The 545005-nt window shown below is 56.0% G+C and overlaps 26 protein-coding genes, 4 long non-coding RNA genes, 1 other non-coding gene and 2 pseudogenes across 81 annotated transcripts in view; 17 read left to right on the top strand and 16 right to left on the bottom strand.

Moving 5' to 3' along the window:
- The first annotated feature begins 3906 nt into the window (after nt 1-3906).
- NPW (neuropeptide W) lies at nt 3907-8030 on the top strand. The gene is made up of 3 exons (XM_070461091.1): nt 3907-4223; nt 6979-7629; nt 7847-8030. The coding sequence occupies exons 1-3, from the start codon at nt 3907-3909 to the stop codon at nt 7929-7931; spliced, it is 1053 nt and encodes a 350-aa protein (XP_070317192.1). The 3' UTR covers nt 7932-8030.
- A 5453-nt stretch (nt 8031-13483) lies between these two features.
- On the top strand, nt 13484-25024 carry NHERF2 (NHERF family PDZ scaffold protein 2). 3 transcript variants are annotated; one of them, XM_020886484.2, is made up of 7 exons: nt 13485-13890; nt 16239-16439; nt 21283-21462; nt 23077-23230; nt 23308-23351; nt 23718-23780; nt 24014-25024. In XM_020886484.2, the coding sequence occupies exons 1-7, from the start codon at nt 13678-13680 to the stop codon at nt 24170-24172; spliced, it is 1014 nt and encodes a 337-aa protein (XP_020742143.1). In that variant the 5' UTR covers nt 13485-13677; the 3' UTR covers nt 24173-25024. The 3 variants fall into 3 exon arrangements, with proteins under 3 accessions (XP_070317100.1, XP_020742143.1, XP_020742144.1); XM_070460999.1 differs by lacking the exon at nt 23718-23780 and having other exon boundaries at nt 13484-13890; XM_020886485.2 differs by lacking the exons at nt 13485-13890; nt 16239-16439 and adding an exon at nt 18313-18992.
- A 636-nt stretch (nt 25025-25660) lies between these two features.
- On the bottom strand, nt 25661-31223 carry NTHL1 (nth like DNA glycosylase 1). 3 transcript variants are annotated; one of them, XM_070461030.1, is made up of 6 exons: nt 31082-31223; nt 29817-30052; nt 29098-29268; nt 28087-28246; nt 25976-26081; nt 25661-25885 (listed from the first exon to the last, which is right to left on the bottom strand). In XM_070461030.1, the coding sequence occupies exons 1-6, from the start codon at nt 31197-31199 to the stop codon at nt 25762-25764; spliced, it is 915 nt and encodes a 304-aa protein (XP_070317131.1). In that variant the 5' UTR covers nt 31200-31223; the 3' UTR covers nt 25661-25761. The 3 variants fall into 3 exon arrangements, with proteins under 3 accessions (XP_070317131.1, XP_020742161.1, XP_070317132.1); XM_020886502.2 differs by having other exon boundaries at nt 29817-30055; XM_070461031.1 differs by lacking the exon at nt 25976-26081 and having other exon boundaries at nt 29817-30055.
- Nucleotides 31224-31348: 125 nt separating this feature from the next.
- On the top strand, nt 31349-60910 carry TSC2 (TSC complex subunit 2). Of its 9 annotated transcripts, none has more exons than XM_020886495.2 (42): nt 31349-31455; nt 32013-32179; nt 33201-33287; nt 34973-35083; nt 35796-35940; nt 36928-37045; nt 37441-37489; nt 37906-38031; nt 38354-38427; nt 39425-39551; nt 40292-40435; nt 41098-41235; nt 41739-41842; nt 42214-42295; nt 43318-43473; nt 44186-44302; nt 45616-45738; nt 46388-46494; nt 46674-46824; nt 47436-47558; nt 48017-48151; nt 49376-49565; nt 50335-50428; nt 50630-50732; nt 50949-51043; nt 52080-52208; nt 53594-53758; nt 53902-54054; nt 54179-54291; nt 54730-54921; nt 55382-55585; nt 56172-56240; nt 57386-57516; nt 57741-58234; nt 58400-58475; nt 58688-58774; nt 59489-59675; nt 59755-59894; nt 60022-60100; nt 60176-60267; nt 60354-60452; nt 60558-60910. In XM_020886495.2, the coding sequence occupies exons 2-42, from the start codon at nt 32042-32044 to the stop codon at nt 60726-60728; spliced, it is 5418 nt and encodes a 1805-aa protein (XP_020742154.2). In that variant the 5' UTR covers nt 31349-31455; nt 32013-32041; the 3' UTR covers nt 60729-60910. The 9 variants fall into 9 exon arrangements, with proteins under 9 accessions (XP_020742154.2, XP_020742160.2, XP_020742155.2 ...); XM_020886496.2 differs by having other exon boundaries at nt 31372-31455; nt 53597-53758; XM_020886497.2 differs by lacking the exon at nt 56172-56240 and having other exon boundaries at nt 31372-31455.
- A 7-nt stretch (nt 60911-60917) lies between these two features.
- PKD1 (polycystin 1, transient receptor potential channel interacting) lies at nt 60918-99832 on the bottom strand. 5 transcript variants are annotated; one of them, XM_070461023.1, is made up of 46 exons: nt 99387-99832; nt 87060-87131; nt 86904-86975; nt 86650-86819; nt 85775-86446; nt 85507-85690; nt 84394-84614; nt 83964-84079; nt 83242-83368; nt 82683-82930; nt 81515-82276; nt 80645-80776; nt 80266-80441; nt 79940-80073; nt 75769-79382; nt 75460-75609; nt 74411-74554; nt 74049-74328; nt 73742-73955; nt 73489-73660; nt 73233-73385; nt 72550-72694; nt 71790-72410; nt 71390-71546; nt 71048-71300; nt 70772-70967; nt 69044-69214; nt 68615-68758; nt 68324-68534; nt 68106-68232; nt 67306-67422; nt 67175-67224; nt 66491-66738; nt 66326-66419; nt 65959-66077; nt 65684-65886; nt 65415-65609; nt 64913-65052; nt 64435-64547; nt 64060-64207; nt 63840-63965; nt 63516-63690; nt 63068-63358; nt 62861-62995; nt 62480-62785; nt 60918-62386 (listed from the first exon to the last, which is right to left on the bottom strand). In XM_070461023.1, the coding sequence occupies exons 1-46, from the start codon at nt 99599-99601 to the stop codon at nt 61916-61918; spliced, it is 12984 nt and encodes a 4327-aa protein (XP_070317124.1). In that variant the 5' UTR covers nt 99602-99832; the 3' UTR covers nt 60918-61915. The 5 variants fall into 5 exon arrangements, with proteins under 5 accessions (XP_070317124.1, XP_070317125.1, XP_070317128.1 ...); XM_070461024.1 differs by having other exon boundaries at nt 66491-66675; nt 99387-99831; XM_070461027.1 differs by lacking the exon at nt 67306-67422 and having other exon boundaries at nt 66491-66675.
- A 14320-nt stretch (nt 99833-114152) lies between these two features.
- On the top strand, nt 114153-120124 carry RAB26 (RAB26, member RAS oncogene family). 5 transcript variants are annotated; one of them, XM_070460663.1, is made up of 9 exons: nt 114153-114534; nt 115611-115721; nt 117975-118016; nt 118113-118179; nt 118354-118406; nt 118761-118826; nt 118903-118959; nt 119028-119125; nt 119211-119321. In XM_070460663.1, exons 1-9 carry the CDS (start codon nt 114340-114342, stop codon nt 119233-119235), a joined length of 714 nt encoding a protein of 237 aa, XP_070316764.1. In that variant the 5' UTR covers nt 114153-114339; the 3' UTR covers nt 119236-119321. The 5 variants fall into 5 exon arrangements, with proteins under 5 accessions (XP_070316764.1, XP_070316765.1, XP_070316766.1 ...); XM_070460664.1 differs by having other exon boundaries at nt 114154-114534; nt 119049-119125; XM_070460662.1 differs by having other exon boundaries at nt 114155-114534; nt 119228-120124.
- Nucleotides 120125-123998: 3874 nt separating this feature from the next.
- LOC110147225 (uncharacterized) lies at nt 123999-127508 on the bottom strand. The gene is made up of 2 exons (XR_002316785.2): nt 127125-127508; nt 123999-126899 (listed from the first exon to the last, which is right to left on the bottom strand). It is a non-coding gene; the product is annotated as an uncharacterized lncRNA (long non-coding RNA).
- On the bottom strand, nt 127002-127084 carry LOC139032933 (small nucleolar RNA SNORD60). Its single transcript, XR_011485566.1, has one exon. It is a non-coding gene; the product is annotated as a small nucleolar RNA SNORD60 (small nucleolar RNA).
- A 221-nt stretch (nt 127509-127729) lies between the features above and the next one.
- TRAF7 (TNF receptor associated factor 7) lies at nt 127730-145035 on the top strand. Of its 4 annotated transcripts, none has more exons than XM_020908589.2 (21): nt 127730-127851; nt 135126-135241; nt 135482-135539; nt 136967-137058; nt 139419-139535; nt 139902-139994; nt 140137-140170; nt 140650-140833; nt 140945-141073; nt 141676-141893; nt 141970-142043; nt 142201-142249; nt 142326-142453; nt 142648-142730; nt 143349-143388; nt 143510-143626; nt 143704-143826; nt 143960-144079; nt 144173-144304; nt 144398-144517; nt 144688-145035. In XM_020908589.2, the coding sequence occupies exons 2-21, from the start codon at nt 135164-135166 to the stop codon at nt 144700-144702; spliced, it is 2004 nt and encodes a 667-aa protein (XP_020764248.1). In that variant the 5' UTR covers nt 127730-127851; nt 135126-135163; the 3' UTR covers nt 144703-145035. The 4 variants fall into 4 exon arrangements, with proteins under 4 accessions (XP_020764248.1, XP_020764246.1, XP_020764249.1 ...); XM_020908587.2 differs by having other exon boundaries at nt 127733-127851; nt 140945-141079; XM_020908588.2 differs by lacking the exon at nt 127730-127851 and adding an exon at nt 132937-133061 and having other exon boundaries at nt 140945-141079.
- A 218-nt stretch (nt 145036-145253) lies between these two features.
- CASKIN1 (CASK interacting protein 1) lies at nt 145254-163799 on the bottom strand. 3 transcript variants are annotated; one of them, XM_070460659.1, is made up of 20 exons: nt 163093-163799; nt 157116-157167; nt 156912-157009; nt 156463-156608; nt 156276-156371; nt 156038-156168; nt 155423-155531; nt 155228-155336; nt 155042-155136; nt 154771-154888; nt 153590-153691; nt 153428-153516; nt 153268-153352; nt 153091-153182; nt 152196-152306; nt 152012-152113; nt 150576-150714; nt 148464-150497; nt 147357-147777; nt 145254-146854 (listed from the first exon to the last, which is right to left on the bottom strand). In XM_070460659.1, the coding sequence occupies exons 1-20, from the start codon at nt 163184-163186 to the stop codon at nt 146755-146757; spliced, it is 4323 nt and encodes a 1440-aa protein (XP_070316760.1). In that variant the 5' UTR covers nt 163187-163799; the 3' UTR covers nt 145254-146754. The 3 variants fall into 3 exon arrangements, with proteins under 3 accessions (XP_070316760.1, XP_070316762.1, XP_070316761.1); XM_070460661.1 differs by lacking the exon at nt 157116-157167 and having other exon boundaries at nt 163093-163170; XM_070460660.1 differs by lacking the exons at nt 152012-152113; nt 152196-152306 and having other exon boundaries at nt 163093-163793.
- A 6408-nt stretch (nt 163800-170207) lies between these two features.
- MLST8 (MTOR associated protein, LST8 homolog) lies at nt 170208-174139 on the top strand. The gene is made up of 9 exons (XM_020908619.2): nt 170208-170311; nt 170823-171025; nt 171162-171213; nt 171295-171457; nt 171898-171973; nt 172058-172210; nt 173029-173153; nt 173297-173460; nt 173550-174139. The coding sequence occupies exons 2-9, from the start codon at nt 170897-170899 to the stop codon at nt 173666-173668; spliced, it is 981 nt and encodes a 326-aa protein (XP_020764278.1). The 5' UTR covers nt 170208-170311; nt 170823-170896; the 3' UTR covers nt 173669-174139.
- On the bottom strand, nt 174013-175516 carry BRICD5 (BRICHOS domain containing 5). The gene is made up of 6 exons (XM_070461095.1): nt 175472-175516; nt 175191-175325; nt 174841-174996; nt 174668-174769; nt 174300-174453; nt 174013-174198 (listed from the first exon to the last, which is right to left on the bottom strand). Exons 1-6 carry the CDS (start codon nt 175514-175516, stop codon nt 174104-174106), a joined length of 687 nt encoding a protein of 228 aa, XP_070317196.1. The 3' UTR covers nt 174013-174103.
- Nucleotides 175517-178152: 2636 nt separating this feature from the next.
- On the bottom strand, nt 178153-179386 carry PGP (phosphoglycolate phosphatase). Its single transcript, XM_020908591.2, has 2 exons — nt 178625-179386; nt 178153-178525 (listed from the first exon to the last, which is right to left on the bottom strand). The coding sequence occupies exons 1-2, from the start codon at nt 179262-179264 to the stop codon at nt 178200-178202; spliced, it is 966 nt and encodes a 321-aa protein (XP_020764250.1). The 5' UTR covers nt 179265-179386; the 3' UTR covers nt 178153-178199.
- A 5689-nt stretch (nt 179387-185075) lies between these two features.
- Nucleotides 185076-194607, top strand: E4F1 (E4F transcription factor 1). 5 transcript variants are annotated; one of them, XM_020908599.2, is made up of 14 exons: nt 185076-185345; nt 187641-187789; nt 188706-188811; nt 191136-191329; nt 191424-191544; nt 191654-191806; nt 191898-192067; nt 192384-192593; nt 192838-192946; nt 193090-193307; nt 193450-193648; nt 193722-193864; nt 193934-193996; nt 194074-194607. In XM_020908599.2, the coding sequence occupies exons 1-14, from the start codon at nt 185189-185191 to the stop codon at nt 194428-194430; spliced, it is 2349 nt and encodes a 782-aa protein (XP_020764258.2). In that variant the 5' UTR covers nt 185076-185188; the 3' UTR covers nt 194431-194607. The 5 variants fall into 5 exon arrangements, with proteins under 5 accessions (XP_020764258.2, XP_070316346.1, XP_020764254.2 ...); XM_070460245.1 differs by lacking the exons at nt 185076-185345; nt 187641-187789 and adding an exon at nt 187814-188241 and having other exon boundaries at nt 192841-192946; XM_020908595.2 differs by lacking the exons at nt 185076-185345; nt 187641-187789 and adding an exon at nt 187814-188241 and having other exon boundaries at nt 192384-192584.
- Nucleotides 194608-194708: 101 nt separating this feature from the next.
- DNASE1L2 (deoxyribonuclease 1 like 2) lies at nt 194709-198527 on the top strand. Its single transcript, XM_070460246.1, is given in 8 exon segments — nt 194709-195483; nt 195728-195925; nt 196043-196131; nt 196226-196309; nt 196389-196562; nt 196564-196681; nt 196792-197043; nt 197406-198527. Coding segments are annotated over 7 exon segments (915 nt in total). The 5' UTR covers nt 194709-195483; nt 195728-195781; the 3' UTR covers nt 197460-198527.
- Nucleotides 198528-198762: 235 nt separating this feature from the next.
- On the bottom strand, nt 198763-210643 carry ECI1 (enoyl-CoA delta isomerase 1). 2 transcript variants are annotated; one of them, XM_070460247.1, is made up of 7 exons: nt 210549-210643; nt 210344-210460; nt 207970-208097; nt 201697-201843; nt 200957-201078; nt 200694-200872; nt 198763-199271 (listed from the first exon to the last, which is right to left on the bottom strand). In XM_070460247.1, the coding sequence occupies exons 1-7, from the start codon at nt 210598-210600 to the stop codon at nt 199105-199107; spliced, it is 912 nt and encodes a 303-aa protein (XP_070316348.1). In that variant the 5' UTR covers nt 210601-210643; the 3' UTR covers nt 198763-199104. The 2 variants fall into 2 exon arrangements, with proteins under 2 accessions (XP_070316348.1, XP_070316349.1); XM_070460248.1 differs by lacking the exons at nt 210344-210460; nt 210549-210643 and adding an exon at nt 210180-210283.
- A 1425-nt stretch (nt 210644-212068) lies between these two features.
- Nucleotides 212069-220436, bottom strand: RNPS1 (RNA binding protein with serine rich domain 1). 5 transcript variants are annotated; one of them, XM_020908600.2, is made up of 8 exons: nt 220292-220398; nt 217222-217409; nt 216825-216980; nt 216021-216212; nt 215734-215836; nt 215300-215453; nt 212751-212892; nt 212069-212269 (listed from the first exon to the last, which is right to left on the bottom strand). In XM_020908600.2, the coding sequence occupies exons 2-8, from the start codon at nt 217290-217292 to the stop codon at nt 212170-212172; spliced, it is 918 nt and encodes a 305-aa protein (XP_020764259.1). In that variant the 5' UTR covers nt 217293-217409; nt 220292-220398; the 3' UTR covers nt 212069-212169. The 5 variants fall into 5 exon arrangements, with proteins under 5 accessions (XP_020764259.1, XP_020764262.1, XP_020764263.1 ...); XM_020908603.2 differs by lacking the exon at nt 220292-220398 and adding an exon at nt 219899-220098; XM_020908604.2 differs by lacking the exon at nt 220292-220398 and adding an exon at nt 219401-219864.
- Nucleotides 220437-227225: 6789 nt separating this feature from the next.
- ABCA3 (ATP binding cassette subfamily A member 3) lies at nt 227226-267601 on the bottom strand. 5 transcript variants are annotated; one of them, XM_070460859.1, is made up of 34 exons: nt 267393-267601; nt 260184-260389; nt 259846-260059; nt 259042-259242; nt 257872-257942; nt 257496-257760; nt 256406-256533; nt 255582-255747; nt 252246-252505; nt 250207-250323; nt 249841-249961; nt 248115-248288; nt 245881-246062; nt 243853-243996; nt 243250-243379; nt 242444-242598; nt 242058-242213; nt 241765-241975; nt 240636-240786; nt 238692-238790; nt 237202-237388; nt 236163-236466; nt 235566-235839; nt 233738-233942; nt 233190-233409; nt 232760-232915; nt 232316-232488; nt 231670-231798; nt 231324-231518; nt 229525-229712; nt 228932-229102; nt 228513-228703; nt 228303-228376; nt 227226-227962 (listed from the first exon to the last, which is right to left on the bottom strand). In XM_070460859.1, the coding sequence occupies exons 5-34, from the start codon at nt 257923-257925 to the stop codon at nt 227831-227833; spliced, it is 5112 nt and encodes a 1703-aa protein (XP_070316960.1). In that variant the 5' UTR covers nt 257926-257942; nt 259042-259242; nt 259846-260059; nt 260184-260389; nt 267393-267601; the 3' UTR covers nt 227226-227830. The 5 variants fall into 5 exon arrangements, with proteins under 5 accessions (XP_070316960.1, XP_070316959.1, XP_070316958.1 ...); XM_070460858.1 differs by having other exon boundaries at nt 232760-232918; nt 259846-259973; nt 267393-267600; XM_070460857.1 differs by having other exon boundaries at nt 232760-232918; nt 257872-257939; nt 267393-267600.
- Nucleotides 267602-267758: 157 nt separating this feature from the next.
- LOC110123192 (ATP-binding cassette sub-family A member 17-like) lies at nt 267759-367714 on the top strand. Of its 4 annotated transcripts, none has more exons than XM_070460250.1 (31): nt 267759-267932; nt 282519-282604; nt 283183-283444; nt 292448-292575; nt 294316-294478; nt 296124-296383; nt 298920-299036; nt 299979-300096; nt 302813-302986; nt 310972-311144; nt 312103-312246; nt 314109-314238; nt 317753-317907; nt 321845-322000; nt 322084-322294; nt 326607-326757; nt 330761-330859; nt 338230-338392; nt 342507-342810; nt 344215-344488; nt 344653-344857; nt 345399-345618; nt 348884-349042; nt 353237-353415; nt 354056-354181; nt 357091-357285; nt 364886-365073; nt 366032-366202; nt 366434-366624; nt 366761-366834; nt 367313-367714. In XM_070460250.1, exons 2-31 carry the CDS (start codon nt 282551-282553, stop codon nt 367688-367690), a joined length of 5322 nt encoding a protein of 1773 aa, XP_070316351.1. In that variant the 5' UTR covers nt 267759-267932; nt 282519-282550; the 3' UTR covers nt 367691-367714. The 4 variants fall into 4 exon arrangements, with proteins under 4 accessions (XP_070316351.1, XP_070316350.1, XP_070316353.1 ...); XM_070460249.1 differs by lacking the exon at nt 267759-267932 and adding an exon at nt 268404-268531; XM_070460252.1 differs by lacking the exons at nt 267759-267932; nt 357091-357285 and adding an exon at nt 268404-268531.
- LOC110147220 (DNA polymerase epsilon subunit 3 pseudogene) lies at nt 290498-290990 on the bottom strand (annotated as a pseudogene).
- On the bottom strand, nt 315746-316237 carry LOC110123191 (small ribosomal subunit protein uS19 pseudogene; annotated as a pseudogene).
- A 2469-nt stretch (nt 367715-370183) lies between the features above and the next one.
- On the top strand, nt 370184-388114 carry CCNF (cyclin F). Of its 2 annotated transcripts, XM_020897492.2 has the most exons (17): nt 370184-370259; nt 371291-371445; nt 372682-372788; nt 373717-373784; nt 375063-375256; nt 375613-375666; nt 376285-376389; nt 376675-376752; nt 378040-378191; nt 380528-380692; nt 382428-382551; nt 382817-382997; nt 383313-383400; nt 384546-384645; nt 384718-384845; nt 385392-385561; nt 386192-388114. In XM_020897492.2, exons 1-17 carry the CDS (start codon nt 370244-370246, stop codon nt 386668-386670), a joined length of 2364 nt encoding a protein of 787 aa, XP_020753151.2. In that variant the 5' UTR covers nt 370184-370243; the 3' UTR covers nt 386671-388114. The 2 variants fall into 2 exon arrangements, with proteins under 2 accessions (XP_020753151.2, XP_020753137.2); XM_020897478.2 differs by having other exon boundaries at nt 382817-383400.
- LOC139032804 (uncharacterized) lies at nt 379098-389230 on the bottom strand. The gene is made up of 4 exons (XR_011485419.1): nt 389111-389230; nt 385752-386228; nt 383347-384636; nt 379098-383119 (listed from the first exon to the last, which is right to left on the bottom strand). It is a non-coding gene; the product is annotated as an uncharacterized lncRNA (long non-coding RNA).
- A 97-nt stretch (nt 389231-389327) lies between these two features.
- Nucleotides 389328-393666, top strand: TEDC2 (tubulin epsilon and delta complex 2). 4 transcript variants are annotated; one of them, XM_070460836.1, is made up of 10 exons: nt 389328-389394; nt 389475-389573; nt 389798-389868; nt 389966-390368; nt 390848-390901; nt 391452-391548; nt 391712-391811; nt 391904-392005; nt 392658-392845; nt 393099-393666. In XM_070460836.1, exons 1-10 carry the CDS (start codon nt 389369-389371, stop codon nt 393258-393260), a joined length of 1302 nt encoding a protein of 433 aa, XP_070316937.1. In that variant the 5' UTR covers nt 389328-389368; the 3' UTR covers nt 393261-393666. The 4 variants fall into 4 exon arrangements, with proteins under 4 accessions (XP_070316937.1, XP_070316935.1, XP_070316936.1 ...); XM_070460834.1 differs by having other exon boundaries at nt 392658-393190; XM_070460835.1 differs by having other exon boundaries at nt 392661-393190.
- Nucleotides 393667-398463: 4797 nt separating this feature from the next.
- NTN3 (netrin 3) lies at nt 398464-402121 on the top strand. Its single transcript, XM_020897327.2, has 6 exons — nt 398464-399405; nt 399481-399669; nt 399761-399910; nt 400077-400127; nt 400263-400337; nt 400676-402121. Exons 1-6 carry the CDS (start codon nt 398478-398480, stop codon nt 401023-401025), a joined length of 1743 nt encoding a protein of 580 aa, XP_020752986.2. The 5' UTR covers nt 398464-398477; the 3' UTR covers nt 401026-402121.
- A 12255-nt stretch (nt 402122-414376) lies between these two features.
- On the bottom strand, nt 414377-415933 carry LOC139032791 (uncharacterized). The gene is made up of 2 exons (XR_011485398.1): nt 415608-415933; nt 414377-414674 (listed from the first exon to the last, which is right to left on the bottom strand). It is a non-coding gene; the product is annotated as an uncharacterized lncRNA (long non-coding RNA).
- A 3780-nt stretch (nt 415934-419713) lies between these two features.
- TBC1D24 (TBC1 domain family member 24) lies at nt 419714-428606 on the top strand. Of its 3 annotated transcripts, XR_011485396.1 has the most exons (9): nt 419714-420685; nt 421237-421254; nt 421771-421929; nt 423020-423083; nt 424039-424134; nt 424365-424602; nt 425012-425182; nt 425814-427000; nt 427419-428606. XR_011485396.1 is itself a non-coding variant. In XM_020897509.2 (8 exons), exons 1-7 carry the CDS (start codon nt 419718-419720, stop codon nt 425164-425166), a joined length of 1698 nt encoding a protein of 565 aa, XP_020753168.2. In that variant the 5' UTR covers nt 419714-419717; the 3' UTR covers nt 425167-425182; nt 425814-428606. The 3 variants fall into 3 exon arrangements, 2 of the variants coding, with proteins under 2 accessions (XP_020753168.2, XP_070316892.1); XM_020897509.2 differs by having other exon boundaries at nt 425814-428606; XM_070460791.1 differs by lacking the exon at nt 421237-421254 and having other exon boundaries at nt 425814-428606.
- A 6510-nt stretch (nt 428607-435116) lies between these two features.
- On the top strand, nt 435117-440543 carry ATP6V0C (ATPase H+ transporting V0 subunit c). Its single transcript, XM_020897561.2, has 3 exons — nt 435117-435379; nt 439474-439657; nt 439781-440543. The coding sequence occupies exons 1-3, from the start codon at nt 435301-435303 to the stop codon at nt 439983-439985; spliced, it is 468 nt and encodes a 155-aa protein (XP_020753220.1). The 5' UTR covers nt 435117-435300; the 3' UTR covers nt 439986-440543.
- A 154-nt stretch (nt 440544-440697) lies between these two features.
- On the top strand, nt 440698-447357 carry AMDHD2 (amidohydrolase domain containing 2). Of its 2 annotated transcripts, XM_070460792.1 has the most exons (12): nt 440698-440836; nt 440914-441050; nt 441131-441270; nt 444576-444630; nt 444807-445019; nt 445097-445185; nt 445262-445406; nt 445485-445592; nt 445750-445818; nt 445932-446043; nt 446620-446721; nt 447115-447203. In XM_070460792.1, exons 1-11 carry the CDS (start codon nt 440754-440756, stop codon nt 446714-446716), a joined length of 1248 nt encoding a protein of 415 aa, XP_070316893.1. In that variant the 5' UTR covers nt 440698-440753; the 3' UTR covers nt 446717-446721; nt 447115-447203. The 2 variants fall into 2 exon arrangements, with proteins under 2 accessions (XP_070316893.1, XP_020753229.2); XM_020897570.2 differs by lacking the exon at nt 445932-446043 and having other exon boundaries at nt 440700-440836; nt 447115-447357.
- A 6450-nt stretch (nt 447358-453807) lies between these two features.
- On the bottom strand, nt 453808-457988 carry LOC139032790 (uncharacterized). Its single transcript, XR_011485397.1, has 2 exons — nt 457781-457988; nt 453808-456028 (listed from the first exon to the last, which is right to left on the bottom strand). It is a non-coding gene; the product is annotated as an uncharacterized lncRNA (long non-coding RNA).
- A 256-nt stretch (nt 457989-458244) lies between these two features.
- Nucleotides 458245-515941, top strand: PDPK1 (3-phosphoinositide dependent protein kinase 1). 2 transcript variants are annotated; one of them, XM_070460790.1, is made up of 14 exons: nt 458245-458399; nt 483903-484166; nt 487154-487196; nt 487438-487575; nt 492175-492319; nt 493060-493157; nt 502234-502309; nt 505755-505823; nt 506049-506145; nt 507050-507223; nt 508717-508934; nt 514174-514231; nt 515073-515225; nt 515635-515941. In XM_070460790.1, exons 1-14 carry the CDS (start codon nt 458376-458378, stop codon nt 515749-515751), a joined length of 1674 nt encoding a protein of 557 aa, XP_070316891.1. In that variant the 5' UTR covers nt 458245-458375; the 3' UTR covers nt 515752-515941. The 2 variants fall into 2 exon arrangements, with proteins under 2 accessions (XP_070316891.1, XP_020753259.2); XM_020897600.2 differs by lacking the exon at nt 458245-458399 and adding an exon at nt 483280-483498.
- Nucleotides 515942-521421: 5480 nt separating this feature from the next.
- On the top strand, nt 521422-542540 carry KCTD5 (potassium channel tetramerization domain containing 5). 2 transcript variants are annotated; one of them, XM_070460793.1, is made up of 7 exons: nt 521422-521742; nt 530978-531086; nt 531603-531694; nt 533231-533326; nt 535327-535452; nt 537609-537667; nt 540207-542540. In XM_070460793.1, the coding sequence occupies exons 1-6, from the start codon at nt 521491-521493 to the stop codon at nt 537651-537653; spliced, it is 720 nt and encodes a 239-aa protein (XP_070316894.1). In that variant the 5' UTR covers nt 521422-521490; the 3' UTR covers nt 537654-537667; nt 540207-542540. The 2 variants fall into 2 exon arrangements, with proteins under 2 accessions (XP_070316894.1, XP_020753272.1); XM_020897613.2 differs by lacking the exon at nt 537609-537667 and having other exon boundaries at nt 521425-521742.
- Nucleotides 542541-544583: 2043 nt separating this feature from the next.
- Nucleotides 544584-545005, bottom strand: part of PRSS27 (serine protease 27) — a 6946-nt gene continuing 6524 nt past the window's right edge. The window contains exon 7 of the mRNA XM_070461096.1: nt 544584-545005. This exon is cut by the window's right edge and continues 6 nt beyond it. Coding sequence (XP_070317197.1) covers nt 544715-545005 — 291 coding nt within the window. The 3' untranslated portion in view covers nt 544584-544714.

The following is a 545005-nucleotide window of genomic DNA, read 5'->3' on the forward strand; positions in this document are numbered from 1 at the left end:
CTCCGAGCCAGGGGTGGACACCCCCAGTCCCAACCTCTTCATGGGCACGTTGACCTCACCCAGCTGAGCGTGGGGGCTTGAGGCAGAAATAGCAGGGCGGGTTTCACATTGAGGGTAGTGAATCCAGGGGCTTTGAGTCTCTGCAGTCTGTTCGGGGGCCTCCTCCCTACGCTTGGGGTTAGACACACTCAGGACCTCTCTTCTGCTGTTAAGGGAGGTTGGTTCAAAGCTGAACCCTTCTAGAAAAGAGGCAGTGTGTTGTGGGAGGATGCGCTTTTACTGTAGAAGCAGAAATGGGCTGGAAACTCCAACTAGGTATTTGCTGGTGACCTTGGTCAACTTGCTGAGCCTTTAGCTTCCTCGTTTGCAAAACAAGGATCATCATGCCAATTAAACCTGGTGGTGGATTGGCCATGTGCAGGTGTCGTCTCACCCTCACAAAATCCCACTAAAAGGACAGCAAAGGAGTAAAAGACTTTTTCCATGAGCACAGAGAAGAGGAAGGGAGCAAGCAGTGAGTGAAAGATGTAAGCAAACTGTGAAATGACAGAGAGCGGGTGGAGGGTGACTGCTTTTCATTTTACAAAGCATCTTTAAGACCTGTGGGGGAACCCCACAGAGCAGTTCACTGAAGGTGGGATTGAAAAAAGAGTGCATGGAAGTTGGTTCATTCACTGGGCGCCTGGGCCTTCCCTGTATCCATCCAGTCCTCCTCCCACTCACTGTCGGCAGGAAACTGGAGGATTGTTCACTGAGGAAACGCACCACCTCAGAAAGATCTTCATACCCCGTTAGGGACTGAAAGGCTATCCTGGCGCCCAGCTGCCCTGCAATGAAGGTCACATCTCAGCAAGCCACACCCCTCCAAAAAGGAGCCAGCCTGTCAGGGTCTGACTGGCAGCCAGCAATCTGCAGACTCAGGAGGAAAGCCTGCGGTGTGAGATACAGGGACAAAAACAAGCAGACCAAGAGAGCAGAAGGAAACTTTAGTTGGGGTGATATATATATATATAAACCTTTAGGGTCCTTTGGACCCCAAGGAGATCAAACCAGTCAATTCTAAAGGAAATCAACCCTGAATACTCATTGGAAAGACTGATGCTGAAGCTGACGCTCCAGTATTTTGGCCACCTGAACTGTGGCCAATTTGAAAGTGTCAGTTCTTTGGCACTCAGCCTTTTATTTTTGTTTCCTATTGCTGCTGTAAAATATTACCACAAACACAGTGACTTAAAACATGCAGATTTATTATATTGCAGTTCTGGAATTCAGGAATTCAAAATGAGTCTCATTGGGATAAAACCAAGGTGCAGGCAGGCTGCATTCCTGTTTCCTTGACTTTTCCAGCTTCCAGTGGGCTGCCTGCTTTCCATGCTCCTGGCCCTTCCTCCTTCCACAAATTGCATCGTTCCAGCCTCTGTTTTCATTGTCACCTCTCCTTCTCTGACTGCCTCCCTCCTCCACACTTGGGATACCCTTGAGATTACATTGGGCTCACCTGGATAATTCAGGGTGCTTTGCTTATATTGGGTTGGTCAAAAATTTCATTCAAGTTTTTCCATAACATCTTATGGGGAAAACCCACAGGAACTTTTTTGCAAACCCAATATGAAGTTCAGTTGATTAGCATCCTCCATTTTATCTACAACTTGAATTCCGCCTTACCATGTAAATAGTCACAGTCTCCAGGCATTAGGGCACAGACATCTTTGGGGAAGAGCTTTTTTGCTGCCTACACAGTCACAGATGCTGCTCCCCATCCTTGGGGCTCAGGACAGCCTCACAAATGTCAACTATGCTGAGGTTGAGAAAATGCTGATCAATTCTGCTGGGTACTTCTGTCTAGGAGTAAAGGGAGCCCCCTGGTGGTGGTGGTTTAGTCGCTCAGTCGTGTCCGACTCTTGTGACCCCATGGACTGTAGCCCACCAGGCCTGTTTGCTCATGGGATTTCCCAGGCAAGAATACTAGGGTGGGTTGCCATTTCCTTCTCCAGGGGATCTTCCTGACCCAGGAACTGAACCCAGGTGTCCTGCATTGCAGGCAGATTCTTTACCAACTGATTCACTAGGGAAGCCCGGAAGAAGCGCCCTAAGGTACTGAAATCTTTTCTACCTTGATCTGGGCTCTGGGCACATAGGGGTAGGCATATGTAACAAGTGCAGTTAAGGTGTGCATACTTTACTCAAAGCATACCTCCTTAAAAAGACCACCCTTTGGTCCAGAGTTAAGAATCCGCCTGCCAATTGGGGGGGGGGGGGGTGCGGGACACAGCTTCGACTTTTGGCCTGGGAAGATTCCACATGCCCCGGGGCAACTAAGCCCAGATGCCACGACTGTGAAGCCCACACACCTAGAGCCTGTGCTCCACAATGAGAAGGCACCGCAACAAAGAGTAGTCCCCAACTGCCGCAAGTGGAGAAAGCCATGAAGACCCAGCACAGCCAGAACAGAAAAGACCACCCAGGGACTGCCCTGGTGGTTCAGTGGTTAGGACTCCATGCTTCCACTGCATGGGATGCGGGTTCAGTTCCTGGTCGGGGAACTAAGCTCCCATATGACATGTGGCATGGCCAAAAAAAGACCACTCGTTTTTAGAATAGCAGTTGTTCATGATTGCAAAATATGGAAGCAAATACTAGGAGAAATAGCTGAAAGAGTTGGAAGTCATTGCCCCTGGAGGCCAAGATGCTGATGTAATAGGGTGGAACAGAGGCCACTTACTGTGTCCCTCATACTAGCATTTGACTTAAAATGTATGGTGGCGCTAGTGGTAAAGAACCCACCTGCTAAAAAAAAAAAGAACCCACCTGCTAATGCAGGTAGATGTAAGGGACCCAAGTTCAATCCCTGAGTGTGGAAGATCCCTTGGAGAAGGAAATGGCAACCCACTCGAGTATTCTTGCCTGGAGAAACCCATGGACAGAGAGGCCTGGCAGGCGGCAGTCCATAAGGTTGCACAGAGTCAGACACAACTGAAGTGACTTAGCATGCGTGCCCATATATAATCTTAGTAAAACATGCCTTTTCCTCTCCAAGGGATCTTCCCGACCCAGGGATGGAACCCATGTCTCCCACATTACAGGCAGGTGCTTTACCCTCTGAGCCACCAAGGAAGCCTTAATAAAACATAAGCACTTTAAATGACAAAATGGAGAGGTTTTCTAATTTGCTGTATCATTAGGATGGGGTTCCTGTTGGGGCAGAAGGCAGGTGCTGTGCCTGGAAGGGGGAGTATGAAGCAGACATGGGCCCAGCCCCCCGGAGGGCTTGGTCCAGTGTCAGGGGAGGTGATATGCAATAGCATCCATGATCATCCAGCTTCTAGAAGGGCCTGTGTGTGGATGAAAGATGCAGTGAGCCCCAGAAAGACCAGGCAGCTCTCATGGATCATTAGGGCCACTACCTCCTCTGGCGACATACTTTTGGCCCCAGACTTCTGGGTGGGGGAGGGCTGGCAGAGATCTTCGTCCCTGGGCCCCTGGGCTCAGTGCTGGGCAGGGCACAGAGCCTCTTGTCCTGAGCACTCGAAACTGGGAGCCCCCAGAGGCCATCAAGCGATGCGGTGCTCTTCTCCCTCCTCCGCCCTGGGCTCCATCCCTGCCTGCCTTCCACACACCTCCACCTGACAGGCAGCCACCAACTCTGGCCCAGCATGCTCTCCACCTCTCACCTGCACTGGGACATTTTCCTTCCCTCTGGTTCACAGTCATAAGCCAGCCAGAAGGATCACTGGTATTTAAACTTCAGACACTGAACATTTCATTGTGCAGGGCATTTTTTTTTTTTTTTGCTCAATATGGCATTTTCAGATTTATCCACTCTGCTAACTGTAGCTGTCTTAAATTTTCTAACTGCGCAGAAACCTCCATTACCGCATCGACCACAATTGATCAGCTTTCACATAGATGACGTTCTGCCCGCAGACGCTTCCTGCCCGCCACCCGCAGTCCCCCGCCTCCTCTCAGCAGGGAGCGGGCGGCAGTGCCAGGGGACCCTTGCGTCGTGCCGCGCTGCCCACCCACCGCACACTCCAGGCAGCTCTCAAGGCCAAGGGGCCCCAGGAGAGAGAGGCAGTGGTGGGTGGAAGGGGCAGCTTTCCACTCGGCCCACTGGTCCCTGCGGTCCTCCAGGCCCCTCAAGGCGCACAGGCGGCTCCCTCTGTACCCCCGCCCTGCCTGGTCCCTGCTCCATCACCCCTCCTTCAAAGCATCTTCTCTGACAGGTTCGGGGACTAGGCAGCCGCTGGAACAGCAACAGTAACAGATGTTAGCCACGCCATTTACCTCCCCTGGTGACTCAGATGGTAAAGTGTCTGCCTGCAATGCAGGAGACCTGGGTTTGATCCCTGGATCAGCAAGATCCCCTGGAGTAGGAAATGGCAACCCACTCCAGTACTCTTGCCTGGAAGATTCCATGGATGGAGGAGCCTGGTAGGCCAGTCTGTGCGGTTGCAAAGAGTCGGACACAACTGAGTGACTTCACTGGTTATTGCATGCCAGGCACCGTGTCAAGACCCAGCCTAGATTTTTAAAAAAAATTTTGGCCATGCCACATGGCATTCAGAATCTTACTTCCCAGACCAGGGATCAAACCCATGCCCCCTGCAGTGAAAGTGCAGAGTCTCAGCCACTGGACGGCCAGGGAAGTTCCAGTGGCCTGGATGTTTAGTGCTCACAGCAAGCTGGTCAGGAAGCTACCATTACTGTTTACCAATGAGGAAACTGAGGCAGGAGTGCCTCCCCCCACACCCACATCCAGCCTGGGGCACTGAGCTCCAGGGCACGTTTCTCAGCTGCTCCACAGGGCCTTTGTGGGGAGAGCTAACGGCTTCCAGACCTCCCCCAGGGGATCACCAGACCCCTCTGCCCCTCTTGCCTCAAAAGCAGGGGCCTTCCTCGGCACCCCTGAGCCCCTCTGTGCCTCTCCCAATGTGCAGGTCTGAGAGGAAGGACAGACCCAGACTGTGCTCCCCTTCTGCCCCAGATTCACCCCTCCTTCTTGCTGAAGAGACAGGCAGAGGGGGAGGGAAGGCTTCCATTGAGCACTGTAGCTGGGGTCCCCAAACTGGAACTCTCAGGCTGGTGGTCTAGGTTGGACCCCACTCTGTCCCCAGTGCTTACCCAGGTGACTGGAGCAAGTTACTTTCCCCCAGGCCTTAGTTTCCTCTTTGGTAGATGGAATCAATAATTGTCCCACCTTGTGGCGTTGTTTGGGAATCTCCTAGGTGGTGTCAGTGGTAAAGAACCCTCCTGCCAATGCAGGAGATATAAGAGATGTGGGTTCAATCCCTGGGTCAGGAAGATCCCCTGGAGGAGGGCACAGCAAACCACTCCAGTGTTCTTGCCTGGAGAATGCCATGGACGAGGAGCCTGGCAGGCTATAGTTCATAGGGTGGCAAAGAGTTGCACATGACTGAAGCAACTTACCACACATGCACGTGGCATTGTTTGGAGATCAGAATATGATAATTCAGGATCTCTGGTGTCTGGAGCCTAGAAGGTACCCCGTGAGTGGTGTGGTTGCTGGGGGAGGGGTGGGGTGAGCTCTGATTATTTTGAGGGCTGAATCCTCCCTGGCTTAGGGCTCAGGCAAGAATGGGTCAGGCCCTGACATCTGGAAGGAGGCTATTAACCCCAGGCAGGCAGAGAGGGATACTCCAGGAGACTATTCAGATAGGGACTATTTAAGCAGAATCCTGAAAGATGAGTAGGAGTTTGGTCACAGATTGAAAAGGCCAGGATGTCCGTCCCAGGCACGGAAGCACAGAAATGGGGCAACTCATGGGTTGTTGGGTAAAGCAAAAGAATTGAGACTGGTCTGGCCAGAGAACGTGGTTTTAGGGGGATCACAGACAAAGAGGAGGGCTTCCCTGATAGCTCAGTTGGTAAAGAATTCACCTGCAATGCAGGACACCCAGGTTCGATTCCTGGATCGGGAAGATCCACTGGAGAAGGGATAGGCTACCTACTCCAGTATTGTTGGGCTTCCCTTGTGGCTCAGCTGGTAAAGAATTCGCCTGCAATATGGGAGACTTGGGTTGGATCCCTGGATTGGGAAGATCCCCTGGAGACGGAAAAGGCTTTCCAGTCCAGTATTCTGGCCTGGAGAATTCCATGGACTGTATAGTCCATGGGCTTGGAAAGAGTAGGACAGACTGAGTGACTCTCACTTTCAGTCAAAGAGGAGGCTGGAGGTCTGCAGAGCCTTATCCTGCCCAGGGCAGGGCTGGGGGGGAAGAGGGACTGACTCTCTATTCTGGGAGCCTAATCCTAACCACTGTCTCCTGGCTAAACTTGCAGCTGCAAGCATCCGCCACCTAGCAGCAGCTGGGAAGTATGTTGCTGGGGAGAAGCTAGGGGTTAGGGAGCAGAGAAGAGGGTGTGGGCACAGATTTGAACTGTGTTAGGTGAGGGCTTCCCAGGTGGCTCTGGTAGTAAAAAGCCTGCCTGCCAATGCAGGAGACATAAGGGACGCAGGTTCGATCCTTGGGTCAGGAAGGTCCCCTGGAAGAGGGCATGGCAACCCACTCCAGTATTCTTGCCTGGAGAATCCCCATGGATGGAGGGGCCTGGTGGGCTATGGTGCATGGCATCTCAAAGAGTTGGACACGACTGAGCACACACAGGTGAGGATAAGGAACAGCCATCAGGGGAGGAGGCAGGCAGAGGGGTCTTGGTGGTGCAGAGGGCCCCCACCGGTCAGCTCTCCTGCTTTGCCCCCTGGGGTGCTGCTGGCCTCCCAGTGTGATCTGCCTGTACCCCACCTTCCTGGCCTGCCTGTACCCCATCCCTGCGCCTGGCAGCTCCTCTCCTTGGGATAGAGGAAGAGGGGCTGAGACAAGGGAGGAGGGGAGCCCCCAGGCAGAGGAGGAGATGAATTCCAGAGAAAAGCCCACTCAGCCAGGGTGCTTCAGGAGCCCACGTCCTGCGGCGTGGCCTGGGCTCTTCTTCTCCCTTCATCCCGCCTCCTCCCTTTAGGGAGCCCGGCAGGTACTGCGGGGGCGAGCAGGGGCGGGGCCGCCGAGCAGTTATAGCCGGACCCGCGGGGCCCAACTCCCCGCCTGCAGCTCCCGCACTCCGGCTTCTCCACGCGGCGCGCGCAGACCCGACGGAGTCAGAGCCTGGTCCGCGCCTCCGGGCGGCGGTCGACGTGAGCACCCTGGCGCGGGGCACAGGGGTGCGGGGCCCGGGGCGGGGGGCCACCGCCAGCCGCCTGCTGCTCGCCCTACTGTGGCTGCTGCTGCTGCTGCCCCCGCCCGCCGGCGCCTGGTACAAGCACGTGGCGAGCCCCCGCTACCACACGGTGGGCCGCGCGGCCGGCCTGCTCATGGGGCTGCGCCGCTCGCCCTACATGTGGCGCCGCGCGGCCGGGCCCCTCGCCTGGGACACCTTGGATCTGGGCGCGCTGCCCCAGGGACCCTCTGCCAGAAACACCCTCTCTCTGGGGCCCGCCGCCCTCGATGCTCTGCTGCTTCCCTCCGGAGCTCAGAGACCGTGGGAGGCGCGACGCAGAAGCCCCGGGGCCGGGCTCCCAGTCAGTGAGCCTCGCAACCTGCGCGCCCCGGAGTCCGCGCGCCAACCTGAGCGGCGGCCGGGCGCCTACTCCTGGACCTCGGCGGAGCAGGCCAGGTACGCGGGAAGAGGGGGACAGGACGCCAGCAGACAAGGGGGGAGGAGATCTGAGCCGTGCTGTCTGCCTGCCCGCAAGGCACCCAACGACCTTTCTATCCCCGACTCCAGGGAAGGCTCTCCTGGAGCAGTCTCTACGCTTCCAGCCCGCGGAGTCGGGGGAGCGGTAGTGGAGAGCGCACGGCCCTCTCCCCACGGGCCTCTCTGTTCTTTCTAGAGCCTTCGGAGAGTCTCCGGCTCAGTCACGGTCTGCGCAGGGAACCGCCTTCGCCAGCCCCCGCCTAGCCCCGCAGCCGTCCTGATCGCCACCCCTGCTCGCGCCCCCGCGCCTGACCCAGACCGAGTGTCTTCGGCCAACAGGCCGGCCGTCTGTTCAATAAAACTCGCCTAGTTGCCGCGCCCCCGCGTGTGACCCTTTTCCTCCAAGTTGTGTACTTTGTCATCTGGCTGCGAGGCGCAAACTGCCGCGCCCACGCCCTGGCAAATGTCAGGAGCCCTCCCTCCCGCCGGCCTGCCGGGGGACGCGTTCCCACCCCCCGCCTCTCCCCGCCCAACCCCTGCTCCGCCCTCTCTGCCCCAACCCAGCCGAGACCTGCGTGTCCTTGCGGGGCAGAAGTGGGGCACAGAGGCAGAGACACTGTTGGGGGCTGGGTCCCCTTCTCCCTTTTCTGCCAGTGCTGCCCCTCCTTGTAGGGGGTAGGGTCATCAAATCAGGTCCCAGGGTCCCCAAGGAGGGGAGGGGTATCCCACGGCTGCCTCGCATCAACGTGTGCAGGAGGAGAGTAGCAGCCCCCAGCCCAGCCTCCCAGGAGCCCCACAGGGGGTCCCCTCACTGCGCCCTCTGGCCAGCCTGGGGAGAACGTCTTCCCCAAGGGAGCAGGATCTTAACACCTGGCAGCCCATCCCCCACCTCCCCCCCCCCCCACCCCCCCCCGTTCATTTCAAACCTGGATCCCCTTGGAACCCCTTCCTCCCCTTAGCCAAGGGCTGCCAGAGAGGAAGTGGGGACACCGTGGCCCCCTTGCCATGGCCATGCTCTCTTCCTAGGAAGGAAGGACCTCCGCCTGACACCCCCTTGTGTCATCAGAGGCCCCTCCGCTGCTGACCCCCTTCTGCATTTCCAGTTACTGTTCCCCAGTCCCCTGTGTAAATGTGCTCTGCCACCTTGCAAGGGCCTCCCTCCATCTGGGTCCTTTGCCAGTGGTCCCCTCACCCCACCCTTCTGCTCCCCCTTGTACCCTCTTCACTGTGGGCTTGGAGTCCCACAACTGTCCTGGACCTTGGAGTGCTTGGTCACCGTGCCCCGATGCTGTCCGGCTGCCCTCGGAATCCTCGCTTGGCTGTGTGGCAAGGCTGACCTTGGGGCACCCAGCAAGGACAGGAGGAAGGGTGGCCTCTGGTCTGTCTAGCTCTTGACTTTGGAAGGCCCACGTGGAGCCAGCCCCCATGCTACACCCGCCACCCCCCGGGGCCTTAGGAAGCACCCTCTGGAGGTATCTCCCCACTGGCCAAAGCCTCTCATCTGGGTGCATCTTTCTCCCACGTGGCCTGCTAGTGTGGGTGCTCTGTTTGATTCCACCCTTCCAATTCTTATGGCTCCCTGATTCCACTCAGTTTCTTTTCCCCTCTAGGATCTGCACTGGGGGAAGTCGCAGACCACTCAGGTCAACCTGCTCCCCCGCACCCTGCAAAGCTCTTGTCTCTGCTCCTCACTGAACATGGGTTCATGTTCAGTCCTCTGCTCCTCCTGACCTTGTTACCCCCAGGGCAGTTCACCTTAAGGGCTCCCCCCACTCACGCAACAGAATTCCTACTGAGGCCAGGCCCTGTTCCCATCTCATTCCTCTCTCCTCCCCCCACAGTCTGCCCGAGCTCTTGGAAGATTTCGGAGCAGCCCTGTGGCCCACTCTGCCTGAGAACCCCAGGGCCCCAGGCCAGGTTACATGCTCCTCCTGGGGGCTGCCCCAGCCCTGTGCATCCCCTCGCCAAGGTACACAAATCTGCTTCCCTGGGTCTCAGCGATGCCTCCCCGGTGCTCACCAGAGCCTGACACCAAGTGGCCTGTGAATGTTTGGGTCACAAGCGCTGGAGCACTCGGTGAGGGGATAGATTTCATGTGGTCTAGAGAAGACACCCCAGTGCAGAGGCTGGTGCCAGATCCAAGATGAGAAAGCAGAGCCCATCGGGAGCTCGGCAGAGGCCCGCCTTCTCTGCCTACCACTTCCAGGGTGGCCCTATGCTCCAGCAGTGCTCACAGCGCTAGGGCGCGGGCCTCACCCGAATCTCCCACCTGGCGAGGCTGGAGCCGTCAGAACCAGAAGGGTGGGGCCTTGGGCAGCTCCCCGGACGCTGCAATCCTACGCAGGACCGGCAGGAGGCGCTGCGCGGCTGCTCTCCTGGGCGGCAGGCGCGGACCGTGCCTCCGGCGATCGGCACGGCTGGGCGAGTGGTGGGCGGGGCTGGGGATGTAATGGGCGGGGCGGGGCGGGTGGTGGGCGGGACCAGAACCGGGTGGGCGGGGCAGGCCGCCGGGGCGTCCCCGACCGCGGGTTTTGTGCGCCTCTGCCCTCATTGGTCCTCCGACCTTTCGGTTCTCTCCTCCGCTCCGGACCTCCTGTTCTCATCTCTTCCCGTTGCGCTGGTCCCTCCTGCTCCCCTCTGGGGCTCTGAAGAGAGGCCTGGCGAAGGCTGAAGGAAGGGGTTGTGAGCGAGGCCTGGTCATCCCGCGAGGCCCTTAATGCCCATTAGGGAGGCCGCGCCGGCCCGAGAAGCTCAGGCCCATTAGCCGGGCGTCAGACTAATGGCGCCCCCCACCCCCCACAGGCCCCCAGCCCTCCCCTCTGGCAGTGACAAGGCCTCTGCCCACGGCCACGCCCCAGAGCCTGCCCAGGCGCAGGCTCTGCCCCATCTCCGCAGGGGGGTAGGTTCAGAGGTCAGAGGGAACCCCCTCCCTGAAACAAGAGCACAGGACAGTCCCAGCCCAGGGAGAGGAGGACTGGAAGGTCTGACGTACCTCCTGTTCCTCTTTCGCACCCCAGCGTGCCTAGATGGCACAAGTGGGTGAGTGCCCCAGAGTGAGAGGGTGGGCCTGACCCAGGCCTCCACTCACCTGCACCTGCCTGCCTGCCCACCCCTCCAGCTCACCACCCCAGCCCCAGCCCGGCCTCAGCGACACAGCTTCCAGCCCAAACACCTCAGGGCACGCTCCTGAGCCACCTCCCAGGCTTCTCCCTTCCCTTGGCGGCCTGGCCTCTCTCGTCTCACACTCCCGCAGAGAGAGGCTGAAGGAAGAGGCCTGGGAGAGTTTTCCAGAGAGCTGCTTGGAGCCATTTTCACCTTCCCTGTCCCTCTCACTCCTTCCTGCTCCCCCTTCTGAGTTGGTCCCTGCAGGTGGTGTGTGTGTGTGTATGTGTGTGTGTGCATGCGCGTGCTCAGTCATGTCCAGCTTTTGGTGAAACCAAGGAATGTAGCCCGTCAGGCTCTTCTGTCCATGGGATTTCCCAAGGAAGAATACTGGAGTGGGTTGCCATTTCCTTCCTCAGGGGATCTTCCCAACCCGGGGATCCAACATATTTTAGTATATGTGCTGCCGAAGCGAGCACCGGGGATCCAACGTAAGTCTCTTGCGTCTCCTGCATTGGCAGGCAGATCCTTTACCGGTAGCACCACCTGGGAAGCCCCTGCAGGTAGTAGCTGCTGCATTTATTCTGTTGCTTCTACCCACTCACTTTGCTGCCCGTTCTGATGTCGTCTTTGTTACTCTGTTAACCTTTCTTGGTACTTCCTTGGCTTTTCTTTAGCTTTAGGGCCGCCTTTGTGATTCTGGAAGGCAGTGTACCTGGCCCCTGGCTGTGAGCACATCCCCTGCTTATCCCATCCTCCAGGGGTGCTCTGACCCCATCCATCTTCACTCACAGGCTGAGTCCTGGGCTGCAGGTTGATCTGAGAGCGTCTGCTCTATAGAAGAGGACGAGGTCTCCAAGCATCCTGACCCAAGGGACCAGGGGGCCCTACCTTCCCTACCCCTTGGTCTGGGGGGTCTCCCATCTGGCCACCTCTCTTGCCTGTGGTATGGCCTCAGAGCATACCTGGCAGGTCCTGGGTTGCTGTAGGGTGACCCCTAAGGCCCACCTACACTGGGGGTGGGGTGGTATATCATGGACCCCCACTGTCCATACTCATCCTCACAGACTCTGGGCACTGTGGTACCAGGTTGGGTCCAAACAGGCAGCCTGTGGACAGACAGATGGACAGATGGAGGTGGCTAGTCAGGCAGGAGCCTACAGCAGCATGAGCAAGGAACTCAGAGGTGGGGGTGGGGGAGCAGCCTTGCTGCTGCAGCATAAGTGGCTTTTAGGGGCAGCAGCTTGGGTGTGGACACCCAAGGAGCTGTAGCCCAGGAGGCTGCCTAGCGGCGGGCTGTGCTTGGCCAGGGCGAGGAGCCCAGGCTGAGGGCACTGGCAAGCGAAGAAGGAGCAGCAAGGACTGAGCCTGAGTAAGCTTGCCTGTCCCATCATGGGGAACTGTCTGGGCTGGTTGTGCCTGACCCCTGGGGACCAGGTAGGTGCAGGGGGCTGAGCAGGGCTGGGAGGGGCAGGTTGAGGGTGAGCCTGCAGCTCAGCTGGTTTCCTGGATGGGTGACTGAGAAAGCTGAAGAGTGTGGGCTTGGAATCACACCCCCCTCCCCCCAAACCCTGCATGCGTCTCTTCCTTCTCCAGACCTGTTTCCTGTAAAATGGCCTGAGCCCTCGAGGGTTGTTCCGGGTAGCATGTACTCAGAGAGACACACGAAGAATAAGCAGTTGTCCATCAGTTGGGAGAAGGGGGCATTCATTCTGGGGGAGGTGGAGGGAGGGGAGGGGAGGAAGGGCTCGGGGGCAGGAGGGTCTAGCTGGCACCCAAGCCGTCAGCATATTTCATCCCAGGTCGAGAGGAGGGGGGCAAAGACCCCTTCCTTCCAGCCAGACAAGTGCATGTCATTCCTTCACCCTCTGCAGTCACCCACCGGGCCTGGGGTGGGCAGGGACAGGAGTGAGGGTCCTGGTAGAGGGAGGGGCTGGTGGTGGGGAGTTTCCTGGGCCAGCACAGCACAGACAGGCACAAACACTCCTGGGGAGGGCCAGGAAGTCACTGAGCCTGGCCTCCGGGATACAGGGGGGCCACTCCCTGGTCAGTTTCAATCCCCTCTTTTTGCCTCCAGGACCATCCTGGCACTCGGTGCTGGGTACGGGAGGGATCCTGATAGCGGAGCGGGGCATGGGAGAGGGAGGGGGCTTCCCGAGGAGGGTAGGCAGAGCCACGGCCCTTGTTCTTACCTTTTGGCCCCTGGGTGGGGGTCCTTCAGCCTAAGGACCCTTTCTCCGCCCCTTCTCCCACCTCAGGGGCCTGCCTCCATTCCTGTGCTGTTCATTTAGTAGGTGCTCGATAACGTGGTGCTAGTGGTAAAGAACCCACCTGCCAATGCAGCAGACATGAGATATGGGTTCGATCCCTGGGTTGGAAAGATCCCCTGGAGAAGAAAATGGCAATCCACTCCAGTATCCTTGCCTGGAGAATCCCATGGACAGAGAAGCCTGGCGGACTACAGTCCAAGGGGTCGCAAAGAGCTGGACACGACTGAAGCGACTTAGCACTCACCCAGTGTTACTGGCATAGGAAGCAAAAGCGCTGGCTGCCCAGAATGGGGGCGAGACATAAGGGTCGTGGTGATTCGGGGGTTCCCTGGCCCTGCAGTCTCCCTCCCGGCCTCCCTGCCTGGCGGGGCCTGAGGCAGGGGAATGGCCAGGGTGGCTTGGACCCGGGGCGGGGGCGGCAGGGCGGAGGGGGCGGAGAAGGGGCGGGCGCGGGGGCGGCGCCGCAGCCAGAGCCCGAGCCCGAACCGGAGGCGACGGGAGCCGAGCCGAGCGGGAGCCTCCGAGGCCGCCAGCGGGTCCTCAGCGACGCCGCCGCCTCCGCGCCGCCCCCGCGCCGGCCCCGCGCCCCTGCCAGCCCTGCGACGGGCGTGAGTGCCGTGGCCAGCCCTTGGCCGGCCGGTGGGCAGCTGGCGCCATGGCCGCACCGGAGCCGCTGCGGCCGCGCCTGTGCCGCCTGGTGCGCGGCGAGCACGGCTACGGCTTCCACCTGCACGGGGAGAAGGGCCGCCGCGGGCAGTTCATCCGGCGCGTCGAACCCGGCTCCCCGGCCGAGGCGGCCGCGCTGCGCGCCGGAGACCGGCTGGTCGAGGTCAACGGCGTCAACGTGGAGGGCGAGACGCACCACCAGGTGGGTGTCTGCGCTCCGCCATCGGCCCGCCGGCCCGCAGACCCGCCGCAAGCCCCCACCCCGCAGCCCCAGCGCGCGTCCCTGCCCCGCGCCGGTGACCACCGGGCTCGGCGCTGTCTGCGTCCAGGCCTCCGTCCCTTCTCCGAGGCAGGAGGGGATGGCACAAGGGCCTCTGTGGGCTCCCGTGGAGAGGTGGGGTACGTGGCCCCCGAGGCCGCGGTAGCCGGCCTCCTTCCGAGCCTCGTCCACCCCGGTCGGTCCTGCCCCAAGGGGGGTGGATCCTGGCAAAGGAGGGGCCCGCACTGCGGCTCCTCCGGGTCTCAGTCCTCGCTCTTCGCTCTTGGTCTTGTTCCGGCCGCAGGGCAGTGTGTGGAGGAGCTGGCACCTCGGGGGTCTCCGTGAGCCTGAGGACCCCGGTGCTTTTCTACCAGTGTGTATATATGTGCGTGTGTACACAACTGGGTTTGTCTGTGAATGTGCCGGGCCCTCGAGTGTACCTGCCGTGGATTTCACAGCGAGGGCACACCTGTGTGTGCTGGCATCAGTTGAGTGAGTGTGTGTGCTGGACTGTGTGCATGTGAGTATACAGGTTTGCACCCCAGATGTGTGTGTGTGTGTGTGTGTGTGTGTGTGTGTGTACGGGTCTGCCTTCCTGGAGGTGTGTGAACTGGGTTGTGTATGTGTGTATATCCTCCTGTGTATGGCTGCGTGTATGTGTGTCCCAGCTGTGTGTCTGCCAGCCAGGCTGTGTGTATCCTCCTGTGTGTGTCTGCAGCCTGGTGTACTAGTGTGTGTCCTGACCCAGGGTGTCTGGATCCTGGTGGGAGTTGCCTCTGGTGGCAACACATTCCTGTCCTCAGAGGCTGCTGGGCGGCCTGGCTGGGATCACAGGTGGCAGCGCCCTGCCTTTTGCAGCAGAAGATAAAGGCCAGGAGACTCTCTGTAGGTTCTAACCCCCAGGGGGTGTTCATCTCCCACTGACCAGCGACTCACATGGCTCGAGACCAGTCTTCTTCCACCCCTTTTACTTAGGGTCCTTTGTGTCCCTCACCCCACCTTTTGCAGGACCAGCCCTGGGCCTTGAGATTCATAAACTGGCTCTTGGTTGGGCTGGGGGCTGCCCTTTGTTTCTGTCTTGGAGGTTTTGTGTTTCCGTCTGTCAGCTGTCCTTCTGTCTTTTACTCAGAGTGTCGGCTGGATGGACTGTTTGCTGAGGGAGGGTGAGGGTCAGGACGAGAGCTTGGACGGAAAGGCCGCGGGGTGGGCCTGGCTTCTGTTTAATAATCGCCGCCACCTTTGCCCTAAGAGTGAAGCTTGCCTATCCCAGGCCTCCCGGGGTGCTGGTCTCTAGGAGCCTCACACACAGGACCCTGTGAGACCTTCCTACTGTCTTGGCAGGGAGAATGTACAGTTCTGGTTCCCATTTTACAGATGAGGAAACTGACACTTGGAGATACTGGGTGACTCGTCTGGGTCCCATAGTCAGGAAGCATCAGGGTCCAGGGTTCCTGTGACTCTGGGGGTGATGAGGAGAGACAGATGCAGAGGAGGGCTGGGGCAAAGACGGGCCTGGTTCAGACCCTCCTCTTTTGAAAGCATCTACTGGGCCCCATTGGTCCTTCCTGAGGCTCTGGGGAGGCATCGGGTGTTACCCTCCCTACACCAATGCCCAGTGGGCCCTGCCCTCCTGCAGGCACACACTGGCAGGTATGGCCTTGCACATGCTCTAAACACTTCACAGACACTGCATAACCACACCTACCCCTGCCCACCTCTGCCTATGGCCTCTGAATCCTGCTTTCCGGTTTGTGGGTGTGCTCCTGAGTAGGCGCCTTGCCATAGGACCCCAGGTGGTCTCTCTGCAGGTCCAGCAGGAACAGGTTCAAGGTTGTGGAAGAGAACAGAAGGCCTAGAGGCAGACGTTTAGACTGTGTTCCATTCCTGGAAAGACAGAGATAGGCACAGACACCCTGAGCCTGGGACCCAGGGAGTCACTTCTCCCCTTCAAACCCAGACCCAGAGACACCTTGAACTAGAAGGCTGCAGGCCGCAGGCCATACACATGCACACATGTGAAGACTGAAAACCTGAAGCCCAGCCGAACATGGTCATTGTCACTTCCCGGGCCCTTGCAGCGTGGGCCCTGGTGCCTGCAGCCCGGGGAGAAGAGGGAGGCAGCTGCTGGAGCCAGGGGTGGGGGGTGGGGCCGCGGGCCTCTCGGTCCAGCCGCCCACCTCTGCCTGAGCTCGCGGCCTGCCTGCTGCCCTGGGCCAGCCCGGGGTGGGGCCGCTGCCCTTGTGCTGCCTGCAGTGCCGGCCGTGACCGGGTCCCACACCCGCCTACCCCAGGTGGTGCAGAGGATCAAGGCCGTGGAGGGGCAGACGTGCCTGCTGGTGGTGGACAAGGAGACAGACGAGGAGCTCCGCCGGCGGCAGCTGACCTGCACCGAGGAGATGGCCCGGCGAGGGCTGCCACCGGCCCACGACCCCTGGGAGCCGAAGCCAGACTGGGCGCAAGCGGGCAGCCTCAGCTCTGAGGCCGCCCAGGAGGTACGGCGGGCTCTGCTCACAGGGACCACCCTGGCCTCATCTGCACCATCGTCTCGTCCTTCGCTGCCCCTCCGGGTCCCTATTCCGCCCCTGCTGATGACCTGCTTGGCTCCTTGGAGCCACCCTTTCTGCCCTCAGCCCATGGTCTCAGCCCGTGCGGCCCAGCAGCCTGGCCTTGGTTCCCGCCCCGTCTGGGCCTTCTACCCTGGGATGCTCATCAGAGCTGCTGTCCCAGGAAGGACAGGTCACTCTGATGAGCTGCCCTCTCCCTGGCCTGGGGGCTGAGGGACCTGGGGAGGGGCTGCTGGGGTGTCCCGGGACTGAGCATGCTCAGCTCTGTGCCTGTGTTGGGTGTCTGTCTGTCTGTCTGTCCGTATGAGGAGCCTGCTTGTGCTGTGACGGCCGTGGAGGGGCCTGGCCCTCCTCTGTAGTACTGAGAGGACTCTCCAGGCGGGGTCTGCTGGGGCTGGGGTACCTGCCCCTTGCTCACTGCCCCCTTCGGATTGGAAAAGTCAGCTGGGAAGCAGCTGGGGGGGAGATGTGGGGGCGGCCCAGTTCTGCCTCTTGCTGGGCAGCCAGGCCTAGGGGTGGCCTTGTTGGCATAGCACCTAGAGCTCTCCTGAGCCTGCTTGTCCAGACCTCCTGGAAGCCCCATGGGACTGCTTTCATGTCCTGCTACCTTCTTTTATTTTTAAAAGAAAAAAAAAAGTCTTAAAGGAGGATTCAAGCCAAGGGGTTCCCCAGGCCCCACTTTGAGAACCACTAGCCTAGGGCAGTTTCTGGGTGTCCAGGAGGCCCTGACACCTGTCCTTGCCCAGCTGTGTCCCTGGCAAGCTGCTGGGCCTGTGACCGGGGTGCTGGGGGCTTCAGGCTTCCCCTGAGGGGGAAGGGCTCTCCCGGTGGGGGGAGGGGGAGCCTGGGCACAGGCGTGGGCACGAAGCCCTGCCACCCTTTTTGTTCTCTGTGGCTCGAGGGCAGGCTGGGGGTTGGTTAGGGCCACAGTGCCAAGTCCTGGAGTCTGGACTTTGCCCCGGGGCCACTGAAGGCCACAGTAGGGGTTTAAGGGTCAGATCTGTGGTTTCAGGGGAGCCCTGGGACAGGGTGCTGGCTGAGCGCGCCCCCACCTAAGAGCTGGAGCCTCCCTCCTTCCCAGGGCACCTCACCCCCAGGAGGAAGCGCCCTGGGCGTTTGTCCATTGACTTAGACACAAATGGCTGAGTTCACCTTCCTGTGGAAAAAGCTGCCCTCGGGCCTTATCTGGAGGATGGGGAGGCACCTTGTCCTTGGGTGGGACCTTCCCCCTCCACTATTTCAGGCTCTGGGGGCTGCAGGAAGCCCTAGGAGGGGTCTTCCGCTGGGTGTATTTTTAGAGGAACAAAGTGGGGCCCGTGTGGCAGGTCCCTCTGAGGTGGGGGCTGGCCTGGGGATGGGGCCCCAGGTCAGAAGAGTCCCTGAAGACAGGGTCTTGCGGTTTCCACCGCCCCCAGCACCGCCAACCAGTGAGCCGTGATTTAATTGGCTGAGTTCAGAGCACGGGAAGGAGGGGCGGGGGCTCTGCGACCTCCATAAACCAGGCTTAGCTTCTGCCCCTGTGGGTCGTCAGGGAGCCTGCGTGGACGATGCTCCTATACAGGGCTGCCCTGGTGGGACCTCGATGGCAGGGGGATCGGAGAACCTGGGAGAGATGGCGCAGCTTGCAGGACCAAGATGGTGGTTTGCCCTGAGGGAGGGAGGGCCCCTCTGGCTCTCGCAGCCTCAGTTTCCTCCCGTCCTGGGCAGGGGTGCGCGAGGTGGGGCGGGGGGATGCTGGTGTGGCGGGCCCTCCCCGCGGGGGGCTGTCAGGGCTGTCAGTGGTGACTCAGCCTTGCTTCGGGCTGCGCTGGGGTGGCTGCAGCTGCAGTGCATCTGATCCTGACGGTGGTGATGGGGGCCCGCCTCCATCAGAGATGGGGCGGCCGGCGGTGCCAGCCACGAGGGTGTGGCAGGCCCCAGGCCCACCTCCCCTCACACCCAGTTCTGGAGGCCTTCGGGGGAGTGAGGGGACAGGGTCCTGCAGGGCGTGCAGAGCCTACAGGCAGGCTTTGGGGGCCCCCTGGTTCCTGTTCCCTGCCCCCCGCCCCCCCAAGCTGCAGCAGGACTGCCTCTTGTTTGGCGGCCAGCGTACCCTCCTTGGCCTCCTGGCCTCCCCAGCCCTGGGTCCTGGGAGCAGGGCAGGGCCTCCCAGCAGTTTCCTTCCTTCCTTTCTTCGGACGGAAACCTGGCTGGTGGGGGGCGCCGGGCTGGAGCCTGAGCAGGGGAGGGGGACTCGGTCACCACCCTGTTCCCCAAAGTGACTCAGCCCTGTGTCCCACCCGTCCCTGGGGAGTCTGGGCCACAGTGGGAGGTGGATAAATGGGGTGGCAGCCCACGCTGGCCCGAGAGCTCAGGTCACTCCAGCTGGACGCTCTGCCCGACGCATCTGTCCCGACTCCCATGGCCCGCTCTGGGAACGCCGCACCATCTGCCCCGGCCCCGGGAACCCCTCCACAGAGCCCGTCTCGGGGTCTTGTGCAGGTCAGACGGGTTGGGGGGCGGGGTGGGCAGTGAGGTCATCAGCACCCAGCTTAGGTCTCTGGCACCCAGGCTTGGCAGAGGGGACCCTGGGCACCCTGGTGTGAGCAGGCTGGACTCTGAGCAACAATGGGGGCCTTTCTCTGCCCGGGCTGGTGAGTCACCATATGGGGGCTGTAGAGCCTGGCTCCAAGTTACCCCCAGGCCAGCCTCTTTGACTGGTCACAGGCAGGGCTGGGAGTCAAGCACTTGTCCAGCTCTGGGGCAGCCTGTTTGGGACTGGGGCTTGGAAGCCCCTGGAAGCCCAAGGGCCCAGCTGGGAGGCGGCAGGAAGAGTTCTGAGCCAGGCTGGAGCGAGGAATGTGAGCAATGCGCTGGGCCAGCCTGCACCTCCTCCCGGCCTGCTGTGCTGGGCCCCCCCGGGGCCTCCCGCTGGGTCCCCAGGCCACTGGCCTCATTCCCCGGCCACTGCAGCCCCCCAACTCGAGGGTCCAGTGCTGAGTCTGGCGCTCCTTGGACCCTAATCCTAATGTGAGGGATGTGGGTCAGATGTTAGTGGCGGGAGACGGCTGTCCTGGGTTGAGGCAGGGAGATGGCCAGTGTGGCCTCGAACCGGAAGTGACTGCATTCAGTCCGGCTTCATGGCCCCGGATGCCCCCTAGTCCTGCTTCCTGTTTGGGGCCCTTGAGAGACCTCAGCCTGGAACCATTGTCGAGGGCGTGGGAAGAGCCCCGGGGCCTGGTGCCGAGGGCTGTCTCTCTCACCACGGGTCACCGCAGGGGTCTGTGGAGCCTGTCTGCAAGCCTGTGTTTGGATGTCTGGTCTCTATGACCATGTGAGGCACCTCTGCCATCTGGGCCCGCATCCACCTACCTCGTGTGGTCACGTCACACGTCCAGGGTCCTATGTGGCCCTGGCCAGCCTCGGAACCTGTGGTCTGACAGCGTGAGCCTGAGAGTCACCTCAGAGCCACACACCTGTGCTTGCAGCTGTGTTTGGAGAGGGACCAGTCTGTGGGGTCCCGGAGAACCCGGGTGTTTGCCCGGCTGATCCCCTTGGAGGACTAAGGAGCAGGGGCAGCCCCAGCCCCTGGAATTTCTGGGGCAGATGGTGGTCTGCAGCAGGGGTTCCTGGGGGGCACGCTTTGGGGATCAGGGACGGGTGCCTGGAGGAGGGGCCCAGGCTGGACCGGAAGGTGTTCCCCACCGGTAGGAGGGCCCAGACGCTGGGGCGAGGTACCACCCTGTAAGGAAGGGCAGTCTTGGTCCCACAGTAGGGTGGCCACAGTCAGATCTGGGGGGCTTGGGGTGAGCTTGGAGGCCTGGAGGCTGGCCTTCCCAAGTGTGGCCCCCCGCCTGGCCCAGTGTCCCTGGCCACACACAGGGAGGTGGAAGGCCAGGCCCCGGTGAGCACCCCCGCCCCGCAGAGTCTCACCTGCACGCACACTTGAGCCCCAAGCGCTGGGGAAACCTGAGCTGCTGGCCGCCTGCTCCCTTCGGCCACCGCCATGTTAGACCGAATGCCGCAGCCACTGGCCACTTAGCGCTGGTCACTGCCTCAGGCCCTGGCGGGGTGGGGGTCCTGGGGTCTGGCCCCTGCCTGCACGGCCCCCCTGTATCCCCTGGCCCAGAGCCCGACTACAGGATGCCAGAGGTAAACGGAGGCAGGGCCCTGGGGTGTGGGTGGGCACCCTCAGGGCACCAGGAGGCCCTGGGGCCAGAGGGGCAGGTGGGAGGCAGGCTCCTCTGCTCGCTCACTGGGCTCCAGCCTGTGGGGGTGGGGGCCGCTCCAGCTGCTCTGGAATGTGAAGGCAAACACAGCCGCAGCCGCTGCCACCAGCCCCAGGGAGACCTGTGGGAGTGTCAACAAAGCTGGAGCCCTACCCCAGCAGCCCCACACTCAACGGGCGGGGCCACCCTCCTGGAACGGAGACGTGGGGCCGCTCACCTCGCCTGCTCCCTCCTCGTCTCGGGTCTGTGCCCGGCCCTAGCCTTGACCCAGTGGATTCTCCCAACCCTGCCGTAAGGCCTTTGATCCTATCACAGGTCCACTGGGGGTTTGGAAACTAAGACTTTGTCCAAGGTCCCAAAGTTGGATCATCACAGGTGGCCTAAGCCTCCCCATGCCCCAGGATGGGTCTCTGAGATGCGGGGCTGCGGTCAGGTGGGGGTATGAGGCCAAGTGCTGCCTTGGCAGCCAGCGGTGGGTATGGGCTGGAGGCCTCGGGGGTCAGCATCTCTCAGGTGGGAGGAGGTCAGAGCTGGAGCCTCAGTGCTGCCCCTGATGCCTGCAGGATGCCAACGGGCCCCTGAGGGAGCTGCGCCCAAGGCTTTGCCACCTGCGGAAGGGCCCCCAGGGCTATGGGTTTAACCTGCACAGTGACAAGTCCCGGCCCGGACAGTACATCCGCTCGGTGGACCCCGGCTCCCCTGCCGCCCACTCTGGCCTCCGTGCCCAGGACCGACTCATAGAGGTACCAGCCGCTGGGGCGGGGGGGAGCGGGCTGCCCCGCATGTACATAGCTGCACCTGCGTCCTGTGCGTGCCTGTGTCTGTGCCTGGGTTCTTCCGTGTGTGTGTGCGTGCCTACGTGCCTGTGTGTCCGTGTCCACGTGTATGTGTGTCTGGGTCCACGTCCCACATGTCTGTGCCTGCATGTTGTGTGTCCATGTGTATCTATCTGAGTGTGTGTGTGTCTGCACTGCGTGCCTGTGGGTGTGTCCGTGTCTATCGTGTGTGTGTGCCTGCGGGCCTGTGTGTCCATGTATATCTATGTGTGTGTGTGTCTGCACTGCGTGCCTGTGGGTATGTCCGTGTCTATGTGTGTGTGCCTGCGGCCCTGTGTGTCCATGTATATCTATGTGTGTGTGTGTGTGTATGTGTCTGCACCACGTGCCTGTGGGTGTGTCCGTGTCTGTGTGTGTGTGCCTGTGGGCCTGTGTGTCCATGTATATCTATGTGTGTGTGTGTCTGCACTGCGTGCCTGTGGGTATGTCCGTGTCTATGTGTGTGTGCCTGCGGGCCTGTGTGTCCATGTATATCTATGTGTGTGTGTGTCTGCACCACGTGCCTGTGGGTGTGTCCGTGTCTGTGTGTGTGTGCCTGTGGGCCTGTGTGTCCATGTATATCTATGTGTGTGTGTGTCTGCACTGCGTGCCTGTGGGTATGTCCGTGTCTATGTGTGTGTGCCTGCGGGCCTGTGTGTCCATGTATATCTATGTGTGTGTGTGTCTGCACTGCATGCCTGTGGGTGTGTCCGTGTCTGTGTGTGTGTGCCTGTGGGCCTGTGTGTCCATGTATATCTATGTGTGTGTGTGTCTGCACTGCGTGCCTGTGGGTGTGTCCGTGTCTATCTGTGTGTGTGCCTGCGGGCCTGTGTGTCCATGTGTATCTATCTGAGTGTGTGTGTGTCTGCACCGCGTGCCTGTGGGTGTGTCCGTGTCTCTGTGTGTGTGTGCCTGCGGGCCTGTGTGTCCATGTGTATCTGTGTGTGTGTGTGTCTGTACTGCGTGCCTGTGGGTGTGTCCATGTCTATCTGTGTGTGTGCCTGCGGGCCTGTGTGTCCATGTGTATTTATCTGTGTGTGTGTGTGTGTCTGCACTGCATGCCTGTGGGTGTGTCCAAGTCTATCTGTGTGTGTGTGCCTGCGGGCCTGTGTGTCCATGTATATCTCTGTGTGTGTGTCTGCACTACGTGCCTGTGGATGTGTCCGTGTCTGTGTGTGTGCCTGCGTGTTGTGTGTCCACGTGTATCTATCTGTGTGTGTGTGTGTCTGCACTGCGTGCCTGTGGGTGTGTCCGTGTCTGTGTGTGTGTGCCTGCGTGTTGTGTGTCCATGTGTACCTATCTGTGTGTGTGTGTGTCTGCACTGCGTGCCTGTGGGTGTGTTCGTGTGTATCTATCCACGTCTGTGTGTCTGGGCCCCGGGTCCTCTGCAGGAGGGAGATTCCGGGAACCTGAGCTGGTGCTCCTCTTGCTGCTGCGGCTGGTGACGGCGCTGATGAATATTTGATACCACACCTGGCCGGGTGGCTTGGGGGGCTGGTGGGGACCTGCCCGCAGGCAGCACTGACCCTGTGCTGGCGGCAGGTGAACGGGCAGAATGTGGAGGGGCTGCGCCATGCAGAGGTGGTCGCCAGCATCAAGGCACGGGAGGACGAGGCCCAGCTGCTGGTGGTGGACCCCGAGACGGATGAACACTTCAAGCGGCTGAGGGTCACACCCACCGAGGAGCATGTGGAAGGTGGGCGGCTGCCCTGGGGCTCAGGGCTGGGGTGAAGCACTGGGGGCCGAGTGGTCAGTTACACACTATCCCCACAGGCCCACTGCCATCGCCGGTCACCAACGGGACCAGCTCAGCCCAGGTGAGATGGTGGGAGTGGACAGGGTGGGCTCGGGGGACCACAGGGGCACCCCTGGGCATCCCCGGGCCTGACAGAGCCCCTCCTGAGACCTCGGTCCTGCTGTTGCGTGGCCGTGAGACAGCCCGGCCCTGTCACTCCCAGCTTTAAGGCTCCTTGGGCCCTGTCTGGGCCCAGCTACACCCCACCCCGCAGGGCACTCGGTCACCTCCAGGTTGCAGTAGAGGGTCAGTGCCAATTGCCAGATGCAAGAGTAAATGCAGCTCTGGTGTGTGCACGCGTGTGTGCACGCGTGTCCACGTGTGCACCTGGGTGTGCACAGTCTCCTGGGCGGGCCCCTGAAGCCACACCTCACCCTTGGTTTCCCAGCTCAATGGTGGCTCCGTGTGCTCGTCCCGAAGCGACCTGCCCGGCTTAGACAAGGACACTGAGGTAGTGGGTGCCCCTCCACCTCTAGTGCTGCTGCTCACATGCTGGGGGGCCTGAGGCCTTGGGGGCGGGCACCTGTGGCGCTGTCAGCCTGGGCCGTGAGGCCACCGCCTCTAGGAAGCCCTCCTGGGCCTGCCGCCAGGTGGCCTCTGGCGTGAGCTCCCTGGGAAGGGCCACCTGCATGGGGGCTGGGGTCCAGGGCTCACTGGCCACCCACCCGCCGTGTCCGCCCCTAGGACGGCAGCACATGGAAGCGAGACCCTTTTCAGGAGAGCGGCCTTCACCTGAGCCCCACGGCAGCCGAGGCCAAGGAGAAGGCGAGAGCCACCAGGGTCAACAAGCGCGCACCACAGATGGACTGGAACCGGAAGCGCGAGATCTTCAGCAACTTCTGAGCCCCACTGCCTGCTCCCCGCCGGCTCCTCCCCACGGGCCTGGGCCTCGCCCTTCGGACTGCCCAGAGCGCCCCATGCCCCGGTGGACTGGAGGGGGCATCCTTCCCCCTAAGCTGGGGTGGTCCCACCACCACCCAGGAACCAGCACGTGCCCCCGGGAGCCCGTCCTGCCCCCCACCCGCGGGGTGCTAGGGGAGTGTGGCCGCAGGATGGGCAGAGGGAGCCCCTGAGATGTGAGAGACCCAGAGAGACAGTGAGGGGCAGGGGAAGAAGGAGGGGAGGGGTGGTGGTGACCCGCGGGCTGGCCGCCGTGCTGACTGCCTGGGCCTGCTGACTTACAGGAATTTGTGTTTTTGCCTTTTTTTTTTTTTTCCAGAAAGAGCTCTAGCTCCACATATGTTTCCACTTAATAGCAGAGCCCCGCCCCCACCCCCTCAGGACGTGCTCTCTAAATACTTGCAATAAAACAAACCTTTCTCTGCACACCATTTCCCCCCAACCCCCTCAGCAGCAGCCATCCCAAGTGGGAGTCCCAGGGACTGGGCTGGGGGCTCGCAGGCTTCAGGGCAGGGGCTGTGGGAGCTGCCCTCTGCCCTTTCCTTGGGTGGGCAGTCTGAGGACGGAGGCCCCGTGCCCCTGAGGAGGGCACCTCTGGACAGGCCCCTCGTCACTGCAAGGCAGCCCCCAGGAAGGATCCCAGGCTCCTGGGCTTGGCCCCTGCCGGGAGCCTCCCAGGAGAAACCCCGATCTGCCTTTCCCTCTGCCCAGATCCCGACCCACCGACCGACATTGCTGTCTGCCCTACAAGCCATAGCGCATGCGCGCCCTCTGAATAAACAGGCCTTCCCTGGACCCTGGCTGGCTGTCCTTCCTGAGCCTGCGTGTCGGGGGCTGGGGGGGCCATGGTCCGGGCAAGGAGGTGGCAGCCTGTGGCGCCCCAAGACCCAGCTGAGGCACACAGCCCCCTTCCTAAGCCTCCACTCCCCAGATCTATCTGCCCGGCCCCTCCCAGCGCACTGGGGACCCCTGTGCCTCGGAGCTCTGCCCTCCTGTCCCCAGATTGGGCCCTGGCCCTGGCCCCGGCCCCCTGTAGGAGCACACAGGTCAGGCCTCTGCCCTGTGTTGGCCCTCCTGGGCCTGCTGGCATCCAGTGAGGCCAGGTGGCTGTGTAAATACTGGGGGTGGGGCCTCAAGGTGGGGGCCAGGCTCTCGGGGCACAAGTTCAGGAGGGTGTGTTCCCAGGTCCCCAGCCAGCTGCTGAGGGAAGCAGCCGGTGTCCCCTGCAGGCTTCCAGACAGCTGGCTGCAGCTGGCTCCCACGACCCCCGCCCCCGCCCGCAGCCCAGATCGTCACGTCTCCATCCCAGGCTTCCAGGCCGCCCTGTTCCAGACACATGTGAGCATGGGTGTGCACACAGCTCACATGTGTGCTTTCCAGCCTGCCCCCCACCCCCGTCCCCGCCCCGGTACAACTCAGCCAGACCCTAACTACAAACAACCCCCAAGCTTTATTATAAACAGGCAACGGTTCCCCAGCAAAGGCACAGACAGACAGTGGCCAGAGTGGCGCCGGGCAGAGGCCCCAGGCCCTCAGAGTCCCCGTGCAGCTGGGCACAGGGCCCGGTTGAGGCAGGCCTGGCAGCGTGGGTGGACGGGCAGGCAAGTCTGCTGGCCGAAGCCCACCAGCAGGCCGTTGATTTCGCGCCACAGTTCCCTGTGGGGGTGGGGGTCATCAGTGTGGAGTGTGGAAGGAGGCAGCCCACCTGAGGGGGCCCACCCCACCCCACCCTGGGGGTGGGCACACCTGGGCAGCCACTCCTCCAAGGCCCTGCGGGTGTCCTCTGGGGACCTGGTTGCCTTCTTGGTCCACCTGAGTCGGTTGGCAATTCTGTGCACGTGTGTGTCCACTGCTGCTTGGAAACGGGGCAGGGTGAACACTCGGCAGCCTCACTGGGCCAGACTGCCCACCCCTACCCGTGGCTCCCAATGTGGGTGGGTGGGGGGGTCCCCATGGCTCCTTCCCTCCCCACCCCCCCCAGCTTCTGAGGAGGGCCCAGAACTGCAAAGGTTGCCTGGGCCTGTGCCTGGGCAGGGGCTGGAGCCAGACCGAGAGGTCTTGGCCTTCAAAACAGGGTGCAGGCAGCAGTGCCTCCTGGCACTGGCTGTGAGTGCCAGGCTGGATGGCAGCAGCTCGGCCCGCAGAGACAGCACCTGCCACTATACCATCAGGGATGGAGCGGTGAGCGCTGCCAGGACAGCTGCAGCTGTCGTCCACCTGGCCGCAGCTCCTGCTCCCCTGACCGGCCACGCGGGGGGCTTGGCTGGGGCACCTGCTCGGTGGGGCCCCCTCCCCTCAACAGATGCAGTTCCTATCTCTTCCCCGTGTCGTGTCTGCCCAAGAGAAAGCGAGAAAGCGAGTTCCTGCTGCAGCTCACTTCTCTGCTGCTAATTGCTTGGAAAAAGGCTCAGCCTTCCCCCAACAGCTGTGACGGGCATCCTGGGGGCTCAGGGAGAGCAGGCGAATGGAGAAGTCACACCCTGGGGTCACCAAGGCTCGGCTTCTTTCTCTGTAACATGGAGGTGAGCGCTCCCGTAAGTCATCCAGGACTGCACCGCGCTGTGAGCCCCCCGGAGGGCCGGTCCAAGAGGACTCTGCACCTCTGGGCTGCTAATGGGAGCAAATGCTTCCCCTGCTTTGTGGCCCAGTTCAGAGAGGCCAAGTGCCTTGCCCAGGGTCACCTGGCTGGGAGGGTGCCCAGCTACTGGAGGGGGATGTGCCCCACCCCCGCCAGGGTCGCCCTGCAGCTGGCTAGGTCCACGGACAACCGCGAAGCACACGGTTCTCACACTCCGCTGGCCCAGCTGAGGGCGGGCCCTCCCCCACAGACCCGCCCACCTGCTCCTGGACACGGGCAGCCGAGGACAGCCGCCAGGAGAAGCTCGAGTGTCTGCTGAACGGCTGGTAGCTGTGGGAGCCCAGTGGGGGTGGGGGCTCTGCCCTGGCCGGGCTCCTGAACATCAGGGCTTCTGAGCTCCTGCCGCAACGGGGGCGGGGCCCTCCTCCTCCCATAGGCAGTAGATGGAAGGGGTCCCCAGCCCAGGGGCAGGCTGCACCAGCTATGGGAGCCCTGGGGCATTCCCGACCGCCTCTCCTGGCTCCTCTGCACAAGACCCTGAGAAGCGCCAGGGTGGGGGCACACAACGGGTCATGGGTCAAGGCCTGGTTACCAGGCCGACTGGGCCTGTGCCGTGAGGCCTCAGAAGCCCCAACCTGCTGGGCAAAGATCTGAGGAGGCTGGCCCACTCCAACGCCAGGGTCTGTCTCCACTCAGAGCTCCTCCAGGGCCAGGATGCGCCACAAGGACCCAGGAGAGGAGTCCGGGGACTGACCGCTCCCACCCACCTGGGGTCCCATCTCCCGTCTGTCCACGCTCATCCCAGAGTCTTGTGCTCTGGCCTCTCCCCTGCACCGCGGCTGGGCAGATGCTGTTCCTTCTGCCTGGAGTGCATTTCCTCCTCTTGGCCTGGCCAGCCCACCTTGCCACTCAGCTCTTGGATGATTTATCACCTCCTCAGGAAGTTCTCCAGACGCCCCAAACCAGGCTGGCTCCCGAGGTGTCCTGCACGCCCCGTCAGCATTTCTACTCTCGAGTGGGGAGCTGTCTGATGTCTCTCTTGCTCAGGCGGCACAGTCCCGAGTCGGCCGCAGGCCTCTCCCGGGGCTTAGCACAACGGCAGGTGCTCAGCAAACGGGAGCTCCTCCTGTCAGTACCTGTCTCTGGGTGGGGCGGCCTCGCTCCTGATCCTTTAGGCTGAGTTGTGAACGAGGAGACCTGAGCTGGGGACGTGGGGAACCTTGACAGCAGCCAGCAAGCCTGGAGCTGGCCACTCCCCCCTCGCATGTGCTCCACTCACCAATGCCTGACACGGTGCCCCAGGCCACCGCCATGGCCAAGTGCGCCATCTTGGGCCCGACGCCAGGCAGCGCCACCAGCTCTGCCACGGAGGCTGGGATGTCCCCACTGTAACGCTGCTGCAGAATCTCACTGGTCTGCTTGATGTACTTCACCTTGCTCTGAAAGATTGTGGGGGTGAGCCCTGGAGGTCAGGGGAATCACCTGACAGGGGAGGACGAGGCGCAGAGAAGACCCCCAGGGGCCCAGAGCTACCCATCACCGTCCAGGACACACTCAGAGGCACCTGCTTGCCAAGGGCAGCAGGAAGGCCAAGGGAGGCCCAGTGCAGGCCTGCCTACCTCCCACCTGCCTGGGCCCCAGGACAAGTGTGTGGAGTCTGGTTTGAGTCCCCCTGCACCATCACTCCTCACGGGAGACCGGGCAGGCTAAGAAGGGCCAGCCATGTCAGCAGCTGGGCTCAACAGCACCTGGGCCTTCAGGAAGGAAGGCTGGAGACTGGGGCTCCCCTGCCTGCCGCCAGGCCAGCAGGGCAGTTCCCATCCTGGGCCTGAGTGGATAGGGCTATTTAAAACCCATCTGACAAACTGCAGCCCAAGCCAGTGCCAAGGGGAAACGAGCCCCGCCCACCTGCCACCTGGCCTGCTGCTGCTCCCGAGGGGAGGGGCCGTGCACTCCAGGGAGGCTCCGAGTCAACCAAGGGCTAAGTGGGTGGGCAGCCTTAGCGAGGAAGGGAAGGGCCAGGCAGCTGGGCAGGGAGGGGGAGGAAGGAAGGGGTGGGCTGCAAACAGGAAAGGCCAAGGAGCTCTGGGGTCTAGACTGAGGCCCCACCGCCCAGCCCCCTGTGGGTTGGTCAGAGAGACAAGGGCAGGCTGGGGCTCCAGGGGAAACTCACAGCCAGGGATGCCTGCCTCGGCGACCCCCCACCCCCCACCCCACAGCTGCTCAGCCTCCTTGACACCTTTTGCAAGCCAGTGGCGCCCCCAGGCCTGCTGGCCACAGGCTGGCTCACCCTCCAGAAGCCCACAGGATAGATAAGCGCGCCCAGCGTGCTGTCGTCCATCTGCAGGATGCTGTCCACCGTCAGGCCCCGGGCCCGTAGCCGCTGCATGGCGCCCGCTGTCACCTGGTCCTTGGTCTGGCTGGAGAGCATCAGGGACAGCAGCACCTGGTATCTCCGCACCTGCTTGCACACGGACAGGCACTAGGGTGGTGGCGGGTCCTGGGTGCTCACCGTGGGCCAGGCCCCAGCCAAGCCCTTTACTCATCTCCACGTGTCACCCCGGGCCTGGCCAAGGGGGCGTGGGTGGTGTGTGGCTTAGGTCTGTTTCTCCACTTAGGAGGAAAATAACTGCACCTACTTTGCAAGATCACTGTGAGGCTTAAAGAACCGCACCTGGCACGATGCCAGTGCTCAACTGCTCGGTTACTCTTTTTTTTTCTTTGTTATTTTTTTGTTGTTTGTTTTTTTGCCTGGTTACTCTTGTTATCACTTTGCAAAGGATGCTGCGGTTCACTTTACAGACAAGCAAACTGAGGCCCAAGTCCAAGGCAGCAGACTTGGGATTGGAATCAGGTTGGTCTCAGGACCAGGCTCTGGGCCAGTGAAGTATAAGGAACTCCCTCTCTGAGCCAATGTCACCCAACACCCCTGATGTGCCAGCTGTCCCTGCTGAGAGGAAGCGAGTGTCTTGTTCAGAAGAGGTCACCAGCAGATGGGTCCCTGCCTACCTTTGGGGATGCGCTGGGGTCAAAGCAGTGCTCAGCCCCCAGCTGGTCCACGGGCGCGTCCTTCCCACTCCTCATGGTCCGGATGTTGTCCAGCTGCCGCCGCCAGTCCTGAGGCTCCCAGGATGGTGCCTGGAGACGCTCGGGCCCCTCGCCTTTCTCACCTTCTGAGGCCTCGTAGGCCACACTCAGTCTTCGTGCCTTCCGCTGACGCTTCACGGGGCCATAGCTTTTCCTCCCTTCTGCAAAAAGTGCCACTAGATGTGGGCATTGCCCTACCTGCTATCTCATCCCATATCGTCTGTTCAACAAACACCCATCACCCATCACCTACTGTAGCCGGGGGTGCTCTGGCCTCTACGGCAAGTGTTCTGGGCCAGGTCAGCCTTCCTTATGGCGCTGCCCCTCTGGCCAAGCCCACTGCCGCACATGAGGACGCCAGTGACAGCCTCCACCATGGCAGCCCCCGCTCAAGCCTCAAAGCTATCAGAGAGAGCTTTCTAAAATCTGGATTAAGTCGTGTGACATCCTGTTGGAAACCCTTCATTGGTTTTCCTCTTTACTTGTGAAGCACTCCAAACTGCCCTGGCATCAAAGCTCGTGCCCACTGTGCCTGTCCCCCCGCCATGCTTCTTGCCCAGTGTGTCATCCTGTCTGTCTGGGCTACTCCTGGGGTCTTTGGGTGTCTGTGGGAATCCTCCTCTGCCCAGACATCCAGACAGGACAAGGGGCAGGGGCCCTGTCATCCTCACTCATCACTGAGTCCCAAAGTAAGCCCTCAATAAGGAAACATGTAGGTCCCTAATACGAATGTAAATGGTAAGGAAAGCCACGCCGTTTCCCGTTTTCTCTCAGAGGCACAGTCTAGCAGGGGGAGAAACCACCTGGCTGGGAGTGTCCCTGGCACCGGACCTCTGAGCTGGAAGCAGCTCTCAGGACAGGGCCAGTGCGCCTCGCAGTCAGCCTGGCACAAGTGGCGTTCCCTAGAGCATGCTAGTGAGACTGGGAGGTCTTTCTTGAACAGGATGTAGGCGGAGGAGGTGGGAATGTCCGAACTCTGCCCGTCTGCTGGGAACCGAGCTCAAGGCGGGAACTCACGGCCCACCTCGCTGTCCCCCGACGTGAAGCCCAGGAGCTCGCCCGAGGCTGCTGGGTACCAGCCCTCGCGGCGCGGAGCCCTCACGTGCGACCGGTACCCCAGCCTCCAGTCCCTTGAAGGTTTCCTTCCCCGCCTCTCCTCCTGTGCCCCACCTCGGGCGCGGCGCTACCTGCAGCCGCCTCTCCGCTCCGGAGCGGCGCGGCCTTCTCCCCACCCCCCTGCAGGCTGGCTCCGGTCCCCCGGCTCCGGGCGCGGGTCACCACCATCCTCACTCCCGCCGCGTTCATGGCGGATTCCTGCGGACTACACCTCCCGGTTGTCCCCGCGCCGTTCCCACGTGACCAGCCCTTCGCCCGGCCTTCCAGCCAGAGAGTGGCCCAGGACTACGCCTCCCAGCAAGCCCTGCGGCGGCCCTCGGCTCCCTCCCACGGCCCCCTCCCACGGCCGGAAGTTCGGGTCGCGCTTCCGGCGGCGGCCTGTGGCCCGGGGTGTGCTGGGTTCTCCGCCCCGGGGCAACCCGGCGCGCGGCGGGCGGGGCGAGTGGTGAGTGGCTCGCGGCGTCCGGGCCGCAGGCGCCGGCTAGGCCCGCGGGGTGGCCGGCCCCGACGGGACGGCGGGGGACGCTTGCCCCTCCAGGCCTGTCCCGCGCTGAGGCGGCGGGGGCGGACCCCACGGTGTCGCGCCCGGCCCTCGGGCGCGCCCACCTCAGGCTGACCCTGGAGCTCCAAGCATTCCTTGGCTTTAAGTCCGTGGCGGGTGCGGAGGGGGGGTGGTCCCTGCTCCTGGCGTCCCCCCGACAGTCCTCTCCCACACGGGGCGAAGAGAGACGGCAGACATCGGGGCTCCCTGGACCCCGCGGCGGCCGTCCGGGCCCCTCCCACACCGCATGCACTGAGTCAGGAGGCGCGGGCGGACGGCCGGGCCCTTCATGGGTTTATTTCTGGCCGGGACTGCCTGGCTGTGGTGGAGGTCTCCAGGGGGCTGTGGGAGGAAGAAAGGTCGTGCCCACCGGGAACCTAGGGTCCGCGGGCGGCCGGCGGTCCGCTGCGGGGCGGGCGGGCAGAGCCGTTCCTGAGGTCTCTGCCTGATTCTCGGCACAGAGGAGTCCTCTGGTGCATCCTTGCCCAGCATGGCTAAGCCAGCAAGCAAAGATTCAGGCTTGAAGGAGAAGTTCAAGATTCTGTTGGGACTGGGGACTCCACGGCCAAATCCCAGGTCTGCAGAGGGCAAACAGACTGAGTTTATCATCACCGCGGAAATCCTGAGAGTGAGTGAGCTGCCTGGGTCTTCTCTGCTGAATGGGAGGTGCAGGGAACGCTGAGTTTGACCTGTCATCAGGTTCTATGGGGTTGCTGTCCCCAGCACCATGGTGGTGATGGTTTTCCTCTGGGTATTCAGGAAGTCAGGATCTTGGGGACTTGGTCCAGTACACTGGAGTTAGTATTCAGATGTTGATGTTAAGAAAATCTGTTTCACTAGATGTGACCAGAACACCACGGTCTGTGCAGGTGATTAGGATTATGCCCAGGTGTAACTGATAATTTGAGAGTTCCTGGGAGAAGTAAGTCTTTACTCTTTTGCGTGTGTTGGACTCTCTCAGCACATGCCTAGTCAGTGCTTTGCCCATAAATAATGTTGAATTTTTGTGCTTTTAAGGTTTCCTGTCCAGAAACAACCAACACGCTCATCAGTTGGTGAAGGTGCCAGCAAAATACGATAGATACATCCATAGGATGGAGACTGTTATTTGCCAAAAAGAATGAAGCACTGATAACGTGCAAAAGCATGAATGAACTTTGAAAACATTCTAAGTGAAAGAAGCCAATTGCAAAGTCTCACATTAATGTATGATTGTGTATATATGAAGTTTCTAGAATAAGCAAACCCATAGAGACAAAGTAGTTTAGCTTTTGCCAGGGCTTGGGTGAGGAGGGGATGAGGAGTGAAGCTTCCTTTCGAGGTGATGAAAATGTTCTGGAATTAGTGGATCTGGTTGCAAGCACTGAATATACTAAGAGCTGAATTATACAGTTTAAAGTCATTACAATGGTGAGTTTCATATGTGAGTTTTTTTTTTAGTGAAAAAAAGTGTAGCTATGAAAAAAAAAAGTTGTTTGTTCTCACTCCCTTAAGGTGGGAGTGGTCAACTAGTGATTCCTGGTTTCAAGAGGTCTGCTGTACGTCTCCAGTGTTGGTAAGACAGGGCAGTTCTTAGAGTGCCCTGTGATTCACAGGTAAGGAGACCTGGTCCCTGAGCCGGGACCCCCTTGCCTTCTTTATCTCTCCAGGAGCTGAGTGTTGAATGTGGCCTCAACAATCGCATCCGGGTGATAGGGCAGATCTGTGAGGTTGCCAGAACCAAGAAATTCGAAGAGGTAGGTGTGTCTCGGGTGGGTGACTAGACAGATTCATGTGAACTGCGTTAGAGGCTGATTCGGCTTTTTCTAGGAGCAGGGCTGACAGCTGACTTTGCTAAGGAACTGTTGCACACCGTTTGAGAAATCTAGTCTTGTCTTAGTGGTGGGGAGAGGTTCCCTGGTGGCTCAGCTGGTAAAAAATCCTGCCACGCAGGACACCTGGGTTCTATCTCTGGGTTGGGAAGATCTGCTGGAGAAGGGAAAGGCTACCCACTCCAGTATTCTGGCTTGGAGAATTCCATGGACTGTATAGTCCATGGGGTCGCAAAGAGTCGGATACGACTGAGAGACTTTTTTCACTTAGTGATAGGGAAGCTTTTGGAAATGTCCTGAGTACAACTCTGATAGGCCAGTTATGTGTGGAGATGGGGAGCAAGGGGTTAGGTTCTTTTAGCAGATTCGGGAGAGGTTTTGCGATGGCTTACAGAAATGCACAGTCATTGTCCTCTCACATTACACACTTGCAGGAGAGTCTTTTGGGGAGAGACGTTTGGGTGGCGTTAAGCAGCCTCACAGATGTAGGCATGTTTATTTCTGACAGGTGCTTCTAGGCTCTTTCCCACGTCCTGTGGACAGAGGGGGCGCTGCCATTAGAGTTCCTCCAGGTCTGTGCGCTCGCCTTGCCGCCCCACTTCTGTGCGAGTGACACAGGTCTAAACGTGGGTTTCATACCTGGCGGGCTCAGATCTGCTTGGGGGAGAGTGACCCCTGTGTCCTCTGCAGACCATCTGAAACATGCAGGCTGCACTTCACCAGGGATAAATGTGAGGATAGGCATCAGAGTTCTCAGAGTTGTCGGTGTGAGTGCAGAAAAGGGAGCCATGACCTGGGTGCCGTCTAGTGAATGCGCGGCTTGGCCTCAGAGGCCCGGGTAGTCTAGGGGCTCAGGTTGCATCGGGAGGAGTACAGGGAATGGGACAGAGGAGGGGAGGTTCCGAGATGTGTCGAGTTGGTCGGAGTGTTGGTCAGACTGCGTCTATAAGACATTTTAGCCCCCCTCTTAAGAGGAGTGAGTGCAGGAAAGGGTGAGTGGTCTGGAAGCCTTGGCTGAAGTGGAGAAAGGAAGGTGGTATGAGAGGCTGATTCGAAGAGCTCTGGGGAAAGGGCTCAGTTCCCTCGTGGGCTGGGTGGACTTAGAAAGCAGATTCCAGAACCTGCACAGAGTATTTAGCAGAGGCAGAGTCTGGGTAGAGTGCTAAGTAGCCCGAAGCTAGCTTGTTCACACCAGGGGGAACCAGAGCACGGGGCTCCTGGGTCAGGTCGCAGGCCCAGGGTATAGCTCTGGCACTGCTGGTTCTGAGCGTCTTCAGGTGACTTTGCCCAGAGAGGCTGAGCAAGCTCTGGGAACTCCCTGCTGACCTCCAGGGGCAGCCAGGACAGCCTCCCTGGCCCACCTGCCCTCCTCCCTGCCCTCAGCCTATGGCCTGGTGAGGGTTAAAGCACTGGCTAGGGTTTGAAGGCGCTTGGAGCCGTTCCCCTGCTCAGGCTCATGCTCGCTGCAGGCTGTGACATGTACATGAGGGCTTTAGAGAAGCAAGTTCAAGTCAGAAGAGCATGTTGTTCTGCTCTGTCCTGTGCCCATGAGACTGTCCTCTGAGCTGAGGGGCTAGCACACCAATCGCCATCCCTTCTCTGCCGAGCAGCATGCAGTGGAAGCACTCTGGAAGGCCGTCTCGGATCTGCTGCAGCCAGAGCGGCCGCCCGAGGCTCGGCATGCAGTGCTGGCTCTGCTGAAAGCCATCGTGCAGGGGCAGGTAAGGGCGGCTGCGTGCTGAGCACGGCGGACTTGCGTCTAGTGGTGGCACCCCGCACAGGTCGGCTGGTGCCCAGGGCCCTGCAGCTGCACGGCTCGTGTGGGCACGTGTGTCACGCCTCCGATCTCTGTGACCTGCACAAGCCACCGCCACCTCCCCTGTCCAGTGAGGGTGCTTGTCCCTCCTCCTCTGGGGTGTAAACGAGGCAGTCTGTGCCGCATGAGGAGTGGTGCTGGCATGAGTGCGCCATTGCTGTCTTGCTCTCACTGACCTCCCGCCCCTGCCCCCTGGGGTCCGGCCCTGCTGGAACACCCAGGCCGCCTCTCGCCATTCCTACACGGGCGGTCCCCTCTCCTCCTGGCTGGTTTCCTCTACGCCTTCACACCCCTGCTCCGAGAAGCCCCCACCTCAGCTTGGCTAGGCCGCTGTTGTCATTGTGTGAGCTACCCCTTGAGGGTGGGGTGCATTGGCCCCCGCTGAGTGCCTGCCCCTGTATCCAGACCTGGGCGCCTAGTAGGTGTTCCACACACAGGTCAGCTGATGACCAGTGTGCGCAGTCCCCTCCCCATCTGGTCCCTCACAGCTGCTTCCTAAGGGAGGGATATAGCCCCAGGGCTGGGAGTCTTGGGGCCCGTGGCACTTCCAGGACTTCTCACAGCTGCCCGGGAAACCCAGGGGATCCTGACTGCTGACCCCGTGGTTTTGTCTTCAGGGGGACCGCCTGGGCGTTCTCAGGGCCCTCTTCTTCAAGGTCATTAAGGATTACCCCTCTAATGAAGACCTCCACGAGAGACTGGAAGTTTTCAAGGCCCTCACAGACAATGGGAGACACATCACCTACTTGGAAGAAGAGCTGGGTGGGTGCCACATTGGGTGTGAGGTTTCTCTGGCCTTGGTGATCAGATTTAATCCGAGATACCCAAGGCCTCGGGGTCCAGAGGGAGAGCTGCAGTTCACAAGGGCGGCCTGAAGAGGGTGCTGCAGCACCCAGGTCTGCTTACCTGTGTGCAGCCTGCTTCAGCTGCCCAGAGCTCCTGGGGAGCTTGTTAAAAACGCACAGTTCTGGGCTTCGCTCCAGACCTGCTGGCTCTGACCCCTGGGGACTAGGGTCTGGACATGTCTTTTGGGCAGGCAGGAGGTGGTCTGAGTTTTGTTTTTGGAGAGCGTGCTGTCAACCCAGGCCTCAGGCTGGGTCTTGTCCAGAGTGTCCTGAGGTTTCTGGGGCCCAGGGCCACCTTGCCTGTCTTCCTTCTTCTCCTTCACGCGAGTCTGGCCTCCTAGTCCTTCCCTTAGCTGGCCGTCCTCCCTGTTGTCCTTACAGTGTGAGTTTCCATGATCTTTAGAGTTCATGTCACTGCTGTGGGGAGAGAGAAGGGCAGAGGAAGAAGTGCATCTGTCTTGGGCCTTGCTGTTGCGTAAATTAGAAGATGGGCCTCAGCTGTCGGCCCTGCTGTAGCACAGGTGCTGACGCTGAGGCAGTGGTCAGGTTTTCTGTCCAAGTTTATTTGGCTAGGAACTGAGCAATGCTTGTGTCTCTTGTTGGGGGAGGCCCTCCTAGACTCTTATTCCCTGTTTGCACCCCCAGCATCAGGGGTAAGGGCTGTGAGCATCAGATGCACAAAGGCTACCCATTCCCCAGCCCAGACCCTGCATGCACCTGGGTGCTGGTGAGCTCCTGTGACTCGCTGGCCTGCTGGGGCTCCAGCTCAGCTGCCATCAGCACCCTGGTGGCCCGCCTGTCATTCCCTGGGGACCATTGATGTGGTTTCCAGCAGTGAATGGGAGGGGAACACGGTTTCCTGGGGAGAGGGTGAGTTGTATGGACGTTGCTCTCTTCTCCCCAGCGGACTTTGTCCTGCAGTGGATGGATGTCGGCCTGTCCTCCGAATTCCTCCTGGTGCTCGTGAACTTAGTCAAATTCAATAGCTGTTACCTTGATGAATACATCGCATCCATGGTCCAGTAAGAAAGCTTTTTAGTCACATTGGCCTGATCACAGTCTCACTGTCTCATGCCCGCAGTTCAGCTCTGCAGGGTGAATAAAGCTGTTGAAACCATTAAATGAGACATTAGAAGTGGCCAGAGCCATTTTCCACATGGCATTTGTGACATGTGTGACGTCACCTGGTGACTGGTTTACTGTTTCTCGTCACATGTTCAGAACACTGCAGCCTGCGGGCAGGGGCGTGGCGTTGGTGCTGCACACCCCGCAGGCACCGAGCAGTGGTGGGGAGGCAGGGGCCCTGAGGGAGGGCAAACCTCCTTTTTAACTGACTTTGTCGAGGAAGCAGGAAGTAGAGTGGAGCCACCCGATCTCTGGGCAGTGTCCTCTCAGCTGCCTTGTGCTTCTTCCCCAGCATGGTCTGCCTGCTGTGTGTCCAGACTGTGTCCTCCGTGGACATAGAGGTCAGTAACCCCCCCAAGGCCCCCCTCCCCCCAGGGATGGTCCCTTCCACCCTCCTGGGCAGGCCAGGTGGTGTTACAACTGAGACCCTGGGCCCTGGGGTCAAGCCCTGTGCTGCTGCTCACCAGCTGGGTGGCCTCGGGCATGCTGCTTGGCCTCTCTGAGCCTCAGGACTCTCCTGTAAGGAAGGCCAGTTGGGTGACATCTGTTTTGGGGTCATGGTTTATGACGGGATGACCCACTGTGACCAGGATGGAGCAGGGCCTCGCTCACTGACTCTGAGGGTCCCAGGAGGGCCACTTTGGCAGAGGGAGGGCGATCGTCACTGGCCAAAGGGTCGTCGGTGGGAAGTGGTGGAGGTGTGCCATCCCTGCAGGCAGAAGGCAGGGCCGGCTTGACCCTCTCTCCGCCCCCCCAGGTGTCTCTGCAGGTCCTGGATGCTGTGGTCTGCTACAACTGTCTGCCTGCCGAGAGCCTCCCCCTGTTCATCGTCACCCTCTGCCGTACCATCAACGTCAAGGAGCTCTGTGAGCCTTGCTGGAAGGTAGGGTCTCCACTTCCGTTCCACAGAGACTTCCCAGGGGAGGTGATAAGTCAGCCCGAGCATGGGACAAGGGCCGTCTGGCATGCAGTGAATGGCCTCTGACTCCCGGCACTCCCAGACAGTGGCCTGCTGAGGGAAGCCAATGCATTTTCCCAGTGGCCGAGCTGAGGCCAGGGTTTGGTGGCATTTTGAGGGCAAACTCGGGTACCTGTGTCTGGGAGGAGGTGGTGGAAAGCAGCTGGGCATGGAGGGCTGCAGGGCATGGCCATTCGAGGCCTGGGGCTTGTGTCTGCCCGTCCGACGGCAACGTGTTCCTTCCCAGCTGATGCGCAACCTCCTGGGCACCCACCTGGGCCACAGTGCCATCTACCACATGTGCCGCATCATGGAGGACAGGTGAGTGCAGGTCGCCCGGCCCCTGTGGGCGAGGATGCGGGCAGCTCAGGGGCCGCGGGGATCCCCAGGGGGGCCCCCCTGTGGGCTCTGGCCCAGCACAGGCTGATGGGAACTTCCTGGGCTGGTGGGGGGCTGCTCCATAAGGGAGCGCTAAGCTGGGGGGTACGTCTTCTGCTCCTGTCCTCCTCCTCCTGATGAAGTCAGGATACTCAGCCTGAGCTCCCGACCCCCTTCCACATGTGGACCTCCTCCAGCAGGGCCGCATCCCCAGGCCTGCCTCACTTCCTGCAGCCAGACCATCACAGGGCCTGTCATTTTTGCCCTGAGATGGTTCATCGGTCCACTCCCCAGCCCCACTCGCACCCTCAGCACTCACCTGCTCACTGCTCTCCTGCACCCACTCTTGGCTTCCCAAGTCCAGTCCTCCACACGGCAGCCACACAGATCTGACAGTGTCCTTCTCTGCCCAAAGCCACAGTGGCTCCTAGTGCCCTCAGCCTGTGAGCCTCTTGTTCCTCCATCTTGCCTTTCTGCTGGCCACCCTGGGCCTTGCACTACTGTTCGTCTTGCTGGAATGTCCTGCTGCCCGGGTTGAGAGTCTCTGAGTGTCCTTGACATCTCAGTGTTGTGCCTGGTTCCCCGGTGGCCTGAGCAGGTCTGCTCTCATGTCCCACAGCTCCTCCTCAGCTGTAACCTGAGGGGGTCCCTAGCGTTAGTTTACGCAATCATTTGGTTCACACCTGTTTCTCCGAGGCTGTCAGCACCACGAGGCCGAGGGCCTTTGTGTCCTGGCAGCTCGTGTGGCTCCTCAGCCAGTCAGCGTGATGACTGTTGAGCAAATGTGAGAACAGGCTGCATAGTTGTGCTGCCCTGCGCAGTCCCTTCCCCTACTCGGCTCCCACCTCAGAAGTGTAGGGACCTCTGGAGAAGCTGCTGGAGCCTGGCAGACACCGGGCTGCCCTCTGCTCATGTCCCATGTTCCTGGGGACACTTTCAGAGCCTACATGGAGGACGCACCGCTGCTGAGAGGAGCTGTGTTCTTTGTTGGCATGGCTCTCTGGGGTGCCCACCGGCTCTATTCTCTCAAGAACTCCCCAACATCTGTGTTGCCATCGTTTTATGAGGTAACTTAGTTTCCGCACCATGGTAAGCTGGCGAGTGGTGGGGGGGTTCCCCTCAGCTGGGCCAGGCCTGTCATATTTGAGTCTGCTGCAGGGACGGGGCTTTGCGTGTAGGGATGAGATGTGGGGCCTTTGAAGGGTTCGTTTGCAAGCAGATGTTATACTTTATGAATTTCATCTTCTGCCGATTAACATCAGGACTGCTCAAGAGTCCCTTGGGGATAGCCGCATGCTTGCTTTTGACAGTTCCCTTGGTCAAGTGGCAGCCTTGCTCTTATTCTAGAATGGGGCCACAGATGGTAGCTCACGTCTGTGCAGTGCCTGGTGGGGTCTGGAGCACTTTGTTGTATGTTTTCACGTAGTTGTCACGGCATTCTGGTGAGCTGGGGTGATCACACTCTCCTCAGCTTACCAGACGAACGAATGCACTGGGTGGTGTCCAGGCTTGCACCACATCCTGATCAGGGTCATCCTGGCTGGGGAGGGCATGCTCTCTGTGCATGGCTTGCGTTTCATGAGGCCAGTCAGTCGGGGCCCAGAAATGAAGTGAACAGTCTGGCTCCATCAGGCCCTTTGGAGCCAGCATAGAACACACACTTCCGGGCTCCTGAGGTGCTGTTTCTGTGGCCTGTGAGACGTGTGGAAGCGAAGTGTCTCAGGCTCGGTTCCAAGAGAGGGCTGTGTGCCGGGGCTTCCTTTGCGAGATCTAGCAGGAGCTGACCGCCACATGCCCCGTGTTCCAGGCCATGACCTGCCCGAATGAGGTGGTGTCCTACGAGATTGTCCTCTCCATAACCAGACTCATCAAGAAGTACAGGAGGGAGCTCCAGGCCGTGACCTGGGACATCCTGCTGAACATCATCGAGCGTCTGCTCCAGCAGCTCCAGGTGAGGTGGGCAGGAAGGCTGGCATGGGGAGACTGGGACTGTGGACTGGTCAGCCTGGAGGGCCCTCCCTCAGAGCCTGCTGCGCCACGTCCCCTGATGGTTTTCAGGGCTGTCAGCTCGTGGTCCACTGAAGATGGCTGTTTTTCCCAAACACGCTTTGTCAGCTGGAGCAGGATTGTGTTGTAGGTGGGCAGGGGGTGGGGGCCATGTCAATCAGGATGGACAGTGTAACCTGCCGGGTCACCCCCACGGCTGCAAGTAGACCCCGAAGACAGTTCCTGCCCACCGTTTTGGTGGACCTTTGGAAGAAGGCGTTGCCCATGGCGGGAAGGAGGATGTGCAGGGGCTGTGAGGAGAGGCGGGCACACACAACGCAGGCTCGGGCCTGGGCCTCCCATGGAGGGGACGGACTGGAACTCAGTGGAGCCTGGGCTCCCGTCCCTGAGGGATGGGTGCTGACTGTTCAGGCAGTGCTTAATCTTGGAGGGATGGGCTGGAAAACCACGCCACTGGGCCCCCAGAAGGTACAAGATCCTGGGGGCGGCCCACTCTGCAGGCAGCGCCAGTACTCCATTGGACCCAGCTGCCTTGCGCTGACTCCAGTGCCGAGTCCTGGCAGGGAGTTGGGCTCCTTCCTGAGTGCCAGCATCCCTGTGTTGCAGAGCCTGGACAGCCCAGAGCTGAGTGCCATTGTGCACGACCTGCTGAGCACAGTGGAGGAGCTGTGTGACCAGAACGAGTTTCATGGCTCACAGGAGAGATACTTTGAGCTCGTGGAGAGGTGTGCGGACCAGAGGCCTGTAAGACCACCTCTCTCCTCACCACAGTGGGGCTGGGGTTTAGGTCAGGTGGTTGGCGGGGGTGCTGTGTGGGTCTGGGGGAGGTTCTCTGTGAGTTTGAAGTAAAAGCCCGGGCAGGCTCCTGTTCCCCTGGGGTTTATGCCCCACCGGTGGTGTCTGCAGGCGTCAGCAGGCTGGAGGCATGCAGGCCTGGGTGCTCCGCACAGCCCAACTCCATCTCTGCCCACCTCGGTGGTGGGAGACACCTGGCAGTTCCGTGCTCGGTGTGTCTGCTCCCCGTGCTGCAGGCCGTCCTGGCACAGAGAGGCTAGCCTGATGCCAGGCTTTCACGTGGGTGTTCAGTGAGTCCTCACCGAGGCCAGCAGAGCCTCTATCATGTAGGCTCCCTCCCTGTGTCCTGGCGTGGCTGGTCTCCTAGGCCAGCAGCGTGGGGCTGGGTTTATGAGAAAATCTCGGAAAGGGCTGAGTGGCTCCTTAACCCCGGGTCTTACTTCTTTTGACAGGAGTCCTCCCTCTTAAACTTAATAACCTATAGGGCTCAGTCCATCCATCCAGCGAAGGACGGCTGGATCCACAACCTGCAGCTGCTGATGGAGAGGTTCTTCAGGTAGGCGCACAACCAGAACAGTTAGCACTTTCCTCCCTGGTTCTTGAATGTGATGGTTCTCACTGCGTGGGAGAGGGTTTGTCTTCCAGTAGGACAGACAGTCCATCCCCTGAGGCTGCTGCGCTTGCTCCTCTTGTGGGGTGGTTGTCTGGAAAGAGGCCATCTCTGAGGGCCAGGTGCTCTGCCTTTCACCTGTTCTGAGTCTGCATGTTGCTGCGCTGGGTCCAGGCGGCAAGAATCTGGATTCAGTCTCTCCTGCCGCCGAGGCGGGTCGGTGTGGGGTGCCCAGAGGAACTCTCGGACCTCAGGCTGGTGCGAGGGAGGCGGCGGCTGGTGTACCTGCCCAGCCCAGCAGTGTGTCCCGCCCCCAGGAGTGAGTCACGCAGCGCCGTGCGCATCAAGGTGCTGGACGTCCTGTCCTTCGTGCTGCTCATCAACAGGCAGTTCTACGAGGTACGTGCCTGGGCTGCCATGGGAGCCCTGGGGTGGCGGGGGCGGCGTGACCTCCGAGGGCCATGCAGGGCACTGCTGGCCTCAGAAGCAGCCTGTAGCCCTTCTTGGGGCCCCTCAGTGGCAGGCTTTGTTTCCTCGTTGACCCCTCCCTCCCTCCCTCCCTCCCTCCCTCCTGCCAGGCCTATGGCTGAGAGGCCAGGAGGGCACAGCCCCTGCCTTCAGGAAAACAGACTTGTGTGGGGACGTTTTCCTTTCTGTGATCATGCTCGCCCTCCGGACTCTGGGTGGGTCCCCCGCTGCCATGGTGGGGCCACGCCCTGCCTGCCTCTCTGCGGTGTTGCTTCCCTTCCGGTCCATCCTTCTCTGGGTTTGGGCCAGAACCTGCCCTTCTTTCCAGAGCAGCCACAGCCCCGCCCGCTGGGCTGCCTCCTCCAGGGGAGGCGCTCAGGCGCCGGGTGTCTCCCCTCTTCCAGCACCTTCCTCACGGTGGCTTCGCTGCAGCGCCTGCTGCTCCTGGGACCTGTTGGCCCCGCCTGCCCTCTTAGCCTCCCCTTTCTCTGGATCTCTGTCTGCTGGAATTCACTCTTCAGAGTCCAGCTCAGCACTCTTCAGGAAGCCCTCTGAGCTCCCAAGTCCCTTGTGTTGGGGTCGTCTTGTCTTGTTCTCTGCTCCTGTAGTGCCTTGTAGCTGCTTCTGTTAAAGCGCCTCCTGCGGCCTCATGACAGTGGGCTCTGTGATATCAGCGCACACGCAGAGGACCCTCCTGTGGGGTCCTTCTGAATTGTGACACTGCAGGAGCGGGGATACAGTCATTGCCGTGTTCACGTCTGAGCCTGTACCCGCGGACTCTGCCCACGCTGGACCGCTGTGTACCTGCCATTGTCCTGAGCTGAAGGGCTGTGCCGAGCGCCCCTCCGGCTCTCGCACACCCCTGCCATGGGTCGTCCCAAGTCTGGAATGACGTGTTGGTGTATCTCGGCCATGGCCAGAGGCTCACCTGGTTGCTCTTGTGCTTGCTGCAGGAGGAGCTTATCAACTCAGTGGTCATCTCGCAGCTCTCCCACATCCCTGAGGATAGAGACCACCAGGTCCGGAAGCTGGCCACCCAGTTGCTGGTAGATCTGGCCGAAGGCTGCCATACCCACCACTTCAACAGTCTACTGGACATCATTGAGAAAGTGAGAGCCGCGTGAACCTGGGGGGCCTAGGCGGCCACTGGGACCCCTCCCGGTGGCGGAACCCAGCAGGCAGCAGCGTTCCCTGGACCCGCTGTCTGTTCTCTGCAGAGTGACTGCCTGAGTCTCCCTGAGACTGGTTCCCTCCCGGGGTTGGGAGGCCTGGCCAGGCCAGCTGCAGCCCTGCTGCCTGGGGCCCCAGGACATGTCTTTCTGGCTTCAGGAAGGGCTGGCTGGGGCAGGGCTTGGGTCCATTGCTCTTCTGCACAACTAGCCCCGTTTTCTTTTAGTTTTAAAATGCATTGCAGTTTCTGACCCCACTCCAGTACTCTTGCCTGAAAAATCCCATGGACAGAGGAGCCTGGTGGGCTGCAGTCCATGGGGTCACTAAGAGTCGGACATGACTCAGTGACTTCACTTTCACTTTCATGCACTGGAGAAGCAAATGGCAACCCACTCCAGTGTTCTTGCCTGGAGAATCGCAAGGGCGGGGGAGGCTGGTGGGCTGCCGTCTATGGGGTCGCACAGAGTCGGACACGACTGAGGCGACTTAGCAGCAGCAGCAGTTTCTGATCTGTGCCTTGACTGGATAGATGGCTCCCTTCCTTCTGAGAAACACAGGAGAATGCACTCGCTAGGTAGAGAACTGGGGAGGTGATGGTTGTTGCCTGAGGGAGCCCAGAGCTGGGGTTTAGAGGAGGTCTTCTCTCTGCAGGTGATCGCTCGCTCCCTCTCTCCGCCCCCTGAGCTGGAGGAGAGGGATGTGGCCGCATACTCGGCCTCCTTGGAGGACGTGAAGACTGCGGTCCTGGGGCTCCTGGTCATCCTTCAGGTGGGCTCTGCCTCAAGGTTGCTGCTCCCTGGGGACCTGCGCACTCCCGGAGGTTGTCCTGCCTCCTGGGTGCCATGGGGCCAGGTCAGAGTCCTCACAGCAGGGTAGACAAGGCCCCGAGTCAGTGCAGAACTTCCTCAGCTGTCCCTGTGGCCAGGAAGGCAGGGAGCGCTGCCACCTGTCTGGCCCCCTGGTTGTGGCACCCCTGGGGTCGCTGGTGCCGTGGCCGTCCCCTCACGTCCTGGCAGGGCAGTGATAGATGCTACTGCTGGCAACCAGCCCTCCATCGCTGACGGGCAAAGCATTGCAGTGCTACTTAAGGTCACCTGCCAGGATTTGTATTTTGTAAAGTGAAATGTTTGAGTCAGTTGGATCATCAACTACTTTGTAAAACGTTGATGGTAGAACTGTTGCCGTAAAGTTTATACGTGGTGGACTTTTATTACCTGGCGTGGAAGTTTAAAATGTATTTGCTACAAACACTGAGCGGCACCTCCTGAGCGTCTTGTCGACAGGAGCCTCGTGCTCCCTGTGTGCTGACTTGAGGGGTCGTGAGGAGCCCTGTGGTCTGGATGGACCAGAACCCTGCTGTGGGGAAGGAGGGAGAAACGGTCTTGCTCTCACTTGGAAATCCAGCCTGGAGACTTGGGGCTGTCAAGTGTGTGTGTGTGTGTGTGTGTGTGTGTGTGTGTGTGTGTGTCTGAACAGTGATGTGTTTTAAGTCTCCAAGGCTTAGAGTACCACAAAGGGGACCCCAGCCCTGCCCCGTAACCCCTGACCTGGTCCCCCAAACCAGGCTGCTGGCAGCCCTGAGCGCCATCTGCCTCCCCGCCCCCTCAGGCCTTGCCTGCCAGGAGGTTTCCTTGACCTCGTGGAGGGGGCGGGGATAATGACCGCCCCACCGCGAGGGGACAGCCCCCTTCATGGGCCCGCATGGGGCGCACACACCTCCTGCTGCGTGGGGTGATCCCCCACCCTGTTTCTCCCGCTTCACCTCGTGGTGTTGAGAAGGTGCGTTCTCCCTCACGTGGCTGTGCCGTTGCACAGTTTTCCTGATTTCCTATCTGATCCCCTTTGACAGCACAAACACGTGGCTGTCTCTGGTGTTCCGCCTTCGCCAAGGTGGGCATGTGGGGCCCTACCGGTGGAAGGAAGACCCAGAGTGGCGTTGGTGGCTCTCAGGGTTTCTACAGGGTGGTAGATGCGGCCAGTTACCTCAGTGCCTGCCTGGCTGCTCCCCGGGACACCACGGTGCTGGCTCCCTGGCTGCATCTTGGCCTCCTGCCTCACGGTGACCAGCACTCTCTCTGCAGACCAAGCTGTACGCCCTGCCCGCCAGCCATGCCACACGCGTGTACGAGACACTGGTCGGCCACATTCAGCTCCACTACAAGCACAGCTACACCCTGCCCATTGCCAGCAGCATCCGTCTGCAGGTGTGTGCCCGGGGCGCCCAGCAGCTGCAGCCGGCTCAGTAAATGCAGTGACCACTGGCTGGAGGGGTGGCGGGGCCCCAGGGGGGTCTGTAGCAGACTGTCCCTCCTTTGCACCAGCTGAGGCTGCTGCTTCCTTGGCCTGTGGTCTCTGTGCCTCTCAGTCACATGGGGTTCTGAGATGGGGGCAGAGAGCGGGAATTGCCCTGACTTCTAGGGGGTCCTGGTGCTCCAGAGCTTGGCGGTGGAGGGCAGGGCGGGGCACCCTAGCTTGAGCTTCCACCTGGGGAGCTGGCGGCAGGGTGACCAGAGGTCACTGGAGGGGCAGCCCTGTCCCTCATGGAGCGTCTGCCTGAGGGGACGGCTCTCTGTGTTTGGGGGCGAAGGTGTCCTAAGCAGAGCTCTGCTGGCAGTACCCTGGGCCATGCATTGCTGCCCGGCCAGGTGCCAGGCATCCGCTCCCCGCCCCGCTGCCCCGGGCAAGAGATTGGTGTTGCCCAACTGTTGTGGGGATGTCACAGGCCCCATGGGGAGGCCACAGGAGCCATGAAGTTGGGGCGGGTTTGCCGTTGGGGTGGCCACTCTGCCGAGAGCCTGCGTGGCTGGGCGGCGGTGTCCTGCTCTGTCGGACCGCTCCGCCCGCTCTCCGCAGGCCTTTGACTTCCTGCTGCAGCTGCGGGCCGACTCGCTGCACCGCCTGGGCCTACCCAGCAAGGACAGGCTCGTGAGGTTCAGCCCCTACTGCGTCTGTGACTACCTGTACGTCCGGGGCCCGGGGCGGGGTGGCGGCTGGCTGCTCTCACCCTGGGATGGCACTGGGGCTGGAGACGGCTCCAGAGGCCTCGGCGGACCCCGGTTGGGGCTTGGGGCCTACGTCCATCCTTAGCCTGCTGGAGCGGGAGCTCTGGGTTCAGCGTGGCTCCCGCCTGCTCCCACAGGGAGATGGAGAGGAGCTCTGAGAAGAAGGCTGGGGGGCCTCTGTCCCCGCCCACTGGGCCCCCTGGCCCTGCGCCCGCGGGCCCGGCCGTGCGCCTCGGCTCCCTGCCCTACTCCCTGCTCTTCCGTGTTCTGCTGCAGTGTCTGAAGCAGGTGAGAGGCCGGGCTCCCAACTGCACTGGGTCAGTCCGAGCTTTGTGGGTGCTCCCCGGGCACTCAGCCCCTTCCCCGTGTGGGTGACTTTGGAGGGCACTCAAGCCCGAGGGCCCTCAGTTGTTCCGTAGTGGGGTGCTGAGCGCCTGCCATGGGCAGTGCATCCCTGGACGCAGGGTGTGGAGCCCAGGAGACCTTCCGCCTCTGGGAAGTGGTTTTAGTACAAGAGTAAAGGATGTGGACAAACAGCTGGATTGTAGAGTGGGGCTTGCCTCAGGAGGCTCTGACAGACGATATGGGGCTAGGGGGATAGGGGCATTTTTATGTCATGGGATGTGAGGGGGGTGGGTGAGGGCAGTCTTGGAAGGTGGGAGATTCCAGTGGCAGGAGGGAGCCGGGCCTGGCGGTGGGGTGGGTAAGTTGCCTGCACTGGAGTTGGAGCTGGGCCTCCCGCACACCTGGCATCTGGAGGCAGCGGCCACGGCCCAGGACTGACCCTCCAAGTGCGAGCTGCAGGGACAGAGGGCCAGGTCATGCAGGAGAGCAGGTCCGAGCCCTGCTGCCGCCCAGGCGGAGCTCCCAGCCCTGAGATCCGTCTCCTATTGCTGCAGGAGACCGACTGGAAGGTGCTGAAGCTGGTGCTCAGCAAGCTGCCTGAGTCGCTGCGCTACAAGGTCCTCATCTTCACCTCCCCATGCAGCGTCGACCAGCTGTCCGCCGCCCTCTGCTCCATGGTGCGCCTTCCACCTTGGCCCTCCCCTGGTCCACAGAGCCTGGGGGTGCGCGGGGCCACGTATAGCACAAACAATTTTACCTCAGAGGCTCAGTCCCTGGCTGGAGCGCAGGAGGGGCCTCCAGGACCCCGTCGTCCAGTCCCAGCTCGCCAGTGGGGGATCAGGGGCCTCAGCAAAGGGCTGAGCTCGCAGGCCTGGACGGGGTCCTGACTCCTCCCTGCTCCTCCAAGGAGCTCCATGATATGGGCATCCCGTCTCCTGTCTCCCTAGCAGGTCAGCAGGTGTCCTCCTGCTGCTCCAAGAAAGCAGACTGCTGGTTAGAAAAGGCAGCAGGAGGGTCCCAGGCCTTTGGCCCATCCTCCTGCTGGGCCTCCATTCTCAGGGGCCTGCCTGGGTCTCCGGCCACCTGGCCTGATCTCTCTGCCAACAGAGTTTCACATCTGGGCTATGACTGTTAGCTTTCAGGTCCCAAGACCCTGGAGCGGCTCCGAGGCACCCCGGAAGGCTTCTCCAGAACCGACCTGCATCTTGCTGTGGTTCCCGTGCTGACGGCACTGATCTCTTACCATAACTACTTGGACAAAACTAGACAGGTACGAGGCGGGAGAGGGACAGATGGTTCCCAGGATGCTGGCCTCAGCCAGAGCGGCCCAGTGTCTTCCTTATAACCTGGTGCTGGGCCAGGACGAGGGCAGCTGGCTTTGTTTCCTTCTGGGGCCACCGCAGGCATGGGCTGGCCCAACCTAGAACCACGGACATTTGGACTTACTGGTGCTCCCAAGTTCTCTCCAGGTATGGGCTTATGCAGCCTTGAATGTCCCCTCCCAACGTAGCCCCGTTTTGTTTTTAAGGAGCATTGCCCGACTTGTCCTTACTCCAGCTTTAGGGTTGGTGTTCAGCCTCTTGATTGACGTGGACGTGTGTGGAGAGGCAGGGTGGGTGGGCCGAGGGCCCCCTACTTCTCTCTGCCTCCATGTCCATAATCAGGAGCAACAAGCATGCATGATAAAGCCTGTCTCCTCAGGTCCACATTGCTGGGTGCAAGGCCTGCAAGGAGCCGTCACCTCACTCTAAGTTCCGAACACTTGTCTTGGTCACTCTATTCTCATTGAGCAGGGAACAGAAGTGTGGGGATGGTCAGGGCAAGGCGAGGCGCTAGAGCAGGACTATGTGGGCCCTGAGCCCACGCTCCTGGTCAGTGCTGTGGGGACTCACTGCTCCTGGCTTCCCCACCTCACTGCCCACTCGCACTCCAGGGGAACGTAAGCCCAGCTCCTCCTGTGTGGCCCGGACTGGTTTTCACTGGCTGCACTCCTGGGGTAGCTGGCCATACTGGGCTGAAGCTTCCCCAAGGACCCGTGAGGCCCAGAGTGTTACTGAGTGGGGGCGCTGGCTGCAGGAGGTCAGAATCACCCAGGGCCCAGGTGGTTTGCCCCAAGGCTGTGGCCTGAGCGGGTACTTGTCTCCTGGGGACTCGGCCCAGGGTGGGTGTGGGCCCGGCCGCCTCGCCATGGCAGACAGCTGGGGATTCGAGAGCCCAGGGAGTTGAGCCCAGCGTGTCCTGGCTCTGGAGTGGGCTGGGGGCATGTGGGGAGGCGTCAGGGAGGCCTCGCTGTCCACTGGGCTTGGGGGGGTCAGCTGCTGGTGGCGCTGCCGCTTGGGGGCCCCCGAGACCTGGGATAAGGCCCTTGGCCTTCCCCTCTGGGGTAGGGGTGGAGAGACCAGGCCCTGGCTCCCCAGAGGGGCTCTCTGTGGACGGGGCAGGGGCATGGGCCAGCCTGTGGAGGGCCTGGTGCGAGTCCTCTTGCCATCCACAGCGAGAGATGGTGTATTGCCTGGAACAAGGCCTCATCTACCGCTGTGCCAGCCAGTGTGTGGTGGCCCTGGCCGTGTGCAGCGTGGAGATGCCTGACGTCATCCTCAAGGCGCTGCCCGTCCTGGTCGTGAAGCTCACACACATCTCGGCCACGGCCAGCATGGCCATCCCGCTACTCGAGTTTCTGTCCAGTATGTGTCTGCGGCTGCGCTCATGTGTGCCGGGAGGGGTGTCAGCGGGGTGGGCTCTCGTGTTTGGGGCTGCGCCTTGCCTGAAATAACCCTTGCTGACTCTCACCTCCCCTTGGTGCGAGTAGGTGTGCTGAGCCCCATGGGCCCCTCTGCTGCCTCAGGGCCCTTGCACCCCCCACCCCTCTTGCTTGAGGGCTTTCCTTCCTGGCCCCTGAGGGCCAGTGGCCAGAAGCTGCCCGTTGGCTGGCCCTGGGCCCCATGCTCAGCCTGGCTCTCAGCTTTCCCTTTGTCCCCTCAGCACAGGCACAGCTTGGAGGGCCTCTCACCTCTCAGGCTGGAGTGGCCAGGAGCTGAGGGCTGCCTGGCTCACCCCTTCCTTCCCAGTGTCCCTGGGTATCTGGCCCTCAGCAGGCCTCAGGCATGTGGACAACAGGAGCAGAGCAGGGCTTTGCTTCTGTAAAAGGCCACCTGGGGCCAGCCGTGACTGTATATTCTTTTTGTTTACAACATTTTATAAAGGTAGAAAGCTTTCTTAGCTCACAGGTCATAAAGTGAGTCTGTATGGAGCCAGGGGACCGTTGTCTGCAGCCCTTGGAACCAAGGCCCATGGGCGGGGGGACTGCCCCCTTCGCTCCTTTGTTGCCTTCTTGTGTTGGAATAGCAGGGCTGGCTTTAGACACACAGCACAGGACGCTGGCGCCCAGCCCTGCTGTGGCTGTGGGCCCGTCTGCCCAGCCGTCGGGCCCCTCACTGGTTCTCCTTGTTGCAGCTCTGGCCAGGCTGCCTCACCTCTACAGGAACTTCGCAGCAGAGCAGTACGCCAGCGTGTTTGCCATTTCCCTGCCGTATACCAACCCCTCTAAGTAAGTGCTGGCTGTGCATCCCTGCAGGCCGCTGCCTCCTCAGTGTGGCCCGGGCCAGCTGGAGGCCTCTGCTCACCAGAGGCCAGGCCTCTGGGCATAGAAGGCCCACTGGTCTTGGCACCTCTGACCTGCCGCCCTCCCTCCTGGACGTTTCCCTGGGTCCCTCCCTGGGCCGCCAGCACCTCCTTTTCTCCTTGGCAGGTTCAATCAGTACATCGTGTGCCTGGCCCATCACGTCATAGCCATGTGGTTCATCAGGTGCCGCCTGCCCTTCCGGAAGGACTTTGTTCCTTACATCACCAAGGTGAGCTGGCGAGGCCGTTGGCCGTCCACAGCTGGAGTAGGGTGACCAGTCGGGGAGAGAGGTGGGCACCTTTGGGGCACAACTCGTGGCGCCCACGTCCTGGGCCTGTGGCTTGCCCCAGGCTTGTGGGGTCCCTGGGTGGCCCTGGCAGGGGCAGCAGGAGAAAGCCTGTGGGCGCCTCCTGGCCTGTGGCTCAGCTCCGCTCCTCTCTGCCAGGGTCTGCGCTCCAACGTCCTCCTGTCCTTTGATGACACCCCCGAGAAGGACAGCTTCAGAGCGCGGAGCACCAGTCTCAATGAGAGGCCCAAGAGGTGCGGGGCCTGTGTGGGCGGGGCAGGCCTGCCGGCGGGGCCTCGCAGTAACAAGGCCAGGGAGTGGATTCGGGCTGTGGCTGAGGGCGAGCCCCCTGAAGCCGTGCTGAGCGCCAGGTGCCCTGGGTTCGAGAGGCAGGCGGTCCCAGAACGCCAGAGAGGCCCGCACCCTCTGGGGCCTCGGTGTGGCTGAGCCTGTGTGCTGGATCCTGGCTGGTCCTGCCTGGATGGTGGGCGAGCATAGACTCGCCGAGCTGGAGATTGGGATGCCAGGTAGTTCTAGGGCGTCTGGATTTGGGGCTGACTCCACTGACCGAGCCCAGAGTTGACTCCTGAGAAGCCCACACCTGGCCTGGATGGGGGCCCATGGCCGCAGACGCCCAGCCTCAGACCGTGGTGGCCTGCTCCCCTGTGCTCTCCCCCAACCCGCTGTCAACCGGAGACACGCTCTTCATCTCAGCTGCTTTCGCCAAATCTGAGAAGAGCCGTGCTAGGCCTCGTGTTCTTGTTTTGCATTCCATTTGAACGGCTGCCCCCTGTCCCGCCCCCCCTTCCTGTCCAGCTTTCCTGGCTCTCCCTGGTGGGAATACGGCATTTTCCAGAAGTCAGTGTGGCCTGAGTCGGAGGCTGTTCTCTCAGGGCCCCAGCAGCTGGGGCTGGGCCTGGAGTTAGAACTGGCCTTTTCTGGAGCTGGTCCCGAGCAGGGGGGGCGGGACACCTGGTCAGCACAGCTTGGAAGCTGCCGTGCGGTGTGATCCACACATGTTTAATTTGCACTAATGTTCTTTGTTTTAGTATCATGCGTGAAACCTTACTTTTTCGCCGTCATGTTTACACGATGTATTTTCATGCGTTTTTGTTTTCTGTTTCTCCCCCGCTAACTGGCCTCTGGCATGGTTTTTTGTTCATCTCACCCGCGGGCTCTCCATCCTGACCCTGTGGCCTGTGACCTTTCCTCCTCATCCCTCCAATGGCTTGTCCTCCCTGCCGGGAGCTGGGCTCTCTGGGGCTTGGGCCTTCCTTCCTCACCTGGTAGTTTGAGGATAGCCAGACCCCCCAAACAAGGCTTGAATAACTCTCCACCCGTGAAAGAACTCAAGGAGAGCTCTGCAGCCGATGCCTTCCGGTGCCGCAGCATCAGTGTGTCTGAACATGTGGTCCGCAGGTAGTGGGCTCTGTCGGGTGGGGGGCTCGGACCCTGGAGCTGGGCCCGTGAGTGGCGCTGCCAGGCGGGAGCACCCGGGTGGTGGTGCATGGGGCTGCTTGCATGACCTTGTCACCTGCCCATGCCCTCCCCGGCCAGAGAGGAGGAGAGCCCGCCTGGCAGCCCTTGGGCCACGTGGCCGGGGCTCTGGGGCAGGGAGCCTGGTGGAGAGGGCTGGAAAGGTTGCATTCTGTCACCTGTCCTCGAACTAGCACGGGCTAGCTGCACGGCGTCCTCAGATGCTGGCCTGGGGGCCCGAAGCAGGGTGACCCTTGTGAGGCAGCTGGTGTCCAGTGGCGGCGCCCACAGGCCTGTCCGGGAGGTCAAGGGCCTTTGCAAACTAAAGCCACACCCATGCCAGTCACCTGAGGACACACTCTCCAGGGTTTGGCTTTTCTCTCACTTTCTCTCAAGTGGGCTTTCTTGAGTTTTCCTCTGGGAAAGTTCTTCCTTTGCTTTCTGTGGCAGGTGAGAGGGAACGGGGGCTTCTGTGTAGGGCAGTGGGCCGGGGGGCCAGCCTGCAAGGGGCCGGGCGTGGAAGGCCTGACCTCCCCAGGGGTGCGGCCTCGTCACTTCCTCTGCCGTGTCTTGGGCTCTTGGGGGGTGGGGGTTCACCGCTTCATGCCCGTGGGCCAGGCTACACCCTCTTCTCACCTGGAAGCCCCCTCAGGCCTCAGCGTCCCACAGCTCGGAGATCTAGCCCCTTGCTGATGCCTGGCTTGGGCCCCAGCCTGAGCCTGGCTTCCCCGAGTGGGGTTTGACCTGGATGGGAGTTAGGGCTGGGGAGTTGTCAGGGAGGCTCCCCTCTCAGCTGTTTTCAGTAACTTATGAGCAAAATTCAGCCACGGGGGCGTGAAATTTGTATTGGGGTGAGACCTGCACAAGCCCCTCCTCCTGGTCGTGGGGTGGGGCTGGCCGGCCGAGTGTAGGGGTGAATGCAGAGCCTCACCCGGGACCCAGACCCTGCCCGTCCTCCATGGGAGGCCCGGGGGCAGAATGCAATCTTCGTCTGTGTTCTGTGGTCTCCGCGTCTCTGCATGACTCCACTGTTCTGCCACAACGGGGTCACCTAATTCTCCTCTGCTTTGGTGAGGGGCCAGCCTCTCTCCCGGTCTCCGAGGCCTCTGCTCCGACGAGCCGGCCTGGATCTGTCCATAAGCCCCTGTCTGCCTGCCCCCCGGGGCAGTGTGTCCACTCTTTTGCAAGCTGTGGTTCAGTGGGCCACGTGCCCTGCTGGGTCTTTCTGAGCGCGACCCTCTCTGCACCTGCATGCCTTGAGCTTTGGCCCCGGTGGTAGACGGCTCGGCCCCTGCTGGCACCTGACCTTGCCGTGGCTCCTCTTCTAGCAGGATCCAGACCTCTCTCACAAGCGCCAGCCTGGGGTCTGCAGACGAGAGCTCGATGGCCCAGGCCGATGACAACTTGAAAAACCTCCACCTGGAGCTCACAGAGACGTGTCTGGACATGATGGCCAGATACGTGTTCTCTAACTTCACGGCGGTCCCCAAGAGGTGCGAGCTGGCTCCAGGACAGGGCAGGGCTGCGCTCATCTGTGACTGCACTCGGCCAAAGCGGCCGCAGGAGTGGTATGGGGGTGCCTTGGCCGTCCAGGGCGCCCACCCAGTGAGGTGTGGACCGACTCCTGTGCTTTCAGGTCCCCCGTAGGAGAGTTCCTCCTGGCTGGTGGCAGGACCAAAACCTGGCTGGTTGGGAACAAGCTTGTCACCGTGACGACGAGCGTGGGGACGGGGACCCGGTCACTGCTAGGCCTGGACTCGGGAGAGCTGCAGGGTGGCCCGGAGTTGAGGTGACCACTGCTTTCTGCTCTGTCTGCCTGGTCTTCATCCTGAGCCCACGCTTGCATGAGCGTGTCAGACCATCTGAGCCCATGGACTACCTCGGTCACACTCTGGGGACCCTTCTGTCCTCAGCTCTGACCCCAGTGTGCACGTGAGACAGACAAAGGAGGCGCCCGCCAAGCTGGAGTCCCAGGCTGGGCAGCAGATGTACCACGGAGCCCGGGACCGGGTCCGCTCCATGTCCGGTGAGCCTCCACCCCCACCCCGCCTCCCACCCAGGGCATCTGCGAAGCCCAGAGAGGCCTGGAGCTGCGGCGCAGGGCAGTCTGTTCAGACCTGGCCCCGGGGGCTGAGGAACTGAGTGCTGCCTGCAAGCCCTCCCCACCGGGTGCGGAGGGGGCACGGCCTCCCGCACAGCTGTGAGCTGTCAGCCCAGCCCACCCCTGGGGCTTTCTCTGCTGTCATTTAAATGAGCCATGGTTTGACTGGAGAGTTCTGGGGCCCTTGCCTGCTGTCCTGGGTCCACCAGGGCCAACTCAACACTGTCTGAGAGCCATGCCTGGGGAGGACTGGGCTGCCTCAGCCCCAGCTCGGAGTTCGGCAGGCCGGGCACCTGCTGGAACAGCCAGGCCTGTTGAGCCAAGTGGTGGTGGTCACCAGCCCTCCCCTCTCCTTCTCCTCAGGGGGCCATGGCCTTCGTGTGAGTGCCTTGGACACTGCAGCCTCCCACTTCCCCAGCAGCCCCACGTCCCCGGGCTCCGAGAAGGCTTCAGCTGGCAGCCCGCTCCCGGCGCAGAAGGAGAAGACAAACCTGGCTGCTTACGTGCCCCTGCTGACCCAGGGCTGGGCGGAGATCCTGGTCCGCAGGCCCACAGGTACCCAGGGGTGGGCCCATGCTCGGCTGGCCTGGGCTGCTGTCAGCACGTGCGTGCACAGTGATGCAAACGCTCTGGACGCGTGGGAGCCGGTGGCGGGCAGTCAGGAGGTCACCTTGAGCTGAGTCCCCAGGGGTGGACGTGAGGGCCGGGCGGCAGCTGACCTGCTCAGGCCACCACAGCAAAGCCCTGCTGGGCCAGGTGGCTGTAACCACAGAACCTCCTGCCTCCCGCCCAGGGACCCGGGAGCTGAGCGTCAGGGCTGTGGACAGGGCTTGTTTCTCCTGGGCTCTTAGATGCTGTCTTCTCTCTGGGCCCTTACACGGTCGTCCCTCTGTTTTAGTCATTTTTGTCGTGTGGACCCCGGTCAGAGTGGAGCAGGGTGCAGCTGGGGCTGCCCAGGGACGGTGGAGGGCAGGGCTGCTGGGGGTGCTGCGCTGAGCCCTGAGCCTGCCCACAGGCAACACCAGCTGGCTGATGAGCCTGGAGAACCCGCTCAGCCCCTTCTCCTCGGACATCAACAGCATGCCACTACAGGAGCTGTCGAACGCCCTCATGGCCGCCGAGCGCTTCAAGGAGCGCCGCGACACAGCCCTGTACAAGTCGCTGTCAGTGCCGGCGGCTGGCTCAGCCAAGCCGCCCCCGCCCCCGCGCTCCAACACAGGTGAGCGCTGGCCCCCACCCAACTGTGCGCCACGTCTGAGGGCGGACAGCCGCGTGGGGTCCTGGGCCATCTTGGCACTGCCAGCCTTGGGCACTGAGGAGGCCGGCTGCACGCAGGGCACACTCGTCTGCAGACCTGGCGCTTGAGGGGCCTGCTCCTGGGGGACCCTCCTTTGGAGAAGTGGTGCTGTGAATCGGTGGCTGGAGGCCCCGCTCGTCGGGTAGACACGGGCCTTGCTCTGCACTCTCCTTGGGTGCCTGGCGCTCAGGGTCCTGAAGATGGCCACGCTGCTGCTGGGGTGTGGGTGTGGACGTGGACGTGCCAAGCTCGCCTGTGCCCGTCTGCGCCCGCACTGCCCTCCTCCCTGCTTCCCTGCGGCTGGGTGACCGCTCGTGAGGAGGAGAGGTGCGCTCCTGTCCCCAGCGTGCACCCAAGCAGCTGGGAGCGCTGGCGTGAGCGCCGGCTGCTGGCCGCCCCTCTCTCTCCCCAGGCTCGGGTCCTTGCAGGACCGGTGGTGCCTGTCCTCTCGGCTCGGCTGTGCGTGGCCTTCCTCCTGCTGATGGGCCGCTCACGGTTTCCCTTGCAGTGGCCTCTTTCTCCTCCCTGTGCCAGTCCAGGTGCCAAGGAAGGCTGCACAGGAGCATTTCCTGGGCAGGTATTCATACGCTCTTTAAGGAAAGCGGTGTTTGCTGCAGAGCGCCACTCTGCCTCGTAGATGCTGTCATCGTCCCTCCTCCAGTCACCCCTCCCCGACCCCGTCTGAGCCTCTCATCGCCTCGGGGAGCCGTCCCCGACTCGCATGAGGACGTCGGTGCAGGATGCCTGTGCTTTGCCGGCGGGAACCCCCACTGCCTTGTGCCCTCCGTGGCTGAGTTCTGTTCCCAAGCGCGTCGGACCCTCCCAGCCCCGTCTTCACCTTGAGGGGGTGACCTGGGCGACTGGGCGACCCTAGAGGCTGGCAGAGGACAGAGCTGCCCCGCCCTGGCTCTGGTGCTGACGGGCCTTGTGAGCCCACAAATGGGGTGTGTCAGCCGTACACATGGGCTGCCCAAGGGCCCCGCAGGCTGGCTCCCAGCCCATTGCTCTCAGGCCCCAGCCAGAGGGTGTGGCTGGCTAGGTGCTCCAGCCGCCCTGGCCTCCCGCGTGGGCAGGACTGGCTCGGGGAGGGCACAGCAGGGTTTCTCAAGGCAGCTGACGGACCGCGCAGTGCGGGGATACGCTGACTCGGTTGTTTCTTCTCAGCCCTTCGTCCTGGCGCTGGCACAGGAAACCTGGCTTTAGGGTCATGCTCCCTCCTTAGCTGCCTGGCTCTGGGTCGGTACGAACTCAGCAGGCGAGCCTCCACCCTCCAGGAAGCTTCAGAGCCCGTGTGCACATGGGGCCCCTCACTGGTCTCTCGATAGGGCCTCTCAGGGAGGAGCCCGGAATTCTCCCGGCTCCTGAGGGCTGGTCGAGGCCCTTCCTCTGGGCCGGGCCCTGTCTCAGGCAGAGGCTTCTACACAGGGGTCCTGTCTGCCCTTGCCCACCTGCCTTGCCGGGGGAGCCCAGGCAGCTTCTGTGGATGCTGGGATGGGCAAGTCCCCATCTTGACCCCTGGGAGCCCATGAAGAGACCCTGTGTCAGGGCACTCAGAATGTCCTCCAGCTGGCTCTATGGGAGGGGGTGGCTCGGAGCTCCCGGCAGGAGAGCCTTGGGCCAGGCCCTGCTGGGGAGCTGCCATGCTCTCATGGGGAAACCTGGTACGCTGAGGCCATGTGAGTCCTGGACAGGCCGGCGCCCAGCACGTCTGTGTCCTTCCAGATTCTGCAGTAGTCCTAGAGGAGGGAGGTCCAGGCGAGGCCGGTTTGTCAGCAGAGCCTCCCGAGTTGGAAGATTTTGAGGCGACACTGGGCTCCGATGAGCGCTGCAGGCGCAGCGACGCTTTCAGCAGGGTGAGTGCAGTTGGGGGAGCCGCCTGAGGGGCCTATCACCCCTGCTGGGGGCACCGCGGGGCTGAGCATGGGAAAGTGCTTTCGGGGAAGGGGAACCACCAGCTTGGTGCTGGCTGCTCCGAGGCCCTGGCTGGGGATGGGTGGGGCTTTATTCCAACAGGTAAACCTGGGTGGGCTCCACAGTGCCTCCTGGTGACCGTTCTGTTTGGGTCCATTCTTCCCAGTCATCTTCCACCTCCAGCCAGGAGGAGAAGTCATTCCATGCTGAGGAATTGCCTCCTGGCGGCATCCCCATCGAGCGGGCAGTCTCCTCAGAGGGCTCCCGGGCCTCCGTGGACCTCGCCTTCCAGCCCTCGCAGCCCCTGAGCAAGTCCAGCTCGTCGCCTGAACTGCAGACCCTGCAGGACATCCTGGGGGACCCCGGGGACAAGGCTGAGGTCGGCCGGCTGAGTCCTGAGGCCAAGGCCCGGTCACAGTCAGGGATCCTGGACGGGGAAGGTGTTGCCTGGTCAGCCCCGGGCGAGGAGCGCCGGGGCCCCGCCCAGCCAGAGGGCCCCCTGCCGTCCAGCTGTCCCCGCTCCCCCAGTGGACTGCGGCCCCGAGGCTACACCATCTCAGATTCGGCCCCGTCACGCCGGGGAAAGAGGGTGGAGAGGGATGCCTTCAAGAGCCGAGCGGGGACCTCCAACACCGAGAAGGTGCCCGGCATCAACCCCAGGTGAGTCCCACCTTCCTGGTGCTCCTGTGGGGGCCTGGTGCTGGCGGGTCCTGGTCAGGGCAGACTGGCCACAGAGACCAGCCTCCTTGGTGACCACGCTCCGGCCCTCTCCCCCTTGGGCTGTGACTGCTGGCTGTGACCTCACCCATCTTCTCTCCCCTGCAGCTTCGTGTTCCTGCAGCTCTACCACTCACCATTCTTCGGTGACGAGTCCAACAAGCCAATCCTTTTGCCTAATGAGGTAGGTGGGTCCTCCCCCCGCAGGGCCCCCTGGGGCCCGGCTGCAGGTGCACAGTGGGCTGGACCCCCGGCTGGGCAGTGGGGGCTGCAGCCCAGTCCTGGAGGCCCTAGAGGAGGGGCCTTCCCCGACAGGCACTGGGCTGCGCCTGGCTGGGCGGGGCTGGAGGAGGGGCGTTTTCCGCCAGGGACTCAGGCTGGGCTCTGTGGCTGCAGTCTTTCGAGCGGTCAGTGCAGCTCCTCGACCAGATCCCATCATACGACACGCACAAGATCGCTGTTCTGTATGTGGGAGAAGGCCAGGTGAGGCTGCCGGGCTGGCAGGGGCTGCCTGGGTGCTGGGCAGAGGGTGGCCACCCTGCTGGGGGTGGGGTCCTTGTCCTCCACAGAACTGGGTTCTGCAGGAGCCGCTAGAGTGTCAGGTGTGCATGGAGCTCCCTTCCCTCTGGGACTCAGGAGTGAGATTGACAGGCTGGGTGGGAGCACAGGGTGCTTGGGGGGTGGGTTGTCACTGACCCCAGGGAGTTGGTTGTGAGCAGAGATGTGGAGGAAGTAAGGACATGCAGAGGAGTGCCGGGCAGGGGTGGCGAGGGGACAGGACGTGACGGGACGTGGTGGCACCCCTCGAGGCGGGCAGTTCCCAGTGCAGGGTTTGCATTGACTCGACCTGAGTCTCAGAAGCGCCCTGGCTGCCGTGGGCCGAGGGCCGGCCCGGTGGGAAGAGAGGGATGGGCAGCCAAGGACTCTGGGTTTTTCTGAGGACAGAGCCAGCCCAGGTCAGCGGCAGACAGACCAGGAGCAGTGGGGTGGGGGGGGGGGGTGACACCCCGGCAGTGGGTGTGAAGCTGCCCTGCCCTGGTCAGGTGGGCGGCAGAAGGGGTGCTGTGCCAAGGCACACTAATCAGCCTGACCCTGGCCCCCAGCAGCATCAGGCCCTTGGGGTCCTGCGGGCCCGGGACGGGGGGTGGCTGGGGGCAGCCTGGGAGCTGGTGCTACCGTGCCTTCGTTTCCCCGCAGAGCAACAGTGAGCTTGCCATCCTGTCCAACGAGCACGGCTCCTACAGGTACACAGAGTTCCTCACGGGGCTGGGCAAGCTCATTGAGCTCAAGGACTGCCAGCCGGACAAGGTGTACCTGGGCGGCCTGGACGTGTGCGGTGAGGATGGCCAGTTCACGTATTGCTGGCACGACGACATCATGCAAGGTGCGCCCTCCCTGCCCTCTGGCCCTCTCCTCGGGGACCTCCACCCAGCCCGCCCCGCTCAGCCCTGCCTGCCCTGCAGCTGTCTTCCACATTGCCACCCTGATGCCCACCAAGGACGTGGACAAGCACCGCTGTGACAAGAAGCGCCACCTGGGCAACGACTTCGTGTCCATCGTCTACAATGACTCTGGCGAGGACTTCAAGTTGGGCACCATCAAGGTGTGCTTGGGGGCCCTCAGAGGCGAGCGCAGGGCCCTCGGGGCAGGTCTGGGCCCCAGGCTGAGTGTGGAGGGGGTTGCAGAAAGTGGCCCTTGGCACCACGGTGACCCTGCTCCCGTGTGAGCAGGGCCAATTCAACTTCGTCCACGTGATTATCACCCCCTTGGACTACGAGTGCAACCTGGTGTCTCTGCAGTGCAGGAAAGGTGAGGTGGGGCGGGGGCAGGGGGGCAGGGAGAGGCTCCAGGGCTGAGCCCCATGTGAGCGCCATGTCTCCCCAGACATGGAGGGCCTTGTGGACACCAGCATGGCCAAGATCGTGTCGGACCGAAACCTGCCCTTCGTGGCCCGCCAGATGGCCCTGCACGCGAACGTGAGCAGAGGTGGCCCCTGGGAGGTGGGGGTCAGGCCCGCAGGTGCCCCCACGCAGGGCTCACCGTCCCACCCTCCCCACCCCAGATGGCCTCGCAGGTGCACCATAGCCGCTCCAACCCCACCGACATCTACCCCTCTAAGTGGATCGCCAGGCTCCGCCACATCAAGCGGCTGCGCCAGCGGGTAGGAGCTGGGCCGCGGGGGGTGCTCCACGGAGGTGGAGTGGCCAGCCTGGGGCGCGTGCGCCACCCCCTCTGGACTTGCTACTGAAGTTCCCCCCTCCCCCAGATCCGTGAGGAAGCCCACTACTCGAGTGCCAGCCTGCCCCTGATGCAAACGCACCCTCCTGGTCATGCCAAGGCTCCGGCACAGGCCCCGGCCGAGCCCACGCCCGCCTACGAGACAGGCCAGCGGAAGCGCCTGGTCTCCTCTGTGGATGACTTCACGGAGTTTGTGTGAGGCCGTGCGGGGTGGGCACGCGGACCCTTGGGGCTTCCCCAATGTGGACACAGCCTGGGCTCCCCCAGCTGCGGGACCCACCCTGCCCCTGTGGTGCTGGCTGATACTTATCTGTGCAAATAAAGCGCTGGTGTGGCCCAGGCCTGTGCACTTGGACACAGACCCCAGAGTGGACACAGACACGGAGGAGTCAGTCAACTTGTTTATTTGACTTCGTCTCTTGGGGGGGTGGGATCTAGGCTGTAGCTTTGGCCATGCCCAACGGAGTGGGGAGGGGGCCTGCCAGGCTGCTGCTGGGGCCTTGCCGTTGGGACAGCCTCACACATACGTGGTCACGCCCACCTCCCCTGGCCCAGGAGCCAGCCCCCGGGCAGAGATCTTTCCCTACCAGCTCTAGGGTCCCAGCCCTCACCCAGACCCGACACCAGCAGGCCTGGACAGGAAGCTAAGGCCATGGCGGTGGCAAGGCCAGCCTGGGGTGGGGTTTCCCCTCCAAAAGCCCTCTCTGCCCAGCACTTGCCCAAGGCCAGACTTGGATCTGAGAAGCAGCTGCTGCTCCTCCAGCTGGGCGGACAGGTGTCTGGGGAGGGAAGACCAGCTCTGGCGGTCCCAGCTCCCCTTCAATGTGGGTGACAGTGGGCACAGGCTGCTTCAGCCACCAGATCCCTTGGCTGTATTGAAAAATAAAGCGACGTACAAAAATATACACATTTTAACCCCACATAAATTACAACAGACAGGGCGGCAGCTGGAGGCGAGTGCACTGAGCAGGGACGGAGGAGGTAATAACTTAGGGGAGGACGACAGGCGTGCGGGCCCCTCCCCAGAGCCTGCGTCCCTGGCAGGGGAGACGTCAGCCAGCAAGGGGGCCGGGCACAGCCCGCTGTACCTGAGGACTCGGGAAATAAATTAGCGTCTGAGGCCGGGCACTCGTCCAGCACTGCTGTGTCCTCCCACAGGAGCGGGAGGGGACCCTGGGTCCGAGCTGGCCACATGGCCTCTGTAAAGTGCTGAAGCCCGCAGAGAGCCTGCCTGCTCTCTGGGGACCTGCGTGCAGCTGTTCTGCCTGGCCCGCAACCGAGGGTGGCAGAAGGGGATAATACTGAGCGGTGTCTGCTCTGGCTCCGAGGGACCAGAGAGGAGCCACGGGCACGCCCTGGGGAGAGGGGAGCCCAGAGGCCTTGGCACTAAGAGCTGCTGGGGTGGATCTTGTTCCTGGCCCGCAGTGATGCTCTGCTGGGACCTGTAGCCAGGCCAATGCCTCGACTGGCCCGGGCAAGGCGGCTGGGCAGGACGGGCCGCAGGCCTGGGGAGGGGCCGGGGGGCGGGGAGGCTGGGAGCACATTGCTCCTGTGGCCCTGCAGGCGCTGCAGCCGCCGCTCCAGCTGGTAGACGTCCTCGGTGGCCTGGTTGAGCCGGTCAAACTGGGCGAGTAGGGCCTCAAACACAGCATGGAGGCGGGACGGCTCGGGCTCCAGCTCTCGAGGCCCCGGCCGGCCCAGGCCCACGCTCAGCCCCTCCAGCTGGCTGGAGGAGGTGGAGGGGCGGGAGGCGTCGGAGCCCCCGCTGGGTGGGGGCACGTCCGCAGAAGCCTTGGAGCCCCGGGATGAGCGGGAGGGCAGTGGCTCCATCCCTTCGAAGCGGACTTTGTGGCGGAACTGGGGGCGGCACAGGGGCTCGGTCAGTCCGGCTGCGCCCTGGGCTCCGCTGGGCCCAGGGTGCGTCCCTCTCCCCCCCTGGGCCGTACCCACCTCCTTGACCTTGCTGAAGCCCATCCAGAGGCGCAGGCGGCGCAGGAACAGCTCCACCATCTCATAGTCCTGCGGCTCCCAGGCGGGGCGGTACAGCTCCCCATGCAGAGTGTGGTACCGCCACCGCAGAAGAACGGACCCCAGCCTCAGGGCTCCCCACAGACGCAGGGCCCAGAGCCCCGTGCACAGCATGGGGGACAGGCGCCAGGACTCCGCCGGGCACAGGGCAGGACCCCCGGTCCCAGGGCACAGCACCAGGAAGGCCTGGGCAGCACTCTGAAGCGAGTCCACACAAGAGGAGACCAACTGCAGGGGAAGGGGCACGAGTGAAGGGTGGGCCTGGGCTCAGCCACCCTCTCCCACGGCCCCACTGGGACCTACCAGGACAGCAAGCTGCGCGTAGGCTGCGGCGAGCATCACCAGGCCTAAGGCTGCCCCCGCGAGCTCCGGCAGCGCCCGGCACAGCGTCTTGCCGAAAACCGACCACTGGCGCACAAAGCGCAGCTGCTGGGCGGCCTGCGGACAAAGGGCGTCAGCCGACTAACCCTGCCAACGCTGCCCGCCTGGACCCACCGGCTCAGCCCTCACCTTGACCAAGAGCAGGAAGAGCAGCGAGGCGGTCAGGCCCCGAGCCACGGCGCTCAGCTGGGCCACCTGTTCGAAGCTGGTGAAGCGGCGCGGGCGGCGGCGCAGGAAGCGGGTCCACTGGCGGTCGGCGGCGCCCAGCTGGGCCAAGCGCACCAGCGCCGCGGCTGCCGTCAGTGCCACCAGCAGCCACCGCGCCCAGGTCCCAGCCCGCGTGGCGCGCGTGCGCCCCTCCCTGCGCCAGGCGCGTACCTCGGCCGCCGAGAAGTACACGGCGAACAGGAGCAGGCTCACCTGGTGGGGCGGGCCGGGGCCGGGGCGGGGTCAGGCCCGTGGAGGGCGGGGCCACGGCCCTGATGCGGGTCTGGGAGGGCGGGGTCAGGTTAGAGGGAGGAGGCCGGGGCGGGTCCAGACCCGCGGAGGAGGGCGGGGCCGCGAGGGCGGGGCCTACCGAGGTGAGCAGCGGCAGCGAGAGGCCGGCGCTGAGCTGCCGCAGCACGAACGGGCGGACGCTGAGGGCCGCCACTGCGTGTCCGGCCGCTGGGAACTCCAGGCGCAGCGTTACGGCGGCGTGCAGCCCCACGGCCGGGCTGTAGCGTGTCAGCTCCACAAATACGGCGCGGCTTCTGCACAGAGGGCACGGGCAGGGGCCGGGAGTCGGAGGGAGCAGCGCCGGGAGAGACCGGTGCTCTCCAAAGGGGCTTGGGTGGCAGGTGTCGCGGTGACGGGGCGGCGCGCGCGGGGAGTGGGCGGAGGGGCCGAGCACGGGGCCCACCTGTTGTCGATCCAGTTGTGCAGCTGCAGGAAGCCCAGCTGCGCGCGGCTCTCCTCCAGGCTGGGCCCCAGCTCCTGCACGTAGCCCCCGCTGTCGTACACGGCGCAGGAGCCCCAGGACCACATGCTGCCAGGAGGGGCGACGTCAGCACCGGTGCCCCGGCAAGCTCCTCTGAAGGGCTGTCCCTTTCCCCGGCACCCTGGCCGCCCTCCGGGCTCACCCCAGCAGGTCTGGCGCCGAGTAAGCCCAGATCTCGGAGCTGTTGAGAGCAGCGCTCCCCCAGCCAACGCTGTAGTCGCTGGTGCTGAAGCCGCCTGAGGCTGCTGAGCACGCAGGGTCCCTGGAGCCAGGCGGGTGCGGGCAGAGCGCTGAAAGCAGAGGGTCCAGGGCCCTGCCTGTTTACCAGCCTCCAGGCCAAGCTCGACAGGGCCTCACCGAGCCCACCCAGCAGCCCAGGAAGTAGGTGTCACTGTCTGCACATCAGGAGACCCAGGCAGGCCGTCACCCAGCCGCGGGCATTGGATCCAGACCCCGGCAAAGGCTTCCCTTTGGAAACAAGTTAGGCTAAGGGTCGGGGCACCCCTCAGTGACTCACCTTCCTGCAGACGCACCTGCCGCAGCCGTGGGGGCCCCAGCTCTGGCCTGGACTGGTTCCCGTGGATGTAGGGGAGCAGAACGTGGGACACCCATGGCCAGAACTCATCAGACCTGCCCACGCCAAACCCAGAGTCAGTCACATGGCCGTCCCTCACAGCCCAGCCCCCCAGGGTGAGAGGCCCAGGGCGCACTACCACCACAGTCCCAGCCGGGCCAGCAGGAGGCGGCCAGTGCTGCCCAGGGGAGGAGGCACGGCCTGGGCTTCCTGACACTTGGGGCTGGGCCTGTCCTGTGTCCTCTCCCCATGGCCAACAGCACCCACTCCAGTTCTGATGACCAGAGATCGACTGAGACGCTTCCCAACACCCCCGAGGGGCTGTGATGCACCAAGGGCGGGGTTGAGGTGGACCCTGGCCAGCACTGGCACCGCCCTGGCCCAGAGGACAGACCTGTGCCTGCATACAGGGCATCTGTACCGGGTGATGGCCAGGAAGGCCTGGCTGTCCAGCTCCTGCTTGATGGCGCTCTGCAGGCGGTAGGCATGGTTGTGGCACGAGGTATCCCCATAGTTGGCCAGCAGCGTCACCAGCAGGAAGAACATGTAAACCAGAAGGCCCTGGGGGGCAGGGATGGCCCTGGAGTCAGCCAAACCCAGCCTGGCGCCCCGTGGGTGCAGCCTGTGACAGAGCGTGGCTTCCACATGCTGGGCAGCAAAGTGCCCACAGCCAGGGAGGCTGGTGCTGAGAACCAGGCCTATGGGCACACATGGTCTGTGAAGGCCAGCAAGCTGCACCAGGGCCCCATGAGGCTGGGCAGCAGGAGGTCACGGGAGGGGCTGGGCCCATAGAACCCTAGACCACCTGCGGAAGGAGGAGGGCGCATTGAGGTTTTCAAGAAAGGTGGGCCCTCCTGGAAGGTATTGCCTGGGCCAGGAGGCCAGGAAGGGAGGCCAGGCGCCAGCGTGGGGCCCGAGCTCACCCGCAGCATCCCATGCAGCCTCTTGACCTTCCGGGCTTCCTCCTTTGCCAGGAAGAGCGCGAAGCCATGGGGCGGCCGCACGCGGGGCACACGCTCGCTCACGGGTGTCACGGCCGGGCTCTCCACCAGGGTGTCATCCTCATCGGGGTGTAGCCGCTTGGCCACCAAGGAGAAATACAGTGCCTCCAGCAGGACCTGGGCCAGGGCTAGTGTCAGAGGGGCCCAAGGAAGCCAGAAGCTGGCAGGCTGGCCTCCCGTACCCCTCTCACCTTGAAAGGCTCCCAGCAGAGGAAGGAGGCCAGAAAGCTGGAGCCGCTTGAGAGGAGCCACATGACAGATACGCTGGGTGGGAAGCTGGCGCCGACCCACCCCGACACGCCCACGGCCACAGCCACCAGGAGCAGGCTGAGTCCGTGGGCCAGGGGCGCACACCAGGCTGGCAGCAGCCGCTTCCTCAGACCCTCCACCAGCCCTGGGAAGGCAGGCAGATGGGTCAGCAGCGGCTCAGAGGAGCGGGAGGCTGTCCTGGGACTTGGGCGCGCACCTGTCTTGGGGAGCCTGGCCGGTGGGGGTTGTTCCCACTTCAGGCCTGGGCTGGGCAGCCTTGCGTCCCCCGGGCTCCGCAGCATCACGGGCTGGGTCTTCTCGCCAGGGGCGCTGCACCTGAAGCAAGATGGGGGCACTCGCCTGTCAGCGGCACACTACTCGGGGGCGTGGCCAGCCCCCTCTGGCCTCTGCAGACAGAGGATAACACCCCAGGCCAGGCAAAGGATGCTGGGCCTGCTGGCTGCTCGGGGGCGCTCGCCTCGTGGTGCTGGGCCCCGACACCCGTCCTTCCTGCCACCGCTCCAGCAGCCGTTGCCCCACAGCACCATACCTCCCCACCGCCGCCCCTGGAGCCCGGCACTCACAGGCCAGCGAGCAGGTCCGTTTCTCCCTGCGTGTCCTGGGTGGGGGCCAGGCTGCCAGCCCCTTCAGCCAGGATCTGCCGGATCAGGTCCTCATCTGGAGAGGGCGGGACAGGTCAGCCTGGAGCCCTCCTAGGGGGCCGGGCAGCGCCTCCCCACCCCACGCACCTGAAGCAGAGAAGTACTTGGCAGGTGAGGAGGGGTTGACCAGGGAGAGACTGTCCTCCTCCGGGTCTGGTGTGAGGCCCATCCGGCCCCGAGCCAGCCGCTGCAGGGCACTGCCCATGACGGACGGGTCACTCAGCAAGTCTGGCCAGCTGAGGGTGCCTTCGCTGGATGGCCAGCACACCAGGCTGCAGGCAACAGTCAGCAAGGGGTGCCCGGGCACGCGATTGCACACACATCCAACCCAAGTCCTATCACAGGCGGACACACGGGGCTCTAAGCAAATGCTCCCAGGACAAGTGTGTAACACATGGATGAGGACACATGACCCACACAACACACGAAGGAGAACATGCAACCCACATGACACACAGAAGAGGATACGCAACACCCATGACACATGGATGGGGACACGCAACCCATAAGACATGCGCACGAGGACACGCGATGCCCATGACACGCACACGAGGACACACGACGCTCACGACACACGGATGGGGACACGTGACGCCCACAACACGCACATGGGGACACACACGCCCACAACACACACACAGGGACACGCGACACCCACGACACACAGATGGGGACACGCGATGCTCACGACACACAGATGGGGACACACGACGCGACACACATGAGGCACAGCTGACCCACACAAACTCATGCTTTCTTTAGGGACCCCACCTTTTAGAATCCTCCAGAAATGAGTCCTGTCTCACTTGTCCAGCAAAGGCCTGTTGAGAAGCATACACAGAGCCTAACTGCAGACTGCCCGTGCTGCAGCCCCACCCGGGCAGGCCCCCGGGAGCCCGCACCTCAGCACCGAGTCCCGGGAAGGCGAGCATGGAGCTGTCCAGCACGGATGAGTCCAGGCAGCTGTCCACGTCCAGCGCCTGCGGGCCTGCGGGGGTGGGGCTCAGGCCCCCTGCCACCTGCAGGAGAGGCAGGTCAGCGGGACACAGCTCGGGGCCCGGCTTGGGGAGGTGTGCCCGCCCTGGCGAGCAGAGTCTGCAGCAGTGCTGTCCTAAGAACGTTCTAGAACCACACATGTGCTCTGCACCTACAGACCCCATCACAGAAGCCACTCTCCACGTGCCGACACGGAGCACCAGGAGCGGCTCCCATGACCAAGAAGCTGAAGTTCTTTCTAATTTGAATCAGCGTAACCATGGGCAGCCACACACAGCTAAGGACATGACCAGGCCGCTGGCTGAGGTGTGTGGCCTTTGCTGAGCACTACTTGAGGTCTCTGGCTCTGGCCTCAGGGAAGAGTCAGGAGGTACCCGGCAGGTTTTATCGAGCCTGTGTGGGACTGCTGCTGACTTTCCATGACTGCTCAGCGGACTTGCCAGAGAGACCACCTGGGCTGTTCTTGGAGGTTTTAAGTGACCTCCCACCGCTGCGCTGGCCCGGGGTCTGCTCAGACTTTGTCCTCAGGTCGGTTTTTCTCAGAACCTGCGGCCTGTCATCCGGGGAGCCCATCCCTGCCTGCTCAGGGACCTGAAACACGGGTGTTGACAGCTCACGGGGCCCGCTGACACCTGATGTGCTCTGGGTGCTGACCCCTCCAGGCCCCCCGGACAGCCCGGCACACTCAGGGGCCCCACGCACCCACCTTGCTCCGGGACATGCGGAAGAGGAACAGGATGGCCAGGTAAACGGGGTAGACGACCAGGCTGGACACCAGGCCGACGGCGACGGTATCCAGGCTCAGTGGGGCCAGGCTGGACACGGGGCCCCGGCTGCAGGAGAGGATGTATGGGCTGGCTTGCGGGGAGGCAGGGAAGCAGGAGGGGGTAGGCCGAGGCGGGCGGGCCGGCCCACAGCACGCACCTGTGGGTGCTGTCCCTCACAGCCCCGTACCACACGGCGTTAGCACCCAGGAAGAGGCCGACGAGGAGGACGCAGCACGTAGCACGCTGCACGCGTGTGAAGCGGCTCCGAGGCGGCCGGTCCCATATGGAGAGCCAGACGTGCTTGTCGAAGAAGCCACGCTGCAGCTCAGCGACCAGGAGGCGCTTGAACCGCCGCAGCGCCGCGTCGCCTGGGGGGGAAAGGCGGGCTTCAGGAGACCCCAGGCCAGGCATTTGTTTGTTTTGCGGCAGCTGCCAGGTGGGGTCTTACTTGCAGCCAGCACCTCCTTCTCCACCAGGCCCCCATTGGCCTCCGTCTCCACCGACAGCCAGTCGTTGACCAGGAAGAAGGTGCTGCGGGCGCTCTGCAGGTCCCGGACGATGACATGCTGCAGGAACCAGGCGGGGCTCAGCCCTGCGAGAGTGGGCAGGTGGTCAGGGTCAGCGGGCAGTGGTAGGACGGGGCAGGCGGGGCAGGGCGGGCAGGCAGTGGGCGGTCAGGGCCGGCGGGCAGTCAGGGCCAGCGGGTGGTGGGCGGGCAGGGCGGGCGGGCAGAGGGCCATCAGGGCTGGTGGGCAGTCAGGGCCGGTGGGCGGGTTGGCAGTGGGCGATCAGGGCTGGCAGGCAGTGGGCAGTTGGTCAGAGCCAGCGGGCAGTGGACAGGCAGCGCAGGACAGGGCAGGCAGGCGACGGGCCCCACCTTTGTTGTCATGCCACACGCGGATCTTCCACAGGCGGCCCAGGCTGTGCGGGGTGGCAATCTGGAAGACGTCCAGGCTGTTGCGCTGGAAGGCTCCATCCCCATCCAGGTGCCGGTGGCCGCTGCGGCCGTCTGCCCCGTACAGCATGATGCCCACGTGAGCCGTGGTCCCTGGAGCACAGGTGGACAGGAGGCGTGACTCTGGGTTTCTGTCCCCGGGCGCATCTGCCTGTCTATCTCCCTTCGACAGGCACAGGCCTCGCCCTGTGGCTCCAACACAATCTCAGGCCCTCAAACTGTTCCACGAATGGCCCCAGTAGTGGAGCGTTAACGGCAAGTGACCACATGGAACAGAAGCATGGCTGCCAGCCTACAGTCTGCTACGTGAGTAAGAGACCTACGTCCTGGTGGCGACTGGCGACACCACCCCTTCCAGAGCCTGCTGCTGACCGGTCACCACGCAGCTGTCTCACACAAACCAAGCGCACAGTGGTCTCGCCCCCGCATCAGCCACGATAAACCTATGTGACATTTTATGAATGTCACAGAGAGGAACAGAAAAAAACTTCAAAAGTAAAACTTTCCCTGGACTTCCTTGGCAGTCCAGTGGTAAAAACCTGCCTTGCAGCAAAGAGAACACAAGTTCGATCCCTGGTCCCGGAAGATTCCACATGTGGTGGGACAACTCGGCCCGTGCACCAGGGTGACGAAGCCCGGGCTCTAGCCCGGGATCCGCAGTGCTGAGTCAGCGCCGGGAGACAGAGAGGAGCGCCCACGCCACTAGAGAAAGCCCACCCAGCAACCAAGACCTGGGATAAATAAAACATAAAAATTTAAGAAAATAGATACTTTCCTAACAAGAGACAGGGCCAGGTGATAAAGATGAAAGCGTAGCAGAGAAGAAAACTGGCACCAAGGAAGTGCACTGTGACTCAAAGGCGAACGCGCAACTGAAGGCGCAGCCAGCCGTGCAGCTCCCGCCGCCACCCCAGGCCCTAAAGAGGCCACCGGTGACAGCAGAGTGGCCGACACGAGCGAGGCCAGTGGCTGCAACAAGAAGGGTGAAGATGCCACGGAGCAGCCAGTATAGCAAAACGCTTCTTCACGTGAGAAGAGCTCTCAGAGGTGCCTCACAGCGGAAGCTCGGACGGCGTGGGCGGTAAAGTGACCTCTGGCCGGAGAACAAGGACGCCCCTAAGGTGGCGCTCGTGGACAAGAACACCGCTCGGACTACACTTGCTCAGTTTCCCACAAAGAAACAAGATGCCTGACCTCAGCGTCCAACAAGTACATCACGCAGGACTGACCCCACGCCAACCTGCCTCTCTGACGGCTCGAACCGATGGTCAGAGAGCTAGGGACGTCGTGAAAACAGTTTTCTCACCTGGACGACCTGCTACCGTTCAGTAATCACCTCCCATACCGATAGATGGGCTTCCCTCAGTCAGTAAAGAATCCGCCTTCAACGCAGGAGACCTGGGTCGATCCCTGGGTCAGGAAGATCCCCAGAAGGGAATGGCAACCCACTCCAGTATTCTCGCCTGGAGAATCCCATGGACAGAGGAGCCTGGCGGGCCACAGTCCACGGGGCCACAGAGTTGGTCATAACTTAGTGACTAAGCTATGGTCCCGCTAGTCCTGCCCACCTGTGCACGCCGGTGGCCACCCTGTGGGACTGCAAACCTATAGGCCACTGCTTGCAGACCTGCCCCGCCGGAAGCCCCTCACCTGAGCCCCGGCCCCAGCCAGTCTTGACCAGGATCTCGTACTTGAAGCGGCCCCCCTTCCCGCAGAATGGGATGGCACGGACCCGGCGGACGTCCAGCTGGTCCAGCTTCCGCAGGATCACGGCCATGACCGCGTAGGTCAGTAGGCACACAGCACAGGTCAGCAGGACAACATGGTTGACGCCGGAGGCCGGCTCCTGGGGAGATAGGCTCGTCAGCCCCGAGGCCACGCACCACGGCACCAGGCTTCCCTCGGTCCAGGCATGGCGCCACTCACAGGGAAGGTGAACTCGACGCGGCTGGCGGGCACGAAGAGGCTGGCGCCGAAGGCAGTGAGGTGGCGGGTGAGGCAGACGGCCTCGCGGGGCGAGGTCTCCTCCAGAGGCACCAGCCCCTCTGTGCGCCACGCCATGTCCTCCTCGCTGAAGTACTGGCAGAGCGACGTGTACAGGCCCACGGACACCGCCAGCGCTGACCAGCGGAAGTGGCTGCTTAAGTTCAGGTAGTAGCTCGTGCCCAAGTCTCGGGACCTGGAGGGGGGCGTGTCACGGTCAGGCCCCGCCCTGCCCGGCCTGGCCCACCAGGGGGCGCCCACCCGCCAGCGAGGCCCGCTGTGCACCCTGGGGCGATGAAGAAGGTGTAGGGCCTGTGGTCTCCGCCCGCCAGGGCCTCCAGGCTGATCCTCTTGCTGGCTGAGCAGTTGTGTTCATTGGGCCGGGGCTCCGAGTGCAGGTAGGCGGCCAGGAAGGGCTCGGGCTCCTCCGGCAGGTACTTCTCTGTGGGTGGGCGGCATGGGCAGGCTCGGACCCCCGGGCGGGCAGCCCACACGCCCCGGGAGCCCTCCCCTGTGGTCCTCCAGCCAGGCCCCTAGAGCCTCGTGAAGCAGGACACAGGACTTAACACAGGCCACAAGTTGGGGGAGCCCGTGAGAAACGCCAGTTCAGCTGGCCAGCCTGCGGCCCCACACAGGCTGGGCCAAGAGAGGAGGCCACCCACCAGGGGCCCCGCCAGCCACGCACCGTCCAGCACCGTGAAGGTAAGCTGCAGGTGCAGCCCCGCCTCGGGGTTGCTGTTCTCGAGGGTGACCACGACGCTGACCGAGGCCCGGGGCTGGATGACGGCAGAGCTGTCGGGGACGCGCTGGCCCTGGGTGGCCTGGTCCGAGTTGTTGGGCACCTTCACGGTGATGGCGCGCTCTGAGGCCAGCTGCCTGATGGGGATCTGGGTGCCAGCCTGCGTCTGGAAGGCCATGGAGGCCACCTTGGTGGAGACAGTGTAGTTGCTGATATAGCCGAAGGGGAAGGGGTTGGAGTCCACGAGCAGGATGAGCTGCACCACGTCGCTGAGGTTGGGCAGGGCAGCGCTGAAGGCCTCAGGGATGGAGAAGTGACAGCCGGGGCCTGGGGCGTCACCCTGGCACAGCAGGCTTCGCGGGTCCGAGCGCTTGCCTTGCGCCAGGATTTCCTCCCCTGCCAGCGTCAAGGGCTCCTCGTTGAGCACGCGGGAGCGCGTGAGGATGCCCACGAGGGCGGACGAGAGCTGGTAGGCCCTGGACGCCACCAGCAGCGAGGGCGGCTCCGCCCCCAGCTCCGAGGGCTGTGGGCCCTGCACGTCTGAGCTGGCCACATGGATGAGGTCGCCTGTGGGAAGGAGAGGTTGGGGGGGAGGCAAGTGAGGGGAGGGGTGGTGGGAGGGGTCAGGGAGAGGAGGGGACAAAGGTCGGAGGGGAGCAAAGGTCAGAGGGGCGCGGCAGGGCAGAGGGTGGCAGGGGCAGCGCACCTGTGATGTTGAGGATGCTATCTGCGATGGCGGTGGGCGTCCCCGCGCCCGTGGCGGTCTCCGCCTGCAGGATGCGCATCATGTCCTCCAGCCTGTGCAGCGTCTTCTTTAGGCATGAGCGGCACACAAGCTCCCGGCTGGACACCTGCAGGGCGCCCGCACACATCCAGCCGGCTCGCCAGGCCAGTAGGGCTTGACCCGCTCACCCCACCCCCAGGGCAGTGTCTGCAGGGGCCTCCCCGCCTCTGCAGGCCGATCCGAAGCAACCTTCCGCTGCGTTCTGCAGAATCCACACTGAACACACCTCCATCCCCAGCCTCTCTCCCGGGAGCCCCTCGGTGACCCTTCCCCACACACAGGCCAAGTTCAAGGTAACGTGGCCCCACTGGCCACCTCGGTCCCTCACACAGCTGAGCCCAGCACAGAGACCCTGCACTGCCCTCCTGAGGCCTCGGCAGCAATCCCCGGCCTCCCCGGCACGCTGCCCGCATCAGGACGGAGCCCAGCCCAGCCTGGCCGCTGACTCCTGGGCAACAGGGTGGGGACCACAGGCCCGGGGGAGGACAGCATGCTCCACGTGCCCAGAGCCCCAGGGGCCACCCTGGGGGGCACACAGCCGTGCAGGCTTGGCTGGGAAGGGAGCTCTTGGGGCATGGGGGGGCCAGGCTGCTGGTCTGTCCTACCGTGCACTGGGCCAGCGCAGCCGCCACCTGCTGGATGTCGTCCACCGTGTTGACCCGCAGGGACACCAGCGTCTCCGTGATGTTCTTGCGTATCTGGGCGCGCAGCTCCTGCCTGGGGTCCGGCTCCGCCAGCACAGGCAGGGTCTGCTCATACTGCGGGCACAGGGCCGTCAGTGGGCAGTGCCAGCCCAGCACCAGCAAAGGGGGCTTCCCGGGACCTGCTGGGGGGCCGCCTGGCACAGGGGGTCTCGCCCACCTCGTTGAGCACAGCGATGAGGGCCAGTGAGTACTCCATGACGTGCTGGGGGTCGGCCTGCCGCAGCAGCCCCGGCAGCGTGCTCCCCGCCAGGCTATGCAGCCAGCCCGTGAGGTCCGGGGGGCCATCAGCGGGGTCTCCAGGGGGGTCTGGTAGGGTGATGGTTAGAGACCTGGGGGCAGAGGTGAGGCGTGAGTGGGGCTGGGCCCTCTCCCATCCCCGGCCGGCCAGCCGGCCGGCTCCTTGGGCTCACCTGTTCAGAGCGACCACAGTGGCCCCCAGCTGGTCCTGTACCAGCACGGCCAGGCCCACCACGAAGTGGGGCGCGAAGCCAGGCGGCAGCACGGCCCCATAGGAGGCGAGGCTGCCCTTGTAGACGCAGAACTCCTCACAGTGGCCCTGGCGGCAGCGCCGCAGCTGCAGGGCGTATACCAGCGGTGCACCAGCATCCTCCGCGTCCTGCCAGCCTGTGGACCCAGAGCGTCAGCGGGGTCCCCACCCGCCCCGCTCGCCCCACTCGCCCCGCTCGCCCCACTCGCCCCGCGGCCAGCGGTACTCACCTGCGCACTCGAAGTGCAGCTTGGTGATGAGCGCACGCACGTCCTCCAGTGGGAAGAGGCGGCAAGAGCCGCCCCGCGGTGGGCGGTTGGGTGCCAGGCGGATGGAGGCGCAGCCCTGCTCCTGGCCCGAGCGGCCCAGCACAGTCAGCGTGAAGGTGTAGCCCTCGCCGTCACGCAGCACGCCCTGCCGCACCACCAGCCGCATGCCCGCGCTGCCCGTGGACGTGGTCGTCGCATCCAGCACCAGCGTCTCGTTGCTGAAGCTGCGTGCAGCCCACAGCTGGGGGGGGCATGGAGACCACGGTGCTCAGTGGAGGGTCTCCCCCAGGGCCTCCCAGCGCCCCCGGCCCCTTCCCACTCACCCCTCGCTCCGAGCCCCCGTCGCAGTTGTCACAGCGGCCCTCCAGGTACACGTAGGAGCTGCGGCTCACCGCGTACACCGCTTGTGCCTTGCACGACACGCACTCCAGGGACACAATGGGCAGCTGGCCGCTGCGGACCAGCACCTGGAAGCCGGCAGGGTGAGGGGCCTGCCACCCTGGGTGGGGCTCTGCTCCCGATGCCAGACCCTCCCGTCTGCCCATGTGGAGGGCAGCAGCAGACCGGCGGGGGAGCAAGGCTGCCAGCCCTGTCATGCCCAGTTCTCCTGTGCCCCCGCCCCTGCCAGCCCCACCTGCCAAGGCTCCTCTCAGGCCAGCCCTCACCCAGGACTCTGTGGTTTTGTGACTCCCAGGCAGGGGGAGGGGATTCTAGGAGCACAGACCACAAGGGCTTATTTTTTGCAGCCCCTAGGGGCCCCAACATGTGTATAAACACAAGTGGACGGAGCAGCAGAGGCGGGAAGGCGTGAGCAAGCGCACACGTCTGTGTGGGGACGACAGCATCAGGTGTGGCTCCGTCTGAGCCCCCAGCGCTGTGCACGCTGGGGGGTCCCCAGCACACAGCCCCAGATGGCTCCTCTGGGCAGGACTCCTGCTGGGCAGAGGCCTGGCACCCCCCGGCACAGGGGACGCCCCCCCCATCCCGGGCACCAGCAGGGCCTGGTGAGCTGGCTCCCATCACAGCCAGTGGGGTGCCGTGCCCAGGGAGGGAGAGCATGCCACACAGGCGAGGCCAGGCCTCCCCATTTCGAGAGGGGCTCCCATGCGTGGGGAGGGGATGGCCTAGGGCTGTGCCTCGAGGCCTCCTGCACCGCTATGCCTTTCTGGAGAAAAGCCAAGCCAAGGGCTGTCTCGTTAAACAAAAACGGCATCAAGAGGAGTGATAATCCAAGACCAATGGCTTCTAGGAGCCCCGAAACGTAAAGAGACCCCTTAAGAACAGGAGCTGGGTGCTGCATGGGCTCCGCCTGGCCAGCCGTGCCTGTCTGGGGGCCGGGGGCTCCCCGGGGCTGGGCCACGGCAGCACCCACCGTCTGGCTGGTGACCTCCTCCTTGCGGCCGGCCTTCCACACGGTCAGGTTGAAGGTGTACTCCACGCCAGCGCGCAGGCGCTCCCGAGGGATGGTGACCACGCTGCTGCCGCGGGGCCCAAAGTTCAGCGCGCACCCACCAGTCTCACTCTGCAGCCCGTAACAGGGAGGGGTGGGTGTGAGACCCCAGAAATGCTCTGGCCCCTGGCAGCAAGGAAGACCTCCCACCCCCGCAGGGGTCCAGCCCCCACCCCAGGCACACAGACACCCCGAGCAGGGCGAGGAGGATGTGCGCCCCACGTGGCTGACCTGCGTCGCAGACACGCAGGCCCAGTGGAAGCTGAGCGGCGTCTGGTCGCCATCCTCCAGGTTGGGGTCGTAGGACTTGCTCCCATCCAGCACCAGGTCCTGGGAGTCTGACCACACGCGGGAGGAACCACCCTCCACGATGGGCACCAGGCGCTCGGCGGCCACTGTCACGTTGGCCTGGATGCTGCGGGCCAGCGGCGTGTCCCCGAACGACACCAGGAACACAAAGCAGTAGTGGCCCACAGGCAGCGCGAGCCGCGGCAGCACCAGCTGGGGCCGGCTCACGTCCACCCCGGGCAGCGCCACCCGTGCCGCGCGCCCGGGCCGCTGGCAGCTGGCCGCGCGGTACACCTCCCAGCGGTACTCGGTCTGGTAGCTGACGCAGTCCCGCAGGTCGACGTGGGCCTCCAGGTAGTTGCGCTGGGAGCGCCGCATGAGCACCTGCGGGGGCAGGGCCACGTCCACCGCGGGCTCCCTGCAGGCCAGCACATGCACGGTGACCGTGGCCTGCGCCACAAAGAAGCTCACCAGGTTGGAGGCGTTCACCTGCACGCGGTAGTCCCCGGGCTGCAGGTAGGAGTGTGCCGCCCAGGGCACCTCCGTGTCCTCCACCGGGGCCCCATCCCCGAAGTCCCAGCAGTAGGTCACGCGCCGGGCGCTGGGGCTGGTGGCCGCCTCGAAGTGGGCAGAGCGGTTGGCGAAGCAGCGGGGGCCACGCAACGCCACGTGTTGGATGGCGTCCTGCACCTCCACCCGCAGCGTGCAGTTCACGCCACCCAGCTCGTTGAAGGCGCGCACGTGGATCTCCAGCAGCCCCGCGGCCACGGGGGTGTAGGTGACGTCACGGCCCGACAGGATGACCAGCGAGTCCCCCTGCACCTTCTGCAGTGAGAAGTACCAGGCGTAGGCGACGCGGGAGCCCCGCTGCACACGGGCGCTGAAGTTCCGTTCGGCACCCGTGGCGATGGCCAACCCGCAGCAATCGGGCACCTGCAGCCCACCCACGGCCTCCAGCACCGAGATGCGCACCTGGGCCTGCGCCCGGCTCACGCGGTTCTCGGCGTGCACGCTCACCGTGTAGTCCCCAACTCGGGGGAAGCTGCGGGAGAAGTGGGGCTCAGGCAGCACCTCGAGGCCGCCCCCACCAACCTGCAGGAGGAAGCGGACGGCCGAGCCGGCGGCCAGCAAGATCTGAAAGTGCACCGGCTGCCCGGGCTCCACCACCTTCCTGTTGGCCCACAGCACCAGGCCCACGACGGGCTCCTGCACGGTGAGGTTGTGGGTGGCCACCACCCAGCTGACCGCGTTGGAGGCGTTGAGCTGGACCGAGACCGGGCCGGCGTCAGAGAGGACCACAGTGACGTGCTGGCCCTGCCTGCTGCCACCCGGCACAGCCCAGCGCCAGCTCACGTCGGTGCCTGCAGCCAGCTGCCCCCAGAAGGGCACCGTGGAACCGGCCACCACGAAGCCGCCGTCAAGTTCCCTGGCCTGGATGCTGAGGCCACTGACGGGCACCTGCACGACCACCTCCACGCTGGCGTTGGCCGAGCCCAGCTGGTTCTCGGCCGTGACTGTGACTGGGCGCAGGCCGGGGGTGGGGAAGCTGAGGGTGGTGGACGGCTCCGGGGTCTCCCAGCGCGGCCCCTCCTCCAGGGACCAGCTGTAAGTGACGCCGCTGCCCCCAGCCAGCTCAGCCCGGAGGACGATGCTCGCATTGACGGCAGCTGGGTTCGGGGAGGCGGTGATGGCCAGCCACCCTACTGGCTCCACGAAGTCCACTGTGCAGTTGGCTGAGGCGCTGCCCAGCATGTTGGTGGCCCGCAGCTGGACGTGGTAGGTGCCAGCCTCAAGCACGGTGAGTGAGAAGGCTTTGCCACTGCCGGCCAGGGTGGGGCCGCTGTCGCGCTGAGCGGCCCAGCTGTAGGAGATGTTGGTGCCATCCCGCACCGCGGCCTGCAGCTGCAGCGTGCGGTTGGTGGGGAAGCAGCAGCCGCAGCCCACCACCTGCAGCCCCTCGATGTGCTGCAGGACGTAGACAAAGATGCTGTCCTGGGCCGCGCCCACCTCGTTCTCGGCCGTGACGATGATGTTGAAGGTGCCCACGGAGCGGAAGGTGTAAGAGATGGTGGGGCCCCCGGGGATGGGTGTGCAGCGGTCACAGAGGACCCAGGAGTAGCGCACGTCGCTGCCAGCCTCCAGCGCCGTGCTGAAGCTCACGCTGCCATTGAGGGGCAGCACCGTGCGGCTGGCGTTCACGCTGAGCCCCCGCACGCGCCGCTGCACCGTCACATTCAGCCGGGCCTCCCCCCGGCTCACCTCGTTCCAGCCAGCCACCCGGACTTGGAAGCAGCCCGTGCTGCCATAGGCGTGGGTGACTGTGGGGCCCTGCAGCCGCCCGCCGTCCCCCAGCTCCCACAGGTAGCTGGCGGGGCGCCCGTGGCCCACGGCAGAGAACAGGTAGGGCTGCTGCAGCTCCAGAGCGTGGGAGCTGTTGACCCTGATGCCCGTGACCTCCACGGGCTCCTGCACCTCCACCAGCGCCGAGTCGTTGGCGGCCGAGATGTTGTTGGCTGCGGTGACCGTCACCAGGTAGGAGCCCACGAGCCGGTAGGTGAACGTGGCCTCAGGGCCCCCAACGTGGGCGGCGGCATCCTCGGTGCCGAAGTCCCAGGTGTAGCGGTAGGGGAAGGGGGGCCAGGCATGGGCCGCCAGGTGGGCCTCGTCCCCGAGCCGCACGAACTGCCTCTCGGGCCGCAGGGTGACGTTGCCCAGCTCGGGCTCCACGCAGACACTGCTGAAGTAGTGTGCTCTGTTCACGCGGCTCGCCAGCACCAGAGCCAGCGGGAACGTGCCGCTGCGCGTAAAGTTGTGCGTCACAGTTGGGTCCCCCCGGATGCTGATGTTGGACGAGCCGTCCCCGAACGTCCAGTCAAAGACATAGTGGGCAGGGTCCCCGGTGACGTGGGCCGTGAGCCGGGCGTGTGGCTGGGAGGCGATGCAGGCCACTGGCTCGATCCACAACACCTCCAGGACGAAGACGTGCACAGGCAGGCTGTGGGCCAGGCGGCCGGCGGGGCTGGATGCACCCACCGTCACCGTGCAGTTCTGCGCCCGCCGGTACACGTGCTCCACCGTGGCCTCAGGGCCCGTGAGCACCGTGCCATCCCCCATGTCGAAAGTCCACGTGACGTTGTCACCGGAATCCAGGGCAGCGCTGACCACCACGGGCGCACCCTGCTCCACGGCGGGGCTCAGGCTCACCGTCAGGCCGCGGAGCTCCTCAAAGACACGCACACTGATGGCCGCCACCACGAGGCTCACCGTGTTGTTGACCTCCAGGCGGACACGGTACGTGCCCCTCGAGGCGAACGTGTGGTTGACCTCTGGCTGGAGCTGGCTGACAGCTGGGGAGCCATCCCCGAAGTCCCACGTGTAGAGGACACCGCCCGGCGATGGAAGCGGGCACGGGAAGAAGGTGACGGGCCAGCCAGCCACCAGGACCTGGCTGCCCACGGCCACGGCCACAGCCGGCAGGGCGGCACGCACACTGACAGGCACTTGCTGCGTCAGGTTCTCAAAGGCAGTGGACACGAGCAGGGTCAGGTTGTATTCACCTGGTGGACAGGCCCCGAGTAGGGATGTGGCCGAGCCAGCGCTGCCACCTGGCTTGCAAAACCCCTCCTGACCCCGGGCTGTGGGCAGGGCTGCGGGGCAAACAGGGCCCCAGGTGGACTCTGAACACAGACACCCCTGGGCCTGCGTGCTTGCCACACGAGGCGAGGCAGAAAGAGGTGAAGGGCGACTCAGGTGCAAACACCCTTGGGTGACGGGGTGGGTGCACAGCCAGGCTCATGGGGCTGTTTATACTTCCATATGAGGCTTCTAGGACTTCAGAAACGACTTAAAAGAATCTACCCTTCTCCGCCAGAAAAGGCTCAGGGGAGGGGACGGGAGGGACGGAAGTGATCTGTTTCTGGTCAGCAGACTCGCATCGTGGGTCTCTGAGGACCAATCTCCCCTCACCTCCCTTCTTCACCCTAGTAGGGGCCCCAGGCCATCAGCCCCGGCTGCATTCTGGAGGCAGGACCCAGGGACCGCCCCCCAGGAAGGTGCTGCCCCAGGGCAGAGCGCGCCCAAGCTGCAGGCCATGAGGGCGGGAGGCGGCCCTCACCTGGGACGGTGTAGGTGTGCGAGGTGTTGTGCCCCACCAGCACCTGGGCCACCGTGGGGTCTGGGACCTCGAAGGACTCGTCGTACGGAGGCTTGAACTGGCTGGCCGCCTGCTCCCCATCCCCGAAGGTCCACCTGCCGGGGCAGGGAGCAGCAGTGAGCAGCCTGGGGAGGCCGGGAGGGCCCGCCGCACCCCTGGAGCGCCTGCTGGCCCGGCTGCAGCCCCCTTCCTGGGAACCACTGCCCTGCTGCGGCCCCACCGAAAGAGCTCGTGTCCCCAGCACGTCCTGGCAGCGAGGTGGAGGCTGGGGGAGATGCCGCACTCACAGGAAGGCCACCTCTACAGCCGAGTCCACCAGCACGTGGGCGGCCAGCGCCAGCGTGGCGTTGGGGGCCAGCACGGACGGCACCGCGGACACCTGCAGGCCCCGCATCCGGTGCATTGGCTCCACGGTGACGTTGAAGTGCGCACTGACGCTGCTCACATGGTTGGAGGCCGTCAGCTGTGGACACAGGCGGCAGTGAGCAGGCTGCCTGCTAGCCGCGAGGTGGTGTAGACAGAGCCCCCCACGCCCCGCACTCACCCACAGCCGCCACGGGGTCCTCAGAAGCAGAGCGGAGCAGAAAGCATAGGTGAGCGGCGCACAGCCCCGCCCAGCCCAGCCCCGCCCCGTGACCCGCCCCCATGCCCGAGAACCCCTCCCACCGAGAGCTTGAAGACGGCTGCACTCTGGTAGATGACGTTGAAGACCACGTTGTGGAAGGTCAGGGACTGTTTGTCGTCGATGGTCCAGCGGAAGACCACATCTGAGCCGGCCTCCACCACGGGACTGTACCTCTGCAGAAGGGCACCATGTGAGGTGGCCATGACCTGCCCCCCAGGCCAGGGTCCCTGGGGGATGGACGCTGCCCCCAGCCCAGGCCCACCCACCTAGACAAAGCTGTCTGTGGGCTTCCCTTTCGGCCACAGAGGTCACACCGTGCAAGGCTGAGCCCAGGCCTGGCCACACACAGACCTCTCTGTACCTCGGAGGCCCAGCGCCCACAACCAGAAGCCAACCCACCATGGCCTGCACCCCCATCCCGGGCTCCCACTCGGGAGGCACGTGTGTCCCCATGGGCCTCGTGGTTCTGGACGCTTCCCAGTGTCACCCGACAGACAGGTGTAAGCAGGGAAGACGGGATGCACCTGCACAACGGCCCATGTGCGAGACGGGCACCCAGAGAACGGGCGCGGCCCCTCCTGCAGCCGGGTGGTAGTGCGTCCCAGCCTTAGAAAGGGCTCGCCTCGCCCAGTGAGACCCCAGTGGGGTTTCTCAAAAAACACCCAGAAACAGGGCGGTCAGAGACAGGTGAAGAGCTCAACTGCTGGCTCAGGAAACGTGGGAGAAAGAAGCGTTTTCAGATCAACTGTTCCGGAGCTGACTCTCCTGTCACTCGGGGATTGACGAGCCATCTGCGTGCAGGTCCACCCGCCAGAGCCTGCCCAGAGCCCGACACCCAGCCCAGTATCCCAGCCCAGACGGGCGGCCCTCCGCGGGGAGCTGCATCTTGGGGAGGTTGGGATCCCACTCACCACCAGAACGCCCTGCAGCACACGGGCCTCGGGGCTGGGTGTGGCGCGGAGCCCGCGGATGGGCTCCTCTGCTGTCACCAGCAGGCTGAGGTTGGCCCGGCCGGCCCCGTTCTCCACCACCACCTCCACTTCGTGCTCGCCCTCACGGAGCTCCGGCAGCTTCAGCACTGAGAACAGGCTGCCGTTGGCCGCCTCGGCACAGCCAGGTGCCAGGGCGGCCACAGCGGCCGGGCAGGCAGCCTCGAAGGGCGCACTGGCATTGCCCCCGGGCCAGCGGGCCACAGCAGTGGCGTTGGCACCAGAGTCCACCTGCAGCACCAGAGCCGAGCCGCTGGTGGGCACATAGAGGCGGCCGTCCTGGGGGGCCGGGTAGATGGCCTGAAGCCCAGCCACCGGAGATAGGACGTCGAAGCTGCAGGTCAGGTTGTGCCTGGACACGCCGTTGCCCACTGTGGCCCTGACCTCGTAGCGCCCCGGCCGCCGCAGCCCCGGGTTGGGGCCCAGGCCCAGGCCCAGCAGAGGGGTGAGCCGCTCCATGGCGGCCAGCAACCGCAGGGCACAGGCGGGGCCAGCCGGGGCCGCCTCCAGCTGGGCAGGCAGACGGGCAAGCCAGGCTGAGGCGTTGGCGGAGAAGTATGGGGTCTCGGAGCCCAGGAAGCCCAGCGTCGGGGGGCAGTGCAGGAGGGCACCCGGCCCTGCATCATGCTGCAAGCTGATGAGGTCGCCAGGGAGCAGGGCGACGTCCTGGCTGTGGAAGGGGACCTGCGGGAGAGGGCGGCGGGGCTGGGTCGTGTCCTCAACACGGGAGGCGGCACCGAGTCACTCCCCACGGGGGCCTCCGTGTTACTTGGTCACTCGGGGTACCCGGCTTCCCAGGGCCCTCCGAGGCGCTCAGGGCAGGGGTGGATGGGACACAGGGCAGAGAGGACGCAGGAGGGGCGGACTGCGTGGACAGGAGCGGGGCCTCTGCTGGACACTGGCCAGCAGTGCCCAGAGGGCAAGTGCAAAGGCCCTGGGGTGGGGGCAGCGGAGGAGGGCACTACCAAGGCAGCGGCGGGCAGCAGGGGAGTGGACAGCTTGGCTGAAGGGTCTGCATTTGGTGTGCGTGACGGGAAGCCGAGACCTCGGGGGTGGAGGGAGGCAGGAAGCAGGGGCCAGAGGTACGTACCGAGTACTGGGCGGGGGGGCCTGCAGGCACGGAGAAGAGGAACTCTTTCCAGAGCGCGTAAGAGACCCCAGGGAGACCCAGCCCTGGTGTGGATCCGTTGGCACAGGCCCCCGGATGGCAGGGGGTGTCCAGAGGCAGGCAGACGTTGGTGCGGGGGCACAGGGGCCCTTCTGGTGTGCATGCAGGGGCCAGCTCAGTCCTGTTTTCCAGGGACTGACCCTGGGGCTCGCTGCTGTTGTCCAGGGCCCCTACAAGGAAAGGAGGGGTGTCAGGGGCCCCCGTGTGCTAACAGACCACAGGGACATCCTGCTAGGAGACGAGGTCCTGCCGGGCAGTGTCCCCGGCCCCCAGCGCCACTCCTCGCCCCCTCCAACCCCAGCCCCAGCCAGCTCCCCTCCAGAGCCGTCCTTGGCACGCCCAGCATGGACTGGCTTCTCCAGGCACCACCCTGTCCACCTTGAAGCTGGAGACCAGCCCAGTGGACAACAGACCAACGAGATGCAACAGAGCAGAGAGGCCGCTCAGGCCCCCGAGTCCCGCTGCCCGGATGGGGCCCCACCTGCTCCGCGGCCCGCCCGGAACACCTGCAGCCGCAGCTGGGCGGGCCGGCCCAGCTCCTGCGTCGCGAACTCGGCAGCGGTGAGAAAGACTTCGCGGCTCGGGCTCAGGCCGGGAAACGCCATCACCTGGCCGGGCAGAGGGCCGCTCAGCTCCGCAGGCCCCAGCCCTCAGCCTGGCCCCACCCTGACACCCGAACACCCGCCAGTCAGAGGGGAAGAGCCCCCCATTGGCCCCTTCTCACACAGTGGGAGACCACGCTGCTCAGGAGAAAAACATCAGGTCAAAACCGTCTCTGAGCAACAGGAATCCCACCTTCATTTGTAAAAAATCCCCCCAAATGGAGAGAGAAGGCTGGGGAGATTCAGGGCTCTCCCGGGTGCCAGCCAGGGTGCTCCTCTCCTCTGCCCTGTGCTGGGTTTTCTAAATTCTCCCCACTGGACACAGGATGTTAACAAGGCCCAGAAAAAGGCTTCATGGGGTTTTTGTGGAGGGATCATCCTGCTTTTCAAGCTTTTTATCACCTATTTGGCTGTGCTGTGCATGTGGGATCGATCCTTCTTGGGGCATGCAGCATCTAGTTGCCCCGCCAGGGATCAAACCTGGTCCCCCGCACTGGCAACATGCAGTCCCAGCCACTGGACCCCCAGGGCAGTCCCAGTCTTCTTGCTTTTTAAAGGGACCCAGGGCAGCCAGGGCAAGGAGCCTGAAGGGCCCACCTACCTCGACAGGCTCCTGGGGGGCCAGGAGGGCCTCCTGCTGTTCCAGGGGGCTCAAGGGACCCTGCAGGTCCCCACTGGGCGCTCCCACGAGAAAGTTCTCTGCATCCCACACGGGGCCTGGGGTGCAAGCGTGCAATGAGATGCTGGGCCCAGGCGGGAGGAGAGTGTTGGGGGCCCAGGGGTTCAGGGACCTGGGACTGAGCCACCCAGCAGCAGGCCCTGGCTCCCTCCACCGGCTACCCCCGGTGTGGGCCCAGTCCAGGATAGAGGACACTCAGCAAACACGTGACCGACACTGACTCGGGCGCTGGGAGTAGCTGTGCTGGCCAGGTGGGGAGGACTCTGGGGTGACCAGGGGACCCTGTGTGCCTGGGGGGCTTCCTGGCCAGGGCAGCAGGCGCTCCCACCCGCCCACCCTGGGCCCCGCGCACCTCCAGGCCGCAGCTCACAGACGTAGCTGTGAGGTGCTGAGCACAGGTCCGTGTTGCACTGCCCAGCGGGCCCCAGGCGCACGCAGCGCTCGGCTGTGGCGGGGTGCGGCTCCCCGGGCAGCCAGTTCTGGCAGCTCTCCAGGCTGAAGGCGCCGCCCTGGGGTGCGGGGCCTGCTGCTGCCCCCTCCACGGATGAGAAGCCAATCCACACATCCAGGTTCCTGTGACAGACAGTGAAGGGCCAGCGCTCGGGGGCTCCCCGGGGACGGACACCCGCCTCGCAGTAGCCCGTCAGGGACTCTGCCTCTACCCCCACTTCCAGACGGGGACATCGAGGCTCAGAGACCGGCCCTGGCAAGCGGGGCCTGGGCCAGCACCCGCCCGGCCCCATGCCACGGGGCCGGCGTCCAGCTGAGACTCGCTCAGGGCTCTGCCTCACTCTGGGCCCGGCCACAGGACCCACATGCATCCTGAGAAGAGGCTCCAGGGGAGGCCTATGGGCACCAAGACACCCATACACCGGCCCCCAAATGGGCCAGCCCCACAGCTCTGCAGGCAGAGACCCTCCTGGAGGCAGGGCATGGGGACAGGCGGCGGGGTCAGAGCTGAGCCCTGGGACCCAGGGCAAGGGCTGTGCCCGCTCTGGGCCTCGGTCTTCCCTCAGGACACGGGACATTCAGGGGGACAGGCAGTCCGTCAGCCCCTTCCCACAGGGACCCAGGGGAGCAGGGGGCCAGTCACCACCCCATCCCACCCCTGGCCACAGCAGGCGCTGAGGGCCACCCCTGGTAAGCACTGCAGAGCAGAGACCCCGCACGCCTGGATGGCCAGAGCGCCCAAGAGGCTCCTGGGGTGCGGGCGGCACTGACCACGGACCGCCCAGCAAAGTCACACTGGACCTACCCCGCCCTCTGCAGGAGGGGCCCGGCTCGGGCAGACAGGGAGAACACAGGGCCGGGTTGGGGGCAACTCCCACAGCAGGCACCCCTGTGGCCACAGCTGCGTCAGGAGAGCCGACAGGAGCGGCTGCCCATAGACACAACATGGCTGCTGCCCAGAGCCCACCGGCCAGCCAGACGCAGCCCCTGCAGACGCCCCGCACCCGGCAGGCACCTGGTGACGCGGGAGACCAGGAAGCGCTGCACGGCGGGGCTGTCCACCATGGCCAGGGCGGCCCCGGCCCAGGCCCGGCACTGCTCCTGTGCTTGAGCCCAGGATGCCTTCTCTGCCTGCAGGCGGTAACAGTGCCCATTGCCGGGGAAGATCTCCGTGTCCGGGGGGCAGAGCGGGTGCACCACTGGGGGCAGAGGGCAGAGACGGATGTCAGCGTGTGCCCAGTCCAGGCAGCCCACCCACCCGACGCAGCCAGGGTGGGCCCCACCTTGGGCTGGCTCCTCGCCCAGGGCCACGATGCTGTAGGTGGCCTCCAGGCCCGAGCCGCCACGGTTCCGGACGCCGAGCTGCAAGGTCTCGTTGCTGTGCACCGAGGCCACACAGACGAGCTCCAGGGCGGCGGGGGCGGCCTCCACCCGCACCTCCGCCCCCAGCCGGGCAGAGCCCGCCCCCAGGGCCAGCATGGCCGTCACAGGGTAGCGGCCAGGCAGCACAAAGCGGTGATTGGCGTCTGGGCCTGCGATGTCCACCTCCGGGGAGCCGTCGCCGAAGTCCCAGCGCGTGGAGCTGACCGGCAGCGAGGCGGTGATGTGGAAGGCTGCGGGCTGGCCAGAGGCCAGGGGTCCTTGGGGCCCCAGTAGGGCGGCCCCCGGGGAGGCAGGGAAGATGTGCTGGAGGAGGCTAGGCCCCCGGCAGGCGGGAGCAGGGGTCAGGGAGGAGCCAGAGCAGGAGGGCAAGCAGGCAGAGGAGGCGTTGGGGGGCCGGGCCGCCCCGCACAGGCACCGGCCCTGCTCCGAGAGGGCCGCGAGGGTCTGGCCGGCCGCGAAGCAGATGGCGCCACAGGCCTCAGGGTCCACCGGGCCCTCGGGGGCAGCCGAGAAGGCCACCAGCGCCACGGCGCCCGAGCTGTCGTCAGGGACACAAGCGACATACTCCTCACCTGCAAGGGCGGGCAGGCTGGTCCCGAGGGTGCACCCCCACCCCACCTCATCCCAGATTGCATCACCTCTGACCCCGCGCACACCGTCCCCCAGGCCAGAGGGCCCTCCCGACCCCTCCCCAGTCAGTAACTCCCCCCCTCAACCCAAGAGGGCCTACAGGGGTCCCGTCTGGCCCCTCAGTCATGCCGCCCAGTACACTCACCGCAGGCTCCGTCCAGCAGCACTCCGCTGAGCAGCGGCTGGCCAGCCAGGGGGCCGGGCCCGGCGCACGTGGCCGCCTCGGGCCGCACCACGCGGACCCGCTGCCCCTCCGCCCAGCGCGGCAACCAGGCCAGACCGCAGTCACACTCGAGCGGGTTCCCGCCCAGGTTTCTGCAGGGGACGGGGCAGGCTCAGCGGGCAGTGCGGGGCCCCTGGGTCCAGCCACCCACAGCTGCCAAAACCAGTGACACTTACATTTCACTTAAATTAAATAAATTAGCAAATATTCCTTCTTCTAACGTAGAAATCTTGTTGTTGCTTATGTCCCTGTAAGAAAGGAGGGGTTCAACATGGTTTGACGTGAGCCGCCTGCAGCGTGGAAGCCTGTAGCCGCCCCTGGGGGACACTCACAGCTCCGTCAGCGCTGAGAGGTTCGCCAGGAGCCCAATGTCCAGCGCCCGGAGCAGGTTGTGGGAGACGTCCCTGCAGGGCGCAGCAGACAGAGGTCAGCGCGGGGCGGCCCCGAGGCCCTCTGCCCGCGGCCGCCACCGAGAGCTCTGTTTGCCCAGGCTGGCGCTGCTGCCCACCTGGGAAACCCGAGGCAGGAGGAGCTGGCCCCTAGCACTGCATCCATGCCCTCCCCAACCCCTCCTGCCCAGCAGGGTTGGATGCATCATGGGGGGCGGGCTTCACCCCTCCACACAGGGTTCAGATAACACGAGGCAGCCCAGGGGTCTCCAGGGCCGGGCACCCACATGCTGCAGCTGGGGGGTGGGGGGGCGTCCTGGGACGCAGTGGGGCAGGGACCCTGGTGGAGGACCCCGGAGCACAGCAAGTGACAGCCTGTGTTAACCCTCCGGGGTCAGGGCACTGCATAGAGCTGGACTCCCATAAACCCAGGCACTCAAGGTCAACAGAACCGTGTCAGAGAACCAACCCCAGCACAATCACAGGCGAAGAATCAGAGGTTCTCAAAGCAGAAACTGTGAGCAGAAGGAAAATCTCAAAAGCCAGAAGATAAAGCTGTGTAAAAAGACACGCAACATCCACACAGTATCTCAGAAAACCAACTGCCAGCAGGGAAAAGCACTAGCAATGAAGACGACGCGTTGTTGGTCAGTCTCTCGGTCACGTCGGACTCTGCGACCCCACGGACTGCCGCACTCCAGGCCTCCCTGTCCATCACCATCTCCTGGAGCTTTCTCAAACCCATGTCCACTGAGTCGGTGACGCCATAAGGCTCATAATACTCTTTACACATATGCTGTTAACAAACCATCAAGAAAGCAAGCTACTCCAGGAAAGAAAAAAAAAAGGCCAGAGATGAGAATAGGACAAGAAATACAAATGTCACAGATGCACAGGAAAATGCCCAGTCTCGTAACAACTGGAGAAACACCAGGAGAATGGCACAACAGCCCTCTGACCTCCATCACCCGCAGCTCGGGCGATGTGGTGACACCTGCGACGACGCGACCACAGCCCCCCACGAGTCCTTCTGGGGACACGCTCCAGCCACCAGTGCCACCTCCCCGCCTGGCCTGGAGGTGGAGGCCGGTCACCCCACGGGTCCAACTCCTGGGATGGGGACACCAGTCTCCACACGAGCACGGCCTGGGCCTCCCGCCCTCTAAGCCTCTGGCCATCCGGGTGTCACACTGGCTCTGATGCCCCAGAATGCCGCTCGCCAGCCCTGCCCTCCCAGTGTGCCCCCCGGCCACAGCCCAGTCCAGACCCCCACCCCAGGTGCCCCCCAGCCCTGCTGTCCCAGCTCCCGCGGCAGCTGGGGGTGTCCCAAGCCCAGCTCCATCACCCCACCCAGCCCACGCACAGCGGAGCTTAGTAAGAACCGGCTAGCATGAAGACAAGGCCCTCTTGGGAGTCGAGGCCCTGAGTGCAGCCCGCACCCAAAGGACAAGCCTCAGGCGGTGCTGGGGTACCTAGGGCCACCCCTCACCCCCTGCTCACAACGTCCAGGAACGAGGGTCAGGAAGCACCCCCCACCCTGGTCCCTGACCGCTGCTCCTTCTGGAGACTGACTATGCAGGGCCTTGCGGCCACCTCTACCCAGAGACTGGCTGTGCACCAAGGGCTGGGGGTCGGGTCTCAGTGGGCTGCCCACGTGATCCTGCCTCCCAACACAGCCGGGGGCGCTTCTGACCTTCATGTCACCAGCTGGCCTGCAAGTGACGGATAAAGGGAGCTCCCATCCCCCTCAGGCCCCACCAAGGGGGTGAGGGAAGGCAGACTGGATGCACTCCGCTAACCCCTGGGAGCCAGGTCTCGCCCTCGGCATCGTAGGCAGCCATCAGGAGATTGGGCGCTGAGCGGACAGCATGTGGACATGATATGCTCCGCCGATGCTGGCTGCAGCCTGCCTGGAGATGCGACGGGAGCTGGCGGCCGGGGCAGCTCAAGGGCCCCCAAGCCGCGGCGGCGGGAGAGAGAGGGGTGAGATGCTGCCACGCACGTGTGGCCAGGCTGCAGCCGCCCGGGCCTGAAGGAGCCCCTGGGCTGCTCATCACCATGTTAAGCTGCTGAAGTTAGCGCCAAGCCTCCAGCCTGCTGCTGAGGAGCGAGCTGGATGCCACTGCATGGTCACCGAACTCTGGATTCTTAATGGCTGGTGAAGATTTCAGAGGCAGATTCTGAGTTTATCCTGTTGATCTGTCCCACAAAGCTACCAGGAGTCGTCCTGCCACCCAGAGGATCGCCAGAGCACGCCGGGCTCTTGCCGGACGGCCTGGGGAAGGCTCCCCAGCACCGCTGACACTGCTGATGGAGTAGCGTCCATTATAAAGAGCTGGGGACAGTCACATCTACTTTAAAAAACAGGGAGACATGGTGCCTCCCACACCAATGCACACAAGCCCACACCAGGCTGCTGGGGCTCCCAGGGTGCAAGAGACAGGCCAGGGGACACAGCCAGACTCCACCCGACGTCAAGTTCAGTGCCCCGGGGTAGGGGGGCGGGGCAGGCCATGAGAAACTTCAGCGAGACCCACGCGGGGGCTGAAGGGGGCACAGCTGTGGAGCCCGAGCCTCTGGGATGGGGCTGCAGGAGTCTCAGCCTCGGGCTGTCAGAGGACCCAGAGGTGGGCCTCGGGGACAGTGGGGCTTGAGGGGGCTTGCAGGCCTGAGGCCCCCACCCAGGGGCACCAGGGACGGCACCCCCACCAGGGCCTCGAGCGGAAGAGAAAGGAGGACAAGCCCTGCGGTGTTTTTCCACATCCCGTTTTCTGGAAAATCCATCATTAGTGGCAGCTCCTGGGAGCCATCTGTGGTTGGCTCCTGATCACCATGGTGCCAGAAAACCAGGGCGGGAGGGGGCAGGGAGACCCTGGTAGCCCCGCCACTCAGCCAGCACCACCCTCAGGACGCCACCCTGGCCCCACTGCCCGGCTCAGTCCTCACCCAGCCCTGCCCAGCTTCCCCCAGGAGGCTCCCCCACCCCCGCCCGAGGGGCATGGCCACATGCTCCCCACCCCAGGGAGCCCCTCGCCAGACTCCCCTGGGCCTGCCCAGGGCCCAGGTGCAGAAAAAGACCCTGCAGGCTGAAGGCAGGCCCAGGGCAGAGCCACCTGGGAGCGTGCGGAAGGGTAACGGGGCAAGCTGGGGGGGCCGGGCAGAGGGGACCCTGGAGGCGGAATCTGCTGGAGTCTCACAGCCCTGAACGGCCACCTCCACATCTCCGTCTGCTTCTGTCGCCACCGTTCGGGGACCGCCAAGGCTGCCGAGGGCCGGCCCCACCCCGCTCCAGCCCCTCGGGTTTCCTCTGAGCCCTGCCCCCACTTGGTTCCCCATCTTACCAAGTCGGGGTGGGGAACATGGCCAGCCCAGGGAGCCACCCACAGGAGCCCAGCAGGGCGGCTGGCCAAGCGCCACGGTGAGCAGCCATCCCCACAGGGAGGAGAGCACGCACCCGAGAGGGCTGGGCCACACGGGGTCAACCCTCTGGGTCATCTGGACCTCCCGGGCCAGGCCAGCAACTTCCGGGGACCCCAAGGCAGGAGGGGAAGGGGGACCTGCGGCCCACACCCCCACACTAGCACGAGACGCGTCAGCTCCCTGGGCACCAGGGACCAGACTAGGAGGCTGGCCCCCGACTGCCCACAGCCCTGGACTGAGACAGGGGTGTCCTCACACACGGCCCCTCCCCTTCTGTTCCCTTTTATTTATGTATGTATTTATTTGGCTGCATCAGACTCTTCATGGAGGCGTGCGGGCTTAGCTGCTCCGTGGCACGTGGGATCTCAGCTCCCCCACCGGGGATCGAACCTGCGTCCCCTGCACTGGGAGGAGGCTTCTTAACGACCATGCCATGCCCTCTCCTGACCCAAGACAGGCAGGGGTGTTGGGGAGGAAGACCCCTGCTAGACCCCCAGGCCCAGCCTTCCCCTCCTCCCCCCAGCACCCAGCAGTCACTGGAGAGCCCCATCTGCCCTGCCCCCACCCTGGGGCAGGCCCAGTTCCCCCGTCTGTCTCCCGAGTCAGACACCCAGCCTCCCGGGGGAGTGTGTCCTTCCCAACCTGATCTCTCCTGCTGTAGCAGGAGCTGGGAGTGGGGGATCCCTGCTTCCACCAGCTGGAGGGGCCCTGGGGAAAGCACTGAGCCCCCCCACACTGGGCCCAGACCCTGCCTCCAGCCCCAGGCCTTGCAGAGGGGAGAGGATGTCTCAGGGCCCAGTGGAGAGATGGGGCGGGCTGTGGGGCAATGCTGAGAGGGAAGAGGTGTACGAGGCGGAGCCAAGGACGGGGCCCTTCCTGAGCCTGGGTGGTTCCAAGGGCATCGCCTCCTAGAGCTGGGGACTTGGAGGGACCCTCCCTGCTGCCCCCGGCAGCCTCAGTTTCCCCCTCAGCCCAGGCGGGGGTTGGGGGCGGGTGCCCACTCCCCAGTCCAGATGCCCAGAGGGGTCTGGGGGCCAGCCGGAGCCCCCAAGGAAACATCTGCGCATTCCAGACACGTGTGGTCAGCAGTGGAGGCGGGCGCCAGGCCCCAGCCCACACCCCACCCTATAGCGCTGGCCGCCACGCTGGAAACAAGGCTGGGGAGCGGGCCCTGGAGGAGCGGCCTGCACGTTACGTAACCGCGTGGCGGGCCAGCAGCCGCCTCCCCCGGCGGGACAGGACACCCCCGCCCCCACCGCCCCATCCTCTCTGCGGCGGCCCCAGGGCTCCGGGGAAACAGGGACCCCCACCACGTCCCCTCGGGAGCCAGGCCCAGGCGGAAGGGGCAGGAGGCCACAGGCCAGCCCCAGGCCCCTGGGACCCCACAGGCCAGTCCAGACCCGGCGCCCCCACTCGACGCGGTGGTAACGGCTCCCTTTGGCAGCAGGACGGGGTGGGTCAGTCTGAGTCTGGTAACCTCGCTCTGTCTTCATGCACTTCTATTTATGGTGAGCGAGGCTGGCTTCCAGGGCCGGAAATGATGTTTAAATTAATGAATTCAAGTTTTGGGGAGAGAGCTGATCTGAAGAAAAACACGCAGAGGGTGAGAGGCAGGCGAGAGGCCCGGGGGGCCTGGCTGGAGCTGCCCACCCCCATCTGGCTCCTGATGAGGCTCAGGGACCAGAGGTGGGGGGGGGTCTGGGCCTCTAACAGGGGAGAGGCCGCAGGAGCCCCAGGCGCCCGTCTCGGGCGTCAGACAGGAGGGGCCTCATCTCCAGGGCACGTGGAGGGGCTCCCCGCAGGGCGTGGCCAGCCCGCGGCTCAGCTGTCAGCGGGACGAGGCCCAGGCGTCCGGTGTGGGGCTGCCCGCCCGGGAAGGCCCTGAACCCACAGGCGCGGTGGGGAAGGGAGCCCCGAGGAGGGGCCTCCCCAGGGCAGCCCACCCAGAGGCGGCCTCCATCAGGGTGCTAACCAGGCCAGGATGGGGCGAGGGGCCAAGGAAGAGGAGCCCCCCCCTCAGCTGGGGACTGTGGGCCATGCTTCAGTCCCTGGGGTCGCCCCCGCTTGGTGAGGGGAGGCACGTCGGCCCAGGCGGCAGGCAGTTTTGTTGCCCAGGGGGCTCCAGGGCTCGGCCTGTGGGCATGGGGTCTGAGTGCCTGGCACAGGCCAGGCTGGCCTCTGCCGCAGGGCACGGCCCTTTCCAGGGCGGCCCCGCAGGACCCCAGGGTGGACTCCAGGGTCTGGGGGCTCAGAACTGGGGACACGCTCCGCCCGGCCCGGGCCCGTGGGCGCCTCAGGGGGAGAAGGCCCCCAAACGCAGTCCCCCCCCAACCCGGCATGGGCACGGCCGGGCCCCTCGGCACAAACGGCTGCCAAGCTGTGATGAACGAGGTGTTCCGGGAAGAAAGGACGTGCGTGAGCTGCATTTTCCAGCGAGACTGCCGGCACCCGGCCCGCCGGTCAGGCCAGCGCCGGGACCGGGCGGCTGCCACCCCAGACGGCGCGGCAGGAGCAGGCTGTTTTCACTCCAGCAGGCTGGGCCCAGCTGGGTTCCCGCTGCGGCGCTGGCACGGCAGAATGTTCCGGAAAGGAAAATGCACGTCTCATCCAAAATGGCTTCCTCACTTGAAACCAAACCCCAGCCGGGGTCCCCCTCGGGAGCCAGGGTCCCCACACGCCCACCGGCGGGCGGCACTGCCTTATACCTTCACTGTGTTGCACATCCACACAGGAAGGCAGAACACACAGACACATAACACTGGGATGAAAACACCAGCGAAACATGCCTGGCATGATATATCCCACCAGCCACCTGGCTTTGTAGTGAAGGCACCTGGAAGGCCAGACCAGAGGCAGGAGGCATCCGGTCTGAGCAGCAGTCACACGAGCGCCAGCAAGGGCGCCTCCCCTCAGGCCTGTGTGCTCTGCAGCGGGCAGGTCCTAGGGGCCCAGCTCCCGGCCAGCACTTGGGGACCGGTGGTGGACTCTGAGCTCACCCAGAAGGGCCTGGGGGGGCCACTCTGGCAGCAGCTAGGATTACGTGGCCACCATCAAGCGAGTGCCGTACGGACACCGCACACCCACAGCTCTGAGGCCCACAACCACATCAGGCGATGCCTAAATGCAGGGGAGGCAACTGAAACCCAGAGAGGCTGAGCGACCTGGGCACCGTCACACAGGAAGCGGAGGGGCTGCGATGGGAACCAGGTCTGCCCCATGCTTCTCCTGCGGGGTCACTGGGAAGGACCAGAGCAGGGACAGCCAAGGGAATTGGGAGGAGGGAGCTGGCGGGCAGGGCCGGGCGAGCGGCTGGGGTTGAGTCAGAGCCCACCTGGTCCCCTACGAACACACCCTGCCCTAACCTTGGTCGCTGGTGCCGAACCCCAGGGCCCCGAGTGCAGCTCCAGGAAGAGGCCTCGAGCACGCCCAGACCACCTCTCTGCCACAGCCCACCAGCCAGGCGACCCCAGGAAGCGACTCAACCTCTGGGAGCCTCAGTTTCCTGGTCTGTAAAATGGAGCCAAGTGTGGTTCCCAGGCCATGGCACCACACCGCCAGACGGAGAGCTCAGCAGAGTCCTGCTTGCCGCAACCAGGCAGGGAGACCAGGCGGGAGCAGGAGGGGGTGCATCCCCCTGGATACTTTCTTTGGGGGTCTGTTTTTTAATCCACGAACTATAAAGGTCACCCTTCCAGAGCATACAGTTCAGTGGTTTTCCATATACTCTCAGGGCTGGGCAACCACCCCTAATTCCAGACCATTTCACCCCACGGGGGGGGGGCGGGGAACCAGCATGCTTGGCCACCACCCCCAACCCCAGCCCCACCCCAGCTACAGACACTCATCCTCTTGTACCTCTGTGGCCTTGCCCGTTCTGGACATTTCACACAACACGTGGCTTCTGCATCTGAGTTCTGTCACGGAACACGTTTTCAAGGCTCACTCAAGTTGCAGCAAGCCTCAGTACCACACTCTTCCCCGTGGCCGAACTGTATTTTACAGACAGGCCACACTCTGTGCACATATCCATCCTCAGTACACACTGGGGCTGTTTCCACCTCCTAGAAGCTCTGAACAGAGCTGCTGTGGACACTTGCGTTCGAGTTTTTGTGTGGACGTAGGTTTCATTTCTCCCAGGTCTCCACCGAGGGCAGAACAGCCGGGCCCTCTGCTGGCTCCACGTTTACTTTTCGGAGGAGCTGCCGGACTGTCTTCCAGGTGTGCTCATCCCCGCCAGCAGCAGACAAGGATTCTCACCAACACCGGGTATCGCCTGTCTTCTGGGGACAGCCAGCCCAGTGGGTGTGAAATGGTATCTCCCTGGAGTTTCGATCTGCATTTCCCTGAAAGCTAGACACAGCGTCTTTTCACGAGCCTATCGGTCATTTGTGTGTCTCCTTTGCAGACTGGTCTGCTCAGATCCTCTGCCCGCTTTTTAGCTTTGAGTCACAGAGTTTTTACGCATTCTAGCTACAAGGCCTTCATCAGACAGATGACAGGACGCGTGTTCCCCGCCCTTCTCCAGGGCGGTGGCTGTCCTCACTGCCCCGGGCCCTGGGAGCGCTCTGCTGTCTGTCCCTTCAGCTCCCCGAGTATCACAGCTGCAGCTGGAGCCTCCCCGTTCACCTGCCCACCCTGCCAGGGGCCACATATAGGAGCGGTGTGTGCAGAGCTCTGCCGCCCGGCTCTCACCAGGAAGCTCGCGTGACATGCATTCGCAGTCTGCCTCTCCCAGAGTGGGCGGCTCAGGGACCCTGAGGGGGAGACCAGCTCCACACGCAAGACGTCTCTGCACCCCAGCCCGTGGTCTTCTTTCTAGAAGACGCCAGTCATGACGCTTCCCTCCTGGGTCCTTCAATGCTGCCCCCACTGCCCTCCCTCCAGAGGCCCCACCTCCCGCCCCTCCGTCACCTGGCACCTCTGAGACTCTGCCAGGCTGTCCGCTCTATGCGGGATGCTCTCTCCCGGCGCTGGGGACACCTGCACGAGCACTGAGCATTGGCTTCAGTGTCACCTACGCTGGAGACCCCTCCAGGGGCCCCTGCAAAGCGGCCTCCTCTCTATCACTGGTGTTTGAGTTTTAACACTGGCTCCACTGTGATAAGAGCCTCAGAGAGGTGGGTCTTGAAGACCCCAAGCACAGGACCAGGCACCTGGCAGCTAGGCCCCCTCTCTCTCGGGGGGACCCAGAGGCAGGACCCTCTGCTGCCCCACCAGCCCTCAAGGCAGCAGGCGCCACATGCATGGCTGCCTACATGGTGCCTGGCGTTATACACAGGCCAGGCTCACACTGAGCCTGGGGGTCTCCTCCCCCATGCCCGCCTTCCCTCATACCTGCGCAGCTCCCCGGGGGCTGCATCTCCCAGAGCCCCCCACACCCTCCTATCAGTTAGGGGAGCATGTGAGGAAGGGCAAGGCCCTGGGTGTCCCCAGCCAATGGCAGACCCCAAGGCCCCAATATCCTAGTCAGTGAAGCAAACCCCTACTGAGTCCCTGCTCCGAGCCTGGTCCTAGACCAGACATCCATGAGACAGTACGAGGCCCACTTGGAGCCCCTGGCTGTCACCTGAGAAGCGGCTGGCCAAAGTCAGCCACACTGGACATGATGGACAGACAGCACCGGGAGCAGTGCCGCCCCATCTAGAACTCTCTGCGCGGACCCGGCCAACACGGCAGCCACTGGTCCTGTGGCTAGAGCACGTGAAATGTGGCTCCCCACCCAACACAGCTCTGGGCCCAACCGGCAGCGTCCGGGAAGGACACCAAGGGCAGAGGGGCACAGAGAGACACGACCCCACCCCAGGTGCACCAGGAGCAGTGCCACCCCATCTAGAACTCTCTGCGCGGACCCGGCCAACACGGCAGCCACTGGTCCTGTGGCTAGAGCACGTGAAATGTGGCTCCCCACCCAACACAGCTCTGGGCCCAACCGGCAGCGTCCGGGAAGGACACCAAGGGCAGAGGGGCACAGAGAGACACGACCCCACCCCAGGTGCCACAGGAGCGGGTCTCTTCAGCAAATCACACGAGGAAAGAGAGACGGGAGAGCCTGCACACCCGCAGAGATTTAAAAGACATCAACCAGCTGCACTGCCACTGCGTGAACCTTATCTGGAGCCTAGTTCGATCCAGTTAAAAACACCGAGACAGCCACAAATCTGAACACACTGGACATGAAAGGGGCCAGGGAACTGTACGCCGTCTCGCGTGTGATCAAGGGGTCACCATACATTTCCAAATGCTAACAGATTAAAAGTAGGATGGCTGGAGTTTGCTTCCAAAAGGGGTGGGGGTGACGGTGGAGCAGCAGGCCAGGCCACAGGGCAGTGGGTCTGTGAGGGTCATCATGCTCTTCCACCCACTTCTAAGTTCAAACTCTCCAGGATAAAAGCTTTAAAAACAGGAGCGCAACCACCTTTTACTGAATGACGTCATCCTGTTCAGGCTGCCACCTCCCAGCAGCAAGCATCATTTAACCCAAGGAGGCTGGGGTCTCAAAACCCTGGGCCATCCCACAAGCCCCGAATCCCCCATCAGCCAGCCCTTGTCCCCCTCCCCAAGTCAGGACACAGCTGTCCTGCGGCACCTCAGGTTGGCCAGGGAGTCTCAAATGGAGGGGTGCCTGCCCGACGCTGATGACAGAGACGCCGGGCCCGAGTCTCCTAGGCTCAGACTAGGGGTGACACCCAGGAGGCAGGCCCACTGGGGCCCCTGGACGCGTACACCCTCCCCCAGGGGGCTCCCTGGCATCTCGGACCTCATTTCTGCACCCTTAGAGAAGAGAAGGTTCACCTGCCTCCCTCTCTCTGAGGGCGGGTGGGGGGTCTGCAGAGTGGACAGGCAAGGATGATGGCTGGGGCAGCCCACACAGAACAGATGGTGGCGTGGGGGAGGGCCTTAGCATCTGCAGTCAAGGGTCCAGTTTCCCATGGGTTCCTTGCACTCAGCCCTGCAGAAATCTCTGAGGCAGCTTCAGTGTCAACTGGAACGTTAAGTCTCCTCGGTTCCCCGACTCCCTCCTCCCAGGCTGCAGGGCCAGCAGCCCTGGAATCCTGCCGGCTCAGGCCAGGCCGCCAGCTCCCTGGACGTCCAGAGGCTAAGTGGACACACGCAAGGCTCAGGCTCCACTACTGTGCCCGGGAGCCTGCTCCCTGCTGCAGGCCTCTGGCCAACCTACCAGTACCGTTTATTTCCTGGACAGCTCCTGGAGGCCAGCCTGCTGCCAGGTGACGAGGAAGCAGGAATAACCAGCAGGAGCTGGGGCCTGATCCCCAGCAGCTCTCGGCCCACCAGAGATGGAGGCAACCTTGCTCACAACATCCAGAAACAAGGGCTGGGGGTGGATCCAAAATGATTACGTGGGCACTGGCTGCAGACAGGAAGCCCATCTCCGCAGGGACAGCCGTGACGGCAAACACTTCAACTGTCAGGGAGCAAGACGACAGTGTGGCCCCAAGGCTCCCAACCGCTGCCCCTGGAGAACCAGCTCCCCCACAACACCCAGCAGAGCCCCAAGGAGGAACCCTCCAAGAGAAGCACCCACCCCTGCCCCGCCCTCAACATCCAAACTCGCCTGAACACAGACCATGAGGGTCCCCCTAAAAAGAGGCAGCCACACATCGGAGTTGCCCAGAACTGTTACAAAACCAAATCCAAGGTTTAATAAGCCTGGGGATGTTGAACGCTCCCCAAGGGATTCCAGTGTGCAGCCAGGGACACATGGAGTCCTAGCTGAGGTGTCTGGAAACACCCAGAAAGGGCCATGAGGATGTGTATCACAGGCAGGGAGACTGGCCCCCAGCTCTGGGGTCAACTGTCTGAAAATCTCAGTTCCCTGCACCCTTTTCAATCCAACGCTGCCTCTCCCAGGCATCGGCTGTTACTGGTCACTTGTGCTTGGACAAAGCACATCACTGTCACCTCCGGCCTGTGTTCTCATCTGTACAATGGGCATCTCTGCTGCACCTCATTTCAGAGGGTCAGGCTGAGAGTTAAGCATGACAATTCACAATCACACCTTAGCACAGGCCGAGACTGGAGGTGAGCTCTCCATAAAGACTGCGTGTTACTATTTCCTCCAAAATGCAAACCTGAGGATGATTTTTCAGCGTTTTAAACCCCTCCATGGAAATCACAGTCACCCACTGTTCCCAGGATAACATCAGAGCGCTAAGCAAGACAAACGAGGCCCGCGAGGACCCTAACCCACCTCCCATCCCGCCCTCACTCCCCCCACAGCTGCCACAATGGGGGTGTACCCTACACCCGCGCTCGACCAAGTCCAGCCCCTCGGTCTTCCCCTTCCACTTCAAGCATCAGGCCAATTCCAAGCATCCATCATAGCTCTCCACGGCCCAGCCCAGCTGTCTCCTCCTGGGCTCCCAGGTGCTGGGTATTGCCCCAGGCCAAGCCGCATCCTATTAGTCTCTAATTAGCGTTGAAGTGTTTGCCGGAGACCGCCCCGCCCCGCCCCGCCAGAGCCCACGGACCCCGGTCTGCTGGCGTTCCCGGGGCCCCGCCGGGCGCGCGGTCTCCGCCTGCACAGAATCCGGGATTTTCCTATTTCCCTCTGGCTGAGGCCAGGCGGGCTGAGAGCCGGCTGCGGGCCCAGGTTTTCCTTATTTAGTCGGGCCGCCCTCACTACGCTGGAGCCTCGCCCTGGGAGAGGCCTGGCCCGCACCCCGTTTCCCCTTCTGGAGGCCGGGGACGCGCCCACGCCCTAAGAGGCCCGCCAGGCCGGCGGCCCGCCCGGCCGGCCTCTCCCCGGAGGGTGCAGGCGCCCCGCGCCCCGGCCGGCCGCCGGGCGCCATGGCAACCACCGGGCCCGCGCGGCGGGCGCGCGTTACTCACAGCGCGGTGGCGTCCGCGGGGATGCGCAGCGCGGGCCCGAGCGTCCGCAGCCCATGGCCCGAGCAGTTGACGAGGCAGGCGGCGCCGGGCGCCGGGCCGCAGAGGCAGGGGGGCGCGCACGGCCCGCAGCCGCGCCCGGGGACCCCCGCCAGCGCCCCGAGCCACAGGCCCAGGCCCAAGGCGAGCGCCAGGCGGGCGGGCGCGGCGGGCGGCATCGTCAGGGCAGCGCAAGCATGGCCCCGGCCCGCTCCCGAGGGCCCGAGCGCCCCCGGCCCCGGCGGCCGCGGCTCAGGCGGGGCCCCCGCACGGCATGGCTCGCAGCGGGGCTGTATCCGGCGGCGGCCGCGGCCTGTCTGCCTGCGCGACAGCCTCTCGGCGCTCGGGACCGGCCGGGTCCTCCGCTGCCCGCTTGCGCTCTGGCGCTGCAGTGCAGCCCGGCCGCCGGCTCCTCCTCCTCCCGGCGCGGCGCGGGGCGGGGCTCCCGGAGGCTCCGCCCCTCGCGGGGGTAGTGGGCGGTGGGCGGTGCTAGGTGGACCTGGCGTGTTGAGCTGCTCCGTTCGCTCCAGGCCGCACGGCCGGCCCCCGGCTCTGCTCTCTGCTCTCTGCTCTCTGCTCTCAAGGAGCTCTGGCCGCTGCTCCCGGCTCTCTCTCGGGTCTACTCGCCATGTGCGCCTCCCAGCCCTCAGCACCCCGGAGGAGTCACAGCAGAACTGAAAACATCAGCGGCATCTCCAAGGCCCAGCTATGCGTGCTCATCCGCTCCCAGCGCCTGTGTCCCCCTCCACCACGGCTGGTGTGCTTGACACACAGTAGGCACTCAATAAATGCGCATCGCTTTTCGGTTCTGTGACTCTGCAAAGGGAGCTTTTGTTCCTCTCTGTGCTCAGGACATAATTATGAAACTAACGCACGTGGTGGGATGAATCCAAACCGAACAACGTGGATGAATCCTGAAAATACGTTAGAAGCCAGACACAAAGGACAACATATTGTACGATTCCATTTATTTTAAAATGTCCAAAATAGGCAAATCCATAAAGACAAGAAGTAGACTAGTGGCTCCCTGGACTAGAGGGAGAGGAAATGGGGAGTGATTGCTAATGACTATGGTGTTCTTTTTGGAGATGATGAGAGGTTCTGGAGTTAGATAGTGGTGATGGTTGCAGAGTCTTGCAAATACACTAAAATCACTGAACTGTGCTCTTAAAAGGGTGAATTTTATGGTATGTGAATCAACTTTTAAAATAAAGAAAAAATAAAATTGCTGGACCATTCAGTCATGAGTGGATACCTGACCCAAGTTGGTCAACTGAGTCCCTCCACCAGAACCTGGACAGAGTAGACACAGGGAGGGGGTCCCCAGACTGCCCTGGAGGCAAGGCCTCTGTCCCACTTAAGCCCCTGTCCCGCTGTCCTGAGACTTGGGGTCAGGCTGTGTTTGGAGACGTCCCAGCTCCCTGTGTGTGCTCCATCTTAAGCTAGCTGGCTGCCGGGGTCCAGCCTCGGCAGGATCCAGGGGATACCCTCAGGATGAACGGCGTCGGCGAGAGAGAGAGAGAGAGAGAGAGAAGACATGTGAGACCAGCCTTGATAGGGCCAAGTCTGAGAGGGAGAGAGAGAGAGAGAGAGAGAATGACCAGACGGGAGTGTTTGCAGGGTCTGACGAGTCTGGCAATGCTTTATTTTTTACCGTGGCTTTTATACCCTAAATTAGTACATTTCTAAGGGGAAGATAGTTTAACATTACATCAGCTTGTTCTTCATGAAACCAGGGTGTTTTCTGCATACTTCTTTGTTTATGAGGGTCTTGTATATTATCTTCTGGCCTTGGGGCCTATTAAAATTTTATGCAGGTCAGGTGAATGTAAACCTATTTTCCATTTTTATGGTGACCTTAACTGAAAGGTAGTGGTCTCATAGGGCAATAGTACAGAGTAGAATTATATCCTTGTTAATACAAAAATTAATCCTTCTGCAGAAGTTGTCAGTTGCGTTTATCTAAGAAGTTTACCCTACACTGACTCTGCGACTTTGGTGAGGCAGCTTCTGCCTAGCACTCCTGGCCGACAATTAACAACCATTTCATTGTTACCACACTAGGGCTAAGTTCTTATTTCTCTAGATCTTTAACTATATTAACAATGGTTTCTATAACACAACCTTAGCACATTAAAAGCAAAAACACAGCAAGCAAACGTCAACCCAATAACCACCTTTAGAATAATTTTTCTTATGTTTTCTAATAGGACTCCTTCGCCCCTCAAAAATGCTCTATGTCTATTAGGGCCTTTATATGAACAGGTTCTTTATGCTATTTTATGATTAGGATATTATAAGCAATCATGCATATTAGTACCAAGGGCATAAATGCATTTGGCTAACAAACTACCAGCAAAGGAGTTTAAAACACTCCTTTCACCCTGGATAATCTCATAAAATACCACCACCTGGGAAACTTATTGATTAAAGTTCCAAATTGATTCTTATTTGGGAAGAGATCGGGGAAGGCCTTCTGCCTGTGTCACAGAAATTAGGGAGTAGTCTATTGAGGCAGGCATCAGAAAGACAGATATCATCTTTAAGGTGAGCGCCGGGGGCAGCTTTTCAGAATCCCTGAAAACCTGATCTGCCTTGCCTGTCAGGCTTTCTCCTCGTGACCTTGTCATGGGTGGGATCTCGTGTGCCGGTTCCCGGCTGCTGGCAGCCTCAACTGAATCCACAGGTGCTGGGCCCAGGTCCCGAGGCCACCTTCTGGGGGAGTCCCGGCAGGACTACCGTGTGCGCACACAGAAACCCTGCTATTCCCTGGGAGGTGAAACAGCACAGGTACCTCCCTCTCTCAAGTGGGCCATGGCATAGCAAACCTGTTTTAGGGCTGGGAGAGGGGCACACCCAGGAAAGACCCGGCTCAGGCCCCGGCTGGTGATGAACGGGGCACAGCCTGCCAGCCTCACAGGCCAATGACCCAGGAGCAGGCAGAGGCTCTGGGGCGTAGGGGCAGTGGATGGTCCTGCTCCAGCAGCGGGGTCAGTTCTCAAGACTCAGTTCTCACAACCCACTTTGTCCCCAGTTTGGGGGAGGCGCTTAAGTTAGACCCAAGGAGGAACTTCCATCCTAACAGGGAGGGATCATGAAGTCGGCAGACCTCTGGGCCTCTGTGACATAGAGTCACAGAGGGAGTGCTTGAGGACCCCGCTTGGAAACACTGACATGGGGGCGGAGCCACGGTGGGCTCGATGGGAGGAAGCGAGGGGAGGGGCGAGGAGGCCCAAGTGGGGAACAGTCTCGGGTCTGGCTGTGGGCGAGGGAGGAGGAGGCTCAGATGGTGCCCTGCCTGGGGGGCAGGTGTCAGAATGGGTGGAGAGACTGTTGTCTGGGGCCCGTTATTGGGGGGTGCAGGGAGAAGAGATGTAGGGGGGGAGGTGAGGAGGGGCTTCTGGACAGATGGGGCTGGGGCCACTGGAGAAGGTGTCCAGAGCGCAGCTGGAGGTGGGGTGTGAAGCTGGCAGAGGGGTGGTGAGCACACCTGAGCAGGTGGGAGAGTCCAGAGGCAGAGAACCCCAACCTGCAGCTGGGGAGGGGGGAAGCCTCGAGGGGAGTCTGAGTGAGAGAGCCAGAGGAACAGAAGGAATCTGAGGCCCCGTGTGAGGACGCTGGGGGAAGAGCTCCAGGGGAGAAGCCAACAGGGGCTTGTGCTGCGGACACAGACAGAGCAGGGCTAGGCGGGTGCAGCTGTCCCTCCCTGTTCCCCCTGCACTGCCCCGTGGGGCTTCCAGAATGTTCTGCAGCCTCCCACCTCCTGGCCTTGCCCCCCCCCCCCTCCCCGTTCTTCCCTTGGCTTGGAATGCTTTTCTGTCCCACCCCCTTGCAGACTCAGAGGAGGTGACTCCTCCTCCAGGAAGCCTCCCCAGCCCCCCCCCCTTCCCCCCCCCCCCCCCCCCCGTCTCCTGCTCACTCGCGCCACACAGCCATCCGAGGGACGCAAGCATCTGTCCCCCAGCTTATCCTACAGGACAGACCTCCCCAGGGTCACCCGATGCCTCCTCCACCCTGCCGCGGTTGCTGCAGGAAACTGAAGGCGCTGTGTTCACCGTGACCTTTGCTGAGGGCCCACTGGGTGGAGGGGATGGCAGGAGGGAGATGCAGGATGGTAGCAAGTGGGGTGTAGACACGGCTTGTTTCCCTGTCTCTTGAAGCTCAGATATGAAAGGAAAGGGAGGCAAGGGACGAGAGAAAGACAGGGTGAGAACCAAGGTTTTCTCTTACTACGGGAGAGACTTGAATCGGTTTCCAGGCTAAGGGGAGAGTGCCAACAGAGAGGGAGAAACGGACCGGACCGTGGAGAAGGAGTGTGTGCACAGGGCGTGAAAGGATTGGCGAGAACTTCCTGAGAGATTGGAGGGAGGAAACCCGCGTCTGTCAACTCCCCACCGGCTCATTGACGGCCTTATTCCATCCACTCTTCAGGACTCTAGGAGGTGGGTTCTATTACTATTTCTTTTATTAAGTGAGGTAACTAATAACAGAGAGGTTAAGAAATGTGCCCAGTTACACAGCAGGTACGTGGAAGGACGGAGATTACTTCTCAAACCCCAGTTTTTTAATTCCAGTCAAATGACCAACAGTTAAGATTTAAGGACTCGAGATGAGGGAAGATACACCCATAAGAAAGAGTGACGCAAAATAAGCAAAACAGATTAACCAAGTCTAAAGGACTGCTTAAATGTCATTGTGGAATATATGCAATTGATTGAAAAGTATTTCTGAAATAGAAAAAAAATTATATATATATATATATATATATGCTTTGTGTGTGTGTGTGTGTGTGTGTGTGTGTGTGTGAAAGTCTCTCAGTTGTGTCCGACTCTCTTTGTAACCCCTTGGACTGTAGACTGCCAGGCTCCTCTGTCTATGGAATTCTTCAGGCAAGAAGTGGGTAGCTGTTCCCTTCTCCTGGGGATCTTCCCAAGCCAGGGATCGAACCCAGGTATCCCGCATTACAGGCAGATTCTTTACCATCTGAGCCACCTGGGAAGCCCATATATATATATATATAGTCTGGTTGGTTTTTTACCACCAGGGCATGTGGTATTTTAGTTCCCTGACCAGGGATCGAACTTGCAACCCCTGCATTGGAAGCAGGGAGTCCTTACTTAAAATTTATTTATTCAGGCTGGGCTGGGTCTTACCTGTGGCTTACAGGATCTTCGCTGCCGCATGTGGACTTCTTAGTTGCCAGGATCTATCTAATGCCCTGACCAGAGATCAATCCTGGGCCCCCTGCACTGGAAGAGCGGAGTCTTAACTGCTAGATTACCAGGGAAGTCCCCTGGAAAGACATATGTATAAAGAAGAAAATTAATTATCTGGAGATGAAATTCTACACTATTTCAACAAACCACTTGGTGAGTCAGAGGAAATAAAATGTGCCAAAGATCCTCCCTGATTCAGGGAAGGGGACATTGGAGAAATGTTTCTTTTTTAAAATTAATTAATTATGGCTGCATTGCGTCTTCATTGCAGCAAGCAAACTTTCTCTAGTTGCTGCGAGCAGGTGTACCACAACAAAGAGTGGTACACCAGCTTATTGTGGTGGTTTCTCTTGTTGTGGAGCACAGGCTCTAGGTACTTGGGCTTCAGTAGTTGTGGCCCACGGGCTTAGTTGCTCCACAGCATGTGGAATATTCCTGGACCAGAGATCAAACCCATGTCCCCTGCACTAGCAGGTGAATTTTTTTTTTTAAGCAGGCGAATTCTTATCTACTGTGCCACCAGAGAAGTCCAAGAAATGTTTAATTCTTGATAAAATATAGATGTAAATGTTTTATTAATAGTTAATGATAACTATTAGTTTAAAATAAAGGGGGAAACTAGAGGTGAGGGGAAAGAAACAAGAAAACCTGATTGGTCCAGGAAGGAAAGAATTAAAAAAGGAAACAGTGGATCAGTGTATTAACCAGAACACAAAATAAGACCACGCATATGAGTGATCATTATAAATATAAATGAGTTAAATTCCCTTGATAAAGAGCAAAGATTCTCATAATAAAGCACAGTAAGTCCAGGTAAATGTTGTTTACAGAGACACAGCTAAGACAAACAACCTAGAAGGCTGAGAGTAAAGAAACAGAAAAATGAAGACACAAAGAGAATGGAGTGGCAGTATTAATACTAGGAAAATAAAACCTACAACGAAAGATAATAAATGGGAAATGAGTCCAATTTTTTGCACTAATTAAAGATACAATCTGTGTAGAACATATAATGAACCATTTTGTTCCCGAAAAAAGAACATCAGCAAACACAGCTAAACTTAAAAATTCACAAAATCATTGTGGAAGGCTTTTTACACCTTCCGTTGAACCGTACAAGTCAAGTGAACAATTTTTTAAAATTCAGTAACGATATGGAGGGTTTGAACCACACAGTTAATAAGTTCTAGTTTATGTAACAGTACTTTGCCAATTATCTGGAAAAGATTACGCAATTAAGTGGCCTTAGGAAACATTGCCCCCTAGAGGTGCTCTGGGTTCTTTCATCTGCTAACCACATCATGAGTCTAGCTCACAGCTGGGGCTTCCCCAGACCCACCTTAACCCAGGGATGCTCACCTGGGTAAAAGCCTGAAGAGCCATTCGCTCAGGGTCTGGGACAAGGGCGGACATCCTGATGACTCAGGTAATTGAAAAGTAAATGTGCAAGGGGTGGATATCTCCATTATTTTAATTGCAGTGATGGTTTCATGGGTGTGCACAGATGTCAAAACTAATCAAATTGCACACTTTAAAAATGTGCACTTATTGGATGTGTTAGACATTCATAAAGTTGTTTCTTACATATTTAAACCTCACAGTGACAAAAAGCAGGTCAGTGGTAGCCAGGAGCTAGAGGTGGAAGGAGGGAATTACTGCAAAGGGACATAAGGAAATTTTGGAGGTGACAAAAATGTTTTATGTCATGAGTATGATGATGCTTAAATAATGATATTTGTCAGAACTCACTGAACTGTTTAGTTCAGTTGATGACTGTCAGTATACAGAAGGGCTTCCCTGGTGGCGCAGTGGTAGAGAATCACGTGCCAGTGCGGGAGACATGGGTTCAATCCCTGGGTCAGAACCATTCCTTGGAGAAGGAAATGGCAACCCACTCCTGTGTTCTTGCCTGGAAAATCCCACGGAGGAACTTGGCGGGCTACAGTCCATGGGATCACAAAAGTCAGACATGACTGAGCGACTAAACCAACAACAGGTGTACATAAATTATGCCCCAATAAACCTGACATTTAAAAATCTTACCACTTAGAAATTAAAATACCCTCTTTTCAATCTTTTAACTTTAATAATTTAAAATCAAGATTAAAATCAGATTATCTATAGAAATGACTAGAATGAGCACACAGCTTACCAAATCTGTGGTACACAAAGTTGTACGTTGAGAGAAACTAATAACATTACTTTTTTAAAGTGATGATCATGGAATATCAAACTAGTATATAAGTTAAACATTCTTGTCAACATTCTAGAAAAACAACTATAAAATAAACCAAAGCAAAGTAGAAGGAAGGAAATTAGAAAGTTAAGAGTATCAGTTAACGATTTTGAAAAGAAAAAGTAGGGACTTCCCTGGTGATCCTGTGGTTAAGACTTTCCCTTCCAGCGCAGGGTGTATGGGTTTGATCCCTAGTCATGGAGTTAGGATCTCACATGCCTCTTGGCCCAAACATTAAAAAAGAAGCCGATGCAGAGGACAGGTTCCATCTCTGGCATGGGGCAGGTAAGCCTGTACACCACAGCTGCTGAGCCCCTTTGCCAAGAGCCCGTGCCCCACAAGGGAAGCCACTGCAAACAGCAGCCAGTGCACCTCGACAAAGAGGAGCCTCCGCTTGCCACAACTAGAGAAAGCCCTTGCGCAGCAATAAAGACCCAGGACGCCCAAAAGTAAAGAAGTAAAATAATAGAAAGTAGAGTTGATTAATAAAATCAAGAGCTATTTTTAATAAGCAATTCTATTAAGTTTCTTTTTTAAACCTCCTGGCAAGTATAGCTGAGAGATGAAAATAAAATACAGCACATTAAGATTAGGAATGGGGAATTCCCTGGTGGTCCAGTGGCTAAGACTCTGCGCTCCTGATACAGGGGGGCTGGGTTCGATCCCTGGTTAGGGAACTAGATCCCACATGCCACAACTAAGACTCTATGTAGCCAAATAAATAAAAATAAATGTTTAAAAAAAAAAAGATTAGGAATGAAGGTTTATTCACAGAAATAAAGAGTGAAAAATTATGAGATTATGTGCAATTTTTTTATCTAAAAACTTTTTTGTCTAGAAACATGTTGAAATAATATAAACTATAAAAACTGACTCAAGAAAAAATTAAAAAACTAACATCCAACGAAGAAATTGAAAATATATGAGAGCCTTGCCAGGAAAAGACACTTAGATCTTTTTCTTTTCTTAATTAAAAAAACATTTTTTGGCCACACTCTGCAGCATGTGGGATCTTAGTTTCCGGATGGAACTCCTACATAGGTGAGTCCCGAGTCCAGCTCTTTTAATGGGAAAATCCTATCAAATGTGGAAGATCAGTTAGTTGTGATCTTATTGATACTCTTAGAGAACAAGGATCACATCTCAATGTACTTTATGCATGCTTACACATAAATATGCAATGTCTTCATAAACATAATTTGGATACCTAAAAAAACTGGGACAAAGATAAGATAGAAAAAGAAATCCATAATCCAGTGACTTTTTTTAGGTTTGCTCAGTCACAGAAACCTTGTTTCAAAGTCCCAAAATAAAAACTTGAATGGCCCCGTTTCAGCTGAATGAACGATCCCAAAGACATCAAGGTCCTAATCCCCAGAAGATGTGAACACTACCTCATATGACAAAAGTTAACGCAGGTGTGACTAAATGAACGATTGAGATGGGGAATGACCCTGGACTATCCAGGCGGACCTTAAATGTATTGTAATCACTAGCGTCCTTGTGAGAAGTTTTGATGGCAGAGAAGGCCAGGTGCCTGTGGAAGTGGAAACTGGAGTGATGTGGCCACAAGCGAAGAAGAGCTGGAGGCCAGCAGAAGCTGAAGGGTCAGGGACTCTGCCCTGGAGCCCCCAGGAGGAGCCCGCCTTGCTGACACCTTGACTTCAGCCCCACAAGGCTCATAGCACACTCCTGGCCTCCGAAGCGCAGGATGGCCAAGTTGAGTTGCTTTGTGCTGCTGTGTCTGTGGAAACGTGTTTAGCCGCTGTAAGGAACTCACCCAGGAGCCATTACCGAAGCTACAGTGGTTACCCCGGAAGGACATGATCTGGGGGTGGGGGAGAGACATTTTTAGGGGGGCTGTGCTGGGTCTTCACTGTGGCACACGGGTTTAGTTGCCCAGAGGCATGTGGGATCTTACTTCCATGACCAGGAATCAAACCCAAGTCCCCTGCTTTGGAAGGCAGATTCTTAACCACTGGCCCACTAGGGAAGTCCCAGAACAAGGACTTTTATTCTTGCCTTTCCCTTTTGTGCGGCTGATGTGCCTGCAAAACTCATATATATAATATTTTTATAATTAAGAAAAAAGACGAGATGAGGCAAGTGAAGAGCTTGGCCCACCCCAGGGGCAGCCAGCTGCAGACTTCAGTGGTTGTCATGGTTACATGGGGTTCGTTTTATTCCTTCCCACTGACACTGAGGCCTCCCCTGCCAGGAGGCCACATGTGGCACTCGGGAGCCATGTGGCAGCTGGGGGTGCTCTGAGCCCAGAGGTCTCGCCTACCTGGGGCCTCAGTGCAGGGGCTAGATCAGAGCAAGGCCTCCCCCACACTCTCCACACTGCAACTGGCACGCTTTTTGTCTCGAGACTGCCAAGAGCAGCCAGATGCCAGTTCCTGAGCGGCTGTGGGAAGCAAGGACAGGGGGCGGACCTCACATTCACACCTGCAAGGGAACAGCGCTGTGTTCCACACACCCCCCAGTGCCAGTCGGTCCTTCTCCCTGTAGGCAGCGATGGACAAACACTCCTTATACCCGCTGGGCCTCATGGGGGCGTGCGGGGCACATGGCGTGTCCCCCTGGCACCAGGGCCTCGGGGGCGGCGGGGGGTGGGGAGGGCTCCTCTGACACCAGCCGCTTCCTCAGGTGACTCCTCAGTCACATCCGCGCTGTCGCAGATCCTCTCTGACGTCTCCATGGCAACGTTCACGCGGATCTCATGGAACATAAGGTGTTTGAGCTGGAAGGGACCTCGGAGATCAGCTCCTCCCACCCCCTCAGCTCACAGAGAGGAAAGCGGGCTCAGAGAGTGAGGACCACATACCTGGGGGGGCTGTCAGCGGGTGCCACATGCCCAGCGGGGCCCCTGCCTTCGGGCACCACTCCCAGCCAGGGTCCCTTTCCCTGAGATTGCAGACTGCTGAGTTCTGCAGGACTGTCTTCTTGGGAGGTGTTCTGAGGGCACAAGTCCTGAGGGCTCTGCCCCTCCCCTCTGGCTAAAGGAGCCTGAAGTCCAGCCTCGCTCTGTTCTGCCCAGTCCTGGGCTGACCCTCAAAAGCGTGTGGTGAGGGCAGGAGTGGGCAGGATGGACACTGTCCTCAGGAACCTCACTGATGTGCGGGGGCAGCACAGCCCTCAGGAGCCACTGGAGAGCAAGCGTGAGTGTCCGCGTGCCTGTACAAGACTGGGGGCGCGAGGAGCCCAGGAAGCCTGCCCGGAGGAGGGGGATCCAAGCAGAGCCTGGAAGGAAGGTCAGGGAGGACTCTCATTCCTGCCTGAGGCTGCCTGGCTTGAGGGCCACACTCCATGGCTGAGCAGTGAAGCCAGAGTGCTTGGAAAATCAGGGACCAGAGAGAGACTGCCTGAGGCCATAGGTTCCAGAAGGTTCCATGGCTAGGGATTCACAGCACACAACACTCTAGGACTAGGGGGTCAGACATATGGATGGGCAAGCCAGAGGCACAGAGTAGGAGCTGAAGGCCCCGGACAAGGGGACCAGGGGTCCGGGCCAGCAGAGGGTTCTGGAGAGAGGGTCCAGGAGTGACTCCTGGGGTGGTTCCATCCATTTACTGGGATGTGGAACCATGCAGCCCCTCCCCGCCCAGCAGTGAAAGTGAAAGTCGTTCAGTCATGTCGGACTCTTTGCAACCCTATGGACTATACAGTCCATGGAATTCTCTAGGCCAGAATACTGGAGTGGGTAGCCTTTCCCTTCTCCAGGGGATCTTCCTGACCCAGGAACCGAACCGGGGTCTCCCGCATTGCAGGCAGATTCTTTACCAGCTGAGTCACAAGGGAAGCCCAAGAATACTGGAGTGGGTAGCCTATCCCTTCTCCAGCAGCTCTTCCCAACCCAGGAATCAAACCGGGGTCTCCTGCATTGCAAGCAGATTCTGTATCAGGCAGGGCCAGCCCTAAGCCAGAAGGGCCGAGCGCTGGTAGGTACCCCCTCCCCAGGGAGACACAGCCTTCAACCTCACCTCTACCTCAGCCCCAGGGTTCATTTCAGCTCCAACCCCCACCTGGGGGACCTAGCCTGCCTTGGGGAGATCTCCTCTCCAGGTCTGAAGATCCCCAGCTCCAGCCAGAGCTGCTCTGCTGACCTTTCCCACCACAGGGCCCGCTTCATCCCTTGCTGGGTGCCCGTGTCCAGGGCTGTGTGACAGACATCTCCACGTGCTCAGCGTCTGCAGCATGGGCGGGGCTCACCTCCTCTCCCTGGGACCTGCCAGGGTGTCTTCGCTCACAAGGCTGGCAGGTGAGGTCCTCTCCACCTGGGCTTCTCTGCTAGGCCACTCGAGCTTTCTCACGGGACGGCAGCTGGGTCCCAAGAATGCGTGTCCGAGGGGCCAGGAAAGGAGAGCTGCCAGCCTGGAGGGCATGGTCCAGAAAGAGGCCCAGGGTCACTTGCATCAGTCACAGCGGTCACAGACAGCCGCCATAGACCCTCCCCTCACTGGGAAGAGCAGGAAAGGACCTGTCATCTTGAATCCAGCCGGGCACCCTGCAGGGTCTCGGATTCTTTCTTGCCCCCCCTCCAGGCCTGCAGACTCTGTCTCCCCTCCATCCTCGTTAGCCCTCCTTGGGCTCCTGCAGACCCCTCAAACTCACCTCCCTGTCCACACGCTGCACCACCCAGCTCCTCCTGGCCACACCCGCTGTTCCTTTAGCAACACCCTCTCACTGTTGCTCTCTTCAGAAACCATGCATGGCTCCCTACTTCCCACCGAACAACTCCCAAGCTCCTAGGAAAAACATTTAAATTCACCTTCCAATCTAGCCCCCTCCTTTGTCACCAATCGAATCACCTCTCATTTCTTCCAAGCAATTGGACGATACTTCGGCCTCTTCTACTCAAAGTGCCCACCTCCTGGCTCTCTGAATCTATACATACTCACTCCCTCCACCTGGCAAGTTTCTGTCTCGTGTTGGACTCCTGCTCAATCTTCAAAGCCCGGGGCAAATGCCCTGCCTCCACAAGGTCTTGCTTTCACTACTCAACACACTAGACTTACTCTTCTTGTGGAGGCATGTTCTCCCTCAAATCCGTGTTGGCAACAATGTGTCCTCTTGAAGTGGGGCCCACATTTCTAGCTCATACTTCTTTCACCAATTTCATAACTGTTTATTGAGGCCTGGAGCCGGCTGCCAGGGATATGACAGTGACCAAGACAAGCTGCTTCCCGTGCCCAGAGAGCTTACATCCCAGAGGGTGAGACAGATGGCAAACAGAGGAACTAGAAGACATCAAAGATTAGGAGAACTGCAGGAAGGCAGGGAAGGCAGGGGGGACCTGCAAGCCAGAGACTCAGAATTCCCTCTTTTCAAGAGAAACCAGAGACATGAATTTTCACATAGTCTCCCAGTTTTAAAGGTTACAAGGTCAAGTCTTTCTCCACTACTTTCAGTTCCCCCTGCTCCTAGCTTCCCACTCTTTCTGGATTGCCAGCCTCCTCTCTTCCTGTTTACCCTACCAGCAGCCAACCCCCACCCCCCAACTCAGGACACCTCATCTGTAGCCCCACCCCTAGGGCACTCAAACCCCTGGTGCTTCCCATACCTTGGCAGCAGCTGGCAGGAAGAGAAAGAGAGCCCATGGACTAGGATGCCAGGGTCAGTGGGCACCACTGCGCTGAGACCTGGGCCAGCCTCATGGGAGTGAGATACCTGGAGTCCCCAGGGCCACGGCTGTGGGAGCCCAACACCCCAAACTCAGGCCTCACCAACCACACAGCTGGGCACTGACCTGGAAGAACTGGGGAACCAGAGGAGAGAAACAGTCAAGGAGGTCAGGAGGCCCTCAGCTGGGTCCCCAACTCTGACAAGGCCCTGAGGGATGAGTCTCTCTCCAGGGAACCTCTAGGTAAGCCCTGCTTTATGCTCTCTAGAGCCGCAGTTCCCACATAGATATCCTAGCTCTGCGGCTTCCTGCCTGGTGACTAGACAGCTCCCTTCCCGGTCCTTCTCCCCCACACCCCCTGACAACCCCCAGCCTTGGTTTCCCATCTGATAGTCAGGGCACCAGAGCAGCACCCACCTGCACCTAGTACATGATGGCCTTCAGTGCAGGGCAGCTTTGCCCCAACCTTCTCATGCAGGGCCCTGCCAGGCCTCTCGAGGAATTGCTTGGCTGGGTGGCATCCTTCCATTTGTGTTTGCCCAGACCTCTGAGCCCCAGAGGCAGCGTCTGCACGCTGTGGCTATTTGGACTCCTGGCGCAGCCAGCTGAGAGGGCTCAGGCCTCTCAAGGGCCCAGGGTCCCAATTACAGTGGTTACATCTCAGGACAGAGGAGTGCAGAGCACACGGCTGCCTTTCACCTGTACCTGCTGCCTGCAAGCCCTGGGAGAAGGGCATGTCGGCTCACCAGTCCCAGGATTCCCAGACCAACTCAGCCTCATCCTCAAAACCCAGAGCATCTTGGGTGGCAGTCCTGGGACAGAGGTGCCAGGCCCTGCAGAGGAGTCTGCCAGGCCCCAGCACTCAACTATCAGCACTCGAAAGCATTGGAAAGCCCAGGAGCCAGCCACAACCTGGCCTCCCACCTCCTTCACCTCTCGGGTCCCTGAGGGCAGAGCCCTAGGAGAGTGGACGCTCAGAGGGCCTGCCACTGGCTGTGACACTGACTTCCCTTTCCCCAGGGATCCTGAAGCTTGAGCCCAACAGACAGAAGCTCTGGGGGAGAGCGCCTGGCTGCCTCGGCCCTGCCGCTCAACCTGGCCCCTACGTCCTGCCTCTGATAACCAGCTGTCAGCTGAGCCCCAGGAGGCGGGGCGCACCCGGGTTTGTTTGCCAAGCTCGGAGTGTTGGAGCTTCCTGGACCTACCTGCCCTGGACGGGAGGGGGTGGTGCCACAGCAGGCCAGGTGGCACCTCCGGCTGAGATGGGATCGAGTCCCAGGTGCCTATCCTACGCAGGCCCGCTGCCTCAGTGCCCCCCTCTCTCCTCGTCCCGTGCCTGGAGGTAGTCCGGGGGCGGGGGTCACCGAGCAAGGGGCAGCGCGGGGCGGGGTGGTGCACAGCAGAGGAGCTACAGGACCCCGAGTGCTCGGTCACCCAGGCCAACCGCCCCACACCCGCACCGAAGCCCGGGTGCAGTTTTGGAGAGGAACCCTTGGGCGCAGGACGGGGCGGTAACCGCCCCCCTGGCGCAGAGGCGCAGGGACCCTGGCTCCTGGACCCTGGCCCCGGGCCCCGCCCCCAGGGCGGCCGCCTCATTTGCATGGACCCGCCCCCTGGCGGTCATTGGCGGCGGCGGCGGGAGGCCGGGCCTGAGTGGCTGCGCGGCCGTGGGGCGGCGGGGGCGGGGCGGCGCGGAGCCTGGCGCCCGGGATGTTGCCGCCGCCGCCGCGGGACGGCTTCGGCTTCTGCTCCGGGTCTGGCTCCGAGGGCGAGGGGAGCAGGGCGTCCCGGGGCGCGGCGGCTGCAGCGGGAGAGCACTGAGCGACCGCCAGCCCGCCCGCCATGTCCAGGAAAAAGACCCCCAAGAGCAAGGCGGGCAGCGCACCCGCTACCTCTGCCCTGCCCGCCGCCAACGGGCCCCGGTCGGTGCGACCCGGGACTGCGCGCCCTGGCCCCAAGGCACCGCCCAACGGGCCCCCGCAGCCCGGCCGGTCTTCGATCGGCGGCGGCGGCGACTTCTACGACGTCGCCTTCAAGGTGAGCCGAGCACCCCCAGCCCCAGGCGATGCGAGTGCAGCAGGTGGCGTCCGGCCCAACCTGAGCGGGGAGGGGGTCCGGGGAAAGGGTGCAGGGCCCTGCGGAGCTTCAGCGCGGAGCTGGCTCCCCGAGCAGCAGCGCGGAGCTGGCTCCCCGAGCAGCACCCCGCAGCTGGCAAGGCTTGGCGCGGTGCACCGCGCGCTCACACACACACACACACACACAGCTGTCAAACCCGGGTTTGGGATACCCAACATATGGCAAGGCTGCCCTCTCTCCCTCCGCTACCCACACCCGGCGGGCAGGGCCGGACACGGGGTTCTGCGGAAGTCAGAGCCTGGCAGGTATCTTTTCCTTGTTCCCTGATGCTCCTGCCCCTACCAAAGGCCCCAGCCTCATCTTCCCATATGTTACCTTCTCTGGCCCATAGGGTCTCCCAGTCTCCTTTTAGGGGGAGAGACTAGGAAGGGGTTCACAGGTTGGGTGAGGCGCGCTGGGGCCTCCTTCAGGCCAAGGCAGAAGGTGAATCCTGGGAGGTGGCGGGGGGCAGTGGGCGGCAGGCCCATCCTTGGGTTTGGGAACCTTTGGCAACAGACTGGGGGAGGGCAGAAGGGCTTGAATGCCTTCCTGGCCCACAAACTTGGCCTGAGCCTATCTCCATGCCAAGATCTGACCCTCACTTGGCAGACTCCTCTAGAGTCTTGCTGGGAATGGAAGAAGCCCTCTGGCTCAGAGCCCCCACCCCCACCACCCCAGGCCTCTCAGGGGGCCCCCAGTGACCAACACTCTGGTTCTGCTCCCCACGAAACTCCAGCTCCCCTTTCAGACTAAGCATGGTGTTCAGGTAGTGCCCCGCATGAAGGCAGCAGCTCCTGCCCTCCCACTGATGGAGAGGGGACAGAACCTTCTAGAGGAGGCAGTTAGAGGTCCAGGCCCTATGTCTCCCCAGGCCCTGCTGCACCTGCAGAACTTCTCCACTCCTGCCCCTCACCCACGGGCCCCTCTGGCCAGGCCAGCTCAGAGGAGACTGGCCCCCCAGATACCCAGGTGCCCTCTACCCTTTCCCCATGCCCCAGGTCATGCTGGTGGGGGACTCAGGCGTGGGGAAGACCTGCTTGCTCGTGCGCTTCAAGGATGGGGCTTTCTTGGCGGGGACCTTTATCTCCACCGTGGGCATCGACTTCCGGGTAAGAGAGAGCGCTGATGTCCCAAGCACCAACTGGGCCCAACCATGCCCCAGGCCCCCAACACCAGCTCATGGCTTCTTGAAACACCCCTGGCAGCTGGTTTTCCATTAACCCTGTGGGACCAGCGGCCTCATGAGGTGGAGCCCCGGGCTGGCCCACCTGGCTCCCACAGTCAAGGTAGTTAAGCTGGGAGGCCTTTACCACCAAGCTGCCTGCTTCCCGGACACCTCAAGGGTCCTGGGTCATGTGGCAGCTGTATATGATTGAAGCAGAGATGGTACCCCTGCATCCCGGGCTGGCATGACCCTGCGGGCTGGATCTTGTGCCTTGAGGGAGGTGCGTCCTGGTGCCCCCATGGGAACTCAAAACCCATGGCCACTGGGGAGGCCAGCGTCACTGCCCCACTGCCCGGAGGGGCCCTGAGGTGCTGGGTCCGACTAGACAGATGGCTGTGGTGCTTAAGCACACCCTTGGTCCCAGAGTCAGGGAGAAGTCCCTGCCCTTGGGCAGGGAGGCTTTTGATCCCTGCCCCCCCAGCCCTGACTGCTTTCCCCTGCTAGAACCCCCTCACCACCTCAACCCTGCCAGGGCTCTGTCCTGTCCTGGGGGATGGCCCTCGACTTGGCTCCCCAAGAGCCCTCGAGACCCCCAAGCAGCCTGCGGGGCCACGGGGGACCGCAGCTTTGGGCCTAATGGGCTCTGGCACCCATCTGAACTCCGCGTCCTGGGGTACTGGTGTGTTCTCAGCAAATCCCAGATTTGCATTTTTCTCACCCTTTAATTAGACCCAGTCGGCAGAAGGCGGGGAAGGAGGCCCATACTGGGGATGGGGGGGGGGGCCTCCCTCCGGTCTGGGGAGCCACTCTCTCTCCCATTTTGGGGTAGAGCCCCTCACATGCTCTGGGATGAAATAAGGGTGGAGGCACCAGAAGTGGAGGTGGCCCTGGCCTCACCTCCCCCTTGTCACTTCCCTCTTGGCTCCAGGGCAGGTGTGGAGGGAGGTGAGGCAGTTTGGTTCACACCCTGTTCGGGGCGCCGGGGAAGGTGGGATGTCCGTGCAGCTGGGCAGATGGTTGCGCCGTTCCCTGGAGACCCAGAAACACCCCGACAGCAGGAGCTGGTGCAGAGGGAGGAAGTGCTGTTCCCGGGGCCTCAGCTGGTGACTGGCAGTCCCCGCCCCCACCTCGGCAGATGGGAGCCGGAGTTGAGCCACTTCCTGTTCTAGTCCTGAACTGGGAGGGCCCAGCAAGGGAGCATCACCAGCCAGCCCACAGGGAGTGCCCACTGGGTATCAAGCCAGGTCCTGGGCTCTGCGCTTACTGCTCGGAGCCCATCCCCGGGGGGCTGCAGGAAGAGAAGCTTTTAAACGACCACCTTAGCCCTGCTCCGGGCCAGACTCAGTTCTCTCTGCTTTGCACACAGTGCTCATAAATTAACCAGGGCAGCCATGTGACAGGCACCCTGGCTATTGCCATTTGTGGATGGGGAAACTGAGGCACAGTGTTAGCAATAGGCCTGGAGTCACACAGTGGGTGACTTCAAGTAAGTCCTGCAAGTGAGAGGTGCCGGTGGCCCTGGAGAAGGGCCTGGAGGCTAGGAGCAGAGCACAGGGGAGAGGAATACAGGAAGCTGAAACAGCAAGTGGGCACAGGGAAGCCAGCTGAGGCTGGGCAGCAGGGAGCAGAGGACAGCGGGTGAAGGAGAGGGGATGGGCTGGGTGTGCAGGTCAACAGGACTCAGTGACTGGGGTGGGCGGCCACCGGGGGCCCTGGAGGGCAGGGGTGCTGACGGGGCTGTGTGCCAATCCTCCAGGCTGGGCAGAGGAAAACACCTGGCCCAGAGTTGGACACAGCTGGCCATGGAGAGGGGCAACCTTCAAGTCCATCAGGATGGCCGTCTGGGCGGCAGTGGCCTGGGCACCCGCTGTGCATGAGCCTCCAGGAGGGGCCCAGCAGCAGGAGGTGGAGGTGTCAGTGAGAGCTGGGTGGCCCTGGGGACTCAGAATCAAGGGGATGTGTTATCTGCAGGTGGAGGGCAGGAGGTGGGCCTGAGGGCAGAGCCTGACCAGCGGAGGCGTGGGGTGTGGATTCGGGGGTACACTGGAGCTCTTCACCTCAGGCTCAGCCCTGGCCTGGCACTGCCTGTCCCCCCACCCCAACCCCCAACCCCACCGGAGGGGCATGGGTCTAGCTGCCACCTAGGACGGTGCATTCGGTGCTGGGCTCTCGCTGGAGCTGGCTGGTTGTGTTTCAGAACAAAGTTGTGGACGTGGATGGCATGAAGGTAAAGCTGCAGGTGAGAGGTGGGGGATGGGGGGTGGAGGTGAGAGGGTGGAGGGGGCCCCTGGGAAGGCCTGGGCAGCACTGATGGCTGTTTGCGTCCTGGCTGTAGATCTGGGACACAGCTGGCCAGGAGAGGTTCCGCAGCGTCACCCACGCCTACTACCGTGACGCCCACGGTGAGCACGGGGCCCGGACCAGCTCCAGGGAGTCGGGGCCTCGGCCCCCAGGCTTCTGCCCCAGGAGGGCATCCAGGGTGTGAGTGGGGCAGGAGCGGGAAGGGCGGGGCGCACGAGGCGGAGGTGGGGGGCAGGCGCTATGGCTCTGGAGATCCTCACTCCCCTCACCCCCAGCACTGCTGCTGCTGTATGACGTCACCAACAAGGCCTCTTTCGACAGCATCCAGGTCAGGTTCCTTCTGGGGGTTGGGCGGTGGGGAGACAGGCCGAGATGTGGCCGCCTCCGGCACAGAGGGCCTCAGGGTCCCAGGCTGCTGAGGACCCTCCTGACAGCGGGGAGGGGGAAAGACTGCCCTGTCAGGCGCATGTTGAGTGAGCGGAAGGGGGTTCCTGGGGCACTTTCCAGTCCAACACCTTAGATAAAGAAGCTGTTGGGTTGCCCATGCATGGCACCCAGGGAGCACTAGTTCTGGGGCCCCTCTGCTGGTCAGACACCATCAGGCACTCTGGGGGTGCGTCCTGGAGGGGCCGGGGTGCCTGGAGCACTGGCCTCCAGCCTGGCCTCAGCTCCGCCCCCGCAGGCCTGGCTGATGGAGATCCAGGAGCACGCCCAGGATGATGTGGTTCTCATGCTGCTGGGGAACAAGGTGGGCACTCTAGCCTCGCAGGGGAGCCGGGGGTGGGGGGTGCCAGGGCCAGCTCTCACCAAGGTTCCTACGCCAGGTGGATTCTGCCCAGGAACGTGCAGTGAAGCGGGAGGAAGCGGAGAAGCTGGCCAAGGTGAGCTGGGGATGGGTGGATGGTGGGCAAGCGCCCCGGGGCTGTGGGGCCTGAGCCGCCCCTGCCAGGCTGCCCACGGCTGTTTGCAGGACTATGGGCTGCCGTTCATGGAGACCAGCGCCAAGACGGGCCTCAATGTGGACTTGGCCTTCACGGCCATAGCCAAGTGAGTCCTCGCGGTCACCAGGAGGAGCCCCAGACCCAGGGTTCTGCACCCCCTCCTTGGGGGTCCAGGCCACCCCATCCCACAGTCATCCCTGCCCCACAGGGAGCTGAAACAGCGCTGCACCAAGGCCCCCAGCGAGCCCCGCTTCCGGCTGCATGACTACATCAAAAGGGAAGGTCGGGGGGCTTCCTGCTGCAGACCCTGAGCCTGCAGGGCCTGGCCACCAGGCGTCCTCCCGGAAGACTGGACAGCCTAGAGCAGTCAGCCCCAGGCTGAGCCTTGCCCACCCCTCATCTGGGCAGTGATCCAGAGCCGTGGTCCCAACAAACGGGCTGCACAAAGCCAGAGTGTCTGCGGTTCTTCACCTGCTGCTGCCCGAGGGCCTTGCCCCACGGCAACCATCTTCTGTACAGGAGGGACACCGAAGGGTAGACTGCTGGGCGCCTGGCCCTCTGGCCACAGGGCTCTGCCACCTCCATCCCCCCATGGGCACCCCCAACTTTCAGGGGGGCTGCAGCACCCACACAACGTGTACAGTGCCTAATTGCCTAGAAAGCCATGTCTTCAGCTGCACTTGCTGCCCAGGAAGGAAGGGGCAGGATCCTGCCCACACCTGGGGCAGAGAGCTTCACCACCAATCCCACCCTGCACTGCACCCCAAGGACCACAGCTGCCTGCTGCCAGCCCCCACAATGGGAGGCCCCGGTTCCACATCAACAGGGTCTTTCAGATTCCCCTGGAGGATGCCAAGGCTATGGCTTTGTAACGCAGTGTTCAGCCCATGGGAAGTCACGGAAATGTCAGGGAAACCAGGACCACCAGCCTTGCCTGTGGACCAGGGTACCATTTCAGCAGGCTGACATGCAGCCTGGGCTCAGTGAGGTCAAGTCACAGGGGTGGGCAGGGCACTCCACCTTGTACTAAAGAAAAAACTCCAAGTCAGTCTTTTGACCAAAAGCTTTTGTTTCCGGTCCTGGTGAATAAAGTTTGTTTTCTGGAGTGCCTGCTTCATCCATTGAAAGACAGCCACAAGCTCTGGGACCATCCGTATTGAATTAAAGAGTTCACGAACCACCCCAAGGCAAAGACAACCCAAAAACCTAGAAAAGGTGGTCCTAGTAAGTGGAAAATCACTGGCATGAACTTCCATTTTCATGTTGCTCCAAGACTGCCCAGGGATGGGCTGTCATCCCAGGGAGTCCTCTGGGGTGCAAACAGGTGTGAAAACACACACACATGCTGGACCCCAAGAAATCTACAGAGAGGTTGAGAGCTAAAGGCCTTCTGCAGCTTCTTCAGCCTAGCACTAGTCTCATGGCCCCTACCTAACTAGGACCATGGGACTCTATCCCTGCCTTGTCCAGTGTGACTTTTGCTGGAACCTCTGCCTCACCATCACCTTGGCATGGAATTGTTGCAAACTGGAAGAAACAAACTCAACGGGTTAAAAAGACAGGGACCAAATGCTAAGGATTATGGCAACTAGAGGCCCGAATGGGGGTTAAAAACCAGACAATACTCAACATCCCTTTAATTACAGTACAGTCTAGACAGTCAGCACTTGGGTTACCCCGTCAGAAAGGATGAGGCCACTTGGCATGGTCGTGTATTTTCTTTTACTACCCCAGTGTCACGATGTAACACACCTCCCTTGTTCAGCTAGGAGGAAGAACAAGGCCAGTCTGTTATCAGTCACTTCATCAGCCCAGGAACTTAAGAGACTGACAGCCTGCAGTGAGTTCCAGGTGGATTCACTCATGGCAGACAGGACATCTTGGGTGGCCCCACCACAGAGCTCCAGCCCCTGCTGAAACGAGGCCAACTGCCCTTCTCCCCAGGGTGGGTGATGTTATAGATGGTGACACCAGGTTCCTTTGACTACTCAGTTGGCCTCGTGTACATTGTCTCATAAACAGAGCATCGTCTATACCAGCAAAGGCCCCAGCAAATCCTGGGAAAGGGGGTTTGTGGTCTGTTGAAGAGGGCAGTCAGTTTCTATTGACTACCAAGAAATAGATGTCTGGGAGGGGTACAGGCCCTGGGTGGGGGTTCTGGTGCAGTTTGAGAAGACCCCATCACTGAATGTGGGTGTAAGCCTTTTCAAAGTCTTTGGCGGAGGCAAAACTGTGTACTAGGCACTTGGTGCCAGGCCTACCCAGGAGATAGAGATCCCTTAGGCCAGCTGACCTTGGGGGTACCACCACTGGCAATTTGATCTCTGGATGCTGCCTCTCCGAAACCCAGTTTGTACCAGTCCTGGGTTCATGTACTGCTGAGACCTTGCCCTCGTGTGAAATGAGCACAGTCGTGCAGTAGTTTGCACATTCTTTAGCACCGCCTCTGGGCTTCCCCTGTGGCTAAGCTGGTGAAAAATCCACCTACAACGCATAAGGCCTGGGTTCCATCCCTGGAGAAGGGAAAGGCTACCCACTCCAGTATTCTGGCCTGGAGAATTCCACGGATTGTATAGTCCACGGGGTCACACAGAGCAAGACACGACTGAGCGACTTTCACAGGGACTGGAATGAAAACTGACCATTCCCAGTCCTGTGGCCATTTGTAGTATGGAGAAGGCACTGGCGACCCACTCCAGTACTCTTGCCTGGAAACTCCCATTGACAGAGGAGCCTGGTAGGCTGCAGCCCATGGAGTCACCAAGAGTCGGACATGACTGTGCAACTTCACTTTCACTTGTTTTGGGGGGTGACCCACAAATCCCCAATCCTCTAAACACCTCCCCCCCCATGTCCAGCAAGGACAGCCTGTCACTGCAGCATAAGTCCCTGATGTGACTTTGGTGCCTGAGACAGGCTTCCTGGTCTCAACCCATTCTCCCATTTTCAGACTGTGATTTGAGGCTTGTTGACCAGCCTCTGGAGAAGGCAATGGAACCCCACTCCAGTATTCTTGCCTGCAAAATCTCATGGATGGAGCAGCCTGGTAGGCTGCAGTCCATGAGGTCACTAAGAGTCGGACAAGACTGAGTAACTTCACTTTCACGCATTGGAGAAGGAAATGGCAACCCACCCTAGTGTTCCTGCCTGGAGAAACCCAGGGACAGGGGAGCCTGGTGGGCTGCTGTCTATGGGGATGCACAGAGTCACACGACTCAAGCAACTTAGCAGAAGCAGCTTTGTAATAATGCCTACTAAGACCCACTTGATTCCAGGATGTCTGGCTCTAGGTGAGTGACAATACTATTGTGGTTATCCAGTTAATAACTTTCTGGTATAGTTCTGTGTATTCTTGCCACCTCTTAAGCTTTTCTGCCTGTTAGGTCCTTATCATTTCTGTCCTTTATCCTTCCCATCCTTGCATGGAATATTCCTTTGATAACTCCAAATTTCTTGATCTCCTAAGTCTTACCCATTCTATTGTTTCCCAGTATTTCTTCCCATTGTTCATTCTCATGGCCCTCTAGTAAATTTCCATTGGTAAGGAAAGCAATTTGTGATGGAAGTGCCACTACCCATCCCCATTTCACCCTCATCTCTGGCTCCAGGTTTGCTCAGGGGCTGTGGCAAGGGGGTGTCAGAAGTAAAAGGGACAGGGTCAACGTCACCTGTTGTGTGTCAGGACCGCTTCCTCTGCTGCTCCCGTGCCTAAGCTGGGACCTTTTGGTGTCCATGGCTACTTGTTACCAAGCTGCAAGATCTCAGCCCCAAATTTTACAGGGGATTGTTACACGCCATACAGCTGCATGGCATCTTGAATGTTTTTTTCCCCTGAGCTTTTCTGATAGCTCAGTCGATAAAGAATCTACCTGCAATGCAGGAGACCCCGGTTTGAATCCTGGGTTGGAAGATGCCTTGGAGAAGGGATAGGCTACCCACTCACAGTATTCTTGGGCTTCTTTGTGACTCAGCTGGTGGGAAGATCCCCTGGAGAATTCCAGGGACACAGTCTTGTCTAGCTGAGTCAAGGCTAATGTGTTACTGTCACTTGGGGTTTAGGTGGGTTGAAGGTGTGGCAAGTTCTTTAAAAACTCATACCCATCGAGTCGGTGATGCCATCCAACCATCTCATCCTGTCATCCCCTTCTCCTCCTGCCCCCAGTCCCTCCCAGCATCAGGGTATTTTCCAGAGTCAACTCTTTGCATGAGGTGGTCAAGGTATTGGAGTTTCAGCTTCAGCATTTACTGACTTACAATGTTTTAATTTCTGGTGTACAGCAGTGATCCCATCATACATGAATCTCTAGGCCTGTCCATGTTGCTGTAAACAGCCTTTCATGGTTTATGGCTGAGTAACATTCAAAGAGTTGGACACGTTGACATGAGTTGGACAGGACTGAGTGGCTGAACCAATATTCCATGGGCTACATACTTCATGTGGTCACTAACAGTTGGACACGAATGAGCACACAGTATTCCACTGTGAAAAGCATAATCACATGCTAGCAAAGTTATGCTCAAAATCCTTCAAGCTAGGCTTCAGCAGCACAGGAACCAAGAAATTTCAAATATACAAGCTGGGTTTCAAAGAGGCAGAAGATAACTGCCAACAATCACTGGATCATGGAGAAACTAAGACTGCCAGGAGAAATAACCTCAAATACACAAATACTACTCTAATGGCAGAAAATGAAAAGGAACTAAAGAGCCACTTGGGGGTGAGAGTGAAGAGGCTGGCTTAGAACTCATTACAGAGAAGGAAATGGCAACCCACTCCAGTCTTCTTGCCGGGGAAATCTCAGAGACAGAGGAGCCTGGTGAGCTACAGTTAATGGGTTCCCTAACAGTTGGACAGGACTTACTGAATGAATGATATTCCATAGCATATATGTACCACATCTGTAGATGGACATTTAGGTTGCTTCCATGTTTTGTTACAGAAACCATGGCAAGGGAAAGAGACAAGTGACACTTGGAGATGCAGAACAGCACAGTTTATTTAGCACCTGTTCAGACTCTGCAGTTGCCTCCAGAGGGTGAGTGCACAGGCTTTGTTCCCACTATCTTATATAGCATGGGGCTCTGGGTCCTAGTGACTTTCCCACCTAAGCAGTTTGGCTGACCCAATAAGTAGGCCAGTTCACAGAAGCAGAGGTGGTGAGCAATAAGCAGGCCGGTTTACAGAAGTGATGAGCATGGCAATAAACTTAAGCAACCATTTTTTTTTTTTTTTTTGCTCTTCATTATGAAAAGACATTTTAACAGAGTGCATGTTATCTTTTTGAATAATTGTTTTGTCTGGGTATGTGCCCAGGAGTTGGACTGCTGGATCATGACAACTCAAAAAAGGGACCGGCCACCCACTCCAGTATTCTGGCCTGGAGAATTCCATGAACTGTGTAGTCCATGGGGTCACAAAAAGTCGCAAAGACTGAGCGACTTTCACTTTCCAAGGGTTAAGCTTGTTAGCCTCCTCCAGTAATCAAATTGACAGCAGCTACTGCCAGGCCAACCTGGAGCCACTGAATCTAGTTGCTTGGAAAAATAGCCTATTGGCTGAGGAACATCTCCCAGCTGTATTAGAACCCTACCCTCCAGAGTAGTTCCTTCCTTTCCAGCCAGATACAAAATGGCTTTTTAAAGAGACCCAGAGCAGGAGCTTTACAGAGGGCTAATTTTGTAAGTACAAAAAAACATCTTTGGGGGCACTCAAACCTAATGTAGCTCTTCTCTCTTAGAACAGCTGTCTATTTTCAGGAGTTCTAATATATTCCATGTATTGAACTTGTTGCTATGAAATCTGTGCCTTTTTCTGGAAGAACCGGTAACCCCAGGCTTGAAGGAAATTAAGAACTTCAATGTCATTCTCACCTGAGCCTCCATACCAACATATATCTACAGATTGTAGAACAGTCCCTTTTAGCATATCTTCTTTGATTCCTTTCTTAGGGTTTGGGCAAACAAGTGTTGATGTCCCAACACCCCTGTGGTGGGTACTTCTGTCCACCAAGTGCACTGTTGCATCTGGTCCAGGGTGGGGTTAGTCCGCTCAAAGGCAATCTGATACTGTGAGGGGTCAACTGGGATTTAAGGTCAGAGAGTGAATCACATAGCATCTTCAGGGAGTTTTATAAGGATTGGCCACAAGGGGGTGTACAGGGGCCACTGCATCTTCCTGCTGAGGTCTCACACCATCCTGTATCCCTCATTTGGCCAACTGACAGAATGGGGCTCTTGGATTCAGACAGAGCACCAAGAGCCTATGTTTTAAGAATGCATCTGTTTAGGGTTGTAACCTTTCCCATCTAATCTTATGGCAGCTTCTGGCTTAAGGTGAGTTTCTGCCGGTTGGGCATTTATGGCCTTCCAGGGACCTGTTTCAAACTGCAGTGTTCACAGCTTGCAGACTCTGCTTGGGAACAGGCCCTCGCTCTTCCTGTGGATCAGCCTTAGCCAGGGTCAAGGTTAGAGGCTGCTTAAGGCCTCCTAACCGCCATGTGGGGAGGGAGCCCAGGTCTCTCCTTGATAGTGGAGTAGGACACTCAACTCAAAAGGCATGTGAGAGCTCAGTGAAGTAAAGGGGGCAAGGATTTCCATCAGCTAGTCACCAGGAAGGAGGCCCAGCATGAGAAATCTGGACAAAGTGGCTCCTGTATTAAAAAATATATATTCTTACCTGCCATCAGGGGCTCCTCGATGGATACAGACATCTTGTGGCAGGGGAGCAACCTGAATCCCTGGGCTTCCAGCATGGCCATCCCAGGAGAAGGGGCCCCTCCTTAGCAACCAAGGGCAGTCCCATCCCCAGTGACTGGCCTGTGTGTAGAGTGGGCATGGCCCGGGGCCTCCTGGTACTCACTGGCCAATGGTTAGTTGGCTTACACCTAAACCCCCCTTATTGGTCTCACCTCCAGACTGATGGTTGACCTCTCCTGCCCACTTTGGGTCGCCCTGAGGTTATGAAGCATTGCCGAGAGCAAAGGCCATCTATTTAGTTTGAGTCTTGGCCTGGCTTTTTTATAGTGAGTCCTTTCCTTCTCCTCCATCACTAAATACTTCAAAGGCCACCTCTAGGAGCTATGGCATTTGTGTTTGTGGGTCTAATTGTAACTGAGTTTTTGCAGAGTTTCAGGGGGACTGACCCTAGGGAGCAGAGAGGTCAGCCTGTTAGAAGGAATTAGAAAGTATATTTGAAAGCCAGTTAACACTGAAAAAGATCAAGAAAGTGACCCAAGAGGAAAAAAACCCTGTTCTCTTTCAGGGACAGCCTCTGAAGGGTTTTTAGAAAATCTTGAGTATCAAACTTGATACATAGCAGTTAGCTGAGCTGACCTTAAGGTCTCTCTTATTTTCCTATACTTGAGTGTGTCCCCAGGGGACTGGGCTGCATGGAAATGACCAGGTTAATAGGGTGCTTGCAGGTGGGAATATACTGCACAGGCTGGAAGTGAAGGGGGTCCCAGAAGGAATGAAAATAACTTGGAGGAACTGGAATTGGGAGTAACAGAAGGTGGCACGAAGGCAGAAGGTGAGGTGGGAGCGACAGGAGGGTCCCAAGTCATTCACCCTGCATTCCTGATAATGCCTAAAGGGAAGTATAAATTCTACCGACATAGCATTGAGTTTGACCAAGGCAGTTTGCGAGTGAGGTTCAAGAAATTATCTTCCCAAAAGGCACGAAACACCAGGCTTCCTCCCAAGAGGGAAGACTTAGAAAAAAAGCAAGGCAGAAAGCAGGAAGAGAGGGAGAAGCCAGACATCCCCCAGTCACAGCTGGAAAAGGCCCTGGATTTACCTGGAATCCAAGGATCCCCGTCAGGGCACCAAGGCCCCTTAGAGGGACGCTGACCTCAAGGTCTCTAGCCGGGTCACCGACAGTCCTGAAAGTCAGAAAGAGCCCAACTGTAGACAGATGCTCTATCCTGCCATTTCTGGCAAGACGTGTTTTCACCCCCAGGCCCTTCCACGGTGGGGGCCCCTTAAAGCCTCAGTCTTGCAATATAATCAGACTGCACGTGCAGTTTTCATACGAGGTGTCAGAAATTAAGGCAATTCATCACAGGCTCGGAACTGAATTTGGGAAGCCGGCCCCAGCCCAGCCTTACCTCTGGGAAGCATTAACAATTTGGACTTCCGACGGAACTGGGGCGAGCAGGAGGCAGAGGAGCGTACAGAGCTGAAGATCAACGTGGGAGCTCGGGCTGAGGGAGGAGCCCGGGGGCCAGGTTGGCCGAATTTAGACCACCTTCCCGGGCCCCGCCGGGCCAGGGTCCCGCCTCCAACGTGCATCACTTGAACATAGACCGACACCTTCCACCGCGTGCTAGATCCTGAAAGACCGAAAGACCGCGGGACTCAAGCATTTATAGAAACTGCTCCAGCTCTGCGACTGGGCAATCCCGGAGGAAGTATCCGCCCCCGTCAATGCTGATACGTTCTTCTTTCTACTCTTCCTGTCTTCACCAACCGAGCCCTGGCATCGCTTTCGGGAGCGGATCAGCACCCTTAAGCCCCACCCTTTTGCAGAGGCCATTGAACCTAGCTGTGACTGACGGAAATACCTAGCCAATCAGAACCCGAACTGCAACATAGAGTGATCCCGAAGCCACCAATCCATCCCTGCGACGCTGGAGCCACCGGAAGTCGTAGTTCCTGAAGAGCCGAGGGGAAGGCAGCCGCCTCGGGCCGCGAGAGCCGGGGAACTACAATTTCCGGCGGGCACCGCGCCGGCGCGCTTCCGGCACGAGCGGCCCGTCCCTTCCCCGGCCCGCGGCCGAGGGGGCACGATGAAGCGAGAGGGTGGCGCTCCCGTTCTCGAGCGGCCACGGGCGGGTGAGTGTTCGCGCGGCGTGCCGGGGCCGGGGCTCGCACCTTCTGTCCGCGCGGTGGAGCAAGGGGCCCGGTGTTTGGGGCCCCGGGAAGGGTTCGGGCCTGGGGGGCGGGGCTCAGGCGCGCCGGCTTTTCCCTCGTCCGTGCGTTTGTCTGTCATCTGGGCCGTCGCTCGCTCCTCTCCTCCGTTCTCTTCTTTATTCGCTCTTTCTTCCTCCGTTTACGGTTCGCCGCCGGGTGCCCAGCACTGTCACAGGCGCGGGGAGACTGCGGAGAGCGAGACCCCAGTTCTCCTGTGCTCTTCTCGAGGAGGGTTTCTCAGCCTCGCCCCTCTTGGCACTTCATGTCACTGCCCGCTGTGCCTTGTAGCGTGTTGATCACTATCCCTGGGCTCCACCCACCAGATACCAGTAGCCTCCCTCGCCCCCGGTGCGACAACCAAAAATGTCTCCAGCCATTTCCAAGCGTCCCCCTTTTCAGAACCGGTGATGAGGGGGGGAAATCCCCCCACAATACACAGACACAGTCATGAGGATCTGTGACAGGTGCTATGAAAAACAGAAAGAAGCAGGGCATTGAGAAAGAGACAGTACTGGGGGCTCCTGAAGGGCTTGAGGAGGGCACCTCCTGCAAGCAGCCTGTCCTGGGAAGTTGCTGGAAAAGCGTATTGGGCAGAGGAAGAAGGACTGCAAAGGCCCAGGATGAGAAAGCTCAGAGGACGCCAGCGGGTTCTGGCGATGGGCTGAGAGGTGAAGTGGTAAGGCCAGGCCAGAGTGCAGGATGGAGGCTGCGTGGTGCTCACAAGGGAGGCTGTGGGGAATGTGAGCACAGGAGAGCCTGTGTCAGGTCTGTCTAGTCAAGTGCCTCTGGTTGTGTGCAGAGGATGGACTGCTGGCTTCACTGGGGAAGGAGAGCGTGAGGAGGCTGGATTGTGTGTGGGGGGCAGGGGTGGGTTCCTCTTCTAATCCTCACTTGGGTCTGGCTGCCTGGGCCAGGTTGTCTTGAGCCAGGTCAGGACGGTCAGCTGGGGCTGAGTCTGGGGTCCTGCTGGAACGTACCCTGCTCTTGCAGCTGGGAGGGTTTCCACCCCGCTGTGCTATGTCCTTGCTTAGAGCTTTGTGCTGCTCATCAGTTTCCCCTCCTCCCATCCCTCAGACCTCTCCTCATATACACATGGGCCCCCTCTCCTGGGGCTGCCCACCCCTGGCCTTTGGCAAGCATGTGGCATCTCTCTTCCACATTTCTTTTCTTTGGGTCTCTCCCTTCCCACACCTCTTCTCCTCTCTGTCATAAATCCCCGCTTGCATTGCTCTGGGCATCCAAGCTTCTCCTTGGAAACTCTGTGTCTCAAGGTGCCTGCATCCAGACCCTCCTCCCTCGGAGCAGGGAGAGCTGGGACATGGGCTACCTGGCTGATAAGAGCCCAGCCAGGATGGAGGGGCTCGAGTTGAGGTTCTCTGTGGAGTGACTCCACTATGATCCTATTTCATGATCTCTCTGGAAACAAATGGAAAAGATTATGGTCTTCAGTATTGCCTAAGGGGGCGGCAGGAACCCCCAGAAAAGTGCCTTTGGCAGGTTGAGCAGCTCAGTGGTACTTCCAACTCTCTGCTTCCTCTCCGCCAGCCCCTCTCCAGGCTCCTGGTTTCTTCAGACTCGGGTGTGAACCTTGGCCAGTTGGCTGGACAAAGGAATGGGCAGTTTGGGAAATGGAGGAGGATTTGGCTGAAGGGCCTGAGCCACTTTGGAGGCTTTGGCTGTCCAGACGCGATGATCCAGCCTCTTGCTGTCTCGGGGAGGGGCTGGTTTACCTGCAAGGTGGGGCCCCTTGGTTCGCTGGCCGCCACAGAGGAAGCAGAAGGAACCGGACTTTGGTCAGCCTCGTCCCTGACTTCTTGATGGCTGTCTGTGCCTGCGGTGACCTTGCAGTTTCCATTGTCAATTCTCAAGAAGGAGCTGATGTTGGTGGAGCCTTCATTGCTAACTCACATGGCATCTCTCATAGTTCCTTCCAGACTTGGGTACATCCAGTCCATTTAATGGGTGAAGAAACCTGAGGACCAGGCAGGCACACAACTTGCCCGAAGTTGCACAATTGCCAAGTGGCAGAGGTGGGGTTTGAACTCAGGTCTCTCGGAGCCTGGCACTTGCGGGTGGGCACCCAGCATTTCAGGCCTCTGGCTGGCTCACGCGGGGGACCCATGAAGACGGACCCACCAGTCCCTCTCAGCTGATGTCCTCAGTGTCCCCGTGTGCTCGCTCTGAGTCAGAAGAGATGGTTGCTCCCCAGAGCAGCGTCGAGTCAGGTGGGGGCTGGTGCTGACGTCACTGTGCACACCTGACCCTTAGCCGCCTGGGCGGAAGGAAGTGGGCTGTCTGGAAGTCTTTTGGGAGATGAACGTTCCCAGGAACCCCCGGAGCAGGGAGGAGCAGCCCAGCAGAAACCAGGACTGGAGGGGTGTGCCCGAGGGCTGAGGGGCGTGGGCTGCTCACCTCCAGACCCAGATCTTCCCAGATTCTGCATGCCCTCCCCGACTTCCACTGGGAAGCAAGAAGGAGGAAACCCAGGAGACAGGAGCCACACAGGGAGCAATGAGACAATGGCCAGGGGAGCCTGGAGGTGCACAGGGGCCCAGGGACTGCCAGCCACTTGGCTCTTAGGTCGAGGCCCTGGGCCTCTCTCCACGAGTTTAGGCCCCCTGATTTAAGACAGCCATTGGGGCTTGGCTGGGCCCTGAGGTGGAGGGAGGGTGTGGGCAGGAAAAAGCGGCCCTGCAGCTGGACACTGAGAGAGGAGGATGAATGCCACCTCTTTCCAGCACATTCTCTCCCTGCGTTGGATCTGGCCAGCCCCTTCCTCCAGGAAGCCCTCTGGATGTCCCCCAGGCTGGGCCAGTCCCTGACCTCAGATATGTCCTCAGATATGGGGAAGAAAGGATTGGGGGGGGATGAGGCTGGCCCCCAGGGCGGGTGGGGAGGGGAAGGCATTCCGTTGCCAAGTGGAGGTTAAGGCTGGACTGTGGTGCAGGAGGGGTCGGGCAGGCTGGAGAGGCTGCCCCTGGACAGGAAAGGCCAGGAGGCTGGGTGGAGGGGGCAAGGGGGCAGAGCCCTGGGGAGGGCAGGCCGCAGCACGTGTCTCGGGCAGCTCTGAAACCTCCATGGAGTCTGGGCTGTGGGTGCCAGGGGCAGGATGGAGAAGAGAGGGCAGAGGCCTGGGCTGAGCGCTGGGAGGGAAGGTGGCCGGGCAGGCCCCAGACCAGGGCGCGCTGGGGTCCGAGGGGACCCCTGACAATCACAGCCTGACTGTCTGGGATGGAAAAGGCGTATTAAGGAGATGCGGGGAACAGTGACGGGAAGTGTGTGTAGCTTTGCTATGGCAACCAGGCCTGTCTCTATAGGACTTGGCAGCCTGGCCTGGGCTTGGGCCAGGGGGCCCTGAGGCAGGGCTTCCCCGGGTCTTTGTGGTCTGCAGGTGAGGCCAAGGCTGCACACACAGCTCTGTGGGGCCACCCATGCCCCTCCCTGGGGCAGACAGCATCCAGTGTGTGGCTTGATGGCATCTAGAGGCCAGTCCACCCCCTGCTGGCTCAGGACGTGCTGTTTGGGACACCCCACCACACCCGCTGCCTGGGCTGTTGGAGCAGTTGTCTCGAGGCAGATCTCGGCCTCGTCTGGCCACCCCGCTGACTATGGCTGCCTCTACACCCCTCTGGGTACTGCCCGAGGGGAAGGGCATGTCTCACGCTCCTGAAGAGGCCACCCAGCAGATCTCTTTGGCCTCCCTCCGTGGGGGCTGATCAGAGGAGTGGGTGGGGGGCTTTCCCGAAGCGGGGTGGATGGAGTTCAGGCGCTGGGGCATTTGGGGAGAATTTCTAGTTCCTCATTGGGCAGTGAGTGCACCCCGGGCCCCAGGAGACCCTTAGACACAGGTGGGTGTGGGTGGACAGGGACCCTGGGCCTTGACCCTGGCCCAGGCAAGGCAGGGGAGGGGCTGTTCTTGGTCCCCCTGGCCCTCCAGCCTCACCCCAGGTGGACACCCCATTTCCATCAGGACTGGGGCCTTTCTCAGGGTTAGGATCTCTGAATCCAGCCCCCAGACTGTGCTGAGGCGCCTCGGCTGGGAGGGAGGAAGGATGAAGGGAGCGCTTGCTGGCCCTCCCCCACTCGGGTCTCCCCAGTCTGCCAGCCCACAGCTTTTCCCAGTTTACCAGGGGCCAGGTTCTGGTGTGGGTGAGGATTCTCACTGTCTATTGACAACTTCCTGCCTGCCTACGCGCCTCAGGCTGACTGTGGGTGGGGAAGGGGCCTCCTCCCCCGGGGCCAGGGCACACCCCCGGGCCGGCCTCCGTGGAGCCCCAGCCCCCAGAGTGTGGAGCTGTGCTCTTGCATTGCTGGGGTTTTGGCCTCCAGGAAGAGGATACTGGGGAGGACTGTTGTTACGAAGTGCAGCCTCTGGGGGGCCAGTCTGAGGGCGGGCCGGGAGCATCTCGCTCAATTCCTAGAAGCTCTGGATGCAATCTCAGCGTTCCGGGTGGGCGGGGCGACAGTCCCCTCCCTCCCGCACCCCACCCCCGCACCCCTTCCAGGGCACGTGAGTAAGAGGGGCGGAAAGGTTCCCCCCACCATCCAGGGTGGTCGGAACCGACAGGGTCCTCCCACCATCCAGGGCGCATGGGTGGACCAGGCAGACAGGATCCCCCCACCATCCGGGGTGCAGGGGTGGGCAGGGCGACCAAGGCTCCCCCACCACCATCCAGGGTGGCGGGTGGGCGGGACGACCAAGGTCCCCCACCATCCACGGCTGGGGTGGTGCACTGAACCCTGTGAACCGGGAAGTGATTCCCTCCGTCCTTCCCTCTCTCAGCCCGGCTCTCGGGCCAGTCCCCTGACGGGTCCTGTGTCATCGCCCCGCCTGACCCTATTGGCTGTCTGGGGACTTTCCGGCTGATTTGCATGTTGCCTGCGAGTCCTGCGTGCCTTTCTGTTTACTTCACTTCGGAGCGGGACAGCCAGACCGCCGCTGCAACAGGCGCTCAGGCAATCGGCACCCCCGGGAGGGGGGGGCGGGCGGTGGGCAGGCTGCTGCCGCCCGGGGGGAGCGCCTGCCAGGGTCACGGCCGCCCGGTCCATGGGCGCCACTCTTTGCAGCCAGCAGCTGGCCTCGTGGCCCCGGGGAGCTTGCAGCGGAGGGAGCAGATGATTGTAAAATCCAGGTCAGTGTCAGCCGGAGGCCACCCAGAGCCAGCCGCGGGTTTCCCCAAAGGGGCGGAGCACTTCGCACCGATGGGTTGAGTGCTGGAGCTGGCTGGGCCTCACGCAGCCGTAGCCCAGTGGCCTTACTGCTAGCAGGGCAGCCCCCAGGACTTCCTACTTAACAAGGAGACTCACAGGGGTGCTGGAGGTGGGCTTCCAGAGCCCCTGTTACCCACTGGAGAACAAGCCACAGAGTGGGGGAGGCAGGCCCTTCGAGTCACAGCAGGACCAGCAGCTGGCAGGAGGGGGAGGCTTTGGCCAAACTCTGGGGACCCCCTCGGGCACTCAGAGCCCTGCAGGTGGGCGAGCGTCCTCCATGCCACCTGTAGGGGCCGAGAGCCACCCTGTTGAAGCCTGAGTCTCAAAACTTGGGCTGGTGGTGAGAGGTGGTCTTTGGAGGGGTGCAGCTGGGGAGAAGTGAGGAGAGCTTTAGAGCCAACCCCTCCCTGCTGTCCCGCCGGGTGGGCCCCAGGGCACACTGCTTGGCTGTTGTTGGGGGCGTGGTTGTCGCTGGATGGGCCAGGTCTGGAGGGCCTGGCGTGGAAAGTGCCAGAACCAACTGGACTGTGCCTTGCTGTCTGCTGGACTCACATGGGGGGCGAAGAGCGTCTCCCGCCTTCTTGTGGGGTCCTGGGTTGTCCTTCCCCCTGGAGCCTTGGGGTCCTATAGGACCCCCAGACCACTGGGTGGGCCCCTGCCTGCCCCGCAGCACGAGGAGAGCCGTTCCTGATGCTAGTCTGATGGTTGGGCCGGGCGCTGGGTGATGAGCCCATGGCGCGTGTCCAGGGGAGGTTGCTGGAGGTCTCCTGAGGTGGAGAGCTCATGCGGGCCTGGTGACAGGGCCTGGGCGTGTGGCCTCCCTCCCCGTGCAGGGCTCTCAACACAGCCGACTGCCATGGCAGGACACGGTGCTCCTGGCTGCAGACTCGGCAGGTCCTGACGTCAGGCACACCGCTCTGGCGCAGGGTGGGGGGTCTGCTGATATGGCCACTTCAGTTCAGTTCAGTCACTCAGTCGTGTCCGACTCTTTGTGACTCCATGGACTGCAGCACGCCAGGCCTTCCTGTCCGTCACCGACTCCCAGAGCTTACTCAAACTCATGTCCATGGAGTCCATGATGCCATCCAACCATCTCATCCTCTGTTGGCCCCTTCTCCTCCTGCCTTCAATCTTTCCCAGTGTCAGGGTCTTGTCCAGTGAGTCAGCTGTTTGCATCAGATGGCCCCCCTCAGGGTGGGTACTATCTTGGGAGTGAAGCTGCCTTCCCGGAGGGCCCATCCTCTGTGGGCGGCTGACAGGGTCTCCTTAGCACCCAGGCCTGGCTAGCTCTCCCTGGGCCCACCCTAGCTCCTCTCTTATCGGGTGGGAGTCCCAGAAACCAAGGGTGATGCCCATAGCCCCATCTCCCTACTACCTGCTTACCCCAGCCTTGAGACTGAGTCACCCTGCGGGGCAAGCAAGGCCATGCTCTGTTCCTGGGGCAGGCAACCTGCACACTGTCAGGAGTCTGACCTCTGTGCTCCTCTCCTGCCTGAAGGGGCTTTCTGTGTGTGGTGCAGCTAGTGAGGGGTGGGGTGCCACCCACAGGTCCCCTGGTGTGTGGCCAGCATCCTGCCATCCTGGAGACTGGTGCCTGAGCACACCTACCCTGGCAGGAAATGGCCTGAGGCTGGCCCAGCCTTGGCCCCAGGGGCATTTGGACCTTGGACCCCAGGGAACAGCAGAGCAGGAGTTGGAGGGTGGGGTCAGAGCTGGTGGGCTTTTCCCAAGGGCTAGGCCTTAGAGCAAGGTAGAACTGAGCACCAGCTCCTGGCCCCCATCCTGGGCCTCCTCCTTCCCTCCGGCCTGTCCACACCTGGCGCAGGCGGAAGGGGAGGGGGCTTGGACCGCAGGAACCCACCCTTGTTGCAATTGGTGGTGGAGCCAGGCCTTCCAGAGCAGGCCTGCCCCTGGGCGGAGCAGCCCTGCCAACCAGCAGGGCCTGGGCCACAGTCTGGAGCCCCATGTTTGTGCTCTGCCTGCAGGGGACGCCGCCCGAGGAGCCTGGATGCCGCTCTAGAGCATGAGCTCGGGCAAGGGCGCCCGCTACAACCGCTTCTCCGGGGGGCCGAGCAACCTTCCCACCCCAGACACCGCCGGGGTGAGGGACACCCCCGGGGAGGGTCACCTCTGGGCACACCCCCACGCCCAGGGCCCCGGGGGGCTCTCTGGAACAGCCAGTCCGTCCCTGGAGGTCCCTCGGGTGGGCTGTGCCATGTGTGTGTGTGGTTGGTGTGTCTGCGAGTGTGCGTGCACGCGGGCTCCTCTGTCAGCCCATACCCACGTGTGTGTCCACATCCTCCGCGGAGTCAGGGCCGAGTCACGTTCGTTCTCTCTCCAGACCAGGATGGAAACCACCTTCGGGCCTGCCTTTTCAGCTGTCACCACCATCACGAAAGGTGAGCCTGGAGCCCAGGCCAGCCTGGGCCGCAGAGGCAGTCCACCATCCCGCTGCCTGCCCCCAGACCCCCCTGAGCCTCCTCGCGGAGCCTGCCTGCCGCCTTCTCCGGGTGGGCACCACTTCACACCCTGTCCCTGATCAAGTGACCCCTGACTCATCCCACCCCAGGCTCTTAGAGTCGGGCTTAGGGACAGGCCGGGCCTGGGAAGGTGGCAGGAGAGACTCCTGGGGTTCTTCCTGGAGTCCGGTCCCTTGGGGAGGAACTAGCACACGAAGGCACAGCCTCCTCCCTGGAGACCTTGTGGCCCCTCCAGGCAGGACTGCCTGTCCTTCTGCTTTTTCAGGGCTCCGCCCCTCCTCGCAGTACACACGGGTGTGCTAAGTTGCCTCAGCCGTGTCTTTCTCCATGACCCCCTGGACTGTAGCCCACCAGGCTCCTCTGTCCTTGGGATTCTCCAGGCAGTAACACTGGAGTGGGTTGCCTTGCCCTCCTCCAGGGGCTCTTCCCCACCCAGGGATTGAACCCATGTTTGCTGTGGCTCCTGCATTGCAGGCAGGTTCTTTACCACTGAGCCAGTGGGAAGCCCCACCTCAGAGTGCACCAGCTGCTAATTAAATTAGTGTTTTAGCTGCTTCTCCAGGGTTTTCTATGGATACACTTGGTGGCGGGGCCCCCAGCCTGCGCGCACCTCTGCTCACCCAGGCTCCTTTCTCCTGTCAAGTGACCCCCCAGGGGCTCTGAAAGAGCTCTCTTTTTTTCCTCAGATGTTTCTGAGGGAAAAGCAAATATGCATCTCCCCTACCCGCAACTCTCAAGTCCCTGATTTCTCATCTGCCTTTAGAAGCTGCGTGGCACGCTGCCCTGGCAGACAAGAGCTCCCGGGCAGAGGGCGAGGGGGCCTGTCCCACCCAGCACCCCCTCAGTGTCGGGGCGGGGCAGAGCCCCGCAGGCCCCAGCTGCCCCGGCAGGCCCCCCACCAGGCAGGGACCCAGGGCCACTCACAGGGCAGCCCGCTGAAGCCTGGATCGTGCAGCCATGCCTTTGGGGCTGGTGTGGTGACGTCTGGGCCCAGTTGGGCCCTAGACCAGTGGGGGCCACTGTGTGCCCCCGGCTGCTGCCTTCAGTGACTCCGAGGGGAACTCCTGTTCCCACGTGGACCCCTGACCAGTGCGTTCTCTGAGCAGCCGGAGTGACAGGCAGGAGGAGGTGGGCGGAGAGGGGCCCGGACCACCAGGCTGCAGTACCAGCTGAGGGGCTGCGGACCTCTCTGCCTGGGGGTGGCAGGGCGGGGGCGGGGGGCTTCTAGGCTCAGTGCTGGGGCTGTCCAGGCCGGCCCCTGCCTGGCCCACGTGCAGAGGTGTCCACGGCCAGCCCCGGTGGTCTGGCCTCCCCGCACGGCCCACTGTGGCCCTTTCTCTTTGCAGCCGATGGGACCAGCACATACAAACAGCACCGCAGGACACCCTCCTCCTCCAGCTCCCTGGCCTACTCCCCGCGGGATGAGGAGGACAGCATGGTGGGTCTGCGCTGCGCTCCTCTCTGCCCTCGGGAGCGGGCCTCTCTCTCTCCAGGCCCCTCCTCCCTGGGGCCCAGGAGGAGCTGAAGGTGGAGGCTCAGCTGCGGGGAGCGCCCCGAGCTCTGGGGTGAGGGTGGAGAGAGTGGTGAGGCAGGGGCCCAGCGCGGCGACACCCTGAGGCCTGAACCCCATGGCCGGGTTTCCAGAGGGGCGGCGGGCGAGGTGCAGCCGGGTCGGGGGTTGCGGCGCCCGCAGGTCTGGATGTTTGACTCCCTTTTGTGGGGGTGGTGGGAGCCACAGAAGGTTCATTCAGGAGGGTGACCAGGTCTGATCCCCATTTTTGAAGCTTTCTTTCCTACCTAGTGGAGGCTGTGTGTGTGGGTTGCCGGGTGGAGGCAGGGACCCTGAGCCTGGGGTTCCTGACCAGAGACAGGAGCCAGCAGGCAGGGAAATGTGGACAGGCCCAGGTGGGGGTTACCGATTTAGGGGTTTGGGGCAGAGTTGGAGCTGGCTGTCAGTGCCCAGGCAGTGGGGCCAGGGTCACAGTGGCCATTCATTCCCTGTCAGTCTGCCCACTGGCCCTTCGCTAGGCTCTGGGGTTGCAGGGGGAGCGAAGGCGGGCCCAGGTGGCAGGCCTGGGGCGCAGCCGCCCTCGCCCTCGCCCTCGCCCTCGCCCACCCCTCCGGGCTGCCCCTGCTTTCCCTCTGGCTGGCTCTCCAGCCCTGCTAGCCCCCAGCACCGAAGGTTTTTCCTCGGTGGCCAGCTTTTGTTTTCTGTTTAATAGGGAGAAAAAGAAGTATTTCTAATTATTCAAAAAACACACTTATGTGCCCAGAACGGCACTAGGCCCTCCCCAAGCACGGGCCCCCTCCCTTGGGCTCTGCCTGCCTCTGTGCCTGGGGCCTGTGACGTGCTCGGGGCCCGTGATGTGTCCGGCACCTGTCACGTGTCTGGGGCCTATGATGTGTTCATGGAGCAAGGCAGGAAGCAGTAGGCCCGCTTGCCCGGCTGGGCCTTGAGAACAGTGGCCTCCCTGTGCCTGTGGTGTCTGGAATCCTTGGGTTTTGGTGGCTTGGGATGTGGGCACGTGTTGTGAGGGCCCAGAGCCTCGGCCACCTGGACACCAAGTCTTTGGGTGTTGGGCCCCCCAGGCCGCCCCCGGCTTGCCCTGAGGAGCCTGACCTTCCCAGGCCCTGTGGTTTGGGGCCAGTGGCCCTGCACCCAGCCCAGGCCTGTAGCTGCCCCTGCACTCAGGCGGAGTGGGGTCCCTGCAGGGGACAGGCAGCCAGGGGAGAGAGCCTGGCCAGCCCGCGCACTTGGCCCTGCTCCCGCCTGGACCTGCTCTCACCCTGTGGTCTCCATCGCTGCCCCAGGGGTGGTTTGACTCACTTCCTCTGACTTTCCCCGCTCGCTCCTCATGTGGCGTTTCCATGCAAACGTGCTGCTCGGGCTGCCGGGCACTGCCCTGGCAAGGAGGTGCCCGTCCGTGGTCACGCTGGGTACATGGATCTCTGCCGCCCACACGCCAGGAAGCCGGGCCCTGGCACTACCTGGCCAGCCTCCCTGGGCCCGCAGGGGTCCCGTGCCTCGGGCTGGTGGGGAGGGGACCCTTCCAATAGCCTGCGCACCCCCCGCAGCTCAGAAGGAGGCAGCTGGGCCGAGGGGGCTGGGCCCAGAGGGGCCGGCGGGCTGGGCGTGGAGGCAGGCGGTTTGTGGTTCTTGAATGAGGCTTCTGGAAGGCTGAGAGAGGACCATGGGAATGACTGGACCAATTGCTCTCGTAGGATCTCTCCTGGAGGATTCTGGGCCCCGAAGGAAGGAAGGGACAGTGCCCGTTGTCCTGGCGTACCCCCACTCCGTGTTTCTCGGGGCTCAGGCAGAGGCCAGCACCTGTGGCCCTCCCACCTATTCTCAGAAGCTGGCCTAGGGTTTGGTGGGGTGTCCACCCTCCCCTGGGAGCCTTCCTGGCCTGGCCTACTGTCCCCGGGCAGGACGGCCCATGGGCCCCTGGAGCCCCGCAGCCTCCCACAGCCAGCCTTTCAGCCCCTCCCTCCGGCAGTCTGGGGGCCGTGGCCACCCCCTCCCTGGGATTGGCTGGTGGAGGTGCCCCCTCTGTGGCCCACATTCCCTCACGGGAAGCAGGAAGCAGGCCGAGCGTGTCCTCGTAGAATTGAATAGCAGGAAGTCTCTCCATTTACACAAAGAAAGTTGGCAGACGTGAGCGGGCGTCCCAACTGCAGGGCCAGGACCGCGGGGCCGGCTTCGCGCACTTGGCACACTGGGGACTGGGTGGGCGCCCGCTGGGCCGGGGGTCCCGGCCCGGCCCTCCCGCCAGCTGACGGCCGCCTCACTGCCCGCAGCCGCCCATCAGCACACCTCGTCGCTCCGACTCGGCCATTTCTGTGCGCTCCCTGCACTCTGAGTCTAGCATGTCCCTCCGTTCCACGTTCTCGCTGCCGGAGGAGGAGGAGGAGCCGGTAGGTGTGGCTGGTGGGAAGCCCTCCCTGTGCCGGGCGGTTGGGGCCCCTTCCCCTCCGGCCCCGGTAGGGGCCCTCTGTCCGCACAGGTCCACATCGGGGACCCAGGGGCCCAGGCCGGGTCCCCCAGGCACGTTCTCACTCCCCGTCCCAGGGGCTGCCCAGGAACCAGCTTTCGGAAGGAAAGGTGGAGCCCGCCCAGGGCCCCTTCTAGTCTGCGTCCCAGGGAGAGGGTGGGCACAGCTGGAGGGCTTCTCCGTGCATGAGTCCCCTCGAGCCCTAGGCCTCAGCGGGCTCCCCTCAGGACACAGCCCGCAGGAGGGGGAGCTGGATGCCTGGCGCCCCCTCATCCTGCCCTGCTTCCAGGAGCCGCTGGTATTCGCCGAGCAGCCCTCGGTGAAGCTGTGCTGCCAGCTCTGCTGCAGCGTGTTCAAGGACCCTGTGATCACCACGTGTGGGGTGAGCTGCCTCCCTGGCCTGTGCGCTTCGTGAGCCCCGAGCCGCGGGGCGCCCAGTCTGGCCGCCCGGCACTTGCCCTCTGCAGTGGGCGAGGGGTGGGCCCCACTGTGGCCGTGACCCCACCTGCCCATTGTCCCCACAGCACACCTTCTGCCGAAGATGCGCCTTGAAGTCAGGTAGGACACTCTCAGCCCAGGCCTAGCCACCCGGGTCCCCAGTGGCGTGGAGGTCCCTCTGGGGAGGTCCGCCCGGGGCCCAGCACTGGTGGAGCCCCCTAGTCCTCCCGCAGTGACAGTTCCTGGGCAGCACTTAGGCCAGGCTCGGCGCCCTCGGCGGCGGGGGTGGACGAGACCCCTGGGTGCAGCGCCCGCTGTCAGGGCTGCCGGCCTTGCCGGCTCGGGCTTGGCCGCCAGCCCGCTCCACGCTCTGTCCCCAGCCCCCTGCCACTATCCCAGACTCCCGGGGACACGGAGAGGCCTCTCGCCACCACTCACCCAGTGCTCATCCCTTCCTGTCCTGGAAGCCCCAGAGGGGAAGGCAGATGAGGGGATGAGGCCCCTGGTGGAGGCTCAGCCCACCCTGAAGGGGAGCAGGCTCCAGGCCCGGGGCGGGGCTGGCTGGGCGGGCCATGCGGTCAGCGTGCCCTCCCCCCCAGAGAAGTGCCCCGTGGACAACGCCAAGCTGACGGTGGTGGTGAACAACATCGCAGTGGCCGAGCAGATCGGCGAGCTCTTCATCCACTGCAGGCACGGCTGTCGGGCGGTGGGGGGCGGGAAGCCCTCTGTCTTCGAGGTGGACCCCCGAGGGTGCCCCTTCACCATCAAGCTCAGCGCTCGAAAGTAAGGGCCCCCGTCTGCCCCTGGTCCCCGCCCTCCCCCCTCCAGGGCCCCTGGGAGCCGGGGCCTCTGGGGACTCAGCCCCCGTGCCGTGCCGCCTGGCCGCCCCTCCAGGGACCACGAGGGCAGCTGTGACTACAGGCCCGTGCGCTGCCCCAACAACCCCAGCTGCCCGCCCCTCCTCAAGATGAACCTGGAGGCCCACCTCAAGGAGTGCGAGCACATCAAGTGTCCCCACTCCAAGTACGGGTGAGTGGGCGGGGGTGGGTGCAAGGGGCTGCCCCGGGCGGGGGTGGGCGGGCGGAGGGCGGCGGGCCTGGGCTGGCATTCACGGTCCCTCCTTCAGCAAACCTTGGCTGAGATCCGCCTGAGTGCCGGGCACTGGGGAGACGGCCTTAGTGGGAGCCACACTGTCGACTGTGTAATTACAAACTGAGGTACAGGTGCTGAGGAGACCTGAGCCCCGCGGGGACACGGCGCCCGGGGAGCTGGGGACTGATGCATGCGAGGGCACGAGCCGGGCCCGGACCTGGGAGAGGGCTTCTGGCAGCTGGACCAGCAGCAGGGAGTTGAGAGTAGAGGGGAGAGGGGCCGGCAGAGGAGGCGGCAGTTGGCTCTTCGGGACGGAAGCCAGTGAGGGGGAGCAGGAGCCCTGGAGGAGCTCTGGGCCGGAGCACAGTGGCTGGATTGCTGGGGGAGGCGGGATGGGTGGTGGGCAAGCGGGTGTGCACAGGGTTGTGGCCCAGCACAGAAGTGGGATTTGCGGGAGACTTGGGGCTGGAGAGGAAGAGGGAAGGGTCCGCCTGGGCGGGCAGGTGGGCAGGGCAGCTGTCCTGTCCCGCCAGGTGCACGTTCATCGGGAACCAGGACACATACGAGACACACTTGGAGACGTGCCGCTTCGAGGGCCTGAAGGAGTTCCTGCAGCAGACAGACGACCGCTTCCACGAGATGCACGTGGCGCTGGCCCAGAAGGACCAGGAGATTGCCTTCCTGCGCTCCATGCTGGGCAAGCTCTCGGAGAAGATCGACCAGCTGGAGAAGAGCTTGGAGCTCAAGTTTGGTGAGAGCCCGGCCCAGGGGGCGCAGGGGTCCAGCCCCGCCTCTGGGTCCCTGACACCCCCTGCCCTGCCACTCAGACGTCCTGGACGAAAACCAGAGCAAGCTCAGTGAGGACCTCATGGAGTTCCGGAGGGACGCGTCCATGCTGAACGTGAGCGGGCATGGGCCGAGGGCGGGGCTGGATGCCGGGAGGCCTGTTGCCACTCAGGATTAGGTGTCTGTGCTGGGGGGCCCTGCCTGGGGTAGGAAAGGCCTTTGGGACCCCCACCCACCCCATGCTCTGCTCTGCTCTGCTCTTGGCTCCGCAGGATGAGCTGTCCCACATCAACGCGCGGCTGAACATGGGCATCCTTGGATGTGAGTGTGGGCCCCCTGTCGCCTGCCCTGCAGCCCCCAGGGCCCCAGGCCCCTCACGCCGCCCATCTCTCTGCAGCATATGACCCGCAGCAGATCTTCAAGTGCAAGGGGACATTCGTGGGCCACCAGGGCCCCGTCTGGTGTCTCTGCGTCTACTCCATGGGGGACTTGCTCTTCAGCGGCTCCTCCGATAAGACCATCAAGGTGGGTAGGGGCCTGCCCAAGGGCCGAGCACTCTGGAGCAGCAGGGCTGGGCATGGCACACCAACCTCTGCCAGCTTCAGGCCCGCCCCTGGACAAGGCTTTCTCCGCTCCCCCATGCTCACATCATTCGTGCCATAGTGACCCCTGCCACCGGGCCGGCCCTGCTGGGATCTGCCCTGACCTTGTCTCTGCAGGTGTGGGACACGTGTACCACCTACAAGTGCCAGAAGACGCTGGAGGGCCATGACGGCATTGTGCTGGCCCTCTGCATCCAGGGGTGAGTGTGGGTGCACGTGTGTCCACTGAGCACAGGCCCATGTGGACCGTGCTGCATGTGTCCTAGAGTGGCTTTGTCTGCCACTCCTGGGACCCTGAGCAGGGCCGAGTCATGGGTGGCGGTATGTGGGCCTCCGTCTCTGATGCTGTGCATTCCCTGAGCAGAGCCCTGACCCCGGAGAGCCTCAGGTGGCCAAGGACAGGCGGGACCAGAGGGGAGGCAGGCTCCTGCTGGCCAACAGGGCCTGGCCACCGCCTCAGCCCAGAGTGCCCCTTCTAGACTGTGCCTCCTGGTTCGTGTCATGAGACTGTGTGCTGTGGGCGTGAGTGTGTGTGCGTGTGAGATGCTGGCGCATAGGAAGCAACAGCTTGACTGCCAGCAATGCTAACAAGGGTAATTACCTCCCGGCTCAGCTGTCAGACGCTTGCCAGGCAGGCGCGTCCAAGGTCCTCTCACTGAGGTGGAAAGACCGAGGCTGGGCTCAAGGAAGCTGTAGTGGTCCTGGCAACGGCCCAGACCTCTGGTTCCCAGTGGCCAATGCTCGCTTGGCCTGGCCAGGGAGGTGTCAGCAGGGATGCTGGCTTCGCATGCCCTGACACCCTGGCTTTGCTTCCCCAGGTGCAAGCTCTACAGTGGCTCAGCCGACTGCACCATCATTGTGAGTGGGGCCAGCGGGAGGGCGGGGTCAGACCCCACGCATGCCTGAGAACCCCGGGCATGCTGTGCCCCTGGGGCCTGGGCTCGGCAGGGCCTCAGGCTCCATGCCTGTCTCCCGCCAGGTGTGGGACATCCAGAACCTACAGAAGGTGAACACAATCCGGGCCCACGACAACCCGGTGTGCACGCTGGTGTCGTCACACAACATGCTCTTCAGCGGCTCCCTGAAGGCCATCAAGGTCAGGCCGGGTGGGGTGTGTGCATGCCGGCTGCTGATGCGTGCCCCCCGAGCCTGCACTCATGGCCACTCCCACAGGTCTGGGACATTGTGGGCACCGAGCTGAAGCTGAAGAAGGAGCTCACCGGCCTCAACCACTGGGTGCGAGCCCTGGTGGCTGCCCAGAGCTACCTGTACAGTGGCTCCTACCAGACAATCAAGGTGGGCCCCCCCGACCCCGAGCCGGCTCCGTCTGCCCTGCCCCCACCGGGCCGGCACAGGGAGGCCCTCACATGCACCCTGGTCCTGGGTGGGCGGCCTGGCCTGGGACGAAGTGGCCCATGCTTGCCCGTAGATCTGGGACATCCGGACCCTCGACTGCATCCACGTTCTGCAGACGTCTGGCGGCAGCGTCTACTCGATCGCCGTGACCAATCACCACATTGTCTGCGGCACCTATGAGAACCTCATCCACGTAAGAGCGGATGCGGTGGGGGCAGCCTCTGACTCCGGGCCCCTGTCAGCCCCCATCTGTGCCCCTGACCTGCCAGCGCCACCCCCTCCCCAGGTGTGGGACATCGAGTCTAAGGAGCAGGTGCGGACCCTGACGGGCCATGTTGGCACCGTGTATGCCCTGGCAGTCATCTCGACACCAGACCAGACCAAGGTCTTCAGCGCGTCCTATGACCGGTCTCTCAGGGTATGAGCCGGCCGAGCAACTGGAGGGGGCGGCTCGGGGCGGCTCAGGGAGGGTGCCAGGCCTGGGCGGTCCTCATGTCCCCTGTGTCCCCAGGTCTGGAGTATGGACAACATGATCTGCACGCAGACACTGCTGCGTCACCAGGGCAGTGTGACTGCGCTGGCCGTGTCCCGGGGCAGGCTCTTCTCCGGAGCTGTGGACAGCACTGTGAAGGTCAGCGCCATGGCTCAGGCCGCCCACAGGGGCTGCGTGGGGAAGTGGGAGCGAGGGAGGCGGGTGGGAGCTAGCAGCCTGGGCAGTGGGGGGCAGGTATGGATGGCAGCTGGCTTTGGGGCTGCATGGCCATTTCAAGTGGTACTTGAAATGAAGTCTTCCCTCTGCAGGTGTGGACTTGCTAACAGAATCCACTCCGGGTCTCGGCTTCCTCTGGGCCTGACCTAGGCCTAACATGACTGGTCTTGGGGTCTCTGCCTGCCCCGTGGTGACTCAGCCAGGCAGGCAGTGCCCTCCCTGCCCTGTGCCCAGTGAGCTTCCCTCTGCTTGGCCCTGTCACCATCACTGCCAGGACAGTGCCCAGCCCATCTGGGTGCCAGGTACGACACTCGCCAGGCCCACCTCCATCCTCACTGCAGATGGACTGTGGGCCTTTTTACTCACCTTTTCTACACTGTTTTTAGACTGTATATAGATTTGATTACTTCTTGATTGAAATAAAAGTTGCACAGACTGTGGCTCTGAGTGGGGATGGTTCTCGGGGAGGGGGGACACCTGAGCATGTCGGGGTGCACAGGCACTGGCCAGCAGGAGGGAAGCTGGGCAGGGACCACAGAGGTACCTGTTGACAACCCCACTATGTGGTCGTGTTGGTGACTGCTCCCCCCTGCCAGGAACAGACAAGCCCCCCACTTGCCCCAGTATACACCCCCCCTCCAAAAAAAAGCCAGGCAGCTCCGTTTTCTGCTGTTTATTGACAGCTGACAGTAGCTCCCTGCCCGGACCCCCCTCCCCACCTGCTAGCCCTGGTCCGGGCCACCCACTGCAGAGGCAAGGCAGATGGCCAGGCCCACCCACCCAGGGACATGTTAGTATGTGACTGCTGGGAGGGGTCCCACACGCCCAGACACTACCTCTGCAGAACCCCTCCACCCACCCGAGTTACAGTCGCTGGTTTTCGGCGTTTTTTAATTCTCTCTCTTTTTTTAAGAAATGTCAAAGTTGTGCCCAACACACGTGGATCAGCAAACACAACAGAGGAGGCCAGTCAGTACTCTTTTGGGGGTGGGGGGAGAGAGAGAAGGCGAGAACGGCCACACGACACGGCCTCGGACCACGAGCAGAGCGTCTGGGAACGGGAACAGGAGCAGGGCGGGCTGGCTGCGTGGGGCCAGCTGGGGCCCCCAGGAGGGAGGGTTGGGCACACCCTCACACGCACCACACACAGCCTGGCATGCACGCCCTGCACCCACTGCTGACACATCCACGCTGTGCACACAGCTCCCCTGGAACCCAGGGGCACCCTCACACCAGCACCCCAGAGAGAGGTGGAGCCCTGCCCACTGTCTCCACCGCACGGAGGACACAGCCCAGCGGCGAGCAAGGCACATCCTTCAGGTTCTTCAGACGCAGAGAAGTTAGGAGAGAGATCAGAGGGGAGGCCCTGGTGGAACACAGACCCCTCCTCGGACCCCAGCCTCCCATTTGTGCTACTGGGCCAGGAGTCTGGCCACTCTGGGACCGAGGGAGGGACGGATAGACAGATGGCCAGGGCCTCTTGACAGCTTTTGTCTTGAGCTAGACTCCAGCGTCCTTGCAGTTGGTAAATGGTTTTCTATAGAATCAATAATATTTTTTTCTTTCTTTAAATATATATTTGTTAAAGTTATACCTTTTTGTATCTCTGGGGAAATCTGCCTTAGCTCATTCCCAATAAATTAATACTCTTCGATAGCTTATATTCTGGGGGGAGGGGGGGTGCTGTGGGGCAGGGGGCCCAACCTAGCCCCTTGTGCTGCACAGGAGCGGCTGGCGGAGGTCCCCATCGGGCAGTTCTGTGCTGGGCATAGGCCTGTGCTCTGCCCCAGACTGGGGAGGGGGCTGCAGTGGCTGCCCCCCTGCCCGCTGCCCCCCAGGGTGGGCCCAACCCGGGCTTGGAGCGGGGGTTCATGAGCGGCCCCTCCCGCACCACGGCGGGCAAAGCCTGGCGGTGGGGGCAGGCGGCCCAGCGGTTATTGCACGGGGAGGGGCAGCAGCATCTGACCAGAGCCCTTGGGTCCCCCGGCCAGACAGTCATCCGGGCTGGGCCCAGCGGCAGGAGTTGTGCTTGTGCGGGAGCCTCGCGCCCGGCCCCCCGCGCCCCGCCCTCGCGGCCCCGCCCGCCTGCCTGCTCACGCGCCCAGAGGTGCCCATCCTGAGGTAAAGGTCAGCGTGCGGGCCCGACGTGGGCGGCCGCGTCACTCCAGCATGGCGTCCAGCTGGTCGGCCAGGTCGTCAAACATGCTGCCAATGTCGTCCAGGATGCTGCCGGTGCTCTTCTCCTCCGCGGCCGAGGGGCTGCGGGAGGGCGAGGAGTGAGCAGGCGGGCGCGGGGCAGGACGTCTCGCCCCTCCGCGCGAAGGCCGCCCCCTCGCGGACACCATGGCCCGCCCGTGGGGCGCGGCCGGGGTAGGCCACGCCCCCATAACGACTGCCAATCCTCTCCATGTTGGCGGGGCTAGCTCGAAACCACGCCCCCACGACGGCTGCCCCACCCCACGCACGACCAGCTCCCTCCCGCCCATGCTGGCCCCGCCCCGTAGCGTGGGGCAGGGCTAGTTCAAGGCCACGCCCCCACGACCTCCGCCAGCCCCGGCCTCTCCCCATGCACGGCCGCCTCTGGGGACAGGGCCACTCTCAGAGCCCCCGCCCATGCCGGGCCCCGCCCCTCAGTGTGGGGCGGGGCTAGCTCGAAGGCCTCGCCCCTCCGGCGGAACTCGATCCCGCCCCCACAGGGCAGCAGCCTACAGGTGAGCGGCACCCTCGGCCGCGCGCAGGCCGCACCCAGTCCCACACCTACCGCGATCCCTGCGCGTCCTCCTGCCGGATCTTCTCTTCTACGGCTTGCAGCGCCGCCGCCAGGCACGCGCTTGTTTCCTCCAGCTTTTGCCGGGCGCTGTCCCCCGGCGAGGCGCCGTCGGGAGCGGCTGGGGGTCCTGCAGCCGCGGCAGCAGCGCGCGGCGGCTTGGCGGGCACGTGCAGCGCGGGCGCACCAGGCGACGGCGGCCTGGCGGGGCTGGCGGGGCTGGCGCTCAGCGCCGGCGGCGTGCTGGCCGGCTTGGCGAGGGCGGCAGGTTGCTGGCGCGCCGGCGAGGGCGCGGGCGACGGGCTGGCACTGCCCGACTGCAGCCCCGCCGCGGCCTTGGCCGGCTTAGGCGCCGTGGGCGGTGGTGGCGGCTTGGGAGACACGGGCGGCGGCGTGCCATGCGCACGCTTCACCTCTGCGGGAAGGAGGAGACTTGCACCCGGGTGGGAAGTCGCGCGGCGCGCGCAAATCGCGCGCTGCCCGTCCCGACCCAAGCCCTGCTGAAACACTGCCCAAACGCCCTGCTTCGCAACCGGGAGCGAAAATAACGCCCTCTGCACTGCAGGCCCGGCTTCAGCTCCAGCCCTCTGTGCCCCTCTGCCCTGGGTCTCCCTGAGGCTGTCAGGGGGGGCTTCGCTGTGCACACCTGTTTGGGTCATTGTTCCCAAACCCCGACCCATCCGCCCTCCCCCTCCATCCCCTTCCAGGAGTGGCCTGTTGTATGTAGCCACTGGCCCTTCCTTTGCTTGAATGTCACAGGGCCTTTGCACTTCTGATCTTTCTGTCTGGAAGCCTTTCCCCTCCCTCCCGTGCTGGGGTCACTCTACAGCCATGTCAGAGTCCCCCCTGAGCCCTCCGGCCTCCTGGGCCTGTCCTCCTTCCACAGGTGCTGCTATTTATGCACCTGTGCCTCCTCCACTGAGGACTTACGGACCACAACTGTCCCAACTCTGGGCTGATGGGGTAGTCCGGGGTGGATGGATGAGAGGGTCTGAGGATACCTTCCCACCCCACTCCCCCTGGCCTTCATCAGATCCAAGAAGCAGAAAACCCTGGAGACTGTGGTATGGGGCCCCTCCCCAGCTGGCGTCCTGCACCTACCTGGGCTGCCAGGACCTGGCAGCGGCACCTTCTTGGAGGCAGGTGTGGGCGAGCCCTGGATCTTGGGCACGGGCTGAGCCAGAACGGGCTTGGGAGAGACAGGTGGCTTGGCCAGCTTCCGGGCATCGCTGTCCGGAGGGGGCAGTGGGGGCAGGTGCATGAGGTCAGAGGGCGGGGGCTCAGCAGGCGGGGGTGGCGGGGGCAGCTCTGGGGGTCCAGCCTGCTCAGAGGCCGGCCGGCGGCGCACAGTGCCCGTTCCATTCTGGTACACAGACAGTGGCGGTGGGGGAGGCTCGGGACCCACCTCCCGCTCTTTGACCTTGGGCCGGCGCTTGACCGTGTCAGACTCAGTTAGGATGAACTTGACGTTCTCCTGCTGGCTCTGCTTGGCCCGGATGCGCCTCTTGAGGGTGGCACTGGCCTCCACCCTGGCTAGGGGCGGGCCCTCTGCACCCGCCTCGCCCTTGGTTGGACCTCGGGGCCGCTGCCGTGCGGCACCCTCTTCCACCAACTGACCATGGTCTGCAGGCCCCGCTGGCTCTCCGGGACCCCGGCGAGCAGTGGCCAGGAGTCCCGTGACGGGCCCGCTCAGCGTGCGGCGCCGGTTCACCACCTCGCCGTCAGGTCCGATGGCCTCCTTGTGCTTCACTGAGGCCAGCACCGTGGCCACCCGGCCTGGCTCTGGGCTGGCAGGGTGAGGCATGGGGTGGCCCTCAGGGGGCCTACGGGCTGCCCGGCCCCCACCCCCGATGGATGACAGCTCAAGCATGGCTGCGATGCTCTTCACACTGCCCGCACTTCCTGTGTCCACGCTGCCAGCCAGGTCACTGGCCCGCCGGCGCTGCGCCCGGACCCCCAGCCGGCTGTCCTCTGCCCCGGCCCCCTCGGTCTCCGCATCTGGCGCCGGCTCATCGGCCAGGTTGGCGCTGGCCATGGCGGAGCTGGAGCGCTTGGGTGGGGGCGGGGGTGGTCCCTTCTTCCGTGGCCGCACGGCGAACGACTGACTGCGATTGACGTTCTTGTCTGCGCCAGCGGGCGCCCGCACAGAATGGCTGCGGCCCACGCGCCGCTGGACTGTGGCATAGGGCCCAGCGGCGGCCGGCACCAGCAGCTCGTCCCGCTCTGGCTCGCTGTCGGACGCCGCGTAGCGATTCAGGCTGTGGGCGCGCTTCTTGGGCCTCCCTGGCTCCGCGTCGGCCTCGGGCGGCAGGCACAGCGTGGGCACCGGTGTGGGCGCGGGCCCAGGGGCAGCCGGCCCGGCCTCACTCTCCACCGGTTGGGGCAGCACGTAGGCAAAGCCGCGGTGAGTGGGCGACTGAGGAAGCGAGCGGGGGGACATGGGTCGCTCTGTGGGCGGCAGCAGCTGAGGGGTGGGCTTCACCTTGGCTGTGGCTGGTGCTGGGCCATGAGGCCCCCCCAGGGCCTGCGGGGAGCTTGGCCGGGGTTTTGTGGGTGTCTGGGGGGGCGTGAAGTGGCTGGCCCCTGGCGGCAGGACCTGCCGAGGCTTGCCCGGCACTGGGGGCACGCTGGCCCGCTTGACACTGTGGCCGTGGCGGCTGGGCCGGGCCTCTTTGTGGGGGGTGCTGGGGGCCGGCCCCTCATCGAGCAGGTACTCCTGGCTCCGTGACATGGGGCTGCTGGGTCCCGGGGGCCCATCGCCCAGCAGCTCCTGGGAGCTGCTCATGTGCCGTGCCCTGCCCCCCAGGCTGGGCTCCTGCCGCCCCGAGGCCCTCGGGGTGGGCGGCAGGTGGTTGGAGGGCTTCTCGGCCGGGGCGGTGGCAGCAGCAGCCCCTTCGGCTGGGCCGGTCAGGGCCGCCTGCAGCTCCCCGCTGAGCTCGCTGTCCTGGAAGGTGGTCATCTTTGGAGACTGGCAGTCAGCCGGGGCAGGCTCGGGTGGGGGTGGCGACTCGATGGCCATCACCTCCAGCGACTGCGGTGCCTTCCGGCGCAGGGGTCCCCCCTCGTACTTAGCGTATTCTGCCTTCTGTAGCTCTGCCAGTTTCCGCACGGCCAGCATCAGCTTCTTCTGGTGGCCTGAGTGGGGGCGGGGCACAGGTCAGGCCCGGGAGGGAGCGAGCGGAGGATGGGGACGCGGCGGGGGCGGGGCCTCACCCAGCTTGGTGATGCCGATCTCCTGCAGGTCCTCCCAGGTGATGTCGGTGATGAAGTCAATGTTCTCGTAGCCATTGTCCACCAGCACTTTGTAGTACTGCGCCAGGCCGATCATAGACAGCCACACGGCCAGGTTCGCCTACGGGGCGGGGGACACAGAGGGCAGCCCGAGCTGGCTGCCCACACCCTGCCTGCCACTCGGAGCTGGTGGAGGGGTGGGCGCCAGGCCAGCCTGGCACAGAGAGACGGAAGGACAAATGGACAGGCCGGAGGGGTCAGCACAGCCAAGGCCAGCTCACACACACGTGCGGACACAGGCAAACACACACAGAGGCGTGACCCTCTCCGCGGGAGACCCTCGGGGGGGTGGGGGAGGAAGGATACCCTCACCTGCCAGGCTGCCAGGCAGGCCAGGCAGCCCTGGGGACAGCACCCACGTGGACACACCTCACGCATCACAGACGCAGACACACAGCACCACCGACCAGCAACGGGTATATGCACAGCTTGCACCCCAGTCATCCACGGCACTGACACTGCTGAGTCACACTCACACCCTCTCACCATTTCCCCACCATCGTCAGGCATACGTCACACAGCCTTATCACACGCGTGTGCAAGTATCCATGATGGTCTTCACCCAGAACCAGCCAGTGGCCCCCTGACCGGGATCCACCTGTCCACACTCCCAGCTGGACATCACTCATGCACCAACACAGCACACTTGGTCCCCACCTGGGTGTACAGCAGAGTGAAGCCCCCGGGACCTGGGCATGCTGGCTGGGAGGACCCCTGAGCCACAGACTGAGTGGGGCGAGGCAGCGTGGGTGAGCGTGCACCCGCCTGTCCCACCCTGGGGGCCCTTGGTGACCGCAGCATCTCCCTCCTGGACAGGTAGGAGCGTGAGGCCCAGAGAGGTGGCGCGGATGGGACAGGCCCCAGGCCCCCCTCTCCCAGCCTGGAGCCTGTGCCTCCGCAGCGTGCCCGTGCATAACAGCGCTGGCCAAGGCCAGTGTGGCTGTTGGTGGGCACCTGGCATGTGTTCAGTGAATGTGTGCACTCTGCGTGCTCACACACGCTTTCCCCGTGCCTGGGTTTGTGCCTGGGTGCGTGGCAGCCCCCTGTGGCGTCAGGTGGGCATGCGATGGGCAGCACTGTGGGGCGCTGGGTGGTGCCAACATCCCTGAGTGGCGAGCGTGTAGTAGAGACGGGGACGCTCTGGGCTCCAGGCTCCCCTTGCCCAAACAGCCCTCAGAGGAGGTCACCCCAGCCCCTGCCCGGGGAGGCTGGCCCCAGGGCCCCTGACGGACGAACAGAGGCCACCCTCCGCTGTCCTCTCCCTGGACTCCCCAGAAGGCAGGGGAGGGCCGTGGCTGTCTGTCCGTCTGTCGGTCTGCCCCTCCTGGGCCTGGCCACCAGGGTGCAGGGGGCCTTACGGGTTTGTGCTCAGGCAGCCAGTCGGGGAGGCTCAGGCCGCTGATCTCTGCAGTGATCTTCTTCCGGTGGCCGGGCTTGGTGACCCCGATGGCCGTGAGGTCCTAGATGGAGGAGACACCTGTTAGCTGGAGGCTGGGGGCCCATCTCCGAGCCAGCTGGTGGGCAGCCTTCCGGGCAGCTCACCTCAGGGGTCATGCGGCTGATGGTGGGCAGGTCGTAGCCAGCGCTGATGAAATTGGGGGCATAGAGCTGCAGCTGGAACGTGGCAAGCCACTGGCTGACAGCCTCGGCACCCTGGAAGACACAAGGCACCCGCTGCAGGCTTGCCCACCCACCCCCCGGCCAGGCGTGCACCCAGCCACCGCAGCGCCTCCTTCTCTGCTCTGCCGAAGACCACGCGGCGTGAGCTGCCGTCCACTGGGTCGTCCGCAGCCACCAGGCCCCCGTCAGCCTGGCCGGGCGCTCTTCCCTCTGAGTCCAGGGCTCCGCCATCTCAGCGTCGTCCCATGCGTCGGCTGCCTGCTGTGAGCTCCACGAGGAGGGTCCCGCCGCCATCCACATCACAGGCCTCCCTGACCGCCCCCCTTTCCTGGCCCAGGGCCGCCCTGCCGTGTGGCCCGTGACAGGGACTCTGGGAATGGGGCCTCAGGAGGGGCTGCTGACTGCTGCCCCCCCCCCCACGCGGGAGGTGGGCTCTGCCCAGGGGGACGCAGGAGGACTCAGCCAGCAGTTCACGCCTGCCCTAGCACGCAGGTGCAAGCACACGGACCTGTCTCACCCCCACACACGCTTCCACTCATCTCGCACCCACACCCTCTACATGCACACACAGGCGCACCCATGCCCAGACCACAGTCACACCAGCCACACACAAACATACCGCCCGCTCACCTCACGCGTGTCACACTTTTAGACACACTGGCTTACACGCACAGCCTGCACAAGAGACAACAACTACGCACGCAGACTGACAGACCAACAGAGGGACGGGCCTGGCCCCTCGAGGGCGCTGGCCGTGCTGTGACCCAGCCAGGCGGGCCTCCCCAGCGCCCGCCCCTCAGCCGCCCTGGCCCTGTACCTTGCCCTCGGACGCCGCCTCCAGCTTCTTGGGTGGCTGCTCCCCATAGCCCGTGCCCATGTGGGCTGCTGGAGGCTGGGCCCGGGTCGCACCTAGGGACGAGAGGGTGAGGAGGGGCGAGGGCTGCCCAGGGGCCACCTCCGCATCTGGCCAGCAGCACCGTCTCCTTGCCCTTACCTGCAGGGCCCTCCGGAGGCTTGACCGGGCTGTCCCCGGGGCTGGAGTCAGATACCGGCTTCTGGGAGAGCACCGTTGCCAGGAGCTGGAATCCAGACAGGCTGGCTGGCCAGTGCTGCTCCAGACCGAGGCACCCCGGTCCTGCCAGCACCCCACCTACCTTGACCCCTTCAGAGCCCGCGTGCAGGGTGTGGCCCCCGCCGCTCCGGCCCCCAGCTGTGCCGCTCAAGCTGCCGCTGCGGTCCCCGCCTGCCGGCAGAACAGAACATGTCAGCAACGCCCTCCCCGCCCCACCGCCTCCCCCCCAAAGCTCCCCACCCACCTGCAAAAGGCTTCCTCAGCACCCAGATCTCCTCGGGGGGCGCAGCGGGCCCTGTGGAGCTGCCTCCCTGGGGTGGACTTGGTTCAGCACCTGCTCGGGGACCTGCAGGCCAAGCACAGCTGCCCTGAGCCCTGGATCGGCTCCAGGGCCTGCACAGAGCAGAGACCAGATACATGTGCATGCACGCACACACACACGTGCGTACACACATGTGTGCACACAAGCACACAGAGACACACGCACACAGAGACACACGCATGTGTACACACACATGCACACAGGCTGGGAGGCTCAGTGCCAGCTCCTCCTGCCCCGGCTGTCTCCAAGGAGCTGAGAGACCCTCGGAAGACCCCTCCCAATCCTGGACACTGGTGAGCAGGACAGCATGGCAGAGCCGGGTGCAGGCCAGCTATTCTGCCTGTGGTCCTGTATGTGGGGGTGGAGGTTCACAGGAAGAGTACAAACCCCTCTGATGGGGAGCAGGGGGAGGAGGTCCCCAGGAGCCTGGGGCCAGGGCACTTGATGACCTTGGGTGGACTGACCACACCTCCGAGCTGGCTGACCCCCTCTGCCCTCTCACTGGCCTGTCAACTTCCACGTCCTCTGCACAGGATCAGCCCTCCACACCCATACCCCATCTGAAGCCCTTCCACAGCCCTGTGGCCTCCTCCTACACCCCCCACTCTGTCACCAAGTCAGCCACCCTGGGCTCCACTGGACCCTCGCGCACGTCACACTCTGTCCTGCCTGAGCGCCTCTGCACATGTGGTTCCCACTGCCCCGAAGGCACCGCCTGCAGCCTGCCCCCTCCCAATTCTCAGGGCCTTGTCCGCCCTCTGTCTGAAGCGGGCGTCCATCTGCAATCTCTGGGTCACTGGCCAGCACATTTCCCTCCATGCTAACTTCACTGTCCTGTGCTCCCCCCACCCCCCTGCCCCAGGGCAAGCTCCTTGAGAGCAGGAATGACGGCCATTTGGGTAACCGTCTATTCCTCGAGCCTGGCATGCAGTGTCTGCTGAATCAATGGAGGATCGGTTCCAGGGACACGGATAAGAGCTGGCAGGACAAACTCTGGACCTCACACCCAGTGATGGCGAGAGCTCGCAGTCCTGGCCCACCCCAAAACATACCATACACATGCTCCCGTCTGGCCATGAGCCCCTGGCCTGCGCTGGACTTGCCTGCTCGCTTGACGATGGCCTCGCCCAGGGAAGAGGGGAAGTAGCCCACACGGTCATTGCCTGTCCTGTTGTCATGGATACAGCCCTTCCAGCGGCCATCTGGGTGCTGCTCAAGGACCTGGCCAGATAAGGTGAGGGGAGCACACTCGGGGAGGACTCCCCTCTGGGTCAAGGGAATGGGTGGCCTGGCCCCCCCAGTTCTTGCCAGGTGTTGGGGGCAGCATCCTGGGCCCCTCTCAGCCCTGCTCCAGCAGCCCCAGACCGTCCTTACTGTGATGATGTCCCCAGCTTTCACGTTGAGGCTGGTCAGGTCGTAGTTGTTGCAGTAATCCTTGGTCGCCCGGACCTGCAGGGCCGCCGAGGCCTCTGGGGACACAGGAGGTGGCAGACCCCCCCAGTCCTGTGAGCCGGCCCGGCCCCGGCCCCGCCCCAGTCCCCCAGCCCCACCCCAGCCCACCTCGCAGCAGCTGCTTGATCTCCTTGCTGGCCTGGGAGGTGGTGAACTGATGCACGATGTCCAGGGCAGTCTGGCTGTACGTGTTCCTCACATGGGCGTTGATCCCGTTCTGCGCAGGCCAGACAGCGAGGCCTGTCAGGAGCCCCCTCCATCCTCACCCGACCCCCGCACCCCCCACCCTGGCCCCCGACTCACATCCAGCAGCAGCCGAACCACCTCCGTCTTCCCGCAGAGCGCGGCCTCGTGCAGGGCGGTGCCAGACTTGGTCTGGCGGTTAATGTCGATGCCGGCTTGGAGCAGCAGTCTGGCGGGGTGGCAGGGGGAGCAGGCAGGGCCTTGCACAGGAGTCCAGTGGCCCGGCACCCCGAGTCGGCCTCCGACTCCTGGAGGCCCAGAATGAGCCAACCCGACCCCACCTCCCCGGACCACCTCCCTAACAGGATGGCCTCCTCCAGTGATGGGGAACTTGCGGGAGTTCCCCTCCCGATGTGAACCCTTCACACTCTGGTCTCGTCTCATCCCAGGACAAGCAGTGCTGTGATATGTACTTTGAGCATGGGGAAATGAAGGCTCAGAGATGCCGAGAGTCGCCACAGGGCCACCCGGCAGGCGGCACAGGCTGGGAGGCTGTAGAAGCCCACTCCCCAGCCCCCACTGGGGCATCCTTTATGGGAGCGGCTGGAGGCATCCCTCGTACCAGAGGCCTGACCACATCCCCATGGCTCCCCGGCTGCTCCGGTCTTACTGCCAAGCCAGGAGTAGGCAGCCCGAGGCAGGGAGCCCCTCACCCCTCCCCCAGCCCAGCCATACCTGATGATGTCGATGTGGCCATTCTTGGCCGCCAGGTGCAGGGGGCTGGTGCCGTTGGGGTCGGTGGTGTCCCCCGGCCGGGGCTCCAGCAAGGCCGTACACATGTTGCTGCTCAGAAGCAGCTGGACCACCTGGAGGGAGGGGTGAAGAGTAGGGGGCCCAAGAAATGGGGTGGGGGCCCCCTAGGAGAAGAAGACGGAATGGATGGAGTCACGCTCAGCTCCCTGGGGAGACTTACCCCGACGCGGCCAAACTCACAGGCCAGGTCCAGGGGCGTCTTGCCCGAGTTGTCCACCATGCAGGGGTTGGACTGGTGCTGCAGCAGCATTTCAGACTGCAGGGACCACAAGGTGCGGTCAGGCCTGGGGCGTCCATCAGGCTCCTGCTGCCCCAGGTGCCCTGTTGCCCCCAGGGGCAGTCCTTACCACATCATAGTGACCGTGCTGGGCCGCCAAGTGCAGGGGGATGTGGCCCTCATCGGATGGGATGTTCACTGCCGAGCCCGCCTTCAGTACCAGCTTCATGGGCTCCTTCCGGCCCTGCCAGGCCGCGTAGTGCAGCGGCCGCATGCCTGGAGGGGTGGACGGGGGCAGTTGGGAGCTGGAGCTAGACCCTGACCCTGACCCCAACCCTGACCTCCAGGACGCTGACCCCACGAGAAGCTGCCTTGACCCAGACTGGGACCCCGGGTTGACCTCAGTTGAGGGACCATCAAGGCCTCCAGGGTGCCCAAGCTGTGACTTGAACCCCCTTGCCCCTGGCTCCAAGGTCCCTGGCCTTTACTGTCCACCTCCATCACTAAATTACAAGCTCCAAGAGGACAGTGGTTTTTATCCACTTCGCTCACTGCCGTGTCCTGCCTGTCAGGCCTTGCCTTTGTTGTCCTTGATGTCCACAGCAGCCTGGGCCTCCAGCAGCAAGGTGATGAGCTCCGTGTTGCCATTCAGGGCTGCATGGTGCAGGGCTGAAAAGCTGCAATGGGTGATGGACACATGCGGGCAGGTGCCAGACACCCCGCCTGCCCTAGGAGTCCCTGACCCCCACACCAGACTGATGCCTCCCTGGGCTGAGCACTCACCCATCAGGGTCTTGGAAATTGACATTGATCTTCTTGGTGGAGCCCAGGAGCTCTGCGGGAGTGGGGGGTGGGGGGAGGAGACACGGTGAAGGAGGCCCACCTGGGGCCCAACCCCCTCTAGGCAGCCCGAGAGCGAGAGCGGCTGGCTAGCTCCCTGGCAGGCTCAGAGCCAAAGCTATCTAGGTCTTCAGTCTAGAAGCGTTCATTCATTCAGCTCTGTTCCCTGCACCCAGCACCAGGTACCAGCTTTCAGACCTCGGTTTTTCACTGAACTGAAATGCTGGGAGGTTTCCCTGGACCAGGACCTGTCTGAGAGGCCAGGGCTGGGCACCCACACAGGCGCACACATGTGCACACAAAGCCCTCCCTGGGGACGCTGGCTGAGCCCCTGCCAATGGTGGGAGGGAGAGAGCCAGCCCAATCTGTCTCTCAGAAGGGCCCAGATGGGCCCGGGGGTGGCCTGTCACACCCGGAAACAGGGGTATCTCTGGGGGAGAGCCACACTTCCAGGGTGTAGCCTCCCCCAGCTCCAGCCCCAGGCCTGGCCAGTGTGGATGCGCCCCATCCAGCCAGGCGGGAAGGGGAGGCCGACAAGTGGGCCCGTGCCTCTGGGCAGCCACGCGATAGTGACCCCCTCGTCAGCCTGCCTGAAGCCCACGGGACTCCGGCCCTCCCTCAGACACCCCGGTCTCCTCCAAAGTCTTGGCCTCCACCGGGCGCCGGCCAGAGGAGCAGAGCCCACCGATGCCCTCTCCACGGGCTCAGGTCCAGCCGGACTGGGGCCAATCCCCTGCCTGTCTGGGCTGTGGTTACATAACCCATTTGTGGGTCAGTCACTCTGTGAGGGAGGGGCTGGCAGGACAGAAGCCCCTTTGTCCAGGCCCAGGACAGGGATGGGGGTGGGAGCCCGAGGGAGTCGGGGCCCAGAGGGGCTGCTATAGGGCCCACTTGGTGACCCACGGCAGCCCCAGCCGCCCCGGCCTCGGTTCTCAGCTGCTGGACGTGGGGTGTGAGGCCACTGGTGGCCCACAAGGCCCGCAGAGTCGGACGGGCCTCTGCCCCTTACTAGCCCTGTGGCCTGGGCTGTGAGCTCGGAAGGTCTAAGGGGCCGGCCTCGCAGGTCCAAAGGCTCAGCACGCGGCTGGCGTTGCTGACACAGCTCCACAGGGATCCTCCCCACCCTCCCCAGGGAGGGGCTTCTCCAGCCAATAGCCCAAGAGCAGAGGCTCCAGGACCAGAGGCGTCTCCACCCCCGCCCCTGACCCTGCTCAGACATTTGGCTGATGCAGAAGTCTAAGTTTGCACCAGTGCAGCCATTGGTAGTCCAGCGCAAAACCTTGGAGGCAGCCCTGGGTCCTTATATCTTCATCAGTAAATCCTGTGGGCTCTGCCTTTAGAACCATTTAAAGCATGCCTGGAATCCTCTCCTTTCTCGGTACCAACATCCCCACCCTGGACCAGGCCAGCATCTCTCCAAGGACCACAGCCACCTCCTCTCCACTGGCCTCCCTGCTTCCAGCCTGCCTCCTCCAGTCCACCCGCTGAGGTCGGTGGGACCCCCTGAGGGCATGCGTATGATCCCGCTGCTCCCGTCTCACTGGGGTTAGAGGCCGAAGCCGGACAATGGCCCAGCACGACACACTTCCCCCTCACCCCTGCTCCAGTCACATGAGCCTCCTTGATGGCATTCTGATGCACCGACCTCTGCCATCACAGGGCCTTTGCACAAGCTGTGTATGTGGAGGGGGCAGGCATTATTCCTTCTTCCCATGACTCTTCATATTCTCCAGGCCTTTATCCAAGACCTGCTTGTCAAAGCCTCCTCACTCCCATCTACAATGGTAATTATCTGGGAGTCCAGTGGTTAGGATTCAGCACTTCCACTGCCGGGGCCCAGGTCCAATCCTTGGTTGGGGAACTAAGAATTCTGCAAGCCATGAGGCATGGTCAGATAATTTTAAAAATTGTTTTTGTTCAGTTGCTCAGTCATGTCCTACTCTTTGGGAGCCCATGGACTGCAGCACGCCAGGCTTCCCTGTCCTTCACTATCTCCTGGAATTTGCTGAAACTCATATCCTTTGAGTCGGTGATGTCATCCAACCATCTCATCCTCTGTCAAGCCCTTCTCCTCCTGCCCTCAGTCTTTCCCAGCATCAGGGTCTTTTCCAGTGAGTAAATAAAATGGTAACCCCCAATCCCATCCCGTGTCTGTTGTCCTTTTCTCTTTAACTCCCATACCACCATTTATCTTGTTTACTATCTACCTCCATCACTACATTACAAGCTCCAAGAGAAACAATGGTTTTTATCTACTTTGCTCACTGCTGTATCTTTTCAGCTAACAGTGCCGGGCACACACAACGCGCTCAATGCCTGGTGACTGAACTGAACCCTCATCCCACATACTCCGTCTACCTGCCAGGCTCGGTTTCATGAGTGAGACCCGTGTGGCCACTCAAGAGGAGCCCTGCGCTGGGTGGACACTCTGCTGCCACTGTCTAGAGACTGTTGTCTTTTAGACAAGGCAGCCCCCCTTTTTGTCCTGCACTGGGCTCTGTGAACTATGCGGCCGGGCTGGCCACAGTCCCTGCTGTGAAGTTGAACGGAGCCCAAGTGTTGGTGGCCCACTAGGGACCCCCGACTGTGCTCAGGGCTGCTCTCAGCACCTTCCACGCCAGAAGGCTCTGCCTGACTCTAACGTTTGCTGCCCCCGCGCCCTTAGTTTCAGTGTAGCCAGGCTCAGCTTCTCCCCAGAGCCTCCCTGGGCCAGCTCGCTCTCCCTCCCGCAGCGGGAACCCAGGCAGCTGCTCCAGGAGCTCCGAGCAGAGGTGGAGGCCCGGCCACACCTGCAGGTGCTGAGGTCTCAGAGGGGCTGGAGGTCAAGGCCCAGAAGTGACACACGCTGGTGGGGAGGGGGTGTCTGCATCCAGAAGGGGACCACCCCTCACAGGAGAAGGGGGCTTCTTGTAAGGTCATCTCCCCCCCGCCCCCGGGCTGGTCTCAAAGTGCTGGAACTGGATGTAGGCGGGCTTGAGGCCTTGGAGCACCCCTAGTTCCCATGGGGACACTGGGCACTCAGAAAGCCCCCACAGCAGCAGCCTGCCTGGGGCTGGGGGCTGCACCTTGCGGAGACAGGTGTCCTGAGTGAAGCTGGTGCAGAGCAGGGCTGGCGGGCCTGAGGGCGGTGGGCACAGAGTGGAAAGTCCAGGAGCTCCTCGCCCTTCCCACGAGGCACCGAGGCCTTTGGCTCACCGCCAGTCACGGGACACGGACCTGGCCCCTGACCCCCAGAACTTGGGCTCTCCTGTGGCCCCCACCTCTAAGTGTTCTCCTGCGACCACCCCAACCTGGGAGACCAGCTGCAAACTCCAGCTGCAGAGGCCTCGGGGGAGACAACCCCAAACCCTCTTCCACCCTGTCCTCCTCCACCCCTCTGCCAGGGGCTCCTCCAACCACGGGCGCCGTGCACAGGCCACATCCGTGCCCTCCAGGGACAGGCCTCGACCTCCTCTGCTCCCGCGTCAGCCTGGCTGCGCCCCGCAGCCTCCAGAGGGCGAGGCCCCCCCATACCCCCAGAGCAGGCAGCACCGAGCCAGGCGCTGGAGGGCAGCTCTCGGTGGGCTAAGGTTAGTAAGTGAGCGAGCGCGGGAGCATGGCCTGTGGTCTCCAGTGAATCTGAAGAAAGGGGAGGCGGGGCCGGAGGAAGGACAGGGCGTCCCCGCACCCCAGAAGGCCAGCCCCCACCCCAGTAGTTTCCCTTCCGAGCAGAGCAGTCTCTTCTCCCTCCAAGGACGACTGCTAAGGGTGGCAGCCTGTGCATGTGAGCGGAGGCTCCCTTCAGGCGGGATGGGGGAGCCGCCAGAGCCCAGGGTGACGCTGGGGGGGGGGGGTGGGCTGAAGTGAAGGTGTCAGCGCTGGGAGGGGACTGCGGAAGTGAGGGTCGTGGGAACACCTCTAGAGGTGGGGGGCCCCAGGGAGCACAGCTGGATGCCCCCCACCCCATGGCCCAAACTCCAGCTGTACTTTGCTGAATCAAAATACATCTTACTCCAAAGCAGGCCAGTGTTGCCATGACAACCGAGCTAATTCATGGAGGGATTTCTCCATCTGATTTATTACACCCGCCCCTGTGAGTCAGAGAGCCCAGATTCAGGGGCCAGGGCAGGTGTCTCTCCTACCCGGAGACCAAGCCACGCAGGGACGAATGCAGAGATCCAGGCGAGGACACAGGTGGAGGTAAAAGCCCCACACATCCCCCTGGGGAGCAGAGTGGAAGAGAGGAGGAGTTCCCAAACCTGATGCCCCCACTTCCTCCACGCACCCACCCTGGGCTGTCTAGGAAATGGCCATGGTGGCTCAGACAGTAAAGAATCTGCCTACAATGCGGGAGAGCCAGGTTCAATCCCTGGGCTGGGAGGATCCCCTGGAGAGGGGAATGGCAACTCATCCCAGTATTCTTGCCTGGAGAATCCCATAGACAGAGAAGCCTGGGGAGCTACAGTCCATGGAGTGGCAAAGACTGAGTGACCAACACTATCACTACTAGCCATTCCTGAGTACACACAAAGGCCTGGGCTGCCTGCACACTCTCACTGTTCTTAAAACAAGGCTGTGGGGCAGGGACCACCGAGGGTCCCATCCCACAGATGAGGAGACCCAAGCTGTCTGCACCCAAGGTCGGCTGGCCACTAGGTGGAAGTCTCTGCCTTGCTTTCACCTCTCATCCCTGCTCCTGCTTTTGAGGCTCAGCTGAGGCGGCTCTGCCTGAAAGCCCTGCCTTTCTGGGCCCCGAGGCCCTGAAGCCGGTCCTCAGTGGCAGCCCGTCCCTGGGCCCTGGGTAGGGAAGGCATGGCTGGCCTGTGCCTGTGAAGCACACAAGTGCAGCTCTCTAACTGCATAGGGCAGGCGAGGAGCGGCCAGGCGGGGCTGCGGTGGGAGGGGTCCTCCTGGGGCCCAAGGAGCTACCCCCAACTGCCCCAGGGGCCGTCTCAGTTCTCAGCATCTTGCCTGGAGAGAGGGGAGGGGCTTCCCCCGCTTACACACCGCCCCAGGAGACGGCACGGGGCGTGGGCCACCCAGAGCCCACCTGCGACCCAGAGGAGGCCGGCCGGCGCCCTCACAGGTGCCCTGGTACACTGATACGGCCATACGTGCGCAGCCGCACACGCCCTTCCGTCCATCCCCGCGTCCCCGTGGAGGCTCTGAGCTGAGCCGGGATGAGTGCTAGGATCAGGGCTCCAAGCTCCTCAGCGTCCCCTGGGGCGCCCAGAGCCCCAGCTCAGGAAGGCCAGTGGGAGACCCCCTCCCCTCCCAGCCCCCTTTCCCAGCAGGGAAGCCAGAGAGGGCCAGGATGGCACCTGCCTGCAACTCAGCCTGCCCGGGGCTGGGCGACCTTGGGCCTCGGCTCCCCCTCCGGTAAACGGCCCCCCGCCGGCCATGCCTGGGCAGCCACACCCCCAGCGTGGTCCTTCCCCCCCCCCTCCGTCCCAAGCCTGTTATTAAACACGGGGCGGGGAGGGGTCTGACAGAGACTGTCGGCCCTGTAGTCGCCCCTCACCGCAAAGCGCCCCTCCTTCTCTCCATGGCGTTGTTGGGGGTGGGGGGGGGAGCCGCCTCGCCCTTTAAAGGCCCAGCAGAGACCTCCAGCTGTCAGCCCGCAGCCCGGGAAGGGAGGGGATCGCAGGCGGGAGAGACGGATGCGAACGCCTGCGGCCAGGGAGGCGGATGCCTCCAGGTGCCCGCTGCGGGGCTCGGGGTGACAGCAGGGAGCTCGAGGCCGCCCCTCCTTCAGCTCTGGCCGTGGGGGGCGCGGACCGAGGGTCCGGGCGCTGCTGGCCCCGCCCCGCCCCCCGGGACCCGAGAGCATCCCCCTCCGCGGCCGGCGCCGGGCGGGGTGGGGGGCTCGGCGCTGGAGACGGCCCCGGGGCGCGCCGCTGCTCCCGCCCGCCCCCCGCGCCCCCGCGCCCCCCGGACTCACTGGCCTTCCCGGGCCGCGGCCTCTGCAGCAGCCTCTGCGCGGTCCCCACGTCCTCCGCCTTCACCGCCTGCACCAGCTCCTGCTCCTTCCCCATGGCGCGGCAGGGGCCGCAGCGACGCGGCTGCGCTCCGTGCGCTCGGCGCGGCTCCGAGGCGGCGGCGGCGGCTCCGCTGCACCGGCCGCCTCCTCCGCCCTCCCCCGCCGCCTCCGCCGCCGCCCGCGCCCCTCGCCGTCCTCGGGCTTGGGCTAGGGATCGGGCTCCCGGCGCGGAGGGGGCGGGGAGCGCGTCACGGGCGGGGGGCGGCCCGGGGGCGGGGGCCGGCGGCGGCGGGCGCGGGGCGGGGGCGCGGCACCTGGTACCGCCTCCCGGACGCCTGGGTCCCCCTCCTGCGGCCGCTGACCTCGGTGCGCCCGCGCCGGCCGCGCGCCCGGCTCCTTGGCTCCGCCCCTACCTCCGGCTCCGTCCTCCCGAGACGCCCCCTCCCCACGTGCCGGCAGCGCGGCTCGGGCCTGGCCTCTGCGGACACCCCGCGGCCTGGGCGATGGCCGGGGGGCTCCGGGGGACTGGACGCTGAGCCCCGACTCGGCGGCGACGCCAGGCAGAGCCCGAGAGCCTTCCAGAGGCTGCGGGACCCACGGGGGGAGGGACTCCGGCAGTGGGCGGGCGGGGACCCGGGCACCGAGAGACCTGGGCACCGGGCGCGGGAGCCGGGCCACCAGAGGCTGTCAGACATTTCTGGCCCGTGGCTCCCGTGGGAGGTGTCGAGGGACTGTGAAGAGGAATCTCCCAGTAATGAATTCGGTGTCAGGGAACCCGCACACCCCCCGCCCCGCAACTGCACCTTCACACCCTGCAGTCTCGGGCTCTCTCCACAAACAATGCTCCACGACCCCTGCCCCCGCCTCAATCTGAACCCCGACCTCAGTGCACCTGCCCAGAACCAGCTGGGGTTCAGCCCCTTAACCCTACCGCTAAGAGGGGCTGGGTTCCCTCATCCCCAGCACCGAGTGGGATGTAACTCTTCAGATCCACAGGCCGGGGGGCTTCGATACCCCCACCCCCAGCACCAGTGGGGTCACAGCCCTGCCCAGCAGCAGCCTGAACCCCCACACAAGCCTGCTTACCCCCAGCCTCTGGCCCCAGCTTCTGACAGCACCCCCCCCCCCCACTCCCCCTACACACACAACTTCTCATCCTTCTGACCTCAGCCTCCTCCTTGGGGCCTCACCTTGTCATGGCTGCAGCATTCTAGGCTCATGAGTTTGAGATCTGAACCCACAGCCACCTGCGTTTGCCCCAGTTCTCCCTCTCACCAGATTTGCCTTTCCAGCCACTGTCTTTCTGCGTCTTGGTTCCCTCTCTGTAAAATAGGGAGCGATACCTCCCTGTAGATTATTTGAGGATTGACTGATGCTACCTATAAAACACTTTGCCGTAGAACTTAGTAAGTGTTCAGCAAATCGCTTCTGTGGGTATTGTGATATTCCCCATCTGGGTACCAGTTGCATTTTATTCATCTGCAGAGCTTAACAGTGTGCCTAGCACACAGGAAACATTACCAGAAAAACAAAAAAGTTAGCATCCTTACCATTGTTTTTCTGTTTTGGCTGGCTGAGACAAACCATGAACTGCAATGTTGCAGAAGGCTCTTGAGAGTCCCTTGGACAGCAAGGAGATCAAACCACTCAATCCTAAAGGAAATCAACCCCAAATATTCACTGGAAGGACTGATGCTGAAGCTGAAGCTTCAGCACACGGGACACCTGATGCGAAGAGCCGACTCACTGGAAAAGATGCTGATGCTGGGAAAGATTGAAGGCAGGAGAAGAGAGTGACAAAGGATGAGATGGTTAGATGGCACATCAACTCTGAGCTGAGTTTGAGCAAACTCTGGGAGATGGTGAAGCGCAGGGAAACCTGGCGTTCGTGGGGTTGCAGAGTCGGACACGACTGAGTGACTGAACAACAAAGCAAACCACCCTGGCCTGAGCCTAGTGTTTTCAGGGCATGGGGCAAGAGTATGAACAGAGGCCCACACACCGGATGTCTAAGAATTTAAACGTTATGAGGCGTGCTGATAACATGTTAAATAAAATGTCTATCCTCCTACCTTGACAAATACACCTTCATCATACCTGAAAGGCCAAGTCCTAGTTTAGAATGATCACATAGCTCTGGAAAATGGACTGGCCCTGCCTCTAGCTGCCTCACCTCCATTCTCTGCCCACTTCCACTCTAGACAACTAACAGGTAGCTGATAGACCTAAGGGTAGGCGACTTGCTGTGTGGTCCATCATCCTTTCAGGAGAACAGACCTGGGAAGAGAGCTGACAGATTCTGCCAGATTCGTCCTGGTGGGTGAGGCTAATGCCCTAGGAGGAATCAGGCATTCTAGATCTGCTACCAACCAGCCCAGAGAACCTGGGACAAGCTCCCTATGCTCAGCTGGCCCATCTGTAAAATGGGCCAGCAGTTCTGCCCACAGTCCTCAGTTGATGGAAGGGTCCACCTGGAAACAGACGTGAAACTTCCTGGGGTCCCCCCACCCCAGGGATGGGGGCAACAGAGCGGGCCATCCACTCCGGCCAGGGATATGAGGATGCAGAGGCGTGGGACCTGGGCAGCCCTCCAGGAAGTTGGGCCTGGGAGAACGATACCAGGAGGAGGGGCCGCTGAACCAGCAGAATTGCTGAGGCTCAGCCTGGAGTGGAGTGGCTGCCTCACTGCAGCCCGGGCTGGCCCCCTGCCCAGCTGCACAGCAACCTCTCCCCTCCCCTGGCCGCAGTGCAACCCCCGCTCCTGCCCACCAGCTATGTGCCCTGCCAGGGGCTCCCTGGTGCCCCCCCCCCCAGACCCCAGGGCCCTGGGGTCCAGTCCCTTATGTAAAAAATGGTGATGATGAACGTCCCCTCCCGGTGGACTGCTGGGAGCATGAAGTCTGAAAGCTGCCATGGTTTCTATCATTCTCAAAGATGCCACCTCTGTAAGTGCTCAGCTGATGCTTAGCGCATGGAAGGGATCCGCAACCATGGGTCGGGTCTCCCCTTTCTGCCCAGCAGGGATGCTGGAGCTACTCAGGCTGGACAGGGAGCCTGGCCTGGTCTCTCAGTTACCCCTAGGCACGGGACATATGCAGCCCTCCCCCCAGTGCCAAGTCACTTCAGTTGTGTCCAACTCGGTGCGACCCCGTGGACTGTAGCCGACCAGGCTCCTCTGTCTGTGGGATTCTCCAGGCAAGAAGGCTGGAGTGGGTTGCCATGCCCTCCTCCAGGGGATCTTCCTGACCCAGGGATTGAACCCACGTCTCTTATGTCTTCACCTGGGAAGTCCCCCACCGAGTCCTCACAAAAATGCAGACTGCTCAGGGCATGCCCCGCCCCGGCCACAGGCCCACGACACCTGGCTGTGTCCCCCTGCCCTCCCCTGGCCCCGCCTCTGTCCCACACTCTCAGGCTTTACGCTGCCCTGGACATCCTTCAGGTGCTCCCAAACCCGCATATCCATCTGCCACTCCCCGGAGCTGCCCTGGGAAGCGCCTGGACTTCAAGAGGAAGATGAGCATGTCTGGGGCGTGGGGGTGCCCGCAGGCAGTCGCCCAGCCAGAAGGGGTGAGGTCAGGGCGTAGCTGAGTCCAGTGGGGTGGGTTCTGCCATGTTCTAACCACGTGCCCTGGGATGTGAGCCTTGGGGGGGGTTAAATTTAATTTTATTTATTTTTGGCTGTGTTGGGTCTTCATCGCCCTGCAGGCTTCCTCTAGTTGCAGCAAGCAGGGGCTGCTCTCTAGTTACAGGGCCGGGCTTCTCATTGCGGTGGCTTCTTTTGTTGAAGAGCATGGGCTCTAGGGCACGTGGGCTCAATAGTTTAGTTGCTCCATGGCATGTGGGATCTTCCAGGATCGGGATGGAACTCATGTCTCCTGCGTTGGCAGACGGATTACCACTGAGCTACCAGGGAAGCCCCAAGCCTCAGTTTTCTCACCTCCTTGGCAGGGTTATTGAGAAGACCCAATGCAAAATGTGGGTAAAAGTCTCAGCACAGTTTGGCGGTTCCTCAAGAACTGAAACGTGGAATTACCACAAGATGCAGCAGCCCCACTGCTACTATATACTCAAGAAAAATCAAAACAGGGACTCAGAAGTACTTGTACAGAAAAGTTCATTGCAAGCATTATTTGTACTAGCTACAAAGTGGAAACCATCTCATCGAGTGTCCATCAATGAATGGAAAAACGGATAAATGAAATCTGGTCCATCCATACAATGAAATATTATTGTTCAGCCATAAAAAGGAATGAAGTACTAACACAGGCTTCGCTTGTGACTCAGCTGCTAAAGAACCACCTACAATGTGGGAGACCTGGGTTCAATCCCTGGGTTGGGAAGATCCCCTGGAGAAGGGAAAGGCTACCCATTCCAGTATTCTGGCCTGGAGAATTCCATGGACGGTATAGTCCATGGGGTTGCAAAGAGTCTGGTCACAACTGAGTGACTTTCACTTTCACTGATGCAGGCTACAACCTGGATGAACCTAGAAAATGTTATGCCTAGTGAAAGAAACCAAACACAAAAGGCCATATATTGTATGAGTTCACTTCTATGAAATGTCCAGAAGAGGTTAATCCATGGAGTCAGGAAGTGGATCACTGGCTGCCAGGGGCTGAGATGGGGTGGGGTGGGGGATGGGGAGTGAGTGCCTAACGGGTGGTGGGGGAGGTGGGGTTCTTTTGGAATGATGGGAATGTTCTGGAACTAGACAGAAGTGGTGGTTGCACAACATTAAGTGCCACTGAATTGTTCACTTAAAAATGGCAACGTTCATGTAATGTGAATTTCACCTCAATTCAAACAAAACATTTGGTATAGCCCCTTCATACAGAATAAGTTCACAAAGCTATGAAAGGTGCTAAAAAATCAGGAGTTCAGCAGGTAAAGAGGCAGAGATGACACATCCTAGGTGTGGGCAAGGGTTCAAAGAGGGTGCAGTGAATTCTGAGACTGCTGTTCACTCGTGGCTTGTGTAGTGGAGAGGAGAAAGCTGCAGGCTTGGCAGGGGCTGGGCCCAGGAGTCTGAAGGGTGATGGGGGACACTTGCAGGATTCTTACAAGGTTCAGGCTTAGGATTTTTTTTCAATTAAAAAATATTTATGTTTGGCTGCGTCAGTTGTGGCATGCAAGCTCACTAGCTGTAAGCTTAGTAGCTGCAATGCGTGGGCTTAGTTGCCCTGCGGCACGTGGGATCTTGGCTCCCCGACCAGGGATTGAACCCATGTCCCCTGCATTAGGGAGAAGGCAATGGCAACCCACTCCAGTACTCTTGCCTGGAAAATCTCATGGACGGAGAAGCCTGGTAGGCTGCAGTCCATGGGGTCGCAAAGAGCTGGACAGGACTGAGCAACTTCACTTTCATGCATTGGAGAAGGAAATGGCAACCCACCCCAGTGTTCTTGCCTGAAGAATCCCAGGGACGGCGGAGCCTGGCGGGCTGCCATCTATGGGGTCACACAGAGTCGGACACAACTGAAGCGACTTAGCAGCAGCAGCAGCCTCTGCATTAGATGGTAGATTCTTAACCACTGGATCACCAGGGAAGTCCTCAGGCATATTCAGAGGACCACTCTGTAATGTGAAGGACAGCCTGGAGGGGGCAGGAGAAGGGTGGTGATGAGGGGGCTGCTCCTGAGAGGGGGTGGTGGTCCACGGGATCCCATCTGGCTGTCACACATGGGTGGGCACCACACACAGAAGAGAAAGCCTTTGGGGGCAGGTCCATCATGAACTGTCTTGGCTGTGGGAAGTGGAGGTGTCTGTGGGACCTTTGATGGACAATGTCAAACAGGGAGCTGGCTGTGAGCTGGAGACAGGGAAGGAAGGACCCAGACAAGGAAGGTACTGAAAGCCCTGGAGAGTGGGCAGGAGCCCCAGGGACAGGGTGGACACAGGATCTCTGGAGGCCACCAGCCTTTAGGGGAAGGCAGAGAAAGAGACTGAACGCGGGGGGCAAGAAGCTAGCAACAGTCACAGGAGCTTTCTAGGAGGAGTGCCGTCAGCCACTGTGTAGACAGACGTGGCAAGATGCACGAGAAAAGTATGCACTGCGTTTGGCAGTGTGAGATGGCCAGTGACCTTGTGAAACTCTCACTGGAGAGCTGGGAGTAAAACATGACAGCTGACAGCAAGTCAAGCTGCTAGTGAGAAGTGAGGCTGGATCTCTGAAAGGGTGCCATCTGGAAGGATGGTGTGGAAATGCTTAGGGAGGGACCTCCCTGGCAGTCCAGGGGTTCAGGCTTCGTGCTTCCACTGCAAGGGACACAGGTTCAATCCCTGGTCGGGGAACTAAGATCCCGCATGCCACATGGTGTGCAGACAAAAAATTAAAGAAACAAAAGAAAAAGAAATGCTGACAGGAAGGACAGAGGGAAGATTCTGGGAGGAAGGTTGCCAGGACGAGGGCCTGGGTGGATAGGCAGGGGACATGGCCTTGGTCAAGGGGCTAGAGGAAGGAAAAGGGGTGCAGCTGCAATTTATAAGCCTGGTGGGAAGATGCCCTGGGAGATGCTGTCTCAAGGATTTTTTTTTTTTTTCTGAGGCCACGTGTGTAGAATGTGGGAAGGCTGGATGAAAGAGGAGGTACGAGGGACCCCAGTAATGGAGGAGTCACTGGGATTAGTGAAGGGACCTGAGGATCCTGACAGGGCCTGTCAGACAGGCCTGACAGGGCCCAGACTAGGGGTTGCCTGATGTAGCAAAGAAAACTACAGGACACCAAACTACACTTGAATTTCACGTAGGCAACGTAAAACTTTTTAGTGTAAGTATATCCCACGCAATATTTAGGCTGTACTTAACAAAACACGTTGCTTATCTGAAATCAACTGCAACTTGATGTCCTGTAATTTACCTGGGAATCCTAGTGGGCACCAGACGGATGGGGGGGGTGGATGGTACCACCCGGCCTAGGGAACCGCTCTCGGGAGGGTGGGGTCCCCGAGAGGGGAAAAGGCTGGGGTCGCTGCTTTCGTCCCCGGGCCTGTACCGCTTCTTCCCAGGAGGTAGGGACCCTCTATCCCAGAGCTTCAGTCTCGTCCCCGCCACCCCCGTCCCTCGCGCCCCTTGGTGTCGCCCTACTAGCTCATCGATAACTCGGCGCTCGGCCTCTATCGACCTGCTCCGGCTCCACTAGCATTCCTGGGCCGCGGCGGAGCGCAGAGCCGCCTCAAAGGTACGGGGGCCGCGGGACGAGGGCTGGAAGGCGACGTCCAGGGGCGGAAAGAGCGCGCCCGGGGGCGCTGGCTCCGCGGGACAGAATCAGGGCGGTCGGCGGAGCGCCGGGGAGCTCGAGGGTCCAGCCAGGGAGCTCCCCCACGCCGCCCCACAAGGCCCGCCGCCGGCCCACTACGCACGCGCGGCCGCCGCACTCAGGCTTCGCTCGCGGGCCGGTGCGCAGCCCTGCGCATGCGCGACCCGCCCCTGCGGCACCGCGGCGTCCGCGGCGCGACTGCCCCCTGCCGGCCGCCGGTGGGAGGGCGTTCCGGCGGCGGGTCTCCGGGCGGGGGAGCGCCGAGCTGTCTCTTGCCGGTTGTCACGCGTCTCCCCGAACCTCTCCGCGCCTCGGTTTTCCCCGTGTCTAAAATGGGGATGATTTCATTATTCCCCAGCACTGAGTAATCTGCTGTAACGTATTTAGGACGTAGGGTATTCCCTAAATACTTCACTCTCTGTCTCTGCTCTAGATGCTCTGATCTCTGGCCCCTGCGGGTCAGACCTAGTGCCCTGTGTCGATCCGAGTCCTTTCGGCAGCCACACCATGAATACGTCTCCAGGCACAGTGGGCAGTGACCCCGTCATCTTGGCCACTGCAGGCTATGACCACACGGTGCGGTTCTGGCAGGCCCACAGTGGGATCTGTACGCGAACTGTGCAACACCAGGACTCGGTATCCTCCGCTGGGGCGATGGGGCGATGGGGCGGGTGGTGCTGGACGGGATGCCCGGTGGGAATGACATGGCACTGAACCCGCTGCGGTGGAAGCTTCGGAGGCTCCTGTTGGTCACCCTCCTTAACAGACCCAGCAGGTGAACGCGCTGGAGATCACACCCGACCGCACCATGATTGCAGCTGCAGGTACCCTGCTCTCCACCCCAACCCCTGATTTCTCCTAGGTCCGTGGGCACAGCCTCACTTCGGTTTGGCCTCTGCTCCTAGGTTACCAGCACATTCGCATGTATGACCTCAACTCCAATAACCCCAACCCCATCATCAGCTACGACGGGGTCAACAAGAACATCGCGTCGGTGGGCTTCCATGAGGACGGCCGCTGGATGTACACAGGCGGGGAGGACTGCACCGCCCGGATCTGGGACCTCAGGTGTGGGGCACCAGGCGGGAGCCGCTTGCTGCCTGGGTGGGTAGGGTGAGGGCCAGGCCAGGAGACTGTCTATGCAGGTGACTTCTTGAAGGCAGATGAAGAAAGCAGGTAGGAAAAAAAAAAAAGAAAGCAGGTAGGGCAGGGAGGCAGACCCACAAAGACCTCCCAGGGAAGATTCTTAGCCTGATCCCATAGGGGGCTCTGGAATGAGCTGCACCAAAGAGCAAGTCCCACCTTGACCAAGGGCCCACGCTTTAGGCCCTTTCTGAGTCACTCATTGACTTCAGGCTGCCCTGGGGAGGTCCGAGCCCCCCAAGTCTTTCCCCTGAGACAGCTCCCATCACAGACAGAGATTAAGTGGCCAGGAAAAGGGTCTCTCAGGGAGGAGGGGGTGCCAACGGCCATGCACCACATTTGGGGTGTGTCCCCCCATCTCAAAGGTCCCGGAACCTGCAGTGTCAGCGAATCTTCCAGGTGAACGCGCCCATTAACTGTGTGTGCCTGCACCCCAACCAGGTGAGGGGGCCGCCCGGGGCTGGGCACCCTGGGACTCTGGAGGGCAGGGTGCTACCTGGCCTCACCTCCCTGGTGCCTCCTCAGGCGGAGCTCATCGTGGGTGACCAGAGCGGTGCCATCCACATCTGGGACTTGAAAACCGACCACAATGAGCAGCTGATCCCGGAGCCGGAGGTCTCCATCACATCCGCCCACATCGACCCCGACGCCAGCTATATGGCTGCTGTCAATAGCACTGTGAGTCCCGGGGAGGGGGTGCAGCTCGGGGCCCAGCTCTTTAGAACCCTGTTCCCTGCAGGTGGCCTCTCCCCCCGAGTCCTGCGTCCCCATTCTGGGCTCTAGCTCTGACTCAGCCCCCAGAGCCAGAACCTTGGGGGTCACGCCTGATGCAGCCTCTTGCTGCCGGCCGTGGCCCACACAGCAGTCCGGGCCTCTCCACCTCCAGAATCTTTCCAGTTGTCCACTTCCCTCTCTCCTCCTGGTCCCAGTTTCCCTCCTCTCTCCCGACAGTGGCTGCAGCCTCTCTGACTTCTTCCCCTGTGACATCTCCCTGTCCCAGTGGCAGAGCATCCTTCAGCAGGAGCACCCAGACTGCCTCCTTCCTCTAGGTTAACACTGAGATGCCCCGGGCTCCTTCCCAGGGCCTCAGGACCCTGCCATTTGACCCCTGGACTCCCATCCAGTCTCCTTTCTCCCTTTAACGGCCATTTGATCTCAGCGAATCAGTTATCCCTCGACATTCCCAAACTGTCCCCTCCCAAGCCTTCGCCCTGCAGTTTCCTGTATCTAGGTGTCCTCGTCCCATCTTGTTCTGCACATTCCAGTTGGCCAAGCGCATCCTTCAGGAAGGCCAGGCATGGCTTCCTGCCCTCAGCCCATCAGGTGTGGCCCCTGCTTGGGGCTGGGTCTCCCAGGTGCTCCCTGGCCCCCAGGTCCTTGTGCACAGCTGCAGTGCTGGATGGCAGCCCCTGGATCTAGGTCTTGCCGCTAGGTATCCTCCCCCGCCTGTCAGACTGGAGGCCCCGGCCTCCCGTGACTGCCCTCCTCCCCCGCAGGGGAACTGCTATGTCTGGAACCTGACTGGAGGCATTGGTGACGAGGTGACACAGCTCATCCCCAAGACCAAGATCCCGGCGCACACCCGCTATGCCCTGCAGTGCCGCTTCAGCCCCGACTCCACGTGTGTGCAGGGCCGGGGGGCAGGAGGCGGTGTGCCTGGGGTTGGGAGCCTGATGCGTTGAGGTCTGCTTGGAGGGCAGCACGGGTGTGCGGGATGGGAGCGGCTGTTGATGGCACGCCTCCTGCGCTCACCCCCGCCCCCAGGCTCCTTGCCACCTGCTCGGCTGACCAGACGTGCAAGATCTGGAGGACGTCCAACTTCTCCCTGATGACGGAGCTGAGCATCAAGAGCAGCAACCCCGGAGAGTCGTCCCGGGGCTGGATGTGGGGCTGTGCCTTCTCGGGGGACTCGCAGTACATCGTCACCGGTGGGCCCCGCCGCCCTGCCCCCTGCCCTGCTTGCCAAGCCTGGGGCTGCTCCCCGAACCCCATCCGTGCTCTCCCTCCCTCCCTGCAGCTTCCTCTGACAACCTGGCCCGGCTCTGGTGCGTGGAGACAGGCGAGATCAAGAGAGAGTACGGCGGCCACCAGAAAGCCGTCGTGTGCTTGGCCTTCAATGACAGCGTGCTGGGCTAGCTTTGTCCCTGGGCACTTCAGGCAGCCGTCCAGGTGGCACCAGCCGGGTGTGTCTGTCCAGCTGCCCAGGTCAGAGTGACACCCATGGGCTGGCCACTTCATCCGAGGCTCGCCAGACTGGACTGAGCAACCCTGGCCCCCCAGCCAGGCTGGTCCACTCTGGGACTTTCTCAGCCCTGGCTGCTTCTGTGGACGCAGCAGGGCTCTTTCCTTCAGAAACTCTGGACCCACAGGGCCTGGAGCCGCCGAGAGTCCGAGGCTGGTGCTCACCCCCAGCCGGGGCCTCCCTCGGCCCCTCCCTGGCCCTGTTTTGCGTCCCTAAGGCCACAGAGAACACTGTCACGGCCAGGTGGAGTGGTTTATTATCCCCGTCCGCCCTCCATGGAGTGGTGACAGGGTCGGCCAAGTGGCTGGCCTGTGTGGCCAGGCTGGGGCTCAGTCTGGGAGGTAATAAAAGCAGACGGACACACAGATGTTGTTCGGGAAGCAGATGTCGATACATAGGTAGATCAGCCGCTGCCTCTGGGACCCTGGAGGAGGGGTCTCTGTGAACCCCACAGGACCCTTCCCCATCTGCCCCCAGACTGTCCTGCGGGAGCCCGGGCCCCTCCGTATAGCCTGCCCGACTTACTCTCTGCGCGTCGGGCCCAGTAAATGGGGGTCTTGGCACAAAGGTGCCGCACGGGAGCCCCGACCTGGGCAGGGTCCACCTCTTGGCTCCCAAGCACTGCCAGCAGCTCCTGGGCGTAGTGGGTGTCCTGGCTGGGGCTTCGCGTTGCCTGGAGCTGCGGAGAAGGTCACTTGCGCTGACCCCGGCTGGGTGGGGCCCATGCACGCTGGGACATGCCGGCGGCATGCCAGCCCTGCCCCAGCTCTTGTCAGCAGCCTCATCCACAGGAAGACAGAGCTTCTGTTCCCCTGAAACTGGAGCCCCAGCCCGCCCCGGGCCCAGGCTCCACACAGGACCCTTTGTCTGGCCCCTGGCCGGAGACTCCTCACCTGAGAGGTGTTCACCATCAGCTGCAGAGCCTCACGGTCTCGGGGTTCCATCAGGCGCAGGAAGCAGGCCCGGTGTTCCGAGGGCCGGTAACAGACGCAGCCCTGGGCAGGCAGGCGGGTGAGGCAGGGCCACCTGAACCCCCCACCCCGCTCCGCCCCGCCCGGCCACTCACGCTCTGCCCATCAAATAGCACTGCCCAGCTGTGGTTGCTCTGGGCTGGAGTCACCCGGATGGTTGCCACGTTCTGGGCCACGTCCACCTGCTCGGTTTGGTTGGACCGGGGCATGCCCGGGCTGGGGAGGCTCAGGCGGAGCGTCTGCAGCGGGGGCTGAGTGGGAGGCCGGAGGTTGCTGGCCAGGCTGGGGCTGCCCCAACACGCCCCCAGCCCCGCTGTGGGGCTCTAACCCATAACCCTTCTGGGTTTCTGATGTCTGTTCCCTGCCCTGGCCCCACTGGAGGGCTGGTCTCTCCTCCCCCTCCTGACTGTCTGAGCCTCTGCCTGGGTCCTGAGAAGGGGCTCACCTGGGAAGGGCTGTGGCTGAAACCAAGGAGCCCTCCAGCCACAGCAGCGGTGGTGGCCAGCGCCAGCAGCAGCAGCAGGCTGGGAGTTCTCCAACGCCCACGGCAGGGCTTGGTCTCCACCTGGAGGCACACGAGTCAGTGGGGCCCGGAGTGGAGGCCGGCAGCTGCGGGCTCAGGGGAGGCAGAGGCTGAGGAATTTCAGGAGACAGATGGTCTTCCTGCCCTGCTGGGCAGCCCTGGGCTTCTGTCCCCAAGAGGGCGCGGGTGGGGGGCGCGCTCACCCTCACAGGCGTGGGGCGCTCAGCCCAGCGGCTCCCCTGCTCCATGCTGCAGCCAAGGGACAATGCAAGATTGTCTGCTGCTCCAGAGTCAGCTGGGAAACCTCAGGACACCTCCGATGAGCCAGTCCTTCTGGCCCCCTCCCCGCCTGACCCCCCTGCTTCCTCCCCAGCCCAGCCACCTGATATCCGGGTCAGAGACGGGACACCTGGAGGGGCTGCTCATCGCTGCCCAGCGCTCCTGACGCCTGGTCTGTGCAGACCAGAGCCTGGGAGCTGGGAGCACAGGGGCCATTGTGGAAGTGGAGGCCCAGTGGCTGGTGCAGAGGGCAGCCCAGGTTGTCCAGGACCTTATAACACAAAGTCTGGTTGGGGGCTGATTTCATTTTCCTGTGGATGCCTGTTCCGTCTCTCAGGTTACCTCTACGCTCTGGGCGCAGGGCCTGGTGTACAGCAGGCATCGGCCAAGTGTGCTCCCCTTTCCTCCCATGCACCCCAGCTGCTTCCCAGTCCCCACCAACGCAGGGCAGCCCGCAGGGGCATGCCCAAGACCAGGGCAGCTTCTAGGAAGTTCACTGCTGGAGGGCAGCCTCCTAGGACCGCCTGCATACTGCAGGATGGTGAGGCCAGCCTTGTGTACACAGACCCCTGCCTGGCCAGCATGGCTGTCTCTAAGTGACCTGTGCCGTGCATTTCCAGCTGTTTGGGGCTATGGATCCCAACACCCAGTAGCTCCCAGCACTGGCAGGTTTCAGGAAGTGTGTGTCCTTCACAAGCTTCACCCCATGACCTCTTTTCTTGGTTACTGTTTGTGCGCCTTGTTTTTCCTGATTCTTCAAAACCTGCTTCTGCAGTGGCCTCAGATGGGGCGGAGTTTCTATGCTCAGAGTCCCAAATCAAATTGGAGTCCCAGAATGGCCTTGTCCTGAGGGTACCCCCTCCCGCTCCCTGGCCGCCCAGCTGTGGCGAGACAGCTGCACCCTCCATGCAGAGGCTGCTGTCCAGGCAAAAGCAAGGAACACCAGAGTCAGCTGCGGTCAAGTTTAATATAACTTTGGGTTCACACAGTGCAACAGGGGTAGGGGGACAGGATGCACAGGCTCCTGGGCCACTGCCCAGCCGAAGAGGGAGGTGTCGCCGGCTGCCGCACCTGCCACGTGCTCCTGGTGTGGGTGACAACGCCCTGACAGGCCTGCTCAATATCTAGACCCACCTTGAGCTGACCTCGCAGAGCCAACGTCAGCACCACCAACCTCACAGGCGCCGCTGCCCTCGCGTTGCCCCTGGCAAGAGTCTGAACCCCAGACGCTCAGGTCTGGGAGGAGCCAAGGCTCAGGACACGCTTTATTGCTCTGAGAACTCTTAGAGAGTGGGTGAAGGAGCACGGTGATCTTGAGGCTAGGAGAGAATCGTGGGCTCTGAGCAGAAGCCGCTAGGTGTGGGTGAGGCACCAGGAAGCAGTCAGCCAAAAGGAACAGCTTCCCAGGCCCTCCCCTACAAGTGCAGCCAGAGGCCCACCCTCAAAGGTCAGCAACTCGGGGAGCAGGCAGAAAAAGCCACGGCCCCCTGCCAAGAATCCTTGGCTAGCCAGTGGACCCAGCCAGTCCTCCAGCTGGCAACTGACAAGAGACACCAGGGTTAAAACAGGTGGCCTCAGGGACCACTGGCATATGACACCTATCCCAACCAAGTGTCTGGGAAGACAGAAAGAGATTTGATTCCTGCTTTGGGGGACACCTCTTTCCTCCCCTACCCAGAGGGAGCCTTGGGTGACAGGCATTTGGCCAGCACATGCCTTTGGCCCAACTGCTGGCTGCAGGGCACGCAGACTTCTTCAGTGGGATTTTCCCTATAAGACAGAGCACAGCTATTAATCATACGCTTATGCTTCAAGTCCACCACCTGACAAAGTTGTTAGAAAGCTAAAAAACAAAAACTTTTGGTACCAATGCTGCTCTGAGCTCCCTGAACGGCAGCCCTGAGTTCAACGACGGCACTTATGCTCTCCTGGCTGCTCGCCAAGCAACAGGCTCAGTCCAGACCGCCTGGGTTTACATGCACGTTTGGAAAGGATGAGGCTCAGCCGGGCTGAGTTTACAGAAGTGCACAACTGCATGAGGGTGGCAGCCCTGGTCTCTAAAACGGAACAGACACTCAGTTGTGACATTGGAGTGGTTTTGAAGGAAGTGTGGGGTGGTGAGGGCAGCACCCCAGACCCCAGAGACAGCGAGGCTCCACCCGAGAGCAGCCCCTTCCTTCGCTCCCACCCTGCAGGTGAAGACCTGAGGCGGTAGCAGGTTCCTCTGAGGACCACACTGATGGGACCCTGGCTTGGTTTGCACAAGTTGCTCACAACAGTGGAAATGATCAGCCCCTCCTCCCCACTAATTCCTGAAACTTTCAATAAATACATGACACCCCTAGACCCACCTCAGTCTCACCAGTAGGCCCTGAGGTTACCTGAATCCTGGACATACACTAAACCCAACAACAAGGCCCACGATCCCCACAATGCCCTCCAAGCTTAAAAGTGCATCTTAAAATATAAGCATCTGTAAACAAAGTCGCCCCCCAAACATTTACTTACAAGGTTAACAACTAGTGCCTCGGCTTAACTCCAAGTAAGCAAACTTGAAGCCACCTAGCTGAGCGATGCTGAAGCCCCACCTATTAATTTGGGTAACTGATTTTCAATTTTTTTTTTATTCTGGAGATTAAAGACACTAAATCTTTAACCTTGAAGGGCAGGCAAAAGGTCGGCTATGCTGTCAACATAGAAGTCAGGGACCATTTTCTTCTTAGCCATGCAGTCACTTTCCTGATTACTTTTCACGTCCCGTAGACTGGAGACGCCCGTGAGGGTCAGGATGGTCTTCAGACCACAGGTCACGCCCAGGAGGATGTCTGTGTCCAGGCGGTCGCCCACCATGACGGTGCGCTCTGGGTGGATGCCGTACTCCTGGGACACGCAGTCGAAGATGAAGCGGCTGGGCTTCCCTATGATGTCGGCTTGGCGCTGGGCGGCCATCTCCACGGCTCGGACCAGACAGCCGGTACCTGCGGGGGCGGAGAGGAAGGGGAGGCGTGCCGGGGGTCAGAGGCCGGGAGGGGCTCGCTGCCCGCCCTCCAGCCTCCCTCCACCCGGGGCGCACGGACCCGCGATGAAACGGCCGTTCTCCAGGGGGAGTCGGTTGTCCATATTGGTGCCCACAAGCAGGCAGTCGGGCTGTTGCAAGTAGCGCACGGCCTTGGTGAGCTTCATGTAGCTGAAGTGCGGATCGAAGCCCACCACGACGGCGCGCACATCGGGCTCCAGGGGCGCGTCCAGCCAGGAGCCGGGGCCTTCGCCCGGCAGCGGCTCGGGCCCCACGCCCACGCAGGAGATGCCCACGGCCTCCAGCTCGGCGGCCAGGGCCACGCTGCCCAGCACGTAGGCCTTGGGGGCCGGCGGGCCGGCCAGGCGCTGGCGCAGGTAGAGCGCGGTGCAGTAGGCCGTGCCGAAGACCTCGCGGGCGGCATCGGGCCCCACCGGGCCGCCGAAGCCCAGGCACCGCAGCTTTTCGGCATAGGCCTCGCGGGTCTTGCTGCTGTTGTTGGTGATGAAGCCGAGGCGCTTGCCGCGGGCCCGCAGCGCCGTCAGGGTCTCGGGCGCGCCGGGCACTGCCGTCTCGCCGCGCCACAGCACGCCGTCGCAGTCGAACAGCAGCGTGTCCACGTCGGCCAGCAGCGCCTGGGCCCGCTCGGCGTTCAGCCGCACGCAGCGGCCGTCGTCACCGCCGGCCTCCGCCTCTGCCATGGCCACCCGCCGCCGACGCCGCCACCGGCCGCCGACGCCGCCGCCGCCACCGGCCGCCCGCTCTTCCTCGCAGCCGCCTGCTGCCGGGCCCGCCCCGCCCCCGGCGCGCTCATAGGCCCCGCGCCTCGCGCGTGCGGCCCATTGGGCCCCGCCTGCGCCAATCCGCCCCCGCCTCCCGCGGGCTGCGGAAGCGCCGGGCCAACCGTCGCGGTCCGCCGTAGGAAGGCGTGCGGCCATTGGCTGGAGTGCCCTAGGCGCCGCGGTGATTGGCTGGCGGGGAGCCAACCGGCATTCTGCGTGGAGCGCTCACTGCGGAAATTCGGCCGAGGAGCCGGAGCACCGGCGCAGGACGTAAGGCTGCTGTTCATTGGCTGCTACGGGACAGCTCGCCCATTGGAGGCGCTTGGTCAGCCTAGGTGACGGAGGCCTTTAATCGAGTGACCCTCGCGTTGGGCCGGCTGTGATTGGCTGGCTTGTCTCGGATCTTGCGGGCGGGGCTATCGCGGGATTGCGGCGGGCGGGGGCCGCTGTCCCCTTTGGGCGAGTCACGTTCGCACGTTTGCCGGGACGGCGCCGGGAGGTGCCGTGGACGGAGTGTCTGCGCGTTGGCCAATTATGGCCTTTCCTGAGAGGCAGGCCCGGGCTCCTTCTTAACAAGACTTGCGTTCTCGTTTCCAGGCCTTTGCAGAATCGCTTTCCCTGTGCTTGGTGGTCATGTGGACGAGTAATTACAGGGCAGTGGAATCGGGGTCTAAGAGAAGGACGTTAGTGCCTAGAACACAGCACTCAGTAACTGGTCGCTCTCATTATTACGTATTACTAACTTTTATGGAGGCGTAAAACATACAGTAGATCAATCCTGAATATTCATTGGAAGGACTGTTGCTCAAGCTGATGCTCCAAAACTTTGGCCACCTGATGAGAAGAGCTGATTCATTGGAAAAGACTCTGGTGCTGGGAAAGATTGAGGGCAGGATGAGAAGGGGTCGACAGAAGATGAGATGGTTAGATGGCATCACCGACTCAATGGATGTGAATTTGAGCAAATTCCAGGACACAGTGAAGGACAGGGAAACCTGGCATGCTGCACTCCATGGGGTTGCAAAGAGTCGGACACACACAAAACATAAAGTGCATAAATCTTAAGTGTGCAGTCTGATAGGATTTTAAAGAGTTGGACACAACTGGGCGACTGAACAACAGGCTTGTGTAAACACAGCCGAGATCAAGGTATAGAGTATTTCCATCACTCCAGAAAGTTCCCTCAAGTCACTATGCGTCCCTAGAGGTTACCACCCCTCCAACTGCTTTTCTGACTCTGTCACCAAAGAGTGAGTCACAACCTCCTTTGCCTGTCCTGGACTACCTTGCAGGAGCTTGCCTGGGTACTCCTGGTTCTTCCTTCTTTTGGATCAACATAGTATTAATGAAATCCACTCTTCTGTGTTTGTTTGTTTTTTAATTGCCACATGGGTCATTGTAAGAATTTACTCTCCTGTTCCTCACTTGATGAAGATTTGGGTGGCTTCCAGTTTGGAGCCATTGTAAGTAATGCCTCTATGAAGGTTCTTCCTATACGCTCATTTCCAGACATAGGCCCTCATTTCTCTTGGGTAGACACTTAGAAGTGGAACTGCCAGTTCATACAGTAGGTGTAGTTTTCTCCTCATTACTTTCACTAGAGCCAGGGGGCAGACTAGCAGGTCTCAGCTTCACAAGCACTTACGCTGTACCAGGCAATCCAGACCTCCAACTCCAAGTGTGTCGAATCTCTGCTCCTCTCTTGGGTCCCAAGTCTCCATAAAGTCTACTCTGGGACCCGCCTCACCCCCAAACCCATGAGGTAAAGCCAGTAATCTCAGTACTCTTAAGGCCCTGCTTGTTCCCCTATGGCCTGTTGTTTGGTCTTGGCTGGTCTGGGAACCACTGGAGGACAGGACCATGGGCCATAAGGGCATGGTATACAGGGTTCCACTCCTAGCTAGTGGGTATGCCAGGCAGGGGTGGGGAGCACCTTCTTTCTCTGTCTTCCCATTCAGTTTCATTGGTGGATCTGACCATGGAAGAACTGATTTGACAGAAGGTCACAAATCCCACTTTACCACCCAGAGACAGTGTATGTGGTTCACTGGCAGAAGTGGGAAACATTGCTCTGTCTAGCCAGGGCTGACTAGTACAATACTTGCTTGGTTGCCTTGGTTTACTGGCAGTCAGTAAGCGTCTAGGCACTGAGCACTGCATTACCTTGTCAGAATCACAGGACAACTCTCAGAGGCGGGGATGATTCATGTGCCCATTTATAGATGAGGAACGTGAGCCACAGTCACCAACTGGACAATGCAAAGTTGGGATTAAACTCAGTGGACCCCAAAGCTGACCTGTTTCATTTAACATCCCCTGTAGGTTGTAGGGTCTGAGTTGGCATGGCAGGAGAGATGGAATGGCCAGTATCAAGAGAGCAGATGGTTATGGACAAGGTCCTGAAGGAGGTTGGAAGGGATGGCACCCTTTACTGGGGAGGACTGTCCCTGGAAGAGGTGCGATGTGTCTGGATGGGAGAGGTACACAGCATGATGGCTTTGTGTCCCTGACACACAGTAGGTGCTCAGTGTACGCCTGCCAGGGTCAGGTATACTGACCCAGGACAGTGCCAGGGTCCTCTCAAGTGAGGAAGCTGGGCAACAAGCGGAGTGGGGCATGGACTTAGATGGTTCAAGGACATACACTAATCTTCACGGCATTCCATGGATTTAAATTGTATTAGGGAACTTCCCTGGTGGCCCAGTAGTTAGGAATCCACCTGCCAATGCAGGAAACACCGGTTTGATCCCTGGTCCAGGAAGATTCCACATGCTGTGGGGCAACTAAGCCCACATGCCACAACTACTGAGCCCATGCTCTAGAGCCCGAGAGCCGCAACTATGGAAGCCCGTGTAGCCCGGAGCCCATGCTCTGCAACAAGAGAAGCCACCGCAATGAGATGCTTGCACACTGCTGCTAGAGAGTAACCCCTGCTCTTTGCAACTAGAGAAAGTCTGCATGCAGAAATGAAGACCCAGCACAGCCAAAAATAAATGACCTAAATTATATTTGAAACTACCAACAGCCATTAAATTTGTGTTTTCACAGATATTCTCCTTTCTAATGAGCTAAGCAAAAAAAAAAAAAAAAAAGTGGGGGGGGCATTGAAAAAGGACTGAAGGGAATTCCCTGGCAGTCCAGTGGTTAGAACTACAAGACTTCCTTGCCAAGGGTGTGGGTTTAATCCCTGGTTGGGGAGCAAAGATCCCACAAGATGCACCTGCGGCCAAAACAAACAAAAAGTCTTTAAAACAAAGAAAAGGACTGAAGTGGCAAAAAAAAAAAAAAAAAAAAGGAAAAAAAAAAGAATGCAAAAGGAAAAAAAAAAGAATGCAACTTAAATAATTCTCAACGTGGGATTGGTTGAGTAAATATAAGTACATCAGAGGACTGGAGATTAGCCGCCATCATGGAGGGTGATGGGTTTCCCTGGTGGCTCTCAGCAAAAGATCTGTCTGCCAATATAGGAGATGCAGGATCTGTCCCTAGGTCAGGAAGATCCCCTGGATCTTCCAGGGGATACTGGCAACCCACTCCAGTATCGTTGCCTGGAGAATTCCATGGACAGAGGAGCCTGGTGGGCTACAGTGCATGGGGTTGCAAAGAGTCAGACCCGACTTAACAACTAACACTTTCACTTTCACTTTGGAGGATGATGGAGTTTTTGTCAGGGTCTGGCCATAGAGAGGCTGGTGTTGACTATCAAACACACAGTGTGCAGCTGGAGCCCATGTGAGGGCAAGCTGGGAAAGGAGGCCACCTGGGGGAAGGGAGACTTTGGGGAAGGGAGAAGGCCTGCCCTGGCCACTCTGCCTTCCAGGGACTTCAGGCCCATCCACTCCTGTGTCCGCTGTCTGCCTAGGCTTAAGCTGAAGCGGGGCCCAGAGCTTACCTGGTCGGGTTTCCCTTTTCTGACCCCTGGGAGTAACCAGGCAGGAGCCCTGGCCTGTTGCCGAGAACTCTGTCGCACAGGCTCTGGAGCATGGAGCATGGCAGGTTGTCGGTCTCCTCTGGGCCAGCTCCTCCTCATGTCCACCCACACCCAGGCTGTGCTCTGTCTTTGAAGTCCGCCCCCATTCCATTCCTCTGGGGGTCTCCCTCTACCTCTCTGCTGCTGGCTTTCCCATCACTCCCCAGAACATCCTCAAGAGAGGTGTCCTTCCCGGGTGCGGGTGCTTCCCAGATGCCTCCTGCAGCAGAAGCACCCACCTGCTCCTCCTGTTTGTCCCTCTCAGAGACATCTTTCTTCCTTGCCCAGCAGTCAGAAGGATCCTTCTGAAACACTGTCACTCCCTCTGCTTAAACCCCTGCAATGGTGAGCAAGCCCCTTGCAGAAAGCAGCCCCATTGTTACCTTGGCCTGACCTCTGGGGATCTAACCTGTGTCTCACACATCCTAGCTCCTGCCAGGTGAAGAAGGGTCCTCAGTTCCTGAGCTGGGCAGCCTCAGAATGGAGATGTTTCTGCTGGTGCCCTTCCTGGGGCAGAGCTGCCCACTCTCTGCCCGGGCCCTTGTGTCTGTGCTTGGTTTTCCCCAGAGACTGGCATTCCTGGAGGGAATGGGGTCTGACTCACCTGAGTCTTGAATCCAGCACTGAGCTGAGCCACGGAGAATAACTAAGCTGAGAGAACACACCCTCTGAGTTTCTAGCCCATGACTCTGGACAGACCTCTGGCCAGCAGTTAGACCTCTGGCCAGCACTTGGGCAAGTGTTCCATCAGTTCTGCACCTTAGTTTCTTCATCTTCAAAATGGGGATGATTGGTATCTTCAATGAGAAAATCCTGTAAAACACTTAGCTTCAAAAAACTACTTAAATACTACCTTAAAAAGAATTTTTAAAACTTGTATGCTCATGTTCATAGCAGCACCATTTACAATCATAGAAAAGGTGGAAACAACCCAAATAGGCAAAATGAAAATTGGTCTATTCATATAATGGAATATTATTCACCCATCAAAAGAAACAAGTACTGCTGCATGCTACAACCTGAATGAACCTCAAAAACATCATGCTAAGTAAAGGACACCGGATGCAAAAGATTACCATATGTAAAATTCCAATTACACGAAATGTCCAGAAAATGCAAATCCACAGAGAAAGAGGTTTGCTCTTTGAGGTTTGAGGGAGGGGACAATGAGGGGTGACTGCCAGTGGGTACAGATTTTCTTTTGGAATAAAGACAACGTTCTGGAACTACATGTTGGTGATAGTTGCACAACATTGTGAAGGTACTGTCACTAACGGTATATTTTATGTGTACTTATTACAACTTGAAAACTATACAAATGAATGAAAGAGTTAGTGAAGCCATCCCCAATTCGGGTTTTGTCCTTGGACTGAGTCAACCAGTAAGGGAGGCTCTGCCATCCGAGTGGGTCGGAGGCGGGCAGCGAGCGCCACTCTATCGGTCCGATCTGGGGCAGTGTCCCGGCAGCGGCCCTCTGGAGCTCGAATCCCGGCCGCGGAAAGCACTCAGGGCCGAGCAGGAGGTGCCGCCATCAAAACTGGCCGTCTCAGGCTCTAGCGCCTAAACGACGCTCGCGGACCGCAGCCCCAGCATTTCAATCCTCAGGCGTGGCCCCACCCCTCCGCCTGTCAGTCTTCTGCACCGTAACCACTCGTCTCCCGGCAGTTCCGCCGGCTATTCTGGTTCAGAGCTCGGTCCCGCCTCTGCGCCTCTAGGCCACACCCTCGCACGGCGCCCCGCCGCCTGCCCGTCAAACCCGCCCTGGCCCCGCCCCGTCGTCCACCTCTCGTCTTCTCGCTCGCTCGCCTTGGCGCGGCCCGTTGTTATGACGACACGGTCGTAAATCCGCCATCTTCCTGCGGCGCGTTGCGACATGGAGGGCGCGATGGCAGTGCGGGTGACGGCCGCGCATACGGCAGAAGCCCGGGCCGAAGCCGGGCGGGAAGCGGGTGAGGGCGGGGTCGCGGCGGCGGCGGCAGCCTTGGCTCCTGGTGGCTTTCTCGGCCTCCCAGCGCCCTTCAGCGAGGAAGGTAACAGGGCCGCACAGGGCTGGGCGCGGCCGGGGTGGGGGCGGCTCAGCCTGGCTGGTGGAGGCCCCGACGGCCTGAGCTGCGGGCGCGACACATCCTCCCAGGCCAGCTTCCTTACAGATCTCGTGGGTCTCCGCGGGACGCCTCATAGCTTTCCACGAGCCCTCTGGTTTTCTCAGGCCCTCGGGCCTCACCCTGCGGGGCGCCGATCACCACCGGCGTGGGCTTCTGCGCCCACCGCGGATACTCACTGGTGTCCGAGCCACACGGGCTGTCCGTGGAGACTTTGGCAATCGGCTCCACCGCCTGCCGGCCCCGCTCTGTCTCTGCGTCTAGACAGGGCCCTGCCCTCCGCTGCGCCCCCTCCCACCTCACCTGACAGGCCACCGGGGCCCTGGCCGGGGTGTGGCTGAGGCTCTGGGAGGGCGGGGCCTCGGGTCTCTCCCGCACCTACAGGCAGGTGGCCGAGCCCAGTGCTGCAAAGCAGCAGGCCGCCCAGCCCCAGACCTGCCACGTTCTAGCTGTTTGATCCTGCGCAGGTGACCACATACCTCTCTGAGCCTCCATTTCCGCTTACAGAATGGAGACACCGGTGTTGATGATAATGTATGGAGCACTCATCATGCCTCAGCCTTTTTCATTCTCAAGCCAGCCCTAGATGCTGTTATTGTTATTGTTGTTATTCCCATTTCGTGGATGAGGACATTTGAGGTTCAAAGATGTGAAAATGACCAGGTCACCCAGTTATTTAATACCAAGTATTATTTGGATGCCAGGATTGTGTGACCCCTCAACACACTCCCTTAAATTCTGGGGCTCTGTCTTCTGGTAGGATGGTGGTGAGACTCAAAGGAGAGCATGCACGTGCATCTCTGAGAGCAGTTCTGGGGACCCATGAGGGCTGCATTCACAGGGGCGCTGATGACTTTCGGAGCCAGAGCTCTGGTCTCTGGCCTCTGAGCCTGTCCCAGGAGACTCTAGACTGGGCCAGGCAGGCAGGGGTGGGCTGGTGATACTGGGACGGTGGTCTTTATTCCCATAGGGTTTGTATTCTCAGTACGTCTTTCCTTGCTCCTTCTTATTCGCGTGCGAAGGGGCAGTACCACCCACCCAGGGGTCTCTTTGGAGGTTGCTGTGCCCTGCTGGACTTGCCCAGGGCTTTCTCTCAGGGTTACAGGGCTGGGAGTGTTCCCCTTTGTGGTGGGGATTTCTTTAATGGCAACACGCTGGTGCCGAGTCAGACTCGGTGAGTGGGCTGGGAGGATTAGGAGGGTGGAGGCACCTCAGTGCTTGGCCAGTGACTGTGTGCCATCTGGGGGGTGACCGCCCTTGCCAGGTGGCCTTCTGTGGGCGAGTCTCGGCTGTGGTTTGGCCCTTTGTTCATTAATTCAGTAGGCATCAGCTGGGCTCCTTCTGTGCTCCAGCCTGGGTTTGACCTTGACGTGGGATTGCACATGAGGCGGTGGGAATGGACAGACTTTACAAAAACAGAAGGAACATCTCCCATCCCTTGGTGCAAACAGCAGGGTGTCTGGGGTAGACCCTCAGGTTTACTTTCTGGCCCCAACACTCACCAGCAGGGTAGCCTTGATCTCAGCTTGTTTTTCCGGAGTGGGAATAGTCATTTACATTTCTTCAGGGTGCTGGTCGGATTGGGTGATATCCCCAGGGAGGTGCCTGGCACATTGTAAGGAACTCAGTGAGCCAGAGGTCCTGCAGGACCTGGGGCGGGGACTGGCTGGTCAGCCTAGATGGTGAGGGGCTCGGGGGCAATGGCCCCTGGCCCTGGAGTGTGGAGCCCCTCTGGGAAGCCCCCCCAGGCGTCTTTACCAGGGTAGGGAGGTGTTGCCTGCTTGGAACCAGTGAAGCGTCAGGTCAGAGTGAGGAAAGAGTGGGCATGGGTCCTGGTGCCTCACCTCTCCCATGTTTGCTGGGTGCTGGCCTCTCAGCTGGAGCTGTACACACACCAAGTCGGACCATTTTACAGATGATGAAACAGACCCAGACATGGCTGCTGAGATGCCCAAGGGCACATGTGAACCCCGGGTCCTCCCCAGTTCCCAAACCAGCATGGCTGAATCCCCCTGCCTCCCACCTGCTCCCTGGGCCTCTCTGCCCTCCTCTCTGAAGTAGGACCTTTGGACCCTGGTGCCCAAGTGGATGGTCAGGGCTGCCCCCTCCCGTGTGCAGTTCTCCCTGGGATGGGCGCCTGGTTCTGATGCCACCCCTGGCTGGGTGTGCCTAGGACCAGAGCCCCCCCCCCCCCAAGTCCCCCTGACCGTGGGCTCCTTGCAGATGAGGACGACGTGCACAGATGTGGCCGCTGCCAGGCAGAGTTCACTGCCCTGGAGGACTTCGTTCAGCATAAGCTCCAAAAAGCCTGCCAGCGGGTGCCTCAGGAGGCCCTGCCCGCCACCCCGGCGGCCGCGCTGCTGGGTCGGGAGGTGAGCCCCCCTGCATTGCACACAGGTGTGCATACACACGTCCCCGCCCCTCATCTGACAGCAGGATGAGGAGGTGGTGGCGTGGCAGGACACACCCGTGCAGCTGGGTCCTTCTGACATGGGGACGGGCAGAGGGTGGCATCCGGTCATGGGTGGGGAGTGTTCTGGGCTCCCCTGGTCGGCCTGGGATGCCGGCCTGCTCAGCAGCCTCTGTGTGGAGCCTGCGCTTTGGGGCCTGGGGTCTCTCCTTCCTTAGGGCCCGTCGTGACTCAGGGACGTCACGATGGCTTTTGTCCTCTGTCTGCCCTCCTGGCCTACACATGAGGTTCCCGGGGATCCCACAAACGAAGTGTGGCTCTGTCGTGAAAACGGCCACCTTTGTTGCACAGCGTGTGTACCCATGGCACCCTCATGGGCTTGACACTCTCGACATCCTAAGCCTATGGAAGTGGGTGAGGACACTCTGAGAGAAGTCAGTGCCTCTGGTCACCCCGGGGGGCCCGAGGACGGGGCCTAGAGTCATCTTGCTCTGCCCTGTGGTCTCTCCTGCCCCTTCCAGGGGTGTCCTCTTCTTCGGGAGGGCCCACAGCCCCACATCCCTGGGAGCCCTTTTCCCTGACCCCCTGGCTGGGCCGGTGGGTGGAGGTCCTCACTTCCTCTCTGTAGAAGCTGTGCTGGAGCTTCTGGTCACTTCATCCTGGAGTCCTCCCCTGGCTGCTCAGGGCTTTGCGTGGGGCCGTTGTGGCTGGAGGCATTGGAGTGATGGGGTTGACTGCTGGGCCCAGGGTGAGGGGTTCAGGCTGGGAGCAGACAGGGAGCAGTGCTCTGCGGGGGAGATGCGAGCCCTCAGGTGGACCCACAGCTGAGCCCTAGAGCCCTGAAGACGGGTCTCCTCCATCCCCCCGCCCCATGGCAGGTGGCAGCGGGAGCAGCGGGCTCAGAGGAGCCCATCACTGTGGCCCACATCGTGGTGGAGGCGGCAGCGCTCGCGGGAGACATCAGCCATTCGCCTGACATAGTTGGTAAGTCGGTCTGGCCCTCCGTGGCTGTGCACGCGCAGCTTTCTCAGCCACTGACCCGGTAGTCGTCCATGGGCAGGGCTGGGATCTCTGCTGCCCGTGGCCGTCTGCTGTCCCGGGAGCAGGGCCTGGCCGAGGAGGGGCTGGGGCCCTGTGTGCGCCTTCCCAGGGCAGGGCCTGCCGGAGGAGTGAGCCCTGGGCACCAGGCCCCACCAAGCCCAGAAAGGGGGAGCCAGAGCCTGGCAGCCCGGGGGATCGCTGGGCCTCGGGGCATCTTCGCTTTGTGCACAGACCACGAGCTGGCTGCTCTCCCCTGCTGTATCCCCAGACTCTCTGCCCTGGTCCTTCTCGAATCTTCCCCACTTTTCTCCCAGCCCCCACCCTGGCCCCGGTTCCTACTCCCCACCCACCGTTGGCTCTGGAGGATCGACCGGGGTGCATGTGGGCGCCCTGGCTCAGCCCCGACCTGCTGCCTGACCCTGGCCGTCATCTCCCCAGCGCTCCGTCCCTCTGGCAATTCCCACCCTAATTCCCACACGGCTTTGGCTTTTAAGAGCGTGCAACGCCAAGTCAGGCTCTTTGATGGCTTTTTAAAGCTGAAGTGCCTCATTGATGTGCAGGAGGAGAGGGGGCGTTGAGAGGTCTGGATGGGGTCACATGCCCCTTTACAGGGGACAGGGAGCGTGCTGCTGGGCCCTTCAAAGGGCAGCCTGAGGGGCCCGGTGGCTGGGTGTGAGCCTGGCAGCGGAGAGGCTGGGTTGGCCTGATGCCACTGGAGGTGGGGAAGGGAACGGGCAGGGGCTGCGGCAGGGATGCAAGTTGGTAGCTGGCCAGGAAGGTTTGGGTGACAGGGAGAACTTGGCCTTGGGAAGCCCTGGGGACCAGTTGGGGCAGGAAGAGGGATGGAGGTGGCCTGGGGGACGGGGACCTCAGAGCAGGCATCCTCCCTCTCCCCAGGGAGGCCGTGGGACCTGTCCCTGTCTCCATGCCGCCTTTCCCCCAACCTTCCTGTGGACGAGGACGCTTGCCTGCCGCTCCTCCAGGACAGGAGTGTGGATGTGTTGGGCAGGGCTACGCTCCAGCCCTGATGTGGCATTTGGTTTCTGGGTGGGAGGGTGTCATGTGGAGAAACGCATGCCCTAGATTCAGGTAGCACCTCCAGGCTCTAGCACCCTGGAGGCCCTGCCTGCCACCCAGCCTCCAGCTAGCCCACCCTACGCTCCAGGGGCTCCTCTCTGGGCACCCCCTGCCTCTCTTGCACCCTGGGAGTTTCCCTTCTGCAGACGTCCTGGGTGGCCCAGATGTCCCCCTGGCTCAGTGATCTGGAGCCCAGGCCAGAGTCCTGAGCTGCCAGCTGCTGGCATCATGCCAGGATGGTTCTCAGCCCTCGCAGGGCCGGTGCATAATTCACAGGGACCACACAGGTTCCAGATACCCACTCCAGGCCCCCTGCCTCTTCCCTGAGACCAAACTTGCTTTTTATCTCTGGCCCTGGGGCAACCATGATCCCCTGTCTCCAACCCTTCCGTCTGCTGTGTGACAGTCAGACTCAGGTCAGAGCCCGGTGGAAGGCCCTGTTCTTTTAGGAATGCGCATCTGGGGTGGAGGGAGGCTGTCAGTCCCGCAGGAATGACAGACGCCTTAATTGTTTCTGAGTCACGGAGCTTCCATTCTGTTTTGGAAGAATGGCTTGTCAAAACACGACGCTGGCCTGAGTGAGATGGTTTCTAAGAAGCGGCTTCATAGCCGTTTTCCACACGTCATCTTCATGAGCAGAAATAGTGAAGTGTGTTTACAGCTTAGTTTTGCACATTGTCACATTTCTTCAACACCCACGAGAGCTGCAAAAGCCCAGCTTCCTCGCCCTGACTGTCCCAGGCATGTCTGGAGCGATCGCTCTCCAGGCGGGTCCCTGGCCTGCCTGCCTCGAAACCCATGCTGGTGGGCAGTCCCAGGGGCATTTCCTCTTCACGTTAGCAGGAGCCAGGGTGGCAGGCTGGCCTCTCCACTGCCTCTGCACCGGCACATGGCCGCCCTTGGGGACGGCAGGAAGCCTGTGCAAGTCTTGTCCTGCGTGCCTCTTGGCTGGGGGCAGGGCGTCTGTGTTCACATCCTGGCTAACTGTTTCCGGAGGCCTGGAGCTCCTCTTGGCTGCCCCGTGGAGTTGGAGCACCCCTTCCCACCATCCCTTCTGGCCAAGCAGGTGCCGCATGCCAGGTTGGGGTCGGTCGAGACGACCCCCCTGACCCCAGCAGGGTCCTCGGGCTCCATCCGAGTGCAGCAGGGCCAGTGGATCCCGGGGTTCAGGCCGCTCTCCCTTTCCTCAGGAGGCGGACACATCAAAGAGGTCATTGTGGCCTCAGAGGCGGAGCCGGGGGACAGCGTGGTGGCTGAGGGCCCAGGCAGCCCCAGCCGGCGGGGGCCCGGGCTCTCTGCGGAGGGTGAGCAGGCCCAGGTCAAGCTGCTGGTGAACAAGGATGGCCGCTACGTGTGCATGCTCTGCCACAAGACCTTCAAGACGGTGAGGCCCCGGGCCTGGGGGCGCCGGTGGGGAGCCGGGCCTCCAGCCCCTCCCTCGCTGGGTGGTGCTGAGCCTCGCCGCCCCTCCCTCACAGGGCAGCATCCTCAAGGCCCACATGGTCACGCACAGCAGCCGCAAAGACCACGAGTGCAAACTGTGCGGGGCCTCCTTCCGCACCAAAGGCTCGCTCATCCGGCACCACCGGAGGCACACAGGTGAGCCGGCCACAGCGCGCTGCCGCTGACCCCGGGGCTCGGCACCTGGGCTTTGTGGCCCCCGACTCCTGGAGGTGTGAGGCCGGGGCTGACACCATTCTCTCCACAGATGAGCGCCCCTATAAGTGTGCCAAGTGTGGGAAGAGCTTCCGGGAGTCGGGGGCACTAACCCGGCACCTGAAGTCTCTCACTCCGTGTACAGAAAAAATCCGCTTCAGCATGAGCAAAGACATGGTCGTCGGCAAAGAGGACATGCCTGCAGGTCAGCCGGGGGCTCCCCGGCCGGCCCTGGTTGCTCTTGGTACTACCCTCCTCCGTGTGTCCTCACGGGCTCTCTTGGTTCTGCCTTAAAGGGTCCAGCGCCTCCACTGTGGGGGCTGTTACCCCGTCATCGGTGGCAGGCGAGCCCATGGAGACGTCGCCAGTGATTCACCTGGTGACAGATGCCAAGGGCACCGTCATCCATGAAGTCCACGTCCAGATGCAAGAGCTTCCCCTGGGCATGAAGGCCCTCGCCCCGGAGGTGGGGGCAGGTCAGGGGCGGCCCTTGTCTGCTCAGTCCGGGCCCTGTTCTGGGTGCCGGCTCTGCTGGGAATGGGACTGACCTGGGCCTGCCTTCCTGCGCTCAGTCTGGTTGCGGGGGAAGGGAGATGAGAGACCAAGGTCATAGCAGGGAGGGGTGAGGGGGAGTGGGCTGGGGGCAAGGGCAGGTGTGGGGGGTCTTCCCGAGTGAAGGCGCGGGGTATGCAAAGGGCCTGGGGGCAGCCTGCTGTGGAGCTAGCAGGCGGTGTCGAATGTTGGACCGCCTGGCCAGCCCCCTCCCTCTGCCTCCCCTGCAGCCCCCTGGCCCCCAGGAGCTTCCCTGCTCCAGCGAGGGCAGCCGCGAGAACCTTCTGCACCAGGCCATGCAGAACTCTGGCATCGTGCTCGAGCGGGCTCCCGGGGAGGAGGGAACCCTGGGGCCAGCCACCCCCACCGTGTCCAGTCCTCAGCTGCCCGGAGATGCTGCCCCGGAACTGCCGCTGCTGGAGGTGGAGCAGGTGGAGACAGTAGGTCCCTGCCCCACGGTGGGCTCCTTCTGGGGGGCTGGACCTGGGGTGCCAAGTCACACACTAACCCAGCTGCTGCTGGCTGCCTGGCCGTCCCTGGCAGTGGGAAGCTCCTCACCGTGTGCAGTGACTCATCCCCTGACCTGCTTACTGCCTCCCAGGGTGGGGGTGCCTCGGTGTGGCCCTGGCCCTGCTGATGGGGTACAGCCACAATGGGTGCTGGAGGGGTGCTTTGGTCCCCCAGCAGGTGGCTGGCGAGGCCTCGTCTGTGCCCAGGACCCACCCATGCCCTCAGTGCAGTGAGACCTTCCCAACGGTGGCCACCCTGGAGGCCCACAAGAGAGGCCATGCAGGTGGGTGGCAGGGGTGCTGGTCCTGGACAGCTGTGGGCAGCCAGGATGGGCCTCTGGGTGGGTGGCAGGCAGCCAGGGTGGCCATTGGCTAGGGTGGGGGCCCTCGGGTGGTTGTCCCAGCCTGACGTGGAGCATGGCTGCAGGGCCGAGGCCCTTCACCTGCCCACAGTGCGGCAAGGCCTTCCCTAAGGCCTACCTGCTCAAGAAGCACCAGGAGGTCCATGTTCATGAGCGCCGCTTCCGCTGCGGGGACTGCGGGAAGCTCTACAAGACCATCGCCCATGTCCGTGGCCACCGGCGTGTCCACTCGGACGAGCGGCCCTACCCCTGTCCTGAGTGTGGCAAGCGCTACAAGACCAAGGTGGGCCCTGGACCCCTGCCTGTGGCTGCCCACTCCCTGAGCCCGCTCTGTCCCTGGTTCCCTGCCCCCTCGCTCTGGCCTGGGCCCTCGGGACTGGCTGAGCCGAGGCCAGGCCAGCCCTGATGGGGGGCGGTCTCCGCAGAATGCCCAGCAGGTACACTTCCGGACGCACCTGGAGGAGAAGCCGCACGTGTGCCCGTTCTGCAGCCGCGGCTTCCGGGAGAAGGGCTCGCTGGTGCGGCACGTGCGGCACCACACGGGCGAGAAACCCTTCAAATGCTACAGGTGTGGCCGTGGTTTTGCCGAGCATGGCACGCTCAACCGCCACCTGCGGACCAAGGGTAGGGCCGGGAGCTGGCAGGTGGGGTTGGCAGGGGTGCCCACAACCAGCGCTGACTGAGCTCCCTGCCACAGGGGGCTGCCTGCTGGAGGTGGAGGAGCTGCTGGTGTCTGAGGAGAGCCCCGCTGCAGCCGCTGCCGTCCTGACCGAGGACCCCCACACCGTGTTGGTCGAGTTCTCGTCCGTGGTAGCTGACACGCAGGAGTACATCATCGAGGTGGGCGGGGGCCCGCCGGGCTGGGGTGAGGGCTGGGGTGGGCAGGGCTGACCTCTGACCCCCATCCAGGCCACCGCAGATGATGCAGAGACCAGTGAAGCCACGGAGATCATCGAGGGCACCCAGACGGAGGTGAGGGGCTGGGGGATGGGCAGAGGGGTGGCCTGGCACACTCATCGGACTCGGGCTGAGCCGTGGGCCACCCGCAGGTGGACAGTCACATCATGAAGGTGGTGCAGCAGATAGTGCACCAGGCCAGCACTGGGCACCAGATCATTGTGCAGAATGTGACCATGGACCAGGAGGCGCGGCTGGGCCCAGAGGCAGCCGCGGCCGACACCATCACCATCGCCACCCCTGAGAGCCTGACGGAGCAGGTGGCCATGACTTTGGCCTCGGCCATCAGCGAGGGCACTGTGCTCACTGCCCGCTCAGGCACCAGTGGCGCTGAGCAGGCCACTGTGACCATGGTTTCGTCAGAGGACATTGAGATCCTGGAGCATGCCGGCGAGCTGGTTATTGCTTCCCCGGAGGGCCAGCTTGAGGTGCAGACGGTCATTGTCTAAGCACGGGCACCTGCAGGGGCTGGCGGGCCGGTCTGGGGCAGGAGCCAAGGACCTTGGGTTCCCTGCCCGTGCTTGCCTGGCTGAGTACAGGCAAGAGGGGCTTAGAACTCAGACTTTGAGAGGCGACGTGGGAGTGTAAATAGTTTTTGGTTGCTTTACAATAAAATGTGAAAATCCGCCGCTTGTGATGTTGCAGCATTAGCAACCTCAGGGACTGGTGTCTGGCAGTGCCCCTCTGGGGCAGTCCCCGCCTGCCCAGGCCACCCTCGAGGCTCTGGTGCCTGGCCAGTCCACCCAGGGCTCCCACGGGGCTGGCGGCACCTTGGTGATGTGTAGGTGTCATTGGCATGTGGACAGGCAGCCTCCTGCCTCTGCCCTGCTCAGCTGGAGCCGTGACCCCCGCTTCCTGTGGCCCATCGAAGTGGGTGGGTGGGGGTACTGCTTGCCAGCTTCCGATCCTGGGGCTGGGGAATGAGGCCGGGAGAGCCAGGAGTCTCGGCTTTGTCCTTGAAGTGATGACGTGGAGAAGCAGCAGAAGATGCTGGGCTGTAAACAGGGCTGGTCTTTCCTGATTGGGTGGCCTTAGTTTCCCTGCAGGGATGCAGCTTGAGGGAGATTCTGGGTGACCTAGTTTCTCAGGGGTGGGGATAAGAACAAGCCCTGGACTATGGGCATGGCTGGCCCTCTTCCAGTCTCGATGCAGCTTTTGGGCTGGCAGAGCCGTCTTAAGCCCCTGTTCTGATAGGTATGGGGGCCCCAGATCAGTTTCAGGGGGGGTGTCCTGCCTCCCTGTCCCCACCACCCCTGTGTGTGGGGGGAGGTCCTCTGTAGGATGAGAGGTGAGAGCCAGGAGTACAGCCACAAGCTTCATGGAGGGGGCGGGACGCAGCGCAGTCTGGCGCCTCCCTGGGCCAGGGCTACAAATACCCCTGGAGCCAGGGCACCAGCGCTGCTGTTGCACCAGCCCTTGCAGTCTGTCTCACAGACACACCCCCAGCCTGGACCTCAGACCTCTACTGGGACGCAGATCCTGAGCCTATCCACACCCCTCAGGTGCGTTCAGTGTGGGAGTGCTGAGTGGGGGCTGGATGGGAATGGACTCTCAATATTGGGGCCTCAGTTTCGCTGTGGAGGAGGAGAATGAACAAGGCTGTGAACCCAGCAGCACCCTGGGGAGACCTGGAAAGCAGTAGGGGGCGGAGGTGCCTTGCGGCGGGCAGACTGTGGGAGGCAGGACCTACCCGGCCCTGGGTCCCCACGGCCAAGATGAAGAATGGGCTGGTGTGACCCACTTCAGGTCCGCGCTCACGCCCGGCCGTGTCTGTCCCTCTACGATCGTCCACTCCGCGCCATGGGCGGGCCCCTGACCTTATTGGCCGCGCTCTGGGCGCTGGGGGCTGCCGGAGCCCAGGCGCTGCGCATCGGAGCTTTCAACATCCAGAGCTTCGGCGACAGCAAAGTGTCAGACCCGGGCTGCGGCGGCGTCATCGCGCAAGTGAGGCTGGGGGCCCGGGGCGGGGTCGCGGCTGGGCTCCTCGGGCTGAACTGCCGCGCGCCTGACCCCCCCCCCCCCCCCCCCCCCCCCCCCCGCACTTGCTGGCTCCTCCCCCAGATCCTGGCTGGCTATGACGTCATGCTCGTGCAGGAGGTGCGAGACCCCGACCTGAGCGCCGTGTCTGCGCTCATGGAGCAGATCAACAGGTGCGGCTGGCAGGGTCCAGCGTGGGAAGCCCCGGCCCAGACCCCAGGTCTCGGAGCGATGCCTTGACCCCAGGCCCGGCCCGTATCTCCGCAGCGTGTCCAGGCACGAGTACAGCTTCGTGAGCAGTGAGCCCCTGGGTCGGGACCAGTATAAGGAAATGTACCTGTTCGTCTACAGGTGAGGGGAGGGGCCACGGGGCGGGCGGAGCAGGGGTCCCGCTCACGGCGCCCACCCGTCCTTTACCCCCTGCCTCCAGGAAGGACACGGTGTCGGTCGTGGACACGTACCAGTACCCGGACACCGAGGACGCCTTCAGCCGGGAGCCGTTCGTGGTCAAGTTCTCGGCACCCGGCTGCGGTGAGGCCCCCCCCCCGCCCCGCCCCCGCCGCCGGCCCCGCCCCCGCCGCCGGCCCCTGACACCCAGCCCCTCTTGCAGCAGCCATGGAGTTGGTGTTGATTCCGCTGCACGCGGCGCCGCACCAAGCTGTGGCCGAGATCGACGCGCTCTACGACGTGTACCTGGACGTGATTGACAAGTGGGGCACCGATGTAAGTGCCCCCTGTCCGTAAGGCCCTGCCCCGCCCCCACGACCCCACCCGGGAGGCGTGCTCCTGGGTCGGCCACAGAGCCTCAGTCTCGGCCCCGCCGTGACCCGCAGGACATCCTGTTTCTGGGCGACTTCAATGCCGACTGCAAATACGTGCGAGCACAGGACTGGCCGGCCATCCGCCTGCGCAGCAGCGAGGTCTTCAAATGGCTCATCCCGGACAGTGCTGACACTACGGTGGGCAACTCGGACTGCGCCTACGACCGCATTGTGGTCTGTGGCTCCCGCCTGCGCAAGAGCCTGAAGCATCAGTCAGCCACTGTGCACGACTTCCAGGAGGAATTCGGCCTGGACCAGACTCAGGCAAGTGCTGAGGCCGGGGTAGGACCGGGGGCGAAGGAAGTGCTGGACCCAGATCCCAACCTCAGGGAACCAGGCACTCCCCTCTTTTCTCTAGCGTTTCTAGAAAAGGCCCTTAGAGGTTCAGGTCTGGTCGAATGGAACAAACCTGGGGTGGCAGTGCAGGAAGCTCTTTACGTCGCTGGAGTGGGGTCCTGAGACTGTGCTCCCAGCCCACCCACAGGCCACAGCTGGCGTAGACGCCAACGCCTCCCCCCAGGTGCAGCGGTTTGTTTGGACCCCCCAGTGGGCCCCTCCCTGGGTGGGGGGCAGTTTCCCGGGGTGGCTGCTCAGCAGGGTCTCAGGCTGGCCCCTTCTCCCTCCAGGCTCTGGCCATCAGTGACCATTTTCCTGTGGAGGTGACCCTCAAGTCCCACTGACAGCCCCGGGCCCTGGCTGGGGCAGAGCCTGCAGACTCTGGCCACAGGAGCAAGCCCCACAGGACTCCTCCAGCGTGGCCAGCCAACCCCCAGCAAGGCTGCAGGGCACGGGCAGCTGGGCCTGGACAAGTGATGGGACCGCTCAGAGCCCGTTTCCCCATCTGTGAAATGGGCTGCCACCACCTACCTCATAAGGTTGTGAGAAACCCCTTCCAGCATGCTGGGCACGCAACTGAGCTCAATAAACAGCACACGCTCAGCCAGGGCCCCACACACATGTGGGCTCGGACTCCTCCAGGTCCCTTCTTAGGGCTCAGCCCTTCTGGTACACAGACCTTGATCCTGCCAACCAGCAGATCCCTGGTCCCAGCCCACCTAGGGGACAAGGACAGCCTGGCCTGCCCACACCATCTTTTCTGCTGGGAACCAACCATGTCCAGACTGGGCTGGCTCCAGAAGACAGTGCCTGTGCTCACTGGCAGAAGCTTCTTGCTCTTTGTGTAAACTAAGTGCTTCCAAGCACCTGAACTGAGTGCACATGGGGTAAGTGCTCTCACACACACGGCGCGTGGATGTGCAAGGCCACCCTCCCAATCCTCAGTGATCCTCCTCCAGCCCCGGTTCCCAGGTCTGCAGGCCTCTAGCAGCACTTGTGGGTATGAGGGTCCTGCCCCACCCAGCACTGCAGTTGGTGGGGGGAGGTCAGGAAGGTTGTCCCCCTGCCCCAAGCTGGTTGGCAGCCCTGGGACTTGTGGAGAGCCCCTCGTTGGTGAGCAGGCAGGCTGGGTGAGGGTTCCGCCCAGAGAACCCCAACAACTGTGGTACAGCCCCTTCAAAGGTGCCTTCCTGGTAGCTTCCTCCTCAGGAGCCCTGCGCTGGGCAAAGGTTGGCCAGGGAGGACAGTGGCCTGCGCCTGGGGTAAGCCCATCCCAAGGGTGGGGGACACGCAGAACTGGGGTACACAGTGTAACTGACAGGGACCCGATGAGGTTGGTTTTCGAAGCATCTCATCTTTGGCAAGATTTAATTGGCCTGAATTATACTAAAGGGTAAAACCTTTGTTTCAAAGAGTCTGGACTTTTTCTTGCTAGATCATTCTGAAATAAGATATAGGACACTTGCAATGTAAAATGCCTCCCTTCTTCCTCTCCAAGTTACCCAGTTTCTCTGAAATTTGTACAGGTTTTCCATCCAAACATGGTGGCCCAAGGTCTTTTCACATTTCCTTCTCTTGTGGGGCTTGTGAGGACCCATAAACTACCTGGCCTTATGCCTCTAGCAATCAAGCGTCCCACCAGCCAGGAACGGGAAACTTGAGGACTTTATTCTGCTCTGGGAAAAAATAGCACATGCGCTCAATGGTGATGTTGCCAGGGTCCAGGAGGGGCCCACCTGCCAGTTTATTATCCCCAGTCAAGACACTGCTTGCCAGCTGTGCCCCTGCCTGCCCGCCAGGCACAAAGGATACTCGGGAGTGGCAGCAGGCCTCGGGACTATGGCTGTGAGGATCAGGGCCTTCTAGGGAGACGGGTAAAACAAAGAGCTGGAAGTCATTTTAAATTGGAAAAGACCGGACTTAAGTCCTCTAGAGCCACGGTGTCCGTTAGGGTGGGCTTGGCCAGAACCCTGGTGGGCAGCCCTGCCCTCAGCCTTTCCTCTGTCGGAGCTTCTCCAAGTACACCTGCAGTGACTTCTGGATGGAGTCTCTGCAGATGAAGCTGACGAAGTTCTGGATGTCGGCATCGCGCTGCCTCAGGAGGCGGTCTGCCGTGGCCTTTCGCATCATGTTCTTGGTCAGCTGGCGTGCGTGATCTGAAGAAGACAGGGCCCGCCTGTGAGGACCTGGGCTCTGCGCTGGGACAGCGGTATTGCCGAGCTGCCCCAGACAGTTCTAGCCGAAACTCCGGCAGAAAACTCAAGTGAGCAAAGGGAAGAAAAGGAAAACAACCCATCCCCTGCTGTCCACTGACTGCTTTTAAAAACTTACAGGACGATACTGTGAAAACTGCCTTGTCAGCTTGTTATTTCCCCTCAGCTATATCGTCGGGAACATCTTCTGTGTCGCTAACTATTCCTTTACCACGTCACTAACGGCTGGCTGTGCGGTATTCGGGCATCAGCAAACCTGGCCCCCCACAGCTCAAGAGCTGAGAATGGTGGTTGCATTTTTATATATGGTGGCAGAAAAATTTTAAAGGCTAGTATTTTGTGACATGTAAAAATCACCTGAAATTCAGAATTCAGTGGCTTGGTGTTCCAGTAACACTAGATACACTTCCTAGTTCACAGACTCTGAGGCTGCCCTCACTCCGGTGCTGTGGTTATGGCAGTAACCGTGTGACCAGCAAAGCCGGACATCTCCCTGGCTCTTTACAGTCTGCTGACCCCTGATTTCTACTGTTGTTGACATAAGCACTCCTATTGCCAGAGGTAGAACCTGCAAGCTGTTTCCAGTTGTCTGTGTAGTGGGTTGAATAGTGGACCCCGGAAAGGTATGTGTAAGTGGCCTGATTAAGAAAGAGGTTTTTGCAGAGGTAACTAAGATGAGATCATCTTGGATTCAGGGCCGGCCCTAAATCCAGGGAGGGCTTCCCTGCTGGCTCAGTTTGTAAAGAATCCACTCACAATGCAGAAGACCCAGGTAGGATCCCTAGGAAGATCCCCCGGAGAAGAAAATGGCAACCCACTCCAGTATTCTTGACTGGGAAATCCCATGGACAGAAGAGCACGCTAAGTCGGGTACGACTTAGCGACTAAACCACCATAAGCACTGCCTGAATCCAGGGACAGGTGTCCTTAGAAGGAACGGGAGGTCTGAGATATAGAAACATGTGGAGGAGAAGGTGTGTGAAGACACAGGCAGGGGCTGGAGTGATGCAGCCACAGCCCAGGAGTATCTGGAGCCCCTGAAGATGAAAGAGGCAGGAAGGCACCTCCCCAGGGCCTCTGCAGGGAGCAAGGCCCTGCTCACACCCTGATTTTACTCTGGCCTCCAGACTGTGCAAGAATGCATTTCCATTGTTTTAAGCACCTAAGCGCCCTCACCCCTCAATTCCCCGTCTTGTCACTTGTGACACCAGTCGCAGGACACGAGGTCAGTCTGCTACTATGATCGGCTCATCTGTGTATGGCTTGAGAACTCCTGGTCTTATCAGGAGCCTCAGGCTGAGGGGGAGGGGCCCTGCCGGCCCACCGGTACCCACAACTGCTCCCCCACCCCCGCCCACCCCTCACCTGGAATGGCCAGCCACCGGGCCATCTCCGAGAGTGCCGTGCTCAGCACCTGGTCCTCCGGCGCCACCTGGTCCACCAGGCCCACCTGGAGAGCCTCTGCTGGCGGGAAGAGCAATCCCAGCTGCAGGGCCTGCTCCGCGGCGCGGTGCCCGATGGTGTTCACATAGGCGTCTTTGACCCTGGAAACAGACGCCCAACTGGAAGTGGGGGCTCGGGGCTCCAGGCCAGGGGGTGGGGGCGGTGGGCCTGGCCCCCAGCCTTACCAGAAGGGGGCGATGATGCCCAGCAGGGTCTCGTTCAGCCCTATGCGGTACTTGGGGTTGTCAGCCAGAACCCGGTAGTCACAGGCGAGGGCGATGACACAGCCCCCCGCGGGGCAGGCTCCCTGCAGGGAAAGCCAGACCGCTGGTCCCTGTAGTGTTCCGGAGGGCCGGGCCCAGGCACACTCCGGGTGCCACCCCCACCCACCCACCCGGTGCTGCACCAACCCCATCTGGGGAGCATGCGCAGCAGGACCTGCACACCCCTCTTCCCTCAGGCTCATGTCGGGCCGCAAGCAGCTTCTCTCTCGGCTCTTGTCCGGTCCCTCAGACACCAATCACCCATTGGGCCTGGGCTGTCACCTCACATCCTGCCCCAGACGGCCTGGGGCCACCCCTGTCCTCACCTCCTGCACCCACTGTCCCCATGGAGGTGGCCGGCCGCCCAGCGCGGCCCCCCTCCTCTCCAGCCGGCTCAGGCCCCTGGCCTCTGCCCCACCCTTGCCTTAGGCCAGAGCAATGTCCCCTAGAGGTGACCACAGGCCCTGGCTCCCGTCCCCACACTCAGCCCCACCACGTGGCCCTCTCTTCTCACCTCGTCTGTAAAGGCAAGCTGACCTCTGTGGGTCTCCCTGACTGCCCCCTTCCTTTCTGAGGGCTTTCTAAGGGAGGGCTGTGTCCACCCACCCCAAGGGCTGGCCCACAGTGAGCAACCCAGGCGGCCCGCGGGGAGGAACACGCACGTTGATGGCGGCAACCAGCACCAGGCTGGATAGGTACGTCCGCAGCCACAGCTCCTGCATGGCCTTCCAGTACTCGGCATAGTGGGCCGGGTTCCTCCCGCACATCTCTGTCAGGTCCAGGCCGGCGGAGAAGACCCTGGGGCAGTCCTGGGGGGGCAGGGGCGCTGTCAGAGTCCGCCCTGGGGTCCTGGCGGGTGCACAGGCACTCAAGGGCCGGAGGAGCTGAGGTCACGCTCAGCAGCAGGATGCTGCCCCCAGGCGCCCTGAGCTGGGGGCACCGGGGACTCAGCCAGGACCCCCTGGACTGTTCCCTCTGCATCCTGCCATATTCTTCCCCTTCCAGCTTCAAATGGGAAAGGCAGGCAGCAGGGCCAGGTGCTCCCCAGGGACATAAAACGCGGGCCCTTTTACCCGTGCACACGGCCTGGGCAGAGGAGTCAGAGGCTGGGGAAGCTCCTGATGTCAGAGAGGACATGTGTTCTGGCTAACCCCAAAGGGCCAGCAAACCACAGACCCGCCAGGGAAGGAGGGAGCGGCAAGCGGTCAAGAAGGCACCCCTCCCCTCCGCCCTGGGGCATCACTCATGAGGCTGAAGGCTGGGGTGGGGGCACAGACCAAGACAGAAGGGGACCAGTGCTCCCAGTGTGGACACCAGGTTCTGCGCGCTCAGTGAAGAACGCAGGTCAGGGCAGGAGGGGACCCCTGGCCGTCACATGGGGACCCTGTCCCTGGGTTTCCTGCAAGCCCTTGCTGGAGTGTGTCCGGCTCCCAAGGCTGCTGTGAGGTTGCTGACCACTAAACAGAACTGGCTACGGTCACCAGGGGCTGCTGCAGATGACAGCCACCCCTGCCCGCCCCACAGAGTCCGTGAGGAGGGGTGGCCACACTCAACATGCCCTACATCCTCATACGAAGTGACTGAAACCAAGTGCAGGGCAGGTGTAGGCGCACCCCGTGCTTCTCACACACGTGGTGCGTGTGTGCACAGCACCTGCAGACTGGCTTTATTTGCGTGGAACGTGTTCCACTCTTGCCTCTAAAAAGCACCCCAGGGGATGGGAAGCTGGGCCGTCAGTATGCGTGTCCCACTACCTCACCGGCCGGAATCTTGTGGGGGGTGGTGGTGAGCCGCCCTGCTCCGAGGACGTGGCAGGATGGTCGTCCAGCTTTCCAGCCTTCCTCCTTAACCTCTTCCCACCACCAGTGCCTGGCTGCTCCTCCCCGCCGCCCCCCAAATTCAACACACTTTCTCAGCATAGAAGTGGATGGGCCGTCGGTGCAGCCCACGGTCCTGGTACTGGAGGGAAGCCAAGGCAGAGAGTTCTATTCTGGATGCGAGAAAAGCAACTGCATCGATGCCAGCCAGGGCGACTTCTGCCAGACAGAAGGCACGGGGGCTGGCCTGTTTCTGCAACTTCCAACCTCAGTGACTCTTGTGCAGTGGGTCGAGGTCAGGAGCGAGGGAGCAAGGGAACCTGCTGTCTGTTCTCCCTCCCCCAACCCTGCTGCAGCAGGGCCCCAGTAAAGCCGTGCCTGAATTTCTTGTCGGGCCTCTAGTCAACTTCTATTGGATGAGCAAGGCCAAGAACCCTGGTCGTTATCAGATTTATGGCCCCCAGCGTGTGCCTCATCCCCTTCTGCGGAGGGGATCTGGGCACCTCTGGGACCCTCGAACGCAGCTTCCCAGTGGGCAGCAAGTGGCCACCTGAAGCCCTGCCTTCCTGACCCCGGGGGCTCAGGTCCCTCATCTAAGCAACACTGCGCCCGCCTCCTCGTCCTTCCCCCTCTCCTGCTGTTTCTCTACTTCTCTCTGTCCTCTCCTCCTGTCTTCTCCTTTCCAGACTGGATGTCGGGCAGCCACAGTCTCACTGCTCTCGGCTGGCGAGACCTTTGGCCGCCCACGGTGCAGCAAGAGGCCTGAGAGGCAAGCCTCACCCGTGCAGACCCTGGCCCAGTGGGCCACCCCTGCCTGGAGATTCACAGGAGCGAAGGAGGTTCAGTCCTCATGTCGGGCAGGGGCTGGAAGACCCATCGTCCCGGTGTTGACTCACCTTTGTTTTCCCGTTCTCATTCTCTGTCCCTCCACTGTTTTACCTCTCCCTTGATCCTTAGACCTGCACTCCCATCCTTTTTTATCTGGAATACTTGCCCATGTCTACAAGGTTTTGTCATTGGTAGCTTCGCCTTATGTCGTTTTGTCTGTCCAGCTGCCCTACTGATGTTGTGGGCACAGTGGAGGACTTAAACCTTGAAATACAAAGGCAGCCCTTGTATTCTATATCTCAAACACTGCTTGGGACTCCAACCTCGGGTTACTTGGTGGGATTTTAAAGAACAGAAAAGAAAGGAGCTTTCGTTTCTCCCTCCTCTGCCTTTGCAAAGGGACTGTTCTGACTGTGTGCTCAGAACCATCGGATTCATCCGTAGTCCCTCAGAATGAGGAAAAAAGTGTGAGGGAGGGCATTTTAAAATTCAAGTGGGAAAACTATGAGGCCTCTGGCTCTGTCTTTATGTAAAAATTAACTTGTAAATGGGCTGTATTCAATTAGCTTAAGGGCAATTGAGCCCTTATATATTCTCAGAAACATAGAAGAGGCTCATCAGAATACATTTTGGGCTCCTGTGATCTGGGAAAATAGTCAATATTTAATTAATACCTGGTATTAGCGCTGGCTTAGACTTGTGGGTTTAATTAACACAGACCTGTACCCACATTAAGTATAACACTTTCATTGTACCTAGGGTTACTGAAAGGAAGTGCATACTGTTCCTGTTATAAAATTTGTCACCAGGGAAACAACCCGACATGATTAAATTTTTAAGTAAATGTAAGTGGGATTAGAGTTTTTTGGTAAACTCTAGAGGAATAGCTTTGTGTTGAAAAAATCCATCTAAAGCAGTCCCTCCTAATGTTGGTAACTTAAAAACTAAGACAAAGTAAAATGAAAGGAATTCACTGGGTTCAAGGACCATTTCAAATAAGATGAAACAAAGAGAACATTGATGGCTAAACAGGTGTAAACTGACCTACTTTTGTCTTCTTATCAGAGAGAGAAGAAGCTGTTTGGTGCTACCCTGAGATGACCTCTGCCAACCTACAGAATGCCAGTGCAGAAGGCCCTTCATGGCGGCTTAAGGAAAGGTGGGTGTGTGTTTTCCGAAGGGTGTATGAGGAGTGGAAATACATTTTGTTAAAGGAAAAAGAGTGATTCTGCCCTAAAGCTGGTTATTTCTCAATGGAAAGAGTAAGGGATAAAGTACGGCTAATCAAAGTTGCAGGTCTACAGAAGAGAAACATGGAGAACAGTGTTTGTGGTCAGGACTTTCCAAGGTTGAAATCAATTTAATTGGGTAAATGGGTTTTATTCAGAGTAGGCTGATACAAGACGTGATTTGGTTTCTGTCTCTCATAAGAGAACAAAGTTTTCCTGGAATGCCACTTTTGACATCAGATTGTGTGAGCTTCTGTGCCTTTAAGTGATCTGTAATGACCTTTGAAATCTTTTTGTTTTCCACCTTAGCTCAAGAAATAATTGTTTCACAGTGACCTTGATTCTATCGACCTACGATTCTATCTAAAACATTTGAGATTTTGGGTGGACTTCCCAAATATCAAATTATAACTAAAGTTCTTTTGGCGTCCAGCTAACTTTGAAACTGACGTCCCCAAAGGAGATGCAAAGCTAACTGGGTTCACTGGGTGTGTTAAATTTCATGGGAAACACTGTCCAAACTCACTGTTACTGGTCTCAGATGGGACCATCGGGCTCTCCCCAGTTTTATCGCGACCACCAAACAGATGGGGAGGGGGCTTGGGCTGCTTCCGCTGTCCAGTCTCTCCCCTTACTCTGTGTCCAAAAACCCTGTGGGAACACTCCCAGTTCGAGGCCCTCAGGTCCTGGCCCCGTGACATTTCCCACTGCGCCCAGCTCCAGTTCCTCCAGGATCTCCTTCCCTCCAGACCCCGTCAGTCCAGACACTGTGACTCCTACTGGGCTGGCCACTTCCAAGCAGCCCACTTCCTAGGCTTTACGGATGCACAATCTCAAGCAGGTCACCCCACATCAGGGACACTGTTACATACATAATAAGATGTGCACGTCAGAGACAGCAGACCCCCCTCCGGAGAGCCCTGGCGGCACGCTGGCACCAGTTCAGAGGGCCCCTAAGGTGAAGCCCTCGCGCGAGGGACTGATGACCAGAGATGGCTGGCTAGGTGTCGACGGGAGAGCAGAGGACGCTCAAAACCCCAGTAGGTGAGAAGGGCATTCGGAGAATCCTCAAGCCCCTTCTGACAAAAGCCTCCTGGTGAAATGCCTCTGGGACCCGGGACTTCATTTCTAGGAGCGCTCTCGGCCAAAGGTTTCCCAACATGGGAGGATCCTCTTCTAAGCCAGAAGAAACACCTCTGGACTGTATCCTTAAAAACTGGAAATCTAAAAAAAACAGATGGGCTGAAAAGGGAAAAACTTAAACTGTACTCTAACACTGCCTGGCCTTTATATAAGTTGGGGGAATGGAGAAAAACTGTGAAGGAAGAATTATAAACATATGTACAAACTCAAAATATGCCTTCCTTGTTTTACATGCCCATGCAGCTATCTGGAAAGAAAGGAGACTTTTATCATACTTTTTTAGAAAGAGGACTTTTAAAATGCAAGATTCCCTGTGAAACGTGGGGCTGAGATTTTACATCTCATAGAAGCAGCTCAAAACCCTAAATGAGGCTAGATTCCCTGGTCAAGACTGTACCTGATAAGGGTTGATTCAGTTCAGTTCACTCACTCAGTCGTGTCCGACTCTTTGCGACCCCATGGACTGCAGCACGACAAGCCTCCCTGTCCATCACCAACTCCTGGATTTACTCAAACTCATGTCCAAGTTGGTGATGCCATGCAACCATCTCATCCTCTGTCGTCCCCTTCTCCTCCTGCCCTCAATCTTTCCCAGCATCAGGGTCTTTTCCAATGAGTCAGTTCTTCGCATCAGGTACCCAAAGTACTGGAGTTTCAGCTTTAGCATCAGTCCTTCCAATGAATAATCAGGACTGACTTCCTTTAGCATTGATTGGTTTGATCTCCTTGCAGTCCACGGGACTCTCAAGAGTCTTCTCCATCACCACAGTTCAAAAGCATCAATTCTTCGGTGCTCAGGTTTCTTTACAGTCCAACTGTCACATCCATACATGACTACTGGAAAAACCATAGCTTTGACTAGATGGACTTTTGTTGGCAAAGTAATGTCTCTGTTTTTTAATAAGCTGTCTAGGTTGGTCCTAACTTTTCTTCCAAGGAGCAAGCATCTTTTAATTTCATGGCTACAGTCACCATCTGCAGTGATTTTGGAGCCCAAAAAAATTAAGTTTCTCACTGTTTCCATTTTTTCCCCATCTATTTGCCATGGAGTGATGGGACCGGATGCCATGATCTTAGTTTTCTGAATGTTTAGCAGAAAAGGAGTGGTTTGTGCAACTGCCAATACTTTTTGTTGCATATGAAGTTAACACCTCCTTCCAGGTAGAAACCAACGCCAAGAAAATCTGTCAACAAGCCATTTGACTTCCAGAGATAATCTACTAATCCTTGCCATTCAGTGTGGGCGAGGAAATGAAAACTGGCTCTCCAGCTCATTCTCTTGGATCCCGCAAGGCATAAAAAGTCTTCTGACAGGAGGTTTCATTTTCTTATAACTTTTCTTTTCAGTCATACTGATTTATGCTGCATTTTGTCTGGTGCTCTGTTGTCCGCCTACTGTTGTAAACCTGCAACTAAGACTTTTTGGTCCAAGGAGAATTCAGAAGAAAAAAGCCTGCCCTCTGAGACCTCGGCTCTAGGACCTGCCCGGAGAGGGAAGGGGAGCACCGCTTCTGAAACGAGCACAGTCTTGGGGGCCACCCTGGGCTCCAGGAAGCTGCTGAAAACCAAGTCTGCACTGGGTCCAGATTTCGTGAAGTTGCGTGGTTTCAAGGTCACCCCTGCCCAAAGGAACCTACTCTTACCTATATCCAGGCCTGGGTATGGAGCACCGAGGCCTGCCCCAGGGCCTGGCCTCACAACTGCGTGGGTCTGGGAGGCGGCCTGGGACAGAGGCATCAGCTGCCTGCGGGCGAACCAGCTGCCCACAGCCTGGCTCCCTCGAGTCACACCCAGGACTATGACCCCTGAAGGCCTGTGATTGCACCTGCACTCGTGCCGCCTGGGTTTTCTCCAGCCTGTGATGTGTGTGGAGGGCTTTCTGAGCTCGGGGACTTGGGAGGAGCTTAGGAGCACTCACGGAAGTTAGGATGACGCCACGGAAGGTCTTGTCGTTCTCCAGCTTCTCCAGGCTGATGACCAGCTCCGTCAGCAGCTCCAGGCTGAGGGAGTTCACGGGGGGGTTCCTGAACTTCATCACGGCTACCCCTAGTTTGAAAACAAAGAGGACAAAGCTCGTACCAGCATGAGAAAGGTGCCCCCAGTCACCTACGGGAAGGCCATGGGAAGACACAACTGTTGGGTTTTTTAAACTGAGATTCATGTATCTTATGATAAAGGGAACCCTGTACACATCGGCAGTTACCATTCCTCCTGTTCCAGGCCCTGTGCGTGTGTACTAAGTCACTTCAGTGGTGTCCGACTTTTTGAGACCCTACGGACCAAAGCCCACCAGGCTCCTCTGTCCATAGGGTTCTCCAGGCAAGAATACTGGAGTGGGTTGCCATGCCCTCCTCCAGGGATCTTCCTGACCCAGGGATCACTAATCACTGATCTCCTTCTTGTTCCTATGGACTTGCCATCTGTGGACATTTTATGTAAGCAGAATCATAGAAAATATGTGACCTTTTGTGTCTGTCTGCTTTCACTGAATGTTTCCAAGGTTCATCCACGAAGTAACATGTGTCAGTGCTTCAATCCTTCTTAAGGTCAAATAACTTTCCACGATCTGTGTACAGCACGTTCTGCTTATCCATTCACCGACCAGTAGACACTTGAGTTAGTTCCACCTTTTGGCTATTTAGAGTAATGATGCTGGGAGCACTCACATACACATTTTTGTTGATCTTTTTTTTTTTTGAGTTTAAATGCATTTTACTTTTAGACAACCTACATGACACGTTTTTTTCCCTCACAATGCCTCCGCCCCCAAATAAATCAATGTTCAAAACAAATGAAGAGCTAATGAGGATATCAGTCCAATTTTCTCCCAGATACCAAGTCTGACATCCTCCTGGGAGCAGACGGCCTTATTGTTAAGTGAGCAACTCTAAGAACTAGATGTGCGAGGAGGAATTCCAGTGGGGGGTTCTGGTTCACACTTGTTTAAGGATCAAGGGTAGGAATATCAGGGGCTGGATGTTCTTAAAACTCTCAGTTTATACATTCATTCTGCCAGCAGCAGGAAAAACGGGAGTGAAGGGCCTGCCCCTGTAGACAGTGAGGCTGCTGGCTTGGCTGAGGCCATCTGTTCCCACTTCCTGGCTCAAGGGCAGACCCCAGGGGCTTCAGAAATGTCATCCTACAGAGAAGAATCAATCAGAACTTTCAGAGCTGAGCTCCCCAAACGTGGTTCGGAGGTTAAGTTTCTGAAGCTGACTCTGGATCTTTGCTGTTTAGTGAGACAATATCTAAGAATCTGGGGGAAAGGTAGAGGCCAAAGGTGAACAGATGGGCTTGGACATCACCAGGTAAATAATTACACCCCTGGCATGGGGTGGGTACAAAATAAATGTTTCTTGAATGTTGAACAGGATCTAAAATCAGCTTTTTTTAAAAAAAAATATTTTTAATCGGAGGATAATTGCTTTACAATATTGTGTTGGTTTCTGCCATGCATCAACATGATAGCACTTTGGCACTTAAATGAAAACATTTTATAAAGCACTTTTACTCCATTAATTCCTCTGAGTCTCAAGATGCCTGAAGGCCACCTGGGTCTGGCAATGAAGACAGAACCGTGCTTGGCTTTGACCTCAAACTCAACCTCCAACCTGGATAAGCCAGAATGTTTAGGAGGCTCGGAGCTGGGAGGCCGTGAGACAGCTTGTCCTAAAATGTGAATCTATCTGTCTCTGCCCCCAAGTCAGCTCAGGTCCTAGCTGTGAAGGGCTCTCAGGTGGAGAAAGCACAGCTTTCTCTTTCAAAAGTGCTCTTTCTACCTCTTTTTTTACCCCCCTTGGAGACTTTTAAGAGGCGTTCTGATGGGGGTGGGTAGGAGTGATTTTACTTGTGGCTCCTGGCTGTAATTAGAAAAAAAAAAAAAATCTGCTGGGTTCTGTGCCACCTGGGAGTATTAACAAAAAGTTAAAAATGTTATTCCAAGATGCTTCCAATTATTTTCACTTCCCAAGTTAATAGCTTATATAAGGAGCACATACCCCAAACTTTAAAAACAGAAACATGTTTATCTTCATAATGAACTGGGTGGAGGGGTGGGGGGTGGTGGTGGTCGTGGTGAAACAACTCGACTGGTGATGACCCTTAGCTTTGAACTCAACAGAAACTTACTTCAAAAATCAGGCTTTATCTCGGGATCTTTAGAAATTCGAGCGCTTTCCCGGGTCCGGATTCTAGGTCTGGGTCCGGAGCCGGAGACCACCGCGGAGCCCGCTCTGCTGCCGGCGGCGCCCCGTTCCCCACCGCGGGGATGCCGGGCTCTCGGGGGCGCTTACCTGCGGCCGCGTCCGGCTCCACCAGCACACGCTGGCTCCCGAAGCGCCGCTCGCCGTCCCCGCCGCCGCCGGCCGCCGGCTCTCTGCGCCCAAGGGTCGTGCCCCAGAGCAGCGCCCCTGCGGAGGTCAGCGTGAGATCGGTTAGCCCGCGCGGCCCGCGCCCCGCGCCCCGCGCCCGCGCCCGCGCCCCGCGCCGGTCACCCACACGGACGGAGCAGAGCGCGCGCAGGGACGCGCACTCCCGACGCCAGCGCCATCTTGGCCGAGAATGGGCAGGTCGCGGCGCCGGGGTGTGATCTTGCCGCCCGCCCCGCCCCTGGGGCCCGGGCCGCTCCTCCCGGGCGGAGCCTCGGGCTCCGCGGAGCAGGTCATCTGGGCCCCGCGGATTGGACTGCACGTAACTCACGGAGACAGGGGTTTGCGGCTTAGCGGCGGCCAGGGGCTGCGCGGACCTGGCTCCGGCCACCCCGCAGAGCGTGGGAGCTCGAGCGCTACTTCCTGCCGGCGAGGAACCAGACTTGCAGCTTAGCCTGGGACACAGCCTGGTGAGAGAACTGACCATTCACCTTCTCAAGAGGCTGCTCACTCCACCGGGGCTCCTCCTGGGAGAGGGGGAGGCGACAGCTTCCCTTTGCCCTCAGTCCTGCTGAACACACACTGTGCTGGCATTCGGTTTGGAAACGCTGAACACAGTAAGGGCCAAGGGATTATAATGTCGTAAGCGTTCTTCCTTTTGGAACACACTCATTTTTGAGGTGGTAAGTTTTTCCATGGCCATCTAACACTGCAGGGAATCAGATCCACCTTTTTGGTCGGGCAGAATTCAAGGCTCCTGAACACACAGTTGGTAACTCCCCTGGTGGTCCAGTGGTTAAGACTGTGCTCCCAAGGCAGGAGGCAGGATCCTGGCCAGGGAACTAAGATAAACATTTTCAAAGTTTTCCTGGTTAAAGTGTTTTGCAGCTATGACTTTGGAAATGAAACCAAACATTTATTTTAGGCAGTTGTGTTTAATCCCTCACAACTGAAGCAGCCTTGGGGGGCAGGGACAGGAAGGAGGCAGTGAACCCGGCACACATTGCACTCTAATCCTAGGTTTATTCAACACAATTCTTTTACTCTACACAACAAAGTACAAACACAACATCATCTAAAATGCTACAAAGTTACAAAACTCAAAATTTATAGTACTGACTGTACAACAAAAGCTGAAAAAGCAATGTACACGCTGCCAAGGTAACCAGCAAGACCACCAAGAATACCAACACAGTGGAGTTGGGGTGGGGGTGGGGTTCTGTGATGACCTGGCAGAGCTGGCTCTCAACGATTTCAGAAAGAGGGGTCTGTGTGTGTGTGTCCTTGCACATGACTACATGCGTAAAGAACCATTCTGGGCAGATGGTGGTGGTGGGGGTGGTATTTGACCCTAGAGGTTAGAAGAGGACTCCAGCTGGGCCAGGCTAACAGGAGCAGCAGTTGCCTAAAAGCACGCCTTTCCTGCGGGAAGCCCTAGCCCAGCCCCAGTCATCTGTGGAATGGGAAGATGGGCCCCCAGGCTGGGGCTGTCCCCGCACCGGAAGCCCCGTGCTCACCCCTGCTGGCTCTGCCGCTAAACTCTCAGGAACTAGAAACGTGGAGTCGCTCTAGCTAGAAAACTGGAGGGCATCTTTACAAGCACGACCCCAGACCCACAACACTCCTGCCACTTGAACCCCGCTGCCTCCACCTTGAAGCCTGCCCCGAGGGAGGGATTTCCTCCCAGTGACTCCCTGGAAATGGACAAGGGCGGTGGGAGGGAGTCGCAGGGGCAGAGCTCCGAGCCCCGCCTATCGGGAGGAGTTGGAGCTGGAGCGGCTGCGGTGGCGGCGGCGGCCTGGAGAGCGGGAGCGACGGCGCGCGGGCGACCGACGGCGCGGGGAGCGCGACCTGCGGGGAAGAGGAGGCACGGTGTCAGACGGGAAACCCAAGCCTATGACCACAGGGGTGTAGCCACCTTTACACAGAGCGGCCTGGCTCTAACTTGCCAGTCACACAGCTGGATCCCTCTGGGTGGCACCAACAGAAGCCCTGGGGAAGACGGAAACGTTCCGGAGACTAAGGGTTCTGTCTCCAAGGGCCGTGCAGTGCAGCTGGCCAGCACTAGAAGAGGAGGCATGGCTCAACCCTGGCCTCTGCCAAGGCTGTTCCCTACTCCTCTGACCCTTCCGGTCAGAGGGCGGGCAGCAGCTGCAATTGGCAGCTCTTCCCTTCCCCGGCTGGAAGGACCTCCAAAGCCATCTGTGCCAATGCTGCTTTCCCACCCCCATTAGGGGGCAGGCGGGGCTGGACAAGGTCCCAAAGTCATTGCCCCCTCACTTTGTCAATAAAGGTCCTAATCAGCTCCTTATGAAACCCCAGAGTGACCCACCTTCTCCTCATCCGTGGGGGTGACCTGCGCCACATAGGAGGAGGTGGCAGCATCCTCCTGGGAGGGCTGAATCTCCGGGGGGGTGGCCGGGGCCAGGGGGCCAGCACAGCAGTGGCAGTGATCTCCTGGCCATCGATTTGTCCTATTGAAAAAAGGATAAAGTCACAAAATACCTATCTAACAAGCACCTACCCTGGTGGGCGAGACAGAAAGGAGCCTGGAGGGAACAAGGACAACCCATTCTGGTCACAGAGAAAAAGCGGCTTAATCGCTATCACTGGAGGTTTCATGAGGAGACCCACCGGGGGCAGGACCCTAACTGAGGACTCCATCTTGGTGTGTTGGGATAGCCTGCTGGGGAAGCCCATTCAAGTCAGCACCTAAAGAACAGGCACGAACTTGCTAAGTGAAGGGAAGGGCTGTGCCCCCACCCTGAGCTGGAAGCGGGTGCTGCACCTGAACGTCCTACTTGAAAGCAAATGGAAGGGGGCAGAAGAGAGGAGAGAGGAGACAGTCGGGGCTTCAGCAGGACAGAGATGGGGTGAAATATAAGAACTCAGGGGATGACAGCAAGGGACAATCCCAGGAGCCTGACCCAGGGTCAGGTGAAGGATGATTGGCACCAGGTGTCTGGATGAGCTGTGATTTGGGGGTGGAGGGGAGGGGGGAAGGGTTGCATCAGACAAAGAAGGAACTATTTCTGGGGTAGGGAACAAAGGACATGATGTTCAGGAGACTTCAAGTCTGTCTAAACAAAGTTTGCACCAAGTGCCTCGGGGGGCGAGTCTGTGTGCAGCCAGTACTAAAGCCACGCAAGTGAATGAAACCGCAGAACTTCGAGGGGAGGCAGCTCAGAATGGGGCATGAGGAACCTGCAGGGTCTCGGAGAGAGAGAATGAAGGAATCTGAGGCAGAGACCCAACAATCCCAGGGGACCAGGCACAGCCAGTGTGTTCCCAAAGGGTGGGTGACAGGCTCTTCTACCTTCTCAGCTTCTGCTTTCAAGAGAACTTGAGGTACTGACTCTATCAGTACCAATCCAAGATTTGCACCTATGTTCAGAACATACTTGAAAGGCCTAAGTAAATACAGCCTAAGGTGGCCCTGGCCCATGGCCAAAAGCTAGTCCTGGTTAGGTATAGTATGGGCACTGACTATGTAACAACAAAGAAAAAAAAAAAAAAGGGAAAAAAAAGGAGAAAAGTCATCCTCTACCTGCTGCTGCTAAGTTGCTTCAGTTGTATCCAACTCTATGCAACCCCACAGATGGCAGCCCACCAGGCTCCGCCGTCCCTGGGATTCTCCAGGCAAGAACACTGGAGTGGGTTGCCATTTCCTTCTCCAATGCATGAAAGTGAAGTTGCTCACTCGTATCCGACTCATCGTGACCCCATGGACTGCAGCCTACCAGGCTCCTCCGTCCATGTGATTTTCCAGGCAAGAGCACTGGAGTGGGTTGCCATTGCCTTCTCCCATCCTCTAGCTAGCTGCCAGTAAAAACCAAGCACTTCCATTTCTTTCTGGAGACTGAGCGGTTCCATTCAGCACAATACAAGACAGAGAAAAAGTCCTACCAGAATCTTAAGACAAGGTGGAATACTTATCATCACACACATCCTGAATGTGTCTAAGCCTCTTAAATTTTTAGCAAGTGCTCAGACTCCATCAAACACAAGGCTGACACTCTCTAAAACAAAGGCATGACTCACAAAGTTAAGAGCTGATGCCTGCAGTGACGGATCCCAGTTTATGCTGAACGCCTAAAAACACTCCAGGGGGGTTTAAGCAGATTGGAAGATTTAGTACTTAAGTACCAAGGAAAATTTTGTACTATACAAACTACCAGGGCTCAAGGGCAATTATCTTTCAAACATGTAAGAGGGCCTCCAAGGATGCCAAGGTTCTCAGGGGTTCAGACTCTTCTCCCCACTCAGCCTGGCAACCCACATGTGGCTCGGGCAGTTCTGGCTCAGCTCCGCTGCCTGGAGGACAGCAGCAGCAAGCGGGCCCAGCAAAACCCACACTCCTTAATGTGCTGCCTATTCAAGATGCGAAATGACTGACAAATGTTCACAGTCCTTCAAAGGTTGTCAAAGCCAATACAAAGTGGCTGTAAATGTCGTCAACAGTTAAGATGCGTTTTAGGAAAGAGGTAAAATTTGTGGATTCAGAAAGTTATCCTAAAAATGCCATTTTAGCAAAACAGAAAGTAACTCAGGGAGGATTAAGAAAATATTCCCATATAAAAATGATGTTTCATTATAGTCAAATACTTTGTGAAGAAAAAAAAATCCTTCATTTGATCCTTAAGTTTTAACAGATTCAAATATTCTTAAAATGCTAATATATTCATATTTGATGAATACTTTTTCAAGAATAATGCTCTGTAAAACATGTTTTTGGTAAACACACACCCACTGAGTAAGAACTGGAATCTTGACAGAGCTCCAAGGAAATTCTCACATGCAGCCAGACTGGAAATCAGCTCTCATCACACCAGGTATGGTGGGCAGCTGGTCTGGGACAGGTCAGAGCAGGGCTGGACTTACCTCCGTCCATGTGCTTCAGCGCCTTCTCAGCCTCGTCTGGATTCTCAAACTCCACATAGGCATAGCCTTTAGACAAATGGGGGTGCATCCTTTCTACAGGCATGTCAATCATTTTAATTTTCCCATAGGTGGAGAATATCTCCATGATGTGATCCTAGGGAGGAAGAAGGGTCACTTAGGCTCACCCTCCCATCACTTGTGTAAAAGTCAGAGGACTCACCACACAATGACCACACTCTCAGCACACACACACACAAAATATACTCCGTTAAAATGAAGTAACCAGTGCTCTACTCGGTCACATGCCACCAACTCAGCCCTCAGAAATGCTGCATTTTACGTTTACCTTCTGGCAGAGGCGGGCTTCTCATTTTCCATTTTAAACATCTGCAAGAATCACCCCAGTGTCCACTGGACAGAGCAGGACACCTCACCTTGGTCACATTCCTGGTGAGCCGCCCGATGTGCACTTTGGTGGGTTTCGGGGAAGGGCTCCGCCTCTTCCTTTCCTTCTCATCTCTCTTCGGTGGCTTGGACCTAATTGAAAAATACAAAATCCTATCAAGACAGTGAAACTCCTTTTTTGGTCTACTTTGGGAATAACTATGGTAACCTTATAGCCCCAGTCTGTAAATTTAGGTCCCAGATAACTTGAGTTTTGGAGGCGATCCCCTGAACCGACCAGTGCCCGGTGGAGAAGAGGGGCTGGAAAGGGGCTCACTTTGAGCGGGAACGCCGCCTGTTGTCGTGTCTGCGCCGAGAAGGGCTCGGGGAGCCGGAGGAGCTGCTGGAGCTGGAGCTGCGTGACGTGCTAGAACTTCCGGAGCGGCTAGAAGCTGAAGACGAGCTGGAGCCACTGCTGGAGCCCGTGCTGGTGCTAGAGCCTGAGCTGGAGGTAGAGCTGGACCGGGACCTGAGGGGCGAAAGAGAGAGGGGTCACGGGCGGAAGCAGTGCTTCCTCACTCCAGACAAGAGGAAATGCTGGGCTCATATTCTCAAGCCTCATGGCTTTCCCCAGCACCCACGGACACCCTCCAGCCCTGTCCTAACAAACTCCTTGCAGGGACAGAAACAGCATTTGTACTGTGCAGTGACAGGACTGCTTCCTACCTACACAGAAGCCTTGCCTACTGGGAGGAAAAGGAGCAGTCTGGCAAGTCAGAGGCCCGGCTCAGCTTGGAAGGCAGCTACTGACTGACACAGGCTGGTTTTCAACAGAAGGAAAAGAAACGAGCCAGGCTAGGGTGATCCAACCACAACTCCAAATCAAAAGCATGCAAGAGAAAAGCATAACCCAAGATGTTGCATTCCTAACGCCTCCAAAAACAAAAAAAAACAAAAAAAAACAAAACACCAAACCACAACCAACACCGTCCTCTGTATGATCAGAGCAAAGCCCAAACCAGTCTGCCATAAATTAGTCATCGGAGTCCTTTCTTTATCAATAAAAAGACAGAACACTCTGCAGGCTCTTTGAGAAGAAGAGGGCCGTGGCCCTGGCAAGGCCCTGACCCGCCAGCCCCACCTGGTGCTGCTGCTCCCGCTGGAAGCGCTGCGCCTCTTCCGAGTCTTATCCCTGCCGCGATCCTTCTCACTTGACTCCTTGGTGGCCCCTTTATCTTTAGAGCGGTCCTTGGACTTCTCATCAGAGCGGTCTTTGCGTTTGGTGGGAGAAGGCGCCCTGGACAGTGAGGGAGAGTGTGAGATGACATGCCCCTTGGGCTGAACCCTGAAACCACAGCACAACCCAAAAGGGGATGCAAAGGGCGACAGAAACCCCAGACCACCACAGAGCAAAATGGTCTGTGGCTTAGGACACTTTCACTGTAAAATTCAAGATATTTCCAATGTCCCCCTTTCTGAGGGTCCCTAGCAACAAGCACCCCGAAAGTAGCACTAGAAAAATCTGACAGAAGGATTACCTAGTGCTGGACTTTTTATTATTTTCTTTGACTCCTAGCAAGCTCTTCTTTTTCACTCCTGATAAATCCATTCTCCCCTTCTGAGGTGTTCAAAGCAGCAATGGCGGCCTCACTTATCTGAACTCTCACGTCTAACTTGAGTCTGAGAAACGATCCCTAATCGATTGCAATTTACGCCAAAGTGCAGCCTAATAACAAGATAAAAGGATTCAGAGTAAATTGGCAAGGCAACAAATCTACTTTGCAGTCAAAAGCTGAGCATAGGAGCAGGCAACAAGGAACACAGTCAGCAGTGATTATCTATCAAGCCAGGAACACCCGGGCTGGGCCATTTCCTCAGGGGATCCCGCCCCCACAGGAGGCACTCAGGAAGAAGCGGTCAGCTCGGCTTGTCTTTTTCTTAAGCAGTGGTGTGGGTGGTGGTGTCCTGTCCTTCGACAGGCAGCACAATGCCCATTCCTCACCAGTTTGACGGTGAGCCCTCTACAGTCCTTTAGACACTACAGGAGCACACGGGCAGGCAGAGCAGAGCAAACCCTAAGTGACAGGATTCGACCTCTCTTCACTGCTGGAATCTTTGCAGGATACATTGGATAGATATTATGACTGGAAGCAAAAACCATTTCAAGTGACTGGTACCAGTATCAAAACATTTAATAACCAAACAAATGAAACGTCCCCCATGAACATTTAAAAAATAGTAAAGTGAGACAAAACACAACAGAAATGTAACCTGTAGAATCTAGGTAGTGATTCTGTGACTATTCAGTGCACTAAATTTTTTTCAACTTTTCTGTATGCTCACATTTTTGGAAATGGATGCAGTCACCACATGTAAGGGTTTAGCTAAGTTCCAGGGCTGGAGCATGTACTCAATAAAAGGTCATCAGTAATACTACGCAAGAACAAATTATTAATTCATTATGCGCTCTGTTTCCTGGGGCTGTTGCCTTCAAGTATTAACAGTGAGGTTTTGTGTAATTTGCTTGAGTTGCAGAAGCAAAGATCTCAGGATGTTAGCTTCAACTACTCCTATCTCACCTTCCTGTAAGTAACCTGGACACAGCCCACCAATCAGGATTCTGTTTCCATGTGTGCAGTGCTGCCAAAATGCTGGATAAACATTCTGACTCAAGAAAGAGTGCCCAGCTGTGGACAAGCAAATGAGAGTGCAAAACAGAGTATTACCTGTGCTGTTCTTTTTCAGGCCTATGAAGTCTTTTTAGACATTATGTCTCAAAATGAGAGGGCATACACACACAAAAGAGCCAAAATTTTAAAAAAAAATAATAAATAAGGCACTACAGACACTCAGTAGGCAAACTGTTTACAGTTAGTGTGCTTGCTTGGACAATCAGTGAGTATAATTCAGTGCTTAAAGAGTCTGAAGTCCCCCTGTTTGGGTTTGATTCAAAGCTTTGTTGTGTCTTTGTATCAATCCCTTAATCATTCTGAGCCTCAATTTCTCATCCGCATTAAGGAGAGACAGAGAGTTCCTAAGCTTCATAGCTGTCAAGAATATAAACCAAATTAACCATTAAAAGAGTCTTGGGGATCTAGTTAAGGCTCAACAAATGTTAGCTAATGTTAGGAGAAAGGCTTTGGAGGCTTTTCTCTGAGACAAACTCTTGGCTCTGAAGTCACACAACCTCTGAGTGATCAGCAGGCGTCCCGGGACTGCCCCCATTACGGTCATCAAGAGTAGTATTGTCCAATAGAAAGAGAGCCAGCTACAAGAGTACTCTAAAATTTTCTTGGAATTACGTTGCAAAAAAGCATTAGTTAACAGATGAATAACTGTGAGTGATGTATTTATCTGACACACTACACCCCAAACATAATCTTTTCACCAATCAGCATACAAAATGATTAATAAAATATCCATGCTTCCCCATGCCAAGCTTTTTAGACACATCAATTTCAACTAGGTACATTCCAAGTACTCAGTAGCCACGTGTGGCCAGAGGCTACCTTATTACACAGCTGACCTAGAATACATATTCTAGGGCCCCACCCCAGTCCTAAAGATCTGCTCTTTGTGAAAACAAGCACCACCGTTTATTCTCAAAACTCAATTGAGAACACAAAGTAAGGGAAGGCTTTTCTGGGTGTGGCCAGAGGGCTAGAAAGCAAAGGTTGATTCTGTTCACATAAGTTCAGGTGACAGGACTGTGGTTACCTCCCCCATCCTCTGGAAAGGTGCGCGTCCAACAGCCAAAAATAGGAGAAAACAATTAGTTATATCTCGAGTAGATGGCGTTTCAGCTCACATCTTCGGAGCACCTTCTCCATTTAAAAGTACATTTCAGGCACAATTCATGCGAGATTGGAAAAGGCCACGCCTCTGCTCCATGCGAGATTGGAAAAGGCCACGCCTCTGCTCCATGCGAGATTGGAAAAGGCCACGCCTCTGCTCCGTCGATTTTAACCTTCCTGTATTCTCTCTTTTGGGGTTACCCGTCAAACTGGGCTCCAAGACATTAGGGGCCGTAACCCCAGGGGCTAGCACCGGGAACGGCACACAGGAACCCCGCAGAGGTTCGTGGAGTCGATGTTTGAAATTAATGGCTTCAAAGGGAGGGTAAGTCGGTCAACCAGGGCATCCCAAAATTCATCTCGTACCCACCAGCCCCGGCCCCGCACGCGACCTCGGCGCCCCGCGTCCGCGTTCACTCACAACTCCCCAGTCCAGGAGCCGGGCCGCGGGCGCTTCCAGGGCAGGGCCCGGCGTTGCGGGCCTGGGTCTCCAACCCGGTGAGAGAGCCTGGACGGCGGAAGCCGAGTTCCCGGCCGCTCCGAATCCCGCGGGCCTCACTGGTCCCGCTGCAGAGCCGAGGAAACGAGGGCGCCCTTCCGCCCGCCGCGGCCCCGACCACTTCCGGGCCGCGGCTTCGGCGCCTCCCACTCAGCCCGCCCCGGGCCACACTCTTTCTTCTCAAACCCGGAGCGACGCCACAGGCCCTGCCGTCACCACCGCGTGGCCAGGGAGCGGGCCGGCTCCACGATGCGCCCCGCCGAACCTGGAGGAAGGGCCCCAAAGCTCGGATGGGGTCGGATTCCCCCTACTTACATCTTCCCGCCGCCGCGACCTCCTCCCGCTCTTCTCAGCCTCAGAGGGCGGCGCGGCTCTGGCGTCAGGATTAGGGAGCGGGAAGGCGCAGTCGTCCGGCGCGCAGCGATGACGTCGAGCGCATCGGCCAATGGGCGCGAGCGAGAGTGTTAAAGGGCCAAGGCCTGTTTGGGAAGAGAGGCGACTGGGCGCTTACTCTGGAGGGTCCACCGGGGCTTCCCTGGGCGGGCTGCAGGCCTCGTGGGGCCGTCAAGCTGGGAGCTATCTGGGGCTGGGAGGGCTGCTTCGTGCGGACAGTTCACTGGCTGGCGCGGAGCGGGTTAAGGCGGCTGCGGGCCTGCCCCTCTCCGTGCGCGTGCGCACCGGGCGCGCTGCGGGCCAGGAGGCGTCTCGGGTCGCTGGGCTCCGGACCCCGCCGCTTCGTCGAGGGTCCCGGGCGGCCTGGCGGAGGGGTTGGAGGAAGTGTGCGCAGGCGCTGCACGCTTTGGCGGCTGGCCGTGGGCACCCGTAGGGCACAGGCGGCTTCGCGAGCAGGGCAGTTGCGGGGATGGGTTCTGTGCAATTACCGTGCATGGCGTGAGGGGTGATCCTGCAGTCGCAGATTCTGTGCCGGCGGAATTGTACCGGGAGGACAAGGCAGGGGGTATTGCAGCCAGAGCAAGCGGGCTGCAGAAGGCAGGGTGGAAGACAGTGTGCAGAAGGGAACGCGCCTCCGAGGAGCTGACCCTGCCGCTGAGGCCTGCAGTAGAAGGGCATGCCCAGCAGAGGGAACAAAAGGTGCGAAGGCTCCCTGGAAGAAACCGGGGCTAGGAAGGTGGAGTTTAGCGTTTGGAGGAACAGAGAACTTGTGCAACATAACGGCGCCAAGGCTTCATCCTGCACTGTCAGAGCGTTCTGGCAAAGGCAGGAAGCTGAGGGTTAGAGGCCCAGGACCAGGCAGGAGACTGTCGGAGTAAAACCCGGCGCTGAGCGAGCCAGGGCTTTCGGGTTTGTTTACCGCTGTGTCCCTCCCCTCTCTGAGCTGCGCCTGGCAAGCAGTCAACGTTTCGTGACTGTTAGTGGGGAGAGAGAAGGTGCGCTCCCACCCTAGACGGGCGTGTGAACAGGTAGGTGCCGCAAGGAAGAGAAGGGAACAGAGTCAAGGCCCTTTTTGGGGGGAAGGAACCTGTGTAGCTTGGAAATGGGTCAAATATCAGGGGAAAGGACAGGACAGACCAGCGTGGGGCTTGGTGGCTCCGGATGGATGGATGGATCTGTGATTGAAGTCTTCGAATCATTGCTTTCCTCTCCATGTGGTTTTCCCAGCCAGTGGATGGTGGCCCCTTTCCATCAACCAGTTCCTCTGGCCCTGTCCAAGGTGTCAAGTGTGCCCCTAAAACTAGCCTGGGCTAAGGGGCATGTGAGGAGTTGGGGACGGAAGACAGTTCCGGGGGCGGAGGGGTGGGCAGCCTGCCTTTTGTGTCCTCTGCCTTGGCACCAGCATACCTGGGAGGTGGGGGTTGGCAGTCAGTCTGGGTCCCTGTTCCCCTCTGCACTTAGATTTGGGGAGGGGGACATTTATTTCTGCATCACTGTCACAGCTGCCATGGCCACTGATGGAGGCTTATGTGGGGCAGAAGTGTGGCTCAGGCCCTGCACCAGTGAAGAGGCCCAGAGGGTCGGTGTTGGGGGATGGTGTGGCCTTGGTGGGTCAGGCCTGCATCTCCCGGAAGTCCATAAGGAAGTCATGGCAGCGTGTCAGAGCCCCGTATTCAGTGCCACATCAGTGTGTGCCGGGAAGGCTTGGAATCCAGAGCCTTTGCCCAGGGACACAGTGACACCCAGGGTGGGGATGGGGCAAGCTCATGATCACCACCGTGGGGGAAGGAGGACGGAGACACAGCCATCTGGAATCTGGGTTTTGTTTTTTGTTAATGTTCTAGAGTAATAGAATTTGGCATGCAAGTAAAATTTTTTTTAACACATTTTATATTAAATGTAAAAGCATGATTTATTCACTTACGAATTTAATCCAATTTGTTTCTAAATACTGTTGATTTCATTATCAAGTGTGTTACCAGCTGTTGAGCTTTAAAATTTTGAGCATCTTGGCTTTTGCCATTTTGAGATTCAGCAGGGTGTGTTTGGAAGGAACATGAGAAAATAAAACTCTGGAGGTCCCCCGGCCCCAGCCTTCGAGGAGTCCTGGGTTCCTTCCCACCCAGCCCCCAGTGCCAACTTGCTGAGGCCATGGAGATTGAGGGCCCGGGAGCTATGGCCTTTGGGGACCTCAGGAGGTGGTTGGTGTAAGTTTGATGGATGGGGTGGGGCAGGGCTTTCCTGGACAGGGCCCTGGGCAGCTAGCGCCAGGCCTGGAGCTCCAGACCGGAGGCATCCTGTGGCCCTGGCCAGTGTCCTGAGCCCCTCTCCCTTAACCCCCGGGGTCGAGGTCCACCTGCTGGTAATGTAGGGCTGCACTCACTTTGAGGAGCATGCCCCCATCAAGACATACTGTCCCCCTGGCTTTATCTGCTATGGGCCTGGTGACCTCTGCAGTGCCTGCCCTTGCAGGCTGGTACCCTGCACACCGAAAGGGCCAGGGAGTGCCTGCGCTGAGTTGCTCACGAGGGCCACACAGGAGCTTTGAGCAGGCATTTGTATCCACTTGTGAAGCATGTCTGCCCACTGCTGACAGACTCTATGCCAAGGGTAGGCATGGTCCAGCCAAGTGGAAGAAAGGGGTTTGGGTGGGGTCAGGGCGGTTGTAATGTATCTGTGACCCTGGGAGAGGCATTAGAGGAGGAGGTGGGTCAAGGGGGACTGACTCCTCTCTGTAGGGGTGAATGCCTGCAACCCCCAAAGGAGCCTTGGAGGAGGAGGCGCCCAAGGGGAGGTGCTGGCCTGTCCGTCTTGGGAGCCAGGCTGGGCCTGAAAGGACTTGCCCTGTGAGGGTGTGCAGCTGTAGGGAGGCCTCCCTGGCTCTGTGTCTCCGCGGTGTGGGGGCTTGGGGTCCTGAGCACCTCCCCCAGGCCCGAGAGGCACAGACTGCCTGAAGGAGGGGCTGCAGGGCTGGGGGCTTATGCTGGCTTTCATGCCTGGAGCTCCATGTCCATTCCTGCCCCGGGGAGGTCAGGCGCACCAGGTATGACTGTATCTGAGCTGCCCACCCTGGGGCAGGACCCGGCCAGAGAAGGGGGCAGGTGTGCCCCTTCACTGGGTGAGCCGCTGTGGCCCTAGGCCTGCTCTGGCCATCTGCAGCCAGTGGACTTCGGGCTTCTCCAACCTTGGAGGCCTCTCACGCTGGCACCTGTGGGGCCCGGGCAGCCCTGTGTGTTGAGGAAGGAAGGCAGGGCCCCCGCTCCCTGGGCCTGACCCCAGCTTCAGTGCCGCCTGCTCGGAGCCCAGGCCACGTGTGCCCGTCAGGCGCGAGGGGACTCGGCCCAGTGCTGTGCTGCCTCCTGGCCGTCTCTCCTGGGGGGCCTGTGGGGCCCTGCCATCTTCATGCCCCTCCTTGGGCAGCCTCCCGGCCCACCTTTAGCCTGAACCCTCTTTAGGGTGCCCTGCCCTCTCTTGGGGAAAGGAGAGGGACTTCAGGAGCTTGCAGTCAGACCTGAGCTAGGGTTCAGGGAATGGGGCCTTGTGTCTGGAGAGTGGACACTGTATACTTGGCCTGCTGGCCTCAGCTGCGGAGTCAGGTGAACAACCTAACCCTGACCTTGGTGTTGGGGGTGCCTCGTGGCGCCCCTGTGGGTCTTCTTGATGCAGAAGTGGGTGGAGTTTAGCCTCTCAAGCCAGGATGGCCCATCTGCAGCTGTAGCTTGGACCCCTAGCACAGACAGCGGGGTGTGGATGAGGGTGGGTGGCACTCACCTTCACACTGACCCATCTGTGTGGGCATGGGGGTCCCAGGGGGCCTTGCTGGCTCATGCCACAACCATCGAACTGGTCCCCAGAGGTGAACTGAATAGCAGCTGGTGTGGGGTGTCCCTCAGATGAAGCCGCAGGAGTTGACTGCCCTGGCTGGCAGTCTAGCCGTGGGTCAGACTTTTGGAACCGCCCCCCTCAGCGTTCCCAGGCTCTGGTCCCACAAGGGTCAAGTCTGAGTGAGTGCCCTGGGGCTTTAGGACACCACCATCTCTGTGTTGGAGGACCCGGACTGAGTTCAGCGGGGCTGGGGGTGAGTCCAGCCCAGGCGGGAGGGGCCGGCCCCTCCTCCACCTGCCTGTGTGGTCCTTCCCAGTCTGAGCGCCGGGGACCTGCCTTCCAGCCTTCCCCTGGAGATGCTGACCTTGGCTCCCTCCCCCATTTTGCTGGGCTTTCTCTGCCTCAGTCTTTCTGCTGCTTTGTGAGTCTGGGCCCAGGGGTCCCCCAAGGTCACCAGACTGGGGTGACCTTAGCTTCCTCTCAAGTGCCGGGCTAAAGATTTGGGGTCGGGATTTGCCCAGAAACTGTCAAGTTTGTTTGGCTTTTCTGAGCCGCTGCAGCGCCAGGGCTAGGGCCCTCTGGTGGGGGTGAGGTGGGGAAGTGGACCCTGGGGTTTGGTCACAGACCAGCAGAGAGGCCACTCCCGGGTCTTCCTGGCTGAGGCAGGGTCTCATCAGCCCAGGTGGACAGTGAAGGTTCACTTCCTCTATGAGGCAGCCTGCCCAGCACAGTCACCGTGGAGACTGAGGTTGTCTCCTGGTATCAGGGGTTCTTTAGGTGGGGGTATGCCTGGTTAAATAAAACACTGTGTGTCCCAACTTCCTGCATCTGGATGATGACAGGGACACACAGCATGTAACAGTCAGGAGCTGTGCCCTTCTGCTCCGCCCCCTGCTTCCTGCTCAGTCATCCGGGATTTCGGTGGCACCTTGGACCCTGGAAAGTGACCTTGAGGAGGGAGGCTTATACCTCGATGGAGCAGGCAGGTGAGTCTGGCTCCCTGAGACCTTGACCACCGGTGACAGAACACCTGCCTTCTCTGGACTTTGTACTCAGCAGAGAAATAAACTCTTGTCCTTTGTAAACCCCTGCGGTGTGGTTTTCTGGTGTGTTCAACAGACTCGGTGCAGTCTCATTCCACAGGGGCTGCTCTGGTGACTGTCTACCTGGCAGCCCTTCCCCGTGGTGAAGGCAGAGGAGGGGCTCGGCCTCAGGCCCGCCCCTCACCCTTGGGCATCACCACCCCCCTTCCTTCCTGAGGGCCTTTGGTTCTGGGTGCAGCCGTTAGGCTGAAGGATGGCCCCCATGTCCACCAACTGTCTCAGTGGAGTCACACCGCGGGCAGGACTCTTTCACAGGCCTGGCTCTCAGCCCTGTCGCGATCTCTAGCCCTTGGGAGCTGGGACCAGGCCATGCAGGCAAGGAAGTCATGACCTCTGCCCTGGTGGGCGTGGCAGCCGTTTGGGGCCAGCATCTCTAGGGACTGTCTGGCCTGGGAGGTCTGAGTAGAGTGGACAATGCTGGGGGTGGGGGGAACAGGCTGACCCTCCTGTTGGAGAGCCTGCAGGTCCTGCCACCCAACCCTGGGCTTGGAGCTGCCACATCTCAAAGCAAACCACCAGGGCTGCGGTGTGGGCTTCTGAGGCCCTAATCCTGGCTTCTGGAAGACACCTGACTCCAACGCTGGGTTCCCAGCAGCCTTGCAGATAATCTGGGGGTGCCACGTGGACCCTAACAGTGGCACCCATCTGTGGCTCTTGGGGTGTCTCCTAAGCGACTCCCCTACATTGTCAAGAGCTCTGTGCAGCGTGGCTCGTCTCCCACCTGCCGTGTGCCTCCTCTCTGGTCCCCGCTGCTGCAGCTAGGCTGTGCCTACACCCTCCTTTCCATGCCTGCCGACAGGGTTTCGGATCAGAGCCCCGCTTTCATCCTGCCAGTCTCCTCCGCACATCTCCACCTCATCTCCCGCCAGCGAACTCACCTCTTCCCGGGACTCTGCTGTCTGATCTCGGCATGCGTGCCTCACACATGCTGTCCTTCAGTCCTGAGCACCTTTCCTCACACCGTGTTTTGTGGCAGTGAAGGGAAAAATGATGAATTTCTAAAGTTTATCGTAGGGGTTAAAAACAAGGCCAGGATGCCCTGCAAGAGGGCTGCTGGGAGACACGCAGCCCAGCCCTGCTGGCCTCTGTCCTCCTTGCAGAACCGGCAAACCCAACCCGGCCGCAGCAGCCACGCACCTGCAGATAAGCCGCAGCCCACCTCTCGGACGTTTGCTGTTGGGCAACGTTCAGGGCCGCAACCACTCCTGTGTTTATTATTTTTTTTTATAACATGTAACTAAATGAGAATGTTTTGAAGATCCTTAAAGGGAGAGACAGCTACTGGAAACTATTTTCAGCATTCATAAGCTTTGAGAGACTAATAAAAATGCAAAGTTGAAACAGTACCAAAGGAACCGAAAACAAACCTTTTCTAAGCCCATGAATTCTAAGGGACTGTAAAAGGCTCAGAGATTCAAATCACAGGAATTTAGAAAGCTGTTAAGAAATAAGGATGCACCCATCAAGAGGGAGCTGACACTGAAGACATTTCTGGAAAATGGTGTTCCGCCTACAACACCTTGGAGCCAGAGGCCCCGGGCTCACCCAGACCCGCACCCTCCACCAACCCGGCCTTCTTCCCTCACCCTGGATGGAGGGTCTCTCGAGGGGCCATTTATCCAACCTGCTTTTGTACCTGCAGTTTAGGCTTCTTCCGCAGCAGTGGGTTCTGTAAACTTACTGCAACTTGAGAAAAACGAACTCTCGCTTTCATCTTTTTTTTTTTTTGGCCATGCCTTGCAGCATGTGGGATCTTAGTTCCCCGACCAGGGGTCAAACCTGAGCCTCCCTGCATTGGGAATATGGAGTCTTAACCGCTGGACTACCAGAAGTCCCCCTGCTCTCATCTGGAACTCGATACAAGAGGCTTGTCTGGGGCTGGGTGGGTGTCAGGGCCACGGGCTCCATCTCGTGACTCACAGACATGGTTGCCTTCCCTCCCAGCCTTTATTTTCCAGACAATCACCGCGCATTAGGTGCGCCCTCCACGGATGGCCGCTCAGCCCCAGGTGGTCCCCGACTGGCTTCCCGGCCCGTGGCGTCCCCCTGGAAGACGCTAGTGGGATGACGCCGGGTGCAGGGCTGGCTCTGTCTGGTGCAGTGTCCACGGTTTCCGGAGAGGGGCTCCCAGGACACGCGATTGTGCTGGGAGCCAGGATCTCAGCGTCTAGTCCTGCCACGTGGCCCCTGGGGATGGCGACAGGCACCCCTCTGTCCATACCCAGGCAGCCCATGAGCTGGCTGCCCCAGCCTGCCGGCCTTCCGCTTCACCAGGTGCGAACGTGGGGGTGTGGCTGTGCCCTCCGCCCAGACCCGCGGCCTGCCCACACAGATGATCGTGATTCTGGAGAGCGGGCTCGCGACCACCTGAGACGCAGGCCCGCCTGGGCTGCTTCTTGGCTTGAGGGCAGCGACACACCCGGTCCATGCTGTGCCTTGATTCTCATCTCCATCGTAGAGAACAGTGATCAGAAGAGAGGTGCAGGGCGGGGTGGGTGCGGACGGAGAGCACGCCCACCGAGCGCCCGGCACCTCACGGACCCGCATCCTCGGCGGATGGCTGCAGGTGGGCGAAGCTCAGGAAGACCTGCTCCAGAGAGGTCTGGCTCACGGAGTAGTCGTCCACCCCGTACCTCTCCTTGGCCTTTTCCAGAACGCCAAACACCTGGGCGAGTGGAAAAGCGGCTGTCGGCCAGCCAGGGCCAGGAGCCTCGGCGGGTCTGGGAGTCCTCTGGCCACAGCGGGTGGGAAAGGCACCGGAAATCCCACCCCTGCCTGGGGTGAGCAGGCCTGGGTGCCACACCCCACCCTGACTCTTCCCAGCTGTGTTCCCTCTGCAACTTCCCTTTTTCATCCGACTTTTTCCCCATTTCAGATATTTTGCCTATAAATACCCCAAACCTAGTAGGTCCTGGGGTGAGTGAGAAACTGAAAGTGACTGTTCCTTGGAAAAAGCTGACTGGAGAAGGAGTGACTGCTAGGGGCCTGCTGGGGCCCAAGCTCACCTTTGCCCAGCTGAGGTCATCGCCAGGCAGGTGGTAATGGACCATCCCTTGGTGCTCATCCTCCAGGACGCTGCCTACACAAAGGAGAGACCATGTCCCCCTGAGGGCCAGGCTGGATGGCCAGGGGAGGGTGGTCTTGGCCCCGGAATCATGACTCTGTTCCCAGTGCTCAGGGATGCACAGACGCATGGCGCCCTCTGCGGCACACACCTGGGAAGGTCAGGCCCACAAACGCCTTGAACTCCTCCAGTGTCTCCTGCTGCCCGTCACTCCGGATCTTGGCCCGTAGGGAGTAGCCGCTGCCAAACTTGCTCTTGAGGTGCTGTGGGCTGCCCAGGCACTTGAACTGACCCTGCACCATGATGGCCAGCCGGGTACACAAGGCTTCACACTCCTCCATGCTGGGGAGAGGGGGCGGAGCCTGATATAGCATCGGGGAATGCTGATGCCCACCCTCCACGTCAAAACCGTGCACCTGGGAGAGTGCTGATGCCCAGATCAAGCTGTTCCTGATTCCCACGTGCAGGGTGTGGCCCACTCGCCTCACAGACTCTTCACCAGAGGCTGACAGGTCTGTCCACCCAGCCCCTCCCAGCCCACCGGGCCCACAGCCCCCATCCTGGCTGGACCTGTGGGAGGTGATGACGATGGCCTTGCCGGATTCTCGGGCCCGTGCCACGGTGTCCCAGAGCAGACGCCGGGCCACAGGGTCCATGCCAGTGGACGGCTCGTCCAGGAAGATGACCGCGGGCTCCCCCAGCAGGGCAATGCCAGTGCTGAGCTTGCGCTTGTTGCCACCACTGGGGCCGAGGAGGCGTGGGTGAAAGCGAGGCTGACAGTTAGTGTGGACTCCCAGGTCCCAGCAGAGGACGGAGCCCAGAGATGGCAGAGCCCCCGGAAAGGGGAGCAAGGTGAACATGCCTGGAAGGCCCACCTCACAGAGCAGGAGGCCCTCAAGAGCTGTGCCCAGGGGATCGGCCCGCAGCCCACAGAGAGCAGTACCAAGGGGGCCTGACTGGGGGCCTGGCTGGGCCTCCAGAGGGGAGTATCTGCAGGGTAGCCCTTCTCATCTAGCTCTGCCTGGGCCTTGCTGCCATATCCCTGTGGATCCTGGAACAATGGGTGGGAGCCCCTGACCCGTGTGCCCCCTGATCTATGGTAAGGGATACCCCAACCCCACCCTGGGAAGGTCTGGGGTCACTGAGTTGGGATTGAGGCACACCTGTACGTCCTGACCAGCTTGCTGGCGTGCGGCTCCAGAAGCAGACCCCGCAACGTGTTCTCTACACACGCGCCAATGTGGCGCTCGGGGATGCCCCGGAGCCGGGCAAACATGACCAGTGTCTCCCGGCCTGTCATGTGGTCCAGCAGGGCATCGAACTGGGGACAGTAGCCGATTCGCTGCCGCACCTGGGGTTGGAGCACAGCAGGGAGTTGGCAGGTCAGAAGCCTTCTCTCAGGAGATCTCCTCAAGGTGGTCCCTCAGCTGGTGCTCCGGCCCTGGCGGCTACCCTCTGCCAAAGCCAGACTGCCCCCAACCAGGGGTCAGAGACTGGCCAAAGCCCAGTCTACCCTGGGCAGCAAGGGGACAGCTACAGGAATGCCTTGACTGTACAAAGTGACTGTGTCTACGCAGTGCTTTATAGCTGAGAGATATCCACTCTTTAGTTCATCGGATGTTTAACAAACGCCTAACGTGTGCTGGGACCTTCCCTTTCTCCCTCTATTAAGACATGTCTGTTGGCGACACCTTTGGGGTGGGGTGCAGCCTAGGCAGATGGTACGGCAGCTGGTCTCCGGTGAGTGGCCATGTTTGGCAAAGCCAGAATGCCACATGGCTGGCCTCCAGCTCCAGCCACGTTTGGCAGCTGGTGGGCACAAGCATGCCTGGGTTCTGTGGATTCCAGAGATGGGGTTTCTTTTCCTTTAACCTCCTCTGGGTTCTCAGGCTTCTAGGATCTGGTCTTAACTGGTTTGGAGACCTTCTTCGCTGTGACCATGGCACTTACTATCTCTCCTCTATTCTCTCCCTTTCAACTGGAACGCAAAGTAAATGTGTCTCAGGCTCCTCACCCTGGCCTGCATTTCCTGGACCATTTACAGATCCCTCTTCCTTGCATGCCTTTTCAATCTTGTTTATTTCTCTGAACACAGGAAACACAGTTGTTTTATAATCTGGGTCTGGTAACTGCAAATCCAAAGTGGTGGGCTTGATCCCCTACAGAGCCCTGGTGTCTGTGGGCTCCAGCCACTGCATGGGGTCTCTTCTGTCTGCTTTGCTTGTGTGCTGTTCACAGGCCTTGAAATACTACGTGAGGGGTTCTCAGAGATCCAGGATGAAAGCCTTCCTGCAGACAGGGTGCTCTGTGTGCTGCAGTCGGGCATGGCTGACTGGGAGCCCGATGCCAGTTCAGTAGATGCTGTCACTCCTGGGCACAGGCCCTTCTCTGCTCCTTCCACGGCCATGCTCAGCACACGGGGAACTGGATGGCCTGCTTCATGCTAACCCAGAGGGGCGGCTCTTCATTTCTGCCCCCTACACACAATAAGGTCCTTAACCCACGCTCAAGTCTCAGGGGACAAGACTATCCCCTGTGCCGGGGTGGCTCCTGCCTGCAGACTCCAGCTGGGGGTCATCACTAAGCCTCTCCCTCTTCCATGATCTCATCCACATGGTTTAAGGTTAACCTTTTATCCAGCTCTTGGTTCTTGGTTTGAATGGCCCAGGGCACCATTGCCTACACTGTGCACACAGATTGGAGTCCTTTTGAGACGGCGGAGTTCTCTGGGTGCCGCTCTGGGCCCAGGTCCAGAGATGTCACTGGTCCTGGGTTGGGGGTGACCCAGTCTCAGCCTGCCCGCCTGCCGCTCCTGGTCCCTTCCGGCCCCTGGCGCTCAGATATAGCCTCACCCCTCTCTCCACCACTTGCTTAGCTCTGGCCGCGGCCACTGCCTCGTCTTGCTGTCCCTGAGCCGCGAGACAGAGGCCAGCCTCATCCCTGCCTCCCTGGCCACACCCACCTTCCCGATGTCAGAGCTGATGCTGTAGCCCCCAACAAAGGCGTCCCCACAGGTGATGGTCTCCTCCCCGGTCAGCATTTTGAAAGTCGTGGTTTTCCCGGCTCCGTTGAAGCCCAGCAAACCGAAGCACTCCCCTTTCTGGACCGCGAGGGACACCTTGTCCACAGCGAGGAGCGGAGCCCGGTGCTCGTACACCTGTGCGTGCGCGGAGAACACAGCCGTGCGGGGGCGGGGGCAGCTGGCCCAAGCAGGGAAGTCTGGGTGGGGCCAATCGGGGGCGGGACCAGCCGAAGCGGGGGCGGGACCAGCCGGAGCGGGGGCGGGGCCGTGGCGCGGGCCACCTCACCTTGGAGAGCTCCTTGATGATCAGAGGCGTGTCCAGCAGGGAGTCCAGGCTGGGGGACAGGACGCGGTTCCTTTCGTCCATCACATCCTGGTCTTCAGGGAGCGCCGCCGTCCGGGTGTACACTTCTGTCTAGTTGTTTGGAAAAGAGATGCCGGGGTAAGCTCCCCCGAGGGGTCCGTTCCCGTGGCAGGAAGAGCTAAATTAAACTAACTAAGGTCTCCCAGGTAGCTCACCCCAGCTCAGCCCCACGCAGGCCGACTCAGATCTCCCACAAGGAGAGCTGGGCGGCCATCAGGGCTGACAGTGGCCCTGAGGAGACACACACCCCTTCCCTTAGAAAAGCCTAGTGTCTTCGCCCCATCAGCCCTGGGAACACCTGTCCTGGAAGTGCTGTCTCGGCAGGTTTTGTTTGGGGAGGAAATGTATGTGACAAACATGAGGGCGCCGCGGCCCCCAGGTCTCCTGGGAGACTGAGATCTCCGAGGCCCCAGGCTCTCTCGACCCATGGCTTCAGAGAGCCCCAGGGGACGCTCTGAGCGCTGCCGGTGGACTCCTTGCGCAGTGGCCCCAAGGAAGGACGACCTCGGTGTCAGGGTGCCCCCCCGCAGGGCAGCTGGAGGCCCAACAGTTACCCGGAGCCACTCACCAGCGCCCGCCTCCTCTGGAAGGCACACAGGCAGGTCTTCAGCCTCCATAGCAGGTCGGCCTCCACGAGGAAGAGCAGGGTGAGGTAGGCAAACCCTGAAGCGGCCATGGAGGTCACGAACCTGCCGACCCCCGGGGTGCTCCACGCGTAGAAGTTCTCCTGGTACTGGATGTCTGTGCAACACGGGACAGGGTGCTGCACCCGTGGCCCGGAGCGCCCCTCCCCTCCGGGGGTCCAAGCCCCTCCAGCCTTCTCTCTGTGACCCCGAAGTGCCTGCGCCCGACCCCTGTGAAGGCTGCACAGGTGGGGCCCACTGGGCCTCTGAGGGCGTGTCACAGCCACACGGAGACCCAAGAACTGCCCGCGTTTTGGCGGCTTCATGTTCGAGGTGGCCCTTGTGCCTGCGAGGGGTTCAGCCGTCTGGAGTAAGGCCTGGACACTCACTGTATTTCCGGCAGTAGTGGGCTGCCACGTCGGAGGAGGTGCAGTACCGCCTGGTCTCGTAGTTCTGGTAGAAGTTGCTCACCGCCATCCCTAAGCAGTGGTTGGGAAGCACCAGGAACACGCGGTCCAGGGTTCTGGAAAGTTCTTCTAACTTGACTGCTGTGGGGAGGAAGCACAGGCCAGTCAGCGCGGGAGGACACACTGCACCTGCACGTGCGGTGCAGGAAGAGCTGGTGTCTGGAGTTCCCCACGCAGCCCAGCCGCGCCGGCCCCAGGGATCTGGCACCGGGCCTGCTCTCCTGCTGGTGGGGGCTCACGGGTGCTGTGGGGCAGGGCCGCCTGGGCACAGGGGCTGCAGCACAGCGGACAGGCTGGTTGAGCAGCTCTGCGGGTCACGGAGTGGATGAGGGGGTGGGCTCCTGGCACCCACCTGGGATGCGCATGATGGTGACAACGAGGAAGGTGGCGATGCCCGACAGGATGTTGAATATGGTCAGCCGCGTGTAGGCAGTGGCCGCCCCGGAGAAAAAGAAGCTCATCAGGTACATGAGGGGGATGATGGCCCAGCCGTAGAGCGTGAGCAGCAGCAGGACGTCGGCCACGTGTCCGTCCCTCGTGAAGGCATGCACGTCGAAGGCCTTGAACACTACCTGCAGTGGCAAGGACAGGGTGCGTGAGTTCCGGTCCAGCAGCCCCCAGGCCCCACCTCCCAAAGGGACAGAGGTCGGGGGGCGGGGCCTGAAGCCAGGAGGGGGCGGGGCGCGAAGAAGGGAGGAGGCGGGGCTCGAAGAAGGGATGGGGGTGTGCGTGAAGATGGGAGGGGCAGGGCGTGAAGACGGGCGGGGCTGCCAGGGCCTTCCCACCCTCCTCCAGCAGCAGGGGCGGAGCCGCCAGCACTCGCGGGGAGCCCAGGGTGATTCTGCAGGCACCCCCCAGCCCTAGACGTGCGGGGAAAGGCCCAAGCTCTACTCAGCTCACCAGCAGCAGCAGACTGGGGACGAGGAAGGACAGGAGGTCCCACAGCAGAGCCGAGAGCCAGAAAGTAGCCACGTGGACGCCGCTCACAAACTGCACATGCTTGGCTTGGACGGCCCTCTCGCTGACTGCTAGGATGGAGAACGTGCTGGCCAGGAATGCCATGGCGAACAGCAAGTTGAGGGCGATGTCGAAGCCTTTCCGGCCCCTGTGGTGGGAGGCGGGGAGGGCACAGGACAGGTCAGGGACAGAGCAGAACACATCTGGGCAGCTTGGCCATCCAGTGCTGGCTCACTACTGTCCAAAGCGGCTGATGAAGTGACTCAGCCGCTAAAGGGGGTTAAGGAACAATCCAGAGCCTCAGGGGGCTCTGCACCAGGAAAACTGCACCCCCTACCCCGCCTGGGAACAGCCCCCCTTCTGGGCATCTAGTCCGCAGTGATGGCACTGCCACCCTCCCAGTGGCTTTCCATCTGTTCCCTGTGCACCCACTCCCCACAGACACTCAGGTTGGATCCAGCACTTCCACCCGGCTCTCTGCAGCAGCCCGGGTCAGACCCACCATTGGGAGTGGCATCGGGGTGGTGGCAGTCTCCCCACTCTCGTTCTCGAGTGGGCAGGACCTTCAGGTGCCAGCAACACCTTTCAGAAACCAGCGCCAACAGCATCATTCTGTAGCTTAAACTGCCCCCTCCCCACCCCCTGAACGTTTCAAAAAGCGGTGCTGGGGCGGGAAATGCTCTGAACTAATGAAGTGCTGGCACACGAGGATGAGTCTTGAGAGTGAAAGTCAGTCACTCAAGGCCACACAGTGTCTGATTCCACCCCCGGGAAATGTCCAGGACAGGCAAACCACGGGGACAGAGAGCTGACTCCTGGCTGCTTAGAGGTGGAGGGGAGACGAACGGGGAGTGACAGTCACGGTGCCACAGTTCCTTGAAGATAATGAAAACATTTGCTAAAACTATATTGTGGTGATAGCTCCACGACTCAATGTACTAGAAACCATTTGGTTGTGCACCGTGAACAGGCGAACCATATGGCAGGTGGGTCATATCTCCTAGAGCTGTTCCAGCAAAAGAAAAACTGCTCTTGTCCACTTTCACCATGCTAAGCCTGACTCCCTGGCGCAGCGAGAACAGAGGACTGCTGCCCACTCTCTGCTTTCACAGTGGGGTCGAGAGGGGGCAGAGGGGAGGAGGGCACCAAAGGGCCAGGAGGCAGTCGAAAATGGGAGGTGGTGATGAAAAACCCCCCATCAATGAGCTGCCCTGAGGTGGGTGACTGTTCTGCAATGGACAGACTTTTCCGGCTTCATCTGGACGGTCCCCAGAGGTCTAGGGGCTCTGCAACCGGGAAGAGGAGAGTCCTACACACACGAAGGTGACAAGGCCAAGGACAGAGATGCCTGAGGTGGTCCCAGACTTGAGGCCACTGAGGGGCAGTGACACACACACACGCTGGGCACTGAACGCCGCACCCCCAGGACATAGATCGGCAAGAGCCGGGTGCAGATTGGGGAAGAGAGTGCGGCACCCTCCAAATCCACAGGAGTCTCTGGTAGGCCCCAGGTGTATGTGGGCTAGGGTCTCCCCAAAGTCTCTGCTATCCCAGGAAAGGTTATGTGTGGAAGGCTGGGGAGGGTGTGGGGTTGGGGTCCCGAGAACCAGGAGTTTCCTGGGAGCAGAAACAATGCCATGTCTGCTGCTGCAGCTCTGAGGGTGTGTGTGGGGGAGCCCAGCAGTGCCTCGGGTGCAGAGTGGTAGTGTGCTAGGAGCAGGTCCTCAGCACGTGGGGACGGGGTCCTGGGCAGGGGGGACAGGGCACATACTCATTGAACTGGTCCTTGGCAGCCTGCAGGGCGCTCCGGGGCTGGGGGAAGTTGGACACCGTGATGGAGGCCCGGGGGCCACACAGCAGCTTGAACAGGAGGTTGTCCACAACAGCCAGCGCGGTGGCAGGGGAGTGGTACGCCTGGTTGTTGAACAGGGCAGTGACGACCGTGTGCTCGCCCGTGTCTCTGAAGGATGCTGCCACCAGGCACCGCTCGTTGAAGCCGCCCCCCTCCACTGAGGCCCTGAAAATCAGGAACTCCTCCAGGTCACCTGTGTGGCGGCAGCAGGGGCAACGGCAGGGTCAGTGGTGTGGACGACCGGCTATGGGCCAGCGGCCCGCCAAGGCCCCGCTCTGAGTGCCTGTTCTGAAGGACCGAAGGAACCACAGAAAGGACACATCACCTTCCACCCACACGCTGTCCAGGGGGGGGCCATGGGGTGGGAGCCATAGGACCCAAGGCTGTAGGCCTGGGGGGGCACCCCCATAGCCACAGGCTCTTCCTTCTGCACCCCTAACATGGGTGAGAAGGGGGTTCTGCCAGCACAAGCTACGCCCCCAAGCCCCCCGGGACACCCCCCGAGACGCCCCTTACCCAGCACCTCTCGAGGCTCCTGGCCCTCGGCCTGCAGCATGTCTTTCAGATGCTCCGACAGCTGCTGATCCAGCCGAGAGGTCCCGGGGACCGAGAAGGGCACGACGGTGCGGCCGTACTCGCCCAGGGTCAGCTTCAGCAGGGGGTCGTCGAAGATCTCGGAGGAATAGTTGATGGCCAGGAGGGCCAGGGTGAGGCACGTCACAGGCACCAGGACCTGGGCCGCCACCACCTTCCACTCGCGCCAGCTGTAGGTGGCCTTCTTCAGGAACATGGCCCAGAACTGCTGGCAGTGGAGGGCCAGCTGCGACAGAGGGAGACGGGAGTGACACGGCCGCCAACCTGGGCCAGCCTTGCCCCTGCCCCCGGCAGCATGCGTGGTCCCCACGTGGGCCTAGGGGCCTCTGGCTGACAGTGGCACGCTGGGTCCCAGGGCTTCCCCCAGGGCCTGGGCCCTGACATGGAGGACCCATGAGAACACCTCCCTGTAGGTGTCCCCTGGGCCTTGGGGCCTCACAGCAGCTGTGGTGGCAGGGCAGGCGCTGTTCCATCATCCAAGGATGTCAGGGGACCCTGTGCTACCCCAGAGAGGAGCCAAGGCCTCGGAGGACTCCGGCCGCGCTCACAGCAGAGCAGATGGACAAACCTCCTGCTGCCTGTATTCCTCATGCCCAGTCCTTCACTGTGCAGGTCAGGCCGGCAGGGACTGGAGCCCAGCTCTGCTGTGAGCTGCCCAGGCGACCTCGGCCCAGGCCTCAGCTTCCTGTCTGTAAAATGGGCCCATGGCTGCCTCTGTCTCGCTGGGTACAGGGCACACGTACACGGGGCGCTGTCAGCCTTATGAGTGGCGTTTGCCCTTATTCATGAGTGGCCAAGTTAGAACAACAAGAAGTGGCGGTGCTCAGTTAAAACGCTCCGGGATTTCCTTCTCTGGGCCAGCCCTTAGGAGCACGAGCTGCAACCTGTCCTCCTCCCAGGGCCCAGACCCTCCGGATGCCCGCATCTGCCCTCGCGGCCTCTGACGCTCTCACGCTCTCACCCCGGTGTTGAGCTTGACGGCGGTGCACTCCTCCTCAATCAGCGCGCCAACACCGTCGGTCGGGTCCATGGTCCCACACAGGTGGCCGTCCACAGCCCAGTCGCTGGCCCGCCTCTCGTGCTGGTACTGCAGGGCAGGGAGCTGGATGGCCTGGATGTCCATGCTGGTGTCCACCAACTTGCCAACCCTGGCCGAGACATGGAGGCCGGGTCAGAATAGGCTCCTTGGGGAGGGAGGGGGCAGCAGAGGTGGAAAGCCAGGGGCACGAAGGCAGACAGCCATCTGTTCTGCCAGCTGGGCCTTTGTGTGCCCATGCACTCACTCATCCCTGCCTATCTCCAGGACGCCCACTGTGGAGACCAGGCAAAGCCCAGGAGAGAGGGACAACCAGGCAGGCCCTGATCCTGAGGGCCCTGGTCTCCCGGGGAGACCGACCACAGTCAGCATTTATGCCCCAGATTGTCCAGAGGGACAGGACGGGGCGCAGGGCACAATGGCAGTGCGGGGAGGGCTTGTCAGTGTGGAGACCTGCGGGTTGGGGCTCACTGCACGCCAAGACCAGGAGGCAGAAGAGTGTATCTTGGGAGGGGCCACCTCGGGGCGGGCATGACAGTGCATGTGGGGGGTGATCCCATGGACTGTAGCCCGCCAGGCTCCTCTGTTCATGGAATTCTCCAGGCAAGAGTACTGGAGTGGGTTGCCATTTCCTTCTCCAGCATACTTCCCGACACAGGGGTCGAACCCGGGCCTCTTGCATTGTAGGCAGATTCTTTATCAACTGAGCTACTCAGAAGTACATGTGGAGGGGTGGGTGGGGGCAAAGCTGGCAGGTCCTCGGGTGGCAGAGCCTGGAGTCACGGCCTTGGGCTGCATGGGGGGCTGCACTGAGGCCGGGAGCCACCCAACCTGTGCAGCTGTGTATTTATATTCACTGACGCTGTTGCCTCCTTTAGGCTGTGTAAGCCCCAAGGAAAAAAATCTCCATAACATTTATTTTTGTATTTCTTGTTCTTAGCACTGTATCTGCTGAAAAAAGGATTCAAGAAATGCTTGACCAATGTGTTAATTGTCTGGAGCCCACACCGCAGTTCTGAGGGGTGAAGGCTAAATTTTACATCTTCATTACAGAAGGAGACAGGCCTGGGGATGATCACCTGAACTCTAGAAGAGCTCCCGGGAGAGGCCCAGGGGAGGGGCCGACACACATGGTGGGAGTGGAGTGTCCGGGCATCAGAGTTCGATTGTTCTGCGGTCTGAGTCACCCGTGTGTTGGGAACCCGGCCAGGTCTGTGCCAGTGTTATTTACAGGGCCCTGCGGATGGGAGCTCAGGCCCTGAGGGCCGGCCCGCTACCCTCCTGCCAACCCGGGCTGTGGGTCCACCTCGGATGGGTGTTCCAGATGACAGTCAAGGGCAGTGCTTTATCATGCCCTTTAGAAAAGCCACCCGCGGGGCTGAACCCCCGCCGGACACAGATGCATGGGTACTGACCGGAGGAAGACCTCCTCCATGGTGGTGACGGAGGCCCCGAAGCTGGCGATGCCCAACTCCTTCTGCTTCTTCTCCAGTTTAGCAAAAAGACTTTCAAACCTGAAAAAAAAAGAGACCACGGTGATAAGTCACTTCTCAGTGACTTTCTAGATGATCTGTTCCTAAATAATCACCTCCGTGCAGTGTGGGAGAGGGGCAAAGGAAGTTGAGCTCCTGGAGATGGTGTCTCAGTAAAAAAGTTCAGCTTTGTCTTCCCCTGTGCCCCTTCCTCCCCCAATACAGCATTTTTTAAAAAATAATCTTCTTTTTTCTTTTTTTGCCATGCTGTGTGGCTTGTGGGATCTCAGTTCCCTGACCAGGGACTGAACCAGCAGAGAAAGCGCCGAATCCCAACCGTCAAATCACCAGGGACGTCCCCACACAACCTCTTTTGGGTACTTGGGCCTGCAAGGCACTCTTTGATGGCACACACCTACGTGAAGTCACTGACCAAGCCAAAAGAAACTGGGGAATATTTATGGACTTGTAGGACACAGAAGTCCTTTCTAAGGAGAAATCACAAAGGAAAAGATAGAACCCATTTGATGTAAAATATCTCTCACAAAATTAGAAGGCAGCAATGAATAGGAAAAAAGGTCCAACAGAAATGATTGATGTTAATACTGAATACACAGGACTGGGACATCCAACAGTCAGAAGAAGTGATGCTTAGCACCCAGTAAGCACTGGAAGTGGTCAATCTCCTGCCAGCAGGAGTGGAAGAAACACAAGATGATAACTACACAGTGTGAGCCATTTCCACCCATGAGATACACAAGTAATAAAGAGAAGTCCAACTCAAAGCTGGCATCTGTAAAATGGACACTCCCCCATCCTGCTGCTGGAAAAGTCAAACTCAACACCTGTCCAGGGGGGAGTCTGGTAATATGTACCCCACTGTTGGGGATCTACCCTAAGGGGTCACTGGAGACCTCAACAGAGTTTGCTAGAAAGATGTGCATTAACATATTTGCGTGTCTGTAAAACATGAATATGTGATGATAGAGTAGGTGTTAAATTATAGTACATCTAAGTCAGGGAACACTGCCGTGATTAAAACCACATTTCTCAATCAGGCTTGGAGCAAGATTAATGCACCTGTGAGTTTTCTCTTCCAAAGTTTCTGCATGTGAATGAGAAGTTTCGTTTTTACCTGCCCACACGGGGAGTCTGCTCTGCTTATGAGGCATGTGTCCACGGCTCAGACCATGAGACCGAGAAGGTATGTGAGTTTACAGCTGCACACCAAGCCTGAGTGGCTATGGTGTGAGGAGAGCACCACTGCACCCCGTGCCCTGTGACGGCCGCCCTTCTCCTTCTCGGGCGTGGCCCTGATGCACAGGGAGGCCTGGCACCCTGGGCCCAGCAAGTAGACTCACCAGGTGCCAACCATCACCGGCCCAGGGGCCGAGAGGGACCCTGGCCAAGCCCACGGGTGCAGGGCGCGCGTCTTACCCACAGGCCCCTTAAGTCCCACTGAGCCCCCTTCTCAGATCTGCGCCTATGTGTGTACCTCTGTGTGCTCTCTCTAGGATGTGTGCCCATGCGTGCTCTGGGACACGTATGTACCTGTGCGTGCTCTGAGACACATATGTACTTGTGTATGCTCTCTCTAGGATGTGTGCCTATGCGTGCTCTGGGACACAGACATACCCGTGCGTGCTCTGGGACACATATGTACCTGTGCATGCTCTCTAGGATGTGTGCCTGTGCATGCTCTGGGACACATATGTGCATGTGTGTGCTCTGGGACACACACGTGGCTGTGCATGCTCTGGGACGTGTATGTACCCATGCGTGCTCTGGGGCACGCAAGTACCTGTGTGTGTTCTGGGGCACATGTATGTACCCATGTGTACTACGGGACACACACATGCCCATGCATGCTCTGGCACACGTATGTACCTGTGCGTGTTCTCCTTGGGAAGAATGAACGACAGCTCTGCCCCGGCGCTGCTCTCCAGGGTGGCGTTGGGGACGTGGTGCTGGACCAGCCGGGAGATGCCCTCGGGGTTGCAGTGAGGCTCCTTCACTAGCGTCATGTGGTAGCCTGCGCCTGAACACCCCAGAGTGTTCAGTGTTCACCCAGTGAGCCCAGTGGGGTTCACCCAGGGCCCCGGGCTCGCTGGGGAGGGGGCAGGCTCCTGGGGAAGGGGCTGCAGAGCGGGGGCAAGTGAAGTGGAATTGATGCCCCTCAGGGTGCCTCAGGGCAGTCACGAGGGGCTCAGCTCCCCTCCCCGCACCCTCACTGGGGAGAGATGCTGGAGGACCCGGGGTGCTGAGCACAGGGAGGTGAGACAGAGCTGGACTTCGGACTGCGAGCGGCAGAGGCTGGGTCCAAACCGCCCCCAAGACCTCTTCTCCCTGCTTTCTTGGTAGCAGGGCCTCAGGACAAAGGCCGTCCTCTCCAGCACCCCCCCAGCCTGATGGTGACCACTCAGGGTAGCCTGCCACTTGCGGGGCTGTATGTTGGCCGCGGGAAGTTCAGGGTGCAACTCCCGGGGTGTCTGGGGGGAGGGACGCTGCTCTTCTGCCTTTGCTTCTTCTGCCGGTAGGACGTGGAGCAGACCTGGCCTGCCGGGACCACATCGGACGGCGAGCGGTCCTCCAGAAGGGAAGCTGCACTCACACAGCAAAGAGGGGGCTGACTGCACCCACTGCCCACCCACCCTGGGCGGTGCCCTGGGCCCCCCGCCTGTTTGGGAGCTGTGATGCTGGCGAGAAGACTTGGCCCCTCCAATGGCACCCCTGCTCTTGGCAGGCCCGGCGTTGACTGCTAGTCCACCGGTCAAGGCCAAACAATGCTCCAAATTAAGATTTTCTGCTCTCCTCCTCCTCATTCTCACAGCCCCTCCACCTGGGCCTTGGATCTCCACCCACAGGGAGCAGACAGGCCGTCTAGAGAAAGTCGCTTCCCGCCTGACCTCAGGAAGCCCTCGGGGAATGTGACCAGTGGACACTTTCTCCCGCACCTGGACCAGCCACGCGGACTCCGTGCGGAATGGACTTTCGGCTGCCCGCCCACCCTGTTCACCGTATTTCTCCTTGAGGAACAGCGACGACCCGCAGCACTGCAGCTCCCCCTTGGCCATGATAGCGATGCGGTCCCCCAGCAGGTCGGCCTCGTCCATGAAGTGGGTGGTCAGCAGGATGGTGCGGTCGCTCTTGTGCTGCTGCAGAAGGTCCCAGATGGCCCTCCTGGAGATGGCGTCCACGCCCGAAGTGGGCTCGTCCAGCATCAGCACCTGGAGGGCGGAGGGGCGGCATCGTAAGGATGGCAGAGCCTCGCCCGGGCTTCAGGCTGCGCCGCAGGCCTCCTGGGCCTACCTTGGAGCCCGCGATGAGGGCAATGCCGATGGAGAGCTTGCGCCGCATCCCGCCACTCAGAAACTTGCTCCGGGAGTCCCGCTTCTCCTCCAGCCCGAGCACGTGCAGCATGCGTTTGACCTCCTCAGGGCACTTCTGACGCGGCAAGCCTTTCAGCTGAAACGGCGGGGATGGAGATCCGGCCCGTCCAGGCAGCACTGGCCTTGGTGCTGTTCCTGTCTCTCCCCGTGCTGGACCTCACACCCTGACCACCCCGCACCCCACAGTCTGCTGACAGCTCCCTGGAGTAGGTTCAGTTTGCTGGGAGGCTAAGGGCTCCCGAGGCTGCCTCGTGGGTGATGGGACCACAGCGGCAGCCCGTGAACCCTATCCCCCTGCCGGCTCACCTGAGCATAGAAGTACAGGTGCTCGGCGACAGTCAGGTTGTCAAACAAGACGTCGTGCTGTGGGCACAGGCCCAGGCTCTTCCGGATCTGATCCATGTCCTGCGAGACTTCGTACCCGCTGATGTACGCTCGTCCGCTGGTCGGGGGGAAGAGACCTAGGGCCGCGCAAAAGACCCCGGGGCCTGAGGTCAGTGCAAACATCCTCCAGGAGCAGCAGGAGGGCTGAGCCTCCCTGGTTCGCATGATGAGCGCCCCGCCCCACCGAGTGGGCCTCCAGAGACAGAGAAGGGTCATCAGCACTGCGTGCTGACGGGACCCTGAGCCCTCGGGCAGAGATGGGGTGGCTGGTACCTGGGGGAGCCAGTTGGAGGGCAGTCCCAGGAACCCAGGATAAGCGAGGCCCAGAGGATGGTCACTGCCCCATGACCTCCTGACCCTGCAGCCCAGTCCCCACAGGACTGGCACCTTGGACACGTGCTTGATCTTGATCCTGGCCACTGCGGTTTGTTAGGGATGAGGTGGCATGTCCCCCACACCCTCGGAGCCCAGGTCCCAACTCGAGCCTGCACTCAGGGAGGACAGGGCGATTGCCAGGGCTGGGTCAGTGTGTCCAGGACAGCTTTTAGGAGAGTGGGTTTGGGACCCCCATCAGTGCAGGTTCAGCCCTTCCCTGTGGCCTGTGGGGCTCCTGCCCTGTCCCAGGGCCCCCGCGGCTCCGAAGCTCTCATCATGGACAGGACAGCCACCCGAGGGCACGTGGCCAGGTGGTCAGGGCTGGGGAGGGGGCGTGGAGGCCGGGCCCTCACCCGTGAGCATGGAGAGCGTGGTGGTCTTCCCCGCGCCGTTGTGGCCCAGCAGGACGGTGATCTGGCCTTCGTACAGGTTCAGATTCAGGTCTCTGACGGCCGCCTTGCCCTTGTTCCCCACTCTAAACACCTGTGGGAGAGGCAGGGCCGGCCCTAGGCATCAGGAGCCCCCCGGGCCCTCACTGCAGAGGACCTCCGTCCTACTCCCCCGGGAATCTCCGTCCCCCCGAGGGTGTTGGGAGGAAATGATGCCCAGTGCACTGAGAGACTGCAGTACTGATGGAAGGCACCCCCTTCCCCACCCGCCCCACCCCAGGCCCCCAGCACCCGGCGTCTCGGCAGGACTAGAAGGTCTGGAAGACCCAGGCGTTGCATACAGCGAGCCCAGAGAGTGTCCACTGCCAAGTTGGTCAGAGGTTAAGGGGGGCAACAGTGGGTCCTGACTCTATCCTGAGCCTCCACAATGGGCCCTGGGGCAGAGCTGGGGTGGCCGGGGCATGGGGGAGCAGGTCAGAGGGCAGCCCCAGGAACACAGGAGAAGCGAGGCCCGGAGGACGGTCCCTGCCCTGTGACCCCGCGGTCTAGTCCCAACAGGCGTGGCACCTTGGTCACGTGCTTGATCTTGATCCCGGCCACCAGGTCCTCGGGCTCAGCTTCAAAGTACTCAGTCCTGAGCACCTTCTCAGGGTCGTCGTCCTCCTCCTCTTTCCCGAGCGCCGTCCTCGGGCGTCCGCACCAGTACGAAGGCTAGGACAGAAATCTTGATCGACCCATCACGTCAGCTCATTTTTTTCTTTGCCACAAACAGAGCAACCACAAACTGACCAACACGCTGGAGCTGCGAGCCTGCCAGCCCCGGGCCTCCCTGGCAAGGTGCTGCTGCAGAGAGTGCACTGCCGAGAGTCCTGGGCTCGGACCGAGACCCCGCGCAGCTCTGCGCCACTGCCCCGGGAAGTGCTGAGTCTGTTCCCTGTTCTGCCACAAGGGCTCACTGCGCACAGAGCTCAGAGGCGATAGGAGGGAAAGTAAATGAAGAAACTGAATACAAAGCCAGGTCCAGAAGCGGTCCTGCCCAGGGCGAGGTGCGGAGGCCCGGCTGCGTCCTCTCCCAGGTGCTCGTGAAACACAAGAGATGCCCGAGGGCCGGCCTCCCTCCCACGGTCTGGGGTCACTCGAGGGAGGCACACTGTTGGCACAGTGGTGTGGGTGGGGTCACAGGAGAGGTGAGCACAGGGCCCTGGAAGAAGCCCCCAGGGGAAGCCCTGCTGGGGGAGAAGGTCTCACCCACAGCTCCAGCCCCGCTCCCCGTGTACCCCCACAGCCAATGGGGCGGTTCCAACGCATCACATTCCATTGGTTTGGGGGGACACCTGTCTCCCATTTTAAGTGACTTTGAAATCAGAATGTGTCTTACAAATTACGGACACCGCCACACAGAACAATGGTCAGTATTTTTCTTTCTTGGTGACAAAGTGGCAGTGCCTCTAAGAATCAGGGCCATTTTAGATTTGATGAAATAATGAGTGGACCCTGATTCTGGGAAAGACTGAAGGCAAAATGAGAAGAGGGCAGAGGATAGATGGTTGGATAGCATCACTGATTCAATGGACATGAACTTGGGCAAACTCTAGGAGATAGTGAAGGACAAGGAGGTCTGGCGTGCTGCAGTCCATGGGGTTGCAAAGAGCCGGACACGACTTAGCGACTGAACAGCAACGACAAAGTGAATGGACACTTGATAAATATTAGTTGAACCAAAGATAAACAATGAAGTGGCTCCTGGCTAACCTAGCTAATCAACATGGAATTCGTTAACAATTCAGTGGTACACGCATCAATACTGTGTAATCGTTAAAAAGTGAAGCTGGTTGAGAAAAACACATGTTTAAATAGAAATATATTTACAAATACATTTTTAAAATTTATAAATATGCACAGATAAAATCTAAAAGTAAATTTGTAAATAGACCCATATGTACATGTACTTAAAATACCTAAGATGTACACTGGGCTTCCCTGGTGGCTCAGATGGTATAGAATCCGCCTGTAATGCAGGAGACCGGGGTTTGATCCCTGGGTGGGGAAGATCCCCTGGAGAAGGGAATGGCTTCCCTTCCATGGAGTGGAATGGTCCACTCCAGTATTCTGGCCTGGAGAATTCCATAGACAGAGGAGCCTCGGGGGCTAAACTCCATGGGGTCGCAAAGAGTCGGACATGACTGAGCGACTAAGACTTTATAAAATGTACCTAGAAAAAAAAAGAGCAAGTCTCAAGCATTTTTACATGATCTCCTTTTCTAAGAACAAACGTATACATGTCAGATAACATACACGTGTGCTGCACACGCAGAGGAAACCATCTGAAGAACGTCACCCAGGGTGTCAGCAGTGTTCCTCCCTGGGTGGTGGGACTGTGCTGTTCACTCTAGAAATGTGATCAGTTTTGCAAGAAGCTCTGTTACTTTGTGAGCAGAAAGCCCAACCAGACATTTTTTGAGGAAGGAGGGTTGGGTGGGGCTGTGTGCAGGCCCTGTAGCCAGCCGGCCGGTGCCAGCTCCTCCTCTCGGACCTGGGCAATGTAGGTCAGGGGACGGAAGGGCTCGGGGCACGCAGGTGGCCATCAGAACTCACCAGGATGAAGAAGTACCAGGGCTGGGGCACGCCAAACTGGCCCGGGAGCACAGCCTCCACGTACCAGGCGACCAGCCCGTAGAGGACGGAGTCCAGCAGCAGCATGCCCAGCACCTGCCCGAAGGTGAAGTCGTCATCCACGTTGACGGGACTCAGGAGGTCTCGCCACTGGATGCCTGTGCCTGGAAGACATGCCAGGAGATGGGTCTGACGCGGACCCGCAGGGCAGTCAGTGTGACAGCTCCCCGCTCCCAGCAAACCTGACAGCTCTCCCCAGGCCTTTCAGAGCAGGTCACCAGATCGGTGTCACAGAACCAGCAAAGCTCATGAACTGACGAGAGGGGCTCTCATTTAATTTGTGACATACACGTGTGCAAACATGAGTCCATCTACACAACACATCTGTACACAGACACACAGACACATGTACACACACACGAATGAGGTCTGGGTAAGGCCAGCACTGGAACAGGCTGCATCTAATACAGGTCTTTTCAGAGAAGGGAAACATGTCAGTGCACATAGAGTTCTGTTCAGCGGTGCTCGTGGTGCTCTCTCTTCTCACGGGTTTGTAGCATCATCGTCCAAAGGATGCCTGGGGGTTTCCATGTGGCTGACTCCAGGGCCCCTGGTAGAAATGGCTGGTCTCCAGCCTTGGTCTCTGTTCACTTCCAAACAACTACAAATTTGTCTATTTTAGGAAAATTCAGTATAGAATTTTGAAAACTGGGAGGTGCCATCTAGTTTGACTTCTCTTTGTAAATGGCTACTTTAAAGAGCATCTGAATCCTGGAAGGTACTGTGCATTAAGAAAAAAAAAAACTATAGTTTATCACACACTGCTGAACACAGAGAGACACATATATTTAAAAGTCCTAGTGTCAGCTGAAGAAAAAAATTCTACTGGAGGATAAAGCCACACTGAAGGTTCTCGTGGACACCTATGCCCTCCCTCCTTAGACCACAGCCAGGAAGCCATGAGAAGTAGGGGTTGAGGCCTGAAGAAACGCAGGCTTTGTGCCTGAAAGAGAACATCCGCGTGGGGCAGGGCTGAGAAGCAGGGCTGCATTTCCCCTCCTGCGAGCAGAGCAGCGCCAGGTTTCCCAGGACGGACGCCAGCACAACACCGGCCATGCGGAAGTCCATCCTGTCCCTCCTGCCTCTGCTTAGAGCCGAGGAAGCAAGAAGGCAGGCCACGTCTGGGTCCACGCACCTCTTCAAGCCCTTCCGTGAGAGGGTCTGAGTGATCGGAATGATCAGGGCTGTCTCCTGAGAGGTGAGTGCTCTGCCACTGGAGATCTAGCAGGTGTGGGGCGAAGGGTTAAACCAGGTGCACTTTCAACCCTTCAGAGGAGCCTTGATTCCATTGTCAAGTGAAATCTGAGCAAAAACCGGAGCCCCCAGGCCAGCATCAGCCCAGCAGTGTTATGACCCCCAAGACATTTTACATCTAAGCCTAGTGGCACAGAGTGCAAAGAATCTGCTTGCAATGCAGGAGGCCAGGGTTCGAAAGGAACCTGGAGAAGGAAAATGGCAACCCGCTCCAGGAGTCTTGCCTAGAGAATTCCATGGACAGAGGAGCCTCGAGGGCTACAGTCCATGGGGTGGCAGAGTCAGACACAACTGAGCAACTTACACATGACATTTTACAAGTTAGGAAATGTCACAAAACCCAAGAAAGCCATGTCCTGCTGCATCCCTTGTTCCTCTCTCAGGTTCCCTGTCTTCACTGCCAATCCCTGCAGGAAGTATCAGGGAAACAGGGGGAGGGGAGATGCTAATTCCACCGCTCTACCGAGAACTGGGAGCTATCGAGCCCACAGACTGAGACCCCAGGCCTAGGAACCCTAAAGTCCCGAGGCAGGCGGAGACTCAGAGGTGACCAGCTTGAGCCCCACCACTGGCAGATGCAGACTCTCACGTCTCAGTGTCTTCCAGCAGTGACAGCTGGCCCCAGGCAGGGCTTCATGGGGAGCTCAGAGCAGGGACGGGGGGTGGCCGATGTCGCGGTGGACACCCTGACTCTCTGTCCAGTCCGCCACGTGTGTCTGACCTGCCTCCCCTGTGGCTCCGGCCCCTGCTCCCCATCATGAGGACTTGCCTCCGGGTGCTTGGCTCGTGAAGCTGCACTGACGTGGCTGGAGCGAGTGTCTAGGGGCTGGAGGGCCCTCTGCTCAGACCCTCTCAGGGCAACTACACCAGCAAGGGCAGCTGTAAAAAGGGAAATGACTCACCTTTGGCTTCAAATTTCCCTATGAGCTGGGCTCCCATCGCCATGGCGACGTTGGACAGGAGGCAGGAGAAGAGCTTCTGGCTCAGCGTCATCCAGTTGTAGTGAGGAGCAACGAAGAAGTAGGGGATGTAGGAGAAGAAGTAGAGGAAACCGCCGATGGCTGCTGCCATGTTGGCTGTGGACGGAGAGAGGGCAAGGCGGGCGTGCGCACCCCCGGGCCCCCGGGCACCAAGGGCCCGGCCCTCGGGCGACTGCCTGACCCCGACCTGACATTGGTTAGGGGGCCCCCACTCAGTCCACAGCCTCTTCCCGGGCCGGGCTGCCGATGCCGCAGGGGACACCACCCCACCTGGGGTGGCACATACCTGCCCCATCCCAGGGACCCCACCGTGACTGCTCCACCCTCTCCGACAGACCCGCCTCCAGCTGCGTTCTCCTGACGTCACCAGCACTGAGCCCTGACCGCCCACTGAGCACTCCCAGCCCTGCCCCGTCTCCTTCACTCGTTCACTCTTGTTGGACCCGCTCTGTGCCAGGCCCTGGTCCAGGCACCAGGGAGGCAAGGCCCTCAACTTGGGGAGCCTAGGACCAGCATGGACACAGCTGGTGGAACTGGGGGAGCCTAGGACCAGCATGCACACAGCTGGCAGACAAGAAAGCCAGCAAGGCAGGGATGCCGGGTGAGCACAGCCTGCGAGGGGCAGCAAACCGCTGACCCGGGACGAGAGGCACCCTGGGCTGCGGGCTGTGACTGTAACCAGGGGACCAAGGGAGGCTTGGATGGGAAGGTGACACGTGGGAAAGACCTGAAAGAGGCGAGTGTCCACGGGTGCTGGAGGTGTGGGAGACAGGGGGCTTTAGTCCATGCAGTGACCCCCACAGGCTCCAGCCTGAAGACTTCTTTATGCCCTAAAGATCTGTTGAGGACATCAGGGGCTTCCCTGGTGGTCCAGTGGTTAGGAATCTGCCTGCAGGGGACGTGGGTTCGATCCCTGGCCCAAGAAGATCCCACATGCCTCGGGGTAACTAACCCTGCCCACCACAGCGGCTGAGCCTGAGCTCTGGGGCTGCCACAAGGAGAAGCCTGCTCACAACTAGAGAAAGGCCTCGTGGAGCAGTGAAAAACCCAGTGCAACCAGAAACAAACAAACAGAATTGGTTAAGTGGTAAATTTCTATGTATTTTACCACAATAATAAAAAAAAGAAGTTACGAGACATGAAGGGCAGACTGAGAGGCTCTGAGTCAGGTTTAATAGGAGAGATGGGGGAATAATGTCTGACAGATGATGAGCTGAAATGAAGGTCTGATCTCCTCAGATCCAAACATCCACACAGAAAAACCAGACCTAGACTGTCAGCAGGCTTCTCCCCAGCAATAAGGGAAGCCCTGTGGCCACAAGCTAATGTTATCAGAGTGCCAAGACGCTTACACTCAGCTAAAGCAACCTTCGGAAGTGAGGGCAAAACAGAGCCCTCTTGGGACACAGAAAGTCAAGGAGTATTAACCCCTTGCCAAGCTTCACTGAGAGAACTGTTCAAGGATGTACGCCAACACCTAGAAAGCTGAAGGCGGAGGATGCACGGAGTAAAGAACACCTCAGCCCCTGGGTCGTTTTGGCTCAGATGCCCTCGGACCCTGGAGCCTCACTCATCCTAAGAGAAACACCGCCATCTTCTGAGCTGGGGGTCCCCTGAGACTTCGGCTCCCAGGGGCAGGACAACTCACCTTTGCTGAAGAAAGTGCTGACCATGAAGCTGAAGGAGATGGAGGAGACGGCAAAGCAGGCCAGGAAGACCAGCACCAGTGTGGGGTCGCTGTGCGCGAGCACCGCCACGTCCTTCTTCACCTGCGCGGCAGGGCCAGGTGGTGGCGGGGGACAGGGACACAGGGCCACCTCCGTGCCCTCCGGGGGGGAGTCTCCAACATCGAAGCTGGGACGGGCAGGAGGAGGCGCCACACGGCTCTCCCTCCCGCCAGGGCGGAGTCTCGGGGGTCTCCCTGGGGGTGCCACGGCTGTCTCTGCCCACCCCCACCCCCCAACCCCGGATGCCTTGCTTTTCATGTCAGACTCCCTTCCGGGGCTGCGCTCACCTTGACGCAGAAGAGCAGAGTCATGAAGGAGACGGCGACGAGGAGGAGGAAGAAGAAAAGGAGGAACCACGCGGTCCAGAGCAGCCAGCCGCTGAGCCCCATCATACGCATGTACTCCTGGGGGCACAGGGGCACTGCTGCACTTGGTCCACGCCGCCTCCCCGGGCCCCAGAGCACTTCTGCCACGCCGCGCCTGCCCTGGCCCATACAGCCGTGCCCGCAGCCACACAGGGCTCATGTGGCTGAAACTAACTAAGATTAAAAATCCTGCTCCTCAGCCCTGCCTGCCGCAGGTGCCCAGTGGGCCTGCAGAGTGGGTGGACCCAGGCCCATCTATCTGCACGGACCATGCTGCTCTGGGGGAAGGGGGGACCAGGGCCGATGAAGCATCTCTCCTGGGCCAGCAACCAAGCAAGGCTGATTTCCCAGCTTCCTACTCACAATTTCAAATGGCCTGAGAAATGGGACGATTGGAGTGGTGGCCACCCACACCCCCACCCCTTGGGTTCAGTGATCATTCAGCATCTGGTCATGCTGGGTCCATCTATGTATCTGGGGGCGTGTACACACACCAACACTTTCTCCTGAACTGTGTCCTTGCCCACAGCTGACTGCTTCAACACTGCACTGTTTTCTTAAAGTTATTTAGGCGCCAAGCGAACAGGACCCACCTCATGAGTTCCCCGAGCCCCTTGTTTGCAGCAGTTTAAAAGCTCCAATAATCACAGATTTGGCACTGCTAAGAACACTCTAAATGCCCTTCCACTGGCACTGCAGACATTGCTAAATAAAGGGAGTGCTATGCTGTGCTTAGTCACTCAGTCGTGTCTGACTCTGCAACCCCATGGACTGTAGCCCACGAGGCTTCTCTGTCCATGGGGATTCTCCAGGCCAGTATACTGGAGTGGGTAGCCTATCCTTCTCCAGGGGACCTTCCTGACCCAGGAATCGAACCAGGATCTCCTGCATTGCAGGCAGGTTCTTTACCAGCTGAGCTAACAGGGAAGAACCAGCTGAGCTAGAGGGAGAACCTCATGTAAATTCTGATGATTGGCAGAGTCAGCGCTGGGAGCTTGCAGGGGATGCTATTGGTCCAGTTTGTCTGCAGCTACGTCACATCAGTGAGATGCACCTCACACACCTCCCTGGCCCCCAGAGTCTGCCTAGCAGCCGGACACTCTGGCCTCCCTTGATTACACCCATAGTTAGCTTCCTGCTCACCATGTAGGGGAACGTTTGTCTCCCGTCGAGATACTGTCTCAACAGAAACAGGATGCAAGCTACACACATAATTCGGAATTTCAGCAGCTGCATCAAAAAAGTTTAAAGGGAGGATTTCCTGGCAGTCCAGTGGCTCGGACTCTGTGCTCTCACTGCTGAGGGACTGAGTTCAATCCCTGGTTGGGAAACTAAGATCCTGCAAGCCTCATGGCAAGGCCCCCCCCCAAAAAAAAGTTTAAAGCAACAAGTAAGATTAGTTTCAATGATGCGTTTTACTTAACCAAGATTAGTTTCAATGATGTGTTTTACTTAACCTGATGTATTCAGAACACTGTCTTTTCAATATTCAGTCTTTAGCATGAAAAGTAAAAAAGTAATCGTTCAGTCAGGTCCAACTCTTTGCAACCCCATAGATGACAGCCCGCCAGACTCCTCTGTCGATGGAATTCTCCAGGCAAGAATACTGGAGTGGGTAGCCATGCCCTTCTCCAGGGGATCTTCCCGACCCAGGGATCGAACCCGGATCTCCTGCATTGCAGGTAGATTCTTTCTTGTCTGAGCCATCAGGTTGTCTTCAGTGTACAGCATATGAACTATGGTGCTTTATCAGGGTGGTAAAAATCTGGACGGACCAGGCTTGATTTCAGAGAAGCCCAAGATGGGCTGAACCTTGTGGGCATCAGCCTCATGCCCAGCTGCTCCGGTGACCTCAGTGCCCAGCAGCTGCCCAGGCTGGACAGCAGGACTCAGGACAGGACGACCTGCGGCCGCACAGAGCCTAAACCCAGGGTCCCTCCAAGCAGAAACAGAAGGGTTACCTTCAGCTTCTTCTCCTTCTCCTGCACGATGGCCCGGATGATGCTGAGGGAGGTGTAGGTGAAGCTCAGCATGAGCAGCAGTGGAAGCTGGTACTGGATGGCGACCAGGAAGGGGTCGGAGATGAAAGGCGGGTAAGGGAACCGCTTGGCGATCACAGTGAGCTTCTCGAACAGCTGGTGTGTGGAGGCATTGGCATGGTAGTGCATGATGGCCCTGTCCACTGCATGCTGCACGGCCAGGAAGCCCTCGCGGATGTAACCTGCGTGCGGGGGCAGAGGGCATTCTGGCTCGTGGGGCTGACACGCGTGGGGGATGTCACTCCCGGTGTGGGCGCTCGGAGCGCCACGGGCACTGAGCTGGTGACGGGATGAGGTCTCCTGCAGGCCTGCCGTGCGCAGGGGCTGCTCACCCCTCTCTGGCTCCTGAGCCAGCCCTCGACCTTCCCAGCCGGCCAGGCAGCATCTCTGACTGGCCTCCGCATCGTCACATCTTTCTCTGTCTCTCTTCTGCCTCCCTTGCCCGCTTTTAAGGACCTATTGAGATAATCGACAACAGTCTCGCTCCCTTGAGACCAGCTGATCAGCAGCGTTCATTCCCATCTCACAGGGAGGCGGGATCCACAGACCAGAGGCCAGCACTACACATCTCTGTGTGCTCTGTGATCCCTCTCTGCCAGCCCCGTGTGACTCCTCACAGGCGTCCGTGATAAAACTTTTACAGTGAAAAAGAGAGGGAGGATACATATTCCAGTCCAGAGCAAAGCCTGCTAGGGGCTGAGCCTACGGAAGTGTGGGCACAGCCTCAGAAGGAAGGCCTGGGTCCCTGAGGCCCGAGCCCTGGGGGACACGGGGTGCAGGCCTGGGTGGCGTGGGCATCCTTGTCCTTAAAATAGTGAGTGATGTTTAGAACACCTAAAGTCCTCCGACACTGAACTGTCAGCTGCCTCTGGAAAACAGAAAAGCAATTCTATGCCCACCCCCAGCTCAAGGCCATCAAGTCTGCCATCTCCCTTAAAAGTGGTTTCATGGCTGTGATAACAGCAGGCTCCCAGTGAACGGTACCCCTTGCTGTGTGGGGTGGCAGTTTAGTTCTTGTCTTCATGAAGACCCTGCAGAATAGGCAACACTGTCTTCGTGGGACACACAGGGCCACCGAGGCCCAGGTGTGGAGCCCCCGCCTAGCAGGAAGGGCTGTAGCCAAGTGGGACCCTGGTCTCCTGGCCCGAGAGCCAGCGTCTGTCTGGCTGCACGCCACCTCCCCCAGGAAACACCCCGCCTGCTCCTGCTCACATGTGGTTCCCCCACGAGGCCACGCATGCTGCCGCGGGGTCTTCACCACCACCACCTCTGTGGTTGCTCAACACCGACGAGCAGCTACCCTCTGTGATCAATCACGGCCCCACAGCTGAAATTTTAATGATCGTAAATAATGCTGTGGGAAACATCTTTGTGTATCTGGATTTTCTCCTTCTTTCAGGCTATTCCAGGGGCTGTGTCTTTATCAGGGATCAGGGGTCTTAAGGCAGGGACACTTGGGGGTGGGCTTGGGGACAACTCTGGCCTAATTCATGGCAGGGGTTAGCTGCTGTGTGCCAGGTTCATGTCCTTTCCACGCCTCTCGGGGTCTTCGAGGGTTTTTTAAGCTGATTTGGACTAAGGAGTTCTTTATGACACAGGAAGCACTCACCCTTCATCATTTGCTGCAGTGTTTTCCCAATCTCTTGTTTTAAAATCGCTGTTCTATCTTTTCTTTTTTTTTAAGCAAATTTCAAGTTTGTACACAGTGAAATCTGTCACGCTTTTCTTTGGGGAACTGTTTCCTCTATTGCTTCCAAGCTTAGGAAATGGTCCCCACGCCCTGCCCTGGCTCACCCTAGCCAGTGTTTCCTGCCGCAGGCCATAGGCAGTGGGCGTGGCAGCGGACACGGTTTCTCCTCCCAGTCGGGGACCTGCCTGGGGGTCTACTGTGGGGCTTACACACTTCACCCTGCCTTGCTTGTCCCAGCTCCACTTTCAGATTTAAACTTTCTCCCTGGAACTTTAGCCTGATGACAGGGCCCTGGCCTCTGAAATGCATCTCCAGAGGCTAGCTGCCTCCTGCAGTCCTGGGCTCTGTTTAGGGACATTCCTGGGTCTTTTCATCAGACTCTCTAACAAGTTCTGCCTCTTGTAGACCTAGGAATTAGGAATTCTGCATTCTTTGAAACACCCAGGATGCTGCCTGGAGGTCTTGGCCTGAGGGCAAAGTGTAGTCCTGGAGCCCAGAAACTCAGTTTTAAGATGGGACCATGGTCACAGGAGACAAACAAGCCAACTACATGCCGGAGTTACACGGGACAGACCAACACACACCCTGATGGGACAAAGAGCCAAGATCTGAGTTCTGCAAACACTCCACTGACTCCATGAGATCACGGACAATTACACAAGGAGCACAGAGCTTACAAAGCCTACGGAACTGTACACAGAGAAGGGCAGGAGAGAAGGGAAATGCGGAACCAAGCCCTGAAGACCCTGTGCAAATTGAAGCTCCTTAAAAATGAAACAGAAAAATTTTATTCAAGAGACCATGCCTTAGGTGTTTTTAAAGATTATTTTGGTCTCTCAGAATCCAGGCTTACTGGATGTCTTCCTTCTACTGCGTGCGTGCTAAGTCACTTCAGTTGTGTCCTACTCTTTGTGACTCCATGGACTGTAGCCTGCCAGGCTGCTCTGTCCATGGGATTCTCCAGGCAAGAATACTGGAGTGGTTTGCTGTACCCCTCCTCCAGGGGATCCTCCTGACCCAGGATGGAACCCCTGTCTCTTATGTTACCTGCATTGGCAGGCGGGTTCTTTACCACTAGCGCCACCTGGGAAGCTCCCCTTCTTCTGCAAAGAAGATCTAATATTCATAAAACATCTTCTTCCAGGGCTTCCCTGGTGGCTCAGTGGTACAGAATCCACCTGCCAATGCAGGAGACACAGGTTCCATCCCTGATCTGGGAAGCTCCCACACGCTACGGAGCTACTAAGCCCGGGCACCAAGCCCCTGAGCCTGTGCTCTAGAGCCCAGAAGCAGCGACTGCTGAAGCCTGGGAGCCTAGAGCCTGTGCCCTACAACAAGAGAAGCCACCGCCACGAGAAGCCTGGGCACCGCGAGGAAGGGCAGCCCCTGATCTCCGCAACTAGAGGAAGGGCCACACAGCAATGAGGACCCAGCACAGCCATAAACAAACAAATAAGTAAGATTATTAAAAAACCTTCCTCCAAAGAAATGCAGAGTGGGTTCCCCCACGTGACTGTCGCCAGCCAGCACCCAGGGAGGGGAGGCGGCCCCTTGAAAGTGCTCCTCACCAGGTTCTCCGCCGTCAGGGGACGTGGGCTCCCTGGGTCCTGGGTTTGGGAAGAGTGGAAAAAGGGAAGTGGTGTGCCATCCCTCTGTCTCTTTCAGGAAAAAGGAGCCTGTCTGAGTCCACATGTAGTTTCTTCGCGTGTAACTGAAGCGTAAGTGGTATCTCACCTGCAGAAGTAAAGACGAAACCAAGTGCTGTGAGCGGTCTGGCCAGAGGAGCGAACATCCGCGTCCAGTGTGGGGGTGCTGGGGGACCCTCGTTCCTGCGATCTCAGCACTGCCCCCACCAAGGTCTGGGTCTCAGGGGGTGGAAGGGAGTGGTCCTGCTGGGGCACAGGGAGCCCGGGGGCGTCTCTGCACCACCCATCACCACCCTCCTCTGCGTCACCAACGGGAACTCCACCTGTGACGCATCACCGCTGACCAGCAGGCCTCTGGTGTAAGGCTGGGGACCCGACGGCTTCCCAGCCTTAATGCCGGCAGGGGAACCAGAAAACCTTTCTTTTTGTTTGTTTAAATGTGTGACTGAAGTTCTAATGCCACGGGACACCAAGTTCCAAGTATCTGTGACTTTCCTACTTGTCCTATTTGATTCTGTCCCGGGAGATCAGTAATGCCTTTTACAGAGTAATGGGACAGAGGGGCCACAGCGAAGGCCTACAGCCACTGTCCTCAGGCAGGCGAGGCTTCTAAAACTTCTGGATCCAGGGGACAGTCACATTTGTTCCCAGGCAGGCAGAGCGAATGCGGGTGGGGAGGGGGCCGTGGCTACCAGCGGCCTGCCTCCTGGAGAAGCAGCTGGGTTCCTTGGGGCTGGGGTCCTCACCGCCAGAGGCAGGGGGTCCCGGCTGTGGTTGAAGGTGTGCTCGAACACCAGGGCGGCCAGCACGTTGGCAGAGCGGTTGTCGTATCTGATGTAGTCCTCGAAGTCCTTCTCAGAGGCGAAGCCATGAGCTGTAGGGAGAAGGGGCGCCTGGAGTTGCCCAATCGCCTGCTCTGCTTGAAAAAACTGCATCTTCAGATCAAGGACTAAAACTCCCAAGTTTTTCAAGCGCTTTGTAAACCTCTCCTAAGACTCGAGGAGGCTTTTGTTTCTGGTAGAGACAGGCTGCGGTGAAGACCGGCAGAATCTCGCGATCCAAGCGGACCCTGGGCTTCTGGAAGCTGAGAACCGGAGCTGGGCCGGCAGCACTACTGAGTGGTCACCGGCCCCTCTCTGGGGGCGGCCACCCTGCCCTGAATTCTGCAGCCTGCATCAGCCTCTCTCTCAGAACCCTAACAGTGGGCTCTAAAAACCCAAGGGGGTGTGAACGCATAGTCTGTTCGGGGATCTCTCTCATCCAGACCCCGTTTCACGTGAAGGATTTGACTCTTAATCCCCCAGGGAGGAAGCAGAACCCTTCCTGGCTGCACTGGACCGTACAGATCAAGGGAGGGCGGTGTCCAAACCAAGAGCAAGAGAAAAGGGGAGATACTCTGTTCCCAGAGCACAGACCCAGCCAGGGCAGCTGCACACTTCATGGGGTGTCCCTCAGTGGGCTTCCTGCTGACCTTTGTCATAGCCGCCCTCGCAAAACCACATCCCAGGAGAGGTTCCCGGCACTGGGCTCTGGAAACACGCCTCGCCCTCGTGATAAAGAACTGCGCTGGGGTATGTGGATGCCTTCCCCACTAGAACAGCTGGGGGCTGCAAACCGTCATGCACGTTCCTTCGCGTGACCCTCACGACCCTGGTTCCTGCTACACTGAGACTCCACACGGCCAAGGGATTCAGGCAGTGCGGCCATGATGGGGGTGGCGGGATCCACCCAGCTGCTGCCCGGCTCCCACACCACCAGCCCTGCCCTGAGGCCTGAGCCTAGCAGCGCTACGGACCCCCACAGCACCCCCCCACCCCCGGCCCCCAGACACCATACCTCGCAGATTGATCACCAGCGCCCTCTGCACGTTCTCCACCACTGTGCGCACGGCCTCACTTTGGGATGGGATGTAGGCCAGCTCCCAGGTGGCCCCCGGGGGAGGGAAGCTGAAGAAGAGGGGCAGCTCTCGGATGGACTGGCTGGGGTAGAGGGTGGCATTGGGCACGTTCTCTGACTGGATCTTCAGGCGGAGCCAGATCAGGATCCCAGAGAACAGCAGGGGCAGAAAGAGCTCCAAGAGGGTCACCAGCACCTTCCGCTTCTGGGGAGAGACGGGACCTCGGGGTAAGGGGGCACCAAAGCCCCTCCCACCAATGCCCCTCCATGAGGCCCCTTGCCCCCCACCCCTCAGCACCCACAGAGCCGGACCCACCTGTAGAGTATAGTTCTTCCAGAGCAGCAGCGCCAGCTGCCTGAGCACTGCCATCCTCGCTGGAGGGGCTGCTAGTTGTGGACCAAAGACAGGGTCAGGGTGAATGTGAGACGAGAATGGTGTTGGTGGAAGGTAGGAGGTGGGGGGGGACAGTCCAGTCCTGAGACACAGGCCCTCAGCACCTGCTTGTGTCCCAGCCTGACTCAGACCAGCTCCCGGGGGAGGAGGCGCCAGGTCTGTTCCGTCCTATTCTGTGGGTTCCAGGAACACACGCCCTGTTAGGAAGCTGACTTAGTTTCTTCTGGAACCAGATGCACCGTGACCACCAGAGTGGCAATCATGATGAACGTTATTCACATGTTCTTTTCAGTTCATGTGAATGCGCTGTTTTTTGTTTTTTTTTTTAATTTATGTGGATCTGCCGGATCTCAGTTGTGGCATACAGGATCTAGTTTCCTGACCAGGGATTGAACCTGGGCCCCCTACATTGGGAACGCTGAGTCGGAGCCACTGGACCACCAGGGAAGTCCCTGAATATGCAGTTTCTTGGCAGAAACTCAGGCCGATGCAATCCCGGCCCTGACACTTTACTCTCCACCATCCTAGGACAGTAAAAGCAAAGTCAGCTCAGAGTCCTGGCTGTGGGCTGATGTCTGAGAGCTGGAGAGGGCTGTGGGGGAGCAGTGAGGGCCCTGACCTGGGAGCAGGCACTGCAGGACACACAGGTGCTCTCCCGCCTGGAGCCCTAAGGACCAGTTTTTCCTGCTTCAACTGTGAGCAGTGGCCTGCGGGCCTCCACCTGACAACACCGATCATTTTCCTCTAGAGAGAACCTACTCTAGGTCATTTGTGAAAGTTGATATTTTTTTAATTGGAGGATAACTGCCTTACAATGTCACGGTGCTTCTTGCTGAACAAAATCGTCAATCGGCCGTAAGTATACCTATGTCCCCTCCCTCTCGAACCTCCTCCCACCCCAAACCCCATCCCACCCCAAATGTTCTAATTTAAATCCAGCACACGGAGCTGGGAGAATCTGATGCGAGATGGATCACCAAACACAGTGACAGTGGAAACAAGAGCAGAGGCTTATCAAGCTCTCCCTGGATTGAGGGAGATCCACCTTCTGAGACTGCAGTGTGAGAAGCACAGACACGGAGCCACACTAACCTCTAGAGAAGGAGGGGGTCGGAGGAGCTCAGGAAGGCCCCAGGATGCCCGCGGCTAGAAGCCGCGGGCATGAAGGCCGAGGGTGGACCCAAGGTGGACGGTGAGGGCAGCGGAGGAGGGTGACCCGCGAGCTCCTGGTCACTGTCCACGCCAAGGACGCAGCTGGAGCAGAGAGGGGCCCTTCACAGCTCCTGGTCCTGCCTGTGGGGAGAAGCGCCCGTGACTCACAGGAAGAGTCCTGCATGTGACCAGCCGGCCCCACACTCACACAGACCCAACAGCGTCCATCAGGCAGGTCAGAACGTGAGGGAGACTCGGACAAATGGCTGGAAAATCCTTTCCTAGTTAACCTGCTCCAACACTATAGCCCAGAGAACCCACCTCCAGACCCACTGCTCATGGAGCGAGAGCTCGTTTGCTTTCTGAAACAGCCAGTTTTACTTCCGTCTCCAGTTAGTTGAAAATCATTTTCAGGAAAGCTCATTTTTAATTTAAACTCTTGCTTTAAAAAAAATGTGGCTGTCCGTATCTGTCTAACGGTAGTTCCTCAAAATGTATGCTTTAAAGGGCATTCAATAAATATTAAAAGAAAACACAACTGCGAGAAGTTATTTACAAATTAACTTAAAATATGGCTTTTCATTAACTGCACAATTAAAATGTGAAGCGATTAAAGCTAAAATAGTACGAACAGCTATTAAGCAGCAACTTAGTAAGTCATCCGAATTCTTTTAGAATTAATAAGCTGGAAAACCTGTCTGTCATAGACCATTGATAAAAGAGTAGTCGCGTAGTGTTACCCACAAAGGCCTGTGGTCTGCGAACAGTTTCGAGAACTGGTTCAGGCTAAGATGGGGAAGGGGTGCCTCCACGGGGGCTGGTCATCCGCACGGCTGGCTGACGGGCGCCTGGTGTGGCCAAGACGATCGCTCCTTGACCAAGAGGGGAGGGTGAAAAGGTCACAGTTCAAAGACGTCTTCTGGACAGAGGAGTTGATGACTTCCTTTTCTGGAAAGGTCTGGCCAAGAAAGGACACATCCCCAGGCTTAATCCCACTTCTCCAGGCGCAGGGGGCTGGGAAGGCAGAGAGACAGCCAGCTTCCCATGAGAACAACCCCGGACAACGATGCCGGGGAACTGACCTGAGTCCCGGCAGTGGCTCCTGGCCAAGGCCGTCCTCTGGGGCTACAGGAGGTCTGGCTGGAAAGAGGTGGCCCCACACGGACGGCTCTGGGGTGGGGCTGGCAGGCCTCTGGAGTGCAGGGGGCTGACCTTGGAGCTCGGGAGCACGGACGCCTCATGGGACATCGGGAGGGGCCTGGGGCTCGCTGGCATGACGCTCCGGCACCTTTGGGCAAATGGAGGGAGGGGGGCGGCGCACCAGGGCATAATTAAAAAAATAATCGTAAAACACCTCTCACTGAGTTAGAAAATCAAAGTGCAAAAGAGATCTCTTAAGCAGGTTTACTTCAGCAGAACCAAATACTATCAAAGAAACATGGTTCTCAGAAACCGAGAATGCTGGAGAAGCGCTGTGTTCTTTCTCCTAGTACCACAAACCATGAGAGACTTTCCTTTCCTATTCTTTCATATTTCAGAACTTCCTAACCCAGCCCTGGCTCTGGTACCCTCCTCCTTTCTCAGATGAGGAGGAAGCGACTGTCGCAGGATCACACAGCAAGGATCCCACCCTCTTGGTCTGTTTTTACCACGGAACCCCTACAGTCCCGTGTACCCTAAAAGCAGCAAACACCACTATAAAATCTGTACATATTTCTCCCAGAACCTAATACTAGAAATAAAAAAGAAAGCATATCCCTGGAGCCTCACTACCATAACAGACATCATATATATATTTATTTTTAATTAATATGTTTGGCTGTACCGGGCCTTAGTTGTAGCATGTGGATCTTTTTTAGTTTCAGCCATGGGATCTAGCTCCCTGACCAGGTACTGAACCCGGTCCCCTTGCCTTGGGAGCGCAGAGTCCTAGCACTGGACCACCAGGGGAGTCCCATCGTGTGCACTCCTGTCCCCCCACAGGGCTCTGTGCTGGCCTGGCTCTGTCTGAAGTCTCCCTGAATGCCAGACCAGCAGTCTGCTCTGTCTGAGTGGAAAAGGGATTTAAAGGAGGAGATTCCCAGAATTACAAAATCTGGGAAGCGTTCTGGTTATGAAAGCAAATGTACACGAGGAAAGGAAGTTCAAGTTCCTCAAAACACTTGAGGCCCCGGCACTCAGAGTCTCCCAGAAGTGGCGGGGGGCGGGGGCGGGGGCGGCGCTGGGATCCAGAACCAGCCCAGGTGGGTCCACTCCAGGCTCGGCTCGCAGAGCCCCTCAAGAGCATCTGAGGACTTCTCACTGGGCTCACTTCACACCTCCCGGGACGGAGCCAGCAAAGAAAGGGAAAGCTCTTTCTACCGCGGAAAGGCTTGTTTGCTTACTGTTAAAATATTAAACATTACACAAATCATTGACTATTTCAGTGTTTGCTTTTCAGGTGAGCAATTGAGCTGGTTCAGAGTGAGTGCAGCCATGGGCTGCTCACTCCTGAGCATGCTCTTGAGGGTGCACCAGGTCCCTCTAAAAATCATGCTCCCAGTTTGGGAGCACTGTGTCGGGTGTGCGCCAGCACGTGCTGAGTCCTGACACCTCCCTTCCTGATTTATAGACTTTTTCACTATGGGCTTGAATATGTCCTCCAGTTTCTATGCATCCAAGCAAAAGAAGCTTTTATTTCTGCATACACAAAATAGAATGGTGGGAGGTATTCTTGCCTGGGAAATCCCACGGATGGAGGAGCCTGGTGGGCTACAGTCCATGGAGTCATGAAGAGTCGGACACAACTTAGCCACTAAACAACAACAACAAAACACTTCTGGAAAAGGTCACTGCCAAGCGGGCCTCAAGGCCAGCAAGAAGTGGACAGGCCCCTGGGGCCAGGCACACAGCGTTCCATCACATGTTCTGATATGTCCCAAGCTTGGCACCTCTCCTTCCATGGAAGCCAAGTCTGCACAGGCATGGAGGGGGGCATGGCTGGGGGGGAGGGGTCTCAGCAAGGCCAAGGCATGAGATGCCCCTGTCATGGACAGCAGACAATCACGGCTCTGCCCTCTCGACCACAGGCACAGAACAGAGAGTGATGGCCTTGTTGGTGACGTTGGCTGGGTCTTGGCACTTTTCCTGAGGACCAAGGTGGGCGAGGACCCATCTCAGCTAGGAAAGCATTTCCTGATGGACACAGGGAGCCCACAACAGCCAGCGTTTTAAGCCTATGTGTGTACCCACTGAGGAAGGCACAAGAGTACTTAACTGTGTGCTGGCGGAGCCTGTGGCCTTGCAAGATATACAAAGCGAAAAAGCATTTACTCACCCAGCAAACATTTGCCAAGTGCTTATGTGTGGTGGGCACTTACATCAGGTACTAAGGATTCGGAAATGAAATTCAGTGTTCTTAATCAAAGGAGTTAACAGTCTGCAAATGCTCGCATGGACTGTAATCGCTACATGCTGAGTCGCTTCAGACTGTTCTGAAAAGTTGTGTTCAACTCTTTTGCACCCCATGGACTATATATAGCCCACCAGGTTCCTCTGTCTGTGGAATTTTCCAGGCAAGAATATTGATGTGGGTTGCCATGCCCTCCTCCAGGGGATCTTCCCAACCCAGGGATAGAACCCACGTCTCTTGCGTCTCCTGCATTGGCAGGCAGGTTCTTTACCACTAGCGTTACCTATGATTGCTACAGCTGAAGCCAAATGAAGCATCTCGAGATTCTGGAGGAGCTCCGGATTCTGTGTGTGGCTGTGTTTGTGTGTGTGTGGCTCTGGGAAGGCTCACAGGAGGTTTACACAGGAAATCAGCATCAGGTTTCTTTTTCCTTGGGGTGGGGAGGGCATTCCAGATTTTGTGTGTGTGTGTGTGTGTGAGTGTGTGTGTGTTAGTGTGTGGCTCTGGGAAGGCTTGCAGGAGGTTACACAGGAGACCAGTTTCCTTAGGGTGGGGAGGGCATTATAGGATTCTGGAGAAATTAAAGTGTGTGTGGGGAACAGAAAGTAACTCTGAGTGGTGGGGGAGGAGCGGCAGGGACTGAACCGGAAGGGGAGTCAACCAAGGCCTTGAGACACTGCCAAGAAGGGCCCTGGGGTGGAATCTGGGTGGGGGTGGGAAGCGGGTAGAGGGGCATCCAGAAGTGCTGTAAGTCCGCTCAAGGGTGTTCTGGTTTGCTTAATCTTTTACCCAGTACATGATCTTTTAAACTGTGAAAATATCTGATTCAGTGGATTCCGCAGGTGACTATCCCAATACCAACAAGCAACATTAAAAAATCAGACTGAAAACAGTAGGCATGTGTATAGAGGATGGTTCCCACCAGTGAACCCCACTGTTGGTCTTCAAGCGCAATGGGAAAGACAATCTGGAGTAAAGGAATGGAGAGAAATTCTACTTCAGAAATGAGGAAAAATTTGGTTTTACTAATATTTAACACACAGATGCGCCCTGGCACTCTTGCTGGTCTGTGTGTCAGTGGCTGTGGCGCCCTGGTGGAGGAGGGCCTCTTGACGCGGGGTGATAATGGGCCCTCGCCCGCTGGCTCACTTGACGCCTCTCAGGTGTGTTGGAGTTAACACACTTTGGGATATCGTGGCTGTAAGTAGACCGTTAAAGAGCCAAAGCTTTATGATACTTTGCAGTGATTTGGTGAGTGTCTATCATGAGCACTTAGAACTTAAAAAGGAAATATACATTTTCTTTCATGAGAAGTTTCAAACCTGGAAATCTTTTTCTTTTTTCTCTAGTGACAAATAAGTGCAGCAGACTGTCAGTTACTTTACTGGTTTTAAGCCAATGCACTCAAATCTATCCCTTCAAGGAAAAGGTGAAAATGCGTGAGTTACAGCTTTTCAAAATAACCTGTGCTGAGAACAGAGCATTTATGAACACAGATGTCTGGGGATGTTTACACCAGCGTGTGACAGTATTGCCACAGATGTGGCAAGAGCACCATCCACGTGAACACTTGCACCTGTACAGCAAAAGCTTTGGGAACCAGAATGTCTACCCCACACCTGAGAGCCCCTGAACACTCACCAGCCCAGATTCATCAAGAGCTCTGGCACAATTGGCGGCTGGGATTGAAAAGCAAGTATCGGGCGCATAGCACAGTCTGCCTGCCTTCCTGAAGTTCACTGTGGAGTGCTAGAAAACCAGGAACTGACATACAGAGAACTCAGAACCAGACTTCAGATGCTGGGCTCAGGCCTCACCAAGAGTTCATAAATGGGATGTAGACTTGATCACCTGGCTCTCTTTTAAGAACAACATACATTTGTGCAATAGATTTTGCACTATTGAAAAAATTAATCATGTTCACTTTGCCTCTCATCCATTTAAAAGGTCTGTACTTGTACATGCTTCTATGTCCATGATATTCAGGACAGGAGCATATGGCTATCTTTTAGAATTTTATTCATTTGCCTATTTTTTGGCTCTGCCACTGCACAGCATGCGGGATCTCAGTTCCTTGACAAGGGATCAAACTCATGGAGTCTTAACCACTGGGTCACCGGGGAAGTGCCCACATGGCTATCTTTTCTAATAAACAAATAAAATACATGGTGGTGCATGCTCCAGTTCTCTTACATAGAGCAATGCCCTGGAAAGGAGCTTCTGGACAACTTATTCACACAACTGGCCCTTCTGTGGATAAGATGGGAACAAATCTGCAAGACGTGGTCATGGCCCCCTGGGCCCTGCAAGGCGAGGTTCAAGGCCATGCTTCAAGGGCAGGGTCACCTGGATGCCCAGGTGGAGACCCAGTTGGCGACCCTCACGCTCAGTGCCATGATCGGTGGTGGCAGGCTCCTCAGAATCACACAGCTCTGAGTTTGCACTGAAGCTCCCAGCAACAGGTGATGGGGTATATTTTTAAACCAAAGGTGTGGCCCAGAGGAGGCTACAAGGAGAGAGTTCCACAAAGTCTGCGCCATCGCCTACTCTCTTAACCCTGGCTGTAGCCTCGGTCTGCTTTGCCGTCCCACTAGCCTCCTCCCTCTCGAGGCATAGGAAACGAGGTAACGAGGCAATTGAGCGTCCCCAGAGAGAGGTAACCATGGATCTTCTGTAACAAACAAGGCAGCAAGCTCATTAGCTCCTGCAACGGTGCCTCTCTGCCCGTCGACTCCAGATCTCTCCAAATGTGGCTGACGACTCAGGGAGGCAGGGGGACAGGCATTGCCCAAGTCTCCCAGGACAGGGACGGACATAGCTTAACACTTTCCTGGGGGTAGGGCATAGGCCTTCTGTGATTTTTGTCAGCTTGGAGTATCATCCACTATTCCAGCCTCTGTTTTCTGAAATCCTTCTTATTATTTCCCAGTCTAGTCCTTGCCCCTTTGAGCAGCCACCACTGACAACCCTGACTGGTTTGCGGGTTCATCTTGGCTGCATGATGGAACTTTCTAGAGTGCTTTAAGATAGAAACTGATGCCTGAGGCCCACCCCTGGAGATTCTGGGCTGTGGTTTGGGACTGGGACTCTTTCCCGGGCGATTCTAATCTGCAGCCAGGGATGAGACCTTCTGTTCTTGTCAAAAGCCATCCCTCGACCTCTGCACACTTGCAGCAGCTTTTCTGGATGTCCTGTGTGGCACTTATCTCATTCTGTCTGAGGTCAGTTACTTGGGAATAAGTAATTTCTTTAGCTCTATGCCAAGGTCCCCAGTTGTGCACAGAGTCTTGCCCATCACTGTCCCCAGAGTTCTAGACTGCTCTGCTCCCCCCATACCCCCAAAAGCCTCAAGAGCAGAAGAGTCTACTGTTGTTTCAGGAAGCAGGGCTGGAGAAGAAACTGCCAATTAGGGAGTCTTACCTGGGCCTTCCCAGTTGAGACTAAGTCAAAACAGGTTCCCATGAGACTTCCTAGCATACACACTGTGGAAAGCTAGCGACTTAAAAGAAATAAAACAATGTGAACTCCCTCTCTTGTTCCAAAATGCTGTTTCATCAGAATGGTGATCGATAACATTAGAGAAGGGATGATGTCATCCTGTTTGTTGAACATAGTAAGCAATTGTTCAATTAAAACAAAACAACACCCTGAGAAGTTAAAAAGGGTGGAGTGATTCCCATGACATCAGTTTTTACCTGTTTTCCCTTTCTTTTACTTTTCCAACGACCTTAACATTCTAAAGGAAAATATCCTTAATCTTAAAAAAAAGCAGCATCAAAGTGTTTTGAATCAAATGATGCATCTGCTCAGGAGATAAAGAACCTAACTCTTCCACCTGCACCTCGTCTGCCTGAGTCTCCACACTGCTCCAGGGTCTCATCCACTCCTTCAACAAGCATTCCTGGAGTGTTTGACATGTGCCAAAGTGCTGGCTATGTGCTAGGAGCGCAAGCCCCAACAAGAGCCTTTCTGTGCCTTCAGGGAGCTCACAGCTCAGGAGGCAGAGGGGCAAGCAAACAGAAATAACCCTAGCAGGTAACTGTCTTTAATCAGGCAAAGTCCCAGGAAGTGGGGAGGGGCATTCATTCAAGGGACAAATATGCAACCGAAGCCTTCTTTTAGGAGAAGGCCCTTGCCCTCATGAAGCTTACAGTCTACTTCAGGAAAGAGAGGATACCTAGGTAAACACAAATTCATACCAAATACAGACTGACCATGGGCACCGAGGCTGTTGCAGGCCCTTCCACCTAGACCAGGAGGTTCTCTTCCTTCGGTTCCCCACACAACTCCCACCACTGACAGCGGACCACTGGACCCCCACCCTGAGGCTCATGAGAAGGAGGGTTTGAGAGCAGGGCGGATTCCGATACGAGAATGCATTCCCACCCACACTGGGAATCTCTGCACGGAGATGAGCCAGCAGCATCCTTGGCGGCCCTGCCTCCGCTCCCTGGCCAGGGATGCTGCACGGCTTTAGCAGCAAGTGCTCAAACTGTCTGCCGGGTGAAGGCCGGCGGCTCTTAAGGTGGGAAATGTCTGTCCACCCTCCTCGGCTCGGCACAATGGATTCCGCAGAGGTTCTAGTTCCGGGAAGGTTAAGTTTTTCCAAGGGGAGCGGCTTTGGGCAGCTGCCTGCGGGGATGGGGACACGCCCAGAGCTCTCGCCGAGGGGGCAGCCTGAGTCAGGGCGGCCTGGCATTGCGGGGAGATGCACCTGCTGGGCCGGCGCCGGAGACCGGCGGCAGGGCGAGGGCGCGGCGGGCTCGCGGGAGCGGCCGGGTGCAAGACCCGGGAGGGGGACAGCGGGCGGGGCGGAGGGCGTCCCGGGCGGGGAAGTGGCCCCCAAGCCAAGAACCCTGCGAGCCAGCGCGCGCGAGCTGCGGGTCCTGGCTGCACTCACCGGCCCTCAGCGCCCTGGCGACGGCGGCCGGCGCTGTTCTCTCGCGGGGTCCCCGCCCTCGGTTCCCGGCTCCGCTCTTGCTTCGCGGCGGCAATCGCTGCTGACAGCTGCTGGGCCGCCGCGGCGGGGAGGGGGAGCCTGCGACCAGCGTCGGGCTGAGGACCTGGCGGCTCGGGGTCCTGCAGGGGGCGCGCCGGCCGGCTCGCGCATGCGCAGCAGACCGCCCCTGCGGGTGTCGGACCCGCCCGGGGGAAGCCCCGCCCCGCCCCGCCCCGCCCCGCCCCGCCCCGCCCCGGCCGGCCCTGCCCGGCCCCACTCTGTTCGCGCCTGCGCAGTGCTCCGCGCGTCCGCGACACGGTCGGCAGGGGGCGCGCGACGCGGGAGCCTGGGAGCCGATTCTACCCTTGAGGAGAATCGCGTGGTCCACATGCATTTCCAGGCAGCTGAAGTAGTGGTTGCCCGACTTCTGGCTTTCCTGACCTTCCTCCATTTCTCCTCCATCACGGTCTTTCGTTGAGTTCTGGGCCTCTTCTCCCAACGGTAGAAGGGTGCTTTGCCACCATGGACCTGGCGAGGACACGGCTTAGGCAGACGAGGCCCTGGGGAAGATGGAGAGGGTGGAAATTTCTAGAAAACGGCCGTGGGGTGGGCAGGACAGCCCAGACTCCCCGGGTGTGGCGTCAGTGCCGGGGCGCAGTTCAGCGCGTAGCGAGGTCTCGAGGGTCACCTCAGGCAGGAGGGTCGAGAGTCAGAGCCAGGGTCACTTCAGGAGGGTAACAGGTCAGGCCGGAGTCCCCTGAAGCCGAGAGAGTCGTGAGGTCGGGTTAGGGGTCACCTTGAACGGGAGGGTCCCGAGGCCCGGCCGGGGTGACCTGGGGCGGTGGGACTCGAGGAGGGGACGGCGCGGGGCCAACAGTCGTCGGGGGCTGGCCACTCGGCTCCTGACTGCCCGGGTTGTGAGCGCGTTGATTCCGAGGATCCTCCCGCGGCCCGACGTCCGCCGGCCGCCTGGCTGCCCTTGGCCGGGCCTCGAGTGTCTCCTGGCGGAGGTCGGTGGTCCCGGACACTGCCTGCTGACCAGCTGGGCTCCTGCTCTGAGTGCGCCCCTGGGATGAGGACACGACCGTCTGAACCGTAAAGTAATGACCCGTGGCAGGAGCTTATTTCTGCCCCCAGATTCCTTATGGATTAGCGATGGAGCATCGCAGAGCCCCGCGTCTTTACTTCGGAACTTATTTCACTCCGAAGTGGTGTTATTTACTTGTTTGCTGTTCATCTGTCTCTCTCACCAGAAGGTGGGCTCCATTAGGGACGTTGCTTAGTTCACTGCGACATCCTAGGGTCCTGGCACAGAGGAGGCATTTGATAAATATTTGTGGAATGAAAAAGCCACCAAGACCTGGCTTCAGATCTTGCCCGGATCCCCTAACTAGTGCAGGCCTGGCACTTAAACTTCGTGAACCTCAGTTTCCTATTCCTTCAATTAAAATAATACCAAACTCAAAGATGTTTAGTATTTCAAAATGAAATGGGAAAAACCGTAAGTGCTGATTGCAATGCCCTGGAACCTACAAGCAGATTATAACTAGAGATTTAATCTAGACTGGTCTCTGTGATGAGGATTCAGAAAAAAAATAGAAGGCAGTTACTGAATAAGTGGATTATTAATGTCACAAACATCTTAAAAATTGTCTCTCCCATCTTTCCTTGTATACTGGGACCCTTCCCTCACAATGAAAGTATTGGGAAAAACTGTGAACCTGGATGACTGGTCCTTCTCTTCACCCTGCTTCTATTCCTTAATCTTTTTTTATTTCAAGAACCAATCCTTCCCATTTCTAAGTTGGTTACACCATGAGTTTTTTCAAACCTTTTCTAAACCTGATCACAGTTCTGCATAACCAAGTCCAGAAACAGAACTGGCTGACTCAGAATTTCCCTTTTATGGGTGGGGCTACTAGAAGAAGAAAAATGATCTTGCAGATAAGGCAGACAACTGCAAAGAGTTCTATATCTTTGTTCTTAATCATGTTAGGGTGCCTGCTATTGTAATTATTATCATTATCATGAACTGGGAGGGTGTTAAGGTCACTGGCAAAGGCATATTGTCACATGTAAAGATTCCAGGCTCTGGACTCCCAGTTAGCAAGCAGCTGCCAACAGTGAACTGGACTCTTGACTCACTTCAACTATTACTGAGGGCTTCCCAGGTGGCGCTAGTGGTAAAGAGTCCATCTGCTAATGTGGGAGACCCAGCAGACCGGGACTCAATTCCTGGGTTGGGAAGATCCCCGAGAGGAGGAAATATTGGCAACCCACTCCAGTATTCTTGCCTGGAAAATTCCAAACACAGTGAAGCCTGGAGGGCTACAGCCCACGGGGTCACAGAGTTGGACACAACTGAACATGCATATGTGTGCACACACAAACACACACACACACGCATCCCCCAATCACTGAAAAATCCACCAACCTTCTGCTGAAGGCCCACTACTGAAAAAGCAAGGCAAACGTAAATGCTCCATCTAGGCTTCTTCCATTGGGAGATCCATATAATGGTCATAATTTTTTTCAAAGTACACTATAGAGCTGAGACCAGAACCCAGGTATTCAGGTTCTTGAGCTCTTTAATACACTCTGGTATGTGAGTTAGTCGCATTCATATACCATGGATATATTCCTAAAAATTATATAATACACTTCTTTGGGTTCGCGTGGCTCAGACATTTCTCAAGATTGATGGAAAATCCTAGAATGAATAGTGGCACTCATAATCAAATCTTGTGGCTTTACAAGAGGCAGTAAGCCTAGTCATCATAATAGTTGGCTGACATATGGAGGGGCTTCCCAGGTGGCTCAGTGGAAAATAATTTGCCTGCCAGTGTAGGAGACACAGAGATGCGAATTTGATCCCTGAGTTGGGAAGATCCCCTGGAGGAAGAAATGGCAACCCACTCCAGTATTCTCACCTGGAAAATCCCATGGACAGAAGAGCCTGGCAGGCTATAGTTCATAGAGTTGCAAAGAGTAGGACAGGACTGAGTGAGCATGCATGCAGGACATATGTATATATACAAATGTATATATACTATATACATTTTTAAAGTGAAACCAATATTGTAGCTCTATTTCTTTTGAGGGGCACAAATAGTATCTATATATCTACATATGCTTACATATGTGTCTTTTTATACAGTAGTTCAGTTCAATTCAGTTCAGTCGCTCAGTTGTGTCTGACTCTTTGCGACCCTGTGAACTGCAGCACGCCAGGCCTCCCTGTCCATCACCAACTTCCAGAGTCCACCTAAACCCATGTCCATTGAGTCGGTGATGCCATCCAACTATCTCATCCTCTGTTGTCCCCTTCTCCTCCTGCCCTCAATCTTTCCCAGCATCAGGGTCTTTTCAAATGAGTCACTCTTCGCATCAGGTGGCCAAAGTATTGGAGTTTCAGCTTCAGAATCAGTCCTTCCAACGAACACCCAGGACTGATCTCCTTTAGGATGGACTGGTTGGATCTCCTTGCAGTCCAAGGGACTCTCAAGAGTGTTCTCCAACACCACAGTTCAAAAGCATCAGTTCTTCTGCGCTCAGCTTTCTTCACAGTCCAACTCTCACATCCATACATGACCACTGGAAAAACCATAGCCTTGACTAGACGGACCTTTGTTGGCAAAGTAACATCTCTGCTTTTTAATATGCTGTCTAGGTTGGTCATAACGTTCCTTCCAAGGAGTAAGCATCTTTTAATTTCATGGCTGCAATCACCATCTGTAGTGATTTTAGAGCCCAGAAATATAAAGTCAGCCACTGTTTCCACTGTATCCCCATCTATTTGTCATGAAGTAATGGGACCAGATGCCATGATCTTAGTTTTCTGAATGTTGAGCTTTAAGCCAACTTTTTCACTCTCCTCTTTCACTTTCAAGAGACTCTTTAGTTCTTCTCTTTCTGCTATAAGGGTGGTGTCATCTGCATATCTGAGGTTATTGATATTTCTCCCGACAATCTTGATTCCAGCTTGTGCTTCCTCCAGCCCAGCATTTCTCATGATGAACTCTGCATATAAGTTAAATAAGCAGGGTGACAATATACAGCCTTGACATACTCCTTTACCTATTTGGAACCAGTCTGTTATTCCATGTCCAGTTCTGACTGTTGCTTCCTGACCTGCATACAGGTTTCTCAGGAGCAGGTCAGGTGGTCTGGTATTACCATCTTTTGAAGAATTTTCCAGTTTGTTGTGATCCACACAGTCAAAGGCTTTGGCATAGTCAATAAAGCAGAAATAGATGTTTTCCTGGAACTCTCTTGCTTTTTTGATGATCCAGTGGATGTTGGCAATTTGATTTCTGGTTCCTCTGCCTTTTCTAAAACCAGCTTGTACATCTGGAAGTTCAAGGTTCACGTATTGCTGAAGCCTGGCTTGGAGAATTTTGAACATTACTTTAATATCGTATACAGTAGTTACTGATATTCAGTGTAGAATTTTAGAATAGGGCTACCCCAGCTGTTTCCAGAGGACTATGTTATAATTGTGGGATGCCTTCTAGACCAAGGGCTGTACACATACTCCTTCATTCAGTGATTGAGAGGCATTGATTTGTAGTGGTTAAAACTGGTTATGGGCTCTGGCCACATAGTGTTGAACTGAAGCCCAGATCTTAATGTCTTAACTGTTCTCTGCCTTGAGTTCCATGTATAAAATATAGTACCCACTTCATAGGATTGTTATGAGTATTTGATGTATCAAAACATATAAAATACTTTAAAAAATGCTTTACAGCTCAGTTTCCAATTTTGGGGAGATTATGAGCAAAGCCTTTTATAATCATTTGTGACAGGTTCTTGTGTAAAAAGAAAATTTTTACATTTGAAAATAAAATTTTTCATTTTGGGGGGTAAAAAGAATGGGATTGTTGGATTGCATGGAAGTGTATGTTTAGCTTTATAAAAAACCACCAAAGTATTTTCCCAAGTAACTCTACCAATTTGCAATGACACTGGCTCTGTATAAGAGTTCAGTTGTTCTGTGACTTTGCCAGCACTTGAAATTTTTTAGCCATTTTAGTAGCTGTGTAGTAGTATTTTATTATGGTTTAAATTTGCATTTCCGTCATGACTGATGATGCTGGCGTCTTTTCATGGGCTTGTTTGCCACCCATGCATGCATGCATGCTAAGTCACTTTAGTCGTGTCCGACTCTCTGCCACCCTATGGACAGCAGCCCACCAGGCTCCTCTGACCATGGGATTCTCTAGGCAAGAATACCGGAGTGGGTTGCGATTTCCTTCTCTATTGTTTGCCATATATATATCTTTTCTGGGGTGAAGCATCTTCAGTGTTTTTGCCCATTTAAAAAAATTGGGTTGTTTGTTTTCTTATTATTGAGTTTTGAGAGTTTTATGTATTCCAGATACAGCTCCTTTGTCAGGTAATCGATTTACACACATTCTCTCCCCAGTCTGTGATTTGTCTTTTTATTCTGTTTACAGTCTTTTGCAGAGAAAAAGTTTTTAATTTTGGTGAAGTCCAGTTTACTAGTTTTTCTTTTATGATTTTGGTGTCATAGCTAAGACTGTTTTCCTTAATCCAAGTTCACAAAGATGTTCTGTTTTTTTCTATTAGGTTTTGAGTTTAGGTTTGTGTTCTATTTGAAATTAATTTCATTTAATGGATTGAAGTAGAGATCAAAATGAGTTTATTTTTTCCTGTATGGATTCCACTTGCTGCACCACTTGTTAAAAAGATTACTCTTTTTTCTTTGAATTGGTCCTTTGTAAAAAAATTGGCCTTATTTGTGTAGGTCTATTTCTGAACTCTTTCCTGTTCCATTGATCTGTGTATATATGATCTTTTAGCCCAGAAGTTGGAAAATTTTTCTGTAAAGGGTGGGATAGCAAATTTTTTTGACGTCTCATGCCAAGAGGCAGAGTTGAGAATATCACATAGCTACTTGTTACATGAGACAAAGCAAATTTCCTTAAAGTTTTTATTAGTGGGATTCAATATAATAATTGAATGTGGTTTTTTCAAAACATATATCTACTAGTGAGAAGAATGGAATTCTTTTTTATGGGATAACATGCTGTATAGCTGTGTTCAAAGATAGTGTCCCCTACAATCAAAATTGACTGTAAATGTTAATCTGTAATGAGGTTTGCATATTTCATCATGAACGTATGATTTTGAGTGCATTCATGACTTTGAAAGGCATTGATAAAATTCTATTAAATTCTTTCCTTTTAGCTTGTTCTTACATTCCAGATTAATCACATTCAGTAGAAAGTTAGGTGCAAGCTCCTCTATCGCACAGTTAAATGGATTTTGAAATATGAAGATTTCCATTGCATTTTTGTTAAGGTCTGAAAAATGCTTCTGAAATGTAGTTTGACCTTGGAAAATCTACCTGCTGCAAATTTGTCTGGGGATGGAGACTGCACTTACTGTGTTCCGACAGCGTTGGAAGTGCTTAGAGCACCTTGTCGTTACTTGTGACAACCAAACATCATTGGTTGTTATCAAAATGGCTGTCCCGTAGTGTGAGTTTCACATGAAAGTACTGTGAAAGCTAGTCTTCAAAAGCTGTTTAGTGTTCAGTAATAGTAGTTGAGGGCAGCTTTTCTAACCATTAAAAGGTGTCAAAGCCATTCTTAGTTTACAGGCTGTAGAAAAATGGGTAGTGGGCTAGATTTGGTCCACGGGCCATAGTTTGACTGCTTGTGCTTCACCTAATACCCTATTGCCTTTTTAAAAAATAACTTTGTTTATTTATTCATCCATTTACTTATTTGTTTTTGGCTGTGCTGGGTCTTCGTTGCTGAGTGAGGGCTTTCTCCAGCTGCTCAGAGCGAGGACTGCTCTCCAGTTGCGGTGCGTGGGGTTCTCATTGCGGTGGCTTCTCGTTGTGGAGCACAGGCTCTAGAGTGTGCAGGCTCAGTAGTCGTGGCACACAGGCTTAGTTGCCCACGGCACGTGGACTCTTCCTCAACCAGGAATGGAATCCACGTCCCCTGCATTGGCAGGTAGATTCTCAACCACTGGACCACTAGGGAAGTCCCGGTCATTCTAATAGGTCTGTAGTGCTATCTCATTGCTTTTATTTGCAGTTCCCTGTGATTAATAATGTGGAGCCTCTTTTCATGTACTTATTTGTTATCTCACTAGTTCATTAATTTTTTTTCTCATTTTTAAGTCTGGTTTTTCATCTTCTTACTGTTTAGTTATGTGAGTTCTTTGTATATTTTGGATAACAGTCCTTTATCACATATTTTTTTTGTAAATGTTTTCTGCCAGCCTTTGGCCTGTAGCCTCTCATTTTCTTGGTCTATATAGTATTTTGTGGTTTAGGAGAAAGTTTTTTATTTTCAAAGGTTTGTGGGGCTTTTTGTTTATTTTTCCTGTTTTTAGTGTTTTTATCGTATTAATATTTATTTTCAATGCATTCTGATCTAGGAATATGCTCAGTATTATTCAGCATTTTAGAATTTTGACTTTTTTATGGTTACACAACTGTGTTTTCATAAACAGTCTGTGGAGGTGTATGAACTCTTTTGACTCACTTATGTTGACCCTGTTTTCATATGGTGGACATTTTGATCCCAAGGATGATTTGTGTATACACTTTTAAGGTAGAATTATACCAACAATGATGAATTTTCATCTTGAACGTATTTTCAACAAGAACTCCGCTAAACTAATTTCAGGGAACCACATCAATATCTCAGTCCTTTCAGAGTCAGGGGCTATGACTTCTAAAAGTAAACCGAGAACCTGGGAGACCTTATCTGTGGAAAGAGACAGAACTCCATGGCTGCCATCCAGACTCCAGCCCTGTGGTTGGGCAGAGTATCTGGTTTTAATTCCTGGCTTAGGGAGCCAACATAATGTAAATCGACTGGCAAACACTATTTTGCTGGACTTTAATTTTTGGAAGTGGGGCAAATGTTTAATAAATAAAATTCTGTAATTTCTCAAACCCTAAGGTAATCTCTAGGTGCTTCTCAAAATCACACCAATAGGTTCTGTGACTGCTCAGAAAGGAAATTGCCTCCTATTCCCTACTTGTGAAGGGCCATGAAGGATCACAGATTCAACCAGTTTTCCCCCTTTCAATATCTGTTGGGTGACTTGGGTGATCATATTCTCATCTTTTAGCACAAATTGCTATACCCTGGGGAGTCATATGTACACTGGGACCAGAGGAATGCTCATTGCCAGACAGCCTAAGCTTGATCCTGGATGCAGAAACTGCACAAAACCTAGCAGACCTTCTTTTTGGAGAGGGAGCGAGTGTGTTTTATGTTGTATGTAGATGGTTTTTTATATCCGGCAGAGAAGTTTAGAAATTTTGTATGCAGGATGAATTTCTGTTTTCTGGAGAGCAAAGGAGGTATTCTTTGCCCCCCCCCCATTTCTGCTGGTAACAGAAACCTTTATCTGTGTATAAGTGGGTGTGTGTGTGGGGGTAACTGTTCCATATGGTTCAGGAGATGCTGACCTCTTCTCTGCCACTTTTCTCTACCCTCCTTCCATCTGCTGCCCTTCTGGGACTCATGCTAACCCATTAAGAGTCCTCTTGAAAACCACAAGGATAGAGACACTCTTCTCTCTGGGGTTTTGATATAAGCCTAGAGCTCCTGGGGGCCATCTCCCCACAGCCCCATGTATTTAGAGCTCACCTGACAAGAAGACACGAGGAAAGTAGAATGGAGAGAGAAAAAAAGTCTGGTTATGTTATTTGACTGTTTGGATTCAGCTGTGTTCTCTGGCTTATTCCACTTTGGACTTCCAGTTATGTGAGTAGTGAATTCTTTTTGGGGGGAATGCTTAAGTTAGGTTGAGTTAGACTTCTGATATTTATAAATGAAAAACACAAAGAAAGAAGTGGACGATATTGAGATATTTTTCAGAGACAGAATCATTAGGACTTACTGATGGACTTGATATGAGAGGTGAAGGAAAGAGATTAACCTTCAAACCTAGATTTTGGCTTAAGCATCTGGTATAAACTTACCGTTTACTGACCTGGGTAGTAGACAAGGCAGAGAGAATAAAATCAAGAGTACCTTTGTGGACACTTCAAGTTTGAGATGCCCTTTAGATTCACTGCCCAGTAAAAGTACTTTTCTTGTGAAAGTTGACCCATTTCTGAGTTATTTGGAATTATTTGAGCACTGACTGTGTTTCATCCTGTTTTTTCCCCAGGGTATTTATGGATCCATTGATGTTTGCATGCTTAAAAATATCTGCCTATTAACTCAGCTGATTATAAGGTCTTAGAATTGTGCTCTTTGCCTCCATCCTCTAAGGAGACTCCTACACTGTTTGCTGACAGTCTCTGGGGAGAGGACTGAGAGAGGCTGGACTGATTTTCTCCCTCTGGTCAGTGACGTGAGTTGGTATTTTTTGTTTTTTTTTTTTGCCTGAATGCTTGTAGGAATCTTTATCCATGACTTTCAGTGATTCACCAGGATGGTCTCTATCTTTATAGTTCTATTTAGGTTTTTACTGGAACATGAAGATCTTTAAAAAAAAATTTTTTTTTTTTCAGATTCAGCTCTTCCGTCATTTAAAGCATGTTTTCTCCTAATACAAAAGTGTATTTATATATCTCTATATATTTCTGTTTTTTTTTGAAAATACAATCTTTTTTATATTCTTTTCCATTATGGTTTATCACAGGATATGGAATATACTTCCTTATGCTATACATTAGGACCTTGCTGTTTATTCATTCTAAATATGATTGTTTGCTTCTACCAACCACAAACTCCCAGTCCATGCTTTTCCCTCTCCCCTCTTTCTTGGCAGCAAGTCTGTTCTCTATGTCTATGAGTCTGTTTCTGTTTTGTTATATTTTCTGTTCTAATTATGCCATGGGCTATGGATTGAATTGTGTTCCCCTAAAATTCATGTGTTGAAGCACTCATCCCCAATGTGACTCACCTGGAGACAGAGTCTTCAGGTAATGGAGGTTAAATGAGGCTCTAAGAGTAGCACCCCACTCTGACAGACTGGTCCTGTGAGAAGAGGGAAGGAGAGGGAGGTCTCTCCATCATGTGACGGTGCGGCGAGAAGGTGGCCACCTGTGAGCCGAGAGGTAAGCCCTCACTGGGGGTGCCGGACTGTGCTGGCACCCTGATCTCAGACCGCTAGCCCCCAGAACTGTATGAAAATAAATTTCCGTTGTTCAAGCCACGGAGTCTGTGCTGTTTGTTACGGCACCCAAGAACATCAGCACGTGATTCTGTGCTCAGGGACATTGATTATCTGCATCTTTCTTATCTTCTTCTCTTTTATGTCTATAATCTTCTCTCTGTTTCTTTTGTCTCTATTCTTTTTCTCATATATTTTCTCACATTTATGATAAATAAGAAAATATATTTTCTCATATGTATCTTGTAGATCCCAGATTTCTGCTAGTACATAGAGCTGTCCCCCACCCTTTTAATGATTGCATATCATTTCATTGTTTAGATAAACACCAGTTTATATAACTGCTTGTATCCCCTACTGATGGGCTGTTTAAAGTTCTTTGCTGTTATGAACACTGCTGCAGAGAATAACCATACGTCATTTCACGTTTGTGCAGTTGTGTCTGTAGAATAGATTCCTAGAAGTGGGATTGGTGGGTCAAAGGACTAGCAATGTGTTCTTGTAGAACTTCTGAATAGTTGTTGTGTTGCTTATTTTCAGCCCTTTTTTCTTTGTCTCAGCCATCTGTTTTCCCAAATACAGCATAAATGGAGTTTCCTTAATCCTGTCCCTGCTTTTCTGGGACGTGTTTGAATCCTAGAGTCCTCATAATTGGGCATGAGGCTGATAATTCAGTTTGTGTTCTGTTGTGATGCTGTGAGCTGCGGAAGTGACTGAGGCCTTCATCCTGACTCCACTGAGGCCTGGCTTCTCTCTGCTCAGGCCTGCTTCCTTTATGCCCCAAAGCGCTGATTTTGAGAGTGCTTTTCAATAAACTTCTTGTGCAGAGATCACCATTGCAGTGTCAGCTGTGCGGTTTTAAAATGCACTTCCCTGATGACCAGATAGGTTGAGCACTTTTCCATGCTTACGGGCCATTTGGTATCTCATTTGGAAATCATTTGTTCAGATTTCTTGCCTGTTTTTCTGTTGGGATGTCTGTCTTTTTCTTAGTGGCTTGTAGGAACTCTTTAAATATTCTGTATACCCATCATTTGGAAAAGATTTAAGGCGGGAAGAGGAGGGGACAACAGAGGATGAGATGGTTGGATGGCATCACCAACTCAGTGGACATGAGTTTGAGCAAACTCTGGGAGATGGTGAAGGACAGGGAAGCCTGGCGTGCTGCAGAGTCGGACACGACTGAGTGGCTGAACAACAACAACAAATGTATTCTAGGTAACGCCTTTTGTAGAATAGAAATTCTTAATTTTGATATAATTCCATTTATCATTTTTCTTTGTATTTAGTGGTTTGGAGTCATATTTAAGAAATACTTGCCTACTGTAGGATCATGACTATGTTCTGCTTTCCCCCTAAAAGCTTCATTGTTGTATCTTTCACATTTTGATCTGTATTTCATCTGAAGTTGCTATTTTGTATATGGTGGAGGCCCAGTTGACTCTGAGCAGTTTTTTGAACCCTGTGTCCTGTAGTGTCAGCTTTGTTATAAACAAGTGCCTGTATACCTGTGAGGTCTTTCTAGACTTGTGTTCTATTTCATTGGTAGCTTGTTTACCCTTAAGTGCATCTCTGTTGATTCTCACTTTTTACTTGTGCTATAATGTTTTCCTTTGCACATATTATTTTTCTTCACTAGGTTTTTTTTTTTCTCCACTGGGTTCCATGAAGATGAGCTCCATTACTGATCAGTCTTTTTATGGTATCATTTTGCCCAGAGACAGTGCCTTCAATACATAATTGCTGGTTGTTGTACATTCCCCTCCTGTGTGCTCAGTTCCTCAGTCATGTCCAACTCTTTGTGACCCTTTTGGACTGTGGCCCACCAGGCTTCTGTGTCCATGGGGTTTCTTAGGCAGGAATACTAGAGGGGGTAGCCATTCCTCCTCCAGGGGATCTTCCCGATCCAGGGTTCCAGCCTGCATCTCCTGGGACTCTTGCATTGCAGGCAGATTCTTTACCACTGAGACATCAGGGAAGAAGCCCTGTTGTATATTACAAGCATCTAAATAAATGCTCTTTTATTTTTATAAAATTTTGGCCATTTCTGGCAGCATGCGAAACTTACCAGGCAAGGAATTGAACCTGTGCTCCCTGTATTAGGAGCTTGGAGTCTTTTCCACTGGACCATCAGGGAAGTCCAGATGTTCTTTTAAAAGAAATAGTCTACCTGTATTATCACAAATTTTAAGATATGAAAGCCTTTATCTGCTCTTACTATTTTGCTCTCCCATTCCATTGAACTGGAACTGTGATCAGAGAAAACCATGTATTCTTATTGTCTCTGGCTGTTATTTTTTGTGTTGGGCCAGGAATGAACCAAAATATTTCCTTTTTTCAGTGGTGAGGGTTTAGGTTGACAAATTCTTATGGAAATTTTTAAAGAATTAAATGCAGAATGTTTGGTAGATGGATATTGTTCCCAGCTCTTCACTCTTTCCTTGTATGAGATTTCACATGGATGCCCTTCACCATGTGATGCTGCAGTGCCCTCACCAGAGTAGTTACTTCCCCTGTTGTGCTGACACTGGGCTTGGGGTGGAGTTTGCTTTGACTGGTAGGATGCTTAGCAAGTGTTGCATGAGCATAGGGTTTCCATGTACCTATGTGGTTTGTCTTGGCTTCTTGCCACTAGAACAACATGCTCCAGTGGGCGACTGGTTGAGGAGACACAGAACAGGCCGGTATTAGTTCAGGCTGCCGTAACAAAATACCACAGACGGGGGCACTTAAAGAACAGAAATTTATTTTCTCACAGTTCTGAAGGATGGGAGTCTGAGATCAAGGTGTCAGCAGGTTTAGTTTCTTCTGAGACCTTTCTCTTCGACTTGCATACGGCTGTCTTCTGTCTGTGTCCTCGTGTGGTCTTCCCTCTGTGCTCTGCATCCCTGACGCCTCTTTGTGTATCCAGACTTCGTCCTGTTCAAGAACACTAGTCAGATTGGATTAGGGCCCACCCTAACAACCTCGTTGTGATTGACTCACCTCTTTAAAGGGCCACACTCCCAATGCAGTCACATTCTGGGGTACTGTGGTTAGGACTTCAATATATGAATTTGAGGGGACACCATACAGCCCATGACAGACCTGTAGACAGGTCCAGCCAGTCCCAAGAGGCCAGGACAGCCACAAATCTCCAGCAGACCCATAAGCAGGAAGTAAATGATACCTGTTGCTCTTGGTCACTGAGTTCTGATGTGGAGTTTGTCATGTAAGGTTATGGTAGCAGTAGATGACTAAGTAAATGCATCACTTCATTCACTATTATTTTTCATCAAGGGGAGATTCACATAGCACATAATTAGCCATTTTAAATGGTACAATTCAGTGATATTTCATGTACTAGTCATAGTGCTGTTGTTTTAATTTCTTTTTATTTTTTTGGCCATGTGGTGAGGCAGTGTAAGATCTTAGTTCTCTGATCAGGGATTGAACCCCTGCCCCCTACATTGGGAGCAGAGTCATAACCACTGGACCACTAGGGGAGTCCCCAGTTTCTTTAATTTCTAATGTGCAATGTCAGAGGTACTTTAACTGAAGGGAAAGTAGACCTTTTCTTTCCTCAATGGAAAAATATTTTTCTGAAAAAGAAAACATCATTGTGGTCGTATCTAAAAGTTAAAGCATATGTTACACTTGGGAAACACAGACTGAAAAGAGAAGGAACTTGGTGCTATCCAGAGCGTTTTAGTCTCCTCACAATTACGTCTGTTCCAACCACATTCCTGCAAAAATTGCCGGCCCTTTAATTTATTTACTTATTCATTCAGTATTTGCTGACTGATTACCACATGCTGGCCCTACTCTTGTGTCTGGGGATTCAGTGGTAAAAGAAAAGACAAAAAATTGTTGCCTTCTTGAAGCATGTGAATTCTAGTAGGGAAATCATATTAAATCAGATAAATATCAAGTTAAATAATTTAAAGGTGCTAAGAAGCAAAAATGACAGGGAAGATTGATACAAAATTTTCAGTGTTTTGAAATCTTATATATTTTATATAGGATGATCAAGAAAGGCTGAGAAAGTGACTTTTAAATAAAGATTTGAAAAAAGTAGAAGAGCTGGCCATGTAAACATGAGAGGGACGTGTGTGCTGGGCAGAGGAGACAGCAGGGGCAAAGGTGTGGGGCAGACATGTGGCTCCTCTGCTCAAGCCTGTGACTTGGGAGTGCAGAAGGAGGGGCGGTAGAGTAGGGGACGGTTGGGCAGAGATGAGCAAGCTAACAGGCTGCATCCCGTGGAGCTTTGCTTCATGACATGGAGCATCCCATGGGATGTTCATTGTCATCAGCAAGGCCAGGCTCTTCCCTGTGGCAAAACAGGAGCCACAGGAGAGTTTTGAGTGAAGAAGTGGATGTGGCCCAACAGGATCACTCCTGCCGCTGCAGGGAGGATGGGCTGCAGGTTGGCAGGAGCAGTGATACCACTGAAGAGGCTCTTGCAGGCGTTCAGGTGGAGATGAGGCAGTGTTGGACCAGGGTGCCTAGAGAAGCGGTGGTGAAAAGGACTGAATTCTGGTGTATTTCAGAAGTAGAGGCAGTAACCCTGTGTACCTGGAAGAATGAACTGACATTGAGGAGAGGACGACTAAGAATGACCTGTTTTAGGAGAAATGTATGCGTAGACTCGTTTGGGCAGGTTGAGTGGAGATGACAAATAGGCAGTTGAACATTTGGGTCTAGAAGTAACTCAAGGCTGGAAATGTAAATTTAAAAAGTCATGTAGATGGATTTAAACCCAAAATAGTGAGAGCACCTACAGAGTGATGCCACTCTGAGTCCACAGGTGGAGCCCTGGAGCACTTTAATATTCAGATGGTAGGGAGGGGAGGGGTCAGCACTGCTGGACAGGAAGGAGGAAAAGTGGTCCAGATGGGGCTCTGAAACCCTGACAGCAGAGAGCTTCCCAAGGCCCAAAGAGTCACTCAGCATTTTAACGTTAGTAACATCTCCCCATTTGTCTCCCAGCTAGTGGCGATTGCTCCTCTTCAGCTAGAAAAATGACGATGTTCAGGAACTTAAAGCTTCTTCTCTGGAAGAATTTCATTTTAAAGGTGGGTATGGTTATCTGTAGGGAGAATGTGAGTCTCCTTCGGAGGAACCGAATGATTTAGTTAAATTGGTTTCTAATCATGGAGTAAAGAAAAAATTAAGAACTCATAAAGGAGCCCTTTTCTGCAGATGAGCCACATTTCTTTCTGTGGTAATTCCATTCGTTAGCTCTAATTACTGAAGATAACCATTGTTGCTACTGATTTCTAGCCATTGGTGTTACATAAGAGATAAAAGCAGATGTTTCTAGCTAATTCTCATTCTGTTTTTTTTTCTTTTTTATGTGTTGTACAGGAAGGCTGGAAGAAATATAAGCATTCTTTGATATATATACACACACACACACACACACACACACACACACACACATATAAGTGAAGCATAGTTGATTGAAAGTGTTCTTAATGAAAGAACATTTGCCATGTAGTGACTTAATGCTTGTGTTTTATTTTGGATTAGCATATTTATGAGTGAAGTGTAGTTGATTGACAGTGTTCTTAATGGAAAAACATTTCCCATGTAGTGTCTTAACACTTGTGTTCTATTTTGGATTAACATATGGCTTTTGTTTTTATTTTAGAAACGAAAGACTCTGGTAACAGTCCTTGAAATCTTGATGCCGTTACTGTTCTGTGCAGTTATACTATATCTTCGTTTTGGTAGTTTGCCAAGAAAGAGACCTCCTATAGACTACAATATAACTGACATCACTTCTCTGCCAGAATTCTTCAATCAATTTCCTCTGAAAAGTAAATTTCAATTAGTTTATATCCCTTCCAAAAGTGAAACTTTGAAGAATATCACTGAAATGGTGGAAGACTTCTTTCCTGTTGAGTTTGAAGGTTAGCCATAAAGATGGGGGCAGGACAGAGGGGTCATTTTGATAAAGTCTAGTTTGAAGTTTTTTCCTGTGAGTTCTTACAGTAGTGGTTCCACATCTGGGCTCTCCAAATTCTAAAGAGTTTGCATGTGTCTTTATTATTTCGCACAACACACATGAGAGACTTGTATATTTATGTCACAAGGCTTCAAGGCTAATTAAAATGTGAAGTGTTTGTTCTAACTCACCCAAAGTGACACTGGTCATCTCATATATTTAATCAGAAGTCTTGGTTTGCAGTTATGTCTCTGTCTAATAAACAGAAAACACTCAGAGATTCTGAGTTAGCCTTTTACCTGATCTCTTTTCTCCTCTTCTTGTCCCATTCTCATCCAGTCTCTAGGTGGAGCCAAAAAGGTCTTTAAAAGATGGGTGGGATCTGGCTAGTCCCCGGCCTACGTCCCTCAGCGGCTTCAGGTCGGGCCTTCCCAGTCTTGCCTGCTTGCTCTCCTCGTGCTCCCTTTCATATCCTGGGCTCTGGGAGCCTTTGCTCCTCTGACAGAACGCTTTGCCTCCAGCTTTTCCTTCTTATCATTCTGGTTTCAGCTAAAATGGCACTTAGGAGTGTAGGTTTTGGGTTTCCCAATTCTGCCTTTTTCTCTCTCACAGAATCCTGTTGGATGTGTTCATAGCATCTTGATAACTATTTATTTACATTCCTGCTCACTGCTTCCTGTGCACTGTCTGCCTTTCCCCGCGGGGCTCTGCATCCGCCACAGGGGAGAGGATGTGTGCGTTCCATTCACACACTGTGCCCGGCGCACAGTAGGTGTTCAGTCCATACTTATTGAGTGAATGAATGCAGTTAGGTAGATAAAATTTTTCAAAATGTGGAATACATTTTCAAAGTTACTATAATTATATATATATATATTTTTTTCTATAATTATGTATTTTTATAAAGTATTCTGATAATACATAAGGCAGAAAGTGAAAAGAAACGGTTCTACTCCCCCACCTCTTGAGTGCCACTCAATGTGACAGTTCTTTTAAAGGTCCTCAGTTGTAGAATGTGGGGAAACTGTTTTGAAAGTTGCGCTTTATGCTTTCCTAGTATTCTAAAACACTATTCTAATTCAGCTACCTTTTATAAAGTACGAGATTACAAAATTAAAAAAAAAAACAACCAGAAATCCTCCCTGGTGAGGTGATAAAGTGTGATAAAACGTGATGGTCTACCCACAGGAAATGGGAGGGTGGTGGGTTTCAGGGGCTATCCAGGAGGGGGACAGCAAGCAGCCAGTCCCTCGGGTGACTGAGGATCTGGAAGTCAACAGGTGAAGCTGACGTGGTAGAGCTGGGTGAGGTTGGGCACGGCTGTAGGAGCCACAGCGTGCAGAGCTTCGCTAGCCTTGCCAGAGCGTCGGGCTTCCTCCTGTGTGCAGAAGGGTCCATTGCAGGACTTTTGAGGAGTCAGGTTAGACTGCAGTGTCATTGTTGTACCGAGATTTCTCTGACTGTCCTCTGGAGCGCTGATTGGAAGGGGCTAGTACTTGCAGTGGAGAAGGCAATGGCACCCCACTCCAGTACTCCTGGACTGGAAAAATCCCATGGACGGAGGAGCCTGGTGGGCTGCAGTCCATGGGGTCGCGAAGAGTTGGACACGACTGAACGACTTCACTTTCACTTTTCACTTTCATGCACTGGAGAAGGAAATGGCAACCCACCCCAATGTTCTTGCCTGGAGAATCCCGGGGACGGGGGAGCCTGGTGGGCTGCTGTCTATTGGGGTTGCACAGAATCGGACACGACTGAAGCGACTTAGCAGCAGCAGCAGCAGCAGCAGTACTTGCAGACATTCAAGAGGGAAAGATGACTTGCTGACTGCTAGATCCAGCGCTTTCTCTCCTTTGTCCTCATTGTGTGGGGCTGCTTTCATGCATTTCCTGTCTGAAATTCTCTGCGGCTTGAGTGCTGTGATACTGCAGTCTTCATCTGTTTCCACCTCCCTTCTGTTTCCATGGGTGTCTTCCTGGCTCACTCCTTGTCCTCAGACAGCCCTCACCTTATTACAGAACCATATGTGACACAGAACAGAGTTCGGAGTTAAAGTCCCTTCCCTAATTCCACTTCCCAGAATTCTTTGTTAACTGTTTGGGATGTATTTTTATGGAATTAAAAAGATTTTTTTAAGGAACTTAAAATTTACAATAAATACAAGAATTCCTTGCTTTGAAAATTGCAAACAATATTATAGAGATAGGGTTTATGCCATGGGCTTCCTTAGTCGCTCAGTGGTAAAGAATCTGGCTACAATGCAGGAGATGCAGGTTCAACGCCTGGGTTGGGAATATCTCCTGGAGGAGGAAATGGCAACCCACTCCAGTATTCTTGTCTGAGAAATCTCATGAACAGAGGAGCTGGCAGGCTGCGTTCCATGGGGTTGCAAAGAGTCAAACACAATTGAGCGACTGAACAACAACTAATACCTTCAGGCCATTCCCCTAAGCAAATCCTCCAGCCTAGAAGTAAGCACAAGCAGTAGCTTGATGATCTCTCCCAAACCATGACAGATATCTGGGTTTTTCTTCCCAGCATCTACCCGCCTTTGGATGTACACACAGAGCCTGTTCCTCCCTGGAGGTCTGATTCCTTTCCCACTCTGAGCCCGTGACGGCCCCACCCTGGGTGCAGGGTGACTTGTAATCTCTCTGCACTAGTTGGCAGTCCCCTCACTGTAGGGGTTTGTCCAGGGAAGACATATAACTCAGTAAGCCTCAAGGAAACAGCAAGATTTTTTCCTGGGGATCTCTGGGAAAGAGATTATTGCTGTTCTGCTTCTGGAACACTAGTGTTCTGCACACTAGGTTATTTGGACCAACCCAACTATCAAGACAAATAAAATAGGGTAAAAATATATTGATCCAGAATTACTTAGATGTTAATTTCATAATTGTTCATTAAACTGAACATTTGTGTTTTTTATGCCTTCCTGTAAGTATACTATTTTGTGCAATTTAACAAAATATGTGTGTATGTATATGTGTGTGTTTAAAAAGGCAACCTAAATAAGGCTAAGGAAATAAAAGAACAACAAATCTTTCTATAGGATAAAAAGGAAAATTTATTCATAATCCTATCACCCAGATATAAGGGCTATTTAAAACCTTCTATGGGCTTTCCTGGTGGCTCAGATGGTAAAGAATCCACCTGCAGTGCAGGAGACCTGGGTTCGATCCCTGGATTGGTAAGATCCCCTGGAGAAAGGAATGGCTACCAACTCCAGTATTCTGGCCTGGAGAATTCCATGGACTGTGTAGTCCATGGGGTCGCAAAGAGTTGGACACGACTGAGTGACTTTCACTTTGATTTTTCAAAGCCTTGTATACAGCCTTCTTTCCTTTTTTCTAACAAAAATTGGATCGTGTTATATGAACTCTTCTTAACATACTTTATTGTGTTGTTAAAATATTTCTGTACTCTTGGATATTTTTCTAAAAAAAAAAATCCAGGTGAAGGAAAGAACACAGAGGTCAATGGAATCCTCAAACTGCTTCTTGTGAAACCTGCATTGTACAAGAGGGAACTGAGCTCATTCAGGTGGGACGTCTCATAGGAGACCATCTCCCATAGAGCCAGGACCCCAAATGCCTGTACTCTCACTGTAAGCTTGAGCCAGCAGAGAACAAGCCTCTTTCCCAGCCCGGTTGGGCTTCGAGAAAACAGCACAGCAGCAGGAGAGCCCGCCTCCGGGGTTTGGAGCCCTGGTTGTCAAAAGAAAAGAAGAGAAAACCCCTCAAAGTACAAAGTGAGATGTCGATGGCCAGATGCAAATGTCACCCTCCTCTGAAAGAACATGCCATGATTCTGTATCTCAAAGAAGGGCAGCCACAAATATGTCACTGTCAGTGAGCACATACCAGGAAGCAAGAGAGCAAGGGTGAAGATCAGTATGAACGACAGATGGCAGAAACAGAACCAGAGATACTTCAGATAATGGAATTATTAGCATCACATTATGAAATCACTGTGTTTACTAGATTTAAAAATATAAAAAACAACCTGAAAGTGTTTGTAGATAGCATTCCACTGTAAGAGTCGCCTAGCAGATGTGTGTGTGTGTGGGGGGGGGGAAGCCAAACAGAACTTCCAGAAGTGAAAAATAATCAGAATATAATACAAAACTCAGTTGAAGGTAAAACTGGTGAACTGGAAGACAGAGCTGAAGGAAACTTTCAGAATACAACACAGAGAGAAGTGAAATGACAAAATACAGAAGAAAGGTTAAGAGACAGGGCCCTCACTATTCCATTTAGAACTTCAGCTGGGAAGTCTTAGTCCCAGGAACTGCTAGCAACCATCTTAGGACATCAAAAAAGTAATACAGAGGAAGAGAAAGTAAGTCTTTTTTTAAAAAAAAATTTGTATTGGAAGTTCCATGGGATCCCAAAGGAGTTGAGCACGACTGAGTGACTAGACAACAACAATGACAGCATCGTGTTGGCTTCAGGTCTACAGCAGAGTGAGTCAGTCACACACACACACACACACACGCATCTCCACTCTTGCAGGCTCCTTCTTCTTAGGCCACTGCGGAGTGTAGTGATGAGTGTGCTACAGTGAGTCTTTATTATCCATTTTATATGTGGTGTGTGTGTCGGTCACAGGCTTCCAATTTATCCCCCACCTTCACTGTCACACTGAGTGAAGTCAGAGAAGGACAGATACCATGTGATATTGCTTATATGTGTAATCTAAGAAAAGGGTTCAAATGAACTTACCTGCAAAACAAAAGAGTCTTGATCATACAGTTTGAGAACTGGATCAAGTCTTAGCTTTTGTGGATCAAGTGGTTGTTTAAAGAGTGGGTTTTTTTTTTTACATGGGGTACAATTTTATTTTCAAAAATTCTAAAAATACACAAAGTCAAACTCTTGTCTGGGATAAATCAATGTATGGTAAAAGCATAAAATTCAAGAAAGTGAGTATCTCTGAAAGAAGGGGAAGGCATATGGTCAGAAGTACATGTGGGATCCAAAGATGTTGGTAATGTTCCTTTCCTTAACCTAATGTTCTGGTAGAAAGGTTAAGTTCAGTTTCACTAACAAGTCTTTTCAGGAGTTGTTTTAACCTTTTTTTGTGTGTGGGGCAAGGTGTGGAACAGCTTTTACCTTAAAGTTAATTTATTCCATTACTAAGGTGTGACTCTTCTAAACACCTCAAGTGATCACCAAGAACTGTCCCCACTGGCTGGTCAGAACTCAAGTGCCTGCTGGTCTCAGTGGGCTCTGGGCACCACTGAGCCGGTCCTGTCCTGTTCACCCAGCCAGGGCACATCATAGTAGTCATTAAAGTGTCCTCTGAGCAGCTTTCTGGGGCCATTTCGCAGCACAGCCTTCTCCTGGGAACTCTGGCCTGCAACTTAAAGCCACTTCAGACTCTTCCAACTCAAACCTCTGTCGATGCAGCCACATAGCTATCTGTGTTCCACTTGGGTTTCCCCTCCCTGTTCTGTGGTTGAAATGTGCCTTCAGAAAGAAAACCAGAGCACTCTTAGTGGTCATCTTATTTGTTTCTCTTTTCCCATGAATCATAATGCTGTGCTATGTATTGACCGTTGTCTGAAAAACTTGATTCTCTTCTTTCTTGTCCAGTGTTTTGGTTCTTTGTGGTAGGAGGATAAATTCAATCTCTGTTAACTCCATCATGGCCAAAAACATAAGTCATGGATTTTTTTTTAACAATAATGTTTTTTATTATACAAAGCATTATAATTTTCTCAATATTCTTCACTCAATTGTCAACAAACTTTCCACTGTATTCATTTAACAAATCAACAGTGTCAAACTACACTTCACTTCCTTTCAACCTCCAGGCACTCAACTTAAAGAGACCAACAAAATAGTGCTTGGAGCACCAAATGGAAAGAGAAGAAAACCTGGAAAGGTCAACAGAGATACTTAGAAGCAGTTAAAGGGGATGGGTTAGGGGAGGAATTAAATTCCCGAGCACCATCAGATTTCCCTCATGGGTCAAAGAGGTTTACAAAATCAGTTTTAAGACATTAGATTAGAACTAGGGAATCAGAGGAACCCATACTCTGGGATATTGCAGGTCATCCAAGTTCTTGGGTTGGCAGAAGTAAAAAAAAAGAGGGACAGAGAAAGTGGGAATGGGGAGCAGAGGAGAGGCAGCACAGAGACAGGTGGTAAGAAGCACAGAGGGAGAAAGTTGTGCCTAGAAGAAATAAAGTTTGAAACTTGTCGTGAGTTGGAAAAATGAAAAGTCATAGTCACAAATCTGGAAGATGGACTACTGGACATGAAAACCTGAAATTTTATACCTTCCAGGAAGTGATGACAAATCCTGAAGCTGTACAGTGGCAGGCAGTGAGGTGCATTTAAGACTAAACCATCAGTTTTATAAGAGTAAGACGTTGGCAACCTTGCTTAACTAATTCTACTCTGTGGATTTAAAAACAGTATGTGCCTAGAAGGGAGCCTTCCAGGCAGGTTACATGCAATATAGAAGGGCTCTAAGCCAGGTGGGTCTGTAGAAAACAAAATTCAATTAATGTTACTGTCAAGTGAAGAGACAGCAGATTTCATTGTTCTCTTCAATCTTGTTAGTAGTTTCCTAAGGCTAAGCCATTCTGACCACTTGAAATAAGCTAGTATTGCCAAATACTGTATAATCAAATAGGTTGACTGTGATCATACCCTAATTTTTCCTGAGCCTTAACTGCCTCTGTGATCTGGGACACAGTTGGCAGTGTGGAAGTTTTTATTACTTTTCTGGGGGGCAGGGAGGGAACTGGGGATCAGCAATTGCCTAACTATGTGTATGTAAACGAAAGAGATCAAGAGGCAAGAATCCCTCTTGCCAAAAAGTTACAACCTTGAGACTGATTAAGCAGAACAGGATTCTGCTACTCAGATGCTGAATCTGGGAAGCACTGGCTTTGATGATAATCCTGATGATAATTCAGTTATTATTTCAATCTTCTCAGGCTCTTCTGCCTAAGACTACTCTGCCCAGCCGGATAAAGCTTCACACAAATGTGTACCAGGTTTTTGCGTGGTTTGTTCCAAGGGGCGTCTCCCCATCGTCTTCAGTTGTCCACTTCCTCCTCTTCATTCTGTTCTTCTTCCTCCAGCCTTTCCTCATCTTCATCGTTGTCCTCATCCCTACTTTTGTCCTGCTCTTCCGAATCTGTTTTTTTGTCTTTGTCTTTCTTCTTTTGCTCTGAAGCTTCCTTCTTGCCTTTCTGCTCCCTCCTATAAGCTTCCAGAGCTTCTTTTAATGGGGTAACGAACCACTGAAACTCCATCTCCTCCATGGCGGACAGCACATCGCTGGCATTCAGTGTCTTGCGTTTCCCTTTCATCGCAAAGTTGTTGGCACAGGATGTGGCGTACAGCACAAAGATGCTGGCAGCGCGGGAGATGGCACTCTGGGCCTCCTTGGAGATGTTGACACCATCCAGGAGTGCCTCCTTGATGATTCTGGTGATTACAGCATTGGGCAGGTTTAGGTCCTCGGGCCTCTCCGCCATGGTCGCGGCCGGGGACTGTCGGATTTTTTTTTAATATACAAAAGAAACTGGCTTACAGAGATTGTGCCGTGATAAAGGAATCAGGAGCCAATGGTAGCTGAAGGACTCTACCGTTTAACCTTTAAGATCACTCAGAGTTCTACCAGGTGCATGCCCTGTTTTTTTTTTTTAATCTAGTTAATAAAAATTTCTCATTAGTATTTTCAGAGACATTTGAGAAAATATTGCCACTCCAAAGTGAAACTAGACTCCCATAAAAAAGAAAACAGTGGAAGAAACAGAGGACTTGGAAATTAAAAATGATTATCAAAATAACATTCATGGAAATAATAGGATGGACATGTGTGAAGTTCTGTTGGTGATGGGGAAGGTAAAGTCAAGAGAAGCCTCTAAGACTGTAAAGCCAAGAGACCAAGAAATGGATGAAGGAATATGTATGAAGGATGAGGGGATAGACATGAATTGCATGTCTGGAAGTCCCAGCTCGTCTGTTCAGATTTCTGAAAGGAAAAACGGTGACAAATGATGGGAGGAAAACAGCAATAGAGAAAAGCTTTCTGAACACTGGCATCTGCAGCTCGGGTGGATGTACTCATCACAAGCAAGGGAACAAGAAAGAGCAAATGTGGGCCTGTGTTAGTGACATTTCTGAACCCAGGGATCAAGGAACAGAAGCATCACAGGTTTCTAGTTGCCTCCGAGGAATCAGATATTCCCCTTGGCAGTGCTGCGCACTCAGTGGTATAATCACACCTTCGACCTTCTGAGAAAGAATTATTCTCAAGGAGGATCCTGAATTACCAGTCAGATGTGAGGGCAGGCGACTTTAAAAACTTAATTCTCTCATCAGAGCAGCTATACTTTCTGATGATTTTGTTTCCACTTTTGGTTTTTATAACCATGAAGAGAAGCTGGAAATGCAGTGATAATTTTCTCATTAACGTGAACAATAATTGTGTTCTATCTACTTCAGTCCCAAGCAACTTTGTTGTTGATCAGTCACTAAGTTGTGTCTGACTCTTTGTGACCCCATGGACTGCAGCACACCAGGCTTCCCTGTCCTTCACCATCTCCCGGAGTTTGCTCAAACTCATGTCCATCAAGTTGGTGATGCTATCCAACCGTCTCATTCTCTGTTGCCCCTTCTCTTGCCCTCAGTCTTTCCCAGCATTAGTGTCTTTTCCAATGAGTCAGCCTAGAAGAACTCAAATATGCAAGAGCTTTGAGACCCCACAGAGGTTTAGCTGTTATCATTGACTGTGCATTTCCACTGCCCAGGGTGGTTCTGGGTGTCTTATATAGGATGTGCACAGTCGTTTGCACGATGAAGGAGTGAGTGAGTGACATTTGCTAGCCAAGGAGGTGGAAGTCCGTATCTCTTGGGGTAGAAGGGGGTGGTTGGGCAGCATTTAACAACCTCATCCTCACCCCCCTGCCACCCACTCACTAACTGGATTTTTCTCTTTGCAGTTCTAGGCTGCCCTTCAGTACCTTTGTTTGAAAAGTACATAATTCAAGATCCCAAAGCTTTTTACGTATTGACTGGGATTGTTTTTGATCATAACTTCAATGACAGCACGGAACCCTTGCCACTTGAGGTAAGAGCATCTCTTCCATCACAATCTTCTTGTGATGCCCGCCTTCAGCGTGAGTTCAGTAAGCAGTCCTGCTGCTGAGCTGTGCCTCGTCAGCTTTGTCAGCTGGTGGCTGTCTTACATCTAGAGGAGATGAGACATTACTCCTGATTTCTTATCTTACATCCTGTTTTCTTGTTCTTCAAAAGAGAAGACATTTTGGAGCGAGCCTGTGTCCTGAGGGTACAGGATGGCATAGTTTCAGCCGCTGGGCTATGGAAGGGAACCCCAGTGCTCAACCCCATAGACTGGAGTCCCAGTTCTGGTCTTCCTCCTGTGTAACCTTGGGACAGTCACTGACATTCTTGGGCCTTAGTTTCTCTATCAGTTTAATGGAGTTAATAGTAGTTCCTAACTCATAGAACTGGTGTGAGGATTAAACGAGTTTTATGCCTATAAAGTCTTAGAATGGGGCCTGGAGTAGAGGCATTTTCCAGAAGGAATAGTAATTGTCATTATTACTAATCCCATGGACTTCAGATATGGTGGATCTGTTCATTTAAGGAAAAGGCAGTGTTATAAATATCAGAATATTTGATTTCTGCTTTAGGATGGGAAAACCACCGATCTATAGCTTTTGTGCTCTGCTATGGCAAATAGATGGGGAAACAGTGGAAACAGTGGCTGACTTTTATTTTTCTGGGCTCCAAAATCACTGCAGATGGTGATTGCAGCCATGAAATTAAAAGATGCTTACTCCTTGGAAGGAAACTTATGACCAACCTAGACAGCATATTGAAAAGCAGAGACATTACTTTGTCAACAAAGGTCCATCTAGTCAAGGCTATGGTTTTTCCAGTGGTCATGTATGGATGTGAGAGTTGGACTATAAAGAAAGCTGAGCACTGAAGAATTGATGCTTTTGAACTGTGGTATTGGAAAAGACTCTTGAGAGTCTCTTGGACTGCAAGGAGATCCAACCAATCCATCCTAAAGGAAATCAGTCCTGAATATTCATTGGAAGGACCAATGTTGAAGCTGAAACTCTAATACTTTGGCCACCTGAGGCGAAGAGCTGACTCTTATGAAAAGACCCTGATGCTGGGAAAGATTGAGGGCAGGAGGAGAAGGGGACGACAGAGGATGAGATCTGTTGGATGGCATCACCAACTCAATGGACATGGGTTTGGGTGGACACCGGAAGTTGGTGATGGACAGGGAGGCCTGGTGTGCTGCGGTTCATGGGGTCGCAAAGAGTCGGATATGACTGAGCAACTGAACTGGAACTGGTACAGTGTATCTAACAATCAGTTGTTAGAACTGGTGCGGGATGTTGGACACTTATAAATGGCAGGCCCATCCCAGGGACCATCGTACTTGATCCCACAGCACCTTAGAGGTAGGTACTGTTGCCATCATTCCTGTTTTACTGAAGAGGAAACCTGGCAAGGTTAGGTAACTTGCCCAGACTGCCGTGATTGCTCATTAGGACATGGGAGTTTGGATCCCAGTGGTCTGGCTCCAGAGCCTGCACTCAGAGCCTTTTCGCAGCACTGCTTTCCTGACGGGAGTCGTGACCCCTCTTGTTTCTTAGGCTGGTCACAGAAGGATGCAGGGAAGACACGTCCACATTTGCCCCCAGAGGACAGCATGGGTGCCCTTCCTCCCGTGGAAGCTAAGGTCAGGCACACCCTTGCTGTGTCTTGTTCCATTTCTGAGTTCCTCAATCTCATGACTGCATTTGTTTTCTCTCTTTCTTCCTAGGTTAAGTACTACTTGCGCTTCAGTTTCTTTCAGAGGAATTATTTATCCTTGAGTTTCATCCTCCCTCAAGATGACGTCCAGGGCTGGCTCACATCCTTTCTTTATCCTCCTAACCTAAGTCATGAGCCCCGAGACTATGGAGTTTCTGAAGGGGGAGCTCCAGGTGAGGAAGCCTCTGTGCATTGTCGTGAGCTGGTTTCATCCAGTCTTAATGACGCCATTTGTGTTGTTTTTGTGTCTGAACACTTGCTAAACTAACATTTCAGAAGAGATTGAGGCAATACATTTAGAAATGTGGCATTCAGGGAACTACCCTGGTGGTCCAGTGGCTAAGACTCTGTCTTCCTAATGTGGGGGGCCTGGGTTTGATCCCTGGTCAGGGAGCTAGATCCCACATGCCACAGCTAAAGATCCCATGTGCCACGATTAAGACCCAGTGCAGCCAAATAAATAAACATTAAAAAAAAGAAATGTGGCATTTAGTAAAATGCTTACATTCTAGAGTAAGTTAGTCCAGCAGTTTAGCCTCTGATTGTTTTGTAATGATACTGAATTGTTCAAGAGAAGAATGGAAGCATTTTACAAGAATGAGCACTTTCTTTATATTTCTGTACATGTTAACTTTCCCGCTTATAACAACGTGTACTTGCCGTTAGCTCCCCGCACTGAGGGAAAACAGTGGGGCGATGCGGAGACTCTCTCATCCTCTCTCCTCCACAGTAAGCAGTGGCCTCCTGATTGGAGGCGTGTGAACCAGTCCTCTCTGGGACTTGCGCCTTCCAAATCCCCGTCATGTTTTGGTCTCTGTCTTCATGAGTGGTTTAGGGTGACCGTCCTCTCAGGGCCCTTGGGGATGAACTACTCTTAAAAAACTAAGTCGCCAGTCTGTAGCACCTTGTAGGGTGGCCACACTTTTGACCTGAAGGCTTGGGCTCGCAAGCCCTCCAAGTGGGAATCCAAGTCCCAGGGTTTATAGTTTCATGTGATTCTAGAAAGGGTGTCAGCAGTTCTGTGGCAGTTCTCCTGCTTTCAGTCACAGATATGTAACAGTTCCCAGAACTTTATCGTTAACAATTTCTTCCTGCCCTTTTCATCCTGACACATCTGGAGGCCTCCCTAGGTCTTGGCCACCAGAAGACCTCAGTCCTCTCTACCCCAATGCTGGCATACCCCGCTTGGCTCTGCCGGTGTGGAGGGCTGGCCACCCTTGCTTGGACGTGGGCCATTATTTCTTAGAAAACTCCAGGACCAGGGATCTTTGCCTTTCAATCTATTTATTGTTCCCAAAAGCTGACCTTGGCACACCAGCTATGCTGTATTGAAACAAGAGTTGCTTATGGTGAAGACTAGTTTCAAGGTTTGGCAGCAAAATTCAGTGACCATAACCCTTGGACTACAGCAGGGACAGGTCACAGCAGTTGAGAGGGGCTGCGTCTTCCATGTTCTTTGAATTTGACTCTTCCTGTGTGGTGGAGAGCACAACTCCAGAGTGGGCACCCTCCCCAGAGCCTGAGGACTCAGGGGAGAAGATGCCCCCTGCCCTGAGGATGGTTGTGTTGGGTATCTCTCATTTGTCTGCCCAGAACTCCTGCTTACCCCATTTCTGAGAAAAGACACCATCCCTCAGCCACACGAGTCCCACTGTGACTTTCTGCTCTTTTCTTCCATATCATAGCACCTTGGCTATAGCAGTGCCTTTTCTATTCCTGACTGTATGAATGGCTAGCCATCACCCATCTGAATTACCAGTTATTTTGCATCTTTGTTCTTAATCTCTTGTGCTTGATATCCATTGTTTTCTCATGTAGGATACTACCAAGAAGGCTTCCTGTCCATACAGCATGCGACAGATAGAGCCATCATGTGGCACCACGCTCCCACTGAGACGACTGGGCTGTTTCAGAGCCTCAGTGTGCTTCTGAAGAGATTCCCACACGGTGCCTATGTCCGGGACAGCTTCTTCCTGGTCCTGCAGAATGAGTTCCCTCTTTTCCTAATGCTCAGCTTCATCTGCATTGAGCTCATCACCATCAATTCCATCGTACTGGAGAAGGAGAGGAAGCTGAAGGTAATCGCGTCCTACAGACAGGTGGCCAGGAGTATGTGGGAACTGCTAATAAACAATGGCCAGGGTAGGAGGGAGGCCAGGGCAGGTGAGAGGTGGCTTTAGCTATGAGAGCAGCCTTCGAGGTGAGTTGGAACTTGGATATTCTTTCACCATTTTAACCAGCTTGCAGCTTAGCTCATGTTATTAGGCGAACTCTTACTTTCAGAAGGGGAGTGTCTGTCCTAGGTTCCTGACTTGCCAGCACACTGCCTCACACATGATAGGTGTGCAGAAATGTTTGTGAACTAACTGAAAAATGAGAGGAATAATCATCCAAAATTAACTCAGGCTATTTTATGGCAAGGTAGACAGGGAGCGATCTCTAGAAGCCACAGCTTAAGATAGGGTACATCTTTCTGCACTCCTCTGTTCCTTACTGAATCTCTTGTTACTTCTCTCCTCACATTTTGCTCTTAAAGAAAGCCTCTTCTCCGTCTCTCCGGTCCCTCCTCTTTTGCTGATGCTCATGTGCTGAAGTAGGCGGCCAGTGGCTCCGTGAGCTGCGCTCGGCCTCACCAGCAAGGCCTGGTTTGCTCTGCCTTCTCACACGATCAGTCTGCCGGGGAGGCCGTGGCGATGGGGTGCATTTCCTGCTTAATCCGACGTGGTGGAGGGTAGGGGTGTTAACCCACTGCAACGGGTGCTGCTGAGACAGGGCCTGATGGCAGGCCTCTCCACTTGGCTCTGCATGGACTGAACAGCTCCACGGAAGCCAGAAGCTTCTGGTGTGCTGTTGGAAACCTTTTCTCATTCCCATCTCAGGGAAGGAGTTTTCTCTTTCCTATTTGTTAAGTCATTTCAGAAACAGATTGGTGGAGGGAAGGGGATGGGCATCAAATATTTTCACCCAGATCATTGACTTGGTTGTGTGTCTCCCATTTCACACTTGAGTTTGCTCTCTAGACAAAAATAAAGAACACTTTTGAAAAGCTTAAAAGTAAACACCAAATAGTATTTAAAAGTAGGGCATTTAATTCTTAAAACCCTGGAGAAAAATAAAAAGAAAGAGAATATAGTCCATATACCAAAAGACAAAAAACAAAGGAAATCACACACACAAAAAAAAGCACATACAACAGAAGATGTAATATTAAGTAAGAAAGCAGAAGGCCTTTTCTGGTGTCTCAATGGTACAGAATCTACCTGCCAATGCAGGAGACACAGATTCAATCCCTGGGCCTGGAAGATCCCACATGCTATGGAGCAGCTAGGCCTGTGTGCCACAACTACTGAACGCACGTGCTCTAGGGCCCACGAGCTGCAGTTACTGAGCCTGTGTGTTGCAACTAGTGAAGCCTGTGGTCCCTCGAGCCCATGCTCCACAGCAAGAGAAGCCACTGCAATGAGAAGCCCGTGGACCACCATGAAGAGTAGCCCTAGCTCACCACAGCTAGCGAAAAGCCTGCACCCCAGCGAAGACCCAGCACAGTCACATGAGCTCCAGTGCTCCAGTGAGCAGTACACACATCAAAAGAAGAGTTCATGTTCTGACATTGCAGTACTGGCACACGTTACATATTTATGTGCTTTAAGTGAAGATGAAGTTTTAAATCATGTGTATGTCATTTTTGTGATTCCCTGCTTTAACCAACTCATTTTTGATTCATTGACCTACTACCACTTCTGAACTTTATAAAAGATAAAAACTCTATTTCTGTACTTAGGGCATGGAATATACAGAGTTATTACCACATATATATCTCCAGTATGAGACTGAACTTTTGGAATGCAGTCGCTCTGCCTGTGGTATTTTTTCTGCTTGGTACCCAGCATAGAGCTTTGCATTTATTCACTTACCAGAGAGTTTTTCACCTGTGTTTGCTAGACATATGCATGTGAGTTACAGATACAAACGACACCGTCCTTTTCCTCGGGTGATTCATGGCAGTAAGGTCACATGTTACAAAGGAGCCCCCGGTGCTTGGGTAATGGGATGTGTGGATGTGCTAGCTGTACCGGGCGAGGGTGGAGCTGAGCAGAGAAGGCTTCACAGAGCAGGTAACACTTGAACTAGGTTTTGAAAATCAAGCAAGATTTCAATAGGTAAAGAGAGAATGAGAGAAAAAAGAGAGCAACATGTGTGAGAGGCAAAGCAAACAAAAAAGACACAGAGGTTGAGATGTGTTTAGTGAATTATAGGAAGATTTTCTGTGACCAGAGCACAGGATGCCGAGGAGTTTAGATTCTATCCTCAGGGCCATAGGAGCCATTCACGGATAGTCAGTGTTCAGTAAATGAATGAACCAGCAGTTTACTAACCATAGCAAAAGAAGAATAATTTTAACCTAAGGTCTGTCTCTACCAGAGAAGCTCCACTCTCTGGTTTGTTAATCTCTTTGCAACTCAGTCCCCACCACATCCATGATCCGCCTCTTCCCAGGACACACATAGGACCCTTCATCCCAGACTGCTCAGGTTTCAGTAACAGATAGCTAAACCAGACCAGTTCAGACTGAGCCAGAAGACCCTGTAACGTCTGGTTCTTTTCTCTTTCTAGGAGTATATGTGCATGATGGGGCTGCAAAACTGGCAACACTGGGTGGCTTGGTTCATCGTGTTCTTTATTTCTGCCTCCATTGTTGTTTCTTTCATGACCATTCTCTTCTGCACAGAGGTACACGTCTCTTGTCTTTCAGGATGTGCTAAGCTCTGGAGATAATGGGGGTAAAGTATGGTGTGGTGTGGGTGGTGGTGGTGGTGAGATTCAAGAGATGGTGAAAACACAGTGATTGCTGAACATTTTAAAAACCTCAGGTTGACGTGGTGGTATTTGCTAGGCCTTTGGCAGAGGAAGCATTGAAATTTATGATCTGGGAGAGCTTTGCCCTCCCTCCACTTTTCCAGTCTTCAAGTAGTGGGCCTGAGGGTGATTAGTTCATTAGGAAGGTTGAGTTATAAACTTTAAAACATTGCAAATTTTGTGCTCTGTAAATAATTGAAAATAGCTATTGTAAAAGTTAAGAATGTTCTTTTATGCCCAGGTATCTTGTTAATTTTTCCTTTTATGCTGTCAATGGAATTTTGTGTTCCAATTCACTAACTTGTGTTTAATAACTAAATTATAATATATGGATATATGAAAATTTGCCTTCTAAATTACCAAAATTGGAGCATTTTGAATGTAGAAAGGCAGGAAAACTCAGACTATATAGCAAAATATATAAAAAAAGAAAGTTGCCTGAAAACAATAAAAAGAGAAGATATAAGATATTGAAAGGAATACTAAAATTATTTGTAGTAGTTATAATGGTAAATAGGATAAACTCTCTTATTAAAGCAAAAAGAACATTCACATTGGGCCAGAAATTGAATTCAAACTTATGCTTTCCTTAAAAAAGGTATACACACAGAGCATGATTTGTAAATGGTAATGGAAGCTGGATTAAAGGTCTGCCTTAAAAACCTATATATATATATATATATATATATATATATATATAGTTTTATTTAAGATAGTCCTGGTTTTTAAAAATTTACACATTGTTTTAAGGGTCTTTTACGCCTTTTCTTCATTCTTTCCATGTAAGAATTATGTGCCCCTGTGATTATTTTGTAGTTTGAAGAATCAGCAGTGTTCGGAAACAGTGACCCTAGTTTGATATTTGTGTTTCTAATGTGTTTTGCAATTGCCACAATTTTCTTTGCATTCATGATCAGCACTTTCTTCCAAAAAGGTGAGTCCTAATACAATTTTCTGTCAGGGAGTGTGTTTATGACTTCTTTTCTTGGTAGCATTGCTATTTCCATTACCTGTGGCATTAATTATTATTCCTTCAGAGTCAAGTTTTCACTTGTATGGTTACTTTAACAATGGAATAACTCCATTTCCCATTAAAGACATGTGAAATTAGTTCCATATATGTACACTTTTATGCTTCTCTGGGCTTCTAAATGTTATTTCAAAATAGATGGAAATGATAAGTCAGTTTGGAAGGAAAGAAAGGCTAAGACATCCAGGGGAGGTAATTTTCCAGATCCTGATTGTGAAGTTGTTGCATAACAATAGTAAGACACCATAATAAAAGAGGAACTCCTGGGAATTTGGTTCTGTCAGGAGGGGTATTACCTCTAAAATGATAGGTAGAATAGATGAATCATGAAAGGCAGAAATAATAAGAAGTTATGCCAAAGAGTGCAGGAGAATTGAGTTATGGGTCAACCTAGAGAGGTGCAGATAGAAACACTATTGGAGGACAGGCCTGGCAGCTGGCAACACAAAAAAAGAGGATTTAAGAGAACTTGGGGAATTCCCTGGTGGCGCAGTGGATCAAAATCCTCCTGCCAATGGAGGGGACATGGGTTCGATCTCTGGTTCAGATCTTCCTGGACCTTCCTCCAGTTTCCCAGGAAGACCCACCATGCCATGGGACAGCTGAGCCTGTGCACCACTCCTGAAGCTCACCTTAGAGCCCACACTCTGCGACAAGAGAAGCCCCACACAGGAAGTCTGCGCCGCAGCTAGAGAGCAGCCCGGCTCAGCACAGCTGGAGAAGAGCCTCTCACAGCAGTGAAGACCCCGTGTGGCCAAAAGCGAATGTGACCCAGCAGTCCCACTCCTGGCCATACAGCTGTGAAAGAGAAGAACTGTAATTCAAAAAGATACATGCACCCCAGTGTGCAAGGCATGAAAGCAACATTAGTGTCTGTCAGCAGATGAATGAATAAAGAAGATGTGGTATACAGATAATGGAATATTAGCCATAAAAAAGAATGAAATAATGCCATTTATAGCAACATGGATAGACCTAGAGATTATCATACTAAGTGAAGTAAGTCAGAGAAAGGCAAATATCATATGGTATCACTTACATGTGAAATCTAAAAAAAATACCAATGAACTTATTTATAAAACAGAAACAGACTCACAGACATAGAAAACAAACTTGTTAGCAAAGGGAAAATGGAGAGAATAAATTATGAGTATGAGATTAACAGATGCACACTACTATATATCAAGTAGATCAACAACTGGATTTACTTGTTACATATCAGAAGCTCTTGTTCTGGCTTCAGAGCACTGCATTTGCATCTCAGTGTTTATTCTGACCTTGAGCAGATCAAAAGATTCCATATCCATTTCTTTGGAAAATGATAGCACTTATAACATATTAGCAGTTATTATCAGCCTTTACAAAAAAAGCAAATTCAGAGAAGCTACAGGACACCCAGAGTCAGCCATCATTCATGTGGTTGGGTTCAGTGAAGGGCTGCCTGATGCCTTAATGGTGGTTCTTTCTGTTATGTATGCAATCCTTACATTTTCGATCCTTGTTCTCAATTTCCTGGAATGCAAATGTTTGCCTTTATTTTATATTCATTTCCCAGACTTCCATTTGATTGGTTTCTCTCCAAATCTGGAACCACTATGCTTAGGGCCTGGAAATCTTGAATCCTTGACCCATTGTTTATGAGTCCCATGATCTTGAGCAAATTTATTTAATGTGGGTTAATAAATAAATTTATCTCCTCTGAAAAACAGGGAGGTTAGGAAGATTAAATAAGATACTATATATAAAGTGCTAGGCACAGTGCCAGGCAATGCTCCATAGATGCTGTTTAATCTACCTCTCATCTTTAGGCTTCCCTGATAGCTCAGTTGGTAAAGAATATGCCTGCAACACAGGACACCCCAGTTTGATTCCCAGGTCAGGAAGATCACCTGGAGAAGGGATAGGCTACCCATTTCAATATTCTTGGGCTTCCCTTGTGGCTCAGCTGGTAAAGAATCTGCCTGCAATGCGGGAGATCTGGATTCAGTCCCTGGGTTGGGAAGATCCCCTGGAGAAGGGAAAGGCTACCCACTGCAGTATTCTGACCTGGAGATACATAGACATAGTTCATGGGGTCGCAAAGAGTCGGACATGACTGGGTGACTTTCACTTTCATCTTTGAAGAAAACGGTTTTTACTGTTGGAGATGTTATTAATGCACTATTGGAGAAGGCAATGGCACCCCACTCTGGTACTCTTGCCTGGAAAATCCCATGGATGGAGGAGCCTGGTAGGCTGCAGTCCATGGGGTCGCTGAGAGTCGGACACGACTGAGCGACTTCACTTTCACTTTCATGCATTGGAGAAGGAAATGGCAACCTACTCCAGTTTTCTTGCCTGGGGAATCCCAGGGATGGGGGAGCCTGGTGGGCTGCTGTCTATGGGGTTGCACAGAGTCAGACACGAGTGAAGCAACTTAGCAGCAACAGCAGAGAAAGTTCTAGGCAGTTAAATGCTTGTGCATTTTCATAAGATGTATTCATTTTTTTAAGTGCAACAAATCCTCTTCATCTTTTGATAGTGAAACTACAAGTGTAAAAGGTTTCTATCAAAATTTCTGAAAAGACTGCTTGTGCATTATCGATGAAACTCTTTTCATTTCTGCCTTCTGAATCTGCAGCTCATGTTGCCACCGCCTCAGGAGGCATCATTTTCTTCTTGACCTACCTCCCATATCTCTACCTCGCGTTCACATACAGCCGAAGGAGCTCCTTCCAAAAGATTGCCTTTTGCCTCCTCTCCAACGTTGCCATGGCACTGGGAGTCCGATTAATCTCCACATTTGAAATAAGAGGTGAGCCTTACCTTTCTCAAGGTAAACTGCCTTGAGGTCTTGCCGTTTCCTGACAGGCAAAGTTGACCTTTATTTCCAAGCAAATATGACTGGTTCATTTTATTCAGTGTTCAGAGCATTTATAGTATACTTACATCGATGATAGGTACTGTAAGGAATACTTAGGAAATATGGAATAAAGCTTAGACTGTGCAGGTTGCAATGTAGTTTGGGGGAAAAACTAAAGCGTGCTGATGATTTAGGGAATTATATGCCTATATAATTGTATGGATCTAAAATGCATAGAGTTATGATTAGAAGTTCAAATAACCCCTCAGAACTTCACAGATGATGTCGTGCTGTTGCAGATACCATATTATATCCTCATAGGCCTCCAGCTGAGTCTTCTTTCACAACAAGCTAGTCTAAGGGACCGTCATCAGACGTGTCCTAGCTCCCTTACAGCTTACACACTTTGGGGTGTAAAGTACAATGCCAAGTTTTCACTTGTCTCATGTTTCTGAAGTTTGAAGAGTTTCCGCAACACCTACAGTCATTGCAGAAGATTGCAGCCAACATATCAATCTAATTGTAGAACGCTGAGCCCTGTGGGGTCTCAGTACTTACTGAGTGAAACTGTTTCACATTCAGTGGTGGTAGGATGATCCACTCTGAGCCCTCCAGCAAGTTGCTTCATTGCTCAGTGTTAGTTTTTATCACCAGAATCCATATCCCAAATGACACAGCTGGTTTTGCAGCAGATAGCAGGGATAGGAGTTGAAGTTGGGTCTAGTTTGCGGGTCTCCTTACTGCCACTGGGATAGTCTCCAATGGCCAGTTTAGAGGCATCACCTACCAATGGATTTCTTTGTTAAGTTGGGATGGTCTAAATGGGTTAAGGGTACTTAAAATTTAATAAAAGATGTTAAGTTGGCCAGAATTTATTGAAGGTGAGTGATTTTCTTTAACAAAGCAATGTTGATCCCATAATTCACAAATACAGGGGAAAGAGTAGATTTTAAATGGTGTCTGATTCCTTCCACATTTGTGAATGACTGTAGATGCTTAATGGGGTCTGTTTGTTAAAACTGAGGGAATCAGAGTGAGTGGTTGGGCCTATGCTAAATTCATTCCTGTGCTAAGACTGTCTTGATTATTTATGATCAGTGTTCTTTGCTGAAAGGCATAGGATAGCCCACAGGTGCTGTCTGGCATTACAGCTGAAGGAAATGCAAATGCATATGACCATAAACAGGTAGGATTCTCTAAGAATATAACTGATGAAATGTTAAAAATCCAAGGATAATATTTCTTAGAGTCCTCACGCTTTCACTGGATTAGGTTTTCCTGGTCATCTGACCTATCTGTTCAAATCAGACAGCAGACCTGATAGTGAGTGAATAAATGGAATTCCTCTACATTGTCTCAGTAAGTCTAGTGCAGGGCTTTCAGTTCTAACCTGAAGCAGGAATCACTGTATATTAGTACAGCATAAAGCAAACCTGTGGTTGTGTGGCAGAAACATTTTGACCTCTTTTTTTTTTTTTCAGTTCAGTTCAGTTCAGTCCCTCAGTTGTGTCTGACTCTTTGCGACCCTGTGAACCGCAGCACTCCAGGCCTCCCTGTCCATCACCAACTCCCAGAGTCCACCCAGACCCATGTCCATTGAGTTGGTGATGCCATCCAACCATCTCATCCTCTGTTGTCCCCTTCTCCTCCCGCCTTCAATCTTTCCCAGCATCAGGGTCTTTTCCTGTGAGTCAGTTCTTTGCATCAGGTGGCCAGAGTATTAGAGCTTCAGCTTCAGCATCGATCCTTCCAGTGAATATTCAGAACTGATTTCCTTTAGGATGGACTGGTTTGATCTCCTTGCAGTCCAAGGGGTTCTCAAGAGTCTTCTCCAACACCACAGTTCAAAAGCATCAATTCTTCAGCTGCCATCTTTCTTTATAGTCCAACTCTTACATCCATACATGACTACTAGAAAAACCATAGTTTTGTATCAGTAAACTAATTTACTAGATTAGTTTTAATTTTTGAGAGGCCCAGTAATTAATGCCTTTCCCTCCTCCTTAATTTCTGAACCAATTGAGAAACAAAACAAAGGTGTCATTGTATTAATGCATTACCTCTTAAAAATTTTTTTTGGATATGCAGAGTCTTAGTTGAGGCATGAGGGATCTAGTTCTCTGACTGGGGATGGAACCCATGCCCCGTGCATTGTGAGCATGGAGTCTTAACCACTGGACCACCAGGGAAATCCCTGTACATTGTATAAAATAATGATCATAATGTCTTTATGGTTTTTTTTAAGAAATGGAATTAGAATATATAAAAGGATTTTTGAAGAGATAAAGTCAGAAGTCAATGGGAATAAATACTTTCTGGAAGGAGAGTAAAGATGTTGATTAGACTTTGCAGCAGAGTAGATCTGGTAATTCATTACTGAGCCCACCAGCAAAATGCTAGAAACAGTGTAAAATTTTCAAACTCAATAGAAAATAGAATAATCAAAAGCTTGGTTAAGTCAGGAAGAAGTGGTGTCGGGGGAGGAATTGTGTCTCATGTCCTCTTCTGCTGCAAAGGAGACTGGGAAGTCAGGGAAGAACAGTCAGGATCAAAGAGATGCAGGGGCAGGGGAATTTGCCAGACTCCTTTCAGCAGCACCTTACTCTCAAACATAATCGTATGAATTGTGCAAACAAGTAACATCTAACTCCTACCCAGTCCAAACTCCAGCAGTTTTTTTTTTTTTAATAGAACTCAATGAGCTGATTCTCAGATTTACATGGGAGTATAAACAACCAAGAAGAGCCAAGAACTCTTGAGGAAGAACAAGAGAGAAAAAACGTGCTTTCCCAGATTTTGTGATTTATCATAAAGCAATAGTAATTAAAATTGTAGTTGACAAATAGACTAATAGAAAAGAAGAGACAGACAAATGCAGTGTTAGATATCAGAGACAAGGCTTCAGAGCAGTGGGGTTTAATAAGTTCCTTGAGCAACTGAAGAACATTATGGAAAAAATTGAAATTGGACTTTGAATTCAACTATACACAGAAATTGTTTCCAATGTCAAAAAACTGTAGTTTTTTGGATATGATATAAGAGAGTATGTTCATGTTTTTAAAGTAGGAAAGATTTCTTAAACAAGACACAAAAATAGCTGTCAGGAAAAGACTGATAAATAGTGACTTGAAACTGAGGAACACAATGAGGAAAATGCAAAGAGAAGCTACAGAGTGGGAGAAGATTCTTGAAACACATTTAACATGCAAAAGGCTTGTATTTAAAGGATATTTAAAGAATTCATGAAATCAATTAAAAATTGTACTTTGTAGTATAAAAAAGCAAGCAGGCAAAAATAGGTGCTTCACAAAAAAGCATATTTAAATAGCCAATAAACATAAACAAGATAGAAGGAAATAAAGTGACATGTTTAAGGTACTGAAGAAAACTCCTGTCAACCCAGAATTCTATATCCAGAAGAAAGTCAGGGATGACTTGCAAATAAACAAAAGTGACGGAATTGATTGCTAGGAGACATTACAAGAAATGTTGAGTTCCTCGAGCAAAAACAATATATCAGACAGGAGCTTGGATCTACACACAAAAATAAAGAGCAGTAAAAATGGAAAATAGAATTTATTTTGTCTTTTGTGGAGTTTTTTGGGGCTCTAAAAAAGAACTGACTGACTAAAGCAAAAACGGGAGCAGTGTAAGGTGCTAAATAATAACTTGTGTGACAGTAAAACTCATGACAACAGTAGCAAAGGGTGGGAGGGAAGTACTGGAAACCGGAAAACTGTTGTAAGTTCCTCTCACTACACATGAAGTATCTTCTTTTTTTTTTTTTCATTTATTTTTATTAGTTGGAGGCTAATTACTTTACAATATTGTAGTGGTTTTTGCCATACATTGACATGAATCAGCCATGGATTTACATGTTTTCCCCATTCCGATGCCCCCTCCGACCTCCCTCCCCATCCCATCCCTCTGGGTCTTCCCAGGGCACCAGCCCTGAGCACCCTGTCTCATGCATCCAACCTGGGCTGGTGATCTGTTTCACCCTTGATAGTATACTTGTCTCAATGCTATTCTCTCAGGACATCCCACCCTCGCCTTCTCCCACAGAGTCCCAAAGTCTGTTCTGTACATCTGTGTCTCTTTTTCTGTTTTGCATATTGGGTTATCGTTACCATCTTTTTAAATTCCATATATATGCATTACTATACTGTATTGGTCTTTATCTTTCTGGCTTACTTCACTCTGTATAATGGGCTCCAGTTTCATCCATCTCATTAGAACTGATTCAAATGAATTCTTTTTAATGACTGAGTAATATTCCATTGTGCATATGTACCATAGCTTCCTTATCCATTCGTCTGCTGATGGGCATCTAGGTTGCTTCCATGTCCTGGCTATTATAAACAGTGCTGTGATGAACACTGGGGTGCACGTGTCTCTTTCAGATCTAGTTTCCTTGGTGTGCATGCCCAGGAGTGGTATTGCTGGGTCATATGGCAGTTCTATTTCCATTTTTTTAAGGAATCTCCACACTCTTCTCCATAGTGGCTGTACTAGTTTGCATTCCCACCAACAGTGTAAGAGGGTTCCCTTTTCTCCACACCCTCTCTAGCATTTATTGCTTGTAGACTTTTGGATGGCAGCCATCCTGACTGGCGTGTGTTGGTACCTCTTTGTGGTTTTGATTTGCATTTCTCTGATAATGAGTGATGTTGAGCATCTTTTCATGTGTTTGTTAGCCATCTGTATGTCTTTGGAGAAATGAAGTATCTTCAAATAATATTGAATATAGACTCTAATGACGACCTTACACCCTGTGTGTTGTTAGTCACTCAGTTATGTCCGTCTCTTTGCGACCCCACGGACGGTATGTAGCCTTCCAGGCTTCTCTGTCCGTGGAATTCTACAGGCAAGAATACTGGAGTGAGTAGCTATTCCCTTCTCCAGGGGATCTTCCCAACTCAGGGCTTGAATCCGGGTTTCCTGCATCGCAGGTGGTTTCTTTACATCTGAACCACCAGCGAAGTGCCTTTACACCCTAGAACAAAGCTGAAAAACAAAATTTAGAGGTACAAATAATCATAGTGGAACTAAAATGGAATCATAAAAATTCTATTAATGCAAGAAAAAGAGGAAAAAAGAAACAAAAATTTGAACTGAATAGAAAACAGCTGGCAAAGTGGTAGATTTTAATCCAGACAGTCAATAATCACAGTAAATATGAATACCAAGTAAAAAGAGACTGTTTAGATAAAAATGCAGAACCCAACTAGATGCTGCCTACAAACAAAGATGGCAGTGAAGTTGTAATGGGGGTGTGTATATGTGGGGTTTTGGGGGTGATTGACTTAGGTGGTAGCTGCACAAGAGTAATTCCTTTGTAATTGCTTGTTAAAGTCCATTTTATGTACTTGAAATGTATATTCCTGATAAATAGATAAAGTGGCAATCAAATGTCTGCTGAGGTGGGGAAGGAGCCTCAACTCTTCCTTTCCTTGGGACACTGTGGATGTGCACTGAACAAGGGTGCGCCTGTCCTTCGTGAACTGCGTGCACTGACCTTACGGCACCTGTCTGTAAGCCACAGTGAGAGGTACAGCTCTTGATTGGCACAAAGGCAGACACAAGCCAGGGAATGTCATCTCAGGAAGGGCTCCAGAGGTCTCCTGATATTGGTCCTCTCAGCGTGGCCTGCGTACCAGCAGCATCAGAGCCCTGGGAGAACGTGTTGGAAACACAGACTCCAAGACCCGCCCAGACGTACAATCAGAACAACGTCCCAATGGAAGCAACCCAGATGCCCATCAGCAGACAAATGGATGAGGAAGCTGTGGTACATATACACCATGGAATATTACTCAGCCATTAAAAAGAATTCATTTGAATCAATTCTAATGAGATGGATGAAACTGGAGCCCATTATACAGAGCGAAGTAAGCCAGAAAGATAAAGACCATTACAGTATACTAACACATATATATGGACTTTAGAAAGATGGTAACGATAACCCTATATGCAAAACAGAAAAAGAGACTCAGATGTATAGAACAGACTTGTGGACTCTGGGAGAAGGCGAGGGTGGGATGTTTCAAGAGAACAGCATTGAAACATGTATATTATCTAGGGTGAAACAGATCACCAGCCCAGGTTGGGTGCATGAGACAAGTGCTCGGGCCTGGTGCACTGGGAAGATCCAGAGGGATGAGGTGGAGAGGGAGGTGGGAGGGGGGACTGGGATGGGGAATACATGTAAATGCATGGCTAATTCATTTCAATGTATGACAAAAACTACTGTAATGATGTAGAGTAATTAGCCTCCAACTAATAAAAATAAATGGAAAAAAAAAAAAAGAAATACCAAGTGTGGCAGCCTGGCTCCTGGTGATTTGGGGGCTGCAGGCAGCCAGTTGGGACCCCTGGTGACAATAACCAATTTGGAGCAGCAGTACTTCCTGTTGAGCCAACCAAAAATAAGTTCACTACAAAATGCACAGCCAAGCTGCTGGATAAAAGTATTTCAAGTGTTCACTATATGAATACTGGACTTCATCAGCTAAGAAAACCTATTTTAGTTCTTTTATCAGTAGTAGGCAATCAGGAAGAAGAGCTCCTTCTAGTCCATGATAGTACCATCACATCATTCATATAGAGGTTTGTCTGCTTTTCTATTTGCTGGAACAAAAGGATACGCATTCAATTAATCTAAATAACAATAATCAGACCATTGGTTTGTGTTAATAAGAAGAGAGGATAGAACATGGCTTTCTTGCATCTCCATTTGAAATTAATCAGAACACCATCTTATCCCTTTAGGTTTTGGAGAAAATAGCATGAAGAATTCTTAAGCCCTAGAAAGATTCCTCTAATCTTGGCTTCCTTCGTTCCTTAGTTTAACCATTTTTCAGTATATAAACAGTCAAACTGTAAGACAATTTAAAGAACAGAATAAATTTGGGAGAAAAGTGTTGACTTTTAACCTTTACTCTAAGGTCAATGCAAATATTTCTGGAAAATAATCCATGGGGTAATCATCTCTGAATAAAGATTTTCTATGGGTGTTCCTCAAAAAAAAAAAAAAAAAGAACAATGTCCCAGGTGACTAGTGAGCACCATTCTAGCCCATCTGTCTGCTCATCAGCCCTGATTTATCTGCTGTGGTGATGTTAGTTACTACCTTCTCAGTCCTGCTGTGTGGCAGCAGGTGCAGGTACCTTGGATGCTTTACGTGAGAAGCACAGTCAAGTTGCATTCAGGTGAGACCGTTGGCATTACAAAGGATACCTGCCTTTATTCACACCCAGGAATCTGTCCCAGGCCCTTTCTCAGCACCTTCCTTTCTTCATGGAGCATATGTGTACTGAGCACCTGCTTCATGTGAGGCCCTGGGTCAGAGACTGTAGAAACTGAGGTAATCTGACAGTCCCTGGTCCCAGGCTGGGATGGCAGTAGGTGAGCAGATTTCCAGTGCAGAGCAGAGCTGGCAATGCTCACAGCTTGCACAGGGGACCCGGATGCACATGGGTTAGGCAGGTAATCCCAGAGGGAGAGGATGTATGCTTGTTGGGGAAGGAGATGCCTGTGCTGACCTACAAAGTAAGAATTAACCCAAGTGGAGCAGGTCAGGAGGAGTAGGAAGGGACCATTTTGGCAAATAAGAAAAATGGTTTATTGGGAATTCCCTGGTGGCCTAGTGGATAGGACTCTGCACTTTCTCTGCTGGGCCATAGTTCAATCCCTCCTTGGGCAACTAAGATCCTGCAAGCTGTGTAGTGTGGCCAAAAGAAAAAAACAAAAAAGAGTTTTATCTCAAAAGAGAAACTAACAGTTAGCTTTTCCTTTCCTGTGCCTTGTTTTTGTCTCTTAATACTCTGGAGACGAATAGTCCAGTCTTCTCTTTGGCCTGGTCTCTACTGTTTGATTGGAAAACTCTGGTAACTCTTCTCCGTCTCTGATGTGGCGACTGTCCTTCCTTGTGACAGGCACAGGCATCCAGTGGAGGAACTTGGGCAGTATAGGAGGAGAGTTTAACTTCACTCAGGTGCTTCTGATGCTGCTGCTAGATTCTGTCTTGTACGGCTTAGTGGCCTGGTATGTGGAGGCCCTCTTCCCAGGAGAGTATGGTACACCCAAGCCCTGGTACTTCTTCCTCATGGTGAGTACTGATGCTGCTGTTTTATAGATTGACACCAGGATTTTTATAGCTTGTCATCAATGTTCCTATCCCTCTTGGTGATATAGGTTGCACCTTCAAACTCTGAGAAATCTAAGTGGGGTTCTCTAATCTGGATTCACTTCAAACCTGTCAACTTATGGTTGCCAAAGGAGCATGATTAATAAGTCTCAGTCTCTCTGACCCTTGCCCCACTGCTGATTCCCTGTGCAGAGGCCCCTTAAGAGTGCAGTGGCTGTCTCATGTGCCCCCTTGAGTGGCAGGCCCTACATTCCCCCACAGAATACCAGCCCAACAAGCTAGAGCCCTCAGGACTCCTTGGCCTCTTTTCTCTTGGACTGGTGGCAAGGCCCTGGCACTCTTTGAGACCTCTGTGACCTGAGGGCACAGCTTTCATTGACGACCCCATGAAGTTCTCAGAATCTCTTCTCTCCTACAACGACTGGATTTTCCTTACAAAGTTGACCTTGTTATGCCTGATTCGGCCCTCCTGCAGATTCAGTCTGAGCCCATCTGAATTGCACAGGTCCTCACTCCAGGCCTTGGCAAAGGCCGCCGTGCTTGCCCTTCTTGGTCTGTGGAGAAGTGGGTGGATTGTTAGCACCAGCATTTCTCCAGGCCTTTGCCCACAGGGAGGCTGCTGGCCGTCCCAATAGCTTCCCCCGTGCACCAGAAGTGTGCGCGTAAGGCATCTTCTGTAGCTCCATCCCCCAGGCCATGGGTTGTAGGTTGAAATGCAGTTTATTAGTAATGAGTCTGTGAGCAAATTCTTGACTGCTTCAGGCATCATCAAAGGTTCAATACCAGGAAATCTGGCTGGCGAGGCTGAGGATGGGGATGGGAGGAGCGAAGTGTGAGAATTTAATTTACTGAAATATTTTTCTTCCAGGAGAAGAAGCCAGTTCACCTAAACATATTAATGAGTTTACTTCCTCTCTAGCCCTCCTACTGGTGGGGAGAACCTACATCCCTTAGGAAACCTGTACTAGACTTAGAGGATCCTCAGCAAGCTCTGAGAAACAAGTTCATTCAGGATGAGCCTACCAATTTGATAAAAGGAATTGAAATCCAGCATCTATACAAGGTATCAGCTCTCAGATCTTCTGAGAACTTTAGAAATAGGGTATAGAGGTTTCTGTTTCATTCTGACAGTTACAAGGTACATTTTGTGATAGATTTCTTTTTTTTTTTTTTTACATCTCAAACAAGCAGAACTTTATTAAACAGGCAGTGAGGGCAGGCTGACCCCAAAGGATTGGCCTTGTGATAGATTTTTAATTCCCTCTGTCACATTATCCCACAAATTAGAAGTATAACGTAAAATGTCCTATTTCCTGTCATAAAGTTAAATGACTGGGTAGAGGGTCTAGATGATCTCTCTTGAAACAGTCTTGCAAATGCCAGGCACCTCTTGTTGGGGATGCCCTAGAACTCAGTCATTTGATGGCCAGCTTTGATTCACCAGCGTTCTTATGCAACCAAATCAAGCAGTAAACTAGATGTCACTGTTGACTTCCAAATGTGGAAGTGTTCATCCTCTCTCCAGTGTCTGCTGAGTCCTATGTTGACCAAGGGCTCCCCTGACTGGATGCCTGGGGGTAAGCTCTATACCTGCTGTGTCCTCCAGAGGAGTCTTCCATTCCTCAGACATGATGGACCTGTGGAGAGGTGGTGCCCTCCGTGTGGCTGATACACGGTCAGAGTCAAGGCACTGGCTCAGCACTTTGTGTCACCTTCCTGACCTGTGAGATGAGGTGGATCACGTCCTAGTCCAGGGGATCCATGGCATGGGGGATCATCCCAGCGCCTCCACACCCTGTGGGAGCCGCTTGGAATGCTCCAGCTCCACTGGATTTACTGTGGCTTCAGCACTCGGGGATTTCTCCTTTTTTTTCTCATAACAGGCAGCCTGCAGGCACGTGGTTCTGCCCTGATGCGGCTGCTCAGCAGAGCCATCCCAGAGCACTTTGCTTTCTACTCACTGACTTTCGTTGATTTTCTCTGGACCAGTGGAAGCATGTAGCTCCCTGCTGTGTGCTTGTCATTCCCTGGTTGTAAGACGGCTGTTGTAGCTCATCTACAGGGAAAGATAAGAGCAAGGGGCTTTCTTTTGGGAAAAAATTTTTCCTCCCTCCCTCCCTTCTTTTCTGCCCTTCAGTAGATCACCCCTTCTTCTTGCCTGGAATTCTGCCAAGTGTCCACCTCGACTTCAGAAAGGAGACTGAGAAGTCAGGGAAGAGGCCTGTCACACTTGATTCATAATAATCACACCAAATGGTGCTGGGGGCAAGGAAGTCTGCCAGCTTTCTTTACTCAGCATCCTGCTCCAAAATGCAGTAGATGAATTGTGGGGAGGAGTGACACCCAGGTCTCACCCAGCTATAGCGTCTGCACTCCAGACCCCGCACCTGGCCCTGAAATTGGCTAAGTCTTAGGCTGAAAGGTGATGTTACCTCTGCAGACAGCATTGTGGGTGATTTCATTTTCTTCTTTATGCTCTTATAAATGGATTACTTGTATAATAAGAAAAAAATAAAAACAGGCCAGTCTGTCTGGGGTTCTCTCCCTAGGACAACACTGCCCACGGAAGAGGCAAGGTACCCTTTCTCAGGGGCTTGGCCAGCATTAAGGAGCAAGGTACGCTTGAGAAGCAGGGAGATGATCTCATTCCAGCTCCAGGCCCTTCATCCTTGAACTCTGGCCTCTGTGGTCCTGTTGCTCTCCCACCAGTTTCCAGAGGCCAGAGAAATCCCCCTAGCCTTGCTGGTCCTCAGTTGCTCCAGGCAGCTAAGCTCTGAAAGAAAGGGCTCCCTTTGTAGATTTCCACTTGGAGTTCCACTGTTGAACTTTCTGGGGAAATTGGTGTGGGTGCTCGGCCTGTCATAGGTTCTTCATAAACGCCACAGGTATGTGTGTGTTACGCTATCAAACTTGGCTTTTCAACAGGTGTTCTACAAGGGAAAGGATGAACATATGGCAGTCAAAGACCTGACCATGAATCTATACCAGGGCCAGATCACGGTTCTCCTAGGCCACAACGGAGCGGGCAAGACCACCACCTGCAGCATTCTCACAGGTGCGTGTGGATCAGCTCTCCCAGGGAGGCCCTGGAGAGATCCTTGATCCAGATCAAGATTTTTTGGCTCCATTTCCCATCATTGGATTTCCCTGACATTTTTGTTTGTTGTTTGTTTTTTACCATCTAGTGATTCACATTACCCTGTGTTAGGAGAAGAGAATATCTAACTTTTTCAGTCAGTCTGAGGTACTTAGTTCCAAACACTTCCAGGAAACTGTGAACACTGCTGGGCATGTTTCCTTCCAGGCAGAACCTTCCAGTACAGTGAGGCACCACTGATCCCTCAACCAAACATTTCATCCAAACAAATCATACTTTGATTGCCAGGGGCCCATTTAGAGTGATACCTGGTGAATTATGCTGAAGTTGTCTGTTTCAGAATAATTTTTATGCCTAAATAATTCTTCTCATCACTAAAATAATATCTGTGATATTTGAAAACTCATTCATTCAAGAAAAATGTATTTATTGAAGGGTTAACCCATGTAAGGCTCTGTACAAAACCAGCAAGATACATTTCCAAATCTCAAGGAGCTCTGAAAGCCAATCAGTTCCTCCACTGGTTTTGGACACAGAACACCAGACATCTGGAGAGCTGTGAGCTCCTCAGAGTCCAGCTGCCACAACCCTCCTCACAGGTTGCTAACACACCTTCCACTGAAAACATTGGAGCAGTGATATTGTGAAGCTTGGTCTGAGGTGCCTTTGGTATTGGGACACACACACACATATATATTCTTTTTTCAGATTCTTTTCCATTATAGGTCATTACAGGATATTAATGAATATAGTTCCCTGTGCTAAAATATAGTTTATCTATCTATGCTAAGTCACTTCAGTCATGTCCACCTCTGTGCGAACCCATAGACGGCAGCCTACCAGGCTCCGCCGTCCCTGGGATTCTCCAGGCAAGAACACTGGAGTGGGTTGCCGTTTCCTTCTCCATTATCTATCTATAGTGATGTATGTGTGTTAATCCCAAGCTCCTAATTTATCCCCCCCTTTCCCCTTTGGTAACTGTAAGTTTGTTTTCTATGTCTGGGAGTCTGTTTCTGTTCTGTAAATAAGTTTATTTGTATTCATTTTTTTTTTAGATTCCATATATAAGTAATATGATATTTGTCTTGCATTTTCTGCCTTCACTTAGTATAATATCTTTAGGTCCATCCATGTTGCTACAAATGGCATTATTTTATTCTTTTTTTATATCTGAGTAAAGCCTTCTTTATCCATTCTTTTGTTGATGGACATTTAGGTTGTTTCCATGTCTTGACAGTGAACAGTGCTGCTATGAACATGGGGTGCATGTATTTTTTTGAATTAGTTTTTGTCTTTTCCAGGTATATGCCCAGGAGTAAGATTGTTTGGATCATATGGTAATCCTGTTTTTAGTTTTTTAAGGAACCTCCAGACTGTTTCTCATAGTGGCTGCACTAATTTACATTCTCGCCAACAGTGTAGAAAGTTTCCCTTTTCTTCATACCCTCACCAGCATTTATTATTTGTAAATTTTTTTTTTTTTTTTTTTTTTTTTAGAGAAATCTCTGCTTTTATTGGCCAGCAGGTTACTTGAGGGGGATGAAGCGGGAGGAATGGGTAGCCCCGATACCGGGCCGGCCGTGTTTCACGGGCTTGTAGGTGATGGAGAACTTGCCCAGGTAGTGGCCGATCATCTCAGGCTTGATTTCCACCTGGTTGAAGGTCTTGCCGTTGTAGACACCCACCATGCTGCCCACCATCTCGGGCAGAATGATCATGTCGCGCAGGTGCCTCTTCACGACCTCGGGCTTCTCCATGGGCAGCGCATCTTGGCCTTGCGCAGCCGCTTCAGCAGCGAGTGCTGCTTCCTCCGCAGGCCGCGGTTCAGCCGCCGTCGCTGGCGCGCACTGTATAGCTGCATCAGTTGCTCATAGGACAAGTCCAGCAGCTGGTCGAGGTCTACGCTGCGGTAGGTGAACTTGCGGAAGGTCCACTTCTTCTGTTCCACTTACGCCATCTTGCCGGTTCTTCAGAAAGCTATTTGTAAATTTTTTGAAGTTAAGATGGCCATTTTGACTTGTGTAAGGTAATACTTTGTTGTGGTTTCGCTTTGTATTTCTCTAATAATTAGCGATATTGAGTGTCTTCTCATATGCCTGTTGGCCATCTATATGTCTTCTTTGGAGAAATGTTTATTTAGATTTTCTGCCCATTTCTTGATTGAATTGTTTTTTATATTAATCAGTGTAAGTTATTTGTATATTTTGGAAATATTAATCCCTCGTCGATACATCATTTGCAAATATTTTCTTCCATTATGTAGGTTGTCTTTTTGTTTTGTTTATGATTTTCTTTGCTGTGCGAAAGCTTTTGGATCCCATTTGTTTATTTTTATGTTTTTCTTGCCTTAGAAGACAGATCCAAAAAAGTATTGTTATAATTTATGTCAAAGAATTTTCTGTTTTCTTTTAGGAGTTTGAGAGTAGCCAGTCTTACATTTAGTTTTATTTTAAGTTTATTTTTGTATATGGTGTGAGAAAATGTTCCAATTTTATTCTTTTACATGTAAATATCCCAATTACCTCACCACCACTTATTGAAGAGACTGTCTTTTCTACATTGTATATTCTTGCCTCCTTTGTCATAGATTAATTGACCATAAGTGCATGGATTTGTTTCTGGCTTTCTATCCTATTCCATTGATGTATGTGTCTGTTTTCATGCCAGTATCATACTGTTTTGATTACTGTAGTTTTGTAGTATAGTGTGAAGTCAGGGAGCATGATTCCTCCTATTCCATTCTTCTTTATCAAGATTGTTTTGGTGATCCAGGTTCTTTTGTGTTTTCATACAAATTAAAACCATCTTTTTGTCCCAGTTCTGTGAGAAAAAAATGCCTTTGATAATTTGATACGGATGGCATTGGACCTGTAGGTAGCCTTGGTAGTTCGGTGATTGTAACAGTAATAACTCTTCCAATCCACGAGCGTGGTAGGTCTTTACATCTGTTGGTATTGTCTTCAGTTGCTTTCATCAGTGTCTTACAGTTTTCCAGATTCACATTTTTTTATTATCTCCTTAGGTAGGTTTATTCCTAGGTATTGTGTTCTTTTTTATGTGATGGTAAATGGGATTGTTTCCTTCAGTCCTTTTTCTGATATTTCATTGTTACTGTATAAAAATGCAACAGATTTTTATATATTAATATTTTTATCCTGCAACTTTACAGAAATATGTGTCCATATTATTAATTCTTACAGCAGTGTAATTACAAACACCCATGTGTATTTTACTCAGTTAACCAAATTGGAACTCATCAAAAGCAGGAAGGACACCTGTTTCTACTACCCCTAAATGTCCTTGTACACTGTCATGGAACATATACTCCTTGGATGCTGCTGACTGTGACATGAAACATAGGATAGTGTGTGTAAGAGCAGCAGACAAAGCAGAGGTCATCATTAAGCCTTTGTATTGTTGTGGCTCTGAATGACAGTGACTTCAGGATATTATGTCTTCCACTTGCCTCTAGGACTTATTACTCCTTCAAGTGGAAAGGCATTTATCAATGGATATGAAATTTCTCAAGACATGCTTCAAATCCGGAAGAGCATGGGCTGGTGCCCCCAGCATGATATCTTGTATGATAACTTGACTGTAGCAGAACATCTTCATTTCTATGCTCAGGTGAGTCAGTGGGTGATAGACTTGGTTTCCTCTGTATCCACTTTTAAGGATGGTAAGATAACTTGCAACTTTCTGACTCAACCTCAGAGGGACTTGAAACCTCTTATGGACACTATTCCCTAAACATTCAGAAAGAGGAAGGGGTGTGGCATTTAAAATCTTTGAATTAAAAAGTTTCTAGAAAATATTGTTTTAGTCTATTTACTTCATTGATGAAATTCACATATCATAAAATTCATCATTTTGCTTATTTTGCAATATAAAATTCAGTAGTTTTAAAAACTACATTCACAGTGCTCATCATCACTCTCTAACTACAGAATATTTTCATCTCCCTGAAAAGAAACCTGGATCCATCAGTGATCACTCCCCATTCTTCCTTCCCCCCAGCCCCTGGAAACCACTAATCTGCTTTCTGTCACTGTAGATTTGACTATTCTGAGTAGTTCATATGAATGGAATCACACAAAATGTGACTGTCTGTGTCTGGTTTCTTTCACTTAAAGTGTTCAAGAATTATCCATATTTCGGCATGTATCAATACTTTACTCCTTTCAATGACGGAATAATGTTCCATTGTATGGAATTGTATGCCATATCTTGGTTATCCATTCATCAGCTGATGGACCCCTGGGTTGTACCTTTTGGCCATGTGAATAATACCATGAATACTAGTGTTCAAGTTTTTGTTTAAACACCTAGTTTGAGTTCTTTGGAGTATATACCTAGTATTGAAATTCATGGGTCATAAGATCTACCTCTGTGTTTAACTTTTTAAAAAACTTTCTGAGATGCTTCCATTCTAGGTGCCATAAATTGGTATCTCATGGTGGGTTTGATTTACATTTCTCCAATGACTATAATGATATTAAGCATCTTTTCATTTGCTTATTGGCCATTTATTTATTTACTTGGAGAAATGTCTATTAAAGTCCTTTGCCCATTTTTCAGTTGGGTTGCTTATCTCTTTGTAGTTTAGCTTTGAGAATTTTTTGTGTGTTCTCGATGGTAGATCCTTATCAACTATATGATTTGCAAAAAACTTTCTCCCATTTCTGTGCATTTTCTTTTCCCTTTGTTGATAATGTCCTTTGATGCACAAAAGTTTTGAATTCTGATAAAATTCAGTGTATCTGTATTTTCTTTAGTTGTTATGCTCTTGATGTCATATTTTAAAAAGCATTGCCTGGGATTTACACCTGTTTCCTTCTGAGAGTTTGTTACATTAGTTCTTACATTTAGGTCTTTGATACATTTTGAGCTAATTTTTAGATGGTGTGAGATAGAGGTCAAATTCATTCTTTTGCATGTGGATATTCGGTTGTCCAGCACCATTTGTTGAAAAGACCATTCTTTCCCCATTGAATGGTCTTGGCACCTTTGTCAGAAATCAATTGACCATAGATATATGGGATTATTCCTGGACTCTCAACTCTGTTTCATTGGTCTATGCATCTATCCTTATGCCAATACCACAATTTCTTAATTACTATAGCTCTGTAGTAAATTTTTAAAAAATATTTATTTATTTATTTGGCTGTGCCAGGTCTTAGTTGAGGCATTTGGGATCTAGTTCCCTGATCAAACCTGGGCCCCCTGCATTAGGCACATGGGAGTTTTTGCCCCTAGACCACCAGAGAAGTCCCTGTAGTAAGTTTTGAAATCAAAGAATGTGAGTCCTCCAACTCTTTTTTGTTTGTTTTCAAGATTGTTTTGCCTGTTCCAGATCCCTTGCATTTCCATTTAAATTCTAGGATCAGCTTGCCCCTTCAACTTTTTATTCTTCTAATATGCTGTATCACTGCAATGCAGTTCAACACTAACGATGGAGTCAGTGCACACTTCACATGCTACAGGCACAGACTGCTCCCCACAAGACTGCTGCCACTTCAGAAAATAGCCAGAGCTTGGGGTTCCCAAGCAAAACACTTCCAAGAACCTGACTACAAATTTAGGAGTTCCCACTGACTCCTCAGTTTCACTAATTCACTAGAATGACTCACAGAATTCAGGACTATATTGTATATTATATGTGTATATTATAAAGGATATGTAAATTAGGACCAGCCAAGAGAATAGACATGCAGGGTGATGTCTGGGAGGGTCCCAAATGAAAAGCTTCCATGTCTTAAGGGTGTGTCACCCTCTTGGCACATCACTGTAGAGAGAGTAACTCACCTAAGTTTCACCTAAGTGTCTAGTTTTTATTGGAATTTCATTACATAGGTTCATGATCAAATCATGAACCTCGTGACTAAACTTAATCTGCACTCTCTCCCTCCTAGCAGTCGGGAGATCAGACTGATAACCTGGCTCAAAGCCCCAGCTCTCAAATCATATGGTTGATTTTTCTGGTATGACCAGCCTGGATCTTTATCACTTCAGTAGCAGGTGTGACCTGAGGGTACTACGAGGAATAACAAAGACATACCATCACTCCCAGGATTTAGAGGCTCCTCCCAGTAACTGGGGACAGACACCAGCCAGATTCTTTATTATTTAATACTTAAAATGATTCTTAATATATTGAACCTTTCTTGCATTCCTGGGATAAATCCCACTTGGTCATAGTGTATAACACTTTTAATATGCTGTAGTATTTAGTATTAATAAGTCATTTATTTAGATGGTTCAAGATGCAAAAGCAAGGTCTTCTCTGGCAGTCAAGTGGTTAAGACTCTGCCCTTTCACTACCAATGGCCCAGGGTCAATCCCTGGTCAGGGAACTAAGATCCCACATACCTCACAGCTTGTGGAATAAAAAGATGCAAAAACCTTGTATCCCTTTCCCTAAAGGTAGTAAGTTTACTGTGTATTTTTCTCATGTATGGTTTATGTATATATGATAGCCCCCCCTTATTTGTGGGGGATTTGCTCCAACACCACCAGTGGATGCCTGAAATCTCAGATAGTACCAAAGTCTATATGTCCTCTGTTTTTTTCCTGTACTTGCAACCTATGACAAAGTTTAATTTATAAATTAAGCACAGCAAGACATTAACAACAATCAATAAAATAGAACAATTATAACAATATACTGTAATAAAGGAGCTTCCCTGGTGGCTCGGATGGTAGAGAATCCGCCTGCAATGCAGGAAACCCAGGTTCAATCCCTATGTCAAGAAGAGTACCTGGAGAAGCAGATGGCCACCAACTGCAGTATTCTTGCCTGGAGAATTCCATGGACAGAGGAGCCTGATGGGCTGTAATAAAAGTTATGTGAATGTGATCTCTCTCTCTCTCAAATTTTTTATTGTACTAAAAGGTGGTGCTAGTGGTAAAGAACCCACCTGCCAGTGCAGGAGATATAAGAGTTTGGGTTTGATCCCTAGGTCAGGAAGATCCCCTGGAGGAGGACATGGCAACCCACTCCAGTATTCTTGCCTGGAGAATCCCGTGGACAGAGGAGCCTGGGGGGCTACAGCCCGTGGAGTTGCAAAGTCGGACACGACTGAAGCGACTTAGCATGCACGCGCTGTTCTTGTGATTTGACATGGTAAGATGCCCATGTGATGAGATGAAGTGAGGTGAAGGATTTCAGGCATTGTGACACAGCTTTAGGCTGATTCATCAAAAGGAGGATCCAGGCTCCAGGTGATCCTGGATCATCAGATCATGGAAGTGTTGATGGTGGTTGGATGTCAAAAGTAGACGATGTCCATGGGTGGGGATCCTGGGCAGGACAGAGCAGCATGGCACACGATTTCAGTGTTCAGAATGGTGTGCACGATTTAAAACTTTTGAGTTTATTTCTGTTAATTTTTTATTTAATGTTTTCAGGCCATGGTTCACTGTGGGTAGTGGGTAACTAAAACTGTGGAAAGAAAAATCTCAGATAAGGGAGATAAGGGGGTACTGCTCTACAAGCAAAATGCTTGTTGGGCGGTCCCTGGCCCCGTTGGAAGCCCTGGCTGGATCTCCCTCCCTGCCGTTTCAGCTGAAAGGCTTGCCACGTCAGAAGTGCCCTGAGGAGGTCAAACGCATGCTGCACGTGCTCGGGCTGGAGGAGAAGCGGGACTCCCAGAGCAAGTTTCTGAGTGGCGGGATGCGGCGCAAGCTCTCCATCGGCATTGCCCTCATCGCGGGCTCCAAGGTAGGCCCCGGGGGGCCTGCAGCACGGCCTGCAGCCCTGGCGGGGCTCTGCCATCCTTACGATGCCGCCCCTCCGCCCTCCAGGTGCTGATACTGGACGAGCCCACCTCGGGCGTGGACGCCATCTCCAGGAGGGCCATCTGGGACCTTCTGCAGCAGCACAAGAGCAACCGCACCATCCTGCTGACCACCCACTTCATGGACGAGGCCGACCTGCTGGGGGACCGCATTGCAATCATGGCCAAGGGGGAGCTGCAGTGCTGTGGATCGTCGCTGTTCCTCAAGGAGAAATATGGTGAGCAGGGCAGACAGGCAACCAAAAGTCCATTCCGCACGGGGTCCGCGTGGCTGGTCCAGGTGTGGGAGAAAGTGTCCGCTGGTCACGTTCCCTGAGGGCCCCTGAGGTCAGGTGGGGAGCAGCCTTCTCTAGACGGCCTGTCTGCTCCCTGTGGGTGGAGACCTGAGGCCCAGGCAGAGGGGCTGTGAGAATGAGGAGGAAGAGAGTGGAAAGAATCTCTGAGACTTGGAATCAGAAAGCCTGTACCTGAGCTCCATGCTGGTAGTTTACTCCCTCTTCACCCTTGTTACCAAGATAGTTCATCGTTTTGTAGCCTTAGTTTCAGTTCAGTTCAGTCGCTCAGTTGTGTCCGGCTCTTTGCGACCCCATGAACTGCAGCATGCCAGGCTTCTCTGTCCATCACCATCTCCCAGAGCTTACTCAAACTCATATCCATCTAGTCAGTGATGCCATCCAACCATCTCATCCTCTGTCATCCCCTTCTCCTGCCTTCAATCTTTCCCAGCATCAGGGTCTTTTCAAATGAGTCAGCTCTCCACATCAGGTGGCCAAAGTATTGGAATTTCAGCTTCAGCATCAGTCCTTCCAATGAATATTCAGGACTGATTTCCTTTAGGATGAACTTGTTGGATCACCTTGCAGTCCAAGGGACTCTCAAGAGTCTTCTCCAACACCACAGTTCAAAAGCAGCAATTCTTCAGCTCTCAGATTTCTTTATAGTCCAACTCTCACATCCATACATGACTACTGGAAAACAATAGTTTTGACTAGATGGACCTTTGTTGGCAAAGTAATGTCTCTGTTTTTTAATATTCTGTGTAAGTTGGTGATAGCTTTTCTTCCAAGGAGCAAGTGTTTTTTAATTTCATGGCTGTGGTCACCATCTGCAGTGATTTTGGAGCCCGAGAAAATAAAGTCTGTCACTGTTTGCATTGTTTCTCCATCTATTTGCCATGAAGTGATGGGACCAGTTGCCATGATCTTAGTTTTTTGAATGTTGAGTTTTAAGCCAGCTTTTTCACTCTCCTCTTTCACTTTCATCAAGAGGCTCTTTAGTTCTTCTTCACTATCTGCCATAAGGGTGGTATCATCTACATATCTGAGGTTATTGGTATTTCCTCTGGCAATTGTGATTCCAGCTTGTGCTTCACCCAGCCTGGCATTTTGCACAATGTACTCTGCATATAAGTTAAGTAAACAGAGTGACAATATACAGGCTTGACGTACTCATTTCCCAATTTGGAACCAGTCTCTTCTTCCATGTCCAGTTCTAACTGTTGCTTCTTGACTTGCATATAGATTTCTCAGGGGGCAGGTCAGGTGATCTGTATTCCCATCTCTTGAAGAATTTTCCACAGTTTATTGTGAGCTACACAGTCAAAGACTTTGGTGTAATCAATAAAGCAGAAGTAGATGCTTTTCTGGAATTCTCTTGCTTTATCAATGATCCAATGGATGTTGGCAATTTGATCTCTGCTTCCTCTGCCTTTTCTAAATCTAGCTTGAACGTCTGGAAGTTCATGGTTCACGTACTGCTGAAGCCTCACTTGGATAATTTTGAGCATTACTTTGCTAGTGTGTGAGATGAGTGCAATTGTGCAGTAGTTTGAGCATTCTTTGGCATTGCCTTTCTTTGTGATTGGAATGAAAACTGACCTTTTCGAGTCCTGTGGCCACTGCTGAATTTTCTGAACTTGTTGGCATATTAAGTGCTGCACTTTCACAGCATCATCTTTTTTTTTTTTAATTTTATTTTTCCATTTATTTTTATTAGTTGGAGGCTAATTACTTTACATCATTACAGTAGTTTTTGTTATACATTGAAATGAATTAGCCATGGATTTACATGTATTCCCCATCCAAGTCCCCCCTCCCACCTCCCTCTCTACCCACTCCCTATGGGTCTTCCCAGTGCACCAGGCCCGAGCACTTGTCTCATGCATCCAACCCGGGCTGGTGATCTGTTTCACCCTAGATAATACACATGTTTTGATGCTGTTCTTTCGAAACATCCCACCCTCGCCTTCCACAGAGTCCAAAAGTCCGTTCTATACATCTGAGTCTCTTTTTCTGTTTTGCATGTAGGGTTATCATTACCATCTTTCTAAAGTCCATATATATGTGTTAGTATACTGTAATGGTCTTTATCTTTCTGGCTTACTTCGCTCTGTATAATGGGCTCCAGTTTCATCCATCTCATTAGAACTGATTCAAATGAATTCTTTTTAATGGCTGAGTAATATTCCATGGTGTATATGTACCACAGCTTCCTCATCCATTCGTCTGCTGATGGGCATCTGGGTTGCTTCCATGTCCTGGCTATTATAAACAGTGCTGCGATGAACATTGGGGTGCACGTGTCTCTTTCAGATCTGGTTTCCTTGGTGTGTAGCATCATCTTTTAAGAATTGAAATAGCTCAGCTGGAATTCCATCACCTCCACTAGCTTTATTCCTTGTGATACTTCCTAAGGCCCACTTGACTTCACATTCCAGGGTATCTGGCTCTGGGTGAGTGATCATACCATTGTGTTTATCTGGGTCGTGATGATCTTTTTTGTATAGTTCTCCTGTGTATTCTTGACACCTCTTCTTAATATCTTCTCCTTCTGTTAGGTCCATACTGTTTCTGTCCTTTATTGTGCCCCTATTTGGATGAAATATTCTGTTGATATCTCTAATTTTCTTGAAGAGATCTCTAGTCTTTCCCATTCTATTGTTTTCCTTTATTAAAATGACGATTAAGAGACCATGTTCCTCAAAGAGGGACCTAATGCCTGCATAGGGTGAGTTGTCCTCTCCACAGCGTGGTGCACTCCTGCTGGACATCCCACCACAGACATCCCCCTGCATTCCTGGACCCCAGCCCTCTGGGTTTCCCTCTAGCGTCTCTGACTGCTCCTCTGCATCACTTCTGCTGCTAGGCTTGGAAGCGCCCAGGCTGCTTCACTGTTTTTCCCCTGCTCACTGACTCAGCGGTCTCACTCAGGGTCCTGACTGACATGTGTCTGTGCTGAAGCGTGTCTGCGCAGGACCTCTCAGCGGAGCTCCAGCTTGGTGCCTCTACTGCTGACTCTCCACACCCCAGAGAGTGAACCTGCCTGTTGGACTGTCCGTGGCTGATGCACAGCTGAACTCCAGCTCTTGACCAACATACCAGCTCACCCACAGTAAAGGCAGCTCCATCCTTTTAGCCGCTGGGCCAGAACCTCAGGGCGCCTGACCCTCTGTGTGTCATAGCCCATATCTGATCCATCTGCCAACCCCAGTGGCCTTGACTTCCTGACACCCTGGCCCAGCCTACTGTCTCCCTGCCTGGATCAGGGAATTTGCTTCTAGCCCACGCCTGGCCTCTGGCCCACTTGTCAGAATGAGCGTGCCACTCTGCTGCTCAGTCCACTGATAACTTCCCATCCCACTTTCTGCAAGGAAAAGACAGGGTCCTGGGAGTTGCCCAGATGCCTTGCTTAGCCTGGTCCTGCTACCCCAGCCATTTCTCCTGATATTCTTCTGCTCCCGCCTCAGGGCCCCCTTTCTGATCCAGGACATGGGCCGCCTCCTTCATCCCAGACCACGTATCGCCACGCCTCCTCCTCTTCCTCAGGTCTTCAGTCCTTTCAGAGATGTCACATTCTCAGTGAGGCCTTCCCCACCTTTAAAGTCACGATCCCCAATATTCTGTATCCCCTTCCTGTTCATCTTTTGCCTTAGCACTTGTCACTAGCATGGTCTTGATTTACTTATTTACCTTATCACATGTCTCACGTTCCTGTAATGAAAGCTCCTTGAGTGAGAGTAGGGATTTTTGGCTGTTTGATCTCCTGCTATATGCTCAGTATCTAGAAAAGTGCCTGTCATGTCATAAGAGCTCAGTGAATGTTTGTTGAATGACTACAGTGCCAGCAATGTAGTAACAAGTGTTACTAGTAGCTTCTGAAAGAATGTTTAGAATACCATAGGGTATGTGTTCTCAAAACATAATTCAATTATGAAAGAGATATTTTTGTTCTTAGCTTTAATGTTCAGGGTCTCTCCCTGCTCAATTTTCACCTCCCCACATTAGTTATCCCTTAAGCAGTGTTGCCTTTAATGCATCCCTCCTTTATTTTGCCTAGTGTTGCTAAATGCTGTTATCACCTCCCAACTATGGAGTCAAAGGAGAGACTAAAGAATAGTATTATAGACCTTCCAAGGCAAATCCACCACAGGTCTCCAGCTTGTCTAGCCTATGGAGCTGTCCTGTTCTAGGCTATAGAACAAAGTGTAACTAAAAAGAGAAAAACCGTTTTATGATGTTTTAAATGTTTCAGGTGCGGGATATTATATAACTCTGGTAAGAAAACCACATTGTGACACAGAGAAGATTTCTCTTCTGATTTACCAGCACATACCATATGCAGTTTTCCAGTCTAGCATTGGAGAAGAACTAACATTTATACTTCCTAAAGAGAGCATGCACAGGTATGGACCTGAGAGGGCTGGAGTAATTGTTTGCGTATGCTCAGTGTTCAGTCATCTCTCCCATCCCTGTCCTCACCAAGGGCTCTCAATTCTGTAATGGTCTGGATCTCTAGGCCTTTGATATTTCCTAGAAAGACACCGCACTCCAGCCAGAGTGCATTTGAAAATACAGGACTCTGTTGTTGCTGTTTAGTCACTAAGTCATGTCTGACTCTTTTGCAGCCCCATGTATTGTAGCCCGCCAGGTTCCTCTGTCCATGGGATTTCCCAGGGAGGAATACTGGAGTGGGTTGCCATTTCCTTCTGCAGGGGATCTTCCTGACCCAGGGATCAAACCTGCATCTCCTGCATTGGCCGGAGGGTTCTTTGCCATCTGAGCCACCAGCGAAGCCTTTCGATCATGCTCCCTCCCTCCTTGAAAACCCCTGATGGCTCCCAGCTGCTTTCAGATTGAAATCAAATTCTTTATGATGGTGTCAAAGGGGCCCTTGACTGCGTGAGCTCTAATTACAGGTACCCAAGTAACTGAGCTCAGATGAAAACTACTTGATTTTCCTTTATATTACAGTTGACCCTTGAACAACATAGGTTTGAACTGTGTGAGTCCACTTATACCTGGATTTTTCAATAAATAGGTTATTATGGTACTACACTACCCCTCATTTGGTTAAATCTGTGTATGCAGAACACTTGGATTTGGAGGGCTAACTATAAAGTTATAAGTGGATTTTCGATGTGGGGTGGGAGCCGAGGTCAATCTTGTAGTTATTTCAGACCTCAGACTTGTTCCCAACATGTCCCACTCTCCCTCTCCTCAGTCCTCATGTTTCTTTTGGATAGGAATCTTAGTTATACTTCATTGAGAAAGTAAACACCATCTGACAAGTACTCTATTTATCCCTTTTAACAGACCTACAGACTTGCTTTTTTCAACACCAGCTCAAGTACTCAGCCACTTGGGAGTTTGCTGGTTTGATTATTTCCTCTTTCATCTACATCATCAACTTCTCTGTCTTTGGCTCATGTCCACAGACATATTTGTGTGCTCTGGAGATACACTGTCTTGAGCCTGCCTCTCTTTCCAGCCACCACTCCATGTCCTGTAACCCTGCGCAGTTGAAGCTCTCTAAAAATAGGTTAATCATGTTGCTTGCTTTATCTCATTGCCCATGCATTACTCAGTCTACTTCACAGTGACTTTCACACCCTTCCATGCAAGCTGGAAAAATGCCTATTCAGGTCTTCTGCCCGTTTTAAAATTAGGTTGTTTGTCTTTTTGATATTGAGTTCAGTGAGCCATTTATATGTTTTTGGATATTAACCCCTTATCAGTCTATATACTATTTGCAAATATTTTTTCCCATTTCAGTAGCTAATCTTTTTTTTTTGTCAATAGTATTAAGTCCCATTTGTTTTTGCTTTTGTTTCCTTTGCTTTAGGATATAGATCCAAAAAAATATTGTTACGGTTTATGTGAAACTGTGTTCTGCCTTTGTTTTCTTCTCGGAGTTTTATGATTTCTGGTCTTACATTTAGGTCTTAGTCCATTTTGAGTTTATTTTTGTATATGGTGTGAGAAAATGTTCTAATTTCATTCTTTTACACGTAGCTGTCCAGTTTATTTCTCAGCACAGCTTAACAAAGAGACGGTGCTTCCGCACCGTGTGTCCTTGTCTCCTCTGTTGTAAGCTGCTTGGCCGTAGCTGCATGGGCTTGTTTCTGGGTTCTCTGTTCTGTTGCATTGACCCACTTGTCTGTTTTTGTGCCAGTACCATACTCTTCTGATTACTGTCGCTTTATGTGATACTTCCAGCTCTGGTCTTTTTTTCCTCAAGATGGCTTTGGCTATTCAGGCCCTCTTGTGTTTCCATGAAAATTTTAGAATTATTTGTTCTAGTTCTGTCAAAAATGTCATTGGTATCTTGATAGAGATTGCATTGAATGTGTAGATTACCTTGGATTGTATGGTCATTTTAACAATAATAATTCTTCCAATCTAAGAACAAGTGTATCTTTCTACCTCTTTGTGTTGTCTTCAATTTCTTTCATCAGTGCCTTATGGTTTTCCAAGTACTCGTCTTTTATCTCCTCAGGTATGTTTGTCCCCGGCTATAATGTTCTTTATGTGATGGTAAATGAAATTGTTTCCTTCAATCTCCTTTCTGATAATTTTTTGTAAGTGTATAGAGTTCTGTATATATAACAGAACAATATAGAACAATAGAGTTCTGTATATTAACTTTGTATTCTTCAAATTTTACAAATTCATTGATGAGTTCTAGTAGTTTTTTTATGGCATCTTCAGAATTTTCTACGTATAGTATCATGTCACCTGAAAATGGAGACAGCTTTACGTCTTCCTTTCCAATTTGGATTTCTTCTATTTCTTTTCATATCTAATTGCTGTGGCCAGGACTTCCAAAACTATGTTGAATGAAAGTGGTGAGAGTGAGCATCTTTCTCTTGTTCCTGATCTTAGAGGAAACACTTTCAGTTTTTCACATCAAGTGTGATGTTAGCTGTGGGCTTATATGTGGCTTTTATTATGTTGAGGAATGTTCCTTCTATTCCCACTCTGTGGAGAGTTTTTATCATAAATGGATATTGAATTTTGCCCAGAAACTTTTCCTTCATCTGTGGAGACAATCATATGAGTTTTATTCTTTAGTTTTTTAATATGGTGTATCACATTGATTTATTTGTAGATACTGAACCAACCCTTGCATCCCTGAAATAAATCCCACTTGATCACAGTATGTGAACCTTTTAATATGTTGTTGAATTCAGTTTGCTAATATTTTATTCAGAATTTTCGCTTCTATGCTCATCAGTGATATTGGCATGTAATTTTCTTTTTGTGTGTGATATCTTTGTCTGGTTTTGGTATCAGGGCCTTATAGAATGAGTTTGGAAACATTATGTCCTCTGCAGTTTTTTGGGATAGCTTGAGAAGGATTTTTCTTCTCTAAATGTTTGGTAGAATTCACCTGTGAAGCCAACTGGTCCTGGACTTTTGTTTGTTGGGAGTTTTTTAAAATTATTTCTGATTCAGTTTCATTACTGATAGTTGATCTGTTCATATTTTCTATTTCTTCCTGGCTCAGTCTCGCGTTTCTGTGAATTTGCCCATTTCTTCTTTATTGTCCATGTTATTGGTCTATGATTGTTCATATACATTTCTTATATTCCTTTGTGTTTCTGTGGTGTCTGCTGTGGCTTCCCCTTTTTCATTTTGATTTTATTGATTTGGGCCCACTTTCTATTTTTCTTAATCTAGCTAAAGGTTCATCAGTTTATTTATCTTTTCAAAGAAACTCCTCTTAGTTTCAATGCTTTTTTCTTTTGCTTTTGATCTTTGTTCATTTCTGCTCTAATATTTATGATTTATTTTCTTCTACTAACTTTGGGTTTTGTTTCTTCTTCTTGTTCCTTTAGGTTAAGTTTAGTCATTTATTTTAAAATTTTCTTGTTTCCTGAGGTTGGCTTGTATCACTATAAACTTCCGTCTTAGAACTTCTTTTGCCACATCATGTAGATTTTGTATTATTGTGGTTTCATTTTCATTTGTCTCTAGGTGTTTTTAAATTTCTTCTTTGATTTCTTCAGTGACTCATCAGTTGTTTAGTAGCATGTTGTTTAGCCTCCACGTGTTTGTGATTTTGTAGTTTTTTTTTTCATGTAGTTGATTTCTAGTCTTACAGTGTTTTAGTCAAAAAAGATGCTTCAAACAATTTCAGAGATGAATTAATATTTACTTTGCACCTGCAGTGTGCTAGATGTATTTTGATTTATCCTTACAGAAAGTGTTGAAGTAAATGGTATTATTTATGCTCATCATTCAAGTTCAGAGTTATGAAGCTCAAGAGGGACAGAATTGAGATTTGAACAAATATCTTCTTAACTCCATAACCCATGCTTTTTCTTTTGTAGAAAGCCAAGGGTAATAAGGAGGGATTCAAATAATAAGGATTATTTGATGAATAAACCTGCTGTTCCCTTCCAGGTTTGAAGCTCTGTTTACTGACTTGGAACTGAGGCAGGAAGAGCTGGGCATTGCCAGCTTTGGGGCCTCTGTCACCACTATGGAAGAAATCTTCATTCGGTAAGTGAATACAGAAACCATAGATTCCAGGAATCTTAGGGTTGGAATGGTACTTAAACGTTGCCCTGTGTTTGAATCCTTTCTGTAACATCCTCACTGAATAGTCTTCCAGCCTCTGACTAGTGCTTCCAATAATAGGGATATTCATTAGTGTAGAAAATATTGAATGTAATATCATCCAACAAACATAATTTTAACATAAATTCCTAGGAATGAAAAGCAAAAAGTGGCATCCTATCAGTTGGGCTGCTTTTGACACTAAGTAACAAATAACCCAAACTCGACTGGTTTAGACAATTAGGAAGGTTTATTATTTCATTTAAAATAGCATTGAAACATGTTTATTATCATATGTGAAGTAGGTCACCAGTCCAGGTTCGATGCATGAGACAGGGTGCTCAGGGCTGGTGCACTGGGATGACCCTGAGGGATGAGATGGGGAGGGAGGTGGGAAGGGGGTTCAGGATGGGGAACACATGTACACCCATGGCTGATTCATGTGAATGTATGGCAGAAACCACCACAGTATTGTAAAGTAATTAGCCTCCAATTAAAAGAAGAAAAAAAAAGATCTCCCAAGGTAGGGCAGCTCTGGCATTGGCTGATTCATCCACCAAGCTATTTGAATGTAATGAAGCAGGAATGCTGGCTCAATGCTAGGAAGGCTTTGAGGGGGCCTCCCTGGTAAACTACCCAGGCAGCCACACTGGGCCATAAAGTGGCAAGGAGACCAGGTCAGTATTATTTTACCCAGTCTGGTAATGTTTGTCTTTGAAATAGAATATGCAGGCTATTTATGAGTATTACTTATGATATATTAAAATTTATATCTATCATTTTATCTTATATTTTCTACAAGTCCTGTTGAGTCTGTTTGACATTCTCTCCCTTTTATGGATTATTTTTTGCTTATTCTGTAGTTTCCTCCCTACCCCACAGTGGTTGGAAACTATATTTTCTTGTTTTATTATTTTAATGGTAAGCCTAGATATTGAGATGCACATAAGTAATTTATCAAAGTCTCAGCTGAAGTAATATCTTTTACTCTGCTCCTGGAAAATACCAAGACTTTGAAACACTTTAGTTTTATTCACACACATCCTACCATTACCAGCTTATACATTATACTATCATTATATATTTTAATTCTCTTTTTTAACATTACACAAAACATTACTGTTTTATCAAAGACAATGGTCATTTACATTCATATATATATTCAGCTCTTTCTGTGTTTTTTTTTTTTCCTTGTGCTTCTCAGACTTTCCTGCTGCCTGAAGTACATTCTGTCCCATGTCCTTTACTGTTTTTATGCTGGTACCAAATGCTCTCAGTTATTTTGGTCTGGAGATGATTTTGTTTCTCATTTTTGAAGGATATTCTCCTTATCCATTCTTTTGCATTCATTCATAATATAGCCACATATTTTAAATGTGTTTCTTATAATGGCATATAGTTGAAGTTTAAAAAACATTAATTTGTGTATCTTTATCTTTTAAGTAGTTCTTTGTTGTTGTTGTTCAGTTGCTAATTCATGTCCAACTCTTTCCGACCCCATGTATTGCAGCACGCCAGCCTCCTCTGTCCTCCACTATCTCTTGCTCAGATTCATGTCCATTGAGTCAGTGATGCTATCTGACCATCTCATTCTCCGCTGCCCCCTTCTTTTGCCTTCAATCTTTCCCATCATCAGGGTCTTTTCTAGTGAGTAATAAACTTCTAATTCATTTCGTTTTAAATCTGTCTTATTACTCAGTGTCTTCTATTTATCCCACCAATTCCATATTCTCTTATTTCCTTTCTAGTCTTTGGAATTGATTTAGTGGGTTTTTTTTTTTTTTTTTTGCTTTCTATTTTCTCCTCCGTTAGTTTAGCATTTGTACGTTATCTTGCTCTTCTCTTATTGGTTATCCTAAGATTTCAATGTGCATTTTTAGCTTATTAAAGTGTACAATAAACTAGCACATTTACTGCATTCCAGACAATGCAATGTGTAGCACTGTTAAATTCCATTTATTCCACTTTTGTTATGTGGTATTTATTCAACTATTTCAATTCTGTGTATATTTAAAAGTCCGTAGCACATTATTGTTTTTTTGTGCAATCAGCATTCATTTAAATTTAGCACATGTTTACCCTTTGCATTGTTCTTACACTCTTAAGCATCATTCACCCTTAAGCTTCCATCTCGGGCTATTTTCTTTCTGCCCAAACCTTTAGTGCAAATTTTCTGATCTGATGAAGTCTCAGAGTTTTTGTTTGCCTGAAAATATATTTTTGGCCTCCATTTTTTAAAGAATTTTCCCTTGATACAGAATTTTACATTGTCAGGGGTTGTTTTTAATACTTCTACAATGTAATTCTAATTTCTTCTTCTTAAAACAGATTTGTTGGGATATAATTTACATACTGTAGCATTAACCAGTAATTCATACCATATAGTTTGATAGCTTTTAGTAAATTTATGGTGGGACCATAAGCCGACACCGTAAGCCAATATTGGAACATTTTCATCACTCTGGAAAGATCTTTCATGTTCGTTTGCAAATATTCCAAATATTCCTTGTTCCCATTTCTAGTCCAGGAAACCACTAGCCTACTTTCTGTCTTTATATATTTACCTATTTTGGACATTTCATAAGAATGGAATCATTTGGATTCATATGTAGAAAAATCATACAGTGTGTATTTTATGTCTGCTTCTTTCATGTAGAATAATTTTTGGAGGTTCATTCATGTTGTAGCATGTATAATAAATACTTTAGTTTTTTATTGCTGAATAGTTCTCCATTATATGAATAGATCATTTTTGCTTATTCCTTCCATTCTATTGTCTTCTGACTTCCATTATGTCCACCGGGATGTCAGCTGCTAGTATTATTGTTATTCTCCTATGCAGTCTGTCCTTTACCTCTGGCTGCTTGCAGTATTATTTTCCTTTGTCTTAGGTTTTCAGCATTTTTACAGTGATGTGCATTTGTGTGGTTTTCTTTGTGTTCCTTTGCTTAGCATTTTTACCACTTTTCACATTGTGGTTTGCTGGTGTTGGTCAGTTTTGGGAAATTCTCACCCAGTCTCTCTTCTGATCCATCCTCTCTTTCCACTCTTACTGAGACAGCTACTTACATATGATTTTTTCCTTTCAGGTGTCTCCTGTCTGTTATACTCCTTTTTTGGCTTGTATTGATTATCTATTGCTGCTAGCAAATTACTCTGAAACTTAGCAGCCTTGAAACAACAAACATTTGTTACCTCACAGTTTCTGTGGGTCAGGAGCCCAGGAGCAAGTAGGTAGCAGGTTCTGGCTCAGATCTCCTTTGAGGTGGTTGGAAATGGCAACATACTCCAATATACTTACCTGGAAAATCCTATGGACAGAGGAGCCTGGTGGGCTACAGTCCATGAGGTCACAAAGAGTAGGACACAACTGAGCGTCTGAGCATGAGCATGTAGTCAAGTCTCCAGCCAGGGCTGCAGTCTCTAAAGGCTCACCTGGGGAAGATCCACTTTCATGTTCACTCCTGTTGTTGTTGGCCAACCTCAGTTGCTCATGATGCCTCCTGCCAGGGTGCTGGCGTGACCTTGTGATATCGCAGCTAGTATCCCCCACAGCTAGTGATCAGAGAGAGATGACCAGGTGGAAACGATGTTCACTTTGTCACCTAATCTTGGAAGTGTCATTTTATCACTTTTGCTATATTCTGTTTACTAAAGTTAGTCACTAGGTCCAGCTCACAGTAAAGGGGAGAATATTAGCACAAGTAACAAAAGGAAAAATAAACAAGTAGAACTATATAAAAATAAAGCTTCTGCACAGCAAAAGAAATGATCAACAAAATGCAAAGGCAACCTGCTGAATGGGAGAAAGTATTTGCAGACACATATATGATAAGGGGTTAGTATCTAAAATATTTAAAGAATTCATATAATTCAATAGCAAAAAAAATCAAATTTTAAATAGGCAGAGGGCCTGAATAGACTTTTTTCCAAAGAAAATATTCAGATGGCCAAAAGATACATGAAAATGTGCTCAGCATCACTAATCATTCAGTTCAGTTCAGTTCAGTCACTCAGTTGTGTCCTACTCTTTGCGAGCCCATGAATCGCAGCACGTCAGGCCTCCCTGTCCATCACCAACTCCCGGAGTTTACTCAAACTCATGTCCATCGAGTCAGTGATGCCATTCAGGCATCTCATCCTCTGTCGTCCCCTTCTCCTCCTGCCCCCAATCCCTCCCAGCATCAGGGTCTTTTCCAATGAGTCAACTCTTCACATGAGGTGGCCAAAGTATGGGAGTTTCAGCTTCAGCATCAGTCCTTCCAGTGAACACCCAGGACTGGTCTCCTTTAACATGGATTGGTTGGATCTCCTTGCATCCAAGGGACTCTCAAGAGTCTTCTCCAACACCACAGTTCAAAAGCATCAATTTTTAGGGAAATGCAAATCACATTGAACCACAGTGAGCTATCACTTCACACCCATTGAAATGATAGACAGGAAATGACAAGTGTTGGCAAGAATATGGAGAAAAGAGAACCCTTGTATTCTGTTGGTGAGAATGTAAATTGATATACCACACCACTATAAAAAGCAATATTGAAATTTCCTCAAAAAAATTAAAAATAGAACTATCATATGATCTGGTTCCACTTTACAGGTATATATCTAAAGGAAGTGGACTCACTGCCTCAAAGAGATATCTGTCCCACCATGTTTGTTTCAGCATTATGAAATAACACTGAAGTTGTGCAAACAACCTAAGTGTCCATCAGCAGGTGAATGGATAAAGAAGATGTGATTGATACACACACACACACACACACACACAGTTTGTCCATAAAAATTTTTTTAAAAGAGGAATCATGCCATTTGCAACAACATGGATGGGCCTTGAGGGGATTATGCTCAATGAAATGTCAGACACAGAAATACAAGCACTGTGTGATCTCACTTATATGTGGAATATAAAAAAAAAAAATTCACAGAAACAACAGATTTGTGGTTGGTTGCCAGAGGTTGGAGGGAGGCTTCCTTGATAGTTTAGTTGGTAAAGAATCTGCCTGCAATTCAGGAGACCCCAGTTTGATTCCTGGGTTGGGAAGATCTGCTGGAGAAGGGATAGACTACCCACTCCAGTATTCTTGGGCTTCCCTTGTGGCTCCACTGGTATAGAATTCACCTACAATGTGGGAGACCTGGGTTCCATCCCTGGGTTGGGAAGATTGCCTGGAGAAGGGAAAGGCTACCCACTCCAGTATTCTGGCCTGGAGAATTCCATGGACTGTATAGTCTATGGGGTCGCAAAAAATGAATACAACTGAGCAACTTTCACTTTCACTTTCTTCAGAGGTTGGAGGCAAGAGTGTGGTAATTGGGTGAAGGTGATCAAAAGTTCTTACCTGCCAATCACATGGTTTAGGTTCCCCTGGCAACCAGACTCCATCTTGTGGTGCTTTCCAAAGTCACCATGACAAAGGACACTCTTATGGCTCTCTTCACTTAGAAATTTGCAAGACTTTTAGGAGCTCTGTTCTGGAACCAGGACAAAGAACAAACCTATATTTCTTATAAATAACAGTAATCACAGAGGGAAATAATAATAACTATTTCCTCATGATTTGGTTATATCTTACCATTATCAGTGTTATTGAGGTTATTTTTACGTCTACTTACACTGTGTGATGGAAGCATTATGTTGACAATTTGAAATCAATACTGGTGAGAGTGTTTACAACATGAAAATCGGTAAACTATGAATTGGAGTTTATTTCTTTGTTGACTGTCTATATTTAGAAAGTAATGACTGAGAAAATGTTGATAGTGTGAATTAAGCTTCAAAGTATGTCCTATCTGAAGCAATTTCATTAACAATAGAATTTGAGGAAATACTCTTCGAGTTTTTTAGAATGTGTTATTTAGTCCAATAAAAATGTCACCTCGTGGGTGGATGAGTAAAGTTTTGACATGACATGTTTGCTATTTCAGTTTTGTCTTAATCATTAATGCTAATAAAACGTCAACTAGTGTTCTTGTCCAGACTACACTTAGAGAACCACACACCACTGTCCACCTCCTCACTGCCACATACGGGCACTCTCCTGTGAGTGGGCCAGACCCTCTGGCCCCAGTCCAGCCTTCAGACAACTGTAGCCTGGCCAAGAGCTGGACTGCATCTGCAGGAGAGACCTTGAGGCAGAACCACTCAGCTGAGCCACCCCCAAATTCCCGACCCACTGGAACTGTGTGAGATTGTAAATGCTTACTGTTGTTTTAAGATGCTAAGTTTTGGGATAATCTGTGTCACGGCAATAAATAACAGTTAATTTACTGTCCTTTGCAGAACTGTACTGGAGGGAAAATGAACCAGTTTATTGAATTATTTTCTTGTGACAAATTCCCAGCAATGGAATAGCTGGCTGAAAGACTATGAGTAAAAGTATGTTTTTTGACCTCATACTTTGCTGAATTTTACCCTGAGCAGGGGTTCAGCAAACTTTTCTAAAGGGTCAGATAATATATACTTCAGTCTGTGTAGGCTTGGTCGCATAATCGAGGGTATTGCGTTGTTGTTATTCAGTTACTGAGTCGTGTGTGACTCTTTGCAACCCCATGAACTGCAGCACGCCGGGCTTCCCTGTCCTTCACTATCTCCCAGAGTTTGCTCAAATTCATGTCCATTGAGTTGGTGATGCCATCCAGGCCATTTCATCCTCTGCTGCCCACTTCTCCTTTTGCCTTCAGTCTTTCCCAGCATCAGGGTCTTTTCAGATGAGTCAGCTCTTTGCATCAGGTGGCCAAAGTATTACAGCTTTGGTAAATACTTTAGGCTGTGTAGGACTGGTCACGTAACAAGGGTATTATGCAGACACTTAATTAACCATGTAGACACTTAACAGTTTACAAGTGTGAAATCCTTTCTGAGCTTGTGCCATACCAAAACAAACCTTGGGCTGGATTTGGATCTCTGGCCATAGTTTACAAACCCCAGACCTGGAGTGTCAGAGGTGCTGCGTTTTATAATTTATAGTTTTGCTCATAAAGTACATATTAAGTGATATTATATTTTTGTTTTAATTTGTGTGTGGGATCTTTTAAGGAAAATAATGAAATCTATTCAAGCTGGTGTTGCCTCAGTTATTTGGAGAAGCCATTGGTCAGTTAATTCAGTTGTTAGTTCCTTTTTAAGCCCTTTCTAGCCAGTATACACTTGCCAACAGTATGTAATCATGGTGTGCCTTTTTTTCTCCTCATTGTTTGTGTCCTAACTTATTTTTTTCATATCTTACATGACTTTCATTCTTTAAATCCCAAAAAATGGAATGTGTTGTGATTTTGAGAATTCTCATTTCTGTGTTTTTGGTTTGGTTTAGGGTTAATAAACTGATGGATTCCAACATAGACTTGCAGATCATCAAGCTTCCTTCCTTCCATTCTCATCCACTGGTGAGCAGAGTTCCTGTCAACAGGATTAGACGTCTTCATTCAAGGATTTTCTCAATACCATCCGGCCTACCCATCCATCCTAACACTGGGGTGAGCAGATACATCAAATGGAAGAAGCAGGTTTCTGTTCCATTCCTGGAATCATGATATTATTCTGTCAAGACATGAATGTCAACCTTTAGTAGGGCTTAAGAAAAACTGTGCAGATTTTAGACATAAAAGATTGGCTCTGCTGGATTTCAGGAATACCATGCTCTTTGCTCCAGTTGAAAGTCAGAATGCTGGTGTTTTCTGACCAGCAAAGGAAGTATCAGAAAAGCTCATAGAAAGGGCATGGCCATTTCTTTCACCAGGAAAAAGAAAGAGTAAAAGCACTAAGTCGAGCTTCCCTGGTGGCCCCGTGGTGAAGAGCCCATTTGCCCCACAGGAGAACAGGTTCAGTCCCTGACCTGGGAAGATCCCCACACACTGTGGAGAGACTAAGTCTGGGTGCCCCGACTACTGAGCCTGCGCTCTAGAGCTCAGAGGCCACAACTACTGAAGCTCAAGTGCCCTAGAGCCCATGCTTGGCAACCGGGGAGGCCACTGCAGTGGGAAACCCATGTACCACAGCTGGAGAAGGGCCCCAGCTCTCATCATCTGGAGAAAGGCCCACACAGCAGCAAAGACCCAGCACAGCCCAAAATGAATAGATATTCATTAAAAAAAAAAAAAAAATCAGGAGAGGTAGCTTTTTAAAGAAGCATTAAATCTACTGTCCAAAAGGCATATTTAACCTTTCTTTTTAGTCTTTCACTATGAAACAAATCATGCATGGTACCACCTGAAGTTAAAAATTCTTAAGATTTTTTTTTGATGTGGACCATTTTTTAAATTCTTTACTGAATTTGCTTCTGTTTTCTATTTTGGCTTTTTGGACACGAGGCATGTGGGATCTTAGCTCCCTCACCAGGGTTTGAACCCACACTCCTTGCATTGGAAGGTGAAGTTTTAATCACCGGACCACCAGGGAAATCCTTAATTTAAAAAAAAATTCTTATGAAATATATGGACAACCTGTATTTCATGCAGATTTTAATGCTTAAAAAAGAACGTTGATATACATTTTATATAGTCGTCTTGATTTAGCTATCTATAAGGTATACTACAAAATAATGAGGTTGGTTTTCATGGATTGCATGCATCCATGCTCAATCACTTAGTCGTGTCCAACTCTTTTGTGACCTCTTGGACTGGAGCCCAATTTCCCAGGCAAGAATACTGAAGTGGGTTGCCATTTCCTCCTCCAGGGGATCTTCCTGACCCAGAGATCAAACCTGTGTCTCCTGCATTAGCAGGCAGGTTCTTTTCCACTGAGCCACCAGGGAGCCCTTTCATGGGTGAGTGAAGAGGACTCACTGTTTCATAGTCTTAAATCACCTCTTCAAGGGGAAGCTGCCATCCACAGAGCCCCCAGTCTTGGAGGTTGTCTAGACCCAGTGCCTGTCCTACACAGGAGGCTCTTCTCCAACCCCAGGAAGGATCGATCCAGCCTCTATTTGGCCAAGCTTTGCTTTTAGAGACAACTCCAGAACCTTTCCAGGAAGTATTTCTCAGAGCACCACCTCCGGCAGGGTGATAGTGATGCCTTTTGGTGAATGCTTGAGAGGAAGGAGCCTCAAATCCAAATGTGGGAGACATGGTGGGTGCTTGGAAGAGGTTTTCTGGAGTGTTTTGGTATTTGGGAAACCTGAGGCTTGAAGGCCCCAGCCCACCCAGCTAGCGCAGCACCAGTGAAAGAGAAGCTGATGGGAGCCTGTGGCGCTGACTTCCGCAGCCGCCGCCTCTGGGCCCAAGGCTGGATCTTGGAATCTCAGTGCTCATGACTGCATGCTTTGATTTTCACTGTTGAAGCCCAGGGACCTCGCTACGCGTGGCCTGCATCCTTGCACAGGTGCATCTGTGGTACGCATTACTAGAAGTGGATTCTCCAGCTTAAAGACTGTGTGGCTGTCAAGAAGTCAAAGAGGATACAAAGAGATGGAGAAGTATACCGTGTTCATGGGTTGGAAAAATCAATATTGTGAAAATGACTATACTACCCAAAACAATCTATAGATTCAATGCAATCCCTATCAAGCTACCAATGGTATTTTTCACAGAACTAGAACAAATAATTTCACAATTTGTGTGGAAATACAAAAAACCTCAAATAGCCAAAGCAATCTTGAGAAAGAAGAATGGAACTGGAGGAATCAACCTGCCTGACTTCAGGCTCTACTATAAAGCCACAGTCACCAAGACAGTATGGTACTGGCACAAAGACAGAAATATAGATCAATGGGACAGAATAGAAAGCCCAGAGATGAATCCACGCACCTATGGACACCTTATCTTCGACAAAGGAGGCAAGGATATACAATGGAAAAAAGACAACCTCTTTAACAAGTGGTGCTGGGAAAACTGGTCAACCACTTGTAAAAGAATGAAACTAGAACACTTTCTAACACCATACACAAAAATAAACTCAAAATGGATTAAAGATCTAAATGTAAGACCAGAAACTATCAAACTCCTAGAGGAGAACATAGGCAAAACACTCTCCAACATAAATCACAGCAGGATCCTCTATGACCCATCTCCCAGAATATTGGAAATAAAAGCAAAAATAAACAAATGGGACCTAATTAAACTTAAAAGCTTTTGCACAACAAAGGAAACTATAAGCAAGGTGAAAAGACAGCCCTCAGATTGGGAGAAAATAATAGCAAACGAAGCAACTCACAAAGAATTAATCTCAAAAATATACAAGCAACTCCTGCAGCTCAATTCCAGAAAAATAAATGACCCAATCAAAAAATGGGCCAAAGAACTAAAGAGACATTTCTCCAAAGAAGACATACAGATGGCTAACAATCACATGAAAAGATGTTCAACATCACTCATTATCAGAGAAATGCAAATCAAAACCACAACGAGGTACCAACACACGCCAGTCAGGATGGCTGCTGTCCAAAAGTCTACAAGCAGTAAATGCTGGAGAGGGTGTGGAGAAAAGGGAATCCTCTAACACTGTTGGTGGGAATGCAAACTAGTACAGCCACTATGGAGAACAGTGTGGAGATTTCTTAAAAAACTGGAAATAGAACTGCCATATGACCCAACAATCCCACTCCTGGGCATAGACACCAAGGAAACCAGATCTGAAAGAGACATGTGTACCCCAATGTTCATCACAGCACTGTTTATAATTGCCAGGACATGGAAGCAACCTAGATGCTCATCAGCAGACGAGTGGAAAAGGAAGCTGTGGTACATATACACCATGGAACATTACTCAGCCATTAAAAAGAATTCATTTGAATCAGTTCTAATGAGATGGATGAAACTGGAGCCCATTATACAGAGTGAAGTAAGCCAGAAAGATAAAGACCATTACAGTATAGTAATGCATATATATGGAATTTAAAAAGATGGTAACGATAACCCAATATGCAAAACAGAAAAAGAGACACAGATGTACAGAACAGACTTTGGGACTCTGTGGGAGAAGGCGAGGGTGGGATGTCCTGAGAGAATAGCACTGAAACAAGTATACTATCAAGGGTGAAACAGATCACCAGCCCAGGTTGGATGCATGAGACAAGTGCTCAGGGCTGGTGCACTGGGAAGACCCAGAGGGATGGGATGGGGAGGGAGGCGGGAGGGGGGATCGGAATGGGGAACACATGTAAATCCATGGCTGATCCATGTCAATGTATGGCAGAAACCACTACAATATTGTAATTATCCTCCAACTAATAAAAATAAATGAAAAAAAAAGACTGTGTGGCTGTCAAATTTATTCATTTAGCTCATTTGTTTTCTAAAAATGTAATATCAAATTAAAATGCCAGCAAGCAATGGCATTTCCTTCCCCCTATATCCTCATCAACATAAAATTTTTGCCAATCTGACAAGTAAAAAACAATGTATCATGTTTACGTTTGATGTCTGTTTAGACTTCTCTTTCAAACTCTTTCCAATCTGTGCCTTCTTTTTCTGCCATTAAATGTTAATCTAATAATTAAGTCAAAGAATTTTAATTTGAAGCAATTTTGACACAATCAAAATGTTAGACATAATATGAGAGAATAAAGTTGAACATGAGCCACTTCACTGCCTGCCAGCTCCTACCTAACATGTGACCATGTTAATAGTATGTCCTTCTTTTTTTAAATTGTAGTTCAGCCTTCTCTGCCAACAGTTCTATGCCATGTTCTTGAAAAGGGCTACCTATTCTTGGCGCAACTGGATGATGATGCTGTCAATACAGATCCTGGTGCCTCTGGTCATTCTTAGTATCAGCCTCTCATTCCTCAACTTTGATATAAGCATGGACAACAGCCCATTGGAGCTGACCCTAAAATTATATGGTCAAACTATTGTTCCATTCTACATTTCTCCGAACTCCAGGCTGGGTCCACAGTTTGTAGAACGTTTGACAGATGTGCTCGTGGCTGAGGACCAGATTCCTCTGGAGCTGCAAAGTAAGTACAAGACCCAGGAAAACGGGGCAGGAAGCAGGCCCATTGCTCCCTGCAGTGAAGCCATGTGCTTCCACACTACATGATGCTCTCTGAAGTCAGAATGTGTGGCTAGAAGCCTCAGAAAGAAATCTTTAAAAAGTAACAGGAAAGGGAAAGTTCCTAGAAATGGGACCAAGTTGTGTCTTTCTAGGGACTAAAGCATGTCCAAAAATGAAACAAATGTTCTGTTATGTTTGAACATGTTGAGAAGAGATTTACACTTCTGCTAAGGGAGTTTGTAGGTGATTTGGTGATAGATGGGACAAAAACTAAGCAGATGAGAAAAGGAGAATAGTATTTCCTTCAGAGGGGCACAGGTGTACAGAAGAAAGAAACATGTCATGGTGTGCTACTTGGTTCAGCTGTGAATAATTTCTACTTTTTCATAGTGAATGTGAAAACTGACTATTGGTTAAACTGAATTTATGATACAACTCTGGGGCAGGTGGGGAGGGGTATGGAAGGCCCTAGGAGGTGGGGATAGTCCTCTAAGAGAGCTAAGTCCTTGCTTCCGAGATAGGCTGTCAGTAGAGAAATGGACTATTTAGCGATCCTGAGAAACACGGACTGAAAGACTTCAACGTGGTTGCCCTGGTGAGCAGGAGGCAGGGATAGTAATGCGGAAGGCCATGGCACTGCCATCTCTCATTGTAAGTTTTGTTTAATTATTTGATTTTTTAAATTATATTGATATGTTATTTTAATTTAAAATGAAGATTTTCAGGATTTATTTTTAGTAAAGTATAAGAGATAGCTGCAGAAATGGTTGGGATTGTAGCGCTTTACCTCTCCCAAGCTTGGTTTCCTCACGCTGCCACCGGAGGGTCTCCAGGGGAGTGCCCATCAGAGGTGCTTCACACTGCAGCACTCGGTAACCCTCAGCCACCAGTACAGGGATCATTCCAGGGTTCTTGGTCAGTCAGCCTGTGTGCTAGAAGTGTGGTGATGAACAGCTCTCAGCTCCTCACCCAGAGGTCTTGTGGATAAGCAGCAGTGCAGAGGAATAGTCCATGATGGTCACACAGACATAGCTTAGCCTCAGAGGGTCAGAGGGCGCTCCTGAGCTCAGAGCCTGTGGTGTGCATGGGGACTGCACAGCAGGGAAGCCTGAAAGATGCCTGGGCAAGACTGTTCACTGCCGCTCGTCAATGAAAGGAAAACTTTCTTGAGGTCCCAGGTCTGAGGGGCTCAGGCAGGAGGCAGCCCTGCGGGCCCAAGTGGATGACCGGAAGTCAGGGCACGGCCACGACAAGAGGACCCCACTGGGGATGTGTGTGGGGCTTGGTAAGGGGAGAAACGTTCAGGAGGTCCTCCCTGCCTCTCAAGGCCCTGGTGCGACCCACTCAGTGGTCTGTTCTCTTCCAGGCCCAGTGGAAGCATTCCTCCTGAAAAAGTTAGAGGAGGAGCCCGAGGTCTTTGACCAGAACTACCTGGTGGCCATTTCTTTTGACGACATGGGGAACCACACCATCGTGACAGCGCTGTTCAACAACCAGGCATACCATTCCATGGCCCAGGTGCTGGCATTGGTGGATAACGTCCTGTTCAAGTTGCTTTCTGGTCCCCAGGCGTCCCTAACGGTCCTGAATCACCCTCAGCCTCAGTCAAGCATGGAGACCGCAGAGGACATCTTGTATGAGTATGTGCACCTTTCCTTCCTCCTTGCTGAGCGTCTCCCGTTACTGCCAGCTTCCTCCCTTTTTGTCTCTTTGTTTTAATTACAAATTGTTATTTTGAAATATGGTTGCTTTGACCAGTTCTACTTAAATGACTGCCTCTCTCCTTATATCCTGCTTTTGACAGGGGCCCTAAAGGACATTATCTTGTCATCAACTTGCTTTTTGGAATGGCTTTCCTTTCGAGTTCTTTTTCCATCTTGACAGTCAAGGAGAGAGGCCTCAAGGCCAAGCAGGTCCAGTTCATCAGCGGTGTCCACGTGGCTACATTCTGGCTCTCCTCTCTGCTGTGGGACCTCCTGTCCTTCCTTGTCCCCAGCCTGCTGCTGCTGGTGAGCTGAGTTGTGAGGGGCCCCTCCTCCCAACCCCCTGTGTCCAGGGGACTGGCCTTGGGGCCCTTGCAAAGAACCGGGACCCAACCAGACGTCTAGGCTGGCAGCTCTGCCCCTGATGGGCCACATGGCTGTGAATGCAGCTTCCTCGCTGACCCTCAGTAAAAGGTGATTCCCGTCCCAGCGTCTTAGGAGCAGGGGGCCCTGCTCTGGAGTCTCTAGGTGGTGACTTCCCCAGAGCTGCTGCCTCAGGCTGGTAAGACAGTACCCTGGGGATGGGTGTTTACACTCCAGAAGTAGCCCTCCAGGGCACAGAGGGGTGCAGCCTGGAGCACGTCCTCCCTGGTTCTGCCTCTGCTCCTCATCTCACTGCACTGGTGTCCTCTGCATGGCCAGAGGAGTGAGGGAAGGGCAGTGCTGCTGGAGTCCTGCCAACACCTTGTTTACCTTATTAAGAATAACTTGAGATTATTGTATCCTTTCTCTCGCGCTTAGGGCTGACTCTAAGTGACTTCTCCAAACTCTGCCCCACTTTCCCCAGGTGGTGTTTCTATACTTCAGTGAGGACGCTTTTACACACAAGGAGAATGTCCCAGCTGTCTTCTTGATGCTGATGCTCTATGCCTGGGCCATCATCCCCTTCATCTACCTGACCAGCTTCTGCTTTGACAATGCGGGGAATGCCTGTGTCAAACTCATCATCATGCTGACCTTTCTGAGCATTGGCCCCTTTGTTCTTGTCTCGGTCACAAGTGAAAAAGGTGAGGCCCATCAGGTCTACACATCACACAGCTTTAACCATCCCTCTGGCAGCCACACAAGTCATGCCTGCGAGAGCATGTGTCTGCAGGGGCCTGCGTGAGGCTCTTCTCAAGAATGGTCGTTGGAAGAGCCCCAAACAGTCAGTATTGCAGACATGCACCTCCAGGGGGACAGACACTCAGCACAGGCCGCAGTGTGGACAGACGTCATAACCGGGTGCTGCCTGGATGAGGCACACTCTGAGCTCGGAGCTGGGGGGTCCATGAACAGAGACCATAGGAAGCCTGGAGGGATGGGGACATCCATATCATGATTAAGGTGTTGATTACATTGGCAAAAACACTTGTCAGAATCATCACACTGTCCACTGATGATCATGCACTTCACTGAAACAGATTACTCCTCAGTTTGAGAGAAGGTAATAAGAAACTTCTGTAGAATTCCATGAAGAAGAAAAACTTTGGAAACAAGAAAGATCTGATTGCCAAAATAAGAATTTAGCAGAGGGGTTGGAAAATAAAGGCAATGAATTTCCCGGAAAGTAGAACAAAAAGTTAAGAGAAATAGAGAAGTTGAGAGAAAAGGCAGGTAATGTGACAGTAAATGCAGGAGATCCTATTTGTATTCAATTTATTAATTGAATTAGCCTTATTAGCCTTCCAGAAAGAGAAAACAGGAAATCAGGTTGAGGAAACTACCCAAGAAACAAAGCAAAATTTCCCAGAGTTGAAAAAAGCAGACTTCAAGATTGAAAGGATTTATCAAATGTCCGACACTGAATGGAGAGAGACCCAAACACTTCCTGAAAGACAAGGGTTTCTGTACTGAGTTCTGTTGTCAGGCAGTGGGGGGACAGAGCAAAGACAACTTCAGTTGGGCAACAGCAATTGAACCCATACCCCACTTTCTTGGAAAGTTAGTCAAGAATCTCAGCCAACAAAGTGCAGGAGTAAAGCAAAGAACGAAGAAAGCACGAGAGTCAGAAGGGGATGGACCCTGCCCCGGAGCGTGGCAGAGAAGATTCCTCAGTCGGAGGACTAGGTAGGGGTGGTTTGTGACCTCTCCTCTGCTCTTAGCCAGTGTTGGAGTAGGACCCGCAGAGAAGGAAGAAAGGAAGGCAGGCGAATAAGCAGGAGCTGTGAATACCTGTCCCGGTGATCACAGGTGGGATTGTTGAGCACTCCTCTCCTGGGTGTCGGAAGATGGTCGCTGACCTGGGAGGGTCTGGGAGCCGCTGTAGCTGGCTGTTCATCCCAGGCAGGGCTCTCAAGACTGCCTCGTGGTTAAGTCTCTCTCTATCCCACCCAGGAGCCACATAGCTGAGTTCGGGCAGTTTCTCCGCTCCCCTCTACTTCAGTCTCCAGGGTAGATTTGTACATTTAGACTTCTACAGAGAGAGCGTTAAGAGGACATGAGCCACTGTGCCTCTTCCCCAGGGCCATACCTGCCCCCTTTGCAACTACCCACTGGGGCCTGGTCTCCACAGGTGCAACTCTCTGATCACCAGAGCCGTGACCCTGATGCCTCAGCCACAATGTGGAGCCACGACTTCTGAGCTGTGCCCCCAAACGGCGCTTCCATCCCCACAGGTGGACCCTGGCTCTGCTGCTCAGTTACTGAGTCCTGGTCCAGGAAATGTTGGTCTGGAGACCTCACATCCAAGTTCAACTCCCTGTATGTCGCAGTGGCCTCCGCTGACAGGAATTTCATAAATTGATCCCCCAAGGCTGTACTACTCTAAATCCAAGCCCTGAGAGTAGAGTCTGTTTTCATATGAAGACTCTGTTCAGCCTCTCTTCAGGGAGTCTGAAGAAAGTCACATGTCCCCGGGCTGTCTTCCTTGCAGGCCTCCCTGATTTGGAGTGGGTGGTGTAGCAAGTCATGAAGCCTGAAATGAAAGCTCTAATCCCACCTGCCTGTTGGTGGAGATGTGTTGTGGTTTGTGCAGGGCGGCAGTTGGCGGCACATGGAGTGGCCTGGGGTTAGCACCAAGCAGCCTGTGGGGTGGGAGAGGGCTGTAAGCGCAGCCCTGCTGCAGGTCCATTCCCACGCAGCACACCGAGTTCATCCTCTTACAGATTAATTTGCTTATGGGTAGCATAGTTATTTCACAGAGCAGTTGTGCTTATCTGTTGTAAATATTTAAAATATTTTAAATATACCAAAGGTTATTTATAACCTTGTTTGTTATTTCTTCAATTAACAATATAGCATAAAAAATTGGCTTCTCTAATCTCTTAAGAGGCCCCAGTTTCTGTATTTGTTTTAGAACCAGACAACTTACTGACCTCTCCTTTATTTCTTTTTTCTAATTGAAGTATAGTTGTTTCACAGTGTGTTAATTTTTGCTGTACAACAAAGTGATTCAGTGATTTACACATATATACATTCTTTTCCATTATGGTTTATCATACAATATTGGCTATAGGTCCCTGTTGTGTACAATAGGGCCTTGGTGCTTATCCATCCTGTATGTAATAGTTTGCATCTGCCAGCCCCAACTTCCTACCCCATCCCTCCCACAACCCCCTGCCCTTTGGCAACCACAAGTGTCTTCTCCATGTCCTTGAGTCTGTTCTCTTTTCTTCTTTCTTTTTACCATAAAGCTTGTGAGATCTTAGTTCCCTGACCAGGGATTGAACCCATGCCCCTTGCATTGGAAGCACAGAGTTCTAACCACAGGACCATTTTGGTTGATTCTTGTGGCTTTTCTAGGTATGTGATAATGTACAGCATCTGCAAATAATGGTGGTTTTGTCTCCACAAACTGTCCACACAGGAGCTGTGTTCTCCTTATCTACTTGTAAGATGACACTCTAATAAATCCAAAGCTGGTCCCCCAGGCTTTCCCGTCTGGCCCTAACTCATTTGTAAGCCTCCAGCCTTCAAAGCCACGACTTCCACAAGTGCATCCCCTGCTGCAGCCATGCCCATGCTGGTTTTCTCAAACACACCAAGCTTTCTGACTTGTCTGCATGAACAGTTGGAATAGAAGTAAAATGACTTCAGGAAGCACTGCAAAAGAAAAATAGTTACAGCTTAGAGGCTAGGTGACTGCCTCATGAGAGGGAACACTGGGAGTCAGGGAGAACCTGATTTCTGATCTTGGGCCTGGGAGTGTGACAAGCGGAGACAGATAAAGCAACAGATAGAGAGAACAAACCCTTTATACAGGAGAAGAGGCCCAGTGGGCCTAGAGAGTCGCTGGAGGATGTACCCATTTCTTCCTGAAAGAAGGGTTAATATTTTCTGTTCCCCTCACAGAACTTGGCTACAGAACAATCTCAGACTCCCTGGATGACATGTTCCTATTACTTCCAGGCCATTGCCTGGGAATGGCTTTATCCAACCTGTACTACAACTTTGAACTGCAGAAATTTTGCAAGGCCAAGAGCTTAGACTATGTTGAGTGCAGTAAAGTTTGTGAGTATGACAAACAGACTTTTGTTAATTACATTGATTTTTAATTTTTACAATGTTGTGTTGGTTTCTGTGTTACATTTTTATTAAGATATAATTCATATAAAATTCACCCTTTTATAAAGTATACAATTCATTGGGTTTTGGTATATTCACAAGGTTGTGCAACCATCACCACCATCTGATTCCAGAACATTCTCGTCACCTGGAATAAAGAAATGTTCCATCCATTAACAGTCGCTTCCCATTCCCTTTTCCCCCAAGCATCTGACAGCTAATAATCTACTTTCTGTCTCTATTGATTGGGCCGCTCTGGGCATTTCTTGTAAATGGAATCACTGTGTGATCTTTTGTGTCTGGCTTCTTTCACTTACAACAGTATTGGTAAGGTTCATCCAGATTGTGGTGTGCATCAGTACTTTGTTCCTTGTTATGGCTGAATAATATTCCATTGTATGGATGGACTACTCTTTGCTTATCTGTTCATCAGCTGATGGACATTTGGATTGTTTTTTTTTTTTTTGGATTGTTTTTATGTTTTGGCTATTATGAATAATGCTGCCAGGAACATTCACATACAAATTTTTGTATGAACCAGTTTTCAGTTCTTTTGATTATATACTTAGGAGTGGATTTGCTGAGTCTTATGACTGTATGTTTAGCTTTTTCAGGAAGCACCAAACTATTTTCCACAGTGGCTGCACCATGTTACATTTCACCAGCAACATATGAGAGTTCCAATTTGTCCACAGCCTTTCCAACACCTTTTAAAATCAGTTATTTTCTTTAAATGTGGGAAAATATGTGAAGTTTACCATTTTAACCATTTTTAAGTGTGCAGTTCGGTGGCATTAAATACATTCACACTGTTGTGCCATCACCACCATCATCTCCAGAACTTTCTTCAACTTGCAGAACTGAAATTCTGAACCCACGAAACACTAACGGCCCCACCCTAGCCTCTAGCGACTACCATTCCACTCTCTGAGTTGGGCTACTCTAGTTGCCTCACATGAAACATTTAATTCCTTTCTCATTTCCTCTTGGGTATATTCAATAGCTATTTTCTTTGTGGTTACCATGGGAATTGCATTTTAACATCCTTAACATTCTAATTTGAATTTGTATCAGCTTATCTTCAACAATATAGAAAAACAGCCCTTATGCAGCCCTGTCCCCAATCCCTTTTAATTATTGATGTCACAAGACCTCTTAATCTACTGTGTGCCCAGAACCATAGACTCATTGTTGTTTTTATGCATCAGTTTCTTAAGTTACACAGAAAACAAAAAGTGGAGTTACAAACCAAAGTTAACGCAATACTAGCCATTGTAACGTCCATGTATCTGCTTTCGCCAGAGATCTGTATTAGTTTGATCTGTATGTCCAGATGTGGCCGATGTCTGTTGTATATGCATAAACAAAACAACCTCCTTCCATAGTTCTTCAGGCACTCAGTCTATCAGATCTAATCCCTTGAATTTATTTGTTACTTCCACTGTATAATCGTAAGGGATTTGATTTAGGTCTTAACTGATTGGTCTAATCAAAATTGTAAGGAATTTGATTTAGGTCCCTACTTTCTTCAGTTTAAGTCTGAATTTGGCAATAAGGAGTTCATGCCAGTGACTCAAAGGAGAAAAGGAAAGATATACCCATTTGAATGCAGAGTTCCAAAGAATAGCAAGGAGAGATAAGAAAGCTTTCCTCAGTGAGCAATGCAAAGAAATAGAGGAAAACAATAGAATGGGAAAGACTAGAGATCTCTTCAAGAAAATTAGAGATACCAAGGGAACATTTCATCCAAAGATGGGCACAATAAAGAACAGAAGCAGTATGGACCTAACAGAAGCAGAAGATATTAAGAAGAGGTGGCAAGAATAAACAGAAGAACTATACAAAAAAGATCTTCATGACCCAGATAACTGTGATAGTGTGATCACTCACCTAGAGCCAGACATCCTGGAGTCTGAAGTCAAGTGGGCCTTAGGAAGCATCACTATGAACAAAGCTAGTGGAGGTGATGGAATTCCAGTTGAGCTATTTCAAGTCCTAAAAGATGGTGCTGTGAAAAGTGCTGCACTCAATATGCCAACAAGTTTGGAAAACTCAGCAGTGGCCACAGCACTGGAAAAGGTCAGTTTTCATTCCAATCCCAAAGAAAGGCAATGCCAAAGAATGCTCAAACTACCACACAATTGCACTCATCTCACACACTAGCAAAGTAATGCTCAAAATTATCCAAGTGAGGCTTCAACAGTATGTGAACCGCGAACTTCCAGATGTTCAAGCTGGATTTAGAAAAGGCAGAGGAAGCAGAGATCAAATTGCCAACATCCACTGGATCATTGAAAAAGCAAGAGAGTTCCAGAAAAACATCTACTTCTGCTTTATTTGGAAAAGGCAATGGCAACCCACTCCAGTACTTTTGCCTAGAAAATCCCATGGACAGCAGAGCTGGTAGGCTGCAGTTCATGGGGTCGCTAAGAGTCGAACTCGACTGAGCGGCTTCACTCTGCTTTATTGACTACGCCAAAGCCTTTGACTGTGTGGATCACAACAAACTGTGGAAAATTCTTCAAGAGATGGGAATACCAGACCACCTGACCTGCCCCCTGAGAAATCTGTATGCAGGTCAAGAAGCAACAGTTAGAACTGGACATGGATCAACAGACTGGTTCCAGATCGGGAAAGGGGTACATCAAGGTTGTATATTGTCACCCTGCTTATTTAACTTATATGCAGAGTACATCATGCAAAATGCCAGGCAGGATGAAGCACAAGCTGAAATCAACATTGCCAAAAGAAATATCAATAACCTCAGATATGCAGATGACACCACCCTTATGGCAGAAAGTGAAGAGGGCCTAAAGAGCCTCTTGATGAAAGTGAAAGAGGAGAGTGAAAAAGCTGGCTTAAAACTCAACATTCAAAAAACCTACGATCATGGCGTCTGGTCCCATCAATTCATGGCAAATAGGTGGGGAAGCAATGGAAACAGTGAGAGACTGTATTTTCTTGGGCTCCAAAATCACTGCAGATGGTGACTGAAGCCATGAAATTAAAAGATGCTTGCTCCTTGGAAGAAAAGCTATGACCAACCTGGACAGCGTTTTAAAAAGCACAGACATTACTTTGCCGATAAAGGTCCATCTAATCAAAGCTATGGTTTTTCCAATAGCCCTGTATGGATGTGAGGGTTGAACTATAAAGAAAGTTGAGCACCAAAAAATCGATACTTTTGAACTGTGGTGTTGGAGAAGACTCTTGAGAGTCCCTTGGACTGCAAGGAGATCCAACCAGTCCATCCTAAAGGAAATCAGTTCTGAATATTCATTGGAAGGATTGAGGCTGAAGCTGAAACTCCAATACTTTGGCCGCCTGATGTGAAGAACTGACTCATTGGAAAAGACCCTGATGCTGGGAAAGATTGAAGGCAGGAGGAGAAGGGGATGACAGAGGATGAGATGGTTGGATGGCATCACTGAGTCTCTGAATGTGAGTCTGAGTAAGCTCCAGGAGTTGGTGATGGACAGGGAAGCCTGGTGTGCAGCACTCCATGGGGTCGCAAAGAGTCGGACACGACTGAGCAACTGAACTGAACTGAAACAAAACAAATGAATTGGAGAAGATAATGCATAGTATCAGTCTACTTGTATTTTAAAAGATTATATCCAGAGAGTATGGAAGTATTATATTATACACACACACACACACACACACACACACACACACACACAAAACAGCTATAGGGAGAGGAGAAGTACCTTGACTCTACCTCAGACGTGTCTTTTTTTTCCAATGAGTGTGTATTGTATAATTTAAAAATACATGTATTTAAAAGAAAATTTGAAGGCAAATCAGATTAAAATAGGAGACTTGAGGCTGCCGAGTGTTTCTGCATGAGTGGTCAGTTGAAGTTACAGGGTGATTAATAATTGATAAAAGAATCAAACATTTAAATAGTTTGCATTTCAAGTAACTTGTCATGTGGACAGGGAGAAGTCTTTTTACTTTACTGCATAATTTTTGCTAAACATTGGTTCCAGCAAGAAAAGCAGAATACTGTATGTGTTTCCCATCTGCTGGGGTGCAGTGACCACGCTGATGACAATAATGCTCCTTTTAAATGACATTTGTTATCGTAGGAATGTAGCCGCTCTGTGTAGTCAGATCGTGTCCGTTTGTCCCATGTAGCAGAGGGCTACGTGGTCCAGGAGGACATCTACGCCTGGCAGTCTCTCGGGATGGGGAAGTACCTGACAGCCCTCGCCGCCTCCGGGCTCGTGTACCTCATCCTGCTGTTCCTCATTGAAACCAGTGTCTTATGGGAACTGAAAGCCAGATTTTCTGGCCTCTACTGGAAGCAGAAATCGGTGAGTGAGTCCAAGTGTGCGTCTGTAAGGACAGGTGAGGGGCTGGCTTCACAGCTTAATTCCTGCAGTGTGCAGTGACCTTGATTCTCAGAGTCAGAGGGCCTGGAGATGGTGTAACCCACCCTCAGGGCAGAGGGGTTACTGAGGTCCCCAGGACCCCGGGCCCTGAGGGGAGGAGGGGGAGGAGCATTGGCCTGGGCCCCGTGACCCTGGCCAGCCATGGACTACCTAAAACTAGTCAGCTTGTAACACCTCACCCCTCAGTCATTCGGGAGCCAGATAGGAGAAAGGTCTGTTGTGTCAGTTCTTGACCTGAATATCTTCCAGTGGCAAAGCACCTCCCCCACCCCCATGATCATGGAAATCGTGTAGAAAATGGGATTTGTTGTATCTTGACACCTCTGGGCTTCAAGTCTTTTTTTATTTTCTTTAAAAACCAATGCTTTCCTGTCCAGCGTATCACAGTCGTGTCAGCATGCACTCAGTCCTGCCTGCGGCTTTCCCTCAGAATGGGTGGTGGTGTGCAGATGGGAGCTGGCGTGGCTGGGGCACCTTCACAACATTACGGGGAAGGACTTTTATGTCTCCCTCCTATCCTTGCAAAAGCACTTACACCTGCCATCCTTATTGGGAAAAACAGGTTGTTTTGCAGAATGCAGAGTCTGTGCCTGGAGACCAAGATGTGGAAGAGGAAGCAAACATGATCAAGAACTCTTGGGAAGATCTGTGTAAGAAAAACCCACTGGTCCTTAAAGAACTGTCTAAGGTAAAGTCCTATGTAGCTTGAAAAGCATTACTTTACTTTTCATCCCCATTACTCTTGGGGATCCTTGTGTAGGGAAGCAGCCATCATGGCTCCAGGACCCCACCCGCTGACTTGGAGTACAGTGTAGTCCCCATTTATCAGCAGCTTTGCTTTCTGAGGTTTCAGCTACCTGCAGTCAACCATGGTCCAAAAATATTAAATGGAAAATTCCAGAAATATCATTTCATAAGTTTTAAGTTGTGTGCTGTTCTGGGTAGCGTGGTTAACTCAAACTGTCCCACTCCGCCCCTTTGTCCAGCTTGTCCACAGTTTCATCACTTAGTTGCCAGCTCAGTTATCTGATCCAATATCGCAGTATCAAATACTTGTACTCAAGGACTTCTAATTTTACTTACCCCAAAGCCCAAGGGTAGTGATGTTGGCGATTCGGATATTCTCTTACTGTGCCTAATTTATAAGTTACACTTTGTCAGAGGTATGTATGTATAGGAGAAACATAGTAAGTAGAGGGTCCTATGGTGTCCATGGTTTCACACCCCCACTGGGATTCTTGGACCATATCCCCAGGGATAAGGGGACTACTGCACTGGCAGAGGATTCAGATGAGTTTCAATGGGACAGACTCCGAGAGAGGTTTCCTCTGTGAACAGATGGCATCTGAGCTCATTCTTGCACCCAGAGACAGCAGGTAGTGCCTCAGCCCCCCATTGTCTTCTGGGGGCCCCTGAGGACAAGGAGGCCTGGGATGGGAGGGGCACCAGAGCCATAGATCCCCAGAAGCCCTGAAGGTTGGACATGGTTGAGTCTCTCCTGGATCTAGAAAGCAGTCTGTGGAGGAGCCAAGGAGGGGATGTGGGCTCTGAAAGCCCACAGCAAGCCTGCCAATCTCCCTGAGAGCCCGTGGGGACCGTGCTGAGAGATTCTTCAGACAGCCAGGAATGTACACACACTCACGCACACGCACACAGATATGCACGCGGAGAGGGAGGAAGGGAGACAGAGACAGAGAGAGTTGTTTCCCTATAGTTATTAGCGGTTAAAAAGCCCCCAGAATCAACCTGCCTGACTTTAGGCTCTACTACAAAGCCACAGTCACCAAGACAGTATGGTACTGGCACAAAGACAGAAATATAGATCAATGGGACAGAATAGAAAGCCCAGAGATGAATCCACGCACCTTTGGACACCTTATCTTTGACAAAGAAGGCAAGAATATACAGTGGAGAAAAGACAATCTCTTTAACAAGTGGTGCTGGGAAAACTGGTCAACCACTTGTAAAAGAATGAAACTAGAACACTTTCTAATGCCATACACAAAAATAAAATGGATTAAAGACCTAAACGCAAGACCAGAAACTATAAAACTCCTAGAGGAGAACATAGGCAAAACACTCTCCAACATAAATCACGGCAGGATCCTCTATGATCCACCTCCCAGAATATTGGAAATAAAAGCAAAAATAAACAAATGGGACCTAATTAAACTGAAAAGCTTTTGCACAACAAAGGAAACTATAAGCAAGGTGAAAAGACAGCCTTCAGAATGGGAGAAAATAATAGCAAACGAAGCAACTCACAAAGAATTAATCTCAAAAATATACAAACAACTCCTGCAGCTCAATTCCAGAAAAATAAATGATCCAATCAAAAAATGGGCCAAAGAACTAAACAGACATTTCTCCAAAGAAGACATACAGATGGCTAGCAAACGCATGAAAAGATGCTCAACATCACTCATTATCAGAGAAATGCAAATCAAAACCACAAAGAGGTACTATTACACGCCTGTCAGGATGGCTGCTGTCCAAAAGTCTACAAGCAGTAAATGCTGAAGAGGGTGTGGAGAAAAGGGAACCCTCTTACACTGTTGGTGGGAATGCAAACTAGTACAGTCGCTATGGAGAACAGTGTGGAGATTTCTTAAAAAACTGGAAATAGAACTGCCATGTGACCCAGGAATCCCACTTCTGGGCATACACACTGAGGAAACCAGATCTGAAAGAGACACATGCACCCCAATGTTCATCACAGCACTGTTTATAATAGCCAGGACATGGAAGCAACCTAGATGTCCATCGGCGGACGAATGGATAAGAAAGCTGTGGTACATAAACACAATGGAATATTACTCAGCCATTAAAAAGAATACATTTGAGTCAGTTCTAATGAGGTGGATGAAACTGGAGCCTATTATACAGAGTGAAATAAGCCAGAAAGAAAAATACCAATACAGTATAATAATGCATATATATGGAATTTAGAAAGATAGTAATAACCCTGTATGCGAGACAGCAAAAGAGACACAGATGTATAGAACAGTCTTTTGGACTCTGGGAGAGGGTGAGGGTGAGATGATTTGGGAGAATGGCATTGAAACATGTGTATTATCATATGTGAAACAAATCGCTAGTACAGGTTCGATGCATGAGACAGGGTGCTCGGGGCTGTTGCACCCTGGGGAAGACCCAGAGGGATGGGATGGGGCAGGAGGTGGGAGGGGGGTTCAGGATGGGGAACACATGTACACCCTCATGGCGGATTCATGTCAATGTATGGCAAAACCAGTACAATATTGTAAAGTAATTAGCCTCCAATTAAATAAATTTATATATTTTTTAAAAAGCCTCCAGAAACCAGCTCAGGCAACATCAAAGTGGTTTTCTTTGCTTCGAGGAAAGCAGGGAAGAGGCTTATCTTAGAGAACTATGTTCTCAGTGTGCAGGGGCAGGAAGAGAAAAAACCTTCTGAGCCCACTGGGAGCAGCAGCTGGGATGAGAAGGCAGATCCCAGCCTGGATACCTCGGAGTCCTGGGGCCCTGGGGGCAGAACTGGAGTGCAGCTGACAACTCCGGGCTGCTGGCTCCAGGCTGCCTCACTGGGTGTCTTGTCTTCTGTCTTGGCTATCTCAGGTCTATTCCAGGAAGGTGCCTCCACTGGCTGTGAACAAGGTTTCCTTCACTGTTCAAGCAGAGGAGTGCTTTGGTCTTCTTGGCCTCAATGGAGCCGGGAAAACTACCATTTTCAAGATACTGACTGGGGAAGAGTCTATCACCTCTGGGGACGCCTTTGTCAACAGCATCAGCCTCAGCTCTGACTTGAGGAAGGTAGGCGGTGACCTGAGACGAGGGGGCATGAACCTAGGGGTGGTGTGGGTGTATCAGGAAGAGGGTCCACTGAAATACACCTGTGGGTGTTATAGAGGGTTGGGGACAGGGAACTGGAATGAAACCCATCTTTGAAAATTCCAGGTGTCGGGTTTATCTCTGACTCCCAGAGATCCATAGCTCCTTCCTAGACCTCTTCTCTGAGCTCCAAATTGTATGTCAAGCTGCTTATTCAACATTGCCTTGGAAATGTCCCTGAAACCCAAGGCATCTCAAGCCCAGTGGACCCCCAAAGCCATCAGCTGTCCCCACAAACCACCGTCTCTTCCCCCCCCCTCCCCCTGTGCGCCTTGGAGGAGTGAGTGGCACCATCTACCACTGTCCCAGGCACCACTCAGGACACCCAGCCGGCAGCCATGGTCCATGGATGCTCCCTCCCAACGAGCCCTGGAATCTCTCCTCCCTGGCCCTGTGCCCACTGCACTTCCCGAGCCAAGGCCACTCCTAACTTTGAGTTCAGCTTCCTTGCCTTCTCCGAAGCATTTCTTCTTGCAGGCCTTTCTCTCCTTCACACTGTAGCTTTCCTTTGTTTGCTCCTGTAGCGTCCCCTTTCTTCTAGCTCTTCTCTCACTGACACTTCTTCCTTAGACTCCTGTGGTGGATCTTCTTCCTCCAGCCCATTAGACTGCACTGCTCCCCAGGGCCTCAGCATCAGCCCACTGTCTCTTCCACACAGACAGTCCCCACCGCCCCCAATCTCATTCTTTACGCTGACTCCCATTATCTTCTGTTTGCTGATGGCTCCCAAGTAGCCACACCCTCAGCCCAATCCCAGTCCTGTTTCAGACCTGCATATACATCCCTTCTAAACAGCTTGACTCAGACATAGTCAAATTTAGTATATATCACTCACACCTGACCCTCTTCTTGGAGTCTACTTCCATTATTGGCACCAATTCAGTGAAACAATTTTTGAATGCCTAGTGTATGCCAACAGTTGTGTAAGTCCAGTGACTCTCACTTGCAAGGAGTTCATGATCTTGAGAACCAGCCGTTGCCATGCAGTGACTTAAGTGTAATGATGGTGAGGGAGTGGGGTCAGTATACAGTGGATTCAATGACAGGCATACGAGGAGACCAAACTATAGGGGTCTAATCGAAGCTGTTCCATTCACAGCATGCACTGTACTAGCTTTACTGTCCATGACCAACATAAAGTTTAGAGAGAAAGCAGAAGAATCAACATGGGCTAGTTGCAGAATCCATGCTCATAATTATCACTCTCTGTCACCTTTTAGCATACACTGCTTGGCCAAGCAACCATAACCAGTATAAGCATCTCATGGCTATGAGCCATTTACTATTAATTTTAACTTTTGTTATTTTAAAATATGGACAAGTCTTTTGGTAATGGCAAATCAGGTAACTCTAATCCCTTTCCTGGTGGTCATTAATAACTAGAAAAATAGAACCAAATTTTGGAAACAGATCTTTGAAGGATTCAGAGAACTAAAAAGATAGTGAAGACTTATGAGCCAAGAGGTAGAGGAGGACAGGGACCCAGGGAGGTGGGCCATTCAAGGCTGGGTTGCTGAGATCTGAATATTTTTTGCCCTTAGTTTTGAACTGGCCCACACTGGAGTTCAGGATGAGCCTTCTGGGGCATAGGGAGGCCTGGTGCAAGCATCCTTTCCTTGAGTCGGGACCCTGGAGGGCTGCATCTCAGGCGTAGGGATGAACTGTACTTAGACAAGTTCATGCAAGGATTACAGAACAACCTGGACTCTTGTCAGTCCCTGAAATGGAATTGATGTGACTCTAAATCACAAGTGCTCCCAGGTGCCTGGCAGAAGCAAATGTCAGGAGAAGCTGGCAGAAGAGGCTCGCATCCTAGGCCTCAAATGATTTTGGCAAACAACTTGAAATGCAGTGTTTGGTGCACATTGAAAAAAAAAAAATAACCACACACATGTACCCAAACAGCAACTCCTCCCCGCAAAAAAATAATTTAGAATGAAGCATGGAGAATTAAAGTGTAGAAAACAAATATACAGAAGAAGATAAGAGACATTGTGGTATACCTTCAAGACAGCCCCTAGTAACGCTCCTGAGATTTACACCCTTAAGAAGATCACCCCAGATTGTACCAGAATTGGTCTGTGTGACTGATGGAATACTGTGGAAGAAGTGGTATGTCACTTTTGAGACTGGGTCATGAGGGACACTGCAGCTTCTCTTTTGAGTATACTCCCCTTCACACCACTCACTCTGGGGAAGACTAACAGCCATGTCATGAAGACTCTCAGGCAGCCCTGTGTATCATAAAAAATAATCAATGCAATAGGAGACAGAGTAAAAGAGAAAAAGGAATATAGAACATATAGGACAAGTAGATAGCCCTAATAAGATGGTAGATTTAAATCCAATTATATTAGCAATTACATTACATATAAATGGATGAAAGACTTCAATTAGAAGATTGAGATTATTAGAGAAGATACTCAAAGGTTAAAACAGAGTTACCATATCACCCAGCAGTTTCACTCCTAGGTATATATATCCAAGAGAACTAAAAAACTGTTAATACATTCACACAAAAATTTGTACATGAATGTTCATAGCAGCATTTTCCACAGTAGCCAAAAGGTATAATCAACCCTGATGTCCACCAACAAACAGATGAATGGATAAACAAAATGTGATCTATCCATGCGCTAGGATATCATTCAACCATAAAGAAGGAATGAAGCACTGACATACGCTACACTACGAATGGACCTTAAATATGTGATGCAGAGTGAAAGAAGCAGATCACGAAAGGGCACAGATTGTGTGATTCTGTTTATCCAGAACAGGCAAATCCTTGGTGATAAGCAAATTGATGGTTGCCAAGGGTTGGGCGTTCTGGGGAAAATGGGTAGTAACTTTTCATGGATTTGAAGTTTCTCTGGGGAGGAGCGATGCCATGTTATAAAATTGACTGTGATCATGGACCACCAGTGTGAATATACTAAAAGCCACTGAATTGAACACATTTGATGAATGAATTGTATGATACGTGAATTATATCTCAATAAGCTATTACCAAAAAAAAGGAAGAAGGAATGAACAAGCAAAGGAATAAAAGACACCACAAGACAGGGTGAGGGCAGGTGGTCATGACAGACCTACCCACTAGCCTTATTATCACCAGTCATCTATCCAACTTGTTGAGGCTCACTGAGAGGCAAGTACAAATCGGCTCTGTAAACTCAGATAAAAGGAATGTTACATTTCTTTGTATTATTTAAAATCAAGCAGCATCTGCCTATAATACCCTCCTCCTGTCTGACTGGCAAGAAATTGGATTTCCATCTTCCTGAAATCTGTCTGCACATCACCTCCTGGAAATTTGTGAAAATTCATGGTAGGAAATGTAGTTCAATATGCTCCTCACTTCACTTTCTCCTAGAAATCCCACATGGATTAATCTCATTAGCAAACTCAAACAATCTACATCCTTGCTCTCTTCCTTTGTGAGCTTTCTGCTTACCACCCTTTACATGTGCAAGTATTTTTAAACATTCTTTCAAATTTCCTAAAATATATTCTTACCACATGTGAAGAGCCGACTCATTGGAAAAGATCCCTGATGCTGGGAAAGATTGAGAGCAGGTGAAGGGGGCAACAGAGGATGAGGTGGTTAGATGGCATCACAGGCTCAGTGGACATGAATTTGAGCAAACTCTGGGAGACATTGAAGGACAGGGAAGCCTGAAGTGCTGCAGTCCAAGGAGTTGCAAAGAGTCAGACACAACTTAGCAACTGAACAACAACAACAACAATTCTTTTCAGAATCTGCTGGTATGCCAAAAGTCAACAATGACTTTTGAGTGTCCACAGTCATTTTTGTCAAAGTCATTCACCGTCTCAGAATTGTTCAGCTCCACTGTGGGACTTTCCCTGGTCCGTGGGGCCTCTGTGCTCTGAGCGGGGCTCCGTGGCCATCCCATGGCAGTAGGCTTACTCCAAACTCAGGTATGTAAGAAACAGCACATTCCTTAATTTTCTTTGCATCAAATTATAACATTTTCAAGCCTTCTATCCAAAAATTTGTTCACAAAGTTGAAAGCCTATATAGACCAACACTGGAGGTAAAGTTGAAATAATGATTGAAGATCTACCCTTTCTTAAAAGAGTCCAGGCTAAAAGGGATTGATGGGCAAGTCTACCAGCCACCACCAAGCAGTTATTTCCTTCTTGTACATCTCTTCCGAATCACAGAAGATGGGGTGTTACCCAATCTGAAGTGAGAATCATACAAAGACAATGTCCAACATGAGCCATAGGCCAGCTTCATATAGGAACATAAAGCCTTAAGTAAGATATTTAGATAGCTGAGAAAAGAAGAGAAAGGCAAAGGAGAAAAGGAAAGATATACCCATTTGAATGCAGAGTTCCAAAGAATAGCAAGGAGAGATAAGAAAGCTTTCCTCAGTGAGCAATGCAAAGAAATAGAGGAAAACAATAGAATGGGAAAGACTAGAGATCTCTTCAAGAAAATTAGAGATACCAAGGGAACATTTCATCCAAAGATGGGCACAATAAAGGACAGAAGCGGTATGGACCTAACAGAAGCAGAAGATATTAAGAAGAGGTGGCAAGAATAAACAGAAGAACTATACAAAAAAGATCTTCATGACCCAGATAACTGTGATAGTGTGATCACTCACCTAGAGCCAGACATCCTGGAGTCTGAAGTCAAGTGGGCCTTAGGAAGCATCACTATGAACAAAGCTAGTGGAGGTGATGGAATTCCAGTTGAGCTATTTCAAGTCCTAAAAGATGGTGCTGTGAAAGTGCTGCACTCAACATGCCAGCAAATTTGGAAAACTTAGCAGTGGCCACAGGACTGAAGGTCCTGATCCCAAAGAAAGGCAATGCCAAAGAATATTCAAACTACCCCACAGTTGCACTCATCTCACACACTAGCAAAGTAATGCTCAAATTTATCCAAGCGAGGCTTCAACAGTATGTGAACGGTAAACTTCCAGATGTTCAAGCTGGATTTAGAAAAGGCAGATGTTGGATCATTGAAAAAGCAAGAGAGTTCCAGAAATACATCTACTTCTTCTTTATTGACTATGCCAAAGCCTTTGAGTGTGTGGATCACAACAAACTGTGGGAAATTCTTCAAGAGATGGGAATACCAGACCTCCTGACCTGCCTCCTGAGAAATCTGTATGCAGGTCAAGAAGCAACAGTTAGAACCAGACATGGAACAGCAGACTGCTTCCAAATTGGGAAAGGAGTATGTCAAAGCTGTATATTGTCACCCTGTAACTTACATGCAGAGTACATCATGCAAAATGCTGGGCTGGATGAAGCACAAGATGGAATCAAGATTGCTGGGAGAAATATCAATAACCTCAGATATGCAGATGACACCACCCTAATGGCAGAAAGTGAAGAGGGCCTAAAGAGCCTCTTGATGAAAGTGAAAGAGGAGAGTGAAAAAGCTGGCTTAAAACTCAACATTCAAAAAACTAAGATCATGTGCTCGCTTTGGCAGCACATACACAAAAAACTAAGATCATGGCATCTGGTCCCGTCACTTCATGGCAAATAGATGGGGAAACAATGTAAACAGTGACAGACTTTATTTTCTTGGGCTGCAAAATCGCTGCAGATGGTGACTGCAGCCATGAAATTAAAAGACTCTTGCCCCTTGGAAGAAAAGCTATGACCAACCTGGACAGCATATTAAAAAGCAGAGACATTACTTTGCTGACAAAGGTCCGTCTAATCAAAGCTATTGGTTTTCCAGTAGTCATGTATGGATGTGAGAGTTGGACCATAAAGAAAGCTGAGCACTTTTGAACTGTGGTGTTGGAGAAGACTCTTGAGAGTCCCCTGGACTGCAAGGAGATCCAACCAGTCCATCCTAAAGGAAATCAGTTCTGAATATTCACTGGAAGGACTGATGCTGAAGCTGAACCTCTGATACTTTGGCCAACTGATGTGAAGAACTGACTCATTGGAAAAGACCCTGATGCTGGGAAAGATTGAAGGCAGGAGGAGAAGAGGGCAACAGAGGATGAGATGGTTGGATGGCATCACCGACTCAATGGACATGAGTTTGAGCAAGCTCCAGGAGTTGGTGATGGACAGGGAAGCATGGTGTGCTGCAGTACATGGTGTCTCAGAGTCGGACACAACTGAGCCACTGAACTGAAGATATTGACAATAGAAATTCAGCAGGATATTGAAAGAATAAAAATTACAATTGTCAGGCTTATTCCAGAAATGTAAGTAAGATGTAATAGTAGGAAATCTACCAGTATAAAGCACTACCTTCATAGATGAAAGGAGGAAAATATTTATCAATAGAAGCGGAAAAAGCATTGGATGAAAATTCAGTACCCACTCATGGTTTTTAAAAAAATATTAACAAACTAAAAAAAAAAATTAACAAAACTGTCTTGAGACAAAAGAGCTAGAGGTATCATGCTCCCTGACTTCAGACTATAGTACAAAGCTCCAGTAATCAAAACTATATGGTACTGGCATAAAAACAGACACATAGATCAATGGAACAGAATAGAGAGCTCAGAAATAAATGCATGCATTTATGGTCAACTCCCCTGGAAGAAGGCATGCCACCCACTCCAGTATTCTTGCCTGGAGGATCCCATGGACAGAGGAGCCTGGTTTGCTGCAAATTCATAACAGCAAAAACTCGGAAATATCACACTTATGCCTGAATCTTTTATAAACAGCCAACCCAAATCTGAATGATTGAGTCGCAATCAAACGGAGTTGGAATAGGCTTGTGTGCTCAGTTGCTCAGTAGTGTCCAACTCTCTGCGACCCCATGATCAGGCTCCTCTGTCAATGGGATTTTCCAGGCAAGAATACTGGAGTGGCTTGCCATTTCCTTCTCCAGGGGATCTTCCCAACTCAGGGATTGAAAGAAACTGTGTCTCTTGTGCTTCCTCCTTTGGCAGACAGATTCTCTACCACTGAGCTACCTGGGAAGCCCAAGTTGAAATAGGTTTGTATTAATATTTACTGACCAAGCAAGATCTTTAATACATAATACTGAATTAAAATGATAGAATGGTAAAATGGTAAGTGCAGAATGGTAAATAAAGATAATCCAGTTGTGTTCTACGCAGCCATGCAGAAGTCTGGAAGTGCACCTTGATGTGACTGCACCACCTGGGGCGGGCCCCAGACAAGAGACTACAGCACCCTCACAAAGAAAATGTATTTGTGGGTTACTTGTCTAATAGAAAATATGCTTAAACGGGAAAAAATAAAGTGTCTTCTGCTGACCATACTCTTGAAACGTGACAAGAGATAGGGCAACTCTGGACATTGAGATTTCCTGCTGGGCAGGCAGGATTGTAAGCACTCCAGACCCACGTGCGCCCTCTGGGGTTGGGGTTCACACCAGAAGCCAGTGCTGCATCCAGGCTCCCAAATGTCACTGGTGGCCCGTGGCACACGTGTGTTCACCTGGCACTTGTGGGTGTGCATGCGGCAGAGGCCAGGCACCTGCCCAGTGGGCAGCTTTCCTTCTGACCCGCCTTCCCCTTGGGCTGTGCTCCAACTCCAGGTGCGACAGTGGATCGGCTACTGTCCCCAGGTTGATGCCCTGCTGGACCACATGACGGGCAAGGAGACGCTGGTCATGTTCTCCCGGCTCCGGGGTATCCCTGAGCGTCACATCAGCTCCTGTGTGGACCAAATTCTTGATGACTTGCTCATGTACACGTACGCCGACAAATTGGTGAGGACCTACAGGTGAGACTCGGGGCTCCCTCGGCCCTCCCTGTCCCAAAATAAGATGTCCTCTGGTTCTGTTCAGTGCTGGGGGGTAGGGCAAGGCCTGCTGGCTCTGTGCCTGGGGGAGCTGTATGGTCCTCACCACTGCGCAGGTTTCCAGAGAGGTGGCCTTTCTCCTCTGTGAGAATGGGTCAACGGCCTGAGCTGTCCCATGGCCCTGCTTCCTCTGGTTACCTGGCTGAGGATTGGCTGACGCACCACAGCTGTTAACTCTTCCTGCCGCTTCACAAGGGCTTCTGGCCTGTGGCAGGTTGGCACTGCACGCCCACACTCCCGCACCCTGCTCTGTGCGAGCCGTCTGAGCAGCTCATGTTCTGCTGAAGAGCGTGGGGACTTCCTGGGTCTTCTGTCACCAGTTAGCTAACCCAATTCCAGTTAGCTTAAACGAAGCAAGGCTACTCAGTCCCAAGTCCCAGGCCACCCCTTGAGCTGTGCACAGCGCCCCTGCAGACTGTTAGCAGGACTGGGAGTCAGGGCGCCCAGGAGTTAGAGGATGGTGCCCTCTTTCTTCTGTTAACTTCTGTTTCAATCTTGTTTTCATGTTTCCCTGCATCTTTTGATGATTAAATGAATTAACATTTGGGAAGTACCTTTACATCATAAATGCTATGTGTTCGTTAAAAGAAATGAGCTAAAACGGTTCTATGCCCTTACCCTGTGACACCCATAGAGGCCCTCAGAGGAGATCCACGGACCATGTGCTCAGCCTGGACCGATCCCTATGCCCAGGAGAATGGTTTAGATGCTGAGTAGACAGCTGAGTCATAGTGTATCCCTGGGGGAGGGTGGTGGGTCATGTTACTGAGCACCCCACCAGGGTGCATGAACACTTTCTTAACAAAGGGAAATGCAGGGAAGATTGCACTACTGGAAACTTAGGGTTGCCAGTCACCCAATTTCTCCCCCTTGGCCCCAGTGGCGGCAACAGGCGGAAGCTGAGTGCCGGCATTGCCCTGCTGGGAGAGCCTGTGGTCATCTTCCTGGACGAGCCATCCACTGGCATGGACCCTGTGGCCCGGCGTCTGCTCTGGGGCACTGTGGCACGGGCCCGAAAGTCCGGCAAGGCCATCATCATCACCTCCCACAGGTCCAGCCAGGATGGGGGCTGTGGGCCAGGTGGGCTGGGAAGGGCTGGGTGGACAGAAGATCTCTCAGCCTCTGGTGAAGAGTCTGTGAGGCGAGTGGGCCACACCCTGCACGTGGGAATCAGGAACAGCTTGATCTGGGCATCAGCACTCTCCCAGGTGCATGGTTTTGACGTGGAGGGCGGGCATCAGCATTCCCCGATGCTATATCAGGCTCCGCCCCCTCTCCCCAGCATGGAGGAGTGTGAAGCCTTGTGCACCCGGCTGGCCATCATGGTACAGGGTCAGTTCAAGTGCCTGGGCAGCCCACAGCACCTCAAGAGCAAGTTTGGCAGCGGCTACTCCCTACGGGCCAAGATCCGGAGTGACGGGCAGCAGGAGACACTGGAGGAGTTCAAGGCGTTTGTGGGCCTGACCTTCCCAGGTGTGTGCCGCAGAGGGCGCCGTGCGTCTGTGCATCCCTGAGCACTGGGATGAGAATCACGATTCCGGGGCCAAGGCCACCCTCCCCTGGCCATCCAGCCTGGCCCTCAGGGTGACATGGTCTCTCCTTTGTGTAGGCAGCGTCCTGGAGGATGAGCACCAAGGGATGGTCCATTACCACCTGCCTGGCGATGACCTCAGCTGGGCGAAGGTGAGCACATACCTGGACATCAGGGAGCCCACCTCTGATGTTGTGCACTGAGTTCTCTCCAGTGGAACTCCCAATTCAGCCCTGCTGCAACATTCATGTGAATTTCATAGAAAATGTTGATAAGAATATTTGAACTGGAAGGGACCTCAGAGATCAGCTCCTCCCGCTCCCTCATCTCACAGAGAGGGGAGCTGGCTCAAAGAGGGCACGTCACATGCCCAGGGCACACAGCAAGCCAAGACCCTGTGGGACCTCTGCCTCTGGCACCACTCCCAGCCAGGTCCCTTTCCCTGCGATTGCAGACAGCTGAATTCTGCAGGACTGACTGCCTGAGAGGTGGTCTCGGAGCAGCTGAGAGAGGAATGGGTCTCTGGGGGCTGTGTAACACTCTCAAAGACCCTTCCTCTTCCCACCCCTTGCTGCGTCCGCCCCCGCTCCCCTGTGCCTGCCATCCACAGCGGCCCCTTCCTTCCCACAGGTGTTCGGCATTATGGAGCAAGCCAAGGTGACATACATGTTGGAGGACTACTCAGTCAACCAGATCTCCCTGGAGGACATCTTCCTGAGCTTCAGCTGCCCTGTGCCCCCTGCCCAAGGGAGTAACAGACAAGAGAGGGCCAAGCCCTCAGACCTCGCGTTTCCCAGTCCACCTCTCTCTCCCTCTTCTTCCCAGCGACCGTCTCCACCTCCCACTCCACCCCCTACTCCATGTTCCTCTCAGCATTTCTCCCAGCCTCTCTCCTGGCCTCCCACTCCAATTCCCTTCAGTTCTTCATCCCAGCCACCATCTCTGCCTCGCTCTCCACCTGCCTCCCAGCCTCCCTCACCACATCCCTCAAAGACTGCCTTGCTGTAATAAAGAGTTCCCTGTGCCAGGTTAGCCCGAGTGCACACAGCCTGCCATGGGCTGCAAGGCGTACAGAGGCAACCTGAAGACCCAGTAAGCTCAGCTTGGGGGTGGAGGGGTGGGTTGGCTTTCTGCCAGATTGAGGGCACCCGCCTTAGAGGCCTGGTGGAGAATCCAGGTCCATTTCTGTGGAAAGGGATCCCCTTGGATCACATGAGTGGCCTGCAGCCTCACTGAGACCTGGCCATGGAATCAGAGGGACACCTGTCACATCCCTTTAGGAGCACGAAGGCCTGGGGGTGACTATGGCTGTAAGAGGGCCGTGCTTCTGAGCGCGGTGTAACAGGGCCGTGCTTCTGAGCACGGTGTAACAGGGCCATGCTTCTGAAAGTAGGAGGCAAGAGAAATTTGCAAACTTAAGTCACCATTTTTCAATATTTCAATTTGTGTGGCTCCATCTGTTCTCTGCCCTGGCCCTAACACTAACCCTAACCTGTATGTGGCCCTCTATCAACCTGTGATGTAGTCATAATTATTATCCACATTGCCTGGAAGAGTAAGCTGAGACCTAGAGACATCCCGCAACTTGCCACGGTCAGCTGATGGCAGAGCCAGGATTCACTTCAGGCAGAAGTTCTCAAGTGGGGTTCCTGACTGGAAGCATCCACCTCTTCAGAAACTTGTTAGAAATGCAGGTTCTTGCACCCCACCCCAGCACTGTTGAATCAGAAATTTGGGGGGCGAGGTCCAGCAATCTGTGTTCTGATGCATCTCGGGCCTGAGAGGCAGTGAGCGAAGGCTGTGAGCTGGGACCATCAAGCCTGCACTTTTGTCACAAGGGCCCTCCAAGAAGGGCCCGGGCACACAGCTTCTCCTCCAGCGTGGTCATGCCAGCCCCTCTCACAAGCCCCGCTGGGCTCCTTTGCAGGTAGTCCTCTCCCTACCTTCTAAGCCAAGCTCCAGGAGGGAGTGTGGTGTCTGCCATCCCTGGCCCCACTTCCCACCCCCACGCAACATTCCCCAGAAGCACAGCGTCCTTATGTCCAGCTGCACACCCATCTTTCCTGTGACTGCTAAGAGCCTGGGCCTCAGCCTTGAGGATTCCAGCAAAAAAGTAACAGTGCAGGGGGAGGACAACAAAGTACCAAGCTGGGAAACTCTAACCAGTGGGAACACAGATGTGGGAGAAAGGCTGAAAGCCCTCAGGCCCGGAGGATTCTTGTGGACAGGCCCCAGGCTTGCTCTGCCCTACCCACTCCTCCTCTGCACACACCACCCCCACCTCCTCACCCCGGCTTCCTCATAGCTGGCTGTGATCATCTGTTCACTTGTCTCCTACTCCAGACTGGCTTGGAGGCTTGGCACCTTGCCTCCTGTGTGTGTTCAGCTGCTGAGCACAGAAGGAGTACCCTGATGGAGTTTAGAGAGCAGCGTGAGGGGTGGGGGACAGAGCACAGTTTGAGGCCTCGGGAAGAGGGTAAGAAGAGAGCCTTGACCCAGGTTCCCTAGCTTCTCTGGGAAAAACCACTGTGTCCTCGGCCATCAAGCACTTCTCCCAGAAGTCGCATTTCTTTCCTTGTCAGAATGTCTCACTGGAGGAGGTGGGATGTGAGATGGTTCCCGAAAGGCCCGGTGGGCACTGCCTGATACCTGGGTGAACAGAATGTTGCCGCCACTAAAGCAAGCAGGTGTGCTTTTCGGTTTTAGTGGGCTCCCGATTGACCGCGAGGAGATGTTGAGGACTGACAAGGTCCGGGTGAGACGGTGAGGGCTTGCCCTGGGAGGGATGGAGGAGGGGTCCAGGGTGAGCCACGTTTCAAGGGAAGGAGTCAGACGTGCTGGATGAGTCACCCAGGTCTGTTTCTGCCCTGCGATCTATGCTAAGAGCGACGCAGCAGAGAACCAAGGGTCTCCTCGCCTGAAGCAAGGACGGGAAGCAGGGCCTGCGGCCTCAGGGTGCGGGCCACTAAGGTCATGGGCAGCCTCGGTGAGGTGCCTCCCGCGGGCGCTCGCTCGCCTGCATCCACGCAGGTAGAAGACCGCGTCGGGGTCCGCGCTCAGAGACCCCGGACTCGAAGGCGCGGCCGGTCCGCTCAGAACTTCACTGACAACCCACTGTGCGCCATGGGCTCCGGTCGCCGTGACCTCTGCCGCCGAGTGAGCAGCAAGGCCGAATCCCAGAATAAGGCATGTCAACGCGGGCCGGAGCGGACTCACGAACTCCACTGTCGGCTGCCCGGGAGCCGCGCTCCTTTAGACCTCAGCCCGTACAGGGGAGGCGGGGCGGCCGCGCAGGCTCCACCAATCAACAGCCGGCGTTCGAATTCGCATCCTGGAGCAGCCAGTCGCGGGCGCTCGATGCCGAGGGGGCGTGGCTTGGGGCGGAGCCTGGCGGGGTAGTGGCGCGCGCCCCCCGTGGTGGGCCAATGGGAACGCCTGGCGCGTTTGAAAACTCAGGCGGGAGGCGGGCGGGTCTGCGCCTGCGTAGGGAGGCGCGCTCTGGGCCCGCTGGCGGGTCTGGCGGCTACAGCGGCAGCGGCGGCCACGGCAGCGGCGACGGCTATGGGGAGCGGAGGCGGTGAGCGCGGGGCGCGGGGCCCGGGGCGCGGGGAGCGGTGGAGCGGCCTCCAGGCTGAGTGGGGCCAGCTTGAGCCTTTCGGCCCGGGGTTCGGATCGTCCCGACGGCGCCTGCCCGGCGCGCGGTTTAAATACCCAGCGGCGCCCGGCTCCGCGAGAAAGCGACGCGAGGGGACCGCCACCTGTGCAGGGCCGTGAGCGCCGCCGAGGTTTCCGTGGTTGTACCGTGGCTGTCCTAGGGCAGGGGGTGAGGAAAATGGGGCAAAAGACAAGGATCGGTCGAGCTGCGTATGCGCTCGGCTTTCGCATTAGGTTAATTACTGATGGGAAGCCCGGGTGAGGAACGAGGGAAGAGGGCAGGAAGACGCCCTGAGTAGGGAACTTGCCGGTGGTGGAGCAGCCACCTCCCGTGGGGACTGGAGGAAGAGGCGGATGAAGAACCTGGTAAAGCGTCAGAGATGGCTCCTTCTGCCACAGGCTCCTCTGCTTGGAGGGAGGAAAGAGTTGCTGGAGTTGAAGTTGGAAGGACCCCCTGTCAGGGTCTCAGAGGACCTTGAGACTGGCTGGACAGCTCTGACATCCACAGAGCTGGGACTGGCCTGCCCTCCAAGTCCACTCTTGGCTTCTCTGCAGGACGGACCCTCGGAATTTGAACTCGAAAACCAGATTGTTCAAATCCTTATTAACATTTCATGTTTTAGTCATGTGTGCAAATAGAAGCAAAGAAATAAGCTAGGGTCCAGGGGTCTCCCTGGCTCTGCTCTTCTTTCTTCCTTGTTATCTGGGCTGTGGGTCAGATGGTTTCCCAATGGCCAGGTTACATGATTACTACTCACCATAAACGTTTATCAAATATTTGAATGAATGAAGATGTCTCTTATACCACAAACTTATTTATTTAATCTTTGGGACTGTAACTATGGCTGGGGCAGAGGACCAGTAACTGTTAAAACATGTTCAGGTGTAACTTTTCATATCAGCACAATTCATTTCCAACACATCACTTAAACCATTCCAATTTTTTTTCTTAAGTGATCCACTGTAGGTGTGCCAAGTGTTTCTGTTATCCTTCAAAGCGGAGAATAAGAAGGAGACCTCGAAACCTCACAATCTTGAATCTCCCTGAAGATGCACTCTTTCATATCCTGAAATGGCTTTCTGTTGGAGATATCCTCGCTGTCCGAGCTGTAAGTTGTCAGATGAACACAGCGTCAGCCCTGACATTGTTGGTTTTACCACGAAAGCTTCATGTCTCAAATGTCAGAACAAAAACTCTGGCTAGCAATGGGGGTAGATGATCCACAATGGTGATGTTGGTAATAGACATTTGAGATTGTTCTGATGACAGGAAAGCAAAAATGTAGGACACCGAGGTTTGAGTCTGCTCTTTGCAGCATTTATTTTAACAGATAAAGTACCTTTTCCTGGCAGTGAAATTTGAATCCCTCAAGAAATGAAACAGTATTAAGAAAAAGTATGTTCTTGAGGATGGTGTGAAGTAGAAGTGTTGGTTGTTCAGTTGTGTTCAACTCTGTGATCCCATGGACTATAGCCCACCAGGCTCCTCTGTTCATGGCATTCTCCAGGCAAGAATACTGGAGTGGGTAGCTATTTCCTTCTCCAGGGGATCTTCCTGAACCAGGGATTGAACCCTGGCCTCCTGCATTACAGGCAGATTCTTTACCGTCTGAGCCACTAGAGAAGCCCTCATGAGGACAAAGCCCATATAATATCCAGTGCTGAAAGGGACTCTGGGCCTTATTGTGCAGATATCAGAACTGCTGCCTCACCCTAAGCCACTTAACCAAGGGCATCCAGCAAATTAGTGCGGGAACACCCATAAGAACCCATTTGTCTGACTCCCAAACCTGCCTCCATTGCATTCATAACATCTGCAGGTGCCATTTCCAGTGGCAGTGGGAGCTTTTGCACTTAAAATGCTTACCTGTGCTCAGGGCCCCCGGCCTGGACACTGCCTGCCCTTACCCAGGGCAGAGGTCCCGCCTGAGGCTGCTGCCATGTGGTTCAGTTTTTCCTGAGTGCCCCCATTGACCCCCAGGTTCCAGCTGTGCTCCCATTAGCAAAACTCTAGAGGAGCTCAAAACAGATTTCTGATCTACCCGTTAGCCTCAGAGTTGGTTTCCCTGGTCGTTGCAGGTATATAGCATTATATCCCGTTTCTCAGCCTGGTGTTTACCCCCACTTCCAGGACCTGTCCCCACCTTTAGAACCACAGAGCAAGTTGTGTCTGATTTCTTTTCTCTGTTCAAAGCAACTGCTAGTTACTGTGATACACAGAGCCCGGGAGGCCTTACTGGTAGGGTCGGAGGGAGACAGGAGACCCTACGTTTTCAGGAGCTCCAGAAGTGGGGCTTCCCTGTAGCCCCTTGATAACCCCCCACCCCACTCCCGTTGTTCCTCAGGTACATTCCCACCTGAAGTACTTGGTGGACAACCATGCCAGTGTGTGGGCATGTGCCAGCTTCCAGGAGCTGTGGCCTTCTCCAGGGAACCTGAAGCTCTTTGAAAGGTATCTGCACCCGAGAGCAGCCGGGCTTCCTCTCACTCCTGGCCTTCCCTGCCATGCCAGTCTGTCTCAGGACGGGACTTGGCCACAATTTTCCTTGTGCTCGTAGCCCCCTGTCAACACCACATCCTCCAGGGAGTGACTGAGCGTGTAGACCTCACCCATTGAGTCACACGACTTCCAGCACGGTCATGGGTCATCCGCACCCCCAGCACAGGCCTGCCACTTATTAGTCACAGTGGTGCTTCCGGAAGGTCCGCGTAGGCTGTGACCCATCCCTTGTGGCTCAGATGCAGGTCACCTGCACGTGGAAACTTCTTATTTCTCTTACTTTGGTCAGGACCATGTGGTTTGAATCCTAGTGCATTACACTCCCTGGCTGATCCCACCCCCTCCGACTGAGACCTGGAGGAAGAGCCAGAGGGGCCAGGAGTCACACAGTGTGCCCATGGTCACAGGCAGGCTGCCTGAGACATAGTCACGAACCATACAGCCCACCCACTTAGAGTATACTGATCAAGTGGTTTTTAATATATTCACGGCGTTGTGCAATCATCTACACTGTCTGACTTTAGGACCTTCTCGTGACCCCTGGATGAAGCCGCATAACCATTCGCAGTCCCTCCCTATCTTCCCAATAGTAATCCAGACCCTAGACAACCTCTCATCTACTGTCTGTCTCCATGCATTTGCCTGTCCCGGGCATCTCATGTGAGCGGGGTCACACACCGTGTGGCCTGTTCCTCTTCTTTCGCTTAAGCGTGTTTTTAAGCCTCATCTGTGATGTAGTGTGTCGTGGATAATAGATGTTTAGTCATTACCAGAAAAAAGCTTCTGTTCAGAAAGTAAGTACTGTAGTTTCAGGTGCTGTGGTAGAACATAACCTTAATAGAATAAAATCATGCAGTGTTTCATGTTCCTGTTGTTCCAGGGCTGCTGAGAAAGGGAACTTTGAAGCTGCCGTGAAGCTGGGCATTGCCTACCTCTACAACGAAGGCTGTAAGTGCTGCTGGGTCTGGGGCTGGCCTCGCCCCGCTTGGCGTTGACACTTTAGAACAAGCGCTAGGGACTTCCCTGGTGGTCCAGGGTTAAGACTCCAAGCTTCCAGGGAACTCAGATCCTACATGCATTACATTGCAGTCAGAAAAAAAAAGAAAACTAGAACTCATATAAGCCCATGCCCGTGTTAGCAGTTTAGTCGCTGCTCTCGCCGTGTCTGGCTGTGTACCATTGTATCTTGGGAGCTTGTGTCAGAGAGGCGTCCTGCTCAGGGACCCATTGATGAGCTTTGATTCTGTAGGTCGGGAGGTCACCTCTTACTTAACGAGCCTTTAATTTCGATTGACAATGAGTGGCTTTGAGTAGAGACTTGGAATGGGGGCTTCTCAGGTGAGCTAGCCCTCCCGGCTCCCTAGTTAACACCGTAGCCCACAAGTAGACCCCAGCTTCTCTCCTTGGCCACAGCTCATCTGAGGGACTTGGGGCGGCAGTCACAGCATGCCTGATGCCTGGTGTCGGTAACACAGGGAGGGAGCCAAGGCCCTCGGTGGAGGCAAGTTCAAATAGGCCAAAGGCAGTCTGGTGCCTAGATTCCTTCTAGGTACCTGCTGGGCTCACGAAGGAACCTCATCCTGGTTCCTCCTGCAGGCAGGAACCAGCCTGCACCTCATCCTGCCCCAGCTCCCAAAACACATAAAGTCTTGAGTACCTCCACCATTTTTCTGCTTCTAAAAGACCTGGCATCTTGCTGAGAGGTCGCCCCAGTCATAGTTGGTTGACTGGACTGTTGACGTGGAGACAATGAGCCATCCTGTGCCCACCCTCCCGTCATCTGATCATCCCATCATCCAGGCTTTGCCCAGAGAATTCCCACTGTTCAGCTCACCCATCCAGTTGTACAGCCCAGTCGGTGTCTTCAGAGCTGTGCGACCAACACCACTCGTTTTGAAATGCTCTTGTCACCCCAGAAAGAAGCCCCTGCTAACCGGGGGCTGGACAGCAGTCACCCACAGGAGGGTGGGCCTGTGATACTTCCATGGGGTGGGGGGTGGGGGGCACCTTCCTGGATGTTCAGACTCCAGGCTGTGGGAGGGGCCACAGGGCACTTGGTTCATAAAACACAGGAAGAAAAGCATGGAGCCCCATTCCGGCTCTTCTGTCCTAAAACACCAGCAACCTCGCGTGGCAGCGGCCTAAGGCCCTAGACTTTGTGAAAGCACTGGGGGCACCTCTGTGCCCGCCCCCAGACATCCTGGCTCACTCTGCCCATCTCTGCAGTGTCAGTGTCTGACGAGGCCCGGGCGGAAGTGAACGGCCTGAAGGCATCTCGCTACTTCAGCCTGGCGGAGCGGCTGAACGTGGGAGCCGCGCCCTTCATCTGGCTCTTCATCCGCCCACCTTGGTCGGTGTCCGGGAGCTGCTGCAAGGCCGTGGTTCACGAGAGCCTCAGGGCGGAGTGCCAGCTACAGAAAGTGAGTCCCAGCACGGGGTGCGGGTGGGGTACCCCACAGGGTCCCAGGAGAGGAGACGGCCCTGAGGGGAGATGCTGTGGACCTCGTGAAGTCAGGGACTTGAGGGCAGCGGAGGCTCCGAAAATGGGAGCGTCTGCAAACAACCAGCAGGCGGGGAGAGGTCAGAGCCAGGGTTGGGGGCCTGGGGACGGGGCGGGGCTGCAGACGGTGCCCGCGGAGAGGGACGGTGCCCGCGGAGAGGGACGACCAGAGGCTCCATGACGCGGTTGGTGAGGCCGGCCGGGAAGCAAGAGGACCTGCACACGGGGGTGTGGCGGGGGTTGGCGGGCCACTGACGGTCACCCTTCCTTCTCTAGACCCACAGGGCGTCCATACTGCACTGCCTGGGAAGGGTGCTGAGCCTCTTCGAGGTGAGTCCCCCGCCCGCCCCCGCGCTGCTTGGCGTCCTGGCCCGGGTGGGCACGGAACAGCGGGTCTGCGGCTCTGTGCTACTCGCCTCTCCAGCAGCTGCAAGCATTGAGGACTGGGACGCTCACGAGAGGCCGCGGGAGGGGGCCAGCAGGTCTCCCAGCCAGGAGGAGCCTGTCTGTGCGGCCGGTGGAGCCAGAGCGTCTGATGGGCAGGACGGCCCCCGTGCTTCCCTACGTCTCTGGGTGGCTCCCTCCGCCTCCTCTCACTGCCATCTCCACTTAGCACGAGTGTGAAAGGGGCCCCAGCAGCAGTTTGGGGAGGGCAGTGACCTCTGGTGACAGGCGCTCTGACTGCAGCGGGGCGGGATGAGGGGTGTGAGCGAGGAGCCAGAGGGCCTTGGGGATCTCCACCACCCCCCACCTCCATCACCGAGCGGGCAGCGCTGGGCCAAGGCCAGCACAGCCCCAGGCAGGAGGGGCAAGGCCCGAGGGAAGAGCTCGTGGTCTCACACCACCTCGGTTCTCACATGGCGTATCTCCAGGGAAGTTGTTTCTCCGCTAATTTAGTTGACTCATTTTGTTAAAGGTGAGCACTGCATGTGTGGTTACTTATTCTAGGATGAAGAGAAGCAGAAGCAGGCCCGGAACCTGTTTGAAGAGTCCGCTAACCAGGGGTGTCTGACCAGCTCTTACCTCCTCTGGGAGAGTGACAGGCGGATGGATGTGAGTGGGCCTAGGTCTGGGAGAGCGAGGGTGACGCAGGCCAGAGGCTTGGTCTCAGAGCAGCCCTGGACAAGGGTCTGCCAATGCAGGGGGTCCTCCTGGGGCCCCCGGGGCTGCTCCCAGCTCCACCCTGGGAACGACCACCACCACTTGGGGCAAGAAGGACCAGAAAGAAGGCCCAGCTGGGGCCCCTCTGGGGGTCTTGGGGGAACATTGAAGAACCCTGGGGGTTGGTTCTGAGTTCCTGCAGAGACACGCCCATGTAAGGGCATCTCACATTGATAGATGCTGGACCCCGGACGGTGCCTCCACAGCTTCCGGAAGCTCAGGGACTTTGCTGCCAAAGGCTGCTGGGAAGCGCAGGTGAGCTGGGAGCCAGCTTGGTCCCAGTGCCTCCTCTCTGGGACGCGGGGAGGGGCTGCCAGGCTCCCGCAGAGGGCGGTGGGGGGTCATTGCAGGGCAACTCTGAGGGTGGTCATCTCTGAGGTGTGCAGGGAGGGCAGCCTGGGAACACTTTGCCCATGGCACTGAAGACAGCCAGCCTCATCATCCCTACGTGCTGTGGACTAACCACAGCTTCTGTCAGTGTGGACAGCTCCCTAAAGCAGGCCTGCGGGGACAGCATCTTGGCAGCGGGACCTGAGGCTCCTTAGAGCAGGTTGGCGTGAGGAACGCTATCCTCTTCCCAGTATCTGACCCCTCACCAGGTGGTCCAGTGTTGGACCTGGACGTTGGAGGGTTGTAGTTGGCGTTCAGCAGACACTGTCCCTGTGCATCTGTAAGGAAGTCACTATTTCCAGAGAAACCAGAGGAAGTCCCCGTTGGCCAAGCTGGTGCCTGTGACCCCATCAAGTTGGGGCTTCAGTCACTGGCCCTTAAAAACTTGGGACAAAGTCCGCAGCAGGGATGCCCACCTGCCACATGACAGGCCACTATAATGTTTGTGTCCAGGAAGGCACGCAGCACATTTACGAGAAATGTAAGGATCAACAGTGTGTTGCTAAGACAAGGTTAGACTGATGAGTAAGAACAGTAAGGCCCCATAGGAGTACACGGGGCCTCGGTATGCTCAGAAATGAGCAAGTAAATACAAGCCGTCAAAATACGGGGCAGGTTTGACCTCACTGCTCATCGGAAAGGTGCCCGTTCAGAGAGGTCATGGCTGATCCCACGAGCAGATCACACACATGTATTCTTTGCTTCTGAGTGGCTAGCTAGTAACTTCTGAAAACAAACATTCTCAGGGAGAGCAGTTTGGGCCGGCCAAGATGTGATAAGATAGTCTTCGGTGTTCCTGTGAGTGGGGGTGACAGTCCAAGCAGGCCTTCCAGAAAGCGTCAGGGCACAGGCAGCGCCTGGGGGTCGGCCGCACAAGCAGAAGGCGCACAGGCCTGCACAGCGGCGGCCCCCCAGGTGACAAAGCCGACAGAAACCCCCTCAGAGGAAGAGCAGGGCGAGGAGGGGCCGACCTCCCGTTCTGTACCTTTCATCCCTTTTAAACGTTCTACCGTGACTCACTAGTTACTTCCAAAAACATAAGTGAAATCATGGCCCTCCTGTTCCGGCAGGCTTAGAGGGTGTAAGTGGGCCAGGGTGTTGACAGACAGGATGGCCCTGCCCCTGCTCACCCCACGACTCTTCCGCCTGCAGCTGTCTCTAGCCAAAGCCTGTGCACACGGACACCAGCTCGGATTGGAAGCAAAAGCCTCCAGCGAGATAGTCTGCCAGTTGTTCCAGGCTTCCCACGCTGTCAATAAGCAGAGGGTCTTCTCTGTCCAGAAGGGGCTCAATGACACGATGAGGTGAGGGGCCAGAACTGCCCATGGTGATGAGGTCCTGTGACAGGCCCACCGGGATCCCCCCCCACTGTGTGCGTGTACATGCATGCACATGTGTGTGTGTGTGTGTGTTTTCTAAAACCAGTAATGCCCGAGTTATCTAGGGCTTTGGGAAAAAAAGAAAACTCCCATATGAGTGTCTGTTCTCTCCGGTTTCCCTTTTTAAGCCTCAGAAAGTGTTAAACCATTTTAAACATCTTTCTAAAATGATGCCAGAAAAACCACCTTTTTTTTCCCAACCCATCCTCATGAGCATCAGCATCAGCAGGGGAAGTGGGGGCCTGCAGCCTCGGAACCCCGTGACCTGCCTCTTTCCGCAAGTCCATTCTCCTCTGAAGTTTGGAGATGACACACTGTTACAATCACAGAACATATTAGAAAGCAAAATGGAAAATGTGAATAATTTTTCAAGCTTATGCTAGGGATCTCGAATGCGTTTTAGATGTAAAACGGGCAGGCCCTGGCTGTGCTGCTACCTCTGCTCACAGCAGGGGGGCAGTGTCCCCTGCCCCCACGTTAAATGTCACCAAGGTGCTGTACCTTTTTTCTTTTTATTTGATTAATTTATCTGGCTGCTCCAGGTCTTAGTTGCAGCATGCAGGATCTCTTTGTTGCAGCACGTGGGATCTAGTTTCCTGACCAGGGATTGAACCCAGGCCCCCTGCACTGGGAGCTTGGGAGCTCGGAGTCGCAGCCACTGGGCTACCAGGGGAGTCCCAAGCTGTTGTGCTCCTGAGTCGACCTGCCGCGGTGGTGCTCCTCCCGCCTTGTGCCCCGCCAGTCTTTCCGTTTTTTGGCGGGGGTAGGGGGCACTGTTGCTCTTCCTTTTGTGTGTTGGGAGTGAGGGTTAACATAAACAACCTTTTTTGCTTGTCAAAAGCTAAAGTAGTTTTATTGAAATAATAACATAATGTTATTTCAGCCACAAGTTGAGCATTTGTCTGTTTTCCTCCATGTCAGACAATAGCCAACTTCTTTCTTTTCTTTAGTTGAGTTATAATTGATTTCCAACATTAGTTTCGGGTTTAACCACTTTAAAGTGTGTGGTTCGGTTGGTCGGTTTTTGTCAGGTCATTGTGTTTATCCAGGGTGTCCTCGCAGGGAGCATCGTCCTCTGCTCCCAGTCGTGGCTGGTGTGGCCCTCACACTCCTGGGCGCTCCTCCCGGTTGCCCCCTCCGCTCCCCCGCTCACTCTGCCCTCACCCCTCTGCACCTTCCCTCTGCCTGTGAAACACACTCCTGTCTGGCTGCCCACCTGGAGCTGCCCTCCACCTGCACAGAGCCCCTCGCCATCACGGCTCGTCCCTCTGGCTTCTGTTCTCCCATCTCCCCTCCTTTGTCCACTGTGCCCGGGCATCCTTGCCCCTGCGTGCAGTGTCCCCTGTGGTGTCAGGGTCCCGGCTTGGCCTTGGCGCCGTCGAGGAGGAGGGACTCCATGTCTGCTCGCCCTGCAGCCCGAGCCCTCCATCGTGGTCGCCTGGTGGCTGAGAGCTCAAGCGCCCGGGCTCAGTGCATCCTGCTTGGGCTGCATTCCTGGCTCTTTGCTCAACCGCAGGGGGTTGTGACAAATGACCCCATGGTGAGAGTTCTTCAGGGAGGAGACAGGTTTCCAGGATGGTAACCTTTCACCTGTGACCTGTCCCCAGTCTCCAGAGCAGACCCGCTCTGCCCCTTTATAAGTGACGGTCCAAGTTTATCCAGTGCCAGGGGGCCCCCGGGTGGGGGTGGGCAGGGTCCACATGTGTGCGCCCCCCTGCCTCCCAGGAACCAAGTCAGGAGTGGTGGGGCCCCCACCCCCTTGGACGGCTGCTGGCATAAGCCCGTGACGCCCGAAGTGACCGCTCACCCCTCGGGATGGATGGCTGGGCGGGACTGGGAGACAGGACCCCGTGGAGGTTTGGGGAGCGGGAGACAGGACCCCATGAGGTTCAGGGCCCCGCGGAGGCTCTGCCTGGTGTTCAGGGCCCCGTGGAGGTTCGGGGAGCGGGAGACAGGACCCCATGAGGTTCAGGGCCCCGCAGAGGCTCTGCCTGGTGTTCAGGGCCCTGTGGAGGTTCCGGGAGCGGGAGACAGGACCCCATGGAGGTTCGGGGAGCGGGAGACAGGGCCCCGTGGAGGTTCGGGGAGCGGGAGACAGGGCCCCGTGGAGGTTCGGGGAGCGGGAGACAGGGCCCCGTGGAGGTTCGGGGAGCGGGAGACAGGGCCCCGTGGAGGTTCGGGGAGTGGGAGACAGGACCCTGTGAGGTTTGGGGCCCCGCAGAGGCTCTGCCTGGTGTTCAGGGGCAGCACTCTTCCCACAGGTACATCCTCATCGACTGGCTGGTGGAGGTCGCAACCATGAAGGACTTCTCGAGCCTGTGTCTCCACCTGACCGTGGAGTGCGTGGACCGGTACCTACGGAGGCGGCTGGTGCCCCGGTACCGGCTGCAGCTGCTGGGCATCGCCTGCATGGTCATCTGCACGCGGTGAGAAACCCCTGGCCGGCCCTGCCTAGGTCACAGGCTGGCTTCTCAGTGGGACGAACAGGCCTTCGGCACCCCACCTCATGATAACGGGGCTGTAATCTCAGGGGTGCCCAGAGCAGGTGGTCCTCCCCACACGGGGACAGCAGGGCTGACCCTCCGTGCGCAGGCAGCCGCTGTTCATCCCCGGTGGTGGCCTTGCTTGGGCAGGAACTGTGTTCCCCTGGCCCCTGAGGGCAACATGGAGATGCGGGACACCGCAGTCGGCTGCCCTTCCGAGTCAGGCTGTCAGCTCTGTGTCCAGAGACCCACGTCCAGCCAGGTTCACACCCCCTCCTACCCCGGGGACAGGATGCGGGCTCCTCAGAGGTAGCTGTTCTGACTCTTCCTGTCAGCCGTCTTAAGTTTCACGAAAGTCCACCTTCCTAAAACCAGCACTCCTCCACCCAGTTTTGCCTTTGGACACAGTGTGGGTGGCATGTCCCACCACACATGTTGCTTTTTTGTGTGTTTTAAACCACCTTTCTCCTACATGGCCTGCCATCGCCCGGGCAGTGCCTGTCTGTAAGGCGTAGGGGGTGAGGGGCAGGCTCGCTGCACACAGTGGCGTCAACTACGGAGGACTGGTCTATCTTTGGCACAGTGACCCAGAGGCGTGTGTCACTGGAGTGTAGTGTATCTGCTCCATCAGCTCATGCAGGCGCCCGAGGCCCTGACTTGCTCTCTGCCACTTGCCATGGCCCCTGAGGCCACCCGGTCCACGCCTGCAGCGCACTCCGTCCTGTGGCCCTGATGGGAACTGGGCACTGTGGTTTCCTGGTGGCCAGGGAAGCAGGGTGTCCACAGGCAGAGGGAGCGGGGCTCAGGCCACACGCAGTCGGGCACCTCTCACACGTGTCTCAGAACCCGGAGCTCCGGGTCTTGTCACCAGAGAGGGCAGGACAGGTAGGTCCTCAGCCTCCCCAGGTCTAAACGGCATGGTTACGTCCTTGCCATCAGAGACCGGGGGACCAGCCGTGAGATAACTGCTTTAAAAGATTTTTAGGGGCTGAGACACCCCTCCGTCCACTCTGCCACTGCCTGAGCACAAACTCACATCCACCCCTCTCGACATCACTGCACCCCGCACCTATGGTCCCCACTGCTCTGTCCTCTCTCAGCCAAACCACCGCGGGAGCTACAGAGTGACTGAGCGGCTGCGGGCTCGGCCCCCATCACCCTGGTGCGGGGAGGGGCCCTCAGAGGCCGCCAGACCAGCATGTCCCTTGCTAGCTGGTGCTGGGAGAGAGGAGAGAACAGGGTGACCACCTGCCCAAGGACCGCCCAAGTCCCTCTGCCTGACCCTGGGCCGGGTCCAGACCTCCAGACAGCCTCTGGCTCTGGTTCTGCTAGCTCAGCTGCCTTCTGGGTTGAAGCTGTTCATGCTCGCTCCGGAGCGGCTGGCACAAGGCAGGGCAAACCCTCATCCCTCAGGAGATTAAGACGATTGGCCACTCACACCCTTCATGGCTGGATTTTGCAGAAACACCTGCATGCCCAGCAGCCCAGCCACTCTCCTGCCACAGGTCTGTGGCGCTCATACCCCTGCTCCTCAGCCTCTATGACAGGCTCACGTGACCATTCCAGTTAACCTCACCCGCCGGGGGCAGCCAGGTCAACTCGTTGGACTCCCCAACCCATCACTGAAGCCTGAAGCCCGCCGAGGGGCGTGAGCTCAGACCCCTTGTTGACACTCCAGGTTCATTAGCAAAGAGATCCTGACGATCCGGGAGGCCGTGTGGCTCACAGACAACACATACAAGTACGAGGACCTGGTGAGGATGATGGGCGAGATCATCTCGGCCCTGGACGGGAAGATCCGGGTAAGCGGCCACTTGCCTTTTCCTCCTGAATCGAAGCCGAGTCGCACCAGGGGGTGGGAGGAGCAGAGGGCACGTGCGTGGCTCTGGGCTTCTCTGCTCAGGGAAGCCCTCCAGGACCCAGAGGGCACAGGCCACAGCCACTCGGCATGCCCAGCGAGTGTGCTGGCCACTAGGAGGGCAGCGTGTCTGCAGTCCAGCCTCCCCCGAGCGGGCAGAAGGGCCCTCTGCATGCCGCGACCCCACGCCCACTGCCCTGTCCCGCCAGGTCCCCACCGTGGTCGATTACAAGGATGTCCTGCTGACGCTGGTCCCCATGGCACCAAGAACCCAGCACTTGTGTGGCTTCCTCTGCGAGCTCTCCCTGCTGCATACCAGTCTGGCTGCCTACGCCCCGGCTCACCTGGCTGCGGCCGCCCTGCTGCTGGCGAGGCTGACACACAGGCAGAGTAAGTGGCCGGTCCTTCCCTCCCAGAGCCAGGCTGAGCCCGCAGGCGAGGGTCTCCGGGAGTCAGGAGCTGGTGCTTGGGTCCGGGGGAGGGAGGGAGACAAAGCAGCATGCTCCTCTCTCCTGAGGAGGAGGCAGCAGGATAGACTAAGAGCCCTTGTCTGGGGGTGGCTTGGTATTCCCCCCACAGGGCGCAGCGGGCATGCGTGCCCTGGGTACAGGGCCTTTTCAGCGCTGAGCCCTAGGAATCTCCATCCCAGAACCACTGGGGCTGTGGGCGTCAAGGCGACCCCACGACCCCCACTTCCATCCCCAGCGCAGCCCTGGACCACCCAGTTGTGGGACCTCACCGGCTTCTCCTGTGAAGACCTCATCCCCTGTGTCTTAAGTCTTCATCAGAAGTGGTAAGTGTGTAAGGAAGCGAGCCCCACACACAGGGTACATCCTCCACGCTGTGGATCCAGAGGGGGTTCACGTCATAGGCGGGCTGTCGGGCCATGAGTTCCTAGTCTCAGGGTTGGCGTTTGGAAGTCCCGGGGCCATGTTGCTTAGCACACATGGTTTTAATGTTTGCTGTGTGGGCAGCAGCTCCTCCCCACCCAAACCTAACTCCACAGACAGTACAGCATAAGAAAAGGCGGTGGTGACTCACTGCAGGAGGCTGGCATGGGCAGACTGCAGCCCGGGCACAGGCCGGCCACGCCTGCCTCAGGCGCTCGGCCCTGCCCCTCTCATCTCAGGCCAGCTGGCAGCCGCACTGCTTCCACTCGGTCCCACCTGCACTGCGTGCTCTGAAGCCCCCAGGGCCCCCTCCTTTCTCAGGCCACGCGGCCTCAGCGTCCCCTTCCCCCACCCAAGGGGCAAGGTGATTCTGCCTCCCTGCTACCTTCCCCTAGTTTTTTTGTTTTTTCAATCCAGATAAACTGGAAATATTTATTTACAAATGAAACTTTTTTTAAGTGTGCAGTTCGACAGGCTTTTGGTATAGAGTTGTGCAGGCATCACCACCATCAATCAGAGAACATCTTCTCCCTCAAAGAAACCTGCCCTGCCTCCCTAATACCTTCAGGTGTTCCCTCCCCACCAGCCCCTACCCCACAACACTCCTCTCCTTCCTGCTCTGGACGCTTCATCACGGGCTCAGGCACCACGAGGCCTGTAGGTGTGAGCGGCCTCCCACCTGCATGGTGTCTCCACTGTGCAGGGAGCCCCCAGGCGGAGAGGCCCCGTCTTACTTCTCCATCTCTGCACTGATGGACGTTTGGGGGTTTTCTGTCTCCCCACTGCTGTGGACGACTATGTCCAGGTCTCTGCGGGGACCTCTGCCCCCCTTTCTCTCGGGGACACACCTGGGAGTGGGCGCTGGGTCATAGGTGCCTCTCGGGTTAACTGAGGGACTGCCGGGCATCTGCACGGTGGTGCTGGGCCCGCTTCGAGGACGTCAGGCCCTCTCCCGTCTGAGCAGGGGCTGCAGGTGGAGCCTCCTGGGGGCGGTGCCAGCACTCCCCGCCCCCCTCGGTCCCTCACGTGTCCATCTGTCTGTCGGTAGCTTCCACGATGATGCCCCCAAGGACTATAGGCAGGTGTCTCTCACTGCCGTCAAGCAGCGATTCGAGGACAAGCGCTATGAGGAGATCAGCCTGGAAGAGGTACCGAGGGTTGCCGGTGGCGGGCCTGCCCGCCCGGGGCCTTGCCACCCTCTGACCGTGGCTCCCCTGCAGGTGCTGAGCTACGGCCAGCTATGTGCTGCCCTGGGCGTGAAGCAGGAGAGCCCAGAACCTGCGCCCTTCCTCAGCGCAGGTGATATTCACGCCTTCCTCAGCTCACCCTCCGGGAGGAGGACCAAGCGGTAAGTGAGCCCGCGGGCCCAACTGGGCTCCTGTGTGACCCCTGCAGCCCTTGGGGATCCCCTGGAAACGGAAGCTGGACCGGTGGTCTGCATCGCCTGCAGCCCTGCCTCCTCCCCTGCGTGGCTCCAGCCCAGCTCCCTGTGGGCTTGGTGGTCCTGAGCACAGGTGGAGCCCCCCGGGGCCATGCTGCCCCACCATGCGTCGCCCCAGCGCTCTAGCCACGCCCCGAGGAGAGGCTGGGGCGCTCGGTCCCCACCACCCCATCACCCTGTCTCTTCTATCTCAGTGTCCTGGCTGTGGTGCCTGGAATAAGCTCCCCTCCGCCGCCCCCCCCCCAAAGAACTCCTATTCATCCTACAAAGTCCAGATGAGCAGGGACCTCACTGTGCTGCCGGCCCAACCTCTATGAATCAGCTGCGAGCCTCCAAGGGCACTTCCTGGGTGCTCACAGCACACGGGGCGGGACGGGGCAGGCGCATGCCAGGGACCAGGCTGGGCCCCCTGACGCTTCCGCCTGTGACTGCATTCCCAACTCCCTTCCCCAGGAAGCGGGAGAACAGCCTCCAGGAGGACAGGGGCAGCTTCGTCACCACGCCCACCGCCGAGCTGTCCAGCCAGGAGGAGACGCTGCTGGGCAGCTTCCTGGACTGGAGCCTGGACTACTGCTCGGGCTACGAGGGTGACCAGGAGAGCGAGGGCGAGAAGGAGGGCGACGGTGAGTGGCGGGCAGTGGGTGGCGGGTGGTGGGCGGCGGGCGGGCCTGGCCAGGGCTGCGGGAGCTCGTGTCCAAGGAGCCCGGGAGAGCAGAGCACCCGGCACTGCGGCCCACAGGGAGGACAGGCTGTGGCCCAGCTGGACATGTACTGCCAGGAGGACTGCACAGGGCAGGGGCAGAATAGACCCACCTGCGTTCATGACAAGATCTTTCTAGAACATCCTGTGCCATGTGCCCCCCACTCCCCTGCTGGGTCCTGTGCCTCGGGCGTCCCTCCAGGCCAGGCCGCAGAAGGCTCTGTCCCCATGTCTGGTCAGCCATCTGCAGACAGGGGGAAGGGAACTCAAGGGCCTGGTTTGAGGCCATGTCTATGGATTTTCTAGTTGCGTGCTTCTGTGTCCACTCAGGATTAAGTATTAGATGGCCCTCAGTTTCTTGTCCCTTCTTCCTGTTCCCCATGTCACATGGGTGTCACCCTGAGCTTGGAGGACACACCTCGCCCTTGACTTCTTAAGCAAAGGGAAGGGGACTGACCAGCAAGGGTGAGGAGCTGTGGCTGAGACGGGACCCCGGGCTCCCCTGGGTCCTGGCCGGGCAGAGGCTCACCCCGACGTCCCCCGTCCCCCACAGTGACGGCTCCCAGCGGCGTCCTCGATGTCACCGTGGTCTACCTGAGCCCGGAGGAGCACTGCTGTCAGGAGTCCAGCGACGAGGAGGCCTGCCCGGAGGAGGCATGGGGGGCCCAGGACACACAGGCGCTGGCGCCAGGCCGCCAGGCACTGCGGACCCCAGGGCCGGAGCTCCCCCTGTGCGGCAGGCGGGGACTGGGCAAGGACGTCACGACATCGGGGTACTCCTCCGTCAGCAGCGCGAGTCCCACAGACTCCGGGCAGGCCTCAGGGGGGCCCCCCCAGTCTACCTCAGAGCTGCCCACAGGCAGCAGCTTGAACACACAGCCCTGCCACCACCACACCCGGAAGTCATGTTTACAGTGTCGCCCCCCCAGCCCCCCAGAGAGCTGTGTTCCCCAACAGCAGGTGAAGAGGAAAAACCTGTCGGCCCCCAGCGAGGAGGAGGAGGACATGAACTTGGGCTTCTTGAAGCTGTGAGTGTGTCGGAGCGTGTGCCGCAGTGGATGTCCGCTGAGGGGGCGCTGCTGCTGTGCTGGTGTGGGGCGGGGGACGAGATGGATCCCTGCGGATCCCCGCTGGCCTCCCACAGGGACCCAAGAGGAGATCTGGGGGCAGGGACTCTTTCTACAGGGGAGCCCATCATGAGCCGTCAGAATCTCCAAAGCACAACAAAAACTCAGATCCTCCTCTTTGGGAAGTTTAGCCTCGAAGCAGTCACACCATGCCATGTCAGTCCTGTGTCTCTGTCCCCTCCCGTGTCTTGTCTTGCTTCCTCTGGGAAACTCAGCCCACGTCCTGGGTGAACATTCCCCAACCCCCAGCACCCCAGGAACTGAGCTTTCACAGCTGAGAACGTGTAGCCCAAGTGTCCAGACACAGGTCCCCATGCCCCCGTCTGTTTGGTCTGGGGTCCCGGGAGAGCCAACAACCCTGAGCATGTCACCATCCCTGAGCCCACACTGCCCTGCCCTGGGCACACATTCCTTTCCTCACGGGCTGGTGCCTCCTGCAGTGAGAGAGCTCTGCCCCGGGCACCGTGGTGGGCTGTGCATGAACACCAGGCTCGAGGGCCTTGATTCTTGGTGACAGGCTTGCTCCCTCCCATGTTCTCAGCTCCTTTCAAAAATCTGTCCCTTCTCCTGCAGTGGTCCATCTGTGTCCCCAACAGATGGTGACTGCATGACCCTCTCTCTGCACTGAATTGCTTGACCATTTCTTTCCCTGTCTTTATTTCCATCCTTCATCCTTCTAGGATAAAAAACAGAAGAAAAATTAAAAATAGAAGGTATTACATTTTTTAAAATTCTCAACATTATTTAGGCTCAACTGAAAAATGAAAATTTGATTCAAACTCCTCAGTGCTCTCCTGACACTGTATGCAAAATCAGTTTTCCCAGAGAAGTTATCCAGGAAAAACTTAAATGTCATTTGTAACATCTGAGGTGACCAAGACACGGAAAAGCATGAACCAGAGGACTGGCTTGCTGGGTGAGAGTGAACCTGCTGTGACTTCCTGCAAATCATGATCCTGACTGCTCTCCCCTGCTGGGCTGACCCCAACACACTCACCTGCTGTCGCTTTTGCTTCCCCTTGAAATGTCAGAAAGAACCACTTAACCAGGAGTGTCCCCCAAATGCTCTTGAACCAAAACTACAGGGACCAGGAGATGCTCGCCCAGAGAGGCTTTTCTGGGCTCTTGACTCCCTGTGGGAGCTATCTTTTTTGCTGCTGTAGGCAAATTCTGACCACCCTGGGTAGGCCGTGGTTGAGTAAGGGAATCCCAGCATTGGGACTGCAGACCTCCCTTGTCGACTGTGTGCCCCTAGGCATGTGTGAGCCTCAGTTTCCTCATCTGTATGATGGGGTGACAATACCTACCTCACAGGGGTGTTGTGAGGATTAAATGTGATGAGGATAGTAGTGGCTGAGTGATGTGCATGTCTGAACTGCCTTATCCCCTTGGCCCCTTATCAAAACCCAAAAGTTCTCTGCCTTCTCCTGGCCAGCCTGCATCCGCAGAAGGAGAGTGCTCTGGTAGGGACCTAATACCGTCTGACTGGGGGGTGGGGTCTTCCTGTGTCTGCTCCCCTCCCCTCCTTTCTCACTGAGAATCTCATTTCAGGCTCCCCATACTGTGCAAGAAAAGAGGCCGCTGCTGATGTAGGTGCCCACCCTAACGGCAGTCCCAGGGCTGCCTGGGTCCCACTCGACCCTTCCCCCTTTTACCCCAGCACTCTCAGCTCCCCTCCTTTGCATCTGTTCTCTGCTGTGGCACCTTCCTATTAGCAACAGTGAATCGGACACTCCTCTATCTTTAAACAGACCCCTTCCCAGGTCTGTCCTCCATCCTGCTCTCCTCTGAGATTTCTTGGCCCCTGTGGGGTTGGCACTCATCCTTTTTTCTTGTTAGATCCAATTACAATGGGCCCTGCTGCCAGCATCACTCCTCTCAGCCAGCATCTGTCCCCACCACTCCCACTCCCAAGTGTCTCCCGCGGACACTCCCTCCTGGGACAGGCTCCTGTGATACCAGGCTCTGCTGTCCCTCCACCACTCGGCTCCAGCTCCCCCTCACTTGGCCCCATCAGGGCACGCCTGCCCTACCAGGGACCAGCCTGCCAGCCCCACTCGTCCTCGTGCCCATCTCTGGCTCCTGGGCCTCCTCCCCCTCTGCTGAGGTGCCCACTCCCGGATGTCATCACCTCGTCAGCGTGTCCACAAGCGCACACTCCCTCCTGCCTTCCTGCTCCCGACACACACGTTATTCTCACCTCCAGCCACAGCAGTAAATACCTATGGGCCTGTCCGCGTTCCCGGCCCTGCGCTAGGTGCCCCAGGGTCAGCAAGGTCTCGTCCTGCTTTAGAGCCCCCTCGATGCAAAGCCGACCGTTAAGGGACCACAGGAGCCTCCTCCACCTACCCCGTTATCCAAAGCAGAACTGCGCGTCTTCGAAGTCCCCCAGCTCGCTCTGCTGCCCCCGGGCGGGGGTCGGAGCCAGTCACTGCTCGGACCGCCGGCCAAGGGGCGAGGCTAGAGGCGGGGTCTTCATCGGGGAAGGCGGGCCCTGACGCTGGGCTCGGGATTGGGCAGCCCGGCCGGAAGGGGCGGTCTTCTAGTCCGGAAGGGGCGGGATCTTCCGACGGCGGCAGATCGCGAAGATCCATATCGTTCGTATGCTGCCTGCGGAGTGCTCGCGCCGGTGAGTCCGGCGCTGCTGGGGGGGCGGGGGCGGGGGCGGGGGCCCGGCCGGGCGCTGAGCCTCCGGTGCTTCCCTCCCAGGCTGGTGGCCGAGCTGCGGGACGCCCTGGACTCCTGCGCCGAGCTACAACGGCAGCTGGAGCAGAGCCTGCGAGTCTCCCGGCGGCTGCTGCGGGCCTGGTACGCGACCCCGGGACCACCCGGCTAGGCAGCCCTCGGGCCGTCAGAACCCTGCTTGGAGCCCCGGGCCGGGAGGCCGGGCTCAGCGCTCACTTCCGAGTTGCGGGCTGCCAGTGCCCCCCGCTTTCCCGAGGCCCTGAGAACGGGGCGCCCGCTCCTAGGCCAGGCGATTATGGGGGTCTGTTGGGCCCTGGCCGTGCCACGGCTGCCCTGTGTCCTTGCAGGGAACCAGCCGAGACCCCGGCTCCGGAGCCAACCCCAGGGCCAGAAATTAATGAAGAGGCCCCGTCTTCAGGTAAACCTTAGTCCCCCACCTTCTGCAGGTGTCGTCCCTGGCCTGTCTTCTGGCTGGCAGTGATCAGGGGCCTCTACCTAACTCTCGGCTTTCACAGCATGCCCACCCAGCCCTCAGGACCTCAAGGAGCTGGAGCTTCTAACCCAGGCACTGGAGAAGGCAGTACGAGTGCGAAAAGGCCTCTCAAAGGCTGGAGAAGGAGTCAAGGCCCACAGCTTAAAGTCTGGGTCCACTTCCCCTGCCACCAGAGCCTCTGCCCCACCCAGCACCTCACACTGCGCTGGCAGCTGTGCACCAGGGACAAAACCCCCCAGAGGCATCCGCCACCCGTGGGTGCCCGCAAAGGATCTCCCTGGGCGCAGGCTTCTGTTGGTGGGAGATGGAGCCCATATGGGGAAGGGGGCCGGAGCCAACAAGCCTGAAGCAGGCCTCAGGGACCAGCAGATTATCCCCCAGGCTGCTCCTCCAGTTCCAGAAGCCTTTACACTCAAGGATAAGGGGTGAGTTCCCCAAAAGACATTCCCTGAAGGAACTACTGTCTCTGCCTGATCAAATCCTGGGCAGCTGCAGGAGGCTAGGTTTGGAATGACAGGGAGGGCCCAGCAGTGAGTGGGTGTGGGCCCGGGAAGCCCCGGAATGTCACCCCATGAGGCCCCAGCCCGGAAGCTGGTAGGTGGGACTGTTGGCTGTGATGGTGCCATGTTTGATGTGCTGGGGCCTGTCCCGCTCTCCTCCCTGGCTGTTCTGTGCCCCATGCACTTACCCACCCAGCCCGGGGGCTCCAGATGCGCTGGAGACGGCCTGGGTTTTGCTCTCCTCTCTGCCAGGCGGACCCCAACTGGGCTGGCTCCCGTGGTCACTCTGGAAGCCCGGTCTGAGGGGCGGGAGAGCCTCACCCCTCACTGGGCTCTGAGTGGGGAGTGGGGCCTGCAGCCCCCAGAGTGGGACAGAGCTGCCCTGAGCACCAGCTTCCCAACAGGGCCCTACTGCGGCTGCCAGAGGCCTTCAGGAAGGCGGCTTCCCGGAATGCCCGGTGAGGCTGGTGGGGGCACGGTGGGGGTGCGGGACCCCGGGAGGGGAGGGGGAGCCAGGGGAGTGGCAGTGGGGGGGGTGGGAGAGCAGGGAGGCGGAGGTTTGGCCCGCAGGCCCCTCTGCTTCCTTTCCTGGGCGGTGACACTCTCACATCAGGAAAGTCCGCCGCCCTAGGACTGCTCTCGCCGACCCAGCTCAGCCTCTCCACTGTGAGACCTTGAGCAGGGCGCCAGGTGGCCTCAGGCCCCAGGTTGTGGAAGTGTCATAGGGGTTAAGCCAGGTGGTGCGCAGGTGTACCCGCTGTGCCGGGTACGGAGCCAGCGCCCAGAGCTCTAGTTCCCAGTCAGTGCCAGCTTCTCTCCCCTTTTCCCTGGAATTCTCTCCTGGTATTTCCCCGAGTGGGTCGGCTCTGTCCCCCTTCCATGGGCAGTGTCCCCTCAGTTCCCTGGGCCCCTCCCCTGGGCCTTGCCTACCTCCCAGGGCCCCGGCCCGCTGGCTGGCATCATCACACGTTGCTCTCTGGTTTGCGGGCTGCCCATGTGTGCGTCCAGACTGTGGGCCCAGCTCAGCTCGATGCAGACCGGGGATTCTGTGGATGCTGCTGCTGCCACCGCCAAAACCCAGTTCCTCCAGAAAATGCAAACAGCCGTATCCTTGTGGGGGTGGGATCCTTGCAGAGGTGCTGGCTCTGAACCTGGTTCAGAGTGTGAGGAGGAGCCACTCCAGGAAGGGCCAAAGCCACCCTGGGACCCAGCCCTGGGGGAGAGCGGAGGGGCCCGCCTATGGGGGAGTTTCCCTGACCCGTGTGCAGGCAGGCCAGCCCGGCTCCAGGCTCAGCTCGGCAGAGGTGGGGCGCCTGCAGAAGGCCTGCTCACTGCTGAGGCTTCGAATGAGGGAGGAACTCACGGCAGGTTAGTGGGCCCCGAGTTGGGTCTCCAGTGGGACAGGGAGGGCTTCAGGACCCTCATGGACCTGGCCTGTGTCCCCCCCGGCTCTCGTGTAGACCCCAAGGACTGGACGCAGGAGTACCGCAGCCTGCTCACCCTGGAAGGGCTGCAGGCCCTGGTGGGGCAGTGTCTGCACAGGCTGCAGGAGCTGCGCTCAGGTGAGGCCTGCCCACCCGCCCCGCAACGCGAGCTGGACTGTGTGCGTGGGTGCCTGCTAAGTTGGGACCTTATGGACTGACTGTAGCCTGCCAGGCTCCTCTGTCCATGGGATTCTCCAGGCAGGGATACTGGAGTAGGTTGGCACTTCCTCCTCCAGGGGTCTTCCCAACCCAGGGATCTTAACCAAGTCTCCAGTGTCTCCTGCATTGCAGAAGGGTTCTTTAGCTCTGAACGACTGGGGAAACCTGGTCGGTGTCAAAGTCCTCCAGTAATAGGGCAGTGTGGGGACTTGAACAGCACCCCCAGGGGAGTGGAGGCAGGCAGGCACGCCCTTCCCATGTCCCCCACGGGATCCTGAGTGCTCAGTAGCCGTGCTGTGGAGCTGGCCAGTGCAGCACCCCCGCTCCAGCACCCCCCCCCGCCCACACACAGACCCCACCAGTCTAAGTAGGTTGTGCATTTATACACTTAGTGGGAAAGTTTCTTGTAAGAATCAGAGATCCTGGCACACACTTGGTGTTGCAAGAAAGAGTTGTTTGTGGACAGCAGGGCTTCACCCAGGAGGCAAGGGGGGACTTTACACCCCTAGCTGGAGCCTGGGAAGGAGGGCCCTGGCTGCTGCTCATGGGGTGGTGTCCCCTGTCCTTGCAGCAGTGGTGGAACAGCCACAGGGGCCGTGGCCTGAGGGGCCCCCCAGGGCCGCCTCACCCTGTGGAGGAGGCGCAGACCCAATGTGGAGCCCCCAGCTGCTTCTATACTCCAGCACCGAGGAGCTGCAGACCCTGGCGGCCCTCAGGCTGCGGGTAGCCATGCTGGACCAGCAGGTCCATCTGGAAAAGGTACTTCCAGACTCGGGGGCGTGGGTCACCGTGTGTTCAGGAGGCGTGGGCCATGGGGAGGACTCCAGGCTGAGCCTCTTGGTTCAGCCCCCAAGATCCACCAGGGAAGGAGTGGACGAGGGCACGTGTGAGTGTGCTGGAGCTTTGGGAGGCGGAGGGGGGACTGGAGCGTGGTGCCTCGACTCCTGCCCTAGATTGGGTCCCCTTAAGTGCACCAGGCCCCCCTGAGCCCTTGGCCCTCCTCACCCCCCAGGTCCTGATGGCTGAACTGCTCCCCCTGCTAAGCGAGCAGGAGCCCCTGGGGCGCCCCTGGCTGGCGCTGTGCCGGGCTGCGCACTGCCTGCTCTGTGAGGGGGGCCAGCGCTTCCTCACCGTCCTGCGAGATGAGCCTGCTGACCGACTGAGCCCTCCCTGAGGCCAGGCCCACCCCAGCCCCCAAACCCACAACAAGGCAGGCTGGCTCTGCCCCCAGCCCGACTGTTGGCAAGACCCCCCCTTCCTAGTAATTAAACGAATGGGCATCAAGGGCATTTTCACTGGTGCAGTGAGCGGGGGCCAGAGGAGCCTGTGCCCCCTTGGGAAGCAAGGTTTCCAGCCAGCGGGAACTGCCCCCGACTCTTCCTGGGGAACTTAGAGCCTTCCTCACATTTGCTGAACTTGCTGGTCAGGGTTTGGCTTTGCTTGGCCTTCCACCAGCTTGGGAGAAGAGCGGCTGTGGAGACTTTCTGAGCTACCTGCTTTCTCTTGCTGTACACTCACAAGCCGCTGTGTGACACCAAAAGTGCTTTAGAAACGTATTTTTAAATCATACCAAGGTGGGACTTGGTGCGTGTTTGCCTTTGTCTTCATGTTTTTTACTTACAGCACATATCAAGTATATTTACCAAGAACAGGCATACCCATTTTATACTGCAGGGAGGGGGCCGGGCCCCTCGAGGTGGGCTGCCCCGGGGCCTCACTGCTTGCTCTAGCCCTCGCACACCTGAAACCTCTCCCCACAAGCACCTGGCTGCATCCTGGGCTTACCCAAAGAGCAGAGAGCCAGTGTCCCCGCGGGCGGCACTCATGTCCACCCCCGCCCCCTGTGCTGTTGCTCTGGCTGCTCTGAGTCCCCCAGAATGAGTCCCCTTCGGGGAATGGGCCCATCACCCTTCCCTGCTGAAGGAACCACCGTTTCCTGGAAGGCAGGAAAGTGTAGAGGTCAAGATCGCCGCCTCTGGGTTTCCATCGGGACTCGTTCACTGCCGTGGACGTACCAGCATGATTCTTGAAGACTGCGTGTTGTCCCCAGGGCCATTCTGGGTGGTGGTTATCACCGCTGGGGTGAAGATGAGGATGGTGTTACAGGCTTCACAGCCCTGGGGCCTGAGGAGGGCTGCCAGGCGGTGGTGTCCCTTCCGTGAGGCTTTAGTGAGCACCTGTGTGAACCAAGCACAAGCCTCAGGGCTGGGCAGTGGCCCTCTGTGTGGACAGTGATGGGCGAGAATAGTAACACTGCTTCTGCTCAGGTGGCCGACAACTGGAGAAGGCCAGGTTTCCTGTGAGCCTGCTGAAGCACTGCAGGTGTGGGAGATGAACTGGATGATGCTGAAGCAGCCTTGGGGTGGCCCCACCCTGCAGGAGACTATTTGTAAAGGGCCCCACTGTTCAATAGGCCAGAAACCTTGGACATAGACTCCCAGGCCTTTGGGGCTGCTGGGGACCAGGTGACAGACCAAAGTAGGAAGGGGAAAATCGGAGGCCCTCACTGCACTGAGTGGCCCCCGGGGAGTGGAGCTCAAGGAGAGGGAGCAAGAGAGAGGGGCCTGGGGCACACCCACCCCCAGAGCTAGCTTCCAGGTGCTGGGATCTGGAGGAATCCTGTCTCCAGGGCGAGCTCCACCACCACCAGGGTACCAGCTGCTCCAGACTCGTTTCCATAGGAGGTGGTCTCCACCGCAGTTATCTCATCCACTGCTTCACTTCTTTACTGTGCACCTTACCCATTGGCAGGGGGGTGCTACTCCTCCGTCTCTAGCGGAGCCCAGATGGTTATTGACTCAGTGACCCACCTGTCCAGGGCCAGCCCTGCTGGCCGCTGTGGGCACCTGAGCCTTCACGGGCAGGGCGGTTCCAGCAGATAACGGCGGGGGGGCAGCGGTCTGAGTGGGTCCCAACACAAGGCCCCCCAGAGCCGGCAGACCCGCTCCAGGTCAGCGCCCGCCCACCCCATTCCACACCCCCGCCTGGAGGCGGCCGCGAAGACCTCCTGGCCCCTGCTGGCGTCACCGCCTCGCCGGCCAATCCGCTCCGAGGTGGCGGGGCGAGTGGGGCTGCAGGGAGCGCCCACATTCACCCAGAGTGCAGCCTCTGCATCGCAGGCATGAGCGCGGCCGATCCCCCGCTCGCGGCCGAGGCCCTCGAGCCCCCAGGGGCTCTCCGCGCCCTGCTCTTGGCCACCGGCGGCGCGGGGGGCTCCTGGCCGCGCTGCGTCCTGCCGTTCGGCGCCGTGGCTCTGCTGGCGGGCGCCGCCGCCACGGCCATCACCTTCTCGCTGCGCGGACCCCGCCTGGACCTGGCCCAGGGCTCGGCGCTGGCGGCGCTCGGCGCGGGCCTCGGGCTCCTGGCCGCAGCCTTCCTGTGCTGGCGCGCGCGGCGGCGGCGGCGGCAGAGGGCCGGGCGCGGGGGGCGGCGAGAGCCGGGGGCGCCCTGAGCCCGCGCGCCAAGCCGCGTCCCCTGCGAGATCATGGCCAGCCGGCGCCTCCTCCCTGCCGACCTCGCCTGGGCCCGGCTGGCGCAGTGCCGCGCGCGTCGCGGAAGCCTCCTCGCCAGACGCCGTCCCCAAAGCGTTCCGTTCTGACCCCTCAGGAGGCCCGAACTGTGGGGGCTTCGAGCCACTTCCCTCCCCTCCCCCGACTCGGCTCTGCTCCTCTCGCACCCGTCTCCGCCCAGGGCTGCTTTTCAGCGTCTCGCTTGGCGCGCAGAGCGGGCCTGGGCGCGGCCCGCGGGGCGCAAGGCGGCTTCGGCCGGGGACTCGGCGTGGCTACCCACCTCCGGGCGAGGCACAGTGTGCTGTGTCCCCCTCCCCTAGCTGTCTTTCTTCCCCGCTGGTGTGGAAGCCCCTCGGGGTAAAATAAGCGCTCAATAAATGTTTGCGCTATAAATGAACAAGTGGTGGCTTGCAAGCGTCTGGTGGGACCGTAGGCAGTGAGTTAAGTGGGGAATATTTGATCAGTTGGCCCTTTAAGGGAAAAACCCCAGCCCCTTGAGGCCTTTCGGGACCCTAGATGGGTACCCAAAGCTCACAGCTAGGGGCTGCCCCTCTGTGTGAGGGCAGGGGTGGGAGGACTGCAGGTGGGGGCAGAGGCCGGGCCTCTTCCAAGGTGGCAGGTTGGGGGCAGGGCCAGCAGAGAGGCGCAGAGCGTGAGAGGCCCCAGTCTGGGACGGACAGATGGCTGAGTCCACGAGGAGCGCTGATGCTGGCTGGAGGGCTGTGGGGAAGGCCCTCCCTAGCTCCCCTCACGCCATCTGCCGGGGCTGCCCCAGGGCCAGGAGAGAATGAATACCTCCTGGGAAGAGCCAGCCCCACAACCTCCTCCCTGGGGGGCTAATGGCGCAGTGACCCTCTGGCAGGAGGCCCTTCCTGCTGACCCCGTGAACACTCTTCAGGCTGTGCCCTGGGGGTTTCCAGCCACACCAGAGGCCACCAGCTGTTCTGCCTACCCTACCCCCACCTCACCGGGAGGCTGTGCAGCACACAAAGCCTGCAGGGCTGGGCGAGGGGAGCTGCTCCCCACTTTCCTCCTTCCAGGCAGGAGTCCTGAAGTTCAGACAGCCAGGCTTTCCCTGGAGGCTTGTCTCAGGCCCCCGGGAAGCACTGTCTTGGGCCTAGGCCTTTCTCCCCACCGTGGCTAGCTCTGTGCTTGTAACAGTCCCCGCAGGATCAATCCCCACATAACCCCAATCCCCACACAATCCCACACAACCCCAACTCCCACCAGGGCCCCCCATCCCAGATGGGTTTGGGGTGATGATAAGAAGAACCTTGAAGAGAATGGTTGGGAAGGCGCTCCTTCTGCACCCGACCCATCCCAGAGCAGAAACATGCGCCGTGCCAGCTCTCTCATTCGTGCCTCGCTGTTGTAAGGGGCATGTTCTTTATTGGGAAGTTGAGGGACGACCCCAGTGCCATTGTCATCGCTCCCCACCCCCACATTTGAGCTGCTCAGGCCTGGTAAAGGACCCCACCAGAGAGTGCCAGTCACCGCAGGTGGCCCAGCGCCCTGTCTTCCTGCTGCTGCTCCTCGAAGGTGCATCCTTCAGTATCTGTAACACAGGATTCTGCTTCTGTCCATCCTCTTCTGTCCTTGCAGTGTCTCTGGCCCAGCTGAGGGTGGCAGCCCCGCCTCACAGACACACCCCGAGCTGTCGCCACTGACAGCTGGCCTGGCCTGGGGTCAGCCTCCCATGTGGAACTTCAGGCCTCAGAGATGCTCCCCGGCAGACATACTCCAGTGTTCCTGCCCCCTCCGCGGGGGGCTGCCCCTTCCTGGGTCGCTTTGCCCTGACTCAGGTCTGTTGAGGTCCTATGAGGCTCAGGAAATCCCAACAGCAAAGGGGAAATAATAGGCATCTGGCTGATGAGGAAATTGAGGCTTGGGCAGGTTGAGGACTGGAAACCACACAACTAGAAACTGGAGCAGTGTGGATTCGAAATCAGACCTGGCCCCAATCCTGAATTCTTTCTGCTGGAGCAGACTGCTGCTTTGGGGACACCCCACAACTACCAGCCCAGCCTGGCTCCCTTGGCCCCAAGTGTGCCCTGTAGGGACCCAGGCAAGCATCCCGGACCCAGTCTTCAGCTCCAGGGCCCTGCGTGCCCCAGGTGCCCGAGGGAGGAAGCGCCGGACCCCCGCCCAGCACGTGGCACAACCCCAGGAGCAATCAGAGCCTGGCTTCGGGCCGGGGGCCGGCTGGGTGGTCCCCCACGGGCTGCGTGGCGGGGCCACCCGCTCCAGCCCCCTCCCGCCAGCACATTCCTGGCTCCGCGGCCCCTCCCCCGGCTCCAGGGCCTCCCAGCCCCCTCCCCCGCTGGCCCGGCCAGCGTCTGAATCTGCTTCTGATTCCGGCTCTGCCGACGCGGCCCCCTCCTCTCCCCTCCCTCCTTCCCGGCCGAGCAGCCCCGCCCCCGGCTGGGCCCAGGCTGGAGCCCGCTGCGCCCCCCACCCCCTCTTGGCACAGCTCGCCCGCCCTCGCTGCAGCCGGGAGGAGGCGGCAGCCTGGGCGCCCCAGGCCCCGCCCGCCCTCGGCCCGTCCCGGGAGGCCGGGAGACCTGCTCGACCCGGCCCTCGGTGGGTGAGTGGGAGCGGCGGGCGGCGGGTGGGGCCTCTGCGGGCAGAGGCGCCGAGGGCGGGGGCGACTCCTGTCAACGCTCCAGGCCCCGCGGGAGGACGCGCGGGCGTCCCCGCTACTCCGCTCGGCCCGGAGCGTGCCCGCAGCGGCGCCCACCTCTGGGCCCCGATTGGGGCCGCCCGGGGGCTCTGGTGGCTCGGCACCCCGGGCCTGCGGGCAGAGCCTCGGACCGGGCTCTCTCTCTCCCGAGGGCAGCGACGTGGGGCCCCGGCCGGCCGGCTGACCCCCGGCGGCTCCGGTCATGCCGGGCTGGCCCTGGGGGCTGCTGCTGACCGCGGGCACGCTCTCGGCCGCGCTGAGCCCGGGGCCGCCGGCGCCCGCCGACCCCTGCCATGACGACGGGGGCGCGCCCCGCGGCTGCGTGCCGGGCCTGGTGAACGCGGCCTTGGGCCGCGAGGTGCTGGCCTCCAGCACGTGCGGGCGGCCGGCCACGCGGGCCTGCGACGCTTTGGACCCGCGGCGGGCACACCCCGCCGCCCTCCTGACCTCTGCAGGCGGCACCGCCAATCCAGTGTGCTGGCGCTCGGACTCGCTGACGCAGGTGCCCCACAACGTGACCCTCACAGTGCCCCTTGGCAAGGCTTTTGAGCTGGTGTTCGTGAGCCTGCGCTTCTGCTCGGCACCCCCCACCTCCCTGGCCCTGCTCAAGTCGCAGGACCACGGCCGCAGCTGGACCCCACTCGGCTTCTTCTCCTCCCACTGTGGCCTGGACTTCGGCCGCCTGCCTGCCCCTGCCGATGGCCCAGCTGGCCCGGGGCCCGAAGCCCTGTGCTTCCCTGCGCCCCAGGCCCAGCCCGATGGTGGTGGACTGCTGGCCTTCAGCGTGCAGGACGGCAGCCCGCCAGGCCTGGATCTGGACAGCAGCCCAGTGCTCCAAGACTGGGTGACCGCCACGGACATTCAAGTAGTGCTCACAAGGCCTGCCGTGCTGGGAAACACCAGGGGCTCCACCGCCACTGCCCCTTACTCTTACTCAGCCACTGAGCTCCAGGTGGGTGGGCGCTGCAAGTGCAATGGGCACGCGTCCAGGTGCCTGCTGGACCCCCAGGGCCACCTGACCTGCGACTGCCGGCACGGCACCGAGGGCCCGGACTGCAGCCGCTGCAAGCCCTTCTACTGCGACAGGCCGTGGCAGCGGGCCACCACCCGGGAAGCCCATGCCTGCCTTGGTGAGGCCTTGGTTGGAGGGTGGCCTGGGGATCTGAAACCCGGCCGGCCTATCCCTGATCCACCCTTCCCTGCAGCTTGCTCCTGCAATGGCCATGCTCGCCGCTGCCGCTTCAACATGGAGCTGTACCGACTGTCTGGCCGCCGCAGTGGCGGTGTCTGCCTCAACTGCCGGCACAATACCGCGGGCCGGCACTGCCACTACTGCCGGGAGGGCTTTTACCGAGACCCTGGCCGTGCCCTGAGTGACCGCCGTGCCTGTAGGGGTGAGCCTTCAACCAGCCACCTACACGCCTCACCCTCCCAGGGTTTCCCCAACCCCAGATGGGCTTCTGACCATCCCACTTCTGTCCTCAGCCTGTGACTGTCACCCTGTTGGTGCTGCTGGCAAAACCTGCAACCAGACCACCGGCCAGTGTCCCTGCAAGGATGGTGTCACTGGCCTCACCTGCAACCGCTGTGCCCCTGGCTTCCAGCAGAGCCGCTCTCCAGTGGCACCCTGCGTTAGTGAGTGACGGTGCCCTGCTTGGACCACCTCGGCAGAGGTCACCCCAGCTCCGAGCTGCTGCCTACCTGGGCCCCGCAGATCCCTGGCTCCCCTCAACTGTCCCCTGAGCCCTGCAGATCCCCTGGCCCCCCTCAAATGCAGTGTATTATCCTGTCCTCCCCACAGAGACGCCTGTCCCTGGACCCGCTGAGGAGAGCAGTCCTGTGGAGCCCCAGGGTGAGCAGAGGTCCCAGAGGGGCATGTCCTTGGGGAGAAGGGGCGGTGGTTTCCCGAAGGGCCCGAGGAGAGAGTGGGAGGAGGAGGGAAGGAGATGGGGATCTGTGCCAACCTCCTCTTGCGCCCTCCTCCCAGACTGCGACTTGCACTGCAAACCCGCCCGTGGCAGCTACCGCATCAGCCTGAAGAAGTTCTGCAGGAAGGACTACGGTAGGCCGCCCTCTGGCCTCCCACCCTCAGGCTTCCTGCCCGACCCCCGCCCCTCCTCACCTTGCCCTCCCTACTCTCCCTCTGGAGGTCCTGACCCTCGCTGGACCCTAAGGCCATTCCCCCGGTCCCTCAGCTCCTCCGCGATCGCTGGCCCCGCCCTGCCAGCCCCCGGGGCCTCTCGGTGCTTCCGGTGCGGCGTGTCCGCTTTGTGTCCCGCCTCCGCGCCCCCCACCCGCACGCACACTTACCCGCACCCTGGGTGGCGCTCTGTGCGCCTCGGCTCCGGCCCCCTCCAGGCCCCGCCCCGCCTGACCCCGCCCCTCTCGCCTCCCCCGCAGCGGTGCAGGTGGCGGTGGGCGCGCGCGGCGAGGCGCATGGCTCCTGGACGCGCTTCCCGGTGGCCGTACTCGCCGTGTTCCGGAGCGGCGAGGAGCGCGCCCGGCGCGGGAGCAGCGCGCTGTGGGTGCCGGCGCGGGACGCCGCCTGCGGCTGCCCCCGCCTACTGCCGGGCCGCCGCTACCTGCTGCTGGGGGGCGGGCCGGGGGCCGCGGTCGGGGACCCCGGGGGCCGGGGGCCGGGGCTCAGCGCCGCCCGCGGGAGCCTCGTGTTGCCCTGGCGGGATGCGTGGACGAGACGCCTTCGGAGGCTGCAGCGGCGCGAGCGGCGGGGGCGCTGTGGGGCTGCCTGAGCCCGCGGGCCGGGCGGGGCGCTCCCCACTCATCAAGGCTCACCTTCGTCCAGTGCATACGCCTGACGAGAAGTCTTTGATCGCGTCGCGCGCGCCGCCCCTCTGGGCCCCCGCCCCGCGCCTCCCCCGGTGCCCCGAGCGCCTGTCCAGGAGGGGTGAGCGACGCAGCGACACCCACGCCCCAACACGGAGGGGTGTGGTAGCCCCGAAAAGCGGTTTCGAGCCCTCCTTGGGCAGTTGTCATCCAAAGGACCCCATGGCCCCCCACCTTCGAGCTATCTACCTCCTCCAGGGGGGCAACACGATGCCCCAGAGTGCTGTGAACCCCCTGCGAACACCTCAGGGGCCTCAGTGATACACACCCCCAGCCCCGCGGGTCCGTGGTTCCTCAGCGTTCCCGCGTTCCTGAGGCACTGACACCGCCCCCCCCCCCAAAGTTATGCACCCCCTTCTGATGCCAGGACCCATAGAGCTCTGAGAGCACCCCAAGGACCGCCGAGACGCCACCTCCTCGGACTCTGATTTCCCGGAGAGCGCCCCGACGCCCCGAGAGACGGTGCGGCCGCCAGAGACGCCGGTTGCCCGTCCTCGTCAGGACCGGCGGGGGGCGCCATGACTCCTCCCCCAGGGGCTGAGGCGGCGGCGGCGGCGGCGGCGGCCTCGGGCTCCCGTCACTCCTGCCGGCGGGGCGTCCGCGTCCCTGTCCGCGGTGACTCTGTTCGGCCTTTTCTGGCCCATTGTGTCCGTGTCTCTTGTCCCCGTCCGGCTGTCTCTCTCGACCCGGGTCTCCCGGCTCCTTCCCTCAGGACTCGCCCGGAGGCTCCCCCCCGCCTGCCCCCCCCCGGCAGCCCGGACGTCTTGCCCACAAACGGGCGCGCGTTCGCAGGCCGGCCCGGCGCGACCGCTACCCCGGCGGGCACCACCCCTGCCCCGGACTCCGGATGCCCCCGCCTTGCCGGCGCCTGGGCGCGGCGGACAGCCACTGCCGCGCGCGCACCCCCTCGCCTCGCGCCGGGCCGGGTACGGAGCCGGCGCATGCTCCGGCCGCTCGGCCCGGGCTGTCAGCGCGCATGCCCGGAGCCGCGGCCTCGGAGCCCCGCGGGCGCCGCGGGTGGGCAGCCGGCGCCGAGGCTCGGCGGGGGCGGGGCCGCGCGCGCGCGTGCGCAGACGCGCCGGCGCCGGGGCGCGCGGCGAGCTGAAGAGAAAGCGGCGCGGCGGGCGGAGGTGGGCTCGCGGCCGGCGCCGCAGGAGGTTAGGTAGGTCTGCGGCGGGGCCGGCCGGCTGGCGGGTGGGCGCGGAGGGCGCGGGGGCCGTGGGGGCGGGGAACCGGCTGTCACCGCGGCTCAGGCGTGCTGACCGAGGGGCGCGCGGGGGCCGGCCGCGGCGCGGGTTGGGGTTCCGGGGCCCGCGGCCGGCGCTGCCCACTGCCCCCAGCGCTGCGCCGCGTCCCGAGCGCCCGGCGGGGCGCGACGTGGGGCCAGAGCCGGCCTGGGCCCCGTGCGGGACCCCCATCCCGGGGGTCGCGCGGGCGCCTCTCGCCAGGCGCTGGCGGTCCGGCGGGCGGCTCCGGCGAGGGGGAGGTGGGAATGAGCTGGCTCTGGGGTACTCCTTCCTCGGGCGCTTTCGGGCTCTGCGGGGTGGGAAATCCTCTTATGGATTCGAAACTGCAACAGATTCTATGATAACGCTCTGTCTTGGAAGACCTGCAAACTGCTCCCGTCCCCACCCTCCGCTTGCCCCAGGTTGGCACCCCGCCCGCCTGCCGCCTAGGTATCTACGCAGCCTCTGAGCCCTGCCTCGCGGGTCTGGGGTGACTTGTACCTTCGGGTGGCCGCCGGGCTGTGCCGGGGACAAAAGCGTTTATTTCCACAGGGCCCCTGGGCACTGTACTCCTCAGCCTTGAGAAAGCACAGCTGGAGGTCAAGGATGGGCCTGGAGAGGTCAAGGTCCTCTCCCAGGAAGGGTGCTGGTGGCCTGGTGGCCTTATTTGGTAGGGGACACTTGCTCAGTAGGGAGCACTGGGCCTCCTGGATCACCGCCTGCTGCGTTGACATTAAAGGCCAGAGGCAGTGTGAGCACCCACTGGGCTAGGTGAAGGCGTGGGTTGACTGTTAGGATAGCGGTGTGCCTGGGAGGCACAGTCCCCACCTCACGTGGCTGCTGCTGTGATGCTGATCTTGAGATCTTTGGCCAGCTGCTTATTCGTAGTGAGGAGTCTTGTCTGCCTTTCCAGGGCCAGTAGAAGCACTTGCAAGTGATTTTTCTTATTTCTCTGTATGTTTGCTCTGACATCAACAGGAACTTGCAGACAATTACAGGAGGGGAAAAAAATTCCATTATTTGACAGGAATAGTGGTTTCCCCTACTTAAATGTGGGGGCTCCCCTCCATCTTCTTGCCACAGCACATAGTAGCCACCTCTGAACATTTACCTAATTGTCTTGAAGATAGGTGTGTTGGTTCTTTTCTTTTTAAGGGATCCAGGCTGGAAGAAACAAACCAAGGTAAGAAAAGATCAAGAAATCTCACAAAGGTATTACAGTTACCATTTCTGAACAGTGCTATAACCTCCAGCATGTGCTTTCTTTATCCTGAAGGTTGTTCCTCATTTAATCTTCTCAGCTCTTAGCTAAAGCCTGTAGGAGCAGTGCTTATTCAGGATCCAGTGCTTTGTTTAGAAACTAGTCTCTCCCTGTGAACAGAGCTGAGCCAAGTCACAGTCCTCTCTGCTCCTTCATTGCGTCACAGAGAATGGTGAAATGAACTCGGTGCTAAAACGAGTGCACTAGTTTTCATCTGGGTGAACGGTGACCTTCAGGGTATGTAGAAGTAATCTAGTTATTTAGGCCGGCTTTTAATAATGAGGACAGAATTCACCTCCTGGATTTGCAAGTTCACCTGCAGGTGAGCTGTGCTAGCTGTCAGTGACCACGCCTGCCAGGACTGTCCAGCCGGCCAAGTGACCTTGGGCACACCATGTTGCTCCCAAGTCTCGTTGCAGTCTGAGCCGATCTCAGAAGACATATTTAAGTGTTTGCTTTTAGATGGTTTCTGGCTTGAAGTACATAAGGACAATAAGCAGGTTATAAAAAAGCACTTAACATTGACCCTGTTCAATGTTTTACCTGTTTGAGCATACCTTCTCTGTTATGACAACTCTGTGCAGGGAAGAAAGAAAGCCTTTTTAACTCAAAGCAGCAGTTTCAGTGGCTGTTTCAAGTGTCACTTTCCAAATGGAGATAATATCAAAGAAGCAGTACCTTGGGCTTTTCACTAAAGACCAACCTAAATTCATTATTTGACGATTTTCATTGTTCTTTCAACACAAATTTGTCCAAGTCATACTTCACGTGATGAGGACTTGTGCCCCGTGCTCTGCAGCTCCAGAGTTGAGTGAGCCTGTGCCCTTGAGATTGGGGTGCAGTGAGGAGACAGGTCAGTGAGCTGTGGTGCAGCGGGCGGCACTCCCCCTGAGGTGGGCTGAGCTTGCTGTGGGCACAGGGGGTGGAGTCCAGCTGGCCTTTGGTGGTGGCTCCTGAGAAGCACTTAAATTAAATTTTGAACATCAGGGAATTCCCTGGCTGTCCAGTGGTTAGGACTCTGGGTTCTCACTGTCAAGGGCATGGGTTCAGTCCCTGGTCAGGGAACTAAGATCCTACAAGTCATGTGGTATAGAAAAAAAAAAAAAAAAATTTTTTTTTTTTTAAAGAACAACCACGTGAGGGAGCGCCTTCTTGGCTAAGGGACAGTGTGTGAACTACCAGGGCAGTCTCCTGGCTGTTGGAAATAGGGCAGTGGGTAGCACTGGTATTTGGGGTGAGGAAAGGGAGATGGAGTTAGGGAGCTAAGCTGCTGGCTGTCAGGAGAGCCATGAGTACCAGTCCCCAGTTTGCATTTTGCCCTGAGAGCAGTGGGGAGCCACTCGGGGATCTTGGGTTTGTGAGTGACTGGTTAGATTGTGCCCTCATGAGTGACTTGGGGTGGGTTGGTGCGAGGCTACAGTGGGTCGGGGTGGTTAACAGAACACCAGAAGGCCCAGCACCAAGGAAGGGCCTTGGGAACAAAAGAAAGAGCAAGACCACACGACAGGGGGCCGCGGGGACGGGAAGGCCCAGGGATGGAGGAGGACTTCGGGAACGCTCTGCAGCCGGGTGACTTGGCAGGCCCGGCTGCACTGTGTGCTGGAAGGGACAGGCCTGGAGTGGGTGACGGCGGGTGGTGTGGAGAGGCTGAGCTGAGAGTCCTCAACAGCTCCTCGGTAGAGACTGCTCTGGAGCCGTGAGCGCTCCTTCCTGCGTGGGCACTGAAGCCAGGGTGTGGGGTGTGCCTTCCCAGGAGTGTGTGTGGGGTGAGAGAAAGAAGACTGACCCTGGAGAGGCCTGATGCTTCACGTCCGTAGGACAGAATAGATAAGGTAACAAAAATCTGATTGATTACCTCCTGCCTTTTGAGGGGATGGGGGCAAGATAGTGAGCTTCTTGTATCTGTCACAGAGCCTCAGGTTGTTGGTTAAACAGCAAAATGTAAGATACCAAAAGTGCAAAATCACAGAATTGATTCCCCGGGCCTTCCTGTCAAATGTGTTTGTTTGCCTTTCAAGAAAGTTCCAGATTGTCACTCAGCTCAAAGGACCTCATTCTCCTCCAGCCTTAGGGTTGGTCCTTTCAGCAAGTTCTCATCACTAGATCTCTGGAAAGAGACCTCCTCAGATCCAGAGAGGGATCCAAGAACTCTCTGGGTCCTCTCGCTCTCCTCCCGGGACCCGTTTCTGTGTAGTGCCTCAGTGTTAGAGTTGATGGGACTTTGGAAGGACCGTTGAGGATACAGAGGCCAAGTGTGTAGTGCTTCCTCCCAAGCTTGTCCCCACACTGAGGGGCCGCCAGGAGAGAGTAAGGAAAGGCTGGCGTTGCACCAGGAGCTCCTCTGCCCACAGGAGGCGCAGGGCCCCACAGGGCTGTCTGGTCTCTGGAGGAGTGCTGTTAACAGTGACCTTCGCCTCTTATGGAACCTGCTCACAGAGAGGCACAGGAGACAAGCTCTCCTTCTGCCCTGTGCAGTCCTGGTCCCCTGCCTCGCTCTTGGACCTTAGCCGTTTCCCCTGGATATTGCCCACGGAGCTGCTGGCAGGGGTCACGTGTGAGCAGTCATGCTTTCTTCCTCCAGCCCGCCCAGGCTGCACTCTCCTCTTACAGGCCATTGAGAAGCCACTACACATGGCTTGGCCTGTTTCACATAACCTGAAACTGTGTGTCCACCTAATCGTTACACAATTTTAATTGGATACCAGTTGTTTGCTGGTGGGTGATTCTGTTACCAATAAAAGCCCTTTCGCTGCATAGCATTCTAAATGAAGCTCAGTTACCTGAGTCCCACCAAGAGCTCTCCTGGCTTCTGTCCCTTCAGCCTTCCCTTGAATTCGTTTGTCCTCATTCCTTGATTACCCTCTGTAATTCCTTTCTTAGCAGGCGTGGTTCCCGCCTTCCTGTCTTCCTAAATTTGTGGGCCTTAGAGGGAGCCATAGGTGTGTGTTCACTCCACCTGCCTCTGGTTTCTTTCCCTGCCTCCCTGGGTCGTCTCCTCCCCCACCTCCCAGCATACAGGCGCGCACTCCTTTCTCAGTAGCCCGTTGAAGCCAGGCCCTGTGGCTTCTTGGAGCCAATGAAGCTGGACTGTAGAAGTGTCTTTGAATATGAGCCATGAATGACACTCACTGGCCCCAAGCAGCTGTGCTCTCCAGGGCTGTTTCTGCTGCTTCCTGGGTGCAGGCCGCCTCAGCCTTCAGGATCTAGGCCAGGTGGGTGCTGGCGGGGCAAGGCTTCCAGGCCCCTCTTTCCTCATGGGCTGGGGGCCCAGACACCCTGTGCTTCTTCCTCGCAGCATCCGCACCTGAGTTGGTAGGGTCAGTACACCATGTCCCCACATCCTGAAGCTCGCTGAGCAGTGGGGTGGCCTTGCATCCTCGTGTTCCAGCACTCAGCACAGTGGCATTCAGAAAGCGTCTCGAATGCCTGTTGAAATGATTCAGCCTGCAAGATTCCCTCTCAGCCCACTCTGCAGTCACGCCTGAAGATGCTTGCCGAGAGCCTGCTGTGTGCCCAGCCTTCTGAGGCACGCCTGTCACCGGCGCCTTGCTTGGAATTCAGACCAGTCAGGATTCTAGCTTCTGACAGCTGGGCTTCCTCCTTCTGGTTCTCATTCCCTGCAGCTAGCTGGTTTCTCCTGTGCCCTTGAGGGGTGTTTTCCCAGACCTACTGCTGGGAGGACCTTTTAAACTCAGAAGATAAAGATCCTGAATTAGCGGAGCCCCATTGCAATCCCAGCCATCTGTGGGTAGACCAAACCAGCGGCTTGCTTGAAGGAAATTGGTTCCTCAACTAGGGATCAGACCTGGGTCAGGGCAGTGAAAGCACAGAGTCTCAGTCACTGGACCACTAGGGAATTCCTCGCAGGGAACCTTTTTGAGTGGCTAATACCATTAGGACTTTACCCTGCTCAGGTCCCATCTTTAGGCTCAGGTGCCACCGCTAAGACCTGCATTTGAAATTCCGACCAGTACTAGCAGGTGGGCCAGCCAGCTGGCCTGCGGTGCTGTGACTAATGCCTCCTCAGTGGCCACACCCGTTTACGCCTGGCGCGTGCCCTCCATTGTGTGCCATCCGCCAAGGGCCCCTATCGGGTTCCCGGTAGCTGGCACTCAGTGTGGAATGCCAGCTGCCACTAATATTTGAAAAATTCCCTATGCTGCTTTAGGGCTGAGGCAGAACCCAGCTTGCCATCTCATCACATGAGGATGCCTGCTGGGAAGTGTACATAGCTAGAACAGACAAGTTGCCGGATGGCCCCTGTGGTTGAGAGTTAAGCTTCCTTCTCGGGCCCAAGTGGTCTGGGATTTTCCTGAGTCTCCATCTGTTTCCTTCTCTGTTTCCTCCTCCTTGGGCGCACCAAGTGGGGTGTGAGGCGCCGGGCTCCAAGTCACAGCAGGGAAGAAGGGCTGGACTCATAAGCAGGTCATCACAGGCGTGCCAAGTTCAGACAGATCCGGAGGAGGTGTGGAGGTCAGTCCTGCCTGCAGGGTCAGGAGTCTGGAAGGGCCGGTGAAGGAGGGCGCATTTGAAGCAGATTCGCCTGAGAGGAGAAGGAAGAACCAGCGTGTCCTAGCTTTCCCCCTTCCCACTGTCAAGACTCCTGAAGCTGCCATTGGAGGGCAGGTAGGGTCAAATGCTGAAGGGGGCAGGGCCAGTGGACGGACGTGAGGGGGTTTCATGGGGAGAGCAGGGCAGAGCTGTTTGGGAGTCAGAGCTAGCTGCCTTTCACAGGGAGTGTGTGAAAGTTGGGAGGTTTCAGCAAAACACTTGGAGGTATGGGACCTGAGAAATCTAGGCTTAGAAGAGGATGGATGTGCGCACTCAGTCATGTCTGACTCTTTGCGACCCCAGGGACTGTAGCCCACCAGGCTTCTCTGTCCATGGGGTTTTCCAGGCAAGAAGACTGGAGTGGGTTGCCATTTCCTCCTCGAGGCAGTCTTCCTGACCCAGGGATTAAACCTGAGTCTCTTGCATTGCAAGTGGATTCTTTACCACTGGGCCCTCAGGGAAGCTGGGAAGAGGATGGACTTCTGCAAAAGGAACATTTGAGGGACAGGAGCAGCAGCCGCCAGAGAGGAGGAGACAGATGGGAGGGAGGGGTTTCGGGAGGCCTGGGGGAGGAGAACTGAGCGCAGTGGTGGGGTCAGCTGTGTGTGTCAGAGAGATAAGAGCTCAGAAGTGTCTGTTAGGTCGGGCAGCCAGGCAGTAAAGGCATCGAGGGCAAGGGCGGAGACGCTGCAGAAGAGACTTCTGCTCTCCTCAGAAGTTTGACTGGGGAGAAAAGAAAGAGGACTGGCGTAGCTCAAGGGGAGTGTTGGATGCTGTGGCTGGGGTTGAGGGCCTGGCTAACCAGAGAAGGAGCATTAGAGATGCAGGAGAGTTGGAGTCCTAAGAGTTGAGATCCAGAACCAAGAGTGGGGGTTGCAGATCAAGGGCCAGGGTCAGACACGAGTGGGTGCTCCGGCCTGACACCCGGTTCTCAAGGAGAGGGAGAGGTGTGAAGCTGTCAGCTGCTTTGGGGCTGGGAGAGGGTGCCTGGAGGCAAGTGGAGGGCTGCCAGGAGGCTCCGGGGGCGTCAAGTGGGGCGGTGTGACTTTACCTCTGTGGTTGGTGTGTGGGTGTAGAGAAGCGTGCCGTCAGGCTGGCTTCTCATGGGGGTTCTGCCGGGTAGCTGAGACAGGAGCTCGTGACTGGTGGAGCGGAGGTTTGGAGGGTCGGGTCAGGCGGAGCAGACAAGGGAGTAAAACCCCAAAGGGCTTGTGGGGAGGGCAGATGGACTTGTGGCAAGTGGGAGGAGGAAGTGAAGCTCTCCAGGACAGTCAGGGTGTTTGTGCTATGTGCCCAAGATAAAGAGCTCCTGGGGCCGGCAAGCGTGTAGACAAAGCATCAGAGATGTAAAGGCTTCTAAAGCTGGGGAGGGTTTTGTTTTGTTTTTTAATAGGTAAGAGGTGGATTTATTTAGAGAGAAACACCCTCCACAGACAGTGTGGGCCAGCTCAGAAGGTGAGAACAGCAGCGGGATGTGGGGCTGTCAGTTTTCAGAGGGGTGGGTAATTTCATGGGCTGGTGAGTGGGAGGAGTGGTGGTGTGGAGGTTTTGAGGTTGTCCCAGCCCCCTTCCCTCCTGCCTCTTTACCCTCTCAGACTTTTACTCCCATATTCTCACGGGAAACAAAGGGGCAATGGTCTGTCTTGTATAACTGCTTCAAGGTTGATCAGAGGCATCGACTCTGCCTTTGAAGGTGTAAAAATCTGTGGATGCCTGATCTTGGGGCCTGAGGGGCAGGACAGCTCCTTGCTTTCAGTCAGTGTGGACTGGAATGCTCACATAGCCAATCATCTTGATGTGAAATTGTTGTAACTGCTTCCATAGCATTTCTGTGAACCTTCTTGATGAAACTGTAAGAACTCTCAGCTGTGGCATGTGGAATCTAGTTCCCTGACCAGGGATCAAACTCAGGGCCCCTGCATTGGGAGATGGAATTTTAGTGCCTGGACCACCATGGAGGTCCCCTCCTTCAGTCTTTTGACTGTAAAACCATCAATGGCCAGGAGGCCCACGTCACTCTGGCATCTGGGATATTCCCTCTTCCAATGCCCTGGCTCTTTGCAAAGGACACATAAATTGCAATCCTCCCTTAGTGCCCCTTTTGTCTGCACAGGGTACCCTGGTCTTGTCTGGGTCCCCCTGAGCCTAGTGGCCCACCAGAAAAACCGATTCCCCTTTGGTAGTCTCTGAGTGGACAAAGCCAGTACCGTCATTTGGGCCTTTTGCATATTTCTCTGGGTGTGTTCAGCCTTTTCAGATAACTCCCTATTATTGAAAGCTGAGTAAGCCAATTGAAACAAGTCATTCATTGGAGACTGAGGACCAGCAGATGCTTTCTGAATTTTGTGCCTGATGTCTAGGGCCGACTGGGCTATGAAGTGCTTAGTCAAAAGGGCGTGTCCCTCTGGGGAGGATTCTCGTTCCTGTGTTTCCTGAAGTCTCCACTAGTCTCCCTTGGAAGACCGCAGGCTTTTCATCCTGTTGTTCTTGAAGTTTTCTGGTTTTGTTTGTTTGGTTTTTGCTTTTTTTTTTTTTTAAGTTTTTTTTAACATTTTTATAATTAACAGGTTTTACTGTTTGTGTCTTCCAACTGAAACTTTGTAACTCAGATTGGGACTTGAATCCACATACTGGGACTGGAACCCAGTCAAAATCCACAGTTTTCCAGATGAGATCAGACACCTGGTTTCAGAGCTTAGTGAAGCTCACTTGGTGTCTCATCACATAAAGAATTCAGTAAGAGACAGAGTGATAGGTAAGAAGTGGGTTTACTTAGAGAAAAAATAAAGTGTGGGCTTAGAGTGTGGGCTATCTCAGAAGGTGAGAGGGACCTCGGAATACAGTTTGGTTAGCTTTTATGGACTGGATAATTTCATAAGCTAATGAGTGGGAGGATCCTTTTAGCAATTTGGGGAAACGGTGGGGATTTCCAGGAGCTGGGCCAGCACCCGCTTTTTGGTCTTTGGGTCACCCTTGAAGCTGTCAGTGCCTCTGGGTGTGTCCTTTAGCTTCCCTGACATGTTGCGGTCAGTCATATGGCTGTCTGTCTCTGCCAGTAGCATTCACAAGGCGATTCCATTGTGAGCCGGCCTCAAAGACGGCCTCCCACCCGACTCAGTGCCCTGCATGATCCCACAGTGGGATTCAGCAAAATGTCCTCTGTGTTTTTCCTAGAGTCATCCCTCCGAGCTAGACATGCTTTAAATTCCTTTTGGGTTCCACTGCCTAGATACAGAGTCATGAAAATTTGAATATAGGGTACTTTTAAAAATTCCTGTTGTCTGAATCTTTCCCAACCCTGGAGTATATGGCCCAGAGGGATATTAGCCAAATTGAAGCAGCCCGACCCATTCTAGACCCAAGCCCGAGGTGATGTGTCTAGCTGCTCAGTCTGAACAAGATTTGCACTTAGATCTTAGATGCTATCCCTTCCAACCAGGCATCAGCGCCTGAAAAGTTGTTGCAAAGGGACGGCACAGAAGGTTTCCCCAGCGGTGTTGATGATGAGCAGGAGTAGGTCGGTTGAAAGTAAAGGGTTAGCACTTGTCAATAAAAAGTCCGTCTTGGCAGTCACACAGGTCTTCTGGCGTTAAGAGAAGCAAGATATGAAACAGGAGTGAACACATAGAACAAAGGAAGCAAACGTCAGAGTCAAGGAGAAGTCTGGATTCTCAAATCCTGCCTCGATAGGCCTGTCCTGGCCCTGCTGTCGGACGTGCCTGAGCATAGCCATTCCATGCCACCTTCCCATAGCAGACCAGGCCGACGGCTACCATCCCTCTGGTCCAGAGCTAGGTTCCTGATCAGAGCCCCAAAGCGTTTGGGGTTGACAGGCCTGACAGAAGCGGGCAGACATCACTGGAGCGTCCTCCCCAGTACGCCTGACTCGGGCATTGCACAAGCCTGTCTCGGACCAAGACCTAACTCTCAACGTTTTCTTACCTTATCACTGTCCCTTCATAGCTCTTGAGATCACACACCTGGTCTTAGGACTTACTAATGCTCAGGTTCTTGATGTCTCATCACAGAAAGAATTCAATGAGAGACAAGAAGTCAGTTTATTTAGAGAGAAACACACTGCACAGACAGAGTGTGGGCCAGCTCAGAAAGAGAGCAGGTGAAGTTGGGGAGCTTTGAGCCAGGCCAGCATGCTTGACCTTTGAATGCCTTGTAGTGAGGCAGCTGAGAGAAGGGGGCCAAGAACTGGAATGAAGTGGGTGGTGGGTGGGGAGACCCTGCAGAAAGGGGGTCAGGGCCCCCTGCTCTCTGGCCTGGAGGAAGGGTGCATTAAGGGAGAGGGTGGGGCGGGGAGTTGTTTGCCACAAACAAGCTCCAGAGCAGGAAGAGAGCTGGAGCTGGGGTGAGGGTGGTAAAAACGGGGCAGCGAGGGGAGCGGACGTGGCGTGTCAGGCTGCGGTCGGTGACTGTCACCCCCTGTCAGCCACAGAGTGGGGGCCATCTGACTGCTGAGGCCTTGGGCCGGGAGAGGAGCGTCCTCCCCCTGCGTCCCTGACAGTCCTGAGGCTATGTCCCTGAGGCCTCCAGCAGATGCTTGGGAGTGGGCTTGAGCATTTCCCTGGGGTCTGCCTGGGGGCAGGCACACTGGGCCTGCCATGAGGAGCTCAGGCTTGAACAGACTGGGCCTGCATCCTGCTCCAGACCTGCTGCGCCCAGGCCCCCCTCGCCACCTCTCTGATTGTCCTAGTGCTGGCCCCTGGGATAATGCTCACCGTCCCCCCCTTCTCTGCCTTAGAGCTCCTCCCACTCTTCCCTGCTCGCCAGTCCAGATGCCCTGTGCCCCCTGCCCTGCCCCTCTACTCAAGCACCCTGGGAGCAGAGCCGTATACCCGACCCCCAGCGCAGGTCATCTGCCCTTCCCTGTCCTGCCGCCACGTTCCTGCCTGGCCCCCTGGGTATCTTCTTCTCAGGCAGTGACCGGTTCTGTGTCTTTCTCACCCACGCCCCACACGCCCTCAGGGCTGGAGAGGGGCCACCAGGTGCAGGGACTCATTGCCCTGCCCGCCCTCGCCGGGTACACTGCCCGAGAGGCGCCGGTTTCTTGGTCACATGGGACTCCCTGGGCCTGGGACTGCGCGCCTTGCTGCCTGCCTCCCTGTCTGCCACCCCATCCTTGGCCTGCAGTCTGCAGAGCTGGACCCAGCCTCCTCCTTCTTCTCTGTTTCCTGACTGCACTCCCAGGAAACAGGCGGGGAGTGTCCCGTGAGGAGGGAACAACTGAGACAGCCTCGCCACCCGCTGTCCTGTGGCGTAGTGACTAAGGCCTGGCCAGGCTAAGCCCCAGGAGCTCAGACCTGAGCTGTTCTTGCTGTCAGGGTGGGCGCGGGGCCTGGGCGGGTGGGCTGGGCAGGGGTCAGCGGGACCAGGCAGTGTCTGAGCCCCGCTCCCTCTGCGCAGGGCTGTCTCCTGCCAGCTGGGCCGCAGTCGGCTCCTTGGTGGGCTCTGGGTATGTGGAGAGGCCGTGTGCGAAGACTGTGGGGTGACAGGAGTCCAGGGGCCAGTGCGGGGGTGAGGGCTGACGGCTGGGTGTCTGGGCAGAACCTCAGCACAGCAGCCCAGCTTCTCCTCCAGCCTGAGCCCTTCACAGCCCCCCAGGGAGCACCTCCTCCACCCCACCCAAGCCCCAGCCCTGGGCCAGCCTTCTCTGTTCACTGTTGGGGCCTTTGTCCCCCACCCCCAGGTCAGCGTGTCTGGTGGAGTCCACCCCCGCTCATCCTGCCTCTGCTTCTGGACTCTGCCCTCTTTCCTCCTTGGCCACCAGGGTTTTCTCTGAAATGCCGATCTGGTGCGTCACCTTCTGCCTTGGCTCTTCTGCTCCCTCGTGTGGGGATGACAGCTCCTGCCCCACCTCCCAGGAGCTCCCCCATTTGCATTTGTCCCCGTCCCCGGTGTCACACACCCTGGGGTCCTTATCCCTCTGGCACGCACGCGGAGTCCTGGGTGGTTAGTGCCCTGCTGGCCTCTCGTCTGACTGCGGGCAGTGTGACCACTGGGCTCCTGGAGAGCTGTCTCTTATGCTTGTGTCCCCGGGACCGCGCCCAGAACAGGCGGCTACGGAGTTAGTAAAACGACTAAAAGTTTAAGTCAAGGGGGCGGAAGGGGTGCTGGGCACTCCCAGAGAGGCAGTTTATAAGGGGGCAGAGCGCCCAGTGTGGTTGGGTGGTTAAGATAGAATCTCCCCAGGCTTAACATAGGGGTCTGTTTGTCATTTGAAAGTGAGTTTTTTTTTTTCAAATCCAGTTGTTTGGGGGAATTACATTCCCCACTTACAAGGTGAGGCAGGCTGAGGTCTCATGTCTCCGGCCATGGCTAGAGCCATGTGGCATGTGGAGCCAGGCCTGAGGACGGAGCGGCGGGGCTGCCCCCTGGGTGAGCTGCGCTCCAGGGGGGAGGGGGCGTCGAGCACGCTGCAGGCTCGCTCTGGAGGCTGCTGGCTGGGTTCTGCCTGTGCAGGGCCCCCAGAGGTCTCTCTGCATCCATTCCCTCACTGTGAAGTTACCTGCCGTGGGGTTGAAGGAGACAGGGATGAGGTTGCATTGCCTGGCGGCCCACTGTGGAGTCTGTCCAGTGGCCCTTGAAGGGGGCGGGAGGGGGCCCCATGCGTCTCTGTCCTTCATCCCATGACCGCTTTCTCCCCCCGCCCCACTCCCGGTCTGGGGTCTGCCAGGAGTGCAGCACCGCTCCTGGAGCAGAGCTGGCGGGCACAGGGCGCCCGGGCGCCTCCTCCCACTGCGGCCTCCCTCCTCCTGCGGGGCTCCCGTGGCTGCTCCTAGCCGGAGCATGGTCCCCAGAACCCCCTCCTCAGAAAAGCTGCCTGGCCCAGGGCCCGTGGGGCCGCCAGCCGAGCGCTGCATGACCCCCTGAGCAGAGGTCACTGAGTCCCACTGAATATTTTTTCCTTTTTAAGACAGACTTGCTTTCCATTAGGAAGCCTGACCTCTATTTGTGAGGGAAGGCATGACAGGCAGTGACTGGAGGGGCTTCCGGGTGGGGAAATGGCCACACCAGCTGGGAGGGGTGCCAGGCAGAGGCCTTTCAGAGGGACAGTCCCGAAGAGAGCAGGCGCCTCCCGGGGCCCTGGGGGAGCCGTGGCTGCAGCCTCAGTGGCTGCACCGCACTGACCCTCCTGACCCCACCCCCAGAGCCCCTGAGCCGGGAGCCCAGGGAGCGCTGTCCAGGCATGCCAGGTGGGAGCGTGCTTTCCAGGAGCAGGCACAGCTCATCCCCATGGTGCTCAGTTCCAGGAACAGGTGGGCTCAACCCCACAGTGCTCAGCTGGTAGTCACAGCTGCTGGGGCATGTCCCTTCCCTGCCCCCTGCACTCAGTAACCCATGCTCCTCCGCACCCCCACCCCGGCACCTCCGCTCTCCTTCCTTGCTGTGCTGCCTACTGGCCGCCCTCCCCTCCTCCAGCACCCAGGTTCCTTCCCACCTCTGGGCCCTCGCTCTTCTCCTTGGGAGGGAGCAGCCTTTCCTCAGCTCCTCTGTCAGCTTCCGTCTCAGCACTTCCACTCTGATGGGGGAGACCCCTGACGACTCCAGCTAAGGCAGCCACCACTTTCTGGACGCACTGTGTGGCATCCCCACCATCCGAAATGACCACTGTCACCTGTTCTTGTGAGTCCAACAGGAAGTTGAGTGCAATTTTTCCTGTTTGCCCAGAATTGCAGATTAGGCCCAAGCTCAGGGCAGAAACGCAGAGTTCCTTCCTGTGGTCCAGGGCCGGGGAGTCGTGCCCGCGGGCTGATGGACAGGCGCCACCAGCCTGCCCCGCCCCTCTGCAGTGAACTTGAGACTGGGGGTGGGGTGGCCCCAGGGCAAGTGCAGAATTTGTGATTAGAATTCATTTCCTCCCTCAGCTTCCTGAAGCCAAGGGAAAGTGGTTTTCCAGGGCCCCTGCTGGCCAGGAAGAGTGGCTACCTGCCCCAGGCTGCCGCAGGGCCAGAGGGAGAGAGTAGGGTGTACCTGTCCCCACGCCCGGCCGGCACAGGCGCCATGCGGAGGTCAGGGCCCGAGGCAGGCTTGTGTTCGTTGGCTCCATTTTAGAGAAGGGCACCTGTGTTCAGTGTTCAGGGAGGAGGTGTGGCTTTTCTGAGGCCAGCCCAGCCAGTGGCAACCGAGCTGCCCGGCGGCTTCAGGCTGGCTCACTCCTTGCAGGAGCTCTGGTCTGCCTTCTCTACGACCACCCACCGGATGAGGGTGGGAGCACGGCTGCCTTCCTGGGCCGGGCCCCTCTGTTGGGCGCTGGGCGCTGCAAGAGTAGGTGAGGCCTGCGTCCCTTGCAGGGCAGGCGGCATGGACGGTGTGGGTGGTGTGGCCAAAGCCGCGGGAGGGACAGCTGGGGAGGCCGCGACCTCAGCCCTGGTGAGGGTCCTGCCTGGTGACTGTGATCTGTTTCCTGGCTGCTGCCTCCCCGCTCCCCACAGCCAGCGTTGCTATGAATGTGTGCACATGTACATTGCAGGAAGCAGCTTCATGAACTCAGATGTGAGGGGTGGTGGCCTTAGGGAGAAGAGGCAGTGGGATTGAGGGGTAACTTAAGCAGGACTGTATATTTGTAGTCTGTAATTTTGTGTTAGTTGATGTTTTTGTGATCATTCATTCATGTAAAAACCAAACCAGACAAAAAGCTGCCCTGGGACCTGGCTTCATTGACCCCTCGGGAGGTCAGCACAACTTTGTTTGCCCTTCTCCAGAAACACCACACGTGCTCAGGTGCGAGGAGGCCCTCAGGGTCCAGAGAGTTCCTCTGGGCTCTTCTGTGCCTGTCTTTGCCTCGGAGTCCCCCAGCCGCTTGTTGCAACAAATGAAACTGTGGGGGCTTCCCTGGTGGTCTGGTGGGTAGTGCTCGGGTGCGTCCACTGCAGGGGGCGTCAGTCTGATCCCTGGTCAGGGAACTAAGATCCGACATGCTGTGCAGCACAGCCGGAAGCAAAGGACAGAGAACACAGAGCACTGGCTGCTTCCCTCCGAAGGCCCTTTCTGAAGGGGTTTGCAAGGTGCAATCCTGTTCAATGTTCAACCTTCATCTTAGGCCAGTTGAGTGAGGTTTGGCACTGTCCTGCCCAGCTCTTGTTCTGTTTATAAACATGTTTATCACCCTGATGAGGAGCAGGTTCTATTCAAGAAAACGGGATAGGCCTCGGGTCCCTCCAGAGGTTAGTGTGCTTGGAGCCTAGAGTGAAGGATGAGACTCTGTAGGTAATTTTCAGCCTGGGGAAACGGGAGCCCCTAACTGCTGTCCTTCCCAGGACAGAGCAGACAGACCAGCTGCCATTTGGGATTCTTTTCTGGGGAAGAAGTTTCCAGCATTGGCGGCACCTAGTCCTGCTGCAGGCAAGGCTCCTCCAGTGGGACGAGGTAAATGGATGTTGTCAACAAAACCTCATTTCTGTGGGAAAGTCCCTGTAAAGACATATATCCAAGGACTTGGATAGACACTCATACAGCTGTGTTCACAGCAGCATTACTCCCAACAGCCGAAAGGTATGAACAATCCAGATGTCCATCGACAGGTAGACAAAGTGTGTTCTGGACATACAGTGGGATATTATCAACCATAAGGAGGAATGAAGTTCCGATGTTGCAGGGGGCAGAGATGAACAGGTGGGGCTTTTTATGATACTATAATAAGGTTACATGTCATTTTACTTACATGTGTCCAAATTCATAGAATGTATGACACCAAGACGGAATCCACGTTAATTCATAGATTCAGTGATGTGTCAGTTTAAGCTCATCAGTTGTAGCAAATGTCTCATCTATGGGGAAGGTTGATAATGTTGAGGCTATGCCTACGTGGACAGAGTATGTACTATCCTCTCAATTTTGCTGTGGACCTAAAACTGCTCTAAATAATAGTCTTAAGTTTTAAAAATGTATCTCATACATGGGCTTCCCTGATAGCTCAGTTGGTACAGAATCTGCCTGCAATGCAGGAGACCCCAGTTTGATTCCTGGGTTGGGAAGATCCACTAGAGAAGGATAGTCTACCCACTCCAGTATTCTTGGGCTTCCTTTGTGGCCCAGGTGGTAAAGAATCCGTGTGGAATGCGGGAGACCTGGGTTCAATCCCTGGGTTGGGAAGATCCCCTGGAGAAGAAGGGAAAGGCTACCCATTCCAGTATTCTGATCTGGAGAATTCCATGGACTACAGTCCATGGGGTTGCAAAGAGCTGGACACAACTGAGCGACTTTCACGTTCACTTTCACATTCTCATACATGCTGTCAACATTGATGAACCTTGAGGACTTTATGATCAATGAAATAAGCCAGACACCAAAGGACAGATATTGTATGATTCCACTAATACGAGGTGCCTAGAGTGGTCGAATTCATAGAAAGCAGAGTGGCGGTTACCAGGGGCTGGAGGCCAGGAATTGGGAGTTGGTGTTTAATGGGTGCAGAGTTTCTGTTTGGGGAGATGAAAAAGTTCAGAGATGATGCTGTGGTGGTGCAGCCTTGTGAAGTATTGCTTGCTTTTTCTGTTTTCAGATAAATGTTCTTGATGCAAGCAAAACAGGAATGCTCTGATCACTTACCGAAGGTCACTGAGGCAAACAGCCCTTTGTGAGATCTCCGGACAGTGTACCATCCCAGGTGGAAAGGTGAGTCTGAGGTGTGTGGTTAGTACTTCTGTGCTGAGGACAGTAGCCTCTGGCAAAAACAGACATCAGATTGTGGTAGACATCTGAGCAGTAGACTTCCTTCTTGCTGTCCATGTGCAGCTGGAGTTTCAAATAGCACCTGTTACCCGTTTTTTAAAAAAACATCTACAGGAATCTCCATAGATGCCCATAATGGAGAGACGGTACCAAATCCCCCAATACCTCCGGCTCATTTGGTTCCAGAAACTTCTGATTCTGAAGCTGTGACACCTTCCATTTATTTCTCCACCTTCATGTCTTCTTCCCACCAGTGACTCTTCTGTGGAATGCCTGCCTGCAGCGTAGCTGCTATTTTTAGAAAGTTAAGAGCCAGTATCCAGGTTCCAGGCCATCGACCGTGGGGCAGAGTAGGTCTGTGTCCTGCTCATGACACACGGCCGGGCAGAGGCTGTGAGCCTGTGTGAGCTGGGACGCAGCGTCTGGTGACCTCCCGGGGTCTTCGGGACCAGCGGCTCCTTTCAGAGGCCCCCAGGCTGCAAAGGGAAGAGTGAGGGCCAGGCAGGCCACCAGCCCTGAGCAAAGAGGTGTTTACTGCTGAGTCAGCCTCTCAAAGCCTTTTCTCATGACCCAGAGCCTGTGTGACCTCTCCCAGTACCCGCTGAAGCCCTATGAAAAGAAGTTATGCTCCAGAGCTTGTAGTGAATTCTCAAGAATATCCACTTATCTTAAAGGGAAGCCCTACTGATAACTTTGTAGAAAGATTAAAACAGACATTTTTAAAAAAAACGTAAACCTTCATGCCACACACATTATTAAGCATGGTTTTTAATCCTGCAGGGCATGGAATGGCAGACAGGTTAGCCAAGAAGCCTCAGAGAAGGTGCCGGTGGATGTAGCTGCCCTTTGCCCCCTCCCGCCCCCCGCTGCGCCCTGCATGATGAACCCCCCAGCCTACAGCTGCTTTGTGGACAGAGACAAGATGGACTCGGCCATCCCGGACCTGGGGCCCAAGGAGCTGAGCTGCATGGAGCTGCCGGAGCTGAAGCAGCTGGCGCGCCAGGGCTACTGGGCCCGCAGCTACGCCCTGCGGGGGCAGGTGTACCAGCGCCTGATCCGGGACATCCCCTGCCGCACGGTCACCCCTGATGCCAGCGTGTACAGAGACATCGTCGGCAAGATCGTGGGCAAGCACAGCAGCACCAGCCTGCCCCTGCCCGAGTTTGTGGACAACACGCAGGTGCCCAGCTATTGCCTGAACTCGAAGGGCGAGGGCGCTGTGCGCAAGATCCTGCTGTGCATCAGCAACCAGTTCCCCGACGTCTCCTTCTGCCCCGCGCTGCCCGCGGTCGTGGCTCTGCTGTTGCACTACAGTGCCGATGAGGCCGAGTGCTTCGAGAAGGCTTGCCGCATCCTGGCCTGCAAGGACCCCAGCAGGAAGCTGGTAGACCAGAGCTTCCTGGCCTTCGAGTCTTCCTGCATGACGTTTGGGGACCTGGTGAACAAGTACTGCCAGGCGGCCCACCAGCTGATGGTGGCCGTGTCAGAGGACGTCCTGCAGGTGTACGCGGACTGGCAGCGCTGGCTCTTCGGGGAGCTGCCCCTCAGCTACTTCGCCCGTGTCTTTGACGTCTTCCTGGTGGAGGGTTACAAGGTGCTGTACCGCGTGGCGCTGGCCATCCTCAAGTTCTTCCACAAGGTGAGGGCGGGGCAGCCGCTCGAGTCAGACAATGTGAAGCAGGACATCCGCACCTTCGTCAGGGACATCGCCAAGACCGTATCTCCCGAGAAACTGCTGGAGAAGGCGTTTGCCATCCGCCTCTTCTCTCGGAAGGAGATTCAGCTCCTGCAGATGGCCAATGAAAAAGCTCTGAAGCAGAAGGGCATCACCGTCAAGCAGAAGAGGTAGGCAGGCCACTGGGGCCACCTCTGGGGCCCGGATGGGGTGGGGCCTGTGAGGAAGCATCCTGGGGGCTTGGTGCCTGAGCTCGACCGACCGCTGGCTGGTAAGCCCTCCGTGCGCATACAGAAAACCACCAGCCAGGAGACAGGGCCTGTCTGGTGCAGCTGCAGGCAGGCAAGGCAGCTGTGGGTGCGGGGCCCTGTGGACGAGACAGAGGCTGGAGCCAACGGTGGTGCCCGTGGGCCCAGGAGGGAGCCAGGCTGGCCTCCCTGGGTCACTGTGGAGCCGCTCTTGATGCCCACCCCTCAGCTCCGGGTTCCCATCCTGGTAGCCCCCCGTCCCGAGCACAGCCACCTGGGGAGCCAGCCTGGGGAGGGCCCATGTGTGCTGAGACCTCAGCGGCTGTTGTTGTGCCCCATCTATAGGTGTGGAAGCCTTTCTCGTGGGCCAAAGGCAGGCGTGTCCTGGGTGTTAGTACTTGCCACTAACCTCTCCTTGTCTGTTTTATTTTTCTTCCTGTTCTCCGTGTCCATTGCTTCCTCCTGTTTTTCAGTGTTTCACTTTCTAAAAGGTAGGTCTGGAAACCGTGTCTCCACACCTGGCTTCTCTCTGTCTTCCGGCCTGGCTGCTTGCTCCAGCTCTCAGGGCTGGCTTCAGCAGTGCTGCCCCAGAGCCTGGCTGATGTTCAGGCCTGTCTGTCTGTCTGCCTATTGGTGCTTGGCTTGCCGGCGTTCATGCCTGTCTGTCTGTCTATCTGCTGTCGGTGCTTGGCTGGCCTGGAAACATTGTCTTGCCAGAGCTGACTCTCTCTGTCCCCGTTTCTTAGAGAAAGGGGGCTTTCGTTCTCGTCCCCGGGCTGGGCTCTGTCCCCTCTGTAGCAGGGTGGGAGTGGGACTCCAGGGCTAGCTCCACCCCGTGCCCTCCTGAGGGCCTCTGAGGCCCCTACCAGGCTCTGACCTGGCTCCGCAGGTAAGAAGTTCCCTCCAGGCTGAGCTCCCATGAGAGGCTCACCCCTCCCGGGAGGGGGCAGAGTGCATGGCTGGGGCTGGGGCTGCAGCTCTGCTCTGACCTCTGCCCGCTCCCTCAGGCAGTTCGTGCACCTGGCCGTTCATGCAGACAACTTCCACTCAGAGATCGTTGGTGTGAAGGAGATGAGAGACATCTGGTCGTGGGTCCCTGAGCGGTTCGCCCTTTGCCAGCCCCTCCTGCTCTTCTCCTCACTGCAGCATGGGTACAGCCTGACCAGGTAACGCCCCGGAGGCAGGGCCCTGGGCCTGCCCCCTTGAGGTGCTGAGGTCTGGATGCCAAGGGCCAGACGGAGCAGAAGGGATGGGGCTGCCCATCGTCTCGTCCTGCCTGCACGTCCTGGAGGCCAGAGGCCTCCTGCAGACACAGGTGCCTGGGCAAGGCCCTGCTTCTTCCTGGGGCCTAGACTTGGGAGCCCCCCTTCTGAGCATCTCTCACTCCAGGGCCACCCCCACTGCAGGGGTTAGGGTTAAGGTCATTGCAGCACCTGCGGGGCTCCGCGGCCTCACACAGGTGTGGTGGTGATCAGGCGCAGGCTCCCCTGCCCTCGAGCTTACAGAATGTCAGGACAACTCGAGGCGGCCGGCCTTGGGTACTGCTCTTCCACCCCCATTTCACCAGTCCACACCAGGTCCGTCTTGGCCCTGTGGGCTGTGCTGGGCCCTGCCCAGTGTCCAGGGGATTCTGGGAGGCTTCCCCCGAGGCACCCTGGGAGCCTCAGATGGCTTCTGACCCACGCTCTGTCTTGGGTCACGGGCGATGCAGACGGAGGGGCCCAATCCACATGGCAGACACCGTTGAGCGCCACCTGCATATTCTGGCATAGCCAGCCCCCCCTGTGTGGTGTGGGAGGCCCATGGAGGGACGTTGGCCAAGCCCTGGGCACCTGTGCTGGCACAGCGGTGGCCTCAGGCCTCCTCCTGGCTCCCCGGTGCTGCCAGTGCCCAAGAACGCTCCAAGCTTTCCCAGGGCACAGACCTGTTCCTCTGGTTCTGGCTTCCCCAAAGCTCTTGGCACGTGGCTGTCTGCTAGGGGCCATCTGCCCTGCCGCTTCTTCTCCAGGCACATCAGGGCAGAGTGTCCAGGGCTCTGACTGCTTGGCCTGTGGCCTCCTGGCTGGGGCTCCCCGTTGGCAGAAGCGCCCAAGCCCAGGCATTGCCATCCAAGCCATGTGCCTGGTTCCCAGGAGAGGAGGACAGGCAGGTGTCAGGTCCGTCTGCCCACCCTGGGCAGCCAGGGTCAGCAGCGGCTGGGGGGAGGCAGCCAGGGAAGGGGCCTGTCAGAATGGCCAGGCCATTCTCTGCCCCCAGGTTCTACTTCCAGTGTGAAGGACGAGAGCCCACTGTTCTGCTGATCAAGACTACACAGAAGGAGGTAAGGACCAGCCAGGGAGACCCTGGCTCCTGGCCTCTTGGGAGGGTGGGTGTTCCCTGGTAGCCCCCACCCAGGTTTCCTGGGCTTAGGCGTGCAGAGCAGGGCTTGCCCTCCACAGAGAGGTAAATCTAGCCTCCTTACATGACCCCCCAAGTTCCCAGGGCCTCCGTTTCCCCTGGGGTCCAGACCCCCAGCCTGACTGGCCCGGCAGTCTAGAGGAACTTTGCAGAAATGCTGGCTAAGCGAGGTCCCACGTCCTCCTGCAGTAGTCTGCCGGCGCCTTCCCCTCCTCCACCCCAGCAGGTAGTTCTCAGAGCCTTGTTCTCTGCAGTGGCTGTCATCTGGAATGTACTTAAGGTGTCTAGAAAAATGAGCGCCTCCATCCTGGAGCGCCTGTGTGCTGTGGTGGCTCCCAGACGCCCAGCTGCATCTGCGGGACTGTCTCCTCAGCCTCAGACCCTGCGTCCGGCTCCCCGGAGGAGCCCGGGTGTCTGTTACAGCAGGTGGCCCAAGTGTCAGATACCTCCGTAACCACTCGGAGGAGTGACTCTAATGGTGAAATCAAGTACTTTGCTGGCTGATAGGAGGCCTGGGGAGTGTTTCCTGAGCAGGTGCCTCCTGGAAGCTCCCATCTGAGGGGCCTCCCTGGGCTGATGCCCATAGTTGGGATGTGGACATGGGCTTGTCCCCAGGCTTCCGGGCCCAGGGGGAAAATGGAAGTACCCCAGGAGCTGGCAGCGGCCAAGGTAGCCTCCACGCCTGCTCCCTGCCGGCCCTCTCTCCGCACCCTGACCTTCCCTGGCCTTCTGATGGTCAGGGTGTGACTGTGACAACAGGTGCGGCTGTGACTACGACCCCCCAGCGGTGACTGAGCCTCGGCTCTCAGGTGCCCTGAGTGCTGGGGGGCTCCCGTGGGCGCAGCAGGTGCAGCCTCACCCTGGGCCTTCCTCCCCAGGTGTGTGGCGCCTACCTGTCAACAGACTGGAGTGAGAGAAACAAGTTTGGGGGCAAGCTGGGCTTCTTCGGGACCGGAGAATGCTTCGTGTTTAGGGTGAGTGGGCCCCCCGCGGGAGGTCACCCCCTCATGTGACCCTGCTTCCTTCCAGACATGCCTCCCCCTGTCACGCCTCCCCGTCGCCTGCTGGGGTGTGACCCTTAGAGGTGAGCTCGGAGAGCAGGCGGCCCTCTGTGGTGCGGGTCCTCTGGGCACTGGGCACCAGCGACGAGCCCTGGGGGAGAGCGGGCCCGCGGTCGAGTCCTCACACCGCCCTTTGTCCTCAGCTGCAGCCCGAGGTCCAGCGCTACGAGTGGGTGGTTATCAAACACCCAGAGCTGACCAAGCCCGCATCGCTGGAGTCCGCGTCCCTGGAGTCCGCCACCGTTTCATCCTCCCCGAGCCACTCTCTGTCCTCTGAGAGCTCCGACCGCCTCTCGCCGTTCCTGGCTACTCGGCACTTCAACCTGCCCTCCAAGACGGAGTCCCTGTTCATGGCCGGGGGCAGCGACTGCCTCATCATAGGTGGGCGCCGCCCTCCACCTCCGGCCGGCTCCTGCCTGTCCACGGTCACTTAGCTGGGAGGAGGGTACAGGGTCATGGGCGCCGAAGCCCTGGGCCAGTCCTGGCTGAGCTGGGTGGTAGGTGCCTCACCTGAGGGATAGGCAGAGCCCCCTCAATGGCAGGAAGAAGGCGGCAGATCGTTGTGGGTGGCGCAGGCACGTGGGCAGCATGGGGACCTGAGGCTGCGTGCTGGGGGATGGGGCACAGGTTGCCGTAGAAAGCAGCCCTGTGGTTTTACAGAGGCCTGTGGCAGGGCTGGACAAGGCCAGCCCAAGACTCGCCTGGTCTGAAGGGAGTGGCTCAGGAGCAGGAGGAGGGTCCCCCGGGGCAGCACTCGACGGCGGGCAGCCACTGACCGAGCGTCCCGCAGGTGGAGGGGGCGGCCAGGCGCTGTACATCGACGGGGACCTGAACCGGGGCCGCACGGGCCACTGCGACACTTTCAACAACCAGCCTCTCTGCTCTGAGAACTTCCTTATCGCTGCTGTGGAGGCCTGGGGCTTCCAGGACCCTGACATCCAGTGACGGCCATGAGCCAATGGTGACCAAGCTGCCGCTGCCGGGGCGGGAGTGGGTGGTAGCTGGGCCCCCCTCAGGGAGGTGGTGTTGAGTGAAGACCCCCACATGCGTGGGCACCGTCAGGGTGCAGCTGGGCACAGTGCTGGTCTAGGCAGTGGTGCCACAGCCACAGCTGGCCCTCCTGGACCTGCTGTACTTGCTACTCCTTCGCCCTGCACTCAGGCCCTGGCCGGCCTCTGGGCAGGCGTCCCGTGCGGGAGGCCGGGTCTATGGCCCCTGAGCCTCATTCCCCCGGGGTGAGAGGGTGCTGGGGCCAGCTGAGCGGGCGGGGTGAAGGAACCTGCTCAAGCGCAGGCCCGTGGCTCCCCCTGCTGGTGCCTCTGGGCATCTCTCGAGGAGGCCCTGCAGTTCCTGCCGGCCTGCGGCAGGCGGGGCCTCGGGGCTGTGGGTCCCAGGAGACCACAGGTGCCCTGTGGACTGTACCTGGTGGGCTACCACCAGGCTCTGCTAGAGCCTCTGACTCAGTTCCCTCCTCTCCGGGGCTCCTCTAGGACAGGAGCCACCGGTGAATGAGCCGCGTGCAGGGCTCCGGGCCTCTCCCCAGGGTGGGCCGAGGGCTGGAGGGGACGGTGCGTGTCCTTGTGTTTTTGCAGAGCCTGAAGCCTCTGCTGGGCCTCAGGGTAGAGTTACGCCTGGAAGGGCCCTCTGGGACAGACCCCACACCAGCCAGCAGTATTTCTGGGCCCTGCCTGGAGAAGCCTGGACCCACGGATCCTTCTGCAGCCTCCTCTTCTCCAGCTCCGGGCCTCCTCAGCTCCCCAAGCTCCCTGCTGTGGCCCCACTTGACTGCAGTGACCTGGCCCGGGGTCTCATCTGACCCCCCACACATGCTGTCTTATCCCGCCTCCCCTCACCTGGTGCCACCTGCCCTCCCAGCTCCTTCCACATGGACCTTCCTGACCCACCATCTGTGTATCCGTCTCACAGTGCCGCCTGGGCCTGCAGGGCGGCCCTCCACCTGTGACTCCCTCAGCTGGTCCTGAGGGCCTGGCCACCCAGAGGGAGGAGAGATGTGGACACTCAAGGGATCCTGCCCCCTTGGTGCCCTATGCGCCCCCACTCCAAGCCTTGTGCTCTCCCTGCGGGGCATGCATCCTCACTGCCCACCTCCTCAGATCTCCACTGAGCCCGGCCACAGTGATATGGAAGGACACACCAGGAACCCTGTGTGGCTTTGGGCAGGCCAGTGAACCTGTCTGGAACTCAGTTTCCCCAACTGTAAAATGGGCCGTTCACGCTGTGCTGCAGTCCCTGCAGGGCTGCTGAGAGGCCTGCAGAGGGGAGAGGTGCTGGGGGTGGGGGGCAGCTTCCTCCCCAGACACCACAGCCCTCGCTGCCCCTCCTCGAGCCCCCTCAGCCCTCACCTGTGCTTCGGTGTTCATTAATCAGCTGTGTAAACTGCAGGGATCCAAGTCTGGTTTCTTCAACCAGAGGGACCTCCCAGGGCTCACCACCCGCCCCGGCTCGCCTCCTGCTTGTCAGTCCCGGTCACAGAACATCAAAGGCCTTTTCAAAACACAGCCTTTCAGAAGCAGCTGAAGGCACACCTGAGCACCGTTTCCTGCCCCTTGGTGAACCTCCTGAGCTGTGGAGTTCTTTTCCTGCTGAGTAATTCCGCAGGATTCTCTTGAGACTGCCCCAGGCCCCCCGCCCCGCCCCAGCTCGGCAGTGGTAGCTGATGAGTCACCATTTCTGTGTCATGAGATCTTAGTGTGCATGCGAGACACTCGCTTCCCTTGAGTTTCGTGTCTTCTCCCTAACTTTTCTGCTAAACTAAAAGGTATGTGTGATTATTATCTTCAGGTTTTTATTCTGATTACTGTCCTTGTTATCTGATATTTGGTCTTCCCAAATAGAGTGTAATTTATTTTGTTGACATTCTCTGTTATTTCTTCTTGATTACTATTAGTGTTTTCTGTTAAAAATTAGCCAAAGTTTTATGGAATTGCAGAGTGAATTATCATTTGTTTTTCTAGAAACATTTGAAAATGTATTTTAAGAAAAAAATTGAACATAGTTTAAACCAGTTCATTATCAAAGTAGACTGTATGCATTTAAGGCTTTAGAAAATCAGTTTTCCTAAAACAGCTTATATTACAAGAGTAAGTCCGTTGTATTTTATGAGTTTTTCCATTTTAATTATTGAATTAAAATAAGTATTCAATTTTCCCTATTTTTATACATTCTTTTTTTTTTAGTTTTTCAGGACAACTTGTTTTAGAAAATTCTGAAGATTTCACAAGGTCTTCAAATTTATGAATTTCCTGAAGCCACAGAGCCCTTATAATAATCTCCTTACATACCTTATATTTAGGAGATTCAGTTTTTGTCGCTTTATTTTGAAATAATTTTAGACCTACAGAGGAGTTTCATGGAGGGTATAGAGCTCCCACCCCACCCCCGCCCACTCCCAGATCATTTATGAAACCCGAGAAATGAACATTAGTACTCACTGGAAACTTAAACTGCAGTCTGTATTCAGATTCCCTGTTTTTCTGTAGTGATTTTTGTTGCAGGAACAGATCTAATCTTCACAACTGTTTATTTTCCCACATTTTAATTAAATTCTGAATGTCATCAAATTCACCCAACACTGATTTTAGAAACACATTTCCATAATGAGGCCATCCAGGACTGTGTCACACGTGTTCCCACATCCCGACTGTCCTCCCCATGTCCTGTTTGCACAGAGAGGTCACCAGATCAGGCAGGAGTGCCGGGCACACCATGAAGTGCCTCACCCGACATCGTCAAGTTTGGCAGAAAGGAAAGCATATGCATTTTTTAAAACAACCTGTTGTGGAAAAGGAGTTTATGTTCTTTGTTATATCCGTGTCAGACTGTGCTCAGAGTTAGGTGCAGGTCACGTGGCTTGTGACTGGCGCTGAAATGCCTCCCACGTGTGCAGACCACTCGTTTCACCCGACCATGGGGAATTCATCCACACTGTGCCTGGGGCCAAGGAAGCAGAGTCAGCAGACACATACTGTGACAAGGGACACACCAGCTAACAAAAGCTGCCACCTTGGATCACTGAAGCCCAGGACTGGCCACTCCATCAGGCTCCCCATCAGACATGACCCTGGTCAGGGGAGCCTGCAGGCCCGATCCCGTCCAGGGCCGAGCCCGTGCTGTCCCCATCCCTGTCTCTATCTTCACGCAGAGACACAGCCCTCCCCTGTTCTGTTTCACACTGAAGCACCTTGACTGGCAAAGGACACGTCAGAAGTTTACAAGCTAAAGAGGGAAAAGAAGGAAGAATTGTGTGAATAATTTCACCCTCTTATTGTCGTGTAGCATGGTCGTTGGCTGAAAAATGGATTACTGGACTGACAATCTGGAGCATTTCAATGAATGTAATAAAGAATTCCCAGGACCTGTGAAAATATGTGTGGTGATCAAATGTGGCAGTGAAGCAAAAATCCAACTTTGGAAAAAGTAAAAACAAGTGATTCAGTGATATGTTTTGTCAATGTTAATTCTGAGCCCTAAATAAAGTTAACGAGAACAAATGGATCAACATCTCTGTGAAGTATTTGATACAAGAACATTTCAGAAGGATGGGAGTTCCTGAAGGAGGCACTAGAGGTGACCATGATGGACAAGGAGAAGTTTCTCCATCGCCAAGGAAGATACCCTGCAGTGCTGGGTGGTGCCAGCCGAGGCTTCCCCTGACAGATCTTGTTCGTGGCTCCCGGCACATGGACATGCTCCGTAAGTGTGAGGAATGGCCATCGGGAATCATGGCCCAAACTTCTCGGTCAAGAATTGACAGGATCCTGGGACTTCCCTGGTGGTCCGGTGGTTAAGACTCCACCCTTCCTATGCAGAGGACGCAGCTTCAATCCCTGGTTGGGGAGCTAGGATCCCATGTGCTGTGCGGCATGACCGAAAAATAAAAGAATGACAAGGATCCCTGTCACATGTAAAACTCGGCATCAAAAATAGTCATGCTTATCAAAATGAGACTGCTACCTGGAAGTTACGGAAGTCACCACCACCAGTGTCTTTTCCAAACCACATGCCTCTCAGGTGTGCATATATAACCACCGCCAGCACGGAAGACCTCTTCTGTCTGCCCACGCTCATGCACATGCCCCTCCTGTTCCTCCCAGGGCTGGCCAGCCACCAGCAGCCCTGCCATCCTGACGGAAGGCAGCCGAGGTGGCCGGACAGGCGCCCCCACTGTCCCCTCTTCCTTGGTCGTTCCCTCCCAAGACCCGCTGGTTCCCGCTCCTCAGCCCCCTCCTGCTGCCGCCTCGGGGCCCAGAAGTCCAGGCTGGGAGGGGAAGAGAGTCTTGGCCCCAGGGCTGCTGGAGATTTGACACCAGCTGTTTCAGTTCCTCTTCTGAACCAAGAGCCCGGGTCTCTGGGCCATTTCCCGTCGTCAATGGGCTGCGAGCCCCTTCCCGGGGACACTTCCCCAGAGGCCCCCGGGGACTCCGCCGTTGGCCAGTGTGCCCACCCCTCCCCTGTCGGCCTGTGAGAGCCGGAGTCCCGTGGCCCTGCCTGCTGGTGACCGTGGGCAGTTCTCACGGGCTGGCTGTGCACGCATCTCACATGACAGCATGGGTTCCTGGAGCCTGTGGTCCACTCCTCCTGCGCGGGGCTCAGGGCCCACTGTGGGGACACAGGCCAGGGCTGGGCCCCGTGCCTCCCCGGGCGGGAAGACCCTCTGTCCTCCTGCACCTCAAGAAGCCGGCCCCCCTCAGGCTGGGTCGCTGCCCTCTCCACCACCACCGCCTCACGTGGACCCCCCTCTGGGCCGGGTCCAGGGTAACCCCAGCAGGGTAACTCCAGCTTGAGCTCCCACCTGCAGCCAGCCGCGTAGGTGCTTTGTTTTACTGTCTCTTCAAACATTAAGATGGTTGCCTTCAAAGGGACTGACGGCGCAGTGGCCGTCACAGTGCTGTGCACCCACCACCTCCACCTGGCTCCCCCATTTTCATCCCCCCAAAAAGGGAACTCATTGAAACGCTTGTTCCCCATTCCTCCCTGTCTCCTGGTTTTTTAAAACAGTGAAATGTGCCCCTCATAGAAAATCAGTCCAGCACGGGATACCCACAGGGTGCCCGGGGCCCACTGCCTTCAGCAGCCCTGCGTGCACGTCCGGTGAGGCCCGTCCCTGTGCCCTCTCCCCAGCCAGCTGCCTGTCACCTGAGCGCACCCCAGGGCTCACCCGCCGGCTCCCATCTCGCCAGCAGCTGCCCAGCTTTCTGTGGTTTCGATGGTCTGTAATTTCAAGCACAGACAGGATCCTGTCTCTCCTTTGCTCTAACCTTCCTCATCTTTTAAGCCCTCATTAGAGATCACCTGCTGGGGGCTGTCTGAGCCTCGCAGGCCCCTCCCTCCTTTGTCGCTGATTTGGCATTGGGAGCTCACTGCGTCTAGCCGCCCCCTACTCACCCACCCACCCACACACACACCCAGGTAGAGTGGGAGCTCCTTTCCCCAATCTGTATCCCCGGAGTCTAGTTCAGCGCCCACACACAGTAGATGCTCAACATGGGCCAGACGAGTGACTTAGGGCCCAAGGCTGACTGTTGGAGCAGGGGAAAGTCGCGCTGACCTTCAGGGTGCTGAGCCCACACCAGGCCAGACCGTGCCCTCGTGGGCACCCAGGGCTGAGGATTCATTCAACATCCTTTCCGCGAACCTGCTCGCCGTGCCGGCTCAGCGCCAGCCCCTGGTCTACGGTAAACCCACAGGATCCCCCGCCCCGGCCCTGGGGAAAGAGCTGCACACCGCCACCTGGTGGTCGGCTCCGGCCCCGGCTCCCCGCCTGCTGCCAGTCTGGTGGTCACAAGAGTGCAGCCTCAATCAGACTGGGACTTCCCTGCCGGTTCAGTGGCTCAGACTTTGCGCTCCTGCTGCAGGGGGCCTGGATTTGATCTCTGGTTGGGGAGCTAAGCCTCCCCACAAACAGCTCAGCTCGGCCAAAAAGAAAAGAATCAGGCCCTGTCACGGCAGCCCTCAAGGCTGTGGTCAGTGAGAAGGGCTGCTCCATCCCTGGGATCACCCCCTTCCTCCACCTCTTGCCACTCTCGGCCCGACATCCAGCTGGAGTCGCTTGGGGGATACAGTTTCCCCTGCAGGGCTGGCTGCCCCAAGCTGTGCCTCGATCTGCCTATATAGAGGACAATTTTTTATTAAAAAAAAAAAAAAAAAACCATGTATCATTTTGTGAGCTCCAATTATTTAAATTATACTCCAAAAATCATCTTATTTATCCCACCCCTCCCCCCTGATAGCACAACTATACTTTTTTTCCATCTCCTCCCAACCAAGCCTGGGCCACACACGGCTCTTATCTAGCCATGTCAAGAGGGCCCAGTGCCCTCTCTCAGCGCCACACCCTCTAGTGTGTCTTCATCGCTACTCAAGAGAAAAGGCTTGTCCACTGGGAGAGGGCCCTCTAGTTGGACACACCCTCTTCAGTTTCCTGATTTCTTAATAAAGTTGCCACCTCAGGCTGCAGGACTCTCTTCTTTCTTCCCTGAAATGGCCTTCCTGAGGACAAGTTCAGCTTTCCAATCATCTGAGGCCCATTGCTACTCTATTCCTGGTCTCTGTCTCCCCGGCCATCCTCTCCCTTCCCTGTGTGCAGTGATATGTGTTTACTGTGTACTAAGTTGCTTCAGTCGTATCCAACTCTTTCCAATTCTGTGGACCTTAGTCCGCCAGGCTCCTCTGTCTATGGGTTTCTCCAGGCAAGAATACTGGTGTAGGTTGGTTGCCGCACCCTCCTCCAGGGGATCTTCCTGACCCAAGGATCAAACTGGCATCTCTTGCGGCTCCTGCATTGATAGATGGATTCTTTACCACTAGCACCACCAGCGAAGCCCTTCCTCTGCAAAGTGTCACTGGGTTTCTCTCTCCTACCATCTTCCAGTGCAGAGAGTGGGTTTGTTCACCTCCGTTAGAACCCTCAGGGAAAGTGGGACTCCACCCCGCATCTCTGTATATCTGTCCCTAGCAGGGTCTCTGGCTTGAGTTTCCCAAAGCTTCTCCTTTCATTTATTTGGCTGTGCTTGGTCTTCGTTGTGGCATGCAGACTCATTAGTTGCAGCATGTGGGATCCAGTTCCCTGACCAGGGGTTGAACCTGGGCCCCCTGCATTGGGAGCACAGTCTTAGCCACTAGACCACCAGGGAAGTCCCAGCACTTCCTTCTTTATTCCTGGAAATCCCCGCCCGCACTGAGACAGGCCAGCAGCTTGTGATGCTGTGACTTCATAGCAGGCGCCGCACAGCTGGCAGGGAGAAGGCAGAGGCGTGTGTCCCTGGCCAGTCCCTTCCACATCCCCTGGACCTTCCCCCACCCCCAGGGCCTGCCTGGAGCTGTGAGGCCAAGGGGAAGGTGACCTGGGTCCCTCCTGAGTCTGTCACTGGTCACCAGACACTCCCTGACCCCTCAGGCAGGAAGCAGGCGGTGTAGAGAGCTGCATGGACCACGCTCAACCAGCAGGGCTTGAGTTTCAATTCCGCTCCTCATTAGCTGACTGACACCAGGCAAGGTGCTTCACCTTCCTAGACCTGCTCCTTGTCCACAGGATGAGGGTAACGGTAAAACCTTCCACAAAGGATCATTAGAGGATTAGGTAATGCGCCCCCTCCCCCAATGCTTAGGGGGATGGTGAAGGATTCCCGAGAGGCTTGTCCAATGTACCCGTCAGGAAGGTCCCCTGAGACAGGGCGGGGAAGACTGGGCAGGTGGCCAGGTGAGAGGCTGTGTGGACACCCAGGGCAGAAGTGCAGGCCCGCCTGAGGGGCGGCAGCACTGGGGTGGGGGCACAGCTGAGAGCTGGGAAGCCACAGAACCTCGGGGTCTGGTGAGTAATGAAGAGTGAGGCGGCTGCCTGGATGGTTGGTTGTGCCTCTTGCTGGAAATGGAAATAACCCAAGGGGAAGCCACTGGTGACGTGGGGGGAGGTGAGCTCAGTTTGAGGTGTCAGCGGCCCACTGGAGATCCACTGGGACCTCTCACACCAGAACTTGGGCAGAAAACCAGAAGCCAGTGAGCAGAGCCGAACTGTCCTCTGCACCTGTGGGGGGAACGGTCTCCCTGACCTCTCAGTCTCAGGACTTCAGCCACGGAGGGGTTCGCACGCTCTGCCACCGCCGTGCTTTTGGCTGTACAGTTGTCCGAGGGGGGCTGTCCTGCGCCTCCTTTCCTTAGGCTGAATTCTGCCCCAGCATGCAGCCTCCCCCACCCAGCCGTGTCAGCTCCCTGCTCTGGGCTCCCCAGGCTGTGGACCCTGAGTGCCTGGAGTTATGGGGGCTGAGCCTGGGGCAGGCACTCAGGCACGTGCTTGCCCGGATGGCTTCAGTTGTAGAAATGTATGGCTGATCACCCAGGGCATGGCAGGCGGAGCCCTGGGAACACCCAGAACCTGCAGTGACGCCGAGGCTTCAGCACCTGGGCCCGTCTTTGCTTCTCCTTGTGACTCGAGGAAGGTCATGAGCACAGCAGGGCAGGTTGGGGGTGAACTACAGAGAGTGGAGGGGCGGGGAGGCGGGCAGCAGGCCGAGGCAGCAGACAGGCCCCTTCAGGGAGCCTGACAAACTGTCAGCTCGGTTACCAGCAACCTGCCAGGGCAGCGGGCTGGGGAGGAGCTGCAGACACTGAGTGAAGATTCCTCTTTCCAGAAGTCAGAGTCAGGTGGTGGAGGGCGGTGGGGAGGGCTCAAGTCGAATGGCGGCCTCCTCTCTTTGCAAACAGGACAGACATGACACTCAAGGGCTGCAAGTTTGCCGCTGGGGGTGGTGCAGACCCAGCCTCACGGTGGAGAAGAGGCTATGAGGCAGGTTCCTGGTGTGGAAGACGGGTCCAGTGGGAAGACCAGGCCAGAGGTAGTGACCCCGCTGCCCACATGGAGAAGGCTGATGACTGCTGCAGCGCAGGCTGTTCACGAAGAGTGCTTTAATGTCAGGGCAAGGGGTGGGACTCAAGGGAGACCCAGGATCAGATGACAGTCACCCAGGGCTCCTGAAACGGACCAGATGAAAGGGCAGAGGGAACCAGAGCTGGTGGGTAGAGATAAGGCAGCCAGTCGGGGTACCAGGATAGCCACATGAGACTATCACGGCAGTCGCAGCCCCAGGCCAGACCGTCTGCTAGCCTCAGAGGGAACCACTTACTGCTGTTCCAGAAATAAGGGCAGCCCTGGATTCGTGGGCTTGCGGTGGGAACAGGCAGGACAAGGGACTCCAGACGCTTCAGCCATCTGGGGAAGACTGCACAGGTCGTGCAGGGTTTCAAACCAACCGTGCCTACAAGCTGAGGGGTAGAGACAACTCCTCCAAAACAGCAGTCTAAGTCCCTGATGCAAAGGAGGGCACAGATGCTGGGTAGGGGCCCTCCTTTTCCTCGGAAGCCACGGGAGAAATCCCGAATTGCTGGGCGGGGGCCGGCGGGTTTGGAAGAGACTGGAGACGGGGTCGACAGGGGACTGGGATGGTTGGGGGCGGCGCTACCGGGGACACGACTCCGGCTCCGCCCTCAGGTCACCCCGGAGGGTGTGAGGACGTTGGGGGTAGACCTCACGCGGTCCTGAGTCCCTGCGGGCTGGACCGTGAGAACCCCGCGGCCGGGCTCGACACGGAGACCCTAGAAGAAGGCTTCGCTCGTAACCGAACCCCCGCGGGGCCGCGCAGCCGCAGAGAAGGCGGGGCGCCGAGAGCCCCGCCCCGTATGCTAATCAAGGCGCGCCCCGCCCCGCCCCGGCCCTGCGACCGGACGGGCCCATCGCGGCGGGGTCCCAGGGGCGCCCGCGGCGGCCGGCGCGGGGCGGCGCGCTGGGGTGCAGGCCGGCGGGGCGGGGCGCCCGGAGTGCCCGCCGCGGCCCCCCCCTCCCGCGCGGAGTGGTGAGGGCCGCAGGGGCGGGGCTCCGGTCATGTGACGCGGCCGCGGCCGCCATTTTGTCCTGCGGTGCTGGTATTTAGAGCGCAGCGGCTGACGGGCCGGGTCGCCTTCGCATCCGCCGGACAGCTCACCTCGCGCAGCTCGCTGCTCGCCGCGTCCGGCCCGACCTCGCCCCGGCCTTGGCCTGCTGATCTCGCCCCCTCCCCACCCGCAGACATGTCCGAGGCCAAGAGCGGCCCCGAGTACGCTTCCTTTTTCGCGGTCATGGGCGCCTCAGCCGCCATGGTCTTCAGCGGTGAGCGCCGTGGCAGGAGGGACCCGGGAGACGGGGGACGCGCGGGGCTCGTGCCTGTTGCTCCCCGGGGTTCGGCGTGTGACGTCATTCTGACGTAATTTCGAGCTGTTGGGGGGGGTCCCGGGTCTCACGTGACTGCGGGGGGTGGGGTGTCGGGATCCTGAGGGCTGCAGGGGCCGTCGGGTGTCTGGAGAGCGGGGCTTGCGGACTGGGCCCAGGTGTGGGTCCCAGGGTGTCCCGGACAGCCACCTGCCAGCTGGTCTCGTCGGTGCGGGGGAGGGGCGGCGGCGCCGCTGCCATCTTAGTCCCCGGAGAGGCGGGAGCAGACTGGGGTGGGGGCCCGCGGTCCTGCGCTTGCTCCGCACCCGCCCCCCGCCCATCTTGCTGGCAGGTGTGACATCACGCCTCGGAAAGCTGCCCCCACAAGGGGCCGGCCCTTGGGTGCTCCCCGCGGAGGTCTCGCCCTTGTGGCGGCCTGCCCCCCGCCTCCATGGGGCAGCGGGGGTGGGGGGCGATCAGGTGGGTCTGCACTTAAGCAGGTGCTTCCGGTTAGGGCTTGTCAGTGTTTCCCAACACTAGGCTGTGTGGGTTGGTAGGAAAAGCTGGGTTGAGAGGTTGGTCTTGAGAGCAGGGCAGGGACCCAGAGGTGGGAGTGGAGCCGAGGGGTGGAGGTGGGTCAGACAGGCCGAAGGCGCAGGGTGGATGTCTGGGGAACAGGCCAGCCTCCGCATTGTGTGTGTGGACGCTTTTCTGAATGGGCAAGTTATCGTGGAGCCTCAGCGTTGAGGGGGTTGAGCTTTTTTCCTTGGGAGGAGTCTTCATTTCAGGCCTGAATGAATGAATGACCTTTCTCCCCTTCCCTGAGGCCTGGAATTGGGAGGGGCTGCCTCCGGAATGGAGAAGGGGGCCTTGCAGGGTTCTAGGTGGCCCTCTAGTTTTGAAGTGGGGTCTTAATAGTCCTGGGTGTAAAATTCAGTGAAAATTGGTCTTTCTGGGCGAAGAGCACTTGGGCCCGGCCCGGGATGTGGGATCCAGGGAAGTGAGTCCTGACCACCCTACAGCCCCACCGACTGGTTTGGCCTGGTCTAGTCCAGGCTTCCTTGGGTTCGTCTGGTTTGGGGCTTTGATGACTCGCTCTGCCCCACCCTATCTGGGACTGGAGAGGCTCCCTGTGCAGGTATGTGCAGGGATTGAACTCCAAACAGTCTCTGCTGACTGTAAACACCAGTGGGGTGGGGGCGTGGGGACCTTCCTCTGCCCGGGCCTGCCTGCTGCAGGTCACAAGCCGCTGAGTGGGCACTGCCCTTCCCATCAGGTCGAGTTAGGGGTCATTTGTGGTGGGAGAGATGCCTGTACTTCCCCTTCCACCCTGGGTGCCGCCCACTATTTCCTCACCTTCCAGAGCCGCCTGTGCCCGCTCCTTGCTGCAGGGAGCTGTACCTCCTTTTCCTCCAGTCTCTTGCTGTTTGCTTCCAGAATACCTCCAGGGCCGGTGCCTGGCCACTTGTGGGTTGTGTCTGTCATTGGCCATTCAGCCAATCTCAGTTGAACTCGTGGGTGCCAGACACTGGGGGACATCAGTGAGCAAGACAAGAACATTGCCCACATGGAATGTGAATTCTGGCTTTGTTTCCCCCCAAGCCTTTTTATGTATCCAGCTCCTGGCCTCCTTCCGGGCACCAGGTGCCTCGCTTCCCCCTCTTTCTAGAACTTACTTGGTGCCTTTGAGCGGAGCCCTCACCAGTAGGACTTTGAAAGTTCCTGAGAATAGGGTAGCAGTGGTCCAGGCTCTTGGGGGTTGGGGGCCACCTGCTCTGCTTGGCTTGTACACAGCTCCACCCTTCTCCCTGCCCCATAGGCGGCTTACTGTGGCCATGCAGTCGCCAACTCTTTACACTTGTCCAACTGGGTCAAACTCTGGTTTCATTTCTTTCTTGAGCCCATTTCTCCAGGACTTGTCTTCATCCACCTCCTTGTGCCTGCCTGCAGTTTCCAGGCTTCAGGTGTTGCCAGGATGACGGCAATCTGTGTCTGCTACCCTTGGCTCAGATGCTCCTGGCCTGCCTGGATTGGATGAGGTCCACGCTGGATCCCCGTCTCCCATTCCAGCTTCCCCTTTTTTTCTTACTTTGTGACCCAAGTCTTGTAGATTGTTTCTTTGTCCTGTTCCCGCAGGCCCGTCAGTGGCTTCCTCCCTACTCGTGGACCTGCAGAACCATCTCCTGATTTCTCTCTGTCTTGCACCATCTGGAACCGCTTCCGGCCTGGCCTGTGGAGCTGGTGTCCAGGCCTGCCCAGACCAGGCTGCTTCTCCTTCTGACAGTCTTTCTGTTCCTCCCCCTCGTTCCTCTGGTTGCTCCCCACCCCCAGCCACATTATCTCTGTGCTGCCCTCTGTGGGGATAGGCCCAGCTCACTAGCTGACTCCCCAACTGCAGCCTTGCTGGGCCCACTGCCTGGGATGCTGGCTTCCCTGTAAGGTCTCACCCGGCGCCATGCAGCAGCCTGTGTCCGTGCCCTTGCCCTTGAGTAATGAGCCCCGGCACTGGCCTGCTGTGGTGCTGCGCCTGCAGGAGGCAGCCAAAAAATTCCCTGTTGCTCCAGGAACAGCTTCATAAAGACCAGCACCTGACGGCCCGATGTCCGAGTGCGTGGGGCAGCGGCAACCATGCAGGTCCTTTGCCCTGCCCCTGCTGGCTGTTTCCCTCTGCTCCCTGCCCAGTGTCTCTGCTCCATGTGGTCTGGAATTGTCTTTCTCTTGCCCTATCTTTCTAAGTCCGCCACCTCACTGGCATCCCTCCGATCAGTTAGCTCCTGTATGAAGCCCTTGCCCAGACCTCCCCACTCTCCTGAATGTGTTGCTGTGCTTGGAGGGGCTGTTATCTGCCTCATCAGGCGCAGAGCCCCTCTGGCCTCACCGCTGCTCTGCAGTGAGTGCAGACTAGTCATCTAGCCGCCCAGCTAGGTGAGTCAGGTCCAGAGGAATGTCTGCAGCTGTCCTGGCCCTGCCACCTCTGCCCCAGGTCGGCCCCTGCTCAGCGCAGGAGCAGCCTCGGGGGCAGGCAGCGGTCAGGTGTCCTGTTTGGGCTTTCTCTGGCTTTCCCTTGTGTTTGCAAACGTTTTTCTAGACTTGGAGGACAGGCAGGAGGAGGGGGGTTTCTGGAAGGCAGTCCACCCTGGGAAGAGGAGGAGGGACGATGGCTGGGGAGACGGGAACCCTATAGTGCCTAGACACCCGCTCCCGCCTTACCGGAGAAACTGGGCTGCTTAGAGGTGTCTGCGGAGGCCTTGGGGTCGGCCTGGGTGATGACTTCACAGCCCAGTATCCTTCCTGTTCCTTGTTTTCTTTGATTGCCTCTGTCTGGTTGAGATTCTCCTCGAACTCGAGGGTTCTGGCCTGCTGTGTGCCAGGAGGGCCTTTCCTGATGGAGCTCTTCAACACACCAGCGCTGGGTGCAGCATGTTCCGGGGCCGGAGCTGTCGGGACTGCCGCGTGCCGGCTGGGGAGTGGACGAAGTTCTGGCCTAGAGCGCGAGTTGCCAGGCCAGCTTTCCCTGACCTGCCCTGCAGGGGCTCTGTGTGCTATTTTGATGTGGTCCCAGGGTTGGTGGGCTGACCCTGGCTGGACGTCTCGGCCATTGAGATATGCAGCTTGTGCTTTTCCAGGCCTTTCCTGACTTGGGAACGAGCCTGGAACCCCAGACAGGCGAGAAGCTGCCTGGAATCTGCACTGCTGCTGGGGCCCAGCTACCTGTTTGCCCGTGTGGCAGGGCAGCCTGTCCCAGCGCCCCTTTAGGGGTCTGAGGCTCTGTGGGAGCATGGGATCTGTGTAGCAGGCCTGGGGAGTGCTTGTGAGCCTGGGGTGGGGTTCCACAGGAGCGAAAGAGCCCAGGTAGGCTAGACAGCCAGGAGAGCCTCTGGGGGAGGGACAGAGGAGACGGTGAGTGCTGGCCTGTGGCCGGTCTTTCCAGAGGCCACCTCCGGCTCTCTTGCCCTCGGAGGTGAGAACTTTGCATTGGCCCTGGAATACACCAAAAGCTGCCTGCCGGGTCCTGGCCCCAGGTTCTCTGGGCTCACCTCACTTTCTCCTGCCAGCCCTGGGCGCTGCCTATGGTACAGCCAAGAGCGGCACAGGCATCGCAGCCATGTCTGTCATGCGGCCAGAGATGATCATGAAGTCCATCATCCCGGTGGTCATGGCCGGGATCATCGCCATCTACGGCCTGGTGGTGGCAGTCCTCATTGCCAACTCCCTGAATGACGGCATCAGTCTCTACAGGTGAGGGCCGGCCGGCTCTCCCCTTGCCTGCCTGGGTCGAAGCTGTGGGCGGGGAGGGGCCTTGGGTGGGCTGCTGGTGTCCGGTGGTGGACCGATGTGCCTCCTGTGTCCTCTCCCCCCCAGGAGTTTCCTTCAGCTGGGCGCGGGCCTGAGCGTGGGCCTGAGCGGGCTGGCAGCGGGCTTCGCCATCGGCATTGTGGGGGACGCGGGCGTTCGTGGTACCGCCCAGCAGCCGCGGCTCTTCGTGGGCATGATCCTCATCCTCATCTTCGCGGAGGTGCTTGGCCTCTACGGTCTCATCGTCGCCCTCATCCTCTCCACAAAGTAGCCCTGCGGGCCGCCAGCCACAGAATACGATTGATGTCAAGACCACCCCCTCCTCATTCCACAACAAACAGCCTGACACACACGCACGGGGCAGCCGCCCGCCAGTAGTCGGTCTTGTAAATGCGCAGTGTCCTAGTGCCCACCGTCTGTTGCCCCAGCCTCGCCCCTGCCCGCCCCGCCCCGTGCTGTGGACATCTGGGCCCACCAGTTCCCATCCCGGCCCTGACCAGTGAGGACGCCGGCCTCCGGCCGCCCCCACCCATCTGCCCTAGAGTGCTCTGTGTATAAGGATGAATTAGAGTTGTCATTTTCTCTTCACTGGATGTTTATTTATAAAGATTTGACCTGTTCATACGTCTGTGGAGCAGCTCTCCGTTTCCCAACTCTATAGTAACCTTAGGTAGACTGTTGTTGCGTTGTGCGGTTACCGTTTACCCTGAGACCCGTTGGATGGAACCACCTCCTGCAGCTCTGGCTGCCCTGGGCCGCGGGCCAGTGTGTCGGGCCCGTGGGCCCTGGCGCTGCTCTGTGTCCAATAAAGCTCTCAGATGTGACCGGATTCCTGTGTGTGTGTGGGTCGCTGTCTGGGCCCCGGCGCGGGGGCGGTACGCCGGGAGGGAGGGGCGGAGGGCGGTGCTGAAGCCGCTGCCACGTCACTGCGGGCCAAGCGGGTCACGTGGGCGCGCCGGTCACGTGGCTGCGCCTCCGTCAGCTGAGGGTCACGTGGGCCAGGCCGGAACCCGGCGCCTCCCGCTTGGCTGGGCTCAGGATGCGCGGCGGGCAGGGCGCGGCGCGGGCCCCGGTGATCCAGTTCACCAACTGCCGCATCCTGAGGGGTGGCGCGCTGCTCAGGTGGGCGCGGGTGCGGGGCGGGGGGCGCGGGCGGGCTACGGGCCGGCGACGCGAGCCCCCGCCCGCTCTGTGTGCAGGGAGGACCTCTGGGTGCGCGGGGGCCGCATCTTGGACCCGGAGAAGCTGTTCTTTGAGGAGCGGCGCGTTGCTGACGAGCAGCGGGACTGCGGCGGTTGCATCTTGGCGCCCGGCTTCATCGACGTGCAGATAAACGGTGCGGCCCGGGCCCGCGGGGCGGGGACCCCGAGGGGAAGCTCCGAGCCCTGGGCGACCCCCTCTTTTCTGTGGCCGCAGGTGGGTTTGGCGTTGACTTCTCACAGGCCTCGGAGGACGTGGGTTCGGGGGTTGCCCTGGTGGCCCGGAGGATCCTGTCGCATGGAGTCACCTCTTTCTGCCCCACGTTGGTCACATCACCACTGGAGGTTTATCACAAGGTGAGGTTAGGCTCCCGGCCTCAAAGGAAGGAGGCTCCGTGAGCACCTGGCCTCTTGATTTTCAAATCTTATCTCTTTGGGTCAGCCAGCACCCGGTTGGCATTCGAGCCTGGCCTCACCTGCTGGCCGCCTTCCCCCGGGCCTGGGCCCCTCTCCCGGTCTTTCTCATCCAGGTGGCCCTCTGGCTGGTCTGCCATTGCGTCGGTGCCCGCGGGCTTCCGCGTTCCGAGCCTCAGCACCTTCACCTGCCACACAGCCCTCCCCAGCCTGCACGCCGGCCGCCTCCAGGCACCAGAAACCCGCCTCCGCTCAGTCGTGTGTGTCCGTCCCTTGCCCCAGGGACTTTCAGATTGCCACATCCTAGCTGCTCATCCCCCAAAGCGGTCCGTAGCAGGCAGCTCCTGGGAACAGCTTTCATAAAGGAGCCCCATTGTCCACCCCAGGCTTCCTCTGCTGCTCTGGTCCACACCCCCTAATCTTCACTTCTTTAAGTTTTGGGATTTAGTTGTCCAAGGTCCATTGTTCCTTTAAGAAGTTTCACTCTGTACCCAGGTTTTCTGGTTTTGCTCTTTATCACATTGTATTATTCCGTCTTGTCTTGTTCTGTATATTGTTCTGTTTCTCTGAACTGTTGCAGGCATACATCATGCCTGTTTATTTGGTACTAAACTTTTTCAAACGCTTGTGGTAACACGAATAGCACAGAGTTCTTGAGTTCTCAAAGTTAATCAGGTTATCCTTTCTTCTACCTTTTAGGTCCCAGTTCTGTAGTTTTCCTCCAGAACAGGGTCCAGCCCAGGATCCCAGGTTGCCTATCTGGTACCGGGTCCCCATCTGGGGTGTGCACAGACTCACAGCCAGGGCTGGGGGAGGTTGGCCACACTCCCTGGGTTCAGTCCCAGCCTGCTGACTTCATCTGTCAGCTGAGCAACACGGGACATTCATTTCTTGTTTCCTAGTCTCATTTTCGTCAAAACTTAAACAAGGTTTAAGGTGTGAAGAACAACAGTGGAATCCATCTATTAGTGTTGTGTGCTCAGCACTACACTCGGTTCATATTAAGCCTCTGGTAGATGTCAGCTGCGCACATCTTTCTGGAAATTTCCCTCGACTCTCTCATCACAGAGTCCGGTGTCGAAAACCAAGCTGAGTTTCCTGCTGCAAACTGGCCCCAGTTCTGTGTTTTCTCGCTTAGTCATCAGGCCGTGATCTTCCTGCTCGGGACCTGGGAACAAATCCACTCTCTTGCTCCCTTATTTTTTGTCCTCATCTCTCTGGTCCCCATCAGGGGGTGTTTAGTGGCTGTTATCCAATCTCCCACCGCTGTCCCAGCCCTGCTCCTGCCTGGGTGTTTTCCGCGGGTGCCTGGCTCTGCACATCACCCACCCCTCTCCAGCTCCCCTGCAGCAGCCCAGGCAGCTCTCTCCTTTGCCCCCCAGGTGTTCTGCCCGGAAGGCCTTTGCTTTGCTCTGTCGGCCCCAGTAGTGGGCGCCTGCAGCTTCTTTACAGCATCTTCAAGGATCCTGACCTTAGGGAAGGAGTTTCCGGCCAGTAGGGCTTCCATCTTAACGTTTTCTTCCCAGCACTGGTCACCCCTCAGAAATGCCTTGGGAGGTAGATAGTAAACTGATTTGTGGAGGAAATTGAGGGGGGCTTTGAATATGAAAATGTTAATACAAGGTGATTGCCGTAGAAGCTACAGGACCGTTCACTTGCAGGCCCCCACGCGCTGCTCCTGCTGTTCGGCCCGCCTTCTTCCAGGGCCTGTTCACAGTGGGTGGAACTGGATTGCTAGTTGGTCAGAAGTTCTTCAGGTCCACTGAGGCCACCTGCTCTTTCTCTGGGGTCTCCTCCTCCCGCCTTGCCCTTTCCTGCCTTTCCAGGAGGAGGGTCAGAGTGCCTTGTCCTCCACTTCAGCCCCACTGCCTGCTGAGTTAACATCAGGCACCTCAGGGTGACAGCCAGGCTCTCTGTACCTTGCCCTTTCTGCTGCCTTCCTGCTTCGCACGTGCCTCATTCCCTTCGCTCCAAGACTGTCTGTTCTGTCAGTCTTTCTCTTTTAAAAAACTTTTCTGGGAAAACTCAGCCATTATCTCTTTTTCTTATTTTCACTCTTTAACTCTGTAGTGAATTTATGTGTATCACTTGGCTCGTTAGGAAAAACTTCAGCCCTTTGCTCCCACCAGTTCCCTCCAAGAGAGGGTCACTTTCCACTCAGCTAACCTGTGGAACTTGTCTCCATATCTCTAAAAGTTGTACCGATACTCCTGTTTTTTGGTTTACGGTAGTGTAAACGGGCTGGAAAAGATTCACGTTAGCTTCTCGGCAGCCCCCGGCCCTGTCTCACGTCCTTCTAGCCCACACCCTCCCCAGAGTCTCCCATGGTTCTGATTCACTCAGTTATCAAGACATGCAAGTCATTTTCTCATCTGTCAGCTCTGTTTTCCTTGGAATTCACCTTCTTTGTTTGCTTAGATTTTTGATCTGCTGACTCAGCCCCACAGTTTCAGCCCAGTGTCTCCCTCTGGGTTCAGAATTTTGGGGTTCCGCATAGGTTCCATCTGTCCTGTCTTCCTGTGGGAGCTTTAGCACCCTGCTCTCGCTGCGCTGGCTGCCCACGCCCGCCTGGACACCAGTGAGGCGTCCGACTCAGCCTGCCTATTTCCTGTTGTCTTTGTCCCACTGAACTTAAGCCTCTTAAAAATCCCTGTCCTTCTCCATGTTGAAGTGGGGTGTGGGCTGGGACTCCTGCCTGCTTTGTCCACCTCTGAGATGTGTCACCTGAGCGCCTGTCACACAAAGGTGACTTGGCCCCTGGTGTTCAGACCCGGGCACAGTGTGGCCGCACCCTTGGTGCCTGAGCTCTCCGGCCACTCAGCGCTGCCTTGGCGCCTCGCTCTGCCTGGATGGCGTGCACGCCTCCTGCCTCAGCCCCACTTCCTGGGCCTGCAGCTTGGCAACGTCAGGCTGGTAGCCCTGGCTGGGTCCAGGCCCTTGGTGTGCGGTCCGCTGCATCCTGGCTGCTGTCTGACGGGGCCACCTTGAGTACCCTGCTGCCTCGCTCCTGCCCCCTGCCTGGGCGCTGTCTCCATGCCTCTGGGTCATCTCGGGCAGGCCAGTCCTGAGTCCCCAGGTCATTTCTGGATTGCTGTGCTTCCTGTGGTTGAGGCCTTCAACCATCTTCTAACACCTGAGGGCAGGCCAGCAGGGGCTGGGCTCTGAACTCCGGCCTCTAACCTTGGTTGGGCTGTGACCTCTGGGTGCTGGGCCGTGGGGGCAGGGCTTTAACAGCTGGTTCCCCCCAGGTCCTTCCTCAGATCCCCGTGAAGAGTGGTGGTCCCCATGGGGCAGGGGTCCTCGGTGAGTGGCTCGCCCCTCTCCCCGCCCCTACCCTGGGAGGCTCCTTGGGGACCTGTTGGCAGCCCCTCGCCTTCCAGATGCCCGACCAGGGAGGGAGGGCAGGCAGGCAAGAGGGGCCAGGGTGGGGGCTGCAGGGCGGGGGGCCTGCTAGAACCAGCCCCTCCCCTCCCCCCCAGGGGTGCACCTGGAGGGCCCGTTCATCAGCCGGGAGAAGCGGGGCGCGCACCCGGAGGCCCACCTGCGCTCCTTTGAGGCCGACGCTTTCCAGGACCTGCTGGCCACCTACGGGGGCCTGGACAATGTCCGCATCGTGACGCTGGCCCCCGAGCTGGGCCACAGCCACGAGGTGATCCGGGCACTGACGGCCCTTGGCATCTGTGTGTCCTTAGGTAAGGGAGGGGGGCGTCCTTGCCTCAGGGGGTCTGCCCCAGCTCCCAGAGCTGAATCTGAGTTTGGGTCCCCGCAGGGCACTCGGTGGCTGACCTGGGGACGGCAGAGGAAGCTGTGCAGAGTGGGGCCACCTTCATCACCCACCTCTTCAATGCCATGCTGCCTGTGAGTCCCGGGCCTGCTCTGGAGGAGGGGGGCGGGGCCCTGCTGTCACTCACTGCCCCCTCCTGCCCCCACCCAGTTCCACCACCGTGACCCGGGCATCGTGGGGCTCCTGACCAGCGATCGGCTGCCCGCAGGCCGCCATATTTTCTATGGGATGATTGCTGATGGCATACACACCAACCCAGCCGCCCTGCGCATTGCCCACCGGGCCCATCCCAAGGGTGAGTGGCAGAGCAGGACGGGGCGGGAATGGGCGGGAAGACCCGGTGGGGCAGGTCCTGAGGCCCCTCCCCCTGCAGGGCTGGTGCTGGTCACTGATGCTGTCCCTGCACTGGGCTTGGGCAACGGCCGACACACGCTGGGGCAGCAGGAGGTGGAGGTGGACGGGCTGACAGCCTATGTGGCAGGTAAGTGACCCCGTCCCCAGCACTGCCAGCCAGACACTCGGCATGCTGGTGGGACGTGAGAACCCGGGTGTTCGCTGCTGATTCCCGGGAGTGGCCTGGGCACCTGGTGTCCTTTCCCCGCTTCCTGCCCCCAGAACCTGCCCTCTCTGCTCTCAAGGCACCAGCACGCTGAGCGGCAGCATCGCCCCAATGGATACCTGCGTGCGGCACTTCCTGCAGGCCACAGGTCAGTGAGGCTGGGGGTGTTGCCACGTGTGTGCCCCGCGGTGGGGCAGAGGCTGCCTCTGGGAGAGGCTGGAGGCAGGGACCACCAAGGCCTGTGTCTGGTGGGGTCCCCAGGAATGTGGCCACGGTCCCGCCTGCATGAGGTTCGGTCAGAAGGAGAGGGCGGCGCGAACCAGCAGAGGGCCGGAACGCAGAGCGACTGGCCCTGGAGCCACAGCACCCAAGGGTGGGGCCTGTGAGACTGTGGCTGCAGGGCTGGGGGCTGGGGGCTGTGCTCCAGGGTTGGCATGTTATGAGGGGGAGGGGTGGGTGTCTGGCAGAGGCCGTGGTGGGCCAGGCCCTGCGAGGCTGTATGCAGTGCCTTGGGGCTGGGGTGTCAGGCTGCGGGGAGCACTGTGGTCCAGGATGCTAGTTGGAGGAGCAGGGAGACAGGTTTAGGAGGCAGATGACAGCTTGGGGAGTGAAGCAGGGGCTGGAGAGAATTGGGGTACCAGCAGCATCCCCAGGTTGGGGGGGAGGGGGTTTTGAAGTTCCAGGGCTGGGGGGCACCCCGCTGGGGACCCTCTTCACACCATGCCCCACCCCAGCCCTGCAGGGACCCCACTCACAAAACACTTGGGGCCCAGATGCCTTCAGCCCCTCCCCTTGGCTTCCAGAGAGAGCACCCTTCCTGGAAGCAGGACCCCGGGTGTCCGGAGGCCACCCAGGACTCAGTCTGCCCCTCCCCCCCACCCCCACCCCGTCGAGTGGCAGAGCCAGCTGGGGGTCGGGGCTGGTCACCACCACCCGTGTCCCCAAACAGGCTGCAGTGTGGAGTGTGCTCTGGAGGCCGCGTCCCTGCACCCAGCACAGCTGCTGGGGCTGGAGAAGCGCAAGGGGACCCTGGACTTCGGGGCTGACGCAGGTCAGGGCGCAACAGGGGGTGGCCCGGGGGTTCCCAGGAGGCCTGGGACAGGGCCAGGGTGGGGGCAGGTGGGCCAGAGGCAGGCGCTTCCCCATTCCCAGGGGCTTTGCCTGGCCAGGGCCTTGGTCCGTCCCCCTTCCCCCTCGGGCAGGCCAGGACTTCTGGCTTCCGAGATGGGCCTGGCAAGGGTGTGTGGGAACACTGTTGGCTGCCCTCTGCTGCCAGGAGCCTTGCTCCCGGGGCCTCAGTTGGTCTGTGATGGGCCAGGGTGTCCCGTGGAAATCGTGTTCTGGGCCTCGGTTTCCCCTGCCCACCCCCCCCCCCCCCCAGCCTCGTGGTGGGGCAGCGGCGACCCTGCCTCTGCCCCCTTCTCACCACCCCACTCTGACCCAGACTTCGTGGTGCTCGACGACTCTCTTCACGTCCGGGCCACCTACATCTCGGGCGAGCTGGTATGGCAGGCGGAGGAGGCCAGGCCGTGACCCAGGACCACCGTTGGAGGGGATGCCCAGCCCCAGCTGGACACTGTCGGCTGCGCATCGGGGAGCTGGTCTCCAGAGAGCGAAGGGAGCCCCAGCCCAGGTGGAGGCCTCGGCCCGGAGGCGGCGGCTTGGATAAATGTGTGCCCCGTAGGGATGCGCCTGGTCTCTTGAATTTTGCTTCACAGTGGGACTTTGTTCCACCCTCACCCCGTGGCCCTTCGGTGGGGGCGGGTGGGTATCTGTCCCTTAGGGTTGGGAGTGGCCGCTGCACCCTGCCTGTGGGATTCTGGGGCTCAGTGGAGGCAGCGGGACTCCTCTTTGTTAGACAGATGTGTTGGAGGCCTCAGGCCCACAGGCAGATGGGCCGGTTGCAAAGGGGTGAAGAGCTGGAGGAAGGGGCTTAGGGAGCAAGTGTGAGGGTTGAGAAGTTTGCCTGTGGTGCTGAGGGAAAGGGAGCTACATCTTGGAATGTTCAAGAAAGAACAGGATCCATTGCTCCTGGAGACAAGGAAATGGTGGAAGGAGCTGGGGAAGGGAGGGGCCTCCAGTGGGCACCGCAGAGGGTTTGGGAGGCAAGGGTGTGCTGTGGGTCATTGTCTGCACTCTTGAGTTGGGTGGGCAGAGTGGAGGCCCAGGGCCACAGTGCTGGACCTCGACCCAGCACTGGGCCCTCCTCTCTGACCTCCGGAGTAGTCTGCACTGGCCTTGGGGCCCCTGCGCTGACCCTGGTCAACCTGCCCAACCAGCAGTCCCACGCTGCCTTGAGCCCTTGGGATAATTAGGGCTCCAACCCCACTTCCTGACCCGACTCCTGAGCGGATGCAGTGATCCATGTGCCCCCAGGGTTGGCAGAAATGTGGGTGACCCTGCCTGGTGCTGGTGGGCAGCTTGAGGTCCTCAGTGTGTGTCCCCCACCCTACCTCTGTGTTTGTCCATCAGTGTCATCCTGTGCCTTCTGTGGCCCTGGCCCTGGCAACAGCCCCCCCATGCTGGGAGCGTGGGCTCTTGGTCTCCTTGGATAGACCAACTTTGAGGTGTGGGGCGGGGGATTCGGGGGTGCCCTGCTGGCTCTGAGGACCATGACCTAGCAGGGGTTAGTGCAGCCCCAAGCCTGGGGTCGTCTTGACTTCCCTTCATTTGGGTCCTAGGTGGGCGCCCCTTCCCCCTTCACAGGGGAGCAGGTCTGGGGCAGAGTTGTCCACGGCCCCAGCCACTGCTCCTGCCTCCAGACACTAAAGGAGATGTCTGGGCCCAAGTGGACAAAGGTGGTTGCAGGTCCCAGCGACTTCTGGGAAGAGCAGCCATGTGATGCAGGGCTGAGGGGTGATCTGGGGCTGGGGCCACCTGCCAGAGGAACACAAGGCCGTCCACCTGCTCAGCCCAAGGCCTCCTCCAGGTGTTCCAGTGTATTACCCCCTCCCTTCCTTCTGTCTGTCCACAATCCAAAGGGGGTGTTCCTGTTTGTCAGCCTCATTTGTCAGCTGGGGAAGTGGGAGCATGGGGTCCCAGGGCTGGTGAACATTGGCCAGAATGTGGCCTGACTGTCTGCCCGGGGGCTTCTGATAATGCTGCCTCTGCAGAATCACGGAGGGGCCCATCAACGTGGTGGTCCGGGGGGTGACATCAGGGAGGGTGGGCTAGAGGCCAAGGGAACTGCCCTGCCCAGGCCCAGGGCTCAGGCTTAGTGTGGGGTTGGAGGGGGTGACTTTGGGGCTGGAGTGGAACTGTGGCGTGGGGAACTGAGCCCTGCAGCTGGACTGGGAGTGTGGGTTTTGAGGTGGGGCATTGGGTTTTTTTTTTTTTTTTTGATGTTAAATACACGGATCATTAGCCATTGTAACCATATTGAAGTGCAGAGTTCAGTGGCGTTGAGTATGTTCACATTGTGCAGCATCGTCTCCAGGTCTCCACAAAGCCCGACCTGCGCCACGGACACCCTCGCTCCCACCCCTTCTCACCCCATCACCCACCTCGCTCACTTGTCTGAGTTTGGAGCTGTTGGGGTTTAGACACAAGGGTGCCCCGCGTGGGCAGTAAGGAGACCCTGTGGGGTGGCAGTGGAGCCAAACTCAGGTAAAGTAGGGCACAGGCCTGCCTTGGTGTGGCCGTGGGGGGTCGGGGGAGGTGACGCCAGGTGAATGCTGAGTCACTCGTGAGCGCTGGCGACTTGCACCATTTGGAGAAGCTGGGGTGGGGTCGGGGCGGTGACCTGGCATTCTCCCAGCTTCTTCGTGGTTGGTTTGGGTGTGGCTGGACGTGGGTAAGAGGCTCTGCAGGGACGTGCCTACCCTACGCGGCCACCACGTCGCGACTCCCCCAGGCGGGGGAGGGGGCCACCTGGCGGCCAAGCCCGGGCGCTGTGAGGCTTCCCCTGGCTGTTGCTGGGGGCTCCCTCCCGAAGCCTCGGGCCCGTCTTCGAGAAGACGGGTCTCCAGGCCCCGAGCGCGCCCGGCAGCATGGTGGGCTGTGGGCTTGGAGCCGGCTGCAGGCGTGTGCAGCGATTACAGCCGGAGTAGCCGGCTAGGGGACAGGCGTGTGGATAACGCCGAGCCGGGCTGTGCCCGAGAGGCCGGGCGTCCACAACGAACCTGGTCCAACTCGCTCCGCCGCGGCTCGGGCGCCGGGCCTGAGGGTGCGCAGGTAGCGGAGGAGGTGCGGCGCCTGAAGACTCGCGCGCCCTGGGTGGGGCTGCGGCTCAGGCCAATCAGGGCCGCCCTGCGGAGGGCTGAGCCTCGGCAGAGCAATAGGGCAAGCGGAGCTCTCTGACGTCTTCAAGGGTTGGGCGAGGAGCTGGAAGTCCGGCCCTGCTCCTCTGCCCTCCTCTCCCAAACCTGTAGCCCCTGCACCCCCGTCCTCTTCTCCACGTCCCTCGGCGCCCCGCTCCCCCCAACCTGTAACAGCTGGGTGTGGTACTTCATAACGTGGTCCTGGACCCCTTTCCACATTTACGACTTTGTTTTACAAACCGGAATTGCAATTGTAATACGGTTCTGCCATTCACTACTTTTTTGAATTGAACGACATGAAGGGGAGAGCTTCCCAGGTAGGTGTATGTGGACCTGCTTCACTGTTTTAACAAGGTGTCCAGTGTTCTCCAAGATGGATATTGCTTGACTTACCCACCGTGGACCTATTGAGTTCCTCCCCACCCAACCCCAGCTGCCCTGGGGAAGATGGACTGTGGAGTGACGGACAGGGAATTCTGTGAACTCTGGTGTTCAAGTGTGTCTAGAAGGCTGCAGGGGCCCCTGCCTGGGCACTGCTTTGGGTCCTGTGGGTTCCTTCTCCATTCTGTGGCCTCAGATGGGGCTTCTGTATTAATCTCTTAGTGCTGAAAAAAAAATTTCTTAGTACTACTGGAACAAATTACCAAAACCTAAGTGGCTTAAAAAAAAAACAAAAAACTGGTTACTTTACAACTCTGGAGGTCAAATTCAAAAATAGGCCTCAGGGGCCTGAAGGCAGGGTTGTGACATCTCTGAGAATGACTGACCATCACCAGCTCATGCACACCACTGGCACTCCTTGGTTCATGACTCCCTCCCACTGGCCAGCAGTGGTGGGCTAGCCTCATGTCCCACCACTCTGCCTCTTTAAGGCAGGGGTCCCCAACCCTCAGGCCGTGGTACTGGTCCCTGGCCTGCTGGGAACCGGGCCCCACAGCGGGAGGTGAGCAGTGGACGGGCGAGCGAGCGAGGAGCCATCTGTATTTACAGCTGCTCTCCATCACTTGCTTTACTGCCTGAACTCTGCCTCCTGTCAGATCGGTAGTGGCATTAGATTCCCATAAGAGCACAAACCCTACTGTGAACGGCACACGCGAGGGATCTAGGTTGCAAGCTCCTTATGAGAATCATCCCCAAACTTTCCCCTCCTACCTGGTCCATAGAAAAATTGTCTTCCATGAAGCCTGTCACTGGAGCTAAAAACGTTGGGGACTGCTGCCTTAATAACTCGTGATTGTGTTGGGCTTACCTGGATGATCAGACTTTTAAAGTCAGCTCCCTGGCAAGCAACCTTAATTCTCCCTTTTCATGTAAGACAGCATATTCACCGGTTGGGAGATTAGGGTGTAGACATATTAGGAGGCTCTGTTATTCTCCCACTGTATCTTCTAGGGAGAAGAGACTTGGCCTGGGCTTCCCACGGCTACCATCAGTTTATGAAGGTGCTGTTGCCCTACATGCTGATCAAACCGCATGTTTTCAGTCTTTGGAGTTTTGATTGATTTGAGGAGTCAGCCCATTTTAAAGCTGAGAAAGCCCAGTTCTGCCCTCCCCCTCCCAACACATACACGTTGTCCAGGCTGTGGGATCTTAGTTTCCTGACTAGGGGTGAAACCCAAACCGTGCCCCCTGCAGTGGCAGCATGAAGTCTGGACTGCCAGGGAAGTCCCAAGAGGAAACCCAGTTTTAGAGAAGGAAGCTCACCTGAGACCTCAGGCAACTTTCTATTTCCAGAATTCCAATCTAATGTTTTCCTCACAAAGCATGATTCATATGGGAGGATGTTTAGCCAGATGGCTTGGAAATCATTGGCTGAGTCTGGCATTTTTCATCCATCCACCAGCAGCCAGGAGCAAAGGCATCTTGGGAACCTCAGGAGTGGTGACCAGGGACTTGGCAGGCAGAGGCAGAGACCACTCGTGCTCTCCAAGCCGTGATCTCCTGATACTTCCCTGTGTGTGTACTCAGTCATGTCCAACTCTGCGACTCTATGGACTGCAGCCTGCCAGGCTCCTCTGTCCATGGGATTCTCCAGGCAAGAATACTGGAGTGGGTTACCATTTCCTCCTCCAGGGGATCTTCCCAACCCAGGGATCTCGTGTCTCTTGCGACTCCTGCATTGGCAGGCAGATTCTTTACCACAGCACCACCTGGGAAGCCTGGAGAGTCCCCTTCTCTCTCCCTAACTGGATGCGCCCTGATGGTCTCCCAGCCTGTCTATTCCCAGGTACAGCCCTTTTTTTCCAGACCCACAAACCTCCAGGGGTGCAGGCCTGGCACCCTTCTTCTTTTGTCTTCCCATGTATCCCAGCAGAACTGGAGTCCTGGCTCTGCCCTTGACCAGCTGTGGTGACCAGCCTGGAAGGTGGTGCCCAGTGATCCCACTTCCTGGAACCCACACCCTCCTGCAGTGCCTCTCACGTGGTACCAAGAGGTCCCATGTGACCCGCGGACTGTCAGAAGTGATGTATTGCTTCGGACATTAGGTTATAAAAGTCACTGTGGCTTCCATTTTGGGTGTTCCCTGGGGAATCATTCTCACTGGGGACAGCCCGCCGCCATGGCATGGAGACAGACTGCCTTGCGGAGGGGCCCCCGTGATGAGGAACCCAGGCTTCCACCAGCAGCTGGGTGAATGAGCCCTCCTGGAAGTGGATCCTGCAGCTTCAGTCAAGCCTTTCAATGACTTAGCCGCCGCCGCCATCTTACCCACAACCTCACGAGAGACCCTGAGCCCAAACCCACCAGCCAAACTGCTCCCGTATTCCTGACCCACAGGAACCATGAGAGCATCAGTGTGTGCTGTTTCATGCCTCTATGTTTTGGGATGATTTGTTCACAGTGCTAGATAATTAACATACTAGCTGCGATGTTAGGCAGGTTCCATAGCCTCTGAACCCCAGTTTCTTCCTGTGCGCCCCAAGAGTCATAGAAGTGACTGAAACGTAGAAAACAGCACAGTGCAAGCACAGGGCCCGGTTTGCTGTGAGTACTCCAAACCCGTGGGCCATGAGCTTCCCGGCCCCCTCCTGCCCCTCCCTGGGCGGGACTTGACCTCACAATGTCAGGCCAAGCCAATGCACTCCTGGCCTGAGGTCACCCTTGAGCCAGTCAGGGACAGAGGCTCTGCCCAGGGAAGGGAGTAGGGGGCCATTTCTCTCCTCCAGCTGGGGCGCCAATGACCTGTGCCAGCCCAGGTGAGTCCATCTGCCCTCCTGCCCACTGCCCTGGGATGGGCAGCCAGAGGCATCCATGGAGTGGGTGCCCGGCCTCTCCCCAGGTGAGAAGAGCAGCCTGGCCTGACCTGGGCTCCGCATGCTGGTTGCCTTTCTGCCCTGTGAAGGCTGAGAATTGTCCTGCGTTCTTCTCTCACCTGCCCCTCCCTGCTGCTGCTCAGTGCCCTTCAGGGTCACAGCCTCCCCTCTCCCCTCACCCCTGCCCCTGAGTCTGGCCGGGCTCAATCCTCCCCACCTCTCCAGTGGGCTCTAGCATTGACTACAGACTTTCCCCTCAAGCTTTGTTCCCCTCCCTGTTTCTCTTTCAATAACTCAAGGTCACCATGGCCATGGTTTGGTGTCATAGACTCTAATTAAAAAAAAAAAAAAAAGACTCCAGTTCATATTCTGCAGCTTGCATCTTTGCCCTTATACTTAGTTTCTATGTTAGAGCTTTGCCTTGTGCTTTTCAGCAGCTGCAGAAAATTCAGGACGAGTGTACCTAATTCACTGCTCTCTCAATAAATATTTTTGTGTTTTTTTTTTTAATTTGGCTTTTCTGCTTTTTGCTTCATAATTAAGCCACGTGGTCATAGACATCCTCACACAGCTTTACATTCATGGGTGAGAGCTTCTTAGAATTTCCACAAAGAAGATACACCATTTTGTTAATCTTTTAAAAAATAATTTTATATTTTTCTTTCTTCATTTTATTAATCATTATTTGCATCAATGTTTAAGAGGCCAATTAGTCCTAAAGGTTGGAAATGAGAAACAACAGCACCCCCCACCTCCACCTCTCTAGCCACGTTCCACTTACCGCTGGTTCTCCCGGGAAGTATTCTGTTATTTATGTCCATCTTTCTAAATAATATCTTTGTACTTTAGGACTTGCTGTATCATTTGTGGTCATTAGCTGCTGCCTTTCTGTTAAAAGAGGGAAGGATTCAGCTGTCTCTTACCCTCCTTCCTCTCCAGGTCCTGCCAGGTGCAGTAATTACCGGTTGAATCAATGCATCTGTGTTGTGCATGCGAGTAACTATCACTCAGGCTGAGATGAGCGAGCTGCCTCCTGAACTTCAGATGGTGCTTCCTTTCTGGTATGGCTGTTTTTCTGAAGTTTTCCTTATCCGTCTATCAATTTCTTCATTCACTTTTGTTTTTTAAGAAGCCACCTTGCCTGGAAGGATCATTTTCCTTTTTTTTAATCTTTAAAAATGATTATCATTTGTTTATTGTTGGCTGTGCTGGGTCTTTGATATTGCGTGCGGGTTTTCTCTAGTTGCAGTGAGCAGGGGCTACTTTTCCTTGCAGTGCACAGGCTTCTCATTGCAGTGGCCTGTCGCAGACCACGTGCTCAGTGGTCTTGCAGCATGTGGGAGGCTGTGCTGGGTCTTTGATATTGCGTGCGGGTTTTCTCTAGTTGCAGTGAGCAGGGGCTACTTTTCCTTGCAGTGCACAGGCTTCTCATTGCAGTGGCCTCTGTCGCAGACCATGGGCTCAGTGGCCTTGCAGCATGTGGGATCTTCCCAGAGCAGGGTTCATACCCATGTCCCCTGCATTGGCAGGTGAATTCTTAACCACTGGACCACCAGGGAAGTCCCTTAATTCATTTTTTTTCCTTAATTAAATTTTTTACATGGTGAAATCTCTCATAGAAGCTATCATTTTCAGTATTTTGGGGGAGCTTTCTGAAGCCTGTTCTCCTTGTGTCTGAGGAATCTTAGGACTTCTCCCCATTATCCATTTCAAATTTCATTATCTCTCTGGGTACTCCTGAGGCCCCACTTACTTGATTTTTTTCTCCCTCACAGCACTTATCTTCCAACATCCCATAAGATTTGCTTATTTATGATGCTTGCTGCCCTCCCCGGCCCCCTCCATACACACTGTCTGCCCTCCACCGGTGGTATCAGAGTGCCATGAGGGCAGAGACTTTTGTTTTTTGTTTACCAGTGTCTAGCACAGTGCTTTGCATGGAGAGGAGGTGCAGCGCATGCTTGTTGAATGGACAGTCTCTGGGACTCCTCTTCATGGTCCTTCTATGTGCTTACTTCCTCATGTGGCAGAGCTCATCCTTCAGTAACTTTCTGAGAAAGGGTGCTTGTGAGATAGATATTTTCAGACGTCTATAGTTATTTGTATATTGACATGCACATTTAGCGTAGAGTCTGCAAATTTCTTCACATGTAGTTCAGTTCAGTTGCTCAGTCGTGCCCGACTCTTTGCGACCCCATGGACAGCAGGCTTCCCTGTCCATCACCAACTCCTAGAGCTTGCTCAGACTCATGTCCCTCGAGTCAGTGATGCCATCCAACCATATCATCCTCTGTCATTCCCTTCTCCTCCTGCCTTCAATCTTTCCCAGAATCAAGGCCTTTTCCTGTGAGTCAGTTCTTCGCATCAGATGGCCAAAGTACTGGAGTTTCAGCTTCAGCATCAGTCCTTCCAATGAGTATTCAGGACTGATTTCCTTTAGGATTGACTGGTTGGATCTCCTTGCAGTCCAAGGGACTCTCAAGAGTCTTCTCCAACACCACAGTTCAAAAGCAACAGTTTTTCAGCACTCAGCTTTCTTTATGGTCCAACTCTCACATCCATACATGACTGCTGGAAAAACCATGGCTTTGACTAGATAGATCTTTGTTGGCAAAGTAATGTCTCTGCTTTTTAATATGCTGTCCAGGATGGTCATAGTTTTTCTTCCAAGGAGCAAGTGTCTTTTAATTTCATGGCTGCAGTCACCATCTGCAGTGATTTTGGAGCTCTCCAAAATAAAGTCTGACACTGTTTCCATTATTTCCCCATTTATTTGCCATGAAGTGATGGGACCAGATGCTTCATGTTTAAGATGGTAATAAACATTGAGTCTCTCCAGGTTGTTCTGAGAAGATAAAATGGTTAGAATTCTTTGAGGACAAGGTATTAATAGTTTATGAAGATTGAAATATGTATAAAATAAGGGTTGTTGAGGCAGCTGAGTCCAGTGACTGAGAGCAGGGTGTCAGTGTAGGTCGGGCTCATTCTGAGTCCTGTGCTCTGTAACCTATTAACTCTATGACCAAGAGTAACCAAGTTACTGAAGCCTTGGCTTCCTTGTGTAAAGAATGATCATAGTACCTGTTGTTTATGGGGCAAAATCCAATACACTGCTCTGAATATACAGTAGGTGTTATTGATGTACAATATTGTTGGATGTGGCTTGGTATGGGAGTAAGGGCAGTGTTTACCTTGAACTTGCCTTTGTGTCCCCTGAGGGTTACAGTACCTGGAGTGGGGTAGCAAAGAGCAATTTACAGCAAAAGTCCTGGGAAGGATACCGGTGTTTTGACCCCCATTTCCATCTGCTAAGAATTTATCTTAAGGAAGGAAGTAAGTGTGTGTTCAGATTGACCTACAGGGCCTTGTTCATGACATAAAAGTCTGGGAACCACTTCAGTATCAGGTGGGAGCTTGATCAGTATCATAGATTTGGGGCTTACCAGGTGGATCAGTGGTAAAGAATCCGCCTGCAACACTGGAGACACTGGAGATGTGTGTTTGATCGCTGAGTTGGGAAGATCCCCTGGAGGAGGAAATGACAACCCACTCCAGTATTCTTGCCTTGAGAATCCCATGGACAGAGGAGTCTTGCGGGTTATAGTCCACGGGGTTACAAAGAGTTGGTCATTACTGACCGGCTGAGCATAGAGGCATAGACTCTAGTCTTCCTCTAGTGGAATCATCTTTAGCCCTTACAGTTGAGGAAGACAGATATCCCGAGAGCTGGACAGGATACAGGAGGGTACATTGTTAAGTGAAAAAAGTGAGTGTCAGAACAGTGGGAGCCTTCTGAGGGATGGAGGTTACATTTGCCCTTTTACTGGTTATTTATTATTTAATGTTTGGCCGTGCCACGAAGCTTATGGGATCTTAGTTCTCTGACCTGGAATTGAACCCCAGGCTCGTGGTAGAGAAAGCTTTTAACCACTAGACCACCAGGGAAGTCCCTCCTTATTGGTATTTTAAGGTTTGTAAATAGAGGATTGGATGCCTGGACAAATAGAAGTCACATAGTCTAATTGTCAAAGCACAGTCTCTGGCATGTGAGTATCAAGATCCTGGCTCTGGTGATACAGAACTCAGGGAAAGCTACAGAGTTATGCTACGCCTCAGCTTCCTCATCTGAGAAGTGAGGCAACAGTAGCTGGATGCTTGTTCTGAGTAAATGAGATTAGACATGAACATTCTTTACTGAGAGTAAGCACTGCTGCTCAATGATTAATTCTGGCCAGTGAGATTAGGGATTCACTTATCTTACTGTTACTTCTCTTTATTGTCTAAATAGTTTTTTTTTTTAAGTGAAGATATATTTCTTCTGGAAACAGAAAAAAAGATATTTTAAAATATGCAAACCTTCAGGTAACAAAGTGATTCTAATTTTGTTTGAAATAACATCTTAGGACAACAACGTGAATGTACTTAACGCCACTGAACTCTAAACTGGTTAAGGTCTTAAATCTTACCATAGTTAGAACAATAATACCACCGTCATCATCAACAATAACAACTACAAAAAAGTTAATAAGAGAAGGAAGTCCTGAAGGAGTCCCTGGGACTCTCAGCAGGGATGAGATGCGATGGTTTTCTGCCTTACCGCTGTGGCTTTAGAGCCTCGTTTTGCTTCCGTGAACACTTCTCAATTTTGCAACTAGTGAAGTTGCTTCTCTCGGTGTTTACTCAGAGCACCGCTTCCGAGTCCGCGCCGTGCGGCTGGAGCGCAGCCGCCGCTCGTGGGGCGTGACCTTGGCCGCCGCGTCCCTGCCCGGGCGAGCCTCAGTTTCCCGGTCTCGGAGCGAGGATGACAGCTCGCCGGGTACCGCGCGCAGCCCCGCCCCGCGGACCGCGGATTGGCTCTCGTGGGGTCGCCCCCCCGCTCCGGGGCGGGGCCGGGCCGCTCCCGCCTGCCAGGCCCCAACCCGGAAATGCGGCTCGGGGGCGTCGGCTGGGCTGGCCCGGACCGTGGCAGAGCGACGGCGAGGGAGACCAATGGGCGCAGGCGAATGCGGCGGCCCGGCGGAAGTCCCGCCCGGCGTCGCGCGGGGGCGGGGCGGCGCCGGGGGCGGCGGGCCGCGGGGCGGGCGCAGGATGAGGGCGGCCATTGCTGGGGCTCCGCCGCGGGGAGGAGGACGCTGAGGAGGCGCCGAGCCGCGCAGCGCTGCGGGGGAGGCGCCCGTGCCGACGCGGGGCCCATGGCCAGGACCACCAGCCAGCTGGTGAGTGCGCGGCTGCTGCCCGGGCACGCCGGCCCGTCACCCCGCTGAGCGCGGCGGTCGCCCGGGCCCGGCAAGGCGGGGCGGTCCCGGGGGCCCGGCGGCGCCTCCTCACCTGCGGTGAGCGGCCGGGCCGGGGACCGCGGGTGCCGTCGGGGCGTCGCTCGGCCGCCCTGCGAATCCCTGGCTCGGCTGAGGCGGGCTCTGGCCCGGCGCGGGCACTGACAGGCGCGCGCAGGGCGGGGGAGGCCGGGGAGGTGTCACCGGCCCGCCGCGGTGGAAGTGCTTGGAAAGTTTGTTTTCGGCGCGGCGCGGCCTGTAGCCGAGCCTCCGGCGTTACCTTTCGGGCTGTCTGCGGAGAAGCCGCTCTAGGCCTTCACTTGGGACCGGTCCCTGTGCTTCCGCTCGCCGCCGAAGCGGGATGTCCGAGTTCTTGACCGGAGCACCTGATGCTCGGGCCCCTCCTAATTCCCGGTTGGGATGAAGTCCGATGCACTCGGGTGCGCTCCTTTCCCGGCCCCGCGGGGCGGCGTGTGGGTGCTTTGCGTGCCTTGGGGCTCTGCTCCGGCACCGGAGTGATGGGATACCTCGGGGAGGCCAGGCTTGAACCCACCGCCGCGGGCTGGTGAGCGTGACCGGGCGGAGAGATTTTAGGGGAAAGGAAACGAAAAAGCGCTTGTTGGGTTAAGTGTGTTGGTGAATGTATCGCTAGTGTTTCTATGTTTTCTGTCTGTTGCTTAAAGTACCCCAGTCTATGTTTGCCCTCTCTTAAGTTCGGAAGTCTTGGGAAGACGGTTTAAGGATTTATACCTTTTATGCAATTGTGAAGTGGGTGCTAGATGAAGGTCTAGACTGCTTCGGGTTCGAAAGGAGAATCCCTCCAATAGAGGAAGACCCAAGAAATTGACTCGACCCCTTGTTTTTCTTATTTTCTGCAGTAGTGGCTGTTAATATTTTTGATTGGTCGTGAACCATTTAAAAACTCAGGTCTTCTCCGAATTTTGTAGTTACTTTGGGAGGTTCTTGAACCTTCTGCCGGGTGGTCCGTGAACTCGAGAATTCTGCTTTGTAGAGATGGGTGATAATCTGAAGTGTGAGAGGAGGAAGACCTGGGCAGGTGAGAAAAACGGTGAAAGGCGAGGGGATGTTTTTGGCTTTTGCGACACGTATGGCCGTGCCCTGGGGGGCCTGGACTACGTGCAAAAAACACCAACTAGGATGCTTGGCGGCCCTCAGTGGTGGCTGGGGCTGACAGATTGTGGAAGTTTGTGAGACGAACTTTCACACAGAGGTGCTGTGGCAATGCAAGGTGTGCACTCCGTCGGCCTCCAGGGGAAGGGGAAAAGAGCATATCATCTCATGGTCTTGGTAGTTCCATGTGACCGACACTTGACATCTGGAGGTTTCTGTGCAGAAGGCAGCTTTTTGGTACAAAAACGCTGAAATCCAGTGAGAAGAAATGAGTTCCAAAATTAAGAATGGACGTTCCCATCAGGAAGTGAGAGGAGCTAGGCTTTCGTGTTTTCGTCAGCTAGATTTTCCCCACATGTCTGGAAGAACATGCCGTGTTTCCCATCAGTAATGGCAGAGATGCCCCCAATAGTGGGTTTTTTGTGTGAAGACAGATGGATTTGCTCTGTTCAAGTGAGTTTGCACCTGGATTTTTATGGTGGCACTTTATGAGAAGCCTCCGATCTGATTATTTTCCCCTTTACATATGTAAAACCAGTGGAGCAGCAGAATGAGTGGGGAGGTCCAGCCCGGTTTGATACTAAGTGGGCCGGAAGCTGCGGCAACCGGGTGTCGAGCTCTTACTTTAAGGCGGGCCCTTTGCCAGATAGTCGTCCTCATGCTACTGGGCTTCGACAGTGTTTCGAGGTCAGCGTTGCTCCTGTTTTACAGGTGCGAAAGCTTCGGTTTCCACAGTGTGGAGAGATTGAGTACCCATCCCATGGAATGCAGTTTGAGCCCACGTCTGACTGATGGCAGAGGCCTGGGTGCCACCCTGCCTGCCCCTCCTGGGAGTGGTACCCTGAGGGAGGGTCGCAGCCTACTGCCTGCGGAAGTCCTCAGTGCCCCTGCCCAGGGCATCTTTCTGGGGGCCGTGCGTGTCCTCAGACTGCCATGCACGAGGCAGGAGGGACGTCCTCTAGTAGACGAACAGCACATTTAGTTATTTCTCTGGACAGATGGCTGAACTCTGTGACCCCTGGAGCCCGTTTCAGTCTCATGCTGTCAGAAAGCCGCTGTTTGGAAAGAGGCTCTGGTCCCTCCTTATTTGAGGGCTGATTTTCTGAATGGTGAGCTTGGGAATTCTCCCTTGGTGAGAAACTGCAGTGATGTTGTTAAAGGTGAAACTGCCTGCTGGGGAGAGTGGTCCCCTGCACACGTCGGGGTGGCTTTTGCAGGGTGGCTGTGTGCGTGGGAGGGCGGTGGGGAAGGCTGACAGCTTGGGAAGAAGTGGGCTCCGATTCTCGCACGCCCTTGTGCATAGCTTCTCGTGTGGCGTGTGCAGAGCGGTGCACTCCCACCCTGCAGCGCTTACCGAGTCGAGTCCAGAGCTGGCAGGTGGGGGCCCCGTACTCACGTACTCATGAAGGGTGAACATGTAGGTTTGCCCTCCTCCTCTGACGTGTATTTGATAAGAAGGACTGCAGCGGCAGCTTGGAGCAGTACAGGCACTGAAGAGACGCCTTGGGCTGCTCCTCAAGGCAGGATCCGGCCTTTGGGCTACCTGTAGCAGTGGTGTGGGGAGGAGGAGGAGGCAGCTCTTGGGTGGGCCCTCTTTTCAGCCTGTGCCCTCCCCCACTGACCCACCTAATGGTGGGTTTGGGTGCACGGAGGGCAAGTGTGTTACAAATTGGGAACTGGTGCAGAAGGGAGGGGGTGAACAAGGTCAGTGCCTTCCCGCTGGTGGTGTGAGGTGAGCCTCCACGGGCCCTACACTTTGCCCCTTCTTGAGGAGGAGCTTCTGTGGATGTGGACTTTGATGGGGTCCCACGTGATGCTTCACTTCTGTGACTACAGAGCGAGGAGCCACTGCTGAGGAGCGCTTGATGCAGAAATGACTCCCTCAGCAGGTGCGGGGGTTGGGGCTGGCGTGTGCGTGCTCTGTGCCTGCCCTTGTGATGACAGCTGGCCACAGGGGTGCGGAGCACAGTTGTTTTGAAGGCAGGTTCAAAGGGCAGATCACCAGGGAGGAAGTGCTGGTGTGGAAACTGTAGATTGGGACATGTATCGTTAAGGCCTTTTCAGTAATGCATTCTTCTCCAACTGTGTTGCATTCTTGTTCCCTGTGATGCCAGACCCTTTAGAAAATTATTTGAATATTGAGAACGAGTTGTGTATCCAGTCTGTATACCAGTCAACAGGCAGGGTGCGTTTTTCTCAAGAGCAGTGGGGAACGTGTTCTGGTGACGATGGCTTAAAAAGAGAGAGGTCTGTTGGGTTCATTATGGTTCGTGGGGTCTGTTTTCTGTGCTTGGCGCTGGTTGTGTTTATACAGTTGCACAAAGTCTGGTCCTATTCTCTTGGTCTAGGAAACTTTAATAATTTAAACTGACATTTTTACTCCAAGAAATCCCAAGTTGTTTTGAATGTATTGAGAGAGAGTTCGCTGTAAAGGATTTACAACTGTGGGCTTCAAATCCCTTACCAGAGCAGCTGGTTCAGGTGTCTGTCTGCATAGTTGGATTACACGTGGCCTCCCAGAAGCAAGGACTGACCGCACTGCAAGCTCTGCGTGTGAAGAGGCGGTGCAGACCTGACCTTTGCAGCTGGTTCCTGGGGGCACAGCCGTGTGGAGTGTGGCCGAGGGCCTGATGAAGGGGGCGCGGAGCTCCTGGCGGCCCAGTGACCTCCTCTGTCCTGCAGATGGGCTTGTGTGCCTACTGTGCCAGCCACTTGCTGCCTTCAGAATATTTAAAGGTGTGGTTTGAAGGTATGTCTGGAGGTCCATGTCTTCTGCCTGTTTGTGGAGCGGGTGGCAGGTCTGCCCCCGCTGAGAGGGCTGATGAGAGGCTGTGTGTGTGTGTATCTCTCGGCAGTATTTCAGTCAGAATTCATCCGGCTAAAAGCTTATTTAACAATGAATTCATTGTTAAAGTCTCATTCTTCAACCTGTTCTTTTTTGGAATTAATTTTAGCGCAGCAGGAGTTGTATCTCAAAGTGACAGCCGAATATTGGATGCTGTCAAGAAAGGTTGGTGAGATTCGCCCGGAGGCTTGGAGCCTCATTGAGGTTCTCCTTAAGTGCCGTGGAAAGCTGTGGGGAGAGGGCTTGGAGTTAACTTTTCTGTCCCCCCACCCCCACCCCCCGGATGCTGAGAGGCTGGGAGGGCCACGCTGCAGGGGACCCGGAAAATTACCACGTGCAGGGGGAGACCTTGTGTGAGCGCCTGGGCCTGAGCGCAGAGGTCGTGCCGGTGGACGCCCTCCTGCGGTGCTGTGCTGCCACGCCGCGTTCTCGTCCTGTTCTCTCGCCTGGTGGTGCTGGAAACGCGGACACACTCTCTTCTTCGTTTTCCCTTTCCTGGTGAGGAGGTGCGGGGCTGCTGGGGGGGTCCCTGAGTTCTGATGCTCCTGTGCCTTCCCTCTCCTCTCCCTGCTCGTCACTTAGCTCTCCTCCATGCCGGTCCCTCAGACACCCCCGCCGTGTGGCTGTCTCCCTGGCCTGCCCAGCCCAGGACAGGTTCAGGATCTCCGACCGCCAGGCTCTTCTCTCCAGGCCCTTCCTCTTGGCCTGAAGAGACCCCCTCAGGGGAAACAACCCCTCCCCGCCCCAGGCTCTGAAGCCTTTTCTAGCCAATCAGCTTCTTTGTGCCCCTTCCTGCCCTCCATCTGCATCAGCTCTGACTACAGGTGCAGTGTTCTGTTTCTCTGGAACGGGTGTGTATAGCCCTTGTTAAACGTGTCTCCCTGAACTTGGAGTCTCTAGATGGTTTCTGTTACTCTTTCTCACACTTTTCTCTTCATGGTTTTCATCCCTGTCATAGTTGTCACAAGCTTGTCTGACCTTTGCTGTTTATTAACAAAGACATCTCTGAATCCTGCATGTATGTTCTGACTCCCTGTATTCAGAACTGAGTATGTTTGAGGGGCGGAGGGTCTTACCGTAGTCTGTTTGTTGCTTAACATGAAAGCTTTCCAAACTAGAAGTCAGATGGTTAGAAGCATGGTCCCACGTTCCATTTCTTCATTGTTTAATGTAATTCAGAAAGGGAATATATATATGTATTATACTTCATTCTTTATACGTACTGTACCACCTACCTGAGCCTTGAAAGGTTGTATATCAAAGCCATTGGTTCTGTTTTATCCCACAGCCCCTCCTGGGAAGTTTTCTGATCAAATGTTGGGTGAAATCTGGGTGAGTGAGGAGTCAGGGTCAAGCGTGCGGTGCTGTGGGCTGAGGCTCGCCACATTGGCACTGCTGTCCTGCTCTGGACCACTGTCCTCACGGTCAGACCCTGATTGTCTAGCCTGGAGAAGTGCCAATGTTGGCGAGGTGGACCCTGACTGCAGGTCAGGTTGTCCCTAGCGGATTCTCGGACCAGATGCCAAACTGCTTTCCCCTCGTGCTGGAAGCAGCCACCCTGTGCTGCGGTCCCTTTGGCACCTCTCTGCTGCTTTGGGGCAGGTCAGAGGGAGCGTTTCCCAGCCCTGGGCTCTGCTCTGTTTGCAGGAGTGCCCTGTCCCAAGAGGAACACTTGCTCCGTGGGTCCATGCGGCCCTGGGTGTCAGTGGCTCCACCTTCCTGAGACAGCTGTGTGCTGGTGGTCCTGAGGGATGCAGGCACTGCGTGTCCAAGCAGCCCGCTGCCTTGGGGTTACCTGCTGGGCACCTGTGCGCGGCCATGCAGTGAGTGAGTGAGTGAGAGCCGGTAGCCTGGGAGGAGGGTGGCGGTGGCCTGGCGCTTGAGACCCCAGCGTGTGCCTCCTCTTGCTGCGTGCAGAGCGTCTCCTTTGGGAAGTGATGGGAACAGCCTAGTCTCTGGGAAAACTGCCCAGACACTGGCTCTGCTCAGGCGCGTTCTCACGAAGGTCTGATCCTTAGTGGCTGGGGCTGGGGGAAGCAGGTAAGTTACAAGCTCAGCAGCTGGATCATTGCTGTTTCCAGGGTCTTATCATTAGTGACCTTGAGCCCTTAGCTGTTCCATTTTCCTCTCAGAGTGGCCTGTGACTTAACCTGGACTGGAGGCTGTTCCTTCATTGCAGGGTCTCAGGCACTCAGCCTGCGCTGCCTTCTTTTCCCATGTTAACCTATTTTTTCTTCTTGCAGTTTGGCATTTTTCTTTCAGGGTTTTTTCAGAATTACAGTCTACTGATTGTATGTACATAGCTGGTTATTATCAGATGTACAGTTTTAAAAATTGAATCTAAGTATAGATTTTATTTGTGAACCTATTTATTCTCATTCCTAAAAAAACAGAACTCATGTCATCTAAATGCGTTTTTCTTTTTTTTTTTTTAATAAAATCTTAGAAAACTCGCCTGGAAGTGGCTGGCCCTGAGCTTTATGTCTCCAGGGTGGAAGTGGATGGGGAGGGCTGAGTCGTGGGTTAGAAGAGGTGTCAACAGAACAGGTCTCCGTGCTCATGCCCTGAAGGAATCCTTGGGGAAAAGGCCGCGTCTGCAGCTCATTGGGTGGAGGGCAGCTCACCGCTCTCTGAGCCCCACCAGCCATGGCCCTGCTTCGGGGAAGGAGGGAAGCACCACTATTGCAGATGGTGCCCAAGGGGAGGGCAGTGCCCTGCCAGGAGGGGGTGGCCGGCCCTTGTGGGGCTGCTGCCGTGAGAAACCCAGAAGAACCAGGCCCCAGGGTGCACAGGGTGTGTTGACCCGGGCCGGTCCTGTCCGGCAGACGTCGGGGCGGCGCTGTCCGAGGAGGGGGCGCCCCTTTGTTGCCAGGAAGACAGGTGGGCTGCGCCTGCTGTGCGTCCAGTCCTGGGTGTCTTTCCGACAGTGCATACTGAAGAAGGTGGTGGTATTTGGAAATTTATACTGAGCTTATTCAGAGTCAGGGTTTTTCCCTTCCTGTCAAGTGTATTATTTTCTTTGAGTAGCCATATATTTCTCAAATTAGTGTTCAGCATTGACTCTTGAGTCAAGTTTTTTTGGCTACACCCTGCAGCATACAGGATTTTAGTTCCCCAAACAGGGATCATACCTGTGCCCCCTGCAGTGGAAACGCAGAGTCCCCACTACTGGACCACCAGGGAAGTCCCCTGAATCAAGTTTTTAATGACACAGATGTTTTCAGATCCTTTCAGTTTGCTTGACCAACCTACACAGCATATTAAAAAGCAGAAACATTACTTTGTCAACAAAGGTCCGTCTAGTCAAAACTATGGTTTTTCCAGTAGTCATATATAGATGTGAGAGTTGGACTATAAAGAAAGCTGAGTGCCGAAGAATTGATGATTTTGAACTGTGGTGTTCGGGAAGACTCTTGAGAGTCCCTTGGACTGTAAGGAGATCCAACCAGTCCATCCTAAAAAGAAGTCAGTCCGAATATTTATTGGAAGGACTGATGTTGAAGCTGAAACTCCAATAGTTTGGGCACCTGATGCGAAGAGCTGACTCATTTGAAAACACCCTGATGCTGGTAAAGATTGAGGGCAGGAGAAGGGGACGACAGAGGATGAGATGGTTGGATGGCATCACCGACTCAATGGACATGAGTTTGAGTAAACTCCAGGAGTTGGTGATGGACAGGGAGGCCTGGTGTGCTGCGGTCCATGGGGTCGCAAAGAGTCAGACACAACTGAGCGGTTGAACTGATCAAAATGACCTTCAAAACAAACTTACTTTTAAAATAAACTTGATTTTTGGAATAAGTTTAGGTGTATAGAAAAGTTGGAAACACAATGTGGAGTTCCTGTAATACCTACCCATCATCCCACTTTCCCGGATGTTAACATGTACACAGCCCGGCCACATCCGTCAAAACTGAGCTCTAACCCTGCCAACACACTGTGACTACGCTGCAGACCTCCTGGGCTTTCCTCAGTTTCCCCCACAGTCCTCTTTCTGTCCTAGGACCCCACCCAGGGTACCACATTGCGCCTGGCTGTCACGTCTCCAGGGTCCTCTCTGCTCTATGACGGTCTCTCAGTCTTGTCTTATTTGTCATGCACCTGATGCTTTTGAAGAGGACCGCTCAGGTATTTCATGGACTGTCCTGCAATTTGGATTTGTCTGATGTCTTTTGGTGATGAAACTGGGGTTCTGAGCTAAGGAAGAATTCCAAGGACGTCAGGTACGCCTGGTACGACCTGTCACGTGTCACTGGCAAGGTGATAAGTGGTTCTGAGTGATTGGAGTCAGGCCTGTGGCCCTGCTCTGCTCTGCAGTCCTTGCTGATGGTGTGTCCCAGGATGACCACAGTACTTCACTTGGGGAGGAGCCTTCCTGCTCACCCAGTCAGATCCTTCTGGTTTCCAGATGAAGACAGTTGGGACTTGGAGGACTTCTGACTTATGTATCAGATTAGGACTGGCAGGGGGTCCAGGTGCTTTGCCTGCTCTGGCCTCTTTCTGTGGGCTTGGGCACTCGCAGGACTCTGCCAGGACAGAGCTGCTTCCGGGTGCTGAGTGAACCCAAACCCACTGACAGAAATGGTTCCTCCTGGGGGAGGCCTGTGTCCTGCGGGAGTGTCTGAAGGTTGCCGTGTGTGATCTAATTAGCGCTCCGGTCCTGTGTGCTCAGTCTCTCCGTGCCTTCTCTGCAGGTAAGAAGCTAGTCCTGTATCACCTGGGCTTCGTGAAAGTAGGTGGTCAGCTGCGATATGTTCTTCTTTGGCTCTTTTCTTGCCCATGAAGCTAGAGTGTTATTATTGTCTAAAGATCTTGAGTCGAGATTGACTTGTGGGCTGTTAACTGAGACTCTTAGATTGAACCAAGAACAGAGCTTGGAGTTTCTTCAGCAGATCTCTGAAGATAGGTATTTTCAGGAAAATAATGAGTTGGTTTTGTTTTCTTACCCATCTATGGATTTCCCCTCCAACCTCTTCTCTACATGACCACAGCGAAAACAAGACTGTTACAAAGGTAAGAATTGGTAGAAGGAATGACGAGGAAAGCACTTTGAAGAAAATGAGGGAGCCGGCTCCTGGCCGCCGCAGGGAGGCCTGAGGGTATTGCAGGCCGGCCCCGGGACTCCGGGGGGCCGGACGCTGTCTAGGTGTTGGAAGTGGGCTAAGAGAAGGTGGGACAGAGACTGGCCGGCTTGCCTGCCCTTCTTCCTTCCTCCTCCTGTCTTTGTTTCTGGTAACTGAACTCTCAGTTGGTGATCAGTGGAGGTGTGGATGAATGTCATGCTAGACAGAGTCTGTCTTTCTCTGCATGCTGATGCTGTGAAGCTTTGCTGTGGGAGTTGGCTGTTCGCAGTGGGACAAAGTCGCTCTGTCTCAGTTGGTCATTATTGTTCCCAATAAGACGCTCTTTATTCAGAATTTGTAGATAAAGGCCCTGGAAAGGAAAGCATCTGTTAGAGGAGCCTTTTCAGGTATCCAGGAGAGGCAGTCTCAGTTAGAAATAAGCTGAGTGAGTTGACACTGCTGGAAGGGCGTTCCTGCCGGATGATGTCTATATATATGGCCAGTGGCATTCTGGGGGTTGGTTGGGTTTTATTTTCTATTTCAAAGAGAGAGAAGCTTTAGAGGATTAAAAAACAAGTCTAAACACATTAATCTGGCTTTTTTTTTTTCAACAGGATAATCTGTTAGGGCTCTTAGAATAGTTACCAGTGTCAGTGTGGTTGTCTGTTTATAATGGAGGATGAACAGTACCGGGGCCTTTTGGGGATGTCCCCACAGTCCCTTTGCTGCTCTCAAGGACCCCGCACCTTGCTGAGGGAGGCGCACGAGCCGTGGGCCAGCGTGGACAGTGCAGTCCCCACTGAGGTTGAAGGACACGGGAGAGGGCAGAGCTCGTGGGCCAGGTCAGCCAGGGTAAGGTGGTGGGGCTGCCGGAGCAGTCAGAGGCGTGGGCAATGCCAAGGGTCCCAGCCCAGCAGAGGGGAAGGGGGCTGAAGAGGGGGCTTGGGAGGGCTGGGACCCTGGAGGACAGTCTCATCTCACTGACAGTGCCCGTGTGCTCTAGTTTTCATTTTAGCGTTTGATCTTTTACTCTTGGAGGCTGAGCGAGGTTTCCTCTAAGGAACTGGGTTGGGAGCTAGAGAGCAGGAAAGAGGAGCCCCAGGCCTGGCTCTTCTGGGCAGGAGCGGAGACAGCTCCGTGCTGCTGGCCTCACCATATATATGTTTACTTTCAAGATGCCCTGCTTTGGACCAAGTTAGGTATTACTTAGTTTCCCAAACTAGATTGTAGCGGAAAAACGTTAGCTGAATGGGTTTAATTCCCACGAGAAGATTCATTTGTAAGTGGTATAAGTGTGACTTGAGTTTAGAAGCTCAGTTTTTCTTCTTAGTTGTCAAGTTTAATATATTATTTTAGCAAAACAGAAGGCAAGAGCTTGTTGATATTATTGTTTACTGATTACTAATAGATTTTAGTGAGTAAAGCTTTTATACACATTATTTCTAGATTTCATTCGCATCATTTGTCTGTGAGACAGAATCTTAAGTACCTGGATGGGCTTCCCTGGTGGCTCAGATGGTAAAGAATCTTCCATGCAACGCAGGAGACCTGAGTTTTATCCCGGGGTTGAGAAGATCCCCTGGAGAAGGGAATGGCTATCCACTCCAGTATTCTTGCCTGGAGAACTTCCCCTGCGCAGAGGAACCTGGTGGGCTGAAGTCCGTGGGGTCACAAAGAGTCAGACACTACTAACACACACACAGTTACCTTTGAAGTGCTGCTGTTTTTCTGATACAGTTCTAGGATGACAGACTTCGAAAAGCAAAAGTAGGATTTCCATGCTGGGCCCCCACGGGTGGTTAATGATTTCTTCCTCACATAAAAGCTATCTAAAAGATACCAATATTCATCCGCACATTAGCAAATGCTTTTATACATCACGTGTCTTTTCTGAATGAATGAACTGATGGACCTGGAAGGAAGTTCAGGAAGTCTGTGGGCCCCTTGTGGTATCACCTGTGTCTGTTGAGGACCTCGTGGCCCCTGTGGTTGGTGTGCCATTGACAAGGTCCCTTGGAGGTCACCACTACCTCGAGCCCCTGCATCTACTGACCCTCCCCTGGTGGATTCCATCCCTTGCAACTGTCCAGGTTTGTAGTTTCAGGGAACTGACTGGAAGATCTGTCTTTCCTTCACTCAGAGGTCATCACTGTTTCCTTTCTGTATTTTTGTTTACTTATTTTAGGCAGCTCTGGGTCTTTATCGCTGGGTGCAGGCTTTCTCTAGGTGTGGAGAGTAGGCTACTGTCAGTTGTGGTGCTCAGACTTCTTGTTGCAGTGGCTTCTCTTGCTGTGGAGCCCGGGCCCTAGGTACGGGGGCTTCCGTAGTTGCAGGTGCCGAGCTCTAGAGCACACGCTCGGCAGTTGTGGCACATGGGCTTAGGTGCCCTGCGGCATGTGGGATCTCCCCAGACCAGGGATCGAACTGGTGTCTCCTGCATTGAAAGGCAGATTCTTAACCACTGGACCACCAGGGAAGCCCCTCCTTCCTGTATTTTTTGAAAAAATCAATTGGGACTCTTACTGTATATCTGAGACAGCTTGTCTCCTGTTTTCATTGTGTGTTTTGCATGAGCCGCTTGCAGTGGCTGTGTGATACTCCCCTCTGTCGGTGAACCGTGAGCAGCCATTGTTCTTTTGGTGGACATTTACATAGGCTGTTTTCAGCTGTTTGGAATAATTTCTTAATAAATGCTTTCATAGTATAAATCTTAGTATGAATTTGTTGCAGCTAGATTCAGTGTGACAGAAGTTGTCGGAAGGACTTGAGCCCAAGGCGAGTTGTGGAGTGGTCACTGACTGCTTCCTGGATGGTCCTGCATGCTTGTTCCTGGCTCACACTGAGCATCAGCTCCCCCTGTCACCGCCCCCCAGCTGGGCAGGGCCGAGGGAGTGTGCATCTGGCTTCCCTGCTGGGCTTGGGACTCAGACTGAGGGCCTGGTCTGTGCCTTAGTCTCTCAGTCTGTAAAGAGGGGTGCCAGTGGTCCTCATGCCCAGAAGTTGTTTTGAGAACTGTGATACCATGTGTGAAATGCTCAGAAGTGTGTGTTATTAAACAGTAAGTGCTTAATAAAAGTTACTAGAAGTAGAGAAAAATGGAAGTTCATTAATTTCCCTTTAAGTAATTAATGTTTTTAAATGTTGTATTTATAACGGGTACATATAGAGAATTTGAAATAAACTGGCCCGTGCCTCCACCCTCCTGTAAACACAGGGTTTTGTTGAGCTCTTAGAAGCCCCCTAAGTGGTCCTGCTGATTATAATCTCCCTTCAGCTGCCCAGAAGTCACCTGCATCCTGATGCTCACATTAATCAAGTTCATGGCTTGTAAAGTGTACCTGTATACAGTTTCAGAGTATGGCAGGGAAGTGAGAAGGGTAAAGAGATCCTATATTTCAGTGTTTTGTGGTATATACAAAGTTAACGTTGGAGGCGCCTGTTTAGCACAGTTCAGGGACAGCGTTTGCTGAGTCTTATGGTCTGTTAGACTTTACTGGTGGCTCAGGTGGTAAAGCAGCCTGCCATGCAGGAGACCTGAGTTCACATCCTGGGTTGGGAAGATCCCCTGGAGAAGGGAATGGCTGCCCACTCCAGTATTCTGGCCTGGAGAATCCATGGACAGAGGAGCCTGGTGAGCTGTAATCCATGGGGTGGTCTGTTAAGCCTGAGGACTGGACTTCATTCAGGCGGCTGGCAGCCATGACCTTGTGTTCCTCCTCCTGCCTCTGGCTGGGTGAGAATGTCCAAGGGGCTGGAGAAGGGAGGAGGGGGACAGATTAAGTGGCCACCCTTGGGGATCACCCACACGACGCTTCCCCCTTTGCTCGTGTCCTGTCTCCACCCTGGACTGCAAGGAGATCAAACCAGCCTATCTTAATGGAAATCAGTCCTGAATATTCATTAGAAGGACTGATGTTGAAGCTGAAACTCCAGTACTTTGGCCACCTGATGCGAAGAACTGATTCATTGGAAGAGACCCTGATGCTGGAAAAGATTGAAAGCGGGAGGAGAAGGGGACGACAGAGGATGAGATGGTTAGATGGCATCACCGACTTGATGGACATGAGATTGAGTAGACTCTGGGAGTTGGTGATAGACAGGGAGGCCTGGCATGCTACAGTCCATAGGGTCGCAGAGTTGGACACAACTGAGCGACTGAACTGAACTGAACTCTCTCTACCCTGCACCATGGAACAGCAGAATGTCTTACCCGGGTGTTCATTGAGATCCAGTCAGCCATCCACCTGGGAGTTCCTCGGGGTCGTTCCGTGCTGGTCAGGAGTGGTGGCATTTTGCTGTGTGTCACGCTGCACACGCTCATTGGTGACCGAGGTGTCCTGTGGGCCAGCTCCCAGTCCGCCTGTGCTTGGAGGCTCCTGTGGGTGGAGCGGGCGGCCGCCAGTGTTCTCAGCGCGCGCAGATGGGCACCCAGGCCCCGCAGTCCAGCGTCAGCAGTGGCCATGTCTTGTCTGCCTTGTGGACACAAGACATGCCCTTCCCAGAGTGCCTTTGAGCTCCTGTCTGTCGTGGGCACCCAGCAGCCCTCAAGGAGCGGGTTAGTGTTCTCGACCTCTCTTTACAGAGCAGTGAACCGTGGCTCAGAGAGTGGGGCTTAGCCCTGGTTAACCCTGATCTCAGTGAGCTCGCCGGGGATTCTCAGCTTGGCTCCTTCCCTCTGGCTCCTCATGCTGGGGTCTGGGCAGGGCTGGGGGTTGTGGTTGCTGTCTCTGCCTCTGCCAGGTTCTCTGCGCTGGGCCCAGCTTTGTGGGATTCCTTGAGCTGCGAGGAGGTTCTTACCAGAGTGTTCTTTGCCAGTGAGCACTCCTGACTGGAGAGCAGGGTCCCTTTGGGGCCGAGCTGCTTGGCTGGGGTGGGGGGCAGTCCACCGCCAGCCTCGTGCAGCACCGGGAGGGAGGTGCCCCTCTCTGCGGCGCGTTGGCTGTGCCTGGCAAGGCCTTCCGGAGCATCGCCTCACGCGGCGCCAGGGAGGCCTGTTGAATTTGGGATCCTTTCTCTCGCTGACTGAAGCCTTAGACAGCAGGATGGTATCCTGACCATAGAAGGCCTGGCTGTGATCCTGATTCCGGAGCTCAGCCATCCTGTATCATCTTGTCTGCCTCCAGTTAGAGCTGGGCCTCTTCATTCAGTACATTGTTAATTCAGGTTTACTCACAGAAAAGGGAATAGTATTTGGAAAGGGTCTTGGAGGGTTTATTTTATGATCTGATGACCCTTAGTTGGGAAAACTGTGTGTCTTCTGTGTTCTTTAATCATAAAACTGCTAATAGCATGCTCGGTCTGAGTCGGCTTGAGTGCTTTGTGTAGATTAACTCATTAAATCCTCCTGGCAAGCCTGGAAGTTCTGGTTCTCCTTATCCCTGCTATTAGGTGAAGAGTCTGAGCCGCAGAGAGGTGACATAACACGTTCAAGGTCAGATGGCTAGTGAGGAGCGGAGCTGGGGTCTGGCCTGGCAGAGTGCAGCTTTGAATAGTTTGGAGGTAACTTTTCTTCTTGTATCTGTAAACTTGTTTGTCTGAGGTGGTGACTATTAATACGTGAGAGGTTTGGGTGGTTTAGTAAGTCATGGTTAAGCGTCTGGGACAGTTTACTGTTGTGATCTCATGGCGTTACTTTCTTCCTCAGCAGGTCTGTAGGTAGAAATTTGGAACTCCTCGGAGCCAAGACACTTTGAAAGCATCTAGTTGCGATTGCTTCAGTATGGGGTGTGGGGTGTGTAGTCCTTGGCTGCGGGCGTGGAGTGACAGGCTCCCCCCTCAGGCTGAAAGACTGACTCTCATCACGCCAACCATGAGTCTAGCTTCAGACTTCCAAGCTTGTTCTTCATGTGAAATTCTTGCTTAGTGTGCACTTTATCCTTTTTAAAGAGATAAAGATACAGAGATAAGAAAGAAAGATCCAAAGGGATCCTAGGAACTTCAGGCAACCCCGCTCCCCTGCGTCCCCTCCCCTGCTTCCTGGCGCTGACTCAGGTGCTGTTTGCTTTGCTCGTCTTGGTCCCCGGGGCTCAGGTAGGATTGGACACCTGGTCAGTGCTAAGTGAATATCTGTTAGGATGAACAGATAAGTCACTTTCCATTGTAAAGTTTTTTTTTTTTTTTAATAATTTTATTCATTTTTGGCTGCGCTGGGTCTTCAGTGCCACTTGGGCTTTTCTCTGGCTGTGGTGAGCGGGGCCTGCTCTCTTGTTGGGGAGCACGGGTGGGCTGTCTTTTTGCGGAGCGTGGCTCTAGCGCGTGCGCACTTCAGCAGGTGTAGCATGCGGGTACTGGAGCGCAGACTCAGTAGTTGTGGCACATGGGCTCAGCTGCTCTGCAGCATGTGGGAGCTCCCCAGGTCAGGATCGACCCTGTGTCTCCTGCATTGGCCGGTGGATTCTTCACCACTGAGCTGCTAGGGAAGCCCCATTGTAAAGTGTGTTAAACTACATTTCAAAATGGAGGAGGAGAAACCATGAGTCTCTCGTCCTGACACAACTTCTCTGCACGCTTGCCATGGTGCCTGGAGCTGGTGCGTGGTCGCCCGCTCCGCTTCCTCCTCTGCCCGGGGCAGTCACGTCCTGCTGCCAGGTAATTAAGGTCTGGGGTGTGCTTTAAAAACACATGGCTCTGTATTTTAAAAACCAGCTTCCATTCACCCGGTGGTTGGTCTCCTAAGGATTAGGGAAGTTGTCGCCTGCAACTTGGGAAGAGGTGCCGTTGTCTGGTGTAGGAGACTTGATGGAAGCTGGAAAAGAAACCTGAGGGTCATTGTTTTCCTTTCCTCCAAATTTATTTGCATTTTCATCTATTTGTCAATCAAATAGTTGTCACATTTAGCAGTTTTGAATGTGGGATACTGGGTTTGTTTTTCAGTGTTTGTTTGTTTATTTGACTTGCGGGGTGGGGGGCGGGTTTAGTTGCGACGTGTGGGATCTAGTTCTCTGACCAGAGATGGAACCTGGGCCCCTGTACTGGAAGTGTGGAGGCTCAGCGCCTGGACCACCAGGGAAGTCCCTGGATTCTGGATATTTCGATGCTCATATTTTCCTAAACTCCCTTAGTGGTTGATAGTGTCATTAAATTAAACCTTGATGTGTTTTTGTGGATATGAAAATTAATTCATCTCAAATTAATTTTTCCTTTAGAGATTCTACCTCTTAAGAGGAGACTGCTGAACTCAATCCTCAAAGAAATTGAAAATCCTGTGTTCTTATATACACATTGCTGTAAAACTAAATATACAGAAAATGCCCGGTTTATGGACAATGCTTTTCCAAGTTCATTTGGAAGTCGGTTGTTTGAGACTTGGGCTTGTCTTCTGTTAGGGATGCTCATGTGCTGTCCTGGGCCTGCCCAGAAACGGTGGGCCCTCGGGTGCCACCTGCTAACTCGGTCACGTGACCCGATGATGGTACAGGACACGGTGTGACCGTGTTTCCAGAGACATCACAGGTGCTGGATGTTGGTGGCACCGGCTCTTCAGGCTAAGTTCAGTTGAGAACAGCCATCCGTCCTTGTCCGCCGTGGAGCAGAGCCACAGGCTCCACTTCGTGCATTTCCAGAAGTCAAAGAGGGGAGTAGAGGGGTCCCGTCCTGTGTGGGTTAGAGGGTGCTGGTACCGGGCAGTGGGGGAGCGGGGATGGGGGTTGCAGCCCCTGGCAGGGAGCTCCAGCCTTCCCTCAGTGGGAGATGCTTCACTCAGGGCGCGCCGCGTGTGTCAGGAAGGCCTGCAGTCACAACTTGTGGTGACGCTGCGCTGTCAGGATCCGGTGGAGAGCTGTGTTCTTGAGGACTTGTGACCAGGGCGGAGGAGGCTGGGGGACAGGGTGCTGGAGCTTTAAATTTCTCCTGAGATTTACATTTCAGAAGCTGTTGAGTAATCAGATGTATTTGTTTACCATAATTTAGGGTCACCAATTGGGTGGCGGGCTGATGGAGCTGTGTTGGATGGGAGTGGCTCACCCAAGGCCCTGGGCGCCCTGGGCAGTGCTGTCTCCACAGGGCGCAGGGCCTGTGGGCTGGGAGGAGGTCCTCATGAGCCTGACCCCCGCCCCGGGCCAGAGCTGGTGAGAGTCCTCCAGACCTCAGTGAGGACTCTCAGAGTTCCTTCTCAGTAGCTTAATTATCACCTCGAAATGTTACAAAATCAACCCTTTAGAGTAACAGGGGTAGTACAGATAAACATTTGGACTTTTCACACTGGGCGAGGGCTTTCTTCGTAGGCTTATTCATTTTATAGTTGATGCTTTTAAATGCTTTAAAAGGTAACATTGCGATCATCATTTTACTGCTGAATTGAAACTGTTCATTAAAACATACCCATACCAGCGAGTTATGACTTCAGGGAGAGAAAGCAGGAGCCCTGAGCTGTCCCTATGGACGGTGCTCCGTCAGCGCGGCCCCGAGAGGCAGTCTCGCGCTGAGGCACTTCGCTGGGGCACTGTGTCTGAGGCAGGAAGGAAGTTGCAGAATTCCACGAAGGAGAAAGGCTGGCAGTGACAGGTCCTTGTGTCACCATGCCCGTGGTGCTGGCGCAGAGCGGGAGCTTCTGGGGCGCATCCAGAGCTGCCGTGGTCTGGTGGCCGGCATCTGCTGCCCAGGGCTGATGTGTGACCCCACAGTGGGGTTTGCCCGGCATCAGACTCGGGTGCAGGAGGTGCCTGGACCCTACGGGAAACCCCATCTCAGGCTTCCCCCTTGAGGTTTGAGGTGCCCAGAGGGTGCCAGACGTGGCCAGAGGAGGGGGTTTCAGGGATCCTGAGGTCTTGCCTGGCATCCAGAGGTCCTGTCTGGAGGTGGCCCGTCCCGAGGGTCAAGCGGACAACTGTGAGTCTAGAGCCGCTCTGCCCCCGGGCCTTGCATTCCCCGGTCCTCTCCCTGAAGTTTCCTCGCCTCCTCAGGTCTTTGTCAAAGGTCACCTTCCCAGTGGGGGTGCCTCTGGTCGTTACATTTGTACCCCTCCTGTCTTCCTTCCCTGCTGTATTTTCTCACAGGGATTTATCACCATTTGGGACACTGGGTTTTACCTGGCTTTTGTTTTTTGGGGGTCAGCCTGCCTCCACTAGAACATGGGCCTCTTGAGGGCATGGGCTTAGTTCTTTGCTGTATCTCCAGTGCCTTGGGCAGTGCATGGTGCAGAGTAGGTGCTCAGTGAATGTTTGTTAATGAAGTAGATAAAAATGTGTTTAAAAAAATATTATTTATTCAACTGCTCCAGGTATTAGTCGTGGATCTTTGTTGCAGCATGCAGGATCTTTAGTTTTGGCATACCGATTCTTAGTTGCAGCATGTGGAATCTAGTTCCCTGACCCGGTATTGATCCCAGGCCCCCTGCATAGGGAGTACTCCGTCTTAGCCACTGGCTCACCAGGGAAGCCCCTGAAACTGTGTGGTCTTGAGGACACTGCATTTACCTTAAGTCCCTGAAGCGCCTGTGAAGTGCTAGTGGTGGCCCTGCTGTTTCTGATAAAGCCTGTGGGGGAGAAAGGCAGGTGTGTGTTTTTTTGTCTGTGTGTGTGTGTGTCTGTGTATTACATCATCTATTATTGCCATTTCAGAATGACTGGGTTTTCTTTCTGACTCATAAAGGCCGCTGAATCTGAATTTTGAGTCTCAAACATTAGAGGAAAGTGAAACTCTACCTGTGTGATGCGTGGTTAGTTACTTTTGCATCTTGCTTTGTGTGTGTGTCTCCCTGCAAGCTGTTGCAGCACCCCGAGCCACTGTCAGCCTCCTGGGACCTGCGGCAGCACTCCCCTCTCCTCCCCGCTCCCTCTAGCTTGCTCCCCCAGTCCCTCACTGCCACACCCCGGCCCCCCAAACGCTTCCACCTGTGCCCAGCTGCCTGCACACTCTCCTTGGTGAGTACTGGGTGTGAACGCGGGCCTGTCACTTCCTCTCCCTTAGGATGTGGCTCCCTAGAGGTAGGGACCACGTCTGCCTGGGCCTTTGCTAGCAGTGGCCATGTTTGTTGAGTCTTTGGCTTAATAATGTAGTTCATTTACCTCCTTTAAGAAACAGTGATGAGCAGAATGAGTGCATATATTTTTATGAAATAATAGAAGGTGTTGGAGAAGAGGATGTCCTTAGGGAAGTCACTGAGGCACTGTTGGCGGGGTGCGATCACGGTCTCTGAGCTCCGCGGCATGCTGGAGCGGGCCTGCTGTTCGGGGGTGAGGGTGCAGAGGTTCGGGGGCGGTGGCAGGCTTCTGGTATTTGAAGCCGGGACGTGCTTCTGTCCGGGTGAGGTGGCTGGTGCGTGTACAGACCCGGCGTCCTGTGCCCACCCCGCAGCCTGGCCCCAGGGTCACCTTTCCACCTGCCGGCAGCTCCAGCGCACACGGTTTCTCTGTTCCGACTCCAGTCAAGCCTTCTGCTTCAGTGCCCACCAGACTGAAGTGGGCGCAGCTTAGCTCTGGCTCCAGAACCTTCTGCAGCTGTCCAGAGCATGCCTACAGCTGCAGCCAGCTTCCAATGACAGAAGACTTACTAGTTTATGTTAGTTTATGTGGTGTGTGTCCTTCAAGAGTGGCCTGTCAGCTCCTGCCTTCAAACCTCTCATTGAAGTTGTGCTTTGGGGCTGGGAGCTTGCCAGAGTTCAGTGCTTGTGAGAATAAGCGTCAGCCTCAAGGGCCTTGATGTTTACTGGTGGGAAAACCCTGGGCTCCAGCCTTTGTCTCGTGACCAGCTTGTGGGGGATACAGGTGGCCGGAGCGTCTTCCAAGGCACTCACTGCGGACCGGTGTTGAGGAGGACCTGAACGGATTTCCTCCAGCATGACCCTCTGCTCCTTCCCTGTCATTGCCCGGCCAGGGGCGCTCCGTGTCACAGGTCTGGAGGCAGGTCCAACTGTCGAGATGGCTTGATCTTCAGCACTCCTCGTGATTTCTGTGTGTCCTCCAGATGTGCTGCCACCTGGAGGGAGGCTGCATGTGGGGTCTGTGTCACTGAGGTCAGGAGCAGACCTCTGTGTTCTGTGCTCTCCTTCGAGAACCTGTTCTGGAGAAACTGCTCTGATGGAGAGGAAGCACTCAGGAGCATGTCCGTGTCAGCTAGAGTCTCATTAGACACACCTGTCTTTGTCTTTGGAGGCTGCCTCCGTGGGCTGGACGTGTGTTCATTTCGCATCCAGGAGGCTGCAGCTGAAGAGTGCGACCCTTGACAGGTGTTCCTGAAGCCGACAGAAGCCGCGTTTACCATGTGAGCCTCCCCGGGCTGCTGACGCCAGGGCCGTCTGTCCTTGCTCTAGCTGGCTTGAGGGTGGTCGTCCCACCAGGTATTGTCCCCGTGCGTGCAGACACCCGGGGCCCGCCACCACACCCCACCTCCAGTGCCTCGCCTTGGGGCTGTCCCTCGCCTGGGCTGAGACCCCATGTGCGACCCACGTGGGCACCGTTGCTGGAATAGTCACTGGGTCCAGAAGCATGTCTGTAAAATTACCTTTTTCAGGTCCATGAATCAACTCATCACATTTTATTATCTAAAAACTTCATGTTTGAAGTTTTACTAAGTAGTTCATGTGTCAGTTTTGAATCAAAAGCAATGTTTGCCACTGTCCGGTGCATTTCCCGTTGTCTCCTCGAGCCTTGCTTGGTGGGAGGTGGGCGCTGAGGTGAGGTCAGTAACCGGGTGGGACCCGTGGTGCTCCCCCTGCCCCCCTCCCGTTGGGCAGCAGTGACTCCGCTGGGGGTGGAGCCGCCAGTCTGAAGCAGTGCCTGGGGTGGCGCTGCTGGAGTGCCGGCTCTTTCCTCCCCCGTCTCGTGGAGTCCCTTTGGGTCCCACAGCCCTGCTGTGCCTCAGTCCTGGGCCTGGGAGTTTGCACTTGGGATGACCCGCGGGCGCAGGGAGTGCTTACGCCTTGGCTGTGTCTGGGAAGCCCGTGAGGTGCTCGGTGCCCTACTGGGCACAGCCTGGGGTCATCAGGCCCCTGGCCTGGATGCTGAGCACAGCCCGGGCCTGTCTTGGTTCCTGATGGACCTCGGCATGGTGACTGTGACCTCCTCCCTACTTCCCACTGCCCTGGAGGACAGAAAGTTCCAGCTGATATCCAGGGGAAGCTACTGAATTTGATTACACTTCTGTTAGCTTCCCTGGTGGCTCAGGGGTAAAGAACTTGTCTGCAGTGCAGCAGACACAAGCGACATGGGTTCGATCCCTGGGTCAGGAAGATCCCCTGGAGGAGGGCGTGGCAACCCACTCCAGTATACTTGCCTGGAGAATCCTGGGGACAGAGGAGCCTGGCGGACTGTAGTCCGTGGTGTCACAAAGGGTCGCACACGACTGAGCAGCTAAACACATCTGTTAAGATTGTATGCTTTGTTTATAGGGACAAACCCTTAAGGTACTGGCTGAACCACAGAGCTGAGTCCAGCCCTCGGGACCTCTCCCGAGATGGAGGGTTTATGAAGCACATCAGGCACACTAGACTTACTGTGAGCCTTAGTGTGTCCATGGAGATAGCAGTTTTCCAGAAGGAACCAGTCGCCTCAGGCTCCCATTCCAGCTAGAGAGCCCGCACTGCTGGTCATGTTTGTGCTGTCAGCTACATTTAAAAAGGCAGGTTCTCTTAGATAGTCTTTACAAAGCTTGCTAGTCACAGTCTCCTAGTGTTTCATTGATTCTGTGCGTTGAGTTAATTCCTTCATATTTGTGTACCTTGCCCGAAGTGAAAATGAAGCCTGCCCATCCCAGCTGGGGTGCAGCTCTGGAGCTGGCATGTGGTGTGTCTTCTGGGGTGACCTGCCTGAGCCAGCCTTCCCTGGCCTGGCCTGCCCCACCGGGGATGGCCCAGGCTCCTGCCTTCCTTGCCATCCGCTGCCTCACTTCTCCTCCTCTGTGCTCATCACGTTCGGGTCACAGGATGTTCCATCTAGATGTGTTTCTTACTTGCTTGGCTTTTGTGCATCTTAAGATGAGCGTCTGTCTCCATCAGCTTTTTCTCTTGTGGTTGAGCTGTCGCACTCTGCACACTGTTGGTTACTGTGTCCGCCTGTCCAGCCTTTTTTGGTGCACTTCCTGTAGGACTCTGGCTTCTTTATAGTTCCCTGCATCTCTCTTCCCTGTATTAATGGAGAGAAAATTTTTATCTAGCGTTTCTGAACAAACATAGTTTGAGCAAACTGAGGGAAGCCCGCGTGCTTCATTACAGGGGGTTGCAAAGAGTCAGACACGACTGAGTGACTGAAAAACAACAATATACTTATAAGAAACAACTTTGGCCACACTCCTTTACGTATTTAAATTAATACAATTAAGTGTTCAGTTGTCTTCAGCCTGCTTTTGTGTTACCGTGTTGATGTACTTCTTACCACCTACCTGTGTGTGTTGTTGCAGTCTCGATTTTCCCCAGTTTCAGCTTATTCTTAATGGCTGTATTTAGGTTTGCAGGGACACAGCGTGGCCAGTAACAACCCCTACCCGCCAGCTTCCCTGCCTTTTCCTCCTACACAGACAGCCTCCTTTTCAGACGTAGCAGAGGATCACAGCCCATGTTGACAGCCTTCTTCCTGTTCCAACATGTGGAGCCAAGTGCTCTCCTGGGTCTTTTAAAGGGCAGGACTGTTAGGAACAAATCTGGGTGCTCTGAGTTCATTCCGTGTTGTTCCACAACAGTCTGGTGATGAGTAGGCCCATGATGTCACTGCTGGAATGCTTTAGGCTTAGACTGGAAAGGCTTTTCTTTTTAATGGTTGTGGGCACAACTTTTGTGTATTTCTGATTTAACTTCACTATCTAAAATTCCTTCCTTAATGGCCATCTAAATTTTAACTGTATGTCCGTCCACCTCTCATAAGTGTTTTTGTGTATCCCACTGGTGAAAGTTTTATCGTCACTTTGTTGACGGGTCACCGTATCGCTGTCCAGAACCATTTTAGTAGCAGCACGGGTTCATGGTCCCAGCCACAGCTATATGGGTCGGCTTGTCCTGTATGGGTTGGCATAGTCCTGCCAGCCTTTGGTGTCTCTGTGTTGTAAACATACTTAATCATTCTTCTTATCTAGTAATTCATCCTCCCAGCCTCTCGCCATAGTTAAAAATGTGTGCCACGGTCTCTGGCGCTCTCGCTTGTATTTGAGACACACATTTTCACAACTCTGAGCTACTTGAGTTTTTTTGGTGCCTATTCTTGTGTTAAAAAACAGTCTTGATGGTTTATGGATTCGAATGAGATCTTATATATAAGTTTATGTAGTCATTTGTGATACAGCTATTTTTATAACAGCTTATTGAGATATTCATATACTGTATAATCCACCCATTTAAAATGTGTAATTCAGTGGTTTTAGTGTATTTATGAGGTTATATGTCTCCACTTTCCAATTCCAGGACATCCTCATCATTCCAGAAAGAAACCCCTGACCATCAGCAGCCACTCTGTTCTCCCCTCCTGCCAGCCGCTGACAACCACCAATTTTCCTTTCTTTGTAGATCTGCCTCATCTGGACATTTCATACAGATGGAATCACACAATATGTGGCTTTTGTGTCAGGCCCTTTTCACATCCCATAGTGTTTGCATGTTCATCTGGTTTGTAGAGTATATCAGTACTTCCTTTTTATGGCTGAGTGTTCAGTTTTTTTTATAGCTGCAGTGCATTTTGTTTATTCATTTATCTGTTGATTGTCCTTTCCAACCCTTTTAGTTATCTATAATGCTGCTGTGAACATGCTTGTACAAGATTTGTGTGGACCTGTGTTTTCATTTCTAGGAGTGGGATTGCTCAGTTGTATGGTACCTGTTTCCTTTTGAGGAACTGTTGTAATGTTTTCTGATGTGGTTGCCCCATTTGACATCCTACCAGCAGTGTGAGGGTTCCAACTTCTGTGTGTCTCCATCAACACTTGTTATCTCTTTGATCCTGGTATGTGTGAAATGGAATCTCACTGTGGCTTTGACTTGCATTTCTGTAGTAGCTAATGATGTTGAACCTCTTTTCAGGTACTTTTTGGCCATTTGTATGGTTTTTTCCTTGTTTACTCAGATTTGTTGACTGTTTTTAAATTGTGTTTTGTTTCGTTTTTAATTGAATTGTTTGAGTTCTTTATATAGTCTGAATACAAGTCCGTTATCAGATAGATGGTTTGTAAATATTTTCTCCCATTCTTTGGGTGGTTCTTTGCCTTTGAAGCACAGAAGTTTTAAATTTTGATCAAGTCCCTTTGATCTGTTTCTTCTTTTGTTCCTGTGCTTTTGGTTTCATATCTAAGAAACCATTGCCAAGATCATAAAGATTTACTCCTATATTTTCTTCTAAGAGTTTTCTAGTTTTATTTCTTACAGGTAGATCTTTGATCCATTTGAGTTAAATTTTGATGTGGGAAAGGCAGCCACTTTTGTTTTTCTGCGTGTGGATGTCCAGTACCATTGGCAGAAAAAGGCTTTTTCCCCTTGAAGGGTCTTGGCACCCTTCTCAAAGATTGGCCATAGACTTAGGAGTTTACTTCTAGACTGTTCCATTCCCCAATGTGTGTATCATTATACAGTACCACACTGTCTTGATTACTATAGCTTTGTAATGAATTTGGAAATCAGGTAGTGTGAGTCCTCCAGTTTTGTTCTTTTTTTTTTGAGATTGTTTGGCTATTCTGGATTCCTTGAATTTCCATAAGAATTTTAGAATCATCTTGTCAGTTTCTGCAAGGAAGCCGGCTTCTTTTAATAGGGATTGCAAATTTTAAAACCTTGTTAGGTTTTAAAATTTATTTAAATAACTAAAAAAACATACAACTCTTTAATTGATTTGGAGGTAACTTGGGTGTGCAGTGAGCATTTTGGCTCTGAATCAGTTACTTTTTCAAGATGTTAAGCATTATTCCACTGCTGTTCTTTCTGAGCGGCTCATTTCTTCTCCATCAGCTGTGCCTTGCATGCGCAGCGGCAGCTCTTGGACTCTTCTTTGCGTTCAGTCACTCTCCCTGTTCCGGGACCGCTGAGGTGCCCTCCCTGTTCAGCTGTGGGACACAGTCTTTCGCTGCCCTTTCTGTCCAAGCCCTGGTGCCTTTTGTGAGTCTCGCCTGGTATCGCGTGTGGGTGGGTGAGCAGGGAGGAGTTCTGGGAAGGGAGACCCTGAGGTCACAGGGTTTGGACCAGCTTGCTCTGTGACAGGCCACAGAATGCATTTAGGCCAGGCCCTGTGGTGGGAAGGCCAGCTGAGCGGGGCTGGGGGCGCTGGGGGCGTACGCAGTGCTGAGGGAGAGGGTGCAGGCGGGGGGGTCTGTGGGCACGCAGACGGGGCAGGGCGAGGTTTCAGCGGGACGAGACTTCTGAGTAGAGGGCCATGGCCTGGGCTGCACGTCTGAGCGCTGGACGGCCTGCCCTGTGCTTGGTGGGGGCTCAGCGACTTGAGTTCATACGTTCAGAAAAGTGAGCCGCCTTGAACCTTACCTCTTTTTTCCTGTGTCCCCCAGTATGACACGGTTCCCATTCAGTCCAGCGTGGTGTTATGCTCCTGCCCATCCCCATCAATGGTGAGGACCCAGACTGAGTCCAGCACGGCCCCCGGCGTTCCCAGCGGGGGGAGCAGGCAGGGCCCTGCCATGGACGGCACCGCGGCCCAGCCCCGGGCGAGCGCCAGCGCTCTGCAGCACGCCGCGCAGCCCCCGCAGCCCCGGAAGAAACGGCCCGAGGACTTCAAGTTCGGGAAGATTCTCGGTGAAGGCTCGTTTTCAACAGTGAGTACACGCCGCTGCCGTTTGTCGGATGAGGGTGTTCTCCTTGGGAGCACTGGCCTTTCTCGGACACGGAGCTGGGCGCCGAGATGCTGTGGTGGCGCTCCACCCCAGAAGAGCGTCTCGGGCCCCTTGGGGACTCGTCTCCTGCAGTGACGGTGACTTGGGGCTGGCTGCCACCAGGCAGATCAGATGGTTAACATATCTAAGCTCTGATTTTTGTAGGTGAAAGCTTTAAAAGGCATTTCATGATCTTGTTTTTAATTTTCTAAAGAAATTTTATTCTTGTCAGGCATCGGCAACTGACATTTCATATCATTGTGTCCTATTGGCAAGACCCTGGGAGTTTTCCTTAGATTGAATGTCAGTATTGGTGTCAGTGTCTGTTCATAGTTGTTGGGAGACATTCAGTTCGGTTCAGTCGCTCAGTTGTGTCCAACTCTTTGCGACCCCATAGATCGCAGCACGCCAGGCCTCCCTGTCCATCACCAACTCCCAGATTTACTCAAACTCATGTCCATCGAGTCGGTGATGCCATCCAACTATCTCATCCTCTGTCGTCCCCTTCTCCTCCTGCCTTCAGTCTTTCCCAGCATCAGGGTCTTTTCAAATGGGAAACATTGAACAACCTTTATTATTTCTGTTGTTTTTAAAATGTATGTAAAAAGTACACACTTGATGCTTGCTCGAGTTGCAGCCCACGACCTGCTAGCTTCCAGATCTTTGTGTCCTCAGTTTCATGAACAGAAGCATTATCACAGCACTGTTGAGTCACACTTGCGGTACATTCTTTTTGTTTTCTGAGAGAGTTGACCTGTCTTGTAGTATTTTTCCTCTTCAAGCAAAGATATGAAGGTGCAAAGCAGCTGTTTGCTGAGGAGGAGGCCTTATGAGCTGTGGTGGGGCAGGAGGCTCGCTGCAGGCACAGGGAGGCCAGAACCGCGGTCCCCCAGCTGGCGTGGGGTCTTGTCTCCTGTGCCTTCATGAGAGACAGGCCCCTGCCGCCTGCCCTGGTCTCCTCACGGCAGCAGAGATCCTGAATAATGAGACTTCCCTGCCTGGCCTTTCTGTGAAGAAACCTTGTATGAAATTTGTTTTCCTTTTCTCTTTTTCCATTTGTGAAATATTTCAAAATACAAAAAACATGACATACTACAGCTCACCCATGCTCCCAATATAATTTTAATTGTTAATTTTTGCTCTGTTTACATTTTTAATTTAGATTTTTTTATTGGCAGTATTTAAGTTATGAAAGAATTCAGTCCTCATGATAAAAACCTTCAACTTTGAGGATCTGCTCCAGTAGCTCTCGTACTCACAGGTTCTTTCAGAAAGAGAAAAACTTTTGGAAAGAACCTTGGATGTTTTGCAGTTACTTGCATGAGTCCAGTAAAAGAAGCAGGGTTCTTTCCTTCTCTCAGCTGTCCCTCACAGGATGTTTATGTTGCCTGGAAAATGAGGACATGTTTGTGACGTCCCCCCAGTGTCCCTGGGTTTCCACCGTGGGTGAAAGTGTGTGCCATCTGTTCTGGATGCAGAGAAGCCCCAGGCTCTTTTCTGGCACTGCTGGGAGTCCTGCAGCCTGGGGTCTCCAATTCCATCTGCTCCCCACAGGTTTCTCCCACCACTCTTGCAGCAAGTCTCTAGGGCGGGAGTGGAGGAGAAGAGGCGGCTCCCAGGGTGGATCCTGGGCGGACCCTCCCTGGGGTGGAGCTGGTGCTGGCGAGGGGAAGCCTGGTCCCCTGCCCGCAGCTCCCTGAGGGTGCTCCTGCCGTCAGCTTGGGCCGCGTGGACGGACATAGGAAACCTGCATGGAATGTGTGGAGTTCACACGACAGAAAGATGACACAGTGTCTCCTTCAGATAGGGTTCCATTAAATGTTAGCACTCGAGCCGTGCCCTTCCTCTTTCTCTCCTTACCTGGCCAGTGTGTGCTGCTGTCAGCCTTGCGTGGGTCCGTAACCTCGAGGAGGCCGGCTCTTCACCAGCCCCTCTCCTTATGCTCTAGCACCTGAAGGTAGTCTAGGGTTCCTCTTCCACAGAGATCCTTCCCGTCTTCCCACCTGAGCACACGTAATCCAGCCTTGCTCTTACTGAGTGCAGAGCGTCACACAGTGCCCAGGGTCACTTGTGATGAACTGGAGGGATTCTGTGATGGGGTAGAACTCACAGCCCTGGAGTAGGCGGGTTTCCATTTGCTCGTGGGTCCTCCGCCGTTCCCTGCAGGTGTCGCAGGAGAGGAGTTGGCACCGGATGCTGGTGGTGGGGGCCGCCCCCACTCACTGCCTGGGGGCCATTGGGCACTGGGAGGTTGTTGCTCAGGTTGTGCCCAGGTGTGTGTGGGAAGGTCTCTTCTGTTGTGTGGGGCCCCACCAGTGCTCCGTCCCCGGGGTTGAGGGTCAGTTGAGGGTCAGGCGGGGCTGTGCCAGGAGAGGGCACAGCCGGGGGGTGGTGCTGGCACGCTGGAGGTGGCTCTGCCTCCCTTTCCCGCACCCTCCAGGCAGGTGTGGGATTTATAGCATCTGCGGGGGGCATCAAGTGAAATGGATGGTAACTGTTATTGGTAAAAGCCCAAATTCAGGGCAGCCTTTTGCAGTGAGCATGTACCAGGGACATACCCATGGAGTTACCTTTTGAAGGAATTCCCAATACCCACTTTGTGGAGGTATCTTGCTGCTGCTTCCCACAGTTTGGGATGGTTACGCCAGTGCTAAGGTGTTTGTGAATATATATCTCACCACATCGAGGAACATTAGCAGATGTTGAGGACCCTTCTGGAAACATGTGAGGAACATCTGTTCCTTTACCTGTGAGAACACGTTATCTTAGTCACTGACCGTTTGTCCGCACAGGGCCGAGAGTGTGTCAAGAGGAATTTCAGAGGGGGCGGGGTAGTCCTTGTGGTTGGTTGCAGGGTGACTCGTGAGACTCTGTGCCCTAGTTACATTGGTTGTTTTTTCTCCTTTTTCCCCCTTTTCTTTCCAAACCAGGTTGTCCTGGCCCGAGAACTGGCAACCTCAAGGGAATATGCTAGTAAGTAACTAACTCCAGCGAGCTAGGCTGCTCAGTGTCTAGGAAGCAGGAACAGCGCCCCGGCCCGCCCTCGCAGGGCTCTGCGCTGGTCTCGGGGGACAGGATGCTATTGGTCTTAGAGATCACAAAGCTGGTGGGTGTGTTTTGTGAAACACTTTAATTTGTATCTGATAGTTTATGTATTGTGTCTTTAGTGTTTTCTTACCATTTCCAATTGCAGTAACTTGCTTTCTCTCTTAAGTTAAAATTCTAGAGAAACGCCACATTATCAAAGAGAACAAAGTCCCGTATGTAACCAGAGAGCGAGACGTGATGTCGCGGCTGGATCATCCCTTCTTTGTTAAACTTTACTTCACGTTTCAGGATGATGAAAAGCTGTGTATCCTTTGAACAGTCAAAGCCTCTGAAATGCCATGCCAGCAATCGCTTATTGTTTTGGAACCATGACTGGTTTTGTTTTCAGAAGTAGCCCCTTCTCTGGAAAGCAAAGGGTAGCAAGCATATTCTAGATACAGATGAATTCACATCACTTGCTTTGGGACCCCTGGGACTGCAGACAGTCACTGAAGTCGAACATTGCTTCAAGGGAGATCATCACAGCCGCTTTTGAGGTTTTCTGTTGGTAAGCTTCATAGTTCAAGAACTGTTTCAATGCTGATGTTGCTAGACCTTTATTGAAAGGCGTTCCCCCCCATTCCTTTTAAGCAGTGTCCGTGCAGTGTCTATCAGGTGTCACATCCTGTGCGCAGAGCAGGGACGTGAGCGAGAAGGGTCATGGGCATCCAGGGAGCCTGGGAGGTGGGCCCCACTCTGCCCTCCCTGGCCTGGGGCTCTGGGGTTTGGGTGGAAGGGGCATCTTCCCCAGGCTCAGCTGCCAGGTGAGAACTTCAGGGAGCGACCCCCAGAAACCCAGAACCTTTCTCCCTGCCTCTGGGGCTGTCCTCCCTGAGCCAGGTCCTCTCTAGCCCTCCGTCCTTCCCTCCCTGCCCCTCTGTCCAGGGCTGTGCTCCCTGCTTCTCCAGCTGCTTCTCTGGCAGGGATGGCACACCCTGCCGATTCTTCACTTAATTTCGGGGCATCCCCTGAACCGGTTCCCTGACTTGTGCTCTAACCCCTGAGCACTGTCATTTTTCTTGCTCCTTTGCTCGGGGTTGGGGAGCCCTGTCTATGCTCTCAGCTTGTCGAGCCGGCCCGTGCTCCCTGCTCCCAGCCCCTCTCCTGCAGCTGTTCTTCCAAACCTAGCCTTTCCTGGCCCCCGGCTGCCCGGAGACGCTGTCTGAGCCCCAGCAGCAGCTCGATGCGGGAGGTCACTCAGGTTTAAACCTTGTTCAGGCTTAAACCTCAGTCTGTGCATCTGCTCTCTTTCTTCTGCCCTTGGGTCACCAGAGCCCCTTCTCCGCCCTCCTCCCCACCTCGGGGTGGGCCTGTCCCAAACCCCCTCCCCTCCCGCCCTCCTCTCCACTCTCCACCTTCTGGGTTAAAACTTGTCTTGATCCTGTTTCCCCTTTCACACCACTTTCTGGCTCTTTCAGCCATCAGTTGAATGTTCTTTTGTTCATTGAGAAGGCCTTGTTGAGTGCCGGGGTGGGAACACGCTGGTGTGTCAGGTGAGGGCTCTGCCTTGGGGGGGCTTGCATTTCCCTGCAGAGTTAGATCTACACGGATGATTCCTGGCTGTGTGTAGGAATCAGGCCAGTGGGAGTGTTGGAGCTGCTGTTTTAGTGGTCGGAGGAGAGGACGTCAGCCAGAGGCCTGGACAGAGCAGGGGCAGGTGTGGGTTGGTTGGGGGGGCGCCGGGCCCACGAGACTGGAGTCCCAGCAAGAGTTCTGGGTTTTCTTCTGAGTGTGGTGCGGAGCCCAGCGGGGTCTGGAGCAGCCGCCTCACGCTCTCGCCTGGGCTGCTGCTGGGAGGAGGCTCTTGGGAGGGGGCTGGGAGGCCGGGGCCTCGGAACCTGTGCACATCGCTCCCGCACCTGACATGCATGCTGGTGCCTGCCGCTTGAGACCCCGAGGTCAGGTCGGTGTGCAGACTGGGGGGCTTGAGGGCCGGAGTGGACCCAGCAGGGCAGAGCTCCAGAGAGTGGAGACAGCAGATCCCAGGGCCACGGCCGACTGGTTCCAGTGAGGGTGCTGGCTGCCCGGCCGGACAATGCCAGGTAGGCCAGTACTAGGGCACAGGCCTGAATTGTGGATCGGCCCCCAGGGAGGTGTGGAGAGTGCAGTCTGGGTGGGGCGCGAGTCTTGAGAGGGGCGAGCAGGCCCAGCTGGTTTTCCTGGGGTGCTCTCAAGGGGACCGGTGAAGGGGTCCAGCGACCACGGCCTGCGGGGCAGGGACCCCTGCGGGCTTGCTTGCGGTGTCACAGCGGGTGCACCTCCACCTGGCCTTAGCATCACCCACCCCGCCTGCGTGCTGCCCGAGGCCTCCTGAGGACGGCGGAGCGTCCCTCAGCCTGCTCTGGGTCTCACCTCTGAGGCCGCCTTGACCCCTTGCTCCTCGTGCTCCTCTCTGAGCCTGGGGGCCTCTCCAGGCCAGTTTTCTGGAGTCCCAGGCCTGGGCTTCCAGCAGGGTCCCTGGAGAATGTGTCTTGTTGGCTGGGAGGCTCTGGCAGGTTGCGCACTGACATCGTCTTCTCCCAAGGTTGCAAGCAGTGGGAGCAGGCCCTCAGAGGCTGGGTGAGGGAGCTTGCTGTCTGATTTCAGACGGGACTGGCCAGAGTAATGCAGGCAAAGGGAACTCTCGGTCTGTCCAGTGATATCTGTTGCTCTTGACCTTTTAAGACCCCTTTGAAAGCCTGTGGAGATTGCAGGGGCTCACTTACCTCTGACAGGAGCGAGACCTGGCGGACTTGTACCTTACTCAAAATCTTTTGTGGCGCACAGTGTGTTGAAAGAGAAAGCAAAGGAGACAGTCTGCCTGAAGCAGAGCCCCAGCGTGCATGGCATCCTCCCTGTAGCCGTGATGTGCCTGCTGGGGTGAACGGTGCCTCCTGCAACTGCAGGGTATCCCCCCTGCCCCCCGGGACAGACATGGCAGGACCTGGAGACACCCCTGCCACAGCCTGAGAGCAGGCAGGTCGGTCCTCGAGGGGACTCCTGGGCTCTGGCAGCCTTTTTGCCCTCTGGAGGTTCAGCTTGACTGACTCAGTCCCTGCTCCCAGGAGAGGCTGAGCTCAGGGCAGCCTGCCCTCCCTCCCTGGGTGAGGGGCAGGGCTGGGCGCTAGAGCCAGACGGCCAGGGTGCCTTTCCTCCAGCAGGGGTGAAGCTGGAGGGACTTCAGGACTGTTGCCGGGCCAGCCTGCGTTTTTCCTCCGCCGCCCCCTACCCGCGCTTGGTGTCCTCTTCCAGCTTGGGAACAGGAATGGTGCACTAGACCTCAGGAAGCTGCGCTCCAGGCTGTGTGACCTTGAGTCAGTTGCTTAGCTTCTCTGGGCTGGGTTCGCCTGCAAAGTGCTGGCATTGGGCCCAGCAGGCTCTCCAGCTCTGCCACGTGCCTGTGCTCCTCATCCCAGGAATTCCCCTGTTGCCGGTGAGAGAGCAGCCTTGTCTCCTGCCCTGAGGCCTTCGCTGTGCTGGGGAGGAGGAGTGGAGCAGTGAGCTCTGAGAGTATTCCTGGGGAATGAGGAACGTTTGTGGGCAGAGAGAACACGGACTTGGAGCCGTGATCCTCAGCATTTGTCGTGTTTAGAATCGTCGATCACTAGCTCCCTGGCTGGACAGAGAACTCAGGGTGTCCTTCACACAGGAAACAGGAACTCAGGGACTGGGCAGATAAGGGGCAAAACCTGTGAAGCCGGAAGAGGCCCCGTGGCCGTGGCCGAGCCTCTCACCGGGGCTGCTGGTCTCTGGGAGACCGCGCTCCTGAGTGGGGGAGGCACCGTGGCCAGTCCGGGGCAAGTGGGACCTCTGCTCAGAGTTGGCTGGGCTGGAGTCTGCAGGCCACTGGAGGCTGGCCATGGGTGCTGGCCTTTCCCGAGGAGGGGTTGGAGCAAGGCGAGGAGGGAGGGGGCCCTGACTGAGGCCCTTTGCTTTCCCTGGAAGTAAGGTTGGTTTTCCGCTTCGGCTGCCTGTTGCACGTTGTTCTAATTGGAAAGGCTTGGGTGGCCTCGGAGGGGGCTCGCTCAGAAAACAGCTTCGAGCAGCTTCGGTTGCTGGTCTTTTCCCTCCTGGCCTTGTCCTTCCTGCACCGCAGTGTCAGGCACCTTCCTCTGTGGGCGATGCAGGGCTTGGCGAACAGAAACCAGATGGAACACCTTGACTACAGGCCACCCCCTGCCCCCGGAGCCATTGCTCAGGGTGGGCGAGGCCTTGGGTCACCCTGCCCCTGGTGGCCTGTAGCTTCCATTAAGAGGCACTGTGTTCCGTGCTTCCAGGAGGAAGCAGTTCTATGGGATCTGTCACTTGTTTCAGCCTTTAGTCCACTTTGAAAAAGGGAGAAGAGAAGCAAAACAGCACACTGCGGTGTCCAAGGGAAGGGAAGAAGACTGGGCTCCTCGAGTCCCCTGGGGGGCCGATAGAGTCAGAGTTAGTGAGACAGCATTTCTCCCATAGAACTTCTCACTTCACACATGCCGGGAGCCTACTTTTGAGGAGCCTTTCCATGACTTGGCTCCACACAGCCTGAGGTGCGAGGCTGGCGCAGGCTGTGAGGGTGGAAGCTCTGCCCACATCTCCAGCGGCTCCCTTCACAGAGCCCACAGGGGTCTTCTGGGAATGGGCGTCCGGAAGGGGCACTTGGCCAAGAGGCCGGTGTTTCTGTGCTGTTGGTGAGAACCCCCGGAGGCCTGTCGTGGAGCCAGCCCTGGGGATCCCTCCAGACCCAGCTCCGCAGGTCTGTGTGGGGCCTGGCTGGGGGCCGGGCAGCTATCTCTGGCCACAGGTACCTTCAGTTTTCATTAATTTAAAAAAATTGCTACTGGGGTGCTAAGATTAGTTTAAAAGAATGACTTTTTGCTGTCTTCCTTAACCATGCAATGTTTAGATTTTGGCCTTAGTTATGCCAAAAATGGAGAACTACTTAAATACATTCGGAAAATCGGTTCATTCGATGAGACATGCACCCGATTTTACACGGCCGAGATGGTGTCTGCCCTGGAGTACTTGCACGGCAAGGGTGTCATTCACAGGTACCGAGCCGGGCTGCTGGCTGCTCCCCGTGCCCGTGGCCAGCTCCCAGCGCTCTCCTGGGGGTGGGCCGCCTCCCTGTGGAAACCCAGAAGCGGGCCCCTCTCCCTGACGCTGAGACCGCGGACCTGACATCCCAGGTGAAACTGGCCGGATGTCTCTTTAGCCAGGCTAGTGATTCTTTTAGCCATCTTGGCTGCTGCTTTTACTTTATCAGATTCTGTATGTACTTACTTCTGGTCTCATTTTCCAGTAGTCAAATTGAAAGTATTCATTTGAGCTTTTTTTTTCCCTTACAGATTTTTTTTTTTTTTTGGTGGTGGTAGTGGTAGTGAAATACACATAACATAAAAATTTATCATTTAATCTTTTTCCCCCTCCCTGTTTTATTGAGAAGTAGTTGACATCCCAAGTTTAAGGTATGCGTTGTGATGGTTTTATTCACATTTATTGTGTAATGATACCACAGGAAGTTTAAAGGCTCTTTATAAACATGAGAGATTATACTTCAGTTAAAAGTTTATTAAAATGATAGATGCAGTTATGAAATGATTGATTTGAATGTCCTCACTGGATACAGTTGATATTGTTCAGTGCTAACTTTAGACTTGCATTCTTGGTCGTTAGTCTATATAAAGATTATAGGTATTAACCAGTTCATTTTGTTTATAGCTAAGTTTGGAGTACGTAATGTTACTGTTTCAAATATTTCATGTCAAGTGTGAAAAATCTGCCTTCACAGGGACCTGAAACCAGAAAATATTTTGTTAAATGAAGACATGCACATCCAGATCACAGATTTTGGAACAGCGAAAGTGTTATCCCCAGAGAGTAAACAAGGTGTGTGTTTCATTTCCTGCAGACCCTGCTCTGTGCTTCAGATCAAAAACCTCCTAGAAACCGGTGGAGTGCCCTGTGCTCATCATTAGTGACAGTTGTTTGTAGTACCTGTGTTATTGTAAAGGAGGTGCTTGCCTGTTCATCAGGGAAGCCCCTGCCTCCGGGCGGCTCTAGCAGAGGGCCTGGTTGGTGAGGGCCTGGTCTAGTGGCGGCCGGGAGGAGGCTTCCCCAGCACCCGTGGTTGGTCGGTCTTCCTGGCCTTGAGTGCTGCTGGGTCCCCAGGCGCTTTCTGCAGCTTGTCACAGGGCCTCAGCCGCCTGCCGTGCCTCAACCTCCCAGTTATCTTCTTGGGAGGTGCTGGGTGCTTCATCTGTTCTGGTCTCCCTACAGGGGCGTGGGCTCAGTGCGGTCAGCTCCTGTTGGCACTGTGGGTTCTCCAGGGCAGGGGAAAACACATTCACGATGCCCACTGTCTGCCTGTCTCCTGTGTGCAAATGCCAGGGGTGGTGGCCCCAGCATGCCGATCACCCATTCTGTAAGGTCACAGAGTGAGTGGGGGCTGGCTTTCCCTGCTGGTCCAGTGCGCATTCATCACTGCAGACCCTCCTAACCACTGCCCCTCTCTGCTGTTTCCTAGCTGGGTTATGTGCCGTGACAGTTGCTGACAGCCTGCCTGGGGTAGAGGAGAGCCTGGATGTCTTAGCTAGCCAGGGGCATCTCGGTCAGGGTGGGGGGTGCAGGCGTCTTTCAGCCCTGCAGGTGTGTGTTGACTGGAAATGGTAAACTTCGAAGTATACAGAATGGCAGTTTAACTCTGAAAACTGTGTTCAGGTGTTGAGGTAGAGAGAGAGAACATAAAGTTCCGTGTAGTGAGGTTGCAGGAAGCTCAAGGCCCCTGTGTGAATTAATAAATGACCCTGAAAATGAACCTGGGGTGTGGGGCCAGGTGTGACGGTCAGAGCTCCCCTGACCTGAGAAGCTGCTGCAGGGACCCCCATGTAGGGCCTGTGCTTCTGCTGGGGCTCATGGGTACCTGAGACAAGAACCTTGGGGGAGTGGGGACAGACATCCTGGGGTGGGTAGAGGGTTTGCTGGTGGAAGGAAGGTTCAGACAGAAGCCTCCACTTTGCTGCCGCTGCTCTTTTTATCTGTAGCTTCTTGGCATCTCTGTTTTTTCCCCTTGTGTCTTTTGAAGAAACCAGGTCATTTGTCTTGCAGAGCTTCCCAGAGTTTGTTGATGGCACCTCTGTGGAGTCCTGTAGCGTGCTCCTTTCCCCTCTGTACTTCTTGAAAGTCAGGAGTTGGATGTGGCTGCTTGATGACATTCAGGCTCAGTCCTTTCACACCTGCTGCTGGTGTGCGTAGCATGTTCTTCATTTGGGAGCATGTAACATCCAGTCATCTCTCCCTCTGTGACATCAGCAGCCCCTTATAGCTGCAATGGCCTAGATCTATCGGTTCATTAGCGAAGGCAGAGTGATCGTAGCCCAGTTCTTTCATTCTGGAGCTGGAATTCTTTCAAGAGAAACTTCTCCTTTGCCACTATTTGGTTAACTAGTGACATTGATTGTAAAGGAAAAGCCGGATAAATGCCCGCTTCTTTCCCCTTTATTTACAGCTTTTGAAAAGTGTGAATTGGTTCACTGTCCTGATGACTAGTTCATCAAAAACATTATTACCCCACCTCACACCGTACACAGAAGTTAACTTGGATAGATCAGAGATCTGAATGTAGGAGCTAAAATGATTACACTCTTGGAAGAAGGCATTGGAATAAATCTCCATGACCTTGGGTGACGTAGTGGTTCCTTAGATACAATACCAAAAGTATAAGCAGCAGAACAAGTTTTAAAACTTTGGTGCTTCAATACATTAAGAAAGTGAAAAAGACAACCCGTGGGGTTGAAGAGGAAAAAAATTTTCAGCTCCCATATCTGATAAGGGACTTGTACTCAGAATCTATGAAGACTTTGTAACAACAAAAAAATTTTGATGGGTCTGAGTAGAGATTTTCTCCAAAGAAGATAAACAAATGGCTGATAAACACATGAAAAGATGCTCAATATCACTCATTACTAGAGAAATGCAAATCAAAACTACAATGAGATAGCACCTCACACCAGTCAGAATGACCTGATCATCAAGAAGTCTACAAACAATAAATGCAGGAGAGGGTGTGGAGAAAAGGGAACGCTCTTACACTGTTGGTGGGAATGTAAACTGAACAGCCACTATGAAAGATGGTACGGAGATTCCTTAAAAAACTAGGAATAAAACCACCATATGACCCAGCAATCCCACTCCTAGGCATATACCCTGAGGAGATCAAAATTGAAAAAGACACATGTACATCCCGTTCATTGCAACACTATTTAAAATAGCTAGAACATGGAAGCAACCTAGATGTCCATTGACAGATAAATAGATAAAGAAGTTGTGGTACATATACATAGTGGAATATTACTCAGCCATAAAAAGGAATGCCTTTGAGTCAGTTCTAATGAGGTGGATGAACCTAGAGCCTATTATACAGAGTGAAATAAGTCAGAGAAAGATAAATATTGTATTCAAACACACATATATGGGATCTAGAAAAATGGTACTGAAGAATTTATTTACAGGGCAGCAGTGGAGAAACAGATATAGAGAATAGACTTATGGGGAGAGGGGAGGAGAGGGTGAGATGTATGGAGAGAATTAATAGGGAAACTTACATTACCATATGTAAAATAGATAGCCTATGGGAATTTGCTGAATGACTCAGAAAACTCAAACAGGGGCTGTGTATCAACCTAGAGGGTTGGGATGGGGCAGGAGATGGGAGGGAGGTTCAAAAGGGAGGGGATGTATGTATACCTTTGGCTGATTCATGTCAGGGTTTGACAGAAGACAACAAAATTCTGTAAAGCAGTTATCTTTCAATTAAAAAAATTATTAAAAGCATTTAGAAGGGAAAAGGAAAAAAAAGAAAATACATAAAAGGAAAGAAATAAGAGCAGAAATCAGTGAAATTGGAAAAAAAAAAAAAACTGTATAGAAATTTAACAGAGCCAAAGTCCAGAGGGAAAGAGGCTGAGTGGTCTGGGGATGTCAAATGTGAGGACTGTGGGTCTGAGAGGGAAGAATGCCCCTCAGTGTTACCAGGTCTTTGTGGAAACACCCAGTCCCTTGGGGGTCTTTTTGACACTGACATTTTGCCTCAGTACAGAGTTGGGAGGCTGGTATTATTTTAACGGCATTTGAAATTTAAAAATGTTGGCATAATCTTATGTTGTGCCTGTCACTTTTCTATGCTTCCATTAGCTCTTTCTGCCATTCACCACCCTTAAGACCTTCTCTATTTCTCACCACCATTGCCTTTGCTGGCTCGCAGCAATATACAGTACACACCTATGAAGATTTTACTCAGGACGCAGTACCTGTAGGGCTGGACTTGGGCTTGATACAAGGTCTCCAGGAGAGCCATTTCTGGAAGAGAGGGCTCCCTGTTCTTGCTTCAGTTTAATATGTTGAAATTTGCAAATTCCATGCTTACTTGTAAGAATGTCAGTTACAATTTAGTCTATAGGAAATGACCATTTGATCAATAAATTTTTGCTTTTAATTATAAAAAAGGTGGAAAAGGACAACCCATGGGGTTGAGGAGGGAAAAAAAATTTCAGCTTCTGTATCCGTTAAGAGACTTGTACCCACGATATATAAAGAACTCATAACCAAAAAAAAAAAAATTGTTTTTTAATGGGTCTGAATAGATATTTTCTCCAAAGAAGAGAAACAAGGGGCTGATAAACACATGAAAAGATGCTCAAGATCCTTAGGGAAATGCAACTCAAAACTACAGTGAGACACCACTCCACACCCACTAGGATAATTGTGGTCGAAAAGACCATAAGAAGTGTTAGCAAGGTTGGGGAGAAATTGCAGCCCTCATATTCTGCAGATGGGGTTGTCAAATGATGCAGCGGCTTTGGAAAAGTCTGGCAGTTCCTTAAAAGGTTAAGCATAGTTATGTTGTAATCGACAGTTCAGCGTCTAGTTAATATATCCAAGAGAACTGAAAGACGTTTATATAAAAGGTTGTACACTGGTGCTCATAGCAGCTTAGTTTGTAATAACCAATGAGTGGAAACAGCTCAGGTGTCCATCAACTGACGGATGGATAGACAAAGTGTGGCTCTCTGTCCAGTGCAGTGTCACTTAGCCTTGGAAGGGGTGCAGTTCTCATACAGGCTGCAGCCTTGGTGTGCTTGAGTGACAGCCAGTGGGGGTCAGGGTGGGGCTTGTGTTGCGTGGACAGGTCGGTTTGGGAGTGCTGCTGTCTTAACAGTGTTGTCTTCTGACCCTTCACTGTGGAATGTCTTTCTGTATATAGCTTCTGTAATTTCAAAAATTTTTTGTAGTTTTTGGTATTATAAGCTTTGTGCTTCTTTCGTTAAAGTTATTCCTAAGAATTTTTTATTTTACTTTTGAGGTTATTGTAAATGCAGTTGTTTCCTTAATTTTCAGATTTTTCATTGAGAGTGTTTAGGAATATGGTTTACCTTTTTGGTATACTGATCTTATGTCCTGCGGCCTGGATGGACTTGTGTATTACTTCTGATAGTTTTCGAGCAACTTCCTGGGGACCTTTTATGTATAAGATGGTGTCATCTGTCATTAGAGATAGTTTTACTTCCTTTGCAGCCAGGATGCCTTTTGCTTCATGTTCTTTCCTGCTTTGACCCTCCCATTGACTAGTGAGAGCAGGCATCCTTGTCTTGTTACTGATCTTAGGGGGAGAGTTTTCAGTCTTTGACTGTTGATGTTCACCACTGAGTGTGACGTTCCTTGCGGGTTTTTCATGGAGTCTTTCTCAGGTTGAGGATGCTCCCTTACTGTTCCTAGTTTGTTTTGTAATTCATCATGAATGAATATTGAATTTTGTTAGATGCTTTTAATGCATTTCTTGATCAAGTTGTCATGTGGTTTTTGTTCTCTATTCATTTCTTTGTGGCTGTGCTGGGTCTTTGTTGCTATGCATGGGCTTTCTCTAGTTGTGGCAGGTGGGGGCTACTCTGCGTGGCGGTGCACAAGCTTCTCATTGCATTGGCTTCTCGTTTCAGAGCAAGGGCTCTCGGCATGCGGGCCTCAGTAGTTGGGGCGCATGGGCTTGGTTGGTTGCCCCGCAGCATGTGAGATTGTCCTGGGCCGGGGGTTGAACCTGCGTCTCCTGCCTTGGCAGGTGGATTCTCAACCACTGGACCACCAAGGACGTCCTTGTCCTATATTCTAATGATATGATGTCATAAACTGATTGGCTTTTAACGTGCTGAACCACCCTTGCATTTGCAAGATAAATCCCACTTGGTCATGGTGCACACTCCTTTTTATGTGTTGTTTGTCTTCTGTCCTAGGGCTAATAAGCACATTTTATGGAGTGTTTGCTTTGCCTCCTGTGTGGGTTCATGGGTGAGGCAGCGGCAGTCTGCACTTTTGGCTTTGGAGAGAGTGTGGGTGTCTTCGGACCTCAGCAGCACGTCCGGTCCCTCTACCCCCACTGGCACCGTGGGGTCCGACTTGCAGATCTGTGGTGGCCAGAGTGGTTCCCAGCCCAGGGTACTGGACAGGTGTTTTGAATCGCTTGGAGGGTGGAGATGAGAACCCAGCTGAAACCCTCCTCCTTTGGCCTGACCCTGTGGCCCTGGGGAAGTGGTTCTGGGCCTGGTCTCCAGGGCCTGGGGGAGTTTGCCCTCTGGCTGATCTCTGAACTTCCAGGGGAGGTAACTAGATTACCTCTGTGGTTTGCTCATGCGCTCTCGGGCTCTTACCTGAGTTGCAGATAGAAACCTGCTATTTGTGAAGCTGGAGAGGAGAACAGTCCTTGTTTTCACTAACCTTTCAGTGAAATGGAACATTTTTTTCAGTTATGAAGGTGGGAGCAGACGTCTGTCAGTAGAAACCACAGATGTTTGCGTGTCCTGTCCCGGTCAGCACAGAGTCCTGGTCTGTTGTTTGTGCTCACCGCTGGCTCTTGTTAGTGCATTAAAAAAAAAAAACACCAGACACTGGTACTTTATGCATTTATTACTTTAATATTTTGATAACTTTCATTATGTATATAGTCTTATATATTTTACTTTATATTTTCAGAACATCATTCTGAGGACAGGAGTTCTTTTCCATACTGTGGAGGAGTGATTCATCTCTAGACTAGTGAAAGAGCTCCTTTCCCGGGGGGTGACTCAGTACACCCCCAGGGTCTTGGAGTCCCTTTAAGAAGGTGGGGCTCCTGGGAAGAGGAAGCAGCAAGGGAGGCAGGAGACAAGCAGACGTAGGCCCAGAAAACTTAGCGCAGTGGCAGCAACAGCAGCACGGTCCAGTGCCATCGCAATTTGCTCTTTAAAGCCCTGCTGTGCAGTGGGGGGGTGTGTCCAGTCCACTTGTTTTGTGCAAAATGTAGCTATTGCAAAGCATCAATGCCTCTGCATACTTTGTGAAAGCCTGAATTATTTAATTATGTGTAATGCTTATCTTTTCATATAAAGTATATTTCTAGAGCTTTTTAATAGTAGCGTTAAAAAAAATAAATCGTAGAAGAAATGCAGGATTATTATGAAGAGCAGAAACACTGCCCGGGTGAAGTATCTTGTGCAGGCCCAGCCCCCAAAGGGTTGTGTTTTTGTCCTGCTGTCCGTGCTGACTTCATCCTGGAGGATCAGGTGCCAGAAGGGGAACTGTGGGGTCAGAGGGCAAACCTGCCTCTTCTCTGTGGCCTTTGATGTTTGTTGAAAAATTGCTCCCCAAAGTCACGTCATTTCACATTCCCACCAGTAGTGCTGCAAGGTCTTCCTCCTCACATCCTGGTCAGCACTGTGTATTTTCCTTCTCTCTCGTCGTTTCTGGTTTGATGGGCTGTCGAGTGTTCACTGACGTGTCTGATTCATTGTGAGGTTGAAGGGTTTCACTTGGCTTCGGCTCCTGCTGTGTTTTCTTCCTCTTGCAGTCATCTCCGAGCTCTTGGTGTATCCTGGTCCTGGCGGCTGCAGGAGAGTCCCTGGCCTTGGGGACCAGTCACAGGTCACAGGGCCCTAAGAAGCTGGATCCCTCTGCAGGACCGAGTGCCCCTTGGCCCCAGGAAGGCGCTGGGAGGGGGTGGGAGGGCTGTGGCCTGGGGGTGGGCCAGGAGGAAGAATCCCCAGCTCTCCTTTCTCCCCTGGGGAGGCCCTGGTGGTTCCAGGGCCTGGAGACCAAAGCCGGGAACAAAGCGGGAGGAGGCAGCAGGGTGGCCTTGTCTCTGTTCCTTAGCCTCTGCCTTTGGAGGTCGTTGGACGCAGGCAGGAGGTCGCCCCCATGGGAAGCCCTGCTGGGTGCCCACCCCAGGGATGGCAGGTGGGGAGCTGAGGGCCACTGTGGCCAGTGGGCAGCAGGCCATTGCATGCAGAAGTGGTGTGGCCATTGGCCCTGGGTGTTTTTACCTTTCCATTTTGGTATTAGGTTATTTGTACCTGTGTGCGGTGAAGACTCAAGCTGTGGGCAGACATAGCACGGGTCTGGCAGGTTTACCACAGGCAGCCGCACCCCATCAGGCTGTTTGAGGCAGCCCGAGCTGAGGCACCCAGGACAGAGCCTTCAGCCTGTGCGGGGGTGCAGCGTGGCCCCTGGACTGGAGCTCTGGGTGGAGCAGGTGGTGGGCTTCGAGAAGGAGACGAGAAGGTGCTCCCTGCCGTCCTGCCTCCCCAGCTTTAGAGCAGCCCCACACCAGGCCGGCTGCCCCTGTAGCGTGCGGGGCCGGAGCTCGTGTCTGAGAGAGCGCTGTTGCGGCCCCTGGGCCTGTGGGCTTGGAGAGGTCCTGGTGAGGGGCTGTCTGATGCCCCGTCAGTGTGCTTAGGTGCACCCCTGGCTTCTGTCCCCTTGGTGACGGCAGCCGCTTCCCACCCCTCTGTCCAGGAGCCATTTGTCCACAGCTGAGGCGGGGCCAGCAGGCGGGCCCCTCGCCCAGCACCCATTCCTGTCCTTGGCGTTGTCTGACTCCAGGTGAGCCTGCAGGGCCAGAGCCTTCTCAGTGGTTGGCATGTAATGTTGCGCCTGGCACACTTCCCAGCTCGGCTCAGGAAAAGGTGAACAGAGAGACTGGTAGTTTCTAGCCCAGGTTATTAAAGATGGTGAAGGAAAAGTCAGCTTGACCTCAGAGGGTCAGGCCAGCTGAAAGGGCCTGGTGTGTCTGGAGCCTGTGGTGTTGAGCTGGGCCCTGTTGCCATGCGGGGACCTGTTGGAGGGACCGGTGCCATGGGTGTCCCTGGGGACCCACCAGTGGGGTGACAGTACTTGATGGCGGGGCGCTCATAGGAATCCCCGGCCCCGTGTCCTCTGGCTGTGGGCAAGGCCAAGAGCGGCTGTTCATACCCATCACAGGCATGCCTCCGGGGTAGGGGCAGGGGGCGCATGCACTGGCTGTGCAGCTCTGTCAGGGCTGCTAGCTGGGGAGGAGCCCCAGGATCTCCTAGGGTGACGCAGCGTCTCGCCTCCTCACGGCCGTGATGAGTGGGTCCGGCACCAGACCCTGCAGGGCTGCAGTTGACCTTGGCAAGCCTTGCTGGCACAGTCTAGGACTAGAGGGGACAGAATGTTGGAAGGAGGATGGGCCGCCTGAGTCTTATTCCCCTTCTGGCCCCTTGGCCCCCTCAGCTATTGTTACGAGGAGGGGGTCTCCCTGCGGGGGGGGGGGGTGTCCAGTCCTGGCCACACGCTGCGTGTGTGTAAGGCTGGTTTAGGCACCCCAGCTCCAGCAGTGAGCAGATGGGAGCCCGTCTGCAAGGTGCTCCCAGCTGACAGTGCGCTGGGCAAGGGCCACTCCAGCGTGTGGGCGGGAGAAGGGCGGGTCAGAGGGCTGCCTGGAGTCAGGGCCACCTGGGAGCCTTGGGGCGGGGGTGGGCCCCAGAAGGGGATGTGGGGGTGGGGCCCCAACAAGTCCCACTCTCAGGAGGGTACAGGCGGATGGCTGGTGACCGCGGCGTCCTGAGAGGTGAACGCCGATGGCAGCATCCGCGGTGGAAGCGCTGTCTCAGCATGACCGTCTCCTCTCCCCTCTTCTCATCAGCCAGGGCCAACTCGTTTGTGGGAACAGCCCAGTATGTCTCTCCAGAGCTGCTCACAGAGAAATCGGCCTGTAAGAGGTAACCTGCTTTCCTCTGACCCATGCTTCTCTCTCCTCTAAAGTAGCTGATACTTCTTTCAGGTGAAATCAGTAGTTAAGAGAATGCCTTTCATGGCCTTTATCTAGCCGAGCCTCCTTTGGAAGAAGTTAGCATTTTTTTTAACCAGTATCTTTCCTTTGATAACCTGCTTGTTAACTTTATTATCACTGCTTATCCTGCCTGGGTGGTGGTTACTTTTATGCTCTGAGATTTGGTCTTGCTCCTGTAGGAACTGCTGACTGTGCAATGGGGAACAGCATGGCCAGCAGGTCTGTCTGATTGACTTGAGGCTTCCTGCCGTGGCCTGGAGCCCGGGGAGCCTTGGTGCCACCTCTGCTCAGGCCAGCTGCTGAGTGTGCCACGCTCTGCAGAGTGCAGGGTAGGCCCAGCCGGCCCTCCAGGAGCCAGGCCCGGTGGTGGCCACAGGTTGGAGGACCTGGACGGAGGCCTCAGTTGTGGAAATGAGAGGTGCGGGGGCTGGGATCCTGTTCCCAGAGGGACGTCCGGAGCGTGGAGAGGGTTGGCGACAGACAGTGGAGGTAAAGCAGGTGGGCGCCGATGGCCTGGGGCTGGGGGCATCTGGGAGGCTGTGTGGAGCAGGTGTGAGGCGGGCGAGGACGCAGAGGTGGCGGTAGGAGTGGGCCATCAGGTTTCGGGGACAGGTTCTGTGATGAGACCTTTTCGGCTCTTCCTGCCCTGGGCCAGGCCCTCAGCCTGCTGGTGCCATCGGAGCTGACAAGGGCCCAACGGCCAGTGTCTGCGCCCGTGGGCTGCACGGCCACCTTCTGACGCCGCGAGCCAATGCCAGAGGCAGCAGAGGTGAGGATGGTTCTGGGCACAGCAGCTGTTTCTGAGCCTGAAGGCTTTTCAGAAACTCAGGGAGTGGATGGACCCACAGGGCACAGGCATGATGGGCAGCAGGACGTTAGGAAAACTGGGCCGTCTTAGCAGTTGCTGGACTCTTTGCTGTTTGTTTTGTTTACTCAATCAGCATACTTGGAGCTCTTCCTGTGGCCAGACGCTGTTGTGGGCCAGGGCTTCCCCGTGGGGCAGTTCCGCCCACCAGGGGACTTCTGGTCTGGACAGTTCTGATGTCATACTTCACAGGGGGAGGCACTGGGTGGAGCCGGGGGTGCTGCCCAGCATCCTACAGTGTGAAGGATCCATCGAGGATGGCGGGTCCCAGACACCCCGAGGGCCCTGCTGAGGAGCCCTCCTCCAGGCGCACTCAGCCAGACTCTCCAGTGTGTCCCTGCTGGCCGGGAACTGGCTTTTCCTCTCGTTGGGGTCACTTGTAGAAAGAGGAAGCTCTCAGTGCTGATAGAGGAAGGTCTCCAGGCTCTGCTGAGGGAGAGGAGGGCACAGGATCGCTTGTCTGTGCGTTTAAACCTCTACAGGTACACGCAGGGCGTGGACAACTGGCTGTCTGTGGGGCAAGGGCTACACCAAGACCATGAGGGACATGCCAGTGGGTATCCTTTATGCTTTTAATTCTTAAAGGCATGTGATACTTAAAAGTAGTTAAGAATTTTTTTTTCCTGATTGTAAAAATGATACCTTTTCATTATAAAGAATTCATAGAAAATACGAAGACTTAAAAAAAGCAATTAATAGGGAGTTCCCTGGTGGTCTAGTGGTTAGGATTCAGCACTTGCGCTGCTGTGGCCCGGTTTCAGTCCTTGGTCGGGGAATGAGATTCCTTAAGGCGAGCAGTCAAAGCAAGAGCAAAGAAAACGCCCTCACAGTCCCCAGCCCACCTGCACTCACAGATTGGTGCGTCTGTCTCTCCAGCTCCTTTTTTCTCTGTGTTGGATATGTGTTTACACAGTTTTTGTGCAGCTGGAATCACACTGAATGACCAGTTTTGAATCACACTCCCTGCGATTAGCTGATGGACGTCTCCCATGTCCCTCACAGTGTTGCAGAAATCTCTTAAGAGCTGTCTGGTCTCCTCACCTATGACCTGGGTGTATCTCATCCAACTTCGCTGTGGTTCCTCCCATGTCGCGTCAGGCCGCGCCTCCTAAGGCCGGTCGCTGCGCTGCCCCGTGGTCTGCTTTGAATTTCAAGAATAGAGTGACTTGGTTGAACTGAGCATTTAAAAAAATCACTGGTGCATACTGCTTTCCAGAAATGCTCACTGGCTTCCCCTTTTAGTTTTCATCATATTAAAAAACATTAAAGATAAGACGCTTGTGGAAGGTTAGCCTGTAGCTGGTTCTGCTAGCAGTCTTGCTCCCTGTAGATGACCTGGGACAGCTAGGGAGGCAGCCCCCCGACACGCACACAGTCCGCCCCCCCGTCTCTGGACACCGTCACAGCACAAGGCCGATGCTTTTCTGTCGGCATTTGCTTGTGTAGCTCTGTCTCTTAACTACACCAGACAGCAGAGAATGCCAAGTGTTAAGAACTAGTTATTGAGAATGCACATTTGTTTTTAACATGCCTTCACCCCACCTGTGTGTTGTGACTCAGATTTCTGATCTGTGGCATTTTTAACTCATATCGAGTCCTTCATCTGCCTGCCGTGCTGGTGATACGGGTCCGAGGACAGAGCCTCCACTGAGGCCCCCAGCTCTGTAACTGGCCCGTTGTCTTGCCCACGACTTATGAGCTCGTCTTCGGAATGCCCGGTGTGGCCTTTTCCAGGAGATGCCTGTGTCCAGCACCCCATGAGCCTCGTACGTTTAGGGCTTGCGGGGCGGCAGCTGGCCATGCAGGGCCAGTTGCCTCTTGGTGCTTTCCTAGAGCTGAGTTGGGAATAGAATGCGGAACTTGCAGAGGAAATAAAGTATGCAAAGTAGTTCTCAACGAGGACTGTGATGCCCTGAGGGGAGGGCATGGGTGGGAGCAGGGCGGCCCCTCCAGGGTTCTTGCAGCTGGTTGTGGAAGCTCAGAGCCCCAGGGTGGCTTTCCGAGTGTGTGGTTGAAATGCTCACGAGGGGGGTGGGCTGTGCACCACGAGTCCAGGCCGGGGAAGAGAAGTGCTCTGTACGGGCCTGATAAGAACAGTGTCCGTGTCCTCCTGGCAATGGTGACTGAGGAGGGACTCTGAGCCTGTGCCCTCCCTGGCCCTGGAGGAGGGCTTTTCTGTCAGTGGCTACTGCCCTCAGGAGTGACCACTGCTCCCTGGTCAGGCCAGGCCAGGCCTGTGGGGGCGCTGGTTGCCCCCGAGGGAGGCACCTGGCCTGGCCCAGTGGCGCCTGTGGTGTGTGCTGGACCCTCTGGTCCCAGACCAGCAGGGAGGCATCCTCAAGGGGAGCCCAGAGCAAGTGAGGTTCCCACCGCACACTGACCTGGTTTTAAAGGAGAGGAAGGGGTGAGATGCTGACTCGGGTGGTGTGAACAGATGGAGGGACGTGAGCTCTGCTCACCGCTGAAGTGTTACAAATGTCACTCTTCTGTGTTTTCTCTTCCCGTAAAGTTCAGACCTTTGGGCACTTGGATGCATCATATACCAGCTTGTGGCAGGACTGCCTCCATTCCGAGCCGGGTAAGAGACCCTGCCCGGCTCTGGCCAGCCCTTCGCAGCAGCCTGATGGAGGGGAGAGGGCGGTCCTGGGGCGTGGGGTGGGCGCGTTGTGACGGCTCTTTAGTGACCGCGGTGGCTCTCTGTGGGCGAGGGAGCCGGCTGCACCTGGAGGGGTGCAACTCTGTCCTGGGATGGGCTGGGGTCTGTGTGCCCCCACCCAGAATGACGGCTTTTCTTGTTTTACAGAAACGAGTATCTTATATTTCAGAAGATCATTAAGTTGGAGTATGACTTCCCTGAAAAATTCTTTCCTAAGGCAAGAGATCTTGTGGAAAAACTTCTGGTAAATGTTTTGCATTTTCTTCTGGTGAGCTCATCCAGTAGCCACACCCTGAGTCCCTCTCATCTTGTGGTCAGAGGGGCTTTCCCTGGCAGCACCGTGTTTAATGAAGGGCGTTTGAGGGTAGATAATGGTTGTAGGCAGATGCGTGTCTTTAGTCTCTTCCTGTCAGGCCCTTTCAGTTTCCAGGTATCTGATTTTTGACCTTAGTGAGACAGGAAGTTACTCTAGCACTCTGCGGTTGCTCGCCAGCACACGCAGCACTTTAGATTGCGGGGCGCTGGGACTGGCTGTGCTGCGTGGCTGGTGGTGTCAGTTCCGCCCAGCGATGTTGGTGGGTGTCCGCCTTGGAGTCAGGTCTGCGAGGTGTCAGATGTCAGCACAGGGACCGGGTGCCCGGGAAGGGAGTGTCTGTGTGTTCTGGAAACTGCAGTGTCCTTCCCCTGGTGTGTGTTGGCTGCATACATTCCCTTTGCTTGATCTGGACGAGAGGGGTCCGTCTGCCCCTGCCCGCCTGGCCCTCTTGCTCTGTCCCCAGTGAGGGAGGCCTTCATCTTCCATGGGGCTGGGGGCAGTCAGATGCTGAGGTCCCTTGGAGCCCTCTGCATGAACTCTTCATTCTCTCACTGAAGCCAGTGAGTTCCTCTTTTTCTTGTTTTAGGATTTTAAGAGGATACTTGCCACTATTCATGAACTTTCAATGTCGTGATTTATTTTCACCTGTGTGAGGAGGGGCAGAGACTCCAGAAAAGTGAAAGGATTCCTGAGGGTGACTCCGTTGTCCACAGCCCTCCATGTCCTTCCAAGTTCCAAGAGACCCCAAGAATTGAGAACTGCTCAGAAGAGTTTCTTTTGGTCAGAATTGTGTTTTAACCCCAATGCTGACGTGTCTCAACTGCTGTTTCAGGTTTTAGATGCTACAAAACGATTGGGCTGTGAAGAAATGGAGGGGTATGGCCCTCTGAAAGCCCACCCGTTCTTTGAGTCCATCACGTGGGAGGACTTGCATCAGCAGACGCCCCCGAAGCTCACGGCTTACTTGCCGGCCATGTCGGAGGATGACGAGGACTGCTATGGCAACGTGAGCCGCCAGGGGCGTCCCTGGGGGTGGGATGGTGGCTGAAGCAAGAGCCCGTGGAGGTCCGTGGTGGAAGGCGGTGAACACTGTGGCCTCAGAGGTCCCCACTGGGACTGAAGAGGCTTCCGTCTGCCCCGAGCACAGAGTGCCAGGCCCTGAGCTGCGTGCGTCCCTTTCTCCTTTCCTCTAGTTAATTTTTGCTCAAAGGGATTGGCCTAGAGCCTGGGCACCAGTTCTGGTGGGCTTCTGTCTTTGGGTTTTGGCTGGTGTCTGTATAATTGTGTATCTGAAGACATTCTGGAATGCTCCCTGTATTTCCCAGAGCCCTGGGCACTGCTGCTTTGAGCGTTCAGGGGACGTAGCGTTGAGGATGGACGCTGGTTGCTGTCAGCTCTTCGCGCCCGACGCCAGGCCTGAGGGGTGGGCAGCAGAGGTCCTTGGTCTCCTTGGTTCCTTAACTCTCCTGGGGAAGGTTGTCATGTGCACTTTCAGATGTTTTTATTGTCAACCACAGTCCATTTTTCTGGTGAGATTTCTGTCATTGTGGCTTGTAACCAGTCATCATATATAGTGCTTCATCTCTGTTGACTGGGGAATTCTAGAGTTTATCTTAAAAGTCACTCACAGCTGAGTTAAAATTACAACAGGCATCGCCTCCTGGAGATCAAGAGCGCCTTTTCATGTCTTCCACACTGTTTAAAGCAGCACATCCCCCTTCTTTTGCCCTAAAATATCCTTTATGCTCAGACTCAAGGAGAGCCAGACGTGGGGCGTCATCTGTGCCCCCCTCTCTGGTCTGCTTCCCTGTCTCACTGGCTTCAGCTGTCCGCGGCCTTTGCACACGCAGAAGACTTCCTCCCTGGCCCTAGTGGCCGACCAGGCCCTTGAGCCCTGATGCTGGCATGGGCAGGGTCCCCAGGGCCTGTGGCAGGGGGGGTCCCACAGAGGGCCACACTCTGCTGGCTGGGCTCCAAGGGAGGAGTTGTCTCTGATCTCATTGCCCGGGGACCTTGGCTCCACAGGGCCTGTGTACACTTCTGCGTTGTCGTGTGCAGGCCCTCTGTCTGCTGTCTCATCGTGTTTACCAGGGTGAGAGCCCTGGTGTTGCCACCTTAATTCTGACCTGCAGGGCGGCATGGGACCCACGGAGGTCAGCAGGCCCAGGTCCTGGCTCTCCCCTTCCTATAGGTCAGGACTGAAGATAAGCGCCTCTTTCAAGGGTGAACAGCTTCTGAGGTTGCTGTCAGAAGCGGGGCGCAGGGCAGGCCGGGCCCAGCCTGAGGCTTGGTGTCCAGCTGTGTAGTGAGGAGAAGTCTGAGTGGCCCATACTGGTCAGGATACTCCAAGCGGGGCCACTGGTCGGCAGCTTGTCTCCCCAGGGCCTCGACCTTCAGGGTGTGGGCCACGGGGTTCCTTCCAGGGCAGGGGGCCAGGACCCTGGGGGCGGAGGGGAGCCAGGAGCCGGGTGCTGCACTCACTGCCTGTTCTCCCTGCAGTACGACAATCTCCTGAGCCAGTTCGGCTGCATGCAGGTGTCTGCGTCCTCCTCTTCTCACTCCCTGTCAGCCGTGGACGCGGGGCTGCCCCAGCGGGCGGGCAGCAACATCGAGCAGTACATCCACGACCTGGACACGAACTCCTTTGAACTGGACTTGCAGTTTTCTGAAGATGAGAAGAGGTTGTTGTTGGAGAAGCAGGCCAGCGGAAACCCTTGGTAAGGACACACAGGCGTGAGCAGCACCGCGGGTCCCGCCCTTTGTCCCCGCTGCCGTCAGGGCCCCGTCACGCGCAGCTGCCTTTTGCACATGAGGACCCAACCCTCGAAGCGCCGAACTGGAAGTGGGCGTTTGGAGCACTGGCTGGGGGCTGTGTGGGGTTGACCCCCCTGGGGCTCAGTGTGCCAGGCACGCCAGCAATGTGGTTGGACTGGGATTGGCTGTAATGTGAATAACCACCACCCCCTGGTGGAATGTTTAGGATGTCCCGAGTTTTTGCTGCTCCAGATGACCCTCTGCGCGTGGCTTTCCTCATTTGTGTCTTTCACGGTGCGCCCTGAAGTGGCGGGTGGGGGTGTGCCTGTTTAAGAAGTCGGTTCTCTGTGTCCACAGCGAATCTCCGTTTCCGGAGGGCCCGCCTGCCCTTGAGCGTCCGGCTGCTCTAGAAATGGGCCGTGTGAGCGGGCGCCTGTATTCTGGTTGGGGCATAGCTCTTCCATGTGTGTTGGCCACTTGTATTTATTTTTTGAGGTACTTTTGTGTTCTTTGATCCTTTTTGGGGGTACATTTTGCGTCTTTTGAAAATTGGCTTTTCAGCGCCATGGAAATGAAGAACTGTTCCTTGTTTATTTTGAGAAAGCGTTATTTTTCAGTTTATTTTTTCATTCTATTTGTGCATCATGTTTTTGGGAGGGGAAGTTGCAAATTCTTACAAAGTCAAACCAGTTGGTGTGTTTCTTTTCTGCTTTCCGTCTTGGTCCTGTTGAGAAGAGGTTCTCTGCCTGGACATTGTCTTCAAGCATTTTCATGGTTTCACCTTTTGCACGGGCAGAGAGGAGCCTTTGCGGGGCCAAGAGGAAGACCCTGAGTTCTCTGAATCATGGGAGGGAGGAATCCACTCCAGAGAAACTGGGCACAGCTGTATGAAACAGAAGCAAGACAGACGCTGCTTTCCCTGCTGTGGGGTGTGAGCAAATTGCCGTGTTGTGTCTGTGAACAGTATCATTGCTGTTTTGGTGCCCGAGAAGTTGCAGCAGCATCTGGAGACCAGTCACTCAGAATTTCAGAGATAAAGGAATGGAATGTTGTAAGTGACACGTGACAAGCTCTTTCCAACCCAGACATCGTGAAGCCCCTGGAGCGCCTTAGCCTCGAGTTAGGTGTGGCGGAGTGCTGGGAGTCCGGAGAGTCTCAGGCCACTGGCCCTGCTGACAGCCACTGGGGCCATGAGCATGGTCTGTGACTCACTGGATTAACAATGTGGCTGCTGACATGGGGAGAGAGTTGGTATCTCTGCCTCCACGTGGTCCTCTTCCCTTGCAGATGGACAGAACTCCAGTGGGACTGCACTTACTACTTTGCTGGCGTTTGTCTGGTGTTTGCCCCAGCTTGCCATCAAAGAAAGTGTTCTTTTACATTTTCCCTGTGTGCTTGGCAGGAAGCGCAGTGTGTGAGACAGTCTGTGTTGAGCACCTCTTTTGAATGTCACGATTTGTTCTGGAACAAATGTGTGGCCGTGTAGTGATGGTGCCAGAGCAGTTGTGGGCAGACCCGCCAGCCGCAGGGCCAGACCTTGCGGGAGGAGCCGGCTCTTAGAGCCACCGGTCACAGGCAGAGGAAGACAAGCAGGGAGGACACATCTGGGGAGTGTGCTGTGGAGCGGGTGAGAGGCCTGCAGAACGCCTCCTGCTGCCCCTGCCTCCAGGGCGAGACCGCTCAAGACGGGCTCTGTGTGCTGACCTCGCTGGGAGCTGGACGACTGGTCTGGTCCTGGACGCCCATTTCCGCTGGAAGGTCTGCCTGCCAGTTGGGGTTATTCACTCAGCTGTTCAACCAGTGTTCTTCTGGGAAATGAATGGAATGAGCCTGTAACTTCAGGGAAAACAACTGCTAGCATTTGTTACCAATGATAAAATCACAACCTTCAAGTGAAAATTAGAATTTGGGGAAGCTTTACCCGTCACTGTGAGCTCGACATCTTCCCAGTGCTTAAAAGACTTTTGAGGAGAAAGGTAGTGATGTTTGTGGATTTATTTGTTGATATCATAGAATGAAATTGGTCAGGATTCAGAAGATCTCCGTGACTAAGCGAACCAGTATTTTTCAGATGACCAGTTTTGGGTGCTGTCAGACCATGTCAGGGCGGAGGATCTAATCACAGCGCAAGGTGATGGGTGGGTTCTGATGTCATGGAGTATGAAAACTTCATTCCTGGGGATTTGGATTCCATGTGGCAGCTAACCTGTAAGAAACGACAGTCGGAGACTTCAGGTGTAGTGTCAAAGAAGATGCGCACAGATACCTGGGAGGCATTAAAGTGCTCCTCTGAGGTCTTTGTGCGCTTCAGCCTGGATGCCGCAGCACAGCAGAGTGAAGGCAGGACGGACAGGAAAACCCAGCTCCCTGTGGAGCCGGGTATTAGGGGGGGTTTGCAGAACATAGAGCAGCATTATGCGTCTCGTTAATTACCTTTGTTTTGAAAGAAGTTATTTTTAAAATTAAATCATTTATATTAATATGGGGTGGATTTATTTCATCTTTTAATGAGCTAAACGTTTGAAATCTGTTTTAATTTCTTACACATAAGCATCAACGCATCTGACCCAAATAAAGGAGAGCTCTTTGGGGTTTTCGTAAAGTTGAATGCATAAAGGGGCCTCACGCCCTGAAGGCTTCAGAGAGGGCACTTGGAGCGAGCTGGCCATGGCTGCCTGGCCCTCCCTCCCCTGCCTGGCAGCCTGGTGTGGGGGCCCCGCCGCGGGGCCTGTGGAGCCGTCTCGGGGCCGTGGCTGGCTGACAGTCCTCCTGCAGTGGCCCGGGCTCGCTGGTGGCCTTGAGGTGGGCCTTCTTAGGCTCTGGGTGAGGTGGGAGAAGGTGAGGAGGAGGGAGCTGGCTCTGGAGTCGGGAAAGGGGGGTTACCTGTCACCCCATGTGAAGTGACATGGGCAGCTGGCACCTGAGCGGTGGAAGCCGGAGGCTGTGGGGCGGTAGGCTGTGTTAAAGCCGCGGCCACACGCCGCCTACGTGCTGAGAGTCAGGTGTGTCTCTGACTTGGGTCTACATGCCTGCCAGAGAGGCGGTGCCAGCGCCGGGTGGGGCCTGGGGCGCTCCCCTCAGGAAAGTGGGGATTGACTTTCGGAAGTGAAAGATGAAAATGCTTCCTTAGTCCTTACACGTTTCAGGGTAGCCGACGGGTGGGTCAGCCGAGTGAGTGGGCTGCCGAGCTGTGGCTGCTGCCCAGCCCTCTGCGCGCTGCTCCTGGGCTCTCACTGCGGCCGCCGCATCCAGCCTGTGCCCAGCTCGGGCTGCTCCCGCCCTGCCCACCGTGGTTCTCCTGTCTCGGGAGAAACCGGGAGGGAGCATGGGGCCAGAGGCCCTGCGTCTGCAGGTTCACGGACGTGATGGTTCCTGCTGTGAGCGTGCGTGCTTCTCTTTGTTGTCTTTTCATCCTGAGGGTAAATTCCTGGGAGCTTTTCATCCTGAGGGTAAATTCCTGGGAGCGGGATTCCTGTGGTATTCCTGGGAGTCCCTCCCGCGGTCACAGTACCCCAGTGCACCCCAGGAGAATGCCAGAAGAGTAGGGCTCGGTTTCTTTGTTCAGAGCCATGGAGAATTTGGGGCCATTTCATTTTTGGGGAGAGTTTCCAGTCCGTGTCCTTTGCTCAGCTTTCTCTCGGGGTTTTAACCCTTCTATGCTGCTTTGTGTGCACTCTGTGGAGCACAGGTGTTGGCTCTCTGTAGGCTGTATTTGCGGAAGGTCTTCTCCAGCCTGTTTTCCTGTAAACTGTGGCTATTTCTGTAGTTAGAGGTTCCTTTTGTTCCCTTTATCGTGTCTGTTACTCTGTTTGGTGACTTGTTTTCAGCATAGAGAAGGGTCCCTCCCACCGAAGCTTGCCCACTGTCACCTGCTCTCTGGTCCTCCTCCTATGTGACCTCTTTATGCCGTCCCTGCTGAGGCTGCGGAGGCTGCTGCTGTCCATGCCTGTCTGGCTTCCCGGTGACCCGGCCCCTGCTGCCCAGTTAACTGCGGGCCTTGGCGGTGAGGTCCTTGACCAGCCTGGGACGAGACTGTACTCGGGGGACACACGCAGAGACACAGATGCACACACGCACACACACACCTGGGACAAGACTGTACTCGGGGGACACACAGAGACACAGATGCACACACACACACACCTGGGACAAGACTGTACTTGGGACACATACACACACATAACCCTGTTATCAGATCAGATAATCTGATCATCTCAAGTTGTTTTCAAAATCCACCTGGTGCTGTGTCAGTTTAACTGGTCTGGGTCCTTTGTCAGGGGGCCCTGGTTTAGTGGGCTCTGTGGAGTGGGTGTTATCTGGTGGGTTCAGTGGTGCAGACCTGGAGGCCAGTTAAACTCACAGGAGAACGTGGCCCCCCAGCCAGGCTGGTCTCTTCACCCATGTGCCAGTCCCAGGATGAGTCAGGGAAGTGGGTGGTCTGTTCACTTCTGTGGTAAGATCCTCACTGTGTGAGGGGACAAGTGTCTTATGCCTTTCACTGTTTCTACAGTAGAACCTTTAGACAGGAATTTCGGTCAAGTCAGACAAAACATAAAGCGGTAACGGCTAGCTTTAACCAAGAAGAGAATCTGCAGACACTAAGGTTCCAGGAGTCAAAGTGGCCGGTGCTTGTCACCAAGATGTTTTAAGTCAGAGTCTGTGATTGGGAGTTTTTCTTCTAAATTCCTGCCATGTTTGGGTGCAAGTACTTTGTTACTATTGATAGAAACACCAGGTGAGATGTTCTTAAACCAAGTTTCCAATTTGGCTCTTTCGGGATTTGTGATTCCAAAGAGCTCAGTGGTTTCTGAGTGCCGTGTCGGGGTCCCAGCTTAGCGCGGTGACGTGAGAACAGCAGTCTCTCTTTCACCCCAGCTTTGCTTCCAGGTGGTGAGCACATGTGTTCCTGCCATCTGCCTTCGCCTTCTCCTGTTGAGCAGACGCTGCTGAGGAGAGCCGAGGCTGGGGTCCTGCCAGCGCCTGTGGCCACGGGCTCAGGGGCAGGCGCGGTTCTGTGTGGTGTGAGCGCTGAGGCGCGTCTGCAGTTTCCTCCCCTCACTGGAGTGCGCTTGGGTCTCTGAAGGGAGAGGCTTGATTGAGGCAGAGTTCACAGTGCCGTCGGGGAGTTTGTTCTGAGGGAGGAGTTTGGAGAGTTTCTGACTCTGATATGAGTATCTGATCCTTGTTTTCTTCTTTTTATAGGCACCAGTTTGTAGAAAATAATTTAATACTAAAAATGGGTCCAGTAGACAAGCGGAAGGTAAGTTAAGAGTCCAGAGGTGTCTTCCTGAGCGTCCGTGTCTTCCTCCCATTCCTCCCTCTCAGAGATCGTCTCTGCATGTCAGCGCTGAAGATGGCCTCAGGCGCTCAGGGAGGCCTCTGAGAGCACACGGAGGCTGGGCAGACAGAAATTCGGCCTCTTGTTGCTGACTGGGGAGCCAGGGTTCTGATTTCTGCCCAGTGCTGGGGTTGGTCACTGAGGTCAAGGTTTCTGTCTGGTTGAGGAGCCTCTGTTTAAGTCCCAGCAATTTATTTATTACTTTATCAGGATTGTTTTTGAAAATCTTACTTTGTTTTATGAATTAATTAAATGGGTTAACGTGTCCAAAAATATCAGACTCTGCGCATGTTCTCTCTCTGCTGCTATGGGCCCTTGTCGGCTCAGGCTTCCCCACCCTGGGCTGCTCTGCCCCGAGAGCCTCTGTGAAGGCGGTGGGTGGGGGGGTCAGCATTCAGGACTCGGCCTTGGCGTGGAGCAGAGAGCCTGGGAAGCGGCAGGGCCTGGGTGCTGAGGGCAGGCACTGGGGGCCAGGGTGCGGCCCCGCCCGCGTGGCAGCCAGAGCAGGACGCCCCATCCTGCATGTCGGGTTCTGGCTCATGCCAGCAAGCGTAGTGCCGCCACTTCCATCTGACTCAGGGGCCTGGTCCTGGTCGGAGGAGGTGCGTCCACTCCTGTCCCAGGCCAGTGGGCAGGGGCTGGTGGTGGTCCCCATGCTGGAGCACCCCAACAGTCCAGCATCCGAGCAGCAGCGGGAGCGCCCAGCCTCCACTCTGAGCCTTAACGGGCAGTGTCCTTTCTTTCCTGTTGTCATTTGTACCAGGGTTTATTTGCACGGCGACGACAGTTGCTGCTCACGGAAGGGCCACACTTGTATTATGTGGATCCTGTCAACAAAGTCTTGAAAGGTGAAATTCCATGGTCACAGGAACTCCGACCAGAGGCCAAGAATTTTAAAACCTTCTTTGTACACACGGTGAGTTTGTCCCCATGGGCTCTCCCTCGCCGGGCACTCTGGCCTCTTTGCTTCCATCCAGAGCGGCCGAATGCTGTGGCCCAGCGGGGCAGGTGGAGTGGGGGGTCGTGGTCCCCCCTTCCCCATGCGCCAGGGATCCCAGTGTTCACGGCTCAGCTCAGAGTTGGGTCAGGAGACACCCATGCTTGTTCTCAGTTTCGGGGTGACCTCACCCCCAGGGAACTGCAGGTCCTCACCTGCACATTGACCCTCCTCACAAACATGGAAGGAAAACGCCCACCTGCTCTCGGGCTTCCTGGAGGTGCTTGTGGCCGCGGGAGCCGGCACCTTTGTTCGGTTTCTCACTACCGGGTGGGTGCCGGTCATGCTGGGACCCCTAGGGGAAGAGTCAGCGTGTCTCTCTCTGCAGCCGAACAGGACATATTACCTGATGGACCCCAGCGGGAACGCGCACAAGTGGTGCCGAAAGATCCAGGAGGTGTGGCGGCACAGGTACCAGAGCCACCCGGATGCCGCCGTGCAGTGACGCCGCTGCCCGCCCTCGCCGCAGGGCCATGCCCCGCACAGCCTGCCGCCTCCGGACGCTTCCAGACCACCTGCCGGCCATCTCAAGGGGGAGGCAGACGGCGGAACCTTGCAGCTTTTTTATTTAAAAGAAAAGAAGAAAAAAACGCCCAACCACACAAAGAACAAAACCAATAACGAAAAGGAATTCAGGGTCGCTTTGCTTGCTCTCTGTGCTGTGTGGAGCTCTCCACGCTCTGCTCGCCGTGGGGACCAGCGCCGTGCACGTCCGCCTGGCTCCCGCCCCGACTCGGGGACAGACTCGCGGCACCAACTCTCCACCACGGGCCTGTTACGCCCGTCCTGCTGTGGCCCCTGGGCCCAGGCGTGTCTCTGGGCTCTCCCTGCCCCTGGATCATCGGGGAACCAACTCTTCCCCAGGGAGCCAGGCAGGCCCCTGCTGGGGGGCCTCCAGCTCTGCGGGCGGGGGGTTCTTGGCTTTTGTCCGTTTCCCCTTTCTTCTCGTTCCCCGTGTCTGGCCTCATCCCCACGACCGCGCTTGGCTCCTCCAGTAGTCGTGGCTGTGAGATTCCTGCGGTCCTTGCTGTCTGTCTGCAAGCACTCCTGCGTCATGTCGGTCGGGCAGGCTCTGGGCGCTGAGAAATGGAACAGGTTGTCCAGGCAAAGTGTGGAGCCGCTGCTGTGTCAGAGGGCGCCGGCCAGGCGTTCCAGTGTGACACCCCACGGAGTAGCATTGCCCCGGGGAGCCCCAGGAGATGGGTCTGTGGCCCCCTCCCCACGTGAGGCTGGGCCAGCGGGGCAGACAGGCCTGGGGCCTCCTCTCGGAGGAGTCAGCGCCAGTGGCCCTTCTGAGAGTCTGGTTGGAAGGTGGAGTGTGTCTGGGTGAAGTTGGGGCTGCGAGGTGCCCAGCATTGGCACACGGGCTGGTCCTTCATCACACCAAGGCCGCCCCGCGCACCCTTCTCCTGCTAAAGTTGCCCCTTCTAGTCTAGCTCAGAGCATTTTCACGTGTTCACCAGGAACGTCGAAAAGCCCTCTCACGTCGTCAGGCCATCCGGTCGCCGTCACGTGGGCTTCGCCTGGAGAAGCGTGGCGTCACTCCGCGGGGGCAGGAACAGCACACTTGAAGCCGGGCTGCCGGCTCCTCTCCAGTTTCAGGCTATTTCATCTTGCTCTGTAGGGGCGCACCCTGCCCAGGGGGTCCCTGGGGGCAACCCTCAGTCCCAGTGGAGGAGGAGCAGGCGCTGTGGCCCTGTCCTCAGGGGAGGGCTGACTGCCATTTCCTCTGGACTTTCACAAAGGCACCGATTTAAACTCCCATGGAAAAGGTCCCCTGACGACTTCTGTGCCCCTACCTCCTGTCTCACCCATCACCGTGTGTGATCCACGGTCCACGTGGAGGGAAGGATGTCTTAACCTCTATTGGTGATGTCACAACAGTGGCTGTTAAACTTGGAAGGAGGTTGGGCTGTGGGGAATCGCACTGCGGTGGCCAGCAGGGGGGCTGGAGGGGCGCAGAGATGCAGCTGGGTTCACGTGTGTGTGTGTGTGTGTGTGTGTGTGTGTGTGTGTGTGTGTGTGTGTGTGTGTGTGTGTGTGTGTGAGTGTGTGTGAGAGAGATACCAAGGCGCAGGGGGTGCCTGCCCGGGGCAGGGGGCGGCCCAGAAATAAGGCACTGACCTGGGCGTTTAGCCGTAGACTGAGCCCCCTCTCCTCCTTGCTTTGGAAAAGGCTTGCCTGTATTCACCTGCTTTCCAAAAAGTGAGTCTGTCTTGAGCCTTTCTTTCAGGATCAGGACTTGGGTTTCAGGTGCACACCCTGTTCAAATGTCCTCTCGCCACAGCGCCTGCATCTGTGTGCACACTTGGAGGGCAGGGAGCCGCTCCCTGCGGCGTCTGTTCTGGGTGCGGGGGTGATAGGCAGAGCTGAGTCCTGGCTGTAAAAGCGCACTTGGCCGGGCCGCTCAGGGAGAGACAGTGCTCCCACTGCATTCTTCCCTCCTGAGAGCACCACTACCTCCTGGGCTCAACCGACAAGCTCCATCTTAACCTCCAGAGCCAGAGACCCAGGGCTTTGGGGTTGAGCTTGCAGCTGGCAGAGTGAAGTGACTGCCCTGGCCTGAGCCAGTGACAGCTGAGCCCTTCTTTGTTGGCCACCTTTCTCTACTCACTCACAAGCCTCTTCCCTTGTTTTTTCTTTGAAAGGCCCTTACATATTCTCTTCTTACCCTGTGCTTCCTCATGTAATCTTTAGTTTTATCCACCTCGTCCTTTGAGCCATCATCCTGGCAGGCAGGTGCCTTACGTTCTAAGATGTGGATGTGGGTGGATGTCAGTCTCCGTACACACGCAGACATGCCTGGAAACATATACATAAACGTGGGCTGATCCAGGGTGAGAAAGAGAACGCCCTAGTGTTCAACAGCTCAGGAGCCCGGAGTCCTACCGAGAAGGGCAGGGCTGGTGGGGGGGGCGGAGCCGGAGCCAGTGCCTGTTGGACAGCGCCACTCCCTCACTGCCCGGCCCCTCGCCACAGAGCAGGGGCAGGAGGGCTCTGCCGGCTGGCAATGCCTGGCCTCCCTCCAGGGGCGTGAGGAAGCCAGGTGTGACCTGGCCAGGGCAGTGGGCAGCCCCACTCCGAGAGGGCACCACGGGCCTGCCATCCTGAACCTTGAGTCTCAGGAGGCTGGTTAGACTTGCTTTGGGAAAGATGACTCTTGGGGTCAGGCTGGAGCTGATGGGAGCTGCACCTGCCCCAGCCCCCTTGGGGGACAGGCTGTGGTGCTTGTGGTACAGGCCCGAAGGAACTGCAGAAGGCCCATGGCACGGACCCCCGAGGACGGGGTGTCAGCATGGGGCTCCGGGGCATGTTGTGTTTGCTTAAAACATCTGTGCTCTGAAAACAGCGCGAGCCTCAGCACCCAGGAACGACCGCTGCGTGCGTTAGTGTACAGGCCCAGCCTGCCGCCTCGCTGCCCCACCTGCACACGTGTGTTCGCTCTTGTAACTGACCTGGGAACATGACAACGCACACCATTTTGCATCCAGCTTTTCCCACTTGGTATTTTTTGTTAATGTGTCATGTTTGAATAGTGATTGAAAAATCTTATTTTTAATGATTGTAGAGTTTAATATTGGTTAATAATTTTTATCATAATTTATCTGACCATTTCACTGCTATAAAATATTTAGGTGGCTTCTGGTTTTTCACCATTTAAATAATGCTGTGATTAATATCCTCATAAATCTTTGATTTTGGACTCTGAATCTCCCTCGCCCCAACCCTGCCCAGATTCCTAGAAGTGGTGTTTTGGGGTCAAAGAGTTTGTTCATTTTAAAGGTAGTGCAGTGTCTCTTCTCCTCTGTCTTGATCTGATGAGTAGATGCTCAGAGTTCCAGTACAGAACTTCCTTAGTTGTGTTCTGCAGATTCTGAACAAACCAATTTCTGGTAAGCTGTGTGTTCCCAAGAATGTTTGAGTAAGATTGCTCCCCCCACCCCCCTTAATCCTAAAGTGATGTCATTACTGCAGGCCATTTGTGACATATTTTTCCAAAAGCCAGTTTCCTTATTTTCATTGAGAAAACCTGGTTATGCTTGCATGTTACCTTCCCCCCCCCCCCTGCTGCTATGGCTTTCAAGTGCTTGGTGACACTTCCAGAATCTTGTACTTTGTGTCCACAATGGTACTGAATTTGCATCTGCACAGTCAGCAGAGATAAAGTGTTGAACTGACCTTGCCACATACTTAGTGGATAATTTGTAATGAAGTTTGTAGACTCAGAAAGTACACTGGGCCATTTGGAATCAGCAAAAGAGCAAAGGCTCTACTTGAAACCATGTAGACAATTGGATTTTAGGGAAGTGTGCTTGCCCTCATGTTCTTCAGATCACAGGACTTAGGTCTTAGCAGTTCATTAGAGCATGCTGGCCAGGTTTTTTCATTGTAGAATGTGACTGTCCTGGCTGACAAGGATTTAAGGATTTCTCCTCCCCTCTCCTTGCCCACCAGTGTTTCAGGTTGCCTAGTTGTCTTTTAAGTCCAGACCACCCAAATTTGGCTTCATCCTTAATTTCTGCACTTTAGATTGGGGTCTGTCAATTCTGAGGTGAAACACGCATGAGAGACTTTTCTGGGTGCCATGCTCAGTGCCACTGGACATTGTCAGAGGTTGTGGCCAGATTGTGCAGAATTAGATCTCCTCCCTTCCCTCTGATCACCTCCTTCTGGTTGGGCCATAGACCAGAGCAGAGGCTGAGCAGCTGTGAGATCATGGTGAAGGTACTGTTCTTGGAGATGGCACCATATGCGTTTCCCCATGTTGTTTCCTTTCATACCCAAACCTAGCATGAACTGATGGTGACTCAAGTGGGTGTGGCCCTTGCCTCCTAGGCAGACTACATGGCAAGTGCCTTAACTCAGGGCAGGATTCACTCCCAGAGCCTCTGAGGGGTGCAGGCTGCTGGCCCAAGACTGCAGGGTTGTGAACTAGGTTGCCTGTGGAGATCTGGCCTGGGGAGGAAGCTGTTCAGCAGAGGGCAGTATTATCTGAGCTCAGACAGCATGGTGGGCAAGCCTCCAAGGATACCTGAATTTCCCCCAGACCCATTTCTTCACTATGAAGAAATACCAAACTATGTACAGAGAACTTTTTACAAAAGGCAAACTTTTTTAGCTGTGTAATAACACCCTAGTCTAACCCATCTGGCTGAATACTATGAATAGGGGTTCATTTTGCTGATGAAAAGCCTCTATCGTGATGTTTGATTGGACATCGACAAAATCAAATTTTTGCAATATTTAGAGCTGCTGTAGCTGTTCCTTAACAACACAAAATAGGATGAATCAGTAGTATGTTAGCTGTCTTTCAGGTTGGTGGCAGTCAGTTATAACGTGTAATATTCTCTACCTGGTCTGTAGCTGTAACTGTGATGTACAGGCAAAGCAAAAATTAAAAAAAGAACTTATGAAAACAAATAATGCAATGATATTAGGATATACACTTTTGTATTTTTATTCTTATATAAGGTTATTTGCTGGCTATTGTTGGCCTCTAGTTCAGTCTGTGTTATTTAAAATCTAATATATGAATTATTTGGATTGAATTCATGTTCGGGGCCACGTTGTTGTATGTATGGATGTACAGCCTTGAATGTGAATAATTATTGTAAACTATATTTTACAACTTTTTTTTCTGGCTTTATTATATAAATTTTCTATTTGGTCGATGATTTAATCATATCATAATTTAATGAATCTGTTTATTCCTTTTTTTTTTTTCCAAATATTTGTGCTTTAGATGTAGTTACCGGATGATGAATTTTCCACGTATGCTCGGTAGTCTTGTAATAAAAAAGCATGTAGAGTGTAGACGCTCGCTGACGTAGCTCTTCCTTTGGCCGGGGCGGTCGGGCGTGGTCGGGCGACCAGGACTCGAGCCCGGGAACTGGGTGTCCAGGCATGGCACGCGCCCGGCGGAGGCTGGCGAACCCCTCTCGAGCCCGACACCCGGCTCCACCGCGGCTCGCCTACGTCGGCGTCACCGGACCACGCCGCGCAGGGCTCCGGCCGGAAGAGGGTACTGCCGGCCGCTTTTCCGGACCGGAACTTCCGCCTCTCGCGTGACGCCGGGGTGGGCGCTTTACGAAGGCGGACCCGTGGGCGGGACAGAGCTCGGAGGACCGTATTAAAGACCGGACGCTTCCGGTGGCGAGGAGCTCTGGCGGGGCTTGCTGGGATCATGGCGGAGAATCACTGCGAGCTGCTGCCACCGGCCCCGGGCGGCCTCGGGGCGGGGCTGGGAGGCGGCCTGTGCCGGCGCTGCAGCGCGGGGCTCGGCGCCTTGGCCCAGCGTCCCGGCAGCGTGTCCAAGTGGGTCCGGCTCAACGTCGGCGGCACCTATTTCCTCACCACTCGGCAGACGCTGTGCCGGGATCCGAAATCCTTCCTGTACCGTTTGTGCCAGGCCGACCCCGACCTGGACTCGGACAAGGTGAGGGCCGCGCGGTCCAGTCAGGAGGGTTTGGGTCGTCTTGGTCAGCGGCCCGCCGCACGCCCCCTGCCCCACGCTGAGGAGATTCGCCTCGGCTCCGAGCCCCGCGTTCTCCGTCACCAGCTTGACCCAGGTTCGCGACTCCTTTTCTCGGGCTGGGGAAGGAGAGGATGGCGCCCTGGCGCCCACCACCCTCAAGGATCCCCGGCCCGTCCGTCTCGAGGTGTCTCTCTGTCTCGTCCTCTGGTCTGTGGAGGAGGTTTTCCAGACCCCAGAGTACTGTGGATCTACTTTCTTTCCTCCCTAGATTCTTTGGCCCCTGGTGCGGACACCTCTTCTCCGTCCCGTGTACTTACTGGCCCTGAAATCTGAGAGCCCCGTGTTCTCGTCTTCTCACGTTCCAGACGCTTGTCTGTACGTTGCTGTGGGGGTTTACACCGGTGGCCTCTCTTTCCCAGTGACTTGCATTTAGAGAGTTGGCGCTCCATGGTTTTCAGCCGCAACACGTACCCACTGAGGACTCTGAGAAAGTGCCGTCCATAGAGTGCTTTTTCAAAAGGAAGGTTGCTCACATTAAGGGATGGCTTAGGCGTGTTAAGGAAGGGCTAGGTAGGAAATTTTGTTCAGTCTTCTTTCTAATTAACCTAGTTTTCTTAGTGCTTGCTCCAAAGGATAGGAATCTCTCGGTTGGTTTGCCGATTGTCTTTTATCAGATTAAATGCTCTTACGGTTGTGCAGAAACTATTCTGATGACTACACTTATAAGATTTGTGTGCCTGAAGAAGACTGCCTCGAGCTGAACAGCGCTGGCACTCAGAAAAGGCCCTTGGAAGAACAGTTTTTACCTATATTTTCCCTCGTTCACAAGTCTTATTCTAACTTTCCTGTGTCTTTCACTTGAGCCTACATAATTGCACTTGGCTTGGAGCCTTGCCAGCCCAGCATTTGCCAGGCATAGGCTTCTCAGATTCAGATCTGCTTCAGGATGCAAAGCTTGACCAAGACCATCCTCTGTGTGGCATGACCTTATGGTCAGGAAAGGAGAGCTCAAGTTACCACAAAACCACCAGTCATGGGTAGAAATCAGAGTTTGGGCTGCCAGCTCCTGGGTTCCCACCGCCCCACACACACCCTCCCCCGCAGCTGCCCAGCTGTTTCCATTGCGCATTTGACCAAGCTCTCTGCTCTCAGAGAATTGACCTCCCAGAAAATGACAGTCATCTCCAGGATAGAAATAGGCTTTTGTTAGCTGTGATTTTCCTTTTATAGTGTGGGTGTATGTTTTACTGTTTAAGCAGTGAGCGTTAGTGGTCATTCACTTGCATTTCTACTTGAGCCTTTCTCTTTTGTATACTGAGTCCATTTTTATATTGCTCTTGTCCATTGGGTTGTTTTGAGGCAGTGCTGTCTATTCAGCACTGAGGCAGTTGATTCAGGGCTGATTAACTATAGTTTGCCTGTTAAGTCAGTTTATCCCTTCATTTTAATATCTCAAGACTACTTAAAAAAATTATACTTTATAGTAGTTTTTTGCAGGGGGTAATTTATCAGAGTATAAATTATATCTGTTACAGCTGCTGTTTTTCATCTGTTTGTAAAGTTGGAATTCAGAACATGAAGGTAATGCAGCAGATATGGTTTCTGTCTCACAAAAGAGTTGATAGTAACTATGAGTTAGTTTTAGCCACAGATGTGAACTTGCCAGAAAGAGTAATGCTAATTCCCTTTAGTCATGATAGTAGAGTGTTCTACTTCAAATGAGAAAATGTATAAGGTACTCATTCTCCTCAGTCTCCCCCTGCCCCCCCGACTTTGGTTCTGATGAAAGAATGTCCCAGAGATTCACTCCTGGGTAACAAAATCTTGAGTAAGGAAGTCTTGAGGTTGAGGGTGGAGGAGGGAAAGGGCGCGTTTGGAAGAGTGGGATGCTAGCAGTTATGTGATGGAAGAGAAAACAGGATGTTGATTCACGTGTAAAAATCTCCAAGCCCTGACCTCATAGTTAAGACTGATGGATGCACACCTCAAAGATATGCACAGGGCTGGATGCACCTAGTGGACGATTTCCTGCTGGGCATATTTCTTGTGTTAATTGAGCACTTGGGCTCTCAGAGTAGTGCTTGGGTCATGTTTGGGTGGGGAGACTTAATGGGGAGGAGTTCCCAGACTTCGAAGGCTGGAATCTCTCGGGAGCCTGATGGGTTTGGAGTTTGCTGGGAGAGTGCCTAGAGCTTGCTATTAAACACAGAATGTCTGGCAGGAGCTCTGTCGGGAAGGCCGGTGGGAAAGGTGGTGTCAGGATATTTCTCTGGAGGAGTGCTTTGTTCAGCAGCAGACAGCCAGGTTGTTAGGGGCGCTGGGAGCCAGGCTGTCACTGGGCCCCACTGCTCACTGGGCCCTCTCGTCTGCTGTTCTGACCCAGGCCCCTGGCAGCCGTGACGTTCTCTCTGCAGTTAGCCCCAGTGTGAGTTCTCACTTCCTCCTGGTGCTTCCCCAGCAGGGCTGGGGCTGCGCCCTTCATTTCGGCCTCTGTTCATCTACTGTCCTGGGCCATTTTTCTCTGCCCTCTTCCATCAGGGACGGGCCAGGTGTAGCACCTCTTCCCAGAAGTGCTGTGTAAATACCCAGCATGTGATTCACTTGGGCTGTCTCTCTATTCCACAGTTCCTGGCCCGGTGGCGTGTTGAAAACAGGTTTGAGTTTGTTCAGAGTTGAGTCCGTCCCTGCTTCTGTGGGGAGATGCTTTAAGAATTAGCGGGAAACAGGAAATACTGCTTGGTGGTTGGAAACCACTCAGATTAAGTAGGATTTGCAGGGGAGGGGGTTCATTCTGTGCCGCTGAGCCAGGTCTGGAGAAAACTGCGTTTCTCATCGGCCTTTGCCCTTCAGCAGGGCCCTTGTCCAAGTTTCGGGGCTGCAGGTGAGGGGGCATCAGGTGGATCTCTGAGGGGTGAGCCATCAAGGTGTTTCTGATAACATGCTGTATCTCACACAGGTCTTGGCCTGTGCTGACCCCCAGGTGTTGGCTAGGGTTTCAGGATTAGAACGATAGTGAAAGGAGTTTCACAGACAGGCCTAAGTGACGGGGGTGTGGGTGGAAGGACTATCTTTTAAGCCGCTTGGCAGGAGAAGTGGGGATTACTTAGAGTGAAACGGCAGATTATGTTCTGTGTGACTAAGTCAGAGGCGAAGGCTGTGAGCATCGTAGCCCCACCGAGAGGGCTGAGGTCTGGTTTGAGGCAGGATTGGGGGTCCCCAGAGGCTGTGCGTTTCATCTCACACTTTGCTTGAGTTCCAAGCACGTCCTCAGCCCTGGCCCCAGGCCTGGCTCAGACCCCTGGCGGGGGTTGTCCCAGTGCAGGGGGGCTCACTCGCTGAGGATGCCGCGGTCATCTCTTCACAAGGCCCCTTGGCCCTGACCAGCCCGTGCGGCAGAGCAGGGGCGTCCTGAGAAAGGGCTTGCTTCTGGGGGAGAGCTGCTGCGGGCCAGTGGACTCGGCCGCCCGGCCGTCCGCGGGAGGCCGGGAGGAAGTGGTCGTCTGCTGCAGAGCAGTTCCTCTTTCTGCCGACAGCTTGGGCGGCCTTCACTCACTCTTGGCCGGCGGGCCAGTGACTGGCCTCGGTTTCCAGCAGCAGTCAGAAAGCTGTGGTCCACCTGCCTGTTTTGCAAACAGAGTTGTACAAACGTAGAGGTGCCGGCTCCCGGGGCTTGGCTGTGGCCACATTCCCCTGGGGTGGCCATGCTCGGCTTCTTTCCGGAGGTGCCTGAGAACCGCAGTCACTGGGCTGACCATCTTTAAACGCACTGACTCTGCCTTGTACCCAGGGCACAGTCTGCGTGGCCAGGGAGCCCGCAGGCCGCCTCGAGCATGGGGCGCTCCCCAGGCCTCCCTTGGGCAGCTCTCCCCAGCCTGCAGAGCACCCAGCACATTGCAGTCTAGAGTTGGTGGGCTGCGGGGGTTGGGGTGCAGGACGTCTTTCCTGGTGGCCAAGTTAGACTCACGCCTGACTTTGACTCCACCCATAACCCAACCTGCCCTGATGTGTGGCAGTTCCTGGACCTCTCTGAGCCAGAGTCCCAGGGGAGTTTGAGGACCAGGGACGCGGGCGTCAGCTCCCCTGCCGCTTGCCCCACGCTGTGTCAGCGCAGGAAATAGAGATGGCACTCCCTGGGCTTTATTTACCTCCGTACATTGTTTTTAGAAAGAATGTCCCAAGAATGCTGTTTTCTTGCTCGGAACTTGTTTTTTGTTCCCGTTTGTCACTTACACATACTCACTCAGGCGTGCACACCTCATGCCGCTGGCAGAGAGTCCTGGCTGCTGAGCCAGCCCCGTGGTGGGGCGTGGACACTGGGCTCTGCAGACCCCCCAGAGGCCTCCCAAGCTGCCAGTTCTCAGGACAGGCCCTGGGGGTCCGTTCCCAGCGAGGCATTGGGGCTGTGCCGTGGGGGAGGGGCACAGTTTCCCTGCTCACGAGGACCTTGATGCCCTCGAGCCTGCAGGGCGCAGCTCCTCCCATGTGCCTCTGGGGCGGGCTCCTGGCCTCAGGGAGGCTGTGTACCCTGCATCTCTTTTCCCTGTCCGGGGTCCATTCCGGGGGGCTCTGGTGTCCTCAGGCTGGGCGTCCATGTTCCTGGCCGGCTTTGCAAGTCAGACTTAGCTGGGGCTGGCTCTGGAGCCCCTCTGCTGCTGAACAGAGCAAGGCGGGCTTCTCAAAGCAGTAAGGGAGAGGCCGGCAGGCCTTGGTGAGCACGGAGTTGGGTGAGGGTGCAGAGGAGCTGTGGGCCTGCCCTTCGGCCCGGCAGAAAGGGAGGGTGAACTCTGCACTCGCTCCGCCAGCAAGGCCGGGCTCAGAGAACAGAGGCTGCCGGGAGCCAGCAGGGCGGCGCCATGGGGGCTTTGGGAGCAGCGGGTGCAGCGTGAGCCTGCGGTCGGCGTCCTGGCTGCAGTGTCCTGCCTGCCCGCTGTAACTGGCATCCAGGGGACCAGAGTCACCGGGCCTGAGGGGCCCCACGTCCAGGCTGGCAGAGCTGCTGGGGAGCTTTGTGCCAGGGGCCCTGGGCCTTGTCTGCGGGTGCTTCTGTCCCAGGCTTCCTGCCTGTTTCCACCTCAGGGTGACCTCCTGGCTGCTCGTGCGCACGCTCGCTGTCTCTCCCCTCCCTCTCCTCTCTCTCTCTCCCCCCACCAAGATAAGTAGCATGGCATCTGTAGGGGATTTCTGTGCAGGTGTTCTGTAACTGGACTGTCCGTAGGCAGGGAAGTACCTGAGAGGTCTGAACAGGTGGCTGCCCCCTTGCCTTTGACAGAGGTGTTCGTGGCTCGTGGGTCTCCCCATGGCATCCTGCTCACAACTGGCCCGCACCCTGGGTGCCCGGCCCCTATCTCTGCACACAGTTGATATGGTGTCAGCTCTGAGCGGGCCCAGGTCCTATGAGCCATCTCTGCTTGTTCAGGGAGCTTGGTGTGATTCCCCACACCCCCACCCTCTGGTGGATTGGGAGCACGTTGGTTCTAAGAGAAGAACCAGGAGCCTCCTGTGGGGGTCCTGTCACACATCCTGTGGTTTGCTTCCGAGTGAGCTTCATTGGAGTCGTGGGTGTCACCCTAGATTCTGTTCCTAAGCCACACTAGGACTGCAAGGCACCCAGGGGTCGGGGCCCCAAGAGCCCAGGGCCTTGCTTCTCTTTTGTTCCCTGACTGTGCCGTGGGGGTGCCCCACCAAGGTGCACAGGGCGGCATGGGGTCAGGGCCACCGGCTCTCCCACACTCGTCAGCACGGCCGCTACCTGCGTGGGCCTCTACTCTCTGGCTTCTGTTTCCACATTTGGAACTGGTGATGTCTCAGGCCTCTTCTAGGTCAGTGATTTGCCAAACGGTAGAAAACAAAAGAGAAAAGAGGGCAGAGGTGAAGGTTTTAAGTGACACAGAATCCCTTAAATGGATAATTTCAGAGTGAGACGTCTTTCTAATTATGTTGATCGCAGATGTTTGTGCACAGATAACTGCACACTTCTGCATTTAGATTTCAGATGGGTAATTTTGACAGCCCACCTTGTGTTTAGCTGGGGACACTCAACCCCCTTAACTTATAGCCTCCAATGGCCGTGCGTTTCTCTTCCAACAACCGTGATCATGTTCTGTTTCCTGGTGTGTTTGCTGTGGTTGGGAAGGTGGCTGAGAGGAGCTGGGTACAGTGAGATGGTAACAGGATTCGTCTCTGTTTACAGTCTCACCTGAGGGCCCAACTTCTCCACCCTTGTCCCTTATGACCCTTTTCCTTTTTATGGCCCTTTGCGTGGGCGGCTTCCTGCTGTGACCCACGGTGCTTGCTGGGCAGGGCCTTCAAGCCTGCCTGGACTGTGCGGGCCCGGCACAGGCAGGCAGGCACGCTGCCTCCTAACCAGCACCAGGGGCTGGAGGGGGCGGAGGTAGCACACAGGATCTCCCATCGGGATTCCCCTCCCTGCCTCCCTACTCTGACTGCAGGTCAGGGGTCCCCTGGGTGCCTGTGGCGTAGGCTTCTCCAGAGGAGGAACGCGGGCAGGGCGCTCCTGGCCATGGCCAGGGCGTTGCCTCTGTGGGCCAAGGCCCAGGTTCACTGTTCACTGGAGCCCAAGGCTCAGCCCAGGGCAGGGAGCGAGCAGACAGTGAGAGACGCGTGGTGGGCATGGCCTCTGTTAAATATTCATGACCAAGTTCAGCAGTTCTCTCTTCTGAGACTTTAGGGTGGATGTATATTTAAAAGCCAGCACTGCGGAAGTAGGTCAAATGCTAACTCAGTGAGAAGAGGGGATAGTCAATAAAAAAAGGGTTTGTTGAGCAAGCAATCTTAATTCTGGCTCTTTTACAAAAAAATAAAACCCTCAAGCCTCGCCACTCTATGAATGTGACACAGGCTTGTTAGGTAAACTGAGGGCAGGAGAGAGATCCTCGAGCCTTCCTGCCTGTTGTTTGCCTGGCCGGGCCAGGCGCACGTCACAAGCTTATCCTCCCGACTGGACAGCACGGAGACCGCCCTCCCTGTCCTGTGGCTCAAGTGAGCCTGAGGCTGCTGAATCTGGGACGTAGGGGTCTGCTCTTTCTCTGTGCTCTGTGTTTTTCTTTATTTCTGCCTTAGGCTGGATGCCCCGGGGCTGCTTACACACAAACAGCCTGAGGGCCCAGGGCCCTGGCGCGCCCCAGGTGCAGCCTAGTGCCCAGGGCACAGCTGCCCTCGCCGGCACAGACACACTGCAGCAGCGCGGGCTCCAGCGCGGGCGTGGTTTCTGCAGAGCTTCTGCCTGTGTGCCTTAAGTGAGCATGTACGGTCTTCTGGGCGGGGGCCCAAGATGAAGCCCAGTGGAATTTGGGGGGCCCATGCGCCTTGTAGAATGAGCACCCGCGCCGCGCCCCCCCCCCCCCCCCCCCCCCCCCCCCCCCGGCTGCTCAGCCCGTCCTGACTCTGGAGTCTCGACCTTGTTTCTTAAGGAAGCCCTTCCGGTTAGAACAGGTGCTCGCAGAGAGACTGGGCCTGAGAGCTGTGTGGGGTCCACCAGGAGGCCGCCGAGAAGCCTCCTCAGGTCCGCCCTGAAGAGGTGGGCCCGTCGCTGCCAGAAGGTGGCCTCTTCCCTGCAGCGTCTCAGGGTGCCCGGCGCCTGCACTTCCAGGGCCAGGTGGGGGTTCCCTCCCTAGAGGGGTTGCAGGGCCGTGCAGCTGGGGCCGGCGAGGCGGCTGCTGAACTGAGTGTCCCGCCCTCAGCTGGCGACACTGAAGGGGAGATGCGTGGAGTGTCAGGGCCCCCCCTGAAGCCCACTCCAACTGGCCCCGTCCCCTGGAGGCCAGCTCAGGCAGTGGGTCCTGGGACCCCAGGGAGCTGGCGCTTGTGCCCTGAGGATGGGTGGGTGCCCAGCTCTGGGCAGCCATGCTCTGGTGCGGAGGCAGTTGAGATAGAAAACGGTAGAAGTAGACGGAAGGCATACATGCTCGTGTCCCCTGGTCCATCCCAGAGTTCGCCTTTCCTCCTCATGGACTTGACAGAAAACCCCTGAGGCCCCCAGGTTTACTCCATGAGATTCTGGGATCTGATGCTCACGAGGGAGAAGGGAGCGCTCGCCCAGCACGTCACCTCACTGTTGAGAGTGGCTCTGTTACCCACAGGCTCACCTCGTCCAGGAGGTTCGGGGGTCCTACTGCACCCCCTCCTAGGACCTCTGCCTCATCCCAGCAGGCGCCTTCTGGACAGGGAGGCCAGGCCGATGCTTCCTGACTTACGAGCCACCTTGTCTCAGCGGAGTCCTGGGGCCCTTGGTCCAGGTGCCGAGGGAAGGGGGCCCCTGTGTGGGGAGGAGCCGCTCAGTCCCCCACCCTGCCGGCAGCCCAGGCCAGGTCGCACTCAGCAGACCAGAGAGCCGTGCAGCCCAGGACACGGTGTCCTGGAAGAGGCGGGGCCGTGGCCTTCCCTGGACGCCAGACGCCGTGGCCCTTGTCCTCCGCACAGACCCTGCCCTGCCTGCGCATCGAGGGCTGCCACAGGCCTCCACGCGGGCGCCCCCACGTGTGGGGACCACAGCCTCCCCACTGCCAGGGCGTGTGTGCCCGCCTCCCTCGGCCACGCCTGCGATGGCCACTGAGCTGACGCTGAGGACCCCCCGTGGGCAGTGAGGGATCAGAAAGACCCTGGCCCTGCGGGGGGAGCAGGGCCCACCAGGTGCAGAGGGGTGCCTTCTGAAGACAGGCTCGGGGAACCGCCTCCTGTCGGGGAGGCGTCCTCAGTGGTCAGTCACAGGGAAGCTCTGTTACCTGAGCCTGGGACCCCACCCCCAGCCCTGTCCAGGGAGGAACCCCGAAATGAGGAGGGCAGCCCAGGTCTCCGAGGCCTTCAGACACCGACCCGGCATCAGCCGCTGTCCCGGGGAGAGTGTGGGGTCACTGGGGGGCGGGCCTGACTGAGTGAAAGGTGCACCCGCCTCAGGAGTCCTGGGAGCTGAGCAGAGAGGCCTTGTGCACGGCCCCCTGCCCCTGAATGGGGGTCACCTTGCCGCCACAGAGCTGAGACTCGGCTTCACCTGCAGTGGTGACGGGTCAGGGTCAGCAGCCGCCTGTGGCTGAGGCAGGCGACACTGCTTATGGGTCCCTTGAAGTACCACGAGCACTGATGCACCGGTTGTGGGTGAGACCTCTCTGGCTGTGGCCTGGCAGCCAGCTGCAGCAACCGCCCTGTTGTCTGGGCTCAGCTGGTCTGTTGCTTTCTGCAGGACGAAACAGGTGCCTACTTAATCGACAGAGACCCCACCTACTTCGGGCCCGTGCTGAACTACCTGAGACACGGGAAGCTGGTCATAAACAAAGACCTGGCCGAGGAAGGTGAGTCAGAGGGGGCGGGGCAGGTGGTGGGGGCCCTCCAGCCCCCGGAGCAGAGCCCCGCTCCTTCCCCAGCTCACTCCCTGTCCTTTGGGGAGGGCAGCTCTGGCCCAGGGTTCACTGCTCTCCGGGGGTCCTGGCTGACACAACCTGGGGGCCATATACCTCCTGGGGTCGGCCACCCTGGGTCTGCTCCCCTCCGGGGCAGCCTGGTCACCCCCTCTGCGTTCTGCCGGCGTTTGTAGATGCTGGCCATGCTCCGGCTCCCAGCTTGGAGCCGGGTGTCCTGAGGGCCCAGGTCTCGGCCCGTTTTGCTTGTTGAGCTGCGCCCACTCCCTCCTTCATTCTGGCCCATCTTGCTCCTGCGACCAACCTGTCTGCATCTTTTTCTGCAGCATCTATTAAGTGCATACACGTGTGTTTTGTATGTTTTATTTGTGCATGGGCCTTGGGTTCACTGTGGGGCAGACACAGCATTTATTTGATCTGGTGGAAATCAGTTATTTTTCTTTATCCTAGGGGTATTGGAGGAAGCGGAATTTTACAATATCACCTCACTAATAAAACTTGTCAAGGACAAAATTAGAGAGCGAGACAGCAAAACATCACAGGTGAGATGGGCGACTGGCACCAGAACCTTCCAAGCCCTACTTGGTGACAAGGCTCGCTGCCTTCTCCCAGCTGACCAGTTCCTCTGGAGCTGTCCTGGGGCCCTGCCTTGCCCTCCAGGCACCTCTCGCAGTGCCTGCCAGCTGGCGCCCTGACCAGCAAGGAGGGGTGGAGGAAGAGCGAGAGGCCTACACGGGCCTGTGTGTGTAGCCATCATCTTAGGGCAGATGTTGCAGGCAGAGCTCCACAAGTTCGAAGGTCCTGTGGTGGCCAAGTCCTTGGCGCATTTGGAAGGCTGGCGGGGAGCACGGGGGAGCTGGCGGTGGGCTGGCGCTGATGGAGACTGGGGTGTAGGCAGAGCGGGCTTGGCTCTGATCGGGAAGGAAGGGCTCAGTGGACAGCTCTTGATGCTGACCCTGTCCCAAGGGTATGGAGTCCGCGTGGGACCTGTTTGCACGTGGCCACAGTCAGCAGTGCCAAAGCCAGTGTGGGCACTGCACTGCCTGTTGGGCTGGTGTTCTTTGAGGCAGCTGTCTGGCGCTGTCCCTGAGGCAGGCTCCTGAGGGCCTCGGCAGCGGTTCTGTCGTGGTGCCAGCTCTGCGGTGGCTGCAGTAAGGCCCCTGCCCGGGGCCGCTGTTCACGCCTTCCCTGAGAGCCCGTGTTCCTGACTAAGCTTCGCTGCCCTCTCACCGCCCTGCCACTGCCTTCCAAGCCGGGCTTCTCCCCGGGGGCCTGCAGGCCCAGGGCTGGCCCTCTCGGCCTCTCTGAAGAGCTTGCTGACCATCGGCTGCTCCAGGTGGCTGGTCAGGGGCCAGGGGAGGGCAGGTGATGGTGGCCACAGGCTCCGCAGTCATCTCCGGCCAGTGTGCGGCCTCGCTCCCCGCTGCCAGCCCCCTCGGAGACAAAGCCTGTGACTGGGCCGGCCTGGCCCTCTGTGCCCGTGGGGACGTGGGAGAGGCCCCCACGGACAGGGCAGCACTCTGCGCCCTCCCTGTGTCCCAGGTGAAGGCTTTGGGGCCCTATGGGGACCGGAGCACTGGGGCTGCGACCCTGTCCCTGGGGCGGCCTCAGGGCAGAGCTCTGGCCGTGTGCCCTGGGCTGGGAGCGGAGCTGGGTGGAGTTTGGGGTGGGCGTGGGCGGATGGGAAGGCCCATGGGCTCCCGTCCAGCCACGTGCTCCGCTGAGCACGGTCTTCCGGGGGCGAGCCCGGGTCAGTCCTGCCCGGCACTGCTGCTGGGTCAGACCTTGGTGCGCCTCCCCAGGGTGCTGGCGGGGCTGCCCCTGTGCGTTCGCATCCAGCCACAGGTGCTCTTGGGGTTTCAGGAACATGACTCATTTTATTTTGGAATTTAGAAGTAGAAATATTTTTGGAGGTGGATGGGGAAGCAGGGCGCGGCAGCTGTTCCAGCATGTTTGTTTTGCTTTGTGGATATCTTTGGGGTTCCTGTGGGCGTCACGACCTGGGCTGAGAGGTGGGGGGCCCCGTGGCTGTCCCCGGCGTGGCCCCCACGGGAACGCTCACCCGTGGCTGCTCTCAGGTGCCGGTGAAGCACGTGTATCGTGTCCTGCAGTGTCAGGAGGAGGAGCTCACACAGATGGTCTCCACCATGTCCGACGGCTGGAAGTTCGAGCAGGTAATGGCCTCTGAGCCCACAGGACGGTGAAGCTTCTGATTACCAAGGCCCTGCCCGGTGCTCAGGGCAGCTGGCTCCGGGGACCAGTAATGAGATGTCGGGCGGCCTGCGGTTCCTGGAAGCTTGGTCCCCGGTGTGTCCCCCACGTCTCTCACCAGCAGCAGCCTGTGCCAGGCCAGGCTGGATCACCCATGGGCGCGGGGCGTGGGGCTGGGGGCGGCAGGAGTTGGTCTCAGGGTCCCACTGCCCAATCTTGGCTCCACAGTTATCTTTCCTCGTCCAGTCACTTCTTTGTGGTACGACTGTTCCCTGGGCTTCTCTGTGTGCGTGTGTGTGTGTGTACGTGTACGCGTGCGTCCTTGAGTATATACATGTGTGTGCTTCTGTGTGCGTGTGTGATTGTGTATGTACTTGTGTGTGTACATATATCTGTGTCGTGTATATACATGTGTGTGCATGTCTGTGTCTACATATTTTTGTACGCGTGTCCTCATGTATATACGTGTATTTGTGTGTGTACATGTGTGTGGTTGTGTGCCGTGTGTACGTGTGTGCATGTATGCATGCATGCATGTGTGTACCTGTGTGTATCTATGTGTGCGTATGTATGTATATCTGTGTACGCGTGTGGACGTGTGTGTATCGGTGAGTGTGTGTGTGTGTCCGTCCTTGTGTATATAGGTGTGTGTGTATCTGTGTGTGTGTCTGTCCTTGTGTATGTAGGTGTGTGTGTATCTGTGTGCGTGTGTACCTGTGTGTATCTATGTGCTCGTGTGTATCTATGTGTGCGTATGCATGTATACCTGTGTGTATGCCTGTGCACATGTGTCGGTATGTGTGTATGTGTGTGTGTGTCCGTCCTTGTGTATATAGGTGTGTGTGTGTATCTATGTGTGTGTGTTCCCCACCCACTGGCCTGTGTCTGCCTCGGCCCCCCAGGCCCTTGGTGCTGCTGTTGGCACCAGGGCCCTTCCTGGGGGTGCTGCCCGGAGGGCTCCTGCCCAGTCCTTCCCGTGACTGAGCAGCACTGCTGACTCTGGCCTGACCCAGCCGCTTGCTTCCTCAGCAGTGCCCCGGCAGGACCACAGGGAGAAGGGCCGAGAGCAGAGTCTCTTCTGCCCGCCCGCCCACCGCCCTATCCAGGGCGCTCTTGACAGTCCTGCAGGCACACTGCCCCCCGTTCCAGGGGCCCGAAGCCTGTTGGGGGCCTCTGCCCGCGGCCAGGGTGTCCTGTGAGTGGGCAGTGCCCCACAAGATCAGTGTCCCTGTCCATGTGTCTCAGGCTGAGACTCTGAGGTTTAACCTCACGACCCCATAACCCCGCTGGCCCTCTGGCTCCTGACAGTGTCCCCTGGAGCAGACTGCCAAGGGGAGAAATTACAGGGCTCCTCCCGGAATCTCTCCTGATTAAGGTGACCCCTTTTAGGGGTGTTTGAAATAATCACACTGTCCTTGGCGCCCCTGTGAGTCGTCATGAAAGGGGCTGGCTCGGCCCTCCTTGGCCAGCAGCCTTGGAGCGAGGAGGCCCCAGCCTGGCTTCCCTGCAGGGTCTCGCCTTCGTGTGTGCTCACGCACGTGTGCTCTGGCCCATGCTCACAGGCAGGACAGAGCACTGTGGCCCCCTCCTGCTCCTGGGCCCAGCTCCAAGGTGTCCCCCAGCACCCTGCCTGCTCGGTGCCGGCTCCAGCACCATGCTCCCCTCCCTTTCACTGCTCGTCCCCTGTGGGCCCAGCCAGGACCCCCAAGAGGAGCTGGGCACGCGGCACAGGAGGCCAGTCCCGCATGGCACGCGTGTGTGCATGCACAAGCACGCGTGCATCTGAGCCTGACCCCAGGTGTTTGGAGACTGTGTTTTCAGCAAGTTTATAAAAAGTCTCTCGACTGAACCCTGTCCCTGGCTTCTCTGGCTGGGTGTCTCTGAAGGCTTCCCTCCCGGTGGGGCTGGTCCTGAGCTGGGGGGTGGCTGTTGACCCACATCCCACTGGTCCTCTGTCCCCCAGCTGGTCAGCATCGGCTCCTCCTACAACTACGGCAGCGAGGACCAGGCCGAGTTCCTGTGTGTCGTCTCCAAGGAGCTGCACAACTCGCCGCATGGCCCCGCCAGCGAGCCCAGTGAGAAGGCCAAGGTGGGTGCGCTGTGCCCTCTGCCCGCGGGGCTGGCTCCCTCCTTCCCGCGTCGCTGCTCACCGTCATCCCTGCGCTGCGGCCTCACGGGCTTCCTAGCCGCCCGCTCTCCCTGTGCGTCTGCTCTGTCGTTCCTCACTCACCCTGGGCGTGTCGGGAACAAAACTCGGGAATGGAGGGTGCAGACGTCCCTGGGCCGTGGGGTGTGGGGTCGCTGGACACCCAGGCCCCCACCCCTGCCCACAGGCCTGCTCCTGAAAGTGCCCTCCTTGGTGGGGCCTGCCCTTCTGAGTGGTGTTTTCTTGGGGATGGGACGTTGAGGCTGGAGGGCAGGGCCTCCATCACCTGTGTGGGGGTAGATGGAGCAGATCTGGTGGGTGTGTGATTCTCTGATTCCACAGAGCGCAGTCTCGGCCTGGCACTGGCCCCTCCCTGCGGGCCAGCGGGCACTTCTCCCCAGAGCAGCTCGAGTGAAACCGGCAGGGAGTGGTTGCTACCTTTGCCCGAAGGCAACAGGTTCTAAGGGCACGTCTTCTGGGCTCATCCCTGGATCAGGACTCCACATGTGTCTGTCTGTGCAGAGTCCAGCGTCGGCGTGGGCAGGACTTCCGAACCTGTGGGCCAAGTGGTGCCTGGACGACCCTGCAGCTGGCTCAGGGGTGCCCAGGGGCTCTGTGGCGGCCAGCCCATGAGGCCAGGCCTGCAGACGGCCCTGGTGGAAGGCTCAGGCGGCTGTCAGAGGTGTTCTGAGGGAGTGTGGGAAAGGTCAGAGTCAGGAGGGTTTTGACTGATGACATTAAACTACGGCTCCCCGGCCTTCCCCACACTCTTGCCCAGAGGACTGGACACCCCATCTGCTCCAGGCCTACAACTGTTGCCGTGAGCCTTTCAGGGTCTTCCTTGGAGGCATGCCCACAGTCCGTGGTGGCCGTTCCCCTCTTTCTCCAGGAGCTGCAGGCACCTCCTCACCAGGGCTCCACCGGGGTCTGGAGGTGAGGGACACTGGTGGCTTGCCTGGGTGGGGCTTCAGGGGCTCGGAGTCGGCCCACCTCCCGAGAGCCCCAGCCTCCAAAGAAGCCTCGTCTCCCTGAGCGTTTGCAGGGCTCCTTTGTAAGTTGTCTGTTTTTAGCAGCTTTTATTTCTGAACTTGAAAAATTCTCGTAGCCGAGCTCCCCAGGCAACCACTTGGTTCATCGTCCTCAGGTGGTTTTCAGCCGCAGGAGGACGCGTCTGTGCCACCGGGTGTGACCCCAGATCCCTTTGCCAGTGAAAGTGCGGCCCTGTTTCTCTCTCCAGAAATACCTGGCCCTGGAGTGTGGTCACCGCAGCAGCTTCTAAATGGGGGTGGTAGCAGAGGGGGCCTCGGAGCTGTGGGGCATAGTTGGGGGCACCTGCGCGCTGTCTGGGGGTAGCAGTGCTGTGTGCTCCGAGGGCCCCATCACGGTGGCCCCTCTGGGCCACGGCCGGGCTGGCCTCCCCCACACTCGCGTCTCCGGGGAAGTGACCCAAGAGAGCGGGGGCGGGGCAACCGGACGAGGGGCCGAGGGGCCCAGGCGCCCGGGTCAGGCACGGCCGCGTCACTCAGAGCTCGCTGCCCGCCGTTACGCGCACAGGAAGCTTGGCGCGGATGTGGGGCAGAGGCTAGGAAGTGGGCCCACCTGGAGTTCACACTCAGGGGTGCCCCTTGGGCCACGGGGCCCTGCCCCCAGGGACGCACCCCCAGTTTCTGTGTCCAGCCAGTCTGCGGGGCTTGGTCAGGTAGGCGTGATTGATCCATGGATCAGTAATTGATCACCTATGTGCCTGATCGCAGCCTCCAGCCCCCCGGCCAACTGACCCCACCCCCATCACATGGTCAGACTCTGGTGTGTCCTGGAGGTCATGGCCTCCCAGGAGCCGAGGGTAACGACCAAGCTCTGGGCCTGGCCCAGTGCTTCACGACGAAGAGGGAAGGAGAACTCTGCAGCTTCAGGGGCCCAGGGACGGCATGGCTCGCTCCGCTGTGGCCAGCATGGCTACTCCGAGGAGTCTGGCCCGTCTGGGTGGGCTCCCCCCGCCCCCGCCCTGCCTGCACTGAAGGGTGGGCGCCCCCCGCCCCGCCCACACTGACGCGCCCTCTCTTCTTCTCCTCCCTGCCGCCCGCCACGTGCCGAGCCAGAGTGACGACGAGGACACGGGTCCCGGTGACAGTGACTCAGATTAAGTGTAAATGTCACGGTGAGCCTGCCACCCTCGAATCTGACCACGCACCTTTGCGTCCTTGACTCCCACCTCCCCCGCCACGTCTGTCCACACCTGTAGTTGACAGAGGCCCTTCCGTGCTCAGTACCAGTGCCGACCTGTCCGGGAGCAGGGCTGTCTGTCCCCCGGAGGATGCCCGCATGGGGGTGGGACCTGGGCCGAGCCCCCGGGCGCTGTGTGTATCGGCCTGGGGGCGCAGCCGGGCCTCGGGCCTGTGCCTCAGTCTCTCCACCCTGTCCCAGCCAGTCCCCGGGCTCAGGGCCGAGGAGTTGCTCTTGTGCCTCAGAGGGGGGCCCTGACGCCCTGCTCGCCACACCTCATGAGGCTTGCTGGTGGACAGGGGTCTGTGCCGACCCTCTAGTTGGCTGTTTCCAGAGACCCCGGGGCGCCCCTTGGCCCCGCTGCTCGTCAGGCCTCTGCTGCTGCCTGGCCAGAACCTGGTCATCAGCGAGTGCCAGGCCTGCCCCCGCACGGCCAGTGGAGGTGGAGCTCTGAGGAGCCAGGCGCAGGCATCTCCCGGGGTCCCCTGAGCCCTGAGGTTTGGTCTGGGGGTGCGGGCCAAGAATGGCTTCTTCGTTGTTAGTGGTGGTTTTTCTGGTGGCTGTATGAGTACATATCCTCAGTGTGCCTCTTGACCCAGAAATCGTGTGGTGTCTGCCGCCTGGCCTTTTGAGCAAAGTCTGCAGGGCCTGGTCTGGGCCGGTGCAGCGCGGGCTCCAGCTGTCGTTTTAAACTTTCCAGCGTCCATGTGGACAAAGAGAAGGGACACGGGGAATGGGTGCAAAGACCGTCAGCTGTGACGGGCCTGACACTCGTTTCACCCAAGAAATCAATGAGGGGTCTCACTTCCCTCTTCTCAGCTGGAGTCAGGCGTGCAGTTTGCGGGTGGGGCCCCTCTCACCTCCCGGCTGGAGGTGAGCCACCCTGGGGGTGCGGGAGCGCAGAGGAGCCAACCTCCCGGAGGAGGGTGGGGCTTCTTTCAGCACCAGCCTGGTTATAGCTGTCGGGTGTGCCGGCAGGAGACCCTAACTCCGGGCGTGGCCCACTGGGAGTGCTGCCCTGGACCTGGAGTGGCCCCGGCCCTTGGAGGCCGTGCTGCTGCGTGCCAGGCTCGGCCTGCTCTGTGCCTGTGGTGGCTGAGGTGAAAGCCCGTCCCGGTAGACGGACCATGCCCACCACAGCTCCCGAGCCGGGTCTCCGCCCTCATGTGCAGACAGTGCTGGGGCTCTGGCTGCAGCGGGCTGCTCCCTCCTGCGCAGTCCCTCACTCTCAGCCTGCCTTGACCTTTCCATGTCTCAGCCCTGTGAGCTCAGACGCCCGCTGCCCTGCTGGCCTCCACGGAGTGGGCAGCTCGCAGCCCTCCAGACTCCAGCTTTTCGTGCTGACTGCCACGGGGCTAGGGCGAGTCCAAGTTGGGGGCTTGCCCTGTCCAGCCTGAGGAGGGGCCGTCTGCCCATGGCCCCCCCAGCCCGGTGGAAGGTGCACCTCCTGGGTGGCCGGTGGTGGGCAGGGTGGGAGGGCGGCCTGGAGGCCCGGAGCTGTCGGACGCCGAGGCAGGCGGGGGCTGTCGGGGTTGGCCGGAGAGCTTGAACTTCTGAGTCACTGGAACACACCCGTGGGGCGTGATAGCTGGATGCCTGGCTCCGGGCGGCTGTGCTGGTGGGGAGCCGCTGGCCTCGAGACAGCAGTCTGTCGGTGCCCACAGGGCCTCACCTGACTGGCCTCCGTGTGAGCTTGCCCTGCCAGGCACGGCCCGAGCGCAGGGGGTCCAGGGCTCAGCACCGCTCTTCAAGGCCTTATCTCTCTCAGCTCTGAAACGCAAGTGGAAGATGCCCCCAGGAGGCCTCTTTCGCTGCCAGTGAGGTCGCAGGGAAGGTCATCTTACCGCTTTGGCCTGGGCTGGGTCAGCCTGGCCGGACAGTGGCCTTCCTGTCCTGGTACCAGGGGTCAGAAGTGTGTCCCAGTCCCGTCTGGTTACAAGGAGGGAGCTGGCCCCCCAGTCTGGGGGTCTGGTTACAGAAGGCAAGACTCAGCCAGGCAGTGTATGGATGAGGGGGTGACAGGCAGGCCTGGGGGCCGGGTGGAAGGGTGTGGATTGCAGTGGGGCATGGAAGGAAAAAGAGGCCGGTTGGGCGGGGGCCCTGGTGGCACACCTGTGTCTTCCAACTGGACCAAGCTGGGCTGGAGAGAAAAATCAAGATTTGGGGGCAGTTAACCCCCAGGTGGGTGCTGGCACCCTTGGGAGTGGGGAGCCTCCCGCCCTTGGGAGGCCGTTGAGGGAGACAGCGCTGGGATCCTCTGGGCCTCAGTGAGGAGCTGTCCCCCGGGGCTGCGCTGGTGAGTCTCAGGCAGTCCTGGAGGCGCCGTGGGGATAGGCCCGTGACTGCCCCGGGCGTGAGCTCACTCTGTGGTCTCCTGCAGCCTCCATGCGTCCATTGCTTCCCGGGTCGCAGCCCACAAAGCTGCCTTTCTGTTCACGGCCTGAGTCCTCACTGTCTGCCTTTGGCATTTTCAGATTTTGCAAGAACGGGGCTCAAGGATGTGAGGAACAGTGTTGAAGCTGAAGAGACGTTTTACCTTTTCCCAAGATGCAATGATCCGCCATGTCGAGGAAGCTTGGCCGTGGAAGAAACGTGCTTTTGACAATTTCTCTAGAGATTTGGGTGTGAATGCTTTTTCTGCCTCTGAGGTGGGTGGTGAGAGACGGGCCCAGCTGTCCGAAGCCGGGCATTGCTGCGTGCAGGCGGCTTCTGCTGCGTGGGCATCTCTGCGGGGACCTCCGCTTGGTTTCCCAAGTGCCGCTCGGGCCCGAGGCAGGGCTCCTGACTGACCCTTACATCACCGAAGATCATTTCAAGGACTGCGTTCTTGGTGCTACATAAACAGTCTGTAACGGAGCCTGGACCTCGCTGGTAGGAGGTGGGCACAGGGCCCCGGGCTCTGGGTGCCCCCGGCCACCCTGGTCCTTGGGGCAGGGGGTCTGCTGTGCCTCGCAGACGTGGCGGCTTGGTGGTCTCTCCCGACCTCCGCGTGTTCACTACTTCCCGGGCCTGACCCGGCCCAGCCAACCCAGGCTTCTCCGTTTGTAGTTTCCAGACAAGAGACTGTGGCGTCCTTTCTTTCCCAGTATGGACAGACTGCCAGTGCTTTCACTTCCTAGAGACACCTGAAAGTGCTGCTGCCTTTTGGGCAGATCTGTTAGGTCATTTAAAGGGAGGTACAAGTTTTGCCTCATCTGACCCGCCCGGGGGCGTGGGGGCAGCTGGCGCCCGTCAGTGCCTTGGTCTCGCCTGGGCTGGAGGGCGGGGCGGGAGGCCTGTCCACGGGCTCCTGGAGCTGAGACTCCAGGCCACGCTGGAGATCGGGTGTTTACAGCGCACACGGACGTCCTTCTGCCGGCTCGCGCTCTCTCGTGTAACTATGCAGTTCTCTGACATTTCTGGGGCGCTGGGGAGGAGCCTGCACAGCCTGCCCCCGCCTGACGCTGGAGCTGCTGGATTGGATTCCTTTGAGGACGGATGTCCGCACGCTTTGAGAGCTGACCTTCCCCAGCGGGTCGGGGGGCCTGGCTGTCAGGAACCTGTGCCCCCATCCCATCCAGGCGCTGACCTGCCTGGCTCCAGATGCTACCGGAGGCTTCTCGCCTGCCCCTCTTCTTCTTTGCCAATATTACCTGATGAACCAAGTTCTCCAGCACTAGGACTTACCTCCTTTTGTAAGGTCTGTTGTGCGTGGTTCAGCGTTTGGCTTCACACCAACCTTTCCATAGGGCACGCTCGGCCCCGAGACCCGCCCTCCCCGCGGAGCCTCGGGGACACCGTGGGGCGCTGCTGATTGCTTCGCGTTGTTTGATTTGTGACCTTGACATAAATAGATAGGCTTGTGGTTTGTTTGTTTTTTTTTTAATTTAAAGATATTAAGACTTAATTCACTAAAATTTATTCTAAGGGGATATTTATACTTTTGTACTTTTTTAGGTATCCGTATTTTATCAGCTTACAGTTTAATGCCTAAGTTTCCCCTGAAAATAGCAAATAAAATTGTGTATTTATGACTGAGCAGAACAGCTGTTAGTGTCTTAAAGCACATGGACGACCCGCTGCCGCGGAAGCACCGCCTTGGGCTCACAGCAGCTCTGCCGGCTGCCTGGGTCCCTGTCCAGGCCAGCCCCCGCCGCCTCACCCAGCTCTTGTGGAATCGTTTAAAAAGTGCCGATGCCTCACTGAGTCAAGTGTGTGCACATCTTTCCTTGGCTGGAAGCACCAGCTTCAAAGACAGTTCCCTTAGCGCCCCCCCACAGCCTCTCCGGCTCCCCCTGGTGGCGGCTCCTCAGGCTTTGGGGAGGTTCCCTGGACAGCAGCCGCCTGCTGGGCTAGGACGTCTGTGACCCTCAGAGGCTGCTCTCTGGCTGCCTGTCGTGTTTCCAGTGCCTGCTCAGCTTGAGTGGGACTGCCTGCCAGAGGGTGGGTGTGGGGCTCCAGGCGTGCCCTGGATAGCGGGGCACATGGGGAGGACTTCAGATTCTCCAAGGAGTTTGCTTTCTGCAAGGACTAAATGTGCCTTCTCCCAGCTCCCTGAGGCCAGCAGCAAAGTTGGACCTGCCTCCAGGCCCCTCTGCCCGGCAGGTGCTTGGAGACGCCCCAGAGCAGCTAGTCTTGCAGCACGTGCCCATCTCCTGTCTGAGCCCAGGGCCAAGAGGAGATGGCGGTCCAGTCTGGGGCCTGCGGCCGGGGGCCCCTGTGCTGGGTCCTCAGGATGGGGTGGGGCAGTTGGGGGCACACCGCCACCCACACTTCACAGCTCTGAGCTCACTGTGAACGGCGTCAATAAAGTCTCTTCCCCTCCCGTCTCCTTGAGTGTCTGGGTGGGGCTGGTGTCTGGGAGCCCAGGACATGGGGGACCTGCCCTGGAGTCGCATGGTGGCCGCCCCGTGGCAGAGGCAGGAGGCTGGTGGGGTGAGGGAGACCCCAGGGCACCTAGAAAGCTGGGACAGCAGGCAGGGGGAGGTGGAGATGGGGTGGCAGGCCCTCCAAGGGGAGCCTAGTGCTCCTCGATCCCCATGTGGCTCTACCCTGGCCTCTCTTGACAGAGCTGGCAGATGGGCCGCCCCACCCTCCTCTGACCCCACCATGGCAGGACCTGGAGCTCTCTACTCCCCTGGGAAGGGTGGCCTCTCCATGGCAGCAGGACCAAGGCCAGTACTTGCTCCCAGCCCCTGGGGCCATCCTCTGGACGCCCGCAGCCCTGCCTTCCCCCCGCCCCCCTTCCCCCCGCCCCCTTCCCCCAAGGCCTCGGAGCCTATCTTTGCTCTGGAGAAGGAGCTCGTAGAAGGCCCATTCCCCGGGGCCACCGGGCAGTGCTCCCTGCCCGCCAGGAGCACGCCTGGGCAGAGCAGAGCGGACAGGAACGCGGTGTTTGTTCCTGTCTCCGTCCCCAGGGTCGGGCTGCAGCAGGTGCCTGCTAAGTGCTTACTGGTTTGTTCCATAAACAGCCAGGCCCGCGTTCCCCTGGCACTGGCCAGGCCAGCTGGGCCCATGCACGCAGTTGCATGTGTGTGTGTTTTTGTGCGTGGACGTGCACTTGTGTGCGTGTCCACGTGAATGTGAACTGCAGTGTGTGTCTGCATGGGTGTACGTGTGTTGTGACCAGCATGTGGGCATACGTGTGCGGCATGCAAGGCCCAGGCTCCCAGGTCCACTCATGGTCACTAAGCAGGGTGGGAAGCCGCTGCCTTTCAGGAATCGGCCAACACCGGGCAGCGGACTGGCTGGCTGCAGGCCTGCTGTGGACACATGGGCCAGGCGGAGAAGCCGGGGTGGCCTCCGGGGACAGCCACACTGTCGCGGCCGTGATGGGGTCGGAGCAGGCTGCGGGCCTGAGCTCTGCGGCTGCTGGATTCCCAGGCCAGGCCGGGGGGGAGTGGGGTGGGCTGGCTGGTGGGACAAGGGGCGTGAGGGGCAGCGGTACTGGGGCGGGGGTGCTGTGGACAGGGAATCCCCAGGGATCCTCACAGAAACCATGAACGACTCCGGCAAACACGATCTGAATCCCAAACGTGGAGGAAAGGGGATGGAGGGGGTCCCGGCCTAGGGAGCTGTTGCTTGTCTCCTGGGAGCCTGACCTGCCGACCTCCATGCCCCCGCTGTGGCCTGGGCCTCCCTCTTCTGTGTGACACCATCCGAGCCTGGACGGCACCGTGCGGACTCCAGGAGGGCCCTGCCCACCCCTGCATCCCCAGGTCTGGGGGTGTTTGGGCTGTTGGGTCTGTAGGGTCCCCGGGTGCTTCCAGGTGGGTGTGGGGCCTTGCCAGACGAGTTCACCGTCCACGCCGTGACCCGGGAGGCTGGTGGGGGTGCTGCCCAGGGTCACGGGAGACAAACGGGCTCAGAGGGACCAGTGGCTTGTCCAACGTCTCCCAGCTGGTGTGGACCCCGACTCCAGCCCCCCACCCCCCGGAACTTCAGATTCACCTGTGGGGAGGTTAACATGGAGGGAAGGAGGGTGTGGAGGAAAGGAAGCCGGGGTTTGAGGGGCCCTGGGGCTCCAGGAGCAGCCCCTGCCTCTGCACGCAGCTTAGCCTCGGGTGCGTCACCACGGGACGTTGCTGGGCGATTCAGACGGGCAGTGGGGGTTGCTCCCCAACGCCCCGCAGAGCCCCCCTCCTCCAGAGCTCTGCTGGGCCCCCCTGCCAGTGTCGGCTGCTGTCCCCAGGGCCATCCCTGCGTGCCTGTTGGTGACACACGGTGACAATCAGGTTGGCAAGGACACAGGTGGGGGGGGCGGAGAGGCCGCCTGTGTGGGGCTGGGTGATGGCCAGCCTCGCCCCCACACCCCTCCCGAGCACCAGACCCCCGCCCTGCCCCCTGAGGGGCCACGCCCAGGCAGCCAGCCCTGAGGTTGGGTCTTTATTGCAGAGTCAACATAAATAAAAATAAGCGGGAACTTGAGAGGAGGGGGAACTGGAGAGTTATTTACAAATGTACATCGTGGACCTGGGCAGCCGCTGCCCGGCCCAAGCAAGGCTCAGAGCAAGGCGAGCAGGGCTGCGAGGACCAGGAGGACAGCTCGGGCGGCCGGGCAGCGTGCAGAGTTTCGACCAAGGGGCTGCAGGTTCCGGGGGTCCCGCTTCTGGGCACCGCCCGGCCCTGCCCGCTGGAACTGCAGCTCTGGGATGATCCGGTGGATCCAGTCATGGTGGGAGGTGAGCCGGATGTAGACACCTGGGCGGTTCCGGCGGGCGCAGCCCTCGCCCCAGCTGATCACCCCGGCCTGCAGCCACACCTGGCCCACGAGGCACACCAGGGGGCCCCCGGA

The sequence above is a fragment of the Odocoileus virginianus genome, chromosome 33, assembly GCF_023699985.2.
Source record: "Odocoileus virginianus isolate 20LAN1187 ecotype Illinois chromosome 33, Ovbor_1.2, whole genome shotgun sequence".
Classification (NCBI taxonomy): Eukaryota; Metazoa; Chordata; class Mammalia; order Artiodactyla; family Cervidae; genus Odocoileus; species Odocoileus virginianus.

What these genes read in the sequence shown, in the direction of transcription:
- CASKIN1 (XM_070460659.1), bottom strand. Translation starts at nt 163,186, where the DNA reads ATGGGGAAGGAGCAGGAGCTGGTGCAGGCGGTGAAGGCGGAGGACGTG. An exon ending in GATCAAGCAGCTGCTGCGAG is followed by an intron (nt 155,137 to 155,227) that starts GTGGGCTGGGGT and finishes CTGTGTCCCCAG; the next exon opens with AGGCCTCGGCGGCCCTGCAG. An exon ending in GCCAGGTCCTGGCAGCCCAG is followed by an intron (nt 147,778 to 148,463) that starts GTAGGTGCAGGA and finishes TCCTTCCCGCAG; the next exon opens with AGGTGAAGCGTGCGCATGGC.
- PKD1 (XM_070461023.1), bottom strand. Translation starts at nt 99,601, where the DNA reads ATGCCGCCCGCCGCGCCCGCCCGCCTGGCGCTCGCCTTGGGCCTGGGC. An exon ending in TCCGCATGTCCCGGAGCAAG is followed by an intron (nt 67,423 to 68,105) that starts GTGGGTGCGTGG and finishes CCTCTCCTGCAG; the next exon opens with GTGGCAGGGGGCCTGAGCCC. An exon ending in TTTCTGGAGGATTCTAAAAG is followed by an intron (nt 66,739 to 67,174) that starts GTGGGGTCCCTA and finishes CGCCTGTGATAG; the next exon opens with GACTTGGGTTGGATGTGTGT.
- TBC1D24 (XM_020897509.2), top strand. Translation starts at nt 419,718, where the DNA reads ATGATGAACCCCCCAGCCTACAGCTGCTTTGTGGACAGAGACAAGATG. An exon ending in CATGGGTACAGCCTGACCAG is followed by an intron (nt 421,930 to 423,019) that starts GTAACGCCCCGG and finishes CTCTGCCCCCAG; the next exon opens with GTTCTACTTCCAGTGTGAAG. An exon ending in GAGAATGCTTCGTGTTTAGG is followed by an intron (nt 424,135 to 424,364) that starts GTGAGTGGGCCC and finishes CTTTGTCCTCAG; the next exon opens with CTGCAGCCCGAGGTCCAGCG.
- KCTD5 (XM_070460793.1), top strand. Translation starts at nt 521,491, where the DNA reads ATGGCGGAGAATCACTGCGAGCTGCTGCCACCGGCCCCGGGCGGCCTC. An exon ending in CAAAGACCTGGCCGAGGAAG is followed by an intron (nt 531,087 to 531,602) that starts GTGAGTCAGAGG and finishes TCTTTATCCTAG; the next exon opens with GGGTATTGGAGGAAGCGGAA. An exon ending in ACGGCTGGAAGTTCGAGCAG is followed by an intron (nt 533,327 to 535,326) that starts GTAATGGCCTCT and finishes TCTGTCCCCCAG; the next exon opens with CTGGTCAGCATCGGCTCCTC.
- AMDHD2 (XM_070460792.1), top strand. Translation starts at nt 440,754, where the DNA reads ATGCGCGGCGGGCAGGGCGCGGCGCGGGCCCCGGTGATCCAGTTCACC. An exon ending in CATCGACGTGCAGATAAACG is followed by an intron (nt 441,051 to 441,130) that starts GTGCGGCCCGGG and finishes CTGTGGCCGCAG; the next exon opens with GTGGGTTTGGCGTTGACTTC. An exon ending in CCACCGGGCCCATCCCAAGG is followed by an intron (nt 445,407 to 445,484) that starts GTGAGTGGCAGA and finishes CTCCCCCTGCAG; the next exon opens with GGCTGGTGCTGGTCACTGAT.
- RNPS1 (XM_020908600.2), bottom strand. Translation starts at nt 217,292, where the DNA reads ATGGATTTATCAGGAGTGAAAAAGAAGAGCTTGCTAGGAGTCAAAGAA. An exon ending in AATAAAAAGTCCAGCACTAG is followed by an intron (nt 216,981 to 217,221) that starts GTAATCCTTCTG and finishes CTCACTGTCCAG; the next exon opens with GGCGCCTTCTCCCACCAAAC. An exon ending in TCACCAGGAATGTGACCAAG is followed by an intron (nt 215,454 to 215,733) that starts GTGAGGTGTCCT and finishes CTTCCTCCCTAG; the next exon opens with GATCACATCATGGAGATATT.
- NHERF2 (XM_020886484.2), top strand. Translation starts at nt 13,678, where the DNA reads ATGGCCGCACCGGAGCCGCTGCGGCCGCGCCTGTGCCGCCTGGTGCGC. An exon ending in AGGGCGAGACGCACCACCAG is followed by an intron (nt 13,891 to 16,238) that starts GTGGGTGTCTGC and finishes CGCCTACCCCAG; the next exon opens with GTGGTGCAGAGGATCAAGGC. An exon ending in CACCGAGGAGCATGTGGAAG is followed by an intron (nt 23,231 to 23,307) that starts GTGGGCGGCTGC and finishes CTATCCCCACAG; the next exon opens with GCCCACTGCCATCGCCGGTC.
- ABCA3 (XM_070460858.1), bottom strand. Translation starts at nt 257,925, where the DNA reads ATGGCAGTGCTCAGGCAGCTGGCGCTGCTGCTCTGGAAGAACTATACT. An exon ending in ACCTGTACTTCTATGCTCAG is followed by an intron (nt 242,214 to 242,443) that starts GTGAGCCGGCAG and finishes CCGCCGTTTCAG; the next exon opens with CTGAAAGGCTTGCCGCGTCA. An exon ending in TGTGGGCCTGACCTTCCCAG is followed by an intron (nt 228,377 to 228,512) that starts GTGTGTGCCGCA and finishes TCCTTTGTGTAG; the next exon opens with GCAGCGTCCTGGAGGATGAG.
- TSC2 (XM_020886495.2), top strand. Translation starts at nt 32,042, where the DNA reads ATGGCTAAGCCAGCAAGCAAAGATTCAGGCTTGAAGGAGAAGTTCAAG. An exon ending in CTACTTGGAAGAAGAGCTGG is followed by an intron (nt 35,941 to 36,927) that starts GTGGGTGCCACA and finishes TCTTCTCCCCAG; the next exon opens with CGGACTTTGTCCTGCAGTGG. An exon ending in ACTTGGACAAAACTAGACAG is followed by an intron (nt 48,152 to 49,375) that starts GTACGAGGCGGG and finishes TGCCATCCACAG; the next exon opens with CGAGAGATGGTGTATTGCCT.
- PDPK1 (XM_020897600.2), top strand. Translation starts at nt 483,295, where the DNA reads ATGTTAAGCATTATTCCACTGCTGTTCTTTCTGAGCGGCTCATTTCTT. An exon ending in TCCAAGCCCTGGTGCCTTTT is followed by an intron (nt 483,499 to 483,902) that starts GTGAGTCTCGCC and finishes TGTGTCCCCCAG; the next exon opens with TATGACACGGTTCCCATTCA. An exon ending in GTCCAGTAGACAAGCGGAAG is followed by an intron (nt 514,232 to 515,072) that starts GTAAGTTAAGAG and finishes CATTTGTACCAG; the next exon opens with GGTTTATTTGCACGGCGACG.
- E4F1 (XM_020908597.2), top strand. Translation starts at nt 187,855, where the DNA reads ATGAGGAGGTGGTGGCGTGGCAGGACACACCCGTGCAGCTGGGTCCTT. An exon ending in TCCTAAGCCTATGGAAGTGG is followed by an intron (nt 188,242 to 188,705) that starts GTGAGGACACTC and finishes GCCCCATGGCAG; the next exon opens with GTGGCAGCGGGAGCAGCGGG. An exon ending in GCACCACCGGAGGCACACAG is followed by an intron (nt 191,545 to 191,653) that starts GTGAGCCGGCCA and finishes TTCTCTCCACAG; the next exon opens with ATGAGCGCCCCTATAAGTGT.
- CCNF (XM_020897478.2), top strand. An exon ending in GGGCTCAATGACACGATGAG is followed by an intron (nt 378,192 to 380,527) that starts GTGAGGGGCCAG and finishes CTCTTCCCACAG; the next exon opens with GTACATCCTCATCGACTGGC. An exon ending in TCCGGGAGGAGGACCAAGCG is followed by an intron (nt 384,846 to 385,391) that starts GTAAGTGAGCCC and finishes TCCCTTCCCCAG; the next exon opens with GAAGCGGGAGAACAGCCTCC.
- BRICD5 (XM_070461095.1), bottom strand. Translation starts at nt 175,516, where the DNA reads ATGGAGCAGGGGAGCCGCTGGGCTGAGCGCCCCACGCCTGTGAGG. An exon ending in TCAGCCACAGCCCTTCCCAG is followed by an intron (nt 174,997 to 175,190) that starts GTGAGCCCCTTC and finishes CCTCCCACTCAG; the next exon opens with CCCCCGCTGCAGACGCTCCG. An exon ending in TGATGGTGAACACCTCTCAG is followed by an intron (nt 174,454 to 174,667) that starts GTGAGGAGTCTC and finishes CCTTCTCCGCAG; the next exon opens with CTCCAGGCAACGCGAAGCCC.
- NPW (XM_070461091.1), top strand. Translation starts at nt 3,907, where the DNA reads ATGACGTTCTGCCCGCAGACGCTTCCTGCCCGCCACCCGCAGTCCCCC. An exon ending in CAAAGCATCTTCTCTGACAG is followed by an intron (nt 4,224 to 6,978) that starts GTTCGGGGACTA and finishes TCCTCCCTTTAG; the next exon opens with GGAGCCCGGCAGGTACTGCG. An exon ending in ACCTCGGCGGAGCAGGCCAG is followed by an intron (nt 7,630 to 7,846) that starts GTACGCGGGAAG and finishes TGTTCTTTCTAG; the next exon opens with AGCCTTCGGAGAGTCTCCGG.
- ATP6V0C (XM_020897561.2), top strand. Translation starts at nt 435,301, where the DNA reads ATGTCCGAGGCCAAGAGCGGCCCCGAGTACGCTTCCTTTTTCGCGGTC. An exon ending in AGCCGCCATGGTCTTCAGCG is followed by an intron (nt 435,380 to 439,473) that starts GTGAGCGCCGTG and finishes TTCTCCTGCCAG; the next exon opens with CCCTGGGCGCTGCCTATGGT. An exon ending in GACGGCATCAGTCTCTACAG is followed by an intron (nt 439,658 to 439,780) that starts GTGAGGGCCGGC and finishes TCTCCCCCCCAG; the next exon opens with GAGTTTCCTTCAGCTGGGCG.
- NTHL1 (XM_020886502.2), bottom strand. Translation starts at nt 31,199, where the DNA reads ATGAACGCGGCGGGAGTGAGGATGGTGGTGACCCGCGCCCGGAGCCGG. An exon ending in GAGCGGAGAGGCGGCTGCAG is followed by an intron (nt 30,056 to 31,081) that starts GTAGCGCCGCGC and finishes CACTTTTTGCAG; the next exon opens with AAGGGAGGAAAAGCTATGGC. An exon ending in GGGCACCGTGTCAGGCATTG is followed by an intron (nt 26,082 to 28,086) that starts GTGAGTGGAGCA and finishes GTTTCCAAGCAG; the next exon opens with CAGTGGACACACACGTGCAC.
- TRAF7 (XM_020908587.2), top strand. Translation starts at nt 135,164, where the DNA reads ATGAGCTCGGGCAAGGGCGCCCGCTACAACCGCTTCTCCGGGGGGCCG. An exon ending in AAGATGCGCCTTGAAGTCAG is followed by an intron (nt 140,171 to 140,649) that starts GTAGGACACTCT and finishes CCTCCCCCCCAG; the next exon opens with AGAAGTGCCCCGTGGACAAC. An exon ending in GAGCTTGGAGCTCAAGTTTG is followed by an intron (nt 141,894 to 141,969) that starts GTGAGAGCCCGG and finishes CCTGCCACTCAG; the next exon opens with ACGTCCTGGACGAAAACCAG.
- PGP (XM_020908591.2), bottom strand. Translation starts at nt 179,264, where the DNA reads ATGGCAGAGGCGGAGGCCGGCGGTGACGACGGCCGCTGCGTGCGGCTG. An exon ending in GAACGGCCGTTTCATCGCGG is followed by an intron (nt 178,526 to 178,624) that starts GTCCGTGCGCCC and finishes CCGCCCCCGCAG; the next exon opens with GTACCGGCTGTCTGGTCCGA.
- TEDC2 (XM_070460834.1), top strand. Translation starts at nt 389,369, where the DNA reads ATGCTGCCTGCGGAGTGCTCGCGCCG. An exon ending in GCGGCTTCCCGGAATGCCCG is followed by an intron (nt 390,902 to 391,451) that starts GTGAGGCTGGTG and finishes GTGTGCGTCCAG; the next exon opens with ACTGTGGGCCCAGCTCAGCT. An exon ending in TCCAGAAAATGCAAACAGCC is followed by an intron (nt 391,549 to 391,711) that starts GTATCCTTGTGG and finishes ACCCGTGTGCAG; the next exon opens with GCAGGCCAGCCCGGCTCCAG.
- RAB26 (XM_070460662.1), top strand. Translation starts at nt 114,340, where the DNA reads ATGTCCAGGAAAAAGACCCCCAAGAGCAAGGCGGGCAGCGCACCCGCT. An exon ending in TCTACGACGTCGCCTTCAAG is followed by an intron (nt 114,535 to 115,610) that starts GTGAGCCGAGCA and finishes CCCATGCCCCAG; the next exon opens with GTCATGCTGGTGGGGGACTC. An exon ending in CTACTACCGTGACGCCCACG is followed by an intron (nt 118,180 to 118,353) that starts GTGAGCACGGGG and finishes CCTCACCCCCAG; the next exon opens with CACTGCTGCTGCTGTATGAC.
- NTN3 (XM_020897327.2), top strand. Translation starts at nt 398,478, where the DNA reads ATGCCGGGCTGGCCCTGGGGGCTGCTGCTGACCGCGGGCACGCTCTCG. An exon ending in CAGTCCTGTGGAGCCCCAGG is followed by an intron (nt 400,128 to 400,262) that starts GTGAGCAGAGGT and finishes CCCTCCTCCCAG; the next exon opens with ACTGCGACTTGCACTGCAAA. An exon ending in GTTCTGCAGGAAGGACTACG is followed by an intron (nt 400,338 to 400,675) that starts GTAGGCCGCCCT and finishes CCTCCCCCGCAG; the next exon opens with CGGTGCAGGTGGCGGTGGGC.
- MLST8 (XM_020908619.2), top strand. Translation starts at nt 170,897, where the DNA reads ATGAATACGTCTCCAGGCACAGTGGGCAGTGACCCCGTCATCTTGGCC. An exon ending in TGGCTGCTGTCAATAGCACT is followed by an intron (nt 172,211 to 173,028) that starts GTGAGTCCCGGG and finishes CCTCCCCCGCAG; the next exon opens with GGGAACTGCTATGTCTGGAA. An exon ending in CTCGCAGTACATCGTCACCG is followed by an intron (nt 173,461 to 173,549) that starts GTGGGCCCCGCC and finishes CCCTCCCTGCAG; the next exon opens with CTTCCTCTGACAACCTGGCC.
- LOC110123192 (XM_070460250.1), top strand. Translation starts at nt 282,551, where the DNA reads ATGACGATGTTCAGGAACTTAAAGCTTCTTCTCTGGAAGAATTTCATT. An exon ending in GTTCCTCAAGGAGAAATATG is followed by an intron (nt 322,295 to 326,606) that starts GTGAGCAGGGCA and finishes TAAATGTTTCAG; the next exon opens with GTGCGGGATATTATATAACT. An exon ending in TCCTTAAAGAACTGTCTAAG is followed by an intron (nt 354,182 to 357,090) that starts GTAAAGTCCTAT and finishes TGGCTATCTCAG; the next exon opens with GTCTATTCCAGGAAGGTGCC.
- ECI1 (XM_070460247.1), bottom strand. Translation starts at nt 210,600, where the DNA reads ATGGCGCTGGCGTCGGGAGTGCGCGTCCCTGCGCGCGCTCTGCTCCGT. An exon ending in GCGCGCTCTGCTCCGTCCGT is followed by an intron (nt 210,461 to 210,548) that starts GTGGGTGACCGG and finishes TGACCTCCGCAG; the next exon opens with GGGCGCTGCTCTGGGGCACG. An exon ending in GGCATCATCGCCCCCTTCTG is followed by an intron (nt 200,873 to 200,956) that starts GTAAGGCTGGGG and finishes GTCTGTTTCCAG; the next exon opens with GGTCAAAGACGCCTATGTGA.